General features: G+C 43.0%; 1 protein-coding gene across 1 annotated transcript; it reads left to right on the plus strand.

Annotated features, from left to right (window-relative positions):
* The first annotated feature begins 521 nt into the window (after positions 1-521).
* On the plus strand, positions 522-237,786 carry Gabrb3 (gamma-aminobutyric acid type A receptor subunit beta3). Its single transcript, XM_041649783.1, has 9 exons — positions 522-704; positions 830-921; positions 1,121-1,188; positions 179,273-179,493; positions 200,181-200,263; positions 202,924-203,061; positions 222,276-222,428; positions 226,182-226,426; positions 234,908-237,786. Exons 1-9 carry the CDS (start codon positions 625-627, stop codon positions 235,247-235,249), a joined length of 1,422 nt encoding a protein of 473 aa, XP_041505717.1. The 5' UTR covers positions 522-624; the 3' UTR covers positions 235,250-237,786.
* Positions 237,787-576,716: the final 338,930 nt, after the last annotated feature.

A 576,716-nucleotide genomic window follows, 5' to 3' on the forward strand; every position in this document is an offset into this window, starting at 1 on the left:
GCTCTGCCGCAAGGCTCCTGACCAGGCAGCTCGCCGAGCCTCTGTGCAGCGCCCAGTGGGTCTCCGACAGAGCAGAGCGAGGTTGGAAGTGGAGGGTGGATAGGGCTGGGGGGGGGGGGGGGGGATGCGGAGCATTTCCCACGCCTCTGCGGCCCTCCCGTTGCATCTCAGGGTACCATCCCTCCCTCGTCCGGCTGTAGGGAGCTCAGAGGAGCTGGCTCGGTGGCCCATCCCCCGCCTTGCCAGGCGCCACGCAGTCGTGGCCTTCGCCTGCAGTGGCCAGAGCGGATCTGCGGCCGCATGCCGGCCCCTCCCCGCACATCCCGAGCGGCCGCTACCGCGGCTGGTGAGGGTGCCGGGAGCCCCGCCGTGACCGCGGACTCGTAGGGGGCGGGTGCTGCTCTTGGCCGGCTCCGCCCCCGCCTCCGCCCGCCCAGCGCTCCCGCGCCGGGGCTCCTCCCTCCCGGCCCGCTCCTCCCCCTGCTCTCCTCCTCCCCCTCCCCCTCCGCCTCCTCCGCTCCGGGCCAGCGCGGCGGCGGTGGTGGCAGCAGCAGCAGCAGCCCCGGCTGCGGGTCGCGACGGCGGCGGGGCGCCCCCTCCCCCGTGCCGGGGCGCGGCGAAGGGATGTGGGGCTTTGCGGGAGGAAGGCTTTTCGGCATCTTCTCGGCCCCGGTGCTGGTGGCAGTGGTTTGCTGCGCCCAGAGGTAGGGTCGCTTATGGGTTGACGGGAAGCGGGCCGGGCGCGGGCTGGCGCGCTGTGTGCGCGCCGGGCGCTGGCGGGCGAGCCGATGCCTGACCCTGTTCTCTGTGCCCCGTGCCCCTCTTTCAGCGTCAACGACCCCGGGAACATGTCCTTTGTGAAGGAGACCGTCGACAAGCTGTTGAAAGGCTACGACATTCGTCTGAGACCCGACTTCGGGGGTAAGTGGGATGCGCGCGGCCGCTGCGGGAAGCGCGATCCTCCGTGTTGGCGGCCTGGGTGGAGTGGGAGGCGGGGGCGGCCTCTGAGGAGCTGCAGCGGGGTGGGGTGGGTGGTCCTTTGCGAGCCGCCCCATCCCCAGAGCCACCCGTACCCCCCTGCTGAAGCCTGGCTGATCACGGTGTGCTGCGCTTCCTGCAGGTCCCCCAGTCTGCGTGGGGATGAACATCGACATCGCCAGCATCGACATGGTTTCTGAAGTCAACATGGTGAGTGCCTGCGCTTCCCCAAGCTGTCCCTGGCCCTACCCGGCCGCTTGGGCCCTTCTATGTCTCTCGTGCTGGGCTGGAGGCCTCAGCCGGCCTGGGCTTCCTGGTCCTCAAGGGAAGCCGCGCGCTCTGGCGCCAGGCTCTTGCCCGCCCCGCTCCCTGCACGCTCGTGGGCGCCAGGCCTGTCGCGGGGTCCTAGGATGGCCCAGAGTTCCGGTCCTCAGCGCCGCCCGAGGCAGACAGCTTCTCAGGAGGGCTGTCACCTGGTGGCGAGGCTTCCCGAGCGCTGTCTCCCCTTCCTTAGCAACAGGCGCTGAAGACTGTGAAGGGAGACTGGGTGTGGGGGCGGCTTGCATCCCTAGGTGAAAGGTACTTAGGATTTCCTTTGTTGTCATTTGGAAAGAGCTGCTGACTGCGGGAGAGAAGAGCAAGTGTCTGTAGTCTGTGTCTAGGGGCTTCTCGGGTGGGTGTCCCAGGTCTCTGCTGCTTGAGGCCCGGTTTTCTCCGCCGGGCGCTGTCCTAGGTGCTGACGGAGCCCTGCCCTGCGCTCTTGGCTTCCCCTCCTTGCCAGGACTCTGGAAGGTTTGGCATTCCAGGGTCAGGCTTAAAGCCTATGCTGACAAGATCCAATATTCTGAACTGTAGGAAGAGGAGGTCAGTATCCCCAGGTGCGGAGACGGTACCCCCCTTCTACATTAATGCACCAAGAAATAAGAAGCTAAGTGATGTCGTGAACTGAGGAAACATGTTTGTTGATTTGTCTGTCTAGTGGCCCTGTAGAAATCCTAAGAACTTGTGTTTGAACACAATATTTTTTGGAAGCTATCAGTTGGCAACTTTTCTTCTGAACATACCATGTTGAGACTATGAGTGGGTATGGTTTCCTTATTAACGTGTTGTACATTGGAATCACATGGGCAAACTTGCTTTTAATTCATACACGCTAGTGCCTTGCTCCAAGGAGTTCTGGCAGGGCTGGGGTCAAGTGGAGTCTCGGGGTATTCACTCATAAGAACCGTGCTTCAAATTATTTTGAAACAGGTGTTTTGTAACTAGTCTGTGAAGAAATGTAGTAGCAAACTATAGGGGCAATCTTGCAGAAGATATATGTTTAAATATACGTTAATTGGGGGATTGGAGGGAAAATAGCCTACTAAATTTATTTTTATAATTAAAAAATTAAAGTAATGGCATGAGGTACTTGTAATTCAGGAGCACGGTGCACATCTGCCTAACTAACATTCACAAGTCCATACTCTGATCCACAGCACTCGTCTCCAGTGCCATCAAAAGGAAAGAGAAGTAACAGTGTTTCTGTTTGGTTTTTCCATTCATTTCCTCCAAAGTACAGCACTCAGGACATCTTTGTATTCAGGTAGCGCAACATGAAATACAGGAGGGACGTGACTTTAGTGCACACTGGAAAATAAACGTTATGCACTTATTCCTATCTTTACAATATTCCTTGTCCAGAAGCAATGTTTTTATGACCTTATGGTATCAAGTTTCTATATTCAAAATCTGCTGTCTGAAAAATTTCAGTTGGTAATGTCAAGATCTTGAGAAAGCTAGCATGAATGTTTAGTGTGTCACTATGTCAAACATCATTGTATTGGATGTCAGATAGGAGCAGACTGTGTTGAATGGTGCTTTCAGAAGTCTACACAGCAAAACATGGTCAGAAGAATGAGGGACAGTGGTAGTGCAGACCCTGCACAGTGTATGACTTTGTTACTCAGCTCTTGTGATGTTATGCGCACAGTTGGTATGCCTCATAATGTCACTTACTTGTCTTGGTTCATGGTCTTTGAGTAGAGGTGTTCTTGATTTCCCTAGACCTTTGACAGATAGGTTAACAGTACAGAGCACAGAATATCACTGTTTTAAACTGTGCACAGCATAGCCACGGTATATTCTTTTATGCCTCCTCAGTTTGCTTTCTCACGGACGTACTTTTTCTGACTTCAGAGACCTAACTTTATTTTGAACATAAGTTAGGGCTTTTGGACAGATGTGATTGACAGCAGTGTGAAGTGTCTTCTTCCTCAAAGAAGCAGATTAGTCAACATTGTACTGCAGAACACACATGTACATAGGAATTATGACACATGCCTATTATTAAAATAACCTCATATGTAGCAATGGTTATTATTTTAGGAGTCACACTTGGCAGGGGACAACAGATAATATGTATTTTTAAGGCTTGAGACACCACACAGTCATTTTTTTTTAAGTAATTCATTCAGTTAAGAGCTTGCGTGGTCACTGCACAAAACCAAGTACTGCAAATTATGAATGAAGAAATAATTGCCAAACAATAAGTAGTCTAGCTTTAAGAAGGTTGTCACTATTGGAAGTCGCAATGGTTCTCACAAAATCTGTGACATGGTAAGTCCCACTAGAGTAGATGACCAGCTTGCCGAGTAAGGAGAGGGAGCAGAGAGAGGAGGGAATAGTAGCTGGAGAGGGATATTTTTGAGGAGGAAAGCTTCATGAAAGAATGTAGAATAAAACTGAATGTGGGCATGGATTCTGGCTGCTATTAGCAGTAAAAGACCGGGTTGCAAAGGTAAAAAAGGCCGTGTGAGCAGGATCAGAGTTGAGTGTCTCTCCAGAGACGTGAAACTCAATGCAGAAGACACACGAGTCGCCCAGGCTCTCCTCCATGATACCAGAGATTCCACAAAGGAATCCGTGGAAGTTTGTAAACTGGCAAGATTTGAGATGTGTTGTAAAGAGGATATTTTGTTAATAGTTTAAATTCAGACAACGCAAAATGGGAAGGAGTAAGGATGGCAGAATTAAAAATATTAGTGATAACGGTTATAAAAAGTCATGTGTTTATTGTAAATTTTCCTGAAGTTCCTACCCATATAGATCCATGCGTACACACATATGTTACAGATCACGTACATATAAACACACATAAACATATATACCTAAACATACGCATAGACACACGTGCACACAGTCACATGTACACACACATAGACACACACACAAACATTTGTTTACAGTGCTCGGAAGCAGGCTTAAGACCGTGTGCCTGATCGGCGTGCACTATAGCAGCGAGCTGCCGTGGCTGGCAAGCTCATAGACGTAGTTCTAAGAACATACGTCTAGTGAATTAGAAGCCTTCACACATACTTTGAGTGAGATTGTTTAGAAACACATATGTAGCTAGGTGGGAGAGATGAAAATGTGCTTGCATATGGGTTTAGGAGTGTTGGAGGCCATCGCTGCACAGCGGCAATGCTGTGCCCGTCTCCTGAAGCAACTGTAACGCGCTGTCTGTACCTGCTGGAAGATGTGAAGATGATGCCCCCAAGGAGCATCTGGGTTCAGATAAACAAATGTGCAAATTATGTGCATAGGTGTGCTAGCTGGCCACTCTTTTTTGGAGTTTTGTGCAAGTAGTTAGGAATAGATTTGGGTACTTTCATACACAGCATTTGTTTCTGTCATAGCCTGATATATGGATACTGGAGAAATTCTACTTTTTTTTTTTTTTGTCTTCCAGTTTTTCTTTCCCACATCTTTTTATTCGATTTCCCCGACAGTGATCAGTCAACATCATTTTCTTTGATATAACTTGTCTCCTTTCTCTTATTGCCTACTTTAAAATTTCAAATATCCTGGAAATTATGAGTGTGGATGTAATTACTGAGATTTAGTATATGGATTTCTGAGAGATTTCTATGTGTGGGGATATTATCTACCTAAAATTATCATGTTTATGTTGCGTTTTTGGTGCTTAGCGGTGGTTTTTGTGTGTGAATCATATTGACTAGATAGAAGGACAGATGAACGAAGATAGGACATGCTGAAAAATAAAAAAACACTGGAATATGTTTAAATGAGACTTTGATTTATTAAAACAGGTATTGATTTGTTTGTTCATTAGCGTAAACTGCACATCTTCCTTTTTCACTGAAAAGTATTAGGGGCATAAGGTAAGACCTGGAGTCTAGCACTTCTAGGACAATGTCTACAATTTAATTATTCCATCATCATTAATTCAATCCTAAGGAAATATAGCTGCAAGACCATTTTTTTCCTGGTTTCATGCACATATGAAACCTCACCCCTGTGTCTTGTCCTCATTGCCGTTAGGAAGCATCCACGGGCACAGCTTTAGTTGGGGCTTCATTGCTGTGATAAACACAGTCGGCAAAATTAACATAAAGAGGAAAGGGTTTATTCCAGCTTACATGTCCTAGGTCACATGCTATTCCTGCAGGAAGTGAGCTCAGAAACTCAAGGAAGAAACCTGGAGGCAGGAGTCGATGCAGAAGCCATCGAGGGCTGCTGCTTACTGGTGTGTTCTCTACGGCTTACTCAGCTTTCTTTCCCATTGAACTGAACCCAAAAACCCAAGGGTGCCCACACCCCAGCCCCACAGTGAGTTGGATCCTCTCTTATCAGCCATTAATCAAGGAAATTCGCCACAGGCTTGCATGCCGGCCAATACCATGGGGACATTTTCTCCATTAAAATTTGTTCTTCCCAGTTGACCCTAGCTTTTGTCAAGTTGACAAAAAGAACTAGTACACAAAGTGCTTATTGTCACAGTTCTAGCTCTCCGGTGTTAATATGCCATGGGCTATATTTTTTCCCAATACATCCACTTATATACATCTAGGTGTAAACACAATATAGTGCAGAAGAACACAGTCTGAGTACATTTCAGGAAGTCTTTTGGAGCCTTTTAACTACTAAATAGACGCATTCTTATTCATGCACAAAGCAGGTGCAAAGCATTAGGTGAAGGTATTTACGCAAAACAACACGGGCACAAACTAACATTCACATGCAGTGTTCACACACTCACACATGTTCATATACATATGTTCACATAGTATATTCACCCATGCTAATAAGCACATACACACATAACCTATACTTAGTTCATTTTTCTTGGCTCTTTTATCCCCACCAGATGAGAGAAGAAAGGCAGAGAGATTCTGGCTAGGGTAAGCTAGGATCAAAGGTTTGGGGGAATTGTCTGACACCCGCTCTCTGACTTCAGAGTTGCTCTGCTGTTGATTGATGATTGGGCGCTTACTCCAAATCTGTGCTCTGCTGGTTTACAAGCAGGAGACTAAAGCCCAGAATCCTTTAGGGTACTTAGAAAGAATCTAGGCCTGGCAGCTATGGTTCCACTTCCAAACCTGTGAACTCTGGTCTCAGGTGACTCGCTGAACCCAATGCACAGATGGATACCAACACTCTATTGCGGGGGGGGGGGCTCTGCAAAGAAAACTTCAGTCAAGACTGTGGAGTCCATATCAGAAGGGCATCTGTCGCCTGTTTCTCCACTACAGGGATGAGCCACAGTCAAGACTGTGTGCAAATCGCTTCTAGCAGTTCAAAGGTAGGGAATGGACCAGGGCACTCAGTGCAGAGGAAAGTTGGGGGATGACTCAGCCAGGAAAAGTGTGTTTTGCTGACCCAATTGGGGCTTGGAAAAGTGCTTACTAGGAAAGGCCTCTCAGGAAGGTCCACAGAGTGTCTCAGTGTTTGAGTCCAGGCTGCCATGCAGAGAACTATGGATGTTCATTGAGGACATTGCCTTTCACTGCCGGTCCGCTTCATGCCTAAGTCATGAGCGGACATCAATGCCAGGCACTTATAAGAAAGCACAGATGAACTTAGGAAATAGATTACAGCAGTCCCTTACATAACACGCTTGATGTAGAGAGGCTTGTGTTTAATATTAGAATGGATGATGGAGGGAGCCCTAGGCAAATGCTTTTTGTCTTTCCCCCTAGGGAGGTTGTAAAGCTTGTATTGTTGGATCTTTTTTTTTTTTTAAATGGATCTTACCCTCATTTTCCTGAAGTGAGTGGCTTCCTTTGTGAGCCTGCTCAGGGAGCTTATAGTACCTTGCGTGTAAATATGTAAATATTTAGTCTTAATCAATGCTTGCTTAAAGAACAATTCCACATGAAATTCCCTGAAATTCAGTTTATCGACACTTATGGCTAGCTTCTGCCTTCAGCCTCCAAGAGCAAACCCTCTGCTTGTGTTTCTGTCGATGACTGGAAGTGAATACAGTTGGAAAAGTGGCTGCTGCTGTTTGCTCTTCTTGTCAAATCTTGTGATTGTTTCAGTGAAGAGTATCTGTCTCCTAGACATTAAGAGAGAGGGCACTTCCTTCCATTAAATGCGCACAGAGTTCAGGGAACGAGCACACAGGACTTTGAGGAAGAAAGGCTTCCGTCAGGTTGTCCACTTTGTGATTTCACATGTCAAGCAGTGTGGATTCAGTACTGGCCTTACCACAGTCTGGTGCCTGCGGCAGCAGAGGTAGCAGCGCCTCTCTTGTTTGTCACGTGGGTCTGTGTTTTATAGTGTGCACTGATCACTGTAGTTTGAGGAGTAAGCGAGGCACATGGGACAGCTGAAATCTCTTGAAGTGTAAAAGGCTTACATCACTGTGTATGTTTATTACTTTTTATCTTTTTATCTTACATTCTTCAAATATCACATCGCATTGGCCTTCAAGCGTGGCGATCAGCTTGACAAGGTTTTAAAGGTGCAGATGAGGAAATGTGCTTGAGATACATCAGCACTACTATGCTCTCCAGGAAGGCTGGGGCCAGGTCCTGCTTTAAAGGCTTTCCCAGCTCACCTTCTATAGAGTGACACCCATGCTCTATGCAGGGGTCAGAGAAGTGTCACCCCAAGCTGGGTTTTTCCCTTCTGCTTTTTAAAAAGAAACTCTATCTTTCTTTTAACGTCACAGTTTTGAGCTTCGGTGGTCTGCTTCATGTGGCCAGTCTTCTTCATTAGATTCCCTATTAGACCACACTCTGTGAGGCAGTGCTGTGTCTATGGGGTGTGCTTGCCTGGTGCCTGACACTTGAGAGGTGTTTCTTACATATCTGCCGGGGAAAAAAATGATATGAATGAAAGCAAAAGATGAATGTTTATACAAGTGCATGAATAGATATGAACATTTCCAAGAGGATATTTTTATAGCTGGAGATTTGGGGGTCATGTGAAGACTCTTCCAGACAGATACGCATGCAGTTTCTTACTTCAGGAGACATAATTCCGAAATGTGTGTAATTGTACTCAGGATAAGACCATAAGCTGCAAATAAAACCTTTGGTAGCTGTTGCCTCTGTCACTGGGGAGCTTTTATGTTGATTTCAAAGCAGAAGAAGAGTGAGAACTCGCACTGGCCCCACAGAATTCAGCCTGTGTAAGGGTAGGTGTGGGTAATTCTCAACCACTCACCGTGTTGTGACACAGAATTTTCGTCTCTACTTGGAAAGCACATGAGCCTCTCCATACAGCTGAGGAGTTGAGGTTGCTTGTGCTTTTTATAGAGACTCCTGAGGCCACCCCCTCCCCCCCCCCCCCGCCCAACAGTGTTATCCAGAGATGTGGTAGCTTTCAATTGCTTGCGGATTTTTTTTTTTTTTAGGGCAATGTACTTTAGGATCATTCATGTTGTCCATTAAGAAAATCATCTGTCTGCAGAATTTGGAAGAAACGATAAAGTCAGGTCCTTTTCCTTAGACTTGCTGTGCCACGGATTCAAACTAGAGCACAGCCTTGCCTTCTGGGGCTGGGGTGTAGATTGGCCTTCTGGGTAGCTTTGTAGAAGACAGTAGTGCCAGGCAGAATCCATCACTAAGTGCTGGCTATTGTATCTCCGCATTTCCCCGTGAAGCTCAAACATCACACAGCAACATTTAACACAATCCAAACATCAGCATGAGTGATTCTCACATTCAGATGAACAAGAATGAAATTCAGATGAGAGCAAAACTACACCCATTGAAGATCTCTGATTTACGCTTCTTTATTCATTTGAAAGAGGATATAGATTCCATCATCATTATTTTACCCCACATCTCCCTTCTAATTAAAAATTAAATTTTAAAAAGAATGTGATATTGAAAGACTTAATGAACAGTGAAATTAGTGCTTTCTACATAGTTGTTAAATATAAATTTTATAAATTTAAAATTATATATATATATATATATATATATTGTCCACTGTCATTGTCGCTGTAAATACAAAATAAAGTAAATCTTTTTTCATTGTGAATCAGGGGCTATGCATTTCGCAAAGATGTTAAAGAAAAGGAATTCATTTATGGTTCATTGATGGTTATGGGTGACATTTTCTGTACACAAAAACTAGGTATTTGTCTTCATGGGCCAACTTAAGAAACAAACAGAACAGAATTTTGCTCCACAGAAACAGGCTTTCATGATGAGGGGGATGGTTGTTACTTTTAAACCTCCGTATTTTCTCGAGAGAGCCAAAGGAACAGTTTACACGTTAGTAAACGTGCGTGTTTTGAAAAATAAATGATTCAGAAGACTCCAATCTCACCACACATAATCATTGTTGTAGTGGTGGAGCTGGGGATAAAACATAGACAACATCATCAGGGAAGCAAACACTCAATGCTGAACTTCAACCTTAGCCCAACAGACTAGTTTTGAGAGCAAAGCGTGGCTTACTGTGACTGCTGGCTTGGCCTGTTTTCCCAAGAGAATAGAGAGAATACTGGGGCTGAACATGGGGACAGGTGGATCCCAATGTTGAATCCCATAGAAAAGTCCCCCTCTGTCTTTAAACATGTTACATTTTATACCCAGCCATCTGACATTTATATGTTTTCAACGAGATCTTGTAGTGCACACTTTGGTTTGTCTGCATCCCCCAAATGTAGGTATTTGGGAGCTCTGTACCCAATGCAACAGCTGAAATGTGATCACGTTTAAGAAGGAATCAATATTAATGCCATTGTACTGGTATGAGTTCCTGAAGGGCGAACTTGACCCCTCTGCCCTCTTTGCCATGACACAGCAAGAAGACCCTGCAGGTGACTGACTTCACCTTACATTTCCCAGCCTTCCCTCCTGGAGGAGACAGCTTCATTTTCTTTACAACTTACCTAGACGCAGGCATTCTGTCATTGACTTAGACTCTATAAAAACATTATAACTCATGTTATCTTTGCAGAAAATATGATTCTTTCTGGATAAAGCATTCTAGAATATTAAGGAACTCTGGGAGAGAGTTTTAAAAACGAAAAAAAAAAAACCCTGCCTCCACAAGGTGACCAATTTTGTGTAGTTTTTTAAGTTGGGTGTACATGTTCATGAAGAGTTAGTGGGAATAGCTCAGAGTGCAGGTATATTTCCACACTGTCCCACAGATTGTTGTAGTGCCATAGAGGGGAAGTATCATTTGTTTTAGCTAGAAAGTCCCTTGGGGGACCTGTGTGTGACTTAGGAGTTAAGAAATTCGGGTGTGAGTAGGGGAGCAAACCCAAGTAGATCCAGAAAGGCAGTGAGTCAAATGCTTAACTTTCATGGGTTTTTGTTTGGACCACTTTGAAGCACAAAAAACTGGCTTAAACCAGACTGAGGAACCCATGGAGTGGACTCACTGGGTAGGGGCACTTACCCAGTAAACCTGAGGACCTCTGTGAGTTCTCAGCACAGCTGGGCTTGGCTGCTCTTGCCTGTAACCTTGCACTGAGAAGCGGAAACAGGTGACTCCTGAGAGCTCACTGGCAACCACCCTAGCTGAAACAGCAAGCTTTCAGGAGAGTGGAAGGCCCTGTCTAAGGACAACCAGACCAGTAACAGAAGATACCCACCTAATGACATCTGTCTGGCATCTGCTTGTGCACACAAATGCTCTTGTGGTAACACTCACATGCAAGCACCATGTGGTAACATATCTCCTTCCCTCTCTCTCCCTCCCTCCCTTCCTCCCTCCTATCCATCTCCCCCCCCACACACACACACTGTCTCTGTCTCTCTTTCTCTCTCATAAGTAATGCAGATTTGTGGCTGGGGGAATGCTCCATCAATAAGGTGTTGGCCATGCAGGCATAAGGCTGAGTTTGTACCCATGGCTCTCCTGTAAAAGCCAGTCATGACTGTGTAAGTCTGTAACTTGAGAGCTGGTGAGGGCAGTAGGGATGGGGAGGGGGATTGGAGATGTCAGGATCCTTGTCCAATGTTCCCCGGAGCAGTGCATAGTGAGCCTAGCTAATTGATAAGCTCTGAGTTTAACAAGAGGCTCTGTCTCAGAAGCTAAAGTTGAGAGAAATGGAGAAATTCACTTTGTGTCAACACACATGTATGTATATGCATACACATAATACACACTCTCTCTCACACACAGGCACACACACTCACTTTCTCAGGATTCTCACTTTGCAAAGATGATGCTCATGTGCCTGCCTATCTATCTATCTATCTATCTATCTATCTATCTATCTATCTATCATCTATTTATCTATCTATCTATCTATCAATCATCTATTTATCTATCTATTTTCATATCTATCTATCTATCATCTATCTATTTTTCTATCTATCTATCTATCACCTATTTATCTATCTATTTTCATATCTATCTATCTGTCTATCATCTATCTATTTATCTATCTATCTATCTATTTATCTATCTATCTATCTATCTATCTCCTATCTGTCTTTCTGTTAACTTGTCTATCCACTCATCTGCCTATCTGTTATCCACCTAACATATATCTCTGTCTATCTGTTATTGGTTCAGTTGCAACTATCTTCCTCCTATGACTTGCCTTAGTGCTATATTATAGTACATAAAAGATTATTCTATGATTCAAAACTGATTGTCCATGCTTGGGAATTAGCTTATAAACTGAGAGTTTAATTGCACAGATAATTTTCTCAACAGCCCAAGGAAGTTAACCCATAGAGGCCATTGGAGGTTTAACTTGTAAGAGTCTCTGTGCTGTAGAAAAAGTTAACTGTCAGAATATTTAGACCACAGAGACTGGTTTGAGAGAACTTGGACCGACAAATCCTTTATGTCTCTTTATTACCTTGCTTGTTGCTTGAGCAAATACCTGAGACAGAGTTTAGAGAGAGAAGGGTTTAGTTTGCCTTAGTTCGGGTCTAGCCATTCCTGGTGCAGAAGGCTTGAAGGCAGGGCTGTGAGCTGTGTTGCCTTGGCAACCAGAAAGCAGGGCTCTGGCTTTGCTGTAAATCTTCAAGTGGGCTGTGCATGTATCTTCTGTAGCCAAAACATCTTTCTGTTATTTATCTAAGATAGCTAAATTTTGAGAGCAGCAAAATGTCCACATTTAGGTTTAATAATCGACATATGTTTAACTAATGTTTCCTATTGGAATATTTTGTGGCATTTTGGCAGTTTCATAAATTTTTGCATGGATTTCACAAAAATAAACCAGAAGAGAAGAGGGCACAGGCTTGGTCACTCTCAAACGGACTATTGTAGTTAACCAAATGCTAACCGATGAGACTGCACGTCAGGAAGGCAGTTGAGAGGCAGGGGACAGAGCTAGGGCAGAGGACGTTCTGGGTCCACAGCTCGAGGCTTAGACTTCAAAGATGAAATTCCTATATTTAGTCATCTGTAAAGATACAATTAAGTTTTACCCTATTCTAGTTTTGCCTGATTCCTGGTCTCAATACATAAGAATTTCACATACATAAAACTCACTGTGTAAATTGTAGTAAAGATGAATATGTTCACTTCCCTGCATGGTAAGCAAAGCAGTAAGTAAAACTGTTGGCTTTTGTAAGCCGTTTAATTCTGTAAAAGGAGACATTCGGATGAGCAGATTCTTATGTAACTCAGAGTCTCCCTATTTAAGATTATGTAAATCAATGCATGGTGTGGCTCACATTTTGGAAGTTGTTATTGATTCCACAGAAATCATAACAAATTAAATATTTCAAATTGTCAAGCCTTCCCCCCCCATCATATGTGAAGTCCTTCTAACACTGGACTGTGGTGTCAGCTGAGAAGCTTTGCATTTTTCCCATGTGACACTACGACATGGTTCTTCATGGGTAGCCCATGTGCTTGCTCCTAAAGCTGTCCCTTGGTTGACCCATCTCTCCTGTTCTCTGGCTGTCTTGCAAAGTTCAGACATCCAAAAAGGTGAACACCTTTTTCTAAGTTAGTTCAGCTACTACCCTGTGTCTTCTTGCCTTTCTCCTTCATTCCAAGACACTTGAGGTTTGGAAGATGGCTTGATTCCCATGTACGGGCGCTGAGCCATCAACACAAACACAGAGAGCTTTCGATTGTCCATGTTTTGTAGTCTATGACCAGTTCAGTGTCCCCGTGTGGGCTTTTCCCATATCACTTCAGAGGTACAAGACTGCTGAGCCCAGGATATGTTACTGGTCCAGGATAGTTACTGAAGCAATTCACGAGAGTGTGCTCATGTGAACTCAGGAGTGAGTGAGTATAGGATTGGTGAGTTTAGGAGTCAATCATGATTAATTCATGAGAGACAAAGGCCATGGTGTCGAGAGTGGAAGAAGATTGCAATGCTGGACGGCGTGCACTGAGCTGTGTATAGTCAGCTGTTACCAATAGCATTTCTGCAAAGCAACTTGGTGAAAAATAGATAAGGCCACAAGCTAAGCAGCTTTTAAACGCATGTGTATTCTTACAGATATGTAGCCTGGAAGTATGAGATCAAGGTGCTGACAGATGCAGGGCCTGGTAAGGGGTTTGTAGTTCACAGGTAGAGAGACTGGGGTCTCACATGGCAGAGGGACCAGAGCCGTGTCTTCGGAAGGCACAATCTCAAAAGGCTATAGCAAGGGCACATGCTAACCTGACACTCCTAAGGCTGCAGTAGGAGCCTCATGAGATCTGAGTTAGCCTGGACTATCTGGTTAGAACCTGTCTAAAAGAAAGGTGTGTGTTGGAGCTGTGATCTCAACCATGGGGAATGCCATCATGACCTAAAACCTTTAAAATAACTCACTGCCCAATACTGGCATCTGGAGATCCAGGTGTCTGCCTACAAACTCGAGGAGAGAGGATATAGTATTCACTTCCAGAAGACCGGAAGGGCACTGAAATGACTTAAGTTAACTTAAGAAGTTACGGATGAAATAAACATTGAAAAATGATAGCAAAAATCATTGTGGCGGGGATTTTGTTTATTTCATTACTTAGATCACTGGGTTATCTTGCCAGACTTAATTAGAAAACAGAATTATAGTTGTCTTTTAGTATCCATGAGGGATTAGTTTAAGGAACCCCACAGCTTCTGGAGTTTAGGATCCTCAAATCCTTCCTACAGAGCGCTGTATTACATGCAGGTGGCATGTGCCTTTCTTGCCACATACTTATGCAATGCCCAGTTTGCTGGATTTATTTGTAGTCTATTCCAGACTGGCCTGGCCTGGAACTCCAAGTCTTCTAAAACACAGGAATAACATGTCTGTATTTCTTATAATACTGAATGCATTGTAGATGGCATTACCCTGTGGTTGTTACTCTGTATTGTTCAAGGGACATTGACAGGAAGAAAAAAAAACTCTACATATTTGGTGACAGGTGAAGATTTGTTTTATTTTTTTCCTAAGTCGTTTTCTGTCCATGGTGTGCGCAATCCACAGAAGCAAACCCCATGGTTCCAGAGGGTGGACTCATTTATACTACACAGTTAAACTCTGTTTATTTCTGTTCTTCCTGGTCTCATCCTTGACAATACTGGAACCATGAGTGTGCTGTTGCCATCTTTCTCTTGCTGTCCTATCAGCAGCTAATTAGGGTACATGATCTCCAGGAGAGAGGCAACCCCAAAGATGCCTGTGCTGTAAGGCTGGTCGACACCCCTGGCACATGCAAACTGGAGGAAAGCTGGAAGGACTGGGTAGGTCAAAGGGCGGGCGCTGCCTCTCTCTTATCTGGGGTGAAACTTTGCTGAGCTGAGCACTCACACAGGTTTTGGTGCGTGCCATACAGAATATTATAATGAATTTCATATTTCTTTGTTGCTTTTGTCTTTTGTTTTTCCTGTTTTGGAGACAGAGTTGTTATGAGAGCCCAGATTGTCCTCCAACTCCTGGTCCTCCTACCTCAGTCCTCTGAGGTCTGGGATGACTGGCACACACCTGCACCTCATGCAAGGGTTCTAGACCATTTAACTCCGTGTCAGTCCCTGTAAGGTGTCCTCGGTTTTCACGGAGAACTTACATGTTTAGACAAAATGCCTCTCCGTTAGGAGTTCAATACTTACCGTACATGTACTGCCTTTACAAAATCATTCTTATTATTTTCCAAAGCCGAAGGAGCCTTGTCTCACAAAGAAAAGAATTTGAATATCTAGAAAAATATAATTGCATGCATTAAATTTTTTTATGGACATTTCACAAATGCCTATCTCTGCTAAACCTATCTATTGTGGGCACCATCATTCATGCTTTTAATGCTATAAATAATCTGGGACTTCTAAATATTTTTGTGAATCGTTTAAGTGTTAGATACCATTCCCTTGCAAATCTCAGTGACATATTTTAATTGTTTGTGCTCTTTTAAATGATATCCACTTATTTACTGGCATGGGTTTTTGTTTGTTGTGCACATGGAGGCCAGAGGATAGCCAGTTGGAGTTCTTTTCTCCTTGCACTGTGTGAGTCCCAGGTCTAGAACTTAGGCCTCAGGCTTGGCAGCAATTGCCTGTACCCACCGTCTTGAGGAGTCTCCCATTGTTGGAGATATAGGTCGGACAAACATCACTGATTGTATTGTGAATCATTTTCTTTGAATGTATTTCATCCTAAAGAATTACTGAATCAAACCAGTTTTTAGGGTTTTTTTTTTTTAAATATATGTAACTAAAAAGCTTTTCATACCAGAGCTCCCCGTTTGGGCTTCTGTTGAATCGCCTAAGAATATTCTATTATTATAGAATAAATTTCTGTTTTTGAATAGAAAGAGGACAGTATTCTGTTAAAATTATGGGATTTAAAGCCAAAATTAAATTCCATTCTCAAACTAGTCTTAATTTTACCATTATTTAAATTCAGATGGAGTCCCACTAGTAGCAATAAAGCACATATAACTTAGTCTTACATTTAAATTAATTTTATCTGAATTTTATGTTCGGTATTCTGAGAGATATAAAAGCAATAGAGAGCACAGTTTAACCTTGTCGCTTGGAATGAATTAGAATCAAGGTCTATTTCCCCCAAATAAATTTTGCACAAGAAAATAGCAATTTTCTCTGAAATCATGCTTTGCAATCAGAAGCTGCAATTGACTATTTTCATTTGGAGGACCGGGTTCCACCAGGACACTGGGATCTCCGTTAAATCGCAGGCTTAATCTCAGAAGCTGAGTAGAGTTTTGGTCCTTTGGGCTAGTGGAGAAGATGCAGTGAAACTGAGGGCAGAGTCATTGTAGTGCCAGAGAAGTCTCTTATCACATAAGCCACCGGGGAGAAAAGCCTGGTGAGTGTCAGTGCCTTGCTCCCTGTCAGAAGCACAGCAATGTCGCCTGCAGTCAGCCACAGCCACCTGGTTATTTGGGGGAGTTACTCAATGACCCATTAGTGTACTTTACCTATGCAAGTAACATTTTGAGAGACACATTTCCATGTACTTAATGAGAAAATAAAAAGTCAGACATCCCTTAATATGATTCAAAGTTTGGTCTACTGATGCAGAAAAAAATTGCTAAGAAGCTATTAACATTTAATTGGAAAGGGAATTTGGATGGGGTTGGACTTAACCATTTTTTCCTTCCGACTTAGATATCAATCCTTCACCTTGCCCAGGAAAAAGAGCCCCTTATCTCTTTTGTTTTGGTTTTGGTTTTCTTTCTTATTTTCTTTTTGTTTTTCTTGTGGCCTAGGGGCATCAAGGTTCCACATTTGACCAAAGGCTCTCTTTTGTTTAGTAGAGACCCTTTATTATAGTATTCCGAACTCTTTCTCTGTTTCCCATCCTTACTGTTCCTTCTGCTCTTTTAGAAGTTTTAGGTTGATAGTTGGGCAAAGTGGTACATGCCTGTAGTCCCAGCTCTTTGTAGCTTAGGCAGGAGGATCATGACTTTAAGGCCAGCTTGGTTCACAGAATGAGACCCTGTCTAACAATGAAAAGAAGGAGAGAAAGGAAGGAAGGAAGGAAGGAGAAAGGGAGAGAAGGAGGAAGGAAGGAGGGAAGGAAGGAAGAAAGGAAGGAAGGAAGGAAGGAAGGAAGGAAGAAAGAAAGAAAGAAAGAAAGAAACTTTAGTCCAACTTATCCTTAAGCCCAGGCCCTGCCTCAGCTGTAGACAGAGGAAACTATCTCAAGTTTTTGTTGTTCTTGAAACCTCGGACTTGTATGGCCTTGACTAGACCAACCTTCAGAAGAAAAAGCAAAAGCCACTCAGAGAATCCTCACAAATCTCCATGCTAGAGAAGAATGTTTCTCAGCACCAGTGTCCCCCAGGAAACACGCTTATGACTTTATGGCCATTGTCTTCAGCAGTCAGAATATCATTTGTATTTAAAGCCTCCTTTGCCTGTTCTCCTTCCTTAGAGTTGAAAGCAAATTTCTTTTTCCCAAAAGATTGAGAGCATTAGCAGTTTACTCCTCCACCTCCCTGCCCTGCCTAGCCTCAGGGAGTTCTCAGCCTCTCCTCTTCCTCATCCCTGTAAGGATTTCTTCCTTCTGCCTGTGAGTCTGCCTTTCTTCTACCCATCCTCCTTGTCTGCTTTTTCAGCACCATGCTTGGGGGTAACAAATACCTTTACAAAAGAGGTGGAACAAACCCTTTGTTCACCCACTGTCACCGACTGACTTTTTTTTATAGGTCTCCTTCCTTGACCTTAGATTTCTGGGTACTGTTTCTGAACCAGGATCAATGTACGGCCTGATCTGGGCCCTTTTGTTGCCTAGCCTGCCCACGTTGGTCCTTACCTTGTCATTTAGTCTTAAGAAAATGAAATTGCATCTCTGTCCTCTTTGCACCAATATATCATTACACTAAATTGCCTGCTAATTTAGTGTAAGCATCTGTAGTTCCCTGTACACTGGTTCTGTGTACCCAATGCCACCACTTTCTTCCTTCTACTGTTTTTAAGATGTGAACTCACTCACAGCCTGACTGCCCAGACCTGGCAGAAGTACTGACTGAAGTAGTACTGACGAGTGCCAGGAAGCAGGGAAAAGGACTGCCTCAGCAGTCCAGGGATGGGTACCCAAAACCTGGGGAGAGAACATCTGATTGGCCCTTGATGCTTGCACCAGCACCGAGTACCAGATGGCAGAGCAGGAAGCCTGGAGGTTCTCCTTGGGCATGGAGCTTCTACCTTTTGGTTAATACACGACTGAGCTTCTTTCAGAGACAATTATAGAGCAAGGAAGAACAAGAGACACTTTAAACAGGACGTGTTAGAATTTTGATTGAGGATGACATGGCCAGAGCCAAAAACCCAAACCACACCAAAACAAAAAAAAAAAAAAAGACCCACTCACCGTGCCAACACCGAGAGTCACCAACTCACCAGAATGAACATGGAGCCAGATATTCGTCCAAGGGGGCAACATTTCAGTTACAGGGGATGAATGTTCTGGAAATCCTCCAAAACCGTTCTGCCAACTAGGGACCAAGCATGGGTCTGCATGGTGGCTAGGCTAATTTGAAAGGTTGTCATATAGAGATGGCGGTGAGATAACAGGTGTGCTCATTAGTGTGATTGAATTGTCTCACAGAGTGTGTGTATGCAAATACCATGCTGTATATCATAAATACAGTTGGTCCTCTTATACGGGAGCTCTACTTCCATGAACTCAAACAAATGTGGACTGAAATAAAAGAAGTCAATAACATACCAATACAAAAGAAAAGATTTTAAAAAAATGCAGCAACCATAACAACAATTCTTTATCATTTACATTGATTGCATAATTTAAGAAGTTATCTGGAAGTGACCTGAAGCAGTTAGGAGGGTTTGAGTAGTTTGTGTATATTATACTATCTTCTAGAAAGGGAGTGAACATGTGTAGGTCTTTTTAAGGAACCTCCTAGAATCAATAGATACCGAGGAGTTACTTTATAAGCAATTTTTATTTGTCAATTAAAACTATACATGTTAAAAAAAAGGCTAATGGATGAGAGAAAAAGGTAGCAGGTGAACTGACTAGAAGGTGGCTATGGGCCTCTCCTCCTCTTGCCAACACTGTCACCCAGGTACTGACATGGTTAGCATGAACCCAGGAGAAAGTACTGCTCCTCTGCCTGGTAAGCAACATTGAGTGGTCGAACTGAAAATATGTATATCAAATGGTGCTTTTTAAAAAGTATAGGACAGCCAGGCATGGTGTCTTCAATCCCAGTATTTGGGAAGCAGAGAGTTCAGTTCTATGAGTTCAGGGCCAACCCAGTCTACATGGCAACTTGTAGGAGGAGGCCGCTTGTTGGTTCCTGGCTGCCCGGCTAGCTTAGACCGAAAATAATCACACAGAAACCATATTATTTAAATCACTGCTTGGCCTATTAGTTCTAGCTTCTTATTGGCTAACATATTAATTAACATATTAATTCAACCCACCTCCATTAATCTGTGTTTTGCCATGTGGCAGTGGCTTACTGGCAGAGTTTCAGCATGTCTGACTCTGGCGGAGGCTCCATGGTGTCTCCTTGACTCCACCTTTCTTTCTCCCAGCATTCAGCCTAGCTTTCCCTGCCTACCTAAGTTCTGCCTTGCTATAGGTCCAAAGAAGTTTTTTTTAATTCATTAATGGTAATCATAGCATACAGAGAGGACTCCCACATCAGCAAGTTCCAGGACAGCCAAGGCTATACAGCATGACCTTGTCTTAAAAACAGAAATCAAAACAAAACAACAACAAAAAGTATAGAATAGTTTACTTGTTGGGAGGGACCAGGGGACCACCTCACCTAAAGGCCTACAGTTAATATTTATCTTTCTCTTCCTGTCAGACATCTATTAACAATTGTGTAGAGTACCTGGGAATTAGGGATATAAATCAGCATTCTAAGCTTACTGAACAGGATCCAAGTGCCTAGTTTGTCTTCCCATAAACAAACCAACTGTCTTAATTACTTTTGCGTGGCTGTGAGGAGACACGGTGAGCAAGGCAACTTATAACTGAAAGCATTTAATTGGAGGCTTGCTTGCAATTTCAGAAGGTGGGCCCTGACCATTGTGGTAAGAAGCATGGCAGTAGAGAGGCAGGATCTACATACAGCACTGGAGCTGTGGCCGAGAGCTTACATCTGATCCACAAACAGCAGGTGGAGAGAAAGAGACTAGGCCTAGCCTGAGCTTTTGAAACCTTAAAGCCTACCCCTAATGACACACCTCCTTCAACAAGGCTAGACCTCCTAATCTTTCCCCAAAATGATTCTCCCAGCTAGAGACCAAGCATTCAAACCTTTGTGCCCGTGGGGACCATTTTCGTTCAGATCACAACAGCCAACCTGCAATCAGCAGAAAAAGAAGTTAACTGGACCATAGGACACCCGGAGAAGAAAGACTCCCCAAGTTCAGGCAGTAGGCTCCTATCTCGGAGCGGCACAAGGCTCTCAGGAAAAGTCACTTGGATTTATCATCGGCTTTTCCCCAAGGTGTTTTGAAAATATCGGGGTGTGAGGAAAAGTAGGAGCCAAATGTCCACCTACACACGAGGAGGATGAGAGTTGTTGGTAAGAATCCAGGTCTCAGGAACCCTGTCTAGAGAGTGCAGCTTCAGCAAGAGGGAGGGTGGCTCCTGACACTCGGCTCCTGGGCCATTTTCCAAGACTCTGAGCTCAGAGTGTTGGGCCCTCTGAGCATCTGTCCGCAGTTGGCGTCACACATTGCCTCTTACCTCCGCTTTGATCTCCCTGCTGAATTTTTTTCCAGTTGACGTTCAAAGGGTTATTTTATTATTAATATTTGATTAAAGTGAATTGTAAAATGTACTGTACTTTGTTAAAAAGAGGGATCCTTTGAATTCTGGAGAACTTTGTCATAGGAAACACTTCTTCCCCAGCTTCCTCAGGTGAAGTCTGCAGAGGTGCTGACTTTGGCTCATTCTGGACAGCATAGAGTCTGTGAGTTTCAACAATAGTTCTTGAGTGTTTCATAACCTAGGAGGATTACAGAACCTAATTAAAGCTGGGTGTGTGGCCCACGTCTGCGAAAGGATCAAGAGTTCAAGGCCAACCTGGGCCACATAGCAGGAGCCTGTCTCAAATAAAACAAAATCAGGCAAATTAAGAGTCTATTTTTTTCTTATGGTGGTGGTAGTGAGGATGAAATCATGGTAGAAAGTTGGGTTGAAAATATGCCAAATCTGGCATTTTTAAAAAATGCCTTAAAGAAAAATAAGATTATAACCCAATGACATTTGGAGAGAAATGAAATTTGGAAAAAAAAATAACTGATTTCTAAAGTTTCTGACTTCTAGTGAGTTATTGACAAAAGTACAGTGTGTTATTCTCATTTCCTGCCTGGGATAGAGTTCGAAAGAGCTCGTTTTTAGGGGCTTGTGCTTCAGATGGGCACGAGTTTCTCACACTTCTGTAATGTTTACGAGATGAGCAGTTTCTGAAGCTTCTCTCTTGGAGGACACTGCTGTGTTAAGGCTCACTTTAAAGTTGGCTCTTCGTGTTATGAGAACCCTCAGACCATAAACAAGCTGGTTCTCGTCAAAGAAGTAGCTTGTTTACATTTAATGCAATCATGTTTTCTCTTAAAATTTTGAAAAAACCTTGGATCTGAAAATAGTATTAGGTCTTTTTCGGCCATTTCCTTTCTTCCATGTGTCCCTCCTACATACCTTCACTCGCTCTGTCTCAAACTCAGTGATTCTATTTCTTTCTTTCTTTTTTTTTTTTTTTTTTTGGTTTTTTCGAGACAGGGTTTCTCTGTGGTTTTGGAGCCTGTCCTGGAACTAGCTCTTGTAGACCAGGCTGGTCTCGAACTCACAGAGATCCGCCTGCCTCTGCCTCCCGAGTGCTGGGATTAAAGGCGTGCACCACCACCGCCCGGCTGATTCTATTTCTTTAGTTGCTGAAGTTAAGCTGTGTGTGTGTGTGTGTTTATGTATGTACGTATTTTATTAATCTTGATTTGCTGCTCTCTGTGTAGCCTGGTTGTCATTTATTTAACTAAGGTCTAATGATGTCAGCACACTTGCCGGGTCTATTGCTTAACACAAAGAAAAGGGAGTTTTTAAATCACAACGTGTGTGTGTGTGTGTGTGTGTGTGTGCGTGCGCTCCATATGTGCTGCTGTCCACACGTTGAGGTTGGTTTATGCTAAACTAGCTGGCCCTTGGACTTCAGGGGCTTCTCCTATCTCTGCCTCCATTTTTCTGCCGTAGGAATACTCACCGTTATGTGGGGACCACAGACTCGAAGCTAGCATCGTTCTCACCAACCTACACTTATTTTTACAACAAAAAAGTTGAGGTGATGTTGCGCTGCAGCTCCCTGGTTTGAGCACGGAAGCCTTATCTGTGTCGAGCTGGCCTATTTGGAAAGCACTGGAAGGACTGTGTCTAGAGGTGAAGGGATCATAAACAAGCCGAAGCCAGGGAGTACTTCATCTTAGTAAGCAGTTCCCAGAAGGTCCCAATTTGCCCTCACAGACCATCTTCCCGCGCTGCGGGAAGTGGGAAATGGACTGAACTAAAGTGAATTTAAAACTTCACCTCCAACTTCTCTCTCTCTCTCTCTCTCTCTCTCTCTCTCTCTCTCTCTCTCGTGGAGATGTTAATGAGCAGGAACAAAAGGTAGAAAAATGGGACAGGAGATACTTCTAGGGACTGGAGAGATGGCTCAACTTGCTACTCTTCCAGAGGACCTGAGTTCAGTTCCTACCACCCTCATCGAGGCTCGGTTCCAAAGGATCTGACTTTTCTGGTTTCCATGGGCACCAGACATGCACTCATATACATAAAATCAAATATTTAAGAAAGTATTTCTAAACAGACTTTCAATTCTGGGTGAGGAGAGAGGAATGTCCTCTCTCTGGTTCCTATCACATTGGTTAGATGACCTGGACGTGACCTGGATGTGACCTGGACGTGACATGGTTGGTGGGCGAACATGGAAATGAGAGTGTGAAGGAAGGCAGCTTCCCTACGGTCCTCCCTGTGTCCGAGACAACATGATGGCACGCGTGCCAATAGAGAAAAATAAACCAGAACCATCCCTCCCATAAAATGAATCTGTTCCTGGAACCCGATGGACATTCTAGAGCGGTTAGCCTCTGGCAACGGAATCCACACTCATGGGGGATTGCTCAAGAGATGTCATATTCTGTGTTGTAAAACAAAGCCAAGATGTTTCAAAGATTCATATCAAACAGTTCCTGTTATTGTCTTGGAGACCAATGATGAAAAGATAGAAAGAAATCTCCAGACGATAGAAAAAATATATACATACATACATATATATGTATATATATATATATATACATATATATGTATGTATATATGTTTTCTTAGGTGCACAGGTGAATTTCAAGGGGAATAATGGATCTGGAGTACTGTACGGAAGTGAACACATCACAGCTGGGGACAGTTGAAAAGAGAGAGTTACAGCACTAGGTGCTTGAAGGGAAAGCTTGCAGCCTAAGTCTTCCTCTTTGGCAATGCAGGAGCAATGCCTAGCTGAATGAAGCAGTTGGAAGTCAAGATACAAACGGGAGTAAATGGACTGAAGGCCAAGGCACACAGCTCAGTGGCAGAACAATCCACTAGCCTGTGTCTGAGATTCCGCGTTCCATCCCAGGTACCCAAACCAACCGCACAACCCAAGCCAAGAACAATTGAAACTGAAAGCTGCAACCAAAGCAGAGAATGTTGTCCAAATATAATTTTGGCTTAAAAGAAAAAAGGACAAATAGCCCATGAACGTCAGGCAGAAGAGAAAGGGGCAGTGCAGGCGTCAGAAGCTCTGGAAGTGACCTGCACGTTCTGGAGGTGATTGAGGATTTAGAATGCTGTGATCGCTTTACACATGTTCATACTCAGTACCTAAGAAACAATAGATTCAAGTACTGAACATGCACTAGTTAGGAGTTTGGTTGGTGGAGTGTTCGTCTGGCATGCCTGGATCCCTGCTCTCCTGCTCCTACAGCACACAGGTACAGGGGCTGGGGGACTCATGCTCACATGCAGGAGACGGTGGCAACTCAGGAAGCAAAGGCAGGAGAGAAAGGCAGAGGTGAAAGGTCATCAGTGAGTGCATATGACATTGTAGACCAGGCTGGGCCACGGGAGACACCATTTCCAACAGAAAAGAGGGAGATCTTTGAGAATAGAAGAGGGAAATCTTTGGTGGGCCAGCTAGCCCAGATCACCTGTTCATATTCAAACCCATGAGAGACCCTGTCTCAAAACAGAAGGTGATTTGTATGAAGTGAATTCCAGCTCTCTCTCTCTCTCTCTCTCTCTCTCTCTCTCTCTCTCTCTCTCTTGCACATACATCCTAAACAGGAGGAAATATAAATGACTAAAATTTGAAGATGAAACTGATAATCTGAGTGATCTAATAATGACTGAAGAACGTGAACTTGTAATTAAAAGTACTAGAAAAATGAAGAAAAAGAAATCTCTGGACCCAGATAATTTCATTGAGAATTCTAAAGTTCATTTAAAGAATTAACGCTGATTACATGCAATCTTTTCTAGAAAATAGAAGAGAAAACAACCATTTTCTAGCCTTTTTTTTTTCTTTTTGGTTTTTCGAGACAGGGTTTCTCTGTGGTTTTGGAGCCTGTCCTGGAACTAGCTCTTGTAGACCAGGCTGGTCTCGAACTCACAGAGATCCGCCTGCCTCTGCCTCCCGAGTGCTGGGATTAAAGGCGTGCGCCACCACCGCCCGGCATGAAGCCAGTGTTCAGTACCCACAGGGAAATGAGGAACACACTCTCAAGGTTGGCACGAAAGACCCAAATAAAATATTCCCAAATCATGTCCATCAAGATGTTGATGAACTATGGACTCTGATCCAGCATGACCTTTTCTAGGTGTGCAATGAATGGCAGTCAATACCCGCGTGTCGATAGGCTGAAGGCGAGAAGTGGTGGACGTAAAATATACTGGAGAAGTGCCTCAGCCATTTGTGAAAACATTCTCACCCCATGCCTTCTGTTTCACATGAATCTGCTTCCAGCGGCCGCTTTCCTCCCAGAAAACGTGAGCTTTATCATCAGCCCTTCTCTCTCCCAGCCCCCAGAGTGAGCACTGAGAGCAAAAGGCATGCCAAGAGGAGAGAGAAGGAAAACAAGCCCTCTCTGTCTGGGCTCTGGCTGTCCACAGAAAAATCCCAAGGACTTTACATAAAACCTCCTGGAGCCAATAAGTGAATTTTACAGGATGGCAATATCCAATAACCACATAGAAAATCGTGTCTGTATGCTGATAAGGAATTTGTGGCAATAAGAGTAGAAATACACAACATTTGGCCACTCCAAGAAAAGGAAATCCTTAGATATATGCTTAGGAAAACAGCGCAGAATGTGTGTACGAGCCTGGTTAAGTGGGAAACTTTCTGTTTTCTTCAGTTGCAAAACCTGCCACGGTAAGCATCAAGTCTCTTTCAGTTGGCTTACTGGTGTTACAGAACCATGAGGGGCTGGCTTGTTTGTTGTTGTGGTTTTTGTCATGCCCGGTACCCCAGAACTGTTTAGCCCCAAAGAAAATCACACATAGGTCTCTATAAATTATAAGCTGATTGGCCCATTAGCTCTAGCCTCTCTTACTGGCTAACTCTCACAACTTGATTAACCCATTTTTCTGATCTATGTTAGCCATGTGGCTCAGTACCTTTTTTCAGTGGAGCAGATCACATCCTACTGCTTTGGTGGTCTGGGCAGGAGTGGGAGGAATCAACTTCCTCTTTTCCAGAATTTTCCTGTTCTCCAGGTATCATTTCTATTTCCTGTCTTGTTTTCCCGCCTATACTTCCTGCCTGGTCAATCAGCGTTTATTTAAAACATGATTGACAGATTACAGACAATTCTCCTGCACCAATGAAATCCCTGTAAAGTCCCAGCAAAGGCATGTATTTATTTATTTATTGTAGGAGTGGTCTCATATTGATTTGGAAAGGTACAAGAGCAAGTATGCCTGGTATCCCTGAAGAGGAAAACTTGGCAAGGCGCCTGTGCAATTCTGTAGAATACTGTAGAGCCTGGGGAACTGTGGCAAGACACTACCAACCAAAAGACAGAGATGCAGACTCTCTGGATGGGAACAGAGTTTAAAGATGGGTCTACCCAAGAATTCAACCAGTATTATTTTTTTCTATACTTTTGCTTAATCTTTTAATTGAAATATTAGTTTTATCTCTTTGAGAATTGCATACAGGTATATAATGTGTCTTGGTTATATCCACCCCTCACTCCCAACCCCAAGTCAATGCTGGGATTCCTCCCCGATCATATCTCTTTCCCGATTTATGTTCTCCTTTGTAATTAATTAATGAATTAGTATTTTAGAAATTCAAGGAAGCTATTTTTCGGCATTTAGGAGGAAGAACAAAAAGGCAGGCAATCTTGGTACCTCTGATGCAACTGGGAGGAGGGAGAAGCGGAAGGAGAGAAACAGAAAGCAGGCAGCCTCAGCACTGACAGTCTGGGAGCAGCTTCCCAGCAGGCTTGTGGTAGAGTTCAACCAGCTTTTAACAAGGGATTGAAAGCAATTCAGTAGTGAAGCAAAGCGCTGTCAATCAAAGCCTCGACTCCCACACGACCTCCCACAAAATGGGTGGGAAATGAAAGTGTCTTGACAGCCTGAGGCTAGAAGGGGAGCTCCCAGCACTAACACCCCAAGCCTAGGTCCTAAAATGAAAATTAGGAGACAGGGCCAGGCAGTGGTGGCGCATGCCTTTAATCCCAGCACTTGGGAGGCAGAGGCAGGCGGATCTCTGTGAGTTCGAGTCCAGCCAGGTCTACAAGAGCTAGTGCCAGGACAGGCTCCAAAGCTACAGAGAAACCCTGTCTTGAAAAACAAAAAAAAACAAAAAAAAAAAAAAAAGAAAAATTAGGAGACAGGACTGCGAATTGCAAGACTCCATGAAGACGGTTGAATGGACGAGCTCTCTATTCATAGAAAATATCTGTGATCCCGTTCTTCATGAAGGATTTGGATCTGGAACACATGAATAATCACAAAATTTAGCCATCACCATGAAGCCAGTCTCTAGTCTTCCAGGGGAAATCTTTGAGAATTTCTGTGCTTTATTTTAGTGTTGACTATCGCTAGTCAGTTTTAGGCTGGATTCATGATCAGTCTGATGAATAGCCTCAGGTAGACTCTGTTCTTTTTATGTGCCTCATTCAGAGGCCTCAACACTGTGTGAAGTGGGGTTTTTTTTTTGTTTATTAAAAATTTCCACCTCCTCCCCTCTTCCCATTTCCCTACCCCTCCCCGTGCCCCTCCCTCTCCAGTCCTAAGAGAAGTCAGGATGCCCTGCCCTGTGGGAAGTCGACCTGGATGGAGCCGGGAGGGCCTTGGATTTCCCACAGGGAAGTGGTTTCTTTTAAGGTTCTGTTGAGCCTGAGTACAGTGGTAGGGCAATTCAGGACCTTGGACCTTGTGTTCCAGTGAGGGGGCGTGCCCGCCTCCAGCTCCCCTGCTCTCACTTCGCTCTGCTTTACTAGCCTGGGAGACTGCAAAGGCGGTTTGTTTCCGAGATTCCTGGAAAATGCCTGGTGACCGCCTCAAGTGCAGGGTTGCTGGTGCTGTTTGCATGCCTATGTTCATCCCTGGGGATCAACCTGATCATAACGTTGACTCAGTTTCATGTTGGATAGAGATCAATCTAGGATGTGGTAAATATTCATCAATAGGCCTCACCTGCACGACGAGGAATAGAAGCCCTTCAGTACCTGGAAGCTTACTTTCTTTTCTTTCTCTCTTTCCAATGAGGCTACCCTTCTGAATTTTTCTCAGTAGCAAAACAGAGAGGCTAATACGGTGTTCATTTTCTTCCAGATTTTAGGTCTTCGTTGCCCTGGCACGGGTGGTTGCTAGTGAATTAACTCTGTATGGGGACAGCTAGTTGTATTCTGCCTCGTTCTGAGCTGGGAAAGCGTTTGTAACCGTCCACGCCAGTAACAGGCAGCGGCTTCTGACTCAGGGAAGCTCAAAGACTTGGAGTTCAGTGCCCCACACCACATGGGTTTTCTGGAACCAGCTGGAATCCAGATCTGAAATCTCCCCATCTGAGAACCGAGACGCTTGTGAGAACACATGCCAGTGTGCTGGCGGGGTGGGAAGGCTTATTGTTGCCTGGTGGGCACCGCCCCCAGCTGACATATGTAGTCCTCCCTGGAGGCCTAGCTTCATTTAAAAATAATTTTGTATTTATTCTTTGGCAATCTCAGACATGTGTTTTGATCACGTTCATTCCCTGCTCTCCCAACTTATCCTTCCAGCCCTCTAGAGCCTCTCTTCCCAGTAGATCCCTTTTCTACTACTGTGCATTTTAAACAATAAATAACCCACTGAATTTCATTAGGGTTTGTTTGTATGTGCATGGTGTGTGTGTGTGTGTGTGTGTGTGTGTGTGTGTGTTTACTGTATCATGGAAAACTTATCAGTTGCTACTTTTCTGAAGAAAAATGATACCCCCCCCCCACAGCAGGTATTAATTGCAAATCGCGCCTTAGCTAAATGGGGTTCCTCACGGGTTCCTCCTCGTACAGGCTGGAATTATTGATTGGTCTGGAATTTTATAGGTCTTGTGTACGTGACCAAAGCTGCTAAGAGCTCATGAGTCTAGCAGCCCTGTTACATCCAGAGACCCCATTTTGTAGTGTTCCTCCTGCTCACATGTCCTTTCTCGTCCACCTCTTTTTTTTCTATGTTTGGGGGTCAAGGGGGTGATACAGATGCCCCTGCTTATGGCTGAGCTTGGTGAGATGATATTTAAAAGTTTGAGGGACAAGAATAATCTAGGTTTTAGGTGAAAACATTAGGGTTTTAGTTTTCTCGTTCTTGTATAAAACATCAAATGGGGCAAAGGCTTGAGCATTTTTAAAAGAATTGAAGAAAATACAGGAGAATCCAGTTGGGTTTGAGTGTGTGCTATTGTGGGACTAGACACGTTGACTCAGCCCTTCACTTCTTTTCCATGCTCGACTGTCCTGGAGGTCACTGCGAAACGATGGGCTCAGTCTCCCAAGTGCTGGGGTTCCAGGCCAGCACCACCTCCCGTTTTCCTACACCGTTCCTCTCCTGCTCATATTTTAACAAAACACCAACATAAAGAAAAGAGCTAAATTTAAAACTAGTAGAGAATTGACATTATCAGGGCAAAGATGTGGTAAAAAGGACTCGTGGGCATAGCAGACGAACCACAGAGGAGACATGGATGGTGGTGCCAGAGCAGCAGCCTGTAGCTGCAGGTTGCGTAGAGAGACACAAGTAAAACCAGAAGGGCATGCACTCTGCATCCAGCCTTGCCAAGCCTGTGTAGGAAAACACGCTTTTGAAGACCATCTGCAGGCAGGCATCTCTAAAGGCCCGAGTCTGCGTGACCTAAAGGAACATTTAAAAGCTGTATCTTTGTAGGCCAGAAATTATGGCCAGTGGATTTTACTCTAAAAATCTTGGTGCAGTTGTTGCCAGGATGGTAACTGCGGCATTGTTTGGAATGATGAGAGACTGGGAAGTACCCAGATGCCCCACGGTGAGAAAGCAGCTGAGGTGCTCATGGGCACATCTACAAACGTGAGCGTTGTGCAGCTGTCGGAAGGACAAGGTGTCTGCATCCACGTGGTGCTCTCTGCAGGCATGAGCAACACCGTTCTCAGCGTATGAATGTAGCCTTGGTAAGAGTGTGTATGAAGCTGGGCGTGGCCAGGTAGGATATTCGCCATAAATTTGCACTACGGTTGATTCTTGTGGAATGTGCCAGGGAGCCTTAGCATGCATATTGCTTCTGCTACTCCAATGAAGTACTTTTCTTTCATGGGGGTAGAGATTCAGTACAGCGACCAGTGTACATCTCGGGCTTCTCAGGGTTTGCTGCCATTGCTTGGGCCAGATGGAGTGTTTACATGTTTATTTCGCTTTTTCTCTATTGGAGATGAGGACGCTCCGTTGTTCCGTTCTGCCTCTGGTCTTTGTGCTGCCACAAATAAGGCTAAGGACGTCAGGTAACGAGACGAAGTCTCTGCAGCTTTCTCTGTGGTGGGTACTCATTTATGATGTTCGTGGCCCATGTGCACACGCAGGGACATACACACTGTTTCCTCAGCTCTGTGGGGGGAAGCGTTATTGTTCTCAGCTCGTTTTGTGGGTGAAGAAACGGAAACACCTACTATTTTGTTTTCCACCTGAAATTCGGATCTGCAGTCTGTTCTTTGCCTTGGCCGTGGGCTATCCTGTTAGCTCTGTCTTCCCGGTGGTTCCAAGCATGCATCTTTGTGCTATAGGGAACCTAAAAAGATTCCTCGTAGCTTATCGCTTGTACAATGAGACGTTGGAATGAAAGAGGGCATTGTTAGTGCTGGGCTGGGGCAGCGGGAGTGAGTACAGGCTGTCTGGATAAAGCTGAACCACTACTAGCTGTCACTGCTACATGCAAACCTCCTGTCTAATAAATTTCCTTCACCAAGACATTGGGAGTCATCTTGTGAGCAGTGGAAAGCAGGAACCATGCAGGCAAGGGAGGCCATTGGTGGTCACAGGGCGGCGCTGGGGTCTTTCTGGAATGTTGGTGTGACGGGAGGAGGAGGAGCTGGACTTGCTAAGAGAGCCCTTCTTCTGTGACTGTTGTGTGTATTAGATGCAGGGGCACTTTGAAAGCCTTTCTTCGGGCTGTTTACCTGTCAGAGACCTTGGTTTCCGCTGTACCATCCCATTGGTTGTTTGGAGACGCCCTCTGGTTCTGTGTTCCCATTTTCTGCATCTCCCTTCCTGGTTCAGCCAGCATCAATTTAACCCCATGACCACACTAACTTCATGCCAAGCTCAGTGTTAGCTCCTTGGCTTGGGACTTAGATGGATGAGGTGAGGGCATGAGTCATTTAATGGATCGTGTCGTGTGAGAAATTCAGATTGATTGGCAAGAGGATGGCTTTGCTGGCGAGCGGATTAGAAACAGAGAGTCAGATCGCAGAGAGACAACCGTGTTGGCTGTGTCGGCACGGAGGCAGCAGATTGCCAAGTCTCTGTTGAGAGGTTGTCTGGAGGACATTTCTTGTATGTACCGCTTGTCTTTTCCAAAGCTGCAAATCAACTTTAACCCATTTTTCCTCTTTCTACTTAAAAATTCCTTTAATTTTTTTCACAATACATTTTATACTTTATTTTTCTGTATTTGTGACCTGAATGCCCCAAGGATTTAGTATTTAGAAGTACTTTGTCAGTGAGTCAAACCACACCTCATGCTGCCGGCTCCTTCAGCTGCCCCTTGCTACCTGGTCGTCCTCTGCGATGGAGAATGAGTCAATTGACGCATTAAATCCAGACAACAAATATTACTGAAAACACCCTGACTCCAACCACACCTCCATATCCTGTTATCAATGCCGGGGTAACTGAATCCTACCAGCAAGTAAGTGATGCTGGTCAGCAAAAGAGGAGCTGTCCCAGCCTTGGAAAAGTCCTTCTGTCTGTCACTTCCAACACAAAGGGACACAGGGATGATGAGTGGAATCGTACTGTGTGTCAGGCGCTGTTGTTGCATGAGAAAGTCCTGCTTGGTTTCTGTGGATGCTTCCTGACCTAGTGTAACACCTGAGGGCAGGATGATAACATGGCTGTGTTCATGGACATTCTGGTCCAGGTGAGGTCCACCTTCCTCCTGCTTCTTAGGGAGATGTTCGACATGAAGCAGCCACACCAAATACTGATAAGCTTTGTGTGTGTGTGTGTGTGTGTGTGTGTGTGTGTGTGTGTGTGAGAGAGAGAGAGAGAGAGAGAGAGAGAGAGAGAAAGACAGAGACAGAGAGACAGAAAGAGAGAGACAGGAGAGAGAGAGAAAGACAGAGACAGAGAGACAGAGAGAAAGAGAGAGAGACAGGAGAGAGAGAGAGAGAGAGAGAGAGAGAGAGAGAGAGAGAGAGAACTTGGACCAGTTTGAGCACCCATATTTGATAATTACCTTCCAGGACTATCAAAATCAAACTAGATAAAAACAGCTTAGTTAGTAGACCCAGCTACTCCAACTCTAGTGACGGAGGTGAAAAATTGCTTTACCTTTGGAGTTTGAGATCAACCTGAGCACCATGTAAAATTTACACTAAACAACCCATGTCCTTAGAAGAGAACATTACAGGTATCACTTGGCTCTTTCTTCCCTCCCTTATGTTTGCGATGTTGAATGTTAGTGCCCCCTTCCTCTATGACATGATACACTTTCATAGGCAAACACAGTTGAGTCTTGGGGTATGAATCCTCAGGGAGCCAGGGAACATGCACAGGGAGAGATGCTTTAATCTTTCCAAAGAGTGTGATTCAGCTCTTCCCCATTGCTGCTGGAAAACCTCACTTTGAGAGGGGATGCTATGACTCCAGAGCCATGGAAGAATTATGAGGCATCATGGGCTATGACAACAGGCAACCGCACTCTCTGAGATTCAGGTCTTTCAATGTACAAGCTTTATGAGTAAAAACAGGCTTCCCTAGCTTATGCTCATTTCTTGCCAATGTTTAGTATAGCTTGTTGGCTCTTTTAAATAAGTTTCAGTCTAAAAGGAAATTATAATTATCTCTGAAGATAAGAACTCAGGGATGAGGGTGTCTTAGGCATATCCAGTTAATTGGATAACACATGGAGGACCCTCTATTAAGTTGCTAACCTGTCTCCAGTGGTTTTTCTCTTAGCCGTCCACCACAAAGACACCTTCTTGGGCTCAGTGTCCTCATGTTAGTAGCCAACAGTAGAATCCAACGGTCGAGGGTAATGCAAATTGAAAGGCTGTACTATCACACATCAATAAAAGTTAATGCCCACATTAAATTCACTTTGTGACGTGAGGGTGCTCATATAATGTTAAGTGAAAAAGTAGGACGTGAAATTGTAGGCACACGTCTGAATAAAAGGAACCCTCACCATAATAATAAAATATAGCTGCACATTTACAGAGCCTGCAGTAACGAAAATATAGATATTTCATCAGGATAGATTGGAAGGAAATATATGCTTTACTTTGTGTACTTGGCTGCTTCCAGGTTTCCTTGGTCCCCACCACCCCCGCTGTCCTATATCAATTTACGAAGAGCACATACAATGGGAGGGACATGAGAGCTGGCCAGAAGAATCTTCTCCTATTGACCTGGGAGGTTCTTATTTTTCTTGATGGGAATGTTCTCATGTGCACGGCCAAGACAACAAACACATCTAGCTCCACCATTCTCTCGTTTTGCAATACTCTCCTTTTCCATGTTCAGTGTTTGTGGGCATCTTTCCACCTGTGAGCTAATCATCCCTGCCCTGAAGTGTGGTGGGGGTGGGGTTATCCCTCTGAAGCACACTGCAGACTACACACACACACACACACACACACACACACACACACACACACACGTGTGTGCGCGCACATGCACGCACAGTTTTTGCATCCAAGTATCGTGAACATAAATCTAGAGGTGGCAGCCTACCATGGCTCCAGCTGCTCTGTGGAAGCAGAGGCACAGGTGTCCTTCTGTTGCAGGAGGGAGGCAGCATCTTAGAGATGCGTATTTTCCTTGGAGACTGGGATGGGGCAGATGACACAAGATTCAGAGAGAAAATCCCCAAGGTTTAATCCACAGGGAAAAGCCACACTTCTCCATCAGTCCTCATGGAGAAATCTGCTTTTTCCCAACAGAACTGGTCACTGTCATAGACTGCTCTGCTGATCAAAATCTTCAGCTCCATTTCCCTCCCCAATCAAAGCAGTTGTCATTTTCTCACACGGTGTTCATTGAGAACTGGATATCTGCACACTCCCATGCAGATGACAGTTTATGGCCAGGATATGTGGTCACTGTCATAGACTGCTCTGCTGATCAAAATCTTCAGCTCCATTTCCCTCCCCAATCAAAGCAGTTGTCATTTTCTCACACGGTGTTCATTGAGAACTGGATATCTGCACACTCCCATGCAGATGACAGTTTCTGGCCAGGATATGGAGTCCTATTCTAATCACCCGCGTTCAGGCCATGTTGGCTTGCCCAAGACCAAAGACAGTGATCATATGAAGTCGTGTCCCTAGTGACACATACCTGCCTCTGTCCCTGAAATGGCTAGGGACTCATGACAGATCATATGAGCCACCCCAGATCGTGCCTTAGGTCACAAGCTGTCCTGTGCAGCTGACCCATAGACCTATAATTCCTGACTGAGCGCTGTTCTGCTTCCTATGCCCTGTGTGGTCTGTGTAGAAGATTATTCAGGAAAGTGACCTTGCAGAATATTTCAGCTGAACTCCTGAGGAGAAGCGTCCGATACAAATGGGTAGCTAACAATTTCTGAAAGAGCGGTTCTCAAGATAGCCATTTCTGTCATGTTCTATTATTTCCTTCCCTGCAAATGGTTGGGGAGAGGAGATTCCCTTTAACCAAGGGTAAAACAAAGAATAAGCTGTGGCTTACAGTTTTATAATCTATGGTTCATTGTTGTATTTAATGGAGAAATAGCATGATATGCTTCTGCCTCGTGTAAGGAGCTTATTTACCTAAAACATAATTCTTTCTTTTCTGTACAGACACTGGACTAAAACATAATTCACTGTGCTATTTGGTTCAGTGTGTAGAGTTGGTTACACTTAGCCACCTCCCAGTATGGAATTCACTGTTATTCGTGCGGTTCTCTATTACTCTTTCCACCTTATGAAATGAAAACGTGATCAGCCAAGCAGCTCTTCCCCCTCTTGTCTCTCACCTAGCAGCGATCACTGCTCTGTGTATATTTTAGAGATTTAGTCTCTGGACAGATGGAATGGCACAGTGTTTGTCTCTGTGGCTGGCTTATTTTATCAGCAAGAGGCCTTCGGCTGCCGGAGGACCTTCCGTTGTTCCTTCAGCCAATAGCCGCTGAAGTACGAGCCCACTGGGGCGTGGTCTATTTATCTTTAAAAAAGAGCGGCAAGCCTCGGGCCCTCTCTCTTGGTTCCGGCCGCTCCTGCTCTGGCAACGAGGCTCCTTTCCTGACGGTTGGTGCTTTGTGATTTTTACCCCTCAAAATAAGTACCCCTTTAAATCCTAACTGGTGTGGGATTGTTTTTGCGCATTAGCCCTCAACTTTTCCCATATAGTGGAGTGTCTCAGAATTCTCTTGTGTTTTAAGTAAGGTTGGTTAAATATGACATTGTGTGCGTGAACCCTATTTCATTTCGTTTTCTTTTCTCCATCCATGCAGCTGGGCGGTGTCAACATTGTAGCTTTTGTGAACAATAGTGGTCTGTGGACAGGAAGGCGCAGATGCCTCTTCACTCAGTTTATTCCCTTCTCTAAATATCTCTAACATTTAAGTCTTCACACTATTTTGTGTCAGTTTTTGCATATGGCTTTGGTGAGGGCACAGCTTTATTCTGCTACAGATGGAGAGTCCGTTTCCCCAGGGGCTTTTGTTGACAACACTGCCCTTTTTCTGTTCAGTGGTCTTGACAACCTTCTGAAAATTCTCTCGCCCGCTGTAATGATTGGTGTTATTCAGCCAGGAGATGAACCTCTGGCTGTAGGTCATCATTTTAATTACATTAATTGAAGGAGAGAGGCCTAGCCACTGTAGGTGGCAATATTCTTTAGGCTGGGGTTCCTGGACTGTTACATGTGAAGGAAAATGAGCTAAGTCCCCACCTGCAAGCACTACCTCTCTTCGCATGGCTTTTGCTATGCTGTGATCAGCTGCTTCAGGTTTTTGATGACTTGCCGTTAGTGATGGACTGCAATCTGGAATGTGACTTTAAAGAAAACCTTGCTCCCTTAAGTTGCTTGGGTCGGGTCGTTCTGTTACAACCACAAGCAAAGAAACTAAGATGTCACATCTGGTTTATTTTATAGTTTGTGTTCTCTGGGTCTTTTTCTTTCTTGGTAATTCTGAAGTATTTATTTCATTGATACTATTGTAAATGAATAGTCCAGCCTCTCTGCGTAAACTCTATAGTGAAGGTCAAGGTGGCAGTGAGGGTGCAAAAGTGTCTTAATTAACTCAAGACTCTGACATGGATACCATTCCGAGTGGATATAAGGGGAAGTAGTTGTCTTGGTAGTGGTAGAAGGTTTTTGAAAAGTGGTTAAATGACCACCATATTGAGTGGCTTGTGTTGGCTGGTGTGTTTGCTTCATGTTACATTTATTATATTGTCTGATGGTTTCTTTTATTACTTAATGAATTGTGCATGTCCTACAGTGGCCTCATTTTAAAACACTGATTAATCAATACTCTTTTAAAATATAAGCTTTGAATTGGCTTTATTGGAAGGTGGAGAGATACTATATTGTTCTTCCCATGTTGATGAAAATGAGTGTCCGTATGGTAGCATAGAAAATGATGTGTCCTGTACTTGAGCTTGAATTTTATTCATAATTGCTTAGTTAAAGGGATTTGTCAGCTTTAACTATATGCTATAGGTGCCTGACACTAGTTACTGTTTGTGGTGGTCCTATGAGAAAATTACATTGTTATCAATACTGTTTGTTGATAAAGTGAAGTATAGTGGCTCTAAATCATCTGTTCCATGTCATAATCAAGACCAAGAAACATATTTCACAGACATAAAATTATCACAAAATGGTCAGGACAAGAAATGTTGGCAAAGCTTTGCCTCCATTTGCCACCTGCATGCCCATGACCCTGTGAGGGAAAGAGGCCTCTGCAGCTGTTGGGTGTTTCCTAGGAAATCAGTGTGTCATTCTGACTGCCTTAATGCCCCAGATCTCCTGAATCCCAGTGTGTGGATGTTGGAGTTTCAGGAGATGAAATACAACTGACAGAAGAAGGGTATGGAGAGTCAGCTTGTCTTGCTAATGCTCAACTCCTGAGGACTTCGCTGTGTTTGGACTCTAGGCTTTTTCTGAATTTTGATTTTGGTGTATTTTGGCCTGCCTTGCCGAGTAGTTTGAATATGAAATGCCTCCCGTGGGTTAATGTGTTTGAACACTTGATCCGTAGTTTCTAGTATTTGGGAAATTTGTTGAACCCTTTGGACAGACAGCAGCATAACGAACAGATTCAAGGACATAGGCTGGGGCTGGAGGCTTCTGGGTTTCTCTGCTTTTGATTTGAGCTCTCTCTGCTCCCTAATCAGTTGAGATGTAAACAAAAAACCTGTCCTGCTTCCACCGCGGAGCTGACCCCACTGCTGCGCCTTCCTCATGGTGATGTACTGTAGCACCTGCCCTGTGTGCCAGAATAAGTCCTTCTTTTATGCTGCTTCTCTTGGATATTTGGGTAAATGACCAGCACAGTTACTAATACAGAAACTCAACACCAGGAGTGAGGCCTTTGCCATTATAAGCAAGACCATCTTTGGAAATGATTTGTAAGAGGATATGGAAGAATTTGGCTTGTGGGCTAGGTAAGTCATAGAGTGAGTGCTATGAGTATTAGCTTAATGAATGAGTCTTACGGGAACACTGATGACCAAAAATGCGGATAGAAAAGCAGTGGTCTAAGTAAATGGCTTAGTGGTTAAAGCTCCAGACATAGAGGCGTGAGGGCCTGAATTCAAATGCCCAGAAATCTTGAAAAGCTCGATGCATTATCAGGTGTCTGCCATCACGGTACTTCTCGATCGAGACAGAAGGTAGAAACAGAGAATCTCAAGAGGCCTGCAGGCTAGCTAGCCTGGAGTATGTAGCTGAGACACTGCCTTTTTTAAGATGAAAGACAAGGCCTGACTGTCTTCTGAAGCTGTTCTCTGACCTCTGTTTGTACATTTGGCATGCACAGACATCCCACTCACACAAATGAAGATACACACACACACACACACACACACACACACACACACACTCCCAAAGCTAACAAATGAGACATAAAGGTAGTAAAGACAGCTCATCTGGTTTCATAAAGGAACAAGGTCTATATTAGAGGTGTCACTAGAAGCCATTCATGTCACATTCTGGTAAAAGAGCTGACTACATTCTCCTAACTTCCTAAAAGCTTCAATAAGTCTGTGCATATAGTTATTGCTCATTGCTTTTAGCTAGATTTCCGGTAAAAAAGAAAAGAAAATGCAGTAGAAAGTTATGAAAAATGTGGTTTGATAAAGAGGGTTTTGAGAGACTTTAGACAAGGAGGGTGTCGATAAAGATAAGGAGGTTATTGTTGCTAAAAAAAAGTTTAGCTTCTCTAAAGGAAAGTCTCACGCTTTGCGCTAAGACAATGGAAGTGCTGCTTTGAGGGCAGCTTGCATCCACTGAAGGTCCTAGAATACCCTGTTCCATCAGAACCACCCAGGGATATGTTTTCACAACTTTACGCATGCAGGTTCTTGATACTGTCAAAACTGGAGTAAAAGGGAGGTAGAGCTATATCTTGAATTGACAGCAGAACATGATGCTGTCACTCACATATGCTGGTTTCGAAGACATGTGAAATGCAAGATTGTAGAATCCTGGAGGCATGCACCAAAGTGGTCGAAAGAAGCTGACGCCAGACACTGTCCAACAGGGTTGCGTTCTTAGCCCAGATCTGAGTGGTCCATGCATGAAGCTACGAAGGCAAAGCCTGAATTGTAGTGGAGACCTCAGCATGTTGAAGATGCCAGGGGCATGGAATACGTGCTGAAGAAAGTTGTAGGCACTAAAGGGAGCCAGCAGAGAAGCCACATGTGCCACGGGCAGGAGAATTGTGGTGTGGGACTAGTATCCCATCGGAGACCAGATGATATCACTCTGAGCCTTAGGTCCTGGGTATGGAACTGAAGAGTTTGGGGTTTGGCCACTTCTTTCCTGGATGAATATGCTTCTACTCATCCTTTCTGGAGAGGGAATGTTTGTTCATGCCTTTGTATATTGGAATTATGTAACATTTTGTTTTTATAGGCGCTTACAGTTATGAGACCGTATATAGTCTCAGAAAGGACATTGTATTGGACTCTGGATTCTGGAACTGATGTTGAACTATTCATGAGCCTACGGAGGCCAGAGAAGGCAGGCTATGGTTTGAATGTTGATAAGCTCAACGGCGAACACTTGGGCCCAAGCTTTGGCACTGTTGTAGCAGGCTGTGGAAACCCTTGGCCATGGAGACAAGATGACAGATGTAGGCCTAAAGGGGAGTCATAGGCCACTGTACTTCCAGCCAGAGCTTCCTCAGCTTCCTTGTCCAGTAAGGTGGGAGTGAGCATATTTTCTCTCCCGGTGGCATCGGCAGGAGCTGGTTTTGTTGCAATGTCTTTCCGGCCATGGTAGACTGTGTCTCCTGAAAACTGTCCCCTGAGCCATGTGCAAGGACAAATTCTCCTTCTTTGTATGGTTTTTCTTGCACATTTAGTCGCCTTGGTGAGAAAAGTCACCAATAAACATTCACATCTGAGAAGCACACTTTCCAAGTCTCTCCATGGATGCCTGAACCCAAGAACATTACTGAGCCCTGTTCACGTACTACATTCTGACCATAGATTCAGAGGATGAACTTTCACCTGCTCAGTTGAAGAAGTCGCTTCACTATTTCTCCTTGAGTACAGTCCAATTGACAACCCCCCTGCTTTAATGTTCGGGGACCATCATTAGGAAACATTGAAGAAAGCAATGTAAAAACCAGTCCTGAGATCCATGTGGTGGCTGAAATGAAACATGTCCACAAAGACGTGAGTTGCGGGGCCTCCAGTTGCTGTGCTGTTTGTGAAAGCCGTGGCATGTTTAGAATGGTGATTCTTACTGGAGAACGTATATCACTGGGTATAAGCTTTGACTGTTTGTAGCCTTCCTCCACCGCTAATTCGCCATCCCTGCTTCCAAAGTGCGTGTGATCCCTCCAAGTTCTGTACCCGCTGCCATGCTTACCTGTCCTTATGGGCTTTCCTTCTTAGATCATAAGCCAAAATAAATGCTTCTTCTGTACTTTGCTTTGGTCATGGTGCTTTAGCACGTACAGAAATTACTGATACACAAATGGTAGCCCATGGGTAAAAGAGGTGGCTATCATAGCATCAGAGCCCAGGATGGATACCCTGGAGGCAGGGAGGATGCAAATCCCAGGCAGAACAGTAGCAAAACAGCATGAGACTTCTCCATTTTTCTCTGAATCATGAACAATTGGAAAACTATAAATTATTTCTGGGATTTTACAGTTAGTATTTTCAGACAGTGGTGAGCATAGGAAACAGGAACATAATGGTGTGGATTAAGAAGACGACCACCATGTAGAGATGGAACTCCTCCCATGTGAGGGGGCCAAGTGATGTGCTCAGGATCCATTTTACAGTCTTGGTGAGCACCTTTGTGTGTCAGCTCTGTTCCTAGTTCTAAAGCTTTGCCTGGCTGGAGCTGATAGCAAAAACACACTTGCAAAGGAAGATCAGCGCGTTAGAAGGTACTCATGTTGTGGAGTTGGTGGAGACGGAAGGCCAGGAGGCCTGGGAGAGGCCTAACCACTGAGGTGAAGTTTGCTATGCATATGGGAAGGCTAACAAAGAAAGTAGGCAGCTTTCAGGAAGAAAGACACCCGCCACACAGAGACCAGAAACCGCCAGGCTTGGAGAGCAGCTCAGTGGTAGAGCGTTTGCCCGGCACGTGGGACAGTCTGGGTAAGAACTCCCACAATGTCAATAACAATAAATAAACAAAGTGGAACCCTTTCCTTGAGAAAGTCAAGCTGGAACTGATCCACTCTGGATCCAGCATGGGAGCAAATGACATTTTGAGAGCATATATAGCACCTCTTCTCATTGTCTCTCACCTGTCACAGTGACAGGACACTGGGAAGTTCTAGGACTTTCACTGGCCTGATGGCTTCTTCTGCAGTTGCAGTTAAAGGCTTCAGGCTTCCAGAGATCCCAGTTGTCATCCTGGTGCCCTTGTCCAGCATGACTAGTGAACTGGTTTCAGCAAGTACTAGGAAGATCAGCAAGTATACTACAGTGCTACCTGGCCTCCTCAAGTCCTCGTGACTGAGGGAGAGGTATGAGGTAATGATGACTGGGCAGGGGTATAAGACAGGCTATTCATAAAGACACCAAGGCCCTCCGGTCTATATGTTTACAGACCAACTAGAGGCAGGCATGATCAGTGTTCTTCAGGCCGGGGAGCAGATGAATCTGGACTCGCCATGATTGCCTCTCACCTATAGGCTTGAGAGCCTAGTGAAAACCTCAAATCTGCAGATTCTGGCAACTATATATTTTGGCTTTTTTTTCTTATCAATACACACCTTTATTAAAATCTGACTATAAAATATGCACAGTTAGCTATTAACAACAATGGATACTAATAATAAAACCCCCATAACCATAACGTTAGAAAGGCTGCTTAAAACTTAGGAAGTCTTTATTTCTAGATACATATTGCAGACGTCTTACAAGCTAAGTTTCTGCTCGCACTAATTGTGTCAAGACGTGAGAGACCTAGAAAGGCCACAGGAGCAAATGAGATTCAAGAACATTACCAAATTCAGTGTGCGATGCTAGTCCAGAAAGGTACCGCTGTGGCATGTTCATTAAATTGGAATATGGCCTGTAAATTATTAATAATATGGTACTAATGGGGATTTTCTGGTTTGGATCATTTTATTTAATCAAGTAGAATGCTAATATTTGAGGTGGAATTTATCTTGCTGTTTCGGAGTCAGAAGCTTGTTTGAACATTTTTGTGTTAAGCATCAAAAAATAGCTGAAGTTATAATTAGTCCCTGTTCAGTTGTTTGAAACCACTCACAAGCCCACAGAAATCCAGACTGACTTCTGTTCGCTAGCAGGGAATCAAGTCACTCGCCAGCTGTCCACTGAGTCCTTGTCCCAGGCACAGTAACAGGTACTGTGAGGACAGGCGATGGTAGAAGACAGGCTTGTTCTCCTGATCACTCAACTCTGGGTGTGTGCCAAGTGACCCGAGTCCATCCCAGGCTGCAGTGAGTTGAAAGAGGAGCCATTGTCCTGTTTGATGCAGTTTGCATTCGTAAGAGCAGGCCTTAAGAACAAGAAACATTTAAAGGGGTGGGCAGAAGGCTCCTGGGCAGGAGGAGAGGGTGAATGAAGACCGTTGTCGTGAGCACAGGAACCCTGACTGGATGAACAGTACCTGGGAGAATAACACGACTTGCATGCTGATTGTGGCAACTGAAGAAACATGTTTGTGTGTGCGTGCGTGCGTGTGTGTGTGTGTGTGTGTGTGTGTGTGGTGTTGGGGGGTCCTGTAGATTGTTAAGGAGTTTGATTATGATCTTGTGGTGGGGTCTTAATATGGTGTTAATTTTTGTTCTGATATGTTTACTGAGAAGAATTTCAGGGGACACCGGGGCGTCACTCTTCTCCAGGCCATTTGCTCAGTTCCCGTTCACTCTAAAGGTCCACTGGGCCTCGGGAATCCCGGCCCTCGGAATGCAGAGAGGTGAGGACCAGGCAATGATCTCCCCCTTCCCAGACAGTGTGTTCAGCGCTCTGCACATCACACTCCTGGTGGCCCCGGCATTCCCCAGCTGAGCCTTCCACTTTACACGCTGACAGTTCGGAACGCTTTAGTCAATGAGCTGGAGTGTCTGGGAGGTTCCATGGGAGCAGGGGCAGTGGCTGCGAGGCTGAGGACTGGCTCACATTGCTTCCTACATTCGAGTTCAACTCAGCATCTATGTGCACAGACGCCCATGTTGTATGAAGATAATGGCTTCAATTCCATACAAGCAGCTCATTCATTGCAAAACTATAGAAGATGAATGCCTAAATGTAGACTTTTAAAAATGTGTGAAAATAACTAGCCTCAGCAGGGTTTAATCTAGTTAGCCCATACTCAGCATCATGGAGAATGAGAAAGCGCGTCTTCGGTAGGCAAGTGATAGCGTCCAAAAGGTTTGTGTTACTTGACCATAGGTCCAATTATTAATAGACTCATATTATTATATTATATTAATATAAAATATACATAATTAATATAAATATATAAAATATGTTGTGAGCTTGTAAGAAGCAAGTGATGAAATCAGTTTGATGAATTTCTTCTGTAATCTGAGGGTCTCCTATATATTTTTGGTTAGGTGTGCAATCCTCAAGGTTTCCCTGTCAGGCTTTAATCTGTGTACTTGCTCATCGTGAAAAAAAGTTGAGGTCTTCTCCAGGGCCAGGTACGTGTCCTCATTAGCATCCCCCACTTCCTCTATGGGAGTGTTGAGCTCTTTCTGGGCAGTGACCCTGGAGAGCTAGGAGTGCCCTCGAGGGGGCTTAGAGGCCCTCTTGAGTGTCATTGTAGAAATTACTCCAAATGTCCGAAGGTAGAAGTTGGGGATAAGGAGTGAGGTATGGAGTCTAGCTTAGTGCAGAGGGTATAGGTCCCTGAGACACAGCAGTGTGCCCCAAAGACTGCAGCAACTATTGTAGTGCCAGAGGAACCTACAGGGCAACAAGGCCAGACGGACAAGTGGAGAGCAGTCCCACCTGAAGAAGTAGCAGGCCTTCCCGCTAGGGTCTCCTTTAGCTAGTTAGCATAGTGGATGGCCTGGCCGCAGGCCTTGACTCCCCATCCAGAATCAAGTGTTGACCATAGTTGTGTAAAAGCTGCTGGTGCTGTCACTGCTGAGCGCTGCAGAAGACTCAAACTGAACATGGCTGATGCAAATGACCATAGGTGAACCGGTCAGCCACCTAAGGATCCCGATCAAGTCAAATCACAGGGAAAACATGGCGGTTAGTTTTGGTTTCTACATAGCATTGCTTGGTTTATTTTCCACCTGCGGCCTGTTTCACCAACACGCTGACTAGCCCGAAGGGCTAACCAACCAGAAAGCTTCAGTGTCCATATAAACGGCCAACCCATGCCCTCTGCATTTTCAAAACTTATCATTTAAAAAATGTTGAATGGAAAGGAAAGGAAGCGAGCTAGGAACAAAGAAAATTACATTTATTTGAGTTAATTAAGACTGCAATCCTGGACAACAGAGATTCAGTGATCTAAAAAATGTGTTCTGAGACTTACAGACCGGTAGTGCCATTTATCTCTTTAAACCCTGAGGAGGCTGAGAGCTATATCATTTGCTAGGAATCGTGTTGGTGACAGAAAAGGAAGCTGAGGTTATGTTCTCAGGCTGAGAGTAGTTGGGGAAGAATTTCCATGGTGTTCATCAGCAGAGGCTAGCCGTATCTCAAAGGCCAGCGGTCACTGGAGGTGGCCTCCAAAGATTTAACTGAATATGTCAACTGAATATGTCAGTGGCTTGCTGAACAGTGGCCTCCTGACTGTATTTTAAGTGCCCCAAACAAATGCTGTTCCATTTTGTTACTTCCCCTTGACATAGATACAGGCCAGTAACCTGAAGAACTCCATGGCATAGCCTCACACTTCCATCTTGTTGGATGAGCCAGGCCACCACCCAGCCTAGCTGAATGAGACCTAACCTACCTGTTCACGAGTTTTCAAGGTTACTCTATCAAGTCTCCTGTGTCATGTTTAATATACTAGGGGACGGAGCAAAATATCTGAACAAAGAGAAAGGAAATGACTGAAATCACAGGAGGTTATATTACTTGAAATACTTAGACGGGCTCACTCGTGAAACATTAGAGCGCAGTCCGATGCGAGGAACGTAAACTTCTTTTCCAAGTGCTATTGAATGGATGGGAAACTGAGTAGGTGCAGAACAAGTTAGAAAAATAGCCTGTGGTGACATCTAGTAGCATTAATGGAACAAGTCATGGCCCACCTGTCTTTCTTCAGTGTTTCTATTAAGTCTTACAGAAATTCAGACTGGGCAGCCAGAAACTGTTGAGTTTCCTGGTATCTGGGCTGGCTCTTCTTGGAGCTTCCTGTGATGACTAACAATGCCCAACAGGGAGTCTTGGGCATTTGGGCTAGGCTGTGTTTCCATCCTTTTGTTACTGAGGCATAGGCTCTTCTTGTCAGGGAAGCCAGAGAGGAAAACTGGTGTCCTCTCTCTGTGTAGTTTTTAGCTGGAGCAGACCCCGGCAATAAAAGACAGATAAGTTCCAAACAGTTACGGCACACGCCTTTAATCCCAGTACGTGGGAGGCAGAGGCAGGTGGATCTCTGTGAGTGTGAGGCCTGCCTGGTGTACAAGAGCTAGTTCCAGGATGGGCACCAAAGCTATAGAGAAACCCCGTCTCCGAAAACCAGAGAGAGAGAGAGAGAGAGAGAGAGAGAGAGAGAGAGAGATTAGAAGCATGCATATCTTATGTGGTTTCTAGAAAATGCTTAGAAAATATTAAGTTTCCATCTGAGTCCACGGTGTCCCAGAATACAGGCTTATATACCATCTTCTCGGTAACAAATAATAAGGTGGGGGAGGCAGTTGAAGGAAGGCGTCAGGGAAGCAGGAAAACAAGGGTAAAGCTCTTCTTTTGTGGGGTTCAGAGGATCCCTCTCTCCTGGTGCAGAGGGGAAGAAGCCCTACAAACCCCCTGCCTCTGCCTCCCTAGTGCTGCGGTTAAAGGCGTGCACCACCATTGCCAAGCGGGGACTTCCTTGAGAGCTGCGAATTTCTCCTAGGAAAGTTCTTTCTATTCTGTGTCCTCAGCCCTTCAAGCTAAGGACTTCCAAGTCATTCCTGCACCAGGGGCTCAGTCCTCAGCAAAGAGGAGGAAGGTGCTGCCCCATTGATCTTGACCTCACCCTCCAGCAGCATTGGTAGCTCTTGGGTCCTGCAAACATCCCAAGGAGACAGCTACAGACCTTGATGATAGCTGGTTTTTATGCCAGTTACAAAGCCCAGGCAACAGGGCCTCATTTTCATATACCATAGAGTGTTTTATTTTGTCTATGATGAAGTTGAAAACATTTGAATGCTTTTGGATAAAGAGAATCTTCGGGGTACACTGAATTTTTAGTTTCTCTGTTGTGGTATTTGCACGGTATTATCATTTCTCAGGTCTTCCACCAAGTACTGTTTCAGTTTCCATCTCTAGGAGCTTTGCTTCCCTGGGAAGTCACTGGAGATCTTCAGGGACTGTGTACATAGCTCCCCATATGTGTAAGGTTTCAGAAAGATCAACTTTGTTCATGGCCCATGAATGGAGGAATTCTCAGTATTCCTAAGGGAGGAAAATGTTTGTGCTCTAAGAAAAATCTACTGTCTTTTGATGGAAGGTATCTCAGAAATGAAAAGTGATAACATTTGAAAATATTTGCCTGGGTGTCACAGTACTGTGAAGGCAGGGGGCGGGGTCTCTTCTTGCTATCAAATCTCAGTCACACTGAGTTTCCAAGTCAGGCTCGGTGATTGCAGTAGTAACCCCCAAGCCGGGAGAGAAGTCCTGACCAGCGGCAGCTGACATAGAAAACAGGAAATATGGATGCTGATGACAGACAGGCTTAGGAATGACCAATCCGATTATGATGTTCAACTGCTAGGTTCATGGTTGTATTTAACATTTTCCTTCCCCTTCTGTCTATGGGCTTTTGAACTGGTTTGTGTATCTCATCACAGGGATAGGCATCCTAATAGCAGCTGCAACCAGTGAGACAACCTGATTTATTTTATGTCAGAAACGGTTATCGATATGGGGTCATATGACACACGAGATCAATACCTAACACATTTTCAAACCCTGTGATTGACTGTGTCCGCTGCTGTGTGCTGTCAACCTTAGAGGCTGAGCATTTGAAACTTAGCTTTCCCACATGGATGTTACACAATGGATCATGGTAAAATATGAATCCCATGTGGTCACTGAAAATGTTTGGAATCAACATTTTCCTTCTCCTACAATGGTTTCGTGCCTGGTTTGAACTGTGAAATGGAAGCCAAGCTTATTCACCCGCAGAAGTGCCCACCAACTGCAGCAGGGCCTGTCAGTATCTGTGTGGTTTTCTAGAATATTCTTTGCTTTGTAGCTGGCCCTTCGGCAGTGTAGCCTATGGTCCCGGTGGCATTCCGTGTGTCCTGTGCTGAGAGCTTTATGAGTAGAATCGGAGCAGCGCGCTTGTAAACCTGCTGTGAACCCTGCAGTAAAGGACACAGTCAAACCTGATTCCTGTGTGTCTCGTCAGTGCCAAGTACGGTGTCCACAGGCAAATGTGGACAGCAGCAATTGCCTGGCAGTAAGCTGGAGCAGGGGCCTGGTGAAGGGGAAGGAGGGGTATTCTTAGGCAGAGAAAATAGCTTCTCCTTATTGGTGGGCTGTTGGGGGGCGGGGTTGGGGGTTGACTGCCAGGGAGCATGTGTGGGTACGTGGAGGGTGGGGAGCAGATTGGTGATGTGGGTCAGACCCATTCACATCAAGCTTGCAAGTTGTGCCGAGATTGCCAAATTTCAGCCTGGGAGCACTGAGGTGTATGGCTTCAGAAATAAGGGGATTAAATTGGCGTTTTTGGAAAAGTCCTGCTGGCTGCCTCCTGGAGGATGATGGATGGCAGACAGTGTTCTGAAATTTAAGGTAGTTACAAACATTCACAGACTCCTGCCAGGGAAGAAAGACAGAATTGTTACCACCAGCTGAATAATATCCATGGACCAGTGCACAACTAAATACAAAACACACTGGACATTTTTTTGCAATGTCAGCATGATTTTGAAATGAACACATGTGTACTATGAAGCTGTCCTTACTTGTCCATTGCTCAATCTTGCTTTGTCCTGGGACTAGTTCTTCAGAAGAATATAGTCATGCTTTTGTTTTGTTTTGGTATATGTAGGACCAAGAACTCCCACAACAGATGACTTAGCACCATACAGTCATGGGTGGGTATTATGGGATAATTTCAGGATCTTGTTTTTATTTTCCAGTGGAGTTGCAAGAAATACATAGGTTTGCATAATCGAGAATTCAGCATTAATTGGTGAGCAACCCTACTTAGAACCCCTGAGAAATCTTTGCCTTTAGCATGCTTGGATGTACCTGTGGAATCTTACAGATAGAATACTACCTAGGAAAAATGAGACCCATTCCTACCTGTGAGAGTCCTCTACCTAACAGGACAGCAGGAGAGATCATGGCCAGGGAAAGTTGAATAAGCACCCAAGAAGAAGATTGAAGCCTGATATATATTTAGAGAGAGAAAGAAAGTTCTTGGGGGTGTAGGAGAGAAGAATCTCCAGTCCAATTAACAGATCTTAAGGACATGTTAAAAACAATAACACAGAGTTCCAGATCTGAATGAGCCTTACTAAGTAGATATAATTCAGACTAGGAAGAAATGGGGAGTTTCGTATGACATCTGTAGTTATGTGTCTGATGCTAATGTCCTAACTTATATGTTTCTGGCATTTGAAAGTAATGTTTTGGTTAAGGAAATTGGGAACAATGAAGGGAGGGTTCAGAACAACATCGGAATGAGGCAACAGAGCTGAGAGCCCTGAGTTACCATGTGGCAACTCCCTTATATTTTGGCATGTCATGAAGGCCATAGTAGTCACTGAGCAAATCAAAGTGCCATGATTTTGAACTTCTAGACTATAAAACCATGAGTTGAAAAAACTTTTCTATTTTTTCAGCTGCCTGGTCTATTGTGCTAGGTTATACAAACAGAAAGCCAGGTATGAGAGTATCTCCTGGAGTCTACAGTGTGCCTGGCTGAAGTACCTGCTTATGTGGTTAGCTCCATAATCACCCACACAGCCTTTGAGATCTTCCAGGATTAGAAGCTCACAGTGGCTGGCTAGTGGTGGTGCATGCTCTCAGGGGGCAGAGACAGGCAGATCTTTGCATCTGAGGATAGTCTGGCTTACAAAGCAAGTTCTAGGACAGCCAGTGCTACACAGAGAAACCCTGTCTTGAAAAAGCAAGCAAGCAAGCAAACAAACAAGCAAGCAAACAAAAAAGAATCTCAGAAGTGGAGACATCAGAACTGAAAGATTCATGCAGTGTGCCTGGTGACCTTCAGAGTGCATGATTTAGGAGCAGAAGAGGGTAACCACTGGGGAAGATGGCATTTGCAAGTTGATGTGATCAAGCTGTGACGAGAAGTCAAGCAAGAACTGCTGGTAGGTTTCGAGGCTGGAAAAGCAGAGGGAGGATTTGATCTTACTTATTTGGAGATCTTGTGCATTGTCCAAGCTCTCTAGGCATTTGCTTCCCAAGACAGTGATGATCATAAGTTATGATGGTGTGCCATTGACTGATGACGGTGTGCCATTGACTGATGACATTGTACCATTGAATGATGACGGTGTGCCATTGACTGATGGTATGTCATTGACTGATGACGGTGTGCCATTGACTGACGATGGTGTGCCATTGACAGACAGTGTGCCATTGACTGACGGTGTGCCATTGACTGATGACGGTGTGCCATTGACTTATGATGGTGTGCCATTGACTGATGACTGTGTGCCATTGACTGACGGTGTACCATTGACTGATGACGTTGTGCCATTGGCTGATGATATGCCATTGACTGATGACGGTGTGCCATTGACAGACGGTGTGCCATTGACTGATGACAGTGTGCCATTGACTTATGACGGTGTGCCATTGACTGATGGGATAAGTTTTGAGAATTTGCAGTTAGATGATTATTGTTCTTTGCTAAATACATGACTATAATTCTGTAATGTGTGCTATTTGAAAAGCCACTATGGTACTAAAATGTTGGAGTGTGCAACACGGCTATGGTCAGTTCTTGGGTGGTGGGACATGGGGAAAGGACTGAGTGTCTCCGATATGGTCCTGCCAAAGTGCAGTAGGAAGGGCTAGGAGACAGTTATGTTTTTGTTCTCTCCTTGATGGTGAACTTGAATGCATCCTCATCAGCAATGTGCAGATTCTGATTATCCCTGCTTTGACAAACACCCTTTCATTACCCCTCAGGGAGGATGCCCCCTCTAGTCTAGCACAGCCTTCACACGCACAAAACTTGGCCTGAGGAAGATGAGCAAGTTGCATTCAGTTTCTGAAAGCTACATTGCAGTTTGTACCCTCTGAGCCTTTAGGAACAAACCAATCATAGTCTTAGCCTTTTGAAGATGAGTATTTCCTGTTTCCTTCCCATGAGTTAGGATATTGATCTGTGGATGTGTAGCCGGAGCTGCATGGTTTTGATTAGGAGGTATGGGAATTCAACTGAAAACTCGCCTCCACACTGACTTGTGTTCTTACCGTGGCCTGTTCCTAGTGAATTTGGGTTTTTGTGTCTGGAAAATGTCCCAAGATTATCACTTTCAGAGCACTCTGCAGAATGCTGAAGTTGTTCGTGGAGTAGCCAGTACTGGGCAGAGGAGCTTTTAATAGTTATTAGCAGAGGGACCATTCCCACATATGGTAACAAAAGTCTCTAGACATGAGCACATTAAAAAAATCTGCTTACCACACAGGTATCACATCACCATAGGACTAATCCCAGCCACAGTGTGTGTACTGACAGCTATAATTCACTGCAACTTCTGTTCTTATCTCTAGAGAGTATTCTGTGAGGTTAGTATTGGTAAGAGGCTAAGGTTGGTAAAGGGCCCTTATTTTATAGCGTTCAGCATAAAACACCAACCGCTGTCAGAGCCATCCAGGTCCTGACTTGGCACTCGAGGACTTATTGTTACAACTGTGCATCTCTGTGCAACTCAGATTGCATAACTGAGATCTCCTGGAACGTAGTGCACCCTCCAGACAGCTCCAGGAAGAAACATTTCTTGCTAGACACCCCACCAGGCTGTCCCCTGTGCAAACTCTAGGGATGCCTCTGAGAACCTTCCAGGCTCACAGTAGGCTTTGCTGCAGAAGCAGTGCCTTTAAGCCCTGCCTTTGGATGCCTTCTCTGGGCTTTTCTGGCTTTTTTAGTAGCCAGCTCCTGCCTTCCGCTGTTTCTACTTCCTGTATTCTCTTAATGGAAGATGATGGAAGCTTGCTGATCTGGGAGAGCAATGGTATCTTTCTCCAGCTCACCTGGGTGCCACTTCTGAGTCACTTCGCCTGGGTCCTCAGGGTCCTTCCCATGCGGGCTTCACCCACTCATGATCTTTCCATGATCGTTGCACATATTAGACACTTTGCTTTTATACGTTTAGACCACTGTGTAGCTAACTGTGTTTTTTCTCTAGCTCCCTTTTTTGCTATGTGTTTTAGCTTCTTGAGGTAGGTAATGGGTGTTTTTCTTTGCTCTTGAAATTTTCTAAAATTTTATGTGGGCTTCTTATTTGACTCTGAGTCCTGTTTACTAAGCTTCTGTGAGTCAAGGTTATTCCCAAAGCCTGTGACAATGAGAGCAGTGCCAGGTGCTGGGCGTTGAGCTTCAGCCATCAGACTGAGACTTCTGCAGGTTTTACCTATTCGCCCTCAAACAGCGCTCTAAAGGTTGGGCTTCCTTTAGAGCTCTCTGCGGAAGGGAAACAGTGGGCTGCAGTGATTACTGAAATTGCCGAAGATATCCCACATGTCCTCCTTGGCTGAGCTTTCTGGCTGTTGGAACAGAAAAACAAGTCCATGGTCATTACCTTTGTCCCTGTTGCTTGGATGTATTAGAAGTTTCTTCTGGGCCACAGTCTATACATCAGTCACCTCGGCCCTTCCGCCGACAAGCTGACCTCTAGAAGGCTCTTTCCAGCTCACCGTTACACCACTTGCACTGGCCATCTCAGATCCAGACGCCCGTGCCTCCTTGTCGGTTTCAGACTCTGCTGCAGTTGCAGCATCTCTGCTGTGAAGAGCCTTCGGGTGGATGCAGGATAGCTTCCTGCTGTACCAGAGCCAACACAGTCGGTGCTGAGGTTGGGGCAGAGCATCCTCTTCTTCCTTCTCACTCACGATGGAAGCAGTGACATCATACTCCCTGGAGTCATGTTGTCCCTTGCTAACCAACACTGCCTGATCTCTGTGATGGCTAAGAGTTCCTCATCGTCCCTGACAGCGATCATCTTTCTGAACCCTCCTTTGTCATTGGGGCCTCTTCCCCTACCTTCCAGACTACTCTTTTATGGTCACTTTCAGATCGTCTCTCCTGCTACAAGGCTGAACAACGCTGCACCCAGGCTAGCAGAGTCGCTCAGTTCCACAGGGTAACTTGACCACCAGCATCACGGCTCAGGCCTCTGTACCTTCCCTCCTATAGGTCTCCTCCTTCCCTTGCCCAACCTGTGCTCTTCATGGTGGCATTGTCCTCTCCATGGCTGTCCTCTGCACAGCGGCACAATCTATACTGTGAAAACATCAAAGAGGTTTCCACTTGTCCTCCCCCGGGCTGCCTTCTGGCCACTTCCTGGCTTCTAAAAATGTGGTTCAACCCTAGTTCTTATTACGGCTGTACCACCCTGGCCACTCTCAGAAACTGAACATACTCTCACCCAGTTTAGAAGCAGGAGTCCTTTCACCACATCTTGGCTCTGGTCATGGTCTTCTTCACGTCCTGTGTCCTGGTTGGTGTGGTGCGGTGGTTCTGAGCCCTGTGTCCGGGGGGCCAGCCTTCGCTTCATCTTACCTGGTACTGTTTCCCTGCCCACTCACTCAGGTTTGCTCCTGCTCATGTGTCCACTCTCTCCGGTTAAGCAATCTGCCATGATGGGAAAGGAAAGACCCTCTTCCCTGCCTTCCCAAGGCACAGTGCCCTGGCTCTCTGCTTCTCCTCAGCGTCTTATCTCCAATGTCACCAGCTACTGCTATTTCTGAACCAAATGAACACCAGGGCATTGGAACATTGTGAATGGACAGTGCCTACAACAACACACCATTGGCTCCTAGCTCACTTCTCTCCATAGTCCCGGTCAGAATCGGAGTGAGGCTGCCAGCTCCATCTGCACAGCTTCTGACTCCTCTCATGGTGCCTGTCAACCCCATGCCCAGCAGCAGCTTCGTGGTCTCCATCTGGATTGGATGTTTTTCTTCACTTCCCCTGCTCCTCACCCAGCAGGCAGAGGGAGCACTGCAAATCTATTTTCCCCTTGTCTTTCACAAGCCTCATCCTTCCATCCTTTGCCAACTCCTCGTCCAACTCCCGGACCTCATCCAGTGTCAGCCTTTCCTTAATCCTGTACTCCATCCTGGTGGGCTTTCTGATATCACACACACACACACACACACACACACACACACACACACACACACTGTGTGTGTGTCTACCCAAGAACCTCTGTGTTTCTGAGTTTGCGTTTCTTCCCAGCATGCTCTGTTTCTAATCTGCACTCAGGATTCTCCTCAATATTCAAATACTGTATCCAGTTACCTCTTTCTTCCTTGGCTGCAATATCCTACAGTTTAAGAGCATCAAGATTGTGGGATTTTTTTGTTGATTGCCTTCTGTCCTCTCCCCCATCTGAACATGATTCACAGAGGCAGGTGGCTTTTGGTGCTTACTGTTGCCATGACAAAGGAAACCATTTCTTTCCTCCCCCCACCCGATAGCTCGCAGCCACAGCCCTGCTGTTGTCCTGGGCTTCGTATTCTAGGGCCCAGAACAATGTGGAGTGGTACTAGGCACTGGATGTGGGAGTTACTGTTGGCAAGTCTAGGCTAGCGCCTGTCCCAACTGCTGTCACGAAACACGGCAGAGCGCGTCTCCTCTGAAAAGTATGGAGCAAATAGAAAATGACCTGCCGTTGCATCTGTCGTGAAGCTGTGGGAGCTGTGACCCACACATGTGTCTAGGTATCCGGGAGCTGGCAGAGAAGTCATCATGACATGGGGATATCTGCAGAGAAAGGTAATGCCACCAGAAAATCTCAAGTCAGTGAGCATCTTCATGAAAATGGAGTTCTTGGCCACCTTTAAGATGTTCTCAAAACATCTTTAAGATGTTTCTTCATCAGCACAGACAAAGAACACTATTCCTGAAGGATTTATGGGAGAATCCATTTGGCTTCGAAACTGGCTCCATGATAGTGTGGATGTTTTTTTTTTTTTCTGAAATAGATTTTTGGGAGCTTAGAGTATACCAACAGGAGTATGAGGTGTCACCGCACCACAATCAAGAGCTCATGAGATATGAGTCAAGTCAGCGATAAAAGAAGTCTCCCGGGTTGACTGGGGGATGGGAGAGAAAATACTCCATTGCAATGGTTTGGATCTTAAATAACTTCCAAAGACATGTGCGAAAGAATGGGCTGTCAGCCAATAGCGAAACCTATAGAAGTGAGGCCGGCTAAGTGGAAGGACAGTCAGTGTGGGCATTGTGAAAATGGCAGTGATCCCTCAGTCCCTCTCCTGGCTCCTTGTTTCCCAATTGCATGAGACATGTGTGCAGTTTTGCCAAAGCATGCCTGTCTCTGTGGTGGGCCAGGTCAATGTGGACTGAACGCTCTAAGACTGTGAGTCAAATCATCTTTCCTCCTTTACATTGATCATCTCAGATACGTCATCACAGTGACAGAATCTAACACATCCTTTAAGTGAAGCAGGTCTCTAGAGATCTCCTGAGCAAACTGGGAGGGGAGAAGCGAGGATGGAAAGGGAGTGGGGAGGAGCGAAGGGGAGGGTGGAGGAGAACGTGAGGGAACAGGATGGTCGAGTTGGGGAAGGACAGAGAGGGAGAACAAGGAAAGAGATGTCTTGATTGAGGGAACCATTATGGGTGTAGCGAGAAACCTGGCACTAGGGAAATTCCCCGGAATCCACAAGGCTAAGACCCCAAGCAATAGTGGAGAGGGTGCCTGAACTGGCCTTGCCTCATAATCAGATTTATTAATTTTCATTATAGAACCTTCTTTTAGTAACTGATGAAAGCAGATGCAGAGATCCATGGCTAAACATTGGGTCAAGCTCCTGGAGTCCAGTTGTAGAGAGGGAGGAGGGATCATATGAGCAAAGGGATCAAGACCACAATGGGGAAACCTACAGAAACAGTTGACCTGGGCTATCAGGTCACTGACCCCTGACTGAGAGCTGGGTAACCTGCATAGGACCAAACTAGGCCCTATGAATGTGGGTGACAGTTATGTGGCTTAGACAGTATCAGGGACCACTAAGCAATGGGACCAGTATTCATCCCTAGTGCATGAACTGTGTTTTTTTTTTAAATTTATTTATTTATTAAGGATTTCTGCCTCGTCCCCACAACCGCTTCCCATTTCCCTCCCCCTCCCCCGATCAAGTCCCCCTCCCTCCCTTTGGAGGGATACCTTGCCCAGCCTAGAGACACGGGGGGAGAGCATTGGTCCTGCCTCAGATGATGTGACAGACTTTGTTGACTCCCCATGAGAGGCTCCATCCTCTCTGGGGAGTGGATTAGGGGGAGATGGAGTGGGAGGGAAAATGGCCTGAGAAGAAGGAGGAGAAACAAACAAACAAACAAAAAAAACCTAGGCTTTGTATGTAAAATAAAGATTGTTTAAGAAAACTTAAAAAAAAAAAGAAAAGCAGATCTCATGCTTAGGAGTAGAAGGCCAACACAAAAGAGACTACATGTTGTGTGTGTGAGCGTGTGTGTGTGCATGGATGCATGTGCTTTTTTGTTTATTTTATTCATATAATTAAAATTTCTAGATTATATTTTTATTAAAAAAATTTTTTAAATCATTTTTCTCCTCTCCTAACTCCTCTCAGATCCTTATTATCTCCTTACAAACCCAACACTGTATTCTTTATTTAAAAAAAAACACAAAACTCACAGACAAAAATCAAAACAAAGATGCAAAAAATAAGATTAAAATGCAAAAATGAAGTGAAAATTGCATAAAACAAAAATCCATAGACTTTGTTTCGTGCTAATCAATTACTCTCATGCCTGTGATTTGTCTGCCCTGGAGTGTGATTGATATACCCAGTGACACTCCACCGGAGGACACATATTTTCCCTTTAAGAAAGAGAAAGAACATAAAATTAGAATGGTAGGAAAGAGGTAGGTTCTGAGAGAAATTGGGGGAGAGAAAAGATTATGATATAAATATATTGTGTAAAAATGTTTTAAAATTAGAAGAGAGAGAGGACAGCTAACTGAAAAAGAAAATTTCAAAAGATATCGCTAATTAGAGAAATATGTGTCCAGAATCACAGAAAATGACAACATTATAGAGATCAACAGATCATGGGACGCCTAACCCTAGTGAATACATGTTCATCGAACCCTCTGACCCCATGGCTAGAGAACACCGAGGAAGAGGCTGCAGAAAGATGCTGAGAGCCAAAATGCCAGGAAGTCTTCTGTGGAACATGCTCTCAAAGAAACGGCTGTGAAGATAAGCCTGGACCAACAGCAAAGATCAACGGCCATGCTAATATGGAAGGGAGAAGATTTGAGGGATCCCACTTCTAAAGGAAGAACTTTAAATGACTCTTACAACCTGAAAGGAAAAGAATTAGCCCCTCCCAGGCATGAGTCCCCTTATTGGTTGCCCTATGCAGGGTGGCTATCCTTGAAACCATATACACAACAACAACAAAAACAGATGCAGAAGTTCCATTTATGTATTTGCATAAACGTATGCATACATGTGTAACAAATATAATCACAGAAAAAGAGACGATAAACTTGAGAGCAGAGGGTATGGGAAGGTTTTTCTAGGAAGGGTAACTGAAAGGGGCTAAAGGGAGGACAGAGGACGGGTAAGTACTGTAATTTTATTTCAATTTGAAATATTTAAAAAATTTTGGCCAGCATAAAGAAATTTATAGCTTTTAACTCAATTACATAAATAACCTAGTTGAAACTTGGGCAACATATTAGATCAATAGTTTTCTGAAAGTTTAGCAACAGTTATTGCTAGTGGGAATAGAAACTGGTAGACATTTTGGAGTTTAGTTTGACAACTTCTTAATAACTTAAACATAGATTTACCATCTGATCCAGCAATTCCAACTTTCAAATATCTTCCCAGGAGAAAGGCAGAGGCATGCCCACACAAGCACCTCTCTGCAAATGTTGCCAGCATTATTCATCAGCGGTATGGTGGAAACAACCCAAGTGTCTATCAGCGGGTGGAAGAGCAAGCCAATGGGACTGACTCGTGTTCTGTAATGCTGCTTGGCAGTGAAGGGAGAGCCTGTGCGAAAACATTGCTCATGAATCCTTGGAAACTTTACTAAGGGAAAGAGCTAGACATCAGAGATGGCGCAGTGTTGCACGGGTTCTACTTGGTCTTAATCATAAAATCGGAACCAGACATTTGGGCAAATGCTGAAAGATCATTGAGAGAAAGGAGCAAACCACAGCCAACTATTGCCTTGTGAACTCCTCAGCCAAGAAAGGGCTGAACTACTGTCTCCTTCTGCCTTATATTCCTCTCTCCACCCAGCCACATCACTTCCAGTCTGTCCGTACAGTCCTCCAGATCTCTATGGTTAATGAGTGGCTAGATCTGCCCTCTGATCTTCAGCTGAGCTTTGTTTGGGTACAAACAAGACATCAGCACAATGTAGAGTGTGAGTCCCTTCACACAGAGGCAGTAAATCTGTATAGAGAGATGAGTGATCAAAACCTGCCTAAGTCTACAAAGGAAACACTAAAAATTTGCTTAAAGAACCTTTTTTGTTATGTCTGACTGCATGCACATACTAAAAAAAAATCATTAAACTTTATTCTTAGGGTTGATAGTTGTGATGTGCATAAATTATGCTGCAGTTTATTTTATAAAGGTGAAAAATCCATGTCTTTCCATCTTTCAGCAGGAATGAGAATCAACAGTGTTTTAATCTTAGTTAGGAACAAAGAAGAAAATATCAGAATGTGTAAGATCAATGATAGCAACATTTAATACATACTAATCTTATGCACGTGTTGTCTGTTTAACTGATGCTATCCTTTGGATTTTAATATGGCCCCAGGGGCCTGTGTGTATCAAGTGTGGTGACAAGCTGTTGCTACTGTTGGGAGGCAGTGGGATCCCGAGGAGTGCGGGGCACAGTGACAAGAAGCTAGATCTCCTGGGGCAGTCTTCTCCTTTTCCTATTTCATTTCCTTCTTTGAAGTTGGTTGTCCCAGGTGTTGACTCACGATGGAAGAAAGCTGACCCTCCCTTCTCCATCCTACCAGCTTGCCTATGCAATGGGTACTATCACCTCACCCCTAAAGAAGGGAGATGAGGTATAGGAGAACGTAAGTGCTCAGGTTGGTAGAGTTAGAACGGAGACACCAGCAGCAACAGGATGATCTTGCCCTCTGCAGGGCATTCACACGAACTGTTGTCTCTCTAATAATCAAACGTTCTTGTAATGGTGTTCTCTGGAGAAAATAGCTCCTTACTTTGGAGTTGTAGCTAAAATTCCTTCCGGGAAAGACAGAAGCAGCATTTACTTCCTCCTACAATTCCAATGATAAACTGAGTTACATTCCACCAAAACTCATTCTGAGGAACCAATGAGTTTGTTAGGTTTACTTATAAAACGACAGGTGTAGGCTTATGGGCAGAAAGATGAGTGACTTTAATAAAGCAGCCACACTGGGATATATACAGGCAACATGCATGGTGATTCCCTCATGGCTGGGTAGATGGCGCCTCTGACCTTGTCTTTTCCCACCTATGCTCCAAATGCCTCACCTATACTATAGACCTTCCTAAGACATTGAGGCCAAGTGTAATAAAGGCAGAATTGCCTACCACCAGTTGGAAAGGTAGGGTTGGATACTCAATGAGGGTCTCCTGACTCTCTCTACCCCTTCCTCTAAGAGAACAGACCAGGAGTCAACAAACTCAGCGATGATGATCTTTGTTATAATGATCTTTTGTGAAAAGCCTTAGCTAGACACTTGAAGATGGTAGTCTCTGTGAATAGCCCTGTACAATGTTTCCTTAAGCTCTTCTTCTGGTTCTCATGAGTCCCTGAGCACTGGGTGGGTAACTTCTCACTCTGAACTTGTTTCCCCCAACTGCAGTGAGACACTGAACCCTCATGCCATCTCCTGAGCCCCTCTGGCTCTGGAGCACAGCGGCTGGGGGCAGCGTGTGTGGAATTTCTCTTCCTACAGACCACAGATGAGGAGAGGGGAAACAGAAGATTATACAAAAGAGCAATTACTGCAGTGATGACCTGTGATTGTAAACACAGGCATGGCAGGGGGAATGTCCAAGAAGACCTGGATTGACACAGTGGCCCACCTGTTGCAAAGCCATCCACCAAACCTGCCGCTGGAGGGGGTCTAAGTTTAGAAAATCATCTCTAACCTCTTTTTTTTTTGTTTTTTTAGTTTTTCCGAGACAGGGTTTCTCTGTAGCTTTGGAGCCTGTCCTGGCATTAGCTCTTGTAGACCAGGCTGGCCTCGAACTCACAGAGATCCACCTGCCTCTGCCTCCCGAGTGCTGGGATTAAAGGCGTGTGCCACCACCGCCCGGCCCATCTCTACCCTCTTGCAGGAGAGAAAAGTACCATGCTTGGTGGTGGTGGTGAGATAATGACCCATCCCCTGGTACTGAAATTGCTTCTGTTTCATCACAGAGGCCTTCTGAGGATCACCACCTGAGCTCTAAACCCCTCCAGAACACCTAGGGCACAGGATTGGACTTTCTGTCATTTTTTTTTTCTTAGAAACTCAGACTCAGTTTAAATCTTGTCATATTTATCCTCAAGGAACCCAGAGAGACTTCCTCCTCTGCTTTACATCTCTCTTCTCTTTAGGCTGCTCTCGGACAACAGGGACACTCTTTCTGTGCTCTATGTTACTCAGAGTCTCCAAAGCCTCCTACTTCATCCAGATTCTGCTCCACCACAAGGCTCAGCAAAGCTGCAAAATCTCCCAGACTGTCTCAGGGTCCTGAGTCCAGTTCTTCCTTAAGTCCCTGGAGAACATTCTCCTCTCAGGGCCTGTCCCTCAGATCTAGTTCCCTCAGGAGTGCCTATCCCTATTCTCTATCATCCTCTTGATCCTGATACACACGATGGCCTTCTCTAAGGATGGCCAAGCCTTTGTAATGGCGCATACGAACCAGTCCATCTGGGACTTTGCTATCATTCTAGCACTGAATCTTCTGACTATGATGGTTTCCTACTTCATATCATTGGTAAGGTGTGGTGCCTGCACCACCTGGAACCACGATCGGGCACGGGTCTGGGGATTAAAAAACTCACAGAGACATGGTCACTTTTCAAACAAAAATGCCAATTTTATTCCAGAGCAGCTTATATAGGGCTCTCCTTGGCTAGTGGTCATGCCCTAGCTTTCAGGATTTTTCAGCTGCAAGCCCACCAGAAACCACTCCCCTGCCCTCAGGAACTCATGAGGCTCTCGTGCCCCGAGCCCAGGGCAGCTGCAAGCACAGGAAAACAAACTGTTTGCTCCAGGAGGCAAGGGGTCATAGAAAATTCAGGGTCTGAGGTTCGGTAGTCCCCAACAGTAAGGGGTCTTAACAACGATCTGGTGTGGGAGACTTCATGTCTACAGGATGCATTATGAGTTTTCTCCTCCTCTCAAAAGTCAGACTCAAGGGGTGCTCTGTTGCCTCTCTTTCTCCCTTTTCCTCTTTGTCACCTGCATTCCCAACAGATTCTAGTTTTAGGAGTCCCAGGATGGGATCTTTAACACAGATCTGCTCTGGGATCTTTAACCTAATAAAGAGAGCTGAGGGAAGCAGCAGCTCTCTCTATTATCTGGTTGGAACGCTAGCATTGGAGGCTAACACAGAGGATCCCTAGCTCTTTCTTGTGGTAGCTTCTCCCTTACACCTGCAGTCTCCCTTCAGGCTGTGACCTGGTCCTCAGCTAGCTCTCTCATTACGCACAGCAGTGATCAGGACGCCTCTACAGCTCCTTATTTATCCCTGTGCCCCGGATGCACTCACTACTCCCGTGGCTTGTAATAGGTATCTTCTTTAGGTTTTCGGCTATTCTCAAAGAATCTCCATACATCCTGGGTTGACCCTACTCCTTGGGCAGACATGCCATGTTATACGACACAGAAAAAGAATGCCATCCGATTTCTCCCCCAGGATCCACTGCCCAGCTGGTCTCACCTTAGTGACACGTCTCACTACTCTATATACATTCCATGTCCTTGGCACCACTCCTGCAAGCTCTAAAGGGATAAACTGCCATGCCAAAATTCTGTTTGCAAGCGCCCCTTTTCTACACCTTTGTTTCAGTTGTCTGTCTCATTCTGTGTATCATCCTTGCACTTCCACACCTCGCTTAAATTCTTTCCTAAGGAGACAGAGACAATGTCTCGAGTCCCTGTGACAAACCAAGGTATGATTTCAACAAATGCCACTTTGGGGAACTGATGACTTCAGTACGTTAACTTACGAGGAGTGGATAATGGGTTATGGGGAGGAGCATGGGTGACCTTAAAAGATCCACACTGGAAGGTCTGCACCTGATGCCGACAACGATTCCCCAGGGCTGTGTAGATGAGCTCCCCCTTCCCAAGACCTTTCCCACGTGTATACTCTAGCTCTTCCCCGGAATCCTAAACCCACAGGCAATTACTGCAGAAGTGCAAAGAAGCGACCTAGAGGAGTGGCTGTGTCCTCGGGGTTCCATGCCCCCCGTACCCCCTACTTCTCTCAGGAAACATCAGCAGCCACTGAATCCAGCTATGGTTATTTGTGAGAGGCCCAGCTGAACCCCTGAGGTCGACAGCAGTGTGGCTTAGACGAGAGGCTCTCACAACAGAGGAGTCTCGTGTCTATCGTCTCTAAATGGTTTCCTTGCTGCCACCCTGCCCCAGTGCCCGGGTTCGCCCTTCCCAATCATCCATTACCAGTAGACATATCTTCACTCCAGTGTTGCTGTCCAGCTCCTCCCTGTCTCTCTGCTCATGCTTCTAGAAGGCAGCCAACATGTAAAACAATCTGGCATCCTCTTCCTATGGATAAAAGCTTTAGAGAAACACAAACAGCTTCTTTTTCATAGAGCATCTTTTAGGGAAAAAATGTTCCAAGAATATTCTTTGGGTCCTAATAGAGTCACTAATTGGGTCATTTCCTGGGACATTATTTTCTCCCCTCTCTGCAGTTCTTCCATGTAGTACAACTAACTCACCATTGAAACGTTTTCTGTTCAGGTTGCCCCCACAAACCACCTACTCAATCCCAGGGGCGTTTTGGAATCCTCGCAGCAGCTGACTCCTTGGTTCATGTCAGCAAGCTCAGACTGTGTCTGTAGACACTCCATGGAGCCGCCACTCCACATCTCAATGGCACCATTTCCCATCATCACTCTTTGTTCTTTCCGGAACCACTGTCTCAGATGGAAACTTGGTCCAGCCTCTGTCTCGTGCCCTCTCTCCAGTCAAGGCTATAATTAGAGTGACTCTATCTTAGCGACTTCTGAAGTCTTTATTCTGTGTCCTCACTGCCCCTTCTTTTCTGTGCTACTGGAGAGTGAAGCTAGGGCACTGTGCATATTAAACAATTATTCTAAACCTGAGGTTTCATTATGGGAAATCCTATCATTTTCATCCAACATCTTCAATTTCTTGTATATACTTTGTGATCATGCCTCAATTATGTTCCCTATCTCCAGTTTTTCAGTACACCATCCATGCTGAAAATACCCTCTCCACTAGTCTTACCACATGGCTTCTTGTTGTGGTATGTCTGTGTCCTCTGGAAATACATATGGTGAAACAGAGTCTCCAGAGTCAAGTGTTAATGAACTTGAAGGTAGGGCTGCTGGTGTAATTAGTTAAGATGACAACTCACATAGTGGCTTTTGTGACTTTAGAGGAAGAGGTAAAGGGTTGGAGAGGTGGCCAAGTGAGAACATTGGCAGTGAAAGAGGCCCTGAGTTCAAATCCTTTGCACCAATATAAAAACAGAACATAGCCACCTGTGCCATCCACATGTTCATTTTGTCTTGACATGCAATTGCCTCTATCAGGTTGTGATGCAGAAAACACAAACAACAGAGACACACCCCTGTCTCCTGATATTGGCAACATCTCTGAACTTAATCAACCACGGTTGTTTATTAAGTACTTAACGTCAAGTATTTTATTATAGTAATAGAAAAAGAACGAAGACACAGACATATAGAAAGTAGTGAGATCACATCTGTCTCTAAGTAGCAACCTCACCTATGGTTTTCAATGCTCTGTTCTCTGGGCAGCCTGTCTGAGAGAGAGAGACTTTCTTCTCTATAGTACTATAGCATCTGACACATATTTGTTAAACCCTCATCTCTGTATATTTGTACATTTTTCTTCTCCGTTTTGGAACTCTTGAGAGGGTCTCTAAGGTAGAAACTGTATCTGCATCTTTCTTTGTATATCTGACATTTGGTACCTTCATTATCTCACAGTTGTAGCTTGAGTCCTGCTTCTCAAATACCCACCTCCATTCCCTTCTAAACTTCCACTCCAACCTCCACTTCCCATGACTCATTCAGTGTAAAGGAGGATGGGTAGGAGGCTGCTCTAGTTTGGGCATAAAATTATCATTAAAGTTACAGGTACTGGACTTGGTCTCCAGCCAGACACTAATGAGAAGTGGTGATTAACAGCAGGGCCTGATGGGAACTCTTCAATTACCAAACCATATCAAGAATTATAAGACCCCCTCCTCTTCCTCTCTTCTATTGTTCACTGGTTTGTGGTGAGTAGCTTTGCCCTGCTATGTGTATGCTTCAGTCACAGTGTGTCCTGCCTTCCCACAGGCACAAAAGCAGTGAAGACAATTGCCCATGGACTGGAACCTCTAAAATGTGAGCCACAATAAACCCATTCTCTTGTAAGTTATTTGAAATATGTCCAGCACGGAAAAAGTGATGACCGTACCTTCCAAATTTGTACCCTGGTTTCTGGAACTCGCTGAAGATAAAGGATGGTGGTGGCAGTCTGAGGATCCCTTCTGTTTTCATGCTGACATGAAATCATGTAGACATATGTGTACTATGTACTGGCTGAACAAAACTTTGTTGCTCTGTCAAGAAATGCATGCCCACTTGATGGAGGAAGGTCATTGGCTAATAAAGAAGCTGCCTTGGCCCATTTGATAGTCCAGCCTTTAGGTGGGTGGAGTAAACAGAAAAGAATGCTGGGAGGAAGAGGAAGTGAGCTAAGACGCCTTAGCTCTGCTCTCTGGGGCAGACTCGATGAAGCTCCCACTCAGGATGGACATAGGCTAGAATCTTCCCGGTAAGGGCACCTCGGTGCTACACACATTAATAGAAATGGGCCAGGCAGTGTTTAAATGAATACAGTTTGTGTGATGTTTTTTGGGGGCATAAGCTAGCCAGGTGGCTGGGAGCAGGGCGGCAGGAATGCAACCCGCAGCTCCTTCAACACCCACTGGTCCAATAGCGGCATGACTGTTAGTGGCGTAACCAACTGCTTTCTGATCAGATTTCAGGCCTGCTTCACAAGCAGGAGGGAATTGTTTCTAATAATTGTCCCTGTGGTCAAAAGCGATATTGTAGGAGTTTGGGAGGCTCTAGGCTCTCATCTACTACCGTAGTTTTACTAAGTAAACCTGGTCATTTGCTTTGTACTTTTTACCTTTTTCATTTGTTTTATTATTGAATACCTTTACATAACAGAATGAAAACCCAACAGAAAATTTACTGTGCTTACTTATGCATTATAGATAGCCCAAGTGTCACTAAGCACTTCCTCCTTTATGACATTCTGATTATTTCCCTTCATGTTCAGTTGGTATCATATGAAATGTCACTAAGTGTTAAATTTTTCTGTGAATTTTGATACATGTCCTTGAAACTTCATTTTCTTTTTAAAAAAATCTTTATTCTTCTCTCATACATTACACACCAACCACAGATGCCGTCCTCTTCATTCATCCAAGTCATTCTGTCCTCCCTTCCCTTTTCCCCAGCCAGATCTACTTCTCCATTTCCTATCAAAAAAGAGCAGCCACCCCCCCCCCCAGGGATAAGCCATTGAACATATCCTAACAGATTCAATAAGACTGATGCAAACTCTCATAGCAAGGCTGGTTGAGGCAACCCAGTAGGAGGAAAGGGGTCCCAAATTCAGGCAAAACACAGAGACACCCACCACACCTGTTTTTTGGAGCCCCACAAGAATACCAAGCTATGCACCCATAAGATATATGCAGAGGACCTAGCTCAGACTCATACAGGGTCCATGTTTGTCCCTTTGGTCTCTGTAAGTCCTTATGAGTTCTGCTTAGTTGATTCTGTTGCCTTTGTTCTCTTGGTTTCCTTGACCCCTTTGTCTCCTACAACACTTAAACCCCCCCCCAAGGGGTTCCTCTGGCTCACTGGCTTCTCCTACTGTTTTCCTACGAGTCTCTGCATTTGCTTCCATCAGTTTCTGGATGACACCTCTCTGTTGACGATTGGGCTAAGCACTGATTTATGAGTATAGTAGAATATCATTAGGAATCATTTCATTGACTTTTTTTGTCCCTCAAGTTTGGTTCTATCCTGGGTCTCAGGGCTATTCTATCTCTGGTTCCTGGACACCCAGGCTGTGTTAGAACTGGGCCTCAAATTGGACCAGTCATTGGTTGACCACTCTCTCAAGTTCTGCCCCACTTTCATTACCCCAGCAAATATTGTAGACAGGACAGATTGTAGGTAGAAGGTTTGTGACTATCATGAAATCCCAGTACCATTGCTAGGAGACTTGCCTGGTTATAGAAGATGGCCACTTTGGGCACCATATCCCCCATTACTAGGAGACTTAGCTAGGGTCACTCTTGTAGAGTCCAGCGAGTTTCCACTGTGATAGGTTTCTACATTGCCCTCCCCATATCCGACAATTCCAGTCATCTCTGCCAGTACTCTTTCCTGATTTTTTTTTAAATAAAGAATCCATAAAAATACAATGGAAAAAGAAAACATCTTTTTTTTTTTTTTTGATTTTTCAAGACAGGGTTTCTCCGTAGCTTTTGGTTCCTGTTCTGGAACTAGCTCTTGTAGACCAGGCTGGCCTCGAACTCACAGAGATCCGCCTGCCTCTGCCTCCCGAGTGCTGGGATTAAAGGCGTGTGTCACCACCGCCTGGCAAAAGAAAACATCTTCCACAAATGGTGCTGGTCTATCTGAATGTCTGCATGGATAGGAATGCAAGTTGATTCATATCTATCCCCATGCACTGAACTCATGCCCAAGTGCATCAACAAATTCAGCATAAAACCAGACACACTGAAGCTAATATAAGAGAAAGTGGAGAATAGCCTTGAACTCATTGACACCAGAGACAACTTCCTGAACAGAACAGCAATAGTGCAGGCTCTAAGATAAACAGTCAACGAACGAATGAGACCTTATGAAAATGAGAAGCTTCTGTAAGGCAAAGGATCCCATTAGTAGTACAAAATGGCAGCCTACAGAATATGGAAAGATTTTCATCAATCCCACATCTGACAGAAGGCTAATATACAAAATAAATAAAGAAATAGGCATCAAAAACCCAAATAATTCAATTAAAAATGGCTAGAGCTCTAAATAGAAAACCCTCAATGGAAGCATCTCAAACAACTAAAGAAATGTTCAGCATTTAGAAATCAGGGAAATGCAAATCAAAACTACATTGAGATTCCATCTTATACCTGTCAGAATGTCCAAGATCAAAAACACAAAATCAAAAACAACTCCTGCTTCTGAGGATGTAGAGCAAGAGGAACACTCCTCTGTTGCTGGTGGGCGTGCAAACTTGTACAGCTGCTGTTGAAATCAATATTGAAGTTTCTCAGAAAACTGAGACTCAATCTACCTCATGACCAGGCTACACCACTCTTGGGCATCTGCTCAAAGGATGCTCCATCTTATCCCAAGGCACTTGTTCAACCATGTCCACAGTAGCTTCATTCCTAATGGGTAGAAACTGGAAAAACCCATAGATTTCCATCAATAGAAGGATGGATAAAGAAAATGTGGTACATTTACACCATGGAGTATTACTCAGCTGTTAAAAAAATGACATCATGAAATTTGAAAGCAAGTGGATGGAACTAGAAAAGAATCATCCTGAGTGAGGTAACCCAGACCCAGAAAAACAAACATGGTATGTACTCACTTATAAGTGGACATTAGCTGTTAAGTACAGGATAATCATGCTATAGCCCACAGACCAAGAAAGGCCAAGGAACAAGGAGTGCTAGGGGTGGGGGCAACAGATCTCCTTGGAAGGGAAATTAGAATAGATTTTATAGATGGACTTGGGGTGGGCGGGAATGGGAACAGTAGGGATTAAACTGACTTTTAAAGATATATATTTATACTCAGAGATGAGTACTGCTCTTAGCTTTGGTCAAAGAATCTTCTAATTTTCAGTGGGCAGTAGATAATGTAGATTTATAACCTATTGAACTACTTAGACTAAGTGATTGTTGTGTGCTCAGCCAAAAATGGTACATCTGTATCACCCCTAGATCAAGGTTTAGGGAATATACTGGAAAAGGAGTCAGAAATGACTTAAGAGCTAAAGGATGAGATGGTATATTGTGAAAAACTATTTTCTGGATATGGCATAACTGCTGTACCCATGAACTCAACAGCTATGGCTGCCTACATAGGACCTGTACAAGACTGAGCCCATGAGCAGTACAGCACAGACCAGAGAGAGGCTGAATATTGCTCTATTCCTCTCTCTGGAGCTATGGCAGCTAACGGTTGCTATAGGAAGGAGAATTATATCCTTTTGTGGTTTAGCAATTGGTAAGTTACCTTTGTTCAAGTAAATAATTACCCACACTTATGCCATGCGAGGAACCCTAGTTAGATGCATTCACACACACACACACACACACACACACACACACACACTGTGAAAGTAGAAGGAGAACACCTGTCAGGACGGATAAATAATCCAGTCAGTGATAGAGACAGACTAGTGAGGCTGAAGGGGGGATTTAGCATGAAATATATATATATATATATATATATATATATATATATATATATATATGAAATTAAAAATAATAATAAATTGACAATATTGTGGACCTAGTCTTTGCCTGGTAAGGGCAGGTGTGTTCTGTGTACCTAGGCTGAACAACTGTTCCTGAGGGAGGTGGCCTTGAGACTGTCACGAAAATGGCCTTGAGTGTAATGATGGGGAGGGTATCTTTACGTGAGAATTCCAAAGGTACTCTCACCTACAACCAAGAGAAACACCCGTGAGTGAGGCAATACACTCAGGGAGCAGAGCAGATGCTCCCAGATGAGCGTGCAGATGGGTGGAGCAGAGTGCCCTTTCCCAGGGTCTAAGTGGGAAGTCGGGGGAGAGGGAGAGTGGGTTGTGAACTTTTGGTGTGTGTGATTTGTGGAGATGCTTAGGTGTAACCAGCGGCACAAATGTGGGCTTTGGTGAAGGGCTGGTGATCTCAATGCATGCCTAACACATAGTCTATATAGCTATTCTTCAGAATAATGAGGATTGTAGATGCAATGAATGAATGAATGAATGCACGTTTGAATAAATAAATACACGACGTAGCATTAACATAACATTCTCTCTTTCCCAGGGAATTCTGGGGAGGACCCGCCTCGTTTGTTTTTTTCTTGTGCATTGGAGTCTTCTGTGGGTGATGTTTATTTTAGTTTACCTATGCGCTTACTCTTGTTTTCCAGTTATTTTAAGTTACACTGCTTTGAAAACATTGGTGCAGATGTTACCAGAAAAACGAGCTAACTTTTGTCTTCCTAACTGTGTCAGTACATTTCTCTGTACACATTTACTGTTAATGGAACATTGGTTAAGGACAAGCGCATTAACAAAGGAGACCATGCCATAAAATAAAAAGGGACAGGAGAAAGAAACAGACCCAAACTCAAACCAGCAAGTAATTTCTTCATACTCTAGTCTAAATGAGTATTTCTTGACATTTACAAGACAACTAAATATGGATTTCCAGGGAAAACTTTCTATACTCAACTACTGTTGGAAGAGGGGGACCGCTTGTTGGTTCCCAGCTGCCCAGCTAGCTTAGACCAGAAGTAATCACACAGAAACTGTATTATTTAAATCATTTCTTGGCCCATTGGCTCTAGCTTCTTATTGGCTAACTCTTACATATTAATTTAACCCATTTCTATGAATCTGTGTATTGCCATGTGACAGTGGCTTACCTGCAAATTTTTGGAATGTCTGACTCTGGTGGCAGCTCCATGGCATCTCTCTCACTCCGCCCTTCTTTCCTCCCAGCTTATAGCCTAGCTTTCCCCACCTCGTTCTGTTCTTCCCTACCATAGGCTCAAAGCAGTTCTTTATTCATTAACCAATAAAAGCAACACACAGACAGAAGGACCTCCCACTCCATATTACATTTTGTATGAAGAACTTCCATATGAAGATTTGATGACTGTGGCTAATCCTCACATCACTGTATCTGTTTCTCTGGGCTTCTTCCAGTCATGCAGAGATCGTGCCTAGCTGCTTTTTTTCTAAGCATATTTTCTTTCCTTCTCCTTCTTCCTCTTCTTCCTCTTCCTCCTCATGTTCCTTCTTCTTTCCATGCAAGGCTCTATGGATACAGAACATATAGGGATGAACATGCCATCACTTTTGTTCTTTGTGAAGCCTAAGTCCAGAGCCTTGAGCTCCTGGGTGTCTTCTGTGCTACAGGAGGACTTTGTTCTTGGCAGAAGCCTCTTTGGATTGAAGCTCATTAGGATTGAGTAGGGCGAGATATGTTTTGCTTTGCTTTGGTTAACATCTTCCTCGTATGAAATCTTGGTGATTTCTCACTTTGTTTGATACTGTGTTTTGAAAAGGTTGTTTGAGACATCATTGTCCCCGTTGCTGAAGATACCATGCATATCAGAAACAGAGCCAAGAGGCCCCAGACCTGGAGTTGATATGAATGTTTGAGGACAAGTTTTCTTAGTAGCAGAAGGTGCTATTCAAGCTTCAGAAGGAAGGAAGCAGCCAGCAACCCTACCCAGCATCAATGACAAGATGGTACAATACCCCAGGAGTAGCAAGCGTACTTGGCAGTAACTGACAATACTCTAATTGGTCTTATGGCCCACTCAGCAAGAGAGAAATCGTGCCTGGTAATGGAATCCTAGCCAACTACCCACTGCGGCTGAATCTACAACTAAAACTTTAATAAGCCAGCATAATCTCTAACTGCATTCTGAACATTTCCCCTGATTTCCACAGATTTGTGTAGCCCCCACTCTTCAGCAGATAAAGGTCTCTTTGCAACAGATGGACACTATTATAGAAAACACAAGCAAATGCAGAGTCCTGGTGAACATATCAACAACACAAGCTCCCACAACTAAAGCTCATGAAATATTGTGGAAGAAAGGTGGAAATATTGTACAATCTAGATAATCATGGAGCTTGCTGTGAGCCTCTGTCTCCTAGTAATGTCTGGAGCTACACACATAAAGCCTAACCAACATTACTGCCTGATGATGAACCTATCAAGGACAACAATAATAGGCATACCAAAGAGGAGAGGGAAAAACTCATGAGACCTCATCCCCACAAAAATCCACAGGCAACGAAGGAAGGTTGACAGCAAAAGAAATAATTTTACCCAGGGAAGAGCCCACCAATTGATCATCCAATACTAAATGGTCAACCATAAAAATATTTATACAATTAACAGCATACTGACCAGTCATGTTTTATTTAAGACTATTTATCTATATACATATATGCATGTTACCACAATGGACAAAGAATATGTGATTTTGAAAGACAAGGAGGGGTTTATGGGAGGACTTGGTGGGAGGAAAGGAAAAGGAAGGGGGGAAATGCTGTAATTATTTTGTAATCTCAAAAATAGAGGAAAAAATTTATGGCTACTAACTTGCTTATACAGAGGATACCTAAAAGAATACTTAGATTTGAAGAGAAGGATAAATACCCCCAGGAGGGCGCAGGGAACTAATAGACAGTAACAAACAGACAATTAAAAGAGGTTCAAGAGAATAATGGGCATCAATGCACATTATGCAGTCATAACTCTTAATAGTAATAATCTCAATTACCCAATAAAGAGACAACGGGTGACAGACTGGATGAGAAAACAGGATACATCTTTTTTGTTACCTCCAAGAAATACAACTCACCATTGGATGTGGACACCACCTCAGGGGAAATGGTTGGAAATTATTTTATGCAAATAGAACTAAGAAACAGGCAGATAAAGCTATTCTAATGTCTGACCACATACTTTAAGACAAAAATAGTAAATAAAGTAAAAACTTACTATTAGGATATTCAAACTTCAACTGTATAAGCACAAATATAGATATACGTGATTTTATAAAAGAAGTATTAATAAGTAAAAAATACAGAGTAGTGATAGTTGTACCAACTACAAGTCAGCTGGATAGAAACATAACAGAGATAATGCCATCATAAATCAAATGGACCTAACAGACATCTCTAGAACATTCTATCCTTGTACTAAAGAATATGCATTCTCTTTAGCCCATGGGATTTTATCTGAAATTGATAAAGCAAGTTTCAGTAGAAACAGGAAGACTGAAACAGCATCCTGCATCCTCTCAGAAAGGAATGAAGCAGGGTACTGATGACAAAATAAACATGATGGAAATAAACACCACCCTGCTGAACGGTGATCAAGTCAGGGAAGAAATCAAGAGAGGAGTTAATTGTTTTCTATGATTAAAGAAAAGTGAAAGCACAACACAGCAAAATCTGAGACGCAAAGAAGGCACTCCTAAGAGGAAAGGCTATCCAACAAGAGCCAGCGCCAAACTTGAGAGTTTATAATGTAACCATCGCTATACTTAAATTCCTTAGAAAAACAATAACAATGCTCACCGACACCTGACCCAACAGTACCGTGGAAGAGATCATCAAAATCAAGGCTGAAATGATAAAAATGGACAAAAACAATCCAAGTCATTAGTGAAATAGTCAATTCTTGGGGAAATTAACAAGATTGTAAACTTTTAGTCAAGTTCACCAAAAGAGGGGGGGGGGATAATACCCAAATTAATAATATAAGAGGCTAAAATGGAGACACTAATATATATTCTAAAGAAATTGAGATTTGCAAGGATACACTATCAAAATATATATTTCACTAAACTGGAAAAGCTGAAAGAAATGAATAGATTTCCAACAAAGCTAAATAAGGATGAAGTAAATACTTTAATCAGACATAAAGGAACCAATGAGAAACAGCAGTTATTAAATATCTCACAATTTAAAAAAAATCACAGCTATGTGGATTTAACCTGAAGATTTATCACACATTCAATGTAGAACCAACACTGAAACTCCAGAAATTATTTAGTAAAATAGGAAGGAACTCCTCCAAATTCAATTTATGAATTCAGTATCCTTCTGACACCCAAACCAGATAATGACCAACAATAAAAAAAAATTGCAGGCTAATCTCCTGATGAACACAGATGAACATTTTCTCAGTAAAATCCTTACAATACAAATCCAAGAGTGTACAACGTATATCATCTGCCTCTATCAAGCCAGCTTTATCCCAGGGATAAAGGGAGGTTCAACATGTATTAATCAATAACTGTAATCTACCACATACAGAGACTCAAGAAGAGAAACCACATAAACATTTCATTAGATGCAGGGGAAAAACAAGCCTTTGAGAAAATCCAATATTTCTTCATGATAGAAGCCATAAAAAATCTAGGGGTACAGGGGACATAGTAAACATAGCAAAGGTAAAATACAACCAAACCCCTGTCAGTGTCTTACTAAATTGAGAGAGACTTGAAACATTTCTGCTAATATCTGGGACAAGACAAGGATGTCCACTCCTGTTCAATATAATTCTTGAAGTCTTAGCTAGAACAATGAGACAAGAGAAGGAGATAATGGGGATACGGACAGGAAAGGAAGATATTAAAATATCCTTATTGGCAAATGACATGATTCTACACATCAGAGACCCTAAAGTCTCCATTAGAAACCTCCTACATCTGAAGCCTGTGGTGGTGGCACGTGCCTTTAATCTCAGAATTTGGTAGGAAGAGACAGGTAGTTCTCTGAGTCTGAGGTCAGCCTGGTCTACAGAGTGAATTCCAGGACTGCTAGGAGTACACTGAGAAACAACAACAACAACAACAACAACAACAAAACAATAAAACTAAAACCAACAACAAAACCCAAAAATAAATCAAATCCAACCAACTCCCGCAAAAACACCTTCCTCTATCTGATAAACACATTCAGCAAAGCAGTAGGCTATCAAATTAAAACACAAAGTCTATAGTTTCCCATATACAAATGATTAAAATACAGAGAAAGAAATCTGAGAAACAGTAACAATCACAACAGTCTTCAAAATGTGTTTGAATAAATTATACCAAGGAAGTGGAAAAATGGATGATGAAAATTCCAAGGCCCCGAGGAAAGAAATTGAGGAAGACATCAGAAGTTGGTAAGATCTCCCATGCTCAGGGATTGTTAGCATTAGTTTTGTGAACCATCATACCCATATACATCTACAGAGTCCACACACTCTCATCAAAATTTCAGCACAATTAATCTATCATAGAATATTAAAAAAAATGTAAACTTCATATGGAAACACAAAACACCTGAGTTAACCAAACAATCCTCAGTAATTAAAACCGTGCTGGAGAGCCGGGCGGTGGTGGCACACGCCTTTAATCCCAGCACTCGGGAGGCAGAGGCAGGCGGATCTCTGTGAGTTCGAGGCCAGCCTGGTCTACAAGAGCTAGTTCCAGGACAGGCTCCAAAACCACAGAGAAACCCTGTCTCGAAAAACAAAAAAACAAAAACAAAAACAAAAAAAAAAAACGTGCTGGAGATCTTTGAAACCCTGGATTTCAAGTTATACCATAGATATATAATAATAAAAGGCTCAGCATAGACTACCATAAAGTAGAAAAGTTGATCGGTGGGATAGCATCTAGGGTCACATATAAACCCCCACTTCCAATGACTTCCCTTTGTACCCACAGATTGTATCTGTCAACCGTTGTCTGAGAAACCTCTTTTTGTATTAGATGATGCACAGACCTGCAACCAATCAGTGTACAGAGCATAAGAAGTCATGGTGCTCAGCCCTTAGGGGTACGTCTGTGTCATAGCCCTCTTCCCAAGGCTTAGGGACTATCTAGAAAGGAGTAGGAAGATTACAAGAGCCAGATATGGCTAACGACCAAAATAGGTCAGTGTTTTCTGGTCAGAACATGGCGACTGTACACATAAACTCATAGTGACTGTGACTGCATGTACAAGGGCATGCCCCCCCCCCCAATCCCAGCATGGAATGGGGAGGCATGCATAAATTCTTATCCTTAACCAGGGAGCTATTGACAACTGACTGTTGCCGGGAGAGAGAATGTCTTCAATAGTTCAGGTCCTAACAGGCTACTCACATCTATGATGTCCTGATGGTACTACACCCATGAACACATGGGCTTCCCTCACTGTGTGTGGTGGACTAACAATAAAGGTGCATGAGATTGGGAGGGTGTGGTGTTAGAAACCCAGAGGAGGAGTTGGAGGACTTAGTGGAGTGTGAATTTATACCATGTTATATTCAGCAATGAAATTCTCAAGACACCAAACAGCCTATTTGCTCTGTTTTAAATCTCTATCCCTATTTGTATATTAGTTTTTGTGACTCCTGTTGCAATGTCCTCAAATGCATTAGCAATCCCCCAGTAGTCTCTAGTTATTCTTGGTTCCTTCCCTCCCTCTGCCTCTCCTTTCTCTTTCAGACCCACGTTCTTGCGTGTATTCTGCAAGCACCCTGCTAGTCAGTCACTCCCTAGTCCAATGTTTCTTTTGAAAGGCTTACTAATGGGTTTGTGTGTGTGTCTGTGTGTGGAGGGGGGCTTCACATCACTCCTTAACTTTTGAATTTATAGGTGAAAGTTATTGTGCCGTTTTCGACGCCTGTGTTGACCTAGCACTTTTAAATCTCCAGGTTGATAAATCTCGATTCATAGAAGGCTTTCCTCTTTGTTGGTCGCATTTTCCGGTCTCTTTGTAGGCCTGGGAGTGGTAACTAGTTTGTGGTCCAGACATGGGGGATTTTAACTCCTAGAATGCTGCATGTACCTTCTTATAAATTCCCTGTGCCTCCTGCAGCAGTGTGATCCCCTTGGGTCTTGCCCCTCACCTCAGGGCATTGTTCTATCATGCCTAAACCTCCCCATCATGGACACAGCCTTTCCGTGAACTCAGCTTCATTCCCGTGAGCCCTGCTCTGATGGAAACAGCCTCCAGTCCTCACCGGGAAAGTTTCTTTGGTGATGGTTGTTCTCTTAATGGTCGTTTTGTCACTTGAAGTTGGCTTGTATGTCTGTTCTTCTTCTCTCTTTCCATTTTAGTATATGAGCTGAATATTAACTCAGAAACTCATCACACTCTATGAAGAGCGATAATTTCTTTATCTCTTTGAGTTTTGATTATTTATTGTAAATTTGGCAGTGATGTCTCTATTACCAGGGGTTCCACAGAGGTGACCAAAGTATCTGTTATGCTTCTGCTGTCGTGGCTTTGAAGTAAGCCCTATCCACATCAACTTGCCCTTCCTCGGTGTTCAAAACTAGCTTTTCGTCAATGAAGTTTGTAACAGCTGAGTGTGGGGAGAATGACCAGGGATCTGTTAACTCAAGCCAGGTGACGCTGGAAGCTGTGAAGGCAAGGATTGGTCCCACAGACACTTTCCGTCTCCCTGGATACTATCCTAACATCTCTCTTCTTTTTATTGCATCTTTTTTTCTTGGATGTGTTTTCTTCTGTTTTTTTTTTTCTATTTTCATCCTTGTGGACATTTTGGACTCTTTCCCTTTCTCTGTTGTGGGTCTCATGCCACTGAGCCGTTTACATCCGGGGAGCAGTTCTCCATCCATGCCTTGTCATTGTGATTCCCAGTGTGTGGGGACACAGCCATCCACTGAATCCTAACACAGTCCGCCAGCAGTCACAGCGAGTCCCTAATAGAAATGGAAGAATATGCAATAAAGAGCAAGCACATCTTTGAGGAAGCAACAAGCTCCACTATTACCCAGGCCTTACCTCCGTGAAATCTATAGGTCAACACGTTTTATTTCTGGAGGAACATAGAGCCACGGCATTAGTCATGTCAATGCATCTGTTCCTTTTTCTTCCCAAGGCGTAATTAGTTGACATTTCTTTGGCAGCTTCTTCTGTACACTTTCTCCAGTGTGTACAGGGCTGTTCTGCTCTGGTGGGCGGGGCTTATGGAGGCTTAGTCAGGGAGCCTGGGAACTTTTACCCACCCTGACTTGGTAAAGGAAGTGGGGTGAATTACTATGCTAGGTGATTTCTAAATTTCTTCTTAGACCTGTAGTTTAGCAGGAAAATATAAACATGTGTGGACAGCTCCAAGGAAGACATGAGTCGTGCCGGGAGAAGCTGAGACTGGAGCACTCTTAGCACAACGGGGCGGTGGATGGGCTTTTACTTTTTACTTCTGACTCTTTTGGGGGCCCGCCACCCAGCGCCCAAATAAATCATACATGGAGGCTTATTATTACTTATAAACACCTGCCCTTAGCTTGGCTTGTTTCTAGCCAACTTTCCTAGTCTTAAATTATCCCATCTATCTTTTGCCCCTGGGCTTTTATCTTTCTCTATTTCTGTATACCTTTCTGTACTTTTTTTCTCTGTGGCTTGCTGTGTAGCTGGATGGCCTGGCCCCTGACCACCTACCCTCCTTGTTCTCTCTAATTCTTCTTCTTCCTCATTTCTCCTTCTGTTTACCCTCTCTGCCTGCCAGCCCTGCCTATCCTTGCTCCTGCCTTGCTATTGGCCATTTAGCTCTCTTTAGTAGACCATCAGGCATTTTAGACAGGCAAAGAATCACAGCTTCACTGACTTAAACAAATGTAGCATCAACAAAAGCGTCACATCTTTACATCATTCAAACAAATGTTCTACCGCACAAACAAATGTAACCCACCTTAAGATAATATTCTACCACACAGCTGCCTGCTAACAATTGGTCTTGATGATCAATTGATTGGAATTAGTAACCGACAAGGAAACACATCTCTAAGTGTGTTTAAAAGCTTGTTTCTGGAACGATTTAACTGAGGAGGCAAGTCCTGCACTGAATGTGAGCAGCACTGGTCAGTTGGCTGGGGTTTGCAGTTTGGATTGCTCACTGCTTCCCGACCAGAAACATAAGGTGAGCAACAGCTTCCTGCTGCTCCTGCTGCTGCCCTACCGGCCCTAGCATGATGCTACTCTCAAACTTCCAATTCAAATAGACTCCGTTGTTCTTCTGATTGCTTTCGTCAGGTGCTTAGTAAGCACAACAAGTACCAGAACTAATACAGTCACCAAGGAATGCACATTCAAGGCCAATAGAGCTCTTATCGTGGTCACGGTGACTTTCATCAAAACACTCAGAAAGAAGAGGCAGGAAAATCCTGAGTTCTGGCCAGTGATGGTAACCTGCAAATACCAAACAAACAAAAACCCAAACAAACGAACACAAAACAACGAAACAAGGCACAAATTCTGAGGGTATGACTCAGCTATGCAGCGCTTGTCCTGTATGTGCAAGACTTTAGGTTTGATGCCCATCACTGAGGTTTTCTCCAGCTAGGGCTTGTTTGAGTCTCAGGTCAGGAACTTAGGAAAGGGATGAGGAGAGATGCTTCCATTTCTTTTTGTAACCAAGGGAACAGACTGTACACGCCCTCTCGCTCTAGGCCAGATGAGGTGGAAGATGGTCCAGTTGGCTATCAAAGGACCTTTTGTTTGTAAATTTATTCTTCTATCACACAATACATCCTGACTGCTGTTTCCACTCCACGCCTCCTAGACCTTCCTCCTCCCCCGTGCCCCAAATGCACTCCCCCTTCATTTCCATTCAGGAAAAAAGTAGGCCTCTCAGGTGTATCAACTGAGCATGGCATAAGAAGATACAGTAAAACTAGGCACAAATCCTCCCATCAAGGCCGAATGAGGCAACCCAGTAGGAGGAGAAGGGTCCCAAGAACAAGCAAAGAATCAGAGACCATCCCACTGTTAGGAGTTCCTCCCGCAAGAACAGCAAGCAACATAACCATAACACATATGCACAGGACCTAGTGCAGAACCATTCAGGCTCCGTGACTGTCACTTCAGCCTCTGCCCTAAAGAGCCTTCCTGCCTCAGCATTTTCCTTTTTTTTAAAATTTATTAGATTTAAAAAAAATTATCAATCCAAATTACCACTCCCTCCCCCTCCTCCAATCCCTCCATATGCCCTCCCACCCCACCCCTATCTAATCCTAAGAGAGGCTTTGCTTTGTGGAAGGTCCAAGGCCCTCCCTACTACATCTAGGCTGAGCAAGGTGTACATCCAAAGAGATTAGGATGCCAAAAAGCCATTACATGCAGAAGGGATAAATCCTAGTGCCAGTACTGTGGCCCCTCAGTCTGCCCCAGCCATATAACTGTCAACAACATTCAGTGTAGCCGGGCGATGGTGGCGCACGCCTTTAATCCCAGCACTAGGGAGGCAGAGGCAGGTGGATCTCTGTGAGTTCGAGACCAGCCTGGTCTACAGAGCTAGTTCCAGGACAGGCTCCAAAGCCACAGAGAAACCCTGTCTCGAAAAACAAAACAAAACAAAACAAAAACATTCAGTGTAACACCTGTGTGTGTCTGTGTTACCCTCTTGGTACAGCTCGTGTGCCACTGTACTGTATGCGAGCCGGGCGAGGGCCTAGAGATTGAAAGAACACACAAGAGACCTGGGTCATTGGAAAGGAGATTAGCCAAATCCCCTTTATTTAAGTTTAGGAAAAACCTTATATACCTAGCTGCTGCACAATGGGATTCCCCCCTAGGCAGGTGGGAAATTACCACACCCAAGGTGGAATCAACAATGCCCTACAGCTAATCACCAGGTGGGGCAGAGGGATCACAGGAACAAACACTGGCTGGCCACAAACTGTCCTGAAAATGAACCCTGGGAGCAGGGGTAGACTCATGGGCCCTACAATTCAGAGGGACTAGTTTGGTCCTATGCTTGTTCTTTCCCAGTCCAGCTGGAGTTGGTGAGCTCCCCTTAGCTCAGGTAAGCTGTTTCAGTGAATGAATCCTTCATGGTCTTGACCTCTTTGCTCATATTCTCATTCCTTCCACTCTTCAACTTGGGAGCTCCGGCCTGTGCATTTTCAAAGTGCCTGTGGAAATCCCCCATAGAGGGAGAGAGCGGGCCCACTCCACAGGTAAGAGGCTTCTGCCCATGGAGCAGACAGACTGCTCTGTGCAGGCTGCGCCATGCAGGCTGCACCATGCACCGTGCATGAGTGTTTCGCCTGAAGTAGAAACCTAGTTGTGCCACTTGGAAAACAAGTCATGCTCAGTTCCAAGGCATTCAGAAGAAAACCACATTATTTTCATAGTGAGGAAAAGGGCCCCGTGCCTGGAAGCAGGTCGTTACTTAATCAGGATAATGTATTCTCCAGCACTCTCTTCTTAATCTTTGTGCTTAAAAAGAAACCGAAACGTTAGAACTACACTTTATTTGCATTTGGCTTGCTAAAAATCTGTGGGGATTCAACCATCAGGAGGTAGAATCTTCCAGGAGAGCCTTTTACGCTACCAGGATTCTTAACAACACAGGGAGATACGTGTCTACATGTGCTTTGAGCACAGTTTCTCATCCTGTCTCCCTCCCCACCCCCTCTCGCCTCCTTTCTTTCTCCTCAAAGGCAGTCTCACTAAGCTGGCTTCTAGTTCAAGATTCGCTTTACTTGGCATCCCAGATCCTGGGCTTACATGTGTGCACTGCCATTTCTGACTCTCTTCCTTTTCTGTAGTCCCCAGATTTGACTTTATTGCTTCAGTCAATGTTTCCATACGTTCTCGTGTGTTGTGTATTTTCTGGATCCAGTCCTACACGGTTGAATAGTCCAACGAGCTCTGGCTAAGATATACCCTGTGCACGCTTTTCTTGGAGTCACTTGGACGCAGAAGTCTCCCACCTTTGCTAAGCATTAGTCCTTTGGATGGAGCTGGATGTTTCCAAGACCTTCTTCAGGACTCACTATCAGTGCGGAGAATGGGCTAACTCCACAAAACAAGAACTGGAGCGCTTGGAGTGGAACCAAGATTAGCACCCTTGGGAATTCAGGGCCTTACTGATCAGGGTTAAAGGCAAGGGTATGGGGGTGTGCAGCATCATCATAGGGCCATTTTGTGCCTGTGGGGTTACACCAGGTTAGGGTTAGGGTTAGGTTAGGGGAACACTTCTCCTGTCAGGAGGAGATGCACTCCCATGGGATTACAGAGAGGGTCAGGAACTGTGTATCTTTTGACTACCATATTCTGGGTCTTCATTTATTCATTGAAGTATTGAAAACAGTAATATTAATGATTGCAGAAGCTGGTGACATTTCCGTGGGAAAATGGATATGAAATTCCCGAAGCAATGCCTAGCACAGGGGACATGACATAGAAGAGAAAAAGACAAATGCGAATTGGCATGAGGGAATCAAGGCTACAGGGTGAGCAGGAAAAGGCAGCGTTTACTTTACCGAGCTGTAGGTATGAGAAGAGGTGAATGGGGGAAGAAGAATGGCCAGAGGGGATGTCTATGCCTTCAGAGTTCTAGAAGTTCAATCTTCAGTGAGACCTCAACTGCTATAACATTTCCACCTCATGGGGAAATCATTTTCTCCTTCAGGTTTTGCTTAGCTTGTGGTTTCTCGAGTAGAATTCACTTGCTATTTTCTTAGGAGTTTTCTTAAACACTGAAGAAACTAAACCGAGCCTGCGAACGTTCCCTTGCTTTACCGTCTCCTGATCCAGAGAAGAAGCCTCTTCTGTCCTCCAGGCTCCTGGCTTCAGGAAGCGTGCTTAAGGGCTTCTGTGTATCTCTTCGCTTACTATAGATAGCGACCCTTATGATTTTGAGCTTTTAGGTCAATGGATGATAAGAACATAATGTTTCCACTGCTGCTTCTCTTTCTCCAATGCTCTCCTTTCTGAGAAGCCCAGTTCTCAACCTTCCCCCATTCCTGTGCGGGACTCTCCGGGCTTTCCAATACCGCGTTCCCCAACAGTCTATCTGACAGGGTGTTTCCTCTCATGGGTGAGGGGATAGAGGGGTTGCTGGCCATCAGTTGTCTTCTTTCAATCATTCAGCGATGTCATTCACCCTGCTTCTTTTGACTTCTAAAGAGAAGTTTGATGGAACTCTTGTTCTTGCTCCTTGTTTTTCCTGAAGATGGTCCCTTGGTCTGTGCTTTCTCTAGTTTAAATATTGCAAGCCTAACTAGAGATTTGTCATTTCTGCTGCCCACCATCTCTGTGCTCCAGTGTCTGACTGATTTTTCTCACCATCATTGTGTCAGGATTTCTAAGTTCCTTTCTTTCTCCAGCTAGTGTAACCATCGCACGACTATTGCACATTTTGTGGGCACCCCCTTCACCTCCACTTTTCAGTGCAGTCGTGAAGCATCTGTTTACCGTAAGCTTGTGGTTTCCCTCCATCCTGTCTCCTCTGCTCACCAGCTCAGTCAAGGCATTCTCCTCTTCATTTTTTTAAATCACATTTTACATTTTATAATTGGAAAAAATCTATTTAAATTTTTCATACACGATTTTTTTCATGTTTTCTCCTCCCCAACTCCTCTCAGATTCTCCTACCTCCTTACTCATTCAACTATATGTTCTTTATCTCCCTTTTGCAAAGAAACATCCCCCAAACTAAAAATCAAAACAAGCACACACAAACCCAATATGGTCAAACATGCCAAAACAAAATGAGACAAAAAGCCCACAAAAAAGCATCGAATTTCTTTTGTGGCTGGCCAACTGTTTCTGTCCAGTAGGCCTGCCCTGGAGGGTTGTTGGCACACCCAGTGACACTCCATTGAAGAGAACTGATTTCTGTTAGCCAGCGGATAGCTCCTTGGTTTGGAGTGATAGCCTACATCCATTTCTTCTCAGTGCCGAGAACATGACCGGCTTGAACCCAAGTCAGTCCTGTGTGTGCTGTCACAGACTCTGCCAGTCTGTATGTGCATTGCTCCTGCCATGTCGGGAGGACACTATGGCCTTGGAGCTGTCATCGTCTTTGGCTCATGCAATCTTTCTATGATGTGGGGGTCCCCTCTGTGTGCTGTGATTGCCATTAATGAAGAAAGAAACTGCCTTGGCCTGTTGATAGGATAGAACTTAGGTAGGCAGGGAGGACTGGACTGAAGGCTGGGAGAAAGGAGGGTGGAGTCAGGGAACACCATGGATCCGCCTCCGGAGATAAATGTGCTGAAACTTTGCTGGTAGGCCATGACTGGCATTTGTGGGTCTCTGTGTTACATTTAAACAGCAAGAAGAGGTTTTAATGATGAGGTTGAGCAAGGAACTGATCTTTCATTCTGTTTTCTCAAGGTAATGTCCACCCTTGATGGTTTTTTTTTTTTGATTTAGCTAAAAGATAAATCGTGTTTCCTAATCGAAATGTCAGTCTGTGTCTTTTTATCAGGGAATAAAGACCATTAATATGAAGAGTTATCATTAGGCAGTGTTTATTGATTCCTGTTATCTTGTTGCTGTCCTGTAGGTCCACCCCCTTTTAATTTCCTGTTCCGGGATTATTAATTTTGTGTATTTTTTTTTCATGTGTAGTTGACCCCTTCAGACTGTAGTTTTTCTTCTAGTGCTTTCTGTAAAACTTGATTTTGGTATAGAAAGTGCTTAAATTTGGTTTTGTTGTAGAATTACTTTTTTCTGTATTGGTTGTGATTGATAATTTTGCAGGGTATCATAGTCTGGGCTGGTATTTGTGGTCTCTAAGAGTCTGCAGACCATCTATCTGTCCAGGCCCTTCTGGCTTCCAGAGTTTTCATAGAAAAGTCCAGTGTTAATGGGTTTGCCTTTATATGTCTTTTCCCCTTGCAGATCAGATTTTATAGTCCTTTCTTTGTTCCGTACACTTAATGCTTTGATTAATACGTGACATGGGGGGTTTCTTTTCTAAGCCTGGCTCTTTGGTGTCCCATATGTTTTTTTTTCTTTTGCTTTGATAAACATTTCTTTCTTTAGATTAGGAAAATTTCCTTCTGCAATTTTCTAAAAAATGCTTTCTGTGTCTTTGACCTGGCTTTCCTCTCCTTCCTTTATCCTTATTATTCATAGGCTTGTCCTTTTCATAGTGTCCCCAATTTCCTGAATGCTTTGTGCTTGGGTGGTTTTTGGTTTAACATTTTCTTTGGCTGAGGTACTCACTTCTTAGACCTGGTCTTTAAGATCTGAAATTTCATTCAATCTCTTGGCAAGCCTTTTCTATAAGCTTTTTGTTTGACTTCTTGGGTTTTTCATTTTGAATTTTATTTCAGTTTGGTTTTACTTTAGTGATTCTATCTTATTGTTGAATTCTATTTTTATATCTTGAATTGTTTTCATTATCTTATTTAATTGTTTCCTCTGTATTTCCTGGCCTTCAAAGAGGCCTTGATTCATGTCCCCTTTAAGGTCTTTGAACATATTCATAACTACTATTTTGATTTCCCTGTCTTGTGTTTCAGTGGCATTGCTTTTCTCAGTGCCTATCATAATAGGATTTCTGGGTTCTAGAGGAGTTATATTGTCTCGGCCATTCATGTTTGTCTTTTATACTGGGATCAGGCATTTCGGAGTTAAAATGTTTGAAGTTATGAGTTATGGTTTGAAGTTTGCGTTATGATGTTCCTGGGAGACGCCTGATCTTGTCTTTATGGCGCAGGCGTTCTGTTCTGTGGCTGCTGTTGCCCACTGTGGATCCTAAGAAAATGCTGTTGTTGGGGTGTCCTTGGGAGAGAAGGTTTCTGTGGGTGGGTACTTGTTTCATGGGGATGGAGATGAGCTAAAAGAGAAAGGACTAGTGGGGTCCTGGGTCTGCAGGAAAGACTCAGTTTTCTTTAAGGGGTTGAACACCAGGACCTTGACTATGTGCTCTTGTGACAACACAAATTGAACTTGTTTTTAAAGTCTTTTTTTTGTGGGGGAAGCAGAAGAGTTGGGCGACAGGCCTGGGAGGACCTGGGAATAAAAGTGATCAGCGTGCAGTATGTGAAATTCCCAAACAGTCCATAAAAATACCACGTTGAGAAAAGAATAGGATAAAGAAAGCAGAGTCCCCAAGAATTGAAGTGGGGCATGAGGAGAAGCTCCAAGCAGGCTGGAGCATGACGAAGAGTCAGTCTGAAAAAACAGGACTGGAGGACAAGCAAGATAATAACGGTACACTCTCTAAAGGGTCTTGGCCTAGTGTGGTGGCTGAGGGTACCTGGCAGAGAGTGGTGTTGGTGTTGTCCGTGGGTAACACAAAGACATGGAGACACACTACAGTGAAAGGCTGTAAGGGGTGGCAGCAAAAAGCTAAGGGACCCTGGATCTGTGCTAAGAAGCACAGTTCCTGGAAATGGATCATATTTTTTTTTCATTTCTTTCATGGCGATTTTGGGTTTCTAGAATTTACACTGTGTGTGTAAATATTAGAGGCCCAGATTGCGGCCAGGATCATTGGACTCACCTCAACACTGCCCAGACAGATGTTGCCCAGGGTCATCTCAAATTTGAGTTCAACCAGTTCTCCCGTCCCCAGCGCTGGAGTAGCTGGAACCACAGGTTTATGTCAAGGTGGTGCCCAGCTCATCTGTTCTTCAGTGCAGGGCCTGGACATTCCCTGTTCTCACAGGGAATCCTGCTGCAACAATGAAGGGTGTTATCCCAGTAAAGTGTGCTGTCGTCCTGTGATCAGGTCTTCTTTTCAGCGAGCCTGTGGCTTTGGACTATGACCTTCACTGGTGCTCCTCCTCAGAAGGAGCCCTCCTTTAGGTGAGAAGGCCTGGAGTTATATCTCTGTGCTCTTTCGTTAGACTCTGATACAGTGATTATCATTATATCATATCTGACACAGGATTATATTATTGCCTTTGTTAAACGGATAAGGATTATCCAAGGTAGATTTCAAAATGATGTCCTTACTCTCCCCGCTGGAAACACATGGGATTTTTCTATATGCTTCTCCATGGGAACTTGACGGTCTTTAGGCCTGGGACCTAGTACTTTTTAACTCCTAAGGTAGACTGTGCTCAAACTTCAGTAGTCAGCACTAACTTAGCTGCCCCAGCATCTGCTGTCCTGGAGGTCAGCTTTTGCGCCCAGTGAGTTGTGGTTCTCCGCATCCATCTGCTTTTCTCTGCAGTTTTCCTGGTAGTCGTTTGCTTAGGTCCTTAGTTGGTGTGGTAGTCTGTAGTTCATCTGCTTCCCTGGAGAAGAGCGCCTGGCTGTATAGCTTTTTGCATGTTTGTATGGAAAGAGATTTGAGCTCTTCCTCTGGGAGAGAAAGGCAAAGGTCTTGAATGGCAGAACCTTGCTCCTGGAGAGCTCAGCATGGTCTCACTGGGGAGGGTCATTGGTTTCTATTTCTGGTTTGGGGAAACATCTGGAACCTGTGCTCCCAGTCTGAGGCCACTGTGATTCTGACTGGATGCAACTGAAGGCGTGCAGTAATTGCCATGCTGTGTGCGTACTTGGGCTAGTAGGTACTGATGCTTGCATTCTGACTGTTGTGGAGAGAAATCATGAAAAGATGCTGTCTGTCATGAGAAAGTACTGCTTTCTCCATAGGGACTCACTTTGGCCAGTGGAACCATGGTGATATTAACTGTTCAACGTTTAAAAACTGTCTGAGGCTTAAGGCATGATATCTTCCTGTAGAGCCCTGGTCTGGATATCCACTCCTTTCAGCACGAACAAGCTTTCTATAAGGATTTGATCCTCCCAAAGATGACCAAATCCAGGAATACTCAAGTCCCTTATCTACAATGATCAAGTAGCACTGTGCGGATTATTATCATATGGTATTGTTAGACTATAGCGGCTGTGTGAAGAGTAGAAGGTGTGTCTATGTTCAGCACAGTGGTAAAGACTCACACACATTTGTGTGTGTGTTGAGCACTTTGGCAAGGGCTCCCAGAAGAAATGTTTTCTTAAGGATTTTCGGTTGGAAATTGATATAATCTAAGAATTATCTCACAGATGCAGAAGCTAGTTTGATTCTCTCTCACTTTATTGTGTGACTGATGGTTTGTTTGTTTGTTTGTGTTTGTGTGTGTGGTGGTAGGACTGAAATCCATGCTGTGCCACTTGCTAGGCAGGTATTCTACCATGGAGTTAGAACTTGCTCTTACAGATGGCTTATAAAATTTGGATTTAAGCGTATTGATCCATAGAGATTTTTTCCAATAAAAATTTCAAATTTTAATGAATAAAAATAAATCGGGATGCTGTACAGTAGTGGCGCATGCTTTTAATCCCAGCACTTGGGAGGCAGAGGCAGGTAGATCTCTGTGGGTTCGAGGCCAGCCTGGTCTACAAGAACTAGTTCCAGGACAACTAGGACTGTTACACAGGGAAACCCTGTCTTGAAAAAAACCAAAATAAACGAATGAATGAATGAATGAATGAATGGGGGCTAGAGAGAAGACTCAGTGGTTAAGGGTACACACTGCTCTTGGTGAGGATCCTAGTTTGGTTACCACACTACTCTGAGCAGTTCACATGCCTGTAGTAGTAGCTCTAGGAGATTCTAAACCCTTTTACCCTGCCTAGGTACTAGCACCCACACTAGTATGGATGTATCCCCCTCTCATAATCACTAGATACACATTCACATAATTTAAAAAAAAAGGTGAACTTTACAAAGAATTAGAAATGTTCGGCACAGGTTGACTGGAGTGAGATTTCTTACCTGATGGCACCCAGTTGTGGCTCACTAAGCCCCTCAAATCATCTAGTTTCCTTACACACAGCAGCATTGCAGTTGTGCGGATGATACAGAAAGGCCTTCAAGATCTCTTTTCCTACCTTCATTTGAGGATACCACTCGCCTCGTGACAAGAAAAGCTCATGGCTGAAGTAGGTACCTCCGTGCCTGCATCAGAGAGCCCCCCAAAGAGCAGTTAGCCACGTAGGAGAAAGCATAGCCCTTCCATTTCCCTAGCAGGAAAAGTTGACTGACAGCTGTGAAGAGATCACAGGTTAGTGCCAGCTCTTGCTTCCAGGTAGAGCCCAGTCCTGTTCTGCGTAGACTTGAGTCCTGAAGGGACAGGAGGTGACTCTGAAATATGAGGAGCTGCAGTTGGATCTATACTTTCACAGAAACTTATAGGCGGTTAAGAATGCCACTATAAAACCCATTATGTTGGATGCTAACTTTTAATGTAAGAAGAAAAATAAAACTGTAAGACAACTTTGTCATTCATATAAACACACACACACACACATATATACATAATTTTATGTGTATTTGTGTTTTTACCATGGGTGTCAGGTCCCCTGGAACTGGAGTTACAGAGAGCTGTAAGCTGCCACGTGGGTCCTGGAAATCACACCCAGGTCCTCTGGAAGAACAGTCAGTGCTCTTAACTGCTGAGCCATCTCTTCAGCCCCCAGACCTTGTCATTCTTGAACACTGGTGCTCCTGTGTCCAAAAGGGTTTTGCCGCACCAAGAGACGGTAACTTAGTTGCCGTTAACTGTACCCTCCTTCCCACCTCTCCTGTGTGTTTATTGATATAGATTTCAGGTGGGAAGTGTCTCCTCCAGACTAGAGTAAGGCGGAGCAAGGTGTCTATGACAGGAGAAATACGGCCTCCATAGGTCTTTCCTGTTCAGAAGGCAGAGAGGAGACTTTGGGTCAGTAGACGGGACTTGCGAGGTAGATAGGGTACCTAGTACCCCAGTGTGGATTTTGTTAGTTAATGTTGATTGCTGGCTGGACAGGATTCACAGCAGCCATGATAAATCCACTTGAGTGTGTCTGTGAGAGTGTTTCTGGGCAGATCTAACTGAAAGGGAAGAGCCATCCTAAATGTGGGCATCACATTCCACAGGCTTGGGTTTGGGGGTTGAATAAATATAAAAATTCACCTCTCTTTGTTTCCCGATTGGGAACACAGTATGACCAGCTGCCTCATGCCTCTGCTACTGCATAAATGGAGCCCAAATGAGCACTTTCTTAAGTTTTTGTTGTTGTTTTTGTTAGCTATTTTTGTCCCATTAGTAAGAAAGTAAACCAATAGAGTGCTCTAACCACGCCCACTTAAAGCCTTGGGTGTTTGCCTCCACTGAAAAGACAGGATGCTAACACAGACAGACTTACCCGTGCATTGTGGGACCCAGAGACCTCACGGGCGGACCATGCTATAGGAGTAATGAGGGTCAGGGAGACAGACTATTGGCTCGTTAACAAGGCCGACGCGTATTTGTTCCTTTTGCTGACTGGTGAAGAACTTTAGAATGACTTACTCTGAGAAATTAATTAAGTGTGAGAATAGAAGCTCCGGGGAAGAACAAATAGTAACTTGACTCCTTCTCTTTCCCTTTCCTGAGTGATTAGGTCATTACAGAAGCCGTGATTAGATTCCCCTTTCTTCATGGCCTTCCCTAAATGCTCACTTGCAGATTTCCTTAGGCAGGGGTCAGGTTCATTTACATCTGCTCTGTGGTCTGGCCAGTGAGGCTGCTGCCTGGGTTAGACTTCCCTTCTGTGTGAATGGCGGTCATGCCTGATAGGACCACAGGCTCCCTGCGGGCTTGTTTTGGAGGTCCCTTTCGATTCCATTGTGCAGCCCCGTCTTTCTTCCCCTGTTTTGCCTTCTCCATTGCTCTTCGTTTCTCTCCGAGAAACATGTATAACTACGTAGAGTTGTGTGTTCTTACAACATTTACATAAAAGAAATCATCCATCAAGGTGGAGAGTTGAGAAAGGTCAGTGGGGCTAGGTTGGCAGAGGATAGGGATAGAAAGATGTTGGATAAAGGAAGCAGCATACAGAGGGATTAACTGCAATGTCCTTGCTGTCTGTTAGGTCACAAATGTGCTCCCAAACCCACATTTAAAGCTCTGTTTCCTGGCTTGGTGCTAAGAGGAGCTGGTGGAAGCATCAAGAGTGGGCTCTAGTGAATCTTTAAGTAATTTGGTGCATCCTTGAGGGGGATCACGGGGTTGCCATCTCTTCTTCATTTTTGCTCCATTTTGTATTTCCACCATGGCATGCTGCCTAAGCACAAGTCACAGCAGACATATCTCTCAGCTACACACTGAAATAGCCACAGTTATGAGCTGCAGTAGTCTCTTTGCAATAGAGATCCCCCCACCCCCTTGAGTATTTGTTACAATGGCAGGAAAGAAGTTACAGTCTGTGCTGGCCGGATTTTATGTCAACTTGACACAAGCTAGGGTCATCTGGGAAGAGGGAACCTCAATTGTGGGCACGCTGTGGGTTATTTTCTTGATTGCTGATTAGTGTCAGGGGGACCAGCTCACTGTAGGTGGTGCCCACCCTGGGCTGTTGATTCTGGATTGTATAGAAAAGCAGGTGAAGGAAGCCATGAGGAGGAACATTCCGCTCAAGGGATCCTGCATCATTTGAAAATGTGGTGTTCTTAGGATGCATATACAAAGTGTCAAAACTCTTACTCCTTCCACCTGTCCTTTCCCTTGTCTTTTTGTGGAAGCTTGCCTCCGGGTCAACAATTACACAAATGCTTATGCTGATGTGTGTATGCCGGGGCTGGGGGTTGATTTACACACTCAACCCAGGACAAACCTTCCCAGTATGGAAGAATTCATTAACAGGTTGTTGATATAGCTTCGTCAGTAAAGAAGCTTGCCCCCCAAAAGTGAATACCTGAGTTCCATTCCTGGGATATCCAGATGGTAGAGGGACAGTTAAGTGCCCCAAGTTGTCCTCTGACCTCCATACATGCCAGACACAAAATAAATAATCATAATATATAAATAAAAACGAACTTCTGAGCATCTGAAAGTCATAGGCGGGAGTATCAGGTATTTAAGACAAACGTGGACTTTATAGAAAGACCCTGTTGCAAAAACCAGGCAAACAGGTGAATGGCAGGACTCAGGTAAATGTCCATCCCATGGTGCATGTGCCCCCTCCCCACAAATAAATCAGTAAACTGTAAAAGGATAAAATCAAATCAGAGGTGACTTAACTGCATAGACAGACAATGCTGGGATATCAACCAATTTGGATGTTCTCTTAAAGGAAAATTCCTTCGTCTTCGCCTAGAGTGAAATATTTAGTCTTTCTTCCAATTTATTTCTCCCCAAATCTTTGTAGCTATTTTTTTGTTTTCTTTGCACACGGCTTTGAGTTTACTCTCCTTCCCCGGACTGGTAGAAATGGGAGCACCAGGTAATGGGGTGTGACGGATGCTCCATGTCATGCGACGGATGCTCTATTTCATGCGCCATCAGAGCTGCTAGCGAGGCTGATGGTGCAGGGTGGTGATATGGTGACGGCGAGCGGTGGAGAGGCACTTGAAGCAGCCCAGAGAGCCTGGAGTGGCTCTCACAGGAAGCCAGGGATGAGGAGACCCGGGCCTTTCTGTGCTTGCTGAGGGACGCTGAGTTCTGCCACAAACCCACGCCTGGAAGCCTTTGACCCACCTGGCCCTCACTAGCCAGACTTCTTGAGAGGAGAGATGTGGGAGGAAAGCGCCCATGACTTATAGAGAACCACCCCTGCTTCCTAACACATGCAAGAAAATAAGCCTTCTGTTTGGACTTTTGGAGATCCTTTCTTCTGTTTGGAAAGCGAGGTTGTTTAGAACAAATCTGATATTAAAGAGCCTGAGCTTTTGAGTCAGGCTTTTCTGATTTAAGCTCTTATCAAGAGCTTGACCGTATCCTATGGTGAGTGGGTAGTGCAGCCTAGTAGTGTGTAGGAACCAGTTTGGGGTTCTTTGAGCGTGAGAATGTACCATACAAGCAGCCGAGCAGCCCTTATCAACGGCGTGGTGTCCACTTTCTCAGCTAGGCTTCACAGTCTTAGAACTGAGCTAATTCAGTGGATGGGGTTGCTCATTCACCGGAGTCTACACCCTCATGAACATAATGACATTGGGAGAAACCCTTTTGGCCTTCCCAACTTAATTCCTTAAGGAATCCCTCCAGCCTCCCACTTATCCTCATAACCTTCAACCAATGGTGCAGAAATGCAGACTACCAGCTAGCATGGGCACAAGCCTCAGCCCCATAGCAGCCCCACTGAAGGATCCTACAGCATACTAGTGCTCATCTGAGCTTCCCAAAAGGGAGCTCCACTCCCAAGAGCCCGTGCTAGCGAGACATGTATGCAACCAGCTCTCCTCACCCTGTGAGCACGCTGGTCTCCACTCTACCTCATTACTCTGTCTGATGCTCCAGCTGCCCATGGAGCAGTCTTGCTAATATGTGGGCTTTGCAGTACTCAAAAGTGGACTAGATATTGGTGTCTTTAAATGATGCCAGGTTTTGTTTGAGTTTGCAACAGTGACTGGATTTGGGTTTTCCATCCAGATCAATTATTCAATCACTATACAGCATAGATCACTATACAAATAGAAAAAAAAAGTCATTTTTATTCTTAGTTTCCTGTAGTTTTTAGCTCCCGAGAGTCAAGTCATGGCGCTCTTGCCCTCAGTGGACAGAGTAGTGTGGTGCTCGGGGCTGCAGGACAGTTTGGTGGCCATCGACTTTGTCCCTCTTCCACGGAGATGGTGGATCCATCTCAGTACTCTACTGGATTTGGCTGCTATTGATAGAGGAAATAGAATATTCCAGATCAAACTGTATCAGACATCTCCTCCCAAGTAGGTCTGGTGATTTCCGTCAGTTCCTCAGAGATCCAGGACACAGTCGCTCCGCTGCCCAGTGGCCCCAGGTTACAGCTCGCTGCTGCTATTGCGTTTGCCCTTCTGCTTCTCCTGAAGCGTGGCTCCTGTTTTTGGAAGCACTCCACCGATATGCTATCCTCCCTGGCTGAAATCCTTTTCCTTCAGAAGAAGCTTTCTCAAGCTGCTAAACTGTTAGCTCATCAGCTGTTGGGGAATGGAGCAGCTCAGTGGTAGAGCGCATGCGGAGGCCCTGGGCTCCATCTCCAGTGCTCACACATATTTAAGTTCAAACGTGACTTTCTCAACATTTTTTTTTTTTGAGCCGTCAACATCCATTCTTCCTTTCCGAGAGAAGTTGTATGGCTTTTGAGAGCTTCTGTTATAGGAACGGATTTTATTCTCTGCTATTTATTGATTTGTGTTTTGCTAAGGTTTTAGGACATTCTCAATAGCAGCTGAGAAAGAGAATGTCCTGAGAAGTCCTGTGACAGCTCAGGCTCGGGTTGTGCTCCGGTCTTTCTTCTGGTGGCTGCTATTTTCCTCCTTTTGTTCAGGTCATTCCGACTGCTATAGGGCACCATGCCTCAGAGAACATTTCAGAGACAGTCTAATGTTTTGACCAGAAGCCGTACATTCTGTGGCTCATTCACAGTGAGCTCCCAACAGATCACTCTTCTGAGAACGTGAACACAGGCTTGAGAGCCCCTCCTTTGCAGCGGAGCTCATACTGTAGACTGTCCTTGTTGTCTGACTCACAAAGAGCCCCCCCCCCGCCCCGCCTGTCAACTGAAGATCCTGGTGTTTCTGACCCTTTACACATCCTTATGTCCATTCCTCCTGTCAGCATTGTTTTTCTGGAGGGCACCGAATAATGCCTAACATCTTCCTGTGTGTTTGTGTTTTCTAGGGAATGATTCTGCGTAAGTTTGTCTTTCGTAGGATGGTGATCTATGCCCTAGATGGAAACCTAGAGCATCTGGGAGACTGATCAAGCTAGGAGCCTGTGCTCCTTTCCAAAGAAGAGTTGACGCGAACCAACACCCAAGTCCCCTGGTGGTAGAGACCTAAAGGGACTGGGTGATCTCAGGCGTGTGTAGGAAGATGGCTAAGTGGGCAGAGAAAGGGGGAACTGAAGTAATGACACAAAGATTTCCTTGCTGCTGTCTTGCATATTCTCATCTAAACTGCTGGGCCTGCCTTCTGTGTGGGGTCGGTACCAGACATTCTGAGATTTAGGAGGAGGCGCGCTAGCCAGGGAAGGAGCCCAAACACTGGGTCACCCACTGAGATTTAGGAGGAGGCGTGCTAGCTAGGTAAGGAGCCCAAACATTGGGTCACCCACTGAGATTTAGGAAAAAGTGTGCTAGCTAGGGAAGGAGCCCAAACATTGGGTCACCCACTGAGATTTAGGAAAGGGTGTGCTAGCTAGGGAAGGAGCCCAAACGTTGGGTTACCCACTGAGATTTAGGAAGAGGTGTGCTAGCTAGAGAAGGAACCCAAACATTGGGTTACCCACTGAGATTTAGGAAGATGTGCGCTAGCTAGGGAAGGAGCCCAAACATTGCGTCACCCACCCTATGGCTCACACGCTCTACCTCTCAGCTGCATCTGCAACTTCATGCGATTATGCCTCTCTATTTCTGGGTTTCCAAATGAGGCCTTGAAGCCACTCATTTAGTAAATGACTATATTAACTTAAAAATGCGTACCCTGAAGCGTTACCAGCTTCCCATATCTTTTTCCTAAATCTCACTCTGGCTCTGCTCTGGGGTTTCCCACTGTGCCGTTCATCCCCAAAGTAACTCCAAGACAGGTGGAAACCTAGAGAGGGGCTTGGGCCCAGCTTTCTAATGTCACACCTGCCTGTGCCCACACTCTCCACCCCTCCCGACGGGACTCTCCTCTTCACGGCTCTCTGTTATGCGTTTCTACACTCCCTGCCAGTTCGTTTCTCCTCTGTGGAAAGTGGACCCAGGACTTCTGTTCACAGCTGTCATGATTTCATTAGGGCTTATACCTTGTCCTAAATGTAGGATGTTTGCTTATGAAAGCTGTAAGTCATATTTTCTGCCGAGGCTAACCACCAGATGGGGATGCACTCTTAGCCACTCCTTAACTTAGCGTCCAGGAGAAAAAGGGGTAGCTTCTCTTTCCACATGGATCAGACTTACCTATACCTTTCCCTCCAGCAATGGTTTTGCTCCTAGAAGTGAAAGTTGGTAACCAGTTCCATGCATTCATGCCCTGACAGTAGTTACAGAAACTGGGCTAGGGGCTGGCCATGTATATAAGAGACAGATCACTCTCAAATACACTCTGCAGCACCTTTGTTCCCACCCCAGCCATGGGCATCTTCCTGCTAGGAAGCCAGGTGATAGGAAGAGCTCTGAACCCCTATGAGTGGGAACTTCTTGAATTAAAGGCAACTTTGGTATCTCAACAACACTCTAGTTCACATGTTATAAGTGCCACTAGTCCTTTGTCACAGAGGGCATCTCCTCTCCACAGATGGTTAGAAGCCTTGCAAACCCTTGCCTCCAGTGCGGGCTGCGATGGCATTTTGAGTAGCACTTACTCTCCTGGGAACCTCTTTGGTACCAGAGACAAAACACTCAGCTTTGCTCTTTGGAGGCCCTCAGTGAAGGCTGAGCATTGCTGCTGGACCCATCTCTTCAAAGGCTGAATGGGCAAGCGTTGCTGCTTGTCATCTTTGTCCGTGTCCTCCCAAGGATCCCATGCCAGGTTCGCAGGTCTTCCTGCAGGGTGGGATGGGCCTAACTGGAGAACTGTCACTTTGCTTACAGGGGGAAGGGACACAAACTCTAGGAACTTCATGACTCCCACCCCCACCTCTAGGCATCAATACTGCCCCACCAGACAGAAAATGTAAAAAGTCTCTCTCAATGGCCTGAATATTAAGGAGCAAGAGATGTGACCTGCCCCAAATTATGCTACTATCTAAGAATAAGGGGGAGGGGACAGAATTCACCACTCCCTGCCAGCCTGGAGTTCCTGCAGAACAGTGAGCTTTGTGTAGGTTTGGGTTTCCTCCGGGCAGCCCAAGGATGCTAACGTATTGGGAGGTCTTCCACTGGTGGTGCCTATGTCTCACACTGCTTTGTAGTCAGCCTGGTGTTCTCTGCTATGAGCTAGCAGGGATGCTGAGGGCTACAGCTGTGGGAGGGGCTAACCACACTCTTATGGATAAGTGTGGGAGCTGCTGACACAGCCCAGGGCTGCTGCGAACTTTCTTGACCATTTGCAAAGGTGAAGGTGGAGGTCAAAGTCAGCTTCTACTTCCTACCGTTGAATCACCACCGCCCTGGGGAGAGGCAAGAATGAAGAAAGGGAAGCCTGGGTATTAACATTTGGACTTGGAAAGGACAAAGGGAAGGGATTTCAATTAACAGTTCACCCAAGAAAAATGTCACTCTTGGACGGGGTTCAGGAAATGCGAAACACCAAGGTAGGAGCCCTTGTGAGTTATTTCTCCAAATGCCAGGATATGTTCTTAAGAGATTGCTTACGTCATCATAAATAATGTTTCCAAGTCCTGGGGGTGTCTGACACTAATTAGAACCAACAGAAGTTTACGATGTCTGTTTCATAATGTGGAATGTTACATAACCCAGACTCCGGAAACAAATAAGGACAGTAATCGACTTCCTGAGCGCTGGGACTTTCAGATGGTCTGACTTCGCCCAAGCTCAGTGTGGACAGGACTTTATGGGAGTCACATTTTCAGGCTCTGAGCTGTCTGTATCTGATGGCGCACTGTCTTCCCATATCAGTGTGGATATTGCTTAGGATCATAATCTGATTTTGAGGCAAATGATAGCCACTTAGAGATTTCCATTGATTTTTTTTTTCTCCATGAGGATGGGAACAGAAGGCAGATATGTCAGCCTTTCATGGGAATTCATGGAGTCTTCTATTTGAGCCAGAGGAACAGGACATCTGTGTGAACTGGATGGCTTAGACACGCTGGTGGTGGCTTTGTTCCTTTTGCATCACATCCTAAAGATTTACGGTGATTTAAGAACAGGAAATGAGCAAGCAAGATCTTTTTTGTAAGATAAGGGTTTGAAATCACGCTAAAAGAGGAACAAGGGTAAGAAAGCAATGGCAAACCAGAGAGAAGGTTAATCTTAGCCAGGGTGACCCATGGGCTGCTACCACCGCAGGAAGAAGGACACACACTTAGCTCTGATCTTTCTAGTGCTTGGTGCAGAGGATCGCAAGCCAGGGAGGGATGTGGGGCTCCAGATACAGGCATCTGGGATATAGGGAATCTCCTGCTGGTTCCCAGAAAGATGACTGCAGCTTGTATTCTGAGCCCTCACTGCCGTCATCAGATCCAATGAAGGGTTGGTTTTAGATAAACTTCATGTGGCCTTTGTGTCATAAGAGACATCACTCGGCAAGGTGATAGGTACTTGCTAGAGACTTAGATCTACAAGAGTCCCACTCGGTCAGTGTGTAAGGCAAATGGAGCATATGTGGGGAGGATTCAGTCCTATGGCAGTTACAAAGGGAAGAAGAGTGAGGTTCCATGGTACCATCTGCCAGCATTGTCCTCAGAAACAGACCTGAGGGCCCAGACACACTTGCACGTAGCTGGGGAATCATTATAAGGAAGAAGCTGGAACATGGAGAAGGTCGGCAAGATGATGTCTGAAGGGAAGCCCATCACACTGGAGCCCCAAGGAGGAGCTGATGCTTCCGTTCAAGCCTGAGCTCAGCCTGTAGACAGAGTCCTTTGTCTTCGTAATACAGACTTCAGTCTTTTGCTCCATTGTTCCTGCTCCTGCTGGGAAGAGGCCTACCACATTGCAGAACACAAACTTGTTTCCCTCCAAGCCCACTGGACCAACTACTAGGTCTATTTGAAAGCTATCTTTACCATGGTCTCTAGGCTACAATCGCCACCTGTTGGCAGATGAAGTGGCCTCGGGGACAGAAGGGATAGTGGGCAAGACTGAGCAGGGTAGTTTGCAGACTAAAATCAGCCTGATCTTAGGTGGGGCTAGTTTTTGCCCAGTGCATTGGAAGGACGTTTTAGGACTGAGGACCAAAGCTGTGGAACAGGAAGGAAACAAGCCCTATGGTGCCAGCTCTGGAGCTGTGTCGTGTCTGCTGTGGGGAAGAGCAAGCTGGCTCAGCCCTGGGGTGGGATGCTTCCCTGCCATTCTAGTCCCTCTCTTCCCAGAGGCAGGGAATCCCCTGTGGCCTGGGGAGTGCATGCCCAAGCTGGCTCTGACACTCCATGTTTGCCTGAAGAGTTTGTGATTATCCACCACCCCGCTGTCTCTTCCCAAAACAAGGCCTACAAAAGCGTTCCCAAAAAGCAGTAACTAAGTGGGTCAGATCTGAATTTCAAGGTTGGAAGGTGTGAGTGGGGGACAGTCGGGGCCGAGGCACCACAGACACTCATTCCAGGGCAGTGCCCCTCGGCAGATCCCCATGAGATTCTCGTGAGCATGTGTGACTGCCGAGAGCAGGTGGGTGTGAGTCTCACCGGTTTATTCTGAGAGCTTGACAGAATATTTTAGAAGCGCAGATGTCAGCCAGTACTATTCTTAATGGGGTTAGAAATCAGCAGTTCTGCAGACAGTGCGGCCACGCTGTCTGAGGAGTGAGGGGCTTAGGTGGAATTCAGAGGGGGCCTTTCACAGGAAAATGTTGCTGTTTTCATTTCTCTTAGTTAAAACTCTTGACAGATCCAATCATCTACACGGCCACCTCATGTTGTGTGAACTTGAAGTGTTGGCTTCCTCGTGATGTTGGTTCTGATCACAGATGAGGCCTGGGGTCTGAAGGCTGATCTGGCTCTTGACCTTCCCTTCCCTACAGATGGACAGCGTCTCTGTCTGGGAAGCCCCTACCCGCTTTCATTGGCTGTCTGAACATGTTTCAGGTACTAATCAATTTGCTGCTATGCTTACCCTGCTGGGTATTGCTTTATGCGCTCCTTTTGAACCTCCCAGGGTAATCACTTCTCCACCTAGCCATCTACTCATTTACAGAAAGCCCCTTGGACTGCTAGATAGATTCTTCCATGACTGCCCCCATCACGCCTGTGTATTTTGTTATCAGGGTGAAATTAGAACATGCCCCACCCCCATGATTTACAAATTCTTATGGGAACTTAATTTTAGCCCTCAAAGACTGACAAAAAAAATTGGAACACAGCTATGAATTATTAAAGTAGCTTCATAAGCCAACTTCAAAGTAAATAAGAGTCTGGAGGAAAGGCACAGCTCAAAACCGTGGTGTTCGTGTTTATGTTCAATGGAGATTTTAGCTCACTTTGCTTCAAAATGCCTTCTGCTTCCCTGGAAGGTAGGAAGCACATGGTTTTTCCCCTCTTCTATATCTCTAGAAATATAGAGATTCTAGTTAAAACACCTACAGTTTAAATCCATTCTTCCATAAGGTTAGGATTAGAAGCAATAGTGATTGTATAAAATAAAAGCTTACATCCCCAATCCCAGCAGGAGGCAGAGGGGACGCAGGCATGGTATGAGTCCTTTGAAACCTCAACATATGCCCCCAGTGACACCTATCCTCCAACAAGGCCTAATCTTCCTAATCTTCCTCAGACAGACAGTTCTACCTACTAGGGACCAATTCTTCAGACTTATGAGCCTATGGGGGCCATTCTCATTCCCATCATCACATTTTGTATGTAACCTGGGTCAAGTCCACCTGTCTAGAGATGTTCTGCTCACATTGGGATAGACTCTCCTATGTCAACCAAGAAGATACCCCCACGGACATGCCTATAGGTCTGTGTGTAGAGCCAGTCCTTCAATTGAGGTTTCCTCTTCGCTGATGTCTTCAGTTTTTGTCAAGTTGACTGTAAGAACTAACTAGTATACTTCTCCCATCTCAGCTTCCTAAGTTCTTGTATTATAGGCACACACCAACATGATGGGCTTATTTTATTCTTGTTTAAGCTGCTTATGCTCCTTGACAAGGAAGGAATGTACCACTCATGGAGAAACGACAGTCATATGTTCATGTGCATGTGCAAACACATGGGATACGTGTTTATAAAGGATCGCATCATCTAGAATATAACAGCTCTTGCTACCTGCCCCCTAGAGACACCAAGGAGAGTTCTGGGAAGATAGAACAGGTTCAAGCCATTAAATATATTATGGGAAACCAAAACAAAGGTGTTAATCATCCCAAAATTTAGTTCTGACTCTTCAGTCAGACAGTCACCTTGTCTCTGAGGTCCATAGCATTGTTCTGTACCTTTTGATTCTTCCACATTTTACCCGTCGAGTTGATCTCTGTCTGTGTTATGGGATGTTTACATGTACAAGGTTGCTGGGCTGTACATTTCCCCCAAGCCTCTGCCTGGGTTCCAATCCCTTTAAAGGGTAATTCAGAGCAGACCATGAGACCTGTGTGTTTGCTGGGCTATTTCTACTGTGCGCATACAAACTCCTTTCTGCAGTAGGAGGGCCAGATGCACTTTTATGACACAGGATACAAAATGTGCTTCTCTGACCCTCCTGTTCCCTGTCAAACTTCACTGTGCCCAGAGAGCAGTTTACATTTCATAGCTTCTGCTTGGTGGAAGGGTGTTCTTTGCCTCTTTTAGGTGGCAACCATCCGTTCTCTGTGTGTCTACTGTCACCTAATCAGATACATAGGCAATGGTGCGTGCAATAGCTGTCCATCGAAGCAGGCTAGCCAGGACCTGGAAGAGAAAGGAACAGAGAACTGTGAAGTTTTGCTGAGGGTGTCTTTAGTAATCAGGTTCTGTATAAAAGATGAAACGAAAGGCAGGAAAATAAACATATGCTGATTTAGCTGGGTGATAGCTTGGCAACACTGTTTGAAACCTCCCCTGGTAGACAAGTTCCTCTTCTGTCTAGCACCAGAATTTTGCCTTTCCCTGCTCTGGAATGAGGGTTTGAAGGGATTTTTAGCTCTTTGGGGTCCATTGCTTGAGGTCCCTTGTTTCAGATCTAGTGTCATTCCCAAAGGGGAAGTAAAGGTTAATTTAAACAGCACAGTTACAGCCAAGGCCTAGGGAGTTTGTAGCTTAACAGCTTCACGCTTTGAGTGATATCATCTGCATTTAGTTGAACGAAAGTAGAGGGCTTCATGGAGACTTATTTGCTCTTTGAGACAGGATTTCACTCTGCAGCTCAAGCTCTGGTCACCAGCTTGGTGGCAGGCATTTCTGCTCCTGTATGAACTCTTTCCTACCGATGTCTGCTGTTTTATCACTGCTGAAGGTTCCCTTCTTGTTGGAGCTCTTACTGGGCTCCTTCCAACTGTCATCTACAGGTCCTGGAACTGGGACATCGGTGTCCATTTCTGTGTTCTCTAGCTGTAACTGGAGTTTTCAAGACAAAAGCCTGGGCCATTGTGGCAGCATCCATTTCTTAGGCTTGGGCGTCTGTTCCCAGTACGCCAGTTTAGCTCTAAGGAACAGTATCGCGCGGAAGGAGATGTGTTCACCGTGGCCAAATCAGGAAGGAGAGACAAAGAGGTCCAGGGGAGAAGAAAGGGGAGCCATGACTGTCAGCCCTAGGCCTAGCCAAACAATCCTGGTCAAGGTGGGGTCTGGTGGGTCTCTGTCACAGTTCCAGCTCTGCGAGGTAGTCCAAGCTCTTCTCTCTTGAGGGTGTCAGTCTGATTTCCCTAAGATAGCTTCTGTTCCAGAGTGTAACATGTTCGTTCTCACAAGGGAGTGGGAGCCTGACCTGACCTGAAGGGCGCTGTTCTTTCTGAAATTCAAGGTGGCTGCAGGTGCAGAACAAGAATTTATTTCTATACCTTCAGCTAAACCGAAGGGAGACAAACATATATAAAGCAAAGCAGAGATGCTGGCCCACATGAAAAGTCATTGTTTTCTTCAGAAACGGCTTTAATCCCTGATTTACAAGGTCTCTGTTAAATCAGATTCATTCTAGCATCCCACTCTGAACACGGGTCACCCCGGATAACCAATCGGACTGCCCGTCCCTCTCCCTGTCTTCTGTAGGGTATCGACTGATGGCTCTGGCCCACTCAGCTAGCATCTCATCACGTCACTGCAGCAAGAAGGAAGTCCCTTGTTCTTTCCTCCTTGGTGGCTCTTCCAACCTCTAGTCTTCCTTTTTTTTTTCTTTTGCGATACCCACACGCTGATCATTGTTGGGAGGAGGCATGGCTAGTTTAGTTGTTCTTAGAAGGATTGCTGGGGCGGGCTGCATCTCAGACTTGTGAGAAACAGTCCACTGGAGCAGAACCGGGCACTGAACCGAAACCTTATTTTATATGCTGCAGAGGACCTCTAACTTGATGTTGTTGTTCAGAAAATTGGGGAAAAGAAATAGCTGTGCCATGAGAAATCAGCTCGAGGATCTCAACCAGAGGCAGCACTCTCGAGTGTAATTTAATATTCAGCGCCTCGTTAAGAGACCCAGGGACTCCCGAGAGTTGAAACAAGTAATTATTTCACAGAAAGGCCCGCCAGCTCCTTCAGTTTGATGCTACTTCTCAGAGAGAAAGAAGGCGGATACTTGGGTTAACCAGGCTGAGCTTCTGTGGCACCCCAGTTCTGTATATATGCTGTGAACTCCAGGACTGACTAGGATGGTGTCTGCAGCCAAGGCAATCCCCCAGTTCTGCCCTTGTATCCTGTGAAGAGCACTCCGCGGAAATGAAGTTTTGGTCTTTTAAGCCTTGCCTGTCTCCAAGCGGGTGCTTCTGTTGAAGTCCTTGCTCATGGTATTATAGAGTGTACAGCTCTCCTCTTCATTTTAGCTCTGTGGTCGAGCACGTGACACCAGATCTCTGCTCTAAGGAAGCAACCTAGGGACGCCTTTCTACTTCACTCCTGTCCCTATCTGGATTGTAACTGGAGTTTTGGTTAGAAGTATGGGCTTCGGAACAACAAACTAGGCTTTCCGACCCATCCCCAGTAAGAAGATAAGAAATAGAGAGAAACATTGGGATTTGTGCAATGTTTCCTCTTGAGTAAGAAGGGAAGTGGCAGGGTTCGGGAACCCAAGCCCATCTTGAGGATAATGATGTGAGGTCTAAGGAGACAGAGGGAGAACAGGAGCAAATGTCAAGTGCACATAATTAGGTAATGTTAGTCCAGGTGTGCTCCTTGTGGTCCTTGTCTCAGCTCAGGTCTTACAATGTGGTCCTCTGGGCATTGTGGGAGCAGTTCACAGTCTCCGGGACCCAGCTCTGCCCCAGGACTGAATGCCCTTTGGCAGGGTGGAGTTGTTTCCCCGAAATTCTGCTGTTCCTGAAACAGAGGGCAAATGCAGAGTTAGTGCCATGGCAGATCTCAGTTCTTTCAGCCACATAAAAGAGACCAGCGACACAATATAAAGACAGCTGCCAGGGTTTCATCTCAGTCTTGGTCACCTTGTGGACCCAAATGAGCTGCTTAGAAAAGCAGCTTCTAAGTACCTGTGTCAGTACCTGCTTTTCTTGTGTTCCTTGTGTTATGCTTGTCTTTCTCTGCCCCCCCGCTCCCCCCCCCCCCCCCCGCATCCTGCCCCTGCCCCAGAATCCAGTTCTACAGAATAGTCTTGTTTTCCACAACATGCCCAATGTCTGGTGTTTGTTATTAGGAAATTATCAGCCAATGAAAGGATGGACGAATGAATGGTTAAATTCATTAATATGCTAATGTATCCTCTTCTGCCACTGATTTGATTATCACTGCCAGGTAGCACGTTTTATAGATTAGCGGTTTTTTTTTTAATGTTATCTATGCCTTTTAAGAGAGGACTTTCTATAAAACTGCTATTAAGATGAAGCACAGTAATAAATAGATCCACTTTAGTGTATCAAATTCCCTGTGATAGTTATTTATAAACTTGTGACTTTGGACAGAGCATTGTATACCTTCATGTGTTTCTGGACATATTCCTGTGCGCTGGACAGGAGTCATGGACAAGCCTGGAGTCTGTCCTCTCTTGCCTGTAAGATTCACAGTGGCCTTGTTAAATAACTAGCAGTCTTTTTCTCTTTCATTCAACCCGCATTTTTCATTCTTTGACCTGCTGTGGCAAGGAAGGAAGACGGAGAAGATGGTGGGGATGTGTAAGAGGGAAAGGAGCCCCTCACCCTGGAGTCTGCATGTAGTCTCTCCTCAGCAGAGAACCAAGAGACCCAATGCCATGAAGGAGTATTTGCTGCAATGGTATCTGACATAGAGACGATGCCCCTTTTATGTAGAGATATTTACATACAAATGTGAAAATGGCAATAAAACATGCTTACAGCTTGAACATATATGACCTTGAATATGAAGGTCTTACTCCTTTTCCTGGTATTTTCTGGGAATTTCATGAATAAGATTCTCTCCTTTCCTTCAGAGTGAGACCATTTTCACAAACCTTGCTACCCTGTAATGTAAGGCCTCACTTTATCCCATATAATCATCCAAGAAAACATTCTTTAGCAACCCTCAGGAAGGTACCTTGAGAGACTTCCCAAGTATTCAACTGTGAAGAGTCTTTGCCTGTAATCATGCTGGAGCATCTTTTACCTTTTTCTGAGCAGCTCTCTTCTTATTGACTCCATCAATCTTAAACCTTCTCTTAATAAGCTACAGCAATGCTTACTGACTTCTCCTAAAAGTCTTACATGTGGCCAAGTCTAGAGTCTAGGTGTTCCCTGAGACCTCTGAGAAGTCTCTGCCTCAGGTAGCCCTGCAGAGCTGTCCCCAGCTCCTCTCCCCCTGCTACTGCCACTGGGATGCAGAGCTGTCCCCAGCTCCTGTCCTCACTGCCACTGACACCAGGATGCAGAGCTGTCCCCAGCTCCTGTCCTCACTGCTACTGACACCAGGATGTAGTTTTCGTGCATCTTAATAAACATCAAGTCCTTCCTGCACTTGTTTGAAACCCAGAAATGCATTCCATTCGGAAAACATCACCAGTGTGCATGTTAAGTGGAGAGGGATGCTAAGGAAACATTTGATTGACAAGTGTAGGTGCCTGGACTTTTGGCTTTAAGCCTGGTGCTTGAGGTACTTTGAATTCAAACCTGAAGAAAAGGCATACCAATTTATTGATTAAAGAATTTTATGTACATAAAAGCTTCTGTGTTCAGAAGGTTTATGTGCACCCCTCACATATAGGAGGGGTGAGATTTGAGATCTTCCATCATATCTGAATAAAAGAAGATAGGAAGAATGTCTTAATTAAGGTTTCGGTTTCTGTGATGATCACTGTGACCTAAAGCAACTTGGGGAGGAAAGTGTTTATTTTGCATGATAGCAGTGGTCCACCATCCAGAGAAATGAGGACAGAAACTCAGGTCATCACCCTGGAGGTAGGAACCGATACACAGAAACCATGGGGAGAGCTGCTTGCTGTCTGATCCTCAGGGCTTTCATAACCTGCTTTCTTACAGCACCCAGGACCGTCAGTCCAGGGGCGGCATCCCTCACAGTGAGCTAGGCCTTCCCAGGACAATCTTCAACCAAGAAAATGCCAAACGGCCTTGCCCACAGGCCATTCTCGTAGGGGTGCTTTCTCAATTGAGGTTCCCTTTTTCTAACCGGACTCTCATTTGTGCAGAAAGGACACCTGTGGGAGAGCAAATGACTCTTGGGAGAGAATGCCAATGAGAAATCTGTGGTTTTCTTTCGGGTTCTTATTTTCATTAATAAAATAGACTGGGGAGGAAGCTTGAGGGTATTTTTATTAGCGTCTGGGAGAACAGGAGCAAGGCTCCCAATCTGCAGACCTTCATAGCTGCATGGGGGAGGGAACACAGAAGAGGGAACACCATGTTTTCGGGGGTCTGCGAGAGCTGGGACGTTCAGCCATGGCGGACTGTAAACAGCTGCATGGCGAAAGACTGAAGAAGGCCTAGAGGGTCTTGGGGTACACTGAGCACGCTTAATCTTTGAGTCAGTATTGGGAAAATTGAAGAATGAAGAAAGGAAGGTAGTCTGTCTTGTGTTAGAACTCAAGAGTGGGCAGACTTAGCACAGATGCCCTGAGAAGCTCTGTGCCGGTCATTCCGAGAGAGAGCCTTCTACAAGTGATAAGTATACTATTTCTTTAAGTGATAATTATCCCTCCCATCTAACTAGCATGTCTTCAGGTAGATTTCTTATAGGGTGGACTCCTGACTGGGTGATTGACAGGCTCATATAGGTCAACTCTTGAGGCAGGAAACAGTTGTATGTAAAGTTGAACCTTTGGAAAAGATCAGAATAGCAACTTTTCACCCAGGGCCGGCAGTATAATTTAGATTTTTTTTTTTTTGACCAAGAGGAAATAGCTTTCCTTTAATGGAATTTTAATAAAACCAGGAAACCGACCTTTTTACATGGTAATGTAGTTCTTGAGAAGGGGCAATTATGATGCTTCAAGTTCTAGAGCTACCAAAAAGAAGGAAGCAAGGACCAAGGCTGTCTTCAAAGGAAAGGTCCATCCACAGTGACTACCGGTAGCACAGCTCTGCTCCAGCTCCCTCGGAAGAGGAGACAGGTGGTGTCTGCTGAGCTACGGAGCGCACTTATTTTTTTCTCTGAAATCAGAGCCCATCTTTCAGGGTTGATAGAACAGAGCTGCAATTTACTTCAGGGAAATCTTAAGGCAGAAAAGGTTAGATAAACATTCCCTTTGCAGTTGTGGATTCTCAATGTCTCCAGACTCAAGTGACCCTATGCCAAGGTTGCAAGTTCTGTGGATGTCAAGAGAAAGAGGGACATTAACAAGGACCTGGTGGAACGCAGGGTCATTTTCCCTGGTTGGTAAGGTTCCTCATTTTCAGACCGTGAAACCATATTGATACTGATGTGTATCATTAATTGCTGGGCATCCGAGAGAATCAGCAAATTTAGATGCAAAAATGAAAGGTACCGCTCCATCCGGGTTGGGTGAGATCCAACTGTTGAAGATGCAGCAGGGCAAGGACATAAACATGCTGCTGATTATCTGTTTGAAGTGATAAAGCTCTGAACTTCATTGAGCTGTGGCTTTGGGTGGGTAGGGGAGAGAGTGCCTACATCCAAATACCCATCTAAGATTTTAATTGTGAAAAGTAAAGCGAAAACATGTCAGCCCTAAAACCAATGAAGCACACGAAAGTCATCCTGAGATTCCAGCAGTCAAACCAGCTCAAATACATCAATAAGGAATGATCAGGTCTTTGCTTGACTTATCCTAGAGCCCCTCCCCACGCACAGGATGTAATGTGCCCACGAATGCTTGTCACTGTGTCCTTTAGCGCCCCATGATGGTGAGAAGGTGCACCCATTGCACAGAAGTCTCCATCAGCAGCTCTGGTTTCTTCTCGGAGTTGGAGCAGCGTGTCCACAACACAATTGAAAGGTCTTTCTGCCCTTCCTGGTTCCAGGCATAGAGAGCTACTCTCTGAAGCATCTCCACTAAGTACTTTTTTTTAGACCGATTTGAAAAGTGGGCTTTTGGATTCTATGATGAGAAAACCCCAACAGCAAAATGAATTCTGTTTATTTCCATCTGCTCAGGGATAGAAATTTATTCTACAAAATTTATTCTTATGGGAGTAACATGCAATAGATACCACAAACCACAAAGGGCCTAGCCAGTTGTGTGGCTTTAGGACTGGGCATATTCTGGAACTGGGGCTTGTGGGATGAAGCATTTTTCTTGGGCTTTCTTTATATGTCACAGGAGGCCTTACTTTGTCAAGTGATCTTAGCTTTATCCCTATATTAGCATGCCTATATCACCATGTAACTGTCTAGTAATGACTCTTAAATTAATGTATGATAGAAGGTAGTTAGACCAATCGTGAAAGGCAGGCAGTCATCCCTATCATGAACAACGGGCACAAGAAAGCATGAAAATTTTATTAATAAAAGTTGGTTGTGATAGTACAACCCTGAGATTCACCCCACCCTTCCCCTAGGACACAAAGAACTTAGCTGATTTCACGGTCAGGTTCAAGGTAGCAAAGCCACGTGTATAGAAATGTGTTTGAACCAAAAGAACATATGAACCAATGGAGAAGAAGAGAGGAGACCCAGGAAACTCAAGCAAGCTCTCAGGAATGCTCTCTCTCTTTCTCCCTCCTTCTCTCCCTCTCTATCCCCCTCCCTCTTTCTCCCCTTTCCTAATTCTTTGCTTCTCAGTTGTCTGTCTGGTTCGTATGAGGCAGAGGTCACCTCTCTGGACCTAACGAAGGCCTTGACTTCTCCATGACACCAAAGGATGAAAGTGAGTTTGGACGATATTTCTCCACTCTATAGCTGCTTTCCACCTTTAAAGAAAAGTGATTATGGTGGGGGAGGGGAAGTGAGAGTTAGGAGCGGGAGGGAGAAGCTATGGCTGGTAGTCCTCCCAATGTTCATGAAAAGCCTTTGGGGAGAGAAGTCAAGAGCTTAAGAGAAAGAAAGTCAGGTGACACAGGAAAAGAAAAGGCAGAGCTCAGCATCCAAGGCCATGGCTGTGTCTTCAGTGTGCCTGTGCCCGCTCCACCAGGCCCCTCAACGGGTGCTCTCAGCAGTTTCTGTAAGATGTATGCCTCAGGTGCATCCGCTTTTAAGTCCCTGTCTTTTAATTTCCATATGACCATATTCATTGGAATAGCTGGGCCTGGGTGTGCACTTCCCACTGCCAGACCAGGGCCTGTCTGTAGTATAGGGAACAGGTCTATCTTGAGCTCCTGGGATACTATCCATACTCTCCTGACTTCTCCGATCACTTTACCCACAGCCCCTTACATCTGTCTAGGGCCAGACAGGCTCTGACATCACACCTGCTCTCTGCACAGCATTTTTGACAGAGGCCAAGGGGTTGCCATGACTCAGATGAATGTGTCTTCAAACACAGTGACCTATGCCACCCCAGGCCCTCCTGGGATTGCGTGTCCCCTCCTGCCAGCCCCACTTCTGCACTGCCTCTTGTAGCGTTGCCCCATCTCTGCCTGTCTACCTTCTTCTCATGTGTCCTCTTTGGGAGCCCTTCCTGACCTGCCATCCTGGTGTCTCTGGGAACAATCTCCTGATTTCCACAACACAGTGTCTCTGCTGTGGTCAGGTCCCCTGAACAAGGTTCTGGACTCTCACTCTCTGATTGGTGGATGGTAATTATGCAAGTTTTGGGGGTACAGTGTGATACAATCTGTTAATATTCATCTGGGAACCTTTGCCAGGCAGTTACATGTAATATACAAGTCTGCTGTGGAATAAAACTAAGGTCACGTGACAAAGACCACCATGACATATAAAGAAAAGATTTTTTTTAAAAAAAAGCTGCAACCCTCGACAAGAGAAATAAAAGCCCTAGTTTCAGAGCATGCCCAGATCCAATTCTACTGATCCTCTCCCTCCTCGAAGGAGTGTTTCAGTTTGGAGAAAACAGAAAAGAGAAAGAGTAGGGAGGCGGGAGAGGGAGAGGGGGGCTTCTGAAAACATGCCTGAACACCTGGGGTGCTAACATTGTCAAGATACTGGAGACAAACCTGTTCATGTCTGCGAGGGAGGTGTGTAGACACACCATAAACATGGGCAGTATCGCTCCATGGGCTGGGGATTCTAGCTGAATAAAAAGATAGCAAGCTGAGCATGGGCAGCCGGCTCTCTCTGCTTCCCCACTGTGCATGCCGCGTGACCCACTCCAGTTGCTGTACCTGCGCAGACCAGACAGATCATATTCAAACTGGGAGTCAAAGTAAACTCTTTCTTCCCGAAGTTGTTTCTCTCAAGCATTTTCTTTTCCAAATGAAGAAGAAAAATAGCGAATGCATGTTCTCCACCCTTCAGCTCACACGCCATCTTGTCAGGAGTTACCCTCATATAATTCATGATTTCTCTAGGTAATCCCTCATCTGTCCAGTCGATGCTTACATTATCCGTCATGACAGCTCTTTGAATAAAAGAGCTATATTCTTTTCTGCTCCTGGATGTTACTTGATAGTTGTGTGATCCTGGCTTATCCCTTCTATGTCTTAGGTGCATGCTTCTATAAAGATGAAGGGGGAGGTAGAGTATAGTACAGTACAGTGGAGGCAGAAACACACCTGAGTGACATCATGCATACACACAAAGACAAAGACACACACACTTGCGGAGACAAACATACACAGACACACAGACACACACACAAAGACACAGACACACAGAGATACATACAACACATAAAGACACACAAACTCACAGACACACACACACACACACATACACACTTAAGTGAAATACCGTGGGTTAAAACACAAGACTATGCATTCACATACCTGAGGGACACCGTGGGTTCATATACACAACTGAGTGACACAGTATATTCAAATACATACATCTGAGTGACGCCAGGGACTCTGACACATGCGTGACATAATGTCTTCAGGCACATATGTGAGTTTCTGATTCATACACATACCTGAAGGTTCAGACACACACCAGAGTGGCATCTACTCTCTCTCTTTCTGTCTCTCACTGATGCTCCTCCCCAAGTGTTGCAGGTCACAGACGAGGTAATTACTCGGAGAGAGAAGGGATGGAATCAAGGAGTAAGGATCTTGAGACAGTTTGGAAGCTCTCTGGAACGGCCTGATGGGTGGCGTAGGAAGGATAGAAAGGAAGGCGTGGAACAAGAGGGAATCAGAACTCAGGTTTGAAAAGGGAAATGTCTAAGAGAAGGGTTTTCTTCTCTCTGAAGAGTGAGAAGTGTACCCCGCAATGGGAAGGGCTTGCTTGTGCTTCCTCTACCTCTTAACATCTACACATTGGGGACCCCACCAGTCTGTGCCATGATGCATCCACGAGGAACACGACTGATGGGAAAATTCTGGATTGTCCCTTCTACAAACCTGCAGAACTCACCGTTTCATTGATGGGAGGGATTAAACAAGTTTCTCAACAGATGAATCAAAGAACTCTCTTGGCAAAAGGATTAGTAGAGAACCCAAGTACTTAGCGGTTGTATGCTCTTAGCAAGAACTGCTATTCCGATTGATAGATGAAACCCACAGAGACAAGTCCATCCTGGAAGAAAAGTCTGTGGATGAGAGTTCTCAAGCTAAGTGCCAACAGAAGCTGGTGTACGAGCCTTGGTGTGAAAATCCAGATAGCGCGTGGGGTGGGGGTGGGGCTGCCTTCTGAGGTCACCTTTTGAGGGTTTGTGTGGATATGAATTTTGTGATACCCAGATATCTTTCTCTGACCTGCATCTTTCCATGTCTTTAATCTGTGAGCTTTCCTTCAAAGACTAGAGCTCAGATACGTCTTTAGCTACCATGGTTTGGAAAGGATTTCTTCCTAAAATCCTCTAGCACCCGCTAGATGAAATAAATGCCCCCATGAAAGAGAATTCAGGTTTCTTTACTTCAAAAAACTGGTGGCAACCAAAAATATCTTGCCAATGCTCTCAGTATTGTTTGATTGTTTGGCTTCAGAAAATAAAGCAAAAACAAAACAAAACAAAAACAAAAAAACAAAGAAACTTATCTTGCAGAAATAAAAATCAACAAGCACATGTTATGGCTTATATGCATTGCAGCTACGAATTATACTTAGTAACAATCATACTTCTGACTGCTATTTTCATATTTTTCTATAGGGCAATAAGCCCTGTCTTGCACATATTAATCTCAATTTACTTTGGTAAATTAAGTAGGTTTAATGGATTTTGGGAGGTATGATTTCTCTTTTCTGGATGACCTCTGAAGTTCAGGGAAGTCATCTGGGTGTCTGGGTGATCCCAGACGTTGTGGTTTAGGATCGCTGTTGGACAGGATGTTTGTCTGCTTTGTATAGAATTGTCTTCCTCAAGTGTCGCTTCCTAGGCTGTGTCTCTGTAAAGACAGGAGTGTTAGAGGCAGTACCTGGGTCTACTGCTCTTTTGTTGCTCTTCCCGGCACAGATGGCTCGCCTTTGTATTCTGCTGGGTTCCCACTGTGTCACTGGTCAAGGCTTGACATCCCCAAGCCCCTTCCTGGCCTACTGTGTACTAGGTTCTTTGTAAAGCCTGGCAGTAAACTTCAGTATACACCTGAGTGCCCAGGAGACTTGTTCAGACACAGTTGTCTGGATCCATCTTGAGAGTTTACATTTAAAATCGGGGGGGGGGGGAGGGGGATTACTGCAGCTGTTTGAGCATCACATCTGGGTCCATGGCCCCTGACTAGAGTCAGATTGTAAAAACATGGTAGTTATGGGTGACCCTTTTTCCAAATCTGTGATGTCTAAAGAATGTCTAATGATGACTGTGACCGGATTTGGATCACTAGGAGGCTCCGCTGAGTATGTCTTTGATAGAGTTTCAAGAAAACGTTCTGTGGGGCAGGAAGAGCCACTGTGAATGTGGATGGTACCACACAGCAGGCTGGGATGCTGTCGAAAAGACATAGTCAAACCAAATAGTGAAGCAGACTGCTATCACTCATCTCTGGGTGCTCTGCTTCAGCCTCTTCCTGCCATGGTCTGGGAGTCAAAGGTAACCCTTTCCTTGCCATGACTGACTGTGCTCTCGGTCTGGGAGCCAAAGGTAACCCTTTTCCTGCCATGACTGACTGTACTCTCGGTCTGGGAGCCAAAGGTAACCCTTTCTCTTAAGTTACTCTGTCAGAGTGCTGAGAAGCAGAATATGGTATCAAACACTCTATTGTGAATTTAGAAATTGAAAACAAACCCGGTGGAATCACACCTTTTGTAGAGGACTCAGTGCAGTTCAAAGCAGCCAAGGCCGCGACTGTATTCGAAGTCTACACTCTGTGTACTACGTCATACTCCCTGAACAGATCCTCTCTGCGCTGCACTCCCCAAATTTTTAGCAGTGTTACTGATAAAGGGTCTGGTGCAACTATTCTGGAGTATTTTTCTGTCCGAATCCTATTAGAGACGGGGAGCTCTAACGTCAAGTCCCTGGTTGGGGATGTCTGGGAGGGTTACACTCCTTCACGGACCACCTCTCTAGTTTAGCTTCGGGGACACTGGCTGAAGTTGCTGTTCTAACACAGCTGTGAAACTTATGTTCGTTTTCCTCCAATATAAACTAAGAACCTTCCTGGATGCTACTTCAGGGGAGTAGAGGGAAGGAGCACTTTGGATCACAGTGCAGTGTGCCTGCAGCCCACAGCTCAGCCCCACCTCCACAGAGTATCTCTGCCCAGGAGCTGTGCACTAGGGAGGAGTATGGGCTAGTATTCTGTAGTTTTAAATGAGATGGATGACCCTCCTGCATCCCTGGAGGGCTGAGATGTGCAGTGTGTGGAACAGGACATAATGAGAATGGTGAACCCTGGTCCTCCTATTTTGAGGGTCACATTGGCTGTTGAAAGTGCACTTCTGCGAGCTGGGCGGTGGTGGCGCACGCCTTTAATCCCAGCACTCGGGAGGCAGAGGCAGACGGATCTCTGTGAGTTCGAGACCAGCCTGGTCTTCAAGAGCTAGTTCCAGGACAGGCTCCAAAACCACAGAGAAACCCTGTCTCTAAAAACCAAAAAAGAAAGAAAGAAAGAAAGAAAGAAAGAAAGAAAGAGCACTTCTGGGCATGGAAGCCAGAACTTAATATATGCCAGGCAAGCATTCTCCCCTGAGCTACATCTCAGCCTAGAGAAAACTTTCCTAAGCTATAAATTCCTGTTGTACACACACCGTCCTATCTCATGGGGCTTTGGGTCTACAGCTATTCCTGGTCCTGCAAGGAACCCTGTCCTGTTGGTATCTTAAAAATTTCAAGGGGACACCAGCGTACATCCTGGCTTCCTGCTGCCAAGCTCCACCTTTTACCTGCACAGGGAATTCATGCTGAAGGTAGCACCTGTGAAACACAGGTCCACATGTTTTCCTCCGCTTGTTTTTCTGCACCATTGCGGGTGAAGCAGCCGTAGTCAGTCCACGGCTCCCAGCAGAGTTACCGTAGCTTGTCCCTCCTGCCTACTTCAAAGCCCTAAGTAACTCTTGCTCTGCTTGCAAAAGAAGCCCAGTGTGCTGCAGGTATATAGAAATGTATGACCTCCAAGGAACTTCTCCAGAAACAGGGGCTTGCTCTCCTTGCTTCCCGTCTGCCGGGTAATAGAAATGCTTTTCTCCGTTGGGGCCATGGAAATTGGTTTGCCATGAGTAATATGGTCCTTGAGTAGAATGGAGGAGCAGCGCTTTCATCTGAGCAATTCATTTTCCCCGAAATCTAAAAATAGCGTGACACGTGGGAAGCCTGGGAGTGCTTCGGAGAGGCCACTTTCCAATGCTATTGTCCTTACGTAAGCGTGCTCCTTCTGAACAGTGGCTTCAGCTGAAAGGGGCTCTGTGCACATGTATGTACGTGGTGTATGTGCATGTCTGTGTGCATGTGGTGTGTGTGTGAGTGTGTGTGTGCATGTGTGTGTGTGAGTGAGTGTTTGCTTGTGGTGTGTGTGTGTGTGTGCGTGTTTGTGCACGTGTGATTCTAAGGCAGGAGGCTTAACTTTGAATTAGCTGAGCTACAGGAATGGACTCTGTACAAGTGCGTATGTGCATGCGTGGTGTGTGTGTGTGTGTGTTTGTGTGTGTGTGTGTTTCTAAGACAGGAGGCTTAATTTTGAATTAGCTGAGCTACAGGAATGGACTCTGTACAAGTACATATGTGCGTGAATGGTGTGTGTGTGTGTTTCTAAGGCAGGAGGCTTAACTTTGAAGTAGCTTAGCTACAGGATCATACCCGAAGCCGTTTTTGTCTTAGGGTTGTCCACCTATGATATTTTAAAAGCATACATTTAAATAAATAAAATCACATCTCTTCCTCCTTTCTTTTCCTTCCTCCAGTCCCTCTCATGCCCCTTCTGTTCAACTCCCTCAAATTAATAGCCTGTCTTTTTTAGTATTGTTAAACACACACACACACACACACACACACACACACTGCTGCACAAGTATATACAGACAACCATACAACCTGTGCATCTGTTTTATCTGTTTTTGTTATTTTTGTGCCTACGGTTTCAGGGCTTACCACCTTCCACCAGCTAACCAATTAGGGAGCTCCTATCTGGGCAAGGCTAACTGGCCTCCTCTCAGCAATCCTTAATTGACTGTCGCTGGTTCTCTAAGGGTGGGACGATGTGATGTTTCGTTGCGTCCTCGTTAGCTAGCATGTCTGCCGACACTGTCATTGTGCAGGTCTGTTTTAGGCTGCTGTTTCTAGGAGACTCTGGCTCACAGCAGACTTTCTGGTACTCTGGACTTTATGTTTTTTTCCCCTCCCTCACCTGCCTTGCTCCCTGAGCTGTGGATGCAGTTGTGCTGCTGATGTATCCCTCTGGACTAGACTCCCCATGATCCTCGATCTCTGCGCTGTATTTAGTAGGGTTTTCTGTGATGGTCTCCATTTGTCAGAAGGAGAAATTTTTCTGATTTATGAGAGGTGTCGATTTACTTATCTGTAGGTATAAAGATAACTGGGACTGGAGAGATGGCTCAGCGGTTAAGAGCACTGCCTGCTCTTCCAAAGGCCTTGAGGTCAATTCCCAGGAACCATCTGGAATGAGGTCTCTTGAGGAAGAGACCTAGTCAGTCATCCTCCTCAGCTTAGACCATAAAACCCAATATGGACAAGTTCAACAGAACCGCCATATACGGGCTGCCCATGCATGCTTCAGCATTGCCAGGACATACATTTCATCTCAATTTCCTTCAGCAAAATAATTGCAGCAGATTTTCTTCTAAGATCCATGGCCTCATTAGCCAGAGGAAGTTGGCTAGGGTTCTAATACCAGGTATGATTTCCCTCTTGTTGATTGGCTGTTATATCCGATTAGACAGCTGTTGGTTACCACCAATGTGTGATTGCCACTTTTACAGATGTCTCGCCTTGCTGGTCATTCTGGTTCATGGGTGTCACAGCTGACTAAGAGTCATATTGTTTTCTCTCTTGGAAGCTTACGCTGTACTTTCTGGTGGTCCCAAAGCTAGACCACAGGAAAGAGGGTTTCAGCTTAGATTCAGCTTGACTCTCATGAATCATCTTAGTCCTGTGTTACAATGTGCAGTATCTTCAACAACAGGGACTCAGTTTCAACTAAGGGTAAGAGTGGTACCCTGTTCTGTTTTAAGGGTCTGGGAATCACTTGGCCTTCCCTGACCAACCACTCAAAAGAGATTTTTCATACCTGGAACTGAGTTTTTTGCTAGTGTATGGTTTTGGTGGAAGCATTGTTAGCCCAAGTGGCATAATGTCATTAATGATATCTCTCTCTCTCTCTCTCTCTCTCTCTCTCTCTCTCTCTCTCTTTCTCTCTCTCTCTCTCTCTGTGTATGTGTGTGTGTGTGTGTGCACACGTGTGGCTTGTATTTGACTTTAGGTAACTATCAAATGATTCCTTTAATCCTTGGTGTTATTTGCCCATCTTTTCTCCTTTCCTGCTAAACTGACCTCCATCCCACCACCCCAACTGTTACTCTTTCCCCATTTTCCCCTCTTCTGCTTCATATCACCCATATCTTGCTATTCCCCTCCCATGCCTCCTTTCTACTTTCCCATTATGCTCTCCTGGTGTCTGGGTTGCTCCTTCTTAGATACTCTCAGCTAAAGACTCGGAGCCAGGAACGGCGGATGAGAGAGACCATGTGGGTTTGTCTTTCCGGGTTGAAGTTATCCTCACTCAATACCAATTTTTCTAGGTCTATCTCTTTGCCAGAAAATTTCCTGATCTCACTTTTTATTCCAGCCAACTCATATTCCGTACTGAACATGTACCACATTCCCATGGCCCTTTAGCCAGTGTCAGGATGTTTAAATGGTTTCTATCTCCTAGCTATTGGTGACAGAGCAGCGAGGAACATGGCTGAGCAAGTATCTGTGGAGCAGTCTGTGGAGCTCCTTGGGTATATGCCGAGCAGTGGTAGAATTGGGTCATAGAACGCACAGAATACCTGTGCCAGTTTGCCTTCTTCCCAACAGTGAATGAAGGGTTCTCCTTCCTTGCAACCTCTCCAGCATTTGCTGGCTGTCGTTCGGTTGGTCTGGGCCATTCTGCCAAGGGTGAGATGCAAACCTTTCTTTGGGAACTACCGTCTGAAAACAGTCTGATCTCTGATAATGCACTAGACTTAGTGCTGTCACTTCCAGGTGCTGTCACAGGAAGCAGCTCACTAACGTCTCAGAAATAAAACCTCCCCTACCTGTCCTGTGTGGCCGACTGACACGGTTTTACCATCTCTACTGTAAGATATTATGGACCAGAAAGATGAAAGGACTCTCCGAAGCTTCACATGGGTGTTGGTGTGAGCATTTAGGTCCTTACCTGACTATGGTCTATTTCCCTCCACCTCACTTTATGGAGAACAGAAGTTTTATATGAAGATGAGAGCAATCACTGGCTATTACCATGGCTAGGAGCACCATTAACTCACTATTAATTTCCATTGGGACTGTTTCTATTCTTCCAAGGTTTCCTTTTGTGTTCTTAATCTGGGTGCTTAGCCGCTGTTTACATTTAAGCTTTTCCTGCACTTTGACAACCCTTTCTCCCTTTGAAGATGCTCACTATGACTCCATTTTACTTTTAATAGGGTGAGAGGTTTCAATTCTATGGCCTTTAACAACTGCTCCCGAAAAAGAGATGCTGCTGAGGTCCATGAATTTACAGGCACAGCAAGTGACCCTGAGCTCTTGCCAGAAAAAGGAGCCTGTTTCTCCCAGGCCCTGCTTTTAGTAAGTAAAGCCCATTGGACACCACAACAGAAAGCACGAGGCCGTTTGGTCCTGTGGGCATGGAAGGCAGTTTGTTCTGGGCCTGATGCTCAAGGAGCATCTGTGACTTCCCCGGTCCTTCTCTCTTCTATATCCCAGAGGTGTGCTTCAAAGAGTGCAACCCAGAAGCAAGGAGCTCCAGACTGGCAGCACTCAGTCTCAAGCACAGGTCAGGCAAGGGATGACCTCAGGGATGGAGCAGGGAATGTTCTTGTTCAGTCCAGCTGACCTCCAGTTTCTGTGCTCACACGAGAGTGCGAAGAACCAGTCGTGTACCTGCAGCAGCGCAGCATGCCCGGCAGTAGCTCAGTGCTGTTGACCAAGGTTTCTGTTCTGCCCAGTCCTGCAGCCACTTAGTCCCAAATAAATACGCCGAGGTCTACGTTAATCATAAACTGATTGGCCCAATATCTCAGGTTCTTCTTATTAACTAATTCTTATAACTTATATTAGCTCATATTTCTTGTCTATGTTAGCCACGTGGCTTGGTACCTTTCTCGGGGAGGCAGTCATATCTTCTGTGGCTTGGTCATGACTGCAGACTGCACTTCCCTCTTCCCAGAATTCTCCTATTCTTCTTGCCCCACCTCTACTTCCTGCCTGGTCACCCTAACTATACTTCCTGCCTAGCTACTGGTCAATCAGCATTTTATCACACAAGTATAAGAAACAAATCTTTACAGGGTAAAACCATTGTCCCACAGCACAATGTGTGTCTATAAACTGATCTGAAAGCACCTTTTCCACCTGTGTCCCTGGCTACGGACCACAACGCTTCCAGGACTCTGGCAGGTTGATGAGCAGGCTCAACAGAGATGTGATCTTCCTTCCAAGCCCCGAAGAGAGACAATGCCAGTAAAGGAAAGTAGGATCTGAGCTGTCCCTTGACCCGACAGCAACAACAGAGATCTCAAAGTATCTGACATCTCCATCCTAGTCAGAGAGTGGAACTGAAAGCAAAACCCAACAACCAGATGCAGGAGCACCTCAGATGTGGCAGCAGGCCTACGTTTACCCACTGAAGAGACGGAGAAAATTCCACATAGGATGAACAAAGAGAAATCCGTGCAACTGAAAGTCTAAAACAAAAAGAAATAACAAAACATAGCCTTGTCACAGCAGATAGACAGAAATGCAACTCTACTCACTGTAGGGGAATAACTTGGAAGCCAGTAAGTTTGCCCTTAAAAAACCTAAAGGTGGGGAACAAAAGGCGAAGAGGAGCTTGAGAAACATTGTTCCAAAGCTAAAGCATAGGGAGACAGCCTGTGCATCCCATACCTAGCAAAGGCATCCTTGGGAAGGAAGTAGAAGTAGAGTATCATAGGCTGAAGCTGAGAGAAGATGACTTAGCTCCAGCACATCGACCTACACAGAACCCCTAAGGTAAATTTTCCACACTGCATGAGATCACGACGGACTGAGTATTTGGGGCTAAGGGAATAGTTTGACCTCTTTCCATGAGTTTTAACCAAATTCGTTGAATCAAAACTGTGTGGTATAGTTTGATGTGGTGCTGAGGGGGAAGTCTGAAGATGAAAGGTGGGAGAGGAAAAAGGAGAAACTATGGAAGCGATATGTTTGCTCTGCTACTCACAATGCTAAGGTGACATCACCGCACACTGTTGATGTGCCACTTACATGTATGTTACAAGCTCATTGAGCACTAAAAGTCATGTAGAAAGATTACCAGAAACATTATTGACACTGGGCCTGATGGGAGTGACTAAGAACCCTACTTACATGGGATCTGAGGCAGGAGAGCTGCACACTCAAGATCAGCCTGGACTAGTGAGTGAGTTTGTGACCAGCGCAGGCAGTTTAGGAATTCTCTATCTTAAAAATTCAACATCAAGAAATGGCTGGCAATGTAGAGTACTTACCTAGTATGTGGGAAGCCCTAGGGTCAATTCCCAGTGCCATGAAACAGAACAAAGCAGCTGTTGATCAATCAAAATAGAATTCTTAAAGGTATTCATATGTACCATTAAAGAGCAAGAAAAAAAATGATGGAAAACATAAACATAAAGAGAAGAGAAGAGAGAGAGAGAGAGAGAGTAAGAGAGGAGGAGACAAATGAACAAATGAGTCTTTAAGTTTTATCTGAAACATTAATTGTTACTTTAAATACAAGGGTCTAAACAGGAGATAAAAGACAAAGATTGTCAGAATAGATGCAAAAATAAGTGATCCCTGAGAGACTTAGCTTGAAATACAAAGTATGTGTAGGTTTAATGTAACATGGTGCCCACATGTGTTAGCGCATGCTTACAACCTTAGGAGGAAGGAGGAGTGCCATAATTTGCATGCCGGCCTGGGCAGTAATATCGTTCCAGCCCAGCTTGAACTCTAGAGCAGACTCTGCTCCCCAAACAAACAAAACAGAAGCAAACAAATTTTAAAAACTAGAGAAAGACACAGAACAAAAGTGTTATGTCTCAAAACGCATACAGACTGTGGGCCTATCAGACCAAGTGATTAGGACTGCAGATCAGGACATTGTAGGCTGTTCAAGTGCCCGTGTGTCAAGCAGATTGAGGAATAGCATGCGTATTGACCAGAAGGCATGGTTTATGGCTCTAAAGCCCTTAGAGATGAGAGGAAAAATAACCAGAATCACTTTACAGTTGGAGATGTGGGTACCTTCCTCTCGACTTGGCAATTTGTAGAACCCCAGACAAGAAGCCACATAATGTTTCTGAAAGTAAGGAAATTTAAAAGGTGCAGAAGCCGTCAATCATTGCTAGACGTTAGGAACAAGGGGAAGGCAGGCTGGCTGCTCTCTCTGTGAAGGAGGCCCGTGGCCACAGAACAGTCCTGTGTTCTGACTGCAGGGGTGGTTACACGCATCTCTACAAGTGAGGCTGTGTGGACCTACACACACGTGCACATGTCTGTAAAGTCGATGAAACCTCACGGGGATCTGCGACTGGTTCAAGACCAGTGCCCTGCTTTGATATTGTGCTTTTGTTACTCACAATGGTAGTTTCAAGAAAATGGGTCTAGGTATATGGGACCGACCTTCCTCCTCCTTCCTTCCTTCCTTCCTTCCTTCTTTCCTTCCTTCCTTCTTTCTTTCTCTCTCTCTCTCACTCTCTCTTCCTCCCTCCCCCCTCTCTCTCTCCCTTTCTTTCTTTCCCTTTTATCTTTTTTATTCTTAATTTCTTTTTTGTTCTTTATTTTTTGCAAGCTTTGTAATGATTTCATAATAACCTTAACACAAAAGAGCCATGTTTGCACTGTGGAGCTCAGTACAATACTAGATTCACACCTGCACCTGGTGGTACCTTCTCATCACCACACAAATGCATAAATGCATCCTTCTTGCTGGATACAGTTTGGGATGAGATTCCATTATGACAACAGTCTGCAATACACTCCTCTTCTGTGACTTAGAAATGAGGCCTGCTTGTCTCTTGTGAGTACAGAAGCCAAGCTGTTGATGTGGGATGTAGACCCGGGGGTCTCCTGTGCATTCACAGCCAAGGCTGTGTGAGTTTGTCTGCAGAGAATCACTATGCCAGTAAGAGACAGTAATAGTAATCATGCCTAATTGTTCTGAGATTTTACTCAAGGCATAGGATGCTAAAAATAGGTCCATTTGTGTTCTGGTGCAGGTGTAACAGCTGGGAAACCCAGCAACAGAGATGCAAGGCTCTCATTGGTGGATGGAGCTATGACTAGTCATTCTTATTTGCATCCACTTTATTCTGTTACCCATACATGGAACATTAACCATTTGTATTCAGCTAGGTCTCCTCTAGAACTATCTTTGAAAGCAATGAATTCGCATGACTCCTTTTCTATGGTAACAGAAACACCCATTTTCTTTGTGGAACTGTCTATAATGACCAAAAAGCACAAGAAAATCAATCAGAGTGAAATATTTATGGAAAATATAGTCTGGTTTTTGTATGCTTTTCAGAAGTGTCTGCTCATTCAGATATTGTGTGCATGCATGCATGCATGCATGTGTGTGTAAGTGTCTATGTGTACACATTATCTTATGGCTCCTGCTGGAGCCTGGGAACATGAGTCTCTCTGTGGTCATCTCAGACTGTCCCACTCTCCCGTTGGACCCGCTCTGCTGCCTGTGAGGATACACCCGTGCAAGCCACTTGTCACCTTTAGGATGTACATGCCATACCCGGCAGACGTGACACTCCTGCCTCGTTTTCTTGTGTTTTGGGATTATAAATGTGTTCTGTCACACATGGCTGTATTTGCTCTGTACACCACTACTCCAGATGTGTGCAAAGGGTCACGGAATTCCTATCTCACTTTGTACCTGAAGAAATGGAGACCTTTCAAAAGGCATTGAACTCCAGCCACCCACACCCCGGTGGCCCACAGATGTTGGCTGATGTGCCGGGGCCGTTCTTTGCATGATAAGCAGGCTTGGACGTTGGCCAGATTTGGGGAATAAGTTTTGCTGTGGAAGCATTTTAGGCAGTTGGCAGCTGATTTCTGTTCTAAATTTGGCCACTCTTACTCAGATATGTTTACTCAGTGTAGAAGTTCATGGCAATGGAGGAAATTGACTTGGGATTTTACAACTCCCTGACCATCTGATATTGGGTGGCTTAAAATGCAGTACAGCAGCCCTTTTTTATTACACACGTTCGGTTGCTATGGGAACAGTCACTGCTCTCATGCTCAGCTCCATATTTGGAGGGTCTTATTGCCACTTGCTTATTCAATGCACACTCTCCCCTCAGAGGCCTCAGCACCCTGGAGCGCCCATTTAAAAAGGCTTCTTCCACCTTCCCCGCCGCAGCAGGCAACCAGGATTCTGAACTACAATGTGTTCTCAGGGCTTGCTGTGTGCTCCAGTTTCCTGGACTACTCTAGTGTAAGCTGGTGCCGCCATCGAGGGTGCCCTCTTTCAGGGTGCGCTTGGTTACACTGATGGGCAATTCTTGAGCAAGTAAATGCTTCCTCCTCATTGCCAACTCTTTCCTTACTATCTATTTAAACTAAAAACTGAACTTGTGAAGAAGGGATACTGGCATCACCTTGGCTGAACATACAATGTTGCTGATATTTCCTCTGCCATTCCCTTGAGTACATTGTTTTAAAATCTGATGTTCGTTTCACTTTCAAACCCAAAGCGAACCTTGACCTAGAGAACAACGAACACCATGAAATCTGTATTGTGGATTCCTCTCTTTTTTTCCCGGCAGCTTCCCAGTCCGTCTGTCCATCAGCCCCCACGGGAGTATTTGTGCATTGCATGTGTGTCTCTGTGCTTGTGGGTCTCGTGCGAATAGAGACGCAGGCTCCATTCCGCGGTGGTGAAATGGAAAGGTGTACATACACCCCAGGCATGGGAATCCACTTGTTTGTAGGAGCAGTTTAATCAATTGACTTCCTATAGTCCCTCTCACCCATGACTGTGGTCCCAACAGGTACCTCATGGCTGCCTGTGTTTTTAAATTTTAGTTCTGGATGTTTCACATTGATTGATGGTATAGCATCTCTAGGAAGCTTGGAATGAAAATGTTAGTTTTCCATTCAGAGGCCAACGGATGCGGGTAGTAAAGCTTGTCAGTAAGCTACGCTGTGACAGCACCCATGCCAAGCCTCCCTGTGCCGTGCATAGCATGAATTCTTAAGCCACTCATCTGTGCGCCAATGCAAGTGTGAGGATGTCAGCTACGTGGTTTAAGAAAACTCGAGATTTCAGAAATCTACAAACTTTATGTGCCGTGAGAATCTGGCGTGCTTATGCATTTAAGCCCCTAACAGGGTCTGAAAATGCATCCTTAGCCACATCCCCTTCTGATCTTCAGGTCCCTGTGACTATTCTCTGAGGCTCCATCCACACGTAGATAGACTGAGTAGCTCACTGACCATCCCTAGATTTTAGTCTATAGAGCTCTGCTCCCTAAGCGCTAGTTCATGAAGAGTTAACATTCCCTTGTTAAATTCTCTCAGGGTTTCACTAGGTAGTTGAGATTCCAGTCCAAGAAAACTATACCATGGATGGCCAGTTTTCCCTGCCATCTTCTGAATGTGAATGAGATGGAGCTGGGCTCTCATTAGATGCTAACAACCCAGAGGGAAGAGGAGTTGGTCAAACAGAGCACTGAGTGAGATATGGATTGCCAGAAAATAAAAGTCACCCACAAATGATGCCCATGCCCAGTCCACAGCCGATTTTGCATTCCAAATTCTTTATGCTGTGCAAAATGACACGATCAAGGCCGGGAGTACAGTTGGCAAAAGAAGTTTCTGGGACATAAGAGACAAAGGGAGAAGGTATTTAAGGCTAAAGGAGAGCAGCAGTGAGGCCCCGAGAGGCGGGCAAAAGGCAGAGTGAGTTGTGGAAGGAGGTGATTGAAGGGGGGATAACATAATCGGAGTCATTCATAAGGCCCCGGATTCTGCATACCTAGGCGGGCTTCTTACTGTGCTGTCCACTATATATCTACCATGTAGACTGTGCAGGTGTCGAGGTCAGGAGTTAGCTCCTGTCTTTTTTAGACATCATCAGCCTTGAAGGATTAAACTGCTTGTACCCATGGCCAGGTTGCTAAGGTGGGGGAATTTTGGTTTTAGTTTTGAAGTTCGGTCCCTATGCACACGTGCGGTGTGAGATCAGAGGAGACCTAACTGCTGAGCCCACACTGAAAAGCTGAGGAGTACCACAAAGGCCACGAGTGGATCCCATGTGGTTCCTGTGCCTCATGTTTCCTGACGTCAGGGCATGGCGATTCTTTCTCCTCAGACACAGGCCATTTTTGCTGTGGGTACCTCATTTTAAAAGGCATTTGCTGGGATTTAGTTCTGCAAGGGCCTCCTAACTCAAATCAAGAATTCGTTCTAAATGTGTTATCTTCTACAATATTCAGAGGAAAATTAACCACAGATAATTATACTAAGATAGTTAATACAAACTTTTAACTTTGGGGCAAGAAGATTAAGACACCTGCAGTGAAGCCTACCAGCCTAAGTTTGACCCCTGGGACCTATATCATGGGAGGAGAGGGACAACTTTTGGACCTTGTTCCCTGACCTCCACATGTGCCCCATGATGCAGGCACAGACACACAATCAACAAATACATAAACACACAAATATATCAATAAATGGTAATTTTCTGCCAAACAAGCCATGCTTCTGAGGTTCGTGAAGGGATCTGGTTTTCATGAGTCTCATTCAGAAGCCCGTAAAGGAACTGAGTTTTCCGCTCTGCACTAAAGTCCTTTCAGGACTGAGGGGTGAGGGAGTGTGAGGGAAGGACCAGTGGCTTCCACATTTCGCAAAAAGTGGGGTTCAAACAGATGAATCACCACATCCATCAAGTTTGTTTCCCCCTTGTCCCAAACACTGAGGAAAAGCAGCCTGTGGCAGTGAGGGTTTGTTTCGGCACATGCTCGGTGGTTTTGCAGTCAACCAGCTTCTTCTTTTGGGCCTGAGGTGAGCCAGAGCATCAGGGTGGCAGTGGTGTGTGGGAGAGAAGTCAGCCTGACCCACCAAGGCCGGAAAGCTGAGGTGGAAGGGGAAAGGAAAGACCAAGGGTAGAATAGACACAGGCAAACTGGTCAGCACTTCCAACCAGGCCGACGTCCTTGTTTACTAATGCCATCAAATTAGAAATCCACCATGGATTGATCTGTTCACCAGATCCATTCGCCCCCCCCCCCCTCCGATCCATTTGGCCTCTTATAAGTACTTTTTCCACTGATGCCTCCGAATGCAAATGAAGGCAAGGTTGAGCCTGTGGGCTTCATGAGCAGGCTAGAAGTTCCATATTTTTAGTAGTGAAGCCAGGCAGAGGGGGGGATCGACTCCGTGCTCCCTGCTCCCAGGTTCATGCCTGCTTCTCCAGCTTCTGCCATGAAAGCAGCTAGTGTTGTCTCTGTGCCTGCCATGGCAGCCCCACTCTTTAGGGTCTGCTCACGAGGGATAGGTTTACACAGGTTATATCAGATCAATATAATAGACTAGACATCTAATAGGATTTTTAAATTATTGTAAGTGTGGAAAAATATTCAAAATCCAATTTTGCACGAAACAAAGCACACAGGAGAAGAGACCAGTAATTCTTAATATTAAATATATTTAAAAGCAGGGAGCAACTCAATAGAATATTGTATTCAGAGGAAGTTGTCTCAAGACACTGCAAGTTTTGTTGTTTTCTGTCATAAGCAACAGTTCTTTTTTAATGTCAAAAGGGAATACAGTCATTTAAATGTATTTCTCAAAGTTAAATAACGAATAAGCCCATCTTAGGATACTCCTTGCTGTAGAGCTAATGACTCTGACTTAATCTCACACTGAACATTAATGACACAACTTTTAATAGGAAGCAGGAGCGAGGCAGGCTTGAGCTTCACACGGGTGAAACTTGCTGGCGATGCTGCATTTGATATTTATTTGAAGTTGCTCAGACTTAGTAAGACTATAGTTCGTGATCTGATTAAGCACCTCCCTAAAACGCATTCTAACATGTCCAAAAGCTTGAGGAAAGGAACCCAACTAAATATCCAAACCCTGCAATTGATTCTTTCTCAGCCTTCCGCTTTTCAACAAAGGCGAATTACCTACGTGGTTATTCCTGGCTGTCAATTTAGAACATCTGGAGTTAACTAAAACTCAAGCTGCTGGGTACAGCTGTGAGAAATTTTCTTGGTTGGATTATTGGAGGTGGGTAGACCCACCTTCTATCTGGCTCTTTGGAGTTAAGGAAAACCACCTTTATTCTGGGTCGCGTCTTCTGGGGTCAGCCTACGTAAAGGACACTGGAAAAGGATGCTCAGGCTCCTTGCCTGCTTGCACTCACTCTCACGGGTAAGTTCATGCCCTCGCTGGTATTGCAGCCTACTTCTTTGGGATTCTGGTGTATATTGAAGACCAGTGGAGACATCAAGTTTCATGGACTGAATAATGACTGGATTCTTGAATTTTCATCTGTAGAAAGTCATTGTTGGAATCGTCGGACCATAACCAGTAGGCAAACCATCTTAATAAATCCCATATACAACCAATATTGAATTCCAGAGAAATTCATTTCTTTTACTATAGCAGTGTACATGAGGCAGGATTCTTTACATAGGAAAGATGTTTATTTGAGCTTCAGTATCTAAAGGTTCACTGTTCAGGCCCATAATCTGTTGATGGCCTTCTTGCTGGTAGAATTCAGACTTAGCACACAGCGTCACCCACCTAGTGATAAACAGGAATTGCCTATTTTTTTCTAGTGTCCTCTTTCTTTGGGAAAGGCTGCCAGGGTTCGGTCGTGGAAGTTGTACCTTTATGACAGCCTAGTAATCTCCTAAAAGCTGGAGCTCTTGGATGTATAGTGTCATTATTTTCTACTTTTTCAGTATCTGAAAATATGGATAAAGTTTCAGCTAAGGTAGCTTGAGGGGACATACCCAAACACTTTCCCAACTATAGCATGTGCATCGTTTTATTTAGTACCAACCCACTCTGTGAAAATGGTTTAGGGAATACCAAACCTTCAGGTCTTGGCTTCCAAACACAAAGTGAGTATTTATGTAGGCTCATGCCCAGGTCTGCTTGACTGTTTCCAGGAGATGCTTACCATACCTCTCTGGCTTCTATTATATTTATATTAAACATAAAGTAATGTTTTGGAGGGGTAATAGATCCATCCATTTGCACCACAGCCAAAGGACAGTTCTGGCAGCTTCCTAAGTCTTTCTCCATTTTGTCATGGATGAAGCTGAGAAAGCATATGGAAGCCTGGCTTCCCCATGCAAGCCTCTTCCCCTCTGTCTCTCTGCAGTACAGATGTTCTGCTGTGGAAAGCCCACTATAAGGTAGTTCACGAGGCTGTTCACGGTTTTGGGTGTGCTGGGATTTCCCCACAGGTCACTGCGCACTCTTGAGTTCCCTGAGTTGTGTGCAGAGGATGATACTGAAACGGACGCAAAAGGAATTGTTTCCATTTGCTTCTCAAGACTGGAGTTCTCTGAAAAAGATACTTTCTTTTTATAACACCCAGGCTGGCAATAGTATTATATAAATAAATGTTGGTCAAATTCGGTGCCCTGCATAGTTTGACTTGCTATGTACACATTTTTTTTTTTTTAGAAAAGTTTTTATGTGGTGGCCAACAGCTGACCCGGAACTGACTACCTAGTTCAAGTTGCCCTAAAACTTGTGTTAGTCCTCCTACCTCAACCTCTTAAGTGATGGCAATGCAGGTGATATATGCCACATCTGGCCTTTCTTTTTCCTTTTCCTTCCTCCCTTCCTCCCTTCCTCCCTTCCTCCCTCCCTCCCTCCCTCCCTCCCTTTTTCCCTACCCCTCCTTTCTTTCCTCCTTCCCTCCCTCCCTCCCTCCCTCCCTTCCTCCTTTCCTCCCTCCCTCTCGTCCTTCCTTTCTTCTTTCATGACTGAAGCATTGTAACATGAACTTGCCATACATTTGTTCACATACAGAAATATACATGTTTGGAAAATATCTCTTCAGTGCCACATCTCCATTCATAGAGTTTTATCCAGCAGCAGATAAACACAGATTGTATCCTCAGTGCAATGCTGGCTCAGTCAGGACCCGCCTTCCATACACTCAAGGCAAACTGAGTGATCAAACCAGAACATTTTTTTTTCTAGGAAAAAAAAAATGGGTGGATAGTTTTACATAACCGCCAAACCTTAAGTATTGTACATATTTCTAAATAGCATTTTAAATAAAATTCATGGATAGGAGTCAGTGACTCTTTTGACTTGGAGGGTGATGGGGGAACAGACCTTAGGAGAGTGGTCCCAAACCTGAATATACAGGTGCTGTCTATTTTGTATAATTTTTGTATATTTTGTATACTTGTACGTTTTGCTATATATTTTGTGCTGGAGTTTACTATAAAAGCCCTAAAATTTGACACTCACCTTGACATGGAACTAATTCTTCCATTTGAGTTGAAGGTTAATTCTTAGATGTTGTTCTACTTTGAAATACATTTTTTTTGAGATAGGAGATGCCCCCTGCTAAATCTTTTAAGATAAAAGTTAAAAAGGAGAGCCCAGAAAACAGATATAGAAAAAAGAATGATGCTCATACTCTAGACAGAACTTGGAGAGATCCTTAAGGGCTGGCAGCTGGGAGGGGAATGCATTAGGGGAGAAGAGGAGCCATCAGCTTCTGAGGGAGGGAGCCTTACTTGATGTCATAATGACCTATATGGACAGGAAGACTGAGGAAGTGTGGATAAGGGATATGGGATGAGACCTCTGAAAGAGAGAGCTCAAACCCCAGCCTGCAGCTTTGGAAAGGCTACCAGTAGAGTGGGTGCCAGTTCTACACTGGCAACAGATCCTGCAGGATGGGGGAAGAGCTCGTGTGAGGCTCATGTTGCATTTCACCCCAGATCTGATTGCTTTGTGTGACTTTGACATGGCTCAAGCCCTCCAGCTCTCCACTGGGATTCTGAAGCCTTTGGCTGGGTATGAAGTCATAAACAGACTTACAAGGCTTTCCTGACGGATTCCGGTGAGCTGCTACTGATTGCTGAGGAGGCCCCCTCTGCCCTTGTGGGGCCTCGGTAAAGACAAGCTGGCTTTGAGAAGGCCCTGGAGCTGGAGTAGAACCCTGACCCCACACAGAAGTCGGTTCTTGGGTCTCAGTTTTCAAAGCCTGCTGAATGAGAATGTGGAACAAGAGGTTAATAGAATCCATCTTCATGGGTACAAGGTCTGTTCCTGAGAATTAGAATCATTTTAGACACCCTGATTATTAGGCCACAGGGAATCACATGGAAAACACCAGTGTTCATCATGTGGAGCAATGGGAAACGTTTCTTGTCTTCTTATGCGGGCTTCTCCTATAGGAGCTAGTGTTGGGGAGAGGCTGGTCCATAGGTTTAGGTGCAGTTCTGAGCCGGATCAGCTGGCGTATGGCTGTAATCCTACACTGGGGAGGCAGAGGCAGGCGGGTCGTCTCAGGTTGAGGCCAGTCAGGGATACACAGGGAGGACTTGTCTTAGGAGCACACATGCAGCTGTGTTCAGCATGCCTGAATAATTCTACCAAAAGCAATCTATAGATTCAATGCAATCCCCATCAAAATCCCATCAAAATTCTTCACAGATCTGGAGAAGACAATAATCAACTTTATATGGAAAAACAAAAGAAAACCCAGGATAGCCAAAACAATCTTATACAATAAAGGATCGTCTGGAGGCATTACCATCCCTGACTTCAAACTCTATTACAGAGCTACAGTATTGAAAACAGCTTGGTATTGGCATAAAAACAGAGAAGTCGACCAATGGAATTGAATAGAAGACCCTGACTTTAACTCACAAACCTATGAACACCTGATTTTCGATAAAGGAGCTAAAAGTATACAATGGAAAAAAGAGAGCATCTTCAACAAATTGTGCTGGCAAGAATGTGGCTTTTGGACTAGAATCAGAGACTCCTATGTCTGCCCTGTATTTCAACAGGTCATCAAGGTAGCCTCCTAACTCCCATCCCCAAGGGACTCTGAGGCACCCAGTCATTCTGTAACTCGCCGACCAAAGCTTCTTTTTGTTCTGAAGGTCTTCTCCTTGTCAAATGTAAGACACCTAGTTCAACAGTTGATCTGTTGAATAACGCATGGAGAAGGTGGAGTGCTGCCTCCTGCTGCTCAAGTCAATAAAATCATTATCCGTCGGGGATAAGACCAAAGAGACAGAATTTATTCAATATTATCTGTTATAAGAGTATATGATGACATATTGTCAGCACGACAATAGCACCAGGTTCTGGATCAGGGGATCTCAAAATATTTGATGCCCTCTGCGTGGACTTTTTCCATCTGGCAGTGCAAGAGATGTGGTCAGGTGCGGGTCTAGGCAGAGTGAATTCATTGCAGTTGGGCTGCTAGAGGAAGATACATGGATCAGGCTAGGGGCTGGACATGGGATGCTCCTGGACCAGGAGCATTGGTCCTTGCTCTGCTAATTCTCCAGGGACTCAGAACAAGGTAGGTACTTTAGCCATTCTTATCATGAGCTGGGCAGGCCGGGCTTAGCTGCACTATACTCTGGGACTGCCAATAGATCAGGCCAAGCTGCAGCAGAGCAGGGGGACACAGGCAGAGCAGGAGCGAATGAAGAGGCTAAAGCTTCAACCTCAGCTAGTGGTCCCTTCATGAGCCTTGGTTTTCTATCAGAAGGGCAGAAGTCTGTTCTGCATTGCATCAGGACGTCAGGGAGAGAGTAGACTATGAGAAATGGACATTTATTGACTCCTGGTTCAGTGGACCTCAAATCTCAAGTCTGAGCCTATGATCTAGCACCAGGCGAAGGCTCTTTGTGTTCCCTATGTCATAGCCATACCAGGCAGGACATGAGAGCTGGAGGCAGAGAGAGGACTTTCATCTCTATGATATATGCATTTCTATCCTGGCATTACTGCGTTAGGAGAGCTGAGGCCTCCCAGCCCAGCCATCTCTTCATAGAGTCACGATGGCATTAAATTTCAGTATGAGCTTTGGGGGGGGGGCACTGGCATTAAAGCCAAATATTACCCTGAATACTAATGATGCCCACAGATGTCCTGCGGGCACACCCAGCTGCTTCCCCATCTCAGAAGAGGTGGGGAAATCCCCGTGTAAAGCTCACGAGTGCATGAGACCAGCTGTACTGAGGGCAAAGTGTCTATGGGTCTCACATCCCTGCGGATGCTGCAGGCTTCTTATTTCTGAGAGCTGCACAGTTGCTTCCCCAGAAATTCTACATCAAGGCTATCCTACTTCTCAGAGCCTCACCTGGAGACCAATACTCTCCCCTCCTGGGGTTCACCCTCCTTAGCTCTCTCCTGGCTCTTGCTTACTCTACACTCTTCTTTCTCTCAGCAGGAAATCTAAACTCCCTTCTGGATCTGGCTACTCTGTGGAATTTCTTCTTTCCTGCACATAAATCTGTGCTCTCCTCCTCACCTTGCCCACCCTCTTCCCCAGTCCCCATCAGAGGGCCCATTCTCACCTTGTTCTTGACTTGTCCCTCTTGAGGAGGCTATTTCTGCCCAGTGCATCAGAAATAGTGTTTTTCAGCCCTATTCCTCTCCGTTCTCTCAATCTGCTTCATTTTTCATTAAAGCAACTGACTTCTAAGTATAGCCGTTTGCTTTCCGTTTGTTTGACATCCTGGAAGAGGGTCTTGTTTGTGCCCCGTCTATCTGAGCAGCTCTTGCAGCAGTGCCTGCCCAATGGGACATCTCAGAAAGCCACCAGTTAAATGAAGCATGTGAGGTCCCCTACATCATGCGTCATCACCTTACTCCTTTCCGCCCCCTTCCTTGTTTTGACCAGCTTTGCTGAGACATTTTCTCTGCCTCCCTGTCTGCAGTTTTTATCTCTTTTCTTGGATTTGCAGGCTTTATGGCTTTTGCACAGGACTGCCCAGGTGGCTTATGGGCGTCTGCCAGAGTCACTGGCCTCAATGTCACCAAGCAATCACTCTCTCCTGCTGCGGGGACTCTTATGTGTGCCTCTGGTTCTCCATGTTTCAAAGCACTTTGCTGTGTTGCTTTCCCTGATTTCAGACTGGCTCCTAGATATCTACTTTCTTATACAGCACTGGCTCCTCTCTGGAGAGTAGAACTGTGTCTGCAAAGGCCTCTCCCTCGATTCTTGCAGTCTTGCAGAATTGTACTGTGTCTCCGTGGTAATCCCTTTGCGGTACTGATTCTGGTATTCGCTCACCAAGAAGCAGAGGACTGTTCTGGACTGGAAGCGAAGGAGTGATAGGCATCTTGGTTGATAGTCACTGTTCCTCACAGGAGATCCCAGGAGGAGGGCATCCTGACTGATGATGCTCTGAGCTGGATATGATCTGAGCTAACATGGGTCCTAGTTGTTCCTGGAAGCCGGGGAGCTCAGCGAGTCCTCAAGAGGATGGATGCAGAATATTTTCAGAGGGACTTTGAAACAGGTCATGATGTGGTGTGGAGACTCCATCGCCCTGGACACAGCGTTTGGATAGGACTTAGGGTTTGATTTGCAGGAAATGGATGAGTGAATTTGTGTACAAGTCCCTTCAATTATTATGTGTTTTGTGACCCAATTATTTCTCTTTCTTTCTTTCTTTCTTTCTTTCTTTTATACTAACAGAGGAGAACTACTCCTTTCTCTTTTTTTTAATATTTATTTATTTATTATGTATACAACATTCTGTCTGTGTATATGCCTGAAGGCCAGAAGAGGGCACCAGACCTCTTTACAGATGGTTGTGAACCACCATGTGGTTGCTGGGAATTGAACTCAGGACCTTTGGAAGAGCAGGCAATGCTCTTAGCCACTGAGCCATCTCTCCAGCCCCCTACTCCTTTCTCTTAAGACACAACATTGAAATTAATTTTGTATTGTATTTTTTCATAATTTATCTTCTGTCTCCGCAAATATTTCTTTGCAGGTGTACGGAGCATCAGTGGAACTGTAAGGCAGTTTGAGTATCTCTTACATAGCCTGGAATGCCACCACAGGAAGTAGCCGCTCTGGCCAGGGAGCAGCCCATCATGATGCTAATATGGCCTGGTTTTCCTACTGCCAAGGTGCCAGGAAAAGCGTAGTTCTGTCTGAAGATGGTCAGATGTGATTAACAGGAGAGATGAAGGACAGGCACAGCTGTGTCACAAACTGAGCATGCCCATCATTTGTGAAACATTTGCCAATCAGCCTCGCAGACGGCTAGTGAGAAAGCAAGCAGGTAGAAATGTTGAAGTATCTGGAAAGACAAGGAAGCTGCTAAAACAAGAAGAACATTCTTAACGTCCAGCAGTTCTGGCAGTAAATGCCAACTCTGGAATGGCGAGGATGGCGCTTGCCTGGTCCCTTGAAACCGCCTTCTTGCCTACCCTATTCACTTCCTCTCAGTATATAAATTGTATCGTGCTGGAAGTCCTGGTATCAACAAGTCACCAGGCTCTGTGACTTTTTAAGAGGTGAAAAGCAAGAGCCAGCCCTGTGTTAGGGCACCCTCCCTGAGAGCCTCTTCAGGATGAGGTGCAAAGGGGCCAGGCAGAGTTGAAATTCTGGAGACAGCTGGATAGCTCTGGCCAGGCTGAGTAGAGAGTTTGTTCAAGGAATCCAGAGGTCTGTGGAAGGCCCTTCTCAAATCTTAAACAAAACTCTCTTGGTACCTACAGAAAGTGGGACAGAGTGACTCTTTATAAAGAGACCCTAAGAGTCTAGCAGCTCCCACAGCTGGGTCTACCTGTTCCCTCTAGTAGAATAGGAAACAGGAAACCATGACATTGGGAAGAGAGGCAGTCATTTGGTCATTGCTTGCTTTGGTCTTGCTTTATAAATTATTTTAAGTTTAAACTTTTATTTACTTTTATCTTACGTTTTTTTTCCCCTCCTGAGACAAGGTTTCTCTGTCCTAGCTGTCCTAAAACTTCCTTGTAGACCAGGCTGGCCTTGGACTCACAGAGATCTGCCTGCCTCTGCTTCCTGAGTGCTGAGATTAAAGGCTTAATTTTATCTTTTTTTTGTTTATTCTTTATTTATTTATTTTTATTTTTTTTTAGATCTTGAATTAGATTTACTTCTTTTTTTTCCTTTTCCTATTTTCTTTTTTTTAATTTTTTAATTTATTTATTTATTAAAGATTTCTGTCTCTTCCCCGCCACCGCCTCCCATTTCCCTCCCCCTCCCCCAATTAAGTCCCCCCCCCCCTCAGCCCGAAAAGCAATCAGGGTTCCCTGTCCTGTGGGAAGTCCAAGGAACCCCCACCTCCATCCAGGTCTAGTAAGTTGAGCATCCAAACTGCCTAGGCTCCCGCAAAGTCAGTGTGTGCAGTAGGATCAGAAACCCATTGCCATTGTTCTTGAGTTCTCAGTAGTCCTCATTGTCCACTATGTTCAGAGAGTCCGGTTTTATCCCAGGCTTTTCCAGATCCAGGCCAGCTGGTCTTGGTGAGTTCCCAGTAGAACATCCCATTGTCTAACTGTGTGGGTGCACCCCTCACGGTCCTGAGTTCCTTGCTCGTGCTCTCTCTCCTTCTGCTCCTGATTTGGACCTTGAGATTTCAGTCCTGTGCTCCAATGTGGGTCTCTGTCTCTGTCTCCTTTCATCGCTTGCTGAAGGTTAATATTCAGGAGGATGCCTATATGTTTTTCTTTGGGTTCTCCTTATTTAGCTTCTCTAGGATCACTAATTATAGGCTCAATGTCCTTTATTTATGGTTAGAAACCAAATATGAGTGAGTACATCCCATGTTCCTCTTTTTGGGTCTGGCTTACCTCACTCAGGATAGTGTTTTCTATTTCCATCCATTTGTATGCAAAATTCAAGAAGTCCTTGTTTCTTACTGCTGAGTAGTACTCTAATATGTATATATTCCATACTTTCTTCATCCATTCTTCCGTTGAAGGGCATCTAGGTTGTTTCCAGGTTCTGGCTATCACAAACAATGCTGCTATGAACATCGTAGAGCATATACTTTTATTGTATGATAAGGCCACTCTTGGGTATATTCCCAAGAGTGGTATTGCTGGGTCCAGGGGTAAGTTGATCCCGAATTTCCTGAGAAACCGCCATACTGCTTTCCAAAGTGGTTGCACAAGTTTGCATTCCCACCAGCAATGGATGAGTGTACCCCTTTCTCCACAACCTCTCCAACAAAGGCTATCATTGGTGTTTTTGATTTTAGCCATTCTGACGGGTGTAAGATGGTATCTTAAAGTTGTCTTGATTTGCATTTCCCTGATTGCTAAGGAAGTTGAGCATGACCTTAAGTGTCTTGGCCATTTGAAGTTCTTCTGTTGAGAATTCTCTGTTCAGCTCAATGCCCATTTTATAATTGGGTTGATTAGATTTTTACGGTCTAGTTTTTTGAGTTCTTTATATATTTTGGAGATCAGACCTTTGTCAGTTGCGGGGTTGGTGAAGATCTTCTCCCAGTAAGTGGGTTGCCTTTGTGTCTTAGTGACAGTGCCCTTTGCTTTCGAGAAGCTTCTCAGTCTCAGGAGGTCCCATTTATTCAATGAGGTCCTTAATGTCTGTGCTGCTGGGGTTGTACGTAAGAAGTGGTCTCCTGTGCCCGTGTGTTGTAGAGTACTTCCCACTTTCTCTTCTATCAGGTTCAGTGTGTTCGGACTGATATTGAGGTCTTTAATCCATTTGGACTTGAGTTTTGTGCATGGTGATAGATATGGATCTATTTTCATTCTTCTACAGATTGACATCCAGTTTCGCCAGCACAATTTGTTGAAGATGCTCTCTTTTTTCCATTGTATACTTTTAGCTCCTTTATCAAAAATCAGGTGTTCATATGTTTGTGGGTTAATGTCAGGGTCTTCTATTCGATTCCATTGGTCGACTTCTCTGTTTTTATGCCAATACCAAGCTGTTTTCAATACTGTAGCTCTGTAGTAGAGTTTGAAGTCAGGGATGGTAATGCCTCCAGACGCTCCTTTGTTGTATAAGATTGTTTTGGCTATCCTGGGTTTTTTGTTTTTCCATATAAAGTTGATTATTGTCTTCTCCAGATCTGTGAAGAATTTTGATGGGATTTTGATGGGGACTGCATTGAATCTATAGATAGCTTTTGGTAGAATTGCCATTTTTACTATGTTGATCCTCCCAATCCAGGAGCAAGGGAGATCCTTCCATTTTCTGGTGTCCTCTTCAATTTCTTTCTTCAAAGACTTAAAGTTCTTGTCAAATAGATCTTTCACATCCTTGGTCAGAGTTACCCCAAGACATTTTATGCTATTTGTGGCTATCATGAAAGGTGATGCTTCTCTAATTTCCCTCTCTGTTTCCTTATCCTTAGTGTATAGGAAGGCCACTTATTTTTTGGAGTTGATCTTGTATCCTGCCACATTACTAAAGGTGTTTATCAGCTGTAGGAGTTCTTTGGTAGAGTTTTTGGGGTCGCTTATGTATACTATCTTATCATCTGCAAATAACGAGAGCTTAACTTCTTCTTTTCCGATACGAATCCCCTTGATCCCTTTATGTTGCCTTATTGCTATTGCTAGAACTTCAAGCACTATATTGAAGAGGTATGGCGAGAGTGGACAGCCTTGTCGTGTTCCTGAGTTAAGCGGGATGGCTTTGAGTTTCTCTCCGTTTAATTTGATGTTAGCTGTCGGCTTGCTGTATATAGCTTTTATTATATTTAGGTATGACCCTTGTATCCCTAATCTCTCCAAGACTTTTAACATAAATGGATGTTGAATTTTGTCAAATGCTTTTTCAGCATCTAATGAAATGATCATATGGTTTTTTTCTTTCAGTTTATTTATATGCTGGATTACATTGATAGATTTTCGTATGTTGAACCAGCCCTGCATCTCAGGAATGAAGCCTACTTGATCATAATGGATAATTTTTTGGATGTGTTCTTGGATTCGGTTTGCCAGTATTTTGTTGAGGATTTTTGCGTCGATATTCATGAGTGAGATTGGCCTGTAATTCTCTTTCCTGGTTGAGTCTTTGTGTGGTTTTGGTATCAGAGTAACTGTAGCTTCATAAAAGGAATTTGATGACATCTTACTCTGTTTTTTAGGCTGGTCCCAAACCTGTGCTCTCAAGTGATTCTCCCTTCTCAGCTTTCTGAAATATTGCTATTTTTATTTACTTCATTGCAGTGAGTTGGATCCAATCCCAGGCTTTATGCATAGTAGGCAATCACTTTAAGACTAAACTGTGTCCCCAGACTCTTAAGTTTTGTTTTTTTTTTTGTTTTGTTTTTTCTTTTTGTTTTAATTGACAGCCTGCACTACATCCCGAAGGGTTGTGCCATTTGTATATAACTAGGCTGCACTGCAGAAAGTACAGAGCATTCATAGAAAAACTAAATACTCAGTAAGGTAAAATTCGTGACAGCCAGAACTGAGTTGAAAATTTTTAGGTATACTAGCAGGAACCAAACATGTGAGCTATAATAAAGAAATCAAGAAATCAGACTGACTCAGGGTTGATACCGGTGTTAGAGTTGGTAGCATTCATGCGCTTAAAGCCATTACATACAACTCCTGGTTCTGGGCAAGATGCAACAGCCATCTGCCTTTCCAACTAGAATTTCCTGATCAGCAGCGAGTTTGAACACAGCGTCAGGCAAGCAGGCTGACCACCGCTCTGTTTCTCCTCCTCTTCTCTAGTCAGCAGGCTCCCCGGGGCTGGGACTTCACTTTCAACCTCCTTCATGGAATCAGTGTGCAGAGCCGCTGTGACTGAGTGTGCCTCCCACGTCTAGGTGTTGGACATCCCATTCCTTGTGGCACAGTACTGAGAGTTGACTTTGCAGACTAAGGTCACGACACCACATAGCTGGGCTGGGGTACACTGCACAGATTGGCTTAGTGACCACAAGGGCAGGTTTGTTATTAGAATTTTCTCTCTTTATCTCTTCCGTCAAGGCTCTCTTACCCTCCTATCCTGGATGGAAATGGCAGGAAGGCTCTGCCAGGTGCTGATAACTCTACATTGGATTTCTAAGCCTGCAGAGCATCACAAGATTTTGTTTTCCTTTAAAGCTGACATGGTCTGTAGTTTTCTGTTATAGTAGAACAAAGCAAATCTAGGCAGCAGGTCTTTTCTCCTGGCCTCAGGGAGACTAGCAGGAGTTCCAGGTTACATCCCACTTTACAGCTATTAAGAACATTAGGACTCCTTTTCCCCAAGAAAGGTTCACTGAAGCTAAGAGGACCTCTGAACTTCCACCTCTGTTCAACCTCTGGAAGACAAAATGCCGAGGTGGCTTGTGTGAGACTCGGTGGGAAATCTAACAGTCAAACCTGTGTGGAACAGATGCTTAAAATAAATCCCACAATAGCTCAGAATTAAGAAATAGATGGTTATTTATTTAGGGGTAAACTCACAAATCAGAATTCTCTGCTTAAATGGAGAACAGCGATCCAATCCAGCAATCCAGCAATCCAAAAGAGCAGCCAGGGAAGAAAGAAAAAAGGGGCGGAGACAGGCTCTGCATCTGCATTTATAATGTAAGAGGCCACGCCCCAGTAGGAGGGTAACCATAAGCTGTAAAATTTCCTACAGCAAACCTGCTTCAAGGCCACCGGCTCAGCTATACTTCTCAGCCAAGAGACTGTGTGCTAGGAAAGAAGGATAAATGTGACCTGCAATCTCATAATTAAACGCCTCAGTGATGAAGTATGTAATAGAAGTATCTCTCACCTCCCCAGGAACCAGGGTGTCGTGACTTGAAGAAGCAAAGTTAACACACATGATCCTGAGACACACGAGAGGGTCTGACGAGGAGCCCACAGGAGCTGGTGTGAGGTGCTCACGCTCAAATCAGAAAACAGAAAATAAATTCAAGTAAAGAAACATTGGGTTTTTTTAAGAAAGGAAATTCCAGAGCTGAAAGTGTAGTGACTGACATTAAAAGACGTTGTTGCTCGGTGGATTCAGTATTAATAGGAATAAAAAATCAAGCATATCAGTGAACTTGGGCACAGTTTACCATAGGTAGGCAGCCTGGCATCAAAGAGACAGGAAAACCAAGGGTCCTGGGCTTAGTAACAGGAGTTGGCATTCATATGATGCGATTGTTCTAGAAAGGGAAGAAACAAAAAAAGATTAGGAGATGTAATGGACAACACTCCCTAAATTTATTTGAAGGTAAAAACCATAGCAAGTTAAGAATACCTACGCCAAGCCACATCATAATTAAACTTTTGGAATCTATAAATAAATAGCACACCCTGACAATTACCACAGAGGTACGACATGTTATGTATGGGAAAATAGTAACTCCTGAGAGAATAAATTTCCCTGGGAAGCTGTGCCGGAGAGTGGAAAGTGGCCCAGTCATCTGTGGGCATGGAAAGCACTGCCAGTGCCCTGGGAGGTCTCTACCCAGGGAAATGACCCCTCAGAAATAGAGAGCTGTTTTCCCCCAAGGAGAGAGACCAAGAACTTGCTGCCGGTAGAGCCATCTTTCCTGTACCATTAAAAGAAATTCTCCAAACAAAGAGGAGGAGACGGTAAAATAATCTCTAGGTCAAGACATTAGACTAGAACAAAACGGAGAAAATAAAATAGACTACATTGTTTGTTACTGCTGTCTTGAACCATGCTAGATGGTTGAAGCAAAAATTATAACACTGGGCATCAGGTTCAATGTCTGTATGGTAAGTAGTTAAGAAATTGCACACTCAGACCGAGATGATAAAGGCTCTCAAGTGAAAGTAAGGCTTCCCCACTCTTCTGACCTCAACCATATGCGGATGCCTTGTGTATAAGTTGCTCTTATGTAGTAATATAGCTACAGTAATTATTAACAAACTATATATACATTATGATACACAACGACACTAGAAATTAATTGGTATAGAATTCTTTTTAAAAGGTCAACTTCCAGGCAAGTAAGGATAAGGAGACTTGACTCAGAATACAAATATTGAAATATAAACTTAAATCTTAAGGTAGCGTTAATTCTTTTATCCCCAAGTGTTCGAGTCAACCAGTTAGATATCAGTCATTTGTATAAGGGTTGTCAATAAAACTACTGCCTTGTGTGGACATGGAAAGACAGCCTGTTGTAGCCTCTCTTCAGGCACCGCCAGGCTCTTTCCACCCCGTACCTGGGAAGGAGAACTACCCAGGCCAGTATTTCCACAAACACTGGCATACCAGGGAACTCAGAGAACTTTACAAACAAGTGACCTCAACCCCCTGATATCTGAAGTGGAGAGAAGGAGACTTTCTTAATGGCCTCTAGGCTGGTTTGATTAGGTGATTCTGAGCTACAACCTTCCTTGCCGATGACTTCCCTTATGAAATAGAATGAAATGTTTCTGGGGACTTTTGTAAACTTGCTGCAGGGTGACTTTGGAAGACTTTTGTGAATGCATGGGAAGCTGCCTTAGGTGAGCAGTTGAAAACCTGACAAACAAGCTGGATCTCCGTCTTTGTCATGCAGTTACCACAGCGACAGAGCCCTGCCTGCCTATCAATTAGCTTACTGTAAAGCACCAGAAGTCGAAATTTTTTCTAGTCAATTCTTTCTCTTAACGTTAAGTGCCTATCTGACTTCTGCCTGAGACATTTGTTAAATAAAAAGTTTGCTTTTGCTATGAAAAGAAAAAGTAGCTGAATGGGTGGTGGGGCGCCAGCGGGGCTGGGGACGGGAGGGATTAAATAATACATTTTACAAAGGAAACTCACTTCAGATATAGTTGTATAGCATTCTAGTTTTATTTCTGCTGCCCTAAGCAAACACTCTGACCAAAGCAACCTGGGGAGAGAAAGATTTATTAGTTTACAATTTCTACTGAGTTTGAGTCAAGGCAGGAACTCCAAGGCGTTGTCACAGCTACAGTTAAGAGCAAAGAGGAACAGATGCATCCACACTACCGGCTTGTTGATGATGCTCATCTAGCGTTTTGACGCTGTTGCAAGTCAAGGCCGTCATGTGACCGGGCCAATTAACTATCGAGAGATTCTGCCAAAGCTGTGCCCACAGGCCATTGCCAGGCAGCTGACAGTTCAAATTCTCAATCCAGGAAAAGATACCATACAAGTGAACAAAGTCAGGGTTGGCTAATACAAATACCATATACAATAGACTTTAGAATAATAGGGAGGAAGGGATTGACGGATAAAAGAAGGATATGGACATTTCAGAGAGTAAGTAGCTATTTGAAATTGTCAGGACAGGAGGTGATGAATGATTGTTCCCAGTAGTTTGCTTAATACAGAAGATTTCACTTGTTAATGAAATCCAGAGGGCAAGCTGCCCTTTGCTTGCTGTTAGCTCTGTTTTAAGTATAACTCTGGCATCCAATGTACTTCGGGCCTTTTGCTAACAGAAGGCTGAATTCTGATGCGAAGTCACTGCAGGCATCTGTTTAGACAGAGCTGCTAGGCAGGAGTAGGCCACTGAGTAGTAAGACAAGAGAAGGCAGAATGGGGCCCAAAACAGGGGACAATATGGTATCAAGGGCCATGGTGGCGCACGCCTTTAATCCCAACACTCGGGAGGCGGAGGCAGGCGGATCTCTGTGAGTTTGAGGCCAGCCTGGTCTACAAGAGCTAGTTCCAGGACAGGCTCCAAAGCCTGTCTCGAAAAACCAAAAAAAAAAAAAAAAAAAAGAACGAAGCCAAAAGCCCAAAGCAGATCCAGTAGCACAGCCCGTATGCCACCAACGAAAATGTTCTGCAGAGATGAGGAGAGAGCACGAGACACAAACAACCCACGTGTATAAGTTTATTAAGAAGATCTGTGCAGACGAGCTCGGGGGAATCGGTGAACAGAAGGGATGGAAGAGGCTGTGGGAATGGCACCTTTAGCTTTTATAGGTTTCCCAGGGGAAAGACGTACCTACAACAGACGCTGATGATGGGGCGACGCTACGCCCTGTGCCTGTGTATGGGAGGTCTCTACGTCACACGCTGGTGACGCAGATGGCGGGCTACTCACGCATATGCACCTGGGATACATGTGCTGGCCTCAGAACCCGGAAGTGCAGCCTTACGGGTGGCTAAAGGAATTACACCAATAAAATGTGTTGGAGGAGCAGAGGAATGAGGAGAAACATAGCTGTCTGGCTTTGGCCTAGAGCTCCGGTATCTGCAGAGCAAAGCAAGAGGCACACTTGAGAAGAGAAGCGAAGGAAGTGCGAATGCTAGCTGTCCATCACATGAGGCTGACAGACACAGACTCTCATCTACGCCACTAACTGAAAGACGGCACTTTTCTCTCCTTTATTAAGAGAACCGCAGGTCATGGACCTCCACATGGTTTCTGATGACACCATCTATGGGCAAGGAACGTGTTTTTTGCACTGATGTCAATGACTGTAGACTCATGACTGAGCGTGAGAGACACTGGAAAAAGAAAAAAAGAGAAAGTGTCCAGACAAGAAGCTGTTGAAGAGAGTCCCTGGGGATTGTGAAAGAGTTGCCCAGGTATACCTCTTTACAGTTGATGTTTTCTTAGGGGCGAAGGGGAAGGACTCAGTTTTCTTTAAGGGACTAGCTACTGGGAGTTTTACCACATTCCCATTGGAGTATATGGGCAACACTAATTGGAATTGATGTGTTCTTTCTTTCTTTTCTTCCTTCCGTCCTTCCTTCCTTCCTTTCTTTTTTGTTTTGAGTGGGTTGGTGCAAGAGTGGAATTGGAAAGAATGGGAAGCTGGGAAGCAAATATAATCAGGCTGCATTGTATGACATACATAATTAATATAATGATTATATTAATATATAATCGATATATTATATATTAATATATAATTAATAAAATTATAACTTGTGTGTGACTGTGTGTGTGTGTGTGTGTGGAGAGAGAGAGGAGAGAGAGGAGAGAGGGAGACAGAGAGAGAGAGAGAGAGAGAGAGAGAGAGAGAGAGAGCAGTAGGTACAAAGGTACAGAGAAGGCTCCTCGGGGATGCCTTTGAGGGTGACCCCAGACCACCAGTCCCGTCCTTAGTCATGGCTGCTCAGTGGCTCCTTTCTGCCTGTTTCTTGTTCTCTTTGTGTACCAGATGTGGACTGCAGGGGTCATACACTGTCGGGGTTTTCCAGCTCAGGTTGGCTGCTTTCCCCAGGCTTGCAGCAGGTATGCGCTGGAGGGTCTAACCCTCCTTTCCATGGGCAGTTCCTGCATTCTCCTCCATGGCTTTCCAGCCGGTCTTTCCATGCAGACCGTCCTGGGCTGTGTACTTCCGGCTCAGTTGCTCTTTTGGCCTCCTTCATCTGCTTCTCTGTGAGCCTTTCCAGCTCTAAGGCCTCCCACCTCTAGGCCCAAGTCCTTTGCTGAGAAAATTTCTCTAAGCCCTGTGTTTGCTCTCTGCGGAGCTCTGGGACTGTGGGACTGTGGGACCGTGAGACTGTAGGATTGAGGGGCTGTGGGTTGTGGGTCTGTGGGAACGTGGGCTGTGGTGCTGAGGGGATGTGGGGATGTGAGGATGTGGGGACTTGGGGCTTTGGGACTGTCAGACAGTAGGAACGAGGGATTGTAGGGATTTGGGGTTGTGGGACTTGGGGCTGTGGGACCGTGAGACTGTGGGGGATTTGGGACTGTGGTAACTGTGGGGCTGTGGGAACATGAAACTGTGGGAACGTGGGACTGTGGGACTATGGGGCTGAGGGGATGTGAGGATGTGGGAGGGTGTGCTTTCTCCCTGCATGACTACAGCATTAGCTGGGAGACACCCTGACCTAGAGGAAGCTAGACATGCTCAGATTAATTAAGCTGGGGTCACCTAATTGGATCCTCCTTAGCATCTTGCTTGCTGATGCACCCTGCCCCGGAGCTTGTTCACTCCCTGACTGGGGATGAAGGGAATTTGTCTCTACTGCTGACAAGAGAAATAGCCGATGAGAGGAACATTCCTACCCAATTGTGGAATTAAGATTATCATGAGATCAGCTGCTCAGAGAAGAACCTCTCTTTGCCTGGGGCTCAGCCCTTCACTGCTCTGACAAACGACATCGTCAATGATGTTGACCCCTGGGGAGGTCTTAGAGGATCAGCAGGTGTTGGCAGAATAAAACTTCAGTTGACCTCCTCAGTTATGTATTATCTGAATTGTAACTTGTAACTGAAGGAATCTGAACATCCTTCCAAGGTAGTGCTGGCTGACTGGCTAAGTCAGCAGGCTTGAATATCTTTCCAGAGAACCTAGACCAGACTTTGAAAATTGAGCATGCAGCTTCCAGCTCCACTGTGGGTTCAGTTAAACAGGACCTCACCCAAATGTCAAGATAGCTCTTCAGTTCCCATACCCATGCCATTTGGTGACTCTCCGTTGGACGTCTGTGCAGCAGCTGACTGAAGCAGGCAGTGCAACTTAAAGATCACATAAGTTTTTTTGCTCGTTATGGTTCCTTTTATTATCTGTCTCATTTTTATTAGAATTAACAGATGGGCCAAGAAATGGTTTGGGTGTGACATAAATAGTTGTTGTTTGGTCTACTTAACATCAGTCTGGAGAGTCACTATCGGTGTTAATCTTAGCCATTATCAGACCTGTCTTGTAGATTTTGAATGTTGAATCTCATTTGGAACCTCCCCTTTACCCTTGCTACTGTCCCCCGGAGCAATGACAGTCTGATGGCACTTGAGTCTCTTCTCATCCCATGAAATACCTGGAATGGGTCAGTCTAGTTCTAGGATCAGGGTCAAAGTTCAGGAAGTCCCATCGCTTTGGTGGAATGAGGGATAGAATCGTGGTCAGAAAATATGTAGAAGCAAGTGATCCTATCTCAAACGGGAACCCAATGAAGAAGGATGGGTGAGGCGGACAGACATCCTGTTATGTCTTGAGAACGGCTTAAGGGATGTAGGGTACTTCATGCCCCTAGTGCCCTGGGAACCCCACCAGTCCCCCCCCCCCAGTAGTGCCACCCTGTCAACAAGGTCTTCAATTATAATTTGCTATAACTGAGTAATAGTGGGTGTATATCATGCAGTTTTTACCAGAGATGTGAGCAGTCCCAAGAGTTGTCTGGGAAATCTGCCTGATGTTTCAAACATGAGCCACAAGGAAGTCAGGAATATGAAGTATATCGTATGTGTTAGGGTGTGTTGTTTGTTCTGCGGGGCTTTGTTGCAGCCAATGGGAGTATAGCCTGAAGAGCAGACACATATAATGTAGATATATACATATCCTTACTCATTAATTCCATGTCTTGAATGGCCTCACTGAGTTTTTAAACCAAGTAACTCTGAGACAGTCTTCATTCAAGACTTCACACAGAAGGTCTGGCAGCTACTGTTGCAATCCTGCTGCATAGCCATCTGAGCAAAACTCCACCTGGACTTATGGCAGTGAATTCCCAAGTGATTGTCTCACAACTGAAAATGAAGAGCAAATCTGCACCACATGTCTTCAGTCCTCTGGGCTAAGGCTCTTGACGGGGCACAGAGAGATGAGTACAGGAGATGGGCCTGGCCATATGAGCACACTGCAAGTCTTTGCCTATATCATGCTCCCTAATTTCACATGGGAAGAACCCCTGGCCAAGCCTTATATCAATTGACAGATGAGAAATTGGGCATGGCAGTACCTACCTGTCATCCCAACACTGGTGGAGACTGATAGAGAAACATCAAAAGTTTGAGACCAGCCTTAACTACACGGTGAGACAGGCATTAAAACAAATAAGTAATCCAAACACCTACCAGGTAAGAATCCCTCGCAGAAATCGACAGTCACATGATCTTCAGTTGGGGGTAAAACTGAACAATAACACAATCTGCAAAAATATCTCTTTCCTCATTGTTTCGCTCAATGGAGAAGGGTTCAAAGGTGTCTTGTCGCCAGGGAAATCCATGTCAAGGAGCGCTCTGACCGCACGCTGCACAATGCACCCTGTCTAACTCCACAGTCTGCACTTTTGTGCAATGCTGAGGAAGAACAAGATGATCATTTCTAGGACATGAGCCAAAAGTTTTCGAGGACTATATATTAAGCACAGTTGTGCAGATCTTCCCACCGAACTGACACATGAAATATCACTCAGGGCAAGAATGGAAGGGAGATTTTTAAGGGGAGGAAATGCAGAGAGGACAAAAGGAACACACAGAATAATGGCTTAAGAGAAGACAGGAGCAAAGCCTCCGTGGTGGCTCCAATATTCCCGCTCCACGAAGAGGTCAGCGCAAGACCTCCTTTCCAGATGAACCTAGGCAAATCAAGACACCATATCCATTGCTGAGATATATGGGTTGAGGCAGGTTCTTGATATGCTGGGTGAACCATTGCTTCCTAACCCCTTCCGCAGGCTCCAAGACACGGTGGTAACCCCAAACCCCCACTGCCACCAAATGAGACAGGTGTGCTCTACAATGCTTCTGCTGTACTTCACACCTAGGTACATGGATCCAGTTCCCATGGGGAGGGCAATAACCATGCATAAATCTGATTATCATACAGACACTCCAGGCTGAAATATATCGCCCATCAGTGCGAGATCAGCAAGTGTTGACTCTGACTCATGAATAAGTAATATGAAACCCATCTCAAGCCCAAATGTGTCTTAAGTCAGTAAAAATATTTGGCCATAATAAACAATGGGGTAAGAAGAATAGTATCTGAAGAAAGGAAAGCATGCATATATGCTTGTGGCTGGAGACTGAGGCCGAGGTTTCATGCTCCAGACAGGGACTTTTCCAGCTCACTCCCCTCTCTCCTTTGATCCCGCTGGGTTAGGAGGCAGACTCTTTCTTTTCCGGTTCAGTTCCCTCTCAATATCTCCCTATCCATTCTAGTTTCCCAAGTCCCAGAGGCCCTCTCACTGTTGAGGTAGGGCTAAGCGCATCTGATTGAGGCTCTTCCTTTGCACAGGCTGTGCCATCCCAGGCACATTGGCTCACCGTGGTGTGATGGCAGGGTGAGCATTTGGGGACAGTCCCAAGTGTGGGGGTCCCAGGGGTGAGCTGGACGAGGATGGGACACTTTAGGTGCTGTCAGTCACTCGCTTCTTGTTAGGCTCTGAAGCAGGGTGGAAGCAGCCACCTAGACTGGCTGACTGGCTACGTGTCGCTACAGCTCTAGTCTCTGTTGGGTTCTGAACACCACCCAGCATTTTGTTTTGGGTTTTCACTCAATTAGTCTTTGGTGCGGGAGAATTGCCTATATTCTGTCAATTATGTTTTAAATAAATGCTGATTGGCCAGTAGCCAGGTGGGACAACCAAACAGAAAGTAGAGACGGGGCGATGAGAACAGGAGGATTCTGGTAAGAAGGAAGCTCTTCCTGCAGTCCTGCCCAGTTCCCACAGTCACTATGTCTTTATAATAGAAATCTCCTTTGTAGAAAATTCAGAAATTAGAAAATGTTATTGAGCCTTAAAACTTAAAAATCCTGGTGCTACCTGAGAGGTAGTTACACTTCCATAGTTCAGTATATTTCCATACCCATTTCTCCATGTCCACCAGCTGCTGCTCGTAGGTAGATTTAGGAGCATCCTGCTTTCTTCTGTGAGCTCGGCAAACATTCCCATCTTTTCATTGGCTCCCTTTCCCTATAGCTGCCATTCTAGAGCCCAACGCCTCTGTAAGCCTCTTCAGTTTATGTCTGGCATAGTTTAGTCATGGAGTCATAGAAGATTACAGCTGGCTGAGTAACCTAGAAATAACGTGTCTGACAGTTTGGAAGGTCTAGGCAAAGACAAGCCGGTACAGTCTCTGTTGGCTTCATGCCTTTAGTCCCAGAACTCCTTGGGAAGCTGAGGCGGGAGAATCACTGGAAGTTTGAGGCCAGCTGAACTTACAATGAGTTCCAGGGCAGCCTGGCCTGCAGAGTGAGATTATATTTTAAATATACAACAAATTATACAAATAAGCAAGTTACACTGACATTGAACCCTTCTGTAGTGGAGGGAGAGGAGGGGACGGGGGTGCTATGTTCTTACAGGACAACAGAGAGAAAGGCAGAAAATAGCTGGTCAGTTCCTGACGCCCCTCTTCGTAATCTGGTTCCTGAGAGTAGGGAAGTGAAAGACTCCTGCATTCAAGCGCAACAATGCCTTCCATCTTACCAGAGTACTCGGCGTCCCATTCCCCAAGGGGCATCCAGAGACAGAAACAGAAATGGCTAACACCTGCCAGTTCGCAGAGTCTCGGTCTGCGCTTTCCCGCCTCTGCTGTCTCCATTTCTGCTGTTCTGCTCTCTGTACCTCCCCTTCTGCAGCACTAGCTCAGGACAGCCTGGCGTTCACCAGCTAGCCACAAATGAGGGCTTCCCTGATTTCCACCCAACGTTCTCAGCAACAGTTCTTAGTCCTTCCCCATTGACTGTGTGTTTTCGGACACCTGTAGGTAGCTGAGTGGCAGTGCTGTGGATGCTCTACTTACCAGGTCCCCATGACCTCGTGCACCCCGAACTTATGGATTCTCTCCATTTTCCATTCTCACCCACGCACTGCCTTCTGTGAGCCTCACTGCCTGGACCTTCTGCTGATTCTCTCTGCGCCTTCCCGGTAGTTCTAGCGGATGAGTCGTCCTCTTCCCCTCCTTGTAGATTGGGAGGGGCTGTCCACACACTCTTCTTGATTATTTCGTCTACTTCAAAACTTCTACCTATTTAATTCTATACTTCAGATTTCCTTTTTCTGCAAACTGCACCGTAACTGCTTCTCACTGCCTCGATGCCCAGGCTCCTTAAATGCATTTCCAAAACAGAACACTCTTGCAGTGTGCAAAGGAAAAGGCGATTCTAACACATGCTGCAGCCTGGATAGATGCTAAGTGAACCAACAAGCCAGGCAGGCAGCCACTGGAACGTTCTGAAGTCACAGAAACAGAATACGTAATGCTGATATTTGGGGGCCAGGGAGCCATTCAATGGGGAATGATATCAGTTGGGGAAGGTGGGGGGTTCTGCAGTAAATGCTGGTCATGGCCGAGCAGTAAAGCCAAGTTGCTTATTGCTGCTGACTTGTTGAATGAAGGATGGTTATTGTCTGTATTTTACTGCAGTTGAAAATAGAATTTAGCATGATTTTCTTCTCCTTGCTGCTGTGTCCACTACCCGTCCAGCAAGGCCTAGAAGTCTGTATTTAGAGTATGCCTTTGGCTGGTAGGTGCATTACAATCTGGCTTCTGGCAGAGGCTGCACAGTTGGTCTCCTTTGCACCGTCCCAGCCCCTGCCTTTCCTTAGAGCTTGCAGTTTCTGTCATACTGGGCTGCGCTTTCATCTCTTGGGAGTTTGCACTGCAGGCTGCAGCTAGGACTGTCGACTCCTAAGCTGAAGCGCAGAATACCTAGCTTTTGCACATACAGCCACTATTCTTGTCACAAATGGATGAGTAGCCTTTCCCTTTCTTGGAGTAGAAAATGTGTGGAAATTTGATTGGAATATAAGAAACACTCAGAATGGACGGCAAACAAGAACCAAAGCTAAAACTGTGAAACAGAAAAAACGAAACACCCCAGCAACCTAGAACTACCGTCTCTGATCTTGAGCCCCACACCCAGCTCTTACATGAGGTCTAAGCCCGAGTGAGAAGACAATGATTTGGGCTTCATCAAAATTTAAAACTTCAATCGCTCTGACATAAAGTCCACAAGCAGGGAGAGAATATTGCAAAGCCCGTAATTGACAAGTGAATTGTATGCAGACTCCATAAATAACACTTGCAATGCAATAATAAGCACAGAAACAGATTATAAAAAAAAATACTGTCAGTGGACACGAATAGACTTTCCTCCATAGAGATGCTGTGAGTAGCTAAGCAAAACAGCATCGTTAGATATGGAAATTCTAAGTGACAGTGAGGCACATTTCATTACCCCTAGGATGTTCCCCCAAACAACCAAACAACTCGGCACATGCTAAAATAAAATCAATGAATGTCCACCATGAGGGAAGGATGCAGGGTGCATATCTCCTATGTTGTTTCTCTAAGGTAATGGCTGCAGCTGCTTTGGACATAGGTTGGCTGTTTGCAGGACTTCTCGTCTGACTAACAATTCTTTTCCAAGGGACATGCTGAGGGAAAGGGACATTTATCCCCAGACATGTACAGGAATGATGGAGAAAAATTATGTCATCCTTACGAACTCATAAAGGCAAGACCAAAGTGGTTTGACCAGGCCATGGGATGAGTAGTCTTGTCTCCCACGTGCTTTTTTTTCCCAGACAGCATCTTGCTGTGCAGTCCAGACAGACTTCAAACTCATGGTTTCCTCTTTCCTCAGCATCTGAGCTGGAGGGTGAGTAGTGTGTGCTACCACCCCTGGCACCTGTGCCATACATTTTCCCAGCGAAAGGAATGAAAGTGGGACTCATGCCAGCCCGGAGACACAGGTCAAAACCATTATGATAAGTGCAAGAGAGCAGGTACCCCGTGCCAAAGGCAGTATGGCTCCCCTCACTGGGAGTAGAGTCTAACAGTGGTTTACGTCCACATACAGGTCCCATGGAGAGCCTGGCCTTTCTCCTGGTCCTGTTCACACCTGGCTGCTGCCACCACCCTTCTCTTGGCCTGTGGAAGCGTACTTACATGTCAGGGCTTCTCTAGCAATGAGCCCTGCCAGAGAAGCCTAAACTAGTGGTACTTGCGATGTCAGAGTCATAGTGGCTGAAAGTCTGGGAACACCCAAAACCAGAGTGTTAGCAACACTGTTTCTTACAGTACCATGAGTTTGAACGTCTTCATTTTGCCTAAAAACAAAGTAGTTAATTTTTTTGTTTTTATTTTTATTTTTAAATTTATTGTATTTTTAAAAAGAAAAACTATCTTTTTATTTTGCATACTAATCCCAGTTCCCTCTCCCTCCCCTCCTCCCATTCCCTCTACCTGCCCCTCCCCCCACTTCCCATTCATTCCTCAGAGAGGGTAAGGCACATTGCTTTTAGGGAAGGTCCAAGGCCCTCCCTACTATATCTAGGCTGAGCAAGGTATCCATCCAAAAAGAATAGATTCTCTAAAAGCCAGTAAGAGACATTGGGATAAGTCCTGGTGCCACTGCCAGTGGCCCCTCGGTCTGCCCCAGCCGCACAACTGTCACCCACATTCAGAGGGACTAGTTTGGTCCTATGCTTATTCCTTCCTTGTCCAGCTGGAGTTGGTGAGCTCCCATTAGCTCAGGTAAACTGTTTCAGTGGGTGAACCCTTCATGGTCTTGACCTCTTTGCTTATATTCTCACTCCTCCCACTTGTCAACTGGACTTTGGGAGCTCAGACCAGTGCTCCAATGTGGGTCTCTGCCTCTGTTTATATCAGTTGCTGGATGAAGGTTCTATGGTGATATTTAAGATAGTCATCCGTCTGACTACAGGGCAAGGCCCGTTCAGGCACCCTCTCGTCTGTTGCTTAGGATCTTAGCTGGGGTCATCCTTGTGGATTCCTGGGAATTTCTCTAGTGCCGGGTTTCTTGCTAGTCCCATAATGGCTCCCTCAATCAAAATATCTTTTTCCTTGCTCTCTCATCTCTGCACTTCCTCCTTCTTGACTATATTGATCCCTCAAGTTCTGTTCCTCCCTCACCTTCTACCCTTTTCTTCCCTTTCCCCGTTTCTTTATCCTCCACCCCCATGCTCCCAATTTTGTCAGATGTTCTTGTCTATTTTCGCTTTCCAGGTGGATCTATGTATGTTTTTCTTAGGGTTCACATTGTTACTTAGCTTCTCTAGGATCATGAACCTCTGCTTTACAGCTAGTATCCACATATGAGTGAGTACATACCATGTTCTTCTTTCTGGGTCTGGGTTACCTCACTCAGGATGGTTTTTTTTTTAATTCTATCCATTTGCACACAAATTTCAAGATGTCATTTTTTTTAACCACTGTGTAGTACTTCATTTTTTTTTTAAAATCCATTCTTTGGTTGAGGGACATCTAGGTTGTTTCCATTTTCTGGATTTTACAAATAATGCTGCTATGAACATAGTTGAATAGATGTCTTTGTAGTATGATTGAGAATCCTTTGGATATATGACCAAGAGTGGTATTGCTGGATCCTGAGGTAGGTTGATTCCCAATTTTCTGAGAAACTGCCATACTGATTTCCAAAGTGGTTGTACAAGTTTGCATTTCCACCAGCAATGGAGGAGTGTTCCCCTTACTCTACATCCTCTCCAGCATAAGATATCACTGGTGTTTTTGATCTTAGCCATTAGGTGAAAGATGGAATCTCAGAGTCATTTGCATTTGCATTTCCCTGATGACTAAGGATGTTGAACATTTCCTTAATGTCTTTAAGCCATTTGAGAGTCTTCTGTTGAGAATTTTCTATTTAGTTCTGTACCCCATATTTAATTGGATTATTTGGAATTTTGATGTCTAATTTCTTCAGTTCTTTGTATATTTTGGAGATCAGTCCACTGTCTGATGTGGGGTTGGTGAAGATCTTTTCTCATTTAGTAGGCTGCCTTTTTGTCTTATTGACTATGTCCTTTGCTTTATAAAAGCTTCTCAGTTTCAGGAGGTCCCATTTATTTATTGTTGTTCTCAGTGTCTGTGTTTGTGATGTTATATTTAGGAAGTGGTCTCCTGTGCCCATGCATTGAAGGCTACTTCCCACTTTCTCATGTCTCAGGTTCAGTGTAGTCAGAATTATTCCGAGGTATTTAATCTGTTTGTACTTGAGTTTTGTGCATGGGGATAGATATGGATCTATTTTCATTCTTCTGCATATTGACATCCAGTTATGCCAGCACCATTTGTTGAAGATGCTTTCTTTTTTCCTTTGTATAATTTTAACTTCTTTGTCAAAAATCAGGTGTTCATAGGTGTGCCTTTTAATATCTATGCCTTTGATTTGATTCTGTTGGTCAACCTGGCTGTTTTTAAGCCAATACCAAGCTGTTTTCGTTACTGTAGCTCTATAAGAGAGCTTGATATCAAGGATGCTGATGCCTCCAGAAGCTCCTTTATTATACAAAATTGTTTTGGCTATCCTGGGTTTTTATTTTTCCATGTGAAGTTGATTACTATTCTTTCAAGGTCATCCCTGCATCTCTGGGATGAAGCCAACTTGATCATGATAGATGATTTTTTGATGTGTTCTTGGATTCGGTTTGCCAGTATTTTATTGAATATTTTTGCATCAATGATCATGAGTGAGACTGGTCTGTAATTCTCTTTCTTGGTTGAGTCTTTGTGTGGTTTTAGTATCAGGGTAACTGCTGCCTCATAAAAAGGGTTAGACAATGTTCCTTCTGTTTCTATTCTGTGGAACACTTTGAGGATTATAAGTATTAGCTCTTCTTTGAAGTTCGGGTAGAATTCTACACTGAAACCATCCAAGCCTGGCTTTTTTTTTTTTCAGTTGGGAGACTTTAGATGATTGCTTCTATTTCCTTGCAGGTTATAGGTTTATTTAAATTGTTCACTTGGTCTTGATTTAATTTTGGTATGTGGTACCTATCCAGAAAATTGTTCATCTCTTTTATATTCTCCAATTTTGTGGAGTACAGGTTTTTGTAGTATGACCTAATGAGCCTCTGGATTTTCCCCGTGTCTGTTGTTATGTCCCCCTTTTCATTTCTGATTTTGTTAATTTGGATGTTCTCTCTCTGCCTTTTGATTAGTTTGGATAAGGGTGTGTCTATCTTGTTGATTTTCTCAAAGAACCAGTTCTTTGTTTCACTGATTCTTTGTATTGTTTTCTCTGTTTCTATTTTATTGGTTTCAGCCTTCAGTCTGATTACTTCCTGTCATCTACTCCTCTTTGGTTGTTGACTGAAGCTGCTCATTTGTTCCTGGTCTTCCAGACCCAAAATAATCACACAGAAACTATATTATTTGCAATACTGTTTGGCCAATAGCTTAAGCATATTGCTAGCTAGCTCTTATACCTTAAATTAACCAATTTCTATAATTCTGTGTATCACCACATGGTTGTGGCCAATGGTTAAGCTTCTGCCCAGGTGTGTCTCCTGAGTCTGTCTCCTCCTATGGCTCCATGGCTTTTCCTAGATTCTGCCTACTCTCTCCTCCTCTGTCTGCTTGGAATTCCCGCCTTCCCCTATACTGCTAAGCCACTGGCTGAAGCAGCTTTATTCATTAACCAATAAAAGCAGCACATAGACAGAAGGACTTCTTGTACCACCTGGTGAGTCTGCTTCTTTTTGTTCTAGAGCTTTCAGCTGTGCTGTTGAATCACTAGTGTGAGCTTTCTCCACTTTCTTTATGTAGGCACTTAGTGCTATGAGCTTTCCTCTTAGCACTGCTTTCATAGTGTCCCATAGGTTTGAGTATGTTGTGCCTTTGTTTTCACTGAATTCTAGGAAGTCTTTAATTTCTTTCTTATTTCTTCTTTGACCCAGGAATGCTTCAATAGTTCACTGTTCAGTTTCCATGAGTTTGTAGGCTTTCTGAGATTAGTGTTGTTGTTAAATTCTAACTTTAAACCATGATGATCTGATAAGATACAGGGGGTTACTCCAATTTTTTTTTTAATCTTTTGAGGTTTGCTTTGTTACTGAGTATGTGATCCATTTTAGAGAAGGTTCCATGAGGTGCTGAGAAGAAGATATATTCTTTTGTGTTTGGGTGGAATGTTCACGGCATCTGTTAGTTATCTTATTTCTCTGTTAGGTTTCTGTCTGGTTTACCTGTTCATTAGAAAGAGTGGGGTGTAAGGGCTCCTATTATTAGTGTGTGGGGTTTGATGTGCTACTTAATCTTTAGTAATGTTTCTTTTACATATGTGGGTGCTTTTTTGTATTTGGGGCATAGATGATCAGGATTGAGACTTCTATCTTGATGAATTGTTTCTGTTATGAGTAGAAAGTGTCCTTCTCCATCTCTTCTGACTGTTTTTAGTTTGAAGCCTATTTTGTTAAATATTAGGATAGCTACATCTGCCTGTTTCTTAGGTCTGTTTGATTGGAAAATCTTTTCCCAGCCCTTTACTCTGAGGTAATGTCTGTCTTTGAGGTTGGGGTATGTTTCTTGTATACAGCAGAAGGATGTATCCTGCTTTTGTATCCATTCTCTCAGTCTATATCTTTTTTGGGTGACTTGAGTCTATTGATATTATTAAGAGATATTAATAACAAGTGACTGTTAATTCCTGTTATTTTTTGGTGGTACTGTTTGTGTGTTTCTCTACTTTGGTGTTTGCTGGTGTGATGTTATCTGTTTCCTGTGTTTTTGTGGGTGCAGTTAGCTTCCTTGGGATGGAGTTTTCTATTAGTACTTTCTGTAGTGCTGGATTTATGGATAAGTATTGTTTAAATCTGGTTTTGTCATAGAATATCTTATTTTCTTTATTGATGGTGATTGAAAGCTTTGCTGAGTATAGTAGTTTGGGCTTCCATCTGTGGTCTCTTAGTGTCTATAGCACATTTGTCCAGCACCTTCTGACTTTCATGGTTTCCATTGAGAAGTCATGTCTAATTCTGATAGGTCTGTTTTTATATGTTACTAGACCTTTTTCTTGCTGCTCTTAGTATTCTTTCAGTACTCTGTATGTTTAGTGTTTTGATTATTATATGGCGATAGGACATCTTATTTTGATCCAGTCTATTTGGTGTTCTGTAAATTTCTTGTACCTTCATAGGTATGTCCTTCTTTAGGTTGGGAAAGTTTTCTTCTATGATTTTGTTGAATATATTTTCTTTGCCTTCGAACTGGAGTTCTTCTCCTTCTTCTATCCCTATTATTCTTAGGTTCCATCTTTTCATGGTGTCCCAGATTTCCTGGTTGTTTTATGTTAGGAATTTGTTGGATTTAATGTTTTCTTTGACCAATGAATCTATTTCCTCTAAAGTATCTTCAGCACTTGAGATTCTCTCTTCTTCCTCTTGTTTTCTATTGGTTATGCTTGCCTCTGTAGTTCCTGTTCATTTACTTAGGTTTTACATATTGAGAATTCCCTCAGTTTGTGTTTTCTTTATTACTGCTATTTCAGCCTTCAAGTTTTTAACTGTTTGAACTGTTTGCTTAACCTGTTTGATTGTTTTTTCTTGGTTTTCTTTGAGTGATTTATTGATTTTTTCCAATTTTTTGTCTTTTCTTTCATTTCTTTAAGAAAAATTTTCATTTCCTCTTAAAAGGCCTCCTCCATCATCATCATAAAGTTACATTTAAAATAGATTTCTTCTGCTTCTTCAAGTCTTCATGATGTACGACCACTGGCTTCTGGTGTTACCATGTTGCTTTTTAGGTTGTTGGATGAATTCTTGCATTGGCGTCTACCCATCTCTTCCTTCAATTGATGCTGGCAGTGTCTTTGACTCTTGGTCCAATCCTTGCAGTGTCTGTATGTGTCTTTAGGAACTGTTTTTGTCACTGTCTGTGTCTCAGGGAGCCACCGAGGTCTCTCTTGACCCTCTTTTTTTGGCCTGCTCTCCTGATTTGCTCTCTTGGTCTGCTATGTGCAGTTACATCTTATGCCTCAGAGTTTCCTCTCTCTTGGTCCTCTCTGTGTACTAGCAGCTTGTGTTTCAGCATTCCTCTGAGGTTGCAGGGGTGGGGTGGATAGGAGGGTTTGGGGGTGGAGTGGGACTTGTAGATTTCAGGATCCAGTGGATAGAATAGGGGTGTTGGAGCAGCCTACCTGAGGGAAACTGGCCTGCTCACTGGCTAGAGAAGCTGAGGCAGGTGGGGGAGGGGCATGGGTTTTTGCCCTGGTATGGAGGGTCTAGAGAGTGAGGTGTCCTGCCGGGTCAGTGGTCACTCACCTCTTGGTCCTCTCTGTATAATAGCAGGCTGTGTTTCAGAGTTCCACAGAGGTTGTAGGAGGGTTTGGGGGACGGAGTTGGACTTGTAGCTTGTAGGGTCCCTTGGATGGGATGCGGGTATTGGAACAGCCTGCTTGCTGAAGATCATATTCTTTGCAGTACTGGGGTATTAGGTTTCAACAAATGAATCCATGGGCAACCAACAATAGATACTTACCCTATTTTCCATACAGTAGTGAGACTAAAGCCCCTTTGGCTCAATTTCAAAATGCACTGTAGCTTCCTTATGCTTTGCAAACAAAAACAAAGGCCTTTCTTATAACCTGTATGGAGTGACAATCCCACTGGCTTACCCCCACCCCCACCTCCAGACATTCAGCCTCTAATTGATCTGGCATTCACTTCTCTTACATCTGACCCTGGGTACCCTCAATCATTGTAAAATCTGGAAGCTGCCCAAGACCTCAACACCTGTCTCAGGATGACGTTCCTGTGAGTGTCTGTTGGTATCTACCTTTTCTCATTAGCCTACAAGACGGAGCCTTGCATTGTTTATCTGCAGTGCTGGGAGAGGCAAAAATAAAGATTGGCAATTTACGACTTCTCACGTCTTCTTTCCTTTTGTTAGACCGTGAGAAGGACCCTGACATATTTATTATTTCTCCTGCGCTCTCAACTTCCCTCCTGTCAGTTAGCAACAGTGTGCAGTAGGTATCCAGAAAATAATATCCCAAACCGTGATACTCGATATGCTGAGAATAGTGGGCTAAAAAGACAGCTTCAATATTTCCCTGATCGTCTAGATCTTTTTCTTGCGAAGTAAAGTCAAGCACTTTCTTGGTCTTGCTCCGGAACTTTCTGGAAGGATTGCAGTGACGGCAGTCACCCTGCTTGATCACTTACTAACTCAAGAAAGGTAACTCGTAGGGAAAGGAGCCCCAAATCTGAGGCATTATCCAGAGGAGATTTGCAATGGCCACCATTTTATCTGGAATGTTACTGGAATAGCCTGATCTATATATAATACAATAGAATTTTGGGGACACCCTCCTTCCTCACACCTTCCCAGGGTCTGAACCTTCCTCCAGAGGTCCCGGGTTCCTAATCAACCCCTGCCACAGTGTCCTCCAAAAGTCTAGAGTCCAAACTTTATTTTATGACTCAGAATGCCAGTACTTTGAATTTCCATACATTATGTGACTCGACTCCCTTGAACCTGTACATTGATATATTAAGGGGCTTTCTCCTTTGTTAATCTGTCTATTGATTGTTTTATAGATTCAAATTATTAAAACTCCAGGAGCTGCTATCAGAAGGTTCTTTTGTGCCCACATGGGTCATTAGTAATGTCCATCACAAGAGTAAATGAAAGAGTAACAGAAAAGAATAAATGTTTTTACCTTGAAATCCACTTTGCTGTTCTCATGGGAGAAACAATGGCAGGGATGCTCACAGCTTGCAGGCACCTGTACACACATGCACACACACACACACACACACACACACACACACAACAGCATGCCAGCAGTTGCGTTGTATATTGCTTCTGTCACACCATTCTTGTTCAGGCTCACTCTCATATTTGTGTATACTATAAAAGAGCTGGAGGAGTTGGAAGAATCTATGGTCCAAAAAAAAAAAAAGGTTGTTCTTGTCCCTAAGACTGGGCTTTGGCTGGTGCCCATGATGGTTCCTTTAGCATGTGCTACAGTACTTGACTGTCCTAGAGGACTCAGGCTTGCCTGACAGACATGCTCAGCGCTGGTGCTCATCGCTGCTTGCTCGCTCTCATCCTGCATCCTTTGCTGTTCCGTTTCCAGCACTGCATAGTGCTCAGACTGCTTCAAGGTGGAAACTGAGTCTCCCCTAAGCCAGAATAGCTGCATGGAGCAAGGTCTTATGAGTCAGCCGAGTCTTGCTAATCTTCCCAGTAGCCCTCTTAATTTAGGTGGGAACCTGACTAGGTTCATGACAGATCATCCAAAGGACGCTTGATAGTAGAGATGGCGTTTGAGGGCTGTCTGTGGCGAGACAAGGCAGATGGCAAGGTTGGTGATTTGTGACCAGCTAAGCAGGGCCCATTTTGCAGAAGAGAACAGAGACACTCAGGTACTTAGATTCAGTAGAAAAACCAGCTCAAAACTAGGGTTGACCAGCCAGAGCTTGGGGTGACATCGTGGTCAGGAAGTACCTGTAGCTGCATGGGAAACAGAGGGGAGTGGGTCCGGCAGTGCTACGTTCTGTGCATGACCATCTGCAGATGTCGGACAGTCATTGGGTCGTTGTAGGACTTTACCTGCCATACTCTGAGAAGCTCTTAGTTAAGTTCCTGGAAATTTCTGGACATCAAGGGCATGTGGATGGCTATGCTTTGTTCACCTGATCCCAGGGTGTTTTATAATGTGTCCTCCAATATTTCAAGGCTGGTCCACAAGGACTGGGTACAGCCCTAACAAGGCAGACTGAGCCATGGCCAAGTCAGCTGCATGACAGCGAGGACATCTTCTAGGCGGGAGTGGAAGAAACATCCCAGAAAGGCTGTGCCATGGGTTCAACAGGTATATCTACACAAAATTCCAAATGCCCGAGGACTGAGCTGCCTTCTCCTGCAGACGCAGTATTTGTGAAATGAATGGCAAATGCATGAACTCTACTGAATTTATCCATTCATGAAGAAGTGGGTTTCCTTAGTAAATAGCTCTCCACTGACTAACGGCTGACCTTGCTTGCGAATAACTCACAAGGCTAAAATTCAGTGCCACTGCATTTTCCTGTCCTTGCCATGATGCTGGTGTGTATAAGCACACGTATGTGCCTGTGTATGCAATGTATGTATGTGCATCAAGGAACATCAGACTCTTTCAGGGTGAGAATTGTAACCCAAAGTTCCCTAACTGTCATTATTTCGCAGAGGATTCAGCCTCTGTGTGCGTTTTGCTGGAGGTGTGTATGCGTTGTGTGTACCTACCACGTGGTCTAATGAGCATAGAACACATGTTTGCCCATGCAGTCACTGTGTTACACCCATGAATGCAACTCATCATGGACTGAATGTGTTTGGGGGCAGCTGCAGCTGTATTGTATGTGTGAAACTTTTCCTGATCGTTACTCTCTGCACATTAGAGTATCACTATTCTGCAGGTCATTTGCCTCGTATTGGAGATGATAAGTAATCCAGATATAAATCTCTAGCACAGGAGGATGGGCACTGTTTATACATGAGTACTAGTTAACGGAAGAGACTTGCTCGCAGATTTTGATACCTGCAGGGGTCGTGTACTTAGCCCTCCCTAGATACCAAGGGACATGTGTTTGTGTATATACATACCTATTCATGTATTTATTTCTTCTATTCTTTATCCTGGATGCCACTTAATCACTGCAGGATGCTCTGCAGCTGGGTGTGTGGTCTGCTTCCAGCTGTCCTCATTCATAGACCGGAAACCAAATTGCAAAGTGCCCTGGGTCAGCCATAACCTGTTAGCTTGATGTTAGCAGCTTAACTCTGGCTCGTGGCAGTGCTGATGATGCTGAACAGAGGTGACAATGACTTTCTTGTCGAGTTTAGCAGCTGGAGTGGTGAACAGCTTTAGGACAAAATGCAATTCTTCAAGCTTTAATTTTCCTTGGGATCTGTATTTTCCCAGTAATACTGATCCTTATATTCCATTATCCTCAGCTGTGGACCCCAGCTATATCAGTCAATTCCACTGCCTGTGCGCCCCCCCCCTCTTTCGTCTGGCTGGTTCCATATAAGAAACATCCTTAAAAGTAAAACAAAACAAAACAGAAAGGGGAACAAGCTCACCCAGTGGAGTCTGTCTACTGCTTTGTGAAGCGTAGCTAGCCATGATCGAGTTCTAGATGTTTCTCTAGGTTCTTGCTTTGCACTTGGTTATGAACTCAGAAGACTGGAAGAAGGTCTCCAGATGTTTGCGGATGTCTACCACTCAGCGCTGCTGAGCTCAGCCTGTCTCACCTGGCCTTAGGATGCAGATTTGGTGTCAGAGCATCTCAGGAGACAGACAAAAAGGTTGCGGTTCCTGAACTCACAATCCTTATGCATTTTACACGACAAAAATGATTGCAAAGCAGGTGGATCACAATTTATTTACCTCTCAGCTTTAAATTATGCCAGTGCAATTACACACACGCGCGCACACATTTACACACACACACACACACCATAAAAATACAAAATCAGAAACTATAATATACACAAAAATCTAGTAAGATAAAAAAAACGCCTAAACAAAGCCAAAGGTCTATGAATATGCCATTGCGTTCATTTTGTGTCACCTGTTTACTGCTGGGGACCCCCTAAGTGTGGTTCATATACCCAGGGAGACTCTAGTGGGAGAAACTGACTTTTCCTTCTCAATCAGGTTAAGGGTGGGGACTTTGTCCCAGGGAACCATCTGGCTTCAATCTGTACAGACCCTCGGCATGCTGCATGGCTTCTGTGAGCTTCTATGAGCATCAGTCCCAATGTGTCTGGAAGACTCTGTCTCCTTGGGGTCCTCCATCCCCTCTGTCTCTTAAGATCTTTCAAGCATTTTTCCACAGAGCCCCCGAGTCTCAGGGGAGGGGCTTGATGAACACATGCTACTGATAAATGATAAAGTCTAACTCTGATTAAGGCAGAAGCTAATTAATTGACATATTTGGCTACCGTCCAGTCTCATCCAGGCTGCGCATCTCCAGGTCATGGAGAGGAAAATGTCCCCGTAAGCTGTGCAACCTCCCTGCAGTGGCTGGATCCTCATTGTGGGGATCTCTACAAAGGCACGAGGAACACAGAGGACACTTGGAGTCAGTTGTTCCCACACTAAAAATAGTCGAGCTCCCCATCTCGAGGCGGCTCACATATGGAAAGCCTGTATTTTAATATCCACCATTACTCACAAAATCAAGAAAATATGCAATTAACTCGCCCGTTGATGCTGTAACCAGCACCTTGTGAGTAGAGCCCGTTGGCTGCTTGAAGCCACCATCTGGATGCTACATGTAGGCTGCTTTCAGTGGCCTTGAGTCAGCTTGGCTGGGCCACAGCTGGATGTCAGAACTCCTTTGGACTCCTTGCCATGGGAATAGCACCAGATATTATATTTACATTTAATGCCCCCCCCCCCCCCGGCTCGCAGCTGAGACATACCCAAGCTGGCCTAAGACAATGCTTTTCCTTATGAGTTTCAAATAGTTCTTATTTATTTACCAAATAGTTTTTCTTGTTAGCCAGCAGCCAACCCAAAATACGGGCATTCCTCCAGTCAGGACCCTCCATTCCTGACTCACGCTGGCCCTGCAGATGTTGGCTTTTGCTTCTTGTACACTTAGCCTTCCAGCTGCAGGTCTGACGGGTATCAGCATCAGTACTGAAACAGAGCAACTGAAAACCCCTGTTTATACTCACCAGGAGCAAGTATAAGAGGAATTCAAAGAAGCCAAAACATCACTCATCAGCTTAACGAAGTCGAATGCAGAAGTATCTGAGCATGCCGAGAATGACTTTTAGATGAACAGAAAACACTGCCACCCAAATGCTCTGATACAAAATCTCCTTATTCTGCTGCAATGGCTGATTGTTTGTTGTTAACAGCATGTGTTGGCTTGGTGATCATGGCTGCTTATGGCTTTTAGCCCTAGGACAAGTTAGGTACTTGTTCTGGGCTGTTTTCCAGTCAGCTGTAGGGAGCTGAACAATTACGATACTGCAGCCATGTCCCATGTCTTCCTACTTGTCACGTCTAAGGGTGACGCAGAGTTATTGGCTTTGATTGTGACCCACTTGAAGCAATTTGCAGCAAGTGCTGGCAACCAGTGGAGTACCGGAAGTGAGTAGGAGCCTCACTCCCCAGAACAAACTCTCCTCAGACCATGACAGAGCTTGGTAGGAAGTGTCCATATGCCTGCACTTCAGAACACAATTGCATGATTCCTGAATACAGATTGTTGGCTTTAGGAAATAGTTTCCTAGGTTCGATGAAGCTAATGGTTTACATAAAAAAATATGTGTATTGCCGGGTGGTGGTGGGGCACATGCCTTTAATCCCAGCACTCAGGAGGCAGAAGCAGGCATATCTCTGTGAGTTCAAGGCCAGCCTGGTCTACAAGAGCTAGCTCCAGGACAGGCTCCAAAGCTATAGAGAAACCCTGTCTCAAAAAAAACAAAACAAAACCCAAAAACTAAATATAATAAAAAAATAAATAAACAAATAAAATAAAAATACATATGAATGTTATAAAGATTGGCATGTGCTTCTGACCCAGTGCTACTATAATGGATGCCAGGATTGGATTGAGAAGTTAGGAAAGAGAAGGTGAAGGGGATAAAAAGACTCCAAAATAGAGCGGCTGTAGAGAAGATGGGGAAGGGAAGGAAGGAGAAAAATTCAAAGCTCACTGGTTTTCAGTTAGAAAGGAGTCGCTGCTGTGAGTTTAAAAGTCGCAGGAGCTCACAAGGTCGCCATGGTAGAAAGAAAGCAGGAGGGAAAGGGGCGGACACCAGCCAGGGGAAGGCGAGAGGAGGCAGCTGTGGAAAGGGCTCCAGGCCCAAGGCCCTCCAACTTCTAGTGGAGTACAGGGGCAAAGAGAATGGTTCTGCTAGCTGAGCAGAGAATCAAGAAGGACCTGGTTTTCTCTCTGCTGTCCCTGGCAGAGCTGATTTAGTTGAAGACAAGAGAATATCCTTGCTGGTCACTGGTCTCACTAGTACCAGGCTGAAGGCAGAAGCAACCCCCAGGTGGTTTATTGAGTTAAGAAAAAAAAATTCATGTTTACCATGTGTGATTGAGTACAGATCCTCTGCAAAACCAAACAAGCAAACACCCTGGAGATGGGAAACTATAGTATGTAGCATTTAAGTGTATCGAGAGACATCCCAGGATCCATGAGAAAAGACACGAATTTGGACAGGAAGTAGGGCGGTAAGGCATTCCATGTTGCCCCTGTGGGTGTAGGTGAGCAGGCACATACAGGAGGCTTGAGAACTAGGGGCTCCTACCAGGCAGATGCTTGATCTGGGTCTTCACCAAGCTTTGCACCATGGCTCTGCAGAAAGGGGCATTGCAAAGCATCCGTCCCCAACTGTTGACAGTGTTAACAAGGAAAGGCTTCTGCCTTTTCCAGGCAGCAGGTGGCCAAGCAGACATCTGCCCTGAGAATTTATACCCCACGCCAGCACTCATGTGAATCTGAGGTTTGACTTTAGCCAACAGAAAAATTGTCGCTGGAAGTGATCCAAAGCCGCCAACCAATATGAATCTCCACATGAAAGCCGCGTGAAAGCGTGCAGGGACTTCGGAAGGGACACATGGGATACTTAGGTTACAAGGAATTTCTTCGCACTGGCTCAGCAGATCTTTATGCAATTCCCCATCTGCGCTGGGCACTGTCCAATGTGCTGAATCTGTGTCTGTGAACCAGAGAAATGGGCCTTCCTGCCTACATGCAGCAGAAGCAGTAGCCAGGGAGGAGGGAAAGCAGAAGACAGATGGGTTGGTGCAGAGGGTGACTGCTGCATAGTTGAGAGAACTGTTTGAAAAGGAGATCTGAGCAAACACTGAGCTGAGGGAGTCAGCCAGAAGGGAAGAAAATGCAAAGACCGGGTGAGCAGGCTTGCGTGACTCACTGAACGACACAAACAGCGTGGCTGCTAGAATTAACAAAGTTCACAATGTCAGGATCATAGCTGTGGCCACTCTACAGTTTGGAACAGAAAAATAAATGATGTGACATATTCTCTATGAATTGCTTGGACTGCTCTACTGGGAAAGGGACTAAGGGAGAAGAGCAGGAGAAGCTGCTGTTTAGTAGGCTGCTAGAGTAGGGAGGGTGGGAAAGGCAAGCTTGAGCCCTAGCCATGTCAGGATAAGATGTGGGTCATTTTTTTATATTTATTTTATTTTATTTATCATGTATACAATATTCTGTCTGTGTGTATGCCTGCAGGCCGGAAGAGGGCACCAGACCTCTTTACAGATGGTTGTGAGCCACCATGTGATTGCCGGGAATTGAACTCGGGACCTTTGGAAGAGCAGGCAATGCTCTTAACCACTGAGCCATCTCTCCAGCCCCGATGTGGGTCTTTTTTTATCATGGAAGAGTCATGTCTTCTCTTTCATTTCCCCCACCATCCCAATTGTGGGAGCAGTTTTGACTCCTGTACCCCTGAAGGAGAAGACACACCAGCCCCAAATGGGTCAGGAACAAGTCAAACTTTATTTTAGTGGGCAAGTAATACAAATCAAGGAACAGTATCCAGGGTTGGAGGGTGGTCCACTCTGAGCATCGACCTCACAGGCTGCCTCTAGTATCTAGACACCATTTCCCTTCCTCTCATCCATCCCTGGATCAATCTGAGGTGCTCCCTTTCCTGGAATGGTTAGATGCTTTCTTAGAGGCCATTCCTAGTCATACTTCACTCTGTTACAATTAGATGCTTTAGATACAGGACTGTGTGCAACAGTATAGCTACTCCCAAAGCTGAGCAGTGTGCGAGAGCAAAGGGTAGCAGTGCCTCACTCTTGTTCCTGGTGGGAAGGTTTCTGAAAGATGATCTGGCATTTTGTTTTTTACTAGAGCTTGTCTTTCCTCTTACCTATTCAGCTTCCCTCTCTCCCGTTCAGTCGCCAGTCCTCCTATTCATTTCCCCAGCATTCTAGACCTCATTGTTTTAACCCTCGCATGAGCTTTAGCCCTTGGGGATCCAGGGGTAGATTTCTAATCAAAGGGGGCAGAATTTTAGAGGGCTGGCTATAGAAAGCCACGGGTGGGTGAGTTTTATATCCTAAGAGAATGGAATGCCACTGGGTGAATTTAGAAGATTATCTGTCTGGGAGGTAGAACCAGAAGTTTCTGACACATGTTGAGTTGATTCTGAAGTTTGTGTGGAGATCTAGATTAAGAATTCTGGAAATTTAACTGGGATCCACAGCCATCAAGTTATGAACAATCCTTCAGAGAATGGGCACGGATAGAGAAGAACAAACATTTCATGGAAAGAAAGGCTAGATGGCATTTGAGATGGAAGAGTCTGTGATGCTCAGAATCAAGAAGAAAAGGAAGAAGTAGAGAAGTTAGTGAGGAAGATGTGCCCGTTAAGTGGGCAAAAGGATGGAGAGGTCATGTCAGAGATCATAGATTGTGCTAGATTTATAAGCCTATGAACTAGTTTTCTCCCACTTCCTGACTTCTAGAAGAAGACCTAGATTGTATAGGTTGGAGAGAAAGAATACTTCACTATTTACAACCAGAGCTGGTGATATAAATTGACAAGCCAAATACAGAGAGAAAGCACAGGGAATATTCTTCAAAAGAAAAATGGAAACAAAATGCCATTATTCTTTATTCTGAGAGGGAACAGTTACTCTCTCTTCCAGCATTTTGATTGATTATTTAAAATTATGTATTATAGGTTTTAGTGTGTGTCTTTTGTTAGTATTTTGCTTTGTAAGTGAAGCTTGGAAAAAGCTCATGTTTTAAAGGTTTGGTCTCCACTTTATGGATCCAGTCCTTGAGAAGTGGTTGGATCCTGAGAGCTCTGGTTGAAGCAATGAATTAATCTCTTGATGGATTTATGATACCAGGGCGTTATTAAGAGGTAGCACCTAGTTTCAAGCACCTGGAAGTATATCACTGAAGATGTAAGCTGTAAAGGTTGACCTTGCTCCTGGACCCTTTTTTATAGTCTCTAATTTGTGGACACATGTTTCGAGTGGATTGATTATACTATGTACCCTTGCAGCCGTGATTCTTTGCTTCACTGCAGGCCCACAGCCTTGAGACAAGATGAGTATGAGCCAAGTAAATCCCTCTTCATTTGTTTTTGTTTAAGATATTTCATAAAAATCCAACTGAAAAAAAAGTGTTTCAAAGGAAAGGAATACTTCATATGATTCCATGCAAAGATATCATATAAATATTCCAGCTGAAATTACTATAAAGTCAGAAAACTAGATGTTTTTTTCCCCATTAAGTGTAATGCAACATTGTTAGTATTGCAACTTTTCTAATAACATCACTCCAGCAAGTTCTGGAAAGTAATCAGAAATAGATGTGCTATCAGAGACGAGCAGGCTTGGTGTCTGAGAATAGCACAGTTTTCTTGGACACAGCAAGTCTTTCACAAGTGTGTGCCATCACTGATGCATGGAGCTTGTCTTCCAGGGAGGAAAGCCATTGAGAACCCTGATGAGGAAGCCCACCTACAATCCAAGGGCAGTTCGTGCTCATGAGAATAGCTGCATGGATGGTGCCTTGATTTAAAGCAGAAATACTCATCTCTAGTTTATGATAAACTTGAGCTTCTTCTTCATTAGCATCAGTGCATGCTGTCTGCTCTCTTGTAGCTCAAAGAGACCTAATTGTAAGCAATGCTCAGTTAAGCAAGCTCATATAATCTAAGGCATACCATTCCCTATTTAAAACTGCATGACCAGAATCTGTGGGTGTGATGCTCTATTGGACGAGCAGAAGTGTGGGTCACAGAGCTTCATAAGAGCTGCTGGTTTGAACGACATAAGCCTCTCCTCATTCTCCAGCAGCTTTACCCCACTAGTGAAGTTTCTTTAGAAGGACCGAGAAGGATGTGATTTAGGTTATATGAGATTAAAAGCACATTGTCTAAGTATTATGGCTGTTTTCTACAGCTGGTTCTCAGGGTGTCTTTGGATGGGTAAAATAATTCAGAAGTCATTGCATTTAATTTTGAAAGCACATTGATAATTACTGGGTCATAAAATTGTGATAAAATGCACACTCATATATGTCATAGGTGTGTATCTATCTCTGTAGGTCTCTAACTCTATGCAATACATCTCCAGTGACTACTGTTCAAATGAATTCATTTAAAAAAAGGAGACAATATGCAGTGACTCCCGAGATTACTAGTGCATCCACAGGGTTCAGTTATGCTGTGTTTTTATGGTGTTGGAAGATCCGGTCATGTAGAGGGCTGCACGCTGGCTGTTCTGCATTTTTTTTTCTTGTTTCATACATCATATGTCTGAGGTCTATTTTAGACTCAGGGTATGCTAGACATCCTGATTAAGCTTTCTCAAGGACAAAACTTGGTAGTTCCTGAGTTTTCCTCTAATTAATTGTCACAACAACATCAATGGGAACACTAAGTATTGCTCTTGCTGCTGCTGCTGCTGTTTATCTGTAAACCTGCTTTTAATATGTAAGAAGTTTAGGAAATTGTTCCTATCAACAATGTAGTTACTAGATGCCTGTTGAAAATTAGACTGATAAAGAAGAAAGATGCCATAATGGCACATGCATTTATTTTTAATTTGTTTGAGCAAGTGGGGTATATAGTGGAAAGAGGTCCAGAACAGAAAAGTGGTGAGTTAGTGTTAGACGTATCAAGGTTAGTAAGGTTCTGGCTTCTGGATGGTGAAATTCAGGAGGCATCTGGATGTGTTTACAGGAAAGAAGAATGAAGCAACGCACAGACAGAAGGGCACAGCCTTGCCTATGGTTTGGATGTGTTCCCTAAAGGCCTATATGTTAAGACTTGATCACCAACCTGTGGGGTTATTGAAAAGAGGTGACGCTTTAAGAGGTGGCCCTAGGGGGAAGACGTTAGGTCACTGGGGAGTGGGCTGCTCTTGAAAGGAGTCTCTCACCTTGAAGAGAGGTTCCAAGAAGATCAGGAAACTTCAGTAAACTTTATACCCCTCCAGATCCCAGCCTCTTTTCCCTGTTGTCCCTGGAGAAGTCAGATGCCCTCCAGCATATTATCTCTGTGTTTTTCTTTGACTCATTCAAGTTTACCCTCATTCATGCAACTGAGATCAGTGATAGACAGTCTACCATGATGACAATCATTAGACTCTGGAGAGTGAGGATCAGAAAATATGACACACCTCTAAAGAACCATGAATGACTGCGTCGTATAGCAGAAACAAGAGAAAAGCATAACTTATGTGACATAAGAATTTAATTATTGAAGGCTTCGAAACCCAGGGTGTTCCGTGCTTAAAAACATGTAGTGTGGCCAGCTCTGTAGAAATATAATGGAACCAAGAGACAGTTTTGTAGTGGTAATGGACATTGGGGTGGGAGTGGAGGGAAGGAGACAGTGACAGTCATCTGTTCAGAGACTTCCAGGCCTCCCGTGCCACCGTCCTTTCTTCACAGTGTGATGTCGGAGTGTTTCTGGGAAACAGACCCTGAGTTTAGATTATTGCAAAGCAGTTGTAGAGATACAGAAAACAGCAAGAAAGAGAGGCCTGCTCTGATCTTAGGCGGGACCATATTTATCCATGGCAAAGGAACATTTTATAACCCATGTGTGTGGATGGCCAAAATGCCTACAGAAGACGGGAGGTGGCCCCTTATAGGGGCAGAATTGACTTCTGTACTGGACATAGGGATCTGAGAAAGGGTCTTTCAGCAGTAAACTATCATGACCAGTCAGGAAGTTTCCTTCTGGTCAACTCTTACACAGAAAGTGGGTAAGAGAGATTAATGTTTTTAGGTTTCAAAGTCCCTGACTTTAAAGGGAAGTGATTTAGGATTTTATGACTTTCCCTTGGGGGAATGAACTCTACTTTCTCTAGTTTGCCTGGATGGAGTCTACAGAGTGAGGCAGGAAGTGTCAGAAGCTGAAGAGAATGTTGGATTTAGGGTCTCTTCCTGAGGTCATCATGAATCACCACTTTTGAGATGCAACAGATTCATCCCCACGTTCACTGGTCCTGCAGGAGGTTGACTTTTAGCCTTGTACAGTCTGATTCTAAAACTCCTTCTCTCAATTAATTTATTCGTCTGAGTTTCATGTCTCCCAATATGCTCTGAACTACCAATGATGTTTCCTTCGCCTTTGGGTCTGAGTGCCTGCCAGAATCCTTGGTCCATGCTAGGTAGCTATTTGGTATCCGCTTGAAACCAGAAGGAAGGAGGAAGATGCTCATGAAGGGAAAGAGGCGGGTGCTACTCTGTCAATCATCACCACCATACAGATTCAGGGAATAGAAACCTAGAGAGCATTCAAGCCTTTTGTGGGAAGTGGGATGGTCGAAATGTTGGGCACTAGTTTTGGTCATTACAAGAAATCGATCAGAATTTAAAAATAAAACCACTGTGTTAATAGGAATGCCATGATTTCCCTAGCCTAACCATAGTGTAGAAATACTTGCAGAAGAAGCCACCATCACCTAGGCTTTATGTAACTTTGTCTCAGAAGAGTTTTCATCTTTCCTGACCTGGAAGCACCTTACTTGTAAGGTCTGGTAACATAAACTTGCTAAACCAGATGCAAATATAGACATCGCGTGGCTTTCACAGTTGCCAGCACATGTTTCAGTTTGTTTGGAGATCGTATTCTTCCCTCAGCCCCAGAACCTGTTTTATCCATTTCCTGTGTTGAGGATGCTAGCCCATTACTTTAGTGCACAATAACAAGCAATATTTCTACTTTCAAATAAGTGTCCTTGTTATTTGAAGGAAGTAGATGCCAAGAGGTGGATACCAGCAGGAGGAAACATTTTTGTTTAAATAGCTGGGCAGGGTTGTGTTACTTTGTTGTTTAAATAGCTTGGCAGGGTTGTGTTACTTTGTTGTTTAAATAGCTTGGCAGGGTTGTGTTACTTTGTCTTATCACTTCTCCTTACATATTCTTAGGGGATTGTCAAAGCACAGTAATGTCCATATAAGTGCTTGGTTAGTGAGTGGCTTGCTTCCAGAAAGTCAGCCTTCCATGCTCAATCATCTGGCCTTTTGCATGGGTTAGGAGAGGCAAGCAGTGTCTGCCTTTCATCCCCCAGGTGAATGCCCACCAGTCCTAGCCCTGCTTTAGGCACACAGAAGCAGTCATCTGGCTGCAAGGCAGAGGCCTAAATCTGATGTTTGCTCATTATGAATTATTACAACCCGTAGTGAGTCCTGACAACTGCTTCAGCATACACACACACACACACACACACACACACACACATTCAAATGAGAAAGAAAAAAATAAGTTACAAAACTTAAATACATGGCTTACAAATCTGTGGAACTTATTCGTATTGATGCTAGTCCATGCAGGCAATGTTCAGTGCGTGGAAGTGCCCATCACCTGTGTTTTCATGTTTCATGCTGACTGAAGTAAGAAACGGGGGAATAAGGAGGAGAAAGGAGAAGGGGGTGAGAAGAGGAGTGAAGAGGGAGAAAAAGGAGAGAAGAAATAAAGTGAAAGGGAGACAAAATGGACGAGAGGGAGGGGGAGAAAGAAGGAAGAGAAGGGGTGAGTGGAGAGACAGGAGCACAAAGGAAGAAGGCGTGAGAGAGAGAGGAAGGGTGGAGATGTTATTATTTCATCAGATTATCAAGCAGCCTAGTGATCCCTGAAAGTAATGAGCCCTATTCCAATTTTATTTTCAATTCAATTCCTAAACTTTCTTTATGCTAGCTCTGCAGCCTTCATAAAGCTTTATAGTACACAGAGAGGTGTTGATTTAAGATATCTAAAGATTTGTATAAATGGTCATATTTCAAGTCGGATAAAATTAACTAAGCTCTCTTTCATCCACACGGTATGCCCAAGAGTGCTAGTTCTGCATTCTCTGGGGAATGTTGGATGAAGATACATACGGAGTTGGCTCATTACTGCCTGAATGCACCATCTATTCTAAACTCCAGGGAGACAGTGGCCATAGGAAACCCTCAAGATGTAAACCAGATATGCAGGATGTTTCCCTAAGATGGAGCATTCTCTGATATCCATAAACTTGACGGCACTGAAACCCAGAGGGTCTCAGCGTGGTGGTCTTGCTGGCAGTGGCAGGGTGCAGGCTGGAGACAAGTGGTCCCTGATGCTTGGAAAGTTCTTTTCAAAGACGTGACTCAAGTGAAGATGGATCTCTTAACTTTGGCAGTGAGAAGAATTTGAGGCACTAGTATGAAGTGAATTTGGAGTTTATTACAGTGTAGTTTAACATAGACTTAACCGTGGGGATTATAAGAAAAAAAAAAGGGTGTTCAAAGAGACACCTCCTCAGACACTTGTCAAGAGACTCATGTTAGTTCTTAGCCATATATATAATTGTAGTTGTGGCGCTCCAGTTATATCTTAAAGATATAACTTAAAGAACTGCTAAGAAATGTTTTTCTTTTCTTTTTCTCCTTTTCCAAAAATTGAGACTATAGGGTGGTGCCCAAGTTTCCTTTGGCAAGATTGCAACCCTATAAGGCAAAACCACAAGTCACAAAGTTGACAAGAAACAATTCTTTCTGGTCAGGCTCCTAGGAAATTGCGGGTTTACATCTGGGAAGTGGAAAGGCCCTACTGGAATGTTACACACACTTAGGCCTTAATCATGACTTATTGGTATTTTAGCATTCTTTTCTGAAACAACCTCGTGTAAAAAGAATATAGTCTGCATATAGGCAATGGTCATAATTTATCTTAATTGTGCTGGTATTCTTGACTTAGCTGGTAGACTCTCCAATGAGACTGTGAGGAAGGCCTCCTCTTCTTCTACCTCTTCCCCATCTTCTTCCTCCTCTCCCTCTTCCTCTTCCTCCTGTCTCCTCTTTTCTCCCTCTTCCTCTTGTGCTTCAGTCTTGGTTGAGGTTCATCCTCTGCTCTCATCAACTCTTAGATTCAAGATGGACTGGTCTCTGATAGAGCCTATCCAAGAGGCTCAAGACAGTTGCCTCCTCCAGCCCTCTTCCTGGAGAGGCTCTGGGGGGGGGGGGGTGAAATGCTCAATTAGTATGAGGAGAACGTTGTAGGGTGCCATTGCCAGGAAATGATTTCCCGTACATACTGTCAGGAGTCTTTTGACAGTATGGTGCCAGTCACCTTTCTAAATTGAATCTGCAGCCTCACCAGAAGCCAAGTGTTTTCCCAGTTCCTGAGGTTCGAGGGACAAGATGAAATGGGTGTGAACTGGTGAGACTCCTGCACACCAGCCAGTGTCAATTGGGTCATAGAAAGAACACTTTACAAATGTTTGACTCGCTCACACCACAGTTGAAGACCAAGTCCCATTGCATTACAGCCAGGAGTGATGTGAGCCTAGAGCATGAGCCAGGGCTGCAGAATGGAGCCTGTATAGAAGAGATTCTCTTCCATTTGTATTGACTCCACTCCCAGCCATGGAGAATGCTTGCTCTCCTAGGCACACCTGACCAGCCCTCCAACCAGTAACACTTTTGTGATCTCTGACCTCTCCTGCTGCCAATACCAGTCTAGATATGCTGATACCACCAGCCTATTGCTGAGAACCTGTGCCAGGAGACAGCCTGGCTCTCCCCGGTGTGCTAATTTAATTAGGCTGGCTATCCCTGTGCCTGCCATATCAAAATGGACAGTGATGGTCCTCATTCCCAACTCCTCTGATCTCTTCCTTCCAGAGTGTCCCGCCTTCCTGATCCTGTTTCTGATCCAGATGCCCAAACCATACCCTCCCTCACTTTCATCAGAAACCACCTCTCCCACACTCTGCCTCTTCTTGACCCCTGTGGTTTCCTACCCTCGTCTTCTCTGGTGCTCTATAGGGTGAGCCAGGAAGGGCAGAAGTGGAACAGGAAGCCATAGCCATGGTTCTCTGCTCTTTTTCAGATGTCGTTGCTGTCTCAGAGAGATTGTGTGCTGAGTTCCTGAAAACATGGCCATGTCCTCATATAGATCAGTCACCAGAAAAAAAAAAAACAGTCCTAGAGAGACAGGACATGGGCCTCTGTGCATTAACAAAAGATAGAGACTACGATATCATTACCATTAAACAGATCAGCATGACAGTTGCTTCTGAGTTTCAGCATCCTTGGAGTCTTCTTCTGCAGACAGCAATTTCTAGACCTCTGCTGCTTCAGTTCCTTCCCTCCAGGGCCGTGGTTCTCAACCTTCCTAATGCTGTGACCCTTAAGTGCTATTCCGCGTCTTGTGGTGACCCCAACCATGAAATGGTTTTTGCTGCTTCATAATTACAGGTTTGCAACTGTTAGGGAGAGTAATGTCAATATCTGATAGGCAGAATGTCTGATATGCAATCCCCCAAATTGGTTATGACCCACCGGGTGAGAAACACTGTTCTGTGAGCTCCGTCATCTGAAGACGGCTGGTGGCGACGTTCCCTGGAGAAGAGTAGGTGGTAAGCATCCTCCTGTTCCTGGCCCCTGGCAGCAGGCTTGGGAAATGCAGCAGTGAAGCCCGTAGCCATGGGAAGATGACCTGACCAGTTTACTGTCTTCTTCAAGGCTTACTCCACGCTGATTGCACATAAGCCCCTTTCCAGGAATTTGCCCTTGCTTGTCTTCCCCGGAAGTAGCTTCTTTTGTGTCTCCTCATATTCAGTGTGGCATCTTTTTCCTGATTGCTCTTGAATTACAGACACCTAAAATCAGATTTCGTCAGTCTGGTGATGGCCAACCCATTTGGGCCTGGATTGCACCTAGCTTGTCTCCTCCCCTCAACATTGATTAACACATGGTAGTCACTCAGTAAATATTTGTTCGATAAGTTGGGTTGTCTAGGAATTTGAGAGTCTGGAAAATGAGAGCTATGTCAACCACACTAGTGGACATTCATTATGTATTTCATATTAGGCTTATTCCATGATATTGGACCTTTCTTGTATTTGGTTTGTAATGCTACCCGCTGAGTCCTCCTTCACTATCTACGGTTCCCCCAGTGGCCTGGGCCTGTCCCTCCCTCGGATGTGCTTGCCTGGCTATTCTTTGAAAGGCTCCATCCTCCTCTGTCACGCCTAACCTAAAAATCACCTGAGTCTACCTTTACATAAAATAAAATAAATAGGATTGAGGAGATAGTCCATTTGTTCAAGCATGATGCATGCACAAGGGCCTGAGTGTGAGCCTCTAAACCAATTTAAAAAGTAGGAGTGTTGTAGCTAGCTTGAAATCTTAGTGCTGAGGAGACTGGGGATCTCTGGGGCTTGTAAGCCCTCTACGCTAGTTGAATTGGTGAACCCTAGACCAATGAGAGACCTTGTGTCCAAAACCAGAATCAACAGACACTGCCCTCTGGCCCTGTCTCACTCCACAGCTCCAACTGCATCTTGTTTTAGTGAAGCCCAAGGCAAACTCCCCCAGTTCTCCAAGCCAATCTTTCTCTCGGTTCTTCGAGCCTTATGGTCTCTTTATTGGTTGCTGCGGCCTGGCCTGAAATTCACATGATGGATTCTCCATCCCGGATATGGCTTCTTCTGTGACTGACTCATGGCTCCACATGTGAAAAATAGGATATTTCTCTGAAACCCTTGGAAGCAACACCTTTAAACAGTTGTATTGCAGTGGAACAGGGCTGCCACCATTCCTTTTCCTCTAAAGAATGCCTGGGGACCTGGTTTTCCACTCCCTGTGGCCTTTGCCAACAGCCCCTACCAGGTTCGCTACGCTTTCCTATGCTGACTTTTATCATTCCCTATCCATCATGCTCTTACATCCCAGAGGAGACATCACCCCAGCATGGGACAGCTAGCAGCATCACTCCTAAGCAAAGGAATTCGGTTTTTGCTACCTCACAAGGACACAAGCTAATGGAGGGGGTCCTGGGCCTTCTACCATCGGCTTCATGTTGGGCACCTTCCCTTCCCCTTGGTCCTCCAATGTCTGAAAGGAGAAAGGAGCTATTGATTAGTGCACCTGTTAATAGATTTGTTACTTCCTCATAAGGCTGAGCAGACTCAGTGATTTTGAATAAGTAGGCTTTTCTTTTGGCTCCCTAAGCTCCCGACTCAAATTACTTTAGAAAACACCAAAGGCCAAACTTGGAGGTGCTGAGGATGGTGTCAAGAGCAACACCACCCAAAATAAAACCTGGTCCCGAGCCTTCCGACTGTGAATGACAACCGGCTCCTGGTGCAAACCGGAGCTTCTTCTCCTTCCTCATGGCAAACCATGTGAAGCCAGCCTGAAGAGCCTCTGTGAGGAGTGCTAGACTTCATGACTCAGGCGTAGGGAAGCAGGTGGCGGTTAAAGAAAGAATCGAGGGAAACTTTCCTGTTCTGTTAGTTTGGAGAGTTTTGTGCACAGAAGAGACCCCAGTCGACGTTGCCATCAGTTTCCGCGTTGCTATGCCTCCGTGGCTGCTCGTGTTTGGGTTATCGCATGTCACCTCTTTAACAAAAGTCAGCATAGACAGGGTGGTGGTCCATTCCCCAGCAGCTCTGGATTGGCAGCGTCTGACATTTCGGGGTTTCCCAAGGCAGCACTCTACACCTGGTCCTCTTGCTTCCAAGCAGCAGGTACTTTTTGCCATGACCTCTGCCCCCTCACCATTGAGATTTTGGTTGTATATCCAAGCTCTCTCAGTTACATGCTGTGCTTTAGAATATGAGTCACATGTGCCTTAGTTATTTTCCTTGTGGCCATGACAGAATGCCTGATAAAAGTAAAGCAGAGAAGGAAGGGCGTATTCTGGGTGACGGTTTGAGGGCACATTTGATGATGGCAGAGGATCTTGAGGTAATGGTCACCTTGTGTCTATTGCTGAAACAAAGAGGGAGATGAGTTCTTGCATGTGGCTCGCTTTCTTCTTCCATGTATGACCAGCCTAGAGAAGGGTGCCATCCACATATAGGATGTGCCTTTCCTCTCACCCTAATCTAGAAGCTCTGGCCCAGACATGCCCACGGGCTTGTCTCCTAGGTAGTAGAGATCCTGCCAAGTTGGCATTATTAACATCACAACTCTGCACCATGTCAAATGGAAACTCAAGTAGATCATTTTCAAGTCACAGTTTCCGACCCCTTGTCAAACATCTCATAGTCAAAATGCATTTTATCCGCCTTAAAAGTCCCTCTAGCCTTTAAGAGGTCTAACCCCTTCGAGAACAGATGAGCAGAGCCCCCTCTGCACCTGGGCAGTGTCTCAGTACTGCATTTCCTGTACCATAAAAACAAGTTTCAAAGCTGGGCATTGGTGGCGCACGCCTTTAATCCCAGCACTAGGGAGGCAGAGGCAGGCGGATCTCTGTGAGTTCGAGGCCAGACTGGTCTACAAGAGCTAGTTCCAGGACAGGAAACAAAAGCTACAGAGAAACCCTGTCTCGAAAAATCCAAAAAAAAAAAAAAAAACAAGTTTCATGCTTCTAACAGTCGAGGGCACAGAATAAATGTTCCCTTTCTGAAACGTGGAGATGGGAACATAGCAAAGACATATCAGACCAAAGCAGGACCCAGATTAAGCAGGGCAAATGGGAAATCCCACAGCTCAGTGTTAGGTATCTGAAGCTCCTGATGGAGCCATCTGAGGTCCAACAGGTTTGCATTGCCTCACCCTCCAGCTCTGTAATCCTGTGGCACTTGTGACCTCTTCCCCAGGTCAGCTCTACTCCTCACATGCAACACTCCTCTGGTGCCATCCCGGGGTCCTGACATGCAACCCTCCTCTGCTGCCATCCCGGGGTCCTGACATGCAACCCTCCTCTGCTGCCATCCCGGGGTCCTGACATGCAACCCTCCTCTGCTGCCATCCCAGGGTCCTGACATGCAACCCTCCTCTGCTGCCATCCCGGGGTCCTGACATGCAACCCTCCTCTGCTGCCATCCCGGGGTCCTGACATGCAACCCTCCTCTGCTGCCATCCCGGGGTCCTGACATTACCACCATCCTATCACTTCCATCAAAACTTGGGCTTTTCCTTCATGCCATGGACCCTGAGGCCTTCATCTATGGATGTGACTTCAGTAGCCATCTGAGACTTTGGCTTAAGCCTCCGTTCCTTCTTTTGTTTCGGTGTTTTTTAATTAGGATCTCATTATGTACTCCTTCCTATTTCGCTGGCATTGCACCCTTTATGTAAACCAGACTAGCCTTAAACTCTTGTTGACTGCCTCTGCATCTCCAGTGCTGAGATTATGTGAGCACCACCATGTCTGGCTTTCATCCTTCCGTTTTTCGTGTATGTATAACAAGTAGCATATAGACTACTTGCTGACCTTGGGGCATATTACCACAGGTGGCTGCGTTTGATCAGGGTAGCCCTTCACCAGCTTGCTCAGGTTAGTCTCACTTGATAAATTTGGGGTTCCGCAAGAGGTTTTCTTCAGTGGGTGGGGTTCTGCTTTCAAGAGTACCTTCCCAGCTACCCCAGTACTGAGAGGGTGGCTGGTTCTGACTGGGGCCCATTCTTCTCAACAACTGCATTCTTCCTGTTGGAAACTTTAACCTCCTTTCCTGACAATGGGCACATCTTCTCATTCCCTCTACTTGTTGCTGTTTGTCATTGCCTACCTGGAAAAGAATAGTGAACACTAGCCTGTATTGAAAGTCCCTCTGCCAAGCCATTGACTTTTGAGTTCAACTTCCCTCAAGCCGGAGTGTGAGTATAACCTGAATGGCCCCCAGCCCAGTTCTCAATAGAGTCTGTATTCCCCTGTGAATCTGCATGGGCTCACCCTCTGCTCTCTCAGAATTCCCACCAGGACAGTCTGATCAGCTCTGTTTATAGTGTCCTAATGGTTTTGTAGCTCAGTGTTCCAAACTCCCACATGCTTCCCATAGACGGGATCCAAAGACCTACAGTCCACATGATCAGACTCATATGAGCAATGGCCCCACTTCTATTTTTCATGGGTTTAGATGTATTTTTTTATTAATTCATTGAGCATTTCATACCTGCATACAATGTATTTTGACTTATCCATACACTTCCCTTATCCTCTCCAACCTCTTCCGAAATTTGTGTCTTTTAAAAAGGTAACCCTAGGAGTTTGTTCTGTCCTCCCCAGAGGCTAATGAGGGTGGGTCTGACCCCAACTTAACAGGTGGCCCCACTTCTCAATCCTCATTTTATATGATAGAGAGGTATTTTTTTTTCCTATATCGACATGCCTGACAGAAACCCTCTTCAGGAAGAAAGGGCTTATTTGGGTTCACATTGGAGCATACAGTACTGAATGACAGCCAAAGTTTGATGGCAAGGGTTGTCATACTCGCAATTAGGAAGCGTAGAGATGAATGGCTCTTCTCAGCTCAGCTTTGCATTTCCATTCAGCTCAGAATCCCACCCAACCCGTGGAACGGTGCTACCCACATTTAGAGTAGGTTGTTCCACTTCCGGCTATCCAATCTGGAAGCTCCCCTACGTAATACCCAGAGTTCCCCCCCCCCCGGTGGTCTAGATCCTGTCAGGTTGACAGTGTTTTCCATCACAAGATGCTCAGGTATAGGAAAGGCGACCTATTGGCAGATGGCTGCTAGTGAAAGAGTAACCAAAGGAGGGACACACCCTACCATGGGGGCCACATAAGAACACCAATGGAAGTCCAATGGTGGAGAACAAAGGTCACCTCTAAGCAGAGCCCTTTAATGTTTCATAAAAAGGACAGATAAAGGCAAACATCCTAGAATTGTTTAATTGCAAGGCTCCTAATGGTAGAGGCTCTTCGCAGTCATCTGGCACCTAGAGCTAGGTCAGTAGCCATTGTGAATTGTTAGCTGCTGTAAACAAGCTCCATAGAGGAAGAGCAAGGGATGGGCTCTGGATCCATTGGCTTGGATATAAAAGATGTCCTAACTCTCACGCTAGCCCTGGATGTTGTCCACTTTGTGTAATTACTGAATAACCCTGGGAGATCAGCTCCCCCAGCTCAGCGGGGCCCCAGATGTCCAAACATGCAGAAGCTAAGATCCATGGTTTCATGAACTTGGTAGCCCCCGGGCACATGAGACTAGGCTGGCTTTCGCTGTGTGATGCTTGCATCCGGGTCCCTGCTCCTCAGCCACTTGTGTGGGGTCCCGTTCCGCTGCCCTCCTCATATACTTACAAATATGTAAGGGCTGGAAACTGACAGCTCCCAGTTTTGCCACGCTCCCTGCCTGCTCAGCCAGCTTCCCAGGGCCTAGGTTTAGGGACATCTTCTTCATGAAAATCTCTGATTTGTGATGGGGACGGGAGTGAGCATCCATCTAGGAAGTCCTAGGCTCAGAGATCTACCCCTGGATGTTCTTGGAAAAATTTCCTGCTTCTCATGTATTCCCTCTTCATTAGAATCCAGATAAAATCCAGGACTCTGGCACACATAGGCTTGCCCTTTTTCCTCTGCCCTCTGCTTTTCCGGCCAAGGACCATTTGTTTCTCTGGAGTGTTACACATCCAGGCCTGCTTTCTGACCCTGCGCTGTACCTTCATTCCAGAATTTGTATTTTGCTTAGGGTTGGTTAGTATGTGTGAGTTTTCTTGAAACCACTTGCTGGCACATCTGGGCAGGACAGGTTGATATCTGAACTTTATCATCTTTAAGCATAACGCATATCATTTATGTGTTCACATGAAACAGACTATACCCCTCGGAGAGCTGCCGTGTGAGGTAGTAGGCTTATGTTATCCCCGGTGGTCCAGGATAGGCTCTAAAACTGGTTTGCTTCTCACCTTTCACTGCCCACAAGATGAGTGTGTTTACAGACCTGACCAAGGAGCATGTGGGATGTACCTACATGCCTCCAGGTTTTCAGGGTCCAGAACGTCCTGTGACTCTCGCCATATTTTCTGATGTCTACACCTATGTGTATTTATGCAGTGTGTATGTTCTTGTTTTTCTGTGGGGGCATTTGGGGTGCCTTCGTCTCTGCCAACTGAATTAACTGTTTTGCCATCAAAAACAACCAAAAGCAAAAATGGCTTTATAGTTCCCTGGGTGGGTGCTGGCTGATTTCATTGGTTGCCCGAGGCAGTGCGGTGGTCTCCTTCCAAGTTCTGCTGTGACTTAGGCTTCCCTAGTTCCCATGCCATCATGTTATCTCCAGGTGAGACTGTGGCCCAGTTAATGTCTAGCAAGGGTGAGCTAAGAGGAAAAGAACATGTGGAAGTCAGGCACCGAGCTCTCCCACAGGCCACTTTAGCTCCAGGGGATGTCGCTGGAAGGCATGCATGTTTATGGTCTTTGCAAGGGCAGAAGAAAGCAGCTTCAACTGCAGAGATGGCTTTAGAGATAGAGTCCACCCACACAGCTTGGTTAAACTGCTATCTGGTTGGTGGGAAACGTGGACCTAGGGAGTCAACCAAGTTCCTTGCCAACCATCTGATTTTACAGTAATGCTTTCTTACCTTTTCTTTCTGTATGGTTGTCTCAGAACGCCACCCGTCTGGTGCCCTTAACGAAGTAAAGTAAAATTTCCTATGTATGCCATACTCTTCTTACATTGTGCTTCCTGAACTCAGTGTTTGCATTCCCAAGGAAGTGTCTGGTGCTCTGCCCGTTTCCAGGAAGTGGGATTCAGCCTGGACTTGTCGTTGCATGCAGGAGTTACACCTGTGTTGAGCACAAACTAATTTTCTTTCTTTTCTTTCTCTTCCTCCCAGGACTATACCTTAACTATGTATTTTCAACAATATTGGAGAGATAAAAGGCTCGCCTATTCTGGGATCCCTCTCAACCTCACGCTTGACAATCGAGTGGCTGACCAGCTCTGGGTGCCCGACACATATTTCTTAAATGACAAAAAGTCATTTGTGCACGGAGTGACAGTGAAAAACCGCATGATCCGCCTCCACCCTGATGGGACAGTGCTGTACGGGCTCAGGTCTGTCCGCTCTGCAGGGCCGCTGTACGGGCTCAGATCTGTCTGCTCTGCAGGGCTCAGGTCTGTTCTGCAGGGCCCAGGTCTCTCTGCTCTGCAGGGCCAAAGCAAGGGCTCAGGTCTGTCCGCTCTGCAGGGCCTCTGTACGGGCTCAGGTCTGTCTGCTCTGCAGGGCCTCTGTATGGGCTCAGGTCTGTCCGCTCTGCAGGGCTCAGGTCTGTTCTGCAGGGCCCAGGTCTCTCTGCTCTGCAGGGCCAAAGCAAGGGCTCAGGTCTGTCTGCTCTGCAGGGACCATTTTGAAGTTGTGGGGTACGCTGGCAGTGAGATTCTCCTTAGATTAGCTGATAAATATCCACGAGACATTCTAAGCTTTGCAGAAAGGAAACCCTCATCCCTGGAATATTTGGTGTATTACTGTTCTTATAAGAGTCACCAAAAGTTACAAAGCAGCCTTCTTGGATAGTTTGTGTATAATTGGGTTGCCATCTCTGAGAACACAGATTCCCATATCAGAAAGCACAGAGACCTGTAATTAATATTCCCCTGACACTTGAAAGGCTTAAATAGTTGTTTTCCCAAAGCGAGCTGCACTGCTTAATTAGAAGGCATCTATTGTGCAGATTTAAGGTATAGTCTCAGCTGTACTCTATGGAGGCAATGCCGAGAGCCCGACACAGGAGGCAGAGATTTCTCCAGGGCTTACGATGGAGTCAGCTACCTGAAAGCCAGGCTACCCCCTGAGTTGCACAGAGGTGGCCCAGGACTTCCCTGCTAGGAAATGACCCAATCTTCCTATGATGCTCCACCCTGCTGTTTTATAATTGTATGTTATCAATTTGCTGAACAACATTCTCAAGTCCTGTTTCTGCATGGATTTTGTGCTGATTTTGCTGCTGGGCTGCTGTTGTTTGGTACGGATGTGTGGATGCACCTGTCTGACTTCCGTGATGTTATGGGTTAAAAGTGGCCTTGAGGCCTTCTGGGAAGTGGCCGACAGTTTTGAATGAAACATTATGAGGGTCTCTTGGAGGAAGTCCTATCTCAACTTGCTGTGAGTGCAGGACTTTTTCAGAAGACTCCAGTAGTTTTAAAAGTAAAACACCAACCCGAATGTGCTAAAATCTACCTCCTGTGGTGGGTAGAGTCTCTGGATTGAATAGAGGAGATTGTTTAGCTTAGTCTTAACTAGAAAATATTGAATGTCTTCTTTAACCAACCACAATATTGTAGCCAAAGTAGGGATTTCTGCCAAATCAGACCTTTCTAAGTAGAAGGGAATATTAGTGCATGTGAATGGAACTGTGATGGTGTCTCACCGGAGTCCAGTCTGATGTTCTGTGGCCAGGTCGAGCAGTTTATACTTTTACCCCACAGTGAGACATTTGGTTCCAGCATAAGAAGTCATGATAGTGCGTTGCTCTCGCCGGAAGAGCACCTACCCTGACACGACCATTCCCTCACCAAAGTTGGCCGGCTGTGTGTGTGTATGCCCTATTTGTCCACACGTGTGGATGTGAGTGTAGGGACCTGAGTTCATGTCTGTGTGTGCATACAGATATGTGTCCGTAAAGCAGGCAAACTGGGTAGGAATAGCAAAGAAAATCACTGACATTTTGCCTTTTTAAAACAAAGCATGCTTTTTGGGTTCTCTTCCTTGTTTTATTTTTTTATTTTTCATTTAAAAATATTTTCCTCATGGTCCCTCTTTTTTTTATTTTGCATGTACTTATTTTGGGTGTGTATTCATTCAAGGAGGGTAGGCTACCTGGAGGAATTGCCTCTCTCCTTCCACCCCGTGGTTATCCAGAACTAAACTCAGGTTTCAGGCTTGCTGCCTAACGTCTTTCCCCATGAGTTGTTTTGCTGGCCCTGCATTCTTTCTTTTTTTCTTTATTTTTTTTGACGGAAGTAAACTCTATCAATTTGCCTTTGGTAAAATCAAAGGACTGTAACTTTGGGGAATAGCTTACGTAACATGCACACAAGTTTAGGAATTTCATTTCAAGGTGTCAAATTCCATGCCAAACAAAAGGGAAGAGTACAAAATAGAAAACCAACCGAACAAAGAGGAAACTGTTTTCTAAAATTGTAGCTTTGCGTCACACTTGGCCTACAAAGTAAGTACTGCTGCAGTAATAAGTCAGGAGACCTTTCATGATAGCCTTGCACAGCAATCTAACCATCACCGTTTGGTTAACTTTCCATCAGTTTCCTGAAGTCAGGAAGCAGCTTCCCTTGCAGCCTTTTTCCCCCAGGAACGATTGTCTCATGCTTCTCGATCTTCATGGAGTTTCTCCTATTTCTATAATAATTCTTCACATTGCTGAGGACCTCCACAAGCCCCCGTAAGTCCAGACTGAGCAGCCTATCCTATGTATATAATGACTGCACAGTTGGCTTCTGGCTTCTTAGAAGTTGGCTAGCCTATGCATTCTCTAATGCAAAACAGTACGTCTTCACAGAGTTTAAGGAGCTTTTGAACAAAAATCACGTTAATAATTAAAGATGCTGATTAATGTTTAAAGTTCACATAGACACATTTCCATCCTGTGCTACCCTGTGACGTATATTCCAGCCTTTCATAGAGAAAAACGTAAATTTTTCTCCATAAAAATAAGGTGGTGTCAGCCTCACCCTGTCCTCAGCCCTTCTCTCTCTGATTGCTACTTTTGCTGAATGGCAGTAGGAAGATAGCAAGCCAGAGCTAAGTCAACATCTCAAACCTGAATGATACACTGTATCTCTTGGTAAATAGGATCAGACGCTCCCCAGTTTTTAGTATTGTGGCATCTTTATCAACTCATCAGAAGTTGAACACAATGTAATTATAATCCATAGAATCTTCCAAGCCTACAGCATGTCGGTGCCCAATGGGACAGTGGACATTTCATGTCTTTGTCTGGAGCTTGAGGTTGACTAGGAACTGTGGATTCTACTGATGCCCAGCAATGTAACAAGGGCTCCTAAAAAAAAGAGCAAGATTCAAAGTCCAAAGTCAGTTTTCTCCTGAAGACCCTTTGCTTTTACATAGGAACACCAGAAAGCTGAAACTGACCCTCTCCATCAGCGGTGTCTGTTCTGTGTGTGGGAGACTGCGCCAGTCAAACGCCCCATAGTCCTGGCTTGCTGTCTCCATCCTCAGGAGGCACCGCTGCTAGAGTCCCACCCAGAAGAGGGCGCTTCCCTCCTGGTGGCTGTCAGTTAGAATGATTGCACCTGAGCTCACTGTTGGACCCTGAGCTCTTTCTTCAGCCCAGCTAGTGCCTGCACTGGTGATCAGCCGCTACTTTTGAGTTTCTGAGTTTCTTTTCCTTCACATAGAGCCATGGTGCACCAGGATCAAGGGGGCTTCGGCATTTTCCGGGAAAGAGAAAACTCTTTGGCTATAGACCAGAGGCAGCATACATTAATACCTCAGCTCGGTCTCGTTCTGGGAAAGCATTGATTTTTCACTCTGCTGATGGTCTGGCCCACAACTTCCCGAGAACAGTAATGAAAGGTCAGTGGTACTGGGAACTGTTTCATGAGTTCCTTAGTGGTCACTGACTTGGGCACAGCGGACTGACTCCCTTGGCAGACTGAGCCTCTAGCATAGGCAACGTGCTGTGATGCTAGGGGAATCTGTGGATAAAGGCATAATGCTGTTCTGACAGGAATGCACCTTTAAAGTTTGCTTTGGGCACTCCTGCCTTTCAGGGTATCAGAAAGGTCTTAGCTGCCAAGGGCTCCTGGACTCAGGGGCCGTTAACCACCCCTGTCTGCCCAGCTTCTCTACTCTGCCCTGCTGTCTGTCAGACAGTGGCGACGTCTTCCCTCTCCATCTTCTCTGCCTTCTTTTCAATGTCTGGATCCTCTTGAAATATCTTACTTTGCCCCATTAAACATTGTGCTGTTCTGTGCTGTAGGTTAATAAGGAAATTACAAATATAATGCCACTTGCCCTATAACACACTGAAGTTGAATGGTGGTCATCAAAGCACAGTAGCATATTTTGATGGGAAATATAAAAATATTTTGGACAATACACTATAATGTTCCTACCTGATGATAAAAGCTACTGCTGAGAATTATTAATGTAACTATTCCTGTGGTTAAAAGTTTGAATGCATCGTTGAATCAAACCTAAAGTAGATTTGAAAAGATCCAAATTGAGACTTATGATTGATTCAGAATTTTATTTTAAAGCTATTATTTTTTATGGTCCCTTAGTCAACTCTGTTTACTGCAGAGAAGATCTGAGCTTCATGAGGTATTGGGAATGTCAACATGTTGGGGTCTCCACTGAACCAGGCCTTCATGTTCACCTGGTTTTCAGGATTTCTCTGCTATGCCATGCCCGTCCTCAGCAGCTCTCTGAAGTGTGGAGGAAGAATCTATGATCTCCTCACCCTTGCAGCTCTCAGGCTTCCCAAACCACTGCTCTGTTGATTGCACCGCCAAGCTTGTTGGCCAGTTCAGGATGGACACTCCCCGCTGTGAGCCACGTCAGCCATGACCTTTGTGTGTAGTGCTATTTTATTTTTAATTTTTTCTAGGAACAGGGAACCCTTCAGGCTTTCCTCTTTCACGAGCTGGAAGCTTACCCAGGAGGTGTTTTGCCCTCTGCACACCATTCCCATTGTTGTCGTGCAGCCTCGGAAATCAGGATGTCAGGATGTCACTCCCTAGTGGCTCCTCTCTCCTTAACATCACATCCTCTCTTTCGGCCTGCGCATTGGCTGCAACAGAAGCTCCCTAGTGCTCTTCTTCTCTCCAAACCGTACCTTTTGTATTTCTTTATGTCCCACGTTCTCTTTTTCATTTTAGATCTGCCTAATAGTTATCAGTCACAACCAACCCACAGACTCAGCATTATACTCGCTCTGCCAAAGAAATCAGTCCATTGCTTTTATTTAGGGCAGCCAGCCTTGGGCAAGGTCTCAGGAAAAGGACAGAAGGCATCACTTGCCAAAATGTCCCATGACTGACCTCTAGCCCAGTTCCCAATATTTAAATCTGAATCCTCTATCTTCTACATTGCTCTCAGCACAACCGTCTTCCAGGCTCCAAAGAGACTGAGCTGTTAAGCTGTGTTCATGGCAAAAAAATAGGCTTTTTAGTTCAAGATTTCAAAGTCCTTCACATCTGCTCCACAAATCCAAATGGTCAGGTTCTTCACAACAGCGAGTCTCCAGTACCTATTTCTCTATTAGTTATTCTTGAATTGCTGTAATAAGACATCATGAGTTTATTTTGCTTTAGATCCAAAGGGAAAGTCCAGAATGGCAAGGGAAGCCTGGAGACAGGCAGCCAAGAGCAGGAAGCTAAGAGATTACATCTTTAGTCATAAATACAAAGTGTAGAGAGGAAATTAGAAGTGGGGGTAAGGCTATAAACATTCAAAGCTTGCCCCCCAAAACAGTTCTTCCAAAAAAAAGCCACACCTCCAAAAGGTTCCATAACCTCCCCCAAACAATGCCACCAACGGGTCACCAAGTATTCAACTACATGAGACTTTTGTCATTCAAAACACCACAGTATAGAAAATCATCTAGCCCCACTAATCTCGTATTGCTAATAATTTAGTGAACACTCTTTTTTTGGGGGGGATTTTTTTTTCAAGACAGGGTTTCTCCGTGGCTTTTGGTTCCTATTCTGGAACTAGCTCTTCTAGACCAGGCTGGCCTCGAACTCACAGAGATCCTCCTGCCTCTGCCTCCCGAGTGCTGGGATTAAAGGCGTGTGCTACCACCGCCCGGCTTAGTGAACACTCTTAACCATTTTAGTTTAATACTTACATTGTTTATTGTAGTGAGTTTTTCTTCATTTAAAATAGTTTTTTTTCTCTTTTTCCTCCCTGCTCCAAAGGAGCAATGAGCTGACAGAGTATGGTTCCCGCTCATTCTCCTATGGCATGGGTGCTGTCTGTGCTCACCATCTAGGGTGGTGGTACCTTCCAGTTAGGGTAACTAATATGTATTCTTTTGATTCCCAGGTAGGGAAGGGTGTGCTGTGGTGTGCTGTGGTGTATGTGTCTGTGTGTGTGTGTGTGTGTGTGTGTGTGTGTGTGTGTGTGTATGTAGAGAGAGAATGTATTAAGTAGTTTCCAGAAATTGTATTAAACACTGAAATATGGCAAGTAAAAACACAGTAGTTTACATGTATATTTAACCACTATTAAAATGACGCCCATTGCAAGATAAATTTTTAAATGTCAGAAGTAGATATTATTCCTTCATGCTGTGTTCCTATGACTCTTTTCTGTGACTGTTATAAATTAATTTTCCATCTTTATTCATTTTTAAATGTTTATTTTTATTATACATTAACAATTTATAATCACATCTACTTAAGGAGTAAAAATTGATGTTATGATTTATGCATACCGTGTGGAATAATTGAATCAAACTAGGTATCACATTCCTCCTTAAATATTTAATCTCTCTTGTGGTGAGTAAACTTGAATTTTCCTTTTAGGAATTTATTTAGCAATTATGAACTATACAGTACACGCTCGTTCTCCATGCTGAGCAGCAGGTTTGAGAAACAATCTTCCTCTCTGAGTTTTTATAGCCTTTTATTGTTATCATCTTCTTCCTTCTTCTCCCAGTCTTTGCCAGCCACATTCTGCCATCTGCTTCTGGCTTTGACTGCTTTAGATACTGCATGCACATCACAAGAGTCAGTTTCCTATGCCTGGTGTGTTTGGAACAGTGTAATGTTCTCCATTTACGTCCACGCTGTCACAAAGGACAGAGCCTCCATTGCTGTGGTACCTAGACAGTATGACATTGTTTATACTACACTTTTTTCTCTGCTAAAGTGTTGGTGGGTAGTTTGGGTGATTCCCTAATTCCACAATGTAGACAATGTTGCACTCAGCATGGGAGTGTAGATATTTCTTAGACAAACTGACTTAAAATCTGTGGGGTAATAGCTCATATTTTTATTTTGTTCTTCAGTGATTTGAAAACCCTGTATACCACTTTTTATAATGGCTATGCTAATTTACATTGTCACCAACAGGGTACAGGGTACTCTTTTCTCCCTCTCCTGGCCGATACTTCTTCCTGATTTTCTTGGTAGATATCCTTACATGTGTGCAATGGTGTCTTACTATGCTGTGAACTTCGTATTATAGGTGATTCTGAGAATTTTTCATATGCCTGCTGGCCATGTCCCTGCCTTATTTCAAGAAATGTCTCCTTTAAATATGAATGTAAACACCCCTAAAAAGTTCCTTCCCCTAAGTTTTCTGGCTTTCAATAATCTGACTTCTGTTCAAATTCATGATGTGTAGAAATTTCCAGAACACATGACCCAAGTTATTGAAATTTCTGAAAGAATTACTTTAGAGACTTGGTAGTGTAGAGTCTGCACATCTGTGTGTGTTGTGTGTCACGTACAGTCTATAAAATGTTCCAGTATACACATCGATGCTTTCTGATTTCCTTTGTGTTTCAATATTATTAACCAAGATTTTTCTTTCTGCATGCTCTGTAATAGAGTATATGATATAGGGTTACTTATTCATAAGAAGGCCAATATTATTTTAAATATTGGCATGCAAATATATCCTTCATGTGGAAATACTTTGAGCAGATTTTTCTCTTTTCTATTAGTTCTTTGAGAATTTTGTACAGTGTATTTTGATATTTACTTATATTTGATTCTTCCAAGTGTGTCTTCCTTCTGTAGAATCACTCAACTTTGTGTCCTTTAAAAAACCAATCAAGTCCAATTCATGCCCCCCATATATTCTTAGTGTGTGGCCTTCCATTGGAGCGTGGTCAAACTACCAGGGGCTATATTCTTAAGGAAAATTGATTGTCCCTCTCCCAGCAGCTAAAAATATCCAACAGCTCCTCCGATAGGGGTGAGACTTCATTGCCACCTCTCCTCTCGATGATGAACTTTGGTCTGGTGCCCAGAAAGCACCGTTTGAGGGCGGCTATCTGCGTTCTCTGCCTTTTACAACTGTTCCACTTTATATTCCACAGTGATTCCTGAGCCTTTGGAGGAGAGTTATGATATGGATGCCCCATTCAGGGCTGAGAATCCTGCTGTCTTTTATTTCCTGGACCTTGATCAGTTGTGGCTATCTGTGTTAATCTCCATCTACTGCAAAATGGAGCTTCTCTCCTGAGGGTGGAGTGTTGCCTTAATCTATAGGCATAGGTATAGGACTCAGGTAATACTGTGCCCACTGTGCCCAGTTACTAGAATAAAACTCTGTGGCCTATGGCCTGATGGGTCCCAGGTTCTTATTCTGATTGTTGTACCAGGCATGGGTTTCTTAAGGCCATGTGGAGCTGGCCTTAAATTCAATCACACTATTGCCATCTCACCCCACGATGTTCCTGCCATGATACACCAGTGGGCATATTTTGCCCAGGAGGTCATCGCTGTAGCTGGCAGTGTTGACAATTGGAAGATTCACAGTTCCTTTATGCCCTGGTACTATATGCAGCACCTTTCAGCACTGTGAAAGTTAGCCAATGGGGGAGAAGCTGCCAGGTGAATGCCAGCTTGATTTCTTCATGTTCTAGGACTCAAGTATGTGGTATATTCAAAGCTATGGATAAATTCTAGAGGGTAATCGATAGCATTGACTAGCCTGTAAAGTTGGGGTCTATGAGGCCTCCACAAACTCCAAGAGTCGCCCATTTTTCATACTAGGGTCTTTGTTAGCCTGTGGGTTCTAGTTAAGGACATTGCTACCCTATTATAATGTAACACCAGTTTAACTTGTGTGATGTGTGTGTGCGTGTGTCTGCATGATTAGGAAACTTCTACCATTGTAGGTTTTTATATCTTTCAAAAAGTCTTTAGTGTCCTTTAGCCCTCCCAGAGTCTCTCCTTTATTCTGACTGCCAGCCCAGCCTAGTTGAAGCCTTCCTGTTCCGTCACCCCCTTTACTTCATTATGTTACTGTGTTCTATCTTCTTTGAAAGCACACTGTATGGCTCCTTTACCAATTAGCTGGGCATTGTGGGTATTCCAAAAGAAACACACATATCTGACAAATCAAAGCTGACATCCATAGATAAGAGAAAACATGGGATGTTAGTCTTTCTGGCCCTAACTTACCTCATACAGACTGATGTTGTAAGCAGCTGTGGTGAGCTGCTTTCCCGCCTAGCTCTGAATGGCTAGCTTATGCCCCGAAATAATTACACGGAAACTGTATTCTTTTAAACAGTGCTTGGCACATTAGTTTTAACCTCTTATTGGCTAGCTCTTACATATTGATCTAACCCATTTCTAATATTCAGTGTAGCACCACGAGCTGGCTTACCAGGAAAGATCTTAACCTGCGTCTGTCTGGAGTCAGAGAATCATGGCGACTGCCTGACTGGGCTTCTTTGTCCCAGCATTCTGTCTGTCTATTCTGCCTACCTAATTTTCTGTCCTATTAAAGGGCCAAGGCAGTTTCTTTATTAACCAATGAAATCAACACAAAGCAGAAGACTCTCCCACATCAGACTGATGCTTTATCTATTTATTTGAGAATTTCATAATTTTGTTTTTCTTAGCAAGCAGATAGCATTCAGTAGTGACAATACACCCTATTTTCATTATCCATTTATCAGCTGATGGAATTCAAGGCTGTTTTTCTTTCATGGGTGTTATGAGAACAGCAATGAACATGAATGAGCAGCTATCTCTACAATGGGTCAGAGAGTCTTTTGGGTATATGCCCAAGAGTGGCATAACTGTGTGGTAGGTCTTTTTTTCTCTTTCTGAAGGATCTTTTATTTCCTTTGTGGCCATCCCGAGTTGTACTCCCACCATCAGTGACCAAGTGTCCCCATCCCCACATGACAGCATTGTTTGTCATTTGTCACTAGATCTTAGACGTTCTGGCTGGGATAAGATGAAGTCTCAAAGCAGTTTTAATTTGGATGTCCTTGATGAATAAGGATGTTGAACATTTTCCCAAAATGTTTCTCAGCTGTTTATATTTCATCTTTTGAGAACTCTGTATTTAGTCCTGTGCTCCTTTTTAGTTAGGCTGGGTTGTTGTCGTTTTTATTTTGTTTTGTTTGTTTTTTGATGTTTAGATTCTTGAGTTCTTTATGTAATATAGATACTAACTCTCTCTGGGATGCATAGAGGATATTTTTTTTATCTCCATTCTATAGGCAACTGATTTGCTTGAGTGACCGTGTCCTTTGCTGTACAGACCCTTTTTAGCTTGACAAAATCCCATTTTCTAATTTTTGGTGTTGATGCCTGCATTGTCAGGGTCCTGTTCAGAAAGGTTATTCCTGTGCTAAGTAGTCTAGCTGAGTTTCCTACGGCGTCCTCTGTCAGACTCAGGGATCAGATCTTCAGTTGAGTTCTTGATCAGTTGGAGTTGGGTTTTGCGAAGTCTGAGAAATAAAGAAGTGTCCACTTTTCTTCTTCAGCATGGAACTTACTCAGTTTGACGGGTACCATATTTTTGAGGAGGGTGTTTTTTTCCTCCCATGTGTATTTGTGGTTTCTTTATTTAAAAACATATCTTTAGGACTGTGGGCTGGTGTGGCAGTCCTCAGTTCTATTCCACTGTTGAGTGAGTCTGTTTTGGGTCAGTACCTTGCTGTTTCATTACTATCACTCCATAGTATAACTTGAAATATTGGGTGGTTTTTGTTTTAGTGTGTGTGTACCAAAATTAGATTTATTTTCATTCCTAAAGGCTTATCAGGTTTTCTTGTGAAAGTCTCTGGCTCAAGAAATCTGTTCCAACATGTTAAAATGTTGACACTATTTTCCCCCAAAGTTTGGGAACAGCCACACTACGCAGGTCATACTGCATAGATTGTAGGTGAAGCTTTCTGCCTGTTTTATCTGCTTTTCACACTTCTGCTGTAGAGTTGGTGAGGATACTACCTTGAATTTCCCTACCGTGTTTAGGGTCTACTTCCTGTTTTCCTATCTGTCTTGAAAATTCATGTTTTTCAGAAAAATGTTTTAGTTTGGATTTTCTAATCAATTATTATCATGAAGACCATATCGCTTTTTGTATTCTTGGTTATTTTTTTTTGAGGTGCCAAAATATGTTCCTACAAGTCCCAGAAACCTTCAATATGGTTTAGGATTGATGCCTTGGCACAAAGCAAGCTTGACGGCATGGCTACGGCATGTACCCTTGCACAGCCAGTCTGAGAGGTGTGGTGACAAGAAAGGACGCGATTCTCACTCACCGCACCCTATAATCAAATTCAGAACTCCCAGCAGAAGGCCAACAATGGAGAAAAAACATTTTTCCCTCAAAGGAACACAATGAGTTGGCAGCTACTTAGACATGGAGTCTGCTAGATAAAACTTTAAACCATCCATCTTAGCGTACCCAATGAGAGATAAGCGGAAAGATGAGCACAGAACTGAGGAAATGACGGCTGTCACTGAAGGACATGCACACAACTGATTAGGAAATAGAGATTATAAAAAGAGAGCAAACAGAAATTCTAAGCGCCACCGGTTAAAGTGATTGGTTGACTAACAGGTTCAACCGTAGATTTGAACACAGAGAAGAAAGACTACGTAGACTTCAAAAGAGGACTATTAAAGCTGTTGAATATGAGGGACGGGAAATAGGAAGAAAGAAGAAAAGCTAACAGAGCCCAATAAACTTCTGAGAAAGCAATAGTAAATCAAAATTTATAGGAATCCTAGGCAATGAGAGTGAGAGCTAAAGAGAGAGAGAGAGAGAGAGAGAGAGAGAGAGAGAGAGAGAGAGACTAACTTCTGAAGAAATAATGACTAAAGGCATCACCAATCTGATGGATGATATAAATGTACAAATCCAAGAATCTCAGTGAACTCACATAAAGATAGGATCCTATAAAGATAGATCCAGAAAGATCTTTAATGAGACACATTGTAACCAAAAATTTCAAACAGTAAATACAGAAATAATCTCGACAGCATCAAGAGAAAGGGACCCATCCCAGAGACAGGATTCTTAAAATGATCATATGCTCATTTGTCACCAGAAACATTGGCTGTCAAGATGGATAATAACTATATATGCTAGGAAAGAAAAGCCGCCAACCTATAATGGGAGGTGTGAAACTGCTGTTAAAAATGAGAAGGAATGAAGATTCTCCCTGATAAATAAACCCTGAGACACTTTGTTTCTGTTTAATAGACCTGCTTTAAGTGCAGTGTTCAAGTGAGTGTTCAAATCCTCAAGCCCAAAGAAAAAGACACTGGACGTTAGTGCTGAGGCTTAGGAAGCTGTGGCGATGGCCAGGGATGAGGACCGCAAACCAGTGTTCCTGACAGTTACTAACTCTACCTTTGAACTTCTGTTCTCTACAGCACTTTGCAGGCTGAGGTAGGCAAATCACAAGCCTTGGCTGTGTTACAGCATGGTCTAGGCTAGCCTTGGCTACATAGCAAAGCTCTGTCTCACTGTCCGCCACCTCCCCAAAATACATATAGGTCTTTATATTCCATGTTATTAGCATATAGGATCAGAGACACAGTCTGTAATGCCTGTGGAAGGCGCGGTGCTGAGCCAATTGAAGATTACGTATTAGAACAAAGTATATCGGTATAAATTTGGATGTTAAATTTAATATGCACGGTAACCAAAAAGAATATATCTGTGAAAGAGGCACAAAGGAAAAGGGCAGAAAATCAAATTGTGCCAATGAATCCGCTAGACAACACATAAAGCAGATGGGAGAAACAAGGGGAGGAAAGACTCCAAACATAAAGACAGCAAGTAGCGTTGCTGTAGAAGTCTGCAGTTTCTCCTTGCTAATTCCTTCAAATATAAACGAGATGGACTGATCAAAAGCTAGAGACTGACATAGCAGAGCGCTTAAAAATGAATCAGGATCTAATTATACACTGTCTACAAAAGGTAATCCACAAGCCCAGACCTAACCAGCCATCTGAATACAGATTGCCATCAAGATCTAAGTTGAAAGGGAAAAGCTGAAACTGTGTGTTCTGTACAAATGGCAGCCAAGGAAGATGTGAGGTGATGGTGTCGATCTGAGAGAAAACCAACTCTAAGTCAAAAACCATAAGAAAAGACGCAACACTAGATATTGACTAAAGAGCCACCAGGAAGACAGAACAACCGTGGACATATTAAACCTCAGACTGGCAGAACATAGGAAGCAAAGCGCCACAACATGGAAAGCAGAGGTAGCAGCCAAATGGATTCTTGGTGCCGCGTTCTGAGAGTGGTTTATCTAGTCAGACCGTGCATGAAAAAGGCGAATCTTCTCACGTCGGTAACCTTAAGAAACTGAGACAGGGGAGGCGGCCCCCAAAAGTGACAGCTAAAAGTACAGATTATAGCGTGAGGCAGGTAAGGATGGGGTCGGGGGGATGGTGCATTGATGCTGCCAAGAAGAGGCTGGCACCTTTCCCGAGGGCGCACTCCTCATGGCCCTGGAGTCACATTGAAAGTTTTCTGTTTTCTTTGACCTGTACTGGACTGCTGCAGATTTTCTTTGCTTTCCTGTGGGCCTAGAGATTTGAGATTTCTTACTGTGGGGCTTACGGAAATATTTGTGTTAGGGTAGAGGGTAGGGAGGTGAAAGATTCTATGCTCGCACCACGACGAACCTCCCTGTTGTGAACTTTTCAGAAAATGATGGCACACTTACAACATGTCAGACAGGAAGGCAAGTGCAAGCTGCAGTGCCCGTGGGGGGAGAACCGCTCATGGATAGAAGCACATTTCCACTAACGCAGATGTGTTATTCAGTGTGTTACAATTTCAATAAAATTGTCAATCCCCCTTTTGATCATGGGGCAGAACCAAAACTGTGTATTTTGTAAAGACTAAAATATCTACAAACTTTTATCTAGATTGCTGAGGAAAAAGACAAAAGGCTCAAATAACTTAAATCATATTTTTTTTAAACGTGGGGCCAAATAAGAGAAGCATAAGTTTGTGTGCTATAAAATTATAAAAATTGGATAAAATTAATATGTCTCTTAGAGAACACCAAACCTACCAAAAAGGAATCACGCAGATAATAGGAAATATAAATTTCTCAAAGTGAAAGTCCCACACTGGACGGCTTCAGGGATCCATTTTACCGAACACCGAAAAACTAAAATTAACGTCAGATAATTAAAGTATTTTTATAATACTGAAGAGGAGGGGGGCATTCCTTACTTGTTCTGGGAGGCCAGCAAGACAGCTGTATCAAAACCAACACAAAGGACTACAGGGAGAGTCGGCAGACAGCATCACTATGGATATTTGCACAAAAACCAGCTAAGTATTAATCAACCAAGACTATCAACATAAGCCTTCATTAGTGGGAAAATATTGCAAAATCATTTCCCATGAAAAATCAGTGTAATCTACTGCACAGATAAAATGAAGGAACCAGCACACGGTCATTTCAATTCACGCAGACCAAACGTGACAAAATGTAAGACATGTTCATGATGCAAACATGTGGTGCACAAGGAGTAAGCTTGATTAGGTGACTTAATTGTGTATGAAATAAGATCATAACAGTGAAAGTCTGAGAATTTCCCCCTCAGATCAAGAATCTTTTATTTGTCACTGCTATCGAAGTGGGAAAGAACGGCCTAAGCTGACTTGCTCACAGACAGTATGACCGTGTGTAAAATCCAAAGGACGGTATAAATGTTCCCATCTATTACAGCTAAAAATAAATTCCCCAAGATTGTGGAAGGCAAAATGAGCAGGTAGAAGCCAGCAGCATTTCTGTGTAACCATGAGTCATCTTAAAGGGAAGATAAGAAAGAGATCTGGTCAATCGCCTAATAAGATAAAAACTTAGTTTTTTAAATGAGGTTTAAAAATTATGTTTAATTGATTATGAATTGTGTGTGTGTGTGTGTGTGTGTGTGTGTGTGTGTGTGTGTGTGGTGGGAGTATCCTGGCACATGAATTCAGGTACCTGGAAAGCTCATAGGTATTAGATCCCCTGGACACGGAGTTCTAGGTGGTTGTGGGCTACCTGATGTAGGTGCTAGGAACTGAACTCTGGTCCTCTGTAAAAGCAATATGCACTCTTTCTTAGCTGGTGAGCCATCTCTCCAACTCCAAAGCTATGTCCCAGGCTGCTCTCACCTCTTGCCTGATCCTTCTGCCTCTGCCTCCCCTTCATATCCTACAGGTGTGATCCACCACAACCTTCACACGTCACTTTGAGCGTGTTCGCTCTAGGTGGCCCAGAATGACCTCAAACTTCCAGTCTTCCTACCTCAGGTTCCTGATGGCCAGGGTTATAGACATCTTGTCACAACACAGCGACATTTCAGTCATAGAGAGAAAGACTTAGACACTAAACACTATGAAATGTTGTTAAAAGATTTTAAAGATGTGACTGAGAAGGACAGGTTGTGTCTGGGATAGAAATGTGTACTGTTAAGATGATAATACTGCCCCAGCCTCCTCTACATTTAGCATAAGTCCTTTCAAAATACAATAGATTTATATTTAGAGGAATGTCATTATTTTTTTTAATTTATGCCCTGGCAATGCTGGAGCATACACGAGCAGCCCGTATATGTTGGATCTGTTGAATTTGTCCATGTTGGCTTTCATGGTCTAAGTTGATGAGGACAACTGATTTATAGGAATGGAAGCTCCTAATTCCCTACGGAATCTCAAGTGATTGCAAAGGTCTGAATGACCTTTAAAAAGAACATGGATGGAGGCCTCACAATCTGTAATTTTAGAATTTCCTAAAAATCTATGTTAGTCAAAACAAACCGCTTGTCATACGGGTGGACCCACTGTCCAGTAAAATAGAATGGATAGCCCAGAAATAAATCTTGACATATGTGAAACTATTTTAAATTTATTTTTTATTATGTTATCTGAGGCGGCATTTTTCCTACATGTTTCTCTATTCCTCATTTGTGCGCGCTGTTTTCAGAGGGCCGCAGTGGATGTTGGATGCTCTGGAATTGGAGTTACAGACAGCTGTGAGCCACGCTGTAGGTGCTGGGGATTGGACACTTGGTCCTCTGCAAGAACCAGTGAGTGCCCTTAAGTGCCAAGACGTTTCTCCAACTCCATGAGATGAATTGACTGAGGAGCCCAACATTTTCACAGGATAGAGGGAAGTCTCAACAGATGAAGATGGGAAATCCTGGAACTCAGGAAGCGAAGGACTCTAGAACCGCAGAAGCCAGCTCGATAGACCCAAATCTTCAGAGTTAAAATTAGACAGCTCTTAGGAGGAGAGAGGAATGGCTGCGTGACATTGGAAATGGCACTGAAGTTTGGTTATGACACCAAGAGCACAAGAGGGAAAAATGAAACAGAGAAGCTGGACAGCTGAAATGTCAAGGAGCTTCTAAGCATCCAAGGACACAGGAGACACGAACAAGCAGTCCCCGGAGCACCATAGTCAGGGCAGCATAGTGGAGGGAGTGTGCTTTCGACTCACCTCCAGGCATCCTAATCAGATCGAGGTAGTAGGAGGGGGATGCAAGCTGCTTTTCAGATGCTCGGAAGCTCTTCTGCCCTTTCTCGAGAGAGAGCTGAGTCTTGGGGTATTTTCTTTAAGAATTTCTGGGTAGCTACTTTCCTGGCAGGGCACTGCGGGCACTCTGCTCTTCGTTTTGATCTTCATCACAATGCTGCTTTGATCCTTTCTGTAGCTCTGCCCTCAGAGGGTTTACAAATGGATAGGAGAGAAGCTGAGATAGCCCCTGCTCCAGAAGTGACTCAGGGCCGAAAGGCGCTGCCTCTGTCGCTTCAGTCAGTGCAGACGCAGACACCTCTGCTTTGGGAAGTGCTCAGTTACCATCTGTAGCATCACTGAGGAATAACAAGCAACTGGAGACCTGAATGCGGATGGTAGGGGTGCAGCGCTCATTTTTCTGGGGGATCAACAGGTATGTCTGCTGGCCTGGCTGGCCCTTCCACAGTCTGGGTGTGAGTGCTCACCAGCTACCCCATTGAGGGGGTCTCTGAGAAGATAGTGCCCCTCAATCCTGCCCCCTTGTCAATTCTCCTGGACCAGTAGACTCCCCTGTTAGAGCTCTCTTGTGTTAGAGGAAGATAGAAAAGAAACCAGTTCCTCTGGTGACTACCAAGCTATTCCATCTACTTCTCTCCAGACAAAGCAAGTTCCAGGGTTGATCCATAGTTGAGAGGTAGACAAAGAATGCCTACATAGTGAGGTTCTTCTAGGGGATGAGGCCGGGGCTGCAATAGATTCAGTTTGTCTTGGTGATTTTCCTAGCAGTGTCCTCAAGGAGTCTCCATAGCAAGAAGCTGTAGACATTCCTGCAAATGTATTTCCCTAGATACTCCATAAAACACCACAAACGGTTGCCTAATGGAATCACCGGCTTATGCCCTGTGACCTCTCCAAGAAGAATGTAAGAAGAATGGATAGGTGCTCAGTCTAAGCCCCTGAGCTCCTAGGCCACAGACAATGGCAACTCCCTCCGTTAGCCAAAGCACTCAGCTTCCAGGCAGTCTGGATTGCAGATGAGTAAACAATGACGCAGGCAGTTTCAAGGGATAGGGAGCAGTGGCTACCTGAAGATCAACAACTAGCCTGTGGTGCTGCCTCTGCCACAGAGAGAGACACTCAGTAGAGTTCTGGACCTCTTGTGCTGATTCACGGCTTGTTCTGTCACTGTGACAAAGTCAAACTCCGAGCCAAAGGCGTGTTTCACTGTTGTCTTCAGTTGAGGGGAGTCTGTCCAGCTCATGGCTGGCAGTAGACTGGATTCCATATGGTTTCACTGTGCGACATCAATATTCACAGTGGCTGCCTGGTCTTGGAAGCAGGGCCTCACATGGGACTCTTCAACAATGAACCACTCTTGAAAACTGAGCTCCTGGCAACTAAAAGGGTACAGGGCTCTTCCCGAGAGTGCCTGACGGTGGGTACCCATCCCCGGCTGACTCGTATCCATCACCTTGACACCAAGAAGAGCCAGGATGTCTTTCTTTGCCAACAGTTCCATCCTTAATCTCCATTTTTTTTTGTTCTCTGAGTTTTTGTGGGTCACTTGGTGTGGGAGGTGCTGCTCTGATACCAAAAGATAGCTGTGGGCAGGACAGGCTAAGGTCTGACTTAATAGACTCTAACCAAAGTAGACAAGGAGCCAGGCAGCAAGTAGTCAAACCTGCCCTTCTGCAAATGGAGCTTAATGCAATGACTGTATTGACGTAGGGCAAGGTAAGGAGACAAAAGGGGAACAGAGTTCTGTAATTCTGGTTGTATTTGAGAAGGTTGGCAAGATCAGAAAGTAATCAGCCAGAAACATCCCAATTAATGCTCACATCTGTCTTCTTCAGTATTTGGGCAGAATCTAAGAAATTAATACAAGGCAAAGAGGCATCAGAGATTCACTAGGGTGCTCAGTACACACTGCCTGCATCCGAGATCGCTCTGCTTTCGAGGAACATGTTGAGCAACTTGCTCTTTGTAACCCTTGTTTGCGCATCTGCAAATGGGAATGATAATAACAAAGAAGAATAATAACAGACTTAACTAAGCAGCTGGTGAAACGGTGAATGTTGAAGTACATGGCACAGGCCTAAACACAGCTAGGGCGCACTGATGTCCTAGGGCAAGAAGACAATCCAAAGAACACTGATAAGGAAGAAAGGGGGAATGAAGGTAATGAAGGAAGGAAAGGGAGAAACGAAGGGAAGAAAAGAAGAAATAGGGTATCATTCTTTATACAGAGAGAGACAGAGAACAGGAGCAGCAGACTGCCAACTGCATGGGGATGGGTTTAGTATCTGTCTGTCCAGAACACCGGCCATTACCTTTATCACTATTTGTTCATGGTCCTCTGTTTTTCTGTTGGTGGGTGAAGGATGTCCAGAAGCCAGGAAGATTCCAGTCAGTTCTGTGTCTCAGGCAAAAAGCAAAAAAGAAAAACCTTTTAAAAATGAACTGCAGAGACCGTCACTGTCTTGGTGTATTCCTGATGCCATGACAAACACAGGAAGAAAAGCAGGTTCCTGGGAGGGGTTTCTCTTAGCTCAGACTTCCAGTTGCCATTCCAGCAGGGAAGGGACATCACAGTGTCTAGTGTCTCGTGGCATCTGCAGTCTGAAGAATGTGCATGCCAGGGCCTGCCTCTCTCTCTCTCTCTCTCTCTCTCTCTCTCTCTCTCTCTCTCTCTCTCTCTCTCACACACACACACACACACACACACACACACATTTGGTTCAATCCGAGGTGCAAGCTAGGAAATAGTTCAGCCCACTTTCAGGGTGGGGCTTCACACCTCAAGCAACCCAGTTAAGAGCATCCCTGGCAGGCATGTTCAGAGGCCCATCTCTCGGCTGATCCTAACTTTGGTAGAGTTGACAGTTCACACCAACCCTCACGCTCACCCAGTGATACTCAATTTCAGTTGGTTGATTATTGAAACAATTAAAAAAATAAACTATTAAAATTTAAATTAAAATAAAAACATTCTTCCTCAGGAAAAAAGCGTAGTTCTCAGACTGCGGTCAACTGTGGAAGGGGAGTTGAAAGTTAGTCATTCTCCTCTCAGGACAAGGAAAAAAAAGAGAAGAGGGGAGAGAAAAGAAACAGAGAGGGAAGGGGAGAGGGAAAGAAGAAAAGAAAGACAGAAGCTACCTAACAGGACGGGAAGGCTGGGGTTGATAGCGTCACGAGGGTTTGTCAAACTGGGCGAGCTCCATTCAAGAGGCTTAAGCTCTCAGCCCTGTGGCCTGAGCCACCTTGCACTTCTTTCCGCTAGGGATCAATGGTGCCAGTCTCCTTCGGTCACTCTGGTTCCTTGCTGAGGCTGGGAGCTGAGCTAGAGGCTCTGGCATGCTGCACAGTCTCGTCTTCTCTCTTCCTGCCCTGGCACGGTCCTTTGCTCCCACTCTTCTTCCCCCTGCAGCCCAACACAGCCTGTGCTTTCTCTGATCCCTCACTTGGAGGCTTTCCTGTTACAGCATGCAGGCTCTTGGGTCTTATTCTTTGCGTTCATGGGGCTTCCTCAGTATTTCTTCGAAATGAAGCAAAACTGTGAACTTATTTACATTACGTCTCAAGTGGACAGATAAAACGGATCATTATTACACCCAAATGGGAAGGTCTGAATAGATCCTAGGTGGCAGAGATGGCTGTTGGAGAGGAGGGCCTACCGTCCGGTTCCCGTAATTGTCACTTAGACTCTCCATGGTGTCACCATGAGTGGGAGGCTGCTATGCCCAATGCCCCCAGCCTTGTAGGCATGTGTCCATGTGTGTGCATGCATGTGCATTGCCCTCAGGTTGTATGTGGGAGATGAATAAGAGAACATGTAGTAAAATGTAAACCTCTCATTACAGGCTCTGTTTTAGGGAATGGGATGGAACTGTGGGCTCGATAAATACCTGAGTCAGAAAAACATACCTAGTTTTGAATTATAGATGTAGTTCTTCTCACTTTCATTCTGTCATGTATGCATGTTTCTGAATATTGTCCCCCACACCGTTAATATGCACACATTTTATCTGTCGATTTAACCCAGTTAAAGGAAGTGAAGCTAAGCATAGCATCACTTTCTTGATAAAGCTTGCTAAGGATGATAAAGCATCTTCATGTAGTGTACTCCGTGAGTTCCCTATTCATTCAGAATTCTCAGCGTGCCTTGAGTGGGGCTTTGGCCAGTGGACCTTGGAAGGGGGGGGGGGCTTCTGCGGATGTGACCTGTGTCTCTCTAGAAGCAGTTTCCCTCCCGTTCCTCAGCAAGCTTCTCACGCCATCCCTCACTATGTGTTTCAGGATCACCACCACAGCGGCATGCATGATGGACCTCAGGAGATACCCCCTGGATGAGCAGAACTGCACCCTGGAAATCGAAAGCTGTGCGTATCAGACTGTGCCTTCCTTCTTCTTGCCTTTTGCGTTTGGTCATTTTTGCTGTTGTAAGTTAGCATCTCTGCTAAAGCATCCCCCGTGCTCAACTCATCACTATCTTAAGATTAGGCTTGGAGAGGGGCACCTCAATGGGCCCTGGGTATCATTCCCAACACACACAACAAAACTTTGTATTAGAGAATTAACTCTTGCCATTTTGCTGTCAACACAAAGAGAGAAAGAGACAAGCAGAAGAATTGAAAGACAGGGGTGTGCACATGCATGTGTGTGTGTGTGTGTGTGTGTGTGTGTGTGTGTGTGTGAGAGAGAGAGAGAGAGAGAGAGAGACTCAGTATAAAATTGTCCTTCAATCTAATCTGATTAAGTAGTCTGTTTTCTGTGCTGAAATGGGAGAAAACAAATGTTCCCCGTCTCAATCCGTTCAGCGGGAAGACAGCGAACACCGAGATGTAATTTTCCTACAATCTGCTTCATCACGCTTGAGTGGCTGGGCTGCTGGGACCCTGGGCAGTCGGAGGGAAACTCATTTCCCGCCAGAATCACAGTCTTACAAGCTGGCCATTTCTGCACCTTGGCAATTTTCTTCAATTTGAGGGGTGTGCGGATGCCTTGTTGATAATTCGGTGCTGTGTGCCTCTATGGGCGAGTGGAAGCTGGATTACTGACATCTAATGAGGTGTGCCTCATGCCACCTGAAGGGTACCACCTATGGGTCCTGACCTGTCACACACTGACTTACTACTAGTCTCAACAAGCGTTTGTGTTGAGGCTTTCACCGATTGGTTTATTAGGAGTCTCAACAGGTGTTCTGCAGAGGTTTGGTTGCTTAAGTGAAGTTGCCCTGGTGGTGTCATGGAAGAGTATTTGTGGTGGGGGAGGGTATGTGATGCTTCAGCATGTTGAGGGAGTGCACAGTGGGAGGCTGAAGTTGGCCATCTTTTTCCCTTTACTGCTAGAGGGCACCAGGGTCCATGCTTCCTGACAGCTGTGGATTTGAGGATTAGGAATATAAAATCACATCCAGTAATGCAGAATGGAAGCCCCAAGAACATTGGCCATGGAGCTTAGGAGCCTCAGAGGAGAGATGGTAAATCCCTACAGCTCCTAGGATTATCCTAGTCAGATAGCTTCTGTGCCGTGAGAGGCCAGAGTCTCAGCTGAGAAGGTGGGGATTTTAGAAAGTGACCGTGAGCTTTTGTGTAGGATGTAGGAAGCAGCTTTAGCTCCTGCCGGGAGCCACCTTCTTGGAGTGACTTCTGCTGCCATCTTAGGTGCAGCAGGTTCATACGTTCCAGAGTAGGGACAGAAGGGTTAAAAGTTAGGTTGGAGCAACAGAGATAGAAAAGAAACACTGGAGGAACATACATAAAACTAATCTAGCTGATGCTCTCATAGTCCAGTACCTCAGCATTGACGGCTCCTGCAGTGGTCCTCACAACTGAGAACACTCTGTTGTCCCTCTGTGTAGACCACAGTGTGACACCTACTGCTAAGTACCTTCCTCCTGGCTTTAAGACTTAACAATCCCTTCCCTAATAAAACACCTGATTACACCACTCCTCTCCCTAAAGCGCTCAGCTCTTTTCTATGCAATGGGCAAAAGAAGCCAAACTTCTCACAAGGACCCCAGGAACTTACATATATGTTCCATGTTCCAACTTTTGTTACATTGCAGCATCTTCCGTCAGACCTGTGTTTTATTGATCTAATTGAAAATCCGAAGTGAATGTGATGGCCTGTAATTCCAGCTCGAAGCGGATGGCATGGGACATTCTAACACTGGGTCATGAGACCTGACTCCAGGGGAAAACAGGGAGGATGGAAATAAGGGAAGGGGGAGAAGCGGTAACAGAGCATAGAAAGGGGAGGATGGAGGGAATAAGAAGGGAAGGAGCAAGATGAAGAAAGAGAGGGGAAAATAAAAGAAACAACAAAAATAAAGAATACACCGAGAGAGACAGAAATAAATAAATGCATAGTTGGCTGTGATCTCCTGGGAGACTCCCGGGAGATTAGCTAAGACTACGCTTTGTTTCCCATTGACTCGCTCATCTTGGGGAATGCCGCCTGCATTTCACATGAACGTGAGCAGCGTCCCCAGAGTCGGGTGAGAGATACAGTCCTCATTGTCATCATGAGGGTACCTGTGCCAGCGTAACTCGACCAGGAGTCTCCCAGCAAACCGAATTTCTGAAGTGGGCAGCCACCATGAAAGAGCTCTTGTCACCAGGCCATGATTGGGAGAGCGGGCCCTTAGTCTCTGTAACCACCCCTGAATCTTGGTACCTGCCTTCCCCCACCATCTTGTTCTTCACTGTAAAGATGTGCTTAAATCCTCAACTGGATTTTGTCCGGGTGTCTATGATTTCACGCTTTGCACTCAGAACTCTGGTCCCAAGCTCTCATCTCCCAGAACCCCAGTTACCTGCCTTTTAGGACCCATCCTGGTACAAAGTAGACTGCCGAGGTAGCACACGAATACCCTGAAGCTAATTTATTCACGTTTCTCATGGAGATGCACGTTAAATATTTTTAAATCTAACAGAGTCATTATTTCCTTTTAGCAAAGATAATTTCTTAGGCTATTCGTTGCTGTCACGTGACAGTGTCTCCTATCCACCGTGTCCCTGCTTCTCTCTTTTGGTAGATGGCTACACAACGGATGACATTGAGTTTTATTGGCGCGGCGGGGACAAGGCTGTCACGGGCGTGGAAAGGATCGAGCTCCCCCAGTTCTCTATCGTGGAGCACCGTCTGGTCTCCAGGAATGTTGTCTTCGCCACAGGTGACTCCTGTGTCCCCTCTTGGTCCCTTTAGGGTGCTGGCTGCACTGACAGTGTGGTCTGCTCGCTGGCTTGCATGTATTGTCAGGAATTAACCCTCCGACGAACTCCTTTAGCTTGAATATAAAAAGTACTGGTATGTGTGAAAAGAAGAAAGGACCACCTGACAGCGGGACGCTCCCCAGGGTGTGCTGCAGAACTTATGACGGTGGGTGAGTAAGTCCCTGGTCCCTGTGTGACGTTGGAAGTTAGAGAAGAGGCTGTTGATGACCTTGGAGAAAAGAACGGGGTGATAGGAGATGTTCTCCCAGGAGCTGGTCACCTTCTCCTCATTCTGGGCACAGTTCAGTTTTGGTGATCCAGGACAACAGAGGTCCCTGCTGCCAACTCCACCCTTTATATGTGGTCTTCTCCAAATGTCTGTTGGTTAAGTTTACTATGGCCTGACATGATTCACTGACATTTTCCTCCAGCTATCCGTAGCCAGAGAAGGTGACTTCTCTCTTTTGTCTTGGCTTGCTGAGGTTTAATGAAGTTATTGTCATGTGTGTTTTATGGCTTTGGTGGCATCTCCATTGCATCTTGGTTGCTTGCTCTGCACAATAGAGATGATAAATGGCGGTATTTTGTAAACTATAGAGAATAGCCATGTCCACAAACAAGGTTGAAAACGCTAAGAGAAAGAGAACTGTTCTCATATTTGAACAAAAATCAACAGCTATGAATCCATCTCAGGCTGTGATGGCCTTAAAGAAGCGGGCCACTTGCTGTCTGCCTGGTGCCTGTGAGTGATTGCTCCCGAACCACAGGCATCTGTTTCTCCTCTGCTAACTGGGTGTAGTTCATCTCACCTTCCTGCTGCTTTTCTCTGGGATGCCCTCTGCCCTGTTCTACTGCCGCAGCTACCCTGGCTGGGTTAGGTAGTTGCTGCACAACTCCCATGTTCCCTTCCATTCCTACTCATGGTTTATTCTTCCCTTGACAAGAATGTGTGCCCCCAGTGGAACCACTTCTACTCACAGCATCCCCAGCCCTTCCCTCCTGGGCTTGCTCCCTGCCTGAGACGGGAACATTTGTCATTGAGCACCTATACAATGGCTCAACATTTTGACCTGTATCTTCTCTCTCCAACCTGGTTTCCATGAGTCAATGTGTTAGCAGACAGAAGCTTGAATTCTTAAGAAATCAGGTCCGTCTGCATATGGTGTTGCTTATCCATAGCCAGCAGATGTGTAAGACACACTTATGTGCTTGCTTTGGGTGGAGAGTGAGCAAGATCAGGATCTCTGGTAGCGTTAAGGGATTGTGTGCAGTGCACAATCAAGAAAATTGCTATTGTGCATTGAAGAAAATTGGTAATTTGTTATTTATAAAATTGAAACTTACCTATCCTGTGCTTCAAGCTGTATGTGCAAAAAAGTCTGCTCAAAGTACACTGGTATGCCAATAGTATTCCCACAGCAAAGAGATCCTGCCCATGCCTGCCTTTGTCTACAAAGTTCCCTTTGTGAATGGACCACGCTTATATAAGAACCTCTTGCAATTTTCTCTCAGAAGACCAGGGAAAGGTATACACTGAGCAGCCCTTAGCCTGGCTCTGGACTGGCACTGATCTTTTGAGCACCTGTGTGTAGTGATGAGTGGCATGGCTGCGTCCCGCCACCCAGCTAGCTTTACCCAAAATAATTACACGGAAAACTGCTTGGCCCATTAGTTTCAGCCTCTTAACCCATTTCTAATAATCTGTGTAGCCCCATGAGGTGTGGCTTACCAGGAAGATCTTAACCTGCGTCTGTGTCGGGTGGAAGAATCATGGCGACTGCCTGACTCGGCTTCTTTCTCCCAGCATTCTGTCTGTCTACTCCGCCTACCTAATTTTCTCTCCTATTAAAGGGCCAAGGCAGTCTCCTTATTTAACCAATGAAATCAACACAAAACAGAAGACTCTCCCCCATCACCTATGTTTTTATTTGTTGAGAAAAGGAAGCATGCATGTCACAGTCTTCAAGCTGTGCATTGACTAGTGAGGACATCACAATGTGGCGCTGTCTTCCTTACGGCCTGACTTGAGTTTTACATTGGGCTTGATATCAGCTCTAAAGCCTCTCACTCCTAACGAACTTGTACTTTTGAATGATACTGATTGAACCATACATGGAGAAATTGCATAACCCTCATCGTCTTAAAGATATTTTAAAAGCTAAATATGATCCCAATGTTTCCCTGTCCACTGGTCTCATGAATTAATGCAATTCCAATCAGTAATCTGGTTCAAAAGCACTTTATCACCTAGAAACAAACTGTCTCACAAGGTGTAGGAGGAGGGCCTGCTTGTTTGTTGGCCACCCAGAACCGAAATAATCCCACTGAAATTGTATTAATTAAACCACTGCTTGACCCATTAGCTCTAACTTCTTATTGGCTAACACTTACATATTAATTTAGCCCTTTTCTATTAATCTGTGTATCACCACGAGTGATACCATGCTGGTATCATGGCCTACCAGCAAAGTTCCAGCATGTCTATCTCTGGTGGTGGATCCATGGTGTCTCCCTCTCTGCCTTCCTTTTTCCAGCATTCAGTTCTGTCTTTGCCACATACCTAAGTTCTGTCCTATCAACAGGCCAAGGCAATTTCTTTATTCATTGAACAAGAAAAGCAACACACAGACAGAAGGACCTCCCACATCAACAAGGGTTAGGAAAAGGCAAGGTCTCTGTCCACTTGAGAAGCAGCTTCAGTCACGCACAGTTGTTGAACTGAGAGAACACACTGGTTGGCAGGACACGTTAACACGAATCATTTCTGCAGAAGAGATAATTAAATAAATAGTTTGCATTAAAGAGATAACACAAAACTCAGAGACATTCTATGCTCAAGGATTGAAATGTCACATGTCAAAGAAAAAGTCATCCACACAAAGCCTTGCTGTGCCTGAACGGCATGAGGACTCTACTGCTTCTAAGGCGAGCTGTCTTCTAGAGTCGCTGGAGAGTTCTGGAAGAGCAGCTGGTTTCATTAGTGACAAAACAACAAACAGACAAACAAACAGGCTTCAGTTCCACGCGTGACCCCCGCGTTTTGAAGGGTGTTTAGAAAGGCATTTAGACAGGGGATTCAGGCTTCCCAGGGCTAACTCCCACCACAGTGGCCTTTGTGTGTCAGTCTTATGTCAGTGATGTCCCTGGAGCCCGTACTTTAGAAATGTATTAGCTTATGCTAAAGTAGAAGAAAATTGGAAGCTGTCGATGTTGATTGGTATGGGGTCCGTGTTCAATCCCTCGCACTGCAAAGCAGACAAACAAATACATTAGAGAGCTGAAGTGGTGATGGTATAGGCAAATGGACATAGGGATACTCAAAGCACAGCTATGGTGATGCTCAAGACTCTTCATACATGCCAATCACGATGTACCTTGGGCACTTTTCCATCAGCAGTGTTTCTACACTCTCAACTTGGTTAGTTCCCAAGTTTTTATGTTGTGGAGTTCTTCCACCAACAGGTAGTTTGCTTTACAAAAAGTGCTGTACTGGGTATGAAGTTGAGAGAATCGATAGCTACAGGACCATTGTAAACCATGCCTATCTGAGTCCTTTGCCACCAGTCTTGTACCAAAGACCATGCATTCTAGATGAGCTGGGCTACTAAGCAGGCTTTTAGGAACTGGTTCTGGGGTTGGAGGCCCCTGCATCCTAACCTGGGAACCTGGGATGTCTTAATCCAATACTCAGAAGACATCTAAGACAAGAAAAAAGTGGACATCCTACCACTGAGCCCTCTTCTGCTCAGCTGCTGTGTTAGCCAGAGGCCGCCATATCCCTTAAGCCGTTGACCAACTCTGAAACTCCCCTCCCAGTTCAGTCCCTGACTCACAGTGAGCTCTTCAGCTTAGCACTCAGAGCTTTTCTCTTAATGAATTTAATCCTCTTGCCTCCTACCATTTGTTCTTTGCTGCCCTTCAAACTTCTGCTCAGATTCTAGCCTCCCTTTGATATAGTTTCCTTTTCTGTCCTGAACCATGCCAACTCTACAGGGAGTGACTCTCCTGCCAATGCCGCTGCTCCTCTTCCTTGAGTGTCTCCTCCGGTTTCTTCCTTCTTTTTTCTTTGGAAGCCTTTGAGTCGCATCTGGTATCATTTCTTGTCATCTGGCCAGTGTTAATCCCACACTCCATCCGATGCTCTAGAAAAGTCTACTGAGTAAACATGTTTGCTCTTAATCATGTACTCAGGATTTCAACAATTTAACCAAGCGCCCAGCATGGGTCCTCCCAGGAATAAGAAAAGAGAAGGGTAATTTTGTGCATTAAGGACTTGGTTAAGGAACTGGTTTCTTGAGGAAATTCTAGCCTGTTAGCTGTGCTCTTTCCTTGTTCTGAATTCTAATTCTGGTGAATGCGCTTATGATCATATTCAGGTGATTCCTTGTGCTTAGAAGCAGTAATGTTAACTCAGATCTGGAAATCTTAATTGGTATTTTTTTTCTAAGAAAGCACAAAAGCATGGGAAGGAGAGATAGACCCATTAGAACCGTGTAGGACAAGCTGAGACGGGAGTGGCTTATCTCACGTCTGTACCTGGGCTAGGCTTCAGATCGTCTCTAGCAGCTACTCCACGTGAGTACATCCGTGTGGCCAGCAGACCTCGGTCCACCTCTGTGAGACTTGTGAACGTTTTGATGAAATTCCAGGAAACAGGTACAAAACAAACATGTCTAGAGTTTTGTGACTCCTTTGGTCAAGATCTTTTCTGGGCCTCTAAACAAACCTTGGGAGTGCGGTAAGTTCTTCTTCATCTCCTGAACTTCACTTTTGAACCCTCTCACTTACCAAGTAAATCTGGTCACGTCCCTCGGAAAAAAATATTTTATAAGGTAAATATTATAACCGCTGGATAAACTCAGATAAGACCGTTGATCTCTGCAGGAGTAGCAATACAACATTTTTCATTATTGTACCTAGTTTCTGTTTAGTTAAATATAGTAAGTTTAAATATTACTGAAATATTTTGGATATACCAAAAATATTTAATGAATAGCTGACTTTTTAAAATTTTAAGTTAAAAAGAAAAGTAGCAATAATGTAGCAATGGTACAGCCCAGGGGTAGAGTAGTTGTTTGATTGCACAAGGTCCCTAGAATCCACTCCTGATGGTAGAGAGAAGGAAAGAGAATACAAGGTGGGTGGAGGGATGTCCGACCTTAGGTGGTAGATATCCCAATGGGCCCCAGGCTAAGACAACACGACGAGGAAAGATTTGATAGAGAAATTTCCATAAAGAGATACTTGTAACTTTAATATTCATAATGCTTCTGTTTGATCACATGTGTCGAAATACTTTAGGAAGGCAGGAGTGAGTCTCCGTGACTCTGCATGAAGTGAGTGCTGAAGTAACCGCCCCCGGGTCCTTTTGTGGGTAGGAATCCTCTATCCGTGAAGGCAGCCACTGTCCTATGACACCATAGCTGCTGTCGCCTGGCTCACAGCATTGCTTAAGGGAGTCATAGAGTCTGTACTGCGGAGCAGCTGTTCACCTCAGCCTCACCCTGGAGTCTCGAGCCATCTCCACACCAGCATTCACTCTCCTTACTATACTGTCTGTAAATAAGTCATAATCTATGGAAATCCTCCCCTTCTTCTGCACAGGTAGGAGTTACGTGGCTTGAATAGCTATAAATATACATGCAGATGAACGGTAAATATGTCTGAAAGGAGAATTGGAAATACTCAAGCTTAACTTGAGATGTCAAACTGCTTTCCAAAATGTCCATGCCAAGGTTCACACACTAGTCAGCCTCAGGGTCCTTGCGTCATAGCCTATCAAAGAACACACTAGGCGGCCTGAAGTTCTCTGATTGATATCCTACCAAGGTACACACACACACACACACAATCACACAGACAGACCAAACAGCCTGAAGTTCTCTGATTGATATCCTACCAAGGTACACACACACACACACACACAATCACACAGACAGACCAAACAGCCTGAAGTTCCCTGATTGATATCTTACCAAGGTACACACGCGCGCACACACACACATACACAATCACACGGACAGACCAGACAGCCTGAAGTTCCCTGATTGATATCCTACCAAGGTACATACACGAATGCACACACACATACACATGCACACATGCACAAACACATACACACACACATGCAAATATGCACACATACAAACATACACACATGCACACACTCACACTCACACAGACAGACCAGGCAGCCTGAAGTTCCCTAATTGATAGCCTTCCAAGGCACACACACACGCACGCATGAAACACACGTACACACACATACACACACACACACATGCATGCACATATGCACATACACACGCACACTCACACGGACAAACCAGGCAGCCTGAAATTCCCTGACTGATATCTTACCAAGGTGTACACACACACACGTGGACAGACCAGCCAGCCTGAAGTTCCCTGATTGATATCCTACCAAGATACACACATGTATGCACACATACATACACACACACATACATACACACATACACACACACACCTGCTTTACACAGACATCACCTACTGGTTGTAAGTTATGCCTTGTGTCTTCCATTTGTGTAGCTTCTAATTAGTTTAAGTGCATTCTCTGGTACCTACTTGGTAAGCATCTTTGATGAGCTGCCTGTGCAAGATTTTGTGTGAATTGTCTTTTTAAAAATTTTATTTATTTGTTTATATATTTTACATTCTGACCACAGTCTCCTCTCGCTTCTCTTCTCCAACTATCTCTTCCCACTTTTTCCCTGTCCCCCTCAACCCACCCTTTGCTCAGAAAGGGATAAACCTCCCTTGGGCATCAGCAAAATCTGGCTTATCAACCACCATAAAACCAAGCACCTCCCCCCATATTCAGGCTAGACAAGGCAAACCAGCATGAGGAAAAGGTTCCCAAGAGCCATCCAAAGCTCCAGGGACAGGCATTCTCCCATTGCCAGGGGTGCCACATATAGGCTCAGCTACACAATTGTCTTGTATATGCAGAGGGCCCACGTCAGTCCCAGGCAGGCTCCTTGGTTGTTGGTTCAGATTCTGAGTTCCCATGAGTCAGGCTAGCCATTTCTGTGGGTTTTCTTGCAGTGCCCCTGAGCCCCCACCCCCAGCTCCTACAATCCCTCCTCCCTGTCCTCAATAGGACTCCCCAAGTTCTGCTTAATGTTTGGTCATATTTCTGAATCTCCCTCCATCAGTCTCTAGAAGAAGGCTCTCTGGAGACATCCAGGGTGGTCACAATCTGGTCACAGGGGATGACCAGTCCAGGCTATGAATCCACTGCAGTCAAGAGGCTTAGCTGGACCATCCTTGTAGACTCGTGGGAGTTTCCTTTGCACCAGGCTTCTACCCGACCCCAGCTGTGACCCAGCAAAGCCCCCTCTAAAGTCATTTCTGTCAGCTTTCTCCCCCTCTGGCCACCCCGCAACTTGTTCCCTGAAGTTCCTAGTTCCACCAGCCCAGTCCACCAAGGAGATAATCTCAAGTTCCCCTTCCCAGGGGATTTTGTTGGGATTTTGGTCTTCAAGTCTTGAACTGTTTATTTTATCTGTTTGATTGCTTTTTCTTGGTTTTCTTGGGTATCTTTGAAGGATTTATTAATTTCTTTTAACTTTTTGTTTGTCTTCTCTCCCATTTCTTTAAGGGAGTTTTTAACTTCCTACTTAATGGTCTCCATCATTTTCGTAAGGTTACATTTAAAGTTGATTTCTTCTACTTCTTCTGAGTTAGGATGTTCAAGTCTTCCTGTTGCATGTTTGCCGGATTCTTTTATTTATTTATTTATTTATTTATTTATTTATTTATTTATTTATTAAAGATTTCTGCCTCCTCCCTATCACCACCTTCCATTTCCCTCTCCCTCCCGCAATCAACTCCCCCTCCCTCATCAGCCCAAAGAGCAGTCAGGGTTCCCTGCCCTGTGGGAAGTCCAAGGACCTCCCACCTCCTTCCAGGTCTAGTAAGGTGAGCATCCAAACAGCCTAGGCTCCCACAAAGCCAGTACATCTCTGGATTCTTGTGTTACCGTGTTGCTTTTCAGAATGTTGGAGGAATTCTTGCACTGGTGCCTGCCCATCTCTTCCTTCGTGTCTTGGTCGAATCTTTGCTCTGGCTGAGTGTGTACTTGGGAGTTTTTCTTGGTCTGCTCTCTCTTAGGTCCCCTCAGCACAGGAGCAGGCTCTCAGAACTCCTCTGCCCTGAAACAGGCTGTGTTGGGGGATCCATGGACCTTGCAGATGAAAAGGCAGACTTGGGGGCAGGGTGGAATGGGGTAAAGAAAGCCAGCAGCAGAGAACATACTTTGCTGGATGGCCAGAAAAGCTTAGGGAATTGGGGGGACCTGGATTCAGTCCCCAGGGACTGTCCAGCTGTGTGGCCACTTACTTACCTCTCCAGATCCCCTCAGCACAGGAGCAGAGTTTCTTGCTGGGTTCTAAGGATCTCACAGACCAGGATGATTTTTTTTCTAGTTCCATCCATTTTCTTTCAAATTTCCTGATGTCATTGTTTTTTACATCTGAGTAGTACTCTATTATGTAAATGTACCACATTTTCTTTATCCATTCTTCAGTTGAGAGACATCAAGGTTGTTTCCGGGTCCTGGCTATTACAAATCAAGCTGCTATGAAAATAGTTGAGCAAGTGTCCTTGTGGTAGGATAAAGCATCTTTTGGGTATATGCCTGAGTGAGTGGCTTAGCTGGGTCCTGAGGTAGAGTGATTCCCAATTTTCTGAGAAAACATTATACTGACTTCAAAAGTGACTGTACAAGTTTTCACTCCCACCAGCAATGGAGGAGTGTTCCCCTTACTCCACATCCTCTTCAGCATGAGCTGTCATCAGTGTTTTTGATTGTAGCCATTCTGACAGTTGTAAGATGGAATCTCAGAGTTGTTTTGATTTACATTTCTCTGATGGCTAAGGATGTTGGGCATTTCTTTTTGTTTCTTAGCCAGTTGAGATTCTTCCTGTTGAGAATTCTCTGTTTATGGCTGTATCCCATTTCTAAACTGGATTATGTGGTTTGTTGATGTCTAGTTTCTTGAGTTCTTTATATATATATATTGGAGATCAGCTCTTTGCCAGATGTGGGGTTGGTGAAGATCTTTTCCCATTCTGTATGCTGTCTTGATTTGTCTATCTTTAAAATAACATTGTTTGTTATTGGTTGTATGTATTCCAGCACCCTGCTTAAAAATTGCATGTGCGTTTGGGTCTGCTCTGATTTCTGGTGTGTATGTTCGCTTATTTATTCTTTGGAAAATGCTTATTTATTCTTCTTTGGAAAGTCCCAGAACTCACTGCGCTCTTCGCCTTAAATCACTAACATCCTTCCCACTCTTGGTTCTTTTATACTGTTTCTCTTTGCCTTAGTTATTCTAGCTTTTAATTTATTTATAATTTGTAACTCACTATCAGAAATTATATTTTTATTAAAATTGGTTGATATGGCAGCAGATGCTTCAATGCCCACATTTGAGAGAAGAGAGACAAGAGAATCACAAGTTTAAGGCCAGTCTGGACTATATATCAAGATCCTGCCTTAAAAAGTTAGACAGCTGATTTACATAGTATTAGCTATTGGAATCAGTACTAAAGAGTGGAAAAGTGTGTTTTTAGGGTCCATGAATACACGGCTCCACTATACAGAAGACACTGGATTTTGGTTTTTGATAACACTCAGAAACCTATCCCTTCCAGGCAAACTGTATTGCAAGTTATCTGTCTATAGCACCAAAAGAGTACTTTAAATACCCATTTCCTTCAATTTTTAGAATAATTTCAATTTCTGCTTTTCTTTTTGTTTGGACTTTTAATCTGAGAATAGAAAATTGGAGGGATGTATTATATTCACATTGCCGAAAATATGGATCAGATGCATCTGTATTTGTTTTTTGTTTGTTTGTTTGTTTGTTTTCATTCTACTAACAGTTAGAGGAAGTTTCAGCCAGCACAATGTGCCTTTTCAGACACTTTACAGAACCACGATTCGGAAAGTACTGAGTTAAGAAAATCTTAGCAAATGTGCTGAGCTCATGTTAGAGGATCACCGACTCAGAACGCTAGGCTTACACATCACCAAACCACCAAATCAGGGCTGAATGTTCACACTGGTTCTGATGCCTGTCCCACAGATGACCAAATTTGTAATTTCCAGTTTTTGCCAAATCTGAAATTTACTCCTACATTTTTTCTTGTTGTAGTTGTTTGTTTATTGGGGGTTTTGTTTTCATTTTTATTTTTTAGTGTTATTTGCATTGAAAGGTTAAAATTTTTACAAGATCCATGGAGAGTAGATTATTTAATGATTCTTTAGCTGTGTGATGTTCTGATTTCTCTTGGGTTTTTTTTTTGCCGGTGGCACAGTTGGATAAGGGTATTCTGACTTTATTTCAGAAGATTTTAAAATATGAACAAAGACTGGGATAGCCCATGGCTAAGCTGACAAAGAGAAGTTCCTTAAACAACAGTTTTCAAAAATGCTGTCTTGTTTCTTGACTAGAGATTACAGTTAACTGAGTTTCCCTTAGAGACGGTGTGCCCGCTGTTAATACATGCCTCTCAGCTCTTTTACGAGTCTGCCCAAGGACCTCAAACCTTTAGTTTTTACTTAATTCATATTGACAAACTGTTGCCATTAGTCCTTCATCTGTAAAGACATTGTAGGTGCAGAGAAGCAAAGCGGTACTGGTGGGGTTGCAATCCATATCTTCTTTACAACTTAATCTCACCTTGGACTCAAGAAGAAATCACCCTTCCTCCCTCCCTTTGCTGTTTTCTCTCTTTAGGAATCCTTGCAGACCCTTCACCTGTGTTTCTAGGCTCAGAGCATGCGTAGAGCCTGTGCCCAAGGACAGCTTGAGTTTGAGTGTGCTGATGTGGAAACACTCCCCCTTTAGAGCTCCTGACCTACATCCCACCACAGAAGCCAGGGGCTTTCAAAAATTCTTTACCTTACGTCCCTGGAAAAATATTTATCTGTCTGAATCCTTGGGAGTTACTCTGAAGACTCTAGCAAACATGTTTAAATATGCTCAATGTTGAGAATACTTTATTTTAAAAAAAGACAAAGAAAGGGAAAGAAAGAAAAATCTGTATTGATTGGCAATATAATACACCTGTTACTTGATATCAGTTAAACCATGTAATTCCCAGGAGTAAACACAGAGTTCTCTTTCTTATTGATTGGTTTATTGAGATATTCATGGACTATATAATTCACCCATTTAAAGTCTAAAATATAGTGTTGTTTTATGCAGCTGTAGGCCTCTGCAGCCTTAAGCACAACCAACTTTAAACTTTTAAGGCCCCTGAAAAGAAACCATGTAGCGCTTACCACTTATTTGTCCAGCTCTTCCTTCTGTAAGCCCAGACAGCAGTCACTAGCCCACTTCCCATTTCTCTGCGTGGGCCTATTCCATGGACTATGAGTGAATAGAGTCCTTTGTTGATTGTGGTAGTTTAAAGTTTTTTAAGGTTCACTCATGGTATGGTGTGTGTGTGTGTGTGTGTGTGTGTGCGCTCATGTGTGTATGACAACATGACCCCTTTTCCTCCTGTGGTACCCCTAATGCTTTCTCTAACATGTCTCCTTCCCAACTTAATGTCTCTATTATTTTTCATCCTCTCCTAAGTCCAATGAGTGCTGTCAGTATGTGTGCAGGCATGAAGCCACCCACTGGAGCATGGGAAACTTACCAATGGCCACATCCTCAAGAAAGAATGATTCTATTCAACTGCTATTACCTGTCAATAGCTCCTTAGTAAAGAATATGACCCAGAGATGACCCGCCCCCTTTTCCTGGCATTTCAACTGCCATTGCCTTGTATAGGTCTTTTGTAGGATCACAGTCTGTGAGTTTATTAAGATGATAGCCATGCACATCATGCCCAAAACATATCCCTTCCCAGCACTCCTCCTACCCTCCGGCTCTGATGTTCTCTCTCCCTCCTCTTCTTTGAAGCTCCTGAGCTCTGTTGGTGGTAGGATTAATACAGGTGTTTCATTTAGGGATGAACCCTTAGTCTCTTATTTCAACACTTAGACCAGCGTTGATTGTTCCTCATTTTAAACAGAAGTTTCTCTGACCACGGTTGAGAAGAGGCCAAGTCTAGGGGTACAACCCTAAGAAAATGAGCAGGCAGGATTTACCCAGTTCTGAGTGTGCTGCTATTCCATTAGTGGGTTGACCTTTCCCGGCAGGCCAGTACTGTAACTCGCAGGGTCCAGTGCTGGCTGAGATCAATGAGCGTGTGTTTTCCAGCCAACCCAGCTCCCTCTGACGCTATGAACACTAGCCATCCCGGAAGATGTGCAATGGGCTTGAGATTGATTTCTCAGTGTTTCCTGCCCTCGGTCATAGGAGTCACCATGTAGTTATGGTGGGGAACGAAGGACAATGAGTCGTTTGGAAGACCTCTTGGGTCTCCCTGACCAATAACTTGTAAAGGGGTATCCCATACCTTGCTGTGATTTTAATTTAATAATGCATAGACATGCTTTCTTTCTATTATCCCAGGGACTGCACCTGTGTGTTTTGAAGGGGAATTGCTAGCTTGTGTGACATTCTAACCTTTGGAGGAGCGTTCAGAGTGCTCACTAAAGTGATGCAGCCATTTTACTTGGCTACCAGCAGAACGTATGGAGTCTAATTTCACACAGTCCCTGGCCACTCTGTTGTTTTGACTGGAATCTTCCTAGTAGGAATGAGGTGATGTCTCACTGTGTGTTTGACTTGCATTCTTCTAGTGAGAAATCTAGCAAAGAATCTCTTCACATAACAGGTGTGCATGTGTCTGTTTTCTTTAGAGAAATATCTATTCTAAGCTTTCCCCTATCTCTTAGCTTGGTTATTTTTCTGGGGTATTTTTGATGAGGAGTAAGCATTCTTTATATGCTCTAAATACCAGTTGTTTTTTTAAAAATAAAAATCAGATCTATGCCTTGGAAATATTTATTTCCACCCTTTGGCTTATCTTTTAAGTTTCTTGATTGTAATCATTTTCAGCATAACGGTCTTTCCTTTTAATGGATGGTAATGGATCACATTTTCTTCTTTTGCTAGCTGTATTATTGTCCTGATTGTATACAGCAGGAGATAGAGGACCTGTGAGATTGGGCAATTTTTACAGACGGGAACAATCCAGATCAACTACGATGCTGCATCATCTGAGCACCTGTTCTCTGGGGCAGCATTGCATGAACCAAAGGGCACTGCAAGGGCCCTCAGCCTACCCGGGGTGTCTTTTCAGCTTGAATTCTCTTTTTCCTTTCTCTCTTTTTTACTCCATGCTCCCTTTCTTCTTTTCTAGACTTTTTTTCAGCATATATTGAAATGACTAGTCATGAGAGAAGCACAGTCATCACAGATTCCCCTTTTTATTATGTCATTGCTGTGTGCCTGAGGTTGGCCTTGAGCTTCCAGCTTGGTGCTGAGATTGCAGACATGTGCATGGTACCTGAAGTGTACTGTTTTTAATACGGGTCTATCTTGCAAAGTCGACGGTGAATTAGAAGTGGCTAAGACAGTGTGATAAGAGACCCAAGAGTAACACTGGTGCTTTTTCAGGAAGACAGTGAGGAGAGCGCTTCGGATGCTGCCTGGAAAAGGAAAGGGCACATATGTGTCGATCCACTCCGCATCAGCTCCAGAAATAGCATCTTGTTTCTTCCCAGATACATTGGAATGGCTGTGATCAGTCTACAGAGCTAGCTTGACAGTCTGTATGCACATTTTTAATGGGATCTTCCAAACTGTTGATGCCTAGAGAGGGATGTAAACCTCGGAGGACTGGAGGTCCAGAGCCTGGTGTTGGCACAGCGCTCAACGCATCTAGGGAGAAAGGGTTGAGATCAGCATCTTTGCTGGATACTTTTGCCAAGCAAGCCCTGGCTTGGAACAGTAAGCTGTTCAGGGACTGCACCTCTGCCTGTTGACTCAGCATCTTCTGGGGACTTGTCTCTCTCTGCATTGGCACAAATGCACCAAACCCGGGCTCTGCGTTTCTATTGTCGCTTTGGAACTTCCAGTGCCGTCATGAAGGATACTCACATCTTTTCACTTTTATTAGCCGCTGGCTATGATTTCAGGGGAAATTTCCCATATATTTCCAATAGCCGGTGTTGTGACGTTCAACGTTGCCAACATCAAGACATGGTCTGGCAGAGTCACATGAGGACTTACACACTCTGTAACATGCATGTGGATTGACAGAAAGCCTACTTAGGAAAATAGCTCTTGTCTCTGACTTTTTTTTTAAGTTTACTGGCATTCAAGAAACTTATTCCTGGCCTCTCTGGTTTCGTGAGTACTCTTTATCTTATAAACGTTTCTTCCCTTCATCCAAATAAATTTACTCAGCTATGAGTATTTGATGTCATTGTGTGGGAAACCCAAAAATCACTAAATCCTATGTATGTGTATGCCTGGTGTAACATGTTCCTCTGTGTTGCTCCGGGTGCTTTGGACTAGCCCAGGCTCCCTCTGTGGGCATCTTCTGGTACAGGTCAGGGGTTCTTGGAGATTGCTCTCTCTTCCTGCTGGTGCTGTGCTCACTTCTTACACCTCAGGGTAGGGTCTAGAGCAGGTGATAAATACTCACATAGTGTTTCACTTTTTCAAAACAGAATGTACATACTAAACAGATATATTAGAAAAATTGTCTATTTTCTTAATTCTAAACTCTTTGTCTTGGCAAATTTATAGAAATCCATGTATTTCTGAAACTAGATTGATGTCTTCACAGGCGTTTCCGATGATCTTGTAGAATTTGCTTTTGTCATTCTCTCTATATCTCCAGCACTGCCCGAGAACGAATTTCCCACACAATTTTGGTGGTTCTTCACTTCCTATGTATTGGTCTTAGATTGTATTGGAATGGGTTTTCTAAAGTTAGCCTCTAGAAAATACTAAGAAATTTTACTGGGGAAATGGAAGTTTGAAAAGTATGGTAAATTTAATTGCATTTTAAATTTAAATTGAACATTCTCACTCTGGTGACATAAAGGCTGGCAATGAGGTATGTCCAGTGAAACAGGTGGTCGGTATATCTGGCACCTCAGTCACAACATCCTACAGTTGTTGGATAGAAAGAACAGAGCGACTGTGTAGCTAGGGGACAATTCATTGTTGTTACCCGCTGGGACTTAGGAGTGCTCATTCCTATGGCGTAACATAACCTATAGTGACTGACAGCAAGATTATTCCACCCACAGTGAAGAAACAAAAAAACCAAACTATAACTAGCAAGGTCTAATCACAAACGAAGAGTCAGTGTGGAAATTGCTTCCCTAAGATCTTGAAGCTGCCACGAGATCTCAAAATAAGATGCACCGAGACTGTTGAACACTTTGCATATTCAACTCCAATGCAGAGTCTGGAGGATGCGCGAATGTTGCTCTTCACACATTGGTGTGTGGATGCATCCGACTGTGGTATGGGAAGCAGGCTTTTATTCAGTGTTCTTCACAGTCATCTTGAGGAACGTACGGCTGCCAACACAGATCTAACTTTAGTGAATATCGGTCATTAGATTTTAACAGGAAGGACAAGAAGTCAGAAGGTGACCACTGACCTTTGTAGAGTGCACATAATAAGGATTCAAGCAAATGGAGTGGGTCAAGACCTTCCAATATGACTAGGGAAAGGCATTTTCTAAAGACAGTGGATTTGAATCTACAGTCAGGAAGTAATGGGGAAAAATTTAGGCAATGAAAATATCCTTGACTGGACACTAGCATGCTTATGCAGAGGCATGGTAGAAGTTGAAGCAGGTTAGTTGTGGGAACGTGAAGAAACCTGCATTCCCATGTATTTTAATCCATTTGGCAACAGAAGAGAATTTTGAGTATAGGATTATGCTTCTGAAACATGGGGATGGGACTGAGGGTCTGGCCTTCATGGGAATCCTCAATTGGCACGGCGTGGAAACACTCCCCAGTTACATGGCGTGGACTGTACATCTATACCGACTTCTTTTGTAGGAGTTTCAGTCCCCTGATGGCATTTGAAAAATGGAACAAAATTCAGGGTAGAACGTCACCTTGTGTCAACCTCTGAAATAATTGCCAACCCCCTCTGAATAGGTTAGTCGGTGACTATGTTATGAACTCAAGCAAGGTTGAGAAATTATAGGAAATCAGGTGTGGTGGAATATCCTTGTAATCCTAGTTTCTGGGGTGGCTGAGAAAGTGAGAATCACAAGTTCAAAGCTAGCGTTAGCAACCTACAGAGACACTGACTCCATGTAGAAAAACATCTTTGGAGCCAGGGCCGGAAGTAAAACTCAGCACGGGGTACTTCCCAGAAGTCCTGAGCTCCTGCAGCCATCCCACAGCAGTCACGAGGGAAAAATATATAAACATATAATTACACACAAAAAAGGTAAGTGTCTCCAAGTCCGCATTCAAATCCATTCGAGGTTTTAAAACATATTACTGAGGAAATACTCACCTACCATCCAAGTGAGGATTTGTGCAGACAGCTCGAAAATGAAGACGTGAAGCAGAAAGCTGAGCTGAGAAGACAAGTATGAGACAGAAGGATTAACCATAGAGAGCAAGGCAACACATTAGACATATCCAGCTAACGAAATTACCGTTGGGAATGTAGCTCAGTGGTAGACCTCGTCCCTAGAAAATGATTATGGGGGTTGTTAAAAGTGAAGAAGCACCATCAGGGCCATGCTCGCAACGGGAGGTAGGAGCTGAAGAAAGTGTTGATGGGGACAATGTAAACTGGGCCCCTTTTACAAAGTAAGCTAGTAGCTGTCAGAAGAAGCCCCGTGCACTAGCCCGGCAGCCTACGGAATCAGGCTAACACAAGAGCGCTGCATGAAGTCGTCCTTGAGAAGATTATTGATAGCTTCTTCAGAAGTGGAAATCACCTAACTCCGCCCCAGTCGGGAATGGCTATTTATGAACCAGTTTTCATGTATATGTATTTGGTGGGAAACTGGGAAGAATCCGAATTGTGTTTGCACATATTGTGCCTCATTGATGACAGTGTTGATGTTCTGTTGACAACTTGATATGTGCATTTGATCAGGCCTCTCAAAGCAAACTGCACAGATAGATACCCTAGAAACAGCGGAGGAAGTTCCATGCAGCTAGTCTTTAAATGCTGAGTTTAGTAAATGGTTTGTTTACTTTTTGTGTAATTCAGTCTGGAAGTGTGGGTAGCAGTAAAAGAGGCAGTCATGGGCTAAAACAAGACTTCTTCACATAAAATAATAGCCGTATGAGTGAGTGATCCTGCTGCAGAAGACATGCATGCAACGACAAACAGACAGGAGCCCAGGGCCAAGTGTGGAAAAGACAGGTACAGGTTGTGGGAACATAGAAACCTGCCAGTCTTGAAGTGAAAATATAGGAAAGTCACGGTCACCTGAAACTTAGGTTGTAAGCTACAGCCTTTAAAACTGAGGTTTTCAACAGGAAAAGTTTCTTAATATGCAGTGAACGAGATTAACTCAAGATCAACGGTTTAATGAATCTGTGGTGGGTTTGTTGTTGTTGTCGTTGGGGGGGGGTTGTTTTGTTTTGTTTGCTTTTCTCAGTGCTTGGATGGGCTGCATTCCACCTCTTCATTGCGGCCTTGGTTCTGCACACACACATGACTTCACACTGTGTGTGCTGTCAGTACCACACAGTGCCAACTGAATGCTGCCTAGAACACTCGGGCTCACACGCAGGACCGTGCATGTTAGGAACTGCAGTGTTTGAGTTGCACATGCTAAGTTTTCCAGTGTTTTAGAAACAATGGTGTAATTATGCAAAACAAAATATTTTCATCTTGTAGCGTTATTCCTCAGATGTAAGTGTCAGACTAATATATCTTTGGGTTGTATTCTGCTTGAATGTTTGGATTTTAAAATTCATGCTTGAGTTTCATAAAAGTCATTGAGTTTCGGGTGGAATTCTTAACTGTCGGATATGGCCTTAAACATGCTCCTGATATTTTGTACATATTTATGGAAGTGCCATTCAGAACGTGGAGGATAAGACATTGCTGAACTCTGAAAGCATTCAAGATGCCCTTTGCCTTGCAGCATCAATAGTCAGCCAGAATTCTGTTTTTTATGTAACAATTAATTAGTAGGTGCATTCATCTCACTGGTGGGTGAGCATGCTTTTTCTTCAATAAACAACAAAATTACTCACATCAAAGATTTCTTTTCAACTGGACTTCTTAGTGATTCCTGAGAAGTAAACATTGACTATGCACTTGTATATGCAAAAGCCTGAGATCATTTCTCAGTTAAGAGAGGTGGTGTGGCAAAGTCTAAGATGCTCTGGTCAGGCTCTCTCGGGTGGAGACGCCTGTCCATCAACAGACTGGGGGAGGGATCAAGAAGTAGGTGGTTCGAATGTGCCTTTGGCCTTCTCCTTTGCCAGCCTCCTTCCAACCCAGGAGACTTGGAGTCCGGACAGCTGGAGCAGTCAGAGCTGGTGATTTGGTGTTGAAGGAGGGAGCAATAGGTTACACTTGCCTATTCTGAGATAAACAATGCAGAAAAGGGCGGGCCAATGCCATGTTAATGTGTCTCCCAAGGCTCTGCTTTTGCACCGCTGGTGACTGTGGTGATTGGAGCCCAGGATGCAAATCCCAGGGTGATTAGTGGAGTTTGCATTCTAGAAGGTGCTCCTCTAAGGCTCTCCTTCGTGCTATTGCTGGTCCAGCAGGCACCATAGTGTGCAGCACAGTTCTCTCCGAGACTCCATTTGCTTCTCCTACCTTCCAGCTCTATGTGTGATTGAACTAGCCTTGATCCTGTAGTCCGGAGCCCGTGGCTCCAATCCTCTGAATGGGCAGACGGCAGGACTTGACACAGCTGTTTGGCCTGGTAAAGTTTTGTACCAAAGTTTCTTTCACTTCAAAGGATAAAAAGTAAAGAGTCATCAGTGAAAACCCAAGCAGCCTATCCATTGTTAATCTGTAATCCAATCTTAAAACCTCCCCAGGAATGGCTCTCAGCTGAGCCTTTGCCTTAGAGCCACGTCCTCGCTGTTCCTTATCTTCAAACTGATAGACACTCCTTCTCTCCTCCTTTATAAATATCACTGCAAACTGCGCGCTAGTGGGCGGCTTCCCAGTTCCTGGAGTGTTCGGGTGCATGCCGTTGACCTCTGGAAGCAGGATCGGGAGCGGACCGCCTACTGTGGCTCCTCACTGTGCCCTTGTGTTTGCTGTAGGTGCCTACCCTCGACTTTCGTTGAGTTTTCGGTTGAAGAGAAACATTGGTTACTTCATTCTTCAGACGTATATGCCCTCCATCCTGATCACCATCCTCTCGTGGGTGTCCTTCTGGATCAATTACGATGCATCCGCTGCTCGAGTTGCCCTTGGTATGTGCTGCTGTTAAGTCCTCTCTAAAGGGTGAAGTGACCACCTCGTTACGGTGGTAAGGAAAGGGAAAAGCCAGAGTGCAACCACAGTCTGTGCGTATCCTGGCACCAGCTCCCCCCACCAAGCCACATTTTGTCTGCAAACAGTAATTTCACGCTTGAGTCCCTTGATGTGTTAATTTAATTATAAGGCTTAAATGTGAATTTCCATGCCTATGAAAGGGAAAATATGTTGTCAGAATATTTGCATCGTAGAACTGTTTTTGACACTTGATTTTAAAGTAAGGAGTAGTATTTCCTGGTCAAGAGGATGCCACCGACAGAAAAATTTGATTTATTTGAGCTTTCTTCTCTTTCAACTCATGGGGAAAATCGTCAGATATTATAGCACATAATTGAAATTACACAATGTAATGAGCATTAAAATAAGCAACTAATTATGAGTAATTTCCCAAGAATCCTAGTGAAGTTTGCTGCCCATTGGTTATTTAATAATAAGATTGTTAACTGATATGCAACATACAGGTTCTGACATTGTTTTTTCAGGATTTGCTTATTAAAGGAAAGTTTATATTTTCAGGAACACTATTCTCTGCTCAGCTGATTATTATGAAACTTTATGAACAAAGTTATTGCATAAACACATCAGTAGTAGAGGTGATGAACCATGCCCAGACCAGCCTTTCTCTGGGTTCCAACAGTTTCTGAGGAGGAAACTCACAATGCAGCTCTCGCAGGGAAATCTGCAGGGAAGAACTAGCAACACATTTGCTGGTAAAGCCGTCAACCCGGAGGTGCAGTCCAGGCCTCCAGGCCTCCCTCTCTCCTTCTGCTGTTTTCCAGCCTCAGCCTTCTTATTTTCTAACACAGCGTGCATGTGTGCATGCCTGCGCTAGATCTGCAACCGTGTAACTAGCACACGTGTCTCCTGGGCTAGACATCTTCTGAAGTTACCTGCAGCTGTCCTGTGTAGAAAAGTACACGCTGGAAAGAATCGGGTACCCAAGGGCTAAGAAATCCGTACTAAATTGTTAAGTATTTCTTAAAGAGACTTTTTAAATCTTACATTTCTGTGCAGAGGTTGTCTGCAGATTTTACTTCTTTGTATTTTTAATATCGTTAGATGCCTCTTTTCTAGACCAGTTGATTTTTTTTTCTTTGCATCTGCTAAATGAAGAGACTGGATTTGTAGGGACAGATCCAGGTGCTGCTGTTGTTAGTTTATACAGTTTGAAGTTCTCTCTTTATGAGAAAAAATGTAAACAGATGAAAAATCTTTGGGAATCCCCCACCCCCAAGCCTGGGAAAAGCTCATCTACCCTGAAATGTCATGAGCTTCATAGTGACTCTGCTGCTGGACAGTTGTTAACAGCAACGAGAAAGAGCCACAGAGATACAATCATCTGGTGTGGCAAGGATGAAGCATCCAGCAGACGTGACCCTCTGCGCGCTGCCTGCTCCCACAGACTATGTACCTGCTTGCTTGTAAAAATATCACCACAATGAGAAACAAGTCGTCTGTCAGAAGTGGACGGCAGCAATCCAGTTTCATCATGGTGAAGGAACTCGCTTCCACATTTTCTGGGTGTCTTGCTGATCCAAGCTCAAATCATGTCTTAGGGACTCTGCTAGCATGGTGTGCTATGCAGGCTTTGCCTCTGGAGGGCTATGGAGTCAAGCAAGCATTAGAGTCTTAAGCGGCAGGTACCAGGGCTATACCAGAAAGGGTGTTTACAGACACCTAGTGAGCCTCATTCCCAGAGGACCACAGATGGCTGCGATCCTAGAGTCAGTGGGGGCTTTCCAAGAAAGAACCGAACAGGTCATTGGCCACCCTCAGAGGGGATTCTGTATTTTTTTTTGGGGGGGGGGGGCTGCTAGCTTTCAAAAGACAGTTACTGTGACACTCGCCCTACCATTTGATTTCTTGAGTGGTTGCCATCTTCTCCACTCGTTCACACAACCAATGTGCTGCCATTCACCATGGGAGGCCACCAAGGGGACACCCTTCTACCATTGCTGAGCAGACAGCTGCTGGCGATCGCCTCCTGGGCGTGGGAAAACAGGAGTGGCGAACGTGGCAAATTTTTGGAAGAACGGTGAGAAAGTCTAATTTTGTAGCTCTTGCGTGGCATTTTTCAGATTTATCCATAAACTGTAATTATCCCATTGCCACATTCAAATTTTAAAAGTCCCCAGGTGCACATGAATGCAATGTTCAAGGAAGTCTTAAAATATTCTGACATCTGAGATTTCCAAACATCTCACAAGCAACCGTGGTTTGCAATTATGCGTAAAAATAGTCTCTCGTTTCTCCATTGTTCTGTTCTGTTAGCAGTCTCCTAGGGTCAGAGGAGGGTGCCGAAGAAGGCCTTACCTTATTTCTCTGCTGCTTTCCCCTTATGGGAGGCTGCGTTCTATAGCCCCAGGCCGGCTCTGGGAACCACAAGGTGATCAGGCATGCCTCTGAGCGCCATGGGCACCCAGAGGGCTGCAAGCTGAGAGAGTAAACATCCATCCTCCCTACAGTCCTGGTTCTACCGCAGACACCACGCCAGTGCTACCTCATGGCTTCAGCCACACAAGAGTATTGTGTGTGTGTGTTTGAGTGTGCACGTGTGTGTGTATGTGTGTGTGTGTGTGTGTGAGAGAGAGAGAGAGAGAGAGAGAGAGAGAGAGAGAGAGAGACAAAAACATTACTGTCAGTCTCTTTCCTCTGAGCGCCTTCTTAGGAGAGTAATCATTACATGAGAAGGGAGGGCAAGTGTTCAGCCCACACGCAGGAATGTGGCTTGCTCTAGTGGAAGCTGGGCCTCCAAGCATCTTCCTTTTGTAAAATAACAGGTTCCAAGGCAGGTTCCAAGCTTGTTCTTGCTGTGGCATATTCAGAGGTTAGTGACGCACTCACACACAGCTTCCCTGTGCTCCACGAGACCTAGTCATGTCTCTACTCAGCATGTCCTCTGGTCACTGTGGCCTCCACTCTCTTCATTTGTATTCTCTGTCCAGAAGGAGCTATGTCTCCTGCTCTGGGAGGATACACAATGTGATGCTTATTTGGCCTTAAGGACTGCAGCCGGCTCCCGCATACAGACAGGAATCCTTAACACTGAGCTTTGTAAATAGCTGAGAGACTCCAGACAGGAGCAGAATTCTCCCTCGTCCCTCTGAGCTAACCTTCCCACCCAGCCTGTGGGTACTCTTTTCCACTTCAGAGAAAGGGATCCAGAGTGAACCTGTTCTGTGCATTTGGCTCTATTGGCCCTTCGTCTTTGAACTTAGAATTGGGTCTTCCCCTAATCAAAAATGACCTCTCAGCTTCTGCTTTCCAGAAAGGCCTGGAATAGGAGAGGTAGTCACTCTTAGCTTTCCTGGTGACCAGGTCTCTGTGGCCACAAGCCACTGTTAGTCTCCCAGTGTATTGTAGCCAGGCACTCAGTTCTTACGCTACATTCTGGGACTGCCTACATTTGTTCTAAACCTCGAGGGAGAACATTCTTTAGAAATGACCCAGACATCGTGCCTCCTGCTCTCGCCAGACACCCTTCACTGTGTTTGAGGAGTGGCTGGGTGAGGCCACTGCAGGCTTGCTTCCCAAGTGGAAATGTCTGCTTGCTGCTCCAAGGTGTGATGTGGTTGCCACAAGACACATGGCTTGTTCCGGTGACATTCCATCCAAATTCTTAGAAGGCATTGCAGCAGAAGGGAGGCTGGGATCTGGGATGACATACTCATACTGTGTTTGTTTCCTAGGGATCACCACTGTGCTCACCATGACAACCATCAACACTCACCTTCGGGAGACTCTGCCCAAAATCCCCTACGTCAAAGCCATCGACATGTACCTGATGGGCTGTTTCGTCTTTGTATTCCTGGCCCTTCTGGAGTACGCCTTCGTCAACTACATTTTCTTTGGAAGAGGTCCCCAAAGGCAGAAGAAGCTCGCAGAGAAGACTGCCAAGGCCAAGAATGACCGTTCCAAGAGTGAAAGCAACCGGGTAGGCTCTCTACAGCTTGGGCATTCCAGCCCCGCAGTTTCTAACCTTCCAGCTCATCCCCTCGGAGCTGGGCAGGGAGCCCTACCCAGCATACTGTGAAAGGCTCCTAGGGCAAGCCTTCAGGGTTCCTATCAAACTAACATTGGAGCAGGCGCCGAGGAGGCTAGCTTCCCTTCCACCTTCCTTAAAAAGAACAGAATCAGAAATGACCAGTACTCTAGAATGCAGGGCTCTTGTCTGACGTGGAAAATACCATTTTTTTTTCAAAAGAGCTCAATATTCCTCCAATTATAAGATTACCAGTTCACTCATGCAGCTTGCCCCCATGGTAAGCAGTGTAGCAGGCAGTCACCTCTCTGGTCCATCCTTCCTGCTGGTCACAGTCCCACAGGAGAACATTAAACATGAATGCCCCAGGCAGCGAAGGCTCAGGAGGTTAGCAGAGCTGCTGGCTGTGGTCTCTGCACAGCACAGATTCCCACCCAGCGGAGAATCAGAGCCCAGCACAGGAGTGCTCACCTGCCGGTCCCAAAGGGACTAGGCATTGAATATATTTACTCATAAAAGCGTTATGTTAGTATAATGAGATTACAATGAAATGTTACAGTTTCTTAAAATGTACCCTTTTATGTCTTCATCTCCTCAAATCCTCAGTAATACATTTCTACTGTTATGCCCAAATCTGCAAAGTTCCCGCAAAATCCAACAAGGAGACCAAGTCCTGTATGTAAAAGCAAAGAGCCTTTATTTTATGCAAGTTTGCAAACTCAATCAATCTGCACATACAACATATTGGAATAAATGGAGAGCCCCGAGCTCAGAGTTGGATTTTTATGGTGGTAAAGGTGGGGTTGAGGGCTTTCTGAGGTTCAGGACCCCTGATTGGCTGACATTTGTCTAGGGGTGTCCAGGTGAGTGTGTGCTGGCAGGTAATCCTATCTACAGCAGTTGGCACCGTAGGCATTTCCTTTGGATGGTCTGTTCTTGGGTGGTGCTCAGGTAATCTCAGTTTGTGGTTCTTCCTGCAACCAGGTATTGCTTCAGGGTAAACTCCTGAGACTCAGGCCTCTTGTTAAACTTATCAGTGGCTGAGTCCTACTCTGGCAGGTGATAATGTTTGGAAATAAAGAACTTCCTTTAGGTGACCTGCCCATACTTAGCTTATCATGGCTGGCCCCCACACCTACCAGGTTAAATATGGACTTTCTCCTTCGTTCCTTTCTTTTTGCTGTGCTGTTTAATTCAGGTTTTAAAATCTACGTGTTTTTCAAGCCCTTGGAGGTTTCCTTCCCTTCTTCTGTGCCCCTGTGCCGGCATGGATTCCCTAATGCTGCCTGACATGAGATGGCAAAGGTGTAGGACCGGATGGAGTCCTGCAAGCGTGTGGAAATGGCCCCTTTCTGTCTGTAAAACAGATGAAATTGGTCTCTGAATAGAACTAGGTTTTCCACAGACAAAATTATCTTCAATATCTTCCTTGAGAATCTACTCTGTTCCAGACTGTTAGGTTTCTATGGAGATCATGCTGTACTATGAATACACAAGATGTCTTGGCCTTGGTGTTTCCAAGGAAACGGGAATTAATCATGCCATGTTATCTCCGTGGCCGAGCGCATGGACAACTGCACACATGATCAGTGTTCTTTCCACTTCCTTCTGTGTTTGACAATCGCCACTTTCTTTCCTTTTCGCTAAACGGGACTGTTTAAAGCCTTCAAAGCATCATTGTTCAGAAACCTTCTTGGGAGTATGAAGTACACAATTTAAAGGAAACACTCAAGCCAGTAGCATTTGTGGGTAAAATGATCAGAATGTGTAAAGAATATGAATTAGAAGCAGAGGAAATTCTAATTGACTTAGGAATCCATTTTCAGTTTTTTTTCCCCCATAAATGTTTTTTTTTCCTGAGCTGTTTCAGTGAGGCCTCTATATATTCATAGTTTTCTGAATACACAGCTCTCATTCCGTTCTTAGCTTTGGAAGCCAGCACATAAACACCAGGGATTCTCATTTTGGACATCTATTTGATGCTTTCACAGTTCCGCATTAAACATATTCCTCCCTCTCTTAAGAGTTTGCTGATATTTCTAAGTAGGCATAGGACACCCCCCCTCCCCCCAGTTTGCAGGATGCAGAGTATGAGAAACACAAGAGCCATAGACTTCATTCCAGACAGAAAAGGCTGGGCCTGAGGGGTCCATCCAAACAGTCTCTTTTAAGTTTTCAGTGACGACGCTTGACTCTGCTTATCAGTGTGACCAGCCACAGCCAGTCATTTTCCCTAACAGGGACCCTGCTTCTTACTGTCTTTCCTAAGCAAAGGGCCTTCCCCATGGCTCTGTCATGGGCCGAGTGCCCTGGAGACATTTCAGGCCACCAGCTGCCAACAACTGCTGGCAAACTCTTACTGACCCGGCTGCCAAACCGTAAGCAAGCTTCCCGTAGACTTAGTGGTCACACAATATCGTAACTTCACACATAATACATACATGTTCCAAATGTTTCTTTCTTCTTCTGGTTTCTCCGTTTGGTACAGTGTAAGCCTCTTCACTTTAATTTGCCTACGCATTCTGCCTGTTTGTTCCAGGCCTGCTACTACACCCGAGAGCAAGCCTTTGGTCACAACGCACACATTGCATTTGTACATCCTGTGGTATCTGAGGATTGACCCATTGGCACAGTCTTTTAAAGTCATGACACAATACAGCCACAAGTGGGGGGGGTACCAGAAATTGAACCTATGCCCCATTTGCCAGGCAAAGCAATAATTCATGTCAAGAATCAGATTCACAGACTCAATATTATTCTTAGTGAGCAGGAAGAGCTGGTGCCACCCTCAAATGGCAAATCTTGTCTTGTTCTTCTAAAACCAGAAATTTTCACTTGACTGCAATCTGGATGGCAAGTGAAGAATTGACTGAGTGCCAACCTAGTGACATAGCCCAGGAATGAGAAACTCTTATGTGATATTTTTTGGATGAGATGTTTCCAATGTTTTTAATTTTGGAGAGCTGCACCTGTCCAGGTTCACAGCAGAAAAAAAAACCTACCTTGAAATTATTGGATGTAATTATAGTCAGTGTGAGCTGGACCCTTCAAAATAACAAGAATTCATGCAGCAATTTAAAAATTACAAACCACCTGTCTTTCTGAAAACACGTCAGCCTTAGAGCCCCATAGCCACTCATTTCTCTTTTGAGACTTACATTCTAGAGGTCACCTTCTCTTTTAGGAACGTTGACTTTAAAAATGAGATGTCTAAAGGTTAAGAAATTGTAATACTCTTTAAACATATCAGACAAAAATGTCGGCAATTTTCTGCATGTTGGTTTACATTTAAATTAAACCCATGTAACAATAACTCCGTAAGTAAAGCAGCCAAGCTGTTTTCAGCTGAGATATAATTTAATATATGATTGCATTCTTTTGCATACTATAATTAGTATTATTTTTGATAATGCTGCCATTGTAGGGTTTCAACCTCTCTGGAATAGAGTTGTGAAAAATTAAGACTGTTTCTTGAGTCCCATCTCAGGAGACTCCTCAGGCAGCTACAGGCTTGTCTTCAACATTCAGAGGGCCCAAGAGAACTTCACCAACTGGTCAAGTTTTATCCTTTAATTTGCAAACAACTAACAGGTTCCTAAGGAAGCGTGGCCTCTCTCAGGCTAGGCTTTCTTCACTGAAGTTCAGAGAAACAGCCCCCCACCTTCATCCAATCACTTCCCAAACACATGACGGTGGCCACAGGGATCTAGAGAAGACAGGACACTGACTCACAGATGTGTCCCTAGATAGCAAGACATCAACCTTCTTTCTCATATCTTTTGTCCCCTGTGTGGATTCTGACCTGTCACAAATGCCACCTCTGCTTTGCCTCAGCTCTTGATTGACGTCTTCTCTTTCTTCAACCCACAAGTCAAATGTCCCTCCCCATAGAATCATCCTTATTTTCCCCTTTCAGTGAAAAATGCTTCCGTCATTCCATGCCCCAAACACTGTTGTTTGCTCACTATCCGGCACATTCTCTGTCCGTGTGCAATGGCAGATCGCTTAAATGATTTCCTCTAACAGTTTCTTGCTTCTGCTAGAATGCACATACCTGATTCCACTCTGGCAGATGCTCATGTCAGGTGGCATTTATCTACTCCTACTGGCCTGGGAGGATCACCCCCACCACATACCTGTTCACTTGGATTCCTTCGATTAGGATAAAAAAAATAAATAAATAAAAAGGAACTTTTCTGTATCGTGTTTTGATAACTAGAAATGAGTTCCAAATTCTTTCATGAAATGTATTTGTTGATTGTTGGAAGTTCCCACCTAAGAGGCTGCTTGGGAGGAGGCATCCCTGTTTTCCTCTTCATGGTCCATAGCCTGGCCTGCACAACCCGGATGGGAAGCAAGTGTGTAATTATATTTTCGTGAATGACCCCAAATAATGCAGGCCCCTGGTGTACTTCTCTAGTGAGGCACAAAGGTGGCTCACGACCCTTTATCTCTGTTTTCTTCTCTAAAAATAGCCAGGGAAGAGGAATATGTTTTCATCGCTACTAACATTTTCAGTGTACTTTCTACCTTGGAGGAAAATTGCTAAGCTTTCTGAAATGCTCAGTAATGTAGCAAGTGATTTGTTACTGTGGAGAAGAGTAAGTTTTCTGAGTACTTTAAAAAGTCAGTGCCTCCCCTTTGGGATATCCTGTGCCTCAACTTCGGGGACAAAGTAGTTTACTATGTATGTGCATCTCTTAAAATGTTGAACATAGAAAAAGAAGTAAACCAATTTCATGTGGATCTCACTTAATATAAGTACATGGTGAGTGTACTGTCTTCATGATTTAAAGCCAGGTACTGGGTAGAACGATGGCCATCTTCACTGGAGTCAAATAAAGTGATGGAATAAACTAAATGACAGCTCTTACCTGGCCGAGTCCCTTCTCAGTCCCCCTCTAAGTCAAGACGCCTTGTGAGCCCCCCTCCTTTCCTGACCCACACAAATCCTTTATGCCGTAGAACACTCTGCGCTACACCAGAGAGAGGCAGCACTAGTGAGCCAGGACCCAACCTGCACGCTTGCTTTTGACTATCCTGTGTGCTGAGACCTGTTCAGCCACAGGTCCTGCCCCAGGAGAGGGAGTTCAAGCTGCCCCTTTTAGGTAGAGCGAGTGGGTGTGGCCAAGGTTCTCTCACAGCTGAGCCTTGCCCCTGCCATGCTGCCAGTGGGCGTGAGGGGCAGAGCCCTTCACTGTCCTCTTCATTTCAGCCACTCCATAATTCCTCTGTGACTTCAGCTGCCTCATCCTGCTGGAACCACCATCAGCTCAGTCTGGAAAATCCCACAACAGTCTCTCTGGCTTTGAAGGCAGCAAACAGTCTTTGTCCGTGAGAAGGTTTTATTATCTATCATTCCAAGAGAAGATTAGGGAACAAAAAAATGAGGGACAATGCAAAGCCCGAACAGAACCAACTTTCTCAGTTCGGTGAGATCAACACACGAGAATCATTAACTCTGCGTGCATCTGAGTCTTCAAGTCTGGATGGAGTCAGAGACAGGAACTCTCTCTCTCCTCCTCCTCCTCCGTTCAGACGTCCAAGAAGAAAGGCCAGTGTCATGGCCCACACCTGTAATTTGAACATGTAGGAGACTAAGGTCAAAGGATTGCCATAAGATTAAGGCTATCCTGTGCTCCAGAGTGAGTTCTTGGTTAGCCTAGGCTAGACTGAGACCCTGCTTTGAAAAAACAGACAAAATACCAACACAAATCAGAACTGCCAAGATACAGAACCAAGCTGCTGGTTCTGCTGCAGGCACCCGAGCCACTCAGAGACCAAAAAGAGACTCCGGGCTCTGTCCAGGAGCAGAAAGAGAGCATCCGTCTACACTGCTAGCATTTTTTTCCAGACTGCTATTGGTCATGGACTCCCTTGTCACATCTCAAATTCAGCTTCTATTCCTGACCCTGCAAGCATGGACTTCAGAATCCTCCGTTTTCGTCATGGGCATTTAGAGACTACTTTTCACATTGCATTTTTCAAGCAAAGGGTTGGAGTTTCTTAGCAAGACCTACCAAAACCCTTACAGGCCCAGTCTCTTATTTACCTCCCATTTATCACCAAGTATCCTCTATTGTTATGATTAATTAGACAGTGGAAAGATGATAATGGCAGAGCAAAAGCACCAAGAACACCACCCACCGATAGGCATACTGCGCGTGGCTTCATCATCTTGAGAACCTGAGTTAATTCAGCTGGTTTACCTTACACAGAACTCTTTACTTTGGGTCTTTGCTTGTGATGTATTTCATACTTTGGCCTAAAAATGGTCTCTCTCCTTTTGTTTTTTTTTTCTCCTGTGTTATTTCGCATATTAGGCAAATGCGCATATGAGGTTTCCCCTCATCCTATAGCACTATTGAGAGTTGCTATGGCAGATTCCCATAAATTTAACCAGGGTAAAGCAGAACTCGTTTCTATCAGGCACCTTTTAGGTAAAAAGTACTAAGAGAGTAGGACTAAGGTGGGGGTAGCCCCCCTCGAGGCTAAAACCAAAGTGACCGAGTTAAGAGTGCACAGTCCTCCCACCAAACGTAAAGTGAGTCCTCCTTAGGCTGCGCATTCATCTCCTGCCTTCTGCTTCTAGCAGGAAACGTTCTCTACTATGCTTAGGAAAGAATACGTGAGGATATCGGGTGCAACCAGCAATTCAAGATGAACTGTCTTGAGGGTTGTACCCCTGAGCTCATCTCCAGAGTCCCCTCGGAACACGCTCACAAGCTCTGGCAAATGAGAATTGATCTAGCGAGGGCATGGCTAATACTGTTAATACGGAGAGGTATTCTCAAACAGGATTGTGAGCAACTCCATGCCAAGAGCCTGAGTGGCCTTTCCAGCTGCAGCCCTTCGTTCACGAGCCTTGGCCGCCTTGCCGTTGATAGCTGTGACTCTATGCTCTTTCCCCCACTCAGTGCTTCACGTGGCTGCCCATCTCTACCTGGGTAGGAGTCAGGACCACTCTCTGCCCACCTTTCCGCCTCATTCAGCTTAACACTTCTAATGAGAGTAAAGGATGCCTTCTATAAAACCAGGAAGACAAAAATTAACACATCAGTAAGATTCTGCAGGACCACTAGTGGCTCAAGGGAAAATCCACCACCCATGAATCCAGCCCTAAAACAAAGGGTAGGCTAGCCAGTGACAAGGGAAGAAAAGGGAACACAGCTGTATCACACAGTCCTCCAGGGAAAAGGAAGGTCGGGGATGGGAGAACATACAGGAACCGAGTGCTCAGGGAAGCAGACCAGGCCAGTTACAGTCTGATCCCAGGAGGAATTCCACCAGGGAACCCCACCCTGCCCCCAGCCACTAGTTCCCCAAGCCATAGAAAGGCTGCTGAAAATTCTTTAGCAGCCTAAAAAAGCAAGTGTTCTCCTGGTACTGTCACCAAAGGTCTAAAGCTGTATTAGCAAGGATGAAACTTGATTATTTCAAAGTCAGCCTTTACTGTGGAAAGAGATTTGCTACTTTAAATGTGGCCCTGGCAAAAGAAGACGTCTGCCAAGGCCACAAAGAGGCAGGGACCTACACCTGTATCTACCCCAGCAGTCACCAGAAGCACCATCGGGACCGTCCCTGGGCTTCTCCATGGTAATCTGGCAATTTAAATCTTCAGCGACTGGGCTAGCATGCTAGCAAGTGCTGGGGGAAAGTCAGCATCCTTAGCAGATGCTGGACCTGGTTCCAAGGACAGCCTTCCAAAGAGAGCAAGCTAACATCCTAAGAATGACCCTGTGTCTACTGGAAGCCACAGCGGGTACCAAATGTCACATGTACTCGGCCATCTCTAAAAGGAGCTTAAGTTACCAGTAGGGCAGTAAGAGGTTAACCACAGAGCATAGGAATAAAAGGGAGTAATCCTACCAAGGCACGCCTAGGAAAGCTATGTGCGTGAGGGCTCTGTTGTCGCCTCTCCTGTGCCATGCTCACCTCCATCCGGGGCTGTGAGGTCTCATGAGCCAACCACTGGGAAGAGAGGTTGAGTGGCACCGGTATTGTGGCATTGCCATTAGATCGGATGGTACCTGCTGAAGAGCAGCCGAGGAAGGAAGGGCTCCACCATTTCCACCCTGCCCAATTACAAAGGATTACTAGCACAGACGTAAAATCCTAGTAGGGGTTGGTGCTTTGGTTTTCTCCTCAGTAGGGATTCTGATGTATAACATGAAATATCAGTTTGCTAAAGCGCCATTTCTCTTCTTTGGTGGCCTCTGTATGAACCTTCAAGTAAAGGAAATGCCATCTGTCAGCTGCAGTTAAAGTTCCAAAATGGTATTTTCCTATAAAATGCGGCAAAGGGTTGACAGATGGACACCTTCTCATAAATGACATTGGATGATTCTGTAACCTCACTCTGTCCTGGGCTTGTATATAAAAGTAAACGAATGGGCATGCCAGCTCCTAAGGGTGTCTCTTTTCTCCACTTAGGTGGATGCTCATGGGAACATCCTATTAACATCGCTGGAGGTTCACAACGAAATGAATGAGGTCGCAGGCGGCGTCGGAGACACCAGGAATTCAGCAATATCCTTTGACAACTCAGGAATCCAGTATAGGAAACAGAGCATGCCCAGGGAAGGGCACGGGCGGTACATGGGAGACAGAAGCATCCCGCACAAGAAGACCCACCTACGGAGGAGGTCTTCACAGCTCAAGATCAAAATCCCCGATCTCACCGATGTGAATGCCATAGACAGATGGTCCCGGATCGTGTTTCCCTTCACCTTTTCCCTTTTCAACTTAGTTTACTGGCTGTACTATGTTAACTGAGTGACTGTACTTGATTTTTCAAAGACTCCATTTAACACTGAGTGAAATATTACCCTGCCTGTCAAGTTTTTATACCAGTACACACACACCTACACACACCCACACACACACAATTGTATATATATGTGAACTTTCTCAGCATATATATAAAAGACACGTGTATATGAGGATGTATGTGTATATGTTTATATACGCAGGTGTGACTATCTGCGTATGTAAGACAAATACGCACACATGCCGTACATTTTGCAACTATGGACAATTTAACACAGGATGCATATTAAAGAAAGTCATAGCTTTTTTTTTCTTTTTCTAATTGAAAGGGACAAGTATCTAAATATTATGCCTCAAGAATGAGGGTGCGAAACACAGTCATCCCAAAGTGTGTCTTTTATTATCCTAAGTTCGATATTTTCTCTGAAAAACCAGGAAGGAATTTCTTAGCTAATCTTTGGGAACTCCCACAGCGCAAGTTGTGCGCCTCATATCCTCTCTTTCGGTTTGCAGCCAAGGCTTGTTGGCTTCTGTGTGACGGGCTTGTTTCATCAGGTTTGCTTCTCTGTATCGGGGTTAGCAGACGAGGCGAGTCTCTGGCAGCTCTCTTACCTGATCCTCACTGGTAGGTAGCTCCCACGCTCGTGTCTGAGAGTCCATCTCTTGCAACCTCACCGGGAGTAAGCGGTGTCCCATTGTGAGTACTCCACCGTCCCGTACATGAGGGGGATTTCTGTTAACGCAAAGTGGGTCCAGCTTAACTGTCTTGTGGGAACACAATGGCACGTTTTGATAATGAGATCCAGTCACGAAAGTGTGCTTTCCATCTTGTCCAGATCTCTAGGTCCTCTGTAGAACTGGAAGCATAGGCGTCTCAGGTTCTTTGTTACTCTGAGGTAAAACCATCTAGAGTGATTCCCCCTTGCAGTTACATTACCGTTCTTATAACATCGTATGTTAATATGAATATATTTGCATAATATGCATACATATGTATATTACCAGGATTTTGTTTCCTCTGCTTGCTACCATGGCAGCATGCGACGTCATACTTTTCATTCTGTGATAGAACTACTTTCTGTTATCTAGAGATTAAGATTGAACCTAAAAATGTTTCTATTGTTCACTTTTGGAAACTCAAGAAACATCCTCACAGCCTTTTTTTTCTGTACTGACATTGTCTCATAAGCACATCCAGCTCCTCCTAGACTGACTAGGATTCTGCAGGAACACGACCAGTACACACCGCGATCACACAACGACCCATGACCGTTCCCGAGGCAAGGAGGGCAACCTGACACAAACACAGTCTCTTTTGGTTCCTTCTGACCCACAGCCTCATCAGTATTTGGACTTTTTAAAGCTCGTAGAAACAAGACAAGGTGCACCGGTTTCATAGACGCAACCTTAACTTACTATTTAGATGAGCTCTTTCTAAAGACAAACAAAGATGATATATTTTTTGTAAACTCTTTCTATCACGGGCATCCATAAACTGACTGCAGTCGTGTGAGCAGGTGTCACAGCGAAGCATTGGGAAGACAGGATAAAAAGCAAAACCTGCAGTGAAGAACTGCTAAATTAATAACCCCCACACCCACGCATGCGTCACCCTCACGTTTACCACCCTCCCCAAGATGTGTGCCGTGTGGACTGCCTCCATGAACTGACACACTTGATTTTTCGGTGGCCATAGCAATCCTTTATATGTGGGAGTCTGACTTTTCCAAACCCAAGCTTAGGTCAAAGCTAATCCACAGAATCTTATGTTAGGGACAGTGACTGAATTTGATGCCCTTATCCGCCTCCATTCTTGTCTACTAAGTCTTCTTTCAATCACCGCTCCTTGGCTATCTTTTCTCCCTGGAGATGAGCCCGTGAATTTGGGCTTTTCTCTGGAAATCTTCTTTTTCATGGGTAACAGTAGGAGGAGACAAAGAGTTAAACAGATTCGAAAAAAAAAATTCTGTAAGTGGCCTTATCGTTGTAACATATTAAAGAAAAGCAAATGTTTGCGAGACCTTATCCCTTTCAATACTTCAGGTATCTCTCTGTGTACCCTGTCACTCAAGGTGTGAGCCACATGTCGAAGAGGGACCCCCAAAGGCCAGCCATGTGGAAGAAGGGGTCAGCCACTGAGAGTTTATCATACTAAGAACTGTGACTTTTTTTTTTTTCTGGGAGAAAAGTAACTCAAAATTTTTTGATGCATAGTTGAGATACCCACATTATCAGAGACAGAAACTCCACGGGGCTCAGAAGAACCGCAACACGCTCCCTGGGAATCTCTGGATATAAATTTGCATGGTGTAGTCATAACAGCTTTTGAGCTTTTTATATGCATTTGGCACCAAGACTGGGATCCACAAATTTATAGACACTGCAATGAAGTTACCATAGTAGCTAGACTCTAAGTAGTGTTTGTAATTACACACACACACACACACACAAACACACACGTATTCTGTAAAAAAAAAAAACAAAAAAAACAAAAAAAAACTCATTTTTAAGATTCTTGGGTATGTGTTTGCTTTACTCCATTTCAGAAGAAAAGCATTTTCGTCCTAATAAGTTATTTTATGGCTTCTCTATTTTTCAAAGCTGCGAGAAGCGTTGAGGTGAGAACTCTGGCTATTCTAACAGAAGAGTAGGATCTGATCCCTGTTCCAGTAAGGTAGCCTCTCTTCACTTTATAGTAGCTGCTTGAGCCAGTGGGCGAGCACATGCCAGGATTCCACCAGGACCTGTGATGGAGGTGGCTGTTACCCATGCCCAGAGTTCTTAAGAATAGAAAATTTCATTTCCCATCAACTCAACAAACACTAATTTTCTCAGTAGTACTGTCTTTCTAAGATGAGATGCTTCGCCAAGGGCTCGCGGTGTTGACACCTTGATGATAGCCCCTGATTTGGCCATTTTCAGATGTGTCTATGACAACCCAAGAGCCCTCCTCCATCAGTCCCAGCCAAGAAAGGCTGACCAGAGTGGAATCATCTTTAAAACAAAAGTCACTCCTGATTACCAACCCCAGAACTGTTGAGAGGTTGTGATGCCAATGCCATAATCCATTCAATGCCCCTGAATCTCAGAAGAACTAGAAAGCATGTCATAATAATATTCCCACGAGGCTTTAAGCAACATGTCCATCTGCAGTATTGTGCGTTTGGATGCCAACATGGGGACATCTTCAGCTGTTCCCACCAAAATCTCCTCTCTTGTTTTGAAACATGGAGTTGACAGTGTCATCAATGAGATGATCTCGAAGGAGACCGGCACGTGGCAGTTGTAGGTGTTTGCCCCTTGTGAACACATTTTGAAAAGATGTGTTCAATTTTGAACCTCCTTGCTTAAAAGCATAAACCTACTATAATTTATATTTTAACCCTCCACCTGAAACTGAGTTCATATTTCTGGCCATTTTCTGTAAACCAACTGAACCACTGGTAAAATATTTGATTACTCTTGGAACGAGCACTGGCTCTCCCGTCAGTGCAAACTTTCCAGCAGAGTAACGTCGTCTCTGGGGGCGAAGACCTGCCCTGGTGGAGTGGATTTCCCAGGACACTGGCGAGCGTGCCTTGGCCTGATTACCTCTTCTCCTGCGTTGAAAGGTGCCGTGTTTTCCTGAATGACTAAACCCCTCACCTTGGGACAGTGACCTCCCAGAGTGGCTCACACACATGTCCCACTTGGTGGTACCTCTCCTAGGGATGGCCCACACATGTCATTCGTGACTCCTTTTTCTACTTCCCAAGTCAGTAGATGTGTTCAAGGTAAGTACAGGATTGTTCTGGTAGGAATAGGCGGTTGCTGTCCTGATTGATATCCATGTCGATTTCATTTCATTGTAAAGATAAACTTAAACCCGATTTTGCTTAAGCACATTGATGTAATTTTTTCGTATTATTTGACGTGAAAAAAAAACAGCAAAATTGAGTGACAGATACAATATGAAACTTGTTGAATGAATTCAAATTTATTAAAAAAGGACTAACTGACAAACATGAGGCCTGTTTTTGTTTTTCTCTTCCCTAACTCTCTGCTGTTGAATGGTGTGGTGTTATTTCAATCCAACCTTGTTTAATTGCATATGTCCACCTGGGTTATGTGAAAATAAAAAGATTTTACAGCCCCAAACTGACTGCCTAAGATAATGGTAGAACTGTTTCTTTGAAAACAAAATATCACAATTTATGTGTTTTTTTTTTATGTGAGGATCGAAGTTTGGTGTGGGATGTCCTTCTGTCTATTTGTTGCTTTTATTGGTTAATGAATAAAGAAACTGATAGAGTAGAGTAGAGCTAGGTGGGAAAGACTAAACTGAATGCTGGGAAAAAGAAGGTGGAGTCAGGGAAAAGATGCCATGTAGCCCTGCCAGAGACAGACCGGTAAGCTACAGCCACATTCAATACACAGATTAATAGTGGTGGGCTAAATTACAATATAAGAGTTAGCCAGAAATACACTTAAGCGATTGGCCAAACAGTACTGCAAATAATATAGTTTCTGCGTGATTATTTCGGGGCTGAGCAGCCAGGAACAAAACAAGTGGCCTCTTACTACATAAGTTCAGTGCTTAATATTGAAAAAATTGATCACAATTTTCCTTCAAATTTAAACTTCAAAGGATAAACAGCGACACAAAGAATGACCTATTCGAGTCTTCAAATTAGTGTTTTAAGACACACGCATTTTTTTGTGACGAAAGCCAGGGAACAAGCTCTCCATCTCTGGATAGCCACCCTTGGAGATTTTTCAGCAATTTCCCTGGCCGTGTTTCTACGGTGAAAGTGAGATGTTATCACAGAGTGAACAAGTGAGTGAGCAAATGAAAGATTTAGATTATAGACACGTCCATGCTGACAAGTTTGTGAGAGCCCCATCTCCTTCCTTGGGTCCTAGGGATTCTCATGACGCTCTTAACCCGATGCTGCTGACCAACTGGTCTACATTCACGCACAGCCACTTGCTGTGTAGTCAGGGGTGATACAAGCACCATTTGCAAACCTCATTCTGATATGTAAACGAGTTTTGTATTTCCAGTCTTCTCTGGAGTCTTGACTTGGTCATGCCTTAAACTAAGCTGTTGTCTGTGATGAGTACATCTCTGGGAAAATTTCTCTCTTGGTCACTCGGCCAGTCCTGGTGACATGCTTTAAAGAGGACTAACCGCTTCTGAGCACCTGCTTTGGTCACCAGGGGGTCCACAGGCTTCGGGGAGCTGCCCCATCCACGGCTGACACAGCCTGCATACACATGGGGCTGCTTTACAATTCTTCCTTAGAATCTCTTACTTTGCAAAGCATGGGGTTTATCACTGATCTTTGCAGTGGGGATGCCCTTTGAGAAGATGGACTCTTTAAGAGCCTCCATGGTTTTAAGGTAGAGACTTGTACTGGGGAGCTAAAACAGAAGCTATTATCGATTATTGAGATAGTTCTACTATTGGAGAGACTCGCTCCATGCCCCTTGGTTTTAGATAAGCAGGTTCAACTCAGATGCAGCAGGCAGCAGCACAGAGAACATAAATGCTAAAAATGCAACCAATCGCAGTTGGGGAGACACAAGGGGGCATGCATGCACTTAACCTTGACTCCAGTCTCCGCTGTTCTTAAGAAACAAAGTAAAATTAAGTAAGCCACGTAAGCAATGCCTTGGCATGGGAGAACAGGGTACGTCTGGTGGCCCTGCACGTCTCGAAGCAGATTAATGGCCCTGACCTACCAGGCAATTAGAAACTATCTCTAAGAAGTTAAATCTCTTCGTCTTGTTACACTGAGGTTAGGTATTGATGACCTTTTGCCTCCTATGTTTAATTAATTTGTTGTCATTTTGTTTGCAAATTTAAAAAACGTAGTCATTTATACAGTACAGTGTTACCATGTATACAGAGTGCATTCACCTCGTTTTTTTCCTCTGTGACTAGGGCTGCCCTGTTCCTCTCTGGTTCTATTTCCTAAAGCATGTGACAGGCTATTGAGAACCACAGTTCCCTGCTGTGCTGCTGGGTGTTCATGCTTACGCTGGTTGGCTAGCCCTTTGCTTCCTTTGATTCTTCCCAGCCTCCCGTAATCACTATTCTTCTCTTCTGCTCTGAGATCAACTTTTCTAGCTTCCACGTGTGTGTGTGTGTGTGTGTGTGTGTGTGTGTGTGTGTGTGTCTGAGAGAGAGAGAGAGAGAGAGAGAGAGAGAGAGAGAGAGAGAGAGAGAAAGAGAACAGACAATGTTTGTTCTTCTATGTCTGGTTGATGTCATTCAACACATCCCAGCTCCAAATCCATTTTGCTGCAAAAGCTAGGCCATCACTCTTTCTGGCTAAGTAATGATAGTGTGTGGATAGGTCACATTTTATCCATCCATCTGTTGATCCTAGGATGGTTCACTGTCTTGGCTTCTAGGTGCAGAAATAGAGGAAGTTGTTTTTAGATAAAAGCACTAAGACTCCCATCCTTAAGTGGGTTTCTCTTTCTCCTTTTCTGCCCCCAACCTTCTGCTGGCCATATCTTTAATTTGATGTTACCAAAGTCGAAAATGTTTACACTCTGCCAGCTGTCACAAAACGTGGATGCTTAGCACTGGGTGTACAAATTTCTCTTGAGTTAATGAATACTCACGTGTTGAAACTGTGCTTTGTGGGAGAAGTTAAAAACTTAATAATCCCTTTTACTTAAGCAGTATGTAAAACATCATCACTGGAAGAAAAGGAAAGAGAATTGCTTTAACCATCGCCGACTTCTGCTTTGATTTTTTTTTTTCGAGACAGGGTTTCTCTGTGGCTTTGGAGCCTGTCCTGGAACTAGCTCTGTAGACCAGGCTGGTCTCGAACTCACAGAGATCCGCCTGCCTCTGCCTCCCGAGTTCTGGGATTAAAGGCGTGCGCCACCACCGCCCGGCCGACTTCTGCTTTGAAAGGGAGAGTAGTTGATAGCAGAAGACAAGCGGGCAGGCTCCAGGAGCTGCACTTCCCCGGCTCATCCCGGAGGGTCTTACTCAGAAATTAATTCTAAGAGTTGAAAACAAAATTACCAACAGAGAGATTTCAACATTACACAAATCTAATTCAAAACTTGCATATCTTAAGCTCAAATAAGAGGAAAACAGAGCTCACTAGGGTCCAGGCCGAAAGGGATGCTTTTGCAAACACTCTCCCAATTGATTAAAGCTACACAGCCTCAGTTCTGAAGGCTGAATGCTTCCCATCACGTATAGGAACTGGGCCTGGGATCTCTGGTTTCTAGCTAATTTTCTCCCTTTCTCCTTTGCTTCCCTTCATGCCCCCTGTCTTTCTCTTCCCCTTTGTTACTTTGAGACAATCCTTATCAATCTCAGGCTGGCATGGAATTCACTATGTAGTACACCCTGGCCTTAATTTCATTGGCATGAACATTGATGCTCACTGTGCATCGTATTTTTTTCTCAGTGAAGAAAGACATAAATATGTATCCGTCTAGATTAATAATGTTATCTCTATCTATCTATCTATCTATCTATCTATCTATCTATCTATCTATCATCTATGCATGCATCAGGATTTCTCTGTGTAACAGCCCTGACTGTCCCAGCCCTCGTTTGATAGACCAGGCTGACCTGGAACTCACACAGATCTTCGCCTGTCTCTGCCTCCCGAGTGCTGGGATTAAAGCCCTGCGCCAGCATACCCAGCAAGAGCCTACTCTCATCTGCCGCTTCAGACAGTGACCTCACTATGGCGATATTCTCCAGCTTTCTTCATGAAGCCATCTTCTTGCTTACTTCCTGTACTAGTTAAAATTGCTTGTTTGATGGCCTGATATAAAACTTGGGCTCGATTATTTTATTCCATTGAAACTTTAGATGAGTTTGATGATGCTTTGGTTCCTGTCTTCCATGCTCCAGGCTCTATCCATCACCACACCTCAGTCATACTCAGTGAACGTTCATAGGAGGTGCCATGCGACCAAAGGTTTTTTTTTTTTAATTTAATTTTATTTTATTTTATTTTATTTTTTGGTTTTTCGAGACAGGGTTTCTCTGTGGCTTTGGAGCCTGTCCTGGAACTAGCTCTGTAGACCAGGCTGGTCTCGAACTCACAGAGATCCGCCTGCCTCTGCCTCCTGAGTGCCCAAAGGTTTTGCTTATGCGTGAATTCTTCTTGTATCCTTCACGTTCACTAGTGATTAGAACTGCCCTGAGTGGATAATGTCCCCTCACCTCTTGAGGCTTGTCTTCCGCCGTGTTTGTCATGCAGTCAGGCTGATAGCACCATGGGATGCCAGGTGGTCTCTTAAAAACGTGTTGTATGAATTTCTTGGTAGCTTCTTATAACATATTTAGATCATAATCACCCTCCCATATTTTCAAATTCTTCTCAAACCTACCTCCATCTTCACAAACAGCTCCCAACTTCTTGTTCTCTTAGAAACCAAAAGACACAAATGAAACCCAACTTGTGCTGCCCCGGTTCCTCGTGAGCATGTGGCCACCCACTGCAGAGTGCTCTGCTTGCCAGGTGCTCATCATCAAAGAAAATGCCCTCTGCTTCTCCCAAAAGCCATCACTGTTAAAGCTCCTCAGCCATCCAGGACAGAATGTTGGCCAGTTTTACCTTAGCCAGGAAACACAGAGGATGAAGTTCAGAGTGTGGAGATTCTGTCATGTGCACAAGACCCCATCTCGCTCTGGTCCTCCACAAACCTCTAGCTCTTGTGACCTATCCAGCCTCTCTTCCTCAATGGTCCGCAAACCTCGGAGAGGGGTTAGCCTCTCCACTGACACTTGTTCCTTCAGCTTCAGCCAGCTGTGAGCTTCTGCACTGACCGTCATCCAGCGCACAAACCTCTCTGATGAGGAATAGCGCTGCATTAATGGACGGATAGAGCCATTCAAATTTTAGGGCAATTTGGCAGGATGTCCAGTTAGCAGAATGACAGTAAGTTCATCGATGGGCTTTCTGTGTTCCTTCACTATTGTGCTTAGCCGATCTTACAGTAGCAGGTATGTATTTACTCTTGCTGATAGCGCCATAAGTCTAATCAGAAAGGGGGATGTTTAAATATTGAATAAAATATTTAATACAAATGCAGCCTCTCCCCTAACTTTCCTGTCAGTGTTGTAGTCACGGATGTACCTTTCCATGCACTCTGGTCATTCATGTTTATAGGATTTGGTTTTTCCTCCAGCAGCCTCCTGTGAAGACTGGCCAGCACACAAGCAGCTGTCTGGTGATTACCGAGTACATCTCTCTGTGTCCCGTGACCAAGGTGTGTGTTGTCTCCAGCCATAGGGTCTTTCCATTAAGTTCTGGTGGGCAGGTAAGAGCACTGGCAAAGAACACCCCCAGCCAAGAAATAGAGAGATGTCCCAAACCTGGCACTGAGCTTTTGATTGGCAGTCTATGGCTTCTTTGATGTTTTTCTTTGGGTAGAGTTAACTCCAATTGAACTCTTCTATATGAATATATATTCAGGACGCTTACAAAGTAGGTACCCGTGTGGCTTTTTCAAATATCCTTAGTGTTAGTTTTTGCTTCCCCCAGTCTTTCCTCTGTTCCAGCCAGGGGATCTTTTTATTCCTGCTTCCAGGCCCACCACAACTGCTTCTGGTCCGAGGACCATCTTTTCAGTCTTTCATGGGAAGCTATTTAGTGTAAATCTTTTATTGCCCTCCTGGATCTTGGGCAACTCTCAAAAGTCCGTGTCTCCTGCTCTGATAATTTTTCTTTTATTTTAAAGTGATTTTTATCTTCTCAATCATCTTAATACTTTTAGTCAGATTTTTATCATAACATGATAAAAATAATTTTGATATAACATTTTGCTTCTTGATTTCTCTTATTTTCTCTAACTGATTTTGATTTTTGATGTAACCAAATACCTAAGGAATTATTTTGATTGAAGGCTCTGGAGGCTGGTAAAAGCCAGTGAGTGGTAGCACCTAAGGAGAGAGAGGTACATGATTGTTCCATTTATGATTAAAAAAAATGGAAGAGAAAATAGCTACTGGAGAGAGATAGACAAAGAGGACAAACTCCAAAATGCTTTATTCCAGCTCCACTACCACATTGAAAACCACAGCCCACAGCTCCACCCTCCACAGTGAAAACCACTGCCCACAGCTCCACCCTCCACGCTAAGAACCACTGTCCACAGCTCCATTCCTCCACACTGAGAACCACTGTCCACAGCTCCATTCCTCCATACTGAGAACCACTGCCCACAGCTCCACCCTCCACACCCGAGAACCACTGCCCACAGCTCCACCCTCCACAGTGAAAACCACAGCCCACAGCTCCACCCTCCACACTGAGAACCACTGCCCACAGCTCCACCCTCCACACTGAGAACCACTGCCCACAGCTCCACCCTCCACAGTGAAAACCACAGCCCACAGCTCCACCCTCCACACTGAGAACCACTGCCCACAGCTCCACCCTCCACACTGAGAACCACTGCCCACAGCTCCACCCTCCACAGTGAAAACCACAGCCCACAGCTCCACCCTCCACACCGAGAACCACTGCCCACAGCTCCACCCTCCACGGTGAGAACCACTGCCCACAGCTCCACCCTCCACAGTGAAAACCACAGCCCACAGCTCCGCCCTCCACACTGAGAACCACTGCCCACAGCTCCACCCTCCACGGTGAGAACCACTGCCCACAGCTCCACCCTCCACACTGAGGGTTGTTTTTACCGCTTGAGCTCTGTAGCATAACTTGAAGTTGGAGATAGTCATAATTCTAGCAGTATATTTTTTTATTCAAAATTGCTATGGTATCCTTGGTGTTTTGTTTTACTTTATTAATTTTGTGATGGAATGTTTCTCTACGTGACTCTGATTGACCTGAAACTCATTCTGTAAACCAGGATGGCCTTAAACTCAAAAAGATTTGCTCGCCTCTGGTCACATCTGGTAGGATTAAAACTATGCACTCCTATCCCTGATCTTCTACATTAATTTTAAGATTATTTTCCAATCTCTGTGAAGAATTATGCTTGTAGTTTGATGGGTATTGATTTGCATCTGTATATTGTTTTGGTAAGATGACCGTTTTCCCAATATCATCAATCCGCAAGCACGAGCGGTCTCCTTGCCCTCTTCTTGTTCCTCCTCTGATTTCTCTTTTAGTATCTAATTTCTACTCTTCGGGGTCTTAAAGTTTTCATTGTTTGAGTCATTCAGCTCCTTGGTTAGGTTTATTGATCTTTTGTTTATTTTTGAGATTATGGTGAATGTGACCTTATTCCCGATTCCTTTCTCTGTATTGTGTGTCGCTATCGGTATGTATGTAGGAAGGCAACTAGTTTTTGTGCACAGGTGACTTATCTGCTACTTTGCTGAATGTGTGGGCCATCTATTTGAGTTCTCGAGAAGAGTGTATATAGAACCATATACATGGAACCATAACATCTATAAATAAGGATGCAATGACTTCTGACCCACTATTTGCATCTGCTTCATCCCCTTCTCTTTTCTTGATGCTTTAGCTGAGACTTCCAACATTATATTGGACAGAAGCAGAGAGAGAGGACATCCTTGTTGTCTTCCTGATTTTACTGGAAGTGCTTTGGCCTTTACCCCACTTAGCATTATGTGTGCTGCCCGTTTGTTAAATATTGCCTATATTCTGTTGATGGGTGTCTCTGTATCCCTATATTCTTCATGACTTTAATAAAAATAAAAAGGTGATTGGATTTTCTCAAAAGCTGTCCTTGTATCTACTGAGATGATCATGAGATTTCTGTCTTTGAATCTTTTTATGTGATGAAATATATTTATTGACTTATGCCTGCTAAAGCTTGTATGAATCTCCAGTAAAAGTTGTTTAATAATAGTGGGTGATACTTGTTATTTTTCTTAAATTTGGTTTGTAAATATTTTATTCAGAGTCTTTCATCTGTGTTCTTCAGGAAGATTGTTTCCTTTGATGTTAGGTCTCTATCTTGTTTTAATATCAGAGAAATATTTGCCTAGTAAGAAGAATTTAAAAGTCTTCCTTTTCTGTCTTATTGAATAATTTCATCAGTTCTTTGATTGTCTGTGCCAAATCCATCTATACCTGGGCTTTTTCTTACTTGGGAGATTTTGAGTATTGCATTAGTTAGGGTTTCTTTTGGGAAGAGATACCATGACCACAGCAACTCTTATAAGGAAAAACATTTAATTGTGGTGGCTCTATTACATTTTAGAGGTCATACCATTGTTAGTGGATCATAGCGGCATGCATGCAGGCAGACGTGGTGCTAGAGAAGTAGCTGAGAACCCTACAGTTTGCAGGCAACTATGCTGGCTAGTTATGTCAACTTGACAGAGACTAGAGTTATTTCGGAAGACAGAATCTCAATTGGGAAAATGCTCCTTTCAAATTGGCCTATGGGCAAACCTGTGGTAAATTTCTCCCTTGGTGATTGGTAGGGAAGGTGGGGAAGCCAGCTTTCTTTAGGGCATACTGTTTCGGAGCGCTCAATCCCGGGTGCTATAAGAAAGCAAGCTGAGCAAGTCAGTAAGCAGCACTCCTCCAAAGCCTCTACGTCAGCTCCTATCTCCAGGTCTCTGCTCTGCTTCGGTTTCGGCCCTGACTTCCCTTCATGCTGGATTACAACTGTAAGCTCAAAAACCCTTTCCTTCCTTCCTTCATTATTTTTGACCATGCTTTTCACAGCAATAGAAATCCTAACTAAGACAGTCTTGGTTACACGTTCCTCTAGTTCTACAAGCAGTGAGCTAAATTACCAGCGTCAGCCTGTGACATTCAAGTTTGATTAGAATGGAGCCGTACCCGGCTATACCATTTCCACAGCTGCTTTCATAGTATTATGGCACTATTTTTTTGTAAGAAAAATGGTATTTATTTATTTTATTTTTTAAAAAAATTTCTGTCTCCTCCCCGCCTCCCATTTTCCTCCACCTACCCCCACTCCTCTTCCTCTCCCCCCTCTCCTCTCCTCTCCCCCTCCTCCCACTCCTTTCCCCCTCCCTCTCCAGTCCGAAGAGCAGTCAGGGTTCCCTGCCCTGTGGGAAGTTCAAGGTCCTCCCCCCTCCATCCAGGTCTAGGAAGGTGAGCATCCAAACAGGCTAGGCTCCCACAAAGCCAGTTCATGCAGTAGGGTCAAAACCCCGTGCCATTGTCCTTGGCTTCTCATCAGCCCTCATTGTCCGCCACGTTCAGAGTGTCCGGTTTTATCCCATGGTTTTTCAGTCCCAGTTTAGCTGGCCTTGGTGAGCTCCCAATAGATCAGCCCCACTGTCTCAGTGGGTGGGTGCATTCTTTTGATGCTGTGACAGAGATTGCTTGACTGGTAAAAATCCAACGATGTCTTCTGGCTTTCACAGATGACTTCTTAGGTGGACCTGCAGCCAGAAACAGTGGCTTCAAATACAAGCTGACACACTAGTTTTGGGCGCCCCAAAATTTTCTCTCAAAATATTCTCTTCACTGTTACAGAGTGAAGACAGTACACTAGTTGGCTACACTGCACTGTGTTACCCATAGTCTGTTTTCACACAGCCTGGATATCCGGTCTGCCAATTACTTAGACATCCGCAAGTCATCTTTTAATCAACCAAAGTTTCTTTTAGAATGTAACTTTGTAACGAGACTTAAAAATAAAGATCTGATCGTGTAATTTAAATAAGCCAAGGGCAATTATCTAGTAATATAGCTTCAAATCAAAGTTAATTACCTAAATGATTGGAAATCACTGTTAAACTCCCCAACTCGGTGATTCTTCTCTCATGAAAAGCATGAACCCAGCCGAAGGAGACGAGTGTGCTTTGTGGAATTTATTGTCTTGGGTCATTTAGAAGCTTCACATATAAATTATCATCATAATAAAAATAATACCATTTTTCCAAATAATAACTGAACATTGACTGAAGGGGAACATGAATAAAGTAATCCCACACTAGCTCTGAACAGGGTATATAATGAGGGGATCCATATTTAACGGGGGAGGGATTCACAGATCACAATGGGGAACAGGAACAGAATCTAGCATCCAGGTGTGAGAACAGGGAGAGAGAGAGTGGGTGGACCCATGCCATTTTGATACCCAAAGCCATGCCCAACCTGGTCCAGCCTCAAAGGCCATTGGCTGAAGGAGGTTCCCCATCACCTCCTTTTTGTGTCTAAATAAGAGAGTCCCAAATCCAATACAATATTATATACAATGAGAACAGATATCAAGTATAAAAATTAAAATGTCAATCATAATAAACAATTTTAATCAAGAAACAGATACTAAATGTTTTAATAATTATTTTATCCTAAGGAATCTTAGTCTTGTATTAAATGTATAATGCAATATGATAAATATATCCTAAATTGTATCAATAAACAAACTATCTTAAACAGAGGTAGAAACATGCATGCATACAATATGAAAAAATAACTTTGCATAGGTGCACAAATATTGTAAACAGAAATAGGAACAAATTTAATATAACAAATATAATTTGAATTTGTATCAATATATAAGAATCTATACCAATGCAAATTGTCTATAAATAATAGCTCACAAGTATTCGCTCTATTACTCACTTTTATTATTAGTGGTAACACTACTAATTATCTCATTCAATTTCCTTTTTTTTCTTTAGTGAGATCCCTGAGCCTACCAAATTTTTACCCCAACCTTCAACCCTATATCAATTATAATCACCCTTAAATGATGTCTCTAACCCTGAGGACAGACTTTGTTGGTAGAGGGCTGTCATCTTCTAGAATTACTTCCAGCTGTCATGGGGGGTGATGTTCTTTCTATGGGATCCTGTAAAACTAAAATGATGGTTAATTTTCAAGATTACTGTCTGATATAATTGCAAATAGTCTCTGAGTAGTTGATAGGGTTTTTTCTGAAGTTCGTATTTGGAGTTCCTGTCGGAATGTTGTAATAAGGTACACCATTTCAGCTAACCAAGCTGAAACCATCTTGAGCAGCTGGTACCCAAAACAGGTCTTATAGTAGTACTATCATCATCATGACGTGATATCAACCAGGTAGAGTCATTGTTGTGGGGCCCCATCTTCTTTCTGGAAACTTCAAAGATTACTGCAGGAAAATCTACTGTTCATTGTGAAAAACTTAAACATTATATATATATATATATATATATATATATATATATTCAATGAAATGTACGATATAGACAAAATAGGTATGGAGTAAAGTAAAACTTTTCCTAAAATCTTTCTTCTTGCTGTCCCATACCAGATGGCTCCTGACATAAGACAGAAACATCTAGTAAGCATCATTTTCGGTTTTTTTAAACAAACAAACAACTAGTTGGGTTTTTTTTACAACAAATGAAGAGACTAAATTAGTAATAAGAAAAATAAACACACACACACACACATAGGACATTAACTGACATATACAGAGAAGTAAATCAGCTTCACGGAAGACTCTAGAGGAGAAAAGGTGCTCTTTAAGTAATTCTATGATTCTAATATAATCTTAATATAAAAACCAAATACATTACAAAAAATAAACAAACAACACAAACCAACAAAAACACTTTCTTTTTCTCCTTTTGTTGAAAATAGACTTTCATTATACAACATGTTCTGATTACTGTTTCCCCTCTTTCTGCTCCTCCCAGTTCCTTCCTGTCTCCCCTTCCATCCAGAGCCACACCCTTTCTGTCTCTCCTTAGAAAACCAACAGGCATCTAAGGAATCATGATAAAATAAAATAGGATTAAACAAAAACAAAAATAGAGTAGGATAAAACAAACAGAAGAAAAAGAGTTCAAGAAGGACCACAAGAATCACATACAAATGCAGAGACACACATGGTTGCACATATGCGAATCCCTTAAAAACAAAATCAGAAGCCATAATATTTATACAAAGAACCTGGGAGGTTAAAAACAAACAAACAAAAAGCCCTGACTCTACATTATGAGAGAAAGAACTTCCAAAGACGTCATTGGGTTTCGTGTGAGTGGACCATTTATTGCTGGGCATATGACCTACCTTTAAAGAGTGTTTTGTTTCACCACTGAGATTCCTTTGAGAAAGATAAGCTTTAATTTTCAAGTTGTTATCAATTGGAGAGAGCCTCTGAGTTAAGGATCGGGTGTGCGTTTACTTCCTGATCTAGGTATTCATCTGGTGTAGACCCATGCAGGCTCTGTGTGTGTTGCCACTGTCTCTGAGTTCACATGTGTGTCAAAACTGTTGTGTCTCGAAGGCTTTGTTTTCTTGGTCTGCCTCCAACCCTTCTGGCTCTTATAATCTTTCCCCTTCCTCTTCTGTAGAGTCTTCAAGGGAAGGGTTTGATGGAGACATCCCATTTAAGACTGAGTATTCCAAGGTCTCTCGCTCTGTGCATGCTTTTGGACTGTGAGTCTCTGTTTTCGTTTCTATCTGCTGCAGGAGGAAGCTTCTCAGATGACAGCTGAGTGAGACACAGATTTAGGAATGTAATAAAATGTCATTAGGAGCCTTTAATTGCTATGTTCCTGTAGAAGAACTTTGGTTTCCCCCAAGGTTCCTGGCATATCTAGTCTCGGGTTCATGACTACCAAAGCATTGTTAGGTGTGGGTTTCATCTCATGGAGTAAGCCTAAAGTCAAACCAGTTATTGGTTTGTTAAACACATAAGCATTGTGCCCTTTGACATCAGGATATCTTGCAGGCAAGTCACCATTGTAGCTCAAAGGGTTGGTGTTTGCCTTTCTTCTTTGGTAGAGGGCAGAGTAGTATCCAGCATCTTTACGGTGAGAGCTCTAGATAGGTATCAACTTGATTTCCCCATGTTCAATGAGTTGTACAGATGTTGTCTTCTTCAATTGGGCCCTACCATCAGTTTGCGGAGAGCAACCAACAGTCTTGGCAATAGTGTTGGTTGTTTGGAGCCTCCCAGGAGAACATTTTGGTGAAAAACTCAATTAGATATAACCCATTCCCATTACTTGAAACTTCATTTGGTGACAAGAATTTTCCGGTTGGGGCTCTGTCTGTCTCCCTGATTGTTTGGTGATTTCTCTTAGATCGCCTCCATATATGTATACATTTTAGGGAGCTTCTTCTGTATTAGGTTTCCATAAGTTATGATCTCTCAAATGGCCCTTAGTTTCAACTGTCCCTCTCTGTATTCCCTTGCCTTTCTCCCTTTCTCCCTGCATCCCTGCTTTATCTGCCAGTTTTACTCTCCTGCTTGTCCATACGTAACTATCAATTCTATTCCCTCTTCCGAGAGAGATCCACCTCCAGCCCCTTATTTAAACAAAATCGTCTCTAAAACTGTAGCTGTCCAAACTAGCAACATATGAAAACAATTATGTGTAATGACTGTGTTGGATTCATCTTAGACGTCCGAGGCTGACTTGACGTTGAAGAACAGTAAATGTGTGTTATGAGCCCTGCTATGTCTGCAAGATGCTGTTTTTGTGGAGCCATCCACTGCCTCTGGCTTTAACAGTCTTTCATCCCCCTCTTCTGCCTAGATTGCTGAGCCTTGATGAGAGGGGATTCATTTAACAAAAAAAAAAAAAAAATACCAACAGGACTGAGTGCTCTGAACTCTCTCTCTCTCTGCATCTTGTCCAGTTGTGGGTCTCTTTGTTAGGAAGCTTTTCTGATGAGGGCTGAGTGATGCACTGATCTAGATACAAAGGGCCCAGTTTACACAGTAACTCACAGAAACTGTGACAGTAGACCCAGGGACCACACATATTCAAGCCAGCCAAATTCCAACATGGAGAAGAGGAAGTGCACACAAGTCCCACCTCTAACCAAGAAGCCTGCAGTTGCTATCTCTTGGCAAAGGGGAAGCGATCAATTTTCTCTGATAGAATGTCTCTAGGTTTCTCAAACTTACTTCAGGGAGGGGCCACTGGTCAGCAGGAACTAACCAACTTGTTTCATGGTTTGGTTTGGTTTCATTTTCTCTACAGTTTGTCTCATTGTTGTTGCTGTTCTTGCTTATTTTGACTTCTCTTTTATATATTTTGTTGAAAGAGAGAGCAACCAAGAGATATTGTGAAGTTGGCCACAAAAGGAGGTGGGGGAAATCTGGAAGGAGTTGGAAGAGGGGAAAGAATATGATAAAAAAAATACATCATATAGAGGAAAAGCATTTAAATATCAAGGTACAGACAAGTAAAAGGAAGTGACATAAATAAATAGATGCAAACGTCATATTAATAAAATGAGAAACCAAAGCAACATGTTCGTTTCAATAAATTAGAAAAAGCATTTAGCAAAATATACTACTTATGATAAAAGAAGCAAATACCCCACGTCGGCACTCTGGAAATAGGTGGATGGTGAGAGGTTTTGCTCACAGAGGACATCGTATGCAACAGTGAATGGGGCGCTTCCCTGGACACCCCACCACAGCCTGAAATGTTTTCATTTCCCATCTACTCAGCACTGTGATGAAGGCTTTAGCTGAGATGCTCAGACAAGAGGGAGGAGCAAAACAAAATACCCTCAGGAGAAAATAATTTAAATTCTTCTTATTTGTAGGTGACTTGGTTGTATTGCCAAATCTAAGGAATTCATTATAGAGATAGGGAACTAATAAAGAATGCAGAAACACTGCCTTTCTGCATATGTAATGAGCAACTTAAAAAGGAAATCAAGGAATGAATGCAATTCAATTCAGTAAAGCATCAAAAGGAATAAAATACAGGAGGGGGGTGAGTTTAACAAAAAACGAAAGCTGTGAAACTGGGGCCATATTGGGTTAGAAATAAACCTGTGCGTACGCTGGAGAAACTCGACATTGCAAACTAAAGCAGCAACGTTCCCCAAACTGCTCCACTCTGCCTTAGACTCCAACTCCCATGAGCCACGTGTAAAGGGTTCCTGTCTAGAGCAGTGGTTCTCAACCTTCCTAATGCTGCCAACTCTTTAAGACAGCTGTTCACGCTATGGTGGCCTCCAACCATAACATTATTTTCATTGCTACTTCCTAACTGTAAGTTTGCTCCTGTTATGAATTGTAATGTAGATACCTGACGGTCTTAAGCAACCCCTGTGAAAGAGTCATTCAAACCCAAACGGGGTTGCAACCCCCAGGATAAGAACAACTGGTCTAGAGAAGGTAGGGAACTCTTACAACTCAATATTAGGGGAAAAATTTAGTATGGGGCTTGATTATGATCCCGGAACTGTGGCACAACTGGCTGTCAGTCCCATGGTCACATGACATGGAAGGGAAGATGATGGTGTCTTTACTATTGTTCATTGATAGAGGGTCGGCTTAGCATGCTCATGGCCTAGGGTTCAATCCGCAGCAGTGCAAAGTAAAAAAGTGTAAAAGGAATACCACTTGTAAGCAATACGATATGGGACAGTGGGAACGTTGGAATGTAATCACTCCTGTTTCCATACTTAGTCCTCAAATGGTTATTTAGTTTGCAGTTGGTTTGGGGGTGGCAATCGACATAAACAACACAGATGGGAGGAGACTTTAGGGGACACTGGCATCATTTAGTGCAGGGGACTTTGTTCTTTACAGTTAATTTTCTCCTAGTCCTCAGAGCACTTCAGGCTAGAAGGACAGCAGCCTGTTTCCTTCCTTCTTTGTTGCTTGTCCAAAAGAGCATCCTAAGGGCTTTACTGCGTCCCGCCCCTCCCCCCATTGCTGCAGTGGTACTCAAGTGAATTCAGGTGCTCGACTAATAATTTCCTGCCCTCTGCTCTCATTTCTCATAGCCAGACCATTTGAATTTCACTTCCCTTTGAAGATTGATTGACATTTCAACAACTCTCCTAAGGAAAGTAGTTTATTGGAACGAACAAGAGCTTTGTTTACTCCAGACCAGGAGGAGTGTGAAGAGTCACTTGGATGACTTGACAAAGAAATTCGTTCTGGGGTAGGTCATAGAATATGAGTATCCATGTAGGCTGGATGCAATATTAGGCACAAATGAGGAGAGGTCTTTGCGACATTTAGAACTCAAGCTTGTTGTGGTTACCAAGGGAAGTGTGGACTCCACATTGTATTATATACAATGGCCCGCAGAGATGATTTTCTTTAAGCATGAAGTCATGAACTCAGCTCTGTGCTGACAACGATCTAAGGAAGCTGAGGGTCCCACTGAAAACTAAGAATGGGTAGCGTAATTTTCCAAATGATGACAAAATTTTGCTGCAAAATTGCAGCCTTGTTTTCCAGCTGCCCGAGTTTCTGAATTGGTTGGTAGGAGTAAACAGAAAGGAGAAATGACATAATAACATTATAATCTCAACAATAAAAGAAAATTGAAAAAGATATTTAAAAATAGAAGGACCATCAAAGAAAGTAAACAAAATCCTGCTACATCTGAGATTCAGCTTTCTTAAAGAGGAGTTGGCTTTGGCTTAGGCCATGGAAGTTGAGCCCCGTAACTACGGAGATTCTCAGGTGAGATGGACAAGGGTGATTCACAGCTCATCTGGCTTCTGCCTCATTGACTGCTGCTACTGAACCCTGTGAGGAAGGGGCTGGGCTCCTGAACCACATCAGTGGCCTGCCTGGGTTGGGGAGAACCTAGATGGCGCAAGGAAGGATGATAGATTGTAAAGTCACAGCCTGGTCACTGTGTGCCTGCTACAACCAGACACTCAAGCAGATACATCAGGGAAGGAAGGAGGCAGAAGCAGGACAATGATGCCAGCATAGGCAGTATTAGCTGGCTTTTCTGAAGATGGCACGTAAAGGTGACCTTCTTGCACTATGGATACCTTGGGAAGTGGTAACCCTGGCATCTTGATTTTTACTGTAGACTGTGGGTTGCTACAACAGAAGACCTCTGAATAAAGTAACTGATAAAATACAGAAATGAATTTTCTTATTGCACAGAGCATTGGGAAATCAAAGAATAAGGGTCTGGCATATTTGGGACCTGTTTGTGGCAGTGGTGTTGGGAGGAGGTTGACCTCAAGGCTTGGCAAGTGTTGGGAAGTCGTTTTCCACAGACCTGCTCCTCCAGTTTGACACTGAGGGTGTGGGGGGAGTCATAGTTCTATCACACAATGACATTGTCAGTTGGTAAAGAGATAAGGCAAGTCTCCCGTGGGCTAGTCACCTTCCCAGCCCACCTCATTGCCGTCATCCAGATTGGTCAAGACTTTGGCATGAATCTCAGGGAAACTTGACTCTAAAAGAAGAGCAACATTCTCATTGCAGCTCTACTGACAAGACTGCCATTGTCATGGAGACCATGGGCAATGTCCGAGCTCCCCCAAACTCGGATGCATATGGGAACATTTCAGCTCCCCCTGAGAAAAATGTTGGATGTGGGAGAGGAAAGCACTGGAGGAGGGAAACTGTTGAACAACTAAAGAAGAGCGAACCTTGACTGACAGCTGGAATTAAGCTCCCTTCGCCATACTTGTGACACACTTAAGGACCCATTGTCTGGGCCAGGAAGAGCCCTCTGACCTTGGCCCCAGGTGGCCCAGCAGAATTTCTTAGCGTGGTTTGCAGGATCAGAGGATCTGCTGCATGCAAATCTCACTCGCTCAGTGTTTCCGACCAGGAGCTGCACCCGACTCTCTTCGCTTCACTGTCTACCTTGCGTTTGCAAGGCAGGAAGATATCCGTGGGAGCTTTCTCAGCTGCACAGTGCAAGGACTTCAAGAAAATGTCCACTGATGGTATTTCCTCAGAGAGGATGCCATCCCGGCACTTTGACGCTCCTGAAGGACAAGCAGACTATGAGGGTTTGGCTTGGGAGAGCCTCTTTCGTGAAGGTAAGGAGCTTCTGAGGTGGTGGGAAATTGTTGAAAGGGTTCCTGCCTTTGGAAAGCCCTGCTCTACACAGGGATGGCAGGGACAATGAGGACAGATCCTGGAAACTTGCTGCCTGAAGCACGGGGGAGCAACAGGTGTGAACAGCTAAAGGGCTTCTTGCCCTTGATCACCGATCCCTTTCAGTTGGGCAGTTGAGTGTGTTCCTGGTCTATAAGGTTAAAAAAAAAAAAAAAACAAACAAACAAAACGCTGATGGATTACCTTCCCAGAGCTCTGACCACTGATGTTCTGGGGGAGAGCTGGGGTACATGTCCGTTTGCAGGACTGACTCCAACCATGCTGAATGAAAATTGGTGCCCTAGATTATGCAGCAGCCTTTTTCTCTCCAAGGGAAGATTAGCAGCAAGAAAGAGCATGAGCATCCCTTCCTCTGTGCCCCAGCTTCAGAAGGCAAGAAGAAGGTGCAGGAAAACACGCCCTGTGTGCTGCCGGGGATGCTCACTTTCGCTGGTAATTCCTACTCGTTATAACAAGAGTGCTAAGGGAGGCTGTCTTTCTGAAAGGTTTCAGGTTGCTGTCTGTTTCTTCATCATATTATCAGCCAAATAAGACCCCTTGTCTGGGCTTAAGTAACTGCTACCAATGTGATAGCTTCTAATGTAGCAAAGAAGAACCTCTCAGCCTCCGATGTAGTTCTTGGATCACTTGCAAAAAAAAAAAGGTCAAATAGCAATTTTGAAAATAATCATCTGATATTCTTCTGCAAACCAACCACTGTGCTGGGGCCTGCATATGCATTTTTATTTGTTCTCTGAAATCCTTAGAGCAATTACCGGAGAGAAGCGTTATTACCTTCACTTGTCAAATAAGCCAGTAGCCGCTTTGCCAGATGCGTGGAGGAGTTTGCAGACCTTGGGAAAAATACAGACCTGGAATGAATTAGATGTTGCTCATGAGTAAAAGGTGATTGATGTCCTAATTATTTATTTGCTTCGATGTAATTAGGGGGTTGGAGATTACGGGTGCACAGATGGCAGTATCCTAAGGCAGTGTGCACACACGAGGACTTCCTGCAGAGAGTTTCCTATCGTGTGTGATACATAAGGGAGTCTATTGCTTCATAGCCAGTGTCTAAATGGTAGCTACCGAAAATTCACGTGAGAGAGTAAAAGGAGCACGCGGTGTCTGAAAGGCTCAGGGTGTCACTCATTTTGCGTTGACAGCGCCTCCACCATCACATTGTGCGTCCCGAGTCAAGGTCCTTGTGAGCACTTTTCTTTGCCTGTTGATCTTGTTTGATTCAGGGCTGTGTATAATACTGCTGCACATAGTGGACCCGTGTTGCTAAAATCCTTCCCAAGGGAAAATGTAAACAATATCTATCCCTCTTCCTAAGGTCCCAAGGAGAAACCAAGGCACGACTGCACTAAAGTTCACTCTGGAGAACCAATGAGTCCATTGGACTTCCTTCCAGAAGGCAGGCGAGGTGTTCTCTGCAGGGATGTGGGTCCTCCTCTTCCAACCCACTGCACACGGAAAGCCTTACCCAGGAGGGATAAGGGGTCCCTTTAGTCCCATGGATGGAGTTTCCCTTGCCTGTCAGATCCAAAGGAAACTCCAGTTCCCCAGACCCCAAAAGGCAGTCCCAATATCCAGAAATGAGCTCAACCTCAACTATAGGAGGATTTCTGGTTAGTTAAGAGCCAGCATTCCTCAGGAACTTGTGAAGCCAGTTCCCCTTTACCAAATAAGTCATTTTCTTTATCTCTTGCAGAAGGGACATATGGTAGTTAATAGCATGTCAAAGTTCATACTGGCTCTCAGGCCTGCTCGGTATCACAAGTACTTGCTACACATTTCAAAGTTCATGCCAGAATCCTAATCATCCTGCCCTGTTCCCCATCCCAAATTCCCCCTTGCTGACAGACTTCCCTCCCCCCAACTCCCCATTCTCCCCATAGCCCTACTATTCTTACTACATCCACACCCCCACCCCGTGCTCTACATCAGCTTCTCCGACTTTTTTTGCTTCTCTACTCCCCTCTCTCACAGAGAGAGAGCCCTGCTATGGCCACAGTCAGCCTATTTCTTTCTCTCTCTGCTCTCAACTCTTCCAGATGACTCTGGCCGTTATCTCTCTTACATCTCAAAAAAAAATCCTTCCCCTTAAGCACAACATAGAGTGGTCAGGTTGCCAATTTATACAACCATTAGTCTTCCTTGCCTATATAGTGGAGAGTCTCCCTAAGGTCATGTGCTGTTAAGATAAAGTTGCACAAAACAGGCGGTAGGGAGAGGCTGGGTTCTTAGGTGTGTGTGGGAGTGCTTTCTCGTCAGAACCACCAGTCTGTAAATAATGACCCAGAGACCTCCTATCAATTAGTAGAGCTTGGCCTTTAGCCTTGGCTTGTCCTTAACTAGCTCTCAGACCTCAAATTAACCTTTTTCTATTAATCTCCACTCTGTCACGCAGCTTTTATTCTTCCTCAGGATGGCATGTCCCACTTGCTTTGGGTCTGCTGGCATAATCTGGTTGCCTAGATTCCTTCTGCTCTCTTCTCTCTCCTCCTGGAAATTATGCCTATCCTATCTTACCTAGCTATTTGTCTTTTAGTCTTTTATTAAACCAATCAGAAGGCACTTTGTCAAAGACATCGTCACAGTGTACAAAAAGATTATTCCACAGCAGGTGAGGACTGTGTGACCTTTCCTCCACGAGAAAGTTTCATGAGGTAAACAGTCAACAGAACCAGGTAGGATAGTGGGACAATCCTTTTGCAACGAGATGTAGCTTTACTCCTAAGATGGTGTTTGCTTGGCTCAGAGGATAGCCTTTCCCAAAAGGCTGTTCTATGGAGAAGTCTGAGGGTTATGGAGCCCACCCAAGAACAGTACCCCATCAATCTCAGGCACTCATGCATGATAGACAAGAACTCTTCACTCTGCCTTTGCCTCATCATCCTTCCCAAGGAAACAAATAGACAGAGAGCAGAATTTATATCTGTCTTGCAAGCCTATTTTCTATAAAAAACAACAAAATGGATGACCAAAATTTTTTTTTATTTTTATTTTTTTAATTTATTTATTTATTAAGGATTTCTGCCTCGTCCCCACAACCGCTTCCCATTTCCCTCCCCCTCCCCCGATCAAGTTCCCCCCCCCCTCATCTGCTCGAAGAGCAATCAGGGTTCCCTGACCTGTGGGAAGCCCAAGGACTGCCCACCTCTATCCAGGTCTCGTAAGGTGAGCATTCAAACTGCCTAGGCTCCCACAAAGCCAGTACGTGCAGTAGGATGAAAAACCCACTGCAATTGTTCTTGAATTCTCAGTATTCCTCATTGTCCGCTATGTTCAGCTAGTCCGGATTTATCCCATGCTTTTTCAGACCTAGGCCAGCTGGCCTTGGTGAGATCCCAATAGAACAACCCCATTGTCTTAGTGTGTGGGTGCACCCCTCGTGGTCCTGAGTTCCTTGCTCGTGCTCCGTCTCCTTCTGCTCCTGATTTGGACCTTGAGATTTCTGTCCGGTGCTCCCGTGTGGGTCTCTGTCTCTGTCTCCTTTCATCGCCTGATGAAGGTTAATATTCCTGAGGATGCCTATGTGTTTGTCTTTGGATTCACGTTATTTAGCTTCTCTAGGAACATGAATTATAGGCTCAATGTCCTTTATTTATGGCTAGAAACCAAATATGAGTGAGTACATCCCATGTTCCTCTTTTTGGGTCTGGCTTACCTCACTCAGGATAGTGTTTTCTATTTCCATCCATTTGTATGCAAAATTCAAGAAGTCCTTGTTTTTTACTGCTGAGTAATACTCTAATATGTATATATTCCATACTTTCTTCATCCATTCTTCCGTTGAAGGGCATCTAGGTTGTTTCCAGGTTCTGGCTATTACAAACAATGCTGCCATGAACATAGTTGAGCATATACTTTTGTTGTATGATAGGGCCTCTCTTGGGTATATTCCCAAGAGTGGTATTGCTGGATCCAGGGGTAGGTTGATCCCGAATTTCCTGAGAAACCGAAACACTGCTTTCCAGAGTGGTTGCACAAGTTTGCATTCCCACCAGCAATGGGTGAGTGTACCCCTTTCTCCACAACCTCTCCAGCAAAGGCTATCATTGGTGTTTTTTATTTTAGCCATTCTGACAGGTGTAAGGTGGTATCTTAAAGTTGTCTTGATTTGCATTTCCCTGATCGCTAAGGAAGTTGAGCATGACCTTAAGTGTCTTTTGGCCATTTGAAGTTCTTCTGTTGAGAATTCTCTGTTCAGATCAGTGCCCCATTTTATAATTGGGTTGATTAGCCTTTTACGGTCTAGTTTCTTGAGTTCTTTATATATTTTGGAGATCAAACCTTTGTCAGTTGCAGGGTTGGTGAAGATCTTCTCCCAGTCAGTGGGTTGTCTTTTTGTCTTAGTGACAGTGTCCTTTGCTTTACAGAAGCTTCTCAGCCTCAGGAAGTCCCATTTATTCAATGATGCCCTTAGTGTCTGTGCTGCTGGGGTTATACATAGGAAGTGGTCTCCTGTGCCCATGTGCTGTAGAGTACTTCCCACTTTCTCTTCTATCAGGTTCAGTGTGTTCGGACTGATATTGAGGTCTTTAATCCATTTGGATTTGAGTTTTGTGCATGGTGATAGATATGGATCTATTTTCATTCTTCTACAGATTGCCATCCAGTTTTGCCAGCACCATTTGTTGAAGATGCTCTCTTTTTTCCATTGTATACTTTTAGCTCCTTTATCGAAGATCAGGTGTTCATAGGTTTGTGGGTTAATGTCAGGGTCTTCTATTCGATTCCATTGATCGACTTCTCTGTTTTTATGCCAATACCAAGCTGTTTTCAATACTGTAGCTCTGTAATAGAGTTTGAAGTCAGGGATGGTAATGCCTCCAGACGCTCCTTTGTTGTATAAGATTGTTTTGGCTATCCTGGGTTTTTTGTTTTTCCATATAAAGTTGATTATTGTCTTCTCCAGATCTGTGAAGAATTTTGATGGGATTTTGATGGGGATTGCATTGAATCTATAGATTGCTTTTGGTAGAATTGCCATTTTTACTATGTTGGTCCTCCCAATCCAAGAGCAAGGGAGGTCTTTCCATTTTCTGGTGTCTTCTTCAATTTCTTTCTTCAAAGACTTATAGTTCTTGTCAAGTAGATCTTTCACTTCCTTGGTCAGGGTTACCCCAAGGTATTTTATGCTATTTGTGGCTATCGTGAAAGGTGATGCTTCTCTGATTTCCCTCTCTGCTTCCTTATCCTTGGTGTATAGGAAGGCAACTGATTTTTTGGAGTTGATCTTGTATCCTGCCACGTTACTAAAGCTGTTTATCAGCTGTAGGAGTTCTTTGGTAGAATTTTTGGGGTCGCTTATGTACACTATCATATCATCTGCAAATAACGAAAGCTTAACTTCTTCCTTTCCAATACGAATCCCCTTGATCTCCTTATGTTGTCTTATTGCTATTGCTAGAATTTCAAGCACTATATTGAAGAGGTATGGCGAGAGTGGACATCCTTGTCGTGTTCCTGATTTTAGTGGGATGGCTTTGAGTTTTTCTCCGTTTAATTTAATGTTAGCTGTTGGCTTGCTGTAAATAGCTTTTATTATATTTAGGTAGGACCCTTGTATCCCTATTCTCTCCAAGACCTTTATCATAAAGGGGTGTTGAATTTTGTCGAATGCTTTTTCTGCATCTAGTGAAATGATCATATGGTTTTTTTCTTTCAGTTTATTTATATGGTGTATTACATTGATAGATTTGCGTATGTTGAACCAGCCCTGCATCTCTGGGATGAAGCCTACTTGATCATAATGGATAATTTTTCTTATGTGTTCTTGGATTCGGTTTGCCAGTATTTTATTGAAGATTTTTGCGTCGATGTTCATGAGTGAGATTGGTCTGTAATTCTCTTTCTTGGTTGGGTCTTTTTGTGGTTTTGGTATCAGGGTAACTGTAGCTTCATAAAAGGAATTTGGCAATGACTCTTCTGATTCTATATTGTGAAATACCTTAAGGAGTATAGGTATTAATTCTTCTTGGAAGTTCTGGTAGAATTCTGCATTGAAACCATCTGGTCCTGGGCTTTTTTTCGAAGGGAGATTTTTGATAACCATTTCTAATTCTTCGCGAGAAACCAGTCTATTTAGATCATTCACCTGGTCTTGGTTTAGCTTTGGTATATGATACTTATTTAAAAAAATGTCCATTTCTTTTGTATTTTCCAGTTTTGTGGCATACAGGCTTTTGTAGTAAGATCTAATGATTCTCTGAATTTCCTCTGTGTCTGTGGTTATGTCCCCCTTTTCATTTCTGATCTTATTTATTTGCGTGTTCTCTCTCTGTCGTTTAATTAGTTTGGATAGGGGTTTGTCGATCTTGTTGATTTTCTCCAAGAACCAGCTTTTTGTTTCATTGATTCTTTGGACTGTTTTCTGTGTTTCTATTTTGTTGATTTCAGCCCTCAGTTTTATTATTTTCAGTCTTCTACTTCTCCTGGGCGCGTCTGCTTCTTTTTTTTCTAGAGCTTTCAGGTGTGTTTTTAAGTCCCCAATGTATGCATTCTCCGTTTTCTTTAAGTGGGCACTTAGTGCTATGAACTTTCCTCTTAGCACTGCTTTCATTGTGTCCCATAGGTTTGAGTATGTTGTCCCTTTATTTTCATTAAATTCAAGGAAGACTTTAATTTCTTTCTTGATTTCTTCCTTGACCCAGGTGTGGTTCAGTAGTTGACTGTTCAGTTTCCATGAGTTTGTCGGTTTTTTGGGGGCAGCGTGGTTGTTGCCTTCTAACTTTAATCCGTGATGATCTGATAAGACACAGGTGGACACTGATATTTTTTTGTATCTGTGGAGGTTTCCTTTGTTTCCGAGTATGTGGTCAATTTTTGAGAAGGTTCCATGAGCTGCAGAGAAGAAGGTATATTCTTTCCTATTTGGCTGGAATGTTCTATAGATGTCTGTTAAGTCCATTTGCTTCATTACCTCCAATAATTCTCTTAATTCTCTATTAGGTTTCTGTCTGATTGACCTGTCCCTTGGAGAGAGAGGTGTGTTGAAGTCTCCTACTACTAGTGTGTGTGGTTTGATGTCTGCCTTGAGTTCTAGTAATATTTCTTTTACATACATGGGTGCTTTTATATTGGGGGCGTATATATTCAGGATTGAGACGTCCTCCTGATGAATTGTTCCTGTTATGAGTATAAAGTGACCGTCTCGGTCTCTTCTGATTGATTTTAGTTTGAAGTCAGTTTTGTTAGAAATTAGTATGGCCACACCTGCTTTTTTCTTAGGACCATTTGCTTGAAACACCCTTTCCCAACCCTTTACTCTGAGTAGGTGCCTGTCTTTGTGGTTGAGATGTGTTTCTTGCAAACAGCAGAATGTTGGATCCTGTTTTCGTATCCAATCTTTTAGCCTGTGCCTTTTTATAGGTGAATTGAGCCCATTAATATTAAGTGATATTAATGACCAGTGGTTGTTTACTCCGGTTATTCTTATTGCTTTTGGTAGTAGAGATTGTGTGTCTCCTTTCTTTGAGATGTGCTCGTGAAGGGTCATTAGATGCCTGGGTTATTGTAGGCAGTGTTGGCAGTGTTGGATTCCTTGGGTTGCGATTTTCCTTCTATTACTTTCTGTAGGGCTGGATTTGTGGCTACGTATTGTTTAAATTTGTTCTTATCCTGGAATGTCTTGTTTTCTCCGTTGATAGTGAACGATAGCTTGGCTGGGTATAGTAGTTTGGGTTTGCATCCATGGTCTCTTAGCTTCTGCAGAACCTCTATCCAGGACCTTCTGGCTTTCATAGTTTCCATCGAGAAGTCAGGTGTAAGCCTGATCAGTTTACCTTTATAAGTTACTTGCCCTTTTTCTTTTGCAGCTCTTAATATTCTTTCTTTAACCTGTATATTTTGTGTTTTGATTATTATATGGCGAGGAGATGTTTTTCTTTGATCCAGTCTGTTTGGTGTTCTGTATGCTTCTTGAATATTTAAATGAATATCTTTCTTTAAGTTGGGAAAGTTTTCTTCCATAATTTTGTTGAAAATATTTTCTGAGCCTTTGAGCTGTGACTCTTCTCCTTCTTCTATTCCTATTATTCTTAGGTTTGGTTTTTTTATTGTGTCCCATAGTTCCTGAATGTTTTGTGTTGAGAATTTGTTGGCTTTGCTGTTTTCTTTGATCTGTTCGTTTATTTTCTCTATGGTGTCCTCAGCATCTGAGAGTCTTTCTTCTAGCTCTTGTATTCTATTGATTATGCTTGTTTCTGTAGACTCTGCTCGTTGGCCTAGATTTTCCATATCCAGCTGGTCCTCAGTTTGTATTTTCTTCTTTGCCTTCATTTCAGTTTTCAATTCTTGAACTGTTTCCATTACCTGTTTGATGGTTTTTTCTTGGTTTCCCAGGGTATCATGTACGTATTTACTCATTTCTTCAAACTTTTTGTTATACTTCTCATCCATTTCTATAAGGGCATTTTTTACATGTTGTTTAAGGGACTCTATTATCTTCATAAAGTCGATTTTTTCCACTTCTTCTGTGTTAGGTTGTTCAAATACTTCTGTTGTAAGATCATTGGGTTCTGATGTTTTCATGTTGTTTTTCGGATTATTGGGTGAGTTCTTGCCTTGGCGCCTGCCCATCTCCTCCTATTGATCCTATCCAATGGATCCTTTAGAAACCGGATCAGGTTTCCCTGCTGGCCAAGGGCTCCGCTTACAAAATGCCCTCACTCTCTTTTGTGGTTCCTGCTGCAGGCCAAGAACCCTCTCACCCCTCCGAAGGATCTTCAGGACAGGACCAGGCTCCCCTTGTGCCAGTGACCTGGCCAACCAAAGGCCTACCTCTTTGATTCAATTGTAGTAGGGCGATCTGCTCTCCTGATTGCATGCCTGTCCCAGCCACTTGGGTCTGGCCGCTGCTCAACCGCGTCTGGCGCCGCTGCGCCTCTGTGCGTCTGGCGCCGCCGCCGCTGCGCCTCTCCAAAATTTTTGAAAAGACTGTTCCTAGGCCAGCAAGATGGCTCAGTAATTAAAGGCACCAAAGGAAACTAAAGTTTGATCCCTGGAATCCACACAAAAATGGAGAAAAAAAATCATTCTTGATAAAAGCTTCCTGCCAATGACACCTGAAAACACTATAATGTGATGCCTCCAATCTACGTAACAGGAGGCTGCTGGTGCAAATTCTAGGACCTACTAAACAGGTCGTCATAGGGAGGGACTCAACAAACCTTTGGATAGCTCTTTAAGGACCTGTGGCCGCACTTTAACACTCGTCATGTCTGAGTGGGTGAGTTAACAACTGTTGTGTAGGTTGGCCAATATACAGTTTATGCATTTTGAGCTACCTTGAGTTTATAGCATGCCCAGGAGGGCAAGGCCTTTGTTCTTCAACACTGTCCAGTGATAACTTCATGCCAGAGATCTTGCTCATGTCCAGTCTTTCGTTAATCTGATGTGAATATAACATTGACAATGTAGATGACGGTTTTGACATTTGAAAATATTATGTGGCTTTAATTAGCATGGTGATTACTTGTTCTAAAATGCTAGATGCCCAAATATTCTGAAAGGTCATACGAACAAATCTTCAGTTTTCTTGATTAACTATTCGAACTTTTTGAATTAGAAGTGATTTAATTGAATAGCGTTAGAAGATGATTCATTTAGTTCCCCACCCATGTGAAAATTCTCTAGGCTAATTAGAAATTTAAATTTCATAAAAGTATGGGAATGAGATTATCCAAATTCTATCCTCACCAGTTTTCTTCTCTCATAGTGAATATTTATACTAAAAGCTCAGTGACTTCCCCTGTGAATGGAAAGTTAGTGATAATATCACAAAGTAGGGGCTGGGCGTGCAGCCCAGTGGCCCCGGCTGAGAGAGAATGTGAAGAACAGAAGCAAATGATCATGAGATTAATGAAGATGGTTGAAGGACAGAGATGAGAGATGAGAGCGAAGAGAGCACAAGAGAGTTTTTTTTTCCCATGTTAAAAGGGGAAACACTATTACAATGGAGAAAGTTAGGTCTCTGTATGATAATATGCTAGATGGTTTAAAAACAAAACAAATAAGTGCATATATAATGTAGATGGGATTTATGTAATGTCAGTTTTAAACATTATGAGTTTTATCACTTTTGCTTTATCACTTAAAAGTTGGTTAATTTGAGTGCTAAGATACAATTCTTAGAAAAGCGTTTAAAAACAGATCACAGAAACAGTTAGATCCAGAGGAATTTAAAGGAGGACCAATTGCAACATTGCATTATAAGGTTAGAGAGGAGCACCTAAAGTTTTCAAACAAACAACTTTAATTTATCCAGCCACCGTACAGGAACAACTGACAAATAATAGATAGCCCCAAAGCTGTGTAAAAGCTGAATGGACTCCTGTGGCAATGTTAGATTTAAGGAGAGTCAAGGAAGTGATAGTTTCGTATGGCATATTGTAGTGGGAGGCTGCTTGTTTGTTCCCAGCTGCTCAGCCCCAAAATAACCACACAGAAACCGTATTAATTAAATCATGGCTTGGCCCATTAGCTCTAGCTTCTTATTGGCTAACTCTTACATTTAATTTAACCTATTTCTATTAATCTGTGTATTTCCACAAGGCTGTGGCTTACCAGGTAAAGTTCCAGCTACACGGCTTCTCCCTGACTCTGCCTTCTTTCTCCTAGCTTTCAGTTTAGTTTCCCCTGCCTACCTCTACTCTACCCTTTCAGGCCAACCCAGTTTCTTTATTAACAAATGGTATTCACAGCACACAGAGGGGACTCCCACATCATTTTGTGAAGTAGATGCTAAACTTGTGATCAACTTGTAATAGAATTATATTTCAAGACTGTAGAGTCTTGGTTACAGCAGTCTTGGAGCCTGGTCCTTATTTATAGTGGAGGACCTGGTGGAGAGATGAGTCTAAGACCATTGAACAATGAAGTAAGGTTAGAATAATGGTGATCTCCTAAGACCAACGTCTTGGATAAGAAAATTATGCTAATGAACAAAGGCAATGTCTATATGATGACCACACCCTGGCTTCATGCCTCTCCACAGCTTCGAATGCTTGGTACATAACTGATGAAGCAGGAAAGAAAATTGAGTTGTTAAAGTTATACAAGGCCCAAAAGAAACCTTCACTGATTTCTTACAAAGTTTGACTTCAGCTGTAAGTAGAATGATACCAAATTCCGAAGCTAGACAACTAATAATTGAATCTCTGGCTTTTCTAATGGTAATGCACAATACAAAAGGAGAGCCACTAAAGGCAAGAGTAGTACCCTTGGAGGAATGGATCCAAGATACAATCAATATTGAATCTCATAATCATGATAATGCTTGGACAGGAGAGGTGATTTCCAAAAGTTTTTTTTTTCTTTTTTTTTTATTGCGAAAAGAAGAAAAAAAAACATAAACAAAAAACAAGTTTCTACCGCCTCCCAGCCTCCCATTTCCCTTCCCCTCCTCCCACCCTTCTCCCCCTCCTCCCACCATTCTCCCCCTCCTCCCACCCTTCTCCCCCTCCCCCCTCTCCTCTCTCCCTCCCTCTCCAGTCCACAGAGCAGTCCGGGTTCCCTGCCCTGTGTTAAGTCCTAGGTCCTCCCCCCTCCGTCCATATCTAGGAAGGTGAACATCCAAACTGGCTAGGCTCCCACAAAGCCAGCACATTAAGTAGGATCAAAACCCCGTGCCATTGTCCTTGGTGTCTCATCAGCCCTCATTGTTCGCCATGTTCAGAGAGTCCGGTTTTATCCCATGCTTTTTCGGTCACAGTCCAGCTGGCCTTGGTGAGCTCCCCGTAGATCAACTCCACTGTCTCAGTGGGTGGATGCACGCCTCGGGGTCCCAAATTCTTTGCTCATGTTCTCCCTCCTTCTGCTCCTCCTTGGGACCTTGGGAGCTCAGTCCAGTGCTCCTGTGTGGGTCTCTGTCTCTATCTCTATCCATCACCAGATGAAGATTCTATGATGATATGCAAGATATTCATCAGTATTGCTCTAGGATAGGGACATTTCAGGTTCCCAATCCTCAGCTGCCCAAGGAACTAACTGGGAACTTCATCTTGGGCACTAGGGAGCCCCTCTAGGGTCAAGTCTCTTGCCCACCCTAAAGTGGCTCCCTTAACTAAGAATTGTGGTTCCGTGCTCTCCTATCCACCTTTCCTTTATCCCAATTCTCCTGATTCCCCAGGTCCCCCCTCCTTCCCTTCTAACTTTTCTCTCCCCATCTCCCCTTACCCCCATCCCACCCCACCCCCAAGATCCCATTTTCTTCCCGGAAATTTGGTCTACTTCCCTTAGCCAAGAGGACAACTATATGTTTTTCCTTGGGTTCACCTTCTTACTTAGCTTCTTTAGGTTCACCTATTGTAGCCTCCGTGGTCCTTATTTATGGCTAGAAACCAATTATGAGTGAGTACATCCCATATTCATCTTTTTGGGTCTGGGACACCTCACTCAGGATAGTGTTTTCTATTTCCATCCATTTGCATGCAAAGTTCGAGAAGTCATTGTTTTTTACCGCAGCGTAGTACTCTAGCGTGTATATATTCCATACTTTCTTCATCCATTCTTCCATTGAAGGGCATCTAGGTTGTTTCCAGGTTCTGGCTATTACAAATAATACTGCTATGAACATAGTTGAACAAATGCTTTTGTCATTTGATAGAGCATCTCTTGGGTATATTCCCAAGAGTGGTATTGCTGGGTCCAGGGGTAAATTGATCCCGAATTTCCTGAGAAACCGAAACACTGACTTCCACAGTGGTTGCACAAGATTGCATTCCCACCAGCAATGGATGAGGGTACCCGTTCCTCCACAGCCTCTCCAGCAAAGGTTATCCTTGGTGTTTTTGACTTTAGCCATTCTGACAGGTGTAAGATGATATCTCAAAGTTGTTTTGATTTGCATTTCCCTGATTGCTAAGGAAGTTGAGCACTACCTTAAATGTCTTTTGGCCATTTGAACTTCTTCTGTTGAGAATTCTCTGTTCAGTTCAGTGCCCCATTTTTTAATTGGGTTGATTAGCATTTTAAAGTCCAGTTTCTTGAGTTCTCTATATATTTTGGAGATCAGACCTTTGTCTGTTGCGGGGTTGGTGAAGATCTTCTCCCAGTCAGTAGGTTGCCTTTGTGTCTTAGTGACCATGTCCTTTGCTTTACAGAAGCTTCTCAGTTTAAGTAGGTCCCATTTATTCAATGTTGCCCTTAATGTCTGTGCTTCTGGGGTTATACATAGGAAGCGATCTCCTGTGCCCATCTGTTGTAGGGTATTTCCCACTTTCTCTTCTATCAGGTTCAGAGTGTTCGGGCTGATATTGAGGTCTTTAATCCATTTGGACTTGAGTTTTGTTCAGGGTGAGAGATATGGGTCTATTTTCATTCTTCTACAGGTTGACATCCAGTTGTGCCAGCACCATTTGTTGAAGATGCTTTCTTTCTTCCATTGTATACTTTTAGCTCCTTTATCGAAAATGAGGTGTTCATAGGTTTGTGGGATAAAATCTGAGTCTTCTATACGATTCCATTGGTCGACTTCTCTGTTTTTATGCCAGTACCACACAGTTTTCATTACTGTAGCTCTGTAATAGAGTTTGAAGTCAGGGATGGTAATGCCTCCAGACAATCCTTTATTGTATAGGATTGTTTTGGCTATCCTGGGTTTTTTGTTTTTCCATATAAAGTTGATTATTGTCTTCTCCAGATCTGTGAAGAATTTTGATGGGATCTTGATGGGGATTGCATTGAATCTATAAATTGCCTTTGGTAGAATTGCCATTTTTACTATGTTGATCCTCCCAATCCAAGAGCAAGGGAGGTCCATCCATTTTTTGGTATCCTCTTCAATTTCTTTCTTCAGTGCCTTAAAATTCTTGTCAAATAGATCTTTCACTTCCTTGGTTAGATTTACCCCCAGATATTTTATGCTGTTTGTGGCTATCGTGAATGGTGAAGCTTCTCTGATTTCCCTCTCTGCTTCCATATCCTTTGTGTATAAGAGGGCAACTGATTTTTTGGAGTTGATCTTGTATCCTGCCACATTACTAAAGCTGTTTATCAGCTGTATAAGTTCTTTGGTGGAGTTTTGGGGGTCGCTTATGTACACTATCATATCATCTGCAAATAACGAAAGTTTAACTTCTTCCTTTCCAATTCGAATCCCCTTGATCCCATTATGTTGTCTTATTGCTATTGCTAGAACTTCAAGCACTATATTGAAGAGGTATGGCGAGAGTGGACAGCCTTGCCGTGTTCCTGAGTTAAGTGGGATGGCTTTGAGTTTCTCTCCGTTTAATTTGATGTTAGCTGTCGGCTTGCTGTATATAGCTTTTATTATATTTAGGTATGACCCTTGTATCCCTAATCTCTCCAAGACTTTTAACATAAATGGATGTTGAATTTTGTCAAATGCTTTTTCAGCATCTAATGAAATGATCATATGGTTTTTTTCTTTCAGTTTATTTATATGCTGGATTACATTGATAGATTTTCGTATGTTGAACCAGCCCTGCATCTGAGGAATGAAGCCTACTTGATCATAATGGATAATTTTTCGGACGTGTTCTTGGATTCGATTTGCCAGTATTTTGTTGAGGATTTTTGCGTCGATATTCATGAGTGAGATTGGCCTGTAGTTCTCTTTCCTGGTTGAGTTTTTGAGTGGCTTTGGTATCAGAGTAATTGTGGCTTCATAAAAGGAATTTGGTAATGACCCTTCTGTTTCTATATTGTGGAATACATTAAGGAGTATAGGTATTAGGTCTTCTTGGAAGTTCTGGTAGAATTCTGCATTGAAACCATCTGGTCCTGGGCTTTATTTGGTAGGGAGGTTTTTGATAACAGCTTCTAATTCTTCGGGACTTACACGTCTGTTTAGATTGTTCACCTGGTCCTGGTTTAGTTTTGGTAAATGGTATTTATCTAAAAAAGCGTCCATTTCTTTTACATTTTCCAGTTTTGTGTCATACAGGCTTTTGTAGTAAGATCTAATGACTCTCTGAATTTCCTCTGTGTCTGTGGTTATGTCCCCCTTTTCATTTCTGATCTCATTAATTTGTGTGTTCTCTCTCTGTTGTTTGATTAGTTTGGATAGGGGTTTATCAATCTTGTTGATTTTCTCCAGGAACCAGCTTTTTGTTTCATTGATTCTGTGGATTGTTTTCTGTGTTTCTATTTTGTTGATTTCAGCCCTCAATTTGATTATTTCCAGTCTTCTACTCCTCCTAGGTGAGTCTGCTTCTTTTTTTTCTAGAGCTTTCAAGTGGGCTGTTAAGTCTCCAATATGTGCTTTCTCTGTTTTCTTTAGGTGGGCACTTAGTGCTATGAACTTTCCTCTCAGGACTGCTTTCATAGTGTCCCATAAGTTCGAGTATGTTGTTTCTTTATTTTCATTGAATTCAAGGAAGACTTTAATTTCTTTCTTTATTTCTTCCTTAAGCCAGGTATGGTTCAGTAGTTGACTGTTCAGTTTCCATGAGTTTGTAGGCTTTCTGGGGGTAGCATTGTTGTTGAATTCTAACTTTAATCCATGGTGATCTGATAAGACACAGGTGGTTACTAATATTTTTTTGTAACTGTGTAAGTTAGCTTTGTTACCAAGTATGTGGTCAATTTTCGAGAAGGTTCCATGAGCTGCAGAGAAGGAGGCATATTCTTTCCTCTTTGGGTGGAATAATCTATAGATGTCTGTTAAGTCCATTTACTTCATTACCTCCATTAATTCTCTAATTTCTCTGTTAGGTTTCTGTTTGATTGACCTGTCCATTGGTGAGAGAGGAGTGTTGAAGTCTCCTACTATTAGTGTGTGCGGTTTGATGGCTGCCTTGAGTTTTAGTAATGTTTCTTTTACGTACGTGGGTGCTTTTATATTAGGGGCATAGATATTCAGGATTGAGACTTCTTCCTGATGAATTTTTCCTGTTATGAGTATAAAATGTCCCTCTCCATCTCTTCTGATTGATTTAAGTTTGAAGTCAACTTTGTTAGAAATTAGTATGGCCACACCTGCTTGTTTCTTAGGTCCATTTGCTTGATAAGCCTTTTCCCAGCCCTTTACTCTGAGTAGGTGCCTGTCTTTGTGGTTGAGGTGTGTTTCTTGTAGACAGCAGAATGTTGGATCCTGTTTTCTTATCCAATCTCTTAGCCTGTGCCTTTTTATAGGTGAGTTGAGCCCATTGATATTAAGTGATATTAATGACCAGTGGTTGTTGACTCCGGTTACTTTTTTAGTAGTAGGGTTTGTGTGTTTTCCTTCTTTGATTTGCGCTGGTGAAGAGTCTCTAGATGTCTGAGTTATTGTGGTCATTGTTGGACTCCTTGGTTAGTGATTTTCCTTCTATTATTTTCTGTAAGGCTGGATTTGTGGCTACGTATTGTTTAAATATGTTTTTATCCTGGAAAATTTTGTTTTCTCCATTTATAGTGAATGAAAGTTTGGCTGGATATAGTAGTCTGGGCTTGCATCCGTGGTCTCTTAGTTTTTGGAGAACATCTATCCAGGACCTTCTGGCTTTCATGGTTTCCATAGAGAAGTCAGGTGTAAGTCTGATAGGTTTACCTTTATAAGTAACTTGGCCTTTTTCCTTTGTGGCTCTTAATATTCTTTCTTTATTCTGTATATTTTGTGTTTTGATTATTATATGGCGAGGGGATGTTTTCTTTTGATCCAGCCTATTTGGTGTTCTGTATGCTTCTTGAACCTTCATAGGTACATCTGTCTTCAGGTTTGGAAAGTTTTCTTCTATAATTTTATTAAGTATATTTTCTCTACCATTGAGCTGCACTTCTTCTCCTTCTTCTACTCCAATTATTCTTAGGTTTGGTCTTTTTATTGTGTCCCATATTTCCTGAATGTTTTGTGAAGAGAGTTTGTTGGACTTGCTGTTTTCTTTGATCAGAGTGTTTATTTTCTCTATGTTATCCTCAGAATCTGAGATTCTTTCTTCTATCTCTTGTATTCTGCTGGTTATACTTGATTCTGTAGTCTCTATTTGTTTACCTAGATTTTCCATGTCCAACTGGCCCTCTGTTTGTGTTTTCTTCTTTGCCTCCATTTCAGTTTTCAAGTCATGGACTGTTTCCTTTATCTGCTTGATTGTTTTTCCTTGGTTTCCTAGGGTCTCATTCACTGATTTACTCAATTCCTCGAACTTTCTATTATACTTCTCATCCATTTCTATAAGGGCATTTTTTTATATGCTGTTTAAGGGTGTCAATCACTTTCATGAAGTCAGTTTTTTCTACTTCTTCTTGATTAAGGTGTTCATGTCCTCCTGTTGTGGGGTCACTGGCTTCTGGTGGTTTCGTGTTGTTTTTCAGATTGTTGGGAGAATTCCTGCATTGGCGTCTGCCCATCTCTTCCTCCCAATACTCCCCTTTGGATCTTCTTTTACAGGATTAGGTCTTCTTGTCCACTGATGTACCTTCCCAGTGATGTCACTCCCCAGAGATGTTTCTCCACAATGATGTTTCACTCGGTGCCCAGATCGAAACTCTGCGCTGCTTGGTTAGCTCGCGAGCAAAGGGCCCACCCCGCTCGCTGAGGGCAGGCTATGAGAACAAAGGAGCTACTGGCCACCCCTTTGTCCTCCCGGTTCGGATTCGGTCCCAGGTCCCAGCGTCCTAGCAGGCTGGGCAGGGAGGCGCTATGCCCCAAAGGAGGGAGGGAGGGAGACAGGGGGTGTGGGGATCTGGATGTAAGCTGAATGGGATGCCAAAAGTTTTAAGAAAAATTGAAATGTCAAATGTTTCAATTACATTAAACAAGGTCACCTAAAAAGGGATTGCAAACAGGGTGTTTGTTCCTAGAAAAAAATGTTTTTCTTTTTTTCTAAGCAAAATCCAAACAGACTGATCCTCCATTCTGGATTATGCAGAAGGCATGATGTCAGACTTTGTACTAATGAGTGTAGTTCAACAAGGGACAGTCAAGGTAACCCTTTGCCATCAGGAAATGCCTTGAGGGGCCTCTCACAGACGTCCATGCTAAATTCAGTTCATTCATTTCCTGTCATTGTGGAGGAAACTCCGTCCCAGAGCTAATAAATTATCTAATGTCTATTGTAGGAAACCATATTGCTCTGGGTGATAGAATAGTTTTAGAAGAAAGAAGAAAAATTGAGGAGAAACCATAAAGCAAATATTTTGGCAAACTTCTATAAATGAACAAAAACCAAAATTAAAAATCCAAATAAATAACATTGTCATTGAAGGTATGGATGTAACAATAATCTTGTCAGAATCTTGGCATCCAAATTGGCCTCTTCAGGAGGTAAATGTTCAACTTTTAGGAATGGAAACATTATCTCTGGTAAAACAGAGCACAAGATGGGTTGAATGTATAGGACTGGAAGGACAGAGAGGAAAATTAAAGTCATATCTGTCTAACATAGCATATAATTTATGGGGGTGTGATGTGTTGCTGCAATGGAATACTCAGATTAACATTCCTCCAATCTTAGAAACAAACCATACATTAATGTATGATTCTTGGGAAAATATTAGAAGGGATCATAAAAAATAGTCACTGATCATTCAGGTTGTTCAAGTACAGAGCACAACAGTTGCTGCTCCTTCAAAGAAATCAACAGCCCTACCTTTACAATGGCTGACAGACAAACCTCTATATTTGAGCAATGGCCTTTAACTATAGAGAAACTTCAGGCCTTAGAATAACTGGTACAGGAACAGTTATTCTATGCTCAGCATATTGATGAATCAAGTGGTCTTTAGAATCCTTCTGTATTTGTTGTTCCAAAGAAATCTGGAAAATGGCAAATGGTAACAGAACTAAGAGTTGCTAATAAAGTAATTCTGCCTGTGAGTTCTTTACAGTCTAGAATTCCTTTGCTTTCTCTATTACCTAAAGGATGGCCTCTTATAGCTATTGATTTTAAAGATTGTTTCTTCACTATACCTTTACAAGAAAAAGACAGAGAAATGTTTCTTCATAGTACCTACTTATAATAATTCTCTGCCTGTGCAGAGATATCAATGGATGGTTCTCTGACATGGGATGTAAAATAGCCCCACCCCGTGTCAATATTTTGTATGATAGCCACTGGAAATGATATGTTATCAATTTCATCAATCTATAGTTTACTTTTACATGGAAGACATCTTACTAGCTGATTCAAATGTAGATACTTTAGAAAGAATGTTTGAAGAAGTAAAGAAAATTTTGCCATGCTCGGGATTACAAATTACTCCTGAAAAAATACAAAGAAGAGACTCTATTAATTACTTAGGATATAAAATAGGTCTACAAAAAATTAGCCCCCAAAAGGTGAAAATTAGGAGAGATTGATTGCAGACTCTTAATGACTTTCAAAGATTACTAGGAGGCATTACCAATTTAGGACCCACTATTTGGGTAAAAAAAAATGATGACCTGAATAATTTGTTTAAAACTTTAAATAGTCATAAGAACTTAAATAGTTCAAGAGAATTATCAGCTTAAGCTGAGAGAGAATTAACTTTGGTGGAAAAGAAATTACAGAGCTATGTAGATCAGAAGCTTAATTTCTTTCTGGTCATATTACTCTCCAAACATTCCCCTACATGAATATTAATGCAAAGTGAAGCTATTATCTTAGAATGGATGTTTTATGACATAAAAAGAGTAAAAAATAAAAACATATGTGGAAAAAGTCTCTGAGTTCACTCTAAAAGAAAAATTGAGACTTTGTCAATTAACAGAAATAGATCCAGTAAAAACTGTAGTACCTTTTGCAAATAATAAAATTGACAAATCATGAGCAGAAAGTGAACCTTGGCAAAGAGCTTGCAGTGGGAAAGATTAGCAACAACTATCCCAAAAGCAAGAGAATTTAATTTATAAGGAGAGATAATTGGATTGTTCCTCAGACTGTATGGAGAACACCAATATCCAAAGCCCCTACATTCTATACTGATGCAAATTAATCAGAAAAGGCAGATTACAAATCAGAAAATTTATGTAAAGTGGATCAAAACCATTATGATCTCTCCAAAAGTCAGAATTATATGTTATTCTCATGGTATTAATTGATTTTATGGAAACTCTTAACATAGTTATTGATTCAAAACATGCAAAAACAGTTGTTTTGAATATTTAAATTGCTGAATTTATACTAGATAATACAGAATTGACCTTATTATTTATTCAGTTACAAGGAATAATGAGGAATAGGAATCATTCTGCCAGGTCCTCTAGCATAAAGTAATGAAGAAATGGATCAGCTATTGATAGCAAATGTGCTGGAAGCCTCGGAATTTTATAAAGAATTTAAAAAAGGTTTTTTTGTATAAAAAAAGCAAAGGTTTGAAAAAAGATTTTTCTATCATTTGGCAACAAGACAAAGAAATTATAAAGAAATGACCTACTTGTCCTTTATTCATACAAACTCCACTACCAGCAGGAAGTAACCCAAGCAATACTCAAAGGAATGACATCTGGCAAATGGATGTGTTCTATTTGGTAGAATTTGGAAAATTAAAATATGTATGCCACACCATTGATGCCTATAGGGATTTCAATGGGTGACTGCATTGAGTTCTAAAAAGGTTGATTCAGTTGTCAAACATTTGCTAGAAGTGATTTCAGGTTTGAGTCTCTAGCAGGCAACTAGGAATTAAGACTTTGTACGCTGGGTGTACATAACAAACATTGATCCTTTAACCTCTTTGAGATATGCTGCACGTGACATTTAAAATGTTAAGTTTTCTGCAGTGAACCATGACCATGCATAATAGCAACATTTGAAGTCTCCAAAAGGATGCTGGAGCCCTACAAAGATTGTACCAGGACTATGACATCACCACTAAGCTGAAAAGCACCACCCATAGATCAGCTTTAGACTGCAAACTGCTAAGGACAATTTTGAGGTGGCTAGCTGAGATGACCCAGTATCACAGACTACTCTAGTTTGAACCTGAAACAAGTCCTATGCTCTCATTACTAAGAGATTGGGCAACAAATGATAAAGCTACTTCTCCCAGTACTTGAGAATTAATCTAAATTTTTCATTTCAGGATCCCCTAAAGATGCTGTTACCCCCAGACAGAAAGAAGTAAATTTAAGAACACCGTGCCCACATTCCCAAGAGGTAGGGTGAGTGATTTTTGTCTCGCTTTGGGTTATGGATATTTGTCATTGTTTAGGGGGGGGTTGGTCACAAGTTGTTATTGGTAATGGCCAGGAAGAAAGCTGAAGAAAGAAGTTTAGATTCAGGATTCTTGTTTTGGAAAGAAAGAAGGGGATATAGATATGATAGGATAAAAAGGTAGATTATTAAATCTACTCTGAAAAGAAAAAGGGAAATATAGAAATAGGATAAAAATGTAGATTATTAAAACTACTTTTAAACCAAAAAAGCAACTTCTGGTTTTAAATATTTTACATTGATGTGGATTTTTGTATAGTGATACAAATTTAAGATTATTTTTGTTAGAACATACTATATATACATTTCTAATCTTATTCAAGGTATTGTACCTATACAGCTCATTTAACAATGAAATGCAAATTTTAGCCCTTGAAAGTTATTATTACCAGCTCTTTAGGATGATAAGGAAATGCAGGTAACAATTAGTCACCCATTACAACCAAGCTTGTAGTCAAATTAAGTATGTTTTCAAGGTCAAACAGAGATTTATTTTAGGTAGACAGATCATCTTAAAACACTTCAAAAATCTGCAGAATATGCCATTTAAGATGTCTTAATAGCATAGGTTCTTTTTGTTCTTGTTGTAGACAATGAGACATGTCTGCTCCTAGCAACACCAATCTATGTCAGAGGAGATGATGGCATAGAAGAAACTCCATATGGAGTTTACTTTTCTTGTGGAAAAAGTTAGACACTGTGCAGGAAAGTGTCCTTGCTTTGACTGCTGAGAGTTTGCTGTCCAAATTGGACAAGCAAGACACAAAGAAAGTGACTGCCAAACTTTGCCAAGATAAGTAAGACAGTCCTTCAGAATTTCCTGGTTCACAGAAATATCTGTCAGATAATGTTAGGCTGGTAGTCTGAAGATGGACGAGGGATGTTACAGAGGAAACCTGGGTGACTGCCCAGGCAGACAGCTGTTTCTGTCATTTCTCATTTTTTGGAAGTTGCTTGCTTGTACTTCCTGCTTACTCAGGTAATTCCTGAGTATTTCCTTCTCAGGTTTCTGATGGAATTGAAGATGTTATAGTTATAGTTATAGTTTTCCTTGTTACCAGATTCAGAACAAAAATTCACTAAAGATATATAAAATGTTAAGTCTAAGAGACATACAAAGCTAGCTTTGGTAATGCAAGTTAGAATAGAAAGTGAATTAGGTACAACTTTTGGGGTCACCAAGATAGGATAGATATGGAATATTTTCTCTGAATCTGTTAATTTTTTATACCAGAAAAGACTTCTTGGGCATGGGTTTAACCAATAGAAAATTTTTATTAGCTGGCAGATGACTATACTAGATGTTTTGGATCCCACTGTAGCCCTGGGCCTTTCTCAGGGTGAGTTTTTTAAGCACAAAACCATGTCCTCTGTTGGCATACTTCAGTTAACAAGAGCAATTAGGAAGAAGCAAAACTACAGATGCCAAAAAGCAAAGTTAGCACATTTAGAGCCTTTCCCAGAATTATGGACTTTGATGGATTAGGTATTTGTTTTAATTTTGGCTGGTGGTGCTGTCTACATGTTAAGTTTTACAGCCTGAATGACCCTTTAATGTAAAGTTGTGTTAAGGTCTGGGGCCCTACTGATATCTGGGGCTCAGTTACAACTTGTCCCAGTGTTTTGCCACCCTGGGGTGAGCCCTGCCAAATATCTGCTCAATATCCAAATCCTTCTATTAGCATGAGGAAGTAGTCTCTCGTGCCTCATTCCAGGCCAGCATATGAGGGAGCACAGGTCATGCTAAAACTTTTAGTTTCCTGGAAGCAGTGTGGAAGTTGTCATTTATTTCCTCTGAGTAAGAAAGGACAATGCTGAAAAACTGAAAACCACTCTGAAGGCTAGGGTAACAGATCAAAGAAAAGTTCTAAAATCTGGGTCTAGAGATTCAGGGGCTCAATGCGCTCACTCGAAGTAGGAACTGCTTCAGCCAGACGGTAGTGTGGATGCTTACATGCCAGCTTTGTGAAGTAATACAGTTGAATGTGGAAGAGCATGCCAGAAGTCAGTGCTTTGAAGCTCCATATTTAGAGGGTCAATCATAGAAAAGCCACCAAATTCGTTTTTCTTGGTTTTTGATGGAAATTTGAGAAATCCCTTCATCATTCACACAGTTTTTAAGAAAATGTTGGGATGTGTGTCAATGCCTTTCTCCATAACTGGCATCTGTTCTCTGTGAGAGATGATGTTATGGAGTTTATCTGAGGAGGGTAACAATAATCTCCTTGCTCTGGTTCCATTCTGTCTTCTTGTTTCACCTTTGAGGACTGTAATTTAACCACAGTCTATAGAATTCCCTTCCAACCTCATATCTATTACTATATCAAATTATTCTATGTGGTAACAACAAATTGCACTGAGATCTCAGACTCCACCTAAGAAAACATTCTTAGAAAAGACCAGAATCAAGAGCAAAAATAGAAACAAAAACTCCTGAGGAAAAATGGTGAATAAACACTGTTGATATTAAACACAAAACAACTCCCAACCAGCTTCACAAATTTGTATGCTAAATACTATAAAATCCAATGTGTGGTGAGCTTTAAAAATAAGTCACAATGTAAAAAATAATCCACAATGTACAGAAAAGGGTAATCAAAAATATAGTCATAAAAGAGAAATGAATAGGCAGGTCTAGAAGTTTGAGTTATCAATTTAGATTAAGTAATCACAATTAATATAATAAAGATTCTAATGGGAAATGTAGATTCTATGAAAGAATAGGTAAAGAATTTAAACAGAGATGAGAATTAATAATGAATTCAAAACATACAAGAAACAGAAGACAGAGGACTAGAAACAAGTTACCCTCTTCTGTGTCCTCATAAATCTGAAAGAAAACATTTGATCCACTTCTTAAAAACAATGTCAGAAGTGTGGAAAGGTAAGGGATATTAGTAGTAATCAGCCAACCATCAGAGACTAGATAAAATATAGACAACGTGTGGACTTATTAGGGAAACAACAGACTAGTCCAGAACCCCTGACAGAAGAGCAGAAGGGCAAGAGCATAATCAGAAAGGAAAACCTCCAGAAGCAACGCAAGTGAAAAAAAAAATTGCAGAAGGCCCGTGAGATGTGCGACTCAAATGATGGGAATTACCCAGTGATGGCCCTCCCACACAGCCACGCGCTATAATGCTCGCTGTGGTGGTGCAAATGATAAACTTCTCTCTCATGGACTCATGCATCTGCATACTTGGTTGCCAGCTGAAGGTACTGCTGGAAAAATATCTCGGAAGTGTGGCCTTGCTTGAGAAACATGCACGGAGGTGGGCTTTGCGTGTGTAAGGCCTCATGCCACTTCCAGATTGTTCTGCTAGTTCTGTGCTTGTAATTGAATGTGTGCTCTAAGTTTCCTGTTTCTGCCATCATTCTTGCTACTTGCTGCCATGTCTCTGTCCTGCCGTGTTCGCCTCAGTTCCCTTTGGAACTGCAAACCAAAATAAACTCTTCGTTCTCTCTGGGGCTCTCAGTTATGGCATTTTGTCACATCAACAACAAGAAAGAAATACTCCTGCACCAAAGCAAAAAGGCAACAAAAATGCTACAAACAAGCTGCTCTGCTGGGAAGAGGAACAGGAAGAGAGAGAGCAGCACAACCAAGTCTCCTGACCCCCAGGCCTTTTCTACCATTCAAGAGCAGAGGACCTGGACAGCCAGAGAATCCCATGAACCCCAACTAATCTGAATTTAAGTTTAGTGGAGCAAACACTGGTGAAAGGAGCATATGGAAAGAAAAGGCAAATGAAAGATAGTCAAGGGCACACTGTCTCTGTTAATATTGCCATCTACTGGGGAAGCACGGCTACCTGACCCGGTAGAAAGTGGTGTCTAGGGGATAACATAGAGCGGCAGCTTCTGCGGCATTGCTGATTGGAGCTGTTAGACAATACAGTGCAGCAAGCCACCTGTTTGAACTCTGTCTCGCCACTTCAGACTGACTGATTTTCTCTAATTGGTTTAATTTGGAGACACAGCTAGCCTCTTGTAAACACAGTTTGATCCATAAGACAGTTCAGGGAGAGGAGAAATTCAGCATGGATAGCCTGTGGTGGGAAGACCAGGAAATGGAGGTGTTCCCAAGTCAGAATCATCACAGCCATGGTCCAGGAATCCTGCACCTTGGGATGCTATATCCTAACCATAGAGAGCTGTACTTAAGGGCCTCTGTGACCCCAAGGCATTGATTAGAACAGCAAGTCAGTGAAGAAGTGCTTTTGTGTTTGCATAACTCTGATTTACATGGCCTTAGCTGGAACTCAGACTGCACCCTATAAATTACATGCGTGGTGACGCATGTTAACCTTCCAGAACTCGCATCAGCTCCTGGGGACTGGACTTCGTTGCATGGCATCATTGACATCCTAAGACACTGCATACAACTCACTCTAGGAGAACTCGTCCTCAAGGGAGACCCTCTATCCCCAGTCCATGAAGGTGGAGTATTGGCATAGAGAAAGAATATAGGAAGAGCCAGAAGAGCTAGAATTTAAAGCAAATAAAAAAAATGGACTGATAATTAGAGTTTTAAAAAGATGAAATACGCATAGTCAATGAACATATGGAGATGTCTTCAGCATCCTTAACCATTAAGGAAACCTATACAATAGCCATGCTTAGGTTGATCTTATCTCATTAAAGTGGCTATTATTAAGAAAACAATACCAAAACATGCTGTTGAGGATGTGTGTCAACACAAGTCATATATATACCGATGGCTGGAATGAAGGTAGGTTAGCCAATTCGGAGTTCAGTAGGGACACTCAAAAACTATTAGATCTACCAGAAGAGGCAATAGTAATGCCTCTGGGGAGTACTGAGGAAGTCAGTACCAAGCAGGGATGCTTGCAGATCTGTCTTTATGGCAGCACTGTTCACAGTACTATGGTAAGGAATCAAACCTGGTGCTCATTTACAGGTGATTGAAGGAAAAAGCAAGAGATATACTCACACAAGATACATGGACAAATAAAGTTATAATAAGACTAAATAAGACGAAATGTATGCTACTTGCTTGAAATAAGTAAAAAATTCAAAAGGAGAAACATTACAAGCTTTCTTTTATTGATGAATCCTAAACTGTATAGAGATACATGACATTATTTGTTCATGTATGGCATCAAAGATGACATGAAACTGGGAGAATTAAGTGACAAGCAGGGGCGTGGGGCATGAAAGGGGAGGACCCCTGGAATGGTAGGTTCAAAGTCCTCTATACACTTCCAGGAAAGTATCTTTTAGAATCCTGTTACTATGTGCAACGAATAGCCTTCAGTGAAAGCACAGAAGGAAGAAATCGCCTTTGATCACCTCATTGGCAGAAGTCACCCGAAGGAAGGGTGAGAGAACTTGACAATAAATCATCAGAACCATCTGTAGTGGCCTGAAGGAAAATGACCCCCTTCGGGGTGGTGCTATTAGGAGGTGTGGCCTTGTTGGAGGAAGTGTGTCACTGTGGCAGTGGGTTTTGATGTGTCTTTTGCACAAACTATGCTCCATGTGACGCACACTTGCTTCTGCTGCCTGTGGATCAAGAAACAGGACTCTCAGCTCCTTCTCCAGTGCCCCGTCTGCCTGAGTGCCACCCACTATGACAATGATGGACTAAACTTCAAAAACTGTGAGCTCATCTCAATTAAATGCTTTCCTTTATCAGATGCCATTGGAGCCCTATGACACCCTCCCCATCTAAAGTCCCGAGGGGAGAAAAATGAAGTGTAAAAACCAAGTCAAAGACTATCCAAAGAGTGTCCAACAGTTTCAAGAGCTGTGAAATCCATAAAATTGAAATCCATAAAGAGGAGGAAGGGAGTGCATGCAGTAGTCACCGAGAACCTTCCCAAGGTGATGGCAGACAGTGAATCAGGAAGTCCAGACAACATGGAGGACTATAATCTATGGAACCAGCACCAAGGATATCATCATGTAAAATGTGCAGAAAACAAACCATAAGGGAAGGCCGGGAAGAAGAAAGGGTGGGCGGATGGGCCCAGGTGCGGTGGAGCAATGGAGCTCAGGAAAGAGAAAAGAGTAGGTGGGCGGGGTAGGACTGGGTCAGTGGAGTTACTTTGCGGAAGAATAGAGACAACAATTATGATGGATACTTTGTCAGAAAAAAAAGCAAGGAAAAGGAAAGCACAGAAAGAGAGGTATTTGATGAGAAGGAAATGGAAAAGACAAATCTTCAAGAGAAGGCAAAATCACAAGTCTTTTTAAAAAATCAAATACAAAGTGAATCTTCCACTGTCAGGTTTCCCCTGAGATAAGTGTTAAAATTCTTCCAAATGGGTAAAAAAAAATATGAGTAGAAATTTGGCTCTGTCTAAACAAAGAAAACACATCACAGACGGAATAAGTGGCGGTGAGATAGTGCCTTTCATTTTCCTGTCTCTGGAGCAGAGAGCTGTTTAAACAGATGCCTTAAGGATGCAGGGGGGAGGGTAGGATTCAGGGGGAAAGCAACAGAGCACCTCTCTAAGGTTCAGTGGCACACATGAAGTCCTATGGTCCGGCCTCAAGCTGGACTGACATTGTGTGTCACCATTCCTGAGTGACAATGACTTGTTTAATAAGCATAACTAACACGATAAAATAGACCCATAGCAAGAGCTCAGTTAAACCCAGAGAAGGCTACAAAAGAAGGAAACCAAGTTAGTACAGAATAGGTAGAAAGTCTGCAGACTATGTGCGTAGTTTAACATCCTGGCCAAGGTTCCAATGCTTTCTTTAGAATCAGAGATGCAGACCAGCCCAAGCAGATGGGGCAGGCGGCGGAGAGAACAGAGGTTTAGTCAGCTTGAGACAAACTAGAGTCACTTAAAGGGAACTTCAAATGAGGGGGTGCCCCGTATCAGATTGGTCGGTTGTTGTGCCTGTGGACATCTTCTTGTTTAATGTTTAATGAGAGGACCCAGCCCCTGCGGCGGTGCCACCGTGGGACAGGTGCTCTTGGCTGACGTAAGACAGGCTGTGCAGGCAATGGAACAGAGAGCACCTGTGAACAGTGCTCTTCTGTGGTTTCTGCTCCAGTTCCCGCCTCTAGGTTATTTTGTTGGTTTGTTTTTATTGTTGTTTTTGCCTTGGACTTATGCATTGGCATCTATGAAGGTGAAATAACCAGTTTCACTTCAAGCTGCTTTTGGACCCAATGTTTAGCACAGCAACAGAAAGTGAACTAAGTCCTCTTATAATCCTTCATGCTTTCCATACCCTTCCCTTGTGTTCCCCTGCCTCTATATGGACGTTTGTGATGGGTTCTGTCAATTGCAACCTACTGTGCAGGTACCAGTAAGTTTTTCATGTGAATCAATTAAATGTTGCAACCCCAGATTATTGAAGAGCCTTCATAACTACCATCTCTAATGTATATTGTTATGCATATGGGTGATTTGTCTGCATGTTTGCCTGTGTGCCACATTCATGCAGGGCTTATAGGTGCCACAAGAGGGCATTGGATATCCTGAAGCTGAACGTAGAGTCTGTGTTAGCTGCCCTGTGGGTGCTGGGAACTGAACTTTGCTTCTTTGATAGAGCAGCCAGTGCTCTTAATGGCTGAGCCATCACTCCAGGTTTTTGTGATAGTATTTGTTGGGTTTTATCTTCCTCTCCCCCCCGCCCCAATTCCATAAACAGTTTTCTTTAGCTCCTGTCCTTTTCATTACAGCACCTGTCTCTGCTCAAACATTCTGATTTAGATACCTTACAACCTTTGGCTGATGAAAAACTGTAGATGAATTCTTCCTTTGTGAGGACCCTTTGTAAAGCACCATTCTCTCACACCACGCACAGTCTGTATCTTTGCTCAGAATCCCCCCTAGTTTTACCTATAGCATCTTCTTAGGAAGTATGCCCTGCCTTGTGCTGATGGCCTTGGCATGCAAGTCTGTGCTTAAGAGCCCAGCTCAGAATCCCCCCTAGTTTTACCTATAGCATCTTCTTAGGAAGTATGCCCTGCCTTGTGCTGATGGCCTTGGCATGCAAGTCTGCGCTTAAGAGCCCAGCTCAGAATCCCCCCTAGTTTTACCTATAGCATCTTCTTAGGAAGTATGCCCTGCCTTGTGCTGATGGCCTTGGCATGCAAGTCTGCGCCTAAGAGCCCATCATTTAACCCCATTGGTTCCCACCCTCTGCTTTGCCTTGGACTCAGTTATCTCAGGTTTGGGAATCAGAATCCCCTGTGCCCCTTCCCACCCTAACTTCCTCCAGAGGACTAGGAACGCCAATGTCCCATCCCAGGTGTTCTTGAGTAAGGGAGGCCTTGGCCACCTGCACGGTCTTCCCAAAGATCAGGTGGCTACATTTCAGATGTAAGCCTCATCTCCTGTGGACTTCCTTGGGTCCAATACCATTTTTTGCGGGGGGGGGGGGTGTTGGTGCTAGACTTCTTTTAAACTCCTAAGAGACTTTACAGCTTCAGGTCCATTGATGTGTTTAACAGTCCTGGCTATCCCTGAATTCACTTTATAGACCAGGCTGGCCTCAAACTTACAGAGATCTGCCTGCCTTTACCCCCCTCCGGGGTGACAGGATTAAAGGCTTAGTCGCCACCTTGGGTTGTTTGCTCTTTGTCTATATCTATACTGCTCAATAGCACTCAAAGCTGGTAGAAGGTGGATGCAATAGAAAATATCTGGACTGATGTCTGGTGTTTAGCTTATTTTCTTTTGCTCTGGCTTCTCCTGATAGCATCCCAGAGATAGAAGGGTACACAATGCATTGCTCCCACCAACTTCCCAGCTCCATCCCAGTAGTCATAGCTGTGATAATTATGCCTCTCCCTCTTATGAATAATGAAAAAGGGAGGGTGGGAATGCTAGCACCCTCACAGCAAAAGGATTTCCTGATCAACAGACAGTTGCGTATTTTTTTTTTGCCCATGTGGAATCAGCTGGAGTTTTATAAAATACCTATAACGAACATTTCCTACGTACTTTCAGCCGAGCTTGCAGACCGTCTTGCCCAGAATGACCTAGCATATATATCATCAGTGACCCCTGCTCTGTAGCTTGAATCCATCTTTGGAGATCATAGAGATATGTTGTCGGAATCCTCTTTCAGCATGGTAATAAGCTTGAAGGTTTTTAGATATGGACAGGCATGCTGCTAATAAGTCAGGAGCCGTCCCCAGAGATTTCCAGTTGGTAGCCCACTGTGGGGTCTCAGTCCCATGCTTGTAATGAATTACACCTAAAGAGAGGATGGCTAAATGAAAGGGCAGTGCTTTTCTGTGAGTGCCACATCTGGCTACAGTCAAGAGACCACCTAAGTTGATGCTATCTACACCCTGACCCCTGGGACTCGTTATCATCAACAGCGGCGACTTTCTCAGTTTCCTGCCTTTGGCGCAGGTCTCTGGCTATCACTGAAGTTGCTGTCAAAGGGAGGGCGGTGGTGGGAAGATCTAGAGCCGATGCCACAAAAGACCAGGAATCGTATGTGCAGTCCAAATTTACCCACAAGATTAGAACTGGAAAGTGAAAAGCTAAGGCTGCTTTCTCCATTTCCCATGAGGTGTCTTCCTCATTGTAATCCAATGTCCTGCATCTCTCGGCAGGTACCTTCATCCTTAAACTTTGCTCCTCTCTACTGTCCTTGTGAGACTTTTTTGTGAAAAGGGGCCCATGGTGTATCAAAACATCGATCATTTAGCTACATTCCCTTCATAGAGTAATTGTCTCTGCCTTTTACTGTCTTAGTCCCAAATACTGCAGAGAGAAGACAGAATCAGTCAGTAAGGCCAGAGGAAACATGGGCTCTTAGCAGCTGTGGACAGGATCGACTTCAAAGACGGGGATTTGAGGATGGACAGGAGGATGCTTGTTTCCCAAGCTCATTTGTCTGTGAGCATCATTTCTTTCATATGCCAGCCCGCAGCATCGACTGAGATGCCCCACTGGGACACACTGGCCTCAGCACAATGACAGCATGCAGGAGTGGACCTGTCTGTGTTAGTAAGAGGGAGCACCTCAGCATTGGGTTAAGGTGGCCTTATCGTTTGCCTCTAATTTCTTTCGAGAAAACCAAGAGATGCTTCATTATAGCACACGATGTTGTAGGTACAGGAAAAAAAAAATGTGTGTGGATTAGTAGGTAACAATGGAGACATCACACCCCTCGTTCCTTGGGTTCTTTGCTGAGGAAAGTGAATTAAAGACAATGAAATGCTGACTAACAACCAGGGCCTCTTTAATGGGCATCAAATGCATGACTTTCCACTGCTGGAATCCTCTTGTGAAAGCTGAATGTGTCTACAGGTTTAGGTGTTTGGGAGACTGCAAATCTGCTGTTTTCTGGTCTAAGAGTTCTGGGCCAGCCTACACAGGTGCTCACCATTTGAAACCGTCACCATGGCAACCCAAGGAATGGCTGTAAGTGTCAGAAATGCAGGGGCTGGTGAGACAGCAGAAGACAAAGCACTTCTGCTGCTTATCACCAGGCTTGGCAGCAGTCCGAGCCTGCTCCTGGCTCCACTTGCTAAGAGAAATTGCAGGCCTATTCCCCAGGAGCCCACTCCTGTTAGTGTGCCAGAGCAGAGGCCAGGGCAAAAGGACAAACACCATATACCCATCAACAGTTGAAATTGAATCAGGTTTTAGGTCTTGTTTTCAGCTTTCTTCATATATGTGTGTGTGTGTGTGTGTGTGTGTGTGTGTGTGTGTGTGTGTAAACATATATATGTGTGCATGTGTGTGAATTATGTATATACACACATACATATATATTTTATAAAATGGCTTTTCTTCTTTAAAATTTCCCCAGAAGAGTGTCTTGTTTTTTGACTCTTTGAAGGAGAGTCTTGCTACATAGTGCTGGTTCGCCCAGTAATCCACTGTCTAACAGAGGCTGGCCTTGAACTCATAGCAATCTTCCTGCCTCAGCTTCTCCAGTACTGAGATCACAGGTATGTGTTACTATATCTGGCTAGCGTTTCTTATTTTTAATAAAAGGATGTGTGTGTATTTTATAATCACTATGAAAGTTCACCAGGCCCTTCTGTGACTATGACACAGGCTGAAATTGGGGGGGTTTTGTTTTAACATCAACTTGATGTCTGTTTTATATTAAATCATTCTGGGTCTGGGGATGATGTCATTGCTCTTTTCTGGCTAGTCGTGGTAGTAAAATAAAAGTTAGAGAATAATAAGGGAGTGGAAAATGACGGTGGACACAACCCAAACCCGAGCATCTGGACATGCTACACGATAAACCTTAGTAGGAGCTTTATTTTTCACCACAGAGATCGGGAGATAGGAAACTTGAAAGACTTATTTCTTTGCTTTTTCATTGAGAATGACTTCCTGGCATTCAGCTCAAACTGTCCTGACTAAATATATCTAGCGTATCTGCCCCAGCATCTGGACACAGTGAGAGCTGTGGTGGTTGTAGTTACAGCTGTGTTCGTTGGTGACAGGCTCGCCATCACCATTGTCACCTGTGAGATGTTCCCAAGCATACGGCGAGTAAAGAGGGTCAAGGTTTTTCTATGAAGCAGTGCCGACTTTGATTCTCTAATATTGCAAAAAGAGAATTTTTTAAAAGCTTATTTATTTATTTATTTATTTATTTAAGATTTCTGCCTCATTAAAATAGTAAAACCTCTTTTGGGACATCCTGTTTTATTGCTGCCTTGGAATAGTGTTTGTGGTAAAAGATAGATATTTTATATTTGCATGTTAAAGGCATTGATACCGTTGCATGATTCACTAAAACAGCATCAGTTTATCCAATTTGGGCTGACAGGCACAAGTCATTAATGAAGACAGCACTCTCCTGATCTCTTGTTCAGAACACCTGCAATGACTCCAATGTAATTTGCAGTTCTGAAGCTTGATGAAAATTAATGCTGCTACAAGAAAGACTAAGACTTGGTCGATTAGTGATGATAGCGATTCCTTAGTTGTGTTCTGGATTTGGGGACAAATGCAACGTCAAAATATAGAGGCAACCTCATGTGGGCTGCAGCCAGAGCACCGCTGGGAGAAAGGTGTCTCCCTGGCTCTCCTGGCAGGCCTCTGGTTTCACCAGGCATTGTCTAGCAATGGCTACAAGGCAATAAAACGCTTGACTTGTATTTTTGTTTGAACTTGCACTAATGTGATAGAAGCAGATATTGGAAAAGAGTCATATAAAGGATTTATAGTAAAAGTGAATATGCTATACCACAGAGAATTCTGTTCTCTCCTCTAACTTATTAAAAAAAAAATTGGGGTGAGCATAGCTCCTGAAGTCGTTCTAACGCCACTGTTTTAAACTGTGTCCCTGTGTGTGGGTCTGTGAACACAAGCATAGGTGTGTAATGACTAGCCTTACATCAACTTTACACAAGCCAAAGTCCTCAGAAAAAGGAACCTCAATTGAGAAAACACCTCCATATAATCAGGCTGTAGGCAGGCCTATAGGGCATTTTCTTAATTAGTGATTGATGGGGGTGAACCTAGCCCATTACAGGTAGTACCATCCCTGGACTGATGGCCCTGGATTCTATAAGAAAGCAGGCTGAGGCTCCAAAACCACAGAGAAACCCTGTCTCAAAAAAAAAAAAAAAAGAAAAAAGAAAGAAAGAAAGCAGGCTGAGCAAGCCGTGAGTAATAAGCCAATAAGCAGTACCCTCCCGTGGCCTCTGTATTGGCTCTTCCCTCCAGTTTCCTGCCCTGACTTCCCCCCGGAAGTGTGTGTGAAATAAACCCTTTCCTCCCCAAGTTGCTTTTGGTCATGGTGTTTCATTATAGCAATAGTAATCCCCACAAAGAGATGGCGCCTGTAGAGATCTGGCATAGAAACGGGCATTAGATCCCATCGAGCTATTATTATAAGTAGCTATAAGATGCCCAAATCTAGATCCTTTGCAAGACCAGTACATGCCCTTAACTGCTGAGCCACCTTTCCACGCCCTTCCTTGTTTTAATATTGAGAAGGTGAGGTTTGTGAGGGCGTCGTCGTGAAGGGCTGTCTCACAGCTCCCATCTTTGTGTGTTGTGTTCTGCACATCTGTTAGGATGTGTACATGCTCTGTGAGGACCTCACTTTGCAAACACCATCCTAGACAACAGCCCTCTGCACAACCAGGAAAAGAGTCTGGTAGCAGGAAGTGGATTACAAAGCAAGAGATGAGCATGTGGCTCCCGCTGCTTTTTTCATACCAAAGAGACCACACCCAAGTGGGCTGGTATCTTAAAGGCTATTGACTGAAGGAGCGGAAGCAGCTCCCGCAGCAGGAAAAGAATAATATAAGATAGAGGTATAAAAAGTAGTAGAGAAAGTACTGTATACTAGGTTTAGCTAATGAGAGGAGACAAAACATTTTTCAATGGGACACAAATTAAGCACAACTGAACAATTGTGCTGCAAACATAAATACTAAAAACAGTTAAAGCTAAAAGGCCAAAACAATGAAGTGAAAGTGAGTGATTAAATAAAATCAAATGTGTTATGGGTCAGTCTATATTTCTTCCTAGTTGGTGAATGTGCATTCAACCTCTTGAATGTTTTTCTTTCCTTAAAACAAACAAACAAAGCAATAACAACAACAAACATAAGCCGCTTTCCTTAGATTGTGCTGTTGTGGGAATGGGGTTGCTAGGATTTAAACTACTACTAACTAAATGTGTCATCCAGATACAAGGATGTCTGTGGCCAGAGGCCCCTTCCTGCCACACTTCCCTTGCCTGGTTTCCTCAGAAGGCAAATTTTAGCCTTATCCTTGGTCCTTTGGGGCCAGTGACTCTCTGCTGCACTGCAGCAAGTTCCACTCCAATGCTGCTGTGGCCCCATGCAGCTCCTCTCTGCAGCAGAGTGGGAGTTGGTGACGGTTAGTGTTTGTTGTTGGTGTGTCTTCATTTATTTCTTTTGCTTTTAGAGGTTATAACTACACATTTCACTCCCCCCTTTCCTCTCTCCAGACACTTCCATATACTCTTCTGTGCTTCTTTCACTTGTTTTTTCCCCCCATCAACTGTAGTTACGTGTATAACTTGCTTGGTCTGTATAATGTTTCTTATATACATTTTCAGGCCTGACCATTTGGTACTGGATAACTAAGGGCTGTGCTCTCCCCTTGGGAAGACAATTTTTTCACTCTCTGCATTCCTTAGTTGACTGCATCTCCTTGTGTAGGGTGGAGACCTCAGAGACCCTCCCCCATCCATATTAGCCTGTCTGTTGTGGTCTCCTCATTCAGGTCTTGCCGAAGCAATTGTATTGGTGAGATTGGATGGGCATAGCTTCTGGTATTTCTAAGACACACAGTTTCACAGCAAACTCCATATTCCTTGGGAATAGGGCAAGACCCACAGAAAAATGACTGTTGAAGTTGTGTAAAAAGGTGAGAAGGTCCTTCAGGGTTTCTACTTAATAAAAGAGTCTGCTAGACATTCTGCAAGACACAGATGAAAGTGACTGACAAACTGCCAATATAGGCAGAAATGTCCTTGGAATTTCCTGCTTCATGGGAAAGTCTGCCGGATACGATGGACCTGTAAGATGAAGATTGGATGCCCCAATATTCCAGAAGAACATTGGGTCACTGTCCAGGCAGCCAGATGTCTCTGGCAATTCTAGAGTTTTGAAAGTTGCTTAAAATGCACTTCTGTCAACTTGGATGATATCATATCCTTCTGGGGTCTTTGATGGAGTTGAAGTAGATATAAATATTGTAACTGTAATTCTTGCCTGATAACCATTTTGTTATTTGTAATTTTACTATGTTAAAGTTACAACCTTTATTTTTATTATTCAGAAAAGTACAGGTGATGTGTGATTCCCTTCTGTATATGTGTTGCTTTTATTGGTTGATGAATAAAGAGGCCAATTTGGCTTGTGATAGGGCAGAATATAGCCAAATGGGAAAACTATACTGAATGCTGGGAGAAAGTAGGCAGAGTCAGAGAGAAGCCATGTAACCATCAGAGGAGACAGATGCCAGAACTTTACCTGGTAAGCCACAGCCATGTAATGATACACAGATTAATCGAAATGGGTTAATTTAAGATATAAGAGTTAATCAGGAATATGCTTATACTATTGGCCAATCAGTATTGCAATTAATATAATTTCTGTGTGATTATTTCAGGTCTGGGCAGATGGGAAAAAATGAGCAGCCTCCATCAATAGGCCCTCAGCATGAATTTGATTTTGAGAGGCCTCAAAACTTCTGACTCTTATCTTGATGGTCAAGGGCCTTAGCTTCCTCTCTGTAATAACTCTTCCACTGAAGCTGTGGACCATGGTGTAGTACAGCTGAGACTAGTTGAAGCCAATTATGTGGGGTAACCTTATTTCTTGAAGTCCATGTCTTTACCAACTCTATCACATATGGTGAATGCATGCCATAAGCTACTACTGCCTGCTTAATGTCTTTTAGATATTTATACATATAGGTTCCTACTTACATTCTGTATATCTTTTTGGGTATTGAGATTTTCTGACTTTTCAGAGGTTATAACAGGAGTAGCTAAAACTCCTGGTAAGTCAACACCAATTCTGAAAGGTACAGGAAATGCTAAATCTTTACTGTAGTCTTTTGCCTGTACCTCCCCTTCTTGTTTCCCAGTTCTGACAAGTTCCTCAATTGGTTCAAATCTTTTTTATCACTGTCTTTTGTAAAGCCCCAATCTCTTGACCTGTGAATATTTCTAATGATTTCATCAAATCAATGAATTTCTGGTTCTCATTCTGCACATGTGAGTTCAAAGCTTTAATTTTTTCCATTAATGATACCCTTTCATTCCTTAGAGATTATTTGGATTGTGTGTGGATTGCCTTCCAGGAGGGATGCCCTATCTCCTAGCTTGTCATAACTTTTTAATAGATTTTGATTGTCAATTTCAACAGTATGAATCCTTCAGATAATCTCTCAGTAACATTATATATGGTTTCATAACCCATTGACATGGAATGAATTTTGCCTGTCAAATTATGATTATCATTTTCAATGGTATGAATGCTTTTAGCCTACTTCTCATTACCAGTCTGTAAAGACTGTATCATTTCTAAAATTTTCTCATTCTTGACTCTTTTATAAAACCATTTCTTTAAAGATATAATATGAATGATGAAACTGATAGCAGCTCTGGCTAAGAATGCATATGTCCCAGGTAGGTCATAGACCTCTGCTAGAATTCAACCCACAATAGAAGTAAAAAGTTATTAAATTCTTGGATAGAAATACTATCTGTCATTATTGCAAGAGTGGTTTACAAATTGCAAAAAAAATTATATTTAGCAGATGTCTTACCTCTGTTAAAATCCTGCTTTAGTTGATACTTTTAAGGTGTAATAATGACATGAGCCAGGAAAAAAAAAACTGCGGATTTTTTTAAGCAGAACTCAAAACCAAACTGAACAGAATTTTGTTAAAGAAACCTGGGTCAAGCAGTTATGCAGCAGTTGAGTACAGGTCGTAGAAGTCAGGGAAAGCTGTGGTAGCCACATGAGAACCACATACTGGTGGGGCTATGGCAAGCTGCGGGACCATGGGAAGCAGAGGAAGCTGTGGGGAGGGTTGTGGAGAGCCATGTGGGTGCTCTGTGTGGCAGCAAGGATGGGTGCAGCAGGAGAGGAAGCTAAGCCAGGGTGGATAGGAGCTGGGAGCACTAATACTTCTCCTGAACCAAGGTAATTAGGTTTGGGTTCCCATTCCTAGATCTGGAATTCCTATCCCAGCCCTGCCCTGGGCTGATGGCTAAAAAACCTCAGTCCAGTGACTTTTTCATAAATTCCCGCCCTAAAAAGTTAGGTGCCAAGTGATGCATGATTAATAAAAGCTCAAAGACAGATATTGGGGTTCAAAATCCAAAAAAACAAAACTGTCAGCCACTGACTCTTACCTCCACCTCAGACTGAAATGGTGATATTGCCTCCAGGAATCTCAGGATGAGACTGTGGTTGAGAGCTCCTCTCGTTTTCTAATCCTCTTTAGTGTAGGGCCCATGGGTCTACCCCTGCTCCTGGGGTGCATCTTGAGGACAGTTTCTGGTCAGCCAGCTAAAACATTCTGTTTGTTCCTGTGCTCCCTCTGCCTGGTGATTAGCTGTAGGACCTTGTTTACTCCATCTTGGGTGTGGCAATTTCCCACCTGCTTGGGGGAATTCCTTGTGCCGCAGCTAGGTATATAAGGATTTTCCCAAGGTTGAATAAATGGCATTTGCCTGATCTCCTTTGGAATGACCTAAGTCTCTTGTGTGTTCTTCCAATCTCCAGGCCCTTGCCTGGCTCATGTATGGTACAGTGGCACACGAACTGTACCGAGAGGGTAACGCAGACGCAGGTGCTACACTTTAGGGCTGGGATTAAAGGTGTGCACGCACCACCAGACTGAGAGGCCACTGGCAGTGGCACTGGAATTTATCTCTATTGCATTTACTGGGTTTTGGGGATCCCATTCTCTTTGGATGAATATCTTGCTTAGCCTAGATATAGTAGGGAGGGCCTTGGACCTTTCCCAAAGTAATGTGCCTCACCCTCTCTGAGGAGTAGATGGGGATAAGATGGGAGGGTGTGTGGAGGGGATGGAAGGAGGGGAGGGAGTGGGAATTTGGATTGGTATTTTTAAAAAAAAACTAATAAATTAAAAAAAAAAACGATCAGAAGATAAATTTTTTTTTAAAAAAAAAGAGAAAGGTGTGCACCACTGGGATTAATGGCACGCACTACATGGTTTCTATGGTAAACTAGTGTGGGTACTGGGATTAAAGGTGTGCGTCACCACTGTCTGTAAGGCTGACTAGTGGGGCTGTTTTACTCTCGGATCTTCAGGCAAGCTTTGCTTATTAAAATACAAATAAAATGCCATTGCATTAATGCTATATCAACTCAGTTAGTATTCTTTTCCAGTGGTTTAAATGAAAGCTGTAATTATTCAAAAATAACGGGAACTTCAATCCTCTTGTGTAGTGTCAACGAAAGTGCTCTGTTCAAGGATCTTGACAAAATAATTCACCATGTGAAATAAAGCATAGGAACTTGTTTTAAATAAGTATGACTCTTTAGAATGACATGCTACAGAGTGATTGTCTCAAGGCCTGAATTGGTGCAAGAGTGGTATGTATGTTTTGGGAGTAATTAGCTATTCTAAAAATTGGATTTAAGGCCCACTCTATGAGATGGATCCCATGCCTGATGCTGCTGGCACAGCCAAGAACTTGAGGCTGGATAGGTCACGGATCTGGGGGTAACTAAATACTGTTACTCCTCTACAGAAACATAGCAATATAATGACTCCTAAGGATGCATTGCTCTACCCATAGATTGGAGCTATGATCGTCTCTCATCAGATCTCTCATATCCCTGAGTGATAATTAACACAGAGACACTCAACTAGAAAATGTGTAGGAAGTGAGGAACCTTGGGGATAGTCAGTCCTAAATAGGATGTCTACAATTTTTATTATATAAACTATATAGTATATGTATACTATATAATTTACTATATATACTATACTACTATATAGATGGGAGACATGGCATGGACAGCTGGCTCTCTGAAAGTCTTCATTCAGTCACTGTGCCATTGTGAGGACAGGATTCTACTTTCTTTGATGAGATATTGATTGGTTCCTGTTTTCCATTGTATTTCACAAAAGAAAGATTCTGAGAGGCCTTTACTTTGAACTGAGCTCCTGTACTAAACCCAGTAGACTAGATCAGACCAGAATAGACGCATGTACCAAGTGCCATGGATTAAAGTTTTCCCTAAACATTGAACGTTCACAACCATCAATTAATGAAAGCCTTGTTTACCTGGCTATTAACTTTGTAAAGAAAATACTTTTTAAGCAACCAATCTTTCTCCACTGGTTTCTGAGCTCTTTAGCCACAAAGTTAGCTCATCAGAACAATTCCAGGACTTTCATAAAATGAACCAGGCCCTATAGTTGGTGTAATTTTGACTTCTGATTCTGTCTAAGCTGACCATTCAAATCCCAAGTGGAAACTGGAAAGTCTGCCCGTACCTTGAAAGGGCTCTGGAATTTACAAAAAGGGCCTCCACAAGGTTTAGTTCAGCACTCATCATCTTAGTGCCTGAGAACACAAGCGCGGAGAGGTCCATTCCCTTGTCCAAGTTCATCTAGGCTGCAGTCCAGTTAGAACTCAGAACTATAGGCTCCAAAGCCTACATTCTGTCTTGAACATATGATCTTAGTAACCAGCTGAATGGTATTTCAACTTTCATCACAGCAAAACTGTGACAGGAATACTAAAGAAAGTGTTCCGGGGAGACAACAGATTAGAAGCTACAACTGTACAACTTGATGGACAGTGATGGTTAAGTGAATTGGGATGAGAACTGCTTTGTCGCTGGGCCAATCTCCTCCCTCTGACTCACTGACATGTTGATCAGCATCTACTCTACACTCCAGCAGTCTCCTTTTACAAATGGACTCAGCACAGGCCATGGCTGAGGTTCTGGCTTCCGTAGCAGCAGCCACAACTGTCATAGCCATTCGGCAGACCAGCTTTAAATGTCTGCCAGTGGACTGCCTACAAAAGTAGCATAGCCAGTGATGAATTCCAATGACAGACCCTATGATCTGCCACCGCTGTATGCCACTCCGGCTGCCTGCTGCGGCAGGGCTGTGGTCACATCAGGCATCCTTCAGGTGGGCGCTGTGATCTGCCAGGGAGCTCCACAATGGTGCAGCACCAAGAATTTTAGAGAGAAATGGATTTGAAAGTTATTCCATTAAACGATGTAATTCAGATTCAGGAAGACAAATATCTTATACTCTCTCTCATATGTAGAAATCCACCCACTCCTCACGTTTTTCATGGAGCTATAAGAGAGACCATGAGAGGAGGAGGGAAAGGATAACAGGACACATGAGACAGGAATGAAAAGAAAGTTATGGGGGGGGGCAGATGCAAGGCAGACAGAAGGGGGAGAGAAAAAGGGGGAGAAGGTAAACAAATCATCTGTTTGAACATTCCATAATGAAACCCCATAGTTTTGATACTAATCTAAAAGTAAAACCTTTTGAAAACACTCAAGAGAAATAGGGACTTGCCAGAGAGAAGAAATAAGTTAAAGGGAGGAAGTTAAAGACAAGTAAGAGAAATGTCCACTTAGGAAATAATAAACAGTAAGTCCCATATGTGTCTAGACAGGACTAATTGCCTCTGAACTAGGCTTCTTGTTGCACAAACCTTCATCTACAAACATCATGTCTGCCATGATGAATACTGACTGTTAGCTTGACAGGAAATGTACTGAGTTAGGAGAAACCAGGGGCACTCATGCTTCTTTAGGTCTGTTTGTCCTCTGGGCATACATATGGGGAATCACCTTGAGCCTGTTGAGGTATAGCAACCACTGTAATGGACATTAGTGGGATTTGGGTCTAGAACTGACTAAGAAAACAGGAACCTAGCTCTCTCCTTGCGGACTCCAGGATACTTATCACAGTAAAAACAAATATTTGATAATAAAATGACCACCAAGAGTCAGCTGGTTGTTATGACAAACTTGGCCATGTGACTTTTAGACCACTGAGGTTAGCTTGTGAGAGGGAAATAGAATTTTTAACTTCACATATGAAAATCTCTTGGATACTACAAGAAAAGATGAATAAGCTATTCTGGTAGAAGCGTCAAAGACAAGAATGCCGAGAGAAAGTTACATGGTGGGCACCCAGCTTATGAGGTTTCTGAGGGTGGCAAAGGCTCCAAGGTGTGGCATAGCAGCCTTCTTCCTTTTCAAGTTCAGGTTTATCAACCACGACATCGACTGTTTCTACCTTTAGGGTTCTCAAAGAGGCTTGGGGATTTTCCAACTACCGCAGAACTTCTGGTTGACACACCGTCGTGGCTTCATTTCTGTTTCTGCGACAGATACCCTCACCAAAGAGAAGACAGTGAAGGAAAGGGTTTATTTGGCTTGTGATTTCAGATTATATTCTGTCATTATGAGGAAGTCAAGGCAGAAACTTCAAGCAACTTATCATGTGGCATTACATATTCAAAAGCAAAAAAAAAAAATAAACGTGTCCTTGTTTATGGGCTGGCCATTTACTTCTCAGTTAGCCTTGTCTCTTACTGCACAGCCTGGAGTCCCAAACTACAAAATCTTCCCACCCATAACAACTAACAATCAAGACAACGAATACCCTACAGACATACCCATAGGGCCTTCTCATCTAGACAACCAATCAATTGAGATTCCCTTCTCAGGTAATCCTAGGTGGTGGCAAGTTAACCTCTACAATGTTACTTGTTGCTTGTGCATTGTCCCATACCCTTCCCTGCTATGCAAAATTACATTGCTACAATTAGCATGTATTTTTTTATTTGTGTGTTTGTGTGTATGTGTGTGTGTGTGTATGTGTGTGTGTAAAAAAGCCAAGAGTTTAATAAACAGAGTTTCCAAAACATCCCTTATGAGTTGTTCATCTTTTTCATTTTCAAAGCTCATACTCGGCATGGATAGAAACACATACACATGTATGATTATGCATAGCTGTACATACATACAATAAAAATTCATCAAAAAAAAGGATGGATGAAAACAAATATGAAAGTGCAGTTTGGTTTTTGTTGGGTCCAAGGGGGTTGCACAAAGACAGGGGACAGAACACCAAAGTCAATGAAGCCAGAAGCAAATTTTATTTCAGGAAAAAAATATTAATAAATAAATAAATAAAAGCTTAACAGGTAGCTGAGACCACAGCCAGAGATGGATTTGTAAGGTTGTGGCAAAGGACGGTTTCCAAACTCCCTCTTTTTATCGTAAGAAGCCCAAACATTAGGCAATAACAAAAGAAATTTTTACAATTTTGAGGTAAAACTCAGACACAAATTGCCCTTCTTTGCAATTTCCATTAACAGGGTTTTTTTTTTTTTTTTAGTTAAACTACTGTCTATACTTAAGGTCGTTGTTGTCTTCAGGCACTTTTGATTGTGTTTACCACAGCTCTACAGTCCCCGAGCACTGCCAGTTTTGCATAGCAGGGAAGGGTATGGGAAAGTGCACAACCAACAAGTCAGGTACATCCTGTCATTTAAAAGTTCACTCAGCTCACCTCAGTTGCTGGTCACTAGTGGTCAGGGGGTCATCCGAAAGGTGACTCTCAGTTTGCAGAGGGTGGCTTTAGCCATGGGTTGGAAAGCAGAGTAACCCACAGTTAATCCTTAAGCTGCTGAGAAAGCCGCTGACAGCCTGCTCTCATTCTCCTCGGCTTACAGCTTCATATGGCTTTATTTCTACATTTTTATTTCTGGAATCTACATTTCTATTTTCATCTTCTTTATATTTTCCTGTTTCTTTTTTCTCTCTCATTTTATAAAGATGAATTTATTTATTTAACTTCCCCACCAGCTGTAGTTTCCCTCTCTCCTCTCTTCTCCTCCCAGCCCCTCTTCCCACCTCCTATCTGCCTCCCCCCCACTCTTCCATTTCTATTCAGAAAAGGTCAGGCCTCCCATGAATATTGACAAAATAAGGCCTATCAAGTTGCATCAAGACTAAGCACTTCACCTGGGGCAAGGTCACCCAGTGTGAGGAGTAGAGGGTCCCAAACGCCAGTAAAGGAGTCACACAAGAGGACCTAGATATGCAGCCGTAGCATCCATCCAGAGTGCCTAGGTCAGTCCCAGGCAGGCTCCCTGGATATCAGTTTATCTCTGAGCCCCCTGCAAGCTCACATTAGTTGATTTCTTGCGGTGTCTTTGACTCCTCTGGTTCCTACAGTCCTTTCTCCCCTTCTTCTGCAGGATTCCCCAAATGCTGCCCACGTCTGGCTGTAGTCTGTATCTGTTTCCATCAGTTTGTAGATGAAGCCTCCCTGTTGACAGTTAGGCTACACACCAATCTGGTCACAAGAGATGGCCAGTTCAGGCTAGGCATCCCCCACAGGGAGGGCATGTAAATCCTCTTCTGGGCCAGAGTATCCAGTTTCTTCCCTACAGGTTATCTTTCTGGGAAGTGGTGGATAAGGCAGACATAGGATAACAAAGACTGACTCCTCTCTCTCTCTCTCTCTCTCTCTCTCTCTCTCTCTCTCTCTCTCCTCCTGCTCCCCCTCTCTTAGCCCCTCTATCTATACTCCACTTTCTTCCACCTCTTCCCCTCTTCTCTTTTATCCAGCTTTCCTCTGTTCCTCCTCCGAGACAGGTGGAGCTTTGGGAGCCTGTCCTGGAATTTGCTCTGAAGACTAGGCTTTTTTTTTTTTAATTTTTTTCTTAAGAAAGAGAAATAATATGAAGTTTGTGGGATGTGGGTTGGAAAAAGAAAGAATGAAGTCGAAATATATCACTTGAAATTTTACAAATGAAAATAATAAAATTAGCCAACAAATGCTTTAGTCCTGACTATACATATATTTTCCACAAGAAAACAGACTTCTTTTTACCTTCTCTGCGCCTCAGGCTCCAGGTGACTTATCTTTTACTCCACAATAATTTGAAAAATTAGTTTTACATCTTCAAACTGAGCTATGATGGGAATGTACAGCATGAAAAATATAATTGTATTTCTTTTTTTCAAAACGACTTCCATTTTCAGCTGTTGGGGCTGAGTGGGTGTACCTCGGCTAGGCCCATTTCACCTTCCCACAGATGCCTTCATGCCTGTATAATTCCTCCTTCAAATGCCTGCAGGGACAAAACCTTGACTTGTGCCTTATATTGCGCAATAATTGCAACGACCCTCAAAAGAGGGAAGAGCTATTATAATTTTTTTTTGTCAGTGTTACGTTTAAGAATGATGAAGGAGAAGACCAGAATAGCAGGTTGATAAGATGTGAAATTTTACCATAGCCCTGTGATTGTCTGTAAGAAAATGATCCCAAGACATTGACCGGTTCTCAGTGTTGAATCTTGGTTACACTAGGATTTTTTTTCTTAAATATATAAATATATGATTGAATTGGATTTATAAGTTTCACATGGCGAGAGACTGCCAAAAGTAATTAATGGCAGTGTAGACTAATTTTAACAGCGCGCTGCGATGAAGTCTCTGAGCCAGTACTCTCTCTTTCTCCTCTCTCCCTTCCCCTCTCTTTCTTCCCCTCTCCCTCCCTCTCTCCTTCCCTCCCTCCCAGACATTGTACTGAGAGGTACTCAGAACAGTATCCAACTTCAAACTTACGAACTCTTTATTTTGGAAAAATGTTACTTAATATTTTCCAACCTCAGTGGATCACCAGTAACGGAAACTGTAGAAGAAGATGAAGCATCAGATAATGGTAACAGACGATTGCATTGCGTTGTTTTTTTCTTTGAAGACACCCAAGGGGACATAGGTCACCCTTAGTTATAGCAGCTCACTGCTCTGTCCCAGCTGTGGTTCTTGTGTTTTAAAGTGGCTGCTATGGCTACAGATGCCACAGCCCTCTCTCCAGCAAGGCGACAGGTGAGGGAGGATGGGAGACGACCTCTAACAGCCACTGAAAAATTGCAGCTTTAGGAGAGCCTCTTCTTGGACTCTCAGGAATAACTGTGATTTTCAGAAGCAATGATCCTATGGAATGTCCCTTGTTCCCTGGTAAACAAGGACTTCTTTAAACGGTTCTATAGAACCATAATGAAATGATAATGATGAACCATACCACAACTTGACCAGGACAGATAGATAGATAGATAGATAGATAGATAGATAGATAGATAGATATGCATTGAATATATAGATAAACAGACAGATAGACAGACAGACATATAGATAGATAGATAGATAGATAGATATGCATTGATGATATAGATAAACAGACAGACAGACATAGATAGATAGATGACAGAAAGACAGATGATAGATATAATAGAGATAGATGATAGATAGGTGATAGATAGGTAGATACATGATGATAGATACATACATACATACATACATACATACATATTAGATAGACAGATAGATGGATAGATATATAGGTAATGCATGCCTCTTGCTCTCTTTACTAACTCTATTTTTGTGTTTAAAGCTCATGTCTGTACCTGAAGATGGACTGAGAGTCACTGAACCCCTTTATGGATTCTTCCTCCCAAAGTGGACTTTCTTTGCCTGTTAGCCATCTCTTTATCTCTTATTCTAGCATACCAATAGCCAAGACAAGTCTGTTGTGTCTCCTAGAGCTGAGATGCTAGCTTAAAACTCTGGAAACCTTTTCTCAGAGGTCTCATATAACCCATTGCTTTGCCAAAATACCTGGAGACTTGATAACACTTCCCATTATATCCTACGGTAAAAAGCCTGGTCACAGGTTTTACCAAATCATCTCAGAAATTAAGGCTCTTGGCAGGAGGACCAACAGTCTCATCTCTGTTTCTTCCTGGTTTAAAATAGCACAGTGAATACTGAGTGTTGTTTAGCTGTATACCATTATCTAGCTAGGACATCTATTTTACCCTAGTAAAGACCCCAAGGTTAGTCTTCGTGTTAGGTACATGCAGGATACCACAGAGTTGTCGATCTGTTCTCTTATAAGCCCTTTGTTCTGTAAGGGACATAGCCATGTCTTGTATCATACATATCTACTAAGTAACTACTTCCTGGAGGTCGGCATGGCTCCAGAAACTGCAGAGTTAGGTATAGTCTGTGTAGAATTAAGGGCTTTATCATGTGTGAACTGCAAGCACAGAACATTGCCATGTAAGTTAGCGAGGGGGAATCTTCAGTGTCTTAGGGAATATAGAACTATGTTCCAGTGAATGGAGACAGAATACAGCAGAAGGTGCGAATGATCCCATAGTTAGAAAGACCGCAGCCTGACATCTCCTGGGTCTTTGGCTTAGGCTGCATTATAGAAATGGAACTTTCACTGTGCACAAGCCATATTGCATGTGTCAGATCCCCTGCAAATGGATCTTTAGACAGTTGTGAGCTGCCACGTGGTCCTGGGAATTGAACCTGGGTCCTCTGGAAGAGCAGTCAGTGCTCTTAACCACTGAGCCATTTCTTCAGCCCCTTGAATCAGATTTAATAGCCACAGTTTTACCTAATATTGCTACCAAATTTTACATGTCATGATTGAGTAAAAGAAAGCATGTCACATTTTGACAGAAAAAGCCAAGAGTAAGGGCTATCTACAATATAAAAACAAGATTTGAACTAACTCAGAAAAGCAGCCACGGAGGCAGGGTCATTCTCTGGAGTGTCCCTCTTGGGAAGAGACAGCATTGCACAGGACTATACTGGAGATAGCTTGCAAAATCCCCCCAAAATCAGCAGAGACAGTTTTGAGTTATAACTGCACAGTTTTCCAAATGTTGAAAATTTTCTCTGAGCCTGGACTAGACTACAAGCAGGCAAACCTGGCGCACACAGCCACGTGAGCAGAGGCTCAGCAAAGGCACATATCACACATGTGACGACTCAGATGTGTTCAGCATCCACGTCCAGGAAGAAGCCTGCAGACAGCCTGTGGATCAGCATCTAGTGCCTGCTCCCTTGCTTTTATGCTTCCTTTATTTATTATCTAATTTCAATTTAGTGGAACGGGTTTGATTTTTTTCCTTCCCTCTCTTTTGACTTTTGCTGGTTTTCTCAGAGAACATAGGGTGACTTGCTGTTGGAATTTCCCAGCTTCAGCCCTGTGGGTACTGGAATTATCTAGATCATTTTAACTTGGGTTAGAGCTGTCTTACATCCTCCCTCCATGTTTATTGCCCTTCCCCCATTCTAGTTTCTTTTCTCTTCTGTTTTGCTGTTGCTCTAGCGTTAATTGTTAGTTTAACACTGTGTGTAGCCTTGGCTACATACATACATTCTATGATACTTATTTCTTTATCCCTTGACCCACATTGTTAAAGTTGAAAGAGGAGTTGTTTTTGATGACTGTGATTCTATTTTTATATCAGGCCTATCCATCTGTTGTGATCATTTCTTTAGCTAGTATTTCGTTCTCAGTCTACAGCTCAAGCCTATTGCACGAGAAGGTAGGCTGATGGTTTAGCTACTCAAGAGATGGCATATAGTCTCACTGGAACACTGAAAAGAGTTCCCCTGAATGCATCTTAGTGATCTTTAAAAAGTATAAGAAGATGGAGAGATTGGTCAGGGCTTCAGAACACGGGATGCTTTCCAAGAAGATGAGGGATTAATTCCCTCAACACACACAGAAGCTCCCAAGCATCTGTGCTTTTAACCCTTGGAAATCTGGTGTACTCATTTGGATTCCCCAGGCATCATGAACACACATAGGGTATAGATGTGCATACAAACAAGATACCCCCACACAAGTAGTCCATTTTGAGAAGATGATAAAATTCCAAACAACTGTTTAGTCCCAGGTGGGCAAGGCCCAATGAAGAAACATGAGACATGAAAAAAACCAAGGCAACATGGTGTTTTCAAAAATGATGAATTTCTCATTAATGGGTGCCACTGAGAGCAAATTACATGGAGTTGCAAAGATTCAAAAGAATAACAGGAATATTTATAGAAATAAACAGTGACCCAAACTTCAGAAGGAACTTGAAGAGAACACAAACACATATGAGTGGCATGCAGACTATGAAGAGGAATTCCCTAGAATGGCAGAAGTTGTGAAAAAGTCTAATTAAAATTTTGGAAATGAAAATCAAAAAAGTCAAATAAAAATTTATTGGAAGATTTTTACCAATAAAATGGACCGAGTGGAAGCCAGAGTATCAGTCTGAAAACAAGAAAGTGGAGTTTGAACATCTAGGCAATGACAAAGATGAACTAATGAGAAAATGGGAACCCAATCCAGGAGATCTGTGCAACAGCATTAAAGACCAAATATACAAATTACAAACATAGGTGAGGAGAACAAAGGAAAGATAAAAAATATATTCAACAAAAAGATCACAGAAAATGTCCCAATCTACGGAAAAAAACAATGGCCATCAAGGTACGGGGGCATTTACAAGGCTAATCAGACAAAGCCAGAAGGCAAGTTCTCCGTGTTGTTTCACAGTTAAAACATTGAAGAACACAGGGCAAAGCAAGGTACATCAGAAGCTGTAAGAGCAAAGTACCAAGTAATAGGTAAAGGCAAAAACTTCAGAAGAAAAGATTTCTCAACATAAACTCTAAAAGCCGGAAATATCCTTGTATTCCAAGCTCTAAAAGAAAATAATTATCGAACTATATTAGCAAATTTTCACAAATGAAAAAAGAAGAAAAATTTTCCACAATAAACAAAAATTAAAGGAATTTATGATCAATATAGAAGATATTTCAAGAAACCCTATCCACTGATGAGAAATGTTTATCATATCCACGAGGTCACAGGAAAGAATAAATCATACTAGAATACTGACTAAGCAAATAAGGATTAATAAAGTCCCGAAAAGTAAAGAAACGATGAAGTGATAAGATGGCGCACGCCTTTAATCCCAGCATTTGGGAGGCAGAGGCAGGCGGATCTCTGTGAGTTCGAGACCAGCCTGGTCTACTAGAGCTAGTTCCAGGACAGGCTCCAAAACCACAGAGAAACCCTGTCTCGAAAAACTAAAAAAAAAAAAAAAATTAATACAAGAGTCAGTAATAACTCAGAAAATGCATAGCTTCTGTTCTCTAATGAAAACAAAACAAAACAGACACCAAAAGATCAGGTTGAAATAAGACTCATTGACTTGGGGAAGCAAAAATATTGATCTGGCAAAGAGAAACAGTTTTGGGGTTAAAAGATGAAACAAGAAGCCTTCTAAGCAAGTAGAACTGGGATAAATTAGATGAAAACATATATAAATTTAAAATGCATTTTAGGCAACAACTGTGTTGGACTGCACAACAAGACCCCATCTCAAATAAATAATAATGCCGTCATGAATTTCCTATTTTATAGAGGTGTGAAAGACACACGCACTCAGGAAGACTTACTTTGAATTTCAATCCTTTTCCGGATGGTGATGCTGACTATGATCATGTCATGGGATGCTGGGCAGCGGCAGTCCATCTCAGCCCTCGGTCAGTCACAGGACCAGGTTGTAGAACTGGGAGCATTCTACTTTGTGCTACGATGCAGGTACATCCCAGGCTTGCAGCATTTTCAGTGTACTGTGGGCTCTGAGATCAGCTGAGGGGTGCCTGCAAAACCACCAGCGAAATAGGGATTTACAGTTCCATGGACTTGATCTTGACCACAGCGCTACATCCTTAGCTGGCCTGATGGTGTGGGGTGGCAAAGACACCTTTTTAAACTTTTGATGATCACATTAGAAAATCATAACAGATCTTTCTTTCCCTTTAAATGGTTACTTTAGGAAGGGAGTGAGTTCTTTGGAGCCTTGTTAGGCATGGAAGCAGAAATGTCTGTCAGATGTTGCCAACATGGATGGTGCTAAGATGGACCAGATGGTTGCAGTGTATAATCTTTGCCATGAACCTGGTCGTTATTTGTACTAATTATTTGATATAAGATCCTCATTTTATTCAGCTGTTATATTACTTAACAGAATTCTTCATTTTCCTTTCTCCAAGATTGGTTCAGGGATGTTTTAAAAAATGGCTTCCAACTCATTGATATAACTTCCATCCATTAAAGACGGGAGAGTGTTATTGCTTCAAGCAGTGGAATGGAAAGTAGGGGTACCCAGTGAGTGGTGAGGTTAGAACGTGCAGACTATGAAGTGTACACCCGATTCTCTTGTTCACATTTCCCTGCAAAATTTTCCATCGGTATCCTTCCATGACGCCTGAGGATTCCCAGGTTCCCTGTATAAGGTTAAGCCAACAAGGTCAGTCAATTTTCCCACAGATAGCATGACTGGACTCTGTGGAACATATTGGTCAATGTCTATGGGGAAGGAAGCTGGGCTAAAAGTGCAGTCAAGTTATAGTATATACACACATGCAATAGTCAAAGAAGCAGAAAAATTGGTGTAAAAACAAAAACATGAATACAAAAAAGAATAGAAAGCATGAGGCAAAAAAAAACCATGCTTTCATAACAAATTGATTCTCGACAAAGATACTTAGGAAGGCACAAGAAGAAAAGGATGGTTTCTTCAATAAACGGATTAAGAAAATTGGATTTTCAATGTAGAAGAATGGAGTTAGACACTTATCTCACTCCAGATATTAATATGGATTTTAACACAGACTCAAGACTAAAATAAAAGAACTGAAATCATAAAAGCTCTTTGAAACAACAAATCAAAAAATCTTCATCGTATTGATTTAGACAGTGATACCTTGAACACGAACCCCAAAGAACAGACAACATAGTAAGAAAAAAAAAGAATAATTGGTTTAGGAAAACTTAAAGTTTCTGCATGGAAAACAATCCAAAGAGATAGCCTATGGCACAGGGGAACATGGCTAGGAATGCCCGGAGCTTCAGCTCAGCAGGAAGCCTTGTACACTAAAAGGCAGAGGCATCAGACATCGGACAAATACCCCACTGCCAAATATTGGAACTTCTCGTCCAGTTAGGGAAGTCTGAGAGACTCCCCGGATAATAAATCATATTGTTCTTGCTTTTGATTTTCTTCAAGAACTTAAGGATAAGACCATATTGCGGAAGGCACCACATTTTAGTGAAAGGATTTGGAAAAACAAGCTCGAACTAGTGAACGTGGATGGCTGGCTCCTCTATGGGAACCAGCTCTCAGTATCCAAAGGAGCTATTCAATTGGCCGAAGGAGAAAAGCAATCAGTAGTCCTAGCCGGCTGTAAGGCTCTGAACTACAGCAATGGCCAGCCTAGCAAGACGTCCCCAAGGATGTAACAGTGCATATATTCTGGGGGTAGCCAGCAGCTGCCCAATTGGGTTTGAGGCCTTCTCAATAGGAGGACCTTCGCACATGCTATGATAATCCTCAGATAATGGATTTGATCATATGCACCTCCCTCCAAGCTGCTTCGCTATCCAACCCCTTTCATACACATCCAGTGTTGTGTCCCCCTTTCTTCTTTAAACTCATCAAGTCCAGTTTGTGCTACCCGTAGACTTTTGGATGTGTGGCCTTCTACTTCCCCTTAAAGAAAACTGATTCTTCCTTTCCCAAGAGCTATAAATCGCCAATTTATAGCTCAGCTAGGGGCAGACCTTCACACTTATCTCCGCTCTCCATGCTGGATTTTGCCTGACTTGAGTTTTTGCACATCTTATGCATACTTTCATGCTTGCTACGAGGCAGTATGCATAACTGACCTACGGTGTAGAGAAAACGCTTTATCATATACAACCCACGACTCTCGTAGGGGTACGCTACAGATGTCCGATGCAGGGCTGAGAGTTTTGTATTCTCTCGTTCTCATCATGTTCACCAGCTGTGGGTCTTCATATTAATTGCCAAATATGCCAAAAAGAAGCTTCTCTGATACAGGTTGAAAGATACATTAATCTGTAAGTGTAATGATGGAACAATTTTTTTCTTTGTGGAAGTATTCTAACAGTTTCTCTTCTGGTCCCTAGCCACAGGCTCTTAACTCGAATAACATTGCCATGTGTGGTTTTCATCTTGTGGAGATGGCCATAAATCCAATCAGGATGTTGCTATTACTCACATGGGATTTGTGCCACGTCTGCACCAGTGGGTGTGTCTTGCCAAGATGGTCATTGATGGAGCTCTCAGGAGTCATATCTGGGTAAGACTTGACAACACTTTTCTCCTCTTGTTGCATACATGACACCTTCCAGCACAGTGACAGCTCTCCAGTAGGGATGAAGCTTCTAGGTAAATGGTCACTTGATTTCTTCATGTGTTATGACTCCAGTATATGGTGTCCTCGGTACGAAGGGTCCAGAGCGCTTCTGAGAGCATTGTCTGTGATGTTTAGCCATCTACGAGACTGCACTGACAGCAACTCCAAAAGAAGTAACCCATTCCTGCCATTGGCATTTTTGCTGTGGTTAGCCAGTCTTGTGTCATGGGGATATTGTCACCTTGTTATAAGACCATTACATCTAAACTCTTTTTATATTGGCATGTATATATATATTTTATGGAGTGTCAACACTATAACTTTGCATAGGAATATTTTGAAAGGTCTTTAATATTAGTCTTCCCCCTATATCTCCCCCTCTATTCTGTCCTCCTATCGTCCATCTCATTTTAACTTTTTCTGTTCCATTATTTTCCCTTTACACAGTTGCTTTCTATATTCTTTCTCACGGAAGCCCCACCCCCACCCCACCGTGGCCCTTACTAATTTCCTGATGTCTATGGGTAACCCAATTAAATACACGTGCCTGAAAATTCAAAGCTAACATCTACAAATACAGGAAAACATATAATATTGGTCTTTTGGCATCTGGGTTACCTCACTCAGAATGATTGTTTCCATCTATTTTTGTGTGAATTTCATAATCCTGTTCTCCTTAATAGGTGGATAATTTTCTATTATGTAAAGTACCATATTTTCATTATCCACTCATAAGTTGGTGGGCACCATGACTCTTTTTGTTTCTTGATTGCTGTGAGCAGAGCAATGATGAACATGAGCAAGCAGTTATCTCTGAATAATATGTGGAATACTTTGCAAGTGTTCCTGTGCTGGTTTGGATGAGAATGGCCCCCATAGGTTCATCTGTTTGAATACTTGGTCCCTAGTTGTTGGAACTGTTTGAGAAGGGCTAGATGTACAGCCTTATTGGAGGAAGTCTGTCACTGCAAGGGGGCTTTGCTGTTTCAAGAACCCATGGCATTCCCAGATCCATTTATTTCTACCTTGTGTTTGTGGATGAGACGTGAGTTCTCAGATGCTGCTCTAGTATTCTGCCTGTCTGTCTACCTGCTGCCACGTTGCCCACCCTGGTCATGCTAACCCTCTGAATAGTATTTCCCTATAAACTCTTCCTTCTATAAGTTGTTTCAGTAATATCTTTACAGCATTAAAAATGTAACCGAGGCAATGCCTAAGAGTGGTAGAGTTGGATTATGAAGTAGAAAAAAATAGATGGGGGAAGATCAGGCAAGCAATACTGTTCAGAATAGTTTTAAAAAATAAACAACTTTGAAGTAATAGGAGTGGCGGCGAGGCTGCGTCCCCAACACCCCAGCCGCCTGCCGGGCTAGCTTATACCCCAAAATAATTACACAGACACTGTATTCTTTTAAGCACTGCTTGGCCCTTTAGCTCTAGCACTTACAGGCTAATTCTCACATCCCGATCAACCCATCTCTAATAATCTGTGAGAACCGGTCTTACCGGGAAGATTCTAGCCTAGTCCATCCTGGGTCGGAGCTTCATGCCGGGAGCGGGGCATGGCGTCTCTCTCAGGCGTCTGCTCCCGAGGAGAGCTGTCGAGACTCTGAGCTCACTTCCTCTTCCTCCCAGCATTTTGTTCTGTTTACTCCTCCCACCTATCCTCTAACCAATAAAATGGGCCAGGGCAGTGTCTTTATTAGCCAATGACCTTCCTCCATCACAACTTGGAAAACAGAACTAAGAAAATAAAACTTGCACAATGAAAACTTTAAAGAATGATGTTGAAAATGATGCCAAAAGATAAAACGATTTCCCATGCTGTGGACTGATATTAACTCTGTAAAAATTATCATTCAACCAAGGTCAATTTATAGATTCAAAACAATCCCCACCAAAATACCAAAGTAATTCTTCCTAGAAATAAATAAATAAATGCTATCTTTTTTCTTTTTTTTTTTAAAATTGAGCTCTACATTTTTCTCTGCTCCCCTCCCTGCCTCTCCCCTCCTCCCTTCAACCCTCCCCCAAGGTCCCCATGCTCCCAATTTACTCAGGAGATCCTGTCTTTTCCTACTTTCTACTTCCCATGTAGATTAGATCTATGTATGTCTCTCTTAACGTCCTCATTGTTGTCTAAGTTCTCTGAGATTGTGGTTTGTAGGCTGGTTTTCTTTGCTTTATGTTTAAAAACCACTTATGAGTGAGTACTAGTGATAATTGTCTCTTTGTATCCAGGTTACCTCACTCAAAATAATGTTTTCTAGCTCTATTTATTTTCTTGCAAAATTCAAGATGTCATTATTTTTTTCTGCTGTGTAGTACTGCGTTGTGTAAATGTAACACGTTTTCCTTATCCATTCTTTGGACGAGGGACATTTGGGTTGTTTCCAGGTTCTGGGTATGATAAACCATGCTGCTATGAATGTGCTTGAGCACATGTCCTTGTTCCATGATTGAGCATCCTTTGGCTATATACCCAAAAGGGGTATTCCTGGGTCTTGAGGAAGGTTGTTTCCTAATTTTCTGAGAAATCACCACACTGACATCCAAAGGGGCTGTTTCAGCTTGCATTCCCACTAGCAATGCAGAAGTGTTCCCTTTTCCGCACAACCTCTCCAGCATAAGTTGTCATCAGTGTTTTTGATCTTGGCCATTCTTGCAGATATAAGATGGAATCTCAGAGTTGTTTTGATTTGCATTTCTCTGATGATTAAGGATATTGAACACTTCCCTAAGTGTCTTTCAGCCATTTTAGATTCCTCTGTTGAAAGTTCTCTGTTTAGGTCTGTACTCCATTTTTTTTTTATTAGTTCATGTGTTCTTTTGGTGACCAATTTCTTGAGTTCTTTGTATATTTTGGAGATCAGACCTCTGTCTATTGTGAGGTTAGTGAAGATATTTTCTCATTTTGTAGGCTGTCATTTTGTCTTGTTGACTGTGACTTTTGCTTTACAGAAGCTTTTTAGTTTCAGGAGGTTTCATTTATTAATTGTTTCTCTCAGTGTCTGTGCTGCTGGTGTTATATTTAGGAAATGGTCTCCAGTGCCAATGCATTCAAGTGCATTTCCCACTTTCTCTTCTATAAGGTTCAGTGTGGCTGGCTTTATGTTGAGGTCATAGATCCATTTGGATTTGAATTTTGTCCATGTTGATAGATTTGGGTCTATTTTCATTATTCTAAATGTTGATATCAGGTTATGCCAGCACCACTTATTAAATATGTTTTCTTTTTACATTTGATATTTTTTGCTTCTTTGTCAAAAATAAGGTGTTCAAAGATGTGTGGATTGATATCCGGGTCTTCTATTCTACAACTCATAAACACTTTCAGTAATGTAGCAGGATACAAGATTAACTCAAAAAAAAAAATCAGTAGCTCTCCTGTACACAGATAATAAAAGGGCTGGGGAAGAAATCAGAGAGTCAATACCCTTCACAATAGCCACAAATAGCGTAAAATATCTTAGAGTAACTCTAACCAAACAGTGGAAGACTTGTATGACAAGAACTTTAAATCTTTGAAGAAAGAAATTGAAAAAGACACCAGAAAGTGGAAAGATCTTCCATGCTCTTGGGTAGGCAGAATTAACATAGTAAAAATGGCAATCTTACCAAAAGCAATCTACAGATTCAATGCGATGCAAAAATCCCAGCAAAATTCTTCAAAGACCTCGAAAGAATGATACTCAACTTCATATGGAAAAGCAAAAAAGCCAGGATAGCCAAAACAATCCTGTACGATAAAAGAACTTCTGGAGGCATCACAATCCCTGACTTCAAACTCTACTACAGAGCTACAGTACTGAAAACAGCCTGGTATTGACATAAGAACAGACAGGAGGACCAATGGAATAAATACTATCTTAAATTTCATATAGAAATGCAAATGACCGAGGATGAGACAGCAATCCTTAGCAAAGGAAATTTTCTGGTGGTATCATCCTGATTTCAAATTCAATTCAATTCTGATAATACAGAGTTGATGAAATAAAACACTCTGAATCTTAATGTAATTATAATTTGAAAAAAAAACTGTGTGCGAACATAGGGAGCCCTGACCACTAAACCAAAATCATTTTTCACAGAATGAGGCTCTCACATCTATCTTCCCTCCAACTGAGACTATGAACTCAGAATATCCCTCACTTCCAGACCCCCACTTTCTCTTTCCACCAGAGATTAACTGGCAGAGAACTGCTGTGGTGTCTCGTTACTAAACCACCTCACCTGTGCAAAGGGCTAGCATGTGGCCCATGTTCAGAAGGGCAGCCTTGCCAGGGATTTACCAGGAGCCAGTGTTTAAAGGCAGTGTAGACAACCCCATGGATTTTGTGAGTTCTGTTTCCTTGGCAATCTTAATCTTATTTGTTCATCTAATCATTAAATATGAGCTATCCTCGAGTTGGTAATGCATACTAACTGCACAGGTAGGAACACTTGAAATGACAGTTATAGTACTGGAATGCATGCATACAAACCCCAAGACATTTGGCCTGGGTGGCAGTATTGCAATTTTTTAAATCTTATGTTCGTTCATTCTTTCTTCTTTTTTAACCCTTTAAAAGAATTTGGAGACTATAATATAAGTACATTACGTCTTCTCTATCCCCCTCCTAAGCCTCCTTCCTCTTTTTCAAATTATGGTCTCTTTTTCATTATTAATGAATGTATGTATGTATATGTATATACACACATATTCCTAAATATAACCTGATCAGTCTGTATAATCTTACTTGAATATATGTTTTCATGGCTGAACATTTAGTATTGGATAACCAGTTGGTGGGCTCTTCCCTGGGGAAGACTTTTTCCTCCCTTTCTCAGCATCCCTTAGCTGCCTGTAGTTCTTTCTGTAGGGTTAAGGCCTTATGTTTTCCCCTCCTTCACCCACTTTGGCATGTCTCTTGGTGTTGTTTTTGAGTTGACATCAAAGCCCAGGAAGTCTTGGCACCTCGTGAATACTTCACAGTAGATCTGGGCTCTTGCTAAGCTCTGTAGATGTAGACATGTGGGAAGCCTTTTCTCTCCCTTCAAAAGGGTCAAGCTGACACTCCTATAACAAGAGACACGCCAAAAATAGTTACCAAATTGTATATAATATAGAAGTTTTTCTTGTCCATTTTTAAAAGTCATTTATTTCAGAAAGAAATTGGTGAAAGTAGGTATTGAAAGGTCAAATTATCCCTTCTTATAGACAGTGCTGTGCTGTACACAGACCTAAAAACTTCAACAGGAAACATTTAGACATGAAAATTAAAAAAAAAAACCCTTCAACCATTAGAAGAATACGTAGCAACTATGTAAAAGCTTTTTTTAAAAAACATACTAATTACCAACAAACACTGGAAGAGGTCAGAAAGCTGGGCAATTCACAATGCTTTAAAAATTCCTAGGAATTACTCATCCAAAAAGATTGAAGACCTCAAAAATAAAAAAAAAAATGGAAATCTCAGAGACAGAATTTGAGAACACTAGAACATGAAAACACTCTCCATTCTCATGAATGCTCTGCTGGAGAGAATGAATGTTGCATGCATGCTTACATCATCAAAGACTATCTCCAGATTCTGCGCAGTCCCCATCAAAATCCCCATGACGCTGCTCCTCCAGAAAGCAAGCATCAAGTATAGGAGCAAAAAATGGTGCCACATAGCCCAAGGGATTTTGAGGAAAAAGAACAAATCTGGAGGTACTAAAATACTTCATGTTATATTACAGAGAAATTATAAAAAAAGATAACACAGGACTGGTACCAAACAACACACATACAATATCGAACAGAATGGAGACCCTTCAGTTAAACTCACAGCAACCTGCTTTTAAAACAAATATGATAAAAATGAATATTGGTGAAAAGCTAGCCTTTCCACAAATGGTACTGATGGAACTTGAGTGAGGGAGAGGAGAAAATGGATATAACAGAGTTAGCGTGGGAATGATTACAAATAGGCTTTACGAAATCCATCATTTTATACAACTAATGACATTAATAAAAATACATTTACAGGTATGCACATGCTTATGTATTCTATGTGCATTTACAACTTTGTTCCAACACATTTTCTTTGCTTTAAGCCTTTGACAATATAAATTTTGAAAAGGTTAACCAATAATGGTCCGAGATATTCTTATAACAAAACTAATGAATCATCTAATGACGAAGAAAGCAAGAGAAATTATAAAAATAGTACAATAAATAAAAAGATAGAAAGAGTAGAAAATTTAATGTATTCTTAAAAGGAATGCCTGTGGCTTGGTGGTGGTGGTGACTGCCTTTGATCCCAGCACTCGGGAGGCAGAGGCAGGTAGAGCTCTTTGGAGTCTGAGGTCAGCCTTGTCTTTAAGGGCTAGTTCCAGTACAGCTATGACTGTTACATAGAGAAATCCTGTCTCAAAAAAAAAAAAAACAAAATAAAAAAAATAAGTAGATTTCTGTGTTAAACACATCTACAATTTCTGTAAAATGGGGACTATTTTAGGAAATGTTAAATTGTTAAAATGAACTCCAAAAACATTAGGAAATGTTAATAAACCAAAGTCATTCACCTGAAAACTTCATGTCAACTCCCACTTGTCAAAACGCATCAGGCCACACTGTTTTTATGTTTCTCCATAACTGAATTATAGTTGATGCCTCCCTTTTGAACTCAGCGCACGCATGTCCATTGCTAGACTGTAGAGATGTGCTTGATTTTGCCTTATCTTTCCCCCTGTCACATTGCTGAACTCAAAACTCCAGTAATTGTTTAACCAGTTGTTGGGATTTTCTACACAGTGGATCATTTTTCTATAAGTATAAAGTATGTTTTATTTATTCCTTTGTAATCTTTTTTTTTTAGTTTTTGAGGTGATAATTTAATTATGTATCTGTCCCTTTTCTATCCACTCCCCCAAACCCTCCCATATAACTTTCCCAGCTCTCCTTCGAATTTATGACCTCTTTTTCTCACTAATACTTATTGCCTAAATTCAACCTGTTCAGTCTGTATAATGTTATCTGTATGGGTGTGTTTTCAGGGCTGACCACTTGTCCCTGGACAACCAGTTGGGGTGCACTTCCAAGGGAAGGATGGCCTCCCCTGCTTCTGAAGTACATGGTCTTTAACAATAGAGACTTGCCATACATCTCCAGGGCAACAAAGAGCAGCAGTAATAAACTGTATGTTTGGGATGGGGGTGTCTCGTGCATAGCCCTGTCCACGAACTCCAAAGAGGGCTTCTCAGGTCTGGTACTGGGGTTTTGTTAGGTGATATTTGGCTCTTGGGCGGAGGACCATCATTAAAGTAATATATGTGTATTTAGACTGAGAATTGTGTGTTTTATCAGATTTCTGCACGGACAGTTAAGAGCATGATTCTTTATGGCTTTTCAGAGTTCCTTACTGTTATTTTACCCACCTCCCCTTCCCCTGTGACTACTTCCTTCTCTAAAGAGCTCCCAATTTCCCATTTCCTCCATCAGATCACTTGGATCCTGCTACTCCCTTTTACTTCCCCTATACTTTCTTCCGAACTTACCCTCCTCCCCCTCCTAAGGGCCCCCTTGCCCATTTTTCTGATCAGATTCCTTGTACTGTGCTATTCCCCTCTCAGTTGATCTCCAGCCCCCTGTCCTGGCAATGGTCTCAGCTTGTTTTCCTGGTTTCTATAGGTTATGTACTCGTATTTGAAGATTTGAATCTAGGAGCTCAACAAGAGAAAACACACTACCTTTACCCTCCAGGCTCTGGGTTACGGCACACAATGCAATCTTTTCTGGTTCCATCCATTCATCTTCGAAGTTCATGATTTGAGTTTTCCTTATGGCTGAAGAGCATTCCATAGTGTGCGTGTACCACACAATTTATTCTCCATTGTCTTACTGACTTTTCTATTGCTATGAAGATACATCATGACCAATGTAACTTAAGAAATGCGAGAGAAGGAAAAGCAGAATGGCTCATGACCCGTGGAAAGAGGCAGTGCAGGAGAAATGACGGTGATGACGAACAGGCTGATGTGGATGGCCTGCTTGCCACCCAGAGCCAGAATGACATCTGGGCCTAGGCTGGGGTTGAGGGCCAGGTCTGGGTCCATGGCTGTAGAGCAACCAGGGTCTGAGGTGACATCGGGGGCTCCTGTTAATCACCAAGTAAAGTGCGGATGCCGGGGGTCTGATCATTCACCTGAGACCATGTTGGTGTCCGAGGGTCATGCTGCTGCTGTGGCCATACTGTGCTGGACCGCCTGCTCTGCCACCAGGGCCATGACGACACCTGGGCTCAAGCTGTTACTGGGTGCCATGTAAGGGTCTATGCTCTTGCTGCAGCTGGAGTCTGTGTTGATGACCATGGCCCGTGTTACCACAAGGGCCCAAAGGAGCCAAACCTGTTGAAATGTGAGGGCCGTGCTGAGTTGTCCAGCCCTTCACTGTTCCTGGGATTTCTGGCTCTGCATCTCATGGGAGAGCTGGCCCCTGCACTCGGAAGAGACGACCCCACCTATCACCATGGGTGTGTGTGTGGGGGTGGGGGGCTGGTTCAAATAGCAGGCGTGTATGAGTGCTGACTCCGCCCCTCACCCGGAGCCCTGACTAACTAGCTCAGCTACGACTACCTATGCCCACATCCTGGGCCTTGGGTTGGCCCAACCTCACATCTACACCCTCTGTGACCTGCTGGAGCGTGGGAAGGAAGTGATCCCGCAGAACGATAGTTACAGGATCTCCAGGACTCAGGGCAACAGCAGGGTATCTGAGAGGAGTTTTTGTGAGTGTATGGTGATGATGGTGTGCCAGAGGCCAAAGGTCTGGAACCAGATCAATGATTCGTTGAAGTGAACATTTGTGGATGGGGCTGATTGGACGAAAGGGTACACTGTGTGATCCACGGCAGTTCCCGGTGGCACTGGGATAAATGAAAGGATGTGGGAGAGGCAGGAAAGACGGAGGATTGGGGTGGGTTTTTTTTTTATAAATAAATTTTGGGCGATTGTATTTTGAGGGGATGCTGCTGGGGTGAGCGGCAGAGATGGAGGGACAGGAGGGTTGCGATTGGGGTGCATGATGTGAAATTTCCAAAGAAGAAATAAAGAATTATGTTATGAAATGAATAAAGGTGAGTTCTTTCCCTATGTGTTTTTGCTTTAATTTCCTTCTCTAACACTTTTGCTCTAGCTAGTGCTTTAAGTACAATCCTGAAATATACTATGTTGTAGGAATTCCTACCGCCAGTAGCCTTTAAGTTACCCGCCCACTTGGGCGTGGCCTCTTACACTATTTATGCCCGCGTAAAGCAGACATCAGGCCTCTTTTCTGGCTGCAGAATTAGGTTGCTGTTACCCTTTCCAGCAGAGGATTGTGACCTGTGAGTCTACCCCTAAATAAATAACCCTCTATTGTACTCAATTCTGACCTAGTGTGGGATTTCTTTTAAGTGTCCTTCTTCACTAGGGACAATGTCCTTGTCCATTTTGAAACTTAGGTTTTATGAGGAGTGGATAGCTATGGAGCTCTGTGATTGGGCAAAGCATATGTAATGCAATTATATCAGACGGAGATGGAAGAATGTCCACTGGGCATGCAGGTGAGTCAAGCAGGGTCCTGTGGGAGGCGATCTCCTGTCTATAACACTCAAAGCAGCAACAGCTGACTCCACGGTAAAGGAATTCTAGTTCCATCTTGTGAGAGAAAAGTCCAGGGCCAGATCAGAAAGATACTAGCGCTTTTGAGAACTTTATTTTGTATCTCTCTGGTGCAAAGTCTTCAGCAGGTGAAGAGGCCACTCTTGGGCTTTGCTTTCTGGTCCCAAGCAGCAATCCTGATGCAGACTCCAACATAGATAGCCACACGATCAATACGGCAGGCATGTGTTCCCCAGCAGAAGAAGACAGGTTAGGCAAAACTTATATTTCAGAAGTTGGCAGATTCCTTTCATGGAAAAATTTCATCCAGCATAGCAGAGTTTATCTCATGTTACTTGTTATTTCAGTCAAAAGAGATGTTGAGATTTGCGTTTGAAGCCCTAAGTAGATGATATTTTGACTACTTTGGCGTTATTTAGTTGACTGGCTAATGACATCTGTGAGAACGTTGACTGCAATATTCTGTCCGTATTCTCAGATCCCACCTACCCAGCCTTGGTTACTTACAGCTTTATTACTCCCAATCGCCAAACCTCAGCTCTCCATCCCTGCAGTTGCTTGTGTATTAAGGAAGGATGTGCACATTGAAGTATCACTACATGAATATTATTTCTTCTTTTTTACAATTAGGATATGTGTCGAAAAGGAAAAAGGGCAGGTATCAAAACTTAAAGACTTAGAGAAACTGAAGATAATTCATTGGTAAGGCTGATCATACACGAAGAATCTGAATTCAGTACCTTTAGATGCGTGCTGAGGGAGCCAGCTGAAGGTATTCAGTATGGTTTCCCTTAACGTTCAATGAGTTGACATGCAAGTGGAAGAAGATGTTAATAGAACTGGGAAGAGATTGTTTATAAAGTGCTCCTAACATAAAGGTCCTTGGACACAGTACATTTTTATTGCAGATAACTTTAAATATCATGTTAATTATCATATCTACTTGTTTTTAATAATGTGACCAAACAATTAAGCTCCAATGTTAAAATCCAAACGTAGTTTTAATGAATAGGGGAAAAAAATGTATGTTGCTGTATATATACACAGAAGAGATCATTTTTAGGTCGCTTCTTCTGTGGGCAACGTTCAGAAGCCTACCAGACTGTAGATTAGGACCTTTCAAAGCATCTGTCTTGCCAGAACAGCCTGAAACGTCCCTTACAGCAAGCAAACAGGAGAAGAGAAGTTGCCAGTGAGTAATGGATAAGAAGGATGTGTTCTCCAGAGATGTAAGTGATATGCCTTCAAAGGCATGGGCTTGTATCCATGCTAGAAACAAACGATACATTAGTCTCATTGTTTACTTGCTTGTGGCACTGTGGACTGACCCCCCAGCTTCACACCAGCAGGGCAAGTGCTCTGCCTCTGAGCTATATCCATCTCTACTTTTTGTTTTCTGAGACAGGGTTTCTCTGTAGCTTTGGAGCCTGCTCGGAACTAGGGAACTAGCTCCAGGCTGGCCTTGAACTCAGAGAAATTCGCCTGCCTCTACCTCCCAAGTGCTGGGATTAAAGGCATGCGCCACTACTGCCTGGCCCATCTCTACTTTTACATTAGATAAAGTTTGACTTAGATGGTCCAATCTGGTCTTGAACTTCCAGCTCTCCCGCTTAAACCACCAACTCTTGCAAAACTTCAACTGAATTTTTTTTTTTTGCTCTTTATTTAAGGTTATGACATCATGTTGTAAGTCAGATTGATATGTTTTGGACATGGTTTAATGGCGTCCCCAAGGCCTTATGTGAAATGTTTATTTTCTGGGGAGGCAGTGTGAGGAGCTGTTGGAAATCTTAAGGGTCTAGCAGAGAACGCTCCGCAGTGTGGGGTGCGTCTTTACAGGCAGTTAATGTTTAACCCCTTCTTAGGAGAGGGGTGGTATAGAAGGCATAGGCTGTGTCCTCCTGTCCTTGCTGTCCTGGAGTGAAACTGGGAGTCATTTGGTCCTGTACCTGTGGCTGCCTTTGTTCCCCACATAGGCTGTGCTTGATACAGCCATTACGCTTCTCTTGCAGGAACCTGAGTTAAGCCTTTTGTTCCTTTAGCTTCTAGAACTGAACTCAGTGGGCCTGTGCTTCATAAATAGCCTGCGTTAGCATGTCTTTATAGTGAAGTCAACCTGACTGATATGGGTTTTCAGGAAAACATCCATCGTGCCTGTCAGCTTCTCCCACCATGCACTGCAGGGGCAAGAGGAGCTATAACTTACCCAGTGGAAAAGATGAGAAGTGAGAACTGGCGGTCATCCCAAGCTCTGGGTTACAAGCACAAATCATCTGACCGATCATATATTTGTATTTATTTGTTGTCTGGTAACTAACTGACTCATGTATAATGATTTATTCACAGCTCGGTTTTCGTTCATTTAATTTATAGTTTGATCATCCATTGTTTTTTTCCTAATAATTAAATGAAATGATACAAAGTAAAATCGTAACACCAGGAAGAGACATAGATACACACAAACAAGCCACAGATTAGCACTGTAGTTACTCACAAGTCCAGCATTCTGGGCCAGACAATATAGCGTCTGGTGAGGTGGAGGTTGTGAGGGCCTCAGGGAAGCTGCCTGGTCTAGAAGCTTGGCCCCTGAGCACATAAATCATATTCGTGGCATATCAACAATCAGAATGGCATTGCAAGCAATGGCAGCCTGGGACTTGGCCAAGTGGCAGTGGGTGACATGGATAGACTGGAAGTTACCAGAATGAACAAAATTAAATGAACAACAACAAAAAAGAATGATTAAAAATGTGAATGAATAAAAGTTTAAAAAGAAAAACAAATTTTGGAGATCAGTTGCTCTGTGATCCCTGGGTAGAAAGGCATCCAGATAAGCAAATTATACGTAAGATGTTATGTGTTCAGTGGCAGGGCCTTTTGTGGAGTGATGTGGGCTCTGACTTCATCAGATTCACTCACTGATGGGTTCACAGTTTAATGGGTTTATTAAGTGATGGTAAAAACTTGAGTGGTGAGAACTGGATGATGGAAATGCATCTTCAAGGCTGTGTCCTTTTGGACTACCAATTGTCTAAGCCCTTTCTTGTCCTCATCTGCCTCTTCCCATGCTGTTCCCCCTTCCTTTCTCTCATTTCTGGCCAGCTGCAGACAAGCATCTCTGGTCCAGTGTGCAATCCACACCATGGTGTTCTAATTCATCATGGACCAGAAATAATGTTCTCAAGTGTCCTTGGATGGCCATGTCTGAAACTGAGAGTCAAACCACATCCTTTGCGGTTAAGTGGATATTCTTATGTATTTCATCACCGTGATCAAGCACTGACAATCACCATTGATCAGTGTATAAGCCAGAGAAAGTAAATGACCAGAGGAAGTAATAAAAGTACCCTTCCACAAGCCAAGTCTCCAAGGCACCAATGAAAGTTCTCTGCTATTTTACAGAGCCACAGGTCCCTACTGTTGGCAGAGGGAGTCACTTTAAGACTATGAATTGGAGCTGATGAAAAGCACAGAGTGAGGCCTGAATTACACTGGAGATGATTTTACCCTCAACCTTTGAACTGTACACAAGACCCACTCTGCATCCCAAACTGGAAGTCAGCCATCTGACTTCTGAGGCAGCTGACGTCTTCTGAGGTTGCACCTACGATTTCCACACTGCTGCCCTTTCTCCTGTATGGTCATTGTACTATTACATTGCAAAGTGGAGCTAGACGGTCACATCAGCAAAACAATGAACACAGTCAGAAGTACCAGGGAAAGTAGAGATGTTTGGTTCTCAAAGCTGAACGCCAAACCAAACTATGCAACCATAGAGAAAGTCGTCGTATAACTAGCCCATAACTACCAATGAGAAATTTTCTGAGTGACTTAATAAGCGATTCATAAGGAAATGTATACTCAGAAAAGAAATAAAGAAGCTGCCATTTTGACTACTAAGGACACACTGCCAATGTTAATTTTCTAATGAGAATGGAAATTAGTGAATGGGTTAAATTTATTAAAACTCAGATTCTCGGAAATTATTCAGTCTTTCTCACACCCAGAAAGTATCTAAAGAGAAACAAAATACTGTGTGCTGGTAGCCATAATGTGTGTGTGTGTGTTCTACTATTATGACCATTTAGATAACAGGCCTACTGAAGAGATGTTTCATCCCTTGTCAATAGAAGAGAATACAAACCTCCCAATATGGGAATGCTCACGATAACACAAATCATAAGCTCCAGGATTAAAGTGAAATCCCCTGGTCTCAAGAAAAGTTTTCATATTTATTGAGTTCTTACTGCTTCACAGAAGGAAGACTAAGATTTTCATAGAGTGCCAATAAGATTGATAAGTGGGTAAAATCATTTGCCAAGCAAAACTAGGAACATGAGTTCAATACTGGGTCTCACAGTACGGGAGAACCAGTTTCTGAAAATTGCCACCTCTCTCCTCTCTCTCTCTCTCTCTCTCTCTCTCTCTCCTCTCTCTCTCTCTCTCTCTCTCTCTCTCTCTCTCTCCTCTCTCTCTCTCTCTCTGTCTCATATTCATCAACTGTACACGTTCAAACACACTATACACGTGCACATACTCACAACTCTCATGTGTATGCATCAGCTATGCACACAGGCATAAATATACACAATAACAGTTAATTAACTTAGAAAGTAGAATTTAGCACAAGGCATGAAGCATCTAAGAGAAAATCAATTCTGTAAAGTGACTTCAAGTTAATTTTTGAGTTCGTTTTTTGAGAGAAGAGCACAGATATCCCAGGCTGGTCTCAAACTCACTACATAGCTGAAGATGGCCTTCGACTTCTGATTCTCTTGCCCTCATCTCTCAAGAGCTAGGATCACAGGTGTGAAGCATGTTTGCACAGCGCTAAGCTTCGAACCCAGTGCTACGTGGATGCTGGGAAAATACACTTGACAGCTGGGTCACATCTCCATGTCTCATTACTTTGTTCAGTTGGTAAAAAAAATTTACAAGGGAAAATATTATCAAAACATCTACTAATCTTAAGACCTCAATCCTAGGCTTGTAATAAAAATGTTCCACGTGCAATAGTCCATATATATTCACAGTAACGTTCAAAGGGCAAAGGGATTGATCAAAACTATCTCTGGAAAAGGGATATATGACTAGTTCACAAATCCACTGCTTATACCACAAATCTGAAACATTAATATATGACTATGTCAGCAACCATCAGTTTCTGTCATGGATCTGAAACAACATAAAGCTCGCTCATAGATCTCTTCACTATGTCTTGGATATGAAGCCTTAAAAGTATAAATATGTTCATTTACAAACCCAGGTTAATTTCCCATATCATCAGGTGAAGATTCGTGGTCAGTTGAAGGGGATTTTACAGAGAAAGGATAAACTGTAACTCTATCACCAAGGAACGTTCCATTCTAAAGTGTCTCTAGAATTTGGTAAAGACTGAGCTAAATGACTCAAGGGTGATAGTGTAGATACAAAGAAGTAATGATTTTAAAAAGACCAAGGAAAATACATATGTATCCCTATGCAACACTGTCAGAATGTACCAAACATAGTATTTAATACATTTGGTCTACCTGCCACTCACCAAATATACTAAGTATCCGTAAAAAGTCAGTGATGGGCATTGGTAATACTGTGACCAGTTTCTAGGGGTTTTTAAATGTTTGAAGAGAGGCAAAATGATGCTTTTGTTCTACCCTAAACATTCTCTTTTAAAGGTTTGTTTATTTATGTTTATTTTTTGTATAAAAGGATTTTGTCTGCATGCATGTGTGTGCCTGGGACCCGAGGAGGACAGAAGAAAGTCTCAGCTATCCTGTCTGGAGCTGAGTTACAGATAGTTGTGAGCCACCATGTAGAACCAAACCCAGGTCTTGAATAAAAGTGTGTGCTCTTATCCATGGAGCTGTCTTTACAACCCCTGACTTAAACTAAACATCCTCAAAAGGAAATAAATTGTTTAAATTCTATTCTCAAGTACCATCTTATCTCTACCACCACCAAGTATTGACAACTCTCAGTCCCACGACCTAAGGGAGACAGTCACCTAAATGATAGCACTTGAAGCCAACCAGAAACACCTTTTCCAAGACCACCATCATCTGCTTGACTGGAAGGTTGTGTCTTAACTCGCCACAACTTATTACCATGGCATTCCTCATCCAGGGGACCAATGAGAGTAGATCTCTGACCCCAGTGTTCACTCCCCATTTCTGTGAAGGCCCAGATTAATAGTAAACAAACTTGGCTTTGAGGATCATAGAATTGTGCAGTCATAGTACCTTGGTTCTGACCAGAGGAGCAGGCACTGCCTATACTGGGTTGTTGAGAGAATGCAGAAGAAGAAGGGGAAACACTGTGGTCCCTTAGGCATCCCTTCGTTTTCACTCCATGGTCAACTGGACTTTTCTTGTATCTCCTGTGCTCACTCTCCGATGTGCACCCCACATCTGGAGCTCTGTTGAGCTTATGCTTGGAAGACAAGAGGTGGTGATCAGGCTCACTGGGAGCCATGGGATTTCCAGTTCCTGAATTCTTCCACACAATCTGCTCTTGTCTATGTTTCAGAGATTTTTAGTAGCCATCCTTGCTTGCGTTCTCTTAGAGTTTCACTACTGAGCTGGCAAAGAAAAAAAAATCTCATCTCCAGAGTCTGTCATCTATATCTATAGATATAGTTAGATATATAGATATAGATATAGTTAGATATGCCCTGTATTTTACAAAGGCAAAGAGAAACCCCTAAAAGAGAAGAGTCTTCATTCTTCTTTGATACATTTCAGTGCAAACCCATTTGATAATTTACAACTCAGATGGAATTTCTTAGCATATTAAACAAGGATAAGTAGGAAGTTAGCAATTTTGTGGCTGGCTCATTAGGTCTCCCTTCTTGGAATTTGTGACCCTTCTCCTTGTCCTGGTGGAGTAAAGGACTCCTCTTAGTAAGTCGAAGCTGTAAGACTTGCCGATCAGGAAACAAATATCACATGGGCAAGCACACAAAGTGCTGCCATCTGAACACATTCTATCTGATTTAAAAACTGTGTTGAAAGAAGTCTTTCTAGAGGGGAAATGCAGGGTGGTGATTGTCTTAGGATTCCTATTGCTGTGAAGAGGCAGCATGTCCTCAGCAACCCTTACAAGGAGGACATCCATTTGGCACTGGATTACAGTTCAGAGGTTTAGTCCAATGTCACCATGGTGGGAAGTGTGGTGCATGCAGGCAGACATGGTACTGATAAGGTAGCTGGAAGTTATGCATTTAGATCAGCAGGCAGCAGGAGAAGAGACACTGGGCCTGGCTTGACCGTTTGAAACACCAATTCCTACCCGCAGTGGCACACTTCCTCCAACAAGGTTACACCTACCCCCTAACAAGGATGTACCTCCTAATAGTGCCACCCCCTAATGACCAAACATTCAAATATATGAGCCTATGGGGACCATGTCTCTTCCTAATTCACAGGTCCAGACTAGAAGCGAATTCCCCCACTTCCAATCAAGCAAAAACCCGTTTTCCCCATTTCTGGATTGTAGCTCGTTTCAGATGCAGTCCAACTGACAAGCAAACATAGCCGTGATAAGAGTGCATCTTTGACAATCCCCTGATTTCCTCAAAGTTAGTGACTTAGTCTAACTCCATAAACTAAGTCACCTGAGGGCTTTGAGTTGAACTTTGTCCCACTCCAAATGTAGACTCTAAAATACTAACTGTAATGTAAACTATTCGGGGACAAAGTCATTACAGACCTAATTAGGAAGGCGATTACTGATAATGGAGTGTGCTGGGCCCCTAATGTGATATGGCCAGTGTTCATTCAAAGGGCAAGAATCTAAATGCAGCCCCCGCTCAGGGAGAATATCGTGTGAAATTAGATAGTGTCAGAGACTGTCAGCAGATGATCAAAACTCAGAGAGAAGGCAGAAAATGGACGACTCCATTTCTGCCTTCAAGAACATCCCTTCCCCTTGGGGACTTGTGGATTATAAAATGACAAGACAGGTTTCTGATACTTGAGCTCACCGATTTGGAGTGTGTGTGCCTCAACACAGCTAAACTAAGAAGCTGTTCAGTGTAACACTAAAAAGGTGAAACTTTAAGAACTTTTGTATTCAAATAGGTCAGCGTGATTTTTTTTTAACACGTGCAAAATGATATTTGGGGGAATAATGATATATACTGCCCAAAATAATGGAATAAGGCAACAAATTAGCCTACTGTTATTGGTTATCAGAGTCATAAATAGCAGAGAGAGAGAGAGAAAGAGAGGGGGGAGGAAGGAAAGAAAAATGGGAAAAGAGGAAAGAAAAACAGAAGCTTGATCTTATCTAGAGGAAAATTCTATGGTCCTATTACTGGGCTCTTCCCAAATAAAGTGAGATCCAAAGGGCTTGAGGGGACCACTGCTGTGGACTGCCCTTTCAGATCAGAAGTCTGTTAGGGGCTTGAGGGGTCCGCTGTGGTGGTCTGTCCTCTGGAGAAGAGGTCTGTTAGCAGTGATCCCACAGACAGGAGCATGGTGTGTGTTCTTAAGAGAGTTCAACTTTAGGGTGCTAAGTGAATTTGAATCCTTTTGTAGGTTTCAAAGAGTCCTAGAGTTGAAGAATAGAATATGCTAGACTTCATATTGTCTCTGGTTATCCTGCAATAAATGAAGGGTGAAAGAATTAGCCCTTCAGTTAAGACGTGTCTAACATGCAGAAGCCCCTAATTTTTAGGCTCCTTGGTACAATTCTCTGAAGGAAGTGAAGATTCCATACTCACAGGCAGTCAGAGTGCGGTGACTGGTGTTTCTTTCTACAGGTGGTGAGGGTAGAGAGACGATGGGGCTGCTGCAGATGACAATGGCCTGAGGAGTCTCAAACCCTAAACTTAAGAGCAATCCTGTAAAGTAAATTCATTTGAGTAGCTGCCCAGCAAGGGCTACTGGCCGGGCGTGGTCAGTTGTGCTAATAATTGCAGCCCACACTGAGCAGCCCACAGCTGGAGCTGGAGGCGACTCAAAATACTCAGGGAATGTGCACGGAAGCCTACGCAAATCAAGAGCCTGTGTGGGGAAGAAGAATCATGAGAAGCCGTAATGATTTCGAAAAAGAAATGCCAGGAGCTATGTCCAGATGGATGAGTCACGGGTTTTATACTGGAACATTAAAATACTATTGTAAATGTTTCCGCCCTTTATTAATTTCCTTCTATTAAAAGATGACATGAGAAAAATCATAATAAAGACAAAATAGAGCTCGTAATAGTGTAAGACTTCCAGTGAGCCCTCTCTCGTGGCTAGATGTATATTACTAGAGTTTCGCAGCTAAGGCAGCCCTCCAACATCTTTCGGGTTTAAGCAAAGGCCCTGCAACAAATTGAAAATTATTTATAATGAACTGAAAGCCAGCTCTTTTTTGAAAGTGATGCCAACTCTGTAAGAAGAGAAGGAGACTGTTCGCATGGGCAGAACAAACACCCAGCCCTTTCCACTTTTACTCTTACAATGACTTTTCCTATCCCTCAGAAAGGCTGGGATATGATGCTCCCCAAGAGGAAGAGCTCCTCTGGCAGCTGTGTAGTCCTGAGACATTAGAAGATGCTAATTTTCATGGGCCCATGTTTGGCAAGGCTTGTACGCCTTCTTCACCATCCCAGCGCTGTGTGTATGCCCATCAGTTTTCCCATCTGTTGTGTGGGATGATCAGGGAAGGCAGCTGGGGAAGGGAACAGTGTCTTCTCTATCACAGTTCTGTGGTGAAGGGACCTTTCCTGGTGGCCTTTGAGAGGCAGCTCCCATTGTTTCTGTCTTTCTGATGGAGATCTGTTCCAGGTAGTTCTGGCAACAATGAATATGACCCATTCCATCTTTGGTGACAAACTTGTGGAAGATCCGGAGCTGGTGATGTGGGCAGCTGTAGTAATAAGGGCGGCGGGGCCGCTTCCCCAGCACCCCAGCCGCCCGCTCGGCTAGCTTATGCCCCGAAATAACAACACACAAACTGTATTCATTTAATCACTGCTTGGCCCTTTAGCCCTAGCCCTTACTGGCTAATTCTCACATCCCGATCAACCCATCTCTAATAATCTGTGAGAACTGGTCTTACCGGGAAGATTCTAGCCTAGTCCATCCTGGGTCGGAGCTTCATGCCCGGAGCGGGGCATGGCGTCTCTCTCAGGCGTCTGCTCCCGAGAGCAGAGCTGTGGAGTCTCTGAGCTCACTTCCTCTTCCTCCCAGCATTTTGTTCTGTTTACTCCTCCCACCTATCCTCTAACCAATAAAATGGGCCAGGGCAGTGCCTTTATTAGCCAATGACCTTCCTCCATCAGGCAGCCAGGCACCAGTCCCTCTACCCCTCACAATACTGACACACAGAAAGCATCCACTGAGGGTAGCCGGCAGGGAGTAAACCATCTTTTCCTACAGCCCAGTTAATATACCAGAGTACAGAGAGGGCTTAATTTCCTATTGTTGCCAGGGGGCCTGGGTTCAACTGAATGAGACTCCAGAACAATGTCTACTCGAAGGCATTGTTTAAAATAATACAGTATTTAGCCAGCAATTACTGGAAGCTAATAGTTGGGTGTGATAAGAATAGTTGCGGCTCAGCAGATGTTCAATGAGATGAGGGCGAGAGCATCGACAGAGCACACCAAAATTACTCAGTCCTGCCTGGGGAGCAGGAGCGTTGTGCCTATCCAAAGCCGAGCCCTGTGGAGAGCAATTCCAGAGACTCACTGCCAGGAAATAGAAGCCACTCTCACGCGCAACTAAAGGACAATAGGGAACACAACAAAAACGCTCTTTCTTTGGAAGTGGCAATAATCCAGCAAAGCAACTAATAGTAGGCGAACACACATGCTTCACTAGATCAAGAGTCATGGGTTATAATGGTGGCCATCACAGAGAAGCAATGGATTAGGGGGAAAAAAAGCATTAGATATGACACTTGGCCAACTGATGAGATAACTTGAATAGCACTTACCAAAGGCTAAAAACAGACAAATTAATAAAACTGAATCAAGAATGAATATAAAATTTAAGGAGACATGTAGAAAAGCAAATAAAGCCATAGTGTTGGGGTGGAGAGTGGCGTCTGTATGCTCATGTTCTCACATGGTGCCCCCACGTTGTCTGCGAAGCGTGTCGGATGGTGGTCTTGGTAAACGAGGCCAGCACAGAGATTAGAGAAAGACCAATGGATGGAAAACTGTAAATGGTTATAGAAAAACACAACAGGTAGAAGTCCAAGTTGAGTCCTGAAACCACTTGTTCAATGAGTCTTGCTCCTGCTGTTGGGTTTTTGAAGCATGATCAACTATTATTTTTTTTCTGTATCTTTGACTAAATCCGACTGATCTACATAAAAGCAACATTCCTCACCTAAGAAGAGGCAAAGAAGCTTTTGCTTTCCTGCTGTTGGGAGATCTAGTCCCCCCTATCTCTGTCAAGGGATGCAATGGAGGCTGGATTCTTGCTATTCCATGAGAGATTTGTTTAAGGCTTTCTCATATGTCTTGAAATAAGGAGTGTTACAGTGTGTTTCTGACATGGCAGAGCCCCTTTCCTTTGCCTATAGTTACCCTATCCCCACAAACCACAAAAGAGGTCAGTTCTCCAAAAACTGACGGCAGGGCTTCATGGTCAATGACAATGTTTACACAACTCATTGAACCTAGAAAGGCCAAGCACGTGTACTCATGAGGCCATCGAAGTTCCAGTCTCCTGTGCTCTAGTCTCTCTGGTGGAGGAAGTTACTCAGAAGGCTACCAAAAGAGATACCTGGGCAACAATGCAGAAATCCAGTCACAAAACCATCGACCTTGAAGCATCTTGTCCCATTATATGTGCAGCCAAGACCAGAGAGCAACCAATTAATGCATTTGTGCTGCTCACTCCTCATTTAGTCTACCCTTATTTTGGGTGGCCCTTCTCGCCTCAATGAACCCCATTAAGAGATGCTTCACTTCCTGTTGCCTTGATTTCTCTCTCATGATGGACTGTAACCTGGAACTGTCAACCAAAGAAACACTTTCTTCCTTAAACTGCTGTTGTTGGATACTTGATCACAGCACAGAGAACAAAACTAAAACCATGTGTCTAGACAACAGGATGAGGAGGTGTGAGAGAAGATGATGTTCTATTATCATGGCTGGTTGTGAACCACAGGAAAAGGCCAGGGAATGCCTTGGGCATCCTCAACAGTAGGAGGACCTAGTAATACATAGGCCAGTAGACATACGGGTGAGCATAGAGACTGAGCAACAACTCTGTAGGAAGACTTTCATATTTGGAATAAGTAAAACTGGTTATCTTATCCTGTAGGAGAGGTAATCAGAAGGCAGGTTTATAGTGATGGTAGACAGCACAGTGAAGGATCAAGTTGCCCTACTTGGGACGTCTCTAGGGTAGGCTGTTTTGTCAATAGAGATGGGCTATAGGCCACAGAAGCTGTATATATGCCGAGGAAATGGGTAATACGAATCCTGCTGGTTATAATTAAAGGATGTCCAAATAGTTTGCACATTTGTCCTATAATTTAGAGGTGTCTTAGAGGTGGGGGGTATCAGATATAGAAGGTCTGTTTTCCTCTTAGTGAGGCCTGTGAATTTTTGCTAGCCAAAACATGACCAGGGATGGTTGTGTGTGCAGACGAGGAAAGGAATTGGCATAGCCTTGCCATGCTGGAACAGTTTTGGAGTGACTGAGCAGGAGATGGGTGAGATTGAGAATGTGCTCAACATGTTAGAAATGGGAGCCTCTTTCCTGGAGGCACCCAGGTAACACGAAGAGAAAGCCTCAGGCAGGAAGAGACATATTTATGCATCAAAGTCAACTAGAAGGAAAAAAACAAAACTGAGAAACTTGATGTTGGACAGGGCGAGGTGTCTGAGATCCACCTGTAGCCAGGAGTATGGGATGGGATCTAGTAGTTTAGAAGTTTGAGCACTTGCGCATCCCCAACCCACGCCCCGAGTTCAGAGGAGGAAGGCTCAGGGAAGTCCTCTACCTGGAGACACAGAGATGCCAACAACAGGGGTAATGGCTATGGAAGGGGTTTGTCTTGGCCAGTTGTTTTGAAATAAAAGTTTTAAGTGCTCTAGGAGGTGGCAGTAGTAGGCGTACTTAGCTCAGCGTTTGTGAGAATTCTTCCTGCAGTTAAGATCAAGTGTTGTACCACCTCTATCTGAGGAGTGTGTGAGTGGGTGGGGCAAGGAAGTTGTTTGGGGTCGGGGAGCCACCTTCAATCTGGAAAACTGGATCGAAGAGCTAAGAATCGACGGCTTCATGGCGGAGGGGGTGGAAAGAAGTACCAGATGAAGTCCCCAGAGCAGAGCTTGGAGGGGATTTGCAGGACGGCTATGGTGGAACTTTGTATATCTAATAAAACCGCAGGTATGGAAAAGGGTCAGGACCTAGTCACCAACGGATTGGGCGGAGGATTGGGTGGGGAAGAAGGGGAGGCAGGGGGAACTGTGGTTGGTATGTAAAATGAATAAAGAATTTTAAAAAAAGAAAGGAAGGGCTGGAGAGATGGCTCAGAGGTTAAAAGCATTGCCTGCTCTGCCAAAGGTCCTGAGTTCAATTCCCAGCAACCACATGGTGGCTCACAACCATCTGTAACGAGGTCTGGTGCCCTCTTCTGGCCTGCAAGCATACACACAGACAGAATATTGTATACATAATAAATAAATAAATATTTAAAAAAAAAAGAAAGGAAAGAGAGAGAGAAACTTCTCCACACAAAGGGCTTTCCATACCTCAATCCTAAAAGATCTAGGTCACTTGAAGCCTGGGGTAGTGAGCAGTTTCTCATGAAATCAACAGGAGAAAATTACTCCAGTTAGTTTGTGTTTGTGTCATTTGTTTTCTCTCTACTTTTCCTGGTGATTGGGGCCTTTAGGGTGTGTTTAGCGCTCTGGTAATGTAAAGACAGTCACAGAAATGAAGTGTAATTTTACATAATAGTTACGGCCATTGTCAGATTCTTGTTTAATTTCCACATTTTTTTTTTACCTATTATAGGTTTGTTTGGTGTTGATTTTAAATATTATCACATTAGGATCAGATAGGCTAGCCAGACTTATTTCAGCCTTATTGAATTTGCTAACGTTTTGTGTGTGTATGTGTCCTGGGAGTGTTTCTGTGGGCTGCTGTGTCAAACGCATATTCTTCATTGTTTGGCTGCAAATGTTCTATTGATATCTGTTAAATCCATTTAAAATAATGTCACTTAATTCTGATTTTCCCATGCTTAATTTTTTGTTCAAATGGACTGTTATTCTGAGAAAGTCTGGCACGGAAGCCACCTACTATTAGTGGATTGATGTTAATTTATGTCTTTAATTCTAGTAGCGTGCGTCTTACGATCTTGTGCACACAAGAGTTTGGTCCATACTTATTAAGTGCGAGAAAACATTGTGGCTAATTGTTTCCTTGTTTACAGTGAAGTGTCCCTCTTTGCTCTCTTGATTAGGTTAGCTCTAAGCTTGTTTTGTCATCTATTAGGCAAACAATTCCTGGTCCCACTGACTGAATTGTTTTGGTCTATCTTTCCATTTTGAGGTGGTGCCTATCTTGAAAGCTAAGATGAATTTTTTTTATAGACAACTGATAGATTTTTTTCACATGGTTTTATGTTTTCTCCATTAAGCCTGATTGGAGAATTGAAGCCACTGATATTTAAAGTCATATGTGAATTTCAGCCATGGCCATCGTGTTCTTGTTGTTGCTGAGTCCACTGAAGAAGCTAAAGAGCAGAACCTAGTCCATGTGAAGGAACTGGAGGGAATGATGAAGAGCAAACAAGGGTAGTTGAGCAGGTCTTGTCAATAGCAGGGTGGAGGTCAGCTGAGACCCCAAGGAGAGTCCAGACTTCTCTACCTGCTGGTCCTTAACCCACATATGACAAGCAACATGTCCGAGGACTGTTGACATTACTAGGTTGGGTATGCATTTCTTTGTGGAATCAAACTGAGGGAGTCATCCCTTTGCCTTAGCTTATTATATCCAGTAAGTTCTTGGCACATGTTTCCCTAAGATTATTTTAACCAAGCCATCTCTTTCTAGAGTCTCAGTTCACTCGGACAAACTCGTAGGACCATATCCCTTTCTGTTTCTATGAATGACTCATTTATCCGTCTGTGCTGATGGGTGGTGCAGGGAAATGGAACTATCTAGAAGTCCATGCAAGGATCACAATCATTCTCCATTCTCACAGTGGAGTCAGAAGCCACTTAGAAAAATAGAATCTCTCTGGGCAAAACAGACGAGCAGAGTGAAAAGTTAGTTTCCTGCGATATAGAGTAACTTAGAGCAGAGCACAATGTGATTTCAACAACTACCTCGATCCAGTAGCCATGGTAACCAAGTACAGTGATACCCAATAGATGGAAGAAGGAGAGTCACAGGGCTCTTATCTAGGAGTCCAGCTATTCTTCCCGCTTCTGGTCCTCCATATAAAAGTGGTCTTAGAGATTGTAGAGAACACAAGCTAGTGGAATTTAGTAGGAGGTGGGAGGTTGGAAGAAAGCTGGTCTCCCCGATGAGGCTTCTGTGTTACTATCTTCCACTGAGAGGATGGAACATCGCAGGTATCCAGCTGCTTGAAAGGCAAACAAAGGAACTGCATTCCCATAAAGCAACAGTTCACACATGCACTGTGAGAAGCCCCAATAAGCTCCTTTCACCAAGCTGGATTTTGGTGGGTTGGTTACTTTCAGCTATCATGAGTGCCCTAGCTGTTAGAAACAGATAGTTGTTTATGGCTCCACAGAAAAAGTGTGTGTAGATGAGAGAGAATATGTGTTTCTATGTATATATGTCTACATTGTATATTTATATCTATATACATTATTTTTATTTTATATATATTTATTTTTCTACGTATGACTGATTTGTATCCTGGTCTTCTGTTTTACATCATACTGAAAACAGCTATTCGTACTAGTAGTACTATTACATAGCTTTTGGCACTGCATTGAGCAGTGGAGTGACTGCCTTTACCTTTTCTCAACCAAGTGTGATGGGACAACAGAGCTCAAAGGAAACCACATGAAGATGAACATCTAAAGGAAGCCATTTGGCAGGGAAAGACTGGCAACCCTTCTTGTGAAGGGCTTTATATAATAGAGTATGCTCAAGTTAATCTTCAGGGAGAAAAATGCAAGACCTTCCTCATCTGCTCTTCGTGTAACAAAGCACATTGAGGAAAAGTTCATTGTAGGCAGAATTTTCTGCCACAGCCATTGCTTCCCAGATAACCACAAGAGTCCAATTATTAATTATGAATGTTCAGCCAATAGTTCATGCTTGTCACTAACTAACTCATACATTTTAAATTAACTCATATTTATTTATGCTTTATCACATGACTCATGGCTTGTTACCCCATTTTCTACTCATCCTGTTTCCTCCATGCCTGGCTGGCATATCCTCTGACTTCTCCCTTCTTCCTCCCAGAATTCTCGTACTCTGGCTCCTCTGTCCAATCTCTCCTGCCCAGATATAGGCCAGTCAGTTTCTTCATTAAACCAATCACAGCGACATATATCCACAGTGTAAAGGAATATCCCACACTTCATGATGTCGGAAGGGCAGTTGCTATTTAAAGATCTAGCTTCCTGGCCCTATGTTCGCAAACCCAGTGGCCCACTCTTGTTCTTGAGAGCACTTTCCTTTCTTTATTAACAGTCTCTTCCCATTGTACTCCAGACATCCTCACTCTTACTCTGAAGCGCACCCTCTCTACCACTCACGTGTTTGCTGACCTCCGTTGCTGAACATGTCTGTTTTCTTGGACCAGAGATAGAAAGGAATGACTGCACTTCTTTGCATCATCAGTCTTCGTCCTCAGTTCAACTCCCAGGGATCATAGCTTGTTTGTCCCATTGTTGTCCTTTTAATAGCTGATAAAATGCTACAAAAACTTCTTCCAAGTCTGTTTTTAAATTCTTTTGTTAGGAAACTAAGAATCTATCCAAAGCAAACCCAAACTGACTAGTAATAGTAAGAGAAAATAGTTTTTCACCATTAACTATAAACCCCACTGTATTATTTTTGATAGGTTTTTCTTTACCAAGTTGAGCTGATTTCTGTTGATTTGATCATCCTTGAATTAAGCAATGATGCTGACAGTATTAGTCATTCTTCTTTCTTTTCCTGGGTGATACTATACAAGTAAGACACAAAGTGTTGAGTATGCATGTCTTTTCGTGACATTTTCGATGCATGGATCATATGTTGATAAGATTTTGTTAAATAGGCTAGACAAGGTAACATATGCCTGAATTCCCCAATACTTAAGAGGAAGAGGCAAGAGAATTTTGTAATCAAGGTTGGCCTATGCTACGCAGTGAGACTCTGAATAGAAAAGCTGGATGTTTTAATGCTATTGTTTAATAATTGATGGTTCCTTAGAATGAAATGTACAAAACGTAAAAAAAATTTCAACAGCTCTTAGAGTTCAAAAACAATATTCATAGTAGCAAGAATGAGAATCATGTTTTCTTTCTTGAAGATGCAAATGTACTTAGAAGAAAATAGAACCCAACTGTGAGGTGCCGTCCCATGATCCCTCAGAGCCAACATTTCTCATTCCATCAAGTTGCAAACCACGGTAAGAACAAATTATGACTTTGAGATCAAGAACCTAGAGTTTTTACCCTAATAGAATCTCCTGTGAAAATGAAATGAAAGTATTTCTTTCAGCAAGGAAGAGAAAGATAGAAGAAAATGGGATATTTTAACAATTAACAACGACAACAAAGAAAGATATTTCTACCTAATGAATTTTTTCCAGGTTATTGTTCATTGTGGTAAAGATTTCAAGAAGATCCCATAATAAATCAACAAAATAGCTAGATAGAAAAGTGAGGAGACAGAGCAGAGGATGAGGAACAGGATTTCACTGAGACCAAAGTTTGGGAGGGTATGAACACTGGCTCCCTGTTTCTTAGCTGTATCTGCTAGTAATGAAGAGGCATCACAGAGAAAAGAAAGAGTATTTGCAGTGTTCTGCATATAATTCAACTAAGAAGGCATTTTGGAAAAATAAGACCTGCAACAAGCTAAAGAGCTTCCCTTTAATTTCCTTTTATGTTTATGGATTCACCGTTGTACAGATTTCTATTCTTTCACGTGGCTCCTTTTTATGAAAGCAGTGCCCAACAATAGTAAGACTGTCACACAACAGTCATTCAATTATCTCGAAAGCAAAAGCAGAACCCTCTCTTAGATCTGATTTATGCTTATTGAAGTGTTTCTCACAGGATGTGGAGGGAACTAGACATAGCTCCTCTCAGAGGTAAAAACACCAGAGTTCTACCAAAACCCCTAAACTTGCAGTTAGAGAAATCTGAGAAGAAATCCTGTTGTTTTTCTGTTTTTCTCTTGAATGGGTGCTGAAGTCAATGGGAAGGACTGCAGAGCAAGCAGGATGGGGACTCTTTCTCATTGTCCCCCACGGCAATAATTAATGACCTGTACTCTTATCTTACCCAGTTCACATGGAAGGGAAGTTGTATGAATAGCCAATTAGCAATTTCTAGATGAAATGTTGACTTGAATTCTCATTTTTTATAGAATGTTAAGACAATAGATGATGACAACACAGGAATTCTTTGAGAAGCTGTAGTTTTTCTTTGCAAATGTTGAGAAAAATTAGGTCAAACTTTAATAGCCAACTAAAAGTTTTTTCAACTTTGTTTTTATACAGTAATTATTTCCTGGGATGATTTGGATATATATTCAATGAGAAAAGTCTGTTAAGAAAATAGTAACTGAAGATACTAATTTTTTTTTATTGAGAAAAGGAGAAAAAAAAAACAAGTTTCCACCTCCTCCCAGCCTCCCATTTCCCTCCCCCTCCTCCCACCCTACGCCCCCTCCTCCCATCCTTCTCCCCCTCCCCCCACTCCTTTCCCCCTCCCTCTCCAGTCCAAATAGCAGTCAGGGTTTTCTGCCCTGTGGTAAGACCTAGGACCTCCCCCCTCCGTCCATATCTAGGAAGGTGAACATCCAAACTGGCTGGGCTCCCACAAAGCCAGCACATTACGTAGGATCAAACCCCCGTGCCATTGTCCTTTGCGTCTCATCAGCCCTCATTGTTCGCCATGTTCAGAGAGTCCAGTTTTATCCCATGCTTTTTCAGTCACAGTCCAGCTGGCCTTGGTGAGCTCCCAATAGATCAGCTCCACTATCTCAGTGGGTGGGTGCACCCCTCGTGGTCCCGACTTCTTTGCTCATGTTCTCCCTCCTTCTGCTCCTCATTGGGACCTTGGGAGCTCAGTCCAGTGCTCCAGTGTGGGTCTCTGTCTCTATCTCCATCCATCACCAGATGAAGGTTCTATGATGATATGCAAGATATTCGTCAGTATTGCTCTAGGATAGGGTCATTTCAGGTTCCCTATCCTCAACTGCCCAAGGAACTAACTGGGGACCTCAGCTTGGGCACCTGGGAGCCCCTCTAGCAAGATACTAATTTTTAAAATATAAACTTTAATGCATTTATCCTATCAGGGTCTGCTTATCTCTACAGAGGAGGGACAGGAAGGTGGGATGTATGAGGATCCTAGATGCGTATGGTATTGCATTTTTTTGGTATTGTATTCTTGGATTCAGTTTTGTTTCCATTTTCCTAACTTTATTTTTTTGGTGAATAAAGAAGGAAAACAACTTTAAAAAAAGATAGTAGAAGATACCATGGTAGGTACACTCACACACATGTCTTGTCAAAATCCAAAACAAAAGTAATGATCGACACATGATCAGCAAATGGTCAGCAAGTCAGTTCGTTCTCTCTCTCTCTCTCTCTCTCTCTCTTTCTTTCTCTCGCTCTCTCTCTCTCCTCTCTCTATCCCTCCCTCCCTCTCTTTCTCTCTCAGAAAGCAGAGAGAGAACCAAGGCAACTCTTATAAAAGAAAGAAAGCATTCAGTTGAGACATGCTTGAAGTTTCAGAGGTTTCAGCCAATATCTTCATGGCGGGGAACATGAGCACCGCAGCACATAGACAGACATGGAGCTGTGAACATTGCTGGGAGTTCACATCTGAATCTGCAGGCAGCAGGAAGAGTGTGCCACTGGGCCTGGCTTGGACCTTTGACACCTCCGAGCCCACCCCCAGTGATACACTTCCTCCACAAGTCCACAGGTATTACAACAAGGCCACACCTCTTAACCCTTTTCAAATAGTGCTACTTCCTGATGTCTAAGCAGGCAAATAGATGAGCCTATGGAGGCCATTATTATTCAAACTACTGTATGGGGTGAGGCTATCTATTATCAAAGCCTGTGCCAGTAATGTATGTCATCCAACATGTCCTCATCATTCTATAACATCCCCAAACTGTACCACTAACTTGGCATCAAGCATTCAAACACCTTTTAGCTTATGGATATCTTTTTAATTCAAACCATGATACTAGACAAGGATTCCATCAGTCTTGCCTGCTATAACTATCAATGGTTGTCATTAGCATGGTCTTTTCTTTTTTTTTTTTTTTTTTTTTTTTTTTTAGTTTTTCGAGACAGGGTTTCTCTGTAGCTTTGGAGCCTGTCCTGGCACTAGCTCTTGTAGACCAGGCTGGTCTCGAACTCACAGAGATCCGCCTGCCTCTGCCTCCCGAGTGCTGGGATTAAAGGCGTGCGCCACCACCGCCCGGCTTGGTCTTTTCTTTTTTAAACAACACGAACAGCCCTGGTAATTTGGGACTCTAACACAAGCCAGACTTGGCTGTTCACAGGAAGCCTGTTTATAGTAACTGATCTTCAGAGAGTTTCAGAGTTGCGCTGTTGTAATCTTCAGCCGTAACTATGCTATAAGTTCCCCATCAAGGTGGCTGGAGAGATGGCTCAGTGGTTAAGAGCACTGTTTGCTCTTCCAGAGGTCCTGAGTTCAATTCCCAGCAACCACATGGTGGTTCACAACCATCTGTAATGAGATCTGGCGCCCTCCTCTGGTGTGTGGGCATACATGGAGGCAGAATGTTGTATACATAATAAATAAATCTTTAAAAAAACATTAAAAAAAGTTCCCCATCAATACACAATACTTAAAAAAAAACAAAATTTCTTCCTTCATCTTTTAAGTCAGCTGTTGCCACCTGTGTTAGATAATTAAGACAATTGCCAAGTACTTTTCTTATAGCACTAACCATTAGGAATTTCTGGCATTCTTTTGTTTTGCAGCTACACACAGTGTGATGATTATGTTTTATCTATACACCCCAAGGTTGTAGAAATGCGCACTGAATGTTGCCCCAGTGACCCACAGTTTTCTGCTGCACAACATAGTTTATGCCCAGCTGTAGATGGGCCCTATTCCTATTTTGAAAACGTTGATGATGAAGACATATGGTCCCTGGTCGTAATTATGCATGTATTCATGATCCAGGCACACAGAAACCTGAGGCAGAAGTGTCCAGATCTGTGCTGTCCAGGCCCGCTTGAGTCTTCTAAGGAGATCCTATCAAGAAGAAGAAAAGGAAAAATAGGAGAATGAGAAAGTAGGAAGAAAAAGATGAGGAGGGGGAGAAAGAAGAGGGGAAAATGGGGAGAAGGAGGAATCAAGCGATAATACAAAACATTTAGTGGACGTTGGGTATAACCTAGTTTCTTATTTTAAGGCCAGGTAACTCTCTCAGAGGATAGTCAATGTTCTGAGACTGATTCCTGTTTATTCAAACCACTGGCTGCTTAATATCTGGATGAATTTTCCAGAATACATACTTTATAAACCAAGCCCAAGAGTGCGTGCTGACCAGACTGTGCTTTTCCCTTCCTTTGATGCTGGCAGCTCTCTGCTCCTCTAGGTAGATCGGAAGCAGACTTCTCAGACTAACCCTTGGTAAGGCTGCCGTTTAAAGTCTCCAAGTCTGTATGTAAAGCGCTATATGCGGAAGTTTCTGGTATGAAAGATGTTGAACTATCCATTTGAAAGTTTATTTATTACAGAGATCATGTTTTCCTTGTAGTTCCGTCAGATCTGATGACTACCGCATTAATTGATAGTTCAGTGATTAAAATTTCAGGCAACTCTATAGATTTTTGATACACATAATCATATAGATAAAAGATGGAAAAAGAACTTCTGTAATTTCTCAGAGATACATTTTCTGAATCTTTTAATACTTTTTAAAGGTTAAAGTCTTGTCAAGGAATTCTGATAGAGTCTCTGAAAAGTCCTGATTTAAGCAAGATATAGTTCCAAATCAAACGTGATTTCAGTTGATCATAGAGACCGGTAATACTCAAGAAAATTTGTGCTGAGGAGGCACTTCTGCCTCTGTTTTTGCTCAAGGTACCTCATTTGATGGTGCTATTTTCAGAAAGACTCTGCTTACTGCAGACTAACTGAGATGAAGCCAGACACAAGGGCTGCCTCTGGATGGCAGGATGCCCTGCCTCCCTGCATCTCCGTCCAGCCACTGACAACCTTAGCTTCCCCATGGAAGGTCATTACTTGTCAGAGAGAGTCTCCTCAGTTATTTCTCACCTGGTATTTTCTAGAAGAGGTTGTGCATGTGGCACCTATGAGACGGGCTAAGGGCTTTTGGATGTTAACACTTAATCTTTGCATTCCTTTTGTTGCCTAAATGTAGAGTCATCCAGGGAGCTTGGAGGAAGTCCACCAGGTACCACTCAGGTCTTCTCACACAGCAGGGACCAGCTTTCAGCATCTTTATAACACTTACCTATCATGCCTAAGACCTTGGAATCCCAGCATCACCCGCCCCAAGTCCCCCAGGAAATCCTGCTGTTATAACAGTCTCAAACATTTGAAGGCTGTGAATGGAGGAACCAGTTGCTATCAGCACTCTGAATGTCTATCTTGCTCTTAAATCTGAGCATTTATTAATCAATTCTCAGTAGTTACAGTGGCATTCCTTGCATTAGTGTACAAAACCATATCTCATGCCTTGGGTTATACTTACGGAGTCCTGAATGTCACTGAAGTAATATCTTGTAACAACTAATATTGCCTCCCCCCAGTTACCAACACTGAACAGTAGGGTGTCAGTCACCTGCTTTCTTGGTGGCAGGCGACTTTGTTTTTGAAGACACTTCCCTCAGATCAGGGCTGATCTTTTCACTTGGTGCCTGAGAACACAGTCGAACTGCAGTTTTCTGAGATTCGTGAGGAAGTACACCTTCGTTAGCTACCCTTTCTGATTATCCCACAAACTGTATTTTATATCTCAAAGTGATGTGGCTAGCTGGCTTGCCTACTACTTCTGTCCTTAAACATATTGATATGAGCAAGACAGACCAAAAGGAAGGCAGCCGAGAGCATGGCTCCACCTTCAGAGTCTACACTAGCAGCAGAAAGGCTCTTGTTCAAAGCCTTCCGGTGGAGGCTGTGCACACCCCACTCTGGACAAGGGAGAGCAGCTTATGCAGATCCAGGGAAGCCAAGTGTATACAGCGTCTAGGGAAGATGAAATCATTCACAATTGCAATATTGAAAGGAGGATGTTCTGCCACCTGTAGGGTCAATGGCGGCCATTACACAGCAGTCTTTCCCTGACTCTGATTAAACCAAACCTAGTCACCACTGACAGGGCCACACCTAAACCATGGTAGACTCTGAAATGAAATGAAGTATGGCCTTTGGAAGAGCTGAGAGAACTCACACCTCTGTATAACCCATGACCACAAGGGTTGCCCATGACATCACTACATGGGTGTAAAGAAACACTTACTTTTGAAAATTCAAAATTGCCGTGGCTCGCTGCTGGGGAACGAGAGAATGGGGGAAATGGTGGAGGAGTCTTGTCAGGTACAAGGGATGTGCCGTGGCAGGAGGTAGACCAGTCAGCTGGCACGGCCTGGGAACTAATGTGAGGCTCTGGTCTGTTAGAGGCTTATTTGAGTTAATAGGGAACTAGCCGCCTTTTCTGGAAGTAGACGGTTTTAGGCGCAGATTCAAAAGTAATGGCTTTCCCTAGTGGATGGAAACCCACTTTCCAAGGTGTCTTAAGAGTGCTGGCTTTGAGTCGTAATCCTTGTGTTTACTTGGTCAGAATTCAGCATGAGCCGAGCCCAGATTATCATTCGCAAAACTGTCAGCGGCACTTCCATTTTGGCAGGATTAGGACCAAACATTCCAGATTTCCACATCTCTCTCTTCATCTCCCGGCCTTTCCTATTCATGTACCCAGTGTACGAATCGACCCTGAGTTACTGCCTCGGGGTCCTCTGTCCACATGCGAGAGGATGCCATCCTTCCTAGCATTCTCTGTTGCAATAAACAGAATTCAACTGCGCTTCCTGTCTCTGAGATTTAAAAAAAAAAAAACTGTCTGAAAATAAAAGAAAAAGTCATATTCAAAGTCGCTAGGTTTTTGCAACAGAGTTCTGATGCCAGATTGGGGTGGGGGTGAGGGGTGTGACAGGTTCCCAGAACAGCAAGCAAGGAAGTTAACACCTGTTAGGACTCCTTCAATTAAATTCAATTCTGACAGTGCATACCCAGAGACAGGGTTAGTTAGCTCCCACAAGTTGAGAGATTGCTTACCAAGACCCCAACATTTCAGATGCCAATAATAAACCCGAAGGGTACCCCAGCTGTAAACAAGGATTCCCATATCCTGCGTCAGAGCTGATTAATGTGCCAGACCTGTTCACAGAACACACAAAAGCTCATTTGTTGGTGTGTTATCAAGAGTATTATGAGGGATATTGATGAAGAAACCCAAAGAGCAGACCTGTTCACAGAACACACGAAAGCTCATTCGTTGGTGTGTTATCAAGAGTATTATGAGGGATGTTGATGAAGAAACCCAAAGAGCAAGGTGCAGGGGAGATGTATGGAGCTTTGGAACCCTCGCCCGTCTTGCGGCTCTCTGTGAGCTCAATTTTCATAAGATCCTATCTCTGATCATCTGGGGTTCCATGCAGGCTTTCATTGCATGGGTGAGGTTAATGGAGTCATTGATTGATGCGAAGTGTGGAGCAGACAGTCTCAGCCTGTTCTGTTGCTTTGGTCTGTCTAGCCCACATTCTCCGGCTCCCGGAGACTGCCAGCCATCACCAGTTAGTTCATCAGCACACAAAAGAGAGAGCGCAAAGATGACGGTGGGGATTTTCAGAGTTACCTGTCGGGAAATGAATGGAAGACTGAGTTATTTCTCAAAATCATAAGCCCTGCTATTTCCTTGGGAGATATTAAGCTCCAATCTCCAATTTTAAAGGCATAACACTCTTTCTATGCTGCAAATATTCATTGAGAACTTACTAAATGTCAGACACTCTTCTAAATTAAAACATGCCATGTAAAAAATCCAAGGACACCATGGCCTTGCAGGCCCTCCCCCTAACAATGCTTTTCTTTCTTCGGCGTGTCTTCAGGCACTCTCCAGCATGAACAGAGCACTGATTGCATTTTATTCGAAACCTTCTTTGGTTATTTACAATAGTTCTCAATTCTATTTCCTAATTTGGCTTTCATCTATTCATCTAAAAATAACATTTTTAAATACGTATTTTATTATTTTTGTGTCTGCCTGTGTCAATGTAGGGCATCTGTCCACATACGCAGAGGCCAAACAAGGGCATTGGATCCCCTGGAGCTGGATGTGCAGGTGGTTGATAGCCACTCCATACAGGGGCTGAGCACTGCACTTGGATATTTTTGGAAGAGCAGCAAGTAGTCTCAACTGCTGAAGCATCTCTCCAGACCCCTGAATTGGTTTTGCATGGAGCTATGAATGATCACTTGGTCCTAGATATGTGTCCTTCTTCCCTCACTGGGAGAGCACAGTGTGCCTAATATCACAATTGAGCCTCCATAACCAAGTTCAGATAGGGTACCATGGGTGGACTTTTCTCACAGTATCTGAAACTGTATGTGTAGCAGCTGCATATAGTCTGCATTGCGCTGTGTACTGCAAGTAAATGATAGCATAAAGGGAGATATACAGAGTTTCTATGGCAACACAATGTCACTTTCTGTAAGTGACTTGAGAAGATGCATACCTTGGTACACTGGGGAGTCCTGGAGCAAATTCTTTTGCGAGATGGAATGATTCCCAACTATTACCTATGGTATAAAGACATCAGAGGCCCTTCCCTAGCAGAACTGGATACTTACAAGGGATTCTATCACATGTATCAGGTAAATAAAACATAACCTGGTTCTCTGAGTCAAATGGTAACTCTAAATAGCCCATTCTAGGCTTGGAAGGACAGCCAGGCTCACTTGGCTCAGTGAGTACCTGATGGCTTAACTTTCCTGTAGCGCCTGGAGGGGTAAACACCCAACTTGGTTGTTCAGTTCTGCGCTCTATTTATAGCTTCAAGTTATTTCAACCAACCTTAACAAAAGCTTCCAGTAAACGAGCTCAGATAAAAGCTCGGGCTACGGGAAGCGGGTTTTCCTGCCTGTTTTCGTGGTCCCTTGGCTTTCTGACACTTAGGATGCTGTAGTGCTTTCAATTTGTCCTCTCACAGAAGACAGTCAAGCCACTAAGGAAGGTATTGATGGAACAATTATCTGTGATAACTTGGAGAAAGTAGTGAGAAACAGCAAAGAATGGTGAGGCATTCCAAGGCCGCCCAGTAGAGGAGGCTGGAACCGAAAGAGACCCGAGAGAGTAGATGCAGGTGCAGAGGGAGGGAGGGATTCTCCACAGGGATGCAGTAAGTGTTTCCTGAAAATGCAAGAATCTCCTGCCATCCTGAGAACCTGATATGGATGCAGGGTAGATGCAGACAGAGGTATGGCTCCTCCATGGGGATGCAGGAAGAGTGTTTCCTGAGAAGGCAAAGAATCGACTGCCATTCTGAGAGCCTGACATGGATACGGGATAGATGCAGAGAGAGGCATGGCTTCCCTACAGGGATGCGGTAATAGTGTGTCCTGAAAATGCAGGTGTCTACTGCCATCCTGAGAGCCTGATACGGATCCAGTGGGAGAGCTGCCCCTTTCATTGTTGTCAACCCATCAGACTCCAGAATCCTGCACACAGAAGCCTGTGTGGCCAACCACATTCTTGGCATCCAGTTGTTCTGCGGTTGTATGGAAAGCAAGTGCCCTGGCCCAGAAAAATCCTAAGCCCTATCATAGCCTCTCTGCTCCTCAAAGGAAGAAGAGAATTCACACTCACTGAAACCTAAAGTTCTTAGTCCCTTAACTCGCACACTCCTAGTGCTATTTATGGCTCCAGAATGACAATCTCAACTTGATGCCTCAAGGATATGCTCTGTGGTAGAAACAGTCCTCCCATATTTCCTAGAATCCCCAAACCAATTCAGACTGAGAAAGTTGATATGAAAGCCGTAGTTCCTACTGTGAATTGACAATTTGAAGCGAAAGGACGCTGTGATGGCAATTCTCGGTGGCCTTACCTACTTGGTTTTGGTGATAGTGTTTCATTACAGCTGCAGAAACCCTAAGACAGCGCTGCTACATCATCGACAGACCTAGTATGGACCAGCTCACGTTGGTTGTCATATAGGCTTTCCCATTAAAATACCTGTTATATTTTTACTCAGGGAAATTTTTGCTTCCTCAAGAAAACTGGTTTAGGAACTTTTATAAGTGATTGTGTGTTTTATTCCCCTCTTCACATGTCCTCAGACTCTTCATATGGTCATGTTCATATGACAGGGCCATGGGTTTTTGCAGGAGTTATGTCCCGTGCTGGATATGGTGTACTTACAAAAACTTGCTTGTACTATGCTATCAAGGGTCATTGCTGTGACACTCTCGTGATCGTGAACTGGTGTGATGTTTACTCGCACAATCAGCTCCTTCTGAATAAGGATTGAAAGATAACAGCTGCCCTGTTTGGTCCCGCCTGCGTTTCAGCTGTTAATGTGATGGTGGCTATACTGATTCACGTGCCATTTTGTCACTATATGTTTGTATTTCATCTAGGAGATTGGGAAGGGGCTTCTTTGTTTTAGGTTTTAAGGATTTTACTTTCAACTCATAAATGAGAGGTCAATAGATTTTATAATAAGCAGGAGGGGAGGGAAAGAGAAAGTGAAAGCAAAAGAGAGAGAATGGAAAGGAAAAGAGAGAAAGAGAGGAAGGAAGGAAGGAAGGAAGGAAGGAAAAAGAGAAAGTAAGTTGGTAAACAAACAAACAAGACAAACAACCACTTTCATCTTGAAGGAACTAAGAGGTAGTTTATTCTGGAGGCATTTTGTCCTGTGAACACAGATTTGGCTTACCCCAAATTTCACATGCCAGTGTGGAAGCAATTTCATGAAGCTTTTTTAAAAAAAAATTATTTATTATGTATAATGTGTTCTGGGCACCAGATCTCATAATAGATGGGTGTGAGCCATCATGTGGTTGCTGGGAATTGAACTCAGGACCTCCGGAACAGCAGTTAGTTCTCTTAACCTCTGAGCCATCTCTCCAGCCCCTCATGAAGTTTTTATAGTCTGACAGAACAAAGAAAGTCATAAATCAAGACAAGTTTAGAATATATTGGTGGGTCCAGAGAGGCAGGTGCAGAGAGATTGGGGAGGATTTTTCTGCATGTTCAAGATGCTATTTGATGAGATTCTTGGCTTTCGGATCATTAGAAGCTATTGATCTGCTCAGTTACTAGATCCCAAAAGGTTTCTTATCAACTGAACGCTGCCTCCATCAGTTTATAGGTGGCTAGGCTGTCTCTGTTTCCTAGCCACTGTGGACAGAGCAGTAGTGGGAATGAATAGACGAAGTATCTCTATGGTAGTAGACAGAGATCTTGGTATATGCCAAGGATAGCATGGCTAGACTCTCTTACTAAAGATACCACATGTTTGAACACGATAACATGAAGAACTCAATCTGGCCCTCGTTTGGGAGCTTCATTCTTCTTGACTGCCTTCCATGGTGCTAGGGTGCGCCATGCATACTACTGGAGAAGAAAACCAACTCTAGTTCTTTCCTGTTTGTGAGTTCTATGAGCTACAACAATCCTGGTAAGAAAGGTTGAGGTGACACGAATGCATGGGAATAGGACTAGACAAAGGTCTAGACGCCCATGAACTGATGGATGCATCATTCAGCTGTTCAGAAGAATGAAATTCACCAATAAAGGGTTACAGCTAGAAACAATAACTCTAAGTGAGGTGGCATAGGCACAGACAGATAAACGTCTTGTCTTCTCTCATTTATGGATGTTAACTTTGAATCTTCTGGTATGTGTGTTCCCTTTAGAATCCACATGGGAGTCATGGGATTCTTAAGGGTCCAATGAGGGGAGGAGATATGGAAGGCAATGGTATAAAAGATTACATGGAAATAATGAGAGAGCAAGGGTTAAGTAGTTTGGAGAATGGAATGGCGGAAAAGATACAGGAGGGAAGACAGCGAATGGTAACCAACACTAAAGACGTTTCTAGAAAGTCATCTGGAAGCCTATACTGTAGAAGTTCCTAAAATACCAGTAGGCATGTAAGAGTGCATGAAGTCCATGTGTTTACAGACAGCACTAGAGAGCCCAGCATTGTTAAACATGCAGTCTTTTTTCTTCAACTGAAGAAGTTGACCCCTGTTCACCTGAAAGGCTGGAGTGGGTATAGTTTAATAACCTGGTGATCTTTTGTGATTCCGTGGAGGCAGACCTCACCTCTTATCCTGAGCATTATTTCGCAGTTAATAGAACCCATTCTTAGGGAAGACATCACAAGTACTTTGCAAAAGCAGTATTTTGCAAAGGAGTTTGATGTAGTCCTGCCTTAAGCTTTGTTGTGATAATTGTCAGGAGGAAACTTTTCCCAAAAGTTTTACTGTGTTTAAATATGTAAAAACAAACAAACAAAAAGCCCTGCTTGGCATCAGACTTAGCACTTTGCATCCTTCTGGCTAACAAATCCATGCTAAACTGAGTTTCATTTTGGCCTCTCTGTGGATCATTCCATTGCCAGTTTCAATGCTTGAAGGACCTCCACGCATGCACGCATATAAAAAAAGCATAAAGGGAGGTTCCTTTCATCTGGCAACCATACTTTACTAGACCCCACAAGCTAGCAAATACAAAGCCCAGTGACAAACATGGGCTACTTCTTTTTTAGTTGTTGTTTAGTGAGGTCCTACAGACTCTTAAAAATGCAGTCCGCTGCAAATTGTCTTCCTTACCACCCAGAACGTGATGGTTTGGGAACACTTTTTATTTACCAGGAATGTGTGTGGGTCTATGCGGATAAACATCCAACACATGCAGGTGCCTGGGGAGGTCAGAAGAGGGCGTCATGACCCTTAGAGTTGGAGTTACAGGTAGTTTGGGGTCATCCAGCATGGGGGCTGGGTCCTGGACAGGTTCCTCTGGAAGAGCAGTCATCCAATTAGCTGTTAAGCCATTTCTCCTGACCCAGATTTCGTCAACACTTAGGGATACCCTGTTGCTGCTTTCCTTGCCTACAACTGTAAACTTCCAACTCCTTTCCTAGCCAAATGATATGTTTTCTCTGCTTTTCACTCCAGTCCGTACTTTCTTCCAGTGCAGATCGGGAAAAGAATAGTGCAGTGTGTGCTGACCAAGCCATGGTCAAAGTACTGTTCAATCCTGGGATCTCTTGATTAAGAGGAAAACCAATTACCCTTCAGTCTAGCCTTGCTGAAGTTCTCAGGACAATGGGCAAGAATGAAGTAAACTTATTTACCAGAACATTATTTGAATGGCCTTTATGCCACTTGTTAAGAATCCTTGTATCTTTCCGGAAATGACAATTTTTGAGCCAGGCTCCCACTATCTTTCTTTCTGTCTTCCATATGCCCCCTGAAATGGTCCCTGAGAACTGTCTTTATTTGGTGACAATTTTGATCCCCAAATATGGGGCCCCGGGAATCTACTTTCACTAGAAGAGTCACCTGGATGGGCACTGGGTGTGAGCACAGGCTTCTTGTGCACAGCTATTCTCTCTTCGGTGAACATGAGCGAGTTCTTTCTGGGGCCCAGACTTCCCTTGGTGTGGTCTCTGATTCACAGCTCTATGTTCAGCTGCTCGATCGGATTCTCCATTTGGTGCTCTCTAACCTTGTTTATTATCATTTACCCTAGTTTATTTTCATTTGCCTTAATTTTCTTTTCTGTTTATTATTTAGTCCTCTCCTCCTGCTAATCCCCTAATGCCTTTCTGTGATATCTTCTGTTTATTTCTGCCTTCCTAATGTTATTTTGGAACATAATTTTTAAATTAATTTTTATTGATCTCTACATTTTTCTCTGCTCCCCTCCCTGCCTCTCCCCTCCTCTTCAGCCTTCTCCCAAGGTCCCCATGCTCCCAATTTACTCAAGAGATCTTGCCTTTTTCTACTTCCCATGTAGATTAGACTTATGTATGTCTCTGTTAGGGCCTTCCTCATTGTTGTCTAGGTTCTCTGGGATTGTGATTTGGTTTTCTTGCGGACTGGTTTTCTTTGCTTTATGTTTAAAAACCACTTATGTGTGAGTACATTTGATAATTGTCTTTCTGTGTCTGGATTACCTCACTCAAAGTGATGTTTTCTAGCTCCATCTGTTTGCCTGCAAAATTAAAGCTGTTGTTATTTTTTTCTGCTGTGTAGTACTCTATTGTGTGAATGTACCACATTTTCCATATCCATTCTTCCGTCGAGGGGCATTTAGGTTGTTTCCAGGTCTGGCTATGACAAAAAATGCTGCTATGAACGTAATGTTAATGATAAGAAGATGCCTCCATCCTGGAAAGACAGAGATGTCATGAGAACACCTCATGATGTCTCATCATCTCAAAAGGAAGCAAAACAAAATGCAGCATGTTTTTGGATTGTCAGTAACTTCCTTGTATCATCTGGGAAGGCACATAAAAAGTTGATAATATGTGACTTGAGCTCTCTCATAGTCCATAAACACGCAAGGCATCGCCTGATACATGGTGGGAGGAACCGACCTATGGTTGGAGTCGAAGGAGCTATTTTCACATCAGCATATAAATCTGATAAAGAGCAGGTTTATATCTCCAGATGAGACTGAGAAGTCCAGAAATCTCCATAGAATATGAGAAATGGAGATTCAAGGAGTGACACAAATACTTGGAAAGATGCTCCAGCTGGATTTATGTTTTATGATTAAGGCTAATTAAATATACAAGTATTTTGGAAAATGGGCATACTTAACCAAAGATAACAGCTTAATGCTTTCTTCAGTGGAGATTATCTCGTACCCCTCAATTTTTTATGCTAAACTAAAGTTTTAGGGAATAGAATTAAAGTTCTTGAATGAGAAACCTACTTTGATTAGAATTTGAAACATCTAACAAAATGATGAAATTATTAATTAATAAGTAATTATGAACTTTAGAAACTATTAAAATGAAAAGAGATATTAATGGACAGAAAATCCAGAAAAATCACACAGTTTCAACTGAAATAAAGATAAATTCTGAGGAACATAATTTTTCTCAGTTTGCACAATTATCCTTTCTTCACAGACATCTCCTCTTCCTCATTTTCTAGCTCCAATAAGAGCAAAATTCTGTACAAAAGAAATATATTGTTATGGACTATCTTATGATGCAACCTAGAGGGAGAAGTGACCCCACTACGGTAGTGAAAATACCCTTTGATAAGAGCATATCCCTCTGTGATGATTAGCCCTTGGGCAGCGTTAGATTAGATTCTTTACAATATGAGTGATTACTCAAGCTGCAAAAGGAGTTTGATTACATAAGCTTATGAAGTCAGAGTAAGGTGGTCTAACGATAGTTTTCTGCATAATGGAGAATTTTAGAGCCCAGTTACTATTTAGCCCATGGAGCTGATTGGCTCAATTGTCCCAGTTGAGTCTGTTAAGCCAGTGGAACCGGAACTGGAGGACGGCTGATAGGCTACTGGTCTACATTGAGAGGCTACAGCTGAGTTTCAAGTAGCAGAAAGTGGAATCATCTACAACGGGGCTGTGCAATCAGCAGATAGACGCAAAATAAGGCAAGCAAGCAGTGTCGCTTTCTCCTGGACCTCTTTATGTATGTTGACGAAGGTAGGTGAAGCTTATGTTGTGGTAAGAGTGTCTTCCTAAATCAGTTAACTCTCCCTGGGAATACTCTCACAGATCCACCCAGAGCTGTGTCTCCCAGCTGATTCCAGAACCAATGAAATTGCAGAGATTAAGCATAACAGCTACTAATCTGAGTCTAGACAGGCTTCAGCTTTAAATGCTTTTGCTTTCAATGGGACTTTCTTACATCTCAAAGATGCAGAAATGTAACCCCCTACCTTATTTTTCCTTAGTTTAATTGTGTTTATAATAATTCCTTTCATAGAATTCGTTTTTTTTTTTTAAACATTGTTTTGCATCTAAGACAGTGCAGGGTCAAACTTCATCTGCTTCCAAATTTCTTGAAAATAATTGAGTAGCAAAATCTGTGACAATTTAACTTACCAATGATGAGCTTCATTATTTCGGGGCATGTCTGATTTAAGATGTGTGCATATGGACGGGAATATTCTAGGATGTGCTTTGTATTTAGAGCTACGTCATGAACCCACAATGGCTGTTGCTTGTCAATCATGCCACAAAGGCTAACACCTAACCCCAAAATAAAGGAGCAAAAAGCAAGATGGAGACAAAAATATTAGCCCTCAACCCTACCTTCTGTTTGCCTTGTGGAAGAAGTCAATACTCTTAACATTGGCGATTTCTACAAGACTGTTACAGTAAGGTTGAAATCATCGACAAACAATAATGTTAAATTTTGTTTCAAAACAAAACAGAAATGTCTCCAATATGTTTTGCCTGAATTTATAACTGTTAGATATTTATAATATAGGGTCCATGTTTTCATTTGAAGTAGTCTTTATAATTAAGAACGAGCTGTTCTCTAAATTTTGTAAAGAAAAGCGAAAGGAATCCATTAAATAAGAAACATCTGAAAGTTGTAGATATTAAACAGATTTTTTTTTCATTAAGTAAAGCTTAGTAGAGCAGGTTGTAGTATTTCACTCCTTTAATCAGGTTTAACTCCTGAGGAAGAGGCAGGCAGATCTGAGTTCAAAGCCAGCCTGGTCTACAGAGCGAGTTCCACTGTAGCCAAGGCTAAGAAACCCTGTCTGGAGAAAAAAAGGTGGGGGTAGGATTAATGGGAAAAAAAATACCTTTACATGTGAAAGGATGTTGTTTGTTAAATGAAATTTATCCTAAAGGCAAAGGATTGCTCCCAAATGGAACTAGGCAGATGAGGGGGGGGGGGGGAGAATTAAAGTATGTTGGAAAAACAGGAGTTAAAACGTGACATTTGCACTGCAAGAATAATATAATCAATGATATTAAAAATTCCTGAAGTTAAACCTGATTCTGTTTGCAAAACCATTTTTTTTTTGTATTATTAAACGAGTATTTAGGCTATGGTATGCTTATGTAGGATTAAAAGACAACTAAATAATATTAATACTTTTTCAATAAAAATAAATATTGGAGTCCTAGTCCCTTTACTAACAAAAAGATAAGATTTGTTTAATTTGATTTTTTTTTGATTTTTTGAGACAGGGTTTCTCTGTAGCTTTTGGCTCCTGTCCTAGAACTAGCTCTTGTAGACCAGGCTGGCCTCGACCTCACAGAGATCCACCTACCTCTGCCTCCCGAGTGCTGGGATTAAAGGCGTGCGCCACCACTGCCTGGCTAATTTGATTATGTTTATAAAACTTGTTAAATTCCATTTTCTTGCAAGTTTGTCATCTTTCCTATTCTTTTAATAATATTTAGCACATAGAAAAATGCAATATAGTGAACTAGGAATTTAAAGTGAAACCATATTGTTATATCTTATTTTCCTGGTCATTAAATTTACTTCCTCAAACTTAAAACTTGATATGTCGAAATCAAATGAAATTGTCAATCACAAATGTGTGTTATTATAATTTAGATAATAGATGAATTTGTTCTAAACTTAAAAGTAGATTTTCTGTGTGAGTTTATAGCTATGAAATCAAACCAATCCAAAGTAAAACAATAAGATACAGTAAATGTTTCAAATTTACCAGATATCAAATATAATATTTAATATAAATACAGGGAGAGTCATATAATCAACCGAGTTAAAGAATCTGGTTTTGGCTGGTTGAATTGCATGTTCCCCGCATCCATTTTCTTTGCTTCTTTAGACCATGCTGTGTTCTGAATTATTTTAACTTTAGATGCAATACTCTGTCATGTGTATGTGCACAGGTAAATGTTTGTGTTGGATCTTGAAAGTGGGAAAAAGGAAATTGGACAACACTTTTCAGAACAAGGTCCAAAATTGGAGTTTTATGAGAATTCTGAGTGCCTGAGAGAAAACCAAGAAACAAGACAAAACGCTTGTGACTCATCTGTTCAAAACATAGGGTGGTTTTGTCATGTGTTTTCCAGCTCCTTCCAGGTCTATCGGAGAGGAGTGAGTTTACCAGATTATTCATTAAAATGGCTATTGTCAGTGGTTTATATGGCTCTGTGAAGAAACATGGTTTTGCTATGTGCAGCTTGCTCTTGAGATTGTGCCTTTTCCTCACTGATTCTTCGTAGCATAAGTGGTCTGAGGATCTGAATACAGGTGGCGATTGCATGAGGCTTTAGTCCACCTCATGTATTGTCTCTATTTCTCCATGTTCCCACCACCTCCAGAGTGGCAAACAATGAAAAAAAATACTATTGTAAGCTTGATATCTCATGGGAAGCCTTTTCCCTGTATCCATTGCTGAGAATTAAGTGTAGAGTTTACCAGGAAAAAAAAAGACTCAAAGAAAATATCCCTTTCAAAAATTCTGTTTTTTGTGTTTTTACCTTCTTTATAAAATAGATTCTTTTCTCATCCAATCTATCCTGATTATAGTTTACCCTCCCTGGACTCCTCCCACTTCCTCTCCACCTCCTCTCCCCTCTAGATTCACTCCCTTTTTGTTTCTTATTAGAAAAGAACAGCCTTGCAAGAGTCAACAACCAAACAAATCAAAACAGAATATAATAAGATTAAGCAAAACAATCATATCAAATTTGGACATTGCAATTCAACAGGAGGAAAATAATCACAAGAACAGGCCCAAGACTCAGAGATCCACATGTCCTCACAGTCAAGAGTACCATAAAAATACTAAGCGAATAGCTATTATACATATTATATTATATAGGCATATCTATATTCAGAGGAGCTGGTGCAGACCCATGCAGTAGTCTCTGTGAGCTCATATGCACTTTGTTTAGTTGATTCAGAGGACCTTAATCTCGTGGTGTCCTACATTTCCTCTGTCTCTTATAATCATTCTGCCTCCTCTCCTAAGGAATTCTGTGAGCGCTGATGGAAGTTCTGCACTCCCTCCCTCCACGCCATTTCTTTCCCCAGCGTGATCCTCCCTGATCCTGTCACCTGTTGCTCCCAGTCTATTCCAAAAATATATTCTATTTGTCCCTCTCAGGGAGACCCAAATGTTTTCTTGGTACCTCTTCTTTTTACCTAACCTCTCTGGATCTTTGAATAGTGGTCTGGTTATTATTTACTAATATCCACTTATAAGTGAGTATGTACCACATTTATCTTTCTGGGTTTGGGTTACCCCACTCAGTACAATTTTTTTTCTATTTATTTGCCTATAAACTTCCTGATGTCATTTTTCAGTTGCTTAATAGGTCAGGGTAAGTGCATCTGATTTTATGTGGAGGTCTTTGATCCACTTGGACTTTAGTTTTGGGCAGGGTGATAAATAGAGATCTATTTTCATTCTTATACTTGGAAACATACAGTTTGCCCAGCACCAGTGTTGGAGACACTTTCTTTTTTCCAATGTGTATTTCTGGCTTCTTGATTTAAAAAAATCAGCTGTTCCTAGCTGTGTGCATTTATGTCTGAGTCTTCTGTTTGATTTCATTGATCAACATGTCTGTTTTCATGCCAATACCATGTGGTTTTATTATTAAAGCTCTGCAATACAGCTTAAAATTGAGACTTGTGGGATCTCCAGCAGTTCTTTTATTGTTCAGGATTGTTTTAGCCAATTTGCGTCTTTGTTTTCCATATAAAGTTGAGAATTGTCTTTCAAAGTCTGTAAAGAATTGTGTTGACATGTTTGTGGGGATTTCGTTGACTCTGCGGGTTCTTTTTGATAAAATGGCCATTTTTGCTATGTTAATACTAGTGATTCGTCAGCATGAAAATTCTTTTCATCTTCTAATACTGGCTTCTATTTTTCTTCTAGACTTGAATTTTAATCATACAAGTCTTTAAGTTGCATGATTAGAGTTATTCCAGGATTTTTATATTATTTGAGGCTATTGTGAAAGTGCTGTTTCCCTGATTTATTTCTCAGTTCATTTGACCTTTGTATAGAAGAAGACTACTGAATTTTTCAGTTGATATTTCATCCGGCTACCTTGCTGCAGGGTTTTAGCAGCAATAGGACTTTCTTGGTGGAATTTTTGTGGTCACTTATGTATACTATCATATCATCTCCAAATAGCGATACTTTGACTTCTTCCTTTCTAATTTGTATCCCTTTGATCTCCTTCAGTTTTCTTTTTTTTTCTCTAGCTAAAACTTCAAGTTCTATATTGAATAAATATGCAAAGAGTGCACAACCTTGTCTTATTCTTGATTTTAGTGGAATTGCTTTAATTTTCCCTCCACTTAATTTGATTTGATTAGAGGATTGCTGAAAGTTGCCTTTATTATATTGATATATTCTCTTGTACCCCTAATCTCTCCAGGACTTTTATCATGAAGTGATGTTAATTTTGTCAAAAGCCTTTTCATCATCTAATGAGAGGATCATGTGTATATTTTCTTTCTGTTTATTTATATACTGGTATGCTGATTTTCATATATCGAATCACTCCTACATCTCTGGGATGAAGTCTTCTTAGAGTCATGGTGGGTAAATTTTTGATGTGTTCTTGGACTCAGTTTGCAAATATTTTATTAGGTGACTATTTAGACAGTCACCCAAAGGTCTTCTGTACTGTTGGGGTATCCATCTTCAGCCTATGGGCCCTTAGTGTCCAGTAAACTTTTCCATGAAGCAGGGAATTTCAAAGATAGTTTCATCTATATTGGCAGTTTGCCAGTCACCTTCCTCTGTGTCCTGCAGAATGTCTAGCAGACTCTTACATGAAGCAGGAACCCTAAAGGACCATCTTTAGGCAAGTTCAGCAGTCATTTCCCTGTGGGTCCTGCATGTCCAATTCACACAACATAACATCAAGCAGTTCAGGCAAAAATAGTTTCTTGACCAAATGGCTAGGAAACTCCATAAAGAGCCTCTTCGATGCCCATCATCCTCCTGAAGTTGATTGGTCTGCCAAGAGCAGATGTGTTCTATGGTCATGAAAGTCTTAAGTAAGTAATTTAAACATTTTAAATGCTATATTCTGAAGGTCTCTGAAACATTTGAAGAATACCTATCAAACTGAAATATATCTCTATATATTTAGAAAACATAACTAGCATGATTAGAAGCTTGATTATTATAGATGACTCTCTATTAACCTATATTTCTTAATTATACATTGCATGTTGGTGGAGGTTTCCTTGGGTGCCACCACAACTGGCTACTTTCTTTCTTTTTTTTTATTTTAAGGACTTTATCCTTTTTTTTTCCTCTCCCAAGCCTACACACACACACACACACACACACACACACACACACACATATATTTTTGTTTTGTTTTGTTTTGTTTTGTTTTTCGAGACAGGGTTTCTCTGTGGTTTTGGAGCCTGTCCTGGAACTAGCTCTTGTAGACCAGGCTGGTCTCGAACTCCATATATTTTTAAACACACTGTAAACCATTTACATGTTTTCTCCATCTGAGTCTGTCTTTACTTTATATCTCTCTTTTTATGACCACATGAGTTTTTAATTTGCTAAATAATATGGCTAGTATTAAGGCTGTGGCTTTGACGGCTGGATCTACCTCATTCCTTAGCTTTCTGAGAGTCTAGCCTCTTGGCCGAGGTACTAGTTGGAGTCACATTTATTTACACAATTCTATGGCATTTCAAGATCCCTGCCACCACCAAAAAGCATGCAACCAGCTATTTATCAACATCATTTAAGTGTTTTGTGGCAGGGCCTCTTAAAAGAGCTGCAAGGTGCTGGGCAGTGGTGGTGCACGCCTTTAATCCCAGCACTCAGGAGGCAGAGGCAGGCGGATCTCTGTGAGTTCGAGACCAGCCTGGTCTACAAGAGCTAGTTCCAGGACAGGCTCCAAAACCACAGAGAAACCCTGTCTCAAAAAAAAAAAAAAAAGAGCTGCAAGATTTTTGCAGCTAAAGAAGAGTCAGGAAGCCTCTCTTAAATGAGGTGCACTTGCCTCCAGCAAACAGAGTCCACCTGAGAAAATGTTACCAAGAAGCCATGCTTAACTCTGTTCTTTTTTGTCTAGAATTGTTTCCCAAACTCTCTCAAGTTCTAAGTGGATTTAGCCCCATGTTGGGCGCTATTTTGTTGTCTGGGGTTTCTTTCTTACCTGTTCCCACAGCCATTCACTCCCAAAGAAACACACAGAGGTCTACATTAATTATAAACTGGTTGGCCTATTAGCACAGCCTTCTTATTAACTATTCTTACATCTTACATTATTCCATTATTCTGTCTGTGTTAGCCATGTGGCTTGGTACCTTTATCAGTGAGGCATTCTCTTCTTGCTTCCTCTGTGGCTGGGTAACAACTGCAGACTGCTGCTTTTCTCTTCCCAGAATTCTCCTGTTCTCATTGCCATGCCTCTACTTTCTGCCTAGTCATCCCACCTATGCTTCCTGCCTGGCTACTGACCATTCAGCATTTTGTTAAACAACTACAAAAAAGAAATCTTTACAGGGTAAAGCCATTGTCCTACAGCAATTACATTTTTAAATAAGCTACACAAACACGATACCCCAATCAAGAACAGAAATATACATATAAGAAAATTGATCTTAAATTTGTGTCAATAAACCAAGATCCATACCAATTCAAACCTCTATAGCATAACCCCCTTAATATGTAAATAAACATTTAAAAACAATGATTTAGGGAATTTGGGCATAGTTCTCTCCAAACTACTTCCTGCTGTTTATTGGGCAAAGTAATTTTTGATATTAGCTGTTGGCTTGCTATATATTGCTTTTATTATATTTAGGTATGATCCTTGTATCCCTAACCTCTACAAAACCTTTATCATAAAGGGGTGTTGAATTTTGTCAAATGTTTTTTCTGCATCTAATGAAATGATCATATGGTTTTTTTCTTCTGGTTTATTTATATGATGGATTACATTGATAGAATTTTGTATGTTGAACCAGCCCTGCATCTCTGGGATGAAGCCTACTTGATCGTAATGGATAATTTTTTTTAATGTGTTCTTGGATTCTGTTTGCCGGAATTTTATTGAGAATTTTTGCATCGATGTTCATGAGTGAGACTGGTCTGTAATTCTCTTTCTTGGTTGGGTCTTTGTGTGGTTTTGGAATCAGGGTGACTGTAGCTTCATAAAAAAGAGTTTGGCAATGGCTCTTCTGATTCTATTATGTGAAACACACTAAGGAGTATAGGTATCAGCTCTTCTTGTAAGTTCTGATAAAATTCTGCATTAAAACCATCAGGTCCTGTGCTTTATTTTTTTGGTTGGGAGGCTTTTTATAACATCTTCTATTTCCTCATGGCTTATAGGTCTATTTAAATTGTTCACCTGGTCTTGATTTAATTTTGGTAAATGGTACTTATCTAAAAACAAGTCCATTTCTTTTACATTTCCAACTTTGTGACATATAAGCTGTTGTAGTAAGACCTAATGATTCTCTGAATTTCCTCAGTGTCTGTTGTTATATCCCCCTTTTCATTTCTGACCTTGTTAATTTGTTCTGTGGAATAAAGTTAGAATTTAACAATAATTCTACCCCCAGAAAGCCTACAAACTCATGGAGGCTGTTCTCTCTCTGCCTTTCGATTAGTTTTAATAAATGTTTGTTAATCTTGTTGACTTTCTTAAAGAACCAGCTCTTTGTTTCATTGATTCTTTGGATTGTTTTCTGTGTTTTATTTTGTTAATTTCAGCCCTCAGTTTGATTATTTCCAGTCTTCTACTCCTGGGTGAGTCTGTTTCTTTTTTTTTTTTCTAGAGCTTTCAGCTGTGCTGTTAAGTCTCTAATGTAAGCTTTCTCCATTTTTTTTTTTAATGTGGGCACTTAGAGCTGTGAACTTTCCTCTTCGCACTGCTTTCATAGTGTCCCATAGGTTTGGATATGTTGTGTCTTTATTTTCATTGAATTCAAGGAAGACTTTAATTTCTTTCTTTTTTTCTTCCCTGACTCAGGGATGGTTCAGTAGTTGACTGTTCAGCCTCCATGAGTTTGTAGGCTTTCTGGGGGTAGAATTATTGTTAAATTCTAACTTTATTCCACAGTGATTTGATAAGACATAGGTGGTTACTAATACTTTTTTGCATCTGTGGAAGTTTGCGTTGTTACTGAGTATGTGGTCAATTTTGAGAAGGTTCCATGAGATGCTGAGAAGAAGGTATAGTCTTTCCTATTTGGGTGGAATGTTCTATAGATGTCTGTTAAGTCCATTTGATTTATTACCTCCATTAATTCTCTTGTTTCTCTGTTAGGTTTCTGTCTGATTGACCTGTCCATTGGTAAGAGAGGAGTGTTGAAGTCTCCTACTATTAGTTTGTGCCTTGAGTTCTAGTAATGTTTCTTTTACATAAGTGGGTGCTTTTATATTAGTGGCATAGATATTCAGAATTGAAACTTCATCCTGATGAATTGTTCCTGTTATGAGTATAAATTGCCCCTCTCCATCTCTTCTGATTGATTTTAGTTTGAAGTCAATTTTGTTAGAAATTAGTATAGCCACACCAGCTTGTTTCTTAGGTCTGTTTGATTGAAAAACCTTTTACCAACCCTTTACTCTGAGTAGATGTCTGTCTTTGTGGTTGAGGTGTGTTTCTTATAAACAGCAGAATGTTGGATCCTGTTTTCGTATCCAATCTCTTAGCCTGTGCCTTTTTATAGGTGAATTGAGTCCATTGTTAACTCCAGTTATTTTTTTTTTGGTAGAGTTGGTGTGTTTCCATGAATGGCCAGTTCATAACTGAAGAAATTATGGATGAAATAGAAAATTCAAGAATCCAAGAAAAATGTATGCACAAAACTATCACTGCCTTTGGGATACAGCAAGGAAAATAATTCCAAGGAGAAGGTTTATACCTAATATTACTTACATTAGACAAAGAACTTGTAAATAAATAATTTAGTTATGTATTTGAGGTCTTATGACAGAAATTAACATTAATGCTCTCTAAAATCTTCCACAAAATAAGAAAAGAAAGCAAAACTACCAAACTCATTTTATGAAGTCAGTATGGTCCTCATATAAAAGCTAGATATAGATACAACAACATCAGAAAACTTCAAATCACCCTGATGCACATAAATGCAAAATGTTCTCAGGAAAGTTTTTGCAAGCAAAATTTAAGAATACAAGAAGTTTATGTACCACAACCAATTCTCTTTCATTCCAGAGATGTAAGAATCGTTCAGCATAAAAACCAGGAAATGCAATGCGGCACATAAATGGGGAGAGGATGGGATATGATCACATTAGTAGATGTAAGAAAGGCCCTTAATCATCATTTCCAGTGTGAAAATTTGCAAAAACTTGGGTAAAAGAAACATCAAGGTTAAAAATGGCAATACAGGAAGGAATTGCTTATAAAATTTGGAATGAGACAGTGCTGTCTGATTTATCCACTTTCATGGAGTATAATGCTTCAGTTCTTAGCTCGAGCCATATGAGAAGAGAAAGAAATAAGAGACATACAAAAAGGAAAGGAAGAAATAAAATTGCTCCAACTAGCAAATAATATGATCTCAGAAAAGTATATAAGAACACTCTTAAATCTGATTTTCAAAAAATACTTTCAGCAAATCAACACACAAAAACCTAATATGTCTTAAATATATTTAGTAAGATAATTTCGAAAAGGAAATTAGGAAAACAATCACAATGGCAATAGTTTAAAAAAACCTAATGAATCTAAATCTCTACAAACCAAATTATAAAGCACTTAAGAAAAAAATTGAAGATGATACCAGAAGATGGATGGACTGCTCAAGCTCTTTTGTGAGCAGAATTGATACTGTAAGAATGGCCCCATTACAGGAAACAATTAAAGATTCAATCTACTTCTCCTAAAACTTCCGATGACATTCTTCACAGAGACAACAATACTAGAATTCATGTAAAGGCATTAAAAAAAAAAATCAGGACCAGGCAGTGGTGGCGCATGCTTTTAATCCCAGCACTACAGAGGCAGAAGCAGGTGGATCTCTGTTAGTTCCAGCCTGGTCTACAAGAGCTAGTTCCAGGACAGGCTCCAAAGCTACAGAGAAACTCTGTCTCGAAAAAACAAAAATAAACAAACAAACAAAACCCTGAGTAGTACGAGCAATCTTTGCCAGAAAGAGTAGCTCGACAGGTACCACATTACCTGTGTTTACACTGCAGAACCATAGTAACAGACGGCGCTCAGACATGGTACAAAATCCGATATAAACCTGTGAAACAGAATATAGGACCCAGAAATAGATCCACAAAAGTACGACACCAGATTGTCAAGAAATTTACCAGAAAATTATCTTTGAGGAAACAAACTTCCTTTCAACAAATGATAAAATTTAAAAACCGCATCAACCATAGTGAACAATCTGAAACTGTTAAAGGAAAGTTAGAGAAATAACTGAAAGTGTAGGCATAAGAAAATACTTTCCGAAAGGAGACTAAGACCCAGCAAAAATAGGGGGTGAGCAAAGTCAGTGGTGGGGGAAAAAGACAAATAGGGCACGCATGTGTACTCACTCACACACACACACACACAGTGGGAAAGAAAAAGAGGGGTGGATGAGATATGAGAGGTTAGGAAGGAGAAGAATCTATTAAAATACTCTTTTTAAAAAAAATGTATTTATTATGTATACAGTGCTCTACCTGCAGGCCAGAAGAGGGCACCAGATGGCTGTGAGCCACCATGTGGGTGCTGGGAACTGAACTCAGGACCACTGGAAGAGCAGCCAGTACTCTTAACCTCTGAGCCATCTCTCCAGCCTCTATTAAAATACTCTTTCATCAAAAATAGAACTTCAGGATGAGGAAAAGAGAAATATAATGATATGTAATGCACTGAGCATGTCTGTAAGAGATTTTTTTTTCTTAATCAAATCATCTGAAGTAGAGAGATCTACTTCCAATCTGGATTCTGAGGTGGGAAGATCCATCTTTAATCCAGATCTTTTGGGGTGGAAATGTCCACCTGTAATCTGCATGGCACATTCTGCTGGAAATCTATATAAAAGACGTGGGAGAAGGAAGCTCTTTCTCTCTTTTTCTGATTGCTCTTACTCTCACTAGTACTTTCATTTTGTTTACTGATGGTAGAGCCTACGTCTTTCGAATTCTGCTGTGTACTGAGGACCAGCTAAGACATCCAGCCTCCCAGACTGAGCAGCTGGGTTCTTGGCTCTTCCATTAACAGGCAGTCATTGCTGGATTACCTCAACCACAGCCTGCCAGTCATTCTAATAAACCCCCCTTTTAAAAATAGAGATCCGTTCTACTCTAGAGAACACTAACTAGTATAGTGTTATTTAATTCTGATATTTCTGTGATTATTTTTTGAGTAACTCCCAGTCTCTCAGAATGAGCTGCAGTGTTGAGGGACTGGGAGTTAGAGAGACTCTTGTGTGGCAGACAGATAGGGAGTGGGGACATGGAGATAAAGTTGGTGATGTATTTTAACAATAACAACAGGCAAACAACAAAATAAAGTCTATTACAATCACTTTATGAGTTATTTTCTATGTTTTGTTCTGCTTTGCTTCCTGTTTACTATTCTAAATTACAGGGACTTAACTCCAATTTACATATGGTAAGTTGTAAAAATAAAACTTTTCTAATGTAAATAATACTCTCTAAATAAAAGGAAAATCAGTATGAGTACTTATGCTTGATTATATGTTTCCCAGAATATAAATAGTAAGCAAGATAAGTATTCATCGTGATATATGTGTGTGTGTGTGTATGTGTGTGTGTTCCTAAAATTAAAAAACAATGGATATGAGATCAGGTGGACCATAAGGCTGAGCAACTGATCCTTTTTTATTGTTTAGGCTACTATTTGAGATGTGCTAGGTGACTACTTCCCTCTACAGGAGCTATAGGTTACTTAAATTTGCAACACACACACACACACACACACACACACACACAATCCATCACTGCCCCAAAATATAGGTCATTGTTTAGATCCCAGAGAGGAGAACAAAACAAAACAAAATGGCTTTATCTCTAAGAATCCATGTCACCCTAATTTTGCTCTGTCCTAAGTAGGAAGTTAGAAACACCCTAAACCTCTGTCTGTTCTACAGAGGAGGTTTGGAGAGATCTACTGTCTGTCTCTCAGTAAGGATACCTGGAGTGGAAGTGAAAACTCACAGGGACTGGAGCTGTAGGCAAGGGTAAGCAAGATTCAGTCCTCCATTGGACACCTGTACAGGCGTGTGGATGACACTAACCACCTCTCCAACTGGCCAATTGTTTGAGGAGTAGCCATCTCCAGATGCCGACTTGAGACTCATGGAGGATTAGGCAAACCCTCTCTGCCTCTCCCAGTCTTGCTTACACTTTAAAGAGGAGAACAAACCTCTCCACATCAAGCTCTCCCACTCACTTGTCTCCTGACCAACAAAATAAGTTAGACCTTCAGGTGCTTAGGAAGAAACCACGAGCCTTTTACTTGACCCGTCCATGGCCTTATTGCCATCCAGGAAAAGAAAAGTGACCACCCCCACTCCAAGAAGAAACTATCGATTATAATACCAACCCTCAGTTTGAGCTGTTCTGAAAACAGGGGAAGTCCCCTAAAAGTCTCTGTGTCTGGCTTCTCTTTAATCCGATGGATCATCTAGAACTTTCTGAAAGCTACAGGATGGGTCCACGGAGTTAGGGGTAGCTCCTCTGGATTTAGTTTACAAGTGTGTGATTTCTGCTCAATCTTCACCTAAACGTTACACATTAATTAAATGTAACAAGCTGATAAACCAACCCTCTGGGTGTTCAATGACCTTATTTGGAGACCTATATTGGTGTGGTTAGAGGAATTAGAACAGAGAGTACTTTCACCCTCATCTTCCAAGGGCAACTAAGTCCCAGGGATCTATGGTATTCATTAAAATATCCTGAACCTGTGGAAAGTCACCTGCTCTATTGTTCACAGGGGGTCATGAAGGTATCACTGAGTAGACTTTTAACCAGTGTCCAGTCTGCAAAGAGGAAGGTCAGCAAAGAGGAAAAATTCCTCTACACTTCCAAATGAAGCAATGGTCAAGCAAAGCCTTGGACTTATCCTCATGCAGATGGACTAACTGTGGGGGAAAGAAAGAACAGAAGAACCAGAGCTTCCTCCTAAGTTCAAATCAGCTCTGAGAACCAGACCTTCAACTTATCTTGACAGTTTAAAAAAAGAACAAAAGAGATTAATTTTGGTTACGTACATGGTCCTAAACACCAAGAAGAGAAGTATATCCAGGATTAAAAGGATCAATATATATGTTTCCTTAACAGTCCTAAGATGATGTATTACACTGAAGCATATGAGATGTCACTTAGACAACTATTTCTCGCTGATAATTTACTTTCTGATGATGCTATCTCTTCCCAGAATAGTGTTTCTCACAGCAGTAATAAGATAGCCCGTGTCCTAACCAAATATGTTCCCTGATTAAAAGAACAAATACCTCTTCTCAAACTTACAAATACCGATGTCTAGTTGTGACTTCCAAAAATGGGATCTGGGTTTCACTCAGGTTTGACCCATATTGCCCAGCTCCACTCCACAGTAGAGCAGTTAGATGGATGGAGGCATCTCTTGCTGGTAAGACACTATCCACAGTCTTTATAGGATTGTGGTGAAACTTGCTGGTACAGAGTCCAGTCAACTACAAATTTATGCCTCACCTTATTGAACAAAACTTATGTTAGCAACAATGGTGAAAAATTTTCCTCATTAACCTTGTCTTTTAAAGTGACAAGAAACTCAGTGACTGACATTTAAACTTACGTTGACTGATGGGAGCTCCTCGGACTCTTCGGCGCAGACAGATGGCCTCCTCCACCGTGTACATCTGAAAGCAAACAAGGGCGGCAGAGAAATCATCAATCTCCTTGATACCTCCCGCAAACTCTTCTGGGAGTCTTTGGATGACTCTTCTCTTTCTCTAATAAAGGCAAAACTGCCTCAACTACTGATCTTGCTATGCTCTCAGGAGGAAGAACAGGGCTGCCCCCGGTCTCCCATTTCATGTTTTAGATACTATGCTCCAAAGATATACACCATCACCCAATAGCTGTCATGTGCGGTGGATCATTCCCATTTGTTAAGCTTCACTGTGACCTTTCAGATAGGCAGTCCATCCTCTGAGACACTTTGACTGCTGCTCTTCAGTCACGGACTGCTTTCCAGGAGTGGTTAGCATCCCCTAAGAGCAGTTAGGGCAGAAAATGAGAGACTAGGAGATATATAAACTCCCTCTTAGGGAGACAGAGAGAAGAGGAGGCAGGTAAGGCTAGCTAGTGAAGGTGGTGAGTTTTAAAGATGGCCACACGCTTTCTCACCCTCCCGACTCGAGACAAAAGCCTGGAAGCTTCATAGGCCCTCTCCTGATGGACTGGCTTGGCAGGTTCAAGGCCCTGTCAGAGCATGTCACCCAGTAGTGCTGGGCTAATCAACCGTCTTAGCTTTCTTAACACTGGTCAACCCGAAATTAGAAGGGGAAGACAGGACTTCAAATTCCCCAGCCTTTGAGAAGAGACTGAATTTTTCAGCTTCTTGAGTCTTTTTTTTTTCCTATCTGTCTTCCGAGTATGCATGCTTCCGGACCCCCACTAAAAGCCTTTATTCAACTGTTGATTCTGGCTGTGGTGCTGGAGATTTCTCTGCTGCTACCTATTGGACTCCAGATTTTTTTTCCCCTGACTTCTAACTCTTTAACTGGCACAGAACACACCCGATAAAGACCCCTAGTCTGTAATTTCACAACCCTAGATGCCATGTTCACACTGCGTGCTGTTTCATTCAGATCAGCACATCTCACACTTTGAGCGCTGAGGAGACATCAGTGGAGGCACCATGGGTTGAACAGGAGACTTCTGATTAGTGAAATCAGACGTATGGCCTCTGGAGCCAGTGTTCTCAGGCGTGAAAAGAAGGATGGGGCTACCACACACCGGGAAAGTAGGGAAGTTAGAGTGAGAAGGAGTAGAGAAAAAGAATGTGACCTTTTGGTGTTAGCTTATATTGTTCTGCTACATAAACGAGAAAAAAAAAAAGGAAACCGGCAGGACTGCCATATTTGATGTAGGCTCTCTCTTCATCTGCTGAGACCAAAACGGCAGTTGGGGGCGGGGGAAATAGCAGATGGCTTTTCTTATCAAATGTAACTCATTCCAGTAAGTTCTTATTTAAAATGAGTCTACCGTCAGGGTCTAGATTTGATTTTCAGAGTGCTGTCTTTGCTGGGCATGGTTTGCTGGATCCTGGGAAGAAGCCCACAGACCCATCCTTATTTGATTCCAGGAATGTGTGTGGATGGCCTGGATCAGTCCGTATTGCTCCTGGACTCTGAGTGTAGTTAGGAGGTTTGTATTTTCATTCTGAAAACTCTAATTTAAAAAAAATAAAAATAAAACAGGAACACACAAATCTCTGTCCTCCATGAACTCTGGTTGAACCTGACAGATGTTCGAACTTTTCATTTTCTCCTCCAGTGAGGCTTAATGGAGATTTTGTTACCAGGGTAATCATCTCGCTGTTTGCTCTATTAATCTAAGCTCTCTGAATGTTGACTTTAGATATATAAAAGCAGCCGAAATATTCATTTTCCCCCCTTTGGATTTATCAGCTCGGAGTTTTCATTTTATAAATTTGCTCTGTAATATCAGGGCCTTAATTTAAGAGAAGACGAAGGAAAGACAAATATTTAACTGCCGTTGATCTAATCTCATCCGTGGAAAATGAATTTTAGTTTCTTGATGGACTGTGTAATATTCGCTAGCGCTCTAGCCCAGAAACTGCTCGGCATAGTGCCTTTGGAGTCACGTGGTTCATGGTCAATCCGAGAGGCTGATCCAATTGCACTTTCTGCGAGGGAGAATCACGTCCCATTCAGAGGCCTGAGGGAAATCAGTGGGAGAACGCTTGCGTAGTACGGTTGAGGCGCCCATTCCACTCAGCACCAAAAGAAGCAAGCAAACAAACAGAATACGCCCTTTTGTGGGCTTCTGTTTCTAGGGTGGGGATAAAGACTACCAGAGGAGGTGATTAGAAGGGTTAAGTAGGATAATGTGTGTAAAAATATTAATGATACTTCCTTGCACATGTCTTGTCTCAAGATCCTCAGTTTCTCATGTAATACCAACTACCTGTGGGAAGGCAGAGAGTGGCATGAGGGCTAAACGTCTCCTTCTGAGCTGTACGGGAGGACAGGCAGAGTGCATCTCCCAGACAGAGAACAGTAGTGACACCGCCTGAGTGATGTCGGGTTCACTTTGGTCCAGGTACTGATGATGGGAGTCACTATGCACCTAGTGAGGGCAGGCAGAGCATCTCAGAACGGGAAGGAACGCTGCCCCTGGCCTCTTTTCCACTTAAAACTGTGTTCACACAGTTTTACTAGACATTTTACCTTTGGGCCTTTCCATTTTCTCACTGGAACAATTAGAGGAGTAAATGCAGTTACTTTTATGAGAGCCCCCTAGGTGTGTGTGGGAACTTGGGTTCTGACTTTGGCTGTGTTGACAGTATAAACAACGCAGGCAGCAAGCAGGCACACTACAGCTGATAGGCCCTTAGCAGGGAAGAGTCTCTCCTTCCTGACTTGGCTCTGAGAGCTCAATTTCTCAAAATGGCAGGCGCTTCTCTGATTCCCAACACCTCATATAGGTACTTGCTTCTCCGTGTTTAAATATATTTCCTGTGCCTGTGAGCTGGAATTCTTCCCCTTCTCCTATCCCTATTATTCTTAGGTTTGGTCTTTTTTCATTGTGTCCCCAATTTCCTGGATGTTAAGAATTTGTTGGCTTTAACATTTTCTTTGATTGATGAGTCTATGTCCTCTATTGTATCTTCAATGGCTGAGATTCTCGGTTCCATCTCTTGTATTCTGGTTGTGTTTGCATCTGTAGTTCCCGTTCACTTAACCAGATTTTCCCAGCCCCTCAGTTTGTGTTTTCTTTATTGCCTCTATTCCAATTTTCAAGTCTTGAACTGTCTCCATCACCTGCTTGTTTTTCTTGGCTTTCTGTAAGAGATTTATTGATTTTTTTCCATTTTTTTTTTGCTTGATTTTCCCTCTATTTCTTAAAGGGATTTTTTTTTGTTTCCTTTTTAAGGGCCTCTATCATCTTCATAAAGCCATTTTTAACGCAGCTTTCTTCTGCTTCCTCTGTGTTGGGATGCTCCAGGTCTTGCTGTTGTAGAGACACCCTGGCTTCTGGTGCTGCCATATTGCTTTGCAAGTTGTTGACTGTGGTTTTCTTCTTTCATTTGTTTTATTTACCTAGGGAAGATTCAAGCATTATTTTGAACAAATATGGGTAGAGTTGACATCCTTATTTTTCCTAATTTTGATGGAATAATTTGAGTTTCTCTCTATTTAGAGTGATCTTGGCTGTGATGTGACTCATTGTAAATTGCCTTTATTACATTGAGATATGTCCCTTGTATCTCTAGTATCCCCACAAGTGATGTTGTATTTTTGCCAGAAGTTTTTTCCTGCATCTCATACAGAGAAACCCTGTCTCGAAAAACCAAAAATAAATGGATAAATAAATAAATAAATAAATAAATAAATGATAATGTGGTTCCTCTCCTTTAGTCTACTTATACATGGGCTACTTTTTTGATTTACATATGTTGAACTATACCTATATCTCTGGAATGAAGCAATCTTGTTCATGGTAGGTAATCTTTTTTTTTTTTTACTGTGTTCTTAAATTCATTTTGCAAGTATTTTATTGAGAACTTTTGCATATATCTTCGTAAGAGTTATTGGTATAAATTTTTTCATTTTGTTGAGTCTTTGCTATTTTAACAGGGTAATAGTGACTTCGTAAAAAGAATTTGTAAATGTTTTTTCAGTTTCTATGTAGTACAAAATTTGAGGAGTATAAGTGTTAGTTCTTCTTTTAATTCTGTAATGAATACGGCTAATACTAGGCTTTTTGTGGGAGATTTAAAATTAATGTTCCTATATCACCAGAAGTTATGGATATTTGCATTGATTTACTATTGGTAGGTAATCTGTATAAGGAAACATCCATCCATAGATTTTTCTATTTTCTATTTAATTCTTGATTTCTTCCTTGATCTATTTTCATTGGATCATTATAGTGTTTAGCATTTTTTTTTAATTTCCATTTCAGGGACCTCTATCATCTTAATGAAATTGTTTTTAAGGTTATTTTCTTGTGTTTAAGCTTTGTTGGAATATTCGGGTCTTGCTGTCATAGGATATCTGGGCTATGGTGGTGCCTTTATTCCCTGACTGTTGTTAATTGGATTATTTAGCTGTCTGGGTTTGGGACAATTATCAGTGTAGGTGCTGATTTCTGGGGTTGTCTTCATTGGATGGGTGCTTTCCTCTTTAGTGCTTGTTTCCTCTTTGGTCTTCTGGCCCAAATGGCCTTGATCTTTCGTTCACTGGTGTGACCTCTATTTCACTAGGGAGTCGCTGTCCAATTTGGGGCTGGCCTTCTGGTGGCTAGCTTGCCCTCAAGTCTGTCTGCTCCCATGAGAGATGCTCTCTCTGCTCTAGAATGCACAGACCCCCACCCAGGAGCTGCCATATTGGTTGACAAACCTATCAGGAAAGGAACCAGCTTGTAGAGTTGAAGGAATTAAAGAAATGAAACTCATACATGCCAAAAGTGTATGCTGTCCTCTCTCTGATGGTTTGTTTGCATTCCGTGTTGACAGGAGCATGGGAAAAGCACTTTCTACAGTTTATACACTTACTACATATGCCAATCAGTAGTGACTGTACACAGCCAGATTCCTCATCTTTGCCACACACACAAATACACATACCTCTATATTGAGAGCGAGAGCAGCAATAGTCAGAAACACTGTGGGGTTCCTTCTAGATGTCAGAGGATAATTTTGTCTTCTCCTGTCTTCACAAGGGTGCAAGAGATTGAATTTGGATTGTCAGATTTCCATAGCAAGTGCCTTTACCCCCTGAGCCACCTGCCTGACTCTACACTGGACTGGACAGAGCAGATGTACAATGATTACAATATTCCCCTTCTTTGTAAATGACAGACAGCAGGAGCTGTAAAGCATTTTTTGTGTGGTTAATGGGTGGATCTGTATATGCAGAAATCTGGCATGGGCAATTTCAAAAAATCACCTTGTTCTTGCCAGGTTGTTGAGCATGACTACTGGAGAAACCAGCTTATTCCAGAATCCAGTCATCCAGAGCAGAGATCAGATCCTCTGTATACACCACACTTCTCATATGCTACCTCTAAAATATGTCCCAGAAGCAAGCACTGTGCCCCTGCAAGGCCAGGCCTGTGATTGACACTAGAGGCTACGTCGTGGTCTGTTTCTGTTTGCAGAAACTCCTTCTGACTTGTTCAGTCTTGGCTGATTTTTAAGAATGAGTGAGAAGGATCAGATTTTGGGGCGGTATAGGGATACTGGTAAGGCAAGCCTGTCTGAGGCTTAGGATGTTCTACAATTTAAACTCAAATCTGTTCTTTTCTGTCTCACATTAGAAAACAAATGAGCCAAAGAGGCCCTACTCCCATGCTGAGGGGTTCCAGAGAGGTGAGTGAGTGGCAGCGCAGCCCGACAGTTTCAGGGGATCTGAATCCAGGCCCCCTCCAAGTTCCTAAGCTTTTCTTGCCATCCAGTGCAGTGTGTTCCTGGCTTCTGGCTTTCTTTACCCCCTTTAAATCCTGCTCCCAACCACTCCTTTTCATCCGTGGTGTCCGTGGATCCCCCAGCACAGTCTGCTTCAGAGCAGAGGGATCTGAGAGCCTGTTCCAGTACTGAGGGGAACTAAGAGAGGGCAGACCAAGAAAAACTCCCAAGAACACAGTCAGCCACAGCAAAGATTGGACCAAGACGCCAAGACTCTGCTGGCCTCATTTGAAGGAAGAGATGGTCATGCGCCAATGCAAGAATTCCTCCAACATCCTGAAAAGCAACATGGTAACACCAGAATCCAGCAAACAAGCAACAGGAATACTTGAACATCCTAACACAAAAGAAGTAGAAGAAATTGACTTTAAATGTAACCTTATGAAAATGATGGAGACCTTTAAACAGGAAGTGAAAAACTCTCTTAAAGAAATTGAAGAAAAGACAAACAAAAAGTTAGAAGAAATTAATAAACCCTCAAAGATATCCAAGAAAACCGAGAAAAAGCATTCAAACAGGTAGCAGAAACCATTCAAGACTTGAAGACTGAAATGAAGGTAATAAAGAAAACACAAACAGAGGGATGACTGAATATGGAAAATCTGGGTAAATGAACAGGAACTACAGAGACAAGTATAACCAACAGAATACAAGAGATAGAAGAGAGAAACTCAGGTGCTGAGGGTACTATACAGGAAATAGACTCACTGATCAAAGAAAATGGCAAATCCAACAAATTCTTACTATAAAATATCCAGGAAATCTGGGACACCATGAAAAGACCAAACCTAAGAATTATAGGGGTAGAAGAAGGAGAAGAATTCCAGCTCAAGGGCCCAGAAAAATATATTTAATAAAAATATAGAATAAAACTTTTCCAACCTAAAGAAGGATATTCCTTTGAAGGTACAAGAAGCTTACAGAGCACCAAATAGACTGGATCAAAAAAAAATATCTTGCCATATAATAATCAAAAAACAAAACATACAGAAAAAAGAAAGAATATTAATAGCTGCAAAGGGAAAAGGTCAAGTAACATATAAAGGTAAACCTATCAGAATTACACCTGACTTCTCAATGAAAACCATGAAAGTTCTTGGATAGATGTGCTGCAGACACTAAGAGACCATGGATGCAAGTCCAGACTACTATATCCAGAAAAGCTTTCTTTCCCATCAATGGAGAAAACAAGATATCCCATGACAAAAACAGATTTAAATAATACGTATCCACAAACCCAGCCTTACTGAACGTTCTAGAAGGAAAACTTCAACCTAAGGAAGCCAACACCCACAATAGCACAGACATCTGACAACCCTCCACCAACACAACTCAAAGAAGGGAAACACACAAACACTACCACCAAAAAAAAAAAAAAACAACCAGAGTTAACAACCACTGGTCATTAATATTGCTTAATATCAATGGACTCAATTCACCTATAAAAAGGCACAGGTTAATATAATGGGTATGAAAACAGGATTCAACAGTAATGAAAACAGCTTGGTATTGGCACAAAAACAGAGACGTTGACCAATGGAATCGAATTGTGATGAGACAAAAGCTATGCAGAAGATAAAACACAAAACAAAGAGTAGAAAAGGAACGGGTGAATGCAGTTAGCTGGATGCATGGAAGGAGGAGGTATAAAGAAGCCAAGATGGTGCAGAAAGCAGCAGGAAGAACATCTCTATCATTTCATTCAAGACCGACCATCTAATCAAGACTCGTGTTTCCTCTGGTGCTGCAGCCCATAGCTTCACTGGGTACTGATGTGGGAGTGATTTCTTATTAATAAAGAAACTGCCTAGACCCATTTGATAGGCCAACCCTTAGGTAGGCGGAGAAAACAGAACAGAATTGTGGGAGAAAGAAGCTGAGTGAAGGGGTCGCCATGATTCTCCCACTCCAGGCAGACGCAGGTTAAGATCATTCCCGGTAAGCCAGCTCGTGGGCTACACAGATTAATAGAAATGGGTTAGATCGATATGTAAGAGCTAGCCAATAAGAAACTGAAACCAGGTTTCTTATTGGCTAGCTCTTACATAGCCAGGCAGTGTTTAAAAGAATACAGTTTCCGTGTAATTATTTCAGGGCATAAGCTAGAGCTAGCCATGCGGACGGCCGGGTGCTGGGGATGCAGCCCGCCGCTCTTATTACAACAGGGTACATTCTGCATCTTGCTAGCAGGGCTTCACTGGGTTCACAACCCATCCTTCACAATGCCCATGTCTTGGCTTTGTCTTCCCATTAGGGCACATGTGGCTGTTTCTGCCAGAGAAACTTCTTACTTGTCTTCCTATATCCCTTGAGGGCTTCTGGGAAGTTCTGTATAATTGCCCAGATGACTCAAAAATGAGGTGAGCCAGTACAAGAAAGATCTCACTGCTGGCAGCTTCTAATAAGAACCATCCTTTGAAGGTCTGGGTTTCAGATCAAAGATAACCTGGGGGGCATAGAGAAGCTTTCTCCTTTAGATTTGTCATAATTCCAGCCTGAGCTTTGTGGTGGGCAGAATAACCGCCTCAGTGGGGCTGGGTTTTGTACCTTTGCAGTAGAGTAAGCCATTCTCATAGTTTGAAAAACCCAGAGCCAAGTCTGCAGCTTCAAAGAAATAATGAATTACATAATATTTTTAAAAAGTCCCCCAAATATATTCATGTTACAATTCTCAGAATAATAGCACTTTGTACAGCGATGGGGGGGGGGGCATTGTAGCTGTGATTAGGATCTTGATATGGGAAGATGACCTTGAAAAATAAAAACAGGCCAGTTTAATCTTAGAAGTCTTAATGAAAGGTAGAGGCCAGTAGTGGAGGCAGAGGCAGAGGACAGACCTGAAGAGTAGGAATAGCTCCCAGATAATCCCAAAAGACCAGCTGTGGGACAGAGTCAGGCATGGCATGTGACGATAAGATCATGTGTCAGGGTAGCCAACCATACCCTGACTTGGGGAGGCAGGGTCCAGCAGCTATAGAGAGTTGAGAACACACTCTTCGATGGAGCCTTCATAGCTAACACAGCCTTACCAACACACCAAAAGCTTTACTTTGGGATTCATGACATCAGGAAGTTTACAACAAGGGATTTATGCTGTTTTGTGCCATGGTTTGTAGTAATTTTTTTAGGGTGTCTAGAAGAAACTGATACAAAATCAGAAGTATTTGATTTGGATACTCAGTTGCAGTTCAGTGCAACACTCCACACAAATGGCCTCCTCCTTATGTCTCCAGAAAGAAGTGTGCACGCAGCTATTTCCAGAAATAATTCTTCAATGCAAACTGCCCGTCCCTTACTCTTATTGACCCCACGGTGAAGTGTGAATATGAATCCAAGTGCTTGTTGCAATTAAATTCAGAGTGAATTGCTTGTTTCTCTCACCCTTTAACCACGCTGTTAGTTGATTACGCAGACTGTCTCCTCTGTAGCAGACATACTGTTGAAGTCTTGCTTTGAAAGGATAGTGTTAACTTTGTATGGCTTAGGCATGGGCCCCATGGCACAGCAAACCTCTCTGTTTCATGGATGTGGGAACGACAGATCTGGGCTTCTATTCCGGCCTTTCAGTTACAGCAGGGGCGTGTTGCTAAGCTTCCATTGTTTCAGTTGCATTTCTCTCAGGTCTCTTCTAACTCAAGGAGTTCTCAAGTAAAATAGCACTTTTTTTTTTAAGTAGTTGCAGGAGAAATGTGGTTTTTGTTTCCCTCATTTAATCTTTAAAACAGTCTTTTGTCATTTTACATACCAATCCCAGTTCCCGCTCCTCTCTCCTCCTCCCACTTCGCCCACCTTCCACCCACCTCACCCCCCAGCCACTCCTCAGAGAGGGTAAGGCTTCCCATGGGGAGTCAGCTTTGAGGCAGGACCAAAGCCCTCCCCAATGTATCTAGGCTGAGCAAGGTATCCGTAAAGGGATACCTTGACTCCAACAAAGTCAGTTTAAGCACTAGGGATAAATCCTGGTCCCACTGCCAGTGGCCTCACAGACGGCCCTAGCCTCACAGCTGTCGCCCACATTCAGAGGGCCTAGTTTGGGTCTATGCAGGTTCCATGCTCAGTCCAGAGTCAGTGACTGCCCACTAGCTCAGGTCAACTGTTTCTGTGGGTGTCCCTATCACGGTCTGGGCCCCTTGACTCATATTATCACTCCTTACTCTCTTTGGCTGGACTCTGGAAACCTGGCCCAGTGCTCGCTGTGGATCTCTGCATCTGCTTCCATCAGCTGCTAGATGAAGGTTCTATGATGACAATTAAGGCAGTCATCAATCTGATTATAGGGGAAGACTGGTTCAGGCATCCTCTCCACTGTTGCTTAGGGTCTTAGCTGGGGTCATCCTTGTGGATTCCTGGGAATTTTCCTAGTGCTAGGTTTCTTGCTAGCCCTATAATGGCTCCCTCTATCAAGCCATCTCTTTCCTTGCTCTCTGTCTCTGTCCTTTTCCCCCACCTCAGCCATCCCATTCCCTCAAGTTCTCCTCCCCCCTTCCTTTTTGCCTCCCTTCTCCCTCACCCCACGCTCCCAATTTTCTCAGGAGTTCTTCTCTATTTCCCCTGCTGGAATTAAAAACACAGAAATTCAGTCTTTGACATCTGTGGTTCACACCACAGGGATAATTAATTTCCAACGTTTTATAAGGATACCAAATGGCCATAGGGGCCATTAGGATTGAAAATAAGAATGGCAAATAGTGTTCTAATAAGGCCATACTGTTCAAACCCTTGACAAAATATCAGGAAAGAGAGAACCGGTTTCGATTCCCTGTTTGAGCATTGGGTCCCCTGAAGCAAGGAGGACGTGGGCCGCAGGGGGTTCTTTGGTGATGGGAGCAAGTGGCTGTGACTACCTATCTTCTGACATCTCAATGGAGCTGGGAGCAGATGGCTGAGTGCCGGTACCGAGTCTGCCTTCTTTGCCTTTCCTCTTCTATTCCATCCAAGTCCCTAGCACATGGGATGCTGATAACCCCATTGGGGAGGGTCTTTCCTCTCAGATCGCCCTTTCTGAATGTTCCTCATAGACATACCCAGAGGGATAGCTCAGCCTCCTGGGTGATATGAAATCCAGCCATTTTGAGATTAATGCCAGGTGCCCCAACTGAAGTCTTCTCTCTGAGAATGAACCATAGTGGGCTCTCAAAGCGTGGACTCGGGAAATTCTTGTTGGAAGAACTTAACACTTCTTGCAGTGTCTTTTGGATGTGATTCAGCTGCTTCACTGGTAACCAAGTAAAGCCCTAGCATTCAGCATAACTGAGCATGCAAGAGCATCCCAAGCACATGTGAGCGTACATCATGTCCATTCTAAGCAGGTTCCACAGCGGATGACTATAGATGCCAGGAATAAGCAGACTGGGGGCACAGTAGGATAAAACACCAGAACCACTACGACTGACAATGCAGTCATAATAAATGCCAAATTGCACCTTTTCATGTGTAGGGGTGTCTTTCATATTGATAACTTCCAAAGAAGTGTGACCATTCTGCACAGAAGAAAAGAAACAGACATGACAGGAAGTTCCCAAGGCTCAGCGCTATGCAGCTGCTCTTCCTTATCTCCTGAGAGGAGCTGAGACTTTCCACAGCTCTTCCTCTGTGAGTCATGATTTTAAAAACTGCACACATAGAGAGAGTGGTAGCTTGAACCTTACCAAGTCACAGAATTTCATTGTCTCGCAGAATGTGGATCTAGGCAGTGGTTTTTGAGCTTCCTCTCATATATTTCTAGATTCTGCTTAACAAGTCTAGTAGGTGGGTCTCTGCCATGGCTGCTGCGCTCTACACAGGAACACAAGCCATTCTCAATTTAAGGGATTTGTTAGGGTTTACTTACTGGGTGAGCATCTCTTTTAAAGGAAAAACTGTGTTGAATCTCAGACTTTCTTATCTCTACCATTGTCTTCCTAGCCACTGCACACAAAAACATCACACCACCTGGCATTGATGCCACAATGCCTCCCCAGCAGCACCCCATTCTATAAAGACAGGATGAGATACTGAAAACATAGGAAATGTCTTTTCATTATTTGTAACGCCAAGAGCAATACGTTAATTCAATTTAAAAATTAGGTGCGCTGTGTTTGGAATAAACATTATCGGGTAGCCAGAGTGACTTAACCTCCATCTAATGAAGAAAAAAAGGCTAGCTTTCCTCAGGGAGAACCAGGATCCTGGCAGGGGCAGGAGTCTCAAGATACTTGGCACATTGTTACCAGGAAATGAAACCCAATGTGACAACAGAAAATGTTAGAGCTTGGCCCACATGCGTGTTCCCAAACCATCTGTAGTTCCCTGGTGTTCTCTCCAATATGAGAAGCAGCCATTATGTCAGGGTGAGGCTTCCAAATTCTTTGGGAATGCATCGTCCAGACTGCATTCGCTTTGCTTTGGGATGAGAAAAGGGGAGGAAGGGGGTATTCTTGGTACACGGCCCGAAAAAGTTGATAAACTACAAGAGGAACGCACCATGGGCCAAGCTGATAAGGCTGTTGAGTCTATTCTTGTACACTGAAGAAAATTATGAAGAAAACCTTTGAGACATGATTCATAGCAAATGAATATTTAAAAGTTTAAAACCTGTGCTGACAAGTTGTTTGTGGCTTTGAGCTATCCCTTCTGTTAACAACATGAGCTAATTTCGACTTCTCTAGTCCATTTGACTAAGTACGTGTGAAAGGGGTTTAAGTATCCAGTAAATGAACAATCAGAAAAAGACAAAATTCCCCAATGTGTTCAGACATAATGGGAAAAGTTATTTATAGGCTTTAAGTTATTGTAACTTATTCACACGAGTGGCTGTGTGAATCTCCCTAATAAGAATGTAAAGGGCGCTTACAGTCAGGGCTCTGAGAGAACAAGGGGACGTATGTATTTCATGATTCTTTGCCTCCAGCTGGATGTCTGAGTCAGTCTCTGAGTTTAAGAAGAGTCGAATTCTGTGAGTTTTTAGCAGCTAAGAGCACTGCCTGCTCTTACAAAGGTCCTGTGTTCAATTCCAAGCAACCACATGGTGGCTGACAACCGTCTCTAATGAGATCTGGTGCCCTCTTGAGGAAGAGACCTGGTCAGTCGTCCTCATCAACTTGACCATAAAACCCAAGATGACAAGTTCAATAGAACCACCATTTATGGGCTGCCAATGTGTGCTTCAATATTGCCAGGACATATTAAAAGATAAAAAGAAGAATTCTGTGATATATATCCAACCATATTCCTTGCTCATCTTCTCCCTCCTTCCGCTCCTCATGGGGACCTTGGGAGCTCAGTCCAGTGCTCCAGTGTGGGTCTCTGTCTCTATCTCCATCCATCACCAGATGAAGGTTCTATGGTGATATGCAAGATATTTGTCAGTATTGCTATAGGATAGGGTCATTTCAGGTTCCCTATCCTCAGCTGCCCAAGGGACTAACTGGGGATATCACCATGGGCTCCTGGGAGCCACTCTAGGTTCAAGTCTCTTGCCAACCCTAAGGTGGCTCCCTTAACTAAGAATTGTGCTTCCGTGCTCCCCTATCCAACCTTCCTATATCCCAATCATCCTGTTTCCCCAAGTTCCCCCCATCCTCCTCTTCTCACTTTTCTCTCCCCATCTCCCCTTACCCCCATCCCACCCCACCCCCAAGATCCCAATTTTCTCCCCGGCAATTTTGTCTACTTCCCATAGCCAAGAGGATAACTATATGTTTTTCTTTGGGTTCACCTTCTTATTTAGCTTCTTTAGGTTCACCAGTTGTAGACTCAGTGACCCTTATTTATGGCTAGAAACCAATTATGAGTGAGTACATCCCATGTTCATCTTTTAGGGTCTGGGTTACCTCACTCAGGATAGTGTTTTCTATTTCCATCCATTTGCATGCAAAATTTGAGAAGTCATTGTTTTTTACCGCAGCGTAGTACTCTAATGTGTATATATTCCACACTTTCTTCATCCATTCTTCCATTGAAGGACATGTAGGTTGTTTCCAGGTTCTGGCTATTACAAATAATACTGCTATGAACATAGTTGAACAAATGCTTTTGTCATATGATAGGGCATCTCTTGGGTATATTTTCAAGAGTGGTATTGCTGGGTCTAGGGGTAGATTGATCCCGAATTTCCTGAGAAACCGAAACACTGACTTCCAAAGTGGTTGCACAAGATTGCATTCCCACCAGCAATAAATGAGGGTACCCCTTCCTCCACAGCCTCTCCAGCAAAGGCTATCATTGGTGTTTTTGATTTTAGCCATTCTGACAGGTGTAAGATGATATCTCAAAGTTGTTTTGATTTGCATTTCCCTGATTGCTAAGGACGTTGAGCATGACCTTAAGTGTCTTTTGGCCATTTGAACTTCTTCTGTTGAGAATTCTCTGTTCAGTTCAGTGCCCCATTTTTTAATTGGGTTAATTAGCATTTTAAAGTCTAGTTTCCTGAGTTCTCTATATATTTTGGAGATCAGACCTTTGTCTGTTGCGGGGTTGGTGAAGATCTTCTCCCAGTCAGTAGGTTGCCTTTTTGTCTTAGTGACAGTGTCCTTTGCTTTACAGAAGCTTCTCAGTTTTAGTAGGTCCCATTTATTCAATGTTGCCCTTAATGTCTGTGCTGCTGGGGTTATACCTAGGAAGCGATCTCCTGTGCCCATCTGTTGTAGGGTACTTCCCACTTTCTCCAACCATGGGTGTGTGTGTCTGTATGTGTATACATAGATGTACATATATATATAATTTTACTCATATGTAATAAATATGTTTATTTAGTTTTGATTTGTTTTTGAACAGCGTTTCATGTATTCCAAGTTGTTCTCAAACTCACTATGTATCCAAGGATGGCTTTTGAACTCCTTGATCTTCCTGCCTCCATCTGACCAATGCTGAGGTTACAAGCACGCACCACCGTGCGTGACTCTGTGACCAAAGTGTAAAATCAGGAATTGCTCTTCTCACCATATCAAATGTAATCCCAACAAATCCTACAGGTCCCCTTTTCAACACAGTGGCTATAGTAAAAACTTGTAGTGTGCCACCAATGCCCTAGCCTGTCGTACACCTTTGTAAATTAAAGAGTTTGTGGCTGATTTGGTGTTTACATTTCTCTTTTAATAGTGTAGAGAGTACCTTCCTATACCAAAGATGTTGGAACTCAAGGGTAAAGGTGCTATGGAGATGACGGACAACGAAACACCTCCATGTGCAATGAATTATGTCACTGTTGCATTCAACAATGGTACCTTGCTATCAGTTTGTGGAGAACAACCTCTTGGCAATAGCCAGGATTGTTCAGAGATTCCTGTGGGATTCCTCTGGCCAGCAACTCAATCAGATGTAACCCAATGCTATTACTGGAAGCTTCATTTGGTCACAAGAGACAGCTAGTTGGGACTCTGTCTCCCCCACAACCAATAACTGACTTGACTTAAGGCTCACTCCAGGAGATGCAACCCATACCCAGCACTGTGGGAGTGACCAAAGACATGAGACTAGATAGCCCAGAGACCCAGGATAATACCAAATAATACTGATCTGATTATATATATATATATATATATATATATAGTGATAAAAATGACTCCCAGTGACCTCCATTGTACTCACAGATGAGTGCCTTGCTCAGCCATCATCAGAGAAGCTTCCTCCTGTGGGATATGGGAACAAACAAATACAGAGACCCACAGCCAGGAGTTTGAGAGACATAGGAGCATTCCGCCATAAGTGAGATGCCAAAAGCCTTCCCTCAGAGCTCAAGGAACCCTTCCAAAGAGGAGATAGAAAGAATGGAAGAGCCAGATGGGATGGAGGACACCAAGAAAACAAGGCCCTCCAGATTAGCATGATCTATGCTTACGTGATCTGAACTACAGAGACTAAAGCGGCAGGCACAGGGCTCGCATGCCTCTGCATTAGGTCCTCTTGCATATGCATTATGGCTTCTGGTTTAGTGTTGTTATGGGATCCCCAAGGGTGCAAAGGAGTGGGTCTCTGACTCTTGGGCCTTCTTTTGCCCTCTTTTCCTTCTGCCATTTTGTTTTCAACAACTTCAGTGTGATAAGGTTTTTTTTAATCTTTTATTTTGTGATATGAAAAATGAATAAGTGAATGAATGAAAAGCTGGTCACTACAGCAAAGGTTGATAGCCGAACTGTCAATTATACCTGCTGGGAGAGGGAAATCAGTTTTCTCCAGTGGAGTGACACCGGGTTGATCAACACTCCATGGTCGGGAGTAGTTGACCAATATATACTCGATTCCATGCTTTCTGTGTGTGTTCTTTCACTTGGTTATAGTTTGGCTTTTTGGGGCAGTCTTTTCTTTCTTAGTTTTGCTGTAATTTTTTTGTTTGATTTTTGAGAAGAAAAACTAAAAGTTGGGTGGGTAGAGAGGGGGATAGGATCTGGATGAACTTGGGCGAATGGAATGATATAATCAAAGTGTATGTAAGATGAAAACTTGTTTTAAATAATTAAAAGTATTCTAAAAAATTTGATCCCTACCCTAAAAGAGTGCTGTGAATTTAAAAAATGATGGGGAAAATTTTAGTGTGGAGTGTTTTTACCACCCCCCCAATACCATACCCACAGTAAAGATAGGTCATTTTCAGTTTAAGGAGTGTGCTAGATCGTGTTAGAAATGTTCTGGAGGCCATGGACGTGTTTATTTTCTTGATTGTGGGTATATTGGGGGTGTAGAAATATGTCAGACTATATATTAATTCTTTGCTGTCTTTTATGCTAAATGTAATTTAATATGGCTTTAAGAAAGTGCCTTGATCTTTAGTACTTTCTGTTGTCATCAAAGTAGATGCACAGTTGACTCAAGAAAGGGATTCTGGGAGCTAATCATGCTATACATGTTTCCTTCATGTTTCTATTGTAGTAGGCTGGAGGCACCTTGGAGAATATCATCAAGAACCTTAAAAACCAGTATAAAATGAAAATTATTTCTGGAAAAATAGTCAGTAGAGAGGACAGGTAATAAAGTAAGAAATTCATTCATCCAGCAGGAAACTGAGTAGTCCTAGTCTGAGTGAACTACCCGACACCTCTGAGCTAATGGGGCAGTAGCAAGCCCTATATATATGTGATTTTCATACACACACATGCCTATGGCAATATCTAATTATAGGTTAAGCATAGACATTACAGTAATAATTAATAATGAAATATCGTGACTATAATACATAAAGTGGTTTCTCTCCCAAAGTATCTTACCGTTCTGTGCTTTTTCTGCTTCTGGTGGTGACATGGGGTGATGCGTGGCGCACAGGTCAGATGCAGTGAGGAGGGATGCAGGAGCTCTGTGCTTTTCCTGCTTCTGGTCATGACGTGGGGTGATGCATGGCCTACAGGTCAGATGCAGTGAAGAGAGATGCAGAGGTATTACAGCAGCAGCCGGCTATGGCGTAAGGCCTATTCCACAGCCACTGCTTCGTCATGCTGAACCAGAACCATGGTGTGGTCAAGGTTGGCACACACAGAATAGACATGCTAGCTGCAGAGAGATCACATAGTGTGTCAGTACAGGATGACAAAAGATGGATTATACCACCAAAAAAAAAAAACCTAGGAATTATTCAGCTTCAGAAATTTCCATTTAACAATTTCAGACCAAAGTTGATCACAGATAAGTAAAATTATAGAAAGGAAACTTTGGATAATGAGGGAATGCTATTAACACACAAGATTTTTTCTCCTCCTCCTCTTCCTCCTCCTCCTCCTCCTCTTCCTCCTCCTTCTCCTCCTTGTCTTCTGCCTCCTCCTCCTCCTTTTTCTTCTTTCTCTTTCTCTTCCTTTTCTTCTTCTTCTTCTTCTTCTTCTTCTTCTTCTTCTTCTTCTTCTTCCTCTTCTTCTTCTTCTTCTTCTTCTTCTTCTTCCTCTTCTTCTTCTTCCTCTTCCTGTTCCTTAATCTATAGTCTGGTTAAGTTTAAGGAATTTTACCACAATTATCCTTTGATCAAATACATCTCTTAGTTTTAAGAACTTTGTTTGCTTATATTTTGTTAAACAATCCTGTTGATCTTCCCCCTGCTAGGCTGTCTCCTGGGGTCAGGCTACCCTTGGTGGTCTGTTTGTTCAGTGCAGGCATCCACACAGTCTGAGAGTAAGCATAGGTGCTGGGATTCGTCTAAGGGAACACACACCATCGTCCTTCTCCGTCTGCCATCTTGTATCTGCCCTCCATTGCGATGACTCCAGCGTCCTGGCAACTGGCTGCTCAACTCACTTCATGTCTCCATTCTAGTAAAGTAGGAAGCCCCCTACAGCAGGGAGTTCTATTTGCTGCTTCATGACTCCAGTAGAATTTGCATGCAGTTCACTCAGATCAAGTCCAAATATTCTGAAGAAGTATTTGAATTTGGGTCTCTTGCTCCTGTGACTCGGCAGGGTCCTCACGAGAGCTGGAAGAGGTTCCCGTGCTTATGAGCAGAAGAGTCCTGGGGAATGGAAATGATCACCGTCTTGCCCAAGCACCACTGGAAATACGATATAAGACAAAGAACGGTCCAGCTTTGGAAGTTCTTCCTCCCAACACCCGGAAGTGGGTGCACGCTGGGGTGGGACAGGAAGACTCCCAGGCAATGTGGAGGAACACCCATGGGAAGGGGCCACTGCATGACATTGTCATCAACAAACAACCCTGAAAGCATTCATCCTGGGATTCATGTGACCCGTGGGCTACAGACCAGACATGTCTGGAAACAGCTCCAATCCTACCCTGCTCCATGATTTGAGAGACATATTCTTTAAATATTTCCATAGCAAAATATCTTTTGACTGTAAACATTGGGGACTGATCACAGTAAGAAATGAAGGCTCATAGAGGTTCTGTAGAAATGAGAGAAAATATATGGGTTTAGGATGAAAATATATGCGTTTAGGCAGAAAACAAACATTCAGCAAATTCTGTTTATGTTTTACTATTTATGCTTTGCTGACATTTATCCAAGAGTTTCTTCCACGATGTTGGTATCAGCTGGTACCCCACGAGAGGTCCAATGAGGTAATAGAGAACCAAGGAAAAAGTCAATGGTCTTGTGGCAGCACTCACTCTGTTGAGGTCCACAGCAACATCTGCCCAAGAGAAAGAAATTTGGGAGGAAGTCTGCCATGCCATAATCATTGGAACAGGAAGGGAAACTTGACAGAGTAAGAGACACGGATAAGCGAGGCAGGAGCTTGCACACAGTTCAACTCCTGTTAGTGTGTTGGAAAGAAGGAATTCAGAGGCCATGGAAGCATGGACCAAGAGTGCGAAATGACTCCATGGGTTCTTGCATGTGTGTTCAGGGCCTGATTCATCTTCCTTCCATTCTTACCTGGAGAACCAGCTGGGAGGGAGATTTAAAGATAGTTATTCTCATTTATTTTGTACACACAGTGGGTGTGCATATAGGAAGGCTGCAGAAAGTAATCAGGTGGGGCTGGAGAGATGGCTCAGAGGTTAAGAGCATTGCCTGCTCTTTCAAAGGTCCTGAGTTCAATTCCCAGCAACCACATGGTGGCTCACAACCATCTGTAATGAGGTCTGGTACCCTCTTCTGGCCTGCAGGCATACACACAGAAAGAATATTGTATACATAGTAAGTAAATACATATTAAAAAAAGAAAGTAATCAAGTGAAGTCTTTGTCAGTGAGGAGAAAGATGAAATGGACCTTATACATTCCATAAGCTAGACAGCATTTTCATGAAGATCAATGCTGACTAGCTCTTAGCAAACAGAGATGTCATTCTTTATGTCTCTGATAAAGACTTTTACTTCACTCTGTGTATTTGTACAATCAAATCAGGGCTTTAAAGAAAAATGAACCCATGTTTCCACCCAAACTCTGTCATTCCGTTGCTAGGTAACTAATACTTTAAGGTAAATCTTTCTGAGCCCACTTTTCCCACCTGTGACATGACGAGAATTGTCTGTGGAATTCAAAGGGGCCTCACGAAGGAACTCCTGCTCAACTTCGTCTCACTCATCCAGACTCTCCACATCTACAAGAAGAGTGCCCTTGAAATTACAGCTAAACCTTAGTCAACCAGAGAAGCGTGAAGACTTGTTCGGCTTTCCCGATTGCGTTCTGGCTGAACTCTGGTCATGTGGTACATTTGACAGGAGCCTCTGTTCAGAATCCGCAGGGTTGGTTTGTGGTTGGTTTTGTATCTGCTTGTGAGCTCGGGTCTCTAAACTGTACGACATGCTAGTGAGTGAGCACACAGCCGCAGAGGAGGTTTTAGCTATAAACCCTTTCTTTTGAAATTTATTTATTGATATTTTATGTATGAGAGATCTGTATAATGCCAGAAGAGGACTTTGAATCTTATTATAGATGGTTGTAAGTCACCAGGTGGTTGTTGGGAACTCAGGACCTCTTGAAGAGGAACCAGTGCTCGTTATCCACCAAGCCATCTCCCCAGCCCCTAGAAACCCTTTCTTAAAACTTCTTTTAAAATCTCCACTGAAAAGGAAATAAAACATTCAAGGCATAAACTCATGAATCCAAAGGAATAAATAAGAAGCAAGCAGTAAGAGGCTGCCAAGCCCAAAAGGGGTGATGAAGGCTTACCACACTAAGAATACAAATTATAAGCTAACACAAAGGTATCAAGTAGACCTCAGACTTCTTACCCTTCAGAACACGTTCAGCATGAGTGCCGTCTCCAGAGGAGCAGACCATGGAGGATGAAGACCAAGGCAAGGACATCACCCACACAAGGATGCCTGCGGCGGCATAGCTGTGCTGTCGCTGGAGTCTGTGCAGTGATGACCACGCTTTGAGTGTGTGCAGAGAACACCCCATCTGCTTGCCAGTGTCCAGCCTTAAATCCAGCCAGAGAGCCAAGGACTTCCACACACCGGAGAGATGAAAGCAGACAGAGGGAAAGAGCTGAAGCAACTAGCCAAAGAACGCAGGGCCTGTGTCCTGGGCAGAGGACAGAAGTCGCAAGAGTGAAAAGCAACAAAGATGGATTTCTTTAATTAATCAATTAATTTGTTTTGAGACAGCATCCCTATACAGCTCTAGCTAGCCAGAGAACTAGCCAAGGTTGGCTTGAAATCCACAGTGAGCCTCCTGTTCAGCCTTCCATGTGCTGGAATTATAAGCATGTGCCCCCATACCCAAGAGTCTCCATATAAAAGCCGGCATAAAGGCTCATATATTAGAGAAGAGAATAACATTTGGGAGACAAAAAAGTGATCTTAGACATTTTTTTAAAAAGTGTTTCAAATGTTAAAAGCTCAATAGCTAGAGTGACTGGCATATAAAGATATATGATTAGCATCTAAAGATTATCAGATAAAGCATAAGAAATACCCAGGGAACTGGAGTTCAAAAGGCCAGGCATTGTAAAATTATTTACTCTTTTAGCTCTTTGTCTTTTGGGAGGGGGGGCACCACCCAGCTCTCAAATAAGTCACACGCAGATGCTTATTCTTAGTTAGAAACACCCAGCCTTAGCTTGACTTGTTTCTTGCCCAGTTTTACTTAACCTAATCATCACATCTATGTCTGGTCCCGGGGCTTTTGTCTTTCTCTATTTCTGTATACCTTTGCTTTCCTCCTTAATCTGTGTCTGACTGTGTAGGAGGATGGCTGACCCCTGAAGTCCTCCTTTCTCTCATTCCCAGCTGGTCCTCAGTTCTTCTATTTATACACTCTGTCTGCCAGGCCCTACTACCTTGTTCCTGCCGTGCTATTGGCCATTCAGCTCCTTATTAAACCATCAGGTGTTTTAAACAGGCAAAGTAACGCAGCTTCACAGAGTCAAACAAATGCAGCATAAACAAAAGCAACCCACCTTAAAATAATATTTCCCCCAACAGACAGGTAGTGGTGGATGCCTATAATCACCGCAGTCAGAAGACTAAGGCAGAATAATGCAAGTTTAAACTCAGCGCCTGATAAATTATGAGTCTGCCTCAAACAAATTAAAGTCTAAAGAAATTAAGGAAAGAAGATGAATGAAGATTCAAATGATTGGAGTTCCACCAGTAAGAGTCAGGAAGTTGACGAGAGTGCCATTGTCTCAGCTGCCAGGAGTTAATGTAAGTTCACAAAACAGAAGCCTCCCTTACCACCTGGAAAATAGACTGAAGAAACCAAAAACATTGATGAATTTAAGAGGGACAAAGGTCAAGAGAAGATTCCTAAACCATCTTCAGAAAATGAAGCAAAACACAGGCTCTTCACTCGAACAGAAATGAGTGGCTGGGGGCAGCCTGTATCAATCACATGACACTGGAGTCACTTTCTGTAACCTCCACTCAACAGAGGGTCAAGCACAGATGAAGCCAACTTGACAATTTCTGTCATTAATCCTCTCTGAAAAAAAAAATCTATGGAAAGGCGCAACTTCTCCAAATGAAGAAATACTCCAAGAAACAGAAAAATCTCAAGGTCCACGGTGTGGGTGACTCCACATGGTGGCTGTGCCCCATTAGAAAGGAGCCAGGGTTGGGTGAGGTCAAGAAGATGATGAAAAATTCCTCTAAATCCAGAAAGTCAGTACCAAGTGTCACACTGAAAACCAGAAAGTCGACACACAGTGTTACACTGAAAGATAAAGGACAGAGAAAAGTTAGGATGTAATCATACTAATGGAAAGCTAAGCAAACAGTAACAAAAACACAATTCCCATAAAAAATCCCAAGGAAGATTAACACTGCAATGATGACCATATACCACCTATTCCAGCTCTGAAGTTATCCGAAACTATATTGACCTAGGGAAAATAGGAATGTATACTAGATATTTAAGCCTATTAGGAAAGTAGGTGAGAGATGATGACATGTATTTGTGAGCATAGAATGATAGGAAAGTTCACACTTTCATTAAAAATGAAAAATTGGTACTACCGTTATAAACACATGGACAGGGATAATGAAAGTGACAGACAAAACAGCTCCTAGTCAGTGGATGTCCAAAAATTCAGGACAGAGCATAGACTCCTTCTCAAATGCAGCCTTGTAAAAATATCTAACTCGACAAAAGTATGTGCATATCTTTGAGAACAGCTGAAATCAAACTTAGGAAAGAAGCCTTTGGTTATGCTTACAGAGCCAGACAAGAATTGATTGGAAGGACACGCCTGGGACCAATGCCCCCAAAACAAGCAAAAAAGAACACAACACTGCCACAGCATCTGGGCAAGGGATGCCAGGCTGGCAGGGGACATTGTGCAGGAAGCTGCCAGTCAGTCTCTGCAGAATGCATTTTCTACTTACTAAACACTGGTACTCAGAAAGAAATGAAGACACCATTAACTTAAGATTGAAGCCTTTAGCTTCTTAGAGGCAATTAGCAGGTGAAGGAAAGTCTGTTTAAATATGTGGGATAGGTATCAGAAACAGACAAAGCGACTTAGCACCTGTCTGGAAGGTTGAGGGTTTTCCTGAGTCTCTGCTGTACGGAGAAGGAACATAGCTCCTTCTCCAAAAGCAGGGATGTGCTAGGCAGAGCTGGTAATGGCCCAGGGCCAGGGTCTTGGGCAGGCTGTGCCTGAGAATCCAACTTTTCCCAATGTGCCGTGCTACGGTTACCAGTCCGAAGGCCACTGGGTGCTCAGCCTGTAAAGTTCTTGGGATAGCCTGTGTTCCCCTTGTGAAACGTTTGATCAGCTTCTTAGCCTGTCGGATAATAACTTCTGTTGACTCTGGACCATCTCTCCTCTGTAAATAGTATATAAGATGCTGCACTTCTTAATATGCTAACTTGGCATAAGACAGCTTGGGCGGAGACCTCCGATTGCAAACTTTGAGATCGCCACCGTCTATCCTTTTTATCTTCTGATCTCACATCCTACGTCTCAGGCTCACGTCACTGAAGAACAACCTGCTGGCACAGGTCACTGTGCTTGAGCGTAGATGGACTGGTAGACATTAGATTTCTTTGTGGGATGAGGAAAATATGCCAAAGTTCAGTTACGACGATGACTGCATGGCTGTGATGGTGCAGTTCTAGAAACTAACATTTTACAGCTTCAAATCGATGGATTTTATGGCGCTCCATTTGCGTGTCAAAATTATAAGACATGGATTTGCTTTAGTCATCGTATTGATGAGGTAAGTCGGAGTAGAAACGACTGGAAGGAGAAATATTTGTAGTTGAGAAAAGGATCAAATTCTAGAGTGAGAATTTCAAAAGGCTACTTGTAGCGGGCACTGACGATACATTATTGCAAAGAAATCACTGATACGGGAGAATTGTCTGTATTCTGTCAATCATGTTTTAAATAAATGCTGATTGACCAGGCAGGAAATATAGGTGGGAAAACCAGACAAGAAGTACAAATGATGTAATGAGAACAGGAGAATTCTGGGAAGGAGGAAGTTGATTCCTCCCACTCCTGCCCAGACCACCGAAGCAGCAGGATGTGATCTGCCTTACTGAAAAAGGTAATGAGCCACATGGCTAACATAGATCAGAAAAATGGGTTAATCAAGATGTGAGTGTTAGCCAGTGAGAGGCTAGAGCATGGGCCAATCAGTTTATAATTTATGGAGACCTATGTGTGATTTTCTTTGGGACTAAACAACTGGGGGTACCCGGTGGGACAAAAACCCCAACAGCAAACAGGACCGTCCATGTTACAAATCACAGGAGTTCAGCTAGTACGACACAAATAAGCATTGCTTCTTGCAGCAATGCTAGTGTGGCAGGGTCATCTGGCAGCTCACCTTAAGTTTCCTGGGCAGCCCCTACTGTTTCACACAAGAGCTGTGCTAATGTGCCTTTCCACCTATAGTGAATAAGAGGCCCCCTTTCCTACATTATCTCTGACCTGGAGTGACAGAGTGATGGGATAGCTAATGGTTTTACTTTGGAGATGTCTGATGGTTAATGCCATTAACCTTTGGAAAACATATCTGTTGACCATTTGTGCGTCTTCTTTTGAGAAACGTCTACTTGAAATTTGAACCATTTTTAAAGTTAAAGTTCACGGCATTTTTCCTTGCCATCAAATTGCATTTTTTTTCTATATTCTGGGCACAATCCAATGTCACATTTACATTTAAATAGGAAGAATGAGTTCCAGTGTTGTGTTGTGTGACAGAGCAGGAGGATTAGAGATAACTTCAGTACATATTGTATTTTATTTGTAACATAACTGCTCTTATATATATATATAATGTGTATATTTATATTATGTATATATGTATATATAGTTAGCATACAATATATTGAACATATTGAGTTTCCGAAAACATTTTCAACCATATTTTTTTGTTGATCCTCTTCTAATTTATCTTATCCTTTGTCTCTCTGGTTCCCCTTTGACCTTTCCTTCCCAGAAGTCTTCCTTTGACTTTTATATCACATGTCTTTCCGTCCACCTCAACACCTTTTTTTATCCCATTTATGGTCACCTTCTAACCTCATGACACTGTGCTCAATTAATATCCACACATATGCATTTACATCAGCCTTAAAATCTAGAAACTACTTATGAGAGATAACATTAATTGTCTGACTTATCTTGATTTATATTGTACTTTCCAAATCCATTCATTTTCCTAAAAATTTCCCGATTTTATGTTGTCTTTAGAGCTAAATAAAATTCTGTTGTGTATGGGTATCTTAGCTTTATCCATTCATCCGCTAAGCCAGTGGGCATCTAGGTGGATTCTGCTGTGGATGGAATAGCAGTGAGCACGTGTGTATAAGCATCTCTGCACGTAGGAAATGGACGTTCTCTTGGTAGGAGTCCGGGTGTCATATAACTGAATCATAAGAAAATTTTATTTTGAATTTCACGAGATACCTCCACACTGATGTGCAAAGTGGTTCTTCATGTCTACACTCTGACCATCAGAGAATAAGTGTTCCTCTTTTCCTACCCCTTATTTGTTATCATCGTATTTCTTTGTAAAATTATTCATATTGAATTTATAATGAACTTTGCTGTGATTATATCACTTTTCCCTCTTGCTCCTCCCTCCAACTTCTCCTTTGTCCCCTATAACTCATCAGAAAGTCATTGTCTTCAATTTTTAATAATTACTTATGCTCACATATGTATATCTAAATGCTTAAATGCAGCCTACTGAGTCCTTCTAGGGTTTCTTTATAGCCAATGTGTTTAGCTAGGACTGCTTGGTAATGGATAACTATAAGAAAATTCAACCCAAGGAAACTTGAATCTCCCTCTCTCAGCTACCATTATTGCCAGCTCTTTTTCTAGGGGTGGGGTCTTGTAAGATTTCTCACCATTCATATTAGGATGTCAGTTGGCATCATTTCTCAGGTCTTGTTTAGGCAACCACACTGTTGAGATTTCATGGATGTGGCTTCCCTGACATATAGAGAAGATCCTCTCTTTTAAGGAGACAGCCTCACCCCTCTGGCTCTTACAATCCTTTGATTCCCTCTTCCAAATTATTCCCTGAGGAACATAGGCACTGTGCTGTATTGGGGGGATGAGGAGAGAGGCCCTGGAGAAGGGAAAAGTAGGACACAGGAGCCATGAAAAAGAAATGGGGAAAGCAAAGGGAAGAGAGATTTTTATAGGGAGGCAGTTGCAGCAGCACCATACATGGGGTGGGGTGGGGGAAGGAGGCAAAAGTAACACTAAAGATACCTATAAGAGCCGCAGGAAGTTCAAATGGCCAAAAGACACTTAAGGTCATGCTCAACCTCCTTAGCAATCAGGGAAATGCAAATCAAAACAACTTTGAGATATCATCTTACACCTGTCAGAATGGCTAAAATCAAAAACACCAATGATAGTCTTTGCTGGAGAGGCTGTCGAGGAAGGGGTACCCTCATCCTTTGCTGGTGGGAATGCAATCTTGTGCAACCACTTTGGAAATCAGTGTTTCGGTTTCTCAGGAAATTCGGGATCAATCTACCCCTAGACCCAGCAATACCACTCTTGGGAATATACCCAAGATATGCCCTATCATATGACAAAAGAATTTGTTCAACTATGTTCATAGCAGTATTATTTGTAATAGCCAGAACCTGGAAACAACCTACATGTCCTTCAATGGAAGAATGGATGAAGAAAGTGTGGAATATATACACATTAGAGTACTACGCTGCGGTAAAAAACAATGACTTCTCAAATTTTGCATGCAAATGGATGGAAATAGAAAACACTATCCTGAGTGAGGTAACCCAGACCCTAAAAGATGAACATGGGATGTACTCACTCATAATTGGTTTCTAGCCATAAATAAGGGTCACTGAGTCTACAATTGGTGAACCTAAAGAAGCTAAATAAGAAGGTGAACCCAAGGAAAAACATATAGTTATTCTCTTGGCTATGGGAAGTAGACAAAATTGCCGGGGAGAAAATTGGGATCTTGGGGGTGGGGTGGGATGGGGATAAGGGGAGATGGGGAGAGAAAAGTGAGAAGAGGAGGATGGGGGGAACTTGGGGAAACAGGATGATTGGGATATAGGAAGGTTGGATAGGGGAACACGGAACCACAATTCTTAGTTAAGGGAGCCACCTTAGGGTTGGCAAGAGACTTGAACCTAGAGTGGCTCCCAGGAGCCCAAGGCGATGTCCCCAGTTAGTTCCTTGGGCAGCTGAGGATAGGGAACCTGAAATGACTCTATCCTATAGCAATACTGATGAATATCTTGCCTATCACCGTAGAACCTTCATCTGGTGATGGATGGAGATAGAGACAGAGACCCACACTGGAGCACTGGACTGAGCTCCCAAGGTCCCCATGAGGAGCGGAAGGAGGGAGAAGATGAGCAAGGAAGGCAGGACCACGAGGGTTGCACCCACCCACTGAGACAGTGGGGCTGATCTATTGGGAGCTCACCAAGGCCAGCTGGACTATGACTGAAAAAGCATGGGATAAAACCGGACTCTCTGAACATGGTGAGCAATGAGGGCTGATGAGAAGCCAAGGACAATGGCACGGGGTTTTGATCCTACTTCATGTTCTGGCTTTGTGGGAGCTTAGCCAGTTTGGATGCTCACCTTCCTAGACATGGATGGAGAAGGGAGGACCTTGGACATTCCACAGGGCAGGCAACCCTGACTGCTCTTTGGACTGGAGAGAGAGGGGGAGATGAGTGGGGGGAGGGGAAGAAGGGTGGGAGGAGGGGGAAGGAAATGGGAGGCTGGGAGGAGGCTGAAACTTTTTTTTCCTTTTCTCAATAAAAAAAAGGAAAAAAAAGCCGCAGGAAGTCACATGTTCCGTGTTTACTTTAAAATTACATAAGTTAATGTAGCACATATATTTCAAATACAGTATAGACTACTACTTTTTCCCTTGGGTGCCTTCAAGAAATTGAAGGAAAGATGGTACTGCTGAAGACATCACCCGCTTCAGACACAGAACTTCCTTGGAGGAATTGATCTGGATCTGACCTGGGAGTCTGAGGACTATCTTTCCCAGTACTGGAAAAGTAGATAATTATACAATTAATTTTTTAAAAAAAAAATCCTACAAGTCTATTATATTTGAATCATTTTTATTCCTATACTTCCCTCCAATTTATGAGCTCCCTTTATTCTTTATTGCACACATACTCACACACACACACACACACACATGCACACACATACTCACACATGCTCACACACACACACACACACACACACACACACACATATCCTGCTGAGTTCATTCAGTGTTGCCTGTAGAATATGAAAATTACATACATGGGGCCCTGTGAGACTTCCCCATCTGCACTGGCATGTGAGCGGGTATCATTGTGTATTACATTTGTTTAGAAGAGCGGATTTCTGAGATTTCATTGGTGTAGCCTTCCTGTGGGGAGGCAGAATCTGAGAGTAATTCGTGCTTTCTCAATTATTAAGGACATTGAACACTTTAAACAATATTGATTTACTTTTTGTTTTTCTCTCTTTGAGCACTTCATTTCCATGGCCCACTTATTTAATTCTTTTTAGATTTTCATTTGTTCTTTGATGATGCACTGTAATGTATTTTATCATATTCACGCCCTCTTCCTTCTATATCTGCGCCTCATTCCTTTCCTACATACCTTTGTGTCTTTTTTGAAAGAAACTATCGAGTTCAACTGTGCTACTGAAAACTCTTGGCTGCAGGGCCTTTCACTGAAGTATAATCAACTTACCGTGAGTTTACCTTTCAAGAAAACCAAATTTCTCCCTTACAACAGTGAGCAACTGCCAATAGCTAGCTGCTCAGCCAGGCGTGAGACTTTGTGCCCACCTTTTCTCTCCGTGAAGGAATTTGGTCTAAGCTGGGGCAGGTCTTGTGTTTGCTGTTACCACTGCTATGAGTCTTATGGTCAAACATCCTGCTGTGTCTGGAAAACACTGCCCCCTAGAGTCACCCACCCACCATCCCTGTACTAGTAATCTTTCCGCTCCTCTTCTGCAATGATTTCCGAGTCATGGAATTAAATGTTGGCATAGATGTGCCATTATTGGGTGGCAGCTTTGAGGTATCTCATGTTGGCAATTATTTATGCATTCCAGATATGATCGACAAAGACTGTCTCCCATTCTGTAGGCTGTCAGCTGAGAGCCACCTTTGCTGTGCAGAAACTTTTTCATTTCCTGTAACCCAGCTTGTTCATTCTTGGACCTGTTCCCCGGGGCTGCTGAAGTTCTGCTCCCAGAGTTTTGCTTACGTAGATAACTTGAAGTGTATTCCCTACGCTGTCTTTTGGCAGTTTCAGCATTTCAAATTTTAAATGAATTTTAAATCACATTCTGAACTGAGTTTTATGTGGATTGGAAGGTATGGATCTACTTTCATTTTTCTGCAGATGGATATACAGTTTTTTCCAGTACCATTTGTTAAATAGGCTGTATTCTCCCCTCCCCTTGTATATTACTGAAACCTTTGTCAAATATTAGGTCAGCATACATGTATGGCTTTATCTCTGTTCCCTTGGTTTACATATCCCTTTTGGGATCAGTGATATGTTATCTTGGCTACTATGGTCCTATAATGTAATTTGAGGTCATGTAGTGCTATATTTCCAACTGTGTTCATTCTATTTGGCTATTTGTGAGATTTTAACTTTTCCATATGAGATTTTTTTTTGGAGGACTTTTCTTTTCATTGTTGATAATACTGTCATCGTAATTCCAAGGTAGACTGCAGTGAACCTGTAGGTATTTTTGACAATGTAGCCATTTTCCCATTTGGTTTTTCTGATATAGGAGCATGAACATTCTGTCCATCATCCAATACCTTCTTCAAATACTCTGTAGAGTTATTTCACTTCCTTGGTTAGATTTATTCCTGGGGAATTGGGAAGATGGTGAAATAAACAAAATGTTTGTTTCCCACACCTGAGGACCTGGGTTTGAATTCCCAGGGTTCACATAAAAAGCTCTGAATACTGTCATAAGCCCATTGTACATCCCATTGCTGGGGAGGTGGAGGGAGAGAATTTCCAGCACTTCTGGCTAGCCTGTCCATCCACATCAGTCTACTTCAGGGTCATGAAGAGACCCTATTCCAAATATGAGTACAATGATTGAAGAATGATACCTGACATTGACCTTTGCCTTCAACATCCATGCTCACACATATAGGTCTACACGTGTACATACACACAGAGTCATATACCAGAAAAAAACCCAAAATTTATTTCTAAGCACTTTATTTTTGTAACTACTCTGACTGGATTTTTTTTCTAATTTCTCCCTTCGTAAGTTCGTCATGGGTATATGTGAGAGGCATTAATTTTTATGTTAATCTTCTATAATGTACCTTTACTGGATGTGACTATCAGGTCTAAAAGTTAGATCGTATTATGTATGGTCTTTTAAACCTACAGCTGTGTCATCTATAAACATGGATAAATTGTCCTCCTTTTTCCTCCTGTCACCTCTTTAGTCTTTTGTCTTATTGCTCTAGCTAAGACTTTGGGCCCTTAGAGTTGGAGTGAAGAGAGTTGGGCACCCTTGCCTGGTTCCAGATTTTAAAGGTGATGGTCCCAGTTTTCCTCATGTAGTATCACACTGGGGATGCATTTGTTATATATACCAAGTCTGTATTATTTTGACATAATCTCATATGCCTATCTGCATCTATGTAATATTAACACATGATTTCTATTCTTGAGTTTATATATATATGGTGTAACACACTTCTTGATTTGCATATGTTTAACTAGCCTTGAATACCTAGAATGAAACCAATGTCATATGGTATGTTTTTAATGTGTTTTGATGTGCAAATATTTTATTAATTTTTTATTTATGTTCTCTAGGGAATTTGATATGCAGTTTTCATCTTTTATCTTGTGGATTTTTCTGGTTTTATCATTAGGGTAATGCTGGATTCATAGAAGAAGGTTAGTAACATTCCTTCACTTTCAGTTCTGTATAACATTTTGGGGAGTATTAGGGTTAAATTTTCCTTTAATGCTTGGCAGAATTCACAGTGAATCTGTCTGGTGATAGACTTTTTTATTACAGGGAGATTTTAAATTACTGTTTCAATATCATTGCTTGTGATACATTTGATTAGAGTCTTTACATCTTTAGAATATAATTTTGATAGGCTAGGTGAGTTTGGAAATTACATTTCCTCTGAGTTTTCCAGCCTTTTGAAACTTTTTTTTTGAAGTTTTTAAAGAATTCCTTTATGATTATCTGGATTTCATTGGCATATGCCATGACATCCCTTTGCTTCCCTAAATTGAATTAAATTGGGTCTCTTTTTCTCTTTATTGTTAAATAGAGAGACATTTGACTAGATGTGTGTCCGTTCTGTTATCGTTTTCAAGGAACCAAATCATTCATCAATTCAATTCACTGTATTTTTATTCTCTGTTTCATGTGTGCCATATTTTCATAATTTTGCCATCATCTTTGCTTGAATTGTGCTTCTTGTTGTATAAGCTTGAGGTTCACCACCTTCTAAAAGATCGCTGGTTTTTTAGTGTGAGTATTGCATAAACTTATTTAGAAATTGGGATTTTTCTTAATGTAACAACTGTAAACAATGAAAAAATTAGAGGTGATGAATAGGCTAAATAGCCTAAGTTGATCATTGTCTAATCTGTTTCATAGCTGCTCACAAATATCATATGCCAATCCAGAAACAAATGAATAAAACATTGACTAGATATGTATTTTCCCATACACACATGGATCTAAGTATTTTCCTAAGGGACTATGTGTTAATGATCTTTCATCAATCTCAGTACATCAAGGTGTCACTAGCTGGGTGTGATGACACCTATAGTCCTAGCAAACTAAACGACTATGAATTTGAGGCCAACCTCAGCTCACAGCAAATCCCTATCATAAACACCAAACACCGACAATTGAATGTTATGCTTATTATTTACTGGGGGAAACAAAAGACGATAATGTAGAGCACATAGATGAGCAGAAGAACCGCCATGCTTGTGTCCTTTGTGTTCCCTGTCAGTCCTGGCAAGCTCATACTCTGGCTTCATCTTCAGCTTCAAAATCATCACTTCCTGGAAGACTTTGAGCTGTCTTCTTTGCCAAGGCTTTGCTGTTGAGACTCGCTACTTTCAATTCCATTCTCTATATATGTTCTGACTGTGCCCTGCGTCTTTAATATTACAAAGAGCATGGGACTGAATTTCAAGAGTTTGTGGACACCATTAAAATAAATGACAAATAAACGGTACCTTTCTGAGAGCTGGCTAAGCTGCTTCCCCAAGCTAGGTTTTAGCTTGACCTGACCTGGCAGAGGGTCCGTGTGAGATGGAGGACCAAACAGGAAGACTCAGCTGTGTTAATTTTGTATAACATACAAACTTATGAAACCTGTAAGGACCTTTGAAATTCCAGAAGAATTAGGTAATTTAAAATTATTGAGACAGAATAAGAATAATTTCTTGAATTCAATAGCTATAGGAAATCATATTCGGGCCCTGAGTACCAGCCTCAGTACCCTCTCAGGGCTCAGAATAGGATGTCTATGGCAGGCGAGGATCTGAGAGTAAAATATTAACTCAAGCATGTTACCTCTGTATCTTCTTTATTTTTTGTGCGAAGGGAAAAAATGAAGTGTAGGGGCATAGAGAAGAAGGTGGAGGAGAATAAAAAGACAGAATAAGAAGAGGAAGAAGAGAAAGAGGAGGAGGAGTAAGGAGTGATCTCTATGAGGTTTCTAGTTTTTAGAGACATAGTTGGAAAATTCCATAGGCAAAGACAATGATAATATGCATATCAAAATCACAAAAAGGGCAGGTAGAGCCTGACACCACAGTGGTCATGTACAGGTGACCCCGCCCAGGAAGGAGTCAGCATCCAAAAGGGTATACCTGACATCCCAAACCTTTAGATAAAGTTACTGAACATCCCTGAATCCTGGATCCACCCATTCTCCTCACCCAATCTCTTTTGTGACAGTCAGTTTTGGGGATGCCCAGATTTGTTTGTTAGCAAAGGTGGAACACGCTGCCTTCCTTCTCAATGCCTGTCTTCTATAGAAATTTCTATGTGGGCTGGTAGCAGGTAATTTTGTGGGATTGACTCTATATAAATTTGATTGTTAGAACCAAGAGTGAATGTTATTGCTCTAAGGCCTCATGGTGTGGGGGAATGGAAAGGTCATTCCATTGCCCATGCAGGAGAAGTCACACTGCTGAGGTGTTTTGGGAATGAATCCCATTTTGAAGGTCCTCACAAGGTTTCCACAGATATGACAGTGACTTTTCCAAAAGACAAATGTTCCCGCAGCTCTGCAAACAGGTATCCTATAAGATGTCCACTTGTGGGCTTGCCTTTATGAATCTGTCAATTGTGTATTCACTGTAGAGTCCTGTGGGTTCCAATGAAAACATTTTATGACAGTCCTGAATAGTCATGGCCGTTTATAGCAACGAGAAACTAAGGCATGCTTCCGAGGAACAGACTATCCGCAGGACTCAGTCATCTACGATAATCTCATGATGGCCAATCTTATTTTTATCACATTGGTCACATCCTTGGTAGGAATTCCTAGTGTTAGTGGAGAGATAAATGCAAAGCTTTCTTGGCAATCTTTTTTGCATTTTAGCAATAAATCATGTACAACAAAGCGCATTTAAATTTTAGTTGTTTTTAATTCTTTAAGACATTTGAAATGGATAGTAGTCTTTCTTTCTCCAGTGAGTTAATATAGGGAAAACAATTTCTAAAGCAATAAATGAAATTACCAGTAAGGAAAAATTTCCTATTATTTAAGCTGCCAAACCATGCAGAACATAACTGAACATAACTCTGCTATGTTTTAAAGATAATCAGACAACACTGTAATCCAAACAATCAACGTTTGTTCCGTGAATAGATAATGTTCCCAACTTCACTGCTGGTCTTTGGCTATCTTTAGTGTGATATATCATTTCTAGTGGTACTCTCTCTCACCAGCTAGTCCTTACGAGTTTACTTTCTCTCTGTTACTATGTGGTAGACAGATAAGACACCCATCCCATCATTTGTCCATTATGGGAATTCAATGCCAGTTCTACCATACAAGGCAGAGCAGATAAAAACAAGTAAATGCCAACCTTGGAAGCAAGAAATTTTGGTTTGGTTGTTCAGTGAAGAGCCTGGACAGAACAAGCACTAACGTGAGCTCTTTGTAAACAATGTTGTCTTGGTCTCATTGCTTCCTTTTTATGGAAAATTTGGGATGGCACCAGAGACCATGCACCCACAAATGTCCCTTAAAGACCAATTAGCCTTGACTTTATATCTGAGACTAGTCTGCCTCAGAAGTTGTCAGAATTTCATTTCCAATTGCTGTGACAAAATGTCCTGGCAAAAACTACTTACGGGAGAAAGGGTCTGTATCAGTTCATAATCCAGGTTCCAGTCCATCAAAGCCTGGAAATCAAGGTGGCAGAATCCTAAGCCAGACAGTTTTATCACACCTGCAGTGAAAGAAATGAATGTGTACATGCTTGGTCCTCCGCTCTCTTTCTCTTCTGTTATGCAGTTCGGGATGCAAACCCAGGCAATTGTGTCACCTACAAGAGGTTAGGGCTTCTCAGTTGACTAACACAATCAAGTCAATCTCCCACAGACGCGTTAATAACTCAGTCAGATCACCTCTCATTGAGACGTTGTCCCCAGGTGACTAGACATTGTATCAAGTTGATAACTAAAATTAAGAGTGAAAGAGACAACATCTCAGCATCCAGGGCATATCTCTTTCCCCTTTAATCATTTTTTAGAGCCTGCTTTATCAAACATTCTTCAACCCCTGACTATATAGAGAGGGATTTCATCACGGAAGAAGAGAGTGTACGAAGAGTAAGGGAGCACAGTCATGGCTGGAGACGTTAGCAGGACCTCTTAGGAACGGGACCCAAATTCCCTCAATTTAAGTGAACAGGAGAGGTGGGTTAAAATAACATGTACAGCGAAGCTAGAGGTTGAGGATGTAGTTCAGTCATAGAATGCTAACATAGTCCGCAGGAAACTCTGGGTTCGATTCCTAAGACTACAAACAACAACACACTAAACTATGAAATCCTACAATGTGCCATTGGGAGACAATGTTAATTTTTAATAGTTCATAGGTGTCTATTTATATTTGGGACTACTCAAAGTGTACAATTGCTAATTTAAGAAAACTTATACACTTACCCTTCCATAATGAGTCTTGTGTACTACAGTAGTTCAGACTCAAGCAATAAGCAATACTGGACTGATCTCTATTCTTGTGGTGGGATTGACTACTCGATTCCCTTGTTTTGATGAACGCATGAGAAGAAGAATGAAGAATAGATAATAACTTTGTAAAAAGGCACTTAGTTCAATCCTGGAGTGGTTAGAAGAGGCTTTGTAGAAAAGAGAAGTAAGCATTTAAACACATTGGTTTGCAAAGGTGAGAGTTGCCTAATGATGATGAAACGCTCCAGATTGATGTAACAGTGTGGACCCACACTCTATGCAAGAGAAAATATATTCTGTCTATGAAAATAATCCGCTGTGAACATAGGGTGAGGCACAGAGAAGGAGGGGCAAGAGATTCTAAGACTGAGGCCTTAGTAGGCCTGGCTTCTCCAGAGCCTGTCTTCTGGGCATGCAGACAGCCATGTTCTCATCTTGTATGGCTTTTCCTCTAGGTTGTATCCAAAAGTCTTCCTTTAAAAAGGCCATCATTCAGATAGATGTAATGGGAAACTGTAGCAGTTTGAATAAGAATGGCTTCCACAGCCTCATAGAATTGAATGCTTGGTCATCAAGGAATGGCACTATTAGGAGGTGTGTCTTTGTTGGAAGAAGTGTATCATTGGGCATGGACTTCGTGGTTTCAGATACTCAATCCAGGTCCAGTCTCTCTCTCTCTCTCTCTCTCTCTCTCTCTCTCTCTCTCTCTCTCTCTCTCCCTGCTGCTTTGCTAATCCTGATGTAAATCTCTCAGCTTCTTCTTAAGTACCATGTCTGCCTGCATGCTACCATGCTTCCCACCATGATGGCGTGAAGTAATCCTCTGAAATGTAACCTAGCCCCATTTAAATGTTGTCTTTGATAAGAGCTGCCATGGTCATGGTGTCTCTTTACAACAATAGAACATTGACTAACAGAGGGCCCGATTTTATTTTATTTTAATTTCTTCTTTAAAGTGCTTATGTCAAATAGAGTTACATCTTGAAGTCCTGGGGCCACAGGTCTTTATTGTATACATTTTGATGAGACAGAATTAAATACATGCATGACGCAACAAGCAAGGAAAGCCTATAAATCTCAGAATTCTTTCTGTAGCTTACTTCCTTTATGTAATATTAGGGATAATCTTCCATTGTGCTGTTCTGGGATAAGGACGGTTCTAATGACCTTATACTTAGGTATTTAGGCCAAGTTTATTAGCATAAAAGTAAAACAGGCACCAAAAATTGTTAAGAGATCTCTGTCTAGCCTACAGAATTACCCAGACTTAGTAGAAACTTCCAGACGTGGACTTAGCTATAACACTAAGCAGCTTTTCTGGAGACAAATGCAAGTTCACCCCTGCTGTGGAGGATCCTGGAAGCTGAAGTGAACAGGTCAACTCTTGAGATAGTTTAGTGCTTAGCAGTAACAGCCAAGGTCAAAGCCACCTCTGTTTCAGTGGGCTCCTCTGTTTGTTATGAAGAACATGGGGTCCTGAAGCAGTTCTTCCCTTAGCCTAGTCAACTGAGGAAGTAAAACCTAATCACTGACCTTTGCAAAGAGGGCAATTGGAACCAGGTAAGCGGGCAAGTGTTTCTTGTTTCTGAGATGAGCCCTCCAGCCCCATGAAGGGATCCTGTCTGACTCGCCAGCAGACAGAGATGCCAGTAGTGCAAAGTGTCCACAGGAACTACAAACATATTCCGTTACCCTAGGCCACTGGCCAAAGCCATGTTCTCTGGCTCCCCCAGCCACGGACTCATCTCTGGGTCCACTCTTTAGCCATAGAAGAAAGGCAGGCAGGCCCTGATATGGCATGGGCTTCTGGGTCCTGCTTGGTTATCACTGCGATTATCACTGCATGGGTGATGCCCGCTCCCTGCTCTTTCAGAAATCACTTTCCCCAGCAGGCGCTTGGCACAGTGGTTACTTATTTATTTATTTATTTTATTATGGAAACAGGAGGATACTGGTAGAGAAATGCATGTTTAATTGAACAAGCGAGAGCGCCTAACCCACTGTGTTCTGAGCAATATGGGGTCTGTGACAATGATGGCAACCCGGCTCTGAACCTGAGAGAGTGACAGTCTCCGTCAACAGTCCAGCAAAGATTTCAGTGAGCTTGGGTTCCTACCAGGTTCATGGACCTATTTAATTTGTTTGTTCTCCAAACCCTCCTCCCTCTTCGCCCAAGGGCCAGTTGAAAGAAAAATGTAATGAAGGCGGCTTATCAGACCACACCCAGAGGGCCAAGGAGGCAAAAACAAGGAGACAAGAATGCCACAAAGCCTGCCAGCCCTGCTGACAGCAAGTACAATGGGCTGTTGTCTAACATTTAATTTTAGTCTGTCAATTCCCTGTAAACATTGGAGTCAAGGTCTGCCTGCACTCAGCAAGCTGTATCCATGACAACGAGACCTACAGCAGGGTACTTAGCATACAGATACCAAGAGATTAGCCCACTCCTGCTTCCTAAGAGATCTGGATGCATAATTGAATATTAAACAAATCGGAACATTTATTTTATGCTAACAAATACTGCTTCTGCGCTACTTTCCTTTCCACCTGTGTCTATTCTTGCTATTATTCAAAGACAAGACAAAATGGAAGAAAGGGAGGGAGGTAGAGGAGGAGGGGTAGAGAGACAGAGGAAGAGAAGGAGAAAGGGGCTAATAAGACCCCTTTCGTGTTTGGTGTTGAGTAAAAAAACAAAATCTCCAGGAATCTTTTTCTGAAAGCTAAATATACAACGATGTCTTGCTGAGTTTATGATGTCTGATCGTAGAAAACAACAATGCAAAAGATTAATGTGTATGCAAAAGTTCCAAGGCTTAATACAGTAGCTTCCTGAACATACAACATACATGTAACCTTGTCCTACACATCCTCTTGGCTTCCCATATTTCATACGTTCTTCTGCTGCTAACACAAATGTCTATGGCAGCAAAGAACTTTGTATGCTCCTGAGGAAGAAAGCGGGATGTGAGAGAGTGGGATCAGCAGCATGAAGACACTCACACGTAGAGGTGATCCAGTTGCAATTCTGCAACCCAAGCATGGCTGTATTATTATCACATCCCCTTTTGAGCCTGAAAGGAATAGTAAGAAGACCTTTCAGGGCCCAGAATACTTCATCCAGCTTGGACATAGTCTTAATCTTTGGAATAACCTGAGTCTACAAGAGAGCTACCCAAACTTCCAAGAGAATATATAAATCCCCCTTACAATGACCTGTATCTGCACATAACCCTGTCAGATTTGAGATAAACTTTATAGAAATTCAGTGATGGCAGTATCTAGACAGAGTTTGATTGAGTTCACGAAAACCTTTTCTTCCTGGATTGCAGCGAGATATATTTTTTAAGACAAAATTATTAATGGTCACTGTAAAAATTATTCACATTCTTCAACAGGCAGTTTTCACAACCAAGGAACACTTCCATGCCTCATGTGTTAGGGAGATGTCAACGTCTCCTGCCTCCTAATCAGGACTGATGTGTAGATGGTGGTAGAAGTGCTAGTAGGAAAATACATGAGAGCGTTTTGTTCCATGGATAAATATGGTGCACAGTTCAGTCTCCAATGCACTAGCATGTTGCTTACAGATTCATCTTCCAGGCAATCCGTGTCACAAACATCGGGACATCCAGGACATCACCCCTCTTCGTTGTGCCCCTGCCGTCATTGTCATCGCGTCTTGCCACCGTTCCTTCCTAGCTGTTTTTGGTGAGTCTACTTCAGGCTCTGTTCACACTCTTCACGGCCAGTTTCTCCAAACTCCTAACCATGTTATAGTCCAGCTTCACTGTTTTTCTCCTGCTAAGGGAAGGAAGGCATTATTTTGGCTGACGGTCCCAGAGAAGGAACCTCAGCCCAACACCTCAGGTAAGGCTTGGCAGCAAGAGTGTGATGCTGGCCTGGTAGTCAGGAAGTAGGACGGGAAAACAGGTAGGAAACCCCAAACAGGTGGAGGTAGGAAACCCCAAAGCCCAACTCAAGTGCCCTATCTTCTCCAGGGAGAATCCACTTCTTCCAGTTTTTCATAAGCTTTGCTAACAGCCCCACCTACTGAGGACCATTTTCAAATCCCTGAGCCTATGGGAGTGAGGTGGCATTTCTCATCCAAACCACAGCATCCTGCCCCTGGATCTTATAAGCTCCTGGCCTATCATAATGCAAAATGCATCTAGTCTAACTTTGAAAGTTTCCATGGGCTTTTTAGCAGTTCCAACACTGTTTCAAAGTGACGTCCAATGTTGCTTCCCTGCCTGGTTGGGCTCTTACTGATCCATCCTCTAACCATCAAGGTCGTTCTCAGTTGCCTCTTTCAGCTTCTTCTCACAACATGTGGGTAACACGACACTTCTTCCACACACTCTTTTAATTCTCTGCCATTTTCTGCAAAATGAGGCCATACATTTGTTAGCATGTATCTTCCCAGTGCTTGGTCAGAGTAGGTATGGAAGAAGGAAAGGAAGGGGTCTTGAGATTTTGACTCTAAGCAGCAAGCTCAGGATGTTATGTGGCTGGGAACAGATAAGAATTTTATTTTACTTCCCAACTTCAGCCTAGATTTTCCTTCCTGAAAAAATAATACCCTTGATATTTGAATTAGAAAGTTTGCTATGGTAAAAGTGAGTACAAATAATTAATAAGAATCTATCCATAATCATAAATTAGTATATTTATAAAAGTGAAGCTGGTTCAAATTCTGTTTTACTCTCAATACATTTTGTTGGATGGCCAGGAGAAAGAACGAGGCTGGCATCAAAAGCTCTAAGACTAAAAATGGAAACTACTCTACTGTCCTAATGCACCTACTAGCTGCTCCTCTAAACACGCTGCGGTCCTCTTCCATCAGCTCTAGTGTTGCTGTCCATAGTCTCCATTGTCAAGGGTCCAATCCAAATCAAAGCTGTCAGATCCCAGAAGTGCACAGATCCCAGATTTCAAACTGTGTGCTCTGGTGACTGGTGCAGTGAGATCGTATGCTCTTCTCCGTGAACCATCTTTTCACTCATTCTGTCCACACTGTACATACCGTCTTCCAGTTGGTAATCATATACCTATTGGATTTGCCACATCAGCACTAATATCAGGCTGTTATGTTTAGTTAACATTTATTTACTTAGCAATAGCCCTGAAGGCTAAGACTTGAAATTCTGGAAATTCAGATATGACAATGACTGGACATAAAGCACTTTCTGTAAGTGCCAGCATTGAGAGAGTATATATTCACATAACTTTTCAGAGTCCATTGTACTAACAATTATACCATGGAACCGTGTATTGTCGTATAACTCAGTAGAGTATGCTTTAATAATTGTCCAATTATTTCATTACTGTTAATCTATTGTCCACGCAGAAGATAGAGAAAGCATGTCGAAACGAAATTGAAAGACACAAAATTGATCATAAAGTTATATATGTAGGAAAAAAGCAGAATGGTCATTAAGAAGTGGTTATTGGTTTTGTTAAATTGTTACAACATAGAATGGTCTGGGAAAGGAGTCCCCATGTGAAGTTCTCTAGATCATGTTGGCCTGTGGTCACATTTATGAGGCATGGTCTTAATTTGCCTCAACAGAGATGGGAAGACCCACCCATTGTGCCTGGCACCATTCCCTAAGCTTGGGTCCTAAGTGTTTAAGTGTGGAGTGTGGCCCAAGTTCAAACAATGCGCATGCCTTCTTCTCTCTACACTCCTCACTGTGGATGTGATGAGATGATCCAAGCTCCTGCCTGGATGTTCCCACAATGATGAACTATTACCTGGAATTTTAATCCAAATAAACCCTTTCCTTACTGTAAGCTGCTTTTTGCCCCCTGGTATTAAAATACCAGAACAGAACAGCAACAGAAACAAAACTAAGACAAACTCTATCTGCAGGGTCGGGCAGCATCCACAGTTTGAAGCATCTGCTGGGTATTTTGGAAGGCATTTGTCACGGACAAGCAGGAAGTATTTGCAAAAGATTCTTTTCGAAATCGTTGCTTTTAAATACTCAAGCAATGTCTAGAGTCCTGAGTGCACAGAGGAGGCGCACAAACACCCTCTGGAGGAGCTCCGCTGTGGACAGACTCCAGGCTGAGAAAGGTGGATACTGCGCCAGGCAGGGCAGGTGCTGACTTGGTTTAATGAGGCACTATTTATACATCTGCTCTTTAAGGGGAAATGGGGAGAGAAACGAATGCTGATCTGTCTGGAGTCAAGGGCTAATGTATTTCAAACCAAAAGGAGGAGGAGAAAGCTTGCAATGACCACCTGCAGTGATTAGTGGAATGGCTAAAACTCTTGACCAAGCGAAAAAAGAGATCAAGGTAACACAGACATGCACACAACTGAAATTCATATGAAACATAAGCAATTAAACAAATGAACCTTAACCTTAAATTCAAAAAAGCCAAATCAGATATTTCCCACATTTCATGGAACTTAAAATTGAACCAGGACCCTTTCTGACTACAGCTAGGACCCCACAAACCACTTTTGAAGAGACCAATTTAGTTCATAACTACAAGTGTTTTCAACAGAAGGAGACAGCACTAGAAATACAGGGGACGAAGTAAAGAAAAAGCAAATAAATATCGTTAAGTCTAAAATTTCGAGGACAGGAACCAAAAAGCTACGGAGAAACCCTGTCTCGAAAGTAAAAATAAAAATAAATAAATAAAATTTCCTTGTTTGTTGGTGATAAAAATCTTACTAAAATCAGGAACAATATGTTGTATAACCCATGCCTGTGGGTTTTTTTTAATTATTAGCCACTTTTTAATAGCATATCACATGTGAAACTTTCCTTAGTTAGAATAAATGTTGTTCCTATGCTTCAGAAAGAATTGCAGCCCAAACTTACCAACATTCTTGTTACCCAAAAGACAGGAGCAGATGAAGCTAAGAAGACGAGAATTGATATGAAAGGATCTTAGGAAAAAAAAAAAACTTCATTTAAAGCTTTAGCTCCTGAGGAGAAGTAAAGGATTTATTCTTTTCATCACCAAACTCGGCTACATTGAACCCATCTCCAGGTTTCTTTGCCCAGGGAGGAAGTTAGTTCTCCATGCGGGGCCAACGGGTGTGCAAAGGGCTTGAGGCATTGGAGCACCTAGCAAAAGTAGCTAGACAGTGTTCAGACAACACGAGAATGAAGTGGGCAGCTAGGAAGCAAGGTGAGGGCTGAAAGGCAGGATTCCGGGGGTCCCTCTGGAACAGATGGAAGGCTGACAGCATTTAGAGTAACTTGTCTTATTAACAGGATCACGCTGGCTTCTTGCTAAGAATCTACAGCATGGAGTCTTGTGTGGAAAATAGGATGGGCCTTGAAACTGCCATGGCATCGAGCAGGGTCAGGGACAGGGGAGTCTTGGAGGGGGAAGTGGGTATGCCAGAGGCCGGATTTAAGCAAGTTAAGGAATGAAGAGCATGTCTAAAGCTTTCAAGCTCATTGGAGAAGGAGACGGCAATGGCAAAAGTCTGCTGTGGCTGGCTTGTGCTTTTGGCGGAATGTGTCCAAGTGGTGTAGGCTTCCATGCACACAGGACTGAGATCAAGGAGATTCCAGGCAGAAGGTGCTTGCTAGAGGGTGGAGGTGAGCCAGAGGCTGTCAGTGATTCCTAAAACCTTGAAAGTAGGTTAGAAAACAGAGAGACCTTATGCCAGAGGGACAGGGCATACCCCCAACACTGGAACTTGGAAGACTGAGGCAGAGGGATCACAGGTTCCAATCCAGCGTGGACTAAGGAGAGGGGCAATAAATAATCGGTGCAAGAACTAAACCACTGGGAGGATTTCCACTAAAGAGATTGGGAAGGCAGATAGGAACGAAAAGGGGAAAATGTATGTACTGTCATTCTGTGAAAGATGGACTCTTTAGAATGACGACTGGGTTTACCAATGCTACCCTCTAGATCCTGGCAGCAAGATCCTATTGCTGAAGATACTACAGACTTGAGCCACAGAAAATGATAACAAATCAAGCTGGTACTGACCTGGAAACTTCAGTTCTGCTGGTTAGGTTTCATACTGTTGGAAGGTGCTGTAAATGTTACCAATACTATGTGGGTGACCTAGAAGGTTCATGTACCAGGGTGGATTTGGAGCCTCCCTGAGGGACCAGAAATGTGAAAATCTGTATTCTAAACTATGCTTTAAATCTTGCTCCTCATTGTGTCAGCTCAAACCCATAACATGGTCGGGCATCTTAAAAATGCAGATGCGTGAAGCCCACTCAGACCTCTCGCACAGTGGTAGCAGCCTGGCTGAGTGTGTGGGTGGAGAAGCTTGGAACGCACAGCTTTGAGCAGCCAGGCTAACTCCACACGCATATGGTCTACCTAGGCTTATGCCTGTAATCTTGAAGTTATTCTTTTCCCTCCACAGCCTCTTCCCTGACCATAAAGGACACAAGGGAGCTGGGAATCAGAGCTGGCCATCCAAGGCACATCAGACAGGTTCCAATGTCATGTTTGGGAAGGACTGTTCCTGAGACTTTGACAAGGAAGATAAAAGGCTCCCATTCTTCCCTCTGCTATGATCCTGAGCTATCTAGAGCCAGGCATTGCCGTCATGAGCTTTGTGCGCCCACTATGCCCTTCCCTCCTTTGGTTAAAGCGCAGGCTTGTGGTCTATCTCTCACTTTCTTCTGCTATAGCCCTATAGAACTGATTCCCATCCCTAGCTTGGAGTTGTATTGGTCCACGTGACTCTTCCTGTGAAGTTCCTGGTCCCCTGACCTATAATACCCGTGCTCAACTAGAGAAAGGTATCCTCTTCATTCTGTGGACTCTTAATCTTGCACAGTGTTCTTGTAAAGAGTTCTGCAATTAAGTATATCTGATGAACCTACAAATTTCCTCCCTCCTCTTAAAGAGTAGAAACACATACTGATGTTCTGTACAAAGAATTTAATGAAACACAGAAGCACACAGTACCTAGTGCTAAATGAAAACCTTTAATTCCTATGGAACGTTCTGTGCCCACACCATGGGAACTAATAAACTCCTAAGACATTTACCTAGAACAAAATTCCTGCCTCAGCCTTATTGCTCTTGTTACCTTGTGAGGCAAGCGAGAGATGATAATTAATTCAGAATGTGCCCTGGGCATCTGTGGCATGCGGTTTCTGACATCGGCTGTCTAGCAGTTCGTAGAAGACCCGCTTTTTCATTAGCACTGCTCTCACTGAAAACACACTCCTAAATGTGTGTCTTCGCTGTGACTGTAAAATATGTGTGGTGTGAAAGTCCCAACAGGGCTTCGGGATTGCAACTGTTGCCAACCAGCTGTGCAGACGTGGCCTAACAAAGAGTTTCACGTACAGTGCTGCGTGTCGCTAATCGCCCCTATTTCTGTAGTATCAGTTTCACGATCAGTCTGTCGTCTGTCACTGCCTGTCTGCCTATCCATCCTCTGAGGAATCGCTAGCTCTGTGGGTGAGGATAATGTTGTCATGGAATAGGATGGTTTTGTGTTAGTTCAGAGTGAAGACTAAGGAGCCTTTACTTTACTAAGACATAATGTTTATTCATTCAAGGTACTAACCAAATAATAACCATTTTTAATATAAGTAAATTCAGAAGGTAAAGACATAAAAGCAATAAAATCTATGATAATAAATTCTTGCCTTTCGTGTCCTTTTCTCCACTGTAAGTTTTGATTTGGGTTATTTTGCCCCTGGTTTTTAACTTTAATTGTTTCCACTTGTCCTTCTAAACAGAATTTGGCAAAAGAGGACACACCTACTATTGAGTGTTCAGTATATCAGAGCCATCCTCCCTGATATAGCAATCTTGTCCAGGTTGGATCCTATAAGACCCTGTCTAAGAAATAAATAAATTAAATTAAAGGCAAATTATTTTACATGGAATACTGTTTGAGTTGTTTTCCCATACTGCTATGGGTGGAAATATTGAGGATTATAGTGCCACAGAGGTACCAACAGACAGATCTCATGAGCTAGCCTAAATGGTTCTGCTGTATTGGCCCATAACCTACACTAGAAGTTACTTTGGAGAAGGTATCTGCAATGGATCCTCTTTCCCTGGGACTCTGATGGTCATCCTCGTATCCTAACTGGGACGGCGCAGAGCAGTGTTTCCATGGATAACTCTTACAACAGCAAGCAGCCATCACTGGGAAGTTTCTCTACTGCCCTGACCTTTAAGGAAAAGGCCCTGTGTGTGCTCCCATGGGTTACAGTAGGTAAAAATTCATGCCCAAATTAATGTTTTCTAAGGCATAGCTAATTCACACATATAAATAATCTTGGGTAGAAATGATCTCGTTTGTTCCAGATATTTTAAATAGTTTGTGTGTTGCTTGGTAGGCAAGTTTGAAAAGTAGAAACTATTATATTCATAGTTTGCTGGATATAAGAGAGCCCTAGATGTTTCACGGAACATGTTAAATTCCGGTGGCAAAGTCCATGCATTTCTCTCCTGCTGACCCCTGTGCGAGGCTTATATGTATTCCATGGGTGTGTAGCAGGCTCCTGCAGCCTGCACTTGTCTTAACTTGGGCTAAAAGACAAGTCATGGCAAAAGAACAGTGCGCTAGCAAGCAGAGAGCAGGACCTACATATCTTTCCTATCCACCTCTAACATGCAAACAGCTGTATCCAGGCCACACACCGCAGTGCTTGGCCTGGTACCCACAGTGATGCTCCCTCTGTATCCTGTGCCAGCTCACCTGGCTCTAGACTGAATTGTTGCTTGGTGTCTCTTGGCTCCTCTATTGTAGATGTACCTCTTTTCTTCTGCCAATAGATAACAGACTCCAGGAGAAGGGAGGCGGAAGGGGAGAAGGAGGGGCAATCCTGTGATTTAGTTGAGTATTCATTTAGGAATTCAGCAGAAGGTTTGAGCTTCTTCATAATTAAATAAGATTCAGCATGACTTAGCAGCAGAACCCGTGCTTAATATCCAAAAGACTTCAGAGTCAACTGCAGCACTGAGGAGCAATAAAAACAGTAAATATAGTGGTTGGGCTTATTCCGTATACTTATTTTTGACAAATTCTTTCATAGAGGAAAACATTTAATTATAAATTTGAATTTTTATTGGCTATAAAATGAGTAACTTTTCTATCTGCTGCTACTTTAAGCAAGCTCTGCCTTTCAAGAAACTGTCTTATTTGTTTCAGGGGCCCCAATTTACTAGGGAGAAAATGGTTTGTAATAATAAACCTTAACTCCAGGATTTAGGTTAACCCTTTTTTTAATCCATGATATTCTTTAATTTTTGGTTTAATATGATTGATTTGTCCTAGTTATCTTCCACAGTCAACTTTGAATAGTTTAGAGTCACCTGGAGGGAAGCCCCAGCTGGGGAATTGCCTAGATCATATTGGCCTGTTAGCTGAGCATGAACGAGAGGCTGGACCACAAAGGCAGCCAGCAAACACTGTTCCTCCATGCTCCACATCTCCAGATGCCAGATGCAGTCAGTTTCCGCCCTCACTTCCTTCTAGGACCTAGAAGTGAAAGCCAAATAAACCCATTTGTCCTTTAAATGGTTTTTGTCACAGAAACCCAAAGAATGAGAACATTGTGTTGAAGCTGACTTTGTAAATATCTGTGGTAAACATTCTGCTTATCTGCAGATTAGGGCTTCCTTCTTCCCAGAATTCTCTTGTTCTCATTGACCTGCCTCTATTTCCTGTCTGGTTGTCCCACCTATACTTCCTGTCTAGCTACTGGCCAATCCTGTGTTTATTTAAAATACCATTGTCTCACACCAAAAGTGCAATTAAAATGTAACCGAATTAGAAACAAACAATTATATAATACCTAAAAAATTCCATATTTCCAAGGAGAAGACATAAGAAAATCGGAAAGCCGGGTGGTGGTGGCGCACGCCTTTAATCCCAGCACTCGGAAGGCAGAGGTAGGCGGATCTCTGTGAGTTCGAAACCAGCCTGGTCTACAGAGCTAGTTCCAGGACAGGCTCCAAAGCCACAGAGAAACCCTTCTTGAAAAACCAAAAAGAAAAAAAAAAGAAAATCGGAAAAATATATCAAACTAAATGGAATGAAAGGAAAAGCCTGCTTCTCGGCAAGCACTAGAAATGGAGAAACCAATGTACCCCCCAAAAAACACTGGGAAGAAAAAGACACTGAAGGAAAGACTAAAATAAGTTAAAAATAAAAAGGAAAGAGAGGGATAAATAGTCAATGAAGTAAAATAAAGCTGCACAATTTTTTCAGTAAATTCTTTTGTCAATAAAGTCCAATCAGATTGAGTAAAACAGGAAAAAAAATCAAAGTTAAACTATAGGTGTATTGAAACTATTCTGCAATTAAGACATGCTTCAACCAAGCAGAATGTCACAGAGCAAGCAAGATGTGACTACCTTGCCAAAAAAGGTACCAAGCCACGTGGCTAACATAGACAAGAATAATGGGCTAATGTAAGTTATAAGAGTTCATAAGAAGCCTGAGCTAATGGGCCAATTAGTTTATAGTTAATGTAGACCTCAGTGTGATTTCTTTGGGAGTTAACAACTGTGGGAATCAGGCAGGACAGAAACCCTGACAACACACTCTAATATGTGCGTGCTCTGAAATGGGAAGTTTATTTTATCGTCACATGTAATCTATCTTAATAAATGTGTTATATGAACTTGTAAAAATGTATGCTATTCTTTTAAGTATAGTGCTAGGTAAATGAGTAACAGATAGTAAGTAGGTAGAAAATGATAGATATATAAAGAGACAAGGAGATATGTTTAGATGACTGATACATAGTAAATAACAGACAATAGATAAATGAGAAGTAATAGATATTGAGTAGATAGATAAGTATAGGTAGGGAGGTAGATAGATAGATAGATAGATAGATAATAGATAGATAGATAGATAGATAGATAGATAGATAGATAGACAGATAGATGATAAATAGTAGGTACGTAGGATATTTTAGGTGGGTAAAGATATATCAAGAGATAGTTAAATGGCAAATAGGTATTAAATAACAGATAATACATGACATACTGATAAATAGATGGGTGGAAAGTGATAAGTAGGAATATAAAAATACATATAAAGATAGATGACAGATATATAGTAATTGATAGATAATAGATATCTAGAGAATAGGTAAATAGAAGTGATATGTATATAAACAGGAATAGGTGTTGATACATAATAGATAAGTAACAGGTGATTGATACAAGGTATATAGATAGGTTATAATAGGCAGACAGAGATACAGAGAGCAGGTGAAGGGAATAAGAGTTGTCTTAGGTCGTTTTGCATTGCTAGAACAGAACCAAGATTAATGTAGAAAAAGCAGAAATTTAGCTTCATCTTTCCAAAAGCTGGAAGTCTTAAGTTACAGAACTGGTATCTGGGGGCCATGATGCCTGGCTATGCTCTTATGAGGGGAAACTGAGAAAGGTCAGAGTCGAATATTGCGCGAGGAGTCCTACTTCACAAAGTCCTTAATCTTACCATGATAAAGAAGCCATCAAGGCCACACTGGCTCTCTAAGGCCCCATCCTAATGCTCTTCCCTTGCCAATGCCAGGATTTCAAGAGACTAGACTCAACCCACAATAGAATTGCTCACATGCCAATATATAGTTTCTGCATATTTTCTGAGTCTGATCTAGCTTTTATTTTTTTTTTCATATAAATTTCTAGAGCAGTGTGTTACAGCCTTAGCTGTGATGGTGGCTCTGTCTCATGCAAATTCCTCAGCCTTGGGCTTACTCCGTCTTGGTGACACCAGGTAGCTGTTATTAAACATCCTCTTTAACTCCTGTAGTAACCTATTGCCTAGTACTTTGGATTTGATATTATTCTGAATTATTTCAAATAACTGCGGGGCTGGGGATGGAAGCCAAGCCTTGAACATGCCATGGCTCTGCTGTTGAGCTACACTCCAGAGCCCTCGCTGAGTTCTTTGCTGTGGCTGCAGGTGTTAACTGTGGGTGGGGGCACTTTCTGAGTCCTGGGAAGAGCCTTTGTGCCATGGGGAGCCTTATGTTCTCTGTGCTGCCTGTTCTGTCCTGATGCTGTTCAGATCTACTTTCCTGAGCGATTTTATTTCAGATATCTCATGACTCATCTTCTTCCTCTCTTATACCTTCTTTCTATTTTTCCACTTCCTCTCTGGAATTTCAGCATAGCTCTTTGGCCACAGTATACCAATTTCCTCTGAAATTCAATCTATCTTGAAAGAAAGTCCATTAAGGCTCAAGATGTTTCTTAAGGGAAGTGAAACATTCCATTCTGTAAGAACCTCCTTAAAACTTGGGAAGTAAAAAGCTCAAAGACTTGAGGAAGTGTACCTGTAAGTGTTCTCCTGCCTGCTGGTTCCCCTGGACTGGGTTTTCTCCAACAATCTGTTTCTGAAGCAGCTTATAGAATAACTACTCTGCGGCTTAATATTGATTACATACTCTTTGGTCTATTAGCTCAGACTTCTTATTAACTAACTCTTGCATCTTAAATTAGCCCATTGCTATTATAATTTAGCATGAGGCTTGTGGTTTGTTACCTCACGTCTTGCTTCTTGAGTGGCTACATGGCGTCTGTCTGAATCCATCTTCTTTCTCCCTGCATTCAGTTTAGTTTTCCCACCTAGCTCTATTCTATCCTGCCATAGGCCAGAGCAGATTCTTTATTAACCAATGGTAATAAAACATATTCAAAGCATACAAAGGGGAATTCCACATCCACATCAAGTCTCTGAACCCAAGTAGATTATCTAGGTCCTTCTTTCTCTGAGTATATGTGAGCAGCAAGCACTGCTGGGAAGTAATCTTAGATGAACTATGTTGTTGGGAAAAGGTAGAGAGCAGCTTTGCTGCCTAGAAGAGGTGCCAACTACCTGTGCTATGGGGCAAATATACTCTGCAACCCACTGAGCTGCCTGGAGGTTGTGCAGTGAGCTCTGGACTTTTGGCTTTTGTGAGCAATCACCCTGACCTGGATGATTTTAGTGGGAAGCAGCTGTCTTTAAGCCCTCCCACACAATCATATAAGTAACCCTCTGAAAATTCACCAAACAGGAGTTTGATGGTGTACTGATTATTTTTTTCTTAACTGGTCCTAAACTAAGAGTTTTTTGGGAAGAGAGAACCTCACTTGAAGAATTTCTTCCATCAGATTGACCCACGGGCTAGCCTGAAGGGTGTTTTCTGGGTTAATGGTTGATATGAGAGGGTCAAGCCCACTGTAAACAGTGCCACTGTTGGACAGGCCGTCTAATTCTGGGAAGAAAGAAGGAGGAGTCAGGGATAAGCCATTGATCCACTGCCAGAGACAGACATGCCAAAACTTTGCCAGTAAGCCACAGCCACGTGGCTATTCACAGGTTAATGGAGATGGGTTAGTTTAGGATATAAGAGCAAGCTAGAAATATGCTTAACCTATTGGCCAAACAGTTTTGCAAATAATATAGTTTCTGTGTGATTATTACGGGACTAGGATGGACGGAGACCTCATACTAAAAATTGGTGCCCTAATATATAAGAGCTAGCCAATAAGAAGCTAAAACTAATAGGCAAAATATTGTTTTAAATAATACAGTTTCTGTGCGTTTATTGCAGTTCTGAGCTGCTGGGCGGCCGGGAAATAAGCAAGAGACCTCCTACTACATGTTAGGACACAGGGATTTCGTTTCTCATTTCTCCCTAGCCTACTTTCCCATCCTGCTTCATTTATAGGTCATATTTACTTGGTAAAGATATTTATTTCATCCACCCATATTATGCCAAATATTTTTTTAAAAGCGTGCACTTGGTTATTTAAGAATATAACCTACTTAGTCCAATCAGAATAATCTCGCCAGTGACTCCAAGCAGAATTAAGTGAAAATTTCCAAATTCATTTTCTCATCACTTGTGAACTCTGCTGTTCTCATGCCATCTAATAAATGCAGGCCTTCGAATAATGTCGCCTAGTCTCTAGTATGTGTTGAGTTAACAGAAAAGCAAGAATTATGTTTTTAATTAGGAGTCAAACTGCAAAGGACTATTAAGTCCAGCTGGTCCATTTATCAAATTTAATCAAAAGTTTCCTACTGTCCTGCATCTCACTGAAAATGCAGACTGAAATTCTCTGGAGAAAATGTTTTTCTCTCAAGGTGCCAAGTACTGTTTGAGTTTTCTTTGTTCTTCTTTATTGACTGAGAAAACCAATCCAGAAATAGATGGTAATTCTGTAATTATTTTGTAATGTTCTAGAAGTTCATTTCTTCAGGCTTTGAACTTGGCTCGTTTTTGAGTAGTTAAAGGCTACTACTCCCCTGTCTCTGTCTCTACAGAGACCAGTGCACATATTCTGCTTAATAAGATGGCTGTTGATCTCAAAGCTCTTTGATGAACTTCTCAGACATAAAGATGTCTATCCATCCTTTGGGGCTCATATCTTACATCTCTTCCTTTTTGACCCATGTCTGCTGTCTCAAGTGAGGCAGGAAGTCTCGAGTGGGTGTTCCCTGCTAACTGTGTGATCTTGAGCAGACCAGTCACCTATTCTCTGGGTCAGTTCTAGCCTTTATAAAATGAGCCTACAAGTTCACCTTCACCAGATCACAAGGAACACATACAAATCATTTAGATTAGGGCTAAGCAGATTGGGAGCTCACAAGATCAGTGGCTGCTTCTACTACTACCACGAGGAAACCACTATGAATGACTATAAATGTCACTTGGGATAAAGGCTGAACTGATGCCCTTATGCTGAAAGAGAAATTTCAGTGCTTGCTCAAGTAAGTATGGCCCATGTGGAATCCATCTGGCTTCCTTTCCATCCTCATAATGTGTGCACATCCTCTCTGTGTGTCCTTCCTGGTGCACATTTGCCCTGCTGCCCTGGACCAGCCATCTGTGCTGCCCTGTCTGATGCTGAGCTGTACTATGGATCACCTGGTATTATTACCTATCATTCATCTCCTGCAGCTAGAATATCCTTGGGACATTTCAATACTTCCAGAGGAAGCCTCATGGCTGTGGTCCCCACAGCAACAGTGCACTGTCCTCAAAGGTCTGGCCTCAGCTCTGGGTAACTTTCTGTGTGTCTTTGTTCAGTCTCCCTGCTCCTACTTTCTCTGTGTTACCTATGCATGTTTGGGGGATCACACAATACATTTTCAACATATGCTCTAATTACTGTATGTAGTTAGTGTAAGCCTTGTAAGGTCAGCAACCATGTCTTGTGTTCATGTTGATGTCTCCATAAATAACACGGGGACTATAACACAGCCATGTGTTTTTATTTTGTGAACACATTCTGTCCTCCCTCAAGGCTCTGACAGTAATGGAGCCTCTTCCCTGAACCTGCTTTATAGAGCAGCTTGTGTCCAGTCCCCTTTCTGGCAAGAAAAGAGCTCTGTGCCTCCTTGGCTGTGCAGAAGTAGCTTTTCCATGTAATTACGGCACAGCACTTGTGCCCACCAATTATTGGAACAGGCATTGCAAAATTATGTAGCGTTGTTATGTGATGCTTTTGAGGCATCAAGAGAGGTGCCTTCCTTGCTCTCTCTTTTCAAATGGAATTAACATCAACAAAGCAGTTAACCTCTTATATTGCATGAATCAATTCTGACCAGCACAGTCACCAGGGTCCAGGAGAAGCTTTGTCATAGCAAATCTTGCTCCTTGCTGTGGTTCTGTGGTACCCAGAGCATCCTGTGAACAGCAGAGCCAGGCAGGCGGCGGCTGTCACTGCTTCAGCCCAGGTGAACACATTAGCGCTTCTCAGAGTCTTCTGATTAGAAATCAGGGGCTTTCCTCTACGGTAAAGTTCCTTAAGGTTCTTCTATACATGCGCAATTCCAGATTTGATCCTTTCATTTTGTTTCATGTTGAACAAACTTCTCTGAGAGATGACTGCATGTGAAGAATTCTAGAATCAAAGAAATGCATAGAACATGCCAGTGGAAGGACAGATTTTGACGAGGACAAATGTGTTCTCAGGCCCACAGGAGACACTGTGGGAAGCCTAAAAAGACCTCTAATAAATCTGATATGTCTAATACGACACTAGAAGATCCAAGTTTCTGCTGCCCATTACAACTCAGATTTCTACATCCGTGTGTGTGTGTGTGTGTGTGTGTGTGTGTGTGTGTGTGTATGGTGATGCAGCTGTACATGCCAGTACAAGTATATGTGGAGGTCAGAGGTCAAGATCATCTTTTTTGCTGGCACCATTCTCCCATTGGAGCTTCACTACAGGCATCTACCCATCATCTGTGTTTATGAGCTTCTCCTTCCATTCTGCTTCCCACATCCAGGGCCACCAAATCCTTCCTGTCTTACCCCTTGAGTACTGTTGCTCTTCCTCAGCCTCCTAGAGACCAGTGAGGAAGACTTAACTCCTCTGTTGGACCCTCAGAGCCCAGGGCAGTATTTTGTGACATTCCCTAGAGATGCTGGCTAGTATCAGATAGACAGCCTTACTAACCAAACTTTGTAGTTCCCTTCAATGAACCATGGTAGGCAGTGTTTTGAAGACATTGAGTCCAGAGATTGCCACCTGTACACACTACTTTTCCTACCATTCCTTGATGGGTTCCAGTCACATGCGGGTCTTCATGTCACCTAAAAGGCATCTAATATAGGAGCAGAATCAACCTGTTTTAAGTAGATCCCTTTTGTATAGTAAGTTTCCAAAGCCAACATTCTTTCAATCTAGGCGTAGTCCCAAAATGGTTTATAAAATTAAAATATATATTCATTAGGAAAATTGTATATGTTTTAGGGAGATGGGACATTCCCCTTTTCAAATTGTAAAATGTGAACAGAGAGTACAGGCACAGTGGTGTTTGCAATCCTGGGCGCATCTTCAAAAATGAAAAATAGCTTGTGTTGATTTCACATAGAGAAACTGCTTTTATTTTCCTGACACAGCTATTTCCCGGGATAATAATAAAAAGCAAGCAAACAAACACATGTTCTACCTTCTTGTCAAGCAGTTGTTTGGTTTTCAAAAGTGGACAGTTATAATTTATCAAAATCCCCCTGTAAGCCTAGAACCATGTTAGAGAATCAAGCTTTGGAAAAGATAACATGTATGAAATGTTGACAAAGTCCTGTCCAAGCAAGACCCCTAGACCTTCTTTCTCTTTTGGATGAGCTGTGATATTCATTGAACCTGGAGTCTTGGAAATCACAGCCATAGTAAGGAGTGTAGCATAGACCTGGGAAGGGGTGGAGCTAAATGAGTCTGTTGAAGGATGGAACTTGGAGGTCGGTCCGTAGAGATGCTATGGGACAGAGAAAAGCCAGCCCACCTTGCAAGTTCTCTGTGGCTGCATGATCTCTGTGCCTCTGTCCAAGGAGAATCACAATGAAGGTGATGAGGAGGAGCATGGGAAGTTTTGGGGGCCACAAGCTTCTCTGGAATGCTCTTGGAGGGTCTTTCGTTCATTCATCACTCACCAGTCAGGATAGGGAAGCTTGAAAAGAAAAGAACATTCCATGTACCCTCCCCCCAACACTTGAGTCCTTTTTGTTACTTCTTAACCTCTAGAAGCTGGATATACCAGAGATTTTGGATGGAACCCAACATGACTGCCAAAAGAAAGAAAAAGTCAACAAAATGTTTCCTAATTATATTCCACTATACGCATAGTCTTGAGCCTAGCCCAACCATAGTCAGAGAGGCTTCAACCTGTAATAGATCCAGAAACCCACAGCCAAACATTAGCCAGATCTTGGGAACCTTTCAGAAGAGGGGGAGGAAGGATTGTATAAGCCAGAAGAATCAAGGACACCCCAAGAACACAGCCCATAGAATCATTTAATTAGGGTTCATACGGGTCCACGGAGACTGAGCAACAGTAATGGAGCCTACACGGGTTTGAACTTGGTCCTTAGCATCTCTGTTATAGTTGTGAGGCTTGGTGTTCTTGTGTGACTTTTAATACTGGCAGTGTGTGTTGTCTCTGACTCTTTTCCTGCCCTTGGGACCTTTTGCCTCCTATGGGATTGCCTTGACCAGCCTTGACATGAGGGTTTCTGCTTAGTCATATTGTAACTTGTTATGGCATGTCTCATTGACATCCCTGGGGGCCTGCTTTTTTCTGAAGGGAAACAGAGCAGGTGAGGAGGAGAGACTAGGAGACAAGGAGGGAGGCAAAACTTCTGTTGGTATGTAATATATAAGAAAAAAAGTTTAAAAAACTGAACAGAAAAGAACATTTTGCCATGCAACACTGTAAGAATATGAAATTTGAGATTTTGTAATAACTTAATATCCTTTTGTAAAAAAAATCCCTCTTTAAAAGCAAAACAATTGAAGAGAGGGACTATATTCAACTTGAAAAAATTAGGAAAAAAACACAAAGAGAACTATCTTGTTGTCCAGACACCCCAGGTTTGTGTCTGACTTAGGACTTGTGACAGCCTTCTGGGAGATCAGTGGAGCATGGCGAGGGTAGTGCAGGGATGCCTGAAGTTTGAACAGAGGATCTCCCCTCAGCGGCTGCCTAGGGCACCAGGTCACTGGCCTGGCTTTTAGGTCTAGTTTACTCTCTACCTTTTCCAAAGCCATCGAGCCCCAGATAACATTTCCCATGCTTCTGTACTAATGACTCCTTTTTCATCTGAGAAAGGAATAGGCTCATGGCTGTACCTGTGTCCCAGTGGCCTCTGAGAGCAGTAAATGTGAAGCATTCCATTTGGAATTTCTGATTTGTGGCATTGCACACAGGGCTAATTACTTTCTCAGATCTAAAGCACAGTACAAGATCCTATAAGCAACAGGGTTATCAGTTATTACATGAGTTTAAAGTATGAACACTATTGTGTCACATACAAGAATACCAAAGCCTGATTGTTTTCTGGTCCTCTCTGCTTGATCACTTTTTAAAATCTTTTTACTTTACAGCAGCCTATCCTCGAAAGTAAGGTGAGTTTCTTGTAGACAATAAAAAGATGGATTTGGAGAAAGAGAAAGATTAGCCTGGAAGACATTTTCTTTGAAAATATTGTCTAGGGTTCTTGGGAAGTTATGTGGCCTCACTCATGAAGCTGGCTTTTTACAGACACTTTGAATTTGCACTGAGTTCTTTTGAGATAAACTTTTAAACCACTATATCCACAAATGACATTAACATAGACACAATACTTAGAGATGTGTTTTTGTTGTTGTTGTTGCTTTATCCATGGGAAGGACAATGGTGTGTGGAGGTGCAAACATTTCCATGCCTTTTGGGGACTCCCCACAATAAATAGCTATTACCTTTCTGTACATGCTACCATCATCAATAGGCTTACTGCTGGAGGACTCTTAAATTCTAATCTTTGTGTTGGGCATTCCTTGATTAAAAGTCTCTCCTTTGTGGTGTATTCTCATCAATTTTGATTATTAAATGGACAGTGGGTGTTTTTTACTTCCTTAGTTATGAAAGAATGCTTTCAAGATTTTTTAAATGGTCATAGAGCAGAGCTGGTCATGATGAATCATATCAATAAATCCATGTGCTGAAGAGGATGCAGCAAGGTGAATCATGAGTTTGAGATCAGCTTAGGCTACACTTGGATGAGTCAAGAATCTGTACACTCCCGTAATCACAGCCCTTGGAAGGTTAAGACTGGAGGACCTTGAGTTTAAGACTAGCCTGGGGTATGTAGCCAGACCCTGCCTAAAACACAAAAACAGAAAATCAAACAAAATAATAATAATAATAATAATAATAATAATAATAATAATAATAATTGATAGTAATAATAGAACAGGTCAGCTGCAATGTGTTGTGCATTCATAGGGCTTCTGTGCAAATGTTGACATGGTGTAACTCTGTGTTATATAATGGCAGTGTTTATCTTACATTTGATTGTTCTATTATACTATAAAGCTGCACTGAATGTACTGTGTAGGAGTTTGAGAGGTTTGTCTTTAATTGCAGCTCAGCAGAGAGTTAGCTGAGTATTCATAACTACTGCTGACATGGCGCCAAGAGCTGAAACAATTACTCCGTGAAGTCTTTGCGTGAAGCTTCAAGGGAAAGACGAGAGTGCTGAAGCCAGGTTTTATTTTAAGATCTTTAGCTGATGGCTATGAGAACCGTGCCCTGCACTGCTAAGGAAAAGTTCCAGAAGGGGGAAAGTGTAGTGAACATCATTAGTTTTAAAGGAAACATGTCTAGCAGAGCAGAGAGTGACTGGAGCCACGCTGGTATGCAGATGTCCCCACCAGGTACATCTCTGTGCAGGCCTGCTTTCTGAGAGTTAATGCATGGTGTTGAAAATCTATGTTGCATTGTATAAGAAACATAAAGCTTACATTCTTTATGAAAACGTGTTCAAATGAAACTTGATTTGATTGGAAATGATGAACAGAGAATCGTTATTCCCCCTCTTTTTACAAGAAAAGAAACAGGATGAATATTTTCAGGTGTCTCATTCACTCAGGTCTCACAGCCAGCATCTTTGTCTCTGGTCTTCCTGGAGTATGGCATGACCATCTCTAGAAGCAGGTAGCTGAATGCAGCTGGCCATGCTACAGAATAAGTCAACTTCTTAGGGGGGAAATCGGTTGGTTTCTCCTTTGCTTCCATCTAACATTGTCTCAGAGAACAAGATAAGTCACTCCATTTGGACGAGATTTTGTTTCCAAGTGATTTCACCCCTTGTATAAGTGACAACATCTAGCAAGCTCATAAAGAGCCTGGAGGCTTACTGTTCAACCGAATATTGGGCTTCTTGCCCCTGAAGGAGAATGTGCACAGGAAAAATGCCCTTAGAACAAGTTTTAATGAATTTTATCGAGGGACGAAAGGCATGACAAGGTACATATGTATCACACATAATTTGATATTTTCAAGCAATGCACACATTCACACACTTTGCTGTGGGACCATACCTTGGTGAACCCATGAGAATATTTTTCATAGCCAAAAAGTTTTTCAAAGTTTCTTTGTAATTTCTCTCACTGTCTTCCACCCAACCTTACAACTCCGGCATTGATTTGTTTATATTTCTAAAGCTATCTTATGTGGTATGATTGACAAGTGAAACTGCACATATTTGAAAGAAACAAAATAATGTTTTAATATAGAATAACTCTGAAATGCACTTAACCAAGCTAGTTAACACATCTATCACATCACATAGATATATTCATTTTGTGGCGCCCAGATGTGGATAACTGAATTCCACAACCGGCCAAAAGCTGGGTAGCAGGAAGCGGCCCGCTGCTCCTACTACAAATTTGGAATATGAGATACCAATGTTTAATATACAGTCTCTTAACAAAATTTAACTATATAGCACATTGATACTAAATATAGCCAACTTGCTCTGTATCAAACCACAAATCCCATTCATCCTATGATGGTCTATTTTCACCATTGGACCAATGTCTCCCCAATGGCTTTTCCTCCATCCCAGTTCTCCCTGTTTCTAAGAGTTAAGCTTTTAAGATTCCACATATAAATGAGATCATGGAGCATCTATCTTCCTGTGTCAAAACCATGTTACTTGAAAAGGTCCTCGAGCTTCATGCTACCAAATATTGCAGAATGTCCTTCAAGCCTGAATAAAACAGTTGCATGTGCCAACCGCGTCTTCTACCTCTGTCAATCTGTTGATGAATCTCAGGTGTCTTTACTGTCCAGAGTGATAGCTCACTATGGTTTTAATCTTCATTTTCTTGATAAATAGTGATACTAAACATACTTATGGCCTTATTTGTATATGTAACACATATTGTATTTATGATATATATCATATATATAACTTTTTAAATATATGATTCTATACTCTACAATTCACCCATTGAAAATGAATAACTCAATAGTTTTTGTACATTCATAGATTTTTTTTCAAACTAAAGCATCATGAAATTTAGAACATATGTATCATTCTTAATATCCCTTCCCACTAGCCCTAAGCAACCAGTAATTTACTTTCTGTCTCTATACACTTTTTTATTTATATGGACAAAAATCACATACACACGCTCACTTATGACTGGTTTTGTTCACTGACCATGGTGTTTTTCACTTTGCAAATATTGCTGTTGTCACCCAAATGTTTGGCAAGGTTTGTCCATATAAAGCCTGGGAAAGGATTCTAGGCAGACAAGAAGATGGACAAGCACAGCTCCTTGGTAACCGTCTTTTCTCCAGTGGGCTAAAGGCAAGCATAAGTGTAGTTCCTTTAACAGAGGCTTCCTGACTCAGCGTTAGCAGCAACAACCTCGCAGCTCTTCTAAGAGGCTCTGCCACTAAACACTGAAATGGTGTTTGTGAGTAGCTAATACCAGTCTTCTTGGTGGTGACATAGACCTAGAAACTCCATAGAATTGTGGCAGTAAATCTGGCTCCTGCTAGTATTTCCACCATGAAGCTAGACTCTCAAAAATCTAAGGAATGGAGTGGACCCAGCAGCCAAAGCTGCAGCTTTAATCCTAGACATGACGTTTAGCAGTTTAAAGACTCGTGTGGTCAGAAAAAGATAGCGATGTACAATAAAGAATGATTCAGACCAAAACAAAACCCTCTGAAAGGTTTACAGTGTGCTTAAAAATATATATAGGCTTGGGAGAGAAAAGAAAAAGTGCTTGAAAAAAAGCAAAAGGGTAGTTGGATGTAGTGGTACATGCCTTTAATCGCAGTACTGGAAGGCAAAGCCAAGCAGATCTTTTTGAGTTTGAGGCCAGTCTGATATACAGAGTGAGATCTTGGACAGCCAAAGATACACAAAGAAACTTTGCCTCAAAAAACCAAAACTTAAAAAATAAAAATAAAAGAAATAGAGAAAAAAGCCATATAAAGATGGAAAATATACAGAAAGTCTGGATAATTAATAACTCTATGTTGTTGTCTTGTGGTTGTATTGTTGACTGCTGAGGAAGGAGCAACAGCTGCTAAAAGTCATTTGATTATGCATGCAACTTATATATTTTGGAAATGTTCTGACTTGAAATTTTAAGTCAAAAGATATGTTTCTTTGTGTAGACGGAAGTTTCTTCTTTGCCCAGTTCCACAGCCATTCAGTCCCAAATAAACACACAGAGGCTTCTAATAGTTATAAACTGTGGCCTATGAGCTCAGGCTTATTACTAACTACCTCTTGCATCTTAAATTAGACCTTAATTTTTGTCTATGTTAGCGATGTGATTGGTACCTTTTCCCAGTAAGGCATTCTCATCTTGCTTTCTCTGTGTCTGACTGGTGACTGTGTCTCTGCCTTTCCTCTTCCCAAAATTAGACAGGCAGGAAGTGTAGACAAGGCAACCAGACTAGGAGAATTCTGGGATGAGGAAAGGCAGAGACGCATTTGCCACCTAGACACAAATGAAGCAAGATGTGAATCCCTTACTGAGAAAAGGTGCCAAGCCACATAGCCACGCATAGACAAGAATTATGGGTTAATTTAAGTTGTAAGAGGTAATTGCTGATAAGCCTGAACAATAGTCCAACCAGTTTATAATTAATATGAACCTCTGTATTTATTTGGGACTGAATGACTGTGGAATTGGGTGGTACAAAACTTCTGTCTACATTATCGTATTAAAACCTGTTCATTGTACAGGGTTTGTAGACATTTTCACATAGAAGACATGGATCCTGTTCACCAACCCAACCCTCCCTTTAATCTCCTCTTTACTTTCCTCCCTTGTTAGTCCTCTTTGTTTCCCCACTGAGGTTCAATTCTACTTTCTACAACATATGTCAATTTTATAGATCTACAGAAAATCTAGGATACAGAACTGAGTGAAAACATATTTTTGTCTTTTCTGAGTTTGACTTAGTTTGCTTAATATTCTAATCTCCAGTTGAATTTATTTTTCCTGCAAATGTCATTTCTTTCTTTATGGATAGATAGAATTTCATTACATACATATATGCACATATATACGTATTTGTGTGTGCATATATATGTATATTGCAATTTCTTTGTCTATGTCCTCTGTTTATGGATACATAGACTGATTCCATAATTCAGTCATTGTAAAGACAACTTATAGAAGAAATAGTTTCCTAGGGCTTATGGTTCCAGAGGAATAAGAGTTCATCAAGGCCAGGAAGCATGGCAGGAAGTGATAGGAAATGGATGCTGAGAACTCACATTGTGAACCACAACCATCAAGCAGAGTAAACAACTGGACATGGTATAAGTCTTTAAACTCTCAAAGTCCACCTCCAGTGACATACTTTTTCCAATAATGCCATATTTCCTAAATCTCCCCAAATAACACCACCAAGTATGGCTTGAGTATGCAAATACATAAACCTGTGTGTGCATTCTCATTTAAACGATTATAACAGTGCAGTGTGTGTGTGTGTGTGTGTGTGTGTGTGTGTGTGTGTATTTTGAGGGAAATAGCTAGAAGACTAGGTTTTGAGTATATTTGTCATAAAAATGACAAAAATTTAGAGTGATGAATATGTGCTAATTACTTTGATTTGACACTACAAGTTCAATATAAAAGTGAAACTAAAATACCCTATTCTTACCCATAAATATATGTCAGAAAAAATGACAAAAATAAGCGCATAAAGAAATGTATTATTCTGTATATCATAGTAAATCTATGATATGAATTTCTAAAATTGCTTTGTCTGTCTGGAAAAGAATAATGTTTTAGTAAACACCCTTCTGCAATGTGTTGTCCTGGAGTTTCTCAGGCAGACACCAAAAAGTGGTGTAGAGGTGTTGCATGGTTTCATCCTTTAGAAGAACCTCTATAATGCTTTCCAGAGTAATGGAATAATTTACATTTCCACCAGGTATACATAAGGGCATCTTCAGATTTTCACCAAGAGATGTTTTGGGTTTGGATCTCTGACTGGGATAATGTGAAATCTCAATTTATTTCCAGTTTTATTTCCCCCGTGGTTACAGATGTTAGACAGGTTTAATGTTTTTTGACCTTTTGCACTTCATCTTTTGAGAGCTGTCTAGCTTTCACTAGTCCATTTATTGATTGGGTTATTTGTTTCTTACTTAGTTTCTTAAGTTCTTTGTGTATTCTACTTATTAATCCTCTCTGTCAGATAAGTCTTTACGAAAGATTTCATTCCTTTCTGCGGGCTGCTTCTTCTCTCAATTATTTCCTTTGTGTAAAGAAGATTTTTAATTTCATGAAGTTTCATTTGTCAGTTACGGGCATGATTTTTCTTTTGTGATGAATTCTTTTTTAGGAAGTTCTTGCCTAAGCCTGTGTCTTTAAGTGTCCTCCTCACAGTTTCAATTTTAGACTTTCAGATCTTGCATAAGGATCCTTGATCCAGTTTGTACTAAGTGAGAAATGGCCATTGGTGATGTGGGAGTGATTTCTTATTAATAAAGAAACTGCCTAGACCCATTTGATAGGCCAACCCTTAGGTAGGCGGAGTAAACAGAATGGAATGCTGGGAGAAAGAAGCTGAGTCAGGGAGTCGCCATGATTCTCCCACTCCAGACAGATGCAGGTTAAGATCATTCCTGGTAAGCCAGCTCGTGGGCTACACAGATTAATAGAAATGGGTTAGATCAATTTGTAAAAGCTAGCCAATAAGAAACTGAAACTAATGGGTCAGACAGTGTTTAAAAGAATACAGTTTCCGTGTAATTATTTCGGGTAAAGCTAGCCGGGTGGCGGGACACAGCCCGCCGCTCCGTATTTCAACAGAGTGGCTCCCAACGTGCTAATGAACTCCACGTAAAACCTGAGAGAGCTTAATTTTTATCACAGAAAAAAACAGAGTTTAACACAGCTTTTGGCTGTTTGTTGGTGGCTTGCTGTAGAGAGAGTTCCTAAATCAGCAACAGCAGCAGAAAAAAAGCTGCGTCATTTTAAAGTGTGACTTTCTGGGCTGTGCCACCAATGCGATCTCTGTCTGGATCCCGCGGGAGACAGAGCTTTTGAATGGAGCATTTGGAGTAATGTGCTACGGCTTGGTTGATGGCAATGTGGACTGTTGTGTGCCTGGAACTGTGTGTGGCTCAGGGGCACCAAATGGCTCTGAGGCAGGAGCTGCTCGGCTCCGCCATGATGAACTGTGCTGGTCTCAGGCAGGAACTACCGTAATTACCATAAAAACAGCTCAGTTAAGGTTTAGACTGGGCAGGAAACAGGCTGTACCTTATTACCGTATTACCTGTACATGGCGCAACTTAAGTTTTTAAGAACTGCTTAACATTTTAAGAAATGTTCCTGGATAGTAAAAAAAATGTTACAGATTCACAATAAAACAGATTCAGACATAAAAGACCACACTGTTGGATGAATGCACATGGACTTGAGAGAGACAAGAAAAAGAATATAGAAAATAAAATTAATGGTTTAAAAAAAAAGGTAAAGTCTTTAAAGAGACAGAGTACAGATAGTTAAAAGATTAAAAGAAATAAAGAAAAATAAGCCACGTAAAAATGGAAAATTCACAGAGAGTCTGGATTATGTACATTGTGTTTTCTTTAAAATTTTTGACTGTGAAGGAGCTAAGTACAGAGAGACATTTCATTCTATGGGCTGCCAAGTGGAACCAAAACGGATATCATGAGGGTATGACATCAGAATTTGGGTCTAAGGATATGATGCTTTGGAAAGGGTCTTCTTTTGTTTTCACAGAGGACCAGACCCTATGGATTGCATCTATCCCGATATGGTATGATAGACCACGACCTCCCGAAAAGTTCCTGTGAACACCCTCAAAAAATTACTTCACTCAACTGGCAACTGAGATAAACCTGACACACAGGTTACACCCTAAATGATCTGATTAACAGCGCCCCCATTCAGCAGGAAGCAGTTTGGAGAGAAAAAACTGCGCCCATGTTCCCAAAATATTGTTTGTAAATGTTCTTTTACATTTAAAGGGGGAAATGATATAGGCATGAGTAATTTGCATTGGTGTGGATTTTACAGTCAATTTTGTTATATGTATATGTATTTCTGATCTTGATTAAGGTATTGTGATTGTGTAGTTCATTTAAAAATGTAATGTATAATTAAGAAATATAGGTTAATGGTTAATCATCAATAATAGTCAAGCTTGTAGTCATGTTAGTTAGATTTTCTAGATATATAGAGATACATTTCAGTTAGATAGACATTCTTCATATCTTTCAAAGACTGCAGAATATGGCATTTAATATTTTAATAACTTAGGACTTTTCATGACAATGAGACATATCTGCTCCTGGCGGCACCAATCTACTTCGAGAGGAAGATGGGCATCAAAAAGGATCCTTATGGAGTTTGATAGCCATTTGGGCAAGAAACTGCTCTTGCCTGGACTGTTGCATAAACTGGACACAGAGAACCTGCAGAGAGAGGACTGCTGAACTTGCCTAAAGGTGAGATGGTCTTTCGGGGTTCCTGACTCATGAAAGAGTCTGCGAGACATTCTGCAGGATACAGCAGAAAGTGACTGAACTGTCTTTGAAATTTCCTGCTTCATGAAAATGTCTGCTGGATACTATGGGCCTGAAGGCTGAAGATGGATGCCCCAACGGTACAAAAGAACTTTGGGTGACTGTCCAGGCAGCGAGATGTCTCTGTCATTTCTAGAGTTTTCTTATTTCTTGTTTACTTAGGTAGTATTATATCCTTCTGGAGTCTTTGATGGAGTTGAAGAATGAATAGATATAGTTTTCCTTAGTTATGATAAAAGATAAAATAGATATAAATATTGTAACTGTAATTCTTGCTTGATTACTGTTTTGCTATATGTAATTTTACTATGTTAAAGTTAAAGCCTTTCTTTTTTGTTTAAACAGAAAAAGGGGAAATGATGTGGGAGTGATTTCTTATTAATAAAGAAACTGCCTAGACCCATTTGATAGGCCAACCCTTAGGTAGGCGGAGTAAACAGAATGGAATGCTGGGAGAAAGAAGCTGAGTCAGGGAGTCGCCATGATTCTCCCACTCCAGACAGACGCAGGTTAAGATCATTCCTGGTAAGCCAGCTCGTGGGCTACACAGATTAATAGAAATGGGTTAGATCAATTTGTAAAAGCTAGCCAATAAGAAACTGAAACTAATGGGTCAGACAGTGTTTAAAAGAATACAGTTTCCGTGTAATTATTTCAGGTAAAGCTAGCCGGGTGGCAGGACACAGCCCGCCGCTCCATATTTCAACACATTGGGTTTCATTCTTCTGCATGTGAATATCCCATTTTCCCATCCCCATTTGGCAGTAATCTTTTCTGTATGTTTTCTGACACGTCTGTCAGAATTTAAGCAACTGAAGCTCCAGGTTATATATCTTAGGTTATTGATCTGAGTATCTGTGCTTATGCCAGTGCCGTTCTGTTTTTGTTACTGTGGCTTTGTAGTATAACTTGAACTTAGTCCTGGTGGTTCCTCCAGAAGTGTTCTTTTTATTTGAAATTGGATATCTGAGGTCTTTGTGCTTCCGTGTGCATTTTAGGAGTAAATTTTCTATTTCTGTAAGGAATGTCATTGCAGTTTAGAGAGGGATTACTTTGACTCCCTGAGTTACTTTTGTAGAATAGCTGTTTTCATTAATTCTATTGATCCACAATCATGGGAAGCTATGTTTTCCTTCTAGTGCCTTCTTCAATTTCTGTTTTTAGTGTTTAAAATTTTAATACTGGGAGTCTTTCAATTTCTTCATTAGAGTTACTTCAGAGTATTTTCCGAGGCTGTTGTGGGTAGAATTATTTTCCTTATTTCTTCCTGAACACATTTAATATTGATATACAGTGGGGTGGCAAGGATTGTGTGTTAATTTTTTTATCTAATGGCATCATTAGGATATTTTACATATAAGATATTTTACATATTTACATGCAGGATACATATATCATTTGCAAATAAGGATGCTTTTATTTATTTATTTCCTATTGTTGCTATGTTTATCTCTTTCCCTTGCCTTATTGCTAGTGAGTGAATTGACAAAATGAACATCTTTGTCTTGACCCCAAATTTACTGGAAATACTTTGTTTTTTCCAAATTAGTATAATGTTGGTTTCACATATATTGTACATAACCTTTTTTATATAAAGATAGTTTTCCTCGTTCCTAGTTTCTTCGAGGTTTTTCATGAAGGTATGTTGATTTTTGGCATTTCTTCTGCATCTGTTGAAATGGCTATTTCTGCTCTAGAGTCCACTTATATGGTATATTAAATTTGCTGATACAGATATGCTTATTGGTATGATAAGCTGCCTCTGAACCCCTGGAATGCAGCCAATGTGTTCAGGTGAATGGCCACTTTTATATTCTTGAATTCAGTTTAAAAGCATTTTTATTGGGGACATTTGCATTTATGTTCATCGGGGATACTAATCCATAATTTTCTTTTTTTGTGATGTCTTTATCTGGGTTGGGAATAAATCAGCATATACAAAGAGTTTTATAGCATTTCTTTTTTCTTTCTTTGAATTAGGATAACAATAGACTAAGTTAAAGGTTTGTTCAAACTCACCATTGAGTTCATTTGGACCTGAGCTTTATTTTTAAGTGGGAGACATTTTATCATGGCTTCAATCTCACTATTCATTGTAGATATGTTTAACTTACTTATAGCATCTTCATTTGATTTTGGCATGACATATGTGTCAAGAGATTACTCCTTTTCTTGTAAAATTTCCAATTCACTAAAATATAAATTTTTAGGTATATTATAATTATTTCTGAGTTTCACAGTAATCTGTTACAGTGCCCTTTTTAAATTCCAATTGTGTTGATTTGGGCTGTCTATCTTTCATCTATCTATCAACTATCGCTCATCTATCTATCTATCTATCTATCTATCTATCTATCTATCATCAATCAACTATCTATCCATATTTAAAATGAACAGAGAGATTGAAGCCATGGTAAAATGTCTCCCACTTTAAAAAAAAAAAAAAGCCCAGGTCCAAATGGACTCAATGGTGAGTCTTGGAGGGTTACCTTGCTCAGCCTCAATATAGTAGGGAGGGTGTTGGACCTTTCCCAAAGCAATGTGCCTTACCCTCCTGAGGATTGGTTGGGGGTAGGGAAAATGGAGAAAATGGGAGGAGAGGAGGGCGTGGGAACTGGGATTGATATATAAAATGAAAAAAAGATAGTTTGTTTTCTTTTTTTAAAAAGAAAAAAATGCAAAGTCATCAGGGATTTTTCTTCAGTTGTGTTTTGTGGCTCATGCTCTTTCTTGACAGGCATGTTAGCCTTTGAACACAGCATGAGCCAAGTGTTCAACATCACCCCTGTGTTCTCATTTATCCGCTGTTGTTAGCACTGTTTGTTATGACTGTTATTTCCTTTGTTTAATGTTGTTGTGTTTGCATAAGTATTTGACAATGTCAACAACAGCCAAACAAAAGTCCAAGCACCTGAAAATCTATATATTTTGCTTTCATTATTTATTTTAATTCAGAATAATAGTTCATCTGGACTCATAGTCATCCACAGTCATTTGGAACACATAGTCTGCTTTCTGCTTTGCTTATAGGTAGGCCCTTGAACAATTATGCGGGACAGACTCCAGAAATTAGTGTTGTTGATAGTTCCTAAACCTACCTACAGGCTTTGCTCTGAATATGTACGCATGCACATATGTGGTAACGTATACATGCATATAGGTATGTGTTCATGTGGTTTTGCTGAAGCCACAGTACAAGCTTTGGTGTCACTCACTCCTTAGGAAGTCACTCTCCTTGTTTGTTGACACAGTGTCTGGAAGTAACTTGTAGCTATGCTGGCTAAAATTGAGTCCTAGGGATCTGCTTGCTTCTTCTTTGCTAGTGCTGGATTACAACCATGTGCCAACACCTGACTTTTAATGTGAGTTCTGGGGCTCAAACTCAGATTAGCCCTCTTCAAATGCAGGGGCTTTGTGGAATGAGCCATAGGCCAATGGATGGAATTGTCAAAGTTAATTGGAGTCACTGAAAATTATGCAGCGGCCTTAACACTAAACAAGGCAAGAGCCTGCTTCTCCTCAAGATAAGTGAGACAGAGTTTCTCAATCCTGGACTCACTTAACCATTATGCAAGCTCTCTGCATCACCACTTCTGCTTCTCCAAATGGCTCATCACATCTGCTTCTCCAGCCATCACACCAGCACCCCCAAGACGTGTTTATCAGGTCAACGACGAAATGAACACACATGCTCACCAGATTCCCTCAGGTCATTCCCTTAGGTAGGAGCCCACAGGAACCTCAATCACAGGCATGAGACAACTTATTTAGCTGACCTAGCAAGCACATGGTTTGCTTCGCTTTGGTTTCTTTAAACAGTTATTAACATAGTCCAGGAACTGAAGCTTAATCACAGATATGCACAGGCCATGCCATGCAGCAACAGATGGGCGTGACGAAGGACTTTGTTTCTAAGGATATTGAGAGAGGTAGTGCTGGATATAGGAACTGAACATGTAATATTCTCACTGTAGGTGGCAATTTTCTCAAAAAAATTAAAATATTTATTTATTTATTATTTAATGTCTGTAAGCAGAGACTACTCATTTTTTTCCTGGCTGCCCAGACACAAATAAGCACATAGAAACTATATTAATTACAGCATTGTTTGTCCAATAGCTTAGGTGGATTTCTAGCTAGCTCTTACATCTTAAATTAACCCATTTCTAGTAATCTGTGTATTGCCACAAGGCATCTTTATTTGGCAGCTACATGGTGTCTCACTGACTCAATCAATCTTAAATCTGTATCAGTAGGCCAAGATCCATACCAATTCAAAGTATTCATCTCTATATCATATCCCTCTTTAAGTGAAAACAAACATTTATAAACAATCATTTTGGGAATTTCGGCATTGTTTTCTCCAAACCTCTTCCTGCTCTTTGTTGGACAAAGTATTTTCTTTTGGGGGATTCATGGAGACATTTTGGGGGATGTTGTTCCATCAAACCATAGGTTCTCATCTTCTATAGAAGCAAAAGCAGAACCTCTTTTCCAAAGTAACATATCCTTGAACTCAAATTTTGAAGTAAAGATACCTTTAAAATATATATGTTGGTAGCTTAATAGCCCCACAATCAAATGTCTCTCTGCAGTCAAAAAATTTAAAGAAAATACAATAATATATACACAATCCAGACTCTCTGTATATATTTCATCTTTATGTGGCTTTTTTCTCTATTACTTTATTTTTATTTTTTATTTTTTGGTTTTTCAAGACAGAGTTTCTCTGTAGCTTTGTCACCTGTCCTAGACCTAGCTCTCATAGACCAGGCTGACCTTGAACTCATAGAGATCTGTCTGCCTCTGCCTCCCAAGTGCTGGGATTAAAGGCATGCACCACCACTGCCTGATTCTCTATTACTTTTTAAATACTTTTTAAAATTTTTTACTTTACTTTTTTAATCTAAGACTGTCCTCTTTTATATTATTTTTACTCACTCTTTAGAGACTTTGCTTTATTTTTTTAAACTATTTCTTTTTATAACTGTCTATACTGTTTTCTCTCCCAAGCCTATATACATTTTTAAAGTACATTATGACCTGTTTAGAGGTTTATTTCTATCTGAATCTGTCTTTATTGCATATTTGTAATCATTTTATGACGAGGAGCCCTTGTTTTTAAAATGCTAAATGGGTATGACTACGACCAACTCCATGGCCCTGCCTGTTAGTTCCTCCCATCCAACATGGCAGAAGTATGTTCATTACCTCTCCTAGCCATGCTTACAGCCCCAGCTCCAAGGATGCAAGAGGTCTATGCTGTTATTAAGCAACTGGTAGCACACTGTTCACAAACCCCATTTAAATGCAAGACCTCCCAAAAGAGCCAGAACCATTCATGCTATCAGCATAAACCAGGAAGCTATCTCTTAAAGAGGTCATGTGGGTTTTGCTGCTAATATTGAGTCAGGAAGCCTCCTTTTAAAGGAACCATGCCTCTGCTCCCCACCAGCAGACAGGATATCTCAAAAAATGTGGATACCAAGAAAGTGTGCTTGGCTCCATTTTTATGGGTGTAGAATCCCTCCTTTTTTCTTAATCTTTCTTTAGGTCTTATGTGGATCCATGCCCCAGATGGTGGGTGCCATCATGTAAATGGTGACTGCTCATTCATTGTCCCAGCTCCCCAGACCTGAATAATGACACAGAAACTATATTAATTACAACACTGTTCACCAGCAGTTTAAGTGAATTTCTAGCTAGCTTTTACATCTTAAATTAGCCCATTAATCTGTGTATCACTCTGAGGCTGTAGCTTACCAGTAAGGTTCCAGGTTCTTTCTTTTTTGGCAGCTACATTGTTCCTCCTTGACTCTACCTACTCTCTCTATATATATATATATATCTGTTTATATTTCCTGCCTGGATTTACTCTACTAAACTGTTGGCCAAATCTTCTTTATTCATCAACCAATAAAAGCAGCACATCTACAGAAGAACATCGCACATCACGTGTGTGTGTGTGTGCGTGCGTGCGTGCATGCATGCAGTATGTGTGTTACGTGCACACACTCACGAGTGCATAATTGCATTTAAGTCACCAAGTAGGCTATGCTGGCTGCCAGCAAGACACCAGGGATTGTATTGTATCTGTCTTCCCAGCACTGGGATTACAAGCATGCCATATGTCTGGCTCTTAGGTTCTAGGAATTGGATTCAAGTCATGTGTACAAGACGAGCACGTTACCAAATAAGCGATCTCCTCAGATGTCATAACTGTCTCTCTGAGAAGTATTGCTCTAAACATTTGCTGTAATTATTGGCTAGCTGTAGGTATAAGAGTTCTGTAATATTATATGTATGTATTTCACACTCATCATCTTTCAAGTTCCTGTATCTAAATAATTTGGCAAACATTGTGTTTTATGTGGAAGTAAATCTCAGGAAGTCTTTATTCTACTGACAGCCACCCTGAGGATGCAGGTGTATGCATTGCTTTCCCAACAGCTTCACAAGGTTTATAGCTATTTGGTCCTGCTTTGTCCTTGTGCTACTCAACTTTCTACAACCATCACAAATACCTGATAGTGAACTAATAGAGGACTGTTTTAGAGGTTTCACCAGAGTTGATCTGGGCCCATGGGAGGCAGCATACCCATATCAGAAGCTTAAAACCATGTCAGAGAGAACTCTGCCATGGTAGAAAGATGTTGCTGTGTATGACAGGACCATTGCTAGAGGAGGCTGCTCATCTCACAGTGAAAAGCCAAGGAAATGAGTAAGCAATAGGAAGGGTCCCTTGCCCTTTGTGATGGCAAGCTTCCAGTGGCATTTGAGCAACAATGTCAACCTGAGCTTAGCAGTTTCCAGCCACTGTGGGGATGCACATTCCTATAATAGAAAACTAGCTTTAAAATAAACAGTAAGAGTACTGTAAAGAAAAACGCAGAAGCTGTCTGAGTTACTTATCTTGCTTCCTGCTGACTTCTGGGCTTTAGATTTTTATGCGGGTGCTAATTTAAGTGCGAACCTGACATTGAATAATCTATTTTAAGTGGAAAATTTTAACTTTCATTTTCTTGTAATTAATTCTTATTCAACTAATTTATTTTAAATGGTCATGAATTTAAGTTTTTTTCTTTTATTCAATTCTTTAATGTGTTCAGAATGCAATTTCAAAAGCTTACCTATTTATTAATATGAGCACTATGAAGTTCAATATTACATCACTGCGCTTCGTTTTTTTCTTACTGTCAGCGATTTAATTTGTGATCACAACAGACTGATGATTATATCTCCTATATTCACATGTTAAAGTCCTGTGACCTCATATTCAGTTACATCTCAAAATGCCAATCATATTTTCTTAGTTATAACCAAGTATGAAGTTCATTGGATAGGAGTAGTGTCTTCAGGAATGGGGTTAGAGTCCTTATAAGAAGATCATGTGTGAACCAGACAGCAAGTCCTCTAGTGCCTTGACTTTGGACTTCCCCACCCCCAGAACTATGAGAGAGGAGTGTTTGTAAGTTATCCATGCTGTGGAATTTCCATTACAGAAGACTCAAGCTAAGATAATAGTCATTACTGAACAAAATTTTGAAGCGAGTCGAGTAAAACTTGATTTTTAAAAATGAGTTATAATTAACCAGGCAGATTAGGGGCCCACTTCTCCCAGCATGCAGGAGCCTCTGGAAGAAGAATTGCCAGATCCTGGTCTTTCAAGTTAATGAAACAAGAAGAAATGAGGGGGAAAGAAGAAAGAAGGAGGGAAAAATAGGAAGGGAGGAAGGGAGAGAGAGAGGAAGGAAGGGAGGGTAGGAGGAAGAAAGAGAGGGAGAGAGAGAGAGATGGAGGGAGGGAAGAAGAGAAGAAGGAATGAGCTTCACAAAAAATGAGATGAACTAAACCATGAGTTGCACAGAGAAGTCAGGATGTGCTCTTAACATTAAATGCAAACAAATGTATTTTGAAAATGATAGCAAAGAAAATGCATTAAAGTGCAACATTAGGAGAAATCACTAGACCCAAATGGCTCATTTTTACAAAGATTAATAGTGTTTCAAAAACTTAATGGCCTCCAGGGTCACATGGAAGGCCTTGCCAAAGCAAGACCTCATTGGAAAATTGGTACCTAGATAATAAGCAGTGATGGCGTGTAGAGGCGCAGTAAGTTTGTGCACAGGCGAGATATTGTAGGGACAGGACTAGGGATTTTATGGAACTACAGAGTTATGGTGGACATAGAGTCCATGATGGTGTAGAGACCCAGTATATATAACCCAGGCTAGGACTAAACTTTCAAACATTTTGCTTCATCCATCATATGTTGGAATTACAAGCATGCACCTCCAAGCCCACATCTGGTTATTTCTTTATGGTAAATACATTTTAAAAGCACTTTCCTCCTAAGCTTTTAAAAATAAACCATAAATTAATTTTTTCATTAATTACTCTAGAACACAAGAGAGAATCAGTAAATTGTTGATTTCTTTAAAATCAGTAAGTAAGGAGAAATGAAACATTCATCCTATTTACTTATTGAAAACTCTCTTTCTATTAAAAGCTATCTGAATCAAACCAAGCAGTTGATAATGTTGATGTTTCCCCATTATGTAATTATTTCCTTCAAAAACCAGTTAATGTTGTCTACCAACTTGATGGGATTTAGGATTATCCTCAGGGAGGGGAAGAACTTCTGGCTGTGGATATTAGTTACTTTTCTATTCCTGTGACAAGACATGAAGACCAGGGCAATCTACAGGAGCAAGAGCTTCTTTGGGGCTTATGGTTTCAGAGAGTTAGCACCTGTATGGTGGAGCAGAGGTAGCAGGTGACAGGTGGCAGCTGGCCAGAGCAGTAGCTGAAAGCTACTGAGAATGGCAGAAATATAAAACTCAAAGTTTTGCCCCAGGGGCACATTACCTCCAGTCTTTTAATCCATCATAAACAGTTTGACCCACTGGGACCCAGTTAGCCAAACATATGAGCCTATGGGAAGCATTCTCATACAAACCATGTGCTATATCTCTTGGGGAACTTTGAGATTAGGTTAACTGAGATAGGAAGACTCATACTAAATACAGGCAACAGGAATCCATGGGGTTGAGTCCAGGACTGAGTAGAAAATAGAAAAGGAGCTGAACACAGACATTCATTGTTCTTTACTTGCTTCCTGGCTACAGATGCAGGTTGACCTGTTGCCTACTGTTTCTGCTACTGTTTCTTTTTGCCATGATGGACTGTGTCTCCTAGATCTCTAAGCCATAATAAACCCCTTCTTGAGTTGTTGGGTTTTTTTTTTTTTCACAAGAAAAAAAAACAGTAAATAATGAATAAATATTTAGAAGATCACTAATTTCCAACCAAATATCAATATCTACAAGAATGAGATTTATTAGAGTGGCTTATATCCTATGATCCAATTATTCCAGTAAAGGCTGTCTTGTGATGGAAAGTTTGGGAAGGGTACATGAGTAAAAGTGGCATAGAATCTTCCTCCATGTTTATAAGTAGCTGTTGAGGAGAATGAAGAAGGACTGGAAGAACAATGGAGCACTTCGGTGACAGCCCAGGAAAGGGCGCGTTAGCAATCTTAAACAGACACAGATGAAATAGCCTTGGTGTGACATGCCATGCTCCCTCACCTTCACGCCGGACCTTGAGCCAACTGCCCTACCTTTAGAGATGAGCAGTCTGCCCAAGCTAGGGTTTCCATTGTTGTCACAAACCATCAGGACTGAAAGTGACTTGGGCATGAAAGGGTTTTTCACTCCTGCTTGCTTCTTACAGTTTATCGGTGGAGCAGGAACTCAAGCAGGACAGGAACCAGGAGGCAGGAGCCCATGCAGAGGCCATGGGAGAGTGCTGTGTACGGATGTGCCCCTCACCTTGCTCAACCTCCTTTCTTATAGAATCCATCACAACCAGCCAAGTGATGGTACCCCGCAAAATGAGCTAGCCCCTCCCCCAGGCAATCAAGTAATTAAGAAAATACGCTACAGGCTTGCCTACAGCCCGATCCTATAGTTCTCAGTTGGGGCTCCCTTCTCTCAGATAACTTTGGCCTGTGTCAAGTTAACATAAAATTAGCCAGCACACAATCCCACGGTTCTGACAGATCAGGCCTGGATGAGACCAGGCCTCTTTTAAATGTCTACCCCAGAGGATGCCAGAGGGGAGGTCGCCTTTACATTTTAGAAAAGTATGTATCTATTTTATATTTATTCAGTGTGTGCCTGTGAAGGTCAGAGGAGAATTTGTAGGTGTCAGTTCTGCCCTTCCACACTGAGGGTCTCATGGATCTAACTCAGGTGCTGAGGCTCTCTCCACAGCCAACAAGTTCTCCTTAAAGGACTGTATGCCTCCCGGTGCGGGAGAGGGGAGGAGATCTTGAGCATGGAAACGTGAAATCCTTTCAATCCACCATTCTGGCAGTTGTATCTTGCAGGGTAATCAATACAGGGTTTTCAGAAGGGCTGTTTGTCCACTGCGGTGAGGATGTCAGATAGTGGGCAGGCCACAGAAGCCTTCACTCCCATACCAATCAAACACACATCTGAAACAGGCCTAATCTGCTCAGAGGCAGCCGGGACCCCGCAGGAATTTATATCTTCTGCTACCTCCCATTCTAAATCAGTTCTGCAAGAACACAGCAGAATATCCCCAGCACATTCACTGTGTGACTGGCCTGGGAAGGTTGTTTCTCTGCTTTGAACCAAATCAGCAGACCCTACATATCAGCACTGAATTTGTTTTTTGTTTTTTGGGTATTTTTTGTTTGTTTGTTTGTTTTTCGAGACAGGGTTTCTCTGTAGCTTTGGAGCCTGTCCTGGAACTAGCTCTAGCTCTTGTACACCAGGCTGGCCTCGAACTCACAGATATCCACCTGCCTCTGCCTCCCGAGTGCTGGGATTAAAGGTGTGTTCCACCACCGCCCGGCAAGCACTGATTTTGTAAGTAAAGGGGAGGGGCTGATGAAGCAACAATGTGGTTGAGCATTGTCCAGCAGCAGATTTTTCTTTCCCTGCTTTCAGAGTTAGGCGTAAACTGGACCACCTAGAAGGAGGGATTTAAACACCCTTTAACCAGCATCACCTGCCTGGCAGTCTTTTCTCCTCCTGATTGGCTGAGTGGGCTCCATGTCCTGTATAAAGATGCCCATGATGCAGGGCAGCCTTCCTTATGGATCAGAATACAGAACCAGTTCATGAGCTGTGCATTTAGTTATTTCCGTCTTATATTACCTGACATGTAAGGAGCATTACTTTCTTAAACTCAGCCCTATTCCCCATCACTGTTAAGGCAGCCCTTATTCTGTTTTGGCTCCCAGTTGTCTTGGGAGAGGGCAGCAGTTTTCATAGTGGGTGTTGAGAACTGAATAAGTAAAAATGAACGGACTGTACCAACAGAGAGACCTCCTGAGATGGAAAGATGATGTATTAGGTACTTGTCTCTCTGCTGTGACAAAGTACCAGACAAAAGCAGCTTAAGGAAGGAAAGGTTTGTTCCTGCTCACAATTCAAGGGGACAGTCCATCCTGGCAGGGTAGGCAGTGTGGCAGGAGCGTGAGGCAGCTGGACACATTGTATCAGGAGCGTGAGGCAGCTGGACACATTGTATCAGGAGCATGAGGCAACTGGTTACCTCACGAAGACCATCAGATCCTCCCCCAACTGTCTCTGAGGCAGTCCTTGGTGGTGGGGTGGGGTGGGGACGGGCAGCATTCCCAGGAGGAACCGGGCCAAAAGGTGCTGCAGTGCCTGGGGCTCATTTCAAAGCAGGAAAGGAACAAACACGGAATACGGGTCGTGAACTGGTTGCTTTTGAGAATCTCTTGTGGATGCAGACAGTTCTGGTCCCAGACCATCACAGATCTCCATCTTTTCCTAGACCTGTTTCTGGTTATTTGACCTCACAAAGCTACACAGTTACAAAGACTCAGTATCACATGACTCTAGACGACAAGGGGCACGTAGAGCTTTAAACTGGCAGCTTGTGTGTGTCCTGGAGTCCCTACTGCCTCATATTGCTGCCGATCCTATGGTGCCAAGCTCATATACCTGAAGCTCCTTGGAAGTGTGCAGCTTCCTGTGGTATTAGGATTTCCTACCCTATCCAGGGTGTAGGAGACTGGGGGAGGAGACACTAGCAGGGAGACACAGTCTCCAAGTCTGGGCACTCCAGCTGTTGGACGAGAAGGGGGCATCGGTAGCTTTGTAACCCTGGGCTATATTTCCCCACATCTGCTAACACCGACAAAGTCTAGGGAAACTTGCCCTAGGCTCCAGTGATTGGGATTATCCCGACTTTCTGATTTCCACAGCAATCCAGTTCCCAGATTTACTTAGGATCCCAACTCCTGCAATTGCCTCAGACCTTGAGTTGGGAATACACCATGTGGCCACCAGGAGTGACCTGCACAGAACTCCAGGCATCAGCCTTCCCTACCCAACCTGCCCTGCATGTCCCCAACTGTATACACCAGGCAGACCTGCATTTTCTTCCTAGGATCTGGTGATGTGTGATTTATTGTAAGAAGGCCAGGAGCCTTTGGGGACTCAAATTGGGATCTCTGTATGGTCCAGGCCTCTTTCCTTGAAATCAGTGAAGAAATACAGAGAAACAGGATACTGTACTCACAGGCTTAGAAGAGTCATACCGTAGTCTTCCCTTAGGTGACACCACATTGTCTGCTCTGTGGATGATGTTTGCTCCTGGTACTGCAGTATCCCTCCGAGCATTCCTGGAGTGTTTAATTGTCAATTCGGTGCCTCAAATAAAGGGTGCATCTCTTGTGACGATGGCAGGGATACAAGAGTCAATGTGGCACAATTGTGACCCTTTAGGAGGTTGGGGAGGAGAAGGGGTAGAATATGTAAGTGGAGTCCTCAAGTTGGTCATGCAATGTACACAGAAAAACAGGGGTACTGTGAGGAAGACGGGGGTTACGAGAGGAAAAGTATATCTGACCAAGAGGCAGCATGGGAAGAAATGGGATTAGATCAGAGAGAAGAACACAATTACTGAAGTCCAAACTAGGCATCTGTGGTTGGCAGGCAGAGTGAGGGGGGCAAGGAACAAGTGTCTGTGAGCAGAGAGACGGAAGGCCAGGCAGGGACAGGTATGGCATGGCAGGACAGAGGTGGCCAGGCAGGAGCAGGGAAGGCCATACAGGGCAGGGGAGATCAGGCAGGGACAGGTATGGCAGGACAGAGGGAGCCAGGCAGAGGCAGGGAAGGTCATACAGGGCAGGGAAGGCCGCACAGGGACAGGGAAGTTCAGGCAGGGACAGGGAAGGCCAGGCAGGGACAAATACAAAGGAGGAAACAGAAACTGCGCTCTGGGGAAGAAATTGCTATGACTGTCAGAGGAACAGATTCAGGCCTGCTGTGCAGAAACCTTTGTGCTGTACACTCCTAAACCTTCTCGGAGGCTGCCACTCTTCCCTGAACAATATTTTCACATGGAAACACTTAAATGCACGGCGTGCTGAAAATGAAAATGCTAAATTGAGCATTTTATGGGGTTCATTTCTTATTGTGTGAGGTGTTCTTTGCTTTGCCAAATGATGACTCTGAAAACATAACAAAAACAAACAGAAACGTCATCATTTTCCATGTATCGCAGATAGGATTCACCAAGCGTTGTACAATCCCTAACCACTCAGTGGCGTTCGATCCTGTAATTAGCGGCCATAGCGGCAGGATGGAAAACAGGGCTTTATTCATTATGTAGTACGTTCTCCTCAGTCCTCACCTGCTAACCCTGGGCCTGCACAGCTGGGCCGTGAAACACAGCATACAGATGAGGGCTGCCGGAACCAGACCATCCAGGGCAGAGGTGCTCAACCTGTGGATCGTGCCCCCCACAGGGCGGCGTACCACATATTTATCTTATGATTCATAACAGTAGCAAAACTGCAGTAATGAAGTAGACTCAGAATAATTTCACGGTTGGAGTTCACTAGAACACAAGGACCTCTATTAAAGGGTCAGCGTTAGGGAGGTTGAGAACCACTGATCTAGGGCATAAAACAGACGACCACGGGCAGGTCCCTCAGCTTCACACAGCCTCCGGCAGATTTAGTAGAGTCAGCAGCATCATTCCAGGGCACAGATGTGCCAACAAGAGGGAAGGACCCAAAAAACGATAGTATCAGCACTTCAGGAGACCTCTTCCTAGCGACGGCATTTAAAATGCTAACCGGTGTAAACCAGTTTTTTAAACACAACAAAATTTCAACTCTCTGGGAGATGCATAAGTGAATAGAAGAGCCACATCTTGGTAAGAAGCAGTGCAATGCTTTGCCATGCAGGCTGCCCTGTGTTCTCATCCACCCGCCCTCACTAGTATCATGAGCTAAAGGTCTTACACTAAGTCTACTTCTTGAGCAGTGACGAGCAACAAGGCTTCTCTATGCTCCTCATTCTAAGAAAAAGCTTCCACTTGACGCATTATGGAGCAGACTTTCAGCGCCAGGCTCTCCCTGCTCCTTCCTCCTGGGGTGAGGGTATTGCTGTATGATAGTCAGCACATTGGGTCCCAGGGGATGGCTCCCTCTCCAGTAGCACTTGCAGTCCTGTCCAGACAAGGCAAATCAAAACCAGGGACAAGCCATTCTGCTAAAGAGATTTGATTGAGAAACGTAAGGTAGCAATCCCACCACCAGAGCCAGGGCAGAGGCTTTTCCTGGGTTTGAAGGTAAGTCATCGGAAAAGCTCTTCCAACGATCACCTGAAGAGCTCAAATTTATCCTCAACAGAGCTGGGTAGGGTCACATGTGAGAAAACACACTAGGGAACAGTACAGACCTGTGGTTAACACTCCAGCCTCAGGCTACTGACCGCAACCACTAAGGTCAAAGGGCCTGCAGGTTAACAGAAGCCAGAACCATGGCCTAGAGAGCTGTCTTGAAAAGACATTTGTCCTTGAAGATCTGGAAGGCTGTGCCCATGTGCCATTCCAGCTATACTCAAGGGCAGCCATCTCTCTTGCCACAAAGAGGTCTGACAGCAAAGTGGATTAAGACTTTGGTCACCCAGGAACAAGATAAAAAGCCACAGTGAGCCAAGGGAACACTTCGGGAAGATCAAACAACAATAAACTACCACACACAAAAACTAATTTTCAAAGATACTGAAGACTGCACCCAGTGCCCAAGGCTGCGTCCTTTCAGGAGAGAGCAGAGATTCATCCTCCTGGCTTCTAGCTCTAAGGGAAAAACATGGGTAACAGCGAATTCCTGGATCAGGGAAGGAAGTCCTCAGGCACGCATGTGCTGTGGCAAAGGGTGAAGATTACAGAGCCAAATCCAGTCATGTTCAGCTGTCACAGATAATATGACGGTCCAGAAGGGATTCCCAAAAGACAGCCAATGGATAAAAAAAACCAAAAACCTGAGCAGGGATACCAGAAGCCACGCAACACAGGGGAGAGTGATTAGAATTAGTCCAGTCATGTAAGAAAACCAAGGGGGAAAAAGCAAGCCTAAAGGCCACAGGATATAGAGATCAGTATACAATCTGAAGTGTCTATTTCAAATAAAAACTAAATGATACATGCAGCTAAACAGAAGATGTTGGCTCCCATAAGAAGATAAATATCTGGTTGGCTGGCTTGCTCACTTCTTTCTTCTTTCTTTCTTTATTTCTGCCTGCCTTCCTTCCTTTTCTTTCTTTCTTTCCTTCCTTTCTTCCTCTTTCTCCCTACCCTTGTCACTATATATATATATAATATAATATATATATATATATTCTTTCTTTCTGCAACTAGAGACTATCAATATAGAGACAGAAGTTATTTTAAAAGCAAGTGAAATAAAGCTCTGTCAAAACTTAAGTGAAAATGTCAGCACTAGCAGGACGAAGGAGAATGTAGTTGACAGATCACTAGGAAGATGTGAAGGTAGATTAACAGTAATTGCACACATTCAACACACAGCAAACAAAAACAAGAGGTAAGAACAGAGCTGCAGATGTGAGAAGAACCTGGGGGCAGCCGCAGAAGTTTATGTGAGGAAAAAAAAGGGAATAGGGAGCACACACACACAATGGCTGAAATGTTCTGAAAATTGATTTACAGATGAATCAACACATGGATAGACAGAAATAACTCCAAGTAGGGATGTTTACTTTAAACATCAAGGGCTCCTGACTTAGATGCATCAAAGCAAAAATGTTGAAAGTCAAGGATGAAAGGAAAGTGTTTGGAGCAGCAGTATTCAAGCTTGAGACTGTGTCGGCAGGGTTTTGCTGGACCATTCAGCTGCATGATTCAGAGGTGCACAGGAAATACACTAAGGTCAGTATTTGACTCTTCCTAGGCATCCTGAAAGGCAGGAAGGACACAGAGATTCTCAAAGTGGTTGTGTTTGTTTCTCTTCTGTTCCAGTCAAAAGACACCTTGACCAAGGGACTGGCAAAAGACAAAGTTTCGTTGGGCTCATGGTTCCAGATGGACAAGAGTCCAGTAGAGCAGCAAGCAACAGGCACAATGGTAGGAAGAGAAGTTGAGAGATACTTCTTCAAACATAATCACGAACCAGAGGGATCAGACTGAAATTAGACAAGATAGTAAGAATTCAAAGCCTAGTGATGCACTTTGTCTACTAGGTTACATGTCTTACTCAAACGGTGCTACGAACTGTTTGTTTACCAAGTGTTCCAATGCCTGAGATGATGAAGGACATTAACTACTCAAGTTACCATAGTCCTTATAGTCTTGTTACTGTGTCATAATGCAAAACTCACCTAGTCCAACTCCAAAAGCCCATGTAGTCACTTTGTCTCAACACTGTTTAGACATGCAAAATCTCTTCTGAGATTCCAATTGCTTACTTGTGAAACCTTGTAATATCAAAAAGCAAACTACATACTTCCAGCATATAATGGCATAAAATATACACTACTATTCCAAAAGGGAGGGATGGGAGCATAGTGACAAAATACTGGACCGAAGCAAGACCAAGACCCAGGAGACCAACCCTGTATCTTGTAGCTCTTTGCTCTACATCTGAGACTTAAGCTTCAAAGACTTTAGATGGACCCAAGCCCTCCAGCTTTGCTGCCTGCAACGTGCACTCAGGATTTTTCTATTCCCTGCAGGTCCATTCCGAGTTCTCTTAGCTAGAAATCTCATGGCTCTGGCATCTTGAGTCCCCACTGAAACTCAGGCTTCACTTATACAGCTTTGCACAGAGATCTCCCATGGCTTCTTACCTTCTCAGTGATTTGTGCCAGACTCCTGTCACACGCTGCCTGGCCTCAGTGGCTCTCTGAGATCCTAGAGTCAGAATCTCTGGACCTTTAGGCTTGCATCCTTCATATCTCTAAGGTCGGCTCCATGAGGATAATACCACCAAGTTCTCCTGCCAGCTTGGGATGCGGGGGGGACCCCTTGAATCCATTAGCATCGCCCTTTATGTTCAGTTGCTTCTTGAAAACGTAAAGTACCTTCAGATCTCTTTCACATAGTAGAAACTTAGATGTATGGGGCTTTGCCCTGAAAGCCCTGTCCCCTCTATTTCAGTGATGAGCAGGAGGCGTCTTCATATGGCACTTACCTGCTCATTTCCTTCAGCACAAGCTCTGGATGCTACATTAGGTTTCCTCTATCTTTTTCTCTGAAAAATGCACATTCTGTATTTTTAGTTATCCACTTGCTTATTTTCATTTTTGACCTATATAGCTGTGATAAATAATAACTATGCCACAGGTTCAATATTGTGCTACCTTGAAATTGCCTCTGCCAAGGGTATTAGTCAGTTACTTCCTAATTTAATTTCAGGAAAGCTTTTAGAGCAAAGACAGAAGACAGTCAAGTTCGTTACCAGGTTATTACTGTTAAGTATTTTCTCCTAAGATGAGCCTCTTCTCCATATTTCAATAATTTCAATCAGACCAAATCAGACCAAATTAAAGATGCTCATGTTTAATGGAGTGCTCCTAGGTGGCCCCGGAGAAACATGGACAAGAAAAGAGAGAGAAAGAAAGGGAGGCCATGCAAAACCTGGAGACCATTCTTTGGAGGGCAGTTTAAATAGCCTCTGGGTGTAGTCCTGACCCTCCTTGGGGAGGGGTTACAGTTTGGCAGGCTTTCTTGACCCTCCATGCGGAGGGGTCACCATTTGGTGGGCTTTCTCAGAGGTGGAATTTGGACTAAGGTAACTCCCAGGGGAGGGAGCTTGTGCCAGGAGCTGGGGTGAAGCCCCCAGGCAAACAATCCAGACTTTTTGTATAAATTGTATAAAGGGGTATTAGGAAGCTGAGTCAATGCTTCTGACCAAACACTCCAGAATTTTTGGATAAAGGAGTGCCAGCTACCTGAGGTGAAGCCCCTCAAGCAAACATTTAAGACTCCTTGGATAAAGGGGCACCTGCTCAAGTATGGCTGCTTTCTGCAGGCATGGGATGATGTGGAAGAGGGGAGAGCTGGGAGTTGATGGGCTCATGCTCAGTGAGAGGTGTGGCTGGAGCAGCATCCAGTTTACTGTCATCCTGGAGACCTCAGGCAGCTGTTTTGTTGAGGGAGATGAGAAGTCAGGTGGCTAGGAGAAAAAAATATATTGTTATTATTGGCCCTATGAATGGGGCTAGCCATGGGAAGTCATTAACTGCCAGAAAGAATGGGACAGAGAAGTGCCCTGGTTGTACAGGTGAGGCTTTGGAGTATAATTGGGACACAAGAGTAGATATGTCCTTTTAAAGCCAGATTTTGGTTGGTTGGTATCCTTTTGAGCCAGGGGAGTTGGTACCAATGGTAAAGGCCCAGGAACTGGTGCAGATGTTGGTGTTATCTGGAGAGTGCTTTGTAAGTTGATCTTGACCCAGACAGCAGGAGTGACCTGCAAAATATGCTTGAAAATGGGTGGGGTTAAAATATGCTCTGGAGACTGTTTTTACCAGACCTGATTTTTGATACAACAGCAGAACTTTTTCCCAGGAACCTAAAGGTATCTGTAAGACAAATGTAACAGATTTACATCTTGGTGTCATAGCGAAAGGCTATTGCTTTAGGTTAAAAGGTATGAACATTTTAGAAGACAATTAAAGGGAACTGTAAACTCTGAACCTCTGAAGATACACCCGAAACCTGCTATTCTGGACTATGAAGCCTGTGAAAGAGGCACACCTGTCTGTATTTTAGCTGGAAACTTAACAAATGAAGTAATGAGCTACCAGTACCTTAAGTCATCAAATGCCATTAGACAGATCTAAGGGGAATAAATGGGCAGAAATGAGACAGCTTTTTACTACACAAGTAATCCCAAGTCTCTCTTTAGTCCTAGAAGAACACACCAGCCTAGAAACAGTGCCTGCTGTTAGCTGCTGAGTGCAAGAGGCCTGAAGATTTTCCTGTGGGGGTGGGGGGAGATTTAGTCTACCTGTCTTGACAGGATGAGAAGATCGATTCCCCGGGATAGCATCCAGGAAGCTGAAGAGGTAAAAGGCAGCTTTTTGCTGTGCAGGTGGCTTTGCCACACCCAAAGACAAGCCTCAAGGTGTAAGGTCTTTTGCAACCACGTATCTTTTTGGAGGAGCTATATGATGCTGCGGGAGCTGGCATGTCTCTGTGTTAGAAGCTCTTTTGTTAAATGCCATACTCTCAGATCTGTAAGGTACTTGAAAATTGGGTACCATTACCTGTTATATTTAAACTAGACATATAAGCTAAATTTGGACATGTACTTTATCCAATTAGTTACAGTTTACTAATGCTAGTAAATGTAAGATTAAAAGGAATATTTTAATAAATCAAAGAGTACTAGCCACATGTGGGTACTCTTACCCATGATGGTGTTGGGGTCAAACAGGAGGTTACCCTTGTATTTGTATTTTTTTCCAGAGCTATTGTAATCTGGAGCTAAAAGTTTTACAGATCCTAAGACATGCACACATACACACACAGAGTCATAAAGCAAGCATACTGTAAAAACACACCCACATGCTCACATAGACATAAAACAATCATACCATGGCCACATTATTCTAACAGACAGACAAATTAAACACTTTTAGGCAAGCAGCAGAAGCCAGGGAAGCACAGAGGTGATCCAATTAAGAACCAGATTAGCAGATGCTGCAGGAGGAAACAAAACAAAGAAGGAACACCTACAGAGTTTTAGAAAGGGTGGGGAAAAGGGATCCAGATCCATTGTAGAGAACAGTGAGAGAAGTAGGGAGGGGAGTGGGGAATGGAAGTGGGGATGGGAGCGTGCATCTAGAAACCATGGGCTTTTGGAGCCTTGTTTGTTTTTACATTAGATGTTAACCCCAATTTAAAAGGATTTTTTTTTGTAAAAGGCAGCCCAAGGGCACTTGAGGATCTGGCTCTGAATCACAAGGAGCCATTTCTAAATCTATGTCAAATCTTGGGACTCAAGCCTGTTGCAATGCATCCACCAGGACAGAGCTCTTGAGTCAAAAACAGGGGGTGATGAGAAATGAGTGGCAGACGTTTCTATCCATTCAGTCCCATCTCAGTGAGACCCGGTTCATCACCTGAATCAAGTACCTGGCACAGGCCTGAAACTCTAACAGGAAAGCCCGAAAATTGACGAACATAAACATAATGGGTCCGGGACCCTAGCAGCATATACTCCAAAAGGGGAACTCACTGAGAGGAAGCCGATCTTAGCCTGGCAGAGAGCATGCGCAAGAAAGGCATTTTTCGAACACATGGTCCTGGAACAGTGGAAAAAACAGCTCCCTGATGGGACCTCCAAATATTAAGTATTTTCTTAAACTAACCTCTCCGCCTACACAAATAATCCCAATCAGACCAAATCAGACCGAATAAAAGATGCCCAGGTTTAATTGGGTGTCTGCGCTCTCAGGTGGTCCCGGGAAAATACAGAGGGGGAGAAAGCCAAAAAGTAAGTTATAATATTTTTTGAGATGAACTTTATACCTTGAAGAATGCAACTGAATTAGTTATTAGATGGTTATTTATAGCTATAAATATCTATAGTGAGAAAAATTTTCATAGATCAGCAGCCTAACTCTCCTCTAAAGGAAAAAAATAAAAAAGATCACATATTTTTTTTAAAAAAAAAGGTAAAATCAAAGTTTTAAAAATAAAAGAAAAAGAAAAGAAATTTTAAAAAGGTAAGTTATCATCTGGATGTGGTGGCATGTGCCTTTAATCCCAGCATTCTGGAGGCAGAGGGAAGCAATTGCAAGTAGATCTCTGTGAGGTCGAGGACCACATGGTCTACAATAGCTAAGGCCGTTACACAGCTTCACAGCCTGGTCTACAAGGAGCATTCCAGGCAGCCAGAGGTGTTACACACGGAAAGCCTGTCTCAAAAAAACAAGGGTGTGTGTGTGTGTGTGTGTGTGTGTGTGTGTAATTGGAATTAAAGACACAGATTAACATCAACAGTAGGTAATTTTAATGCCCTGTTTTCTCCAGTAGATGGATCATCTAGACAAAAACGTAAGCAAAGAAAGATTAGAAATGAATGACATCTTAATGTCAAATGGAATTCACAGACATCTGTAGAGTATTCCCCTCAAATACTAAATAATATATAATCTGCTTTGCAGACCATGGAAACTTCTGTAAAATGGAACACCACCTTCTTGGTGAGCTTAGAACAACCAATATGACTCTACATGCCCTATCTGAACATAGTGCAAACACTTAAAGGTCCAGCCAAAGCAACATTAATCCAAAAGTGATCAATTATGTAAATAGACACACAAAAATTGAGGATATTGAAACAGTAATTAAAAAAATATTCTAACTGAAAAAAAATCTAGGTCCCTATGGCCTCACAGAATTCTGTTAGAATTTCAAAGATCCATAGCCACTCTTTCTTAACTATTCAAGCATAAAGAAAAAAACAAAAACATTTATAAATTCTATGAAGCTAGTATCTGTCTACTAACAAATCAGGTAAAGACACAACAGGAAAAGAAAAGCAGAGGCCAATATCCCTGATGAACATAGGCTTAACAATCCTCAAGCATTTACTTGCAACAAGCACAGACAGACATCAAAAATATTATTCACCTGACCAAGATAGATTTATCCTGGAGATTTAGGAATACTTCAACACACTCAAGCCAAAAAAAAAAAAGGTAGGAAATCATACTAAATGTACATAAAGGCAAAAAAAAAGTCCAATGATCATCTCAATGGATGCTTAAGAAGACTTTGACAAAATCCAACATGCCTATATAGTAAAATTTCTAGACAGAGTAGTGCTGGAGAAAACATACCTCAGCATAATAAACAAAGTGTGTATGAGAATCCCATAGATAATATCATCCTAAAGATCATGCCTCACCCACCAATTAAATAAAAATAAAAAATTTCAGAATATAAAACAAGCAAGCATTTATGCTGTGTGTCAAATACATAACTAACGCAAAGAAAGTATAATTCTGAAATTAAAGAGTATGACAGACAGAACGCAACAGTTTCAAAATACAATTCAGAACATAAATAAGCTAATCTCCAACATACCTTTTAATATATATATATATATAGCAACATATAAGTAGTTTTATACCTGTATTTAAAATAAAATAACATCTGTGCCAATAGAAACCATGAGAAATTTGAAGAAAAAAAAAAGAATCAAACAAAGAGGTATTTTTCCCACCGTTGTGTTCTAAAACTGATTAAACAGATAGAATATAAAAACTTGAACGGCATTTGAATAGAATACAAAGCTATGTGGTTATTAATAGAGAGAGTAAAGATACAAAACCTGCAGCCACAGTAACAGGAAACATGAGTTCAAATAACATGATATCCATGAGCATTAACCACGGGGTGTGAAGGGAGCTTCAGGAGGTTCAATAAAGTAGAAAGGATGGAAAACTTCTTTTTAGAGTTCAGGAAGCAGAAAGCAATATCAAAAGTGCTGCCTGGGGCCAGGTAGGGATGCAGTGCACACCGACACCTTGTGTACCTTCATCCCTGCACTGGGGATGCTAAGCCAAGTATCTTTTCTTCCGGGCCAGCCAGGAACTAATTGGATAATTTCAAAATCCCCATTAAACAATTCCAAGTCAAAAAGCTGCTAATAAAACATAAACATGGAAGTCTATTGAATAAACTTAATGAAGGAGAAATGAAAAATATTAACAGCAAATACTTATTATAAAAGAGAAACGAAAACAAGTCGATCAAATTGCCAACTAAAGGACTGGAAAAGGAAGACGCACACTGTAAGGAATGAAAAAAACAACATAGTGAGTTATGTAACAGAAGATGAGGATTTTGGAATCCTTTTAAAATAAAAATCTTTGAAATATTGATAATATGCTCGATCAAGGCAAAGAAGGAGAAAATGCACTATCAAAACTAGAGTACAACTAGATGGGTGGGAGGTACCAAAACACAAGAAGCCTTAAAAGGAGGAGGCAGCAGCCAAATGAAATTGAAGGTGCTGGACTCATTAATTTCTTAGAAAGTCTGTAGATGCCAGAGTTAAATTGCTATTTGCTGCTTTACTTTTTCCTATTTTCTGTTAGTAGATTGAAATTAACACCAAAGTAATTGCCAGTTAAGTGTTCCAAAGATGAAGGGTTTTTTTTTTTTGTTGTTGTTGTTTTTTTGTTTTCTTAACCTTTGTGAGCCAGTGGCCTCGTTGCACATCTCTGGGTATCACTTGTCTGTCTTTGCATTTGTGTGTGCACACATGTGTGCAGATGAACCTGTGGGTGCATATGCCATGAGGACCACTTCTGTTGTCATGCCCCAGTCGCTGTCCACCTGGCTTTCTGAGGCAGGGTCTCCCTGATCAGGATCCCTGCTGAGTTAGGCTAGGTGGCCAGTAAGCACGGGGATCTACCTGTCTTTGTCTCCCCAAGCACATCCCGCTGCTCTGTGCTGTTGAACTGCACCTCTTGCTTGTGCAGGAAACACTGTCCCGGTGCTGAGTGCCCTTTGGATTCCATGTCATTCTTAGAAATCTGTTTGTTTAAAACCCACAGTGGAGGATGAACGGAGCAAGTTTTACTGCTGACCATATGAGCCTTGCCATGTAGCATAGCCACAGGGCTGGCTTCCCTTCCTCTCTGCTACATAATAGATAATTGCCAAGAGAGCGACTTTCCGCCACTCTTGCCATAGTCTGGGAGCAGGATAGTATGCTCACCTTCCAGGGGGCAGGGGAGTAGAAGGTGAAGGTCATCAAAGGGCTAGTCTGTGGCCATGTGAGTCTACACTGCAGGGACAATGGCAATTTCATGGAAGGTATTAAACGTGGCAATCAGGGGAAAGCTGAAGTTATAGGCCCTGATAGAGCACCATGCATGTATCAAACTAAAGCCCCAATGCAACAGAAACACCAGTGTGGAAATCAAACCATCCAGATAATAAATACAGACGTGGAGGTGTGTGTGGATAATGTGGGAATGGAGAAAAATGCTCTTTTTACTATATTAATAAGGCTTGAGAATTAAGAACAAGAAAGTAAAAGGACAAGCTTGGAACAATATTTACAATTTGCCTAATAGAGAAAAAGATTCATTTTTTTAAGGTATGAAGAACTCTTAAAAGCTCAGAAAAGGCAAACAAAGAAACAAAAATCAAACCCCGCAGAGAGAACAGAATAACAGGCATACAGCAAGTTGCCTAAAGGAACACTCGAAGTAAATCTCTTTACTCCTGGTGAAAGAAGTCACTGCAAAGCACTCTGGGGAAAATCCACTCCTCTCTCGCCACAGTAGCATGAATAGAATTCTTTAGGATTTCTTAACTCCTGTTGGCAGGACCAACAAGAAACATGCACTGAGTGGAACTTGGCAACATCCCCAAGAGTTGCAGACTGATTGATTCATTTTCCTACCCCACCAGCTGGTTTGGAGAATCTCACTTCAAGATTTGCATCAAATCTTTCATGCCATGTTTGACCCCAGAACCCACAGAGAGGGCTGGATCCATTATTCACCTGACTGAATGAGGAAATGAGATTTTTCAAAGGAATCTGATGTTGATTTGAAGTGATCCTCAGATGCATTAAGTAGAAGCAAGAGAAGAATAGTCAACTAATACGTTTGCCTTTCTGTTCTGAAAATTATCTTATATATACCATCTTTGCAGAGGTAACCATTTTGTGTTAACATTTGCTTACTTTACTTTGAGATAGAAGCAAGGCTTCTTGGCCTTTTAATTTTAACTTTCTTGGTTTTGTCCCCTGGGCCTGGAGCACACTCGGTAGTTGGGAAATAACTATTTATTTGTTCTCTCTCTCTCTCTCTCTCTCTCTCTCTCTCTCTCTCTCTCTCGGAATAGACACGGATTCTATGGGGACCATTCTCTGATTGACTTTAATAACAGAATTTCGCCCAGTACCCTCCATTTGTGTTCGAGGAATGTGCACTGAATTTCTTCAGCATCTGTGGTAGCCTGGTTCTAGTGGAAGAATGTACCACTTTCCTGACTTGCTTGGCAACACCACTCAGCAATTTGCTTTATTTCTCCCATGTGTATTACATATTATAGGTTTATTTGGTGTCTCAAGAAACACTAACTTCAGAAATCAATAATTCTTTCTACATACCTCTTCTTAAGAGCCCTCCCCTCTTACTCAACAATTGTAACAGTGGCCAGCATTCTTACTATGTGTTCAGAGGGTAGAAAAGATTGCCTCTTGCCTCCATGCTTAAAGGGTTCATTTTATGTATGTTATGAAAAAGATCAGATATCATTCCAAATTGGTGCAGCAGGAACACACTAACCAGCCTGAACCAAAACACTGCGTTATTTAGGGCTTCATCTATATGGAAACTACTATTATGTGGTAATCAATAACCAATCTGTTTCAAACAAGTCAATATTTATAAATTCATGCACTGAGGGAGTATGTATGTATATATTTTTGTTCTCACATATTCTCTTCACACACACACACACACACACACACAGCCCTTCATATTGTAGGGCTTGGTATCTGTGAATTCAGCCAATCACAGACAGAAAACAATGAAAATAGATTATTTGGTTGAACATGTAGAGGTTTCTCTTTCCTGCTGTTACTTTCTAAAATTGTAACAACCGGAATTTGCATGGGATTGGGTCACCTAGCAATGATGTAAGGGATACATGTGGTCATGGGTAGAGCACACACAAACTGTTTGCCATTTTAAGCAAGGAACTGGATATTTACGGATTTGGGTATTTTTGAGGGGGATATCTTGGAATCCATTCCCCTGAGGTACCAATGGGCAGTTGTATTTCCTACATATGTGCTATGATAGATTTAAAAATCCTTTAGATAAAAATCAACGAAGTATTTTAGTATGTTCAGCTATTCAGTGGTCCTCCCCCTACAGGCTGACCTCAAATAAGAAAATGATTATAGTAAAGCAAACAGGATAATTATGATTACAGTCAATAAGGTCTTTAGAAATACATTTATTATTGCAAAAATACTATTGGCGAGACAAGCCAGAAATGAATGGCAATGGTTGCCCTGGAAACGAGGAAAGGGAAAGCACAGCTGAGAGGGGCTTTCCAGTAACTTCACCTGTGGTTTCTGGGTCAGCAGCTTATTTTCAAATGGTCCCGCAAAGACATTTGAGTGGACAGAGATAACCAGCCAATGGCAGATATATAAATGGAACAAAGACAATAGGCAGACAAAGACGGACATATAACGAATCAACAGGAAAACAATGGCTGTGGATCTATAAAGCCAGTGTGTTCAAATTCGTGGAAATGAGATTGGTCCTTGAAGAGGAAGATGGACAGATGGAAAAGATACTCTTCAAACATTAAGAGCCATGACCTTCTCACCTACAAATAAGAGAGATTTCACATTTATATGGCAAACACACAGTATTTCTAACCTACCCTTTTTTTTTAAAGCACACCTGGAAAAGCACACACACACACACACACACACACACACACACACACACAAAGGGGCAAGGACTCACTGTTAGGTGACCTGGGTCTGATCTTAGGGGGTAGGGGACCAAACCAAATGTTGTGATTGGGGCTTCAGAGGAAAGACCTTGAGGAAGCTGAGCTAAGAAACCCATTAGTGTCTCCAGGGAAGAAGGAGGATGCCCAGCACCTGGTAGCCCAGGGTTGGATGGTGGGGCCTGGCGTGTTTGGCCTAAAATCAGATTTAGAAAGTCATGGTGGGTATCATGGTAGATTTATCAACTTGACAGGATCTGGAATCATCTAGGAGTTGGGATTCTGGATGTACCTATGAGGGATTATCTCTCACTGAAATGGGAAGACTCAACAGTGGGAAGGAGCATACTTTGACAAGGGATCCCAGACTGTGTAAAATGGAGGACATAAGCGAGAATGTTACCACCTACCTCCCCCATTTCCTGGGTGGATGGAGTATGATCAGCTATCTAAATTCCTGAGGCTTTCACAAACCTCAAACTGTGAACCAAACTAAACCATGTATCTCTGTGTGGCCTTTGTCATGGTATTTGCTGCGGTCACAAGAGAAGGCATAAAGACAATGGGGGAAGCCATTTTTCTGTCAGCAATACAAACATTGTCAAATATTAAGCACTAGCACTATGATCAAGTTACTCTACTAGAGACAGCCTGTACTGGAAGATAAGCTAAGAGGCCATTAGCCTATAATTCATCCACTTTGGCCCTCCTGATGGCTATGGTGTAGCCTCAGAATCCACAGAAAAGCATCAAGGACAATCATACCAGCCCCAGGGTCTTAGCCAGATTCCTCAGTGCCAAGAATCTTTCCAGCACAGGAGCCAGAGTTTCTGGTACTCACTGGAACAATTAGCAGACGCGTTTCCCAATCGGGAGTAGAAAGGAAGGAGCTCTGGGGTTAGGAAACTGGGAAGTAATATTTGTTTCACGGTGAGGGATGCCATGAGAACCTAGTCAAAGTTCTGGCATACTTAGCAACGTTGCTGAGAACTTGTAAATGTTTTTAGTTGTGGTATGTGTGTCCTTGTGGTGACACTGTACGTACAGTGAGCAGAAGGTACACACTGCTAACATGATGACGCTAGTACGATAATAGACTACTCTTCAGATAAACTCTCCATGCCTCCCACACTGCACGTATTACCTTACCCACTGTTACATCTAATACCTAACCTTACTGATGTGCTTGTGAAGGCCAACAAGAAACAGAATTGCTGAGTCGGTTATTCTCAACTCCAGTCTGCTCTTGCATTATCTGAGTCACTCTACCAATAGCCATGGAGCCCAGCATCTACTCCAAGTCCAACCTGGTATACAGTTCCTCCGCTACTTATGATGCTCAATGCTCCATTGAGATGGAGCCATTGTGGAGAAGGGAAAGTTCATCCCTCAAAAGAAAAAAAAGGCTTAATATTTTAACTTATGTTGTAATTTTATTAATTTTTCTGGTTTGGTAGAGGCCTTCATTTGGAATCATTGGGGGTAACTTAAAATTTGTGCTTATTTATAGATTCGTGTTGTCTTGGAAATTAAGTTAAAATCCTTGAGTTTAACTTAAGAGCCACATTGACATAGAAAAGTAGACAGGAATCTTGGTTTATATTTTGTTTGAATGTTAATGAAGAGAACACTATTTTCTCTGCCAGCCAATCGGGTACAATATGAATAGGTGCTGCAACAACATATGCATACCCTAAGCAGCTTCGCCAATTGTTAAGGAGAGGAATCCTCTAACTTGGCTCATGATTATGCGGGTTCAGGCCATACTTCTTGGAGAAATTGACTTTGGCGCTTGATGAGGCTGAGCATTCTAATGTCTGTGGGAAGCAGATACCATAGACTATTCACGTCCTGATGGACAGTAAACAGAAAGACATTTCTAGGCACTCTTGATTGGTTTTCAGATTCACTGACTGAAAAACAAGTTATGTGGAGAATATGGTGTCAACATTCACTCTTAACATGAAGAATATGACCCCCCTCACCCTGGGATGGGAAAATTTTAAACATCTAGTTTTCATTCATTCCATTCATATCTGAACTTCTTGGAGTGAACTTGTCCTCGAACTGTCTAAAACGAAGTAATCTTAAAGCCTTCATTGCAGGAGCAATAAGGCCAAGTATTGTTTGACACCGTATTCCTCATGCATAACCATGTATCATGTATGTATATGTGTCAGTAGATCCATGGTGTCTTATACATGCCGCCATCATATCCTCACAGTGTCTACTTTTACCTTTTATAATGCCAACGATTTCTACTGTAACTTAGCTTAAGTGTCAAACTTAGAGGGCATGAGGAGGTCCTGGGGCTGAGGTGGAATCTCCCTTATTCAAAATTCTTGGGCATGAATGGTTTCTAATTTCAATTTAAAAAACTATTTAGAATATTTTCATGTATATATATATATATATATATATATATATATATATATATATGAGGGGAATTGAAGATAACCATGAAATTCATTTGTATTTCATATAAACATCACCTGTGTGGCCTGAACTTACTGTGTTGATCTGCAAGAGGTGAAATTTTTATTCATGGTGCCATTAAGATGCTGAAAAATTACAGATTTTGGATCATTTCCTATCTTCAACTCTGCTTGCTCAGATTGTACCCAAGTTTCTAATATTTCTGTAACATAGCATTCATTGCACACGCCACCATCTGACTTCCCTTAGTCTGACACCCATGCCCTTTCTCATGTTCCAGTTTCCATACTATATCCTGTCCCTGTTTTAAATAGGAAGACACGTGAGAACACAAGAAAGAGGGCAGTCTGCTTTCACTATGGGTCTGTATCACCTTAAACTTCAAAGTGATTTGAAATGTAAAGCTTTTATATATTAGGATATAGAAATGGACTAAATGGGTTGTACTAAGTTTTCTTGTGTAAAAGTTTCTGCGCGCCAAAAGCAAACCAAATTCACAGTGTCTGAACTGGTCTGCAATCACCTGACTTCTCCCTTGTGCCAGACGCATTCCCTCCATCCGGCGGCCGGTCTTCAGAGGTGATGGTCCCCAGAGACCTTAAGCAGTACCGTTTGTAGCCAGGCAAAAGGGGCGTGCCCGCTCCACACATTAGTGACTGATGGCAAAGAGGAAGCCAATGATGTACACTACTGCCCTGACACGGACACAGAGTTAGCTTCCTGGCAGAGGAGATGAGATAAGGAACTGAGAGAGGTGCCCCCAAAATGTCCTGTAATATTTGCTGACTTCCCTTTCCATCCATACAAATCCATTTCCAATTCCTCACACCTACTCTTCGGAAGAATCGATTGGCTACAAGATGGATGGGTCTACAGTGTGCATTTATTTATGCCATATATATATATATATGTTGTATATATTATCTGATTCCTCTACAATGCCATTAGACCTAAAAGCTGCAAATTACATAGTGCCTATAAATATATTTTCAGTGAAGAATTCAGTTGTAGTTGAAAAGTAAGTAATATAAATCATGACTGTAAGAATATTTCAACCACCTAAAATTATAATTTCCTTCCATTTGATTACGCCAATGTCTTCCCTCCTCGTGAACTTTTATCTTTTCCCAGAATATTCTGAACTTGAATCCATTGAAGTGAATAAAATCGTGGTTTCTGAAATCCTCGCCTCCAAACCTCAGTATGTGACCTTCCCTGGGGTAGGATTTGCTGATAAAAGAGGCTATGAGCGTGAAGACAAGGCAGAGGCTGGAAAAGCGCATCTGCAGGCCAGTGAAACTCAAGCCCTGCAGCAAAGCGGACAGCAATAGTTTCTCCGAGCTTCAAGGACTGAAGCGGTCTGGCCTGCACGTTCATCTGGGGCTCCTACTGTCTCGAACTGTGAAAGATTAAGTGTCTGTTGTTTTAAGTTGCTCAGTTTATAGTTTGCTTGCAAAACTCAGGAATAAATGCACCTTGAAAAAAATCAGCATTGAAGTAATGCGGGGTGCTCGTAAGGAGGCTAAACTGCTTGACTTGCTAGTTGGCTGGCTCTCGGTTCTCCTCCCTAGACATTTAAATTCAGATGGTCGTGGTCCTTAAAGATGCCATATGGCACACTTACTATGGCCCTGGAAGACACAGGCAATCTTACAGCTAAATATAAAGTCTAAAGCCCACACTCGCAAAAGTCAGTCTCCTTAATTCTTCCTGGATTCATGTTTTGCTGAACCCAAAAGAACCCAGCACCATCTTCTTAGACACCCTAGAATCTCTCCTGACATTCTACCATTTCAGCAACAAATAAGTCTGTCCTGTGGCTTTCCACTTCCTGACAGAATGTGCTCTCTTCAGGTCCTGTGTCTGCCATGTTCATAGGAAGGACTTTCCTTGGTTCTCCGTATTTGTCCGGAGAGACGTGAAAGACGGGATTTCTAAAGTTTGATAGAACTGAAAACTGTGCACTGGTTTTCTGTTTTTCAAGTGACATCTGCCCTTTCTTAGAATGAATAGATGTCACTGGGTCTGTGGGTGAGGAGCTGGAGGGCAGCATCATTTACTGTGAATTAATAGATCCTGCTTAATCACATTTTAGGACACCACCTATGTTCGCAGCCTTTCAATTCCAAGCCCAATAGTTCCCTGGTGCCCAGGAGGAATTGCTCCTTAGAAATCCCAGAAGCTACCCAAATCTTGGCATGTTCAAGCTCTTCCTTGAGAAGAATACTGCTATTTGCACATAACCTCTGAATATCATCTAACTTTAGGTTACTTGCACTAACGAATGCATTATGCATGTTATGCTAATAGGCCTTCTATTGTGTGACTTACGAACTAATAAGTATAGGGCCCTGTTTTTGTTTAATAAAGAGGTGACCATTTTACCTACCTTTGCCAGTAACAACACATTTTACTTAAAATATTTTCGTTATTATTCTATTACTTTCTAAATATAAATCCTATTATTGAAATAGATTTTTCCTTATAAAATATATCCCGATTACAGTTTCCCCTCCTTCTACTCCTCCCTCTTCCTACCCACCTCCCCTCCCCTCTGGATCCATTCCATTTCTGTCTCTCATTAGAAAAGAACAGGTTTCTAAGAGATAACAACCAAATATAACAAAAGCAATATATACTAAGATAAAACTAAAACCTTCATATGGAGGCTGGACAAGACAACCCACCAAAAGGAAAAGAGCAGCAAGAACAGGCACAAGAATCAGAGACCGTCTTGTTCACACACTCAGGAGTCCCACAGAAGTGCTCAAGTGAAATCTATAATACAGACAGAGAACCTGGTGCAGACCCGTGTAGGCTCTGTGTTTGCTGCTTCAGTCTCTGGGGACTCATATGAACCATCTTCAGTTGATTCTTAGGGCCTTGTTCTCCTGGCAGACTCCATCCCTTCTGGCTGTTATACCCTGTCCCCCTCCTCTTCCATGTAGTTTCTTGAGCTATGAGGGGAGGGATTTGATGGAAACATCCAACTTAGAACTGTGTGTTCCAAGTACTCTCTTGGTGCATAGTGTTTGGCTGTGAATCGCTCCCACTGTTCTGCTGCAGGAGGAAGCTTCTCTGAGGGTGGCTGAGTAAGGCCTGATATATGAGCATAGGAGAATATCATTAGGAGTCATTTTCTTGTTCCTTTTTTTAGACCAGTAGTATTCGGTTTTACCCTAAGGATTTTTCTTTCAGCTTGTTTGTATGGTGGTTTACACTGACAGATTTTCGTATGTTGAACCATTTCTGCATCTTTGGGATGAAGCCCTACTTGATCATGGTAGAAGATCTTTTTATTGTGTTTTTGGACCCAGTCCACTAGTCTTTTATTGAGTTTTTCCAACTCTATGCTTATGAAAGAAATTAATCTGTAATTCTCATTCTTGCTGAGTCTTTACACAGCTTGGGTATCAGAGTAACTGTGGCCTCATAAAATGGATTGAACAGGATTCCCTTTCTTTCTATTTTGTGAAATAATTCGAAGAATACAAGTGTTAACTCTAAAAGTCTGGTAGAATACTTGGCCTTGGGCTTTTATTGGTTGGGAGACTTTTAATGACTGCTTCTATTTCACTAGGAGTATGGGTCTGTTCTAATTGCTTATCTGATTCTGATTTAACTTTGGAAAGTGGTACCTACTGAGAAAATTATCTATTTCTTTTCAATTTTCCAACTTGGTGGAGTACAGATTTTTAAACTACGTCCTTATTTTCTGGATTTCCTTCCTATTTCTTGTTGTGCATTTTCTCTACATTTCTGACTTTGTTAACTTTGATATTCTCTCTGTTTGCTTTTCAGAGGTCTCTGAGAGACTGCAGCACATCTCTCTAGGCCCTTGTGGCTCTTAGAGTCTCCACGTAGAAGTCTCTTTTTATGTAATAGGCCAGCCTTTGTGTGTTGTTTGTCTTTTTCTTTGAAGCTTTTCTATTCTTTGTTTTGAGAGTTTAGTGTTTTATGAGGTAGTGACGTGACTTTCTTTTCTGGTAGAATCTATTTGGTGTTCTTTGTGTTTCTTGTACCTTTATAGGTATCTCCTTATTTAGGCTAGGAAAATTCTCTTCTATGATCTTGTTGGAAATCTTTTCTGGGCCTTTGAGGTAGGTTTCTTTCCCTTCCTCTATACATATTATTCTTAAGTTAAATATTTTTATAGTGTCTCATATTTCCTGGATATTTTGTGTTGGAAGGTTTTGTTTTAGATTTAAGATTTTCTTTGGCCAATGTATCTATTTTTTTCTATTGTATCTTCAACCCCTGAGATTCTCTCTCCCATCTTTTGTACTCTGTTGGTAACACTTGCCTCTGCTCCTGTTCAAAATCCTGAATGTTTTATTTCCAGAATCCCCTCAGCTTGTGCCTTCTTTAGTGATTCTACTTCCAATTTCAGCTCTTGAACTGTTTCATTCATTCCCTGGATTGGCATTACAGTTTGTAATTTGTAATACAGTTTGTATTCTTAAATTTCTTAAAGGGATTTAATTATTTATTCTTTAAGGCCCTCTAGCTGTCTTAAGGCCTTTCTCTTGGACTTCAGCTCTATCGATTCAGGGTCAGCTGTGTAGGCTAGCTGGGCTCTAGTGGAGACATCTCACCCTGGCTCTTATTGACTGTGTTTTATGCTGGCATCTAGGCATCTAGGTTTGGGATTATTATACATCTAGGTGCGAATTTCTAGATTTCTCTTTGGTGAATGGGTGTCCTCCTTTTCCCCCGCATCTTGGTTTCTGTTTTTTCTCTGGATTTCTGCAGTGTGTCATGTCTGTATATTTTCTGATAAGAAATTATTTTCTTCGGACCTGATAGTTATGACCACTGTGGGTTCTAGGCAAAATGTATTTCTGGGTATTGGGAGTTGAGAGTCAGGGACGGGGGAGAATCTAGGATTCTGGAGGGCTTCACAGGAGAGAGGAGGACAGAGTGCTCAACCAGGATCTGCTTATTTCATCTCTTTGGAATGGGGAGACAGTGAAGGAAGGTTACCCCAAAAGGTCTGCTGAGAATGAGCAACAAGAGGGGGAAGATCTACAGATAGTCTACCTGCAGCCTTCCCTGGCAGGAGTGATCTGTAGGTTAACAGGGACTGCCTGCTGGAGTTGGGAGCTGGGATATTGCTACAAGTGAGGAGGTAGCGGGGAAGAAGGGAAGGTCTGTGGGCTCCACAGAGGGGCAGAGGGGGACGGAAGGCTGCAGCAGGTGTTTCATTGTAGAGAGAGGGATGAACTGGGGAGCTGAGTTTGGAGGAGAAGGATGGTGAAGGTTTTCAGTTAGCTGACCCATTTCCCTGGCCTGCCCATCAGGGAACACCTGCTGCTGTTAGAAGCTGAGATGATAAGGGATAAGCTGGAGGAAGTATGGCTAGAGAAGGTCTTTGTGATCTGTTAGGAATAGGCTCAGAGAAGAAAGGGAAAATACAGCAGGTTTTCTTCTACAGCGCTGGGGATGAGACAGGGGGTGGAGCTGGGGAGCAGAAGGAGGGGTGTTCATCCTCTGTCTACCTACTTGATGCCCTGGTTGGGGAAGCCTTTAGGTAGCAGGGGATGTCTGCTGGAGTTGGGTACTGGAAGAAAACAACAAGAGAGGGAGAGGGAAGTTAAAAGGGGAAGATCTGTCCCACAGGGGATGGGAGAGGACAGGGAAGGCTGCCACAGGGGTTCTACTGCAGAGCTGGGGATGAGACCAGGGGATTGGAACTGGGAGAACAAAGTTTTTTTCCCTTTTTATACAATATATTTTAATCATATTCTTTCCTCTCCCCCCCAGTCTTCCCAGATTCTTTTCACCTCTTTACCAATTCAACTTCATATTCTTTCTCTCTCTCAATAAAATAAAAAATAAATAAAGTACATTTGGTGAGAGAGATAAAACCCACCGAACTATAAAAAAAGAAAGGAAGAAAGAAAGAAAAAAAGAAAGAAAGAAAGAAAGAAAGGAAGGAAGGAAGGAAGAAAGAAAGAAAGAAAGGAAAGCATGCACACAAAACATGTAGCCAGGTTTGTGTTGGTTAACTGCTTCTGAGCATGAGGTCTGCCCTGGAGTGAGGTTGATACACCCAGTACCACCCCACTGTTGAAAGCTGACTTTTCCCTCTGCTAGAATGTATCTACTACAAATAGCTTTCTGGTTAGCCGTCAGACTCTGTGCCTAAACGCTGTTCTCTAAAATGAGATTTTTGTTGATGTGAACCCATTCTGGTCTTGTGTGTGCTTTCATCGTCTCTACACGTATGAGCCCTGTCATGTCTACAGATGCTGTTCCTTGGAGTCGCCACCACTTTGATTCTTACAATATTTCCACCTCTCTCTACCACATAGATCTCTGAGCCTTAAGGGAGAGGTTTGACAAAAGCTACTCATTTGGGGCTGAATTCTCTAAAATCGTCCGTTTTCTTCACATTGTCCAGTTGTGGGTCTCTTTGTTAATCAGCATCTGCTGCAAGGAGAAGCTTTTGATCATGATTGAGGGATTCTCTGATCTATGGGCATAGCAATTTATCATCAGGGGTAATTTATTGCTAAGTTGCTTTAGCAGAATAATAGTAAGATTTTCCCTTAGGGCCCATGGCGTATCTAGTCTTACATTGTTGGTGCCATTAACAGCATTAGGTGTGGGTTCCATCTCAAATCTTAAATCTCCATCTTAAATCCATTCAAAAATTGATTTGTGATACCCAAAATAATTATGCAACTCTTGCACCAGTGTATCTTGCAGGCAGGGCAGCCAATTTTTTTTTTCGTGTTTAATGACATAAATAGCATCTTGAACAATAAGGCTTTATAGCCAGGTTGTAAAGGTAACCAATAGCATTGGAAATAGCCTATTACATTTAAGGTTTCAATGGGACCTCTTTGGCCAAAAACTAACAAGATATAACCCATTCCTGGTATTTTGGGTTTCACTTGGTAACGTATAGTGTCCAGTTGGGGCACTGTCGCCTACTTTATATGGTAACTCCATTTAAATTCCTCTTTATATATTTTAGAAAGATGGAGTAGTCGGTTTCTACGTGGATTTTAAAGTCTTTTAATGTTAGTTGTCCTTCCCCATATTTTTCTATCTTGCCCCCCCCATGATCCTGCATCTTTAGTTCACTTTTCTCTCTAAACATTTATGACATCATAGGCTATTTTCGTTCCTTTGGAAGACCTATTCCTCACCTCTGCTTCCCTTCTAGCTACCTACCCTCGGTGGATATTCAAAATTAAATTCACATACCTAAAGCTTAAAAGATAGGATCCATACATAATGGAAAACACACAATGTTTGCCTTTATGGGCTTGGGTTAGCACACTCAGGATGACGGCTTCTAGTTCCATCAATTTACCTGCAAATTTTATAACACCATTTGCCTCAAGGCTGAATAATGTTCTCGTGTAAATACACCCCATTTTCAGCATCCATCCATCCATCATCTGTGGAAATCTGCATTATTTCTCATCTCTGGTTATTATGAATGGAAGCACAGTGAACATAGGTGAGCTAGTGTTGCTGTAGTAAGATATAATCCTTTGGGTATGTGACCAAGGGTAGCAGAGCTGGATCTTGTTGAAGATCTATTTTTAGTGTTGAACATCCTTCACATTGATTTTCACAGTCGCTGTACCAGTTCTCACCCTGACCTGCAGTGAATAAATGTTCCCTTTGCAAGGCATCTTCTTCAGCATCGACTGACACTTATTTGATTGATTTTTTTTGCCATTTTAATTGGAGTAAAATAAAATCCCAAAGAAGTTTTCATTTGCTTTTCCCTGATAGCTAAGGAGGCTGAACATTTCAAGTGCTTTTTGAAAAATCTATTTGTGTTTCAGCTTTTGAGAATTACAGTTCTTAGTCTTAGAGTTTTGGGCGGGGGGGTGGTTTGAGACAGGGTTTCTGTGTAGCTTTGGGGCTTGTCCTGGAACTAGCTCTTGTAGATCAGGATGGCCTCGAACTCACAGACACCCTCCTGCCTCTGCCTCCAAGTGCTGGGTTTAAAGGTGTGCGGCACCACCGCCTGACTAGCCAATTTTTAATTGAGTTGTTTTCTTGATGTTCAGTTTTTAATTCTTTACATATTCTAGATACTAGCCCTGTATAATTGATAAAGGTTTTCTCCAGTTCTGTAGGCTGCTGTTTGGCTGAATGATCGTGTCCTCTAGTCTACAGAGGCTCTTTAGCTTCATAAGCTCCCATTTATTAATTGTTGGCCGTAATGCCTGTGCTTTCAGGGTCGTTTCCAGTAAGCCTTCCCTGTGCCAGTAAGTTCAAGCCTAGTCCCTACTTTTTCTTCTATCAGCTCAGTCTCGTGTTGGTCCACTTGGAGTTAAGTTTGTGCAAGTAATTAATATGTATCTATTTGCATTGTTCTGCATGAAGCCATCCAGCTTGACAAGCATATTTGCTGAAGATGTTGGCTTTTGTGAAAAATGACTGGTCTGTGCATGTGTAAATTTAGGTCTGGGTCTTCAGTTCGAATCCATTCACCAGCATGTCTGTCTTAGGGCCATGCCATCCAGTTGTTACTACTATAACTCTGTGAACATTTTGAAATATGGGATGATGTCACTTACACCAGTTCTTTTATTATTCGGGAACGTTTTGGAACATAATGAAAGCAGTCCTAAGAGACAAATCCATAGCCCTATCTACATCAAAAAACTGAAGAGATCTCATTTTGATCACCTAACGAGACACTTGCATCCTTTAGAAAAAAAGAAGAAATAGCACCCCAAAACAGTAGATAGAAGAAATAGACACAGTTCTAAAATCAATAAAATAGAAACAAAAATAACAGAAAGAAAACTTAAACAAAGAACCAATTTTAAAAAAAAAAATCAACACAACTGACAAACCTCTAGCCAATTTAACCAAAAGGAAGAGAAGGTCCACACTAATAAAAGTAAAGATGAAAAGGAGGATATTACCATAAGCACTGAGGACATTAAGAGTCATAAGAGCATACTTTAAAAACTTGTATTCCAAACTGGAAAACCTAAAAATAACAAATCAATTTCTTGACATACATGAACTACTAAAGTTAAATCAAGGTGGCATACACAATTTAAATGAATCTGTAAGTCCTAGTGATGTGGAAGTCATGATTTACAATTTCCCAACTGAAAAGACCTCTGTTCCAGATGGATTAGGAACATAATTCTGCCAGATCTTCAAAGAAGAACTAATGCCAATACTTTTCAAATTATTCTGCAAAATAGACACTGAAGGAACATTTTAGTTTTGTGCAGCAACTATTTCTCAGATACCAAAGCTCAATAAAAAGCTCAACATAAAGACTCAATAAAAAGAAAAAAAATCTCCTTTATGAACATAGAAACAAAAATTCTTCCTAAAATACTTGTGAACCAAATTCAAAAAGCACATTAAGAAGATTATCCACCATGATCAAGTTGTTTTTATCCCACAGATGCAAGAATGTCAAACATGCATAAATCAATAAACATTAATATAATTCACAAACATACCAAAGATAAAGGCCACATGATCATCTCATTAGATGGCCTTGAATGTCTCAGAGAAGACCTTTGACAAAACCCTAAACCCTTACGTAAAAAAGTCCTGGAGAGGATCAGAATACCATGGGCATACCTACCATACTAAAGATGATTCACAGCAAGCTCAGAGGCAACACTGTTCTCAACAACGGGGAAGTCAAAGCAATTCCACCAAAATTGTTACTAAGACAAGGCTGTGCACTCTCTCCATACCTAGTTACTATAGTACTTGAAGTCTTACCTAAGCCATTAGACATCTGAAGTAGATCAAAGGAATTAAAATAGGAACAATTTCCTTCTTTGGTGATGATATGATTTCATACAGAAAAGGCTTTAAAGGCTCCACTGGGAAACTCCTAGAGCTGATAAAAAAAAAAGCTTTCAGTGAAGTTGCAGGTTATAAAATTCACACATAAAAATCAGCAGCATCTCTACATACAAATGATAAGCAGACTGAGAGAGAAATACAGGAAAATTAACATTCCCGATAGACTCAAAAAAAAAAGAAAGAAAGAAAAGATGGAAAAGAAAAGAAACAGTCAGGATGACTCTAACCAAGCAAGTGAAAGACTTCTATAATAAAATCTTTAAGACCTTGAAGACAGGGATCGAAGAAGATTCCAGAAGACGGAAAGATCTCCAGTGCCCAAGAATTGAGGGGATGAGTGTTTTGAAAATGGCCATCCTGGGTGTGTTGTGAGGGGGAGGGGGGCGATCTACAGATTCAATTAGATTCCCATCAAAATTCCAATGCAAATCTTTAAAGAAATTGAAAAAGCGATCCAGTTTTGTATTTCAAATATTTTCATGGCATAGCATGAGGCTTCATATATATGGAACTTAGAGATATAATGCGTTGAAGGCATGATATCTTGAAAGCTAGAGATGATAAGAACATTCTGAACTTCAGAAACCTCTGAGTATGTAGATGAGGTCACGCACAATAAATTGAGCATGATAATGTGCTAGTTATGGCTTATCGCCTTCCTCAAAGAACCAACATGTGTTTGCCAGCGACCCTTACAAGGCTGACTCTCGTAACCAGGAGGAATAGTATTTAATGAGGTGCATGAGTCAGCAAAGTGATGGAGAATCGTAATAACAGATCATAAATAACCAATGCTGGCCTTCTTTCCCACTCACTGGGTCTCCTTCATACCTAGTGTTAACTGGGAAGGAGATGGAAAAGTGAGAGCAAGGGTTGGCTGGTCCAGCAACAAAGTCTGTTGGCCCTCTTGGCCTCTAGGGGGAGCCCAAGTCTCTCTTCCCAAAGAGTAAATCGATTTGAAGGGATACTCTTGTGGAATGTTAGATGTGGTATGGACCACATTACCTCTGGGCCTAGAAGAAGCTAGTCTCATCTTCTCAACCTTGGGAGAGTCCTGGCTTTTTGAGGGGGTCTGAGAGCCAGTCTTAGAAGCGAACATTTCTGGACCCAGCTTGATGCTATGAAGCTTTCCTATAGGCATGATCTCTATCCATCTTTTCTGATATCAGATTGTAACCTTGGCACACCACCCATTCCAAAGGCAGAGTGGGGAGTGGGGAGGTGTGCTCTGGTGGTGATCTCAGAGTCAGGGCACTCCATTTCAGCTTGCCACAGGCAACAGAGATGCTTGTTTTTAAATAGCTGAAGTATATTAGGTTTAAATTTTAAATGAAAAATATCCCGTTTTAGTTCTTCATTCTGAATTCTAAAAAGATGGGTCCTACCCAATTGCCTTCAGCTGTAACTGCAAGTGGTGGCATTCTGCTGGTGGCATTCAGAGTTCTATCTTTGAATGCCATGGTAATCACTGCTTCCCTTGGGGACTGTCGTGCCTGGTGTGAAATTTCCAAATTTTAAATGCCACATCAGCAGGCTCACACCTAAGAGTGTGCACATTTAATATGCAGCTAATGATGGCTTTGCCCAGTTGAAAAGATAAAGCAGGGTTGACTACATTCAAACCAAAGCAGAAATAGCACATCAAGGGCAAGCAATAAAAGGTTGTGTGAGGGAGTGGAGTTAAAGATTATACATCAGTGGTTCACAAACAGTGCATGGCAACCCCTTTATGAGGGTCACATGTGAGATACCTTCCATTTCAGATATTTGCATTACAATTCATAACAGTATCAAAATGATAGTTATGAAGCAGTAATGAAATAAGTTTATGGTGGGGGGGGGTCACCACAAGATGAGGAACTATATGAAAGGGTCACAGCACTAGAAATGTTGAGAGCCACTGTTAGATAAATAATTTGAAATTCACTCATGGCAATATAGCCCCGTGGGGTAAAGCTAGCGCCCTCTGTTTCACAAGCACAGATGCCACAGACCAAGTCCAGAAACTAGGATTGGCTCTTGAGTCTGGGGCTCATAGCATCAGGGCAGCTTAGGGACGTGAATGTGTGCTGCTAGGCTCTGCTCTATCCAGCCTTTGTATGCCTGTGGCATAGAGGAGATTGTCAATGTCCACCTAGTCTTGGCTGCATAGAAAGAGGGTGCTACATCCTGTGTAAATCCCCTCTATTCGTTTCAAAACTTGATAAAGAGATGAAGTAGCATCTGTCCTTTCTTCAGCCTTCTCCTACCCATTGACCTCATGGATGCTGGGGAGATGTAGTAATACATCACCAAAGTTGGCTTAGACTAATTCCATCCTATGCAGTCATTGATGCTTTTGCTATTTTGCACAGCTATTATAAATTGAGAATCAAGGTCTCCCTACGCTCTAGACTGCCCCCCAACTCTCATCCATCCAAGTGCACAAGCACGAAGTCACTCTTTTATTTGCAAAGAGCAGCCTCGTGCCCACCAAGTCATTTCTGATCCTGTGCGCACAGTCATCACAGGTGCACCCAGGAATCGAGGAAAATCTTAACCAAGTTTTATGCAGACAGCTGCAGGGAAGGAGTAGGTAAAGATGTCTGGGAGGGAGAGAAAAATAGCACATCTAGAACAAGAAAGGGAAGAGGATGCTTTCAGAAGACTCTAAACTTTCTGAAATTTCATCCAGGATCAAATAAACAGATTTTGCAGGCTGTCTTGAGACATCCCCTGGAGACTGTATACACATGCTGCCACCATCAGAAAGATCGGCCCAAAGTTCTGCTTCACCCAGAATGACGGAAAGCTATCCAGAATGCCATCCTTCACCTTTGTGCAAACCCATGATCTGCCTTCGGCCTCAGTAGTACAATTTTCTCGGTTCTAATCATTGAACAACAGGCGACTTCTGGGACAAACCAATGTACTTGCTGTGATGAAGATGCTAATTGCAAGAGAGAAACTGAATCCCTTTTAAAATTAGACCATAAATCATAAGGGAGAAGAAAGCCAACATTTGTAAAAGCAAAAAAAAAATGAGACTCAGACATCCCTCAGAACTTCTGGAGCCAGGAGTCAAGAAAATTGAATCATAATACTGATTTACAAAGCTAAAGAAAAAGCATCCTAATAATTCACTAAACGACAGCTGGAAAAACCTAAACAATTTCTCAAAGACAAAAATCTCCATTTTTTTTTGTTTTGTTATGAGCTCTTTGTGAGCAAATGGTATTTAGAAAAATACGTTAAGGAGTCATTGCTATTTCTACAGATATGTACATGTGTCTGCGTGAGAGCATATGCAAATATGTATGCGTGTGCCACAGCAATCGGAAGAGGTTACCAGATCACCTGGGGCTGGAGTCACAGGTGTTTGTAATACATTCGTTGTGGACGCTCCACTCTAGTCTTCAGGGCTGAGAACTACTGAGGTATCTCTACTGTGATGCTGAGATGATTCTTTTTCTTCCTTCCTTTCTTTCTTTCTTCCTTCCTTCCTTCCTTCCTTTCTTCCTTTCTTTCCTTCTTTTTGTGGTTTTTCGAGACAGGGTTTCTCTGTGGTTTTGGAGCCTGTCCTGGAACTAGTTCTTGTAGACCAGGCTGGCCTCGAACTCACAGAGATTCGCCTGCCTCTGCCTCCCAAGTGCTGGGATTAAAGGCATGAGCCACCACCGCCCAGCACTAAGACAATTCTTTTAAAGGAAACAAATCACTTGCAAAATGATGCACCTGTGATAATAAGAACACTCAGGGCCTTGGTTTCTCTCATCTGGCTCCAGTGGGGGTTATCAGGACTCCCTGTGGGGAACAGTTGAGCCTAAGGTCAGGATAGGGAATGTACAGGGTAAACCTGGAGCATCTCAGAGTCTCAGAAAGTAAAAGGAATGCCCCAAATAAGAAGACAGAGGAGACAGCTTAGCAAGCTCTTGGCGGTCAAAGCAGAAAGAAGATAAAGGGAGTTCTACCAAATTATAACCTGGAGTGTGAATACTCTGGGACTCCACACTGAGGTAGATACACGACTAAAGAAAGATTCTGCCCTGTGGTAAACATGGACATACAAATATTTCTGTGGCATGCAAATATAGATTCCTTTGGTCGTTCATCTAGGACTGGTACAAATGGTGCTTATGCTACTTCTGTGTTCAGCTTTTGGTTTTCCCAGTGGTTGTACTAGTTTAGACTCCCACCGGCAGCAGACAGAGGTGAGTTCCCCCATAGCCATGTCAGTGTCTCTTGTAGTATTTTTTTTCCTTTTTTTTGAAATTGATTTCATTTATCTCTACATTTGTCTCTGCTCCCTTCCCTTCTTCTCCCCTCCTCTTCAGCCCTCTCCCATGGTCCCCATGCTCCCAATTTACTCAGGAGATCTTGTCTTTTTCTACTTCCCATTAGATCTGTGCATGTCTCTCTTAAGGTCTTCTTTGTTGTCTAGGTTCTCTGGGATTGTGAATTGTAGGCTAGTTTTCTTTGCTTTATGTCTAAAAGCCACTTATGAGTGAGTACATATAATATTTGTCTTTCTGGGTCACTCAATATGATGCTTTCTAGAGGTGGGGAAAAGGGAACACTCCTTCATTGCTGGTGGGAGTGCAAGCTGATACAGCCCCTTTGAATAACAGTATGGCAATTTCTCAGAAAATTAGGAAACTACCTTCCTCAAGACCCAGTAATACCTTTTGGACGTATACCCAAAGGATACTCAATCATACCACAAGGACGGGTGCTCAACTATGTTCATAGCAGCATTGTCTTTCATAGCCAGAACCTGGAAACAACCTAAATGCCCCTTGACCAAAGAATGGATGACGAAAATGAGGTACATTTACACAATGGAGTACTACACAGCAGAAAAAAATGACATCTTGAAATTTGCTGGCATATGGATGGATGTTGTAGTTTTCTTGATGGCATCCATTCTAATTGAGGTGACATGAAATCTCAATGCAATTTTAATTTACATTTCCATAATGGCTAAGAATGTTGAGCATTTTTTCTATATTTCTTGGTTTTTTGTGTTTCTTCTTCTGAAATAGAAATTGAATTGAACTGTCTGTTGAACTGGTTTGGTCACTGTTGAATGGGTTAGATGTTGTGTCTGATAGAATGCAGGGAGTTATTTCAATTTCCTTGTATCTATTGAGATTGGCTTTGATTCTGAGTATATGGTCAATTTTGGAGAAAGTTCCATAAGGTGCAGATAAGGTATATTCTTTTATGGTTGGGTAAAATGTTCTGTAAATATATTTAAATCCCTAAGATTTATGACATCTATTAGTTCCTGCCTGTCTATGTTTAATTTTTGTCTGGCTGCCCTGTCCATTGGTGAAAGTGGAGGATTAAAGTCTCCTACTATCAGTGTATGAGGGTCAATATATGATTTAAGCTGTAGCAGGTTTTTTTTTTTGTTTGTTTGTTTTACAAATGTGGGTGCCCTTGTGTTAAGGGCATACATATATGTTAAGAACTGAAACATCATGTTGGATGATTTTTTTTTTATGTGAATGCAGTGTCCTTGCCCATCTCTTTTGACTAATTTTGGTGTGGAATCTTTTTTGTTAGATATTGCTTTTAATGTCTTTTTCCAACCCTTTACCCTGAGGGAATGTTTATCCTTGATGTTGAGATGATTCTTTTTTTTTTTTAAATTTTGTTTAACTTTATTTTATGTGCATTGGTGTGAAGGTGTCAGGTCCCCTGGAACTAGATCTTCAGACAGTTGTGAGCTGCCATGTGGGTGCTGGGAATTGAACCCGGGTCCTCTGGAAGAGCAGTCAGTGCTCTTAACCGCTGAGTCATCTCTCCAGCCCGAGATGATTCTTTTAGGCCACAGAAATAGAGATCGGTTTTGCATCCAGTCTGCCCAGTCTCTGTCTTTTTATTGGGGAATTGAGACCACTGATACTGGGAGATATCCATGACCATTGTGGTTAAAGGGAAAGAGGAACACAAATGACAATGCAAACTGAAAATTACACTACAAATTATTTTATGTTGTTTCTTTAGGAATCCTCTAAAACTAGAGGATGGAGATTATTTGAAGTTTGAGATTTTGTCGTTCCTACTATTTTGGCTATTGCCGCACCCAAACCCCTTGCATATTACCTGTCTTCCAGAACTCTTCCTTCCTTCCTTCTTCCTTCCTTCCTTCCTTCCTTCCTTCTTCTTTCTTTCTTGTCCTTTGTTCCTTCCTTTTTTCCCTCCCTCATTCATTCATTCATTCATTCATTCATTTATAAACCAGAATATGCACTGGCCACACATCTCTTTGCAGTTTGCAGAATGTGAAAATTCTTTCACTCTTCTAGAGCACATCAGTAATCAGACCTTGGAGTGACTAGTGTTCTAGCCAAATACTGTCTCCCCGGCACATCAGGGACTTTGGGACAACAAACAACACTTCAAGCCATAAAGCTGCACCAGTGTCTGTATTCAGGCTCTGCACCGCATGAACTACCCTGATGGAAGAACGGGGCTGTGGAATGAAGGCGTTCAGCAGAGGTTCAGAGCTATCATACCCATTGGCAGGAAACCTCCAGGCAGGGTGGGGCTATGTACTGACTGGAGACACAGGAACATAAGGCTCTACAGTTATCCTCACATGACAGGGTCAAGTCTCCAGCCACGACAGGGTTCGTGGTCTGAGCCCAGCATCCTGCCCCTGACCTTTTCAGTGTGTTGACATCTAGTCCTTTCATACCACGGTTCTCACCACGGTCTCTCACCCCAAAACTGTGATACATTGTCCCTAGCCTTTGTGACATGCTTGCTCCCTGTTCTTAGACCTCCAGCTCAGTTTCCAGCAACCTGTTCCCTCTTCAGACTGTACCTGGCCAAAACACTCAGTGTCACCAGAAGTGACAATATAAGGAGTCACTGTCTCATTAGAATCTCAGCTGAATTTGAGAAGTATGGAAAGTGCAGGCTTGACCTGTGGGTGTGGCTTCCAGTCCATGTATTTTCTCCAGAGCCACCAAGCTTTTCTTTTGCGTGAGACATCAGCTTCCTCTCTGCTCCACAGAGCCACCGTGGCTAAAGCTGGGTGCATCCCACGTCTTTGACTCTGCCTTTCCCCACATAATTCTTCCATTCTGTCACCTGCTTTATGATTTCTGGTCAATGTCTTAATAGATGTAACAAAGTACCAGCAAGTTGTAATCCACAGAAGGTAATTCTTCACATTCCTAGTGTAGGGGGCCTCCAAACAAGACTTCCCCAGAGCCAGTGTCTGGAGAATTTCTGGTTGCTAGTCCTATTTGGACATCTTCGTTGTGTCTTCTTATCACCATGAAGGCATAAAGCACCCCCCTCTTCCCTGTTTAAAAGGCCACAGCTCTCTGTATGAAGACTCCAGGTATATAATTGAGCTGCCTTCCAAAGGCACAAACCCTAAGTGCTCTTACCTTAGGAACTAAAATTGCAACAATGGAATTTGGGGTCCCCAAAAGCTTTATCAGGCAATTGATTGATTGTCTTGGTGTTTGGTGACGGGGAGGTTAACGAGGGACCAGAATTGTGGCTTCTTTCTAGATTGGATGGCTACAGAAATCAGGGTCCCTTAAACTAAAAAAAAAAAAAAAAAAAAGAAAAGAAAGAAAAAAGAAAATCTAGGTCTGTATCTTCTAAAGGAAGACTTTTAGGACCTTTGGGCTGGGTGGCCGGACTTGGACTCTAATTTGCATGTAGTGTAGGCTTGTGCTGACGAATCTGGAGAGAGGAAACTATGTTATTAGAATTGTGTTTCAGGGAGATAAATTTGGCTGTTTTGTGCAAGAGAGGTTAGCTGCAAATCGGGACCAGGGAGGAAGCTATCATAAAAAGATATGTGTAATGAAGGTCTTTAATGCAAGACAAGAGCCAGGGGGAGATTCCAGATCCTAAAAATAGCTCAGCTCAGCGGAGCAGGTGCTGCGGTCTGAGCCGCGTGGGGGCAGGAGGCAGCAGGCTGATAATTAGTCTCCCCAAGTTCTCCCTGGAGGACAAAGCAGCTGGCATTTGCCTTTCTAATTCTAGCTGTGACTCCCATCTCAGCACAACAAAAGGATTCTTTGGAAGGAGAGTGGGCCTCCAGAGATGAAAGGCCGTGAGGGGGTGTGGAGGGTGTCCAGTTATTCAGAGGCAGGCCAGTTGCAACACAGCATTTACAGTGGATGTCAGTGGTGGCAGGAGGTGGTGGTGGTGGGGGGGTGATGCAACCCCCTTACCTCACGCTAAGTGCTAAACTGCCAGCCTGGTTGAAATGTCCCTCTTCTCCTTGACCATAGCAAACAAAATTGGTGGTTTATCTTCAACAAACTTAGACATAGACACGCATGCCCCGTCTCATGGTGGCGGTTCCTCTTATGTAACACTCTTGAGAGGACATGAGTAAAAGAACCAAAAGCAGATTCCTGTCCTGCCTGTGAGGGTCAGGGTTTGGGGGCAGAGACTGAGGGGAGCTATTGGTTGGCATGAAAACCTATGAGAAAGAGCCTTGTGATTCTAAGGGTATTACATTGTATTACGTGGATTGAAAAATCACATTCCCCCAGGATTACAGGTTCAATCATTATCTTTCATGTGGCATTGGAGACCAGTTTCATTTCTATATACTTTCTCTGTCTTAGTTGTGGTGATAGACACATGAGCCAGCATGTATGACAAAAATCAAAACATTAAATGTGCACACACCAGGGTGTGTGGAGGATATAAATAAAATTGGGAAATACGAGATTGGAAATGCAAAATAAGCTCTAATATCAACACCCTGTTGTGATTTCACGCATATTTTACTAACTAGAGGGAACATCTCAATGCCAAGTCTTTAAACTTGAGTGTAGAACCTGAAGTCACAATAGAAGCCAGAAAAGTAGAAAGGGACCTTGGGAAGGGAGAAAGAAACTCTAGAGGGGGAATCTAGTGAGAGACAGATGCTCTGAGAGGAGACAATGAAAGCCGTGTGGAGATCAGGGAGTTCTTGGGAAGCACAGAAGGCAATTTAGATGAAAAGGGAGGAAAGGAAGAAAACTAACAAGAAGGATGTTGGCAAAGGTTGGAAAGCTTGCATAAAAGTCATACAGTGTGTGTGTGTGTGTGTGTGTGTGTGTGTGTGTGTGTGTGTGTGTACAGATCTACATGGGCTGATAATGTTCCCCCTAAGGTGCAAAGACTAACAAAACTCCCAGTGCTGAGTATAGCAAACCTCCCTTCAAGTTGTTGGTCATGGTTTTGCATGGACACCTATGATGGTTTCGCATGGACACCTACAACAATATAAATCATTGCCATTGCCCTTGGTTGCCCTCGGAACTTGACCCTGTTACTAAAGAGCAGCATGCACTTCAGACACAGGTCTTACAGGAATCCGTCTGCAACTGACCTGGTAGCTCTTCCCTGCTGACTTCTTCAGAAGGGGTTGTATAAGCTGCCAAGGAAGAAAAGCAATCAGTAGTCCTCCCCAGATGGAAAGCCTGGGAAACATAACAATAGCTGGCCCGGTACGAGAGCCCCAGGAGGCAATGGTGGCACTTTTATCTTAGAGATAACCCACATCCATCTAATCGGACTTGAGGATTGCGCTGTAGGTAGTAATTCATTTTTGAGACTATAAACCCAGCAAAGAGCCCATGGCTGACGAAGCGATAAATCTTGAAGGAAAACCTGTAATTGTCATTTTCCTAAACCAGTAAGATTTCCAACTGTATTCTAAATGCTTATCATTATACCAGCAGATAAGTAGAGGTCTCACCCCTAATCAAACCAGTTTCATTTTGAAGCAGAGAGAGACTTCAATGAGTTCCTCAACTGGTCAGAATTCAGAGACTATTACCTTAGTGTGCCCAGCTCCAGTTGGTACATCTGTATTAGGACCAGCCCATATACGTAAGGTTCAGGGAACAGAAGAAGGGGCAGAAAAGTTGGAAGAGTCAGAAGACCAGGATGCCTGTGATCAGTGTCTTCTAGACATAGCAACGATGCTGTACACATAAAAAAAATCTCAGCAATGTGTTTGTCTAAACAAGACATGTCCAGTGGCAGCACCCATCAGCAACCAACATGGACAGTCAAGATTTCGCAAGGTCCACCTCTCAAGGAGAGCCTACAGGCAACCAATGGCTCCTCAGAGGTGGAGAATCGTTCTTCTCCAGAGATGAACCCCCTGGCGGGTTATCCAGTCCGATTTGGTTAGCTCTAAACATGTACATAAGCACAACACTGAGTGGGCTGAGTAGGTTATTATACTTATATGTGTGTGTCACAATAAAAATTACAGAAAACGAGGTCATGGGCTTGAGAAGGAAGGGCCTGGGAGGAGTTGAAGAGGAAAGGGGAGGGGTGGACATGATGTAGATAGGTTACTCATGTATGAAATTCTCAAAAAGATAAAAATTTATATTAAAGAAAGAAGACAACAAAGTCAACACACAAATACACACACAACCATGTGGGAGGTACGATGGCGGTTTTGGCAGAAATGAACATCTTGGTGCTGTTAAGAAGAATGCCAGGAAGGCATTATGGGCAGGTCCACCCCTGGAGCAAAGGCCCTGAGGTGAGACAAGAAAGATGCCTAAGAAGAACTTGTTCTTAATGCCAAGGGAAAGAGGAAGCTGTGGGATGCTCTGAAAGCCACAGGCTGCTGCCCTAGTATGTACCTGCTAGCCACATTTCCTGCCAAATAACACAGAGGCCCAGGGGATCCGCTGTGTGGAATAGAAGGCATGGGGGTGGTGATATCACATCTGGATGTAATGATGGCAAAGCCTGGCGGCAGGCTCCCAATCACACCATCCTGTCTCCTGATGCCACGTGGAAGTTGCCTGCCTGTGTGGAAAGCCACAACTGCTGTGATGAGCAGCTGCATATCCACGTCACCATTAGAGATGGGTGGCTATGGACTGGGTGCTCTTTCCTCCGGGGTCAACCAGATAAACCATTGCAATGCAGATAAAGCTGGTGGTATAAACGTATCTGCTGCAAGATGAGGTCATCTGGACTGGCCCCTATACTCTCCTTCTGAAAATGTCTCTAGCGGGTGTATTCTTCTCCCATCTTAACTAACTTACTCTTGAGGACTCTTTCATGTTTGAGGCTACATGCATCCTTCTGGGCACCATTGTGTCCAGCACCCAGCATTCTGTGAGTGAACATCTTCATCATTGGTGGAGCTGCAGCGACCTATGACGCGGTCCACATAGGCCACCAAGCTGTTTTTTGAGTCACAGATTGTCCTCATGTGTGTAGCAAGCGTGGCCCTCTGTGAGTATGTTCTTGACTCTGTCCCTGGTGATGGATCAGACTTTGACATTTTTTGTGGCTTCTTGAGGTTTGCTATTTGCTGAGGGACAAAGCAGCAGTCACTGGGTTTTCTTCGCAGGCAGAAGAGGAACCAGCACAGAGTAACTTGAAGAATTTTGGGTTGCCGGTTTCCTCCTGGTGGGGCATTAGTGGGAGTAGCCATGGCAGGGTGTGCCTGATGTCGTTTCCTGCACGTATTTGGAAAAAGAATCCCAAAGAAAGTTCTAAACTGCAGATACATAACAGGTCTTAGGGCCTTTCTGGGGTCGTGGGTGTCCTTTCCTCAGCTCACCCCCTCTCCAGCTTCTTCCGTTTATGAACTCTTGTTCTCTTTCCCGAGAAAGAGACTTTAATCGAATTGAGTTGCCTGGTGTGATGGTAGCTCTAACTGTCAACTTGACACAGCCTAGAATCACTTAGGAAGAGCATCTTAATGAGGGGCTGTGTGTTGGGTTGCCCTGTGGGCGTGTCTGTGGGGATTCTCCTAATTAAGTTAATTGATGCAGAAAGACCCATCCTACTGTGGGTGGAACCTTCTCTAGGCAGGGGTCCTGAACTACATCAACAGAGGAACTGAGCTGAGCATAAACAAGCCCGGAGCACAGGCACTCATTTCTCCCTGCTCTCGACTGAAGATGGGATACGATCAGCGCTACACGCTCCGCAACCATGACTTCCCTACCATGATGGAATCATAAGTAGGATGAGTTCCTTCTCCCTAAGTGACCTTTACTCAGGGTGTTTATTACGCAGCAGAGACGAATCTAGAACCCTAGACCAACCGGTTACATGTGACTTCACACAGCAGAAGCAGCCTCGGACAGAGTTGCTTTCCTGCTGTTCCTCTATCATGAGGTTTAGAATAATGTAAAAGGAAGCGGAACCGTTTCGTTGTCTCCATCTTTTTTTCCCATATTTGTGTACATCTTTTTTTAACAGATGTCAATCACAGTTCCTAAGTTTCTGAGTTGTACTCAGCCTGACTGAGTTTCCGTTGGTGCTGCGTGAGGACCTTCCGCTCCTTCAGCCAATAGCCGCTCAAGTACGAGCCCACTGTGCTGCAGGAGCGCCTTCTGCTCCTTTAGCCAATAGCTGTTGAAATACCAGCCCACTGGGGCCAATAGCTGTTGAAATACCAGCCCACTGGGGCATGGTCTATTTATTTATCTTTAAAAAAGAGCGACAAGCCTCTGCCTGATTTTTTGGTTCCAGCGCTTGGTTCCGGCTCCTGCTCCAGCGACGAGGCTCCTTTCCTGACGGTTGGTGTTTCATGAGTTTTACCCCCAAAAATAAATACCCCTTTAAATCCTAACTGGTGTGGGATTGTTTTGCACATTAAGTTGGTTCTGCACAGAAGACTCTGGCCTCCCACTCTGTTCTCTGCTGGCTAAGGATTCACCGAGAAGGTGGACCTCCACAACTCCGAAGCACACTGGCACCAGAACCCAGCAATGCTGGAACCTGGCAGCAGACTTCCAGCTTCTAGAACAATGAGAGATGAAGTAACGCAGAGCTGTAAAGAAGCTAAGTATAAGTAACAGAACAGGTGAGGTAGACGTACGTGTGCCTAATACACAATGCCCGCAGGGCTTCAGCTAGAGCTGGTGTCTTAAGGAGAACAGCCTGTCTCACCAAGCATGTCTCATAACCCTCCCCAGCTCCTTCAGGCTGAAGAAAAAAAAAAAAAAAAACAGCAAGTACCCTTTTAGCGGGAGGGGCAAGATCCTCTTGGAGAAAGAGTCAAGAAGTAATGCATTTCTTGGCGATGCTTGGGTCACACCACATGGGGACAATGCCACTCATCAAAAGAAAGAGAAACCCCACACATGGAAATATGATCCCTGCTTGATGCTGAAAACATCCACATTTCCAACCACTATCTTATGAGACGTTGTTACAGCATAGTGTATCTGGGGTAGTAGACACAGATAAGACGTAATTCCGAAGACACTGTCCCTGCTCCTGTGTGGACTGAGTGTGAAGAGGATGGTTCCTGATGCTTCGTCCCCGTCCTCTCCCCACTCCTGAGAAGGCCAGAGGTATTCTGCTGGTCAGAAGAGAGACAAATTTCTTCCTGGCTCTTTCAAATCACAGACTGAGAACATCACTCTCTGGTCACTGGATCCTTAATAATATGAGTTTAATGTTCTTTCTTTCAGTTCCCCTGCCACCGGCTTCCCTTTGTCTCAGAACCAGCCAGGGCTTCAGCTCGCTGAATAGCTTATATATGTGTGTGGTGTCCATGAATGTATATGTATGTGTCGGGTTTTAATGCTTGTTTAAGTATCTTGTGTTTGTTGAACATATTCGCTGAGGCCAGCAATATTTCAGGGCATACATACAGAGTGTATCGATCAATTCAACCCATCCACTCATAGCCACCGCCTTCCCAATTTCCAGGAATCACTATTAATATATTCATACAGCTGTTTTTCTATCTTATATGAGAAAAAATAAGCAGTGCTTGACTTTCTATCTCTGACTTACTTATTTTAACATAACATCCTTAATTTCCATCCATTTTGCTGGAGACAGAGTTCTCATAGATGGAGCATAAGGCAGTTTCACTGTTTAGTTTTTGATAATGGTCATGCTGGTTCACATATTAGCAACAGTGTATGATGACTGCATTATCTCTGGCTCTAACTTGGAGAAGTCAGTTCTCTGTTGGGAACTGCAGACCCTGAATATTCTGCAACCCCTTGCCCGATGGAATAAGCACAAGCAGCTGCTGGTCTAAGCACAAGACCCTCATGAGTTCCTGATGGCTGGGGAGTGGTTTCTGGTGGGCTTGCAACTAAAAAATCCTGAGAGCTAGGGCATGGCCATTAATCAAGGAGAGCCTTATATAAGCTTCCCTGGAACACAATAAAATTGGCATTCTTGTTTCAAAGATGACCCATCTCTCTCTCTTCCTCTCTCCCTCCCTCCCTCCCCCCACCCCCGTGTGTGAGTATGTGTGTGTGTTTCAATCTCCAGCCCCTTGCCCAACTCGTGAACCATCCCATGATGCAGGCACGACAGTTATCCCTTCCATCATGGGCTCTGGGGGACCAAACCCAGGCCATCAGGTTTGTATGACAAGTGTTTTTACTCACAGAGCCCCATATACCTCGTATCCTTTCTTCCATGTGCGTAAGTTTTCTTAGTGAGTTTCTAACAGAGAGGTCCAGGGTATACCATTGGGGGGGTAGGAGGAGCGGGGATAAAGGAACCCTGGAGTTATGTCCAAATGTTTAACTGCTTTAGGCTGACCATGTTTTCATTTCAAAACACATAGAAGTTTTTTCACACCAAATTCTCACCATGGTAGTGGGGGAACAAATTCCCAGCTGCAGGTTGCAACAATGAGATGGAAGTAGCCTATTCCCTGCACAGACATCCAGGCCTGCTCGTTTGCAGGTGGAGCTGTGTTCGTTTTTAACTATGCCAATTCTTACTACAGAACCTGAGGGCTCAGAAAGTACCCCTGGAAATATTATTTCCTCATTTAAAAAAAAAAGTCATCTTTGACTTCTGACTTGTGTACAATATTGTAGAGGCTGGTAGTAGTTAATAAAACTGTCACTGAACACGATCCTTGAAGTATTACTCTTTTCCTGTCCTAAGAATATCTCAGGTAACCTGCCTCTTCCTGCTTGGGTGTCTTTAGTGGGGTCCCCTGGGGTGGGGAGTGCTCTCGTCCACAACCTCTGCTCTCTCTGCTGCTATGTATGGTCAGAGAATAACAACAGTTTGTTGAACATGCAAACACTGACGTTATCTTTTTGAAGACTTTAAGAATTATTTAATGATCTAAGCTGTCATTTTGGGGCATCATTTGTTATAAATTGCTCTTCAACTTCTCTAAACACAAATAAAATTTCAAGCGCACCTTCAGGACTATGAGTTGTACAAGCAAGAGACAGTGTTGGTGCATCCCTGTAACTAGAGGGAGCTGGCTTCCTGCAAAGAGCAGTCTGGTATTTGGAAAGCTAGTGTTGCCCAGAGACCAGCTCTTCACTCTTTTCTTTGTACCTTTGCTTTCATGTTTATTTAGTGATCCTCCACCTCCAGATATAGGAGACCCAAGGAGAAAGAGAGCCAACACAGGAAGGCCTGTTCACAATGCAGTAAATTGAATTTCATCCAACCCATGATCATCCCTACATGGAAGTCTAGGCAGTGAATGCTAATTTACACTTCCCTCAGAGGAAAATAAGAAGGATGTAGAGTAGGGGTTTGAACAAGCCAAATCAAATATCTCCTATGCCACCAAGGGCTTAGGCGAATCGACAGAGGAAATGTATTTATGTTTAGACAAATTGGTAGAAGATATTTGGAAAATAACATGACTGGAAATATAACTTCTTAAGCTTCTTAAAATCCAATCATTAGTAGCCAAAAATCTGGAATTTAGGGCAAAAATAGCATAGTTTCCTGTGAAATAATTATGCATGTTCTGCGAAATATGCCAAGCTCAGACAGTTAAAGACTGCAGGACCCTTCTCATCTATAAAATGTTAAAAGTCACAGAAATTGGGAACAGAATGCTAGTAGCCAGAGGCTACGGGAGGGGGGCAGTTGTCAACCAGCAGGTGCATTGCTGTTGTTAGAGAAGCTCTGCGGTTTCTACACACAGACCAGCAATGGTGTAGAATACCAATGTTGAAGCTTTTAGGTGAAAACAGAGAAGAAAGGCTTTGAGATGTTGTCACCATAAGACATGGTGCCTCTTTTTTATCCATAGCGAGCAAATACTGGTCACTGCCAGCATGTACGGGAGGGAAATCCAGTCTTCTGCAGTGGTGTGACAGACACCTGGCATACCAGCTAGATAGACTCCAGGGCAGATCATCAGTAGCTGGGGTGCACAAACTGAACTGGATAAGTTTTCAAAAACAGAGAACATGAAGTTGGATGGCTAGGGAAGTGGGGTTAGATCTAGGAGAGAAGTTGGGAGAGGGGACAATATAATTCAAATACATTGTGAGACATTCTTAAAAAATTAATAAAATTTTTTATTAAAAACACATTCGAAAATACTTTTGTCTGAGTACTAAAATGATGTTCTATGTACTTCAACTCAATAAGAAGGCATGGACTTTGTCTCTGACAATTTAGTGACATATGTAGGTCTATAATACTAGAACCTATGGGTAGTTTTGAAATCCTCAATGTTGTCTCTAAACTGGGCGTCAAAACCCATGAGCTAGCTGAACATGACATAACCTAATGAAAATCTTCCTGTAGGTGTTATTATTGCCAGGTTGGATATGGACAAATTGCACTACTGCAAAAATACCAATGTGTTTGATTGTATGGTATTTGCCTAGGAACTGCTAGATAATACATGTCGGATTGTAAACCTGTGTTGTAAGTCTTGCATGAATAATGTACATTTAGAGATGACAATAATAATTTTATGCCACAAGACTTGGTCATCTTAAAAGTTATATTTACTTGCGTCTATATCTAGTCATAAGTATTTAAAGTGCAAATTGTCCCATAAAAATGGAAAAGCAACTGTGAGCAATTTTTGGATGCTAATGCTGGCTGGTCACCTTTTCTCAGACTGTTAAATAGAAGTGGCAGTAATCCGGAGTGAGGAAAATTGTCTTTGTCTACTGGAGAAAGTGACTTACTGGATACCATTGAACACACCTTCCTAAAAATGCCTTCTCCAGGCACCGCTGGGAAAATAAAAGTATTGCTTACACAAGCATTCAGACAAGAAAAATCATTGCCACCCTGAACTGTTTAAATACCATGGGACTGTGGCTCAGATATTTTTGAAGCCATTCAATTCCCTTGCCTCAGCTCACGGCGACCGTTAAACGTGTTAATAAGACTTGTGGAAGGGTTTGGACTTCCACAGTCAGCCTGCCTGCTGTCATTAAGCATGTTGTTCATTCCTGGTTTTTGAAGCTTTCTTTTAGAATTATACCAATCTTGGCCTGGGAAGGTACGGCCCCATGTTTATCAGAAGAGCTTTGAGCCGATAGTAGACCACACAGGTGAGAAGCAGTGGGGCTTTCCCAAATATTATTTCTGGTAGGACCAAGAGTTCAGTGAAAATGGAGTTTTCTCAGGAGGCTTGGAAAAGCTTTCTTTTTCTAGCCTAGGTTGGAAAAGGCTGCAAAATCGGCAGGCAATGGAACATGCTTTCTGAGACATTCAGGAACATGAAAGAAAACTCACTCAGTTCCAAGACCACTTCAATGGCCTCCAAGCCAAATCAAATAGCCAATTAAAAACCCAGATACACTTGTCTTCTAGCTTGATTTTCTATTTAAAATAAGTTTTCATCATTTCAAAAACCGTGTGATGCCTATGTAAAACAGAAAATGAAGACGGGCCACAGTAAACCGGTGATGCATTGTGCCTTCTAGAGAGGACACCTCAACGACATGCTGGCGCAGACTCATCCTTACAGAAGCACACATGGGCATCGTTACGGCTCTACTGAAATGAGCCTCCTAGCTAGGCTTCTGACTGCACTAAAGCACCATGACCCCAAGCCACTTGAAAGAAGGGGTTTGTTTGGTTTATGGATTACAGTCTCCTAGCAGGGGAACTCAAGTTAGGAAGTAAAGGCGGGAACCGATGCAGACGCCATGGAAGAGTACAGCCTGCTGACTTCTTCTTTATGACTTCTCCAACCTGCCTTCTTAGACACCCAGGGATGTCTTCGTGCCTGGAGGTGGCACAGCCCACAGTGGCCTGGGCCTACCTGTATCAATCATCAATTATGGAAACACCTCAACTTGTCCCCAGGCCAATCTGTGGGGGACATCTTCTCAGCGGAGGTTTCTCTTCCTGTATGTCTAGGCTATTGACAAAATTCAACCAGCACACAATCTAAAGGCTAACAAGGTACATTTGAATTTTTAAAATTATAGTTATAAAATACTTAATATTTCCATTGTCTGAAAATGATCCTTTATAACTTTTTTTTGATTAAATTGGAATTCAGATTCACATGCACGTGTTAAGGCTCAATGAGAATGACCAGCTTGTCTCTAGCCATTTGGAAGAGTGCACCTCCTGACTGTGTTTCTTCCTTTATCAACAACTAATTGATTTTCTTTATAACACTAATCTACTGACAGAGAAATTCAGGCTTCTGAGTTAAATAGTAGAGGCCCTGTAGTCATCCTCAGCTCAGCCTTCTGACTCTAGTGCTTTCTGCAAGTTGGCCGCTCGTTCTGAAAGAGCACCAGATCCACGCGGAAGGCTACTGGCGAGCATCGATCTCTTCATCACCTCAGAAGGCATGGCATCTTGCTGAGCCATGGCTAGTGAGTAGTGAAAGTCAACAATGGAATTAGAATGGGGACAATAGATCCCACAAGTGCCATTCCCAGACGCTAGCACTACAGTCTTTAAAACTAGTCTCTGAGGAATTCTCTTAGAGCCATGGAAGTACCAAGTTATCCACAGCAATGGTTTGAACACTACTTAATAATCTCTAAGATGAATGACTTCATGAGGATAGTTTTAAAAATATCTTCATTCTTTCTATGTGCTACCATCCTATATAAATTAAGGTTTTACGTTCATCATCTATAGGCTTTGGTCACCTCGTGCACAGTTCCTACCAAAAACAGTAAGATGAGGAGGCCAGTTTTGAGTTTTAATTTTATTCCAGTGTTGTTTTTTCTGAAGCCGGTGGCAGAACGTGCTTTCTTATCACACAGGAGCGTTCGGGTCTTTCCCTCGGGTGTCCCTCAGTCTGTGAACCGTTTTTATCCTCTGTATGAATGGCACCTGGTGCCTTCTGATGTGTCTTATACCAGCATTTTTTTGGAGAGACCGGATATTTACTCGTAAATAACTGGAGGAGATTACATTAGACTCCCAAGATTTTTATTAAATGGTGATTTTTTTTTAGGGGTTGGAGAGATGGCTCAGTGGTTAAGAACAATAGCTGCTCTTCCAGAGGACCTGAGTTCAATTCCCAGCACACACATGATACCCCACAACTATCTATAACGCCAGTTCCAGAGGAACTGGCACCCTGGAAGATGCATACATGAAGGCAAAAAAAAAAAAAAAACCAATCAGTGCACATAAATGGTGATTTTAGAACTAAATCAGTAAAATGTTAGAAGGTATCTATGTTGATTTCCCTTGACTAAAGAGGCCTAAGGTACAAAAGGGTTAATCACCACTAGAACAATCAAGTTGATTACTCCGAGCATTCTCTTCATAGCTACTTTGAAAATTCTGGGAAAACTGGTGTTTCTTTTCGCTACAAATGAAAAAAAAGAAATGTTTTAAGAAAATTCTAGACATGAGCTGGAGCTGGTTTAAGCTCAGATAATCCCTTTTGCTCCCTGGAAAACTGGATGTAGGACCCTCACAGCTAAGTGCTCCCATCCATCTGCTCCACCAACATGCTTAAAAAGCTCAAAACTGATTTTGTGGGAGGCAACTCGGCAGCAGTCCAGCCAGCTGGACGTGGGACACGTGAGAAGTAGAGGCAAAGCTCTCCAGAATGGATTGTCCGTCAGGACAGAATTAGTCAAGCAGCTCCTTGATGCCCACAAAGTCCCAGCCTGTGCAGCAGATTTCATTCACTGTTTCGAAGGTAACCTTAAAAAGGGGGCTTTACCTGAAATTAAAATGCATCTTGTATAGGATCTGGCAATACAAAAGTCAAACCCCTTCCAAAGAGTCAAGGAGGAATCGGGGATCGTGTGCAGAGGCTTTTCCAATCTGCCACTTAGTTCTCGCTACTTGCCTGGTGACATGGGGTCTGATGCTGGTATTCACGGCTTGTCTCTCTCTTGGTCTATGCAGTTTCTGATCCTAAGGCCCTAAGCAGTACACCCCACCCCATTTTTCTCTGTCCCCAATTAGGCACATTATTGGCTTTAGCTGTGCACAACCTAATCCATGTTTCTAGTGTCTAACCCACACATTGGTAGCCTCGCTGAATTTTACTTGTAAAGTCGTTCTCACCATGCCTAGCAGGGCTTTGATATATGTATGTTTATCCCAGGAAGGGCGACAGTTCTGCTGATATACCCATTCTGCCTCATTACAAGCATCTTTCATTATAGTATGGAATGGAAAGGGTTTTGTTATTTATTTTCTATAACCAATGGGGCAGGCTGTCTATGATGTTCAAAGACAAAGAAGGTGAATGTCTCTGATGTTTGGTCTGCTGACCTTGCAATTGAGCCAGCTTGGTGAGCACACAGGAGAGTTACTCAGCGAGGTGTTGGCTTTTTATTGGCATTGATGCTTCTCTTCAGAACCATTGCCATGGTCCTGGAGCCTCTGGCTCACTTGCTGTGGATTTGAAGGTTTTCTGGACATCCTAATGTGCCTCCCAGTTAAGAACTGAACATAGAAAACTGAGCACAATGCCATTGAAGGTTCACATACAATGCATGAGACATCCAAATCCAACCAACCGGGAAGAGAAGGGAGGCAATGTGGAGAATTCTTGAGAGGCATTTTAGACCATTTAAAAAAAAAAAAAAAAAACAAAGGGGATTGTGGACAGATAAAAGAGTGAACAAAACTTGTAGAACAAAAGGATTCACAGCGTGTTCCAGAACCGCCACAGCAGACGATTCCTCAGACAAGACAGACATGAGCCAGCCTGAGATTCTTCTACTGGTCGGCCAGGCAGTGATATCTTCAGAAATCAATTACAGTGTGATATGCATTGAAGTGAACCCACTGTGTATATTTTTGTTTGGTTTGGGGAATATGTAAATAATAATAAATCATCCAGAAATGACCTAGATCAGGATGTTACACACTTCTGGAAAGCACAGAGGATAGATAGGGATGAAACCCTAAAGGATGAGAAACAGCAGCGGCCTGGAGATAAAGATGTTTCCCAGATGGACATTGTTCCCAAATCAAATGGCTCACCCAGTTTCATCTCCCAGGACAGCGGAGCTTTGTCCTGGCATCCCTCCCCGTGGCCAAGCTCAAGCACGCGTACAGACAAGTACACCACGCTTCCTTGTTCTTTTGCCTCATAACTACTTGCCCTTCTTTTCCTGGTAGCTGCAGGGCTAATAAGATAATGGCTCTATGAATAACGTAAAGAAACCTGAGAATACGACAGTGGATAGACATCGATGAATTCATCATCTTCTGTGATGATAATGCAGCAAAACCATGTTCCTCTGTAATGTCTCACCAGACAAGAATGCTCTAAAAGCATCCCCTTGTATCATTATACCATCACTATAATCAACACTGTACTTCAGAATCTTTCAGCTCACAACAAGAAGCTGGCCATGCCTTCTAGAAGGCCTTCAAGATGAGACAGACACATTTGCCCTATACACATGTGGATTTAAAACCCTCCAAGGTGCATCCTCATGGTGATTCTGCTATACAGCTAGTTCCTGGTACTCCCCATGGGCAGTTCCGGGGATGTAGGAAGAGACAAGAATGTGGGTAGGCTGAGATCGGAGAATAAGACACAGGGGAAACTCAAGGAAGCAGTGGCTCACCCACTCTGCCTTGTGGGTGCCAGATGAGGTCCTAAGTAAATGTGTATTGTGACAAGGACGCCAGTGCCTCAGTCCCACGGAAATGGAAAAGCTTCCCTTGTCTAGTGCGTGGATGCTGACAGGCTGTGCAGAAAGTGTTGTGTGCAGCTTCCCCCTGCCTGATGTTGACAGCCTGAGATTGCTGCCCCCATTGAGATCATTGTAAGCTGCCTCCTTGTTCATCTGGTACATTAACCCACTTCCTCGTTCAGCTATATACAATAACACTGCCTTTTCTCAGAAGCATAAAATAAACCTGCCAACTTCCCGGGCTGCTGTTGATACTTTACCCCTCAGAATCCATGGCCTACCCAAAGGCAACTCTTCTGACCGTCTGTCCTGTCTTCCCTCTCTCGTCGCCCAAGGCAGGTCTCCAGGACCTAGTTGCTTGTGGTCACAGCATGGCCTTAGCCAATGCCAACGGCTGGCTTCCAAGGAGGCACAGCAACAAGAGAGAGAGAGAGAGAGAGAGAGAGAGAGAGAGAGAGAGAGACTTCCACCCAACGGCAACTGCAGCCTTCACTTAATCCACGGCTAGCATCATCCTGCTGACAAAGTAAAAATTGACATATTGCTGCATTACTCCTGTTTTCCAGACATGCTATTCTTCTTTTTTTCAATAAAATATGAACCGTTTGTGGTGTGTTGAGTTAGAATCATGATGAATTGAAATGGGATGTCTTCTGGGTCAGTATACGTGAACCATTGACTGAGTTTTCAGCTAACTAACCAGAGACCCGTGTCCAGCGCTTGGATGAGCTAATGAGTGGCTTCACAAATGACGGGAAAGGAAAAGGCTCACCACATGGCCACCTCAGCTTATCAGAGTAAACTTAAAATGTTATCAGAAATAGTTGTCCTCTTTTCCTAAGTGACCTACATGCCCCAATTTCTACATTTGCATATCCAGGCGCCTTAATAGGAGGCAGCCTCTTAGCCTGAGAAAAGATCTCTCCAGGGAAGAATGCCTGAAAAAAATAATAACTTGGAATTTGGTGATGCTGTGAGCATCCCCTGGGTCACATGATCATCTCCTGCCCCAAGGGACCCACTGGCAAGGAAGCTAAGGTGGAAGGGGGTGAGGCAACTTGTGCTGATATGAATATTCTCGAACTTCAGTGAGGATCATCTTTGGTCTTGACCATAGCCTTGCCTCTATGGTTTGACTATGATAAAAATTGAACAGGTATGGAGCCTCTTTTCCCACACCTGTCACCTGGGACCAGGGGAGGGTGCATTTACCCCATCACCAGGTTCTGATGAAGAACAGGCAAAATAACCTGAGTCCTTGTTGTATTTCTGAGAGTCTGTAAGCTCTCAAAGATGCCGAGAGCTGGCGTGGTGGCCTAGCACCTGCACACCAAGCGGTCAGGACACTGAGACAAAAGAATCGTGAGTTCTAGAACTACCTAGGCTATATAAAGAGATCCTTTCACAAGAAGGCAGGATGAGGCAAAGGAGGGAAGAGAACGAAAGGAGAGAGGGGGGGAGGAGCAGTGGCTACCAGTAAGGAAACAGAAACAAACCGAAGAATAAACGCACTACCACACTTCGAGGTGCTGAGACTGTTCTTCATAGGCGCTATAACCTCTACATGCAGAAAGTTCTATGCGCTACAGGGGAGAAGCCCTGTCTTGGTTGGTGAATCTCTCCATCTTGGCTGTGTGAGTGCCATTTTCCAATATTTGTTTTGTTGCTCTCTGCTTTTGAAAAGGACCATGCAGGGAAATACTTATGATTGTCTTGCGAATTCAGTCCCCCTCATTTCTGTGTTCTTATGAGGATGATGCTTGTATACACGCACTTAAATTTTAATTGAGCATGCTACAACAACTCTTTCAGGAAACTTGCAAAGCCCTTTGCAGCCTGTGGGGTACAGTGAGCAACGTGCCTGTGCTCACTGCCAACGGGCTGCTGCAGAAGAGACCGCACAACCCTACAGAAGAGAGTGTAGTTGACATGCTTCACTTCAAGATAGATTCCCGGAACCCAATACATGTTTTCACTTGTTAAGAAGGCATATTTTTAATCTGGCCAGGTAGGAATAAACAACTCAAATTCCAAACGGCTTCCAGCAGGAGTATCTGACATCGATCAGCCTTTTCGGCTGTCAGTCAAACTAGCAAAAATTACACCAATACCTCAGCAAGCTACACTGTATATTGCAGTAGAGAGACAATGTGTTTCAATATTGGTCAGTCATTCTTCAGTCTATATAGCCTTGAACCTGACACTTCCTCAACTCACATTTTAACAATCAAAGCAGGCCATGCTGCCATCCTAACTTTCAAGAATGGAGATGTGCCTTGGAAGAGGGAAGAATTAATCACCAATTAGTGTCTGCCATAGACCACTGTCTGTTATGTGCCTCATTCTGCACAGATCGCCACCCATGAGCTCCTCTCCACAGGATGCCCAGTGTCTCAATGTAGCATCAAGGACAGTACACAAAGCTGCCTTCATCATTTTGAGCACCAAATCCATGAGTTACTAAAAGTTTGTCCTCACTGACCCATTCATTTTAAGATGATATGACATGGTCACAACCCAAGGCAAAAATTCCCTTTGGGAAACTAATCTGTGACGGGCTCAGGATCCCTTTGAAGCTGCTGGGAAGGGGACCTGGGGAGTCACCTGAGCTGGGAGCATGGTACATGGGTAATTCTTCCCTCAGGAAGAGCTCCACACTGCAACCCTAGAACAGCCTCTTTTCCCTGACTGTATCTTAGAGACTTTCCCTTTTCATATCCGTCCCTAACCGTAGCAAGAGAAGGTGCTGAGTTGGAGTTGCTTGGGATGGAGGGAGTTAAGGATACTTGCAACAATTTTGACCTTCCTATTTAGGTGCTTGGGCCCTGCCTGGTCACTTTACTCAGGAGCAAATGCAACTTCCTGGTTCCCTTGCCCCAAAGTAGCCAGTTTCCAAGGTCTTTTGCCCTAGGAAGGATCTGTGCCATTAGTCACTCAAGTTGCTGTTGAGATGGTCTCCAGGACTGCTCTGCAGGAAGTACCTAGCTTAATGATTTTTCAATGTATGGTTTTGAGTTTTTGTTTTACTTTACAATAAACTCATTTTATGTACAGTATAATATTAAATAAATTACTTTTTTTTTCAAAATAGGCTTTGTGTTAGGTGATGGGATAATGTGAGTGTCCTAAGGCAGGCAAGGCTGTTGATTGCCCACACATTCTCTTGGCTGAAGCCACTTTGATGCCTGCAACAGCAAGAAAGCAGTCTGCAGACACAGAAGCCATGCACTTCGCACACGCTGAAGAGCATCGGCATCTGAATGAAGAGAGGCAGAACTCTGTGTTTATAAGTCCGAGTCCACTTTGGATCTGAATCGGTTTACTGTCCACATGCATCCAGACAAAGGGATAGCAAACTGTCCTTTGAGTGTGTTCTTCATATCACAGTAGAGTGTGATTGGGAGCGTTCACCTTTCCCTATCGTATGTCTTTGTATGTGCATAGAATCACCTGAGGCTGCTGTCAGACGTAAACACAGCAGAAGTATGTTTCCTTATCTCCCCAGAGACAGATATCCAAATTAAGCAGCAATAAGCTGAAATCCAAGTAGCAGGAGGGCTTCCTTCCTTCCAAAAGCTCCAGGGGAATGCTTTCTTGTCTCATTTGGTTCCAAGTGGTTGCACTGGGTGCTTCTTGACCTTTGTCGGCCTCCATCTAATCTACAAGGTCCATCTATTCAGTTCTCTCTGCTCCATCTCCTTCCTTCCTTCTCAGGGTGTGTAGCCCAGAGGTCTCTCTGTGTCCTTTTCATAGGGACACTAACTTGCATTTCTGATCAACTCACACAATCCAGGATGAAGTTCTCACAGGTGTCTGCGTCTGGGTGGGTGGGTGGGGCGTTTTTTGGCTTTTGTTTTAGGCTGATCTCAGGGGAGAGGCATATCAGACAATACTTTCCAATTGTGAAAATTATGATATGAATATCCCTTAGGGAGATATTTTTCATTCTCCATGGTGTGGGTTTGTCACTGCTATCTAAAGACAGCCCATGGTCTCACATTTAGGGGCAAGCTCTTATCATCTTAGTACTCAGGAAATGCGGGCATGAAGACTTATGAAGGCAGGCCAGCCCAACCTGCGTAATTAGAGACTGTTGTTTGACGCTGAATGTCAAAATAACAAGACATTTTAGCGCAATTTTAAAACGTACAAGGAATTAGGAACCAAACTTTTAGCATTTTGAAGCAAAGTTGTTTTTTTTTTTTCTCCTCCAAATCCATTTTCTCTCCAACACATTGGGTTTAGTGATAGCCAATGGCAGAGGTTGATTATAATTGCCTCTAATGAGAAAGATGATTGACTTCTAAAATGCCAACTGCAGTTCAATTGCTTATAAAAATGAAGAAATCACTTTGTTTTGCAGTGGAAATGATGTTCTGGTTTCACAACACCCACGTTATCACACGGCAGAAGACTCTCTCATACAAAGGCTCCCCGTGGCCCTTTGTGTGTGACTGAGCTCAGAAAGCAGAGTCGGTTAACTAGGCACAATATCTGAGCAGTAGTGTAAACACATCTCTACGCATTCCGAATTTTATCTGTTTCACTTTTGAAATAGAGCTATTTGCATCTATTCCTGGGCTGTGGAAACGCGAGGCTCTGCAGTTCTTCAGTTCGGAGAGCACCCTCAGCAGCAGGTTTCTCTCTGGCAAAATCGTGGGAGAGGAAGCGCAGGGTGCTCCGAATAACACCCAATGCTCACACAGACCCGGGAAAATCAGCACTGCCGTACACTTCCCGTGATGCTAGAATCTTTTTAAAGCTCTTTGAAATGTGCTTTATTTAGAATGCCATCCTGTTATTTTAGGGTAGAGAGGCATTTCCATTGAGAGTTAAGAAGGGGAAAGAAAACAGCGAGGAGGCGCCTTTTGTCGATGCCTTAGTTCCCTCATCAAGCGATAGTTGAACGTCTTACTTTCCTCACTCCCAGGCGTCCCCAAGTCTCACACTCCACATTTGCTCTAGTTCCTCGAGGGGTGTTATTTCCATGTCTGGGCATTTCTGAAGCTGAGAACCTTCTGTGCAGTGAGAGAAGGAAGAACAGTGATGCCCCAGGAACGTTCTCTTCTCTGTGGATAAAAATGGCCAGGGATAAGGCTCGGTCTTCATTCAGTCATTTCTTTCTGCTTTGCTTTGCAGATGATCGCTGGATTTATATTTCTTCATTGACAGTTTCTTGGTGAATTGGCTTGTAAAGCTATTTTCTAACCCTGCTTGTTAACTAAAATGTCCTTCAGGAGAAGACATTTGAATTCTCCATGGGAACCCACTGGCTATATACAACGCTTCTCCCCACAAATCACCAGTGCCCCCACTGTCTGGGAGCTGCTGTGGAGGTTCTTGAGATATTAACGGCACAGCTATATTGCTCTCCAAAAGGCCATGTACCATTCTAGCCTGGGAAACCTCTGCCCACTCCTTACGTTTCTGTACAAGAGAGGACCATGCCCCAGGACTCCAGTTGTTGGACTGTATTGCTAAACTGAGGCTCGTGGAAGGACCTCAGCTCAATCTGTGCTTCCTAGCCGGAGTTCTTATGGATGACAGGATCGCTCCTACGTGTTCTCTTGAAAATCACAGCACCAATTGCTAATATATCTGGCTCAAAAGTTAATGATTCTACTACGTATACAGGCCCAGAGGATGCCATGGGAATGAGGCTGCTGGAATAAATTCTTTTTCTTCACTGAACAAAAACTTAGGAAAAACCAAGTCTCAGCACTCAGTCAGATTGTACCTAGAACAAAAACACAGACAGAACAAAGATGGCCACAAAACCGGACCAGGGACTTGAGGTCACTAGGACATTAAGTGTCTTTTGTTTCTTGTTTTTGGTTTTTTTTTTTTTTTATGTTTAGTGAGAGATGAGTTCCTTTCTTCCTCAGATCTGACTTGTTGGGGCTATTGCAGGACAATGGATAATCCAGACAAGCAAAGGGAATTTGATCCAACCTACAAAAGCCTCCTTTTATTTGAAAAGGAGAGTGGGGAGGGGGGCTGGCTGGCAAATCTTTGTGTTGGAGAAAGAACATAAGCAGGAAGTCAGTTGTCTTAAATGTTTAAGTCACAAGTCCATTCATATTCCCAGATCTTTCCCGCCTGTCATTCTGCCTGCCAGGGATCTGTTTAACATCTCCTCTCTCAGGTACAAGAACTCAGGAACGAGGCCACTGTGTTTTATTGACCGTTTAGCTCCGCAATCCAGATATGGCTTATGTCAATGCTCAGGTTGATTTTACTCTGTCTGTTGAGGTCCTGTTGGCAGCCAATGTAATTAAACCCTGAACAGATTTGTTTTCAAATTCTGTCACATCAATCAGAGTGCCTGAACATGAAACACCCATGAGGTAGTTGGCCGAAAGTCCTGATGCTATAGACATGAAAGGGAGATCTTGCTAGGGGACATCATCCATGAATTGTAAAGTAGTACATCTCTTCTTATCTTATGAACCAGCCACTGCTGTCCTTGATTAGACCCTTTTCAAGCTGTTCATGGCAGTGATCACGAATCTGTGGAGCATGAAAACTTGGCTGGATGTAGAAGGTCAGGTCTGTGAGACCACCACACACACACACACACACACACACACACACACACACACACACACTGGGGCCAGTTTTCTCTCCTTTTGCTGCTCTGTGGGACCAAGGCCCAGAAGACTGTCACAGAGATGCCAGCACTCTGGTTACTGCTGTCCGTGTGCATGATAGGTAATGTGGCCCTGACTCAGGAATCCTTGCCATCCCGCCAGTCTATGTCAAACTATACAAAGCCAGAAAGTGAATTTGCAAGTATGGGGGAATCGCGGGGCCTTCATAGTTCTAGACACAGAAGGAAAGCTCTTTGATTTTCAGAAACATGCTATGCAGACCCAGCTTAACACAAACTGAGTTCAACATGATGGAAATGCAGAGGGAATGTTTTTTTCTGATAGTCTTCAAGGTGTGCTGAAAATTATACTATTGTACAGGTGACAGTTCAAAAATCTTCAACACTAAATATGGAAAGAAATGCACATATTTATGCCTTTCATAGCTAATAATGAGCAAAAAAAAATTCAGAAAAACTTTTCATCTGTAGTGAGGAGCGGCGGGCTGCATCCTGCCACCCAGCTCCTACACGGCTAGCTTTACCCAAAATAATTACACGGAAACTGTATTATTTTAAACACTGCTTGGCCCACTAGCTCTAACTAATGTGGCTAACTCTCACATCTTGATTAACCCATATCTAATAATCTGTGTAGCACCACGAGGTGGAGGCTTATCAGTAAGCTCTTAACCTGCATCCATCTTGGAGAGGAGAGCTATAGCGACTGCTCTCACTGCCTTCTTCCCAGCATCCTGTTCTGTCTACTCCACCTACCTAATTTTCTGTCCTATCAAAGGCCAAGCCATTTCTTTATTAATTAACCAATGATAGCAACAGATAGACAAATGACCCACCTACATCATTCATCTGAAAATACTGATGAGATTTAGAATTAAATTTCCATTATAGAAATAGGAAAAAGAGGGGGAATTGGGGAGATATAGTTTTTCACCCTAAAGTGTTTTGAGTATGAAATACCCATTTTGTCTGAAAGTTTTCATTACCCTGGAAGGAAGCCACATAGTTGGTATTGTTTTGTACTTAATGATTCGGATGCTGTGTCAAAGATAATTCATTGGTGATATTTTATGAGCATATCAGATATTGCAATGATGTAATAATATGCTTCAGAGAGTGAGAAAGATATGGAGAAGAAGGGAGAAGCAGGTGGAGAGGGAAAGCCATCACCTGCTCCTTGCCTTGCCTCCTGCTATGATATGAAGCTCTGCTTCCTTGGTTCTCATCCCATTTGACTTCACTATTTCCTGTTGTGCTCTTTCAAGGACAAGACCCTTCTCTTCATCTGAGACATTTTCTTCTTTATAGAGTACCCATAAATGTCTCTATAATTAATTAGCGATAATAAAGCAAAAAGAAAACCCCGATGTAGTCTATTCCCATTTTCCACTCTCTTTACCTTCTTCATCTTCCATGATCATCGCATTGGACCGATGATCATCATTACTTTTAGGGGAAAGAAAAGATTGCACTTCTGCAAGCTTCTGCTCACAGTTTATTTGGTCAACTTATTAGTGCATCACTATTTTAAGTGAGTGTTTATTTACATATACCTGATTTATCAAGCCCCAGGGGGCATCATGTCAAAAAAATGTAGAAAAATTACAAGGGGTGGAAGATGGAGAGGAGAACTAAGAAACTCGGACTTTTGACCATTACATGACCATCTCATCCACAAGCACACAAAAGAATGCACACACACGCAAGCTGTGGACATGGGAGAGAACAGACAGGAGGGAGGAGTATAGGGAAGCAAGACAGGGTCACTGTGAACTTGCTCACCGTATGCTCTATACATCTGTAGAGTAATCAAAACTGAGAACTGAAGGAACACAAAAGGGTGTGGGCTTGAGTGCTGACTTTGGAGCCAGGTAGCATCATTTCTGCTTTTGACACAGTTTTCTTAACCATACTTTTCTTCATAAAAAAACTGGCATTAAAGAAAAGTTGCTATGTTCAATAAAAGAAAAGCCATATTTAGTATATGCAACTGATTTCTTAACAATAGTCTTCTAGGTAACATGCAAAGTTTAAAGACTTTCTAAGCAATGGATTTTCTCTGTGAAGCACACTGAAACCTTTTTGAAATTCAAGAACTTTAGAAGACAATTTTGGTTGAAGTTGGGGGCTAGCAAATGCCAGACAAGTGCACTATTTGCGCTATAGATCTGCACTAGACTACAGCTTCCAAAATGCGACGATGAACCCACACTGCATCTGAGAAGTAACATGAGAGTTGCCAACACTTTGGCTGTCAAAGGTTTCTGAAAACACGAGGATCAAAGATTAATTCAAAATGAAGTTCATAATAAATTCAAAGTATTCACAGTGCTCATCCGTGTTATATCAGGTACCTTGATGACTTGGAACACAGTCTGTGATTTCTCTCAACCCATGATGTCACCGTGTGCTGTGCAAAACACCAGCTCATACTGCCTGCAATGTGTCAGTTCAGATTTGAGAAGGTAATGAATTACACTATTGTACTATACACAAAAATTTTCTGCTTTTATAGAAACATAAAGGCTGATTGTAGAAACAAGGTTTTTCATGTTTTCTAACATCATTCCTCAGCATGGATGTTTCAACTCCATTCCTAGATTTTATTGCATTGAAATATTTATCTTTAAAACTTAATGTCTGAGTTGTTGGCTTGAGTTTACTTAAAAAGCATTCCATAAACTTTGCCTTGAGATTAGGACCGTATTTACAATAATTTCTGAAATGACCTAAAAAACAACTTTGCCATTTTATCCCATGTATTTGTTCAAAGCAACATTCCCAGAATTGGCAGTTATAAATGAAAATATCAGTCAACTCTGAAAATAGTTCAAGGTTCTCTGTATCTCATAGTACTCGTTCTTTCTTCATATAAAATAAACAAGACAAGATTTCATTCCTTATATAAAAAATAAATAAGCCCATTCATCTTATCAGTGGACAAATTTGTTTTCATCTGTAATAAATGTTAAAATTATATATTTATCAAATAATCATTTTAATTGCTTATGGTTTATTATCATTGAGAGTTTGATTTTTTGTAGACTTATTATACACAAAGTCACATAAAGATTTTTCAAACAAAAGAGTGAGCTTTATAAGGTCAAGATGCCCTGTATGAGATATGAATAGACTTGGGCCCTATTTTTAGGTATGACTCACAAAAAAAGGAAAAGAAATGACATAAAGGAGGTTGCCCAAAGGATGCTTCCTCACAGCTGTGAAAACTGGAGTAGGAGACAGTGCTACCTTGTTTCCCATCATCTAGGAACACACACATTAGATGACATAAATTCTTCTGCCAGTCTGAGCATGTCCACACATTGTATTGAGGATCAAGGCAAAGATGTCAGAGAATTGTAATAGTTAGTCTTCACTGGCAACTTGGCTAGACCTAGTATCCCCACGTGTTTATACCTCTGGCTATATCTAAACAGTATTTCCAATAAGTAATGAAGGGAGACGGATGGCACCCTCCCGCTGGCTGGTGTCCAGGCCTGAATAAAGGGAGAAACTAGGCTGAGCACCAGCGTGCACCTCTCTCCCCTTCTGCAGTGTGAGTGCAATGTGGGCAGCCATTTCACACTCTTGCTGCCCTGACTTCCCTCATGCTGGAGTGTGCCATCGAGCTGTGAGCCCAAAGAACCCCTTCCTTTCTTAAAGAACTTTCATTGGGATGTTTGTGACAACGGCAAAGGGAACCAACACAGAAAGTAAAAATGTCATGTTGGAAAAGCCATTTCTGATTTGTGATTGTTCAGTGTAAGAGTTTTCAACTTTAAAGAGATATGTCTTCCATGGAGTCATATTTTAAATTTGGATCTTTTCTTGTACTGACAGTGCGCATCCTTGGGTTCTCATCATGCCCTTCTGCAGGATAGTGTGAACGGGTGAGTGGTCTGAGGATGTTTAAGGCAGGCTTGGCCAGGTTGTCATGATTGCTATGTTAAATAGATTAAATAAGATTTAGCTTAAGAATCATTCAAATCTATTGGGCTGATCAGGTTACAACCCTATGGCGAGTGTATCAAGGAACGCACTTTGAATCTGTAACAATGAGAACAACACTTTAAACAGAGGATACAAATGCCCTAGGCCTCAGCCCAGTACCCAAGAGAAGTGCTTTTTTGGCCAGCCCAATCTAGAGAAAGATGGCGATGGTATTGAAAGGAAGCACCCCAAACTGATAATTCTGCAAGGAAAAAAGGCAGAGTAAGCTGTCAACCACAGTGGTGAGGATGTGATGTGGGGCAGGACTCCATCTATTCCTGTAGATGCAGATGGACGGGAAAGAGGTGCATCCTGTGCCCTGTGCATTGGCTCGCATTTGATGAATGACACACAGTCACAACCAGGAGAACAAAAAAGGATAAACAGCAACAACAACAAAATAGATTGGTTGTCACAAATAAGGGAACCCTGGAACAATCACCAAAACATTACTTTCAAAAAAGAAGCAAGGGACCATTACTGGGGAAACCTCACACAGTCCTATAGGAAAGATGCCCGCAGCTATCAGGCCCAGCGCATTCCTGAGGCTGTACAGTTAAAGGCTTCCTCTGTATACCCCACATTTGAAACTGGCAGCCAAAAAGTCCCCGGTTGGAGAACTCAGCGTAACAATATGACTAAAATAAGTCACCTTTGCTTTCCCCTGGAAGAGTTTTGGGAAGGATGGACTTCCTTAAACCAGCTGCTTCCGCTTGCCTCTGGAAAGCCTTGGCCAGACTAACCACAGCTCTGAAACACCAAGCCGTCTGGGACCTTTAACCACAGCTTCAGATGCTGCGGATGACAATCACGGGAGAAGGGCCAAACTGAAGATCCGGAAGGAGCGAGAATGGAATTCTGGCTTGGACAGCTTTGAGCATTCCCCAGGAACTAGCAAAGCCACACCTGCGTTTTGGGGGAAGGCTGTATTCACCTCCTTCTGTAAGGGGAGCAATTCTGTCCTTCTTCACCCCACGGACTCTGGTTTCTCCACAGAGCAGCAGGACTCCATGTCAGAATGCTAATTTCTGCACAGAAGTCATGGGGTGGCGGCAGAGGAGCTTGATCTCTGTAATTGCTGCTTACAGGATAATTAAGAGCTTAATATTATGAAAGTTAATTATAAAATTATATTAATTAATTTTAATAGCCCAGAAATCCTCCTGGAATTGGTATCAGAGTAGAGTCCCCAGAGAAACCAGCACAGCAGTTGGACCAGTTTTCAGGCCCAGAGCGGTACCAGCCTTGGTCTGAGCTTATTTGGGAAAAGTGCTTGGAAGGCACAGAAGACTCGTGCATGACATTTACATGCAGACTCCTGGGGATGATGTAGGGTGTGTGCTTCCATATGTCCCCTGATGGCTTGAAAACACTGCCACCGACCAAACAGTAGTGCTTGTGTCCAGCTCACAAGCTTTATCAGGGCTTCATTATGCTGCTGGTGCTGGTGGTGGTGGTGATGTTACTGCTGCTGGTACTGGTGCTGATGCTGGTGCTGATGCTGGTGCTGATGCTGGTGGTGGTGATGCTACTGCTGCTGATGCTGGTGCTGATGCTGGTGGTGGTGGTGATGCTGCTGGGAGTGCTGCTGGTGCTGCTGCTACTGCTGGTGCTGCTGCTGCTGCTGCTGATACTGGTGCTGATGCTGGTGCTGCTAATGCTGCTGCTGCTGCTGCTGGTGGTGGTGGTGATGATGCGCACATGACCACACAGTCTCATAATGCATGTGAGCACACATGTGTGTGGATGCTAGGGATTGATGTCAGTTGTCTTCCTATATTGGGATCCACCGTATTTTTTTGAGGCAGGGTCTCTCATTGAGCTCAAAGCAAGTTTACTGAGATAGACTACCTAGCCACTGAGACCCAGGGATCCTCTTCTCTCTGTGTCCACTGTTTCAGGATTACAGGCAAGCATCATAGTGCCCAGCTTTTTATGAGGGTGCTAGGGATTCAACCTCAGGTCAGTCCAGGCTTGAATGGTAAGTGCGTTACTGACTAAGCCATCTCTCCAGCTTCAAAAGTGGTATTGTTCTAAATAGTCATAATTTTCCCTAAATGTGAGAGCTGATGACGTAATCACCATCTACGTTGTTACAATAGCGACATAGTGACTCATTCCTAACAAAATGTGCAGATCTATGGCATGATGAATTCACTTCATGCTGACGCAATTGCACCTCCCCCCTCCCCCAATTCATGCTGACGCAATTGCCCCCCCAACCCCTGTCGCAGGCCACAGTCAAGCTTTGTTGGGTGACTTAATCCATTCTTCTTAGGATGCTTTCAGGTTGTCTTTTTTTTTTCCTTTAGTGGTATTTGTGGTGATTTGCCTGAGGATTTTTTTTTTTTTTTTTTTTTTTTTTGCAGCTTAAGGAAGAGTTTCAACTGAAAAGAGATATCTGCTAGGAAAAAAATAATGATGGCTCAAGAAGCCATCATGGAGGAAAAAATAGGCAAAAGGAAGCCAAGTTTCAAACAGCCTACTTTCAACAAAGAGAACACATCTGTAAGGAGTCCAGAACAATGTCTCTTCCACAGTAAGGATGCATGCCATTGCTTTCCAAATGTCGTTTTCTGAAAACCAGGAGGAAGTCGGTGCGTCTCTGAGCCTTCCTTCTTGTGTTCATCACAGGCGTGGAGATGAATAAGTTGGCAAGCAGGAAATGCCAGTGAGAGCTGACATTTAAGAAACCACCACACACGGTCAGATCCAGCTCAAATCATCTTAGTCTTGTGAGCTAAGTGTGTGGAGTCTTCAGCAACAGGGGATGACTCTCAAGCCCAGAGCAGTAACCAAGGCCAACATCAAGAACCTATGGTGTTTTAAGAGTCATTCAGACTACCATGTCCTGTTATTTGAAAGAAGGCTTCTTGTGTCTGCTACGGATGGGTGTTAGTCTATGGCTTTTGTAGGGAACGTTGCCAACCCAAATGTCTTAACTCCTTTTAAGATGTGTATGTGTGTGTGTGTGTGTGTACATACACTTGCATATATTATGAATAATTTTAGATAAAATAATATGATTTAGGTAAAAATAATATGAGTCCTTGAGGCTTTATCAAACAGCCCTGGTGTTATTTGTTCCTCATTCCCCCTTCCTTATTGACCTTCCTCCCACCACCCTGTTTCCAGGCCCAACCCTGTTTCTCTGTTTTCCACTTCATAACACCTGCTTTTATATCTTGCTCTTCCCCCATCAAGACCACCTGCCCCTGGCCTATATTATTACCTCCTGTATTTGGGTTGTGAGCGTAGCTTTTGAATGGCTGAGCCAGTCTGTGTTATTACTTCTTAAATGTCGTTTTTCAAAAACATGAGGAAGATGGTGTCGTTTTTGTTTTCCTGGTTTCTGTGGTTACTCCATGGTACATATTCACATGTGAAGATTTGGAACCTGTACCTGCAAGTGAGAGAGAAAAAACAGCATTTACCTTCCTTGGTCGAAGTTTCCCAGTTCAACGTAGTGCATTCTAGGTCCATTCGTTTACCTGGAAATTTCATAGGTTTACTTTTCTTTACAGATAGCTAACAGTCCATTGCGTATGTTACCACATTTTCATTATCCATTCATCTATACGATATTTAGAATGTTTTCATTTCCTAGCTATTGTGAGTGGAGCAACCCTGAACATTGCCGAGCAAGTATCTTTGGGGCAAAAATGCAAGTCCTTTGGGCAATGCCAAGAATTGGTACAACTGAGTCATATGGTAGATTTATTTTTAGTTTTTTGAAGATTCTTCGTACTGGTTCCCAGAGTGGGTTCACACATCTGCATTCCCACCAACTCTGCATGATGGTTTCCCCACAGCCTCCCCAGCATTTATTATCAGTCGTTTGGATCTTAGCCGTTCTGACTGGGGTGAGATGAAATCTCAAGTTGCTTTAATTTGCATTTCCCTGATTGCTAAGGATCAGCAACACTATTTGATGCATTTCTCAACGTTTGTTTTATTATTATATTGAGAACTCTGTGTCTGTATACCAATCCCATTTATAATGAAGTCATTTGTTTCCTCGACTCTTTGACACTTTAGTTATTTGCATATTCAGGATATTAATCTTACATCAGATGTATAGCTCGCAAAGATTCTCTCCTCCTTCCTGCAATCCAGTGTCCATGGTATTAGAAAATACTATGGAAGCTACCAACGGAAGGAAACAATTAAACTGCAACATCTATGAACCCCAATCTTCACCATCAAGGAAAGATATCTATAAACGTGAAATAAGTGACGTTCGCAACCAACAGCTGTCTAATCTTACTTAAGTCCTGCTTAGCAGGAGAGAAATAAGGCCTAGCCCTGAAATGCTTGCTGTCTTCCCAGGACTAGTGAGGTCATGGATATTGGGAAAGGGTCTACTACCGCTACTTAGTAGACCACTATAATTCCTTCTTACATCCTAAGTCGAATCCTTACACCCACATATAAGTGCAGCTACCAACCCTCATCAAAGAAGCCTCTCTCTAAAGCAAACAGAGGCCGTTGCAGAAAACTACAAGGGACACAATGCAGAGACCAAAGAACCTTGAGAAACCCAATCCCAGTGAGTATATCTCCATCACAGCGGCAGCCACTATGGCTCAGGTTCACAACCATAAAGAGGAGTCATAAAGGCTGGAAGAGCCAGGATACCAGGAAGTCTGCTTTCGAACAGGCTCTCTTCGAAATGGCTGCATAAACAGAGCAGTGGCAATGTGGGACAATTAGTGGCAATTAGTTGACAACAGTGGCAATTAGTGGACATAGGAACAGCAAAGGGAGAAATTTTTATAGTCACGCCACTAAAAAAAGAAATAAGGAAGACCTAATAAGCAGTGGGACAAGGAGAATTAACATCTCCGAGGATGCTGGCCCTTATTGGCTGTCCAAGGCAGGCGGGTCATCACTGAAACCATATACGCACAGGCAACAGAAAAAGACACAGTAGGTTATATTCACGTACACGTACACAAACATGCATAGACACCCTCACACACACACACACACTACAAAGAAAAAAAGCTATCAGCTTGAGAATGGGCACCATTGAAGGAGTTGGAGAGAGAGTACCTGAAAGGGGATAGAGAACGGAAAGTCAAGAGGGAAACAATATATATATATATATATATATATATATATATATATATATATATGCCTAATACCAGTACTTAGGAGGCTGAGAAAGGATGATCCAAAGTTTTAGGAAGGTCCTCTTAAATCTAAAAAGCAACAGCAAGGAAAAAATTCTGTATCTATCCAGTTGTGCCAAAATGGAGTAGCCTAGTGTATCAAAACAGAAATCTTTTAAACTATCCTAATCCATCCACACAATGAGAAGGAGGAAATGTGGCTCAAGATCTACCCTTAGGAGAAAGGCCCTCAGCAAACTTTAGTGAGATATCCACCCCATGGTGATATCAGTAGATGGAGGGATAAAGATTCTCACTATTGGGTAGTGATAACCCCTATATATTAACATCACTAGTGAGTACACGAAGAGCCTGGGCATCTTGGCCAGCGCAGTGATATGGGACATTTCTTTTACACACACTGAAGTAGTGTTCAAGAATGATTGACGTAGAAATCTAATTTGTATCCCTCATCTAAATTACCCTTCATTTCTGACAGTTTCCAGGTGTAACACCCGATTTGGTGTTACACCCTCGGTACAGTTCGCGCGCCACTGTACCGAATGCGAGTGGGGCAAGGGCCTGGAGATTGAAAAGAAGACACAGAGAGACCAGGGTCATTCGAAAGGAGATCAGCTGAATGCCACTTTATTCAGCTTTGGGGGAGTCCTTATCTATCTGACTTGCAGCACAAGGATCTCCGCGGAGGTAGGTGGGAAATTACCATATTAACAATGGAGTAAATGCCCTGCAGCTAACCACCAGGTGGGGCAGGCATAGCACAGAAACACACAGGAAGCTTAGTTAGTAGAAGGTAAACTGTCCCCATGAATGCACCACAGGAATAAGGGAGACCAGGGCCCTACATCCAGGGATTACGATTGCTATCATGATTGCTCCATGCCACCATTCTTGAGATGCCTATAGGGAAACGGTAGGCAGTACAGCTGCCATCATCAAGGACCTATTGAGAAACTGAGCTGCCATTGTTATCAATGATGCCCTGTTTCCCTCAATGCCAGTGAGTGCTCAGGAGGTATGATGATGCTAAGAAAGGGTTAAATGCCTGAAAGCATCACAGATTTGTGTGTGCTTTGAATGTCAAGACATATAAGAACACACAGACTACCAGTAGGCTATACCCCATCTAACCCTCACCAAAACCAGCGGTGGTCATTGTTCTCCCTCCCCCTTTTCACCACTGTGTTTTTTTCTTCCCTTTCTTGAATGTGATCTCTCCTCATTTATCCCTTCCTAATCTTCCAACTCTGGAAATTCCAAATGAAACACAGGCATCTAAAGATTCAAAGCTAACATGCCACAAATAAGAGAAAATCTGTGATGTTTGTTTTTCTGGGTCTAGGTGAACTCACTCAGAATGATTGTTTTCAGTTCCATCCATTTGCTTTGAAATTTATAATTTCATTTTTCTTAATAGCTGGATTATGTCCCATTGTATAAATGTCCCATGTTATTTACTATCTATTCATGCATTGGTGTACAATTAGGCTGTTTCTATTTCCTGGTTATTATGGAGAGAGCAGCAATGAGCATGGCTGAGCAAATATCTCTAGAGTAGAAAGCAGAATTTTCAGAGGTTGGCTCCCAAGACTAGAGTAGCTGAATCATGTGGTAGATGTATTTCTATCCTTTTAAGGAACCACCACACCAATTTCTATAGTGCCAGAACCAGCAGACAGACTTAAGAAACTACTATTGCAGACACATCATACAACAAAAGCACACACATATTGATTTTTTTAATTTATTTATTCATTATTTATTTATTATTTTATTTATTTATAATTTATTTATTAATTTATTTTTAAGAGTTTCAGTGGGTTTTTCCTATTACAGGTGACAATACCCCTATTAGACTCCACAAGCTAGCAAATAAAAAGCCCACTGTCAAGAATGGGTTACTTCTATTACAGTCCTATAGGGCTCCAAATGTTACTGGTTTTGGGTCTTGGTTACCCTCTAACATATGATGTGAGACCCTCATGCTGAACACAACACATATTTGAGTGACAGAGCACAGGGAAGTCAAGCTGGTATTGAACCGGAGGCTTCATCCCTACTTCACAGCTTTTAAAATGATGGAAGGTGCTCTGTAATCTTCAGTCTTACCCAGCTGTGAACCCATGGGAGCCACAGTAATGACCAGCTTGGGAAGATAGCCCCACTGGTTCAATAGTGGAAGGAACATCATGGGAATAACCAACAGCTTTCTGAGTAGACTTAAGGCCCACTCCACAAGATGCACCCTATACCCCGCACTGTTATCAGAGTCAGGAATCTTTGGTTAGAAAGGTAGTAGGTCCTAGGGAATAGCCCACTACTAATATTCTCCTAAAGGAATATACTATAAAACCAACTCCTAAAGACTTACTGCTCTACCCGAAAATGAGTGCTTCTTTCCGCCTTCATCAGAAAGGCTTCTTTTTGCACTAGCTGGTGATTGACACAGAAACCCACAACTGGTCAAGGTGCAGAGAGTGCAAGCCTGTTCTGCCCTAGCTGGACATCTATAGTCCAACCCTTCTCCCAAGGCTCCGTGGTGACAACAGCAATAGAAAGACTTGAGAAGCCCAGATGTCGGGTGACAACAGGAAAACAGTGTTTTCTGAACATAACAAGGAAGTCGCACTCGTGAACCCACAGCAGTGTGTGACCACATGCATTCAAACTTGCACAAGCTCCAGGCACACAAAAATCTTAGCATCGATGGAGGGAGTGGTCACAAAGACCCAACACTAACCGAGGAACTATTAGCAATGAATAGTTTCTGGAAAAGGAAGTTGTGTTTTTCAATTGGGTGCCCCTGGTGAGTGGAATGCAGTTCATTGGACAGCCGCACACCCGAGATTATATAGCTAACACTAACTGGACTGGGTGGGGTCTTCTCTAAATGAAGACACTAATTTGGGTAGATAATGAATGTGAGTGGATCTAGACGACACCGAGGTGATCAGAATCATGATACAATGCATCAAATTCTCAATGAATTAATTAAAATGTGAATTTAAAGAAACACTGGGGTCAAGATTCTGAAAGAAAAAGAAAACAAATCTCTAAAAGAGTGGCAGAGAAATACTATATTGTGAGGAGACGCCAACTGGTATGACAGCTGACTTCACAGGAGAAACTAGGAGACTGACAAAGGGTCTATGTACTTCTCTCTTAAGAAAAAGTCAACTTGTAGTTTTTAATTTACCAAGACAGGACAGAATACCAAAATAATCCTTACCCCAAAAGCCATTAAAAAATTAAGCCATGTTTGTCATTTCATTTCAGTTTCAGTCCCCACTTTGTGCCATGGTGTCCAACTCTTATTAGAACAGGGTGATGCAATGTCTGGATATTTAGATAAAATCCAGAGGATGTGCTTCTCAAGTCATGAGAGGCAAACATGGTGATAATGCACCAGTATAACCCCAGGGCCTTTCCCATGGCAGTTTCCTTCCTAATTCCTGTATCTATACCATATGAGTTCAAGCTCCATCATGTCCACAGGCTGGAAAGATTTTCAACATCATGACACGTCTGCCTTAGCAGATCTATATACCAGAGATCAGTGTCTACTGCCATCCTAAGTCAGTTTAAGTAAATGAAACCAACTTCAATTGTTCTGTGTCTACTGGCTAAAGTGTTAGTGCACCTAACAATCCATTCCACCCTCCCAGTATACTGCATCAACAGTGAGGTTTCTCAGTCCTGTCTGGATACTTTAATTCTGAGGACTCTTTTCTTAAACATACTCCCTTTGTGTTATTCATGAACTTTGGGCATATGCATCTGATGCGTTGAAACCATAATACAGCAAATCCACTTTGCTGCAATCTCTTAGTTTTTCTAGGTCTCTAATTCTTTCTCTGCCACAAAACAAGCTGGAAATTGATATTAAATCTCCGGTGAATGCTTCAAGAAGGAAATAAAAAGCAAACCTTTGAGACCTTATGATATTAAATACGTAGGCTTGGTTAAAACAGCCTCCTCCCAACACACAGAGAAGACCAGGTGTTGTTCAACATCTTCAAAATGATCTGTGGGTTTTTATTTCAATGTAACAACATTTTACTGCAAGGTTTGCATGTCTATTTCCTTCTTACAATTCTTTCACAGTGCCTGCGTGGTGTCATTTAGAACTGGTTTCTATATTTAGCACAAATGTAATTGAAAAAGTGTGCGTAAGTACAAACAAGGCGACTTGGAATGGAATTACCGAGATTAATTTCCATAATTAGGTGCATCAAAGATTCTACTCAAATGCCAACACAAAACATCCCTGAATTTTGGTGATTCTGGGTTTCTGGCATCCAATATAGACCCAGAGTCTGGAAATAATAATGTCGAGTTTTGGAAGTTCTTGGACAGAGTATGAGCATACAGTTTGTTATCGGGGCCATGGTCTACAAACAACTGATTTTGGGCAATTGAATTCAATAAAGCATGCTGTTGGCTTTGGCAGGTGGAGCCAGCACAGTGATTTCCATCTACCCATGAGGGAGGGAAACACAAACGCCTACCCTCACTACTCTGCCCACGCTGTTGTTACTCATCTCCAGTGTGTAGTGCCCTGGACTCCTTCAACAGCTGCTCCTACATTGTCAGATCAAAGACAAGGCTGTAATGGGCTATTTGTCAACTGGAGAGTGAGCTGATGCACAGCCTTGAGCCACATCTTCAGAGGCTGTGACTCACGGGGTCTGAATAGTTCCCAGAAGCCTGGAATTTGTGAAGCCCTCCTGCTATTGAGTGTAGATGTGTCATCGTGAACCATTCTTTGATGTGCATGAACCCGTCTTCTTTTCCTCATAGATTCTCTAATACGAGCTTCCAACCATTTTGAAATGGATAATGTGTACTAGAAAATTAGACATTCATCTCAGTTTGGCCTTATTAACCTTGAGAAAATGATTTGTGGTCTTGAACATTATGATAGTCCCCTCATGCTGTTGCAATTGCCATGTTGGGCACCAAGTGATGGGCGTAGTTGACTGGTAAGCTAGAATTAACCAGACCAGCTCAAAAACAACAAATATAATTTAATAATTGGAAACAGAGAAACTCACAAGACCGCGGTCCAACGAGCACCACGCACAGCCAAGAGAAGGAAAAGAGCACACCTGGATTCCCAGGTCTTTTTTCCCTGGCCCCAGGTGGCCACACCCTAGCCAAATGTGATTGGCTGAGCTTCCCCATCATTTATCTACTTCTTGCTGTCCATTGTCTCTGGTAACTCATCCATGGCGCTCATAAAAATCTATATGTGTGGCAGAATAAGGCTTTACATGTGACTCTGTGTACTATTGCGTTGAGTGTACCTAATGTAACTAAAGGGGATGTTTTCTCCATTTTTTTATCTTGAAATATCACTATTGTTTCCTGTGCTTTCTCTTTTGTATCTCCCTTTCCCACTACCCTTTATCCTTCCTGTCATTAGGGTTGTCTAGGGCATTGACAAGTACATTCTCCAGCATGAATGAAGAACTTAGTGACTAGGAAAGACAAGGACAGATGGTGAAGGGTAAAGCAACAGAATTATGCCTTTGGTATGGGAGAGAGCTAAGGCTAGAAGTCTGTGCCACTGGCTTGTGTATTTTATAGGGCTCCTGGCTCCTCCCTTTCTCCTGGCAATCATTCTTTGATATCCCCTTTCATTCCTTCCATGATGGTGTCCTCCGGGATCAAAATGCCACCATCTCAGGGAGTTCCCTTCACTTTCCCTGCGTACCTATATTAGTGTAAGCTCCTTCCAGTGCCCCCTCTCAGAGATTCACATTGACTACTGGCAGATAGACTGATGCCTGCTATTGCTACTTAATGTCAAGAGAGATGGAATTTGGGGGGGTCGCCAATGAAATGGGGTGGGGGAAGGATTTTCCTACCTATGAGGTAGGCTTCTGGATTAATTCATACGGTGGATGCAATAAAATTCTTGTCTGAAACTCTGTATGCAAGGTCTATAGGCTTGGGAAGCTACCAGGGTAAAGAGAGGTATGCTAGAAGTCATTGCAAGGAGACAAATCCATCCCAGAGTGGAGTGATGACTCCCACACAGTAACCATCTAATCAGGGAGGATTGTGAGCTGGACAAAAGCATACTACTCATCTAGGATTTAGATGACTGTTTCTTAAAGAGCAGTGTGAAGTGCTATAGCTACCCACAAGAATAGGAATCTTTTGCAGAGGCCCTGGCTGGGTTCTCTTCAGATGGAGACTAAATCGTTACTTTCTGTCCCTGGTCTGATGGATCCAGGAGTCCAGGACAGCCACATTAACTGCGCAGGTATGAATAAAATCAACACACAGAGGCCCTCCCAGCTTGGACTCCGAGAGAGCACGCTTTGATGACTTTGACAAGAATTAGGTCGCCAGGACATAGTTTGAAAGCCTCCATATCCCTCACTGCTAGGCCATTTTGTCGAGGTTCCAAAAGAACTTGGAACTTGGCTAATCAAGTTGGGTGATCTATGCCACCAGATGATTTGTTTCATGGTCACGTAAAAAATCCCTTGATAGTAAAGGCCTGCCACACAAGACTTACAAGAAAGGAGTAAGTCCCGGCTGTCCTAGGATGCTCCTTAAGGACATCAGGTCTATGGATAGCAACTTTGTCCCAGGGATTTGAGTTTCTTGCATTCATTTAGTGAGATACCTTTTTAGTAACCCCTATATTCTTTTTGCTTTTCCAGAAGATTGGAGGTCTCAGACACAATGGGGATAAAATTGTATCCTGAAGGCCTAGGAGACTTTTGAGATGACATCTGTCTTCAAGGCTGGACTATTGTCATTTTGTGTGTGCTTAGGTATCCCAAGCCTAGGAATTACTTTATTTAAAAGAGTTTTTATTGCCTCCTTTGACTTTTATCCCATTTCGCAAAGAAAGGTTTCAACTAGCTAATGGAAATGTCTACCTATACAAGTGAAAGATAGATCCCCCCTACCCCAGCAGGTGAGTAGAATCTGTCAAACCTCTCCTGGATACTTCCCTTATCCGCATCCATGGGGAAACACATTACTTACCATTCTGGGGGGAGTGTTTTGACATGTGTCACATCGCTGAATGATTTGAGTGATGGAATCCTGCATTTCCTTCCTCCGAAACATTCTTTTACCGAGTTGAATAGATTTTTTTTCCTTCCCCCCAGATGATATAATTGATAGAAAGATTTTAGGAAATTCCATTGTAAAGATGCAGGCATCCATAAATGGTTATTAGAAGCAGTTCACCGTCCGCTGTGGTCCGGAATATAGCAGTCATTTGGGGCCTCCTCTGTTTCAGGGGTGGTATGTAAAGGTCTCACAGCTGGTAAGGGGGGATGTCCCCTCAGTTCTCAGTTGCCTTTGCAATGTTAGCTGCTATGTGGTTACTCTAGGTTACTGAGCCCTTTCCCTTTTGTTGTTCCAGGTAGTGCGGAGCTGCCACATTTTGTGGGAGCTGAACTGCTTCTTCTTCTTCTTCTTCTTCTTCTTCTTCTTCTTCTTCTTCTTCTTCTTCTTCTTCTTCTTCTATAATTTCCTTGGAATGGATTTTGCAAGTTCCAAAGGTGTTAGCAAACTCCCTTCCTTCCAGAGGGCTGCCTGCGCCTGCAGTACCAGACACACATATTTGGACTTATATAGAGAGGCACCGTTCCTCACTCAGGATCAAAACCTGAGCTCTGAGTCTCCATTGCTGTTGGTTAACCGTAGTATTAACTTCGACCAGATTACTCTCAAGAGTTCCATATCCTTTTACAACATTGTATCTTGCCTTGTGGATTCCACCTTGATCCATGAACTTCCATCTGTAAACAACTGGAGGATGTCTTTAAGACTGGGCACAGGTTTCCCGCCATAGGTCTTGACATAAATTCTCAACTTTCCTCATCTCATCTAGTGGGAAAGTACAAGGGTAAGAATGGGGCAGGTGACAGCCTTAACTTCAGATCTCTCCATTTGGAGCCTGATATTTTATCATTCTGCTGACAGCCTTTAGTGTTCTTTAGACTTCTGTATGTCTGTAATATCCCAGGGAGTGCTATAGTGAGGAGATTTACCAGGGTTCGTTTATGGATCTTTGCAATCAAGATCTCCATGGCTGCAGTTGCCCTCAGGAGTCCTGGCCACCTCTTAACCACCAGGTATAACTCCTCGCTAGGGTATCCCATTGACTGCAATTCTGGGTCCTATTGAATGAGTCAGAATCCCCAAGACAATCTCCTTTCCTCGGTGACATAGAGAGAATGTCACAGAGTAGGGATCCAGGAAGCATGCCCTTGAATTGTTAGAAGGAACTATCAGCCTTAGATTCCCATGTTAAGGGGATGAAGGATAGATACATTGATGTCTCACTAAGGAGGTGGTAAAGAGACCTGGTCAGGTCTGAGAACTCAGGAATCCCAATTCTGCAGAAGACTACACCTTCAAGGAAAGCTCTCATTTGGAGAACCCTCTGAGGCGGGGAGTGCGGCGTAGCTCAAAGTAGCCTGAGTCTAATTAGAACTCAGGCTACGCCTTTCTCATTTCAATATCATCCCCAAGAATGTGACTCAAGAAGGACATGGTTGGGCCTTTTTAAGAGAAACCTTGTATTTCCTTATGGCTAGAGATTTGAGGAGAGACTCAGTTTCCTCAAAGAGTCTGTCCTTAGAAGCCCCACAAAACAGCTCAACCGCATGTTGGAACAAGTTTGCATGGGCCCGTGACCAGTCCTTCAAGTCCTGGGCCAAGACCTGTGCAAATAAATGGAAGATGTCCCTAAATTCTAGGGAAAAAATGGTTGAAGTTACTTGTCTGCCTTACAAATGGGATCCCCCAAGGTAAATAAGGTGCGAAGGGATACAGAAAATGGCATCTTATTAATGTTTTTATTGTTTTATTGAGCTATATATTTTTGTCTGCTTCCCCTCCCTTTCTCCCTCCTACCCTTCTGCCCTCTCCCATAATCTCCACGCTCCCAATTTACCCAGGAGATCTTGTCTTTTTCTACTTCCCATGTAGATTAGATCCACATATGTCTCTCTTAGGGTTCTCATTGTTGTCTAGGTTCTCTGGGGTTGTGAATTGTGGGGTGGTTTCTCTTTACTTTATGTCTAAAAACCACTTATGAATGAGTACATATATCTAGGATCTTTGTCTTTCTGGGTCTGGGTTACCTCACTCAATATGATGTTTTCTAGAACCATCCATTTCTCTGCAAATTTCAAGATGTTATTATTATTTCCACAATTTAGTGCCCTGTTGTGTAAATGTACCACATTTTCCTTATCCATTTTTTGGTCAAGGGGCATTTAGGTTGTTTCCAGGTTCTGGCTATGACAAACAATGCTTCTATGAACCTAGTTGAGCACATGTCCTTGTTGTATATACCGTCCTTTGGGTATATACCCAAAAGTGGTATTACTGGGTCTTGAGGAAGGTTGTTTTCTAATTTTCTGAGAAATCACCACACTGACACCCAAAAGGTCTGCACCAATTTGCACTCCCACCAGCAATGCAGAAGTGTTCCCTTTACCCCACAACCTCTCCTGCATACGTTGTCATCAGTGTCTTTGATCTTGGCCATTCTTACAGATGTAAGAGGGAGTCTCAGAGTTGTTTTGATTTGCATTTCTCTGATTGATAAGGATGTTAAACATTTTCTTGAGTGTCTTTCAGCCATTTTAGATTCCTCTGTTGAGAGTTCTCTGTTTAGGTCTGTACTCCATTTTTTAATTGGATTATTTGTTCTAATATCATATGTACTCACTCACAAGTGACTTTTAGACATAAAGCAAAGAAAACTAGCCTACAGTTTACAATCTCGAGAACCTAGACAATAACGAGGACCCTAAGAGAGACATACATGGATCTAATCTACATGGGAAGTATAAAAAGACAAGATCTTCTGAGTAAATTGGGAGCATGGCGACTATGGGAGAGGGTATAAGGGGAGGAGAGGGAAAGGGAGAGAAGCAGACAAAAATGTTTAGCTCAATAAAATCAATTTTAAAAATGGAAAAAAACGAAATACAAAAGATAATGTACTTTTTCTCCTAGTGACCCCAGAGGTTACTGAAATCCCTGAATGGATCACTCAAATGGACAAATGGATTCCTGTGGGTACCTAGGCCTGTGAGTCTTAGCTCTGGGCATGTGGCAGTCATTACTAGTCCCCACTGCCCTTCCAGTTACCCACTGTTTTCCTATGAAGTAGCAACTTCATAGGAAATTGAAGGAAGCAAGTTAGAGACATCATGGGTCAGAGTCAGGTCCCTACCATTGTTAGCCCTAGTTCACCTTGATTGGCATATCCAGCATGGGCTGTAATCCGAGAGCAGCTAGTCAGGTCTAGTCTATCTCAGGAAAAATGCCCAACTAAGTAGTGGATCTCCACACCTCCACACCTTACCCTTGGCTCAGTGCTGTGCTATATCCCAGTATCTTCCTTTCTGAACTCCAAATAGGTTCTAAAAGGAAACAGAATCTCAACCTATCCAATTTACTTGAGCAGCTGATTTGCCCCAGCTTAACTCATCTGAGTTCACAGAACTAGGGACAGCCAGATGCAGAAACAAGACATCCAAACAGGTACACTAATGGGAGATTAGGAGTCATGTCTGCTTCATTCAGGTACCCATTCATCCACCTAACAATTCGAATATCCTGGTCATTTGCAGAAAGCAGGTGGCAATTAGAATTCTAATTCCGAGCAGTAATAACCAGGGCACAATTACAATCGGATCACAGCCAAACCAAAGTCAACAGTGTACATAGCTCAGTGCCCACCATCTGGGATTCATTCCAATTTGATGGCCTGATACAGTCTTGATGATGCCTGGATGTGGACCACACACAAGTCCAGACACACGAGTGAACCCATTGAGGAGGAATCTATGAACTTTGCAGCTACATGGCAATCATAATGAAAGAAGACTAAAGAGTAGAAGAAAGGCATTGCTGTCTAAGCCAGGGCTGCTTGTCATCTTCCTGGATCGTTTACTCACGGTGAGAATTAGCTGAATTACTTAGTCTCCTAGCACATCAATCCATACATAAACTCTAAAAAAGACTCAACAGTTGAAGTAAAACAGAAGGAAAGGAAACAATTTTCAAAAGATAGAAAAAGGTATCTCAACAAAGAGCCCAGCAAATCCATACCATTTCCCCAATTTCCTATTGAACTCTGAAAAGACAATGGGAAAACTCCTAGTCACACCTAGGGCCACAGCAACCCCATGTTTTCAGTATTCACAGTAAATGGTGAATTTTTTTTTAAACCCTAAAGCCTTTTCCTGATGTGAAGAAATTAGTGATCAATTTAAAAACAGAAGCTAAAATTTGTTTTTAATGAATTGCGTCAACATTGGAATGGCATCAACATTCACTTAGTCATTACATTATTTCAGTTGTTTTCATGTATATGCACAAGTGTGTGTGTGTGTGTGTGTGTGTGCATGCGTGTGCATGTGTGTGTCCGTGAGGGTGTCCACAAAGGCCAGAAGAGAACACTGGATTCTTTGGATTTGGAGTTATAGGTAGTAGTGAACCACCTGATGTGAGTGCTGAGAACTGAATTTGAGGAGTTTGGATGAGCAGCAAGCATAGTCAACTGCTCAGCCATCTTTCTAGTCCCTCGTTACTCCATTTTTATCCTTTCATTTTAAATATTTACTTATTTATTTGGGCACATTATTTATTGAGATACAATTAATACTCAACAGTTGCATTGTTTGATACATACAATTTAATGATTTCAAACATATGTTTACATCTGTGGTATCATCACTATAGTGAAGACATGACATGTAGCTACCTACCATCTAAATGTTTCCCAAACTGGGAACTGAACTTAGGCCATTACATATGCTGGCCAACTCTGTACTGCTGATATACATCCCAAGCTCTTTACTCATTCCTAGTTTAAGACAGAGTCTCACTAAGTTGCTCAGTGAGGTATCTTTTGATATCTTTTGGCATCTCGAGTGTTGCAGGTAGGTAGCACAATACGCAGGTCCCTGTGCTTCTTTCCGTGTGCTTGTATGTTTGTGTGGCACGAGGACTCAACAGGGGTCTGTCCTCTTCCGATTGTAGATGCTATGGTGTGCATCAGAGCTCCAGAACTTACGCGGATACAGACAGAACCTTATAAAGATTGAGCAAACCAGAGTATGTGAACGATGTTTCGTGTTTAGAGAAGTTCAAAATTTATATTCTAATTATTTCCAATTAAAATACACCACACACCAAGCCACTTGTGTGTACAACAGAAGAACTTACATAGATAGCCCCTCTATCAACCAAGGTCATTTGTTAGGAAACTGCTGATGGAAGAGAAATGTTGAGAGGAGCACAGAGGAACTAATTACCAAACCAGTTTAACATTAGTTGAGTAGGTGCAAAGCAAACAGCGGAGGCAAACACGTTTGTGACATTGCAAAAGGAACTTTAGGGCAAATGACACAACTGTTCGACGCAAGCTTTCCGTTCAAATCTTCGCTGGTGCAAGGCGGCAGAAAAATATTAAATACCAAATCAAGATAACATGTTTGCATGCGAAGAATACATTTTCAGCTTTTCCATAATGTTATTTTTACTAAGATGTAGCTGGCAATTAAATTGCATCCATTTAATGTTAAAATGCGATGATTTGCTACACGTATGTGTGGTAAGTAATCTCTTTAAATAACAAATTATCATATGTCACCTCTCATGGTTGCCACTTTCTTCTTTTTCTTTTTGATGAAGAGACAGACCTGCCTTGCAGCACAGGTCAAGTTTAGCCATGGTCATGCTCTGGGACGTTGAGCCTCCAGAACAGTGTGCTCATGTCTGTAGGCACATGCCCAAGAATGGAGTCCTGTGAGGAGATTTCTGAGTGCCTGTGAGAAATCAAGACAAGTCTTATAACCTCAGGGTCTTCAAAAACATAGAATTATTCTTGCCGTTGGCTTTTGTGCCCCTCCCAGAAGTAGCAGAGAGGAGAGAATTTACTCCCAATCATTCATTACAGCTGGCTATTATTGTTTCTCTACCTGCCTCCATGGAAACACAGGGTTTTGCCTCATGAGGCTTCCACTTTACCTTGCAGAGTGTAAGTTGCCTGATGCCCTGAATACGGTTGACTAATGCACGAGACTTTAGTCTGCCTCCTGGATTTGCTCCATTCGCCCACGTCCCGGAGAGGTGACCATGTGCCATAACTGCAACTGTGGCCCCCTTCACGGACATTTCCCAGCCCCTCCCCACCATAGAAAGGAAAATATTTGCTTTATTCAGTACATAAAATACGCTTTAGTTTGCAGCCAAGGATGACAGGCATGGAAGCCTTCTCTTGAAGGACGAATGTTCTGATCCAAAAGATGGAAATCAAAAGAGTGACATGTCCAACATGGGTTTCAGAGGCCGGGATGATGAACAGGTCATGTCCAGCGTTATGGGATTGTGGGTCATTGTTTAACCAAACTCTATTCCAGTAACCGCTTTCTGGACTTGGATAAAATTGTTATTTGACAGAAGTTCAAATCTGACTCCTTTACTTGAGGTCTTCCTTCATCCTTTTTTTTTTTCATCAACCATGCCTCCTCTTCAGACTTCCTCTAGACAAAATCCACCCCTCTTCTTAATCCCAGAAATGCTCAGGGCATGCCTCTGTGTAGCCACCATTCTGCAGTTGTGGCCATTTACTGGAATCTGACCTTTTGGAAGGTAGAGGTCAATTACTCCGTGTCTTTGAAGAAGCCCTGGACCACAGAGGTTATTCCTAGGCACATCGAAGAGTGTGTTGAACAACAGAGCTTTCTTTCCCAGGTTACTATCTATCCTTTGTCACAAGTCTAGTTCCCTCCCTATCTTCCTAGTATCACAGGGTGAATTTGCATTGAGGAGGAACAACAAAGAGACATCTTGTGGGAGAGCAGTTTCTCTTTGGGTGAAAATCAAAGAGTACTCTTGATCAGAAATACCAAGCCCTTGGCCCACTACTGAGCCTTGGGACTCTTCCAGCCTCCCGCTGCAGCCTGAGGTTGGCTGGTCACTTTGTTTTAAGATAAATGGAGTGTTTGAACTGTGAGGTTGTACTTCTTTTGTCCAAGAACCTGGATGGTTAAGGTGTTGGGTCATCAACAATGACTGTGGTGGGTTAGTTCATGAACCCAGAAAGAAACCTGGTCAGTGCTCAGGGCTCTGTGTGTTCTTCAACCCAACACCAACGAAAGCTGCATGTCAGAAATGACGGGAGAGTAAATGAAGACAATCAATCCAGCATCGCTCAGGAAGCAATCCACTGAACAAAACTGCCCCAGGATACTTAACAAATGAGGACCATATCTTCACCTTGGAAATAGCATTTTCTCTTTCAGATAATTTTAATGTAAGTCAAGATTTAGTTTTTTTTTTCTATGAGACCTCCCACATCATTTTTTAAAGAATATTTTGTCTTTTTATGTCACCGGAATAAAGAATGGATAGAAATAAACCTGAACTCAAGCATTTGGATTATGGCTTAGTGTGAAAAGTAAAAAAAAAATATTTTTCCTTCTTAGTAGTAAGGAAATTCTAATTTCGTCACACAAGCAACAGTCTCCTAGGAGACTCTGTGTGCAGTATCACCATGGAGACCAACTCAGGGATCCTCTTTGCTCCGGACAACGTGGATCATTTTCAAAAGCTCATTTTGGGGACCAAAGGTTTACACATGTGAACATGCTCTACACAGTGTGTGAAACTTCTCAAATCTGCCTGTGGGGGTGGATTTCATACATTGTGTCCTACAAATTCCTCTTGTCTAAGAATATATGGAAGCAGTCAGAAACAAGGAGAGTGAGAAGCCCACGAGGCCCTAGAGGACAGAAAACCACACCCATCTAGACTCAGGAAGAAACCTACAGAAAGCAGCCCTCTGCGCATGCGCCTCCTCTTTCCTCAACAGTTCCAAAGGCTGAGGAGGACAGTGGCAATGCAAACACATTAGTATTGTAAGGAGGAGAACGGGGGAGCTTCTGTTTTTCTTTTGGATTCTGTGCAGAAAAAAAAAAACACTTTTGATATGAAACACAATTGCCATCCGAACAATTCAAATAACACTGATTACTGCAACTGTTAAGTGCATCTGTCCCTCTGAAGAGTCAAACATGTACCATCGTGTTAGCCGTGGAGCCAAGGTTGACTGGGAATATGGCCCAACTCCATGCCTGCCTTCCTCTGGCCACCTTGTTGTAAAGATATCAGTGAAGATGTACCTGGCTGTGTGGAGAGACTGGAAAGCTCAGGAAAAATTTGAAGTTCCCTTTCTTCTAGTGTGCCACTACCATGGCATCGTTGGTCAGTATGCCACACCCAGGAGCTGGCAGGGGAATGAAAGGGACGGGAGGAAGAGAGAACATCAGAGTACTGGTCATTCCATAAGCACAGAGAGAAACCATTAGGTCTCCAACAGAGGACACGCAAGCTTCATGCATGCATTTTCTGCTTACTCACTTTTATTCATGTGAGCTTAGATGCTCAGATATGCATGTTGCTACTAGCTCTCTGTGGGTTTCCTGTTATAGATCATTTAATATGTCTCCCTCTTCTCGTGGACAGGTACAGACACTTTTCCAGATGAGAACGGTGATGTTCTGCGAGAAGTAATATTGCCTCCTGTGTAATGCTATCCAGACTATGACAGTTATTTGCCTTGACTTTCCATTATGTGCCTATCGCTGCCCTGGACTTGACCTCCTGTGCGTTAGTTCTGCATGCTATTGCTTTCCAAAACTGCCTTGTGGGTTAAGTGAGAAAGGTCCAAGTATAAACTATCTCTGCATGTTTTCAACTGGTTCATTGGGTCATCAGTTCAAACAAGTGCCAGGCATGAAGTCACTAGAGCAGCACCTTGGATACAGGCAGTTGAGTTGATGAATCATGGGCATAAGAGGACCAGGGCATTTTCTGGGCTACAGAAGGTCCAATCTACCATCTAATGGCACATTGGTGAAGCAAGGATAGGATATAGCTGGACATTCAAACTGAGCCACCTGGATGTCAGCATATATTAGCCTTCCACACAAGTGAGAGAGAGAGAGAGAGAGAGAGAGAGAGAGAGAGAGAGAGAGAGAGGAAGATGAGAGAAGAGAATAAGCAACAACAAAAATATCCCCAAACGAACAGCCCAAGGTCAGAATGAGTGAGCAAGGCCGGGCGGTGGTGGCGCACGCCTTTAATCCCAGCACTCGGGAGGCAGAGGCAAGTGGATCTCTGTGAGTTCGAGACCAGCCTGGTCTACAAGAGCTAGTTCCAGGACAGGCTCCAAAACCACAGAGAAACCCTGTCTCAAAAAACAAACAAACAAAAAAAATGAGTGAGCAAGCCTGGAGAGTTGATGGATGGGAACCTTCTAGAAGCTAGGAGGGCACCTGGTGGTTCCTTGTCCTCAGAGCTGGTGAAAGGCTGTGATTCCACTCCAGATGAGATGAAAAGCTGGCCCATGAGGGCATTCAGCAAAGGGATCTTTTTCTGTGGCTTTGGGCACTTCTTCTTGTGACTAGTCCAGACGGAGGCAGGAAGAAAACCTAATTAGAAACTATGGCCAGTCTCAGCCTCCTCCATCAGGCTGAGAGTTCTTTGTCTTAATGTGGTCCCATTGGGTCCCTGAGTCTGATTTGTGAGGGACCACTCAGTGCCTAGGCTACTGCTTTGGGGGACACCAGCATGTGTGAAATGGAGAAGAGCCTGAGAAAGCGGAATTGCTTTATTCACACCACGTGATGTGCTGTGAGTAGATCACAATGGGTTCCAGACACGGGTCCTGGTACCTTTGTGAAGATGATCTGAGGGTAGTGGGATCCTGCCATCTACCACATCCAACCACAAACCATGCCACAAATAGGCTGTTTCAATATGGCAACCTCTGGGAGTGCCAAGACACAGCAAATGGCACGAGTGTTTCAGAAGGTAAACAGAATCTCCCAAAAGGATTCCTCCAGGTCAGAGAATTAACTCAGTGGGGATTGACCAAGTGTGGGACCCAAGTTCTCAAGAATTCATATACAGCTAGATGCTGCGTTTGGTGTCAGTAATTCCTGCGCTGCTGGTGCTAATGGAAGACATGAGGCAGAGCTTGAAGCTCATTGGCAAGCTGACATAGTTAATAAATGCAGCAAAAAAAAAAAAAGATAAGAAATAACAGTTTGAATCAACTCTTTCAATCAAGATGAAAGGCAAGAACTAGTACAAGAGGGTATACACTGGCCTCCACTCATGTGCCACGGTACACAGATACACCTGCATCCACACAGAAAACAGACACGTATGCATATATACATGTACATACGCATATCATGCATACATACACACAGTCCCACACACACACACACACACACAGAGAGAGAGAGAGAGAGAGAGAGAGAGAGAGAGAGGATAAATAAACATTTAAAAAATACCTCTCAAGTCAAGTGTTCAGGAAATGATCCCAGAGAACTAAGACATATTTACAGGGCACCAGGAACAGAAGGTAGCTCACAGCTAATGTGTGTGTGTCAAAGCACATCTCAAGGAGCCCTCAATAGGAGGCCATTTTTCACTGCTTGTAACGTGGTGTTTCTCAAGGGCAATCATTAGGAAAAAAGACACTATCTACTCTTCCAGAGTAAAGGAGGATTTTGAAAGGCAGGGCTATAGAGAACGGTACAGAAGAGAGAAGGGCAGCTAACAGGGAGAAGGGACGTCAGTGGGAGGAGGTTTGCATGAAGGAAATACAGACAGGCCCACATGGTCAAGTACTCTCACTCCAACGCCGTTGATATCCCCTGAAGTCGAGGGAAATGGGGCAAGAATTGTGATACCCGGTAATACAAAGAACACAGGCAGGCTCAGGAGACGTGGACCCTTTGTGAAGTTCTAGCAGGAAAAGCAGGGCCTCAGAAGCAGCTGCTGTGGTGTCTACGAAAAACAAGGTGAAAATTTTTCTGCATCGAAAAGATCCACTTGAGTGTCTTTCACATACAATTATTTAGCATTTGCTGAGGTAAAAGCGGTAAATCATAGACCCCAGCCTGAGGGAGGCTCCTTCAGAACATGAACAGAAAAAAAAAAATAAGGTTCCCATGAAAATAACATAGAGAATAAAATGCAAAACACTTGGAGCCGTCTCTCCCAGCAGGCAGAGTGCCAAACAATAGCGGCCTAATTGAAACTTATTTCTCAAACAATGCGGTGGAATGGGCACATCATTTACAGAAAGGATCACTGGGGACTGCTGCTTTAATTATTTCATCTCCTTTGCTCTTCTTTTTGAGCACGAGTAGTGCCCTGTCCCTGCTGCATCTCTTACGCCATCGTTGCCATGGTAACAAATGGGCTTCCATGACAGAGAGGCACGGGAAGATGAAAATGAAGTAATAAAAGTAAAGGGGATAAAATAGCATTGGGTTGAATGAATTTCATGTGAAGTGCTATTGATTTTATTAACGTGGGTTAACGCCATCTCGAATTCATGTTTTAGCTCCTGGGGAGAGGCATAAACTGCAGATCATGTCTTCCAATAGGACGTTATTTAAGGTTTTTCATTTTTTTTTTCCTGGAAGCTCAAACTTCCCAAAGTGACAACTGTTTTTACTTAAATTTCTTGAATGAAGAAACTACAAGTTTGGAAATTTTCCTCTCTTCAATTTTTCTATAAATAAGTTAAGAAGAAAACTAATTTCTATAACCAATGTTTTGTCAGTTAGATATGTCTGTCTGGAAGTGGTAGAGTTTAGGGGAATTTTGAACGAAGCACAAAAGTAGGAAAAAATAAACTTCAGTGTAGTCAATAGCAGAAAGGTGTAAAAGGAGCCCAGAAATAAGATCTTAGGGAGAATAAAGCAGGAGGAGTGGAAGCTACAAGAGAAGACACTGATGGCGAGGGAAGCTATCCCAACTCTGCTGAGTTCAGAATGCTCAGAAGTCACCCAGCAGGACTCGCAACAGGTCACCAGGCACATGAGGCTCCCTGCAGGTACAAGGGAGGAAAAGGCAGTCTGCAGGTGCCTCTGCGCTTGGCAGATGTGACGTGCACGGAAAGGGCAGCAGGATGTCTCCTTTTTCCTTTGCGTGGATTCAGTCTACATTCTTGGAGCAAACTGTGCGTTTCCATCTGTTTATCTATCACATGATGGTCGTATCCACTGAGCTGAAGAACCAGGTCATTGCCACAATCCTCTGCCATTCTCTTCCGGTAGCCATCACGTTCCCCATCTGTTGTGGAGAAATCTTTCTGAACACTGAGAAGATGTGTCGCTTGGACTAGTTTAATAAAAAGTTGAATGACTAACAGCTAGGCAGGATTTGCAGGCCCAGAGAAAGCTGGGAAGAAGGAGGATGGAGACCTGGTGACACAGGGAGGAAGCAGAAAAGCAGGATGGGCAATACATAAGTGAGGTAAAAGAGCCTCAAGGCAGGGCATAGAGTAACAGAAATGGGTTAATTTAAGTTATTTTAGCTAGCTAAAAAGAAGTCTAAGCTATCAGCAGAGCTTTCATAATTAATAAGTCTCCATGTGGTTATTTGGGAGCTGGCAGGCAGGACAGAGACAGACTCAGTACCTCAATCCTTTCTTCTGACTTATTAGAAACACACTGCTAGAAATACACCACTGCTATCTATTGTTACCCAGTTCAGTAATAGAACGCCAAAACTAACTCATTAAAACAGTATCGCCTCACGGCTGGCCTCATCTGTCTCCCTCTTACCCTCCTCCACCTTCTGTGAGATCAAAGTTTATATTTTACATATAGGTGAGATCAAAGTGTTTGTCTTTCAGTGGTTGGCTTATTTCATTGACCTTCATGTCCTCCAGGCTTATATTGGGACAAATGACATGGCTTGAGATTTAATGGCAGAGTAATTTTCCTTTTGAATATAGGTCGTATATTTTTATGAATTCCTCCATGGATTGGAATTGAGGTTGAGTCCATATCTTGGTTATAGTGCATAGTGAGGTATTACGTCACTCAAAGTAGAGTGGCTAGCTTCAGAGACAAAAAATAATGCATGATGACCGAGATACAGAGAGAAGAGAATGAGCATGTGTTGTTGGTGGGTATATAAGCGATTGTAGTCATTGTACAATAGGTCAGAAGTTCCTCAAAAGAATAGAAGTAGACCTGGCATTTGATCTAGTAGCCCTACCCCTGGATCTCCTGGACATGTGTCTGTAGGGACAGGAGTAAGGGTGTTAAGAGAGTTGTGTAGGAGGGTCTTCTTTCTATGTGTTGTTTTCGTTGCTTAAACAAAGAGACTGCCTTGGCCTTTTGATAGGGCAGCAGCTTAGATAGGCAGAGTACACAGAACAGAATGCTGGGAGGAAGAAGGCAGAGACAGAGAGCTGCCATGGAGCCAGCCACCAGGTCAGACATGCTGAATCTCTCCCGGTAAGTCACAGTCACGTGCTGATACACAGATTTAATAGAAATGGGTTAATCAAGATGGGAGAGTTAGCAAATAAGAGGCTAGAGCTAATGGGCCAGGCAGTATTTAAATGAATACAGTTTCTGTGGTTATTTTGGGGTTAAGCTAGCCGGGTGGCGGAGAACGCAGCCCACCGCTCCTTTTACAACAAGAGAGACACTTTTACTCCCATCCCGTGCTCATATCAGCATTATTCTCCATGGCCAAGATGTGGACTCTACCTGGAATGCATACATTATTCTCAGTTCTAAACATTGTGTTCCCTGGCTACCGCAAAAACAATGTGGTATGTTTCCACTTTATTGGCTCAAAGGGTTGATTTCTCAGTTTTGAAATGAGGGAAAAGGAATGCCATGCCTAAATTTCCACCCCTGATACCATCTCTATATTTCTAAATAACAGTAATGCCTTTTAGTTTATTTAGTATTTAATGTAACCAGCAACGATACAAAGGATTCGTAAACACTGCCTAATCCTGCCCTATATTTGCAAAGAAAAGACCAAGTGCAGGAGACGTCATAGGTTCTGGTTTTCCAATGAGAAAAATCAAAGCCTTGATATTTACCTAAGTTCCAGTTATAGAGCCCAGGGCTTCCTTAACACATAAACCCTGGCTTTACACACGCTATCAGACTCAATTCTGGAATACATGGTGTAGGAGAACATGCCAAGAAATGGAAAAGGCAATTTCATTGAAAATAAAAATGTCATGAGAGACGTCTGAGCCAAGTAACTCTCATCTGTAAGTGGAAGAAAATAGCATCTACACAGTGATGGAAATGGTGATGAAGATGAAGCAAACTGTGCATTAGATGCTACACTTGGTCTATTAATGCAGCAAATGATCCTCTTTTTCTAGGACAGGATCACGTATCTACAGCTATGCGTAGGCATTGAATGTGCTCCAAGTCAAATGTCATACCACAAGCCTTTTTGACAGTCATAGCCTCTGCTCACTTGACCCTGCCAGAAATCACTAATCCTTAGGACAAGGGGACTGCAGATGCAGGGATTTGTATTCATCCCACTACTCTGCTGCATGGACCTAAATGCCTGGGGTTTTGTTTTTATCTGTTTGTTTGTCTTGTTTTTACCAGCACTGTGCTGTTTTTATTGCTTGCCTTTGGAGCATAACTTGCAATCAGGTACGGTGATACCTCCAGCATTATTCTTTTCACTCAGCATTACTTTGGCTTTGGAATTTTTTGTGGAAGATTTCATTGAATCTGTAGATTATGTTGTGATGTAAGTTTATGTTAAGACATAAATTAGGATCAAAATATTAATTCTACCAAATTATAAGCCTAGGAAATCTTCCTGTCTTTGAACTTCTTCTTTAATTTTTTTTTTTTTATGTTTTGAAGTTTTCATTGTCTTTCAGTTCCTTGCTTAGGTTTTGTGACAGTTTGAATAAAAAAGGCTCCCATAGGATCCTGTATTTGAACACTTCGTCTCTAGCTGGTGAAACTGTTTGGGAAGGATTAGGATGCATAGTCTTGCTGGAGCAGGTGTGTCACTGTGGGTGGGCGTTGAGGATTCAAAATAACCATTCCACTCCCAGTATCTCTCCCTACCTCTTACTTGTGGATCAAGATGTAAGCTCTCAGCTATTCCTGCCACCATGGTTTTGTTCCATCCTCATTTTGTCTACTGGTCTAAAACTGTAAGCCCCAAACGAACTCTCTCTTTTATAAGCTTATTTGGTCATGGTATCATATCACAACAATAGAAAGGTAACTAAGATGGGGTTAACTTAAGATTATTCATCATAATCAAGTTTCCTTCATTCCAAGGATGCAGCTTAGTTAGGGTGTCTATTGCCACGTTAAAACACCATAAGTGAAAGCAACTTGTGGAGGAAAAGGTTTATCTCTACTTATAGCTCTGAGATCACACTCCAACACTGAGGATATCAGAGTAGGAACTCAGTGCAGGAACCTGGAGGCAGGAACTGAAGAAGAGGCTATGGAAAGACACTTCTTTACAGCTTTCTCCCGATAGCTTGCTTAGCCTAATTTCATACATCACCCAGGACCTACTCAGAGCTGCTATCACCCACACTGCCTGGCCCATTAGTTCTAACCTCTTATTGGCTAACTCTTACATATTAGTTTAACCCATCTCCATTAATGTGTATCGCCACTTGACTGTGGCTTTCCGGCATGAAACTAACCAGCATCCATCTCAGGCAGGAGAACCATGGAGTCTGCCACATTGCCCTTCTTCCCAGCATTTAGTTCTGTCTACTCTGCCTATCTAAGTTCTGCCCTATCAAAAGGCCAAGGCAGTTTCTTTATTAACGAATGAAAGCAACACAAATATGAAGGACCTCCTACACCACTTCCATTTCTTGTTTGCTTGTTTGTTTGTTTGTTTGTTTGTTTTTATCTCCTAACTCTGCACATAGGTTTCAAGTTAGTTCTTCCCTCCATAGGTCTCCTTGTTCACACACTTGGCATCCCACTATGCTGTACCCCAAAGTTTAAGATGTGCAGAACTGGAGAAATTATATGGTGTCACCTAAAGGTACCATGTTCACACCCAAAGTCAGGACACAGGACCATCATTTACGCAAATGCAGGGACCTTTAATCTCTACTTGTTTGCTGATACCGCATGGTTGACCTGCCTAGCCTTGCTTCTCCCTAGGTCCAGATCTTACTTGACCTATGAAATCCATTTACTCCCAGGTACCAGCCCCCTCAGACGTGTCCTTCATGACATAGCAAGTAGAGGCTAAAGCTTTATCACCTTCTTTCTTAAAATCAACATGCTCTAAAATGACACTGGAGACATCTGTCATGGGAGACCATTTTGACATTTGACATGACCATTGCTCACCAGTCAGCCATATTTTCTGGAAGTGTCTCATTGTTCTCTCTCTTGACCCTCAGCAAATAATTTTGTTTCCCAAATGCATTTACTATTCTCTCCCCAGTACACATGTGCACCATTCCATGTGTCCTTGACTTATTTCTCTTGACTTCACCCACCCCTTTCCTGACATTCTTGAAAGGCAGTTGACCCTCCCAAAATATTTGCCCTGCTGTAAAGATGGAGTATGTGTCCTGCAAGGCATTCCTTTCATTTCCTTCCCCCAATCCCGTTGTTCTCAACCTCAGTGTGCCCTGATACCACATGGATGACATGCCTGGCCACAAAAAAACAAACAAACAAGCAGAAACTTTGGTCCCATATACCAGATCCTCTAGCTAATAACAACAGCCACCCTGACTCCCCTCTGAATCCTGCAGCTATGAAGAACAGAACCTGAGCTTGTCCTGCTGAGGGTGGCCCAGAACTTCCACAAGGGCAGGTTCTGACACAGATTCTTTCCCTGAGATTTTCAAGCTGCTTGAAGCTCAAGTTTTCCAGCCTTGCTCTGAGCCTCTTCCTCTTCTTAGTGTGGTTTGTATCTCCTCCCCTGGGCAGTTTCTTGCGCTTTACCCCAGTGTTTCCCACACCATCTACACAGAAAGGCAAGAGTGGATAGGTGTGCTGGCTAACCAACTGCAGAGTTCATGAGATAACAGGTCAAAGCAAGCTACAGGAAGACTGGTTATTATTCCCTTAAAATATTGTAGGCAGGGAGGAACGCCTCTGGTGAGTGTCTAAGGAGAAAAGAAGTGTGAGTAAGGACAAGCACTCCTTTAGATTTTTTTAAAAGCTGGCCTGATGCATGCAGGCTTTGAGATAGGACACTTCCCTTCAACAAGTATGCAGACACGTCTCTGGACTCACTACTGAAACTGAGGTGACCATTTCACTAATCACTTTTCCTGCTGATCCATCTTGACAGCCCCAGAATACAAATATTTGATGGGCAGCAGCCCTCAAATTTAAGCCATCTATCGAATGTAACCTGGGTAGCAACACCAGTGATAATGGTGTCAGGCAGCAGTTATGGAGACTGCTCCATATGCAAGCTTTGTCTTCCTTGCAGTATCAAGAAGTGGCAATTCTTATTGACTCTGTTTTCAGGTAGTAAACGTAGAAGACAAGGACAGGCTAAGCAATCATTGAGTTGCAATGACCACCCGTGATCCACAGCTTCTCTGAAACGGGGAAGAGTGGCTCCCACCCCTTTGGTAGAGGCTGGGACACATGACAGGAAGCTTTCTACTCACCAGGAAACCAGTTGCAAATTAATCAAATGGATAGGACAGAAAAAAAGGCGGTGGTGATTAATGCTTCATTAGCTTTGGGTTGGATGAAATACACGAAGTCAAATCTAATTAGTTTGCATCTCCACAGCAGGGCCTCAGATGACTCAAAAGGTGAGCTGCAGAAGCAACCTCAGACGCTCCTTATGTAAAGTCTGAACCAGGAGTCAGGCCTAACAGAACTCGGTTTTAAGGCCTCTCTGCAGGGACAAGTACCAATTTACTTAGAGAACGCTGACGTGTTAATAACAAATCTTTCTCACCCACTCAAAAGAGTAACTCCCCCAAGGGATTTCCCACTTTGGCACCCTGGGTTAATTACAGGTCTAGCCATACATTTCAGTAGACTACTACACAACCGGGGGCCTAGGTTGGAATCCAGACTCTTCCATACTCTGGCTGTTATTGTGAACAGGGTGTTATTGTGAACTTCACTGAGTCCGTAAAAGAAGGCTAATCATACCTGTGTATCCTGATATGAGCTACAGGTGGGAATGAAGGAATGGTAATGAGTTCACTCTGACAGAACCATGGTGAAGATGTCAATTTATATTCTTGCCTTTAATAGCTTAGGTTTAAACTGTTTATTAATTTGAACAAATATGTCGTAAACGTAGCAGGGGTTTCTTGTTTCCATTGCTTGTGCAGGTTTCCCTCAGTGAAAAAGCTCAGAATAACATAATGGTTAATACCTGTGGTTTGGATGACTCAACCTGAGTTGACATTTAATAATAATGTATTGTTGTATATACATTTAAGTATTATATATTATATAACAATAATAGTAAATATTGACATAATCCCCATTACGAAATATCGAGATTTAAGGCGTAATTAGGCCACAAAGGGTAGCTTCGAGTTTCTATTGCTGCAATGAGACTCCATGATCAAAAAGTCAGTTTGGGAGAAAAGGGTTTCCTTCCACAACCTTTCCAAAAGCAACATGGTCATGTCAGCAACAGCAATACCCCACTGTACGCTGTAAATATCATTGGTTAAGAAAGGACTGTATTGGGTCTGCACAGGGAACAGAAGTAGATGGGGAAAGCTAGGCTGAATGCTGGAAGAAAGGAGGCGGAGTCAGAGAGAAGCCATGGAGCCCCACGGGAGACAGATGGAATTTTAGCCAGTAAGCCACAGCCACGTGGTGATACACAGAAATGGGTTAAATTAAGATGTAAAACTTAGCCAATAAGAAGCTATATCTAATGGGCCAAGCAGTTATTTAATTAATACAGTTTCTTTGTGATTATTTTGGGACTAAGAGGCCAGGAACTAGCTAGTGCCCTCCTTCCTACAGGAAATCACTCAGAGTCAAGTCTGAGGACCTGAGTCCAGATGCTGGGCCCCACGTAGGAGAAGGAGAGAACTGATTCCACAAGCTTGCTTCTGATTTTCACAAGCATGTGTATGGGTGGTAAATAATCCAATCAACAAAATTTGTTTGTGTCCCTCAAAAGTCATGTATGGAAACCCTAATCTATCCAATGGAATCTTTCAGAGGTGGAGCCTTTGATAGGTAATTAGTTTATGTGGTTGGATCATTTATCAAAGCATTTGAGGTCTCTTTAAGAGAAGATAATGTGTTCTCCATTCTACTCTTCACCATACCTTAGATACAATGAAAAGCCAGCTGTCCCCAAACCAAAAAAAAAGTCACAGACCAACACTGCACTAACTGCTTCCTTATTTTGAATTTCTTTTTAGCCTCCAAACTCTGAAAGCATCTTTGAGCACTTCCTAGCACAGTCTGTGATACAATGGTGCAGAAGTCAAGCTGTCCAGACCACAAATAAAGAATAAGAGAAACATGGAGGAAGGGAGGGAAGAGATGGAGCAAGGGAAGACAAGAAAGCAAAGTCCAAACTATCTCTAAGTCAGTCCTCTCTGGGAGGGTTTTAACTATACTCCGAGAGCTCTGTCATTTGGAACAATTGCTTACCATGTGGAGTCACCAATAAGAATCCTTTCTTTTTCAGAATATCATCAGAATAGTCCCAGCCCTCCCAGGTTACACTATAGGCTATCTCTCTCTAGCTAGGTGAGGCTGGCAGTGACTGGAGACATTGTGGAAACCGGCTCATGCTGACCACTGTTGTCTCTGGGAGTGCCAGGCCTGCCTCTATGAATCATTAAAAGGCTTCATGCTGGCACCAAAGTTGTGTCATCTGGGCAACAATAACATTAAGAGGGAAAAAAAAGCCTGGGGATGATGCCAGTGATCAGGATGCTATAATTAAAAGCAAATCTAACACTGGAGCCAAAGTAGGTCAGTCATCTTGGTGCAGTCTTCGGTGAAAACAGAACACAGAAAGGTAAACAAGTGTCTATGAAGATGTGAGCAAGAAACTATGGGCAATCTGCATATCCATGTCTCAGTAGACTCCTCACCAAGGAGCCAGAGCTCAGTCCATAGCCCACAAATGTAGAAAAAAAAAGACAGAGGACGTTCTGTTCCAGTTCTTATTCAAAACAGTCTGCTTAAGAAACAAACACAAGAATCAAAGGAGACAAGCTCACCTTTTCCTTTGTGTGGAGCCAGACTACGTTATCCAGGAGAGGGAGGATAGGTCTGCTCTGCCGCCATCCAATCCGCTGAAGTCGTAGCTCCTTCAGAACTGCACTTCTCCTTTCGCAGTTGTAGGTACATGATAGGTGCTGAATGAGATCCATGCACGCAGGCATACACATGGATGCACGCTCACCTAAACACATGCACACACGTATGCATATATACACACGCATGTGCACGCACACACACATGCTCACATGCGCACCTGCACGCACACACATGGGTTTAACCTATGACAAACCATCTGTGGGAATTGGATTAGTCTGCCAGTGGAACTAGGAAATGGTCTCTTATTTTAGAACCTTTGGTGATTCAAATGAGAAATGTCCCTAATAGGCTCAAGTATTTGACACTTAGTGACACTCTTTGGGGAGATTATAGAACGTTTATGAGACAGGCCCTTGATGGACAAAGTTTATCACTGTGGTACCTTTGGGATTCTCTGTGCTCAGCCTTCCAGGTTGCTGTCTCTGCTTCCCGCACATAGATGGAAATCTGGCATTCTACTACGGCAACAGGAAAAAGCAAATACAGAGCCTCTCTGCATGGCTTCTTCTTTAGGTGGATAGTTCTGTCCAATGGTTATTTGCAGAGCTGAACAGACAGATTGCTAGGGTAATAATCCTAGACTTACATCCTCTCTGCCTAATGGAGCTTGGACAAGTGCCTTAAATGTATATAATAATAAATTAAATAACATTGTGTATGTAATTTTATAAAATTCATTAAAAAAAAGTTTCCGAGGTCTCTTTGACAGCCAGTAATATTAACACTACATTTCTACTTCCAGTTGTTTCTTACTAGGACCAAGCCAGTTGAGCATAGCTCAGGAGCAGGAAAACCCTACTCTGCATTAGACCAGAATTAAAACAATAAACACAATGCCCAATTGGTACCATGATTTAAAAATCCTGAGGAGAAGAAAGCAGAATGGAGCTATGAGTAGCAAAGAAATAGAGGCCGCTCAGACGCTGCAGGTCTCCGGACTAAGACCCATGGGAACGCCATTTCCCCTTGGCCCTGTTCCTGCCTGCTCGGGAAAATGATTTCATTGCCATGGGAAATACTCCCACGGGGTTTTGCTGCATTTTGCTGAGTGACCAATGCCCTTGCTTGTGTACAGTGTTCTGCTTGAATTTTCACCCACTTGTCATCATTTATGAGGAAAACCTCTGCTTCTCTGTGTCTGATGGAGGGGAAGAACGGGGTGAGGGACAGAGGAGGCTCAGGTTTCCTGAACTCAAACTGGTAAGGAGAGAGGAGAAAGCAAACAACCAAATTCATTTTAAAATGTCACCCAAAGAGATAATTTTACAAAGATAATTAGATGGGGGTTCCCTTTGCTCACTAGACCTCCATCCTGAAGGTCCTGGTTGCTGCTTCAGATGATGGCATGGGCTAAATCTGGATGCCAGGGGAGGGAACGGATGCCCTGATGAGACCAAGGGTGCTGTGGGCTGGTGAGCTCTGCCTGGAACCAGACAGAAACAGTAGGAAGATCCAGCTTCTGGTAGTTGTGTGGCTACGATTCTTTAGGGGCTTTTCCCTTTGAAAAGATTTATTTTAGCTCTATATTTATGTCTGCTTCTATCTGGGGAGAAGGGCATGTGTCTGTGAATGCCAGAAGAAGTGGTCATATCCCCTGGAGTCCAAACACTAGGAACTAAGCTCCAGTCCTCTGCAGGAGCAGCAGAATCTCTCACCACTGAGCCATCAACCACAGACTCCAACCTTTCTCTCCAACTGAACGTGGAGACAGTAAGCTAGACTCTACTTACATAAGCATCACCCCTTAGCACACACTGGAATGGGTGTTCGTATTAAGGAAATGTCCCCCTAAGAGATCCGCAAGATCTAAGAGGAAGCAGCAGGGAAGGTAAATGAGTTAAAGCTGTCTGTCATTCTAACACTACAGGCAATCAATCCCCTTACAAAAAGAAAAGAGTTATTTGGGCGTATAGATTTTGAGGTTATAGTCCACAGGAGGATGGATCTCTTGCCTTCCTGTCAGTGCAGAGGCATAACACCCCTGCTAAAGCATGAAGAAGAGCAATAGGGCTCTTTATGGCCACAAAGAAAGGGGGTAAAAGAAGAAACCACTGTCTCTAAGTGGTCAGCATGTATAACCCCAGTGACATGACGATCTCCCACTAGGCCCCACCGCAAAAGGCTCCTCCCAACAACAACACCTTCGGGGGAGGGGGGAAGGCAACCATGAACAGACCAGTTTCGGAGGACATTCAATATAGCCTGGTCTACAAGAGCTAGTTCCAGGACAGGCTCCAAAACCACAGGGAAACCCTGTCTCGAAAAAACCAAAAAATAAATAAATAAAAATAAATAAATAAATAAATAAATATCCCCATTTTTGTGGCAAAGGAACAAAGCAAATTTAGACAAGGTTTAGAACTCATCTTCATGAGAGACAAGACCCATAAGTACCCATCTGCATCAGTGAAGTTCTGGCCATGTATTATGACTGGATCTTAGATTCCCTTAAGGCTGGATACCGAAGCCTTAGTCCCTACCTGAGGTAAACAGCTCCGTGTCTCACATGTTCTTTTCCGTGATGTCATGTCTCTCCGTGGGACCAGAACAGTGGGCTCAAACATGGGCTGGGAACGCTAAAACTGAGACTTGACAGAGTGCGTGTTAATGGTGCCTGGGAAGATGCACTCTCCAGCACCTCAACTCTCTAATCCAGATGTCACACACCCTTCAGGGGCTCTCCAGCCATTTCATCAGCTGTTGCAGGGAGGGGGGTGCACTGAAATGAGTGCTGGCAGATTTATCAAGGATACCTACAGGAAAAAAAAGTGGTAATGAACATACTTATATTAAGGGTACTTCTTTTTTCTTTTTTCTTTTTTCATTTAGTTTACATCCCAACCAGTTTCTCCTCCCTCCTCTCTTCCAGTTCTCTCCCCCATCTCTTCTCCATTCCTCCCTCAATCCACTCCTTCTCTGTTTTTGTTCAGAAAGGGGCAGGCCTCCCATGGGTATCCCCAAAGCATGGCATATCAAGTTAAGGTTGAGACTAAGAACCTCCCCTTGTATTATGGCTGGACAAGGCAGCTTAGTATGAAGAATAGGTTCCCAAGAGCCAGCCCAAGCATTAGGGACAGCCCCTGATCCCATTGTTAGGAGTCCCACAAATAGACCAAGCTACACAACTGTATATATACATATAGGGCTTAAGTCGGTCCCATGCAGGCTCTCTGGTTGTTGGTTCAGACTCTGTGAGTTCCTACAAGGTCAGTTAATTCTGTGAGTTTTCTTGTGATGCCCTTGGTCCCTCTGGCTCCTACAATCCTTCCTCCCTCTTTCCTGCCAGATTCTATGAGCTCCAGCTAGTGTTTGGCTGTGGGTCCCTGATGCTGTTTACTTCAGTCACTGGATGAAGGCTCTCTGATAACACCTGGGGTGGTCACCAAAACTGATTGCGGCCAGTTCAGGTTAGCCTCTACTACTGCTAGGAGTCTTAGCTAGGGTTGTCCCTGTAGATTTGTGGAAGTTTCCCTTGCATCAGGTTTCCATCTGACTCCCCAAAGTCCCCCCTTTCTAGTCATCTCTTTCCCCCTCTGCCTACCCCAACCCAATCCCTCAGGTTCCCACCTCCACCTACCCCGTCCACACAGGGAATCTCTTCCCAGGAGATCCTCTTCCCAGGGATAACCAAATATCCCCCCTGGGCCCTCCATGTTACCTAGCCACCCTGGATCTGTGAATTACAGCATGATTATTCTTTACTTTATAGTTATTATCCACTTCGGAGTGGGTAAATACCATGTTTGTTTTCCTGGGCTGGGTTACTTCACCCAGAATGATTTTTTTTCTAGTTCTATCCATTTGCCTTCAAATTTCCTGATGTCATTTCTTGTTAACTGCTGAGTAATACACTATGCAAACAGGCCACATTTTCTTTATCCATTCCTTGGCGGAGGGACATTTAGGTTGTTTCCAGATTCTGGCTATTATGAATAAAGCTGTAATGAACATAGTTGAGAAAGTGTCCTTGTGGTGTGGTTGAGTGTCCTTTGGGTATATGCCCAAGAGTGGTATTGTTGGGTCTTGAGGGAGATTGATTGATCCATAGTTTTCTGAGAAACCGCCATATTGACTTCCACAGCGACTGTACAAACTTGCACTTCCACCAGCAAGTCGAGGGGTGTTCCCCTTGCTCCCCATCCTCTCCAGCCACAAGAACCGGGAAATCTCAGTGTTTTCTTTTAGGCTTTGATCTACATCTGTTCCCGAACCACCAGTTCCCCTAGGGACTCCCATTTAGACATAACTTTTTCTGGTGCTAAATTGGACTCCCAAATAAAAAATATAAACCTTTATATTAAAATTGAATAGACAAGCAGCTCTTCATGACAAGTGTTTGCCACAAGACAGCAAGCAAAGTCAACACACATCAAAGGGTTTCAGCACCCAGATGAAAGGCAAAATATCAAACACTGGCTCTTTTTATTTAATTTTTCATGGCAAAATATAGAAGTACAAAAATAGAGGAGCGATCCTGCACACCATTGCCTGCATTTGCCCCAGTGATTGGCATCACATCTTATATAACAGAATGGAGTCTTCCTGCTGGGCCGGGGTGGGGGCTCAGCTCCAACTGGGGAACACCTGCTCTTGAGAGTAGTGGGGGAGCTGCAATTTTTCTCAGTGCTTAGCAGGAGTTCTTAGCTAAAAATTGCTGTTCTAAAGATCTGTCCTGCCAGGAGTTCCTTTTCTAGGCTTTGGGACTTAAGGCCGTGTTTATGCTCATTGGGTTTTGCAAAGTAAGTCTAGGTGTGTGGAAAATCATTGGCGGAACTGAGCACCTGGCATTCCTTAGTTCATGGGGTCACCACTCGCTCTGCTTTTTGTTCTCTACTTTCAGGGTCTTGCGTTCGTTATATAGATGACTGGCAGTGGGGGTTCATCTGTTCTTACAGCAAACAGAAAACTGTGTCTGTTCCTTCTTGGCCTAGAAGTGGCCTGGCTTTCTATATACCTAGATCTTTAATTTCTCTAAGAAGGCAGTTTTTTTATATATATGCTTTGTCAGTAAGTATATAATGCCAAACAAAGGTGTGGTGATAGAGGAGGAATGGACCATCTCTGAGATGGTACGAACTATCTAACATCACTATGAATAAGGCTGGGGTTCAAACCAAGAGCCTTGCATGTGGTAGGCAAGCCTTCTACCACTAAGTCATACCTGAAGCTCCCAAAGCACATTGAAAATACTAAGGCATTACCTATTATAGCAAGCATTACTGGGTTGGTCCATAAGGGATGGTGGAACAGTGAGTCCACAGGATATAACCCAGCATGCTACCCCTTCTTCCAGCTCCCTGACATCCACACTGACTCTGAGTAGCACATGCATCAAGACCATCAATGGATAGTCAGTCCTCTCTATTGTAAGGATCGAATCTAACCACACTCGCTTTTGTTACAATTATGGCAGCATTAACATTTGCAGTGTTACCAAATGTCTTAAGTCTTTCACTGAACCCGTCCAAGGGTCCAACTTCTCATTTTCCTTCTTCCTTCATCCTCTTTGAGCTGTGACAGATACCCACAAGACTTAAGATCAGAACAAACATCCCATCTGGGGCCTACAATAGTCAAAGTTTCTGTGAATTAATGCCTATTTCTTTATATCTCCTTGAAATACATATCTTCCATTTATTTAAAGTAAAATAAAAAGTAAGTGATTATTCAATGTACTATTTGTTCAGAAAAGAATAGAGAAGGTTAAAATTAGGTGAGGAATTCTTATTAGGGAATGGCATCTCTGCAAAGTTCTGATCATGCTGACTTGCTGAAAGCAGAAAGGCAATCATCTTTATGATGGAGAATCTGCCAGCCTCCTCCTGGGACAGGCAGATGTTACAGGCTTCCAAGAGAATGCAATAACTGCACGTCACCTATGCAGCGCTTTTGCCCAAACAATTTCACCTGACTCTGCATAGTCATCTAGACACAAGTTGATTTCACAGAAAAATGGCAGTCATAGATGACCACATCAAAGTCTCAACAAAGAAGAAACTATCATTCCAGACCACTGGAAACTGTAGGATACAGCTCTCTCAGGCTTCAAAATACAAAGGTCATACGTGGGAAACGATGTCAAAACATAAGGATTTCAACGATTAAAGCTCATAAAAATGTATGCTCATTGGGGAGAAATGTATGCTCATTGATGTTTTAGAATAAAATTTAGTGTGTTATACAAATTAGATGGTTCAAGAATTATCATCAATTTTTCTAGATATATGATGATGGCCTTGTAGGATTATATATTCAGTTTTTGGTTTTTTTTGTTTTTTTTTTTTTTTTTTTTTTTTTTTTTTGATTTTTCGAGACAGGGTTTCTCTGTGGTTTTGGAGCCTGTCCTGGAACTAGCTCTTGTAGACCAGGCTGGTCTCGAACTCACAGAGATCTGCCTTCCTCTGCCTCCCAAGTGTGGGGATTAAAGGCGTGAGCCACCACAGCCCAATATATTCAGTTATTCAGAGGTGTGCACTGATACATTAGAGTTAAAACTCATCTCATCTTGCATTCAACACAGCATAGCAAAATATGAATTATTTCTCAAACAATTTAAAATAAACAGGTCTTCTACAAACTATGGCTGTCAAGTAGTTTAGGCAAATTGCCTGCTTCTAACCATGGACTAGAATATATTTCAGTATTGCTCATGACTGAACAAAAATAAAACAAACAATACTTCCCGATATAGAAAAATTATATGAAATTTAAATTTCAACGGTCATGAAGTGTTATTAGAACATGGCCATATGCACCATTTCTGTGTTGTTCATTGTGTCCACTAACTGGTTTTATACTGCGATGGCAGAGCTAAGACAGAACCCATCTGATTTCCAAAGCCTAGAATTGGCTGTTCAACCTTGCACAGAACGTTTACCAATACCTGACTTGGAAGACACACTAATACCGACTGTATAGTTTTCAGCTTTCCTCTACGTTTTTCAGAACATGAAATCTAATCTCACAGGTGCCGTGGGAGCTCGTGAGGGAGAGAATCTGGTTTCCCATAGAGACACACCTGCTTAATGACAGGCTGTGTGGGCTCTGAGAAGGACAGCCTCCGTGTATCCTTCGCTGTGCAGATATCAGAGTGTACTTATGGAAGAGGCACCAAGCTAGCAAAATGTCTGCTCTAGTTCCTTTTATGTTGTTGCAACAAAACATTCGGACCAAAATCTGTTCGGCTAACTTAGGGAAGTCAGGGAGGGAAATAAGGCCAGAGTGGAGTCCGGAAGCATGGAGGAATGTTGCGTCCTCATATGCTCTATCTGCTTCCTACCTGACTTTCTAATACAGGCTCACCTGCCCGGCAGTGGTGTTGCCCACAGTTTGCCTGGCTGTCCTGCAACAATTAACACTCAAGACACCCCCGCCCCCAGATGTCAATCTGATCGAAACAATTCCTCACTGAAAGCTTCCCTATCCGATAATGATAGGCCGGGTCAAGACGAAAGTCAAAGTTAACGAGGACAATGGGGAAAACTTTATTATAATCAGAATATTTTCTAACTGGGAACTCTAAGATAATGCGAAGGGCTAAGTCTGGGGTGATAGGTCAGATCATCAAAATACTTGCCCTGTAAACATGAGGACCTAAGTTTGGCTCCCACAAACACGTAAGAAAAGCTAAACACAGTGCTGTCTGCCCCCCGCCCCCCCAGTTCTGGGAACACAGAGAAAGGTGGGCTCCAGAGGCTTTCCCCTTAGCCTAGCCTCTTTGATAAGATCCAGACCAGTGAGAGATCCTGCCTCAAGATATCAAGATGATCAGCCATGGGAGAATAACACCCAAAGCTGTTCTTGGGCGTCCTGCGTGCATGCACAGCTCCACAGAGAGGTACAAGAAACACACAAGCTGCAAACACAATCAGTTACTGCCATTCTTAAGTATAGCTTACAAAGCATAGTTCATGTGCTGTACTATTGTGTAATTAGAGAGGCAGTGGGTTTGTGTACAATACCATCACAAAAACATGGGATATATCACTTATGATGTTATAAAGGGCTATGACATCACCGGGTGATGAGATATTTTTTTCAGTTCCATCATCATCTGATGGAATGATGGTCACAAATGAGGCATCGCTGATGGAAGCATGTTTTGTTTTTATGAAAGTGGTTGAAACTCAGCAAGTTTGAGTCTACGCTTTGTTGAGCATACCTGTACAAGGAGCAGAGAGATGAGCCTGGATACGTGGCTTTTGCCTCCCAGACTCCCTTGGTCTCATATTGAACAGGTCATCTTGAAATAATTTTTGAAATATCGGAGGGCAGAATTGACACACGAACCTTGAAGGGCACCCTGGCCATCTAGTAAGGGCCAGGTCTCCAAATGCATCAAATGTGTTCCTCAAGTAAGCATCAAAAGGAGCAGTGAAAACATCAATGTAGAATTCATACCATGCTCTATTCAAGATGTGTGCGTGCCCTAGGGCCGCACCCACATAGTGAAGTGAATCGGCTGGATTAACATGGGTCAACACACACAAACTTCAGAAACATTCTGTAACAAAGAAAAGAAATCAGAGGACTTCCCCACCACCATCCCATGGTTGTTTATGGATATTGTGTGACTGTGTGATAGCTTAGGTAAATATCCACATCAAAGAGAAAAGTATAGGCCAAGAGAGAAAGTGAGGACTGGGTCTTGAGAGGGAATAATAAAGGAGGATGCAAAGATTTTTATTGTGTGTGGTTTTTTTTTTTACATAAGAAATTGGCAAAGAATCAAGTCCTCTTTTAGGGAGACTTGTACTTGAGACTCTAATACTTCTGTGTTGATGCTTCTATATTTTCTGATAGTAAGGAAACATGATTCTGCTTGGCCAGGTGTTCCTGTTCATAGATCTCTATAGATCCCTAGGCCTCTTTTAGTATGTTCTTTTACTCTTTGATTAAATATGTTTTAAATGTAGATGTCAACAGGGTGTGACAGTCAAACATAGGCATACAGCAAACCCTGGTCAAATCCATCCTCCTTATACCCAGCTACCACCTTTCCCAATCTCTGTAAGCGTTAGTTGTACTTCCAGGTTAAACATTTATGACTTTCACATAATGTGGCGTTTGTCCTCTTTCTGGGCCTGGCTTACTTCTTGTCTCGTTGAATGCAGTGCCCTCCAGTACTATCCGTTGTATTGCAGACAAAAGGGTTTTTCTCTTCTTCGTGGCTGTGCACTATCTCAGAGCAGAGGCACTGCACATCTGCCTCCATCCAGCAGTTGGGTGCCCAGACTGCGACCTCCATCCAGCAGTTGGGTACCCAGACTGCTGCCTTGTCTTCCCTACCCTAAGCAGCACTGTTGCTCTGCATCTGCATCCATTCTGGCACATCAGCCCCAGGGAGACAAACTTCCATTGTCGCTGCGAAGGACACGTCATCAGCTAGTCATGTTTTTCCAAATTCTTGTTGAAATCTCTAACAGTTATCTCCTTTATTAAATTTGATTCAAATTGCCCAAATTTAAGATAGACAGCAGAAATGCGTGACTCAATGGTTATTATTGATTTTTCGTAAAGATTACTAGACAGGAAAGCATCCTAAGGAAAGTGATAGGATGGCAGTGGAAAGTAGAAGTAAAAGTCCATCGTTACTCACAGATTTATAACCACATACTCACAGAAGTAGAGAGGAATTGGCCATGATAATCAAAGGACAAGACACTCTTATAATAACACCATTGTCTGGGGGTGCTAAACAGGAAATAGCGTCAATAGAACACAACATTCGAGGACATTACAATCAGCATTGTGTTCTGGAGGTCCTGCCCTAGCTGAGAAAATGGCAAATGGTTTCAGCAGAAGAGAAAGAAGCAAGAGGAAATCTGATATCTCCAATGCAATACACAATTACCATTATACCGACAGTGTTCTTTTATAAGATCTGGCTGTTTTGATCTAGTTCTGTGTGTGCCTTTTCACCTAGCTGTGCACTGCATGCATGCAGGCGCTATGAGGCCAAAAGAGGGCGTCAGAACCCTGCGACTGAAGTTAAAAGTGATTGTGTGCTGCCTGATGCGTGTGCTGGGAACTGAACCCAGGATCTCTGGAAGAGCAGCAAGCACTCTTAACCACTGAATTAGCTCACCAGTATATTACAACACAGACAGTATAGGACATCATTTACAATAAAAAAAAAAAAATCTCGTGATAGACCCTGCAACCGGGTAGAGATGACAGAAAGAAAAAAGGCAGGGACTGTAAGTCTTCCTTATGTCCATACTCATGAAAAAGTCTAACTTATAAACTAGGCCATTAGAAGATTAACAACAATAGGTAATAATGAAATCAATTATAATCACAGGTCCCTAAACATCCACCACAACTTGTAGCTCCAGCTCCAGGGAATGGAATACCTTCTTTTGGCCTCCATGGTACCTGAAGAAACATGCACATAAACAAAAGATGCATTTTTTAAAAAACCATAAATTATTTACTTCTTGAATTGTCTGTTTGATATTGTTGGCCTTTTCCTGGATGCGGGAAATGGGATTGTGGAAATGGCCCAAAGGAAAAGAGGATTGAATCCCTGTGCTGCACACGATAGCAGCAGAGTGCCTGGAGACCTCCTGTGAGACACAGGATAGCAGCAGAGTGCCTGTAAACCTTTTACGTGCTATGAAAACCGTGGCTATTCAGGATACTGTGGATGGCTATGTACAAACAGAGTCACACACAAGTTCTATTATAGGAGGAACGATTTAAAGTTACAGAAAATTACCCTAGAACAGCTAGATGTCTGTGTGCACAGCAAAACAAGACATGCACAAGCTCACTTCACATTTGATATATAAAAAAACAGTGAGCTTTAAGGCCTAGGGTGGAACCCAAACTAGGAAAAAATAACAAAAAGTCAACCAGCACATCTGGGCTAGGAAAGATTTCTGAGATATAACAGCCAAGCAAAATTTATTAAAAATACATTGACAGATTAGAGACCAGCAGCGCCTTTAATTGTCTGCTTAGAAAAAGACACTGTGAGGATGAGGGGAATAAAACAAAGCATTCAAGACGGCCCCATAGGTAGGGTAAGATCCTTGCTGTTGAGACTGGAGGCCTGAGTTCAATTCCCAGGACCCACAAGGCAGAAAGAGAGTTATCACAGAACTATCCTCTGACCCCACATACACTGTCCCTGCAAACAAATATAACGTAAAAATATTTAGGGGGAAATGTACATGCTTTGCAAAATAACTAAAAGATTATATCCAGAATACAGAAAGTCCCAGACTTGGGGAGAACAGCAACACCTCAGCAGCAAGCAGGCAACGGAGGCGTGAGTTGCCACTTTGTCCCAGAGTGGTGTCTCTGGTGGTTGGTGTGTGAGCACACCGGACACATGCGCAGGGCCATCTGTCCCCCAGGGAAATGGAGACCGAAGTGTCCCCCAGGGAAATGGAGACCGAAGCGCGGTTAGTACCATGACTGAATGTGCGTGAGCCTGGGAAACAACCGCAAGAGAAACACAGCTCGCAGCCGAGACTGATGACGAGGAAAGCAGCAGAGGAAGCAGAACTCTCCCCCAGCTGCTGAACCAATAGGTGTCCCGACCTCCAGGAGACAGAGTGGCAGGGTCTTGAACAGACAGATGTGCTTTTGCCACACAACACCGCAGCTTTTGGTGATCAGCAGGAAAAACAAAACTGCGTGTTTGAAAAGCAAAAGCATTGTCCAAAATGTTTCATGGCTTTGCTCCTAATTGCTAAATGTTTAGAACAACTCAAATGTCTGAACTGATGGTAAACCAGCTATGATATATCTTTGTAATGGGCCACTGCCTTACAGCAAAACAAAGAATTGAGACAGTCTCAAATCCAGTGAGGTAAGTGACAAAAAAAAAAAAATCTACAAAACACCAGAGATAAAACTACCGAAACAAAAGCAGCCTGTGAACAACCGGCAGCAGCGGAGCTGGGGAGTGTGCTGAGCTCCAGGGAGCATGATGGGAGGATCCAGGTGTGAGTGACAAGCAATGAGGCTGCGCCCGCGGTGTGGTGGTAACACCACCGTGTGCACCTGTTAAAACCCACAGAGTGGTACTCTACAAAGAACCAGCTTTACCGTGCAAAAATAAAAACTCAGTGGCAAATGATAAATAAAAACACAAGTGTTTTCACAGATCTGATTGGAAAACAAAATTTGCAGCCTCTGTGTCAACAGAATTCTGACAGCTGTGGGCAGACACTCCCGAATGGCTTCGCAGAACAATCTTTTGCAAAAGTTGCTAAAAATTTAACGAGGACACTCTCAGATGAGCAACGATTCTATTTCTGAGAGTTAGTCCAGAAGTGTACTTGCATACCCCTAAGTCATACAGTGTGTGATGGATGTGTGCAGATACATAAATATCTACATCAACTGAAACAGGAAAAGTCGCCAGGAATGGTGCTACCGGGTTGGGCACATTCTCCGTTAAGACGCGGTCTGAGGGCTCTGCATTCAGTCCAGTGATTTGCAGGGCACCATCTGGTTTGGGCTCCACATCAAATGCCATGTGGGGCCGAAAATGGTATCAGTTTAATAAGTGTAATTTCATTACCTAAGGCTGTGTTCTCTCTGTCACCATGTCAACACAGCACAGTTCCCTCCCCTGTGTTTCAAAGCTGGCATCCTCCACAACGGCTATTATAACGTCAGGCTTTATTAGCCACCCCTGTTTCAGCTGCTTCTAACTACTAGGAGGAAAAGCCTGCTGTGCGTTCTCGGCTCTGCACTGACTTAGAGAGTGGGCCTCCCTAAGTGTGCTCGGGCAACACGGTAGACACTGGTCAGACTCCCGAGTCCTGGGTGGTCCTCATGTCACCCGTACACGGGGCCTTCTGCGTTGGTACCTGCACCATTGCAGGATGTTGATAATGCCCTCTGAAAGTTGCATACTTCAAAAGCTCCTTTTAATTTGTCTCCCACGAAGCCCAGAGAGAGCTTCTAGAACATGTACCTGTAGCCTGCTCTCCTCCAGTCCTTGCTGATCCTGGATGATGGTATCTTACCTCCTCAAGATACCTTGTCCTGCCATCTTCGGTCCTTTCCCTCACCATCACATGACCCCAAGCTTTCATCCCCTCCATGTAAAACTTCCTGGGTACAGCACATCTTGTCGCAACGATATGAATCTCTTCTCAAGGACTGTCGTAAGATCTGAACGCAGGCCGTTCTAAGGGAGAAGGATTTATTCGTTTATGTTAGCTCATGAATTTGGAGTTTCAAGAGCAAGAGGCAGGCTCATATCTTACAAGACATCATGGTGGGCGGTGTGGTAGGAAGTGTGTGAGAGGGTAAACGCCAAGGATCTTTGGAAGTTTAGGGCCCAGGCTCTCTATTACACCGACTCTAAGGAAGCTAACTGGGATTCTGTGAACATCACTTAATTTGCTCAAAGGACAGAGTCTTCTATGACCTACTCATGTCCTACAGGGATCCGCATCTCAGGCAGGTCCTACCACCTCTGAATGCAGCCATACCATGATGCCAGGGACACAGCCTATCTAAGCCACAATAACAAAGATGGCCCCTCTTTTTCTCCTTGCTGCTTCCTTTAGTTATCTTCACACATACTTCAGCTTCTGGTATTCCCAGGTTGCTTTCTAAATGTATGAACCAAGTGGCCCTCTGAGACATTAATTTAATGCTGTCTATGTTATCTGTCTTGTACCAGTCAAGGTTTGCTGAGGTGACATAATTATGTCCCTGAGCTTCTAACTGCCCTATAGGTTTTGGAGAGGATATTCTGCCTCAGTGTCTTCCAACCTTCTGTCCACATGGAGCACTTAGAACAGAGATATCTGTGGTCCTCTTGTTTCTCTGTCTCCTCTTCATCCCCTGAATCTCCTTTGCAGAACTCCTTGCAAGGGAAGACGGCGTAGGCACAGCTAAGACAGAGACTGCCATTGTTCATATGTAAGCACTATACTGCCAATCCCCTCTCTTGACTTTTTTTTTTTTTATCATCGCTAACATCTTAGTTTTCTTGATTCTGGTGAACTGCTTCAAAAAATGAAACTGTCTCTGTCAGTTTCTTAGTCTCTTCCTTTTTTTTTTTTTTTAACCATAAGCAATAACTTTCCACGATCCTTTTAGCCCATCCTGCTCTTTGGTCATTGCGATGACTTCATAGTTTATTGCCTCTTAAGTTAAATTTTGGAGAAAGTAAGATAAATATTTTTACATAAATTTCCACTTTTAAATCTTTTTTATTTAAGATTACAGAACTGTATTTATCTTTGTAATGTATATAATGAAAATTCATGAATGACTCAAAATTGCAGAGAGAGACTCCAGACATCTTTAAACATCAGAAGAAGAAGAAGAAGAAGAAGAAGAAGAAGAAGAAGAAGAAGAAGAAGAAGAAGAAAAAGAAGAAGAAGAGGAGGCGGGGGAGGAGGAGGAGGAAAGGGAAGGGGAAAGAGGGAGGGAAAGAAAGAAAGAAAGAAAGAAAGAAAGAAAGAAAGTCAGTCAGTGGTGGCAATGCACATCTTTAATCCCAGGACTCAGCAGGCAGAGGCAGGAGGATCTCTATGATTTCGAGGCCAGCCTGGGCTACAGAGTGAGCTCCAGGACAGTCAAGGCTATGCTGAGAAACCCTGTCTTGAAAACACAAAAGAAAAATAAAAGAACAGAGAAGCCACTCAGATCTGCTTGCATAGCTAATCTATTCCTTATATCACTTCAGATGGTGGAGAGAACACTTCTTTATGTCAGAGTTCTGTTACCAAGCAATCCTCGAGAAGCTGGTTACGTATGTCCTCGTAGGGTTCTACTAATTGGCTACATGTTTTCATGGACACACTTAAAGTAAGAGGAAATAGGAAATGCTGAACTTTGAACCAAAGTTAAATTTTCTCAAAAGACAGTTCCGTGGCTATTTTTGGTCAATACTCAATCAATCACCATTTTTAGAGGCTGTGACAAAATTCCAGGCTTTTCTCACCCCAGGGCAAGAACACAGAGATAATATATATTCATCCCATTGATTATGTTTCTCTAGAAAACCCTAACTAATACATCACTATTGGTAGCTTTGTACAGAATCTAACTGTGGGATGCCTGAGATGAGACACCAATGTTAGGCGTAAGCCTTGTGTTATCTAGTCAGTGAGCTGTGTTAGACACAAGCAAGGCCTGCCAACACAGATTTGCTGAATGGAAGTGCATAGAGCACAGATCAAGAGGACCCAGTGTCTCTGTATGTGGGAATTACAATTTTCCATTTAAATGAAACGAGGGAACTAATCCATGGACATAATAAGCAGAGGACTGAGGCAAGTAGCAAGGTCAAGGTTCTTTCCATGACGGGGCCCAGCCAGAGCATAGAGGACATCATCTTTTGTGCCAGAGCTGGACATCTCCCAGGTGCTGTCTCAGTCTTAGTGCTCCTTAGCCCCACCACCCGAGGAGTGCATTCAGTTTCTGCCTACATAAGAACCTGCTCAAGAAATTCTTTAAACCAAAGATGATCCAGCCTCTAACCCAGCCCCGATGGCTCGCATTCATCCAGTACTGGTACCCTTCACCAGGGTGGTGATGAAGATGAAGATGAGAGTGAAGGCAGAAGGTAAATGAGGGGTCTGGGTACCAGAGTGTCCACTAGCTCAATGTATTCCTGTTAACCCAGCACCCAGCCACGTTCCAGAGAGGTCTGCATCTCATTCTCCTGCTGGGCCCAAGATGCAGATGATGGGAGGACCCATTCTTCTCACCACTCCTCTCCTGGGTAATGCCAAACTCAGCATTGAGGTGGTCCCTAGGATCCTCAGCCCTGTGCTGGCTCCACACGCATCACATATTCTGCTCTTTGGTGAGGGCTACTATAACTCTGGGACTCAAAATTTCCCCAATGTCACCTCTGGAGAAATGCTCTCAACCGCTATCTTTACCTGTCAGCAACCAGAGCCTTCTCTGGGGCTCAGTCAGGAGCCTCTTATTGCAAAGGAAGCGCAGCCGTCCTCTGCTTGGCAGTTCTTGTCTCTGTGGAGCCGAGGTTTATAGGTTTAATCTCACTTAGTGGAAGACTGTTTGACAGAGCTAGGAGGTCAAGAAGGATGACGGCTACGTGGTGGAGGTTGCTTTCCTCGATTCACGGAGTATTGTGAGGGTAGCCATCTATCTATACGGAAGTGCTTGTGACACCTCCTCAAATACAGAGGTGCTATCATTAATAATTTGTTTAAACCATAAAATCCCTCCCACCCAGATGATTCTTCTCTTTAAAGGTTAGTCTTTCAAATCATGTATCTGTGGTCTGTGATCTGGGTCGCATGACTCAGTTAGCCTGGAAACTAAACAACATCCTCAGAGGTTTCGCTCCTCTAAGAGCTGTGGCTTGTTTTTATTTAATTTGAGCCATAGGTTGGGAGCAACTTGCTGATTGCGTCACTTCTATGGTGCTTGCTCTCGGCAGCTCCTACTATGACAAAGTCCTTTCTCATTTGCATATGACTTCTCTAGGCACTGCTGTTCTGTTTAGTCATCGGGAATGTTCTGTACAGGAGCTAGTACGGTGAAATTTAACTCTAAGGACAAGACAAGGAGATTCCAGATGTCTGGGGAGATTGGCCAGTTTCACAGTCAATAAATAGACTGAGACCCTCAGTTTTTTTTCCTTCTCCCTCATCCTTGGACTATCATAGAGTGAGCGGTCACGGGTGCCACACTTCCTGCTGCTGCTCATTACTCTGCTGAAAAGATGAGCATCCTGTACAGTCAGTGATAAAGAGGCTGCCAGGAATCCTAGGAGAAAGAACGGCCAACTGTTAGGAGCTTCTTGCAAGATTCCGGGAGCTGACATTCAAACCCACAGCCCAGAGAACCAGCTCCAGGAAGCACAGAGATTTTCTGAGTACATCAACACTGACACCTCTACACACACAAAAGAGAAGAAGGAGGAGTAAAAAGTGTATCGCAGATCAAGTTAATACATCAATAACCACAAACTCAGCAGACCGCTGCACCGGCCATGGCATCCTAAAGAAGACAAGAGATGACTCATGTGTATCTGTAACTTCCTGATGTGTGTGTATAACGTCCACTTTCCCGGGCTTAAGACAGCCCCTTAAGAAAGCTGGAGACTTGCTGCTCTTGCAGAGGACCCAGGCTTGGTTCCCAGTAGCCACATGACGGCTTTCCCAACTCCAGTTCAAGAAGATTGAATACTTTCTTCTCGCTTCTTCCATGGGCACCAGGCACACACGTGGCACGCAGACATACAGGCAGGCAAATCACTGATACACATAAAATAAGGATAAATAACATTTTAAGGTGTCCCTTAGTTTCTGCTCTGTTGTGGCGTAGTTTTACACTGCGAAGAGGTGGTTGCTGTGGTTGATGTAAGACAAAGCTGAATGGCCAATAGTGAGGCAGGAGAGATAGGAGGAACTTCCAGGCATAGAGAGGAAGAAGAGAATGAAGGAGACAATGAAGACGTGGAACCAGTCAGACACACAGAATGGGAGGTAGGTAAAAGCCACATGGTAGGACATAGGTTAAGAAAAATATGGGTTAATTTAAGGCATTAGAGCTAGTGGGACAAGCTTAAGCTAAGGCTGAGCTTCCATAATTAATAATACATCTCTGAGGCCTGGCTGGCAGGACAAAAGGACTTGTTACACTTTTCTGCCGGTGCCCCTGGCTACGCTTTCTCCATGGCTTTCTACCATCTCTGTATTTACCACCCACAGGGCTTGCATGTTTTGTGTGCATCTGCCCAGAGGACACACCATGCAAACTGAGCGAGACTCTTCCCTGCGTTGCGTTTCTGTGAGCTCTTCACTTGTGTCTATGTTCTAATTAACAGTGTGGTTCATCGCGGAGCCAGGGCAGAAATCAGGCTCTCATCCCGGATTCTTTTGCTCAAAAGGTAAAATGGAAATCCGTGGCTTGGCATTTAGAACATGCATTGCCACATTCCCGCTTTGCTTTTTATCCTTCCGTAACAAGGTGGAACACAACGACTTAAAGGGAGTCTCATGCCTGACCAAGCAGCAGAGGATGCTGAATCTCCAGAGGATAGGTGAGCTAGAGATCACAGCTTACATCCCTGTGAGCCACCAGTCTCAATAAAGAAAAGGGACCTGGGTGGCGGCACAGGCAGGACACACTGAGCCCTGTGCGGTATTGTCTCCTTCCCATTACTTAGGAAAAAAAATAGTCTGCACTGATGTCACATAACTCAAGTGATAGTGAACGTTTCCTGATCCTGTCTGGCTGAGGCAGTAAATCTTACTGCTGGGATTCTTCTCCCAGAGCTGTATGAGTGGAAGCGTAGAGGATGCCGTGGTTGTGATGGGTGGTGGAGCCAGTAGCGTGGGGTAAATAGGTCATGAAAACCAACCCTTAGAAAGGAAAAGGACTCATTCCGAGAGTAGCTTCGGTCTGTTGGGACTAGATTACTGACCTCGAGAGCAGCTGTTGTTGTAATGAGCGTGGTCCCTTCCATGAGTGCTATTTCTTCCTGCCATCTGCTGTGACCTTTTGTATGAGGACCCAGTATAGGCCCCTTGTCTAATCTTGTAACTTGAGCTGGGACTTTCCAGCATCCAAAGTTCTAAGAGAAAATAATCCTTTTCGCTTCCTAAGATTTCCGCCCTCGTTTATTTAATCGTAGCCGAAGAAGCTGTGTGAAGGTGTTTGCTGATGAGGCAAATTTGGTAAAGAGTTTCTGGTTATTTGCTGAAAACTCCGTGACTGTTTGGAACTGGATCTGGACTGGGCAAGCAGGATTTAGGCACTCACAAAACAAAGAAAAGAAAAACAAAACAAAAAGCTTAGATACTCTAACTGGGATGAAATTCAGAAAGATTCAGTTTGGAATGTCCAAACAGCCCAATGGTATCATCTGTCCACTAATTTATCTACAAGACTAGAACAATGGCGGGAAGGCATATTTGACCCAGGAGGCACGTGACAGAAATGGGTTGGACGTCAAAAGCGGCTCAAAGAAATGGCCAGGACTGGTGAGCTCCAGGGCAGAGTTCCGGTTTTAGTCAGCCATGCAGGATTTCACACAGGATCCTCCCATGTAAAGTCGGAGCGCACAGCATACAAATCAAAGTCCACTCTCGTCCTCACAGTTGGTTCACTTTCACACAGGGTGGTCGTTAACCAGAGAGGAAGGGTCTTGCTGCTGAGGACAGGCCACCCACCCAAGCTGGACCCAGCACCTCCCATATGCACTTGGCCTGAGCTACTGGGCACCCGGCGTCTCTGGAAGAGAACACTGAAACTTTTTCACAGGTTATGAGGCATTGTCTTTGTCTTCCTGTCTACCAACAGCTCCCTGAGATTTCTAACCATGAGAGAGGAAGACCGTCACCTGTCACTCAATCATCTGTCATGTCCACAGCGACAGCTATGACCCCACCAAGAGTCTTCATTTCATGAGGTCTCGGTCATTTGTACAGTGTGCGTCTGTATCGCTGGGAGTTACAGACAAAGACGAAGCCTGCTCTGTTCCTTTACTGTGTTTGCTCTGATGCGCCCAGCCTTTTGGAGTTCTAACCGTCATGCCGTTTCCATGCGAAGCAGCTGGAGCAGATAAGAATTAACACAGAGGGGCTGGAGAGATGACTCAGTGGTTAAGAGCATTGCCTGCTCTTCCAAAGGTCCTGAGTTCAATTCCCAGCAACCACATGGTGGCTCACAACCATCTGTAATGAGGTCTGGTGCCCTCTTCTGGCCTGCAGACATACACACAGACAGAACATTGTATACATAATAAATAAATAAATATTTAAAAAAAAAAGAATTAACACAGAAAGAGAAGCCTTGGCTAGGATGAGGGCAGCATCCATCCTCTGTGAGACTGTCCCTGGAGGAATGGTGAGCTCAGCCTGGAGGGTGTCATAATCTCAGCCACTCATTTCCAGAGATTTGTATTAAAGGTGAATTGACAGCAAGTTTACCAGGAGAGGCGTCTAGCCTGTGGCTATAGCATAGACGGGAGAAGTCAGAAGGAGCTAGCATTAGAGATTACCCTGAGCTATAATTTCAAGACCCTGTCCAAAAACAAATAAGATAGAGGGAAAGGTAGCCCACCTGAAATTCAACCTCTGAATAACAACAGGAGGTTGTAAGGCGTGTTCCGTGGAGATGCTGGAAACAGGAAAGCATGCCTTTTTTATTCCAGCACAAGCAACTTCACAGAAAGACATTGCACCGGAAAGTGACAGCACCGGTCATGAAAAGCTGAGTGGCCAAGGAGACCTATCAGTTTTAGACCTAAAGTCACCTTAGGATATCTTTTCTAGATGAGTGAAGAAAAGCTTAGCAATGCTACCAGAAAAAATTCCAACTCTCCAATAATGGGAGACTAGTATGCCAGCCCAGAAATGATAACAGAAAAGAAAAGGAAGAGGACACTAGTTAGCCCACTGGGGGCAACCCTGTCCTTAGAAACCAGAGCGCATGAGAGCGACATACTAGGAACATCGAACCAAATTGACTGCTCTTCCAATTTCATAAAAGGCCATCACACAGAAAGAATTCTCTCACTACTAGAACAATTAAACTAAAAGTCCATCGATTGGACGATGAGAAAATTGACAAGAGGGACCAAAAAATGGCTCTGGGACTAAATGCTTGGATCAAGGGCACCCTAATGGGAACTCTGAGGAGATCCGGATGTAGAAGAGTAAAGCCACAGATGAAAGTCTAGAGGAGAATTTATGGAGGAAAGAAAGGCTGGCAAAGAATGCAAGAACAGCAAATTTAGACCTATCCTCAATCAAGTTATAAAGAAAGGAAATAATAAGGAGAAAGTGGAAACGGATGAGGCAGAAAATAAATGTATGGCAGAGAAACGCAGAAAGTCTTGGAAAAGACTAAAGACAATAAACTAAACCCTTGGAGGAGAAAGGGCTGTGTGTCTGAGAAAGACCCGTCCCAGGGATGGTGCAATGCTCATGGGAAATTACAGCCTGTCCATGCCAAGACATTTGAAATTTTAGATGAAATGGACAAACAAGAGAAGAGTATAACTATTCATAGAACCTTGGGAATCCTGTAATTATTAGAGAAATGGAAACTATAATTATAAATCTGCCCACAAAGCAAACCCCAGACCAGCTGAACTGCCAATTAATTCTGCCACTGATGAAGGAGACAGCTTGCCCCATGAACCTTGCCTAATTCTCCCACCGTCTTTATAGGCAACCTGCCTATAAAGCAAATCGGACTCTCAAATGATGACAAGGAGCAGAATTTAGGAGGGAAATTACAGGTTGGAATTTTGCATGAGTTCAGTCTGGGAATGATAAGCAAAATAACAGCCAGCGAAATCCGCCCCATATACAAGATGATTCATGCCACTGGGTTTACTTATTCCACGGTGCAGTCAGCCATTCCCGTTTACCACATTATCCGAAGGAAAGAATGTGCACGGGGCTATTTCCATACAGAAAGTGACCAGAGATAGCTCAGGGCTTGTGTGCTCGCTTCTCAAGTGCAAAGTCCTAAATTCAAAATCTTTCATAAAAAATAAATTGCACGATAAAATTTAATACGTAATGGGGTTTGAGTCTCTTTTTCAAGTGAGAATATCTTTGCCTCGATTGGATGGAATGGCCGTATAAAGTCCCTTCTGCCTGACATTGGGAAAGGGGCAAGGATGAGCCTTCCCCTCCCCTCTCCCAAGGCCATTCAACAGTACCCAGGAAGCTTTGTCAACCAGCGAAGTCAAGGAAAGCGAATGAAATGCAAATGGTTAGAAGAGATGTTTTTGACAATATTTGTAGAAAATCCAAACAAACGTACAGATGGGAGACTAAATTGGTGAAACACGGGGCAAAGACAGCATGCCCAAGATCCAACCTTCACAAAAGAAATCGAATTCAAAATATACTCCGCACAATCCAGTCAAAAGATAGTATACTCCTTTTTAATTCCCGAGAGGAATGCTTTCTAGCAAAACACTGTACTCCTATTAAAAAGAGACTTTACCCAAGAAGACGGTGGTCTTGAAGACCTACCTGCCCATGGTAACTTTTCCGACTGGAAGTACATGTGACCAGTTCAGGCCAGCAGCGGCCATTTGCCCCATATAGAATGTATTGTGTGAGGGACAGGTAAGCACAGGAGACCACAGCAGCATTTTATGACAGAGCTAAGTCATAATCTCTTCATGTTCAGGCTCTATCACTGGCCAGCGGCGTGTGCACAGGGGGAATATTCTACAGCATGAGCATAATACAGTGGGGTCGACCATGAAAACGATTGAACATTGCAGCATGCAAAACAAGGCAGGTCAAGCAAGTCCCTTTCTGCAACACTCAAAACCCAGAGAAGCTTAGCTCTACTGGAAGAATTCAGGACCAGAGTCACACATGACAAGAGGCAAAAGACTATTATTAATCGGCAGTTATTATCACCTGGGCCTGGGTGACTCACATATTGCCCAGAGGCATTAGTCTTCCAACTCCAGTTCCTCGTGTTTCGCTGTTTCTGAAGGTAACTGTTCTAGTCAGATTTCTGTCGCTCTTAGAAACACCATGAAAAAGCAGGTTGGGGAGAAAATATCTATTTCTTCTTACGCTTCACAATCCATGATGGATGGAAACCAAAGCAGGAACTTGAAACAGAAACCAACAGAGGAACTGCATCTGCTGGCTTGTTCCCAGGTCCAGGTTCAGCTATATCAGTCCGAGCTCCAGTGGTGATAGCACTGGATATGTGGGCTGGAACCCTTCTACATTAACTGCCGATTAATAAAATGCGCCCCAGACTTGCCCATAGGATAATCTGAGAGAATGGAATCATTAATAGGGTTTCCACTTCCCTGATATGTTTAGGTATGTGTCAAGTTGACGGCTCAAGGGAACTAAGACAATGATCTTTAAATAGCTGTGTGTGTGTTTCATTGTATCAGGCCATACCAGTATTTACATAAACGTAAAACTCATTGTACGGTTATTTGAAAGGCATGCCTACTTTGAAGCATCTGAGCACTTGGAGATGTTCAGAAAGCTAATGTCCAAATTTCCGTTCCCCGTCATGTAATGGGAAATTCACGGGTATACTGAGATTACTAAGGTTATCAGTTCTGTGATATCATATCATGACTTAGCCAACAAATTTCAGAAACTCCCTCGGTCTGCCTGAATGTTGATGTGTTCATTTCAATAAGAGAACCTGTGGGTTAGAAAGATGACTCAGTCTGGCGGCGCAAGCCTGAGGATCTAACTTTGGATTCCTTATGAGAGCCAGACGCTGTCCTGTGTCTGTAACCATACACAGTGGGAGCAGACACAGACAGCTCTTCAGAACTCCCTGTCTAGTCTAGCTAATCAGTGACATCAAGGTTCAGTGAGAAACTGTTTCAAAGACACTTGATGAAACCTCTGACTTCCACACACACGCACATATATGCATGCATATAAACATAGACTATACATACACAAAAGGGAGGGAGAGAAACCATGCAACCCTCCAGCCTTGTTACTGCGGGAAGGACCTTGGTTTGGGGCATAATAAGGCATTGATAAAGGCTCGGCCTTGTAGGGATGGCGATGACCAGCAGAGAGAGGAGACATGGTGTCGAGTGCAGATCCAGGCCCTCCCCATCTCCCTGCAGCAGCTGCCTTCGCCCCGTAGAAACCTGCAGCAGCTTGAAAGATAAATGGTTCTGGGAAAGGAAAGGACAGGAAACTGTCTTTCCCTGTTCCATCTTCTAAATGAGAAGCCTGTGTCTTTATCTAAAAGCGAGTAAATCAAGTTTGAATATGTCATGGGATTCTCATGGAGGAGAATGGTATAATCATTCATGACTGCCTGTTTCTCTGTGAGCTCAAGTTGCTAAATGAAATTGAAGCGCTGAACACTGAACACTGCAGCTGAAAATGGATGGACCTCCTATTTAAGCCTAGGGAGTCCGGCCATGTGCCAAACACGCTACAGCGCTGGGCTATGCACAGGACTCTTGACCGCAGGAGGATGCAGTTGACTTCAATTCAATAAAAATGAAAGTGGTATTTGCAGAAGAAGCGACTTGTTTAAGAAAAGACAGCAGGTGGATGATGTACAGGACTGAACCCAACTCCTCCAGATTCCTATTTGAGACTCGGATTCATATACCATTTTGAAATGCCATTTATCACATACGAAAGTAGATCCACAGCCACACTCACTGCTCAGCCTTTTGGCTATGAACTAATTTACATTCAGAGAAGGCAGCCTCTTTCTGCAAGGTCATTCAGGAAACTTCTTTCATGTTGATTGCTTTAAAGCCTTTGCTGAATTGTACACATGCAAAACTCTGTACTGGATTATCACAAACGGAGATCTGCAGACAAGAAAAGCTGAGGGCTGCGTCTGGGAGCACTCACCTCCCTTCCGACTGTTCAGGACTTGTAATAGGTCACTTGTTTGCGAAGCATGTGTTGGTCTATACATTGAGATTCTTGCTCTGCAGACATAACTGAAACCCTGGGCCTGGGTGACTCACATGGTGAGACAAGGTGTGGCAAGACATTTGGGGAAATATTGGCATAACCTGCTACCCAGAGTAGCAGTGATACTGACTAAATATTCAGCTTGTTGGGATGAATTCATGGTCTACAAACAGTGAGCCACAGCCTTCAAGAGCCTCTGGGATATCCTGCAGAGACAGTGCTCATTGAGTTCAGATCAGCACAGGCCCGGGCCCAGTCTTCCCTTGAAGATGATTCTGAAGGTTCAGATCTGACTCAGTTTCCACAGAGATCTCCGGAAATAATCCCATGCACTGAATAGAGACTTTCTTTTCAAGAAAGTCTCAAAAACTCATTCTAGAGGAATCACCAGAACAACAACAACAACAAAAGGTCATCTAACATTTATTAGCATTTTTATTCCTCCTTTAAAAACTTAAATGCAACTAAGAAATCATACCATACGTAAGGAGATATAAATCACAATATTCTCTCTAATAAACTGGTTTTCTCTAAAGCATTGCTATGGATTTCATCAATAGAATTCTTCTCTGCATTGTTTTAGTTCAGTGTGAACAACTAATTTGAGATGTTTAAATCTGGAATCACACTGGGAGATACAGCTTCTGTTGGGCCATGTCAGTTCTAGGTTAGCTTTGGTGGTTGTGAAATGTCATGCTTGGGAAGAGTTGGCAGTGTATGTGGGTATCTGAGTTGGGATAATGGACACTGAAGATCTCCATGTATGGGCTACATTCTGCTAACAGCATCACGAAATAGCGCATCTTGCCAATTTCAGCTGTAATAAGAGGTATCTGGAAAACCAGAAAGCTCTAGCCCCAACAAGCATGTTTGATGGGGGAGAGTCTTCTGGCTTGTGTTAATTTCATTGGTTAAATAAAGAGACTGCCTTGGCCCTTTAATAGGACATAAAATTAGGTAGGCGGAGTAAACAGAACAGAATGCTGGGAGAAAGAAGCTGAGTCAAGGAGTCACCATGATTCTCCTACCAGACACAGACTCAGGTTAAGATCTTCCCTGGTAAGACACCTCGTGGTGTTACAGGGATATTAGAAATGGGTTAGATCGATATTTAAGAGCTAGCCAATAAGAGGCTGGAACTTATGGGCCAGGCAGTGTTTAAAAGATTACAGTTTCCGTGTAATTATTTCTGGTATAAAGCTAGCCGTACGGGCAGCTGGGTGGCGGGACACAGCCCCGCTGCTCCGATTACAACACATGTTGTTACCCTATTACACAGTCCAACTAAGAACCCTAAAAGTCATTTCAGAGACCAGCCTTGAGCCCAGTAAAGAAAGGCAGATGTTGAAGGAGCTGTGGGCTGCGTTCCTGCCACCCAGCTCCTGGCCGCCTGGCTAGCTTATGCCCTGAAATAACAACACACAAACTGTATTCATATAAACACTGCTTGGCCCATTTCTATTAATGTGTGCACTTACCAGGAAGATTCTAGCCTACATCCATCCTGGGTCGAAGCTTCATCTTGTCTGCCTCAGAGAGCAGAACTATGGAGTCTTACCTCACTCCCTCTTCCTCCCAGCATTCTGTTCTGTTTACTCCACCCACCTAAGGGCTGGCCTATCGAATGGGCCAAGGCAGTTTCTTTATTAACCAATGACCTTCCTCCATCAGGCAGATGATGCTTTGTTATGATAGTAGGGTCCCAACAGGCCTGGAAAAAAGCTACCCCTGGGTGATGAGAGCCAACGATGTCTCTGTGTATGTCTGGAAGTTCCTTGACTCATCCGTGTCTTGACTTTTTGAAGAGAATTATCACCATTTTATAGCACCTTGATAGTCATTTTGAACATATTTGGATGTTTTCATACAAGCATCAGATTCATGCTTCTTGCCTCCTCCCAGGTCCTCAGTGTGGCTCTCTTCTGCCTTATAAAACATTTCCCAGTAGCCACTTCCCTTTGGGGTGATAGTTATAGCCCCCATAATTGCCCCTGTCGACTCTTACTCCGTGGTCTGTGGAGATACAGAGCAGTGAACCCTCTGGGCACATCAGGTTCCCCCAGTTTTGTTCCTCCTTGCTTTCAATCTATTAATGGGAAATATATTTGGATAATCCTTTGGACCCAAATAAGTGTGTCTGCTAGCTTCTGGTTCACTTTCTTCCTTCATGTTCCCTGACTTGTGGGAGTATGGCTCCTGGGTATGCTATGCACCCGATAGAACTTATAGCAAGTAAATGTCTTTATTTTCATTTATGTCTCTCCTGTCAGTTCAAGAGATACTCTCTACCTTCAAGATCCTAAGTTAAAACAACTGAGTGGTCATTTTCTAGAATGTCCATGATCCAAAGTGTTTCATTGTTTACTATACGCAGGAATGTTCTAGCCGTGTTCTACCAAGCACCACAAGGGATGTTTTTCTGGCCAAGGTCAGCTGTCTGCCACTTTCCTTCCTCCCTGCAGGGCAATTTGTTCTTCTCTTATGAACCTGCTAGTACTCATTCCATTCCTGGAATGCTTTCTGCTTCAGAGGCTAGGGTGAAAGACACTGCCCTCTCTCCATTCTCCTGCTTCCTCTTTTCTAAGAAGGACAACTTTCAGTGTATAATATTCTTGTTTATTCTTAGAGGATTTAATACATGCATACAATGTATTTATGACACTTTAATTTGGAGCAGGCTGCGGTCATTTCTTAGATGAATCAAGAGGAGAAAGTAAACCTGGGAAGTTAGAAACTATGCCCAGATCTTCAAAGCCTTTAAATCTCCATCTGCAAATCCTAGGTCAGGCTCCTTAGATGATCAGTTTCCTCTCTTAGCATCCTCATTCACCCTTCTCCTTCTTCCTCTCCAAGTTCTTTTCTTGTCACTTCCTAACAATATGTTAGAGAAACTCATGTTGAAGACCATTCTGTTCACATCAGTAGGAGCCTAAGAGCTATGAGCGTCAACTTCACAACCCTTCGCTCTCTACCATCAAACTCCCAGCAGAGGAAACACTTGGGTCTGCAGTGGGGATGAGTCACAGCCGCCTGTCTTACTAAGAGAGAATCCATACGCCTTCATTGGAGAATGACCTCTCCAAGGACAGGGCTGCAAACCTGCGCCTGTCATCTTTAAGGCTATGAAAGGCATTTATGCACACAAAGTACTAATCCTCCTGAGGAGGTATCCATTACAGATTCAAAGTGATGGGTGGAAGAAAGCATCTCAACATGATTTTGATAACATACCTCTTTTGCCACTTTCATGCTGCTGTGAGCACATCATTCTTTTGGCTATAATGATGCATTTTCCCAGACATTTCTGGCACTAAATTTCTTTGGTTTGTTTTATTCGATAGTCACTGTAAGCTACTGTTGAAATGCTCCAATAAGATGGGTGTGATGGCACAACCAGTAAGTCCAGCACCTCGATCATGAGATCAAAGCCACTGGAAAGAAGTAAACGAAGGGAGGAAGATGAGGGAGGAGAGAAATTCTACAATCATACCACCTTTAGTGTGCTTGAGCTCATATGATCTTGGGAACCTAAGCATGTTGCGGGAGGTCCTTCCACTCCTCCAGCCAATAGCCGCTGAGATACCAGCCCATTGGGGCGTGGTCTCTCTCTTTAAAAAAGCAGCGTCTTCCCTCCTCCCTCTCTCTTACTTCCTGCTCCGCTTCCGGAGACTAGACTCCTTCCTGATTGCACAGAGGGCTGTTGTCTGGGACGGTGTTCTGTAAGTTTTTTTCCCCTTTAAATAAATACCACCTTATTAATCATAATTCCAAACTGCTGTGGGATTGCTTGTGACTTAGCCTTCATAAGCAGGGTCAGGCCTGGTTGGTTGTTGGATGTGAGGTAGGAGAGAATCAGGAAGAAAGGACAGCAGCATCCAAGTAGCATCCGTCACGCCTCTCAACTCAAAGTCTTACTAGGTTTGGCCAATTTCAAGAAAGTCCCAGAGATGCAATGCCTTAGACTGTCAAGATGATGTCCATGTTCAGATTCTTAGCGTCAAAATCCACTCCAAGGATTTCAGGCTGGTCTTTGTAATTGTCAATAACTAGAGGGAAAAGGGTGTCTCTCCAAGAAACCCTTCTTTCCAATAAAGTAATGTCCCATGATCCACTTACAAATACAGAAGCCAGAGGGGAAACGCCACACTCCACTCTGAGATTTGCTGTCACAGCGTCTGATAAAACTGTGTGTGCGTTATCAACTCAGCAGCACACGCGGCCCAACACAAGGCCCCCAGGACCTTGTGAGAAGTGGCTGCACTCATGCGGTCAGCCCATGGCCAACTGGGAGCCATGACATAGACTCAGGTACAGCAGCATCGGGACCACTGTATCCAAAAGCTTTCTTTCCCAAGATGACCAACCCTGCAGTGGGTCAGTTGTCAGCACAGCAACAGTTTGGTTCTGCTGCCGCCGCTGCTGGCTCTAGAACATGAAGAGCACATGTGTGGTCCATCAGCACTTCCCCCAGGCAGGGCTGAGGTTTTCCCTCCCCATCTTCGGAGCCTATTTTTTCCTGTACCACGTCTCTGTTGTCTGTAGGGGCCAGCCTCGACAAAAATACCCTCTTCCGAAGACGCGAACAGAAATAAGAAAACACAGAAACATGTAGGATAGTATCAGGAGGGAATTTAAATGAGTACTGAAAATTCGCCCCATGTTTAATTTCCAACTGGTTAATATACCCCTGATTTCAAAAGGTTGGGAGTAGAACAAAAGAACTGCCTTAACTTACAAACTGAAAGTCCTGGGGTACATTCCTTGCTCGTGCCCTAGGCCAAACACTCTGTAGGCAAACCACTCCCTGGGTGGAATCCCAAGCTATTTCCATAAAAGGAACTAGAACTTAGTAGGATCCTTAGACTTTTGTTTTAGGTAGGAACCAACTACTTCCCTATTTCAGGAGCCTGGAGGTCTGGAAACTACCCACACCTGTTGGTGAAAGTCTTGAAAGTGCAGAACTCTGATTTGCAGATAGGTGGGACCTTAAGATGACCTATAGAGGTGGTGGGTGAGTTAGAAGCACAAGAACCTTGAATGAACTAAAAACAAGTCCCAAACTTTGACCTTTGGCCTCTGTGGGCTTCCACAGCTGTTCTTCCTTAATGGCTATTTCTCTACATCTGGTCTCTATTGGGTCAGGCATTTTGTTGTTGTTGATTGGGGAAGTTTGGGAGAGAATTTAAGGACCAAAACTGAGGGACTCTCTCTTCGAAGCAGCTGTGATCAAAATACCTTTACTGAGATGGACCTAGGAGGAGGACAAAGAGGAAGTCGAGTCAAAGATCTTTCAGAAGCCATTTGGGTGCTCATCCAAATCAGGAGCATGCTCGTGTGAAAGAACACGTGATAACTGTTGTACACTTGACTGTGAGACTACTTCTGGGTGACCTTTGTAGCAAAGAGCGCATCACAGTGAAATCGGATAAGGTTTAGGATCGTAAGGCCGCTTAACCTCTTGAACCGGAGTGACGTTGCTGACTGGATGGAACCAAGAGCACTAGTTCCTGCCTTTCCACCCTTCTGCTATTTGCGGCCACATGGTGTTTATCGGAGGTACTACTTAGGCATCAGATGGTGGTAATCAGCATCTCTGGCACAGGCCCACTCGATGTGCGCTGCGTTTCTCAAGTTCTGCCACCCACGTGCTTCCAGGTGGAAGTTCTGTGCAACGGCACGAAGATGCCACAAGTCCTTTTAAGAAACCTTTAGAAAAGACACAGAAGAAAAGGAAGAGAGCGTGTCCTTGCTTCCAAATACTTGGGCAAGCAGGAAACCTTGTATAACTGCTTTCACTCTTCTGAACTTCAAGTTCATTATCTGAAAGTGCCAGATGACAATAATTACTAGCAGCCTGTGACACTGTGCTGCGTGGGAAGAGAGCATAGGTCACAACCACATACAGCATCCCAGAACACATAGAAGTGAGGATATTTAACAAAGAAAGGATAAATGTCAGAAGAGGTAGATTCATCAGTTGACTTACTTTGATCCGCACAGTTTATACATATTGAACCTGCCATGTTCTGATCAAGAATAATATAAGGCTGCTGAGATAGCTCTGTGGGAAAGTTGTTTGCCTGATCCATTGAGTTCAGTCTCCTGGAGCCACACGGTAGAGATAGAGATCTAACAAGCACGGGGTGTCCTCTGAGTAACACTCATGAGCTGTGGCACACATGCATGAGCACACACACATACATACACACAGGCAGTGAGTATAACTATCTCCTAAAGTACTCTTAGGGATGGGCTAAGAGGAAGTGGTAAGCTGGTGGCTGACTGCCATCAGCAGCGGTTTCCGTTCGGCTGGAACACAGAGTGAAGTGCGGTAAAATAAATAAATGACTGGATTCATTTAATTTAGAAAACCATAAGACAAGAAGGGAGAGAACAGAGCTTGGGGGTGGCTCTGACTGTGCCAGGGAGGAGAGGACCTTGTGAGGAGCAGAGAGTCCCCCTACTCTAGCAAATTTGCTCATGATAGTGTGGAGACCAACTTTAGAGGGCAAGACTAGAGTTGGGGATTCAATGCAGAAGCAGTCCTGTGTTGGGTAGGATGCAACCTACCTGAAAAACAGTGTGAAGAGTGAAGTAGCCCTTTAGAGAGAGAAACTGAGGATTTAGAGAGACACCTGACAGGCTCCTTAGGCAAAGAAAGGGGTCTGCAAGACAGAAGGAAGTTAACAGGAAAGGAGAAGAAAAGCCAAAATCAAACCTGAGAGGGCACCCTTGGATTGGAGCAAAGAACCATGGACAAAATAATGGCATATGCCTAGACATGCTCACCCTGTGACCTGAATGCCACATGCCTAGACACGCTCACCCGTGTATCGTTGCCTATATCCTGCTGAGGGTGAGGTATCAGATGAACTCAACCCTCCTGTGTCCCACAAATGAGCCCTGAATTTCCATGTGCTTTACCTTCCTGTCTTACTACAAAGCAAATGCTTAGTGTTTGATTGCTTATAAAATTCCATTATCCATACGTTTCAGTTAAATTGGGAAAGATACTGAATTTATGAGTGGAAAGATTTGGAAATGTTCATATTTCAGTAATATAATGTTTTATTCTATTCCTCTCTAAGTTTTGTTACTGACTCTCTCACAAAGATCAGATATTTCAATGAGACCAGTTTTTGTTTAATAATTCATTATTCCTTGTAACTAAAAAAATGTTGGAAAAAAATAGTAACAATTGCTTCGAAGGTCCAAAGTTCACTGAAAATGATTTTCACCCAAGGGTTGGAATGTGCTCAACATTATTGGAATAAAAAAAAAAATCATGTATTAGGGACAGGGACAAGCCAGTCCTGTAAGGAAGGAAATTCGCAGAGAAGGCTGCTTTGTTACTTATGTGGAGATAATCAGTTTCTAATTTAACAACTTCTTATTCTCAATCAATGAAACTAATATAGTTGAAAAAAATTCAACCGAATTTTCTAAGCAACTTTCATTGAAATGATGGCAACTCAAAACACATTCAAACAGCACACTGAGAAATCATTTCTTCCTTTGAGGCTGTGTTGGACTCTTATGGTCTTAGGTAGGGCTTTAGCGTTGTGAATGGATGTCCATGATTACAGAAACTCTTACAAAGGAAAGCACATCTACCTGGGCTGGCGTACAATTCAGAGGTTTAGTCTGTTACCAGCATGGCAGGAAACATAGGAGGAAGCATGGGGGCATGCAAGCTGGAGAGCTGAGAGTTCTACAGCTCCATCTGCAGGCAACAGGAAGAGAGAGTTGGGGGTAGTGGCACAAGCTTTTAATCCCGGCACTTGGGAGGCAGCAGATCCCTGAGTTCCAGGCCAGCCTGGTCTATACCATGAGTTCCAGGACAGTCAAAACTACACAGTAAGACCCTATCTTGACGTTTTAAAAATATTTCTACACGATGCAGGTAGATTTCATCACATTGATTCTTTAAAGGTTTATAGCTTTTATGAACATTGCAGGTCAAGTGTCCTTGTGGTGTATGCCCAAGAGTGGTATCACTGGGGTTTGAGGTAGATTGATTCTCAATTTTCTGAGAAACTACCACATTGATTTGCAAAGTGGCTGTACAAGTTTGCACTCCTACCAGCAATGGAGGAGTGTTTTCCAGCATGTCAGAGACTCTTCATCAAGTAACTGATGGAAACAGAGACTCACTGCCAAACATTAGACCAAGCCTGGAAAATAGTGTTGAAGAGAGGGAGGAAGGATTGTAGGAAGCATGGGGGTCAAGGACATCACAAAAAAAAAAAAACCTCACAGAAATAACTAACCTGATGCACAGAGTCTGAACCAACAACCAGGGAGCCAACCTAGTCCCTCTATATATATGTGACAGTTGTGTAGCCTTGATCTGCTTACGGATTCCTAACAATGGCCGCAGTGGCTGTCCCTAATGCTTTGGCTGGCTCTTGTGAACCTATTCTTCATACTGGATTGTCTTACCTAGCCTTATTGCAAGGGGATGTGCTTTGTCTTATTGCAACTTGGTATGCGGTACTTTAAGTTGGCAAGAAACAGAGGAGGAGTGGGTTGAAGGGAGGGCAGAGGGAAAGTGGGGGGTTGAGGATGAGAAACGATGAGTGAGGAGAAATTGCAGTCAGGGTGGTAAATAAATTAAATCAATAAATAAAGGTCTATAGCTTAATTTTTCTCGTTTAAGTGAACACTTTTTCTTGAATTGACATTTCGCATACCATGATATTTTTTTAAAAAATGAACAGTAAACACTCTAGCACCATTGACTTGTTGATGCCATCTCTGTCCTCTCCTGGAGTCAGCAGATGCAGGGGTCACTTCCCAGAACCTCTCCCCCTGTGCTCAGAGCTTATTTGTCTATGTCTATCCCATCACACTTAACTTCTGGCTTATTGTCATGCTAACGTCATGAGAAGTTCATCTTCCCTTCATGTTCCTAATCTAGGTTTTTTGTGTCTTGATATAAATTTTTCAAATAATTGAGCTGCTGAGATTTGCCTTGAAATCTCCTTATGGCGCCTTCTAAAAAGTCTGATGGATGTCTCCATGTAGGAAAGTCTACTCTGCTGGATCAGAACGGTCAGTGCTGGAACTGGAGCTGGAGCACTAGGTTCTCCTGCAGAGGACCTGGGTTGGAGTCTCAGCATCCACAGGCCAGTTCACAAGTGCCTGTAACTGCAGTTCCAGAGGATTGGACACTTTTTTCTGGCCTCCATTAGCACTAAGAACACATGTGTTACTCCAACTTTTATGTGAATAAAACACTCACAAACATTTTTTTAAAAAAACAGTTTTCCGATAGATGAAGTTCCAATTGATTTTTGTATTGATCCTGTATACAGCAGTTGATTACACTTTCATTGATTCTAGTCAAAGCAGGTAGATCATTCTTTACCTATGCCGTGTGTTCTTCAGAATGACTGGGGCCAAATGAGGACACAAGGGATGCTGTGGCAGAGCTGGGCATCCTTTGGTGGTGCTGTTCAGTCTGCATTTATAGCAGCACAATGAGTGGAGCAGATACACCTAAAGACACAAAACCAAGAAGAGGGCAGAGATGTATACACCCCCATGTAAGAAAAGAGCTGTTATTGGTTTTCGATTTGATATTCTAGGACTTTTCAGGACTGCCCTAAAACAAGATCTCTTGCTCTGAAAAATGTCCCTTTCTCCCTTTCTTATCCTTTCTTGGTTTTGCAAAAACCACTTCAAATGCCTGTCTCATGTGAAAATAACTCTACAGCCCATAGTTCATTGCACTGCCATCAAAACACACTCAATGGCTTCTTCTTGTTACCTACCAGCACAGGTCATAGGAGATCCCTGTGTACACATCTATAACAGTCTCGTTTCTAGCAGGTTAGGTCTTAGAGGAATCCCTATATGAACACTCCACTCATTACACACAATAGATTGGAATCAGTATATCTCAGTGTGTGTGTGTGTGTGTGTGTGTGTGTGTGTGTGTGTGTGTGTGTGTGTTAGAACTCCATATTTCCTATTAGGGTATGTGAACCCTAAGATTATCCAAGACTTTCAGGCAGATGGATGGCCATCTCTTCCCCTACCCTTTCTGTGAGGGAGAAGAAAGGGAGGTGGATAACCACTGTCAAATTACCTTACATGAAATGATATCGTCTAACCTTCCCCATAGCATCCGGGCCATTGCTGTGAGGTAAGCTCTCCAAAGGCAGTCTGAAATGATGGCTGTGGTAACTTATATTAGAAGCTTGGGATTTGCTTAAAGAACAGTAAGTTGCACAGTTGAGTTTCCATGGATGGTGTTAGCGAAATGATGCTGTAAGGTGGTTATGTTAACACAGAGTAAATTCCTTCTCCTTGGAGAGCCTCCAGTATAAAAAAAAGTCTCTGTGAGACTCGCTGGGGTTTGTGGTTTGCAAACAAACTTATTCTAATTTTAGAGCCGAGTAAAGAAATTTATATCAAAATGTAAGAAGGATGTGCTCTTGACCTACAGACGATGTTTTCCAGAATCGTCTACCAAAAGGGTTAGGAAAATCCTTTCACCGAGCTGACCACAATGAAAACAATCCATTAACTGCAATACCTCATTTTCATCCACACAGAAATAAGTCATTATGTGGCTGAAATATGATTCCATGCTTTTGTCCAACTTGTTTTGCAGATAAATAAACCTGCATTAAGCATGCTTTTGGAGTCTATGACAAAGCGATGGCACACAACTTCCTGGTGCTCCATGGTAGTCTCTGGGGGAAAAGGAAGCCAGCATGCCTCTTTCCTCCGGATCAGTGCATCATGATACATGATATCTGGAAATCTCAACTAGTCCCAGAAACGCTGTGACGCAAGCATCATAAACTTTCCTTCGGTATGAGCAACCTACTGTGCAGTTTCATAGATATATATCATTATACTTTAGTCTTATCAGCACACTATTGTTCTATTCCAGCTCATCACCCCCCCATTGCTAGTCCTCTTTCTTCCCCCCCGTCTCCCTTTCTGATACCTAACATATATTTTTTATGATTGTCTTGTTCTCTCCTTCCCTTCTGTTTAAATCCCTTTCTTTCCTCTCAAAAAAAAATGTATTTCCTACTTTCTTATTCTACACACACACACTCCACATTATGAGAAGAAGCATGTGGTCTTTAGCTTTCTTTTTTTTTTTTTAGCCTTAAATTTATTTATTTATTAAGGATTTCTGCCTCGTCCCCACAACCGCTTCCCATTTCCCTCCCCCTCCCCCCCATCAAGTCCCCCTCCCTCATCTGCTCGAAGAGCAATCAGGGTTCCCTGACCTGTGGGAAGCCCAAGGACTGCCCACCTCTATCCAGGTCTCGTAAGGTGAGCATTCAAACTGCCTAGGCTCCCACAAAGCCAGTACGTGCAGTAGGATCAAAATAATTCATGTTCCTAGAGAAGCTAAATAAGGCGAATCCAAAGACAAACACATAGGCATCCTCAGGAATATTAACCTTCATCAGGCGATGAAAGGAGACAGAGACAGAGACCCACACGGGAGCACCGGACAGAAATCTCACCAAGGTCTTTAGCTTTCTGAGTCTGGTTTCTTTCATTCGGAATTACGATCTCCAGCGTAGCTCATGTTCCCATGAATGCCTTAATTTATTCTTCTTACAGCTGAATATAATTTCAATGTGTATCCATGTTATACTTTCTTTATCCACTCATCCGTTGATTGATCTTTAAGATGTATCCACTGTGAACAAGGATGTAGAAGTACCTTTGTGGTGTGTTGACGTGAATCCTTTGATGACTATTTAGGCATATATAGCCAGATCACAGGGTAGATCTGTGTCAGCATTTTCAGGAACCTCCATCATGACAACTACTGGTCCTCTTACCTCACACCCTTGTTAACATCTATAATCGCTTGTTTTCTTGATGTTGGTTATTTGACTGGAGTCAGATGTAATATCAGTTTTGATTTGTGCCTCGGTGCTGATTAAGGATGTTGACCACTTGGACAATAGCTATTGATCATTTGTTTCATGTCCCTGAGAACTGATGATTCAGATCGTTGACCAATATACTGATTTACTGACTTCAGGTACTTATTCTAAGGGTTATTTGTATAGTAGAGAAGAGGCATAGAGTCTCTCTGATTCTGGATGTCACCATTCCTAATGCTGCTAATGGTTTCTTTGGGGATCCTGTATCAGACAAGACCCTTCTGTCCACCAGAGCTGGCTTCACTTCAGTAACTGATATTCTTTGAACACCAGAGCCTTTCCTGGCCATACCTAGTCCTGTGGATTCATCTGGTCAGGCTTCCCAACATTCTCAATACTTGCCAATTTGGATCCATCGGGCTGGCTAATATTTTCGCTATGTAGTGACTCCTGAGTGTGTTAGGAGGTAAGGAGGCAACCACAGCACTGAGATCTGTAAAGGCACCATTTCTGTACTTTCACAACCTACGAAGCATTAACTCACCAGCTGGGGTGGTGGGTGAAGCTGTAGGTACCGTGTAGACAGATAAAGGTACCGTGTAGACAGATAAAGCTACACAGCACAAGGATTTACAGTAGTAAACGTCAGGACAGATAGGCAGTCCCCAAGGTTGATCGGGCCACTGACTTCAGGCTCATGGCTTGACTATCAAACTCAAGTTGTTTTCAGTTGATGGAGTCTGCTCCCGCCATCAAAGGTGTGGCAAATCTCCGTGCCTTTGGCTGCCTAAGCCAAGCCTTCTATCATTTTACCTACACACCTTCATTTAGAATGTTTAACTTTGTATTGGGTTTTCTTCTCTGCCATTTCATTTCACTGAAGTCCATCCTTTGACCAGGGATCAGCGACCTTTCTCTAAAATGGAGAAAGCAAGCATTTAGGATATTAGAGGTGATATGGATTCTAACACAAGTAATCAAGGGTGTCATAGCATGAAAGCAGACGTACAAACAGCTAAATTAATGGAAGCAACTTGTGCTGAATTGAGGGGTATAACTTTGGAAGATTTGGAGGAAGGCAAAGATTATAACCAAAATATAGTATATGAAAAATTTTTAAATAAATGTTTAAAAATAAACTATAACAGACAAATCTATGAGCCACGAACTCTAGTTGACCAATCCCCAACTCAGCTGTAAGACTTGATAACTCTACTCTGAATCTTGTTGCCTCTTCTATATTAAAGCTATTTGCCTCGGGTTGTCTTCTTTGTCAGTGGTGATTAATAACTTCATGTGAATATTACTATAAATCAGTCTTATTCTAGACAAGTACTTCCTTAATCTATGGGGAAGGAGTGGTCTGTGTGAAAGGGGCGGTGATACACGGTTTCATGCAGCCCAGGTTAGTCTTGAACTCTTTATGACCACTGAAAAATTGGACTTTTAATCCTCATTCCTTACCTCCCAAATGCTAGGGTTATAAGTATGTGCCATCATGTCCAGTTTTATACAGTGCAGTAAACCAAATTCAGGACCTCAAGCATACTAGGCAAGTGCTCCACCAATTTAGCTATATCTCCAGCCCTGGAATAATTTTTTTAATGAATTCTGAGTAAATTGTAGCTATTACCTATGCAAATAACACCCTGCCTTATTCCAATTTTGCAATCTGGAGATTAATAAATGTATATCAATATTGCTCTCTTAATATAACACTCATATTCTATTTTGTATTTTCTGTCTTTTTTTCATCCAGTAATTTTTTCTTGAACAGGGACTCACATATTGTTCAATACACTATAAATGCTTACAGTATGTTTTCTTTTTATACAAGTTGTGCTTCTTCTAAAATTCCACCAGGCTTTTTCTAGCTAATTGTTCTTTTATGTTTTTATCTTGTCTTGCATATCTATAATCACTCTAAGACTATTTTAACCAGGCTTGGTGGCGCATACATATGATCTCAATGCTTGGCAGCAGCAGGATTACAAGTTTAAGGCCAGGTAGGGCTCCATAGTAAGTTCTGAGCTGGCCTGGACTATGTGACAAGACTTAGTCTCAAAAAAAAAAATGAACCTCAGACAAAACCCTTCTTGTGCCACCCATCTGAAGCTCTTGAGATAAGACTAACTGCGTGGCTCTTGCTTTGCAGTCTCTCACTTTGGGCTAAGTACTTTAACTTGAGTCTTATGATTGTGAGTTATGATTTTTGTCACCACTAGACCTTTATGAAAACATGTTCCTTCCCATGAGGCTGGCAATTAATTCTCTCATAAACCACAAGAACATGTGATGTAGAATGGAGATGGAAGTTTCTGTTCTGCCCGGTCCCATAGCTGTTCAGTCTCAAATAAACACACAGATTCTTATATTAATTATAAACACTTTGGCCTAGTACTCAGGCTTATTATTAACTAGCTCTTACAACTTAAATTAATCCATTGTTCTTACTTATGTTTAGCCATGTGGCTTGATACCTTTTCTCAGAAAAGCATTCTTATCTCGCTTCCTCTGCATCTGGCTTGCTACTAGGTCTCTGCCTTTCCTCATCTCAGAATTCTCCTAGTCTGGTTGCCCCTCCTCTACTTCCTGCCTAGCTACTGGCCAATCAGTGTTTTATTAAACCGATAAGAGAGACAAATCTTTACAGTGTACTAGAGCATTGTCCCGCAGAAGTAGAATCATGGAGCACACTGATTTCTCTGCTTAGAACCTGCTGGGCTACTTCGACACGACATGTTTTCAAGCACAAACTGGTGTCACTGCAGATGCTCACCATGAGTGTACGATGCAAAAGTATAGCAAGTATATTCACTGAGGGTTCAAATAATCTGGTTTTGACTTGATGTGTGACTCCCTGTTTCAAAAACACTCTTCTCTAGGGCCCAAGGAGACACATCACAGCCTTCCCTGATATTAGTATTACAACTCCAGCCCTTGGACTATACATTAGAGCAGTAATCTTCCCAAAGGCAGAGAAGTTGCTGAGATAGCTCTCCCTCGGTTTTTCCTTCTCATTTTCTTTTTAGCCCTTTCTGAATTTCTCCCTCAGTGCTGCTCTTTTATTATATTTTCTATAACAAAAAAATAGTATAAGGGATATTTATCTTTATTTGTCATTCAGTGCACTAGGCAGGGTTTTCAGGTTGCAATTCTTCTTTTAATATGTATTAATTCAGACTCATTCTGGAAGCAGTCTAAAGATGCACAGTCAGTGAATTACCTTTAGAGATAACAGGTCTGGGTTTAAATCCATTATCTGACATGAATTCGTTGCTTGGGTCTTAACCTTACTGTGCCCTGATTGCCTCCTTTATGCATCAAAATAATTCCTACCCTTATCCGTCAGTTCAGTTGCAGGGGAAAAAGATTTCATTTTTTTACTCTCTAGTGCAGTTAAAAAAAAAAATCCTACACCAGGAACTGAGTGCTGGTGCAACTGTTGGAGGGGCCAAAGAAGCTGGTGCATGCCTTCATCCAGGGGTCAATGCCCAAAGCTGGGTATCTGGCTCCTTGGGGAGCGGTTTCCTTCAGCAATGATGTTGTTAACTGTGATGCAGGAGCAGGATTAGGGAGCTGGACAATGACACAGGTGTGGTACATCTGTGGATCATGGCCAAGCAAACATAGCCCCCAATAGATAACATGGCCCTGTTGACCATGATCATGCAAACCATTGTCTTTGTAACTATGGTTGTCAGGTGGTCAGCCCAAAAGGCATTACTCCCATCTCCCTACAGCCCATGTTTGTCCTGGGACTTTTAAGTGGAAAATAAACACATCTCTTACTCTCTCTGTAGTATGCACTATGTACTACGGACTATGTAATGTGGAAAAGGCTGGTTCCTTCTCTTCAGTCTCTGCAGAACTGGCTTCTGGGAGAGTTGATTCAAGGCATTCACAGACGTCACAGGAAGGATGGAAGATAATGGGTGGTAGAACAAATGCATACACTGAGCTGGAGTGAGAGGAGACAAGTGCCCAGTTGACGGTTAAGGCCCTGAGTGTCCCACATTTGCTTCCCAATGATGCAAGGTTTGCACTGAGTCTGCACGGCTTGTGATTAAGCCATGGAACTGACTTTTACGCAGAGACGTTGATTCACTAAACTGCGATTGCCTTTTGGTTTTGTTTTTCTTTTTGTTTTCTGAGACGGGGTATCTCTGTGTAGCTCTAGGCATCCTGGAACTCCCTTTATAGACCAGATTGGCCTTGAACTCACAGAGATCGGCCCACCTCTGCCTCCTGAGTGCTGATTAGAAAATACAAACAAAAAGGCCCTCTGAAAAGCTAAAACTTTTATAGCCTGCTCTCAAGAAATCAGAAGTAGGTGTGTTGCTCAGTGGACATGTACTTCCCAAACAGGCAGAACATCCCGGGTTTAATCCACAGCATCACAATCTTTAAATCTTAAAGAAGAAGTGTGTGCTCCCATGAACCCCTAGCTCCTCCCCTTGCTTTCTGCTAAGTGGGCGAGATAGAAATAGATGCAAAGAGGACATATACATATGCAGGCAAAGCCTGGTCACACCCAGGACACAACTCTCGTGTTTTGTCGGTAGTTTTGGGGTTTTCAATAAAGTCAGAGTAGCAAAGCAACGGCAGTAAGATCCCTGCCAGTTACTAGTCCCAGGGTCTAGTAACGCTCAACCCATGAACACAGTGTCAAAAATAAAGCAGGCAGGTGCTCAGAGAACCGGACGTCAAAGGTATGGGGGTGGGTTATCACGTGTGACTGGAGAGGCATAAAAAACAGCATTGGTGAGAACCGCCTTCTGCAAGGAAACGTGGAGGGGTGAAAGGTATGAAACCGGTGGAAAGTCAGCCACCTTCAGCCTCTGGAAGTCTTGAATTGCAGGCCAGGTTCTAAACGAGAGCTTGCTGACTTACCAACTGTCACGTATTTTTAGCCATGAATTTATATATAGCCCCTTTGTTTTAGCCATTTCAAGAGGAGGAAGCCATCTCTGCATCTTCTTGTGATTGCTGTGATGTGTTTTGGAGAAAATGGCAACAACGGGTTTCACACCTATAATTTTGTTGCTTGGAAAGGACCCCAGGCTTTGGCAGACGTGGTGAGATTTGCTTGTGCCAAGCCTGTGACCTCCCAGATCCTCACCCTGCACAGCTCTGCTAAAGGAGAAAAGCCACTGCCTACAGGCCTCTCACAAAGCGAGAGTTGAATTATGACCCTACTTTTGTGGCAGATGCGTTCCCAAGATGGCTGGTTATTCCCCAGCACGCCCTGGGTTTTTGATGCCCTTCCCCCACTTCCTTTTTGTAACATCCCACTGCCTATGTTTAAATCTAGTCTAGAATTCATTCCCATCAAACATGCACACAGCTGCACAGTAGTCACAGGGACTTGAGAGGCTCAGGTGGGGGCCTGGATCACAGAACAAGATGCTCTCTTTTCAAAGCACCCCGGCCTTTTCTTTTCTGAAATGCCATTTCTCTCCACCCAATCCTTCTGCCTCCTCTGCCTGCTTCCTACTGTTGATTGATTGGTGCGTCCACACTCACCCATGCCGTCTCCACACTTCATCCATCCTTAGATGGGAGCAGGCTGGTGTTCTCTTTTTATTCATGGCAGTGCAATTTATTTAACTTTGAAGGCTATTCCTGTTATTTTATTCATAAGCGTGAGCTGATAATAGAAACGGAGCACCTATCAGTGTCTAGCATGAGGAAGACGCGCGCTGCAGATGGAGCCTGGCCCTGGGCCTCTGCCCCTGACATGCTCAATGTCTGTGCTTCTATTTTGAGATATGTCTTTGGTATGAACAGAGGTGGCCCTGTCACCTCATGCCAGGGCAAC

This window comes from Microtus oregoni, unplaced genomic scaffold (assembly GCF_018167655.1).
Source record: "Microtus oregoni isolate MIOR12 unplaced genomic scaffold, Mior012 000000F_ref0000247, whole genome shotgun sequence".
Taxonomy (NCBI): domain Eukaryota; kingdom Metazoa; phylum Chordata; class Mammalia; order Rodentia; family Cricetidae; genus Microtus; species Microtus oregoni.

Coding starts and splice junctions, on each gene's coding strand:
- Gabrb3 (XM_041649783.1), top strand. CDS start 625: ATGTGGGGCTTTGCGGGAGGAAGGCTTTTCGGCATCTTCTCGGCCCCG. Junction 922..1,120: donor TCTGAGACCCGACTTCGGGG/GTAAGTGGGATG, acceptor CGCTTCCTGCAG/GTCCCCCAGTCTGCGTGGGG. Junction 179,494..200,180: donor ACAGTGCTGTACGGGCTCAG/GTCTGTCCGCTC, acceptor TATGTGTTTCAG/GATCACCACCACAGCGGCAT.